At 38.2% G+C, this 503,990-nt stretch overlaps 7 protein-coding genes and 1 long non-coding RNA gene across 13 annotated transcripts; 4 read left to right on the top strand and 4 right to left on the bottom strand.

Annotated features, from left to right (window-relative positions):
* Positions 1 to 12,568: 12,568 nt before the first annotated feature.
* Positions 12,569 to 125,122, bottom strand: LOC120514395 (cytosolic purine 5'-nucleotidase). 2 transcript variants are annotated; one of them, XM_039734757.1, is made up of 19 exons: positions 125,035 to 125,051; positions 122,648 to 122,755; positions 100,293 to 100,418; positions 89,542 to 89,615; positions 67,070 to 67,187; positions 65,800 to 65,895; positions 64,603 to 64,694; positions 60,049 to 60,106; positions 51,839 to 51,932; positions 43,716 to 43,769; positions 42,960 to 43,043; positions 33,237 to 33,278; positions 32,905 to 33,012; positions 29,460 to 29,526; positions 27,910 to 28,080; positions 25,613 to 25,664; positions 24,554 to 24,614; positions 23,963 to 24,139; positions 12,569 to 14,069 (listed from the first exon to the last, which is right to left on the bottom strand). In XM_039734757.1, exons 3-19 carry the CDS (start codon positions 100,391 to 100,393, stop codon positions 13,833 to 13,835), a joined length of 1,686 nt encoding a protein of 561 aa, XP_039590691.1. In that variant the 5' UTR covers positions 100,394 to 100,418; positions 122,648 to 122,755; positions 125,035 to 125,051; the 3' UTR covers positions 12,569 to 13,832. The 2 variants fall into 2 exon arrangements, with proteins under 2 accessions (XP_039590691.1, XP_039590683.1); XM_039734749.1 differs by lacking the exon at positions 122,648 to 122,755 and having other exon boundaries at positions 125,035 to 125,122.
* Positions 125,123 to 131,391: 6,269 nt separating this feature from the next.
* Positions 131,392 to 162,355, top strand: LOC120514389. Of its 2 annotated transcripts, none has more exons than XR_005630449.1 (3): positions 131,392 to 131,477; positions 131,945 to 132,074; positions 161,659 to 162,355. It is a non-coding gene; the product is annotated as an uncharacterized LOC120514389 (long non-coding RNA). The 2 variants fall into 2 exon arrangements; XR_005630450.1 differs by lacking the exon at positions 161,659 to 162,355 and adding an exon at positions 133,381 to 133,954.
* A 16,677-nt stretch (positions 162,356 to 179,032) lies between these two features.
* Positions 179,033 to 190,676, top strand: inaa (internexin neuronal intermediate filament protein, alpha a). The gene is made up of 3 exons (XM_039734724.1): positions 179,033 to 180,190; positions 188,039 to 188,163; positions 190,016 to 190,676. Exons 1-3 carry the CDS (start codon positions 179,132 to 179,134, stop codon positions 190,311 to 190,313), a joined length of 1,482 nt encoding a protein of 493 aa, XP_039590658.1. The 5' UTR covers positions 179,033 to 179,131; the 3' UTR covers positions 190,314 to 190,676.
* A 37,022-nt stretch (positions 190,677 to 227,698) lies between these two features.
* On the bottom strand, positions 227,699 to 322,265 carry pcgf6 (polycomb group ring finger 6). 2 transcript variants are annotated; one of them, XM_039734692.1, is made up of 10 exons: positions 321,774 to 322,265; positions 316,410 to 316,509; positions 316,231 to 316,327; positions 315,519 to 315,574; positions 314,799 to 314,858; positions 311,050 to 311,164; positions 303,439 to 303,466; positions 301,916 to 302,014; positions 261,581 to 261,667; positions 227,699 to 228,104 (listed from the first exon to the last, which is right to left on the bottom strand). In XM_039734692.1, the coding sequence occupies exons 1-10, from the start codon at positions 321,909 to 321,911 to the stop codon at positions 228,048 to 228,050; spliced, it is 837 nt and encodes a 278-aa protein (XP_039590626.1). In that variant the 5' UTR covers positions 321,912 to 322,265; the 3' UTR covers positions 227,699 to 228,047. The 2 variants fall into 2 exon arrangements, with proteins under 2 accessions (XP_039590626.1, XP_039590634.1); XM_039734700.1 differs by lacking the exon at positions 261,581 to 261,667 and having other exon boundaries at positions 321,774 to 322,264.
* Positions 322,266 to 322,345: 80 nt separating this feature from the next.
* taf5 (TAF5 RNA polymerase II, TATA box binding protein (TBP)-associated factor) lies at positions 322,346 to 345,714 on the top strand. 2 transcript variants are annotated; one of them, XM_039734680.1, is made up of 11 exons: positions 322,346 to 322,817; positions 325,504 to 325,726; positions 326,793 to 327,108; positions 330,025 to 330,188; positions 330,306 to 330,441; positions 336,481 to 336,601; positions 336,763 to 336,892; positions 340,983 to 341,147; positions 342,967 to 343,144; positions 343,290 to 343,467; positions 344,813 to 345,714. In XM_039734680.1, exons 1-11 carry the CDS (start codon positions 322,394 to 322,396, stop codon positions 345,025 to 345,027), a joined length of 2,250 nt encoding a protein of 749 aa, XP_039590614.1. In that variant the 5' UTR covers positions 322,346 to 322,393; the 3' UTR covers positions 345,028 to 345,714. The 2 variants fall into 2 exon arrangements, with proteins under 2 accessions (XP_039590614.1, XP_039590607.1); XM_039734673.1 differs by having other exon boundaries at positions 325,483 to 325,726.
* On the bottom strand, positions 345,637 to 356,542 carry atp5md (ATP synthase membrane subunit k). The gene is made up of 4 exons (XM_039734712.1): positions 356,446 to 356,542; positions 353,140 to 353,240; positions 345,971 to 346,066; positions 345,637 to 345,827 (listed from the first exon to the last, which is right to left on the bottom strand). Exons 2-3 carry the CDS (start codon positions 353,224 to 353,226, stop codon positions 345,974 to 345,976), a joined length of 180 nt encoding a protein of 59 aa, XP_039590646.1. The 5' UTR covers positions 353,227 to 353,240; positions 356,446 to 356,542; the 3' UTR covers positions 345,637 to 345,827; positions 345,971 to 345,973.
* An 86-nt stretch (positions 356,543 to 356,628) lies between these two features.
* pdcd11 (programmed cell death 11) lies at positions 356,629 to 435,388 on the top strand. 2 transcript variants are annotated; one of them, XM_039734665.1, is made up of 36 exons: positions 356,629 to 356,752; positions 358,650 to 358,753; positions 359,363 to 359,494; positions 361,961 to 362,128; positions 371,739 to 371,900; positions 373,562 to 373,685; positions 375,458 to 375,636; positions 375,932 to 376,036; positions 376,121 to 376,327; positions 377,159 to 377,283; positions 377,366 to 377,426; positions 378,463 to 378,609; positions 379,416 to 379,667; positions 379,766 to 379,912; positions 380,548 to 380,742; positions 383,324 to 383,494; positions 387,524 to 387,743; positions 389,753 to 389,902; positions 394,225 to 394,340; positions 395,263 to 395,780; positions 395,909 to 395,971; positions 396,308 to 396,404; positions 404,482 to 404,571; positions 405,576 to 405,678; positions 409,616 to 409,793; positions 409,878 to 409,934; positions 410,025 to 410,147; positions 410,454 to 410,576; positions 412,417 to 412,597; positions 415,404 to 415,535; positions 416,872 to 417,009; positions 422,338 to 422,588; positions 425,930 to 426,098; positions 429,099 to 429,252; positions 430,495 to 430,660; positions 434,906 to 435,388. In XM_039734665.1, the coding sequence occupies exons 2-36, from the start codon at positions 358,652 to 358,654 to the stop codon at positions 435,069 to 435,071; spliced, it is 5,472 nt and encodes a 1,823-aa protein (XP_039590599.1). In that variant the 5' UTR covers positions 356,629 to 356,752; positions 358,650 to 358,651; the 3' UTR covers positions 435,072 to 435,388. The 2 variants fall into 2 exon arrangements, with proteins under 2 accessions (XP_039590599.1, XP_039590594.1); XM_039734660.1 differs by having other exon boundaries at positions 358,646 to 358,753.
* Positions 435,389 to 445,781: 10,393 nt separating this feature from the next.
* LOC120515791 (RING finger protein 122-like) lies at positions 445,782 to 500,715 on the bottom strand (the record flags this gene model as incomplete). The annotated part of the gene is made up of 6 exons (XM_039737139.1): positions 445,782 to 446,413; positions 451,072 to 451,154; positions 456,927 to 456,968; positions 459,281 to 459,323; positions 475,086 to 475,242; positions 500,589 to 500,715. Coding segments are annotated over 6 exons (567 nt in total), but the record flags the coding sequence as incomplete, so codon positions are not given.
* Positions 500,716 to 503,990: the final 3,275 nt, after the last annotated feature.

Raw genomic sequence — 503,990 nt, 5'->3', positions numbered from 1 at the left:
GAAAGTTGCCTATGTAAACAGTTCATAAAATGGCAGCAAGATCAGCTGTTGCACAAGATAGAAGTCATACAAATTAGATGATGCAGTTTACTTATAGGATTGTTGTCACATCTAGAAAGGATGAAGGTAAAAAATACTATTCCCACAGCTTATGTCTTAATGCAAATATGGATAATGTCATTGAAGTAACTAATTTGCTAATACATATAGCTCAAGTTTGAGGATTCGAGTTACACTAGTAAGCTATGAAACCAAAGTTCAGGTGTGGGGAAAAAACTAACATGTACAATAGATTGTGTTCACAAGGTTAAGCATTGTGTGGCTGAGATGTTAAAGTATTCTTCATGTCTTAAAGCTAGACGTCTAAGGCACTACGGACAGATCTGAACTACAATTATGTTTACACTATAACCTGCAACTTCAAGCAGGCTTGGTAACTTGCATACTGTCGGAAACCCAACGTACATTTCAAACTGAGTATTTTCATTGAACTCCTAACTTGCTTGTTGCCATAGTGGTACTAAGTTGCCTTTTTTAAACACTGTTACAGAAGCATATTAGCAAACAGCAGGGGAGATTTAATTTTTTTATTTTATTATTTTTTTTTTTAATCTATGCGACTTTTGATTTGTGCTGGTAGAATGTGGGCAGTAAATACTCAGTCTTGATACAGTTGACATAGTACACTCCTAGCTGAGAAGCATCAAGTCCTACTGCTTAAGACTGATCTGTATCTGGATTGTCTCCGACAAAGAACATTTTATCAATGTCACTCCTGTACCTAGTCCCAAAAACTAGTCCAATGTTTTTAAGTATTTAATTGCTGCTAAATGTATTATATTAAGTAGATTATGCCACTCTACTTTGGGGAAAAAAGTATTTATTTATTTATTTACTGTAGACATGTTTTACTTGATTTTATTTGATTTTAGAACAGTACAAAGTTTAAGACTGATGGTTAATTTAGAGTTGTTGCTTTCTCCCTTTTCACCCTTCTAATTTAGCTCCACCTGTCAAATTTGCAGTACTGGCACGTCTTATTTCAGTCAGTGCTTACATTACCAATTTATGTGTAATGAGCATCATCTAAATTAATTTCAGCTCAATTGTATGAAAAAAAAATAGAATTTATTACTTTTTAAAAATATTTTAAATCTTGAGGTTCATTTTCTATTTTGGTGCAGTGTTCTACAGATTCTAGCAAAACCCTGATGATTATAAAGAAGAAACCTGGAAGGTTAAAGACTATTCCCTGCTTACTGGGGGAGGGATGAGTACATTTGTTTCTATAAATTTATACATTTACAGTACATTTGAGAATTCTCTGCTGCTCCTAGAAATATGGCATCTAAGTCTGTTAATAGTGTATGCATGACATACCTTTGTATAATGTTCACCATTAAGCTTTTGAGAGGAATTGGCTTGCAAAAACCCCTTTTAATTATTTGATAGTATCAATAAATTAACACCCTGAAATATATCACTTGTAAGCAATTTGCCAATGTTTTACATATGATATGCTACAGTATTAGATTAAGAAGGTTTTGAGAAAGTGGTGTGTGCTAGGGATTCAACAAGGCTAAAAGTATTGGTTTGAATTTGCTGTTCAGCACAGTCATTTCTCCATATCTTTAAGGATGATACAAGTACTTGATTTCAATCCCAGGTCCTAAAGAATGTGTACCTGTGATGCCCGAGTACTCAGTGAGTGTTCACTTTTGAAACTTCTTTTACCTCCATTCATCTTACTCTAATATTTAGTATGTTTTACCCATTCAGTTTTTATACAGAAGTAATACTGCTATTTTTGGAGCATTAATCCACCAGTAAAAGATCATCAGACTGGTTGAATTTCTTTCTTCGTGTTCATACAGACTAGCAAAGTCATGAAACAACCTGACAAAAATGGTCCCATTTTTGTCTGGGCTAACAAACAAACAGCAAGATAATTACTGATAACACTTGCCCAGAACAAAACATATATACTTGAAACTTTACAATGGAAAAGAAAAGACTGATATATTCCAAAATAATAATAATTAAAAAAAAAAAACTTTTAAGCCAAGAATCAGTCAGTAAAAATGTAAATGTCTCAGTAAAGTGCATGGAGTTTAACGTATTTCAAAGGTAAATGTGAGATCAACAGTTAGTTCCAATCAAAATGTATCATTTCGAGAGCTATGGAGTAAAATTCATTGAAGTATTTCTTGATATTAAGAGGCTGATTTTCATCCCTTTACTGTGATGGGGGAAATTTCAGGTAATTGGACTTTACTACATGAGGTTGCTTGCCACAGATGTCACAACGGATTCACCATACTACATGAAGAAAAGACCAGTAGGTTTCCTAAGTAGTTTAGGTTCACTTGACCATCCTGAGTAATTGCATGGCACAGAGACTGGGCAGTGTAGTCACCCATATGTTTCGTCTTGCTCTTTTTTAGGTTTGTTAATATGGCTTGTGAAAGATACTGCTACTGTTATAAAGTGTAGAACTGATAAAAATCATATGGAAATGATAGTCTTTGCACCAGTAAAGGCTGCAACAAAGGACATTTATTTTTATTCATACTAAAAAGTAGATTTCTACTCTAGCCTCTTTTTGCAGAATATTTCCATACATTTGTCATATTGTAAAAGGCCCTTGTCAGTTATAATTCACTTTTAGTTGTATCAAATCAGACACTAAGATATATAAGTGTAGGCCATGGTCATTATATTATTGCATTGTGAATTTCCCCTTGGGATTAATAAAGTATCTATCTATCTATCTATCTATCTATCTATCTATCTATCTATCTATCTATCTATCTATTATATAGTATCTTATCTATCTATCTATCTATCTATCTATTATATAGTGTCTTATCTATCTATCTATCTATCTATCTATCTATCTATCTATCTATCTATCTATCTATCTATCTATCTATCTATCTATTATATAGTGTCTTATCTATCTATCTATCTATCTATCTATCTATCTATCTATCTATCTATCTATTATATAGTGTCTTATCTATCTATCTATCTATCTATCTATCTATCTATCTATCTATCTATTATATAGTGTCTTATCTATCTATCTATCTATCTATCTATCTATCTATCTATTATATAGTGTCTTATCTATCTATCTATCTATCTATCTATTATATCTATCTATCTATCTATTATATAGTGTCTTATCTATCTATCTATCTATCTATCTATTATATAGTGTCTTATCTATCTATCTATCTATCTATCTATCTATCTATCTATCTATCTATCTATCTAATATGTTATATAATCTATCTATCTATCTATCTATCTATCTATCTATCTAAAATGTTTATTCATTAATTTTTAGACTGATTTAAAAAATGTGAAAGAGAGCAGGATATCAAGGAACAACTTCTTTAACTGACCTCCACCTTGTATACAGTGATATTTATTACAGCACCGTCAAAAGCTTTTCTGAAACTTGACCAGAGATGAGACTGTTAGCCAGCTTTTCTTTTGATGTAAAATTTCTTCAAATCGGGAAATTCAAAACAGTGAAAATATTTACGAAGAGACCTTCACCCTAAACCTTCCAACTTTATAATAGTTTTCTTAAAATTACAGAAGCTGAGCATTGCCTTATTTTTAAGCTGTATGAAATTCTAGATTTTCCAAAAACATGTTGATCTTTCTGAGTTAGATATCCTTGAAGGCTTAGTTTGGGTTGTAGGATTTTTATCCTGTGCAAAATGCAAAATAATTCTTATCTAGTTATGATAAGCAGCACTCTCTATGAACGAATATTTTGGCATGATGACCCTGTGATACTGAGGAACTGCTATTAGTGAATGTTTTCATACATTTGTTTTTACATTTTCTTTCTCCTATGCTTCTGTGTACTGCTTTTTCAGTACCTGGTGTAGCTAACAAGTATTGTAAAATACTAACTGATAAATGATTAAATTACTCTCAAAGGTTTAGGCAGGACTGACACACAGATGGTATGCGACGAGCATTTCTAGAAAGCCATCATACAACAATCAAAAGAATGGTTATTTTTTACCATCAAATTTTTTATTACTATGTGAGACCAAATTGCAATAAATGAAACGTAACATCAATACATATAAAAAAATAAACGCCACCCCCTCCAGTCCTCGCGCCCAACCCTTCTCACACTAACAGGAACACTTCTTTCTTTAATATATCACATTATGGTTGCTTATGCTTGAACCAGTGCCAGTGAAGAGGTGATACCCTGTTTGGGCTGAAGTTCCTACCAAGTGTCTTGAACAGGTTCAGTAGTTCTCACGATCCTAACGTTGGGAATCAAAAAACACAAATAGATAGAGAGAAGATTTGATCAGATTTTAAAATCATGAAGTGTAGGTGAGTTGCCTTTAAAAAGGACTAGACTAATGAATGACTTTAACAAAGAAAAAATGGAGATAAATAAAGGAGGATCATGTTGCATCTCTTTTTACACTATAGCTCTTTTAAAAACAAAGCAATTCTACTGACCTGACATTTTATTTTAACAGTGTGCACTCTGGCAAAGTTCTTTTCTAGGGTCATGCAATTTTGCCAAGGAAAGGGAAATATGAATATGCATTTTGAAAGTAAAATAAGAGTTTGCAATACATAGTTCTTAATTTTGTGTTGCAGTGAAGAACTCGGGCAGGTGACACTATGATGGGCTGGTGGCCTTGAGAATGTTTAGGCCGCTAACCTATGGGACAGGGTGTAAAAATAAAGTTCCTTAATATGCACGTGTTCCTCTGCTAGCTAGCAATTGGAAACAAATGCTCAATGCCTAATTAAATGCAGGATGATTTCCAAAGCATTTGGGCAGCTGAGTGCCAAGGAGTACTTGTAGCCTCATAATGGACTGTGCTTTGTTTTTAATGTGGAAAGTGAGTTTACCTACCAATGTGACCTCTTTTCTTGGAAACCCTAGCAGCCCGTAGTAAAATATTTATCTATGACCCGTTTTTGCCAGCAGAGTCCGGTTTGTTTCATCTCTATTTGTTTCTTTTTAAATTTTATTTTACTTGTGGATTGAAAAGCAGCTTGTTTCTGGAGTGGTGTTAGAAACAAATGACTTATTGCCCATTCTGCTGGCTTGCGGACTTTTTCCAATGCCTTTCCAGACAGTTTGTGTTTAAACCAGTTGTGTGTTTTTCTTGGGTGCAGCGATGTGTACTTCCAGTGTAAGGAGAAAATGTGTAACTGAGCTGCTCATCCTGCATGAGACCAGTGGCACTGTTTTTTCAGATGTTTGTCCAGATATTATCCACTGTGCTGTATCTTGTCTAGTGTTTTACGTTCAGTGCTCCTAATCCCATCATCTTTACATATTTGCAAAACATTGGAGTAACTCAAACATTGGGGTTCCTAAAAAAATCTGTACCCCAAATGTATACTTGAAAGGAAAGATCTGGCTGGTGATCTGAACTGATCTCCCACAGAGGAAGGGATAGGAAGTGTGCCTGTCATTTATTTAGATGGGGTTTGTGCTAGAAAAAAAAAATGTTTGTTTTAGTTTTTCCTATGACTCTCCATCTGTGTTTCCATTTTCTCACTCACTGAATCCAATTTCTGGATTGTGAGAGGCCAGTCAATCCCAGAAGCCCTGGATAAAAGGTAACAAAGTCCCAGAAATGGATGCCAGTCCATCACAGGATATACTTGGAAGCACATTCACTCAGTTCAGGGCCAGTTTACAGTTCTCAACCTAACCGAGGGCCGAAAAGGCAACCTGCACAGACAGAATATGGTAAACTGGGCCATAATTTGAACATGGCATCGTGACGCTGCCCACTTAATTGTAGGGAGAGCTTATCAAGGAGTGATGATTAAAGCGTGTGGCACATGTCTCAATAAAACAAGGCGGAGGTCTGCTTTTGGCTGGAAAAATTATAAAGGTTATTTCTAATTGAAAATATAGGGCAGTGCAGCACATTTATCACAAACGTGTCCAGTTATTGTCCAGCACAGCAGCCTGTTAGTTAATGCAACTTAATATTTAGTTATTAGCCTGTTGCTGTTACAGTACTAATGTGCCAGAAATGCTTACCATGAGATGCTTTGTTTTTATGAAAACCAAATTGTGTTTTGTACTGAACAGTAATTCCTCAATTCTTTTATTTATTTGACCCTAAATATTTTATTCATAAAAACTGTCAATACATGCAGAGAGGTGCAGGTTGCAATATTATTCATTTGTGAGATTGCATTTAGGGAGTTGAGAAAAGTCATGTGAACATAAGAGAAGCTCAGTTAGCATCAAAGGTAGACATGTTAAGATTTATTAAATGTAGAAGCTATTGCAGCACTGCAGTCTAATTGAAACAAGCTTTGAATATCTGCTGCTTCACCTTTCAGTGTCTTCTCACACCCTCACTCTTCATTGAATTGGGGTATTGAAACATTAGCCCCTTTTCCTCTGTGCTTGCCCGAATGTAATGCCTTGTCCCACTGGAGCCGACCATCCTCCACATTGTCTTTAGTCTTTACCAACAAGCACGTCGAGGACTTGTCTGCGAGGAGGCGCGATGCGTTTTGAAAAGTCTCCGTGTAGGACGTCTGCCGAGTGCAAGTTACTGGCTAAGGCTGCTCTTAATTCACATTTTGCTCAAGTGTAGTCCGACTAAACGTTTGATTTTCCTATTCTTAGATATTGTGTTTGTCCCACTGAAAGCAATACATTCTTGACTCCATAATATGAAACAAGGTGAAGGTAAAACAAAAATACAAACTGGAGCTGCAGTTTCATTCGGTTCAAATCCCAAGCAGATGATGCTGCTGATTGCGATTTTAGTCCTGTGACAAACAAGACATTCCCAGAAAGCCCCTCAAAGCTGCCCATGTGGTATGAGCCATGCAGGTTCACTGGTGTGTCCCGTCAATGTGCCAAATGGTATGGTAAGGGAGCCCCAGCAATACCACCGTCCAGCATTGGCACTGCCCATCGGGCTCCCAGTTCTTGACCATGTTGGCTGTGCTGCTTCTGGCTTTTCTTTCCTTGGGTGTATCATACTGTACGGTGGTCCGTCATTCACAGCGGGCACCTTCTAGGGCAGAATTTAGAACTGTTTATATGAGACTTAAATGAAGCACAACTGAGCGAATAACTAACTGTACATTTCCAAAGGTGATCGTTCTTTCAATTAAGTGTATAATTATTTGAATGGCATTGTAGATTTTCAGTCTTCTATTTATTTTTACATGATTTATCTGTATATTTGGTGATTTAAAAGTGTTATTTTTGTTGTCATTGTATATCATTTCTCTTAGTTAAAGACAAATAAGATCATTTCTTGTATTTTGACATTCCACTTTGATTTTTTTTTTACACTTAAATCCCTTGATGAGTAATATGGGCAATTATTTTTACTAATGAAAATTGCTTTAAAAAATCTGTAAACATTCAATATAGCGTTGTAGCATTGCAAAAATCAACTGATGGCTGCCAAATAAACCGCACATAATTCTGTAATCTGGTGCTAAACTTTCATGAATGAGAAAAGAAGCCGTCGTTGTTTTATCCTGTGCAGCCTTTGTGATTTGTCTAATGGCCAAACTAATTGTTTGGAGATGAAAGGTGAGGTTTTGTGCTCGCGTAGGTTTGTGATTCCACAGTGCTGACTAACGAAAGCTGAACCGGGGGTCTTCTCTGAGGAGCATTAGTGTGCCATTTTTCACCAAGTTTATTTCATTTTAATAATTGGCCTGAAATACTAAATTACAGCATAATGAATGTGGAGGAAGATCTGTAAATTGACATTTTGCTGAAAATCTTTCTTTGGAATGTGAGAATGGAAAGATAAACAGTGAGCGGGTGCCTTGATTCTCCATTGTTTGCAGTTTCTTTGTTCTTCGGAGGCCCAAGTGGCCAGCACTTGGATTCCCCCTCGGCTGGCTAACCAAATATGTATTTTTTTTTTTTTCTGCTTGTGTCCAGTCCAGTGTTTTGCTTTCTTACAGTTTATTTTGTGCTTCGACACTGAAATGTTGGTTTTAAGAATCATTAGCAAGATGAACTGTGGAGAATGTTTAATGGAAAAAAAAAGAGAGACTAACCTTTGTGGCCTCAAGTCATATTGTGAAAAGTGTCATTTTATACAAAACCCAGGTGATGACTTTAATAAAGAAATGATTCATAATCCAAATGCAGTGTCTTTTTCTTAGACTTTACAGACCATTCCATGAGAAGAGAGGCTTAGATCTGATGTGTCCTCTCGCCAGTTCATGGCACTTGGCCTCTTGTGCCCGTCTCTCTCTCTCTCTCTCCCTGTTTTTCTTAGGCTTTCCCTCTGGAACCTCAGCCATCAAGATGAAGAGTGTGGTGTGTGTGTGTGTGTGTGAGAGAGGCTGCCCCGGTCCTAGGATGTGCGCCAGCTCACCACACTGGCACTACTTGACGTTTTGAAGTTGGCAGTAGAGACTGTGCAGCTCTGATGAGGCCGGCTTTAGTAATCCACAGAACGGTCATTGGCGTCACCAGCTGTTCTAGGGGTCACATTACCTCGACTCCCGCATGGATTCACACTCCTCCCTGTTGTCTAAGTGCTGCTGGAATCTTTTTCTCCTGTTAGTGTGGGTTTTCCTGGCCCCTGAGTGTCGGTGAGTGGACCTTGTGATGCCAGCTTGTGCCTGATGTTGCCAGGATAGGCTCTGCCCCACTGTCACCCAGAACTGGATTTAGCTGGTTTGAGTAAGTGATCTACTCTCTGCTAGTTGTCAACTCAGAACCAAATTTGGTTTTGATGGACCAGTCTCAAATTGATCTGAGCATGAGATGGGCCGCTATGTGTATTCACACCTGACCGTACGTACGTGTAGCGCTGTCTAACAAGTCCCTTGAGTCATTTTGTTTGTCTTGTGTCCTTTTTGTTATCATCATCCTTAGAACGTTGTGTAGATGTGTTATGCTAAAAGTGCACAACTTATGGTTGTTTTGTGATTTTTTGTTCTTCATCTCTTCGAGGGTTTCCATAGCAGGCCAGAATAAAGTGTACCCAGCGACGGCTGTTCAGCCCAGTTTGAACCCAGTGGTTTCTGGCTTAGTCTCCATGTCTTTGCAGCTCCCGGAAGAAATATTAATTTCAGAAGTATATATGGAGGGAAGATAATGAAGCTTGTAGCTTGGCCTTCAGCTTCTGGTGGTCCTGGTCTGAAGGTCTGCAAGTCAAGTAGAGGCCGCTTTGGAAGTCACTGTGACTACAGCTACAAGGAATTGTGACCTTATGTGCCCAGTCAAGAAAACAGAATTCACCCTCAGGGACCTCGGAAGCACAAAATGGGAGGGCACTTTGATTTGATGGACAGAATAAGGACAGTATGGCGATTTGTGGAAGGTAAAGCAGACACTCCTCCAGAATGAAGAACATGACAGCAATCATAGTTTGGACATGTAGTGTAATCCCAGGAATGAGGTTCCGAATGTGAGGGGGGGGGCCTGCTTAATAAGCCAGCGCTGTGGAATCTCGACCACCAGTTCCAGCCATGAGGTCTGATGTCGCTCCCAGTACTTCACTGTTAGCGGTGGCTCAGGTGGAACACAAAGTGCTGGAGCAGTGAGAGTCCTGCTGGTATGTCATTAGAGCTTTGGGTGGATGTGCTGTAAATCATCTAAGTGGCAAATATCCACCTTTTATTGAAAGGTTTGTTTCCAGTGAGGTCCTAAATATAACATCACATACAAAAGGACCTGAAATACTGTAACACGTGTTTTCTGTTTGCTTGTTTGTTTTCTTATGTCTTGCAATGGATGAGTGGCTGGGCTGTGTGAAGTGGTCAGTAACTGGTTGCCCACCCTCACACTATTCTATGCCATTCTTTCCCAACTCCTTTCATTCAGAGACACGTGGCCCGCTTGTTTCAGGTCCGGCCACAGCGTCCATGTTGGGTCTTTGGGCCAACTCTGACCTTCAGGTGTCTTTCCAGTCGTTGAGAGGTCCACTTGCTTAACCCAGCGGCAGTTCAGCTTCAGCCCTCAGATTGACAAGCAGACATTCTCCACACAGACAGCAAAGCACCCGACTCCCCACAATCGCCACCGTGGTGGTCTTCTTGTAAAGGGCCATCTTTGCCATACCCCAGATGTCTCAATTGGTGAAGGCCGAACACTGATGCAGAGCAACAATACAGGGGTGTCACAAATAGATAAGTGAGTTAATTGTTTTCAGTTTAACTTTTTGTACCCTTTATATTTGAATTAAATTGACTTAAAATGAGACCTGACTTGACATTGGCCAGTTTCAGTTGGCCTAGTGTGGCACCTGAGCTCTGGGATGCAAGCTGAACCCAGTGCTGCCAGGACAGGTGCCAGCTATGTACAGAAAAATGGAAAGGAAAACAACACAAAGACAAAACTGCCCTTCTCCCCAAGGGGAGACTTATAAATGATGGGCTATGACTTCTGTTATCCACAACGACCGATGACTGTGAGGCTCCATTGTGGGCTGCCAACTGCTACTTTGTAGCTGGACACTGAAGGCGTAATTCTGCTAACAACAGTGCCCTCTAATGGTAACAAACGCCTACACATTGCTGCTCTTCATACATAACGAGTAATTCTTTCAGTATTTCAATCTTTTTCTAAAAGTATCATTTACAAGATGTGTACTGGAGGGCTGACTAGATATCAACAGGCTTGTTCAAACATTTGCATGTCCTCTGAACCCAGTATGTAACTCATGGCTGATTTCTTATGCCACATTCATGAAGCTCTACCAGTCCTTACAGCTCAGCCATCCTTTGCCCGACTCCCAATCAAAGTGCCCAGGGCTATTCATCAATGGTGTCCTTCACATTGCAGAGTTGGCATCTGTAGACTTTCAGTGTGCTGAACTCTCATCCCCTGGAGGTGCAAGGGGCTGGTAGAACCACTTCAGGCCAGTTTATGGTTCCTGCTGAATGCCCAGATATGGCAGCCCACCTTTTCCTGGTGTTCAAAAATAGCAGGATGTTCCATGTGGAGATTCCCCTTTCCCAAAGGCTGCATGCTCACTTTTCAAGACTTGATCCTAATTATTTGTCCTGGAAAACATGTCCTCTGGGCACTGTCATACCTACTGGGTGTAATTTTGATATGGCATGTATTGGGCAGAATTAAATAGCACTTATGTGAAAAATAACAGGCACACCTGTGGGAACAAAACCAAAATGATCCATTTTTTGAGCCCACTTATTTCAGTCACTGGTCTCTCATTTCTCATCCATGTGCATCGCCTGGTCATGCAGAGAAGGTGTAGGATGAGTGTTGTAGAAGATTCTCTGACTTCCTTTATGACAGTAATGGCCCCTTATCTCTCAGATTTGTTTAGAAGGAAGAAGCCCGAGGTGTCAGGTGAGGTCCAGTGTGACTGGTAATTCTTGCTGATTGTGGATCTGAAGAACAGCGGGCAACATTTTGCCTGTTAGACTGCAAGTAAGAACTTCACTGTACTCTGCACGTGACATAAACTTGAACACTGCTGGAGATGAAGGCCCTACTACACAAGACCTCCAGTACAGAAAGGGTCCCCCACTTGTAAGACAAGATCACGTTGGCATTGGCAGTGTGGAAGGCCAGTAGGTGTACAGAAGCACAAGGAAACAATGGAGGTTCAGTGGGGAAGCACAGGGCCTCCTGGCTGATGAGACAGCAGCAGAGCATCTGAGACTGGGACAGCATGGACCAGCCTGTTCATTTAAAACTGAGATAACGGAGGTAGGTCTGCATTCTTCTGCCCAACCGCTAGGGGGCAGCATATCTGGCCCAGAAGTGCTACTACAGGCTGCACTGACTCAGCCACCCTTGGCGATTCTGAGGTTGACCCCAGTAACAAGGGTGTAAGTTGAGTCTGCAGGTGGGAAGAGACCTGAGCTGAGGACTCAAGAGGGAGATGCCATGGATGTGTGTTTGTGCCCGAGAAAGGAGGGGGGAATGGGAGTGCCTGGAGGGCAGCCAGGGCCGAGTGTCCTTCTTTCTGTTTGTACTTTGAGTTTTCCTCCACTTAGCGGCATTCCGTTTATAACTCCCCATTATTAATAAACACAACACCCGTCACCACGTCATCTCATATTCCTGTGCCAAGTGGGCATGGCTGGGTGGACCGACACAAGGACGTGCCTTCAAAACATTTATGTGGAGTATGAAGGCCGCTGACGGCTCTCATTTATCAGCCTTTATTATCCACTTCTCTTTTTTATAGCATCCACATTCAGCTCTTGACGACTTTATTCAAATTCTTGTAATTTACCATCAAAAAGATGAATCTGCAATTCAGACAGCCAGCAACAGTCATCATAAGAGGTAAGTGCGCTGGCCTAAGCTTGGGGGCTCCAACTCGCACAGAAAAGGTGGGGAACTGGGATGAGTGCCCCCAAAGACTGTAGGTATACTGCTCAAAAGCCGTTTGGTTTGTTAAAATGGTGAATGTTTTTATCCACTATGAGGGATTCATTCATAAAAGAGAAAGTCCAAATTCTTCACTGTGGATCTGAGTCCCAGACCCTGGAACTGTGAGGTAACAATCAATAATTGTATCAAATTGCCTAATGTATCACTAGATATGAAAAATAAACCCATAACCCATTAGCACTTCAAGATTTTGAACTTTATTGTATTTACGTATTTAGCAGAATAAGCGTTTGCAAAGTAGTAACATATCGTAAGGATTAATAAAGAGGCAGAGTGGCCGAGTCAATGGCGGCGTCCCCAGACAGGATGATCATGCATTAAAGGTGCGAGGGCCTGCGCCTCCACTGTAACAGCAGGTTTGAATCCTCCAGGTCACTTCTCGAGCAGTACGTCTTCATTACAGCCCACCGCCAAGCAGTTTGTAGTCTTCAGCTAATTTGTTTTTCATTCACAAGAACAAAACCAAGCAAGCACAAGTCCCCCCGAAGCCACCAATCCCAGTCTCAGACGTTTATTAAAAATGCTTCTGCTGTAAAGCACACGGAGTCGCACGTTCTTAAAGATTCCTTTCACCCTCTTTTCGGTCTCCTTGGCTGAGGTGCCCCCAATTCATGGCACACCCTTAAAGACAGAACTGTTGCATAAAGCCACTTGTCAAGTACCTGTCTCTTCGGCCCATACTAGCCGTACCCCCATTGAGCTTTGAGGTGTTCTTTTAAGAAATGTGCTTTTTAAAACCTATGCCAGGCTAAAATCTTTGTACTAGGTGGTCCCGCTCCCTCTTACTTCATACGTTGGTCAGGAAAAATTCAATACAGTTAAATATCCAACAATGTGAAGTAAAAAAAAAAATAAAAAACAGAAACGTGACCACAAAACTCAGAACACCGATAAATAGAACACAAAATAAAAAGCAAATCTACCGTCATAATGTGTCGTGACACTCCGCCTGTCACCGTCTACAAGGATAAAACACTTCATTAGTAATACTGGCATAAACAAAAGACCCTCACAGACTACGCGCTACTCTACCCTACGGTCGCTATATGGTGCCATTTTATCCAAGGCTTTTGTGCTGCTCAGCTGACTGGCAGTAATAAGTGGGCTTTGTCCCCTCCGAGTGGCTTTGGTCTCGGTGCTTCACGCCTCAATCCTTGACGCGTTTCCTGAACGTTAGGGTTGACCACCAGAATATTACCTGACAGCCACTGTAATCTGCTGCGCTGATGTGTTGTGTGCCTCTGAATGTAAAAGCGCTTCAGGTTTGCGCCTGTGCTCTGATTTGTCCGATTTCCAATGAGTTGTACGTTGCATTCCTCAACCGCCATTTCCCAACCGTTGTATAAACCCCTCGGGAAGGGGGGGCGGGGGTGGGGAGTGTTCAAGTCTACTTTGAGGGATTGGGAGGATTGGGTGCAGTCGTTTAAGAGTCAACTCCTTATTCTTCCTCTTCCTCCTCCTCCTCGTCATCATCTTCATCATGACAATGGGTGATTTCCTGAGGGGTTTGCGGAAACAGGTTTGGAGGCTTGATTTCACTGATGGACCGGGTCAGCTGATGCCTCTTATACTCCGAATCTTTCATGTCTACAGAGTTGCGGTTGCGGGTAGCCATGGGTGACTCGGAATCATTGATGTCCACGTGGGCATGCTCTACTGTGGATTCGTGAGGCATCTGAAATGAAACAGAAAGAAAATGTGAAAATTCGAGAGTACTGATTTGTAAAACTGCAGACAGACCATCCATTTGCTGCCTCCTTGGACCTCGGCCTGGCGCCTCTGCTTGATTGGTTTTCTGGAGAGTTTGCCGTGGTATAAACTCAAGTCAGTTAACTTTACTTGCAGTGGTGTGCGTGTTTGTGTACCCCCTGTGACTGGCTGGCTGATTTCCACCTTTCACCCACCGCTGCTGGTACCCAGTGCCCCCAACTGAATCAAGTAGGCAAAGCTGTAGGAAACAAAAGACTTGAAATAAGCTAGGCTGTCTTTTGGCGGCCCCTAGTGGTATCAACAGGTGCAGCCATTGGTCTTCATTATCTAAATATGTTTAAATTAAACAAATAATTGATGGTGTTTACAAATCAATAAATAAACACAATACATCGTCGCAATATGTTGTCCCAACATTAATATCAGGCCAAGTGGTCCATCATCAGCAGTCACTACTTTTGTTTTCCTGGTAGGCATTTTCACCTAATTTTTTTACAAATGGAGCACAGGCAGCTTAGTGAGTTAGTCAGGGTCTGGTAGCAAGCAGCCACTAAACTGGCCTCCTATACAGCAAACCCAGACCCCGGCTTGACAGCCAATCACAAAAGACACATTTTAAGTCAACCCTCAAATGTGTGAGCAGATTCTACTGCAAACCCACCAGACAGCACTAGAGGTCCGCAGGGCTTAAAAATGGGCAGCTGAGCTGAGTAGGTAAGTAAGGAACAAAAAAGAAATGAAGTGGACGCTATTGCTACGAAAGCAGTGTGAGGTTTATACTTGAGCGTCTACTTCACGTAAATCTGGAAGATTCCACCAGGTGGCAGTGCGAGGTATCTTCACCGTGAGAAAGTTCAGCTTTGCTGTGTTGTGAATTGCCTGAAACATCCATGAAATTCCCAGGACACCCTGCCACAATATCTCTGGAAAGCATGGATGTTTAATGATTACATCCATCAATTCAGGGAAGGGCCTTTCCAGCAAACATTGAGCGTGAGGCAGAAACAATCCCTGCATGGGGCATCAGCTCATCACAAGGTGAACACAAGCACACACACATACACAGTGCACATCTTAGCGTCACCAAATTCCCAAACCTGCATGTCCTTGGAAGGAAACAGGAGCACACTGTGGAAACCTACCAGGTAAACAAGCAAACTTCAGGCAGGGAACATCAGGGACACGACTCCCTACCAGGCAGAAGTGCTAACGCTCTCCCACCGTGTCACCCCCACATGTGTAATGATTAAGAGTATTCATTATTTAAATGTAACTTATTGACTTCTCTTTAAAATGTAACATACATATTTTAATGCATGTCATCATGAAAGTGATATCAAATATAAATCTAAAGATTCTAAATGTGCAGAGAGCTGGAATATCATAAATTTAAGGTGTTCTGTGTGGAAGTGTCTGCCTGCCGCTGCTGTCAGTTTAGGAGGAAAAACCAGAAGCACATAGTGATTAACAACTGGGTCGGTTTGAAGAGGATATTTATGACGGTCTACTTAACGGAAGAAATTACCAAAGCCTACGAAACAACCTGTAGATCTGACCCACCTTAAATCCGTTCGCACCTCTCCCTCAGCGTCTTTTGTCCTGTAAATGTGCCGATAAAGGCAAAGCACAGAGAGAAGTGTGCACATTGCAACAGGTACACACGTCGTAAATGTAGGCAGGACGGTCCTTGTGTGTTTGTGAAATTTTAGCATTTGAATTTGTTGATTGCACATAGCGCTGAACTGACCTCTCTGTACTATTGTTTCCTCTGCATGTCCTGGATTAAAAAAGAAACATAAAATACAGCAACGTGGACACTGGCAAGATCGAGAGAAAAAAAAACACAGTCACTGATTACAACCGCAAGATGTGAATATGAATAATATGAATAATGTTGCATCCGTGCCACAATGTTTTGCGAAATGTACTATACAGGTCATAAAATGAATAATTCCAAATATCATATACTGTACCTATGTCTCTGGGGTTTTTTTTTTTTTTTGACATCATAAACGTAAGGTGCATACTAATTCTGTGTGAGCAGAAACACTCAATAAAACTGAATAAAAAAAATGAAGTGACGGTGAGATACAAAGAAGGGAGATTTACCAGCGTTTGTGTGTCAGATTTTATCCCTCCAGATATGAGAATGTCCAGTTCCATTGCCTCAAAACACCACTCACATTTACAGTTATTCCCAGTTTCAAATAAAAACTAACCGCGTCAGATCCCTAGGGCGTAGTATGTATCGTGATCGTGACTGAGAGAATAAAAGTGAAAAAAAAGGTAACTTTTACAAGTCCTATAAATGTACACCGTCTGTTACAGACGCAAATCAAATGTATGTGTGTACTGTATAATATTAACAATAAGATCAGCTCACTACTGAAAACTGCAAATATAGGAGGCAGTCGGGATCGAACCGAGGACTCTTGATTACAAGTCAGCAAATCTTACCGCTATGCCACGGAAACTGATGTGTCGTCCTTGAACCCTTTGTGAAAGTGTTTATTTGATCTTTGGACTTCAAGCTTCACACATTCTATAGTTTATGCCAACATTTTGTAACATTTATTACTAAAATATGAAAAAGTTTCTGTTTTAGCAATGTATTTACACAGATTGTTATAGAAACGGAGCACACATGAAATGCATGTGTTCCAAATAACGATCTATTATTTCCACTCTAAAAGTCCAGCACTTCACTCCCAGATAATCAAGGCATGACCTGGGAGAATCTTCTGCACGTTCTGCGATGGTGGGGGATGGAATAGCAGGCTGCTTGCTGCTTGTCTTAATTGGCACATTTACAGGACAAAAGACGCTGACGGAGAGGTGCGAACGGATTTAAGGTGGGCTGGATCTACAAGTTTTTTCGTAGGCTTTGGTAATTCTAGTGTTAATGATAAAATAAACTACGGGATTAAAATAGAAATTGAGATGAGAGCAGAAATTTACACTTTAATCACAAAATAGTCCTTTTCACTGTGTCCCTGATTGTTTTTCTCTGTTGCCATACATTATGATACTGTTGTGTAGGTGCAAAAGAATGACGGTGGGGAACATGCAATGCTTGAAAAGAAAAGCACCACGAATACATTTGTATGTCAGCATTTAGGTTTGATGATTTGCTTCACCAAAGTGAACCTTACATCAGACATTGAACAGGATCTGCAAAGCGGCTTGCTGTCACATGTGGACAGTAAACACAGGCTGTGACGTCACACCGTATCCCCTGATTTTTTGCTGGTACTGTAACCCACACACGTGTCGTGTTCATTTCTGAGGATGTGCTCAGAAGATGCATCAAATGTGTGGCAGCCATGATGCGTGTGCGTTCTGAGTGTGAAGTATAAACTGGCCCTTAACACTAGAATTACCAGAGGCTACGAAAAAACTCGTAGATCCGTCCCACCTTAAATCGCTTCTTAAAACTGTTCTCACCTCTCCGCCAGCGTCTTTTGTTATCTAAATGTGCTGATAAAAGAAAAGCTGCAAGTAGCCGGCTATTCCATCCCCCCACCGACTTAGAACGTGCACAAACTTCTCCCAGCTCATGCCTTGATTGATTATCTGGGAGTGAAGTGGAGTTTTAGAGTGCAAATAATAGATCGTTATTTGGAACACACGCATTTCATGTGTGTTCCGTTTCTACAGTAATCTGTGTAAACACAATGTTAAAACAGAAACGTTTTCATATTTTAGTAATAAATGTTACAAAATGTTGGCATAAACTATAAAATGTGTGAAGCCTGAAAGCCAAAGATCAAATAAACACTTTCATAAAAGGTTCAAGACTTTTACAACAGCTTCCGTGGCGTACTAGTAAGATTTTCATCACTTAGAGCGCAGCAGACTTGCTGTACTTCAAGAGATCCAAGTTCGATTCCCCGCTGGGGAGAAAATGTATTTATTTTTAACCTTCGCCGTTCTGCCTGCCAGAACTCCCTGTCTATCTATATAGTAATAACAGTAATTTTATTATTATATAAGAGCTTCCCTCTCTGCCTATCATATAGTGCCTTTCCTTCCTATCTATCTATATATCTATCCCCTTAGCTGTTTTTTATATATCTATTATATAGTGCCTTTCCTGTTTATTTATATATCTAGTGCCTTCTCTGCCTGTCTGTCTGATTGCATATAGCGCTGAACTTACTGCTCTGTACTGTTCTGTCCTCTGCATGTCCTGGAGTACAAAAGAAACACCACAATACAGCAATATGTGCGAACTGGCAAGATCGGGGAAAAAACACGCGGCCACTGATTACAAACCGCAAGATGAATGAAAGAGACAATATATGTAAAAACATCATCGCACAAATGCAATATTATTTGAAAACGAACAGCGTCAGATCGGGTTTGAATAAGCGCCCGATCTGACGCTGTTTGTTTTAAAATAATATTGCATGTACTGTGCATTGAAACTGCTGCACTGAATAAGCTGATGCCTTCTGTAACAGCGTCAGCGTGTATTCAAACCCGATTTGACGTTGTTCGCTTTCATATAATATTGCATGTACTGTACTATTTTAGAATAAAAACATACATTTGATTTCAGTCAGTCTGTAAGAGCCAGTGTAAATGCATGATAATTGTAAAGGTTAGCTTTTTTTTTAAAAATTCAGTTCCATTCTCTCAGTCGCGTTCACAATCTCTCCCTCCCCATCTTACAGCTGTTTTTACATAAAGACGCGCTATAACTCAAATGTGATTTATTTGGAGACGCGCTATAACTCGAATGTTATTTATATAGGGAAGAAAGTACAGTGTCAAGTGCTCATTCAGTGTAATAGGAACCATAGCACAGAGAGATGTGTACACTGCAACAAGTACACATGTCGTGAATGTAGGAAGGGTGTGTGGGAATTGTTAATATTTGAATGTGATGATTTTATATAGCACGGATCAGAAATCCGCAGTTCTTAGCATTTTACCACGCAAGCTGTCGTATCAATCGTCTACTGTAACTTGCTTTATTTTTTCTTCACTTATAGTCTAGAATAAAAGTGCACTTGTTTTGTTATACTTGTACACCAACATATGTTCCTGTGTTTGAGCGACTTGGGCATGCTCAAAAAAATAGACATGTAATGCCACGAAAAGTGCACGCAGGCACTTCAGTTCGCAAGCATTGGTACGAGAATGCAGTCACAAGTACGCTGCAGAGCTACAGCAAGTCTTTATGTGAAAACAGCAGTGTCAGATGTGGGGGTGGGGTGTGTTTGGGCTCGTGAACGCGGCTGAGATAAAACTGACTAAAAAAAAAAAAAGAAACCAAAGCTAACCTTTACAAGTATCAGAAATTACACTGGCTGTTACACACTGAAATCAAATGTATGTTTTTATTCTAAAATAATAAGAATAAGAGCAGTTTACTTCTCAAAACTGAATCATGCGGGATCAAACTCATAACCTTCTGATTACCAGTCAGCAGCTGATACCATTACACTACCGTGGCAGCTGTAGTAAGTATGCGTCAATATGGCATGCTAAGGCGGCTTCTTTCTGCAGTTATATTTTTGAATAAAAGCATACTTGTTCTGTTATATTTGTACCTTTTGTTAAAGTGTTTGATATTTGGACTTCATGCTTCATACATTATATAGTTTATGCCTACATTTTGTCATTTACTACTACAATATGAAAAACGTTTCTGTTTTAAAAATGTGTTTACACAGATTACTGTAGAAACAGAACACACGTGAAATGCATGTATTCCAAATAATAATCTATTCTTTCCACTCTAAAACTCCACTTCATTCCCAGATAATCAATAAAGGCATGAGCTGGGAGAAGTTTGTGCACGTTCTAAGTCGGTGGGGGGATGGAATAGCCGGCTACTTGCAGCTTTTCTTTTATCAGCACATTTAGATAACAAAAGACACTGGCGGAGAGGTGAGAACGGTTTTAAGAAGCGATTTAAGGTGGGACGGACCTACGAGTTTTTTCGTAGGCTCTGGTAATTCTAGTGTTAAAGTCGTTTCTCTCAACTACTTCAGACAGCACATATGTATGCAGAGACTGAATTTTTATTTTCTCTATGAAACACATGTAAATTAAACTAAGGTCAATTAACTTTTTATTATCCAATTTCTATTAATTATAATCCATATGTAAATAAAAAAACAACTTTTCAAAAAAAAAATATTTAGATGAGAGAATAACAATCCCTACTCAAATCTTGAGAAACAATGAAACAGAAAGGACAGGGGGTTATAGTAGAGTGGGCAGCAATCAAGAGCAAGACGTGGGGGGACTACCAAATCAATAAATGAAGAAATAAAAACAATGAAAAGAAATAAAGATAAGGCGATCAAGATCAGGTCGCCACCACCAACAGGTGGCCAGTTCTTGATGTTGGGGCTCAGATGACCCATCAATCAGGACTTCTAAAAGTAAACATGGCAGTGAGGGCGGAATAAACTCTGTTGGGTTGGATTAAGAGAAAGTGCAAAAAGGTCCAGAAAGAGGAGGGTATGGGGTGGGAATCAACAAGAGACTGTCTGAAATTTGAGAAGATGTCAAACTGACGACGGAAGTTGCTATCTCTGTCCTCTGAGGATGTCAAATTGCACGACTGGAATTCCAGTGGGTGTCAAATTAGTCAACCATGTGATGCCTTCCTAGCACAGTTTCACATTTTAAAGACTATGGCAAGCGCTCCCTTTTTTTCTTGACATCCAATAATGTACTGCCTAACGGAGCTGGTGCCCATATTGAGCGATTTAAGGTTTTCACAGCCTAAATGCAGTTCCTAACTTTATAAAGAACATTAATACTGTACATTGGGAAAATTGGTTAACTTTAGCAAAGAATAAAAATAAATTACAATTATACAATATTTTAACATGGCTTCCTTTTTGTCTTACGAATCAGATTAATTAAAACTAATGCACAGTTCCTATACCTTGTGCTCATTAGAGCTCCAGGTTCGATAAGCTTTTCAATCCTGCCAGCTTTGCTTTCCCTGGAGTTGGCAATTGCAGCTCCATGCAAATTAAATTCAGCTGAAGGTGCCGATTTAAAACTCAGGACCACCAAATTCCACCCAGGGCTTATTTTAACTTGTACAATACGATCTTGGTATAAAACCGAAAAGAAGTTACATGTACACTTAGTCAGTCAGTCACTGTCCAACCCGCTATATCCTAGCTACAGGGTCATGGGGGTCTGCTGGAGCCAATCCCAGCCAACACAGGGCGCAAGGCAGGAAACAAACCCCGGGCATGGTGCCAGCCCTCCACAGGGCGCGCACACCCACACACCAATCACACACTAGGGACAATTTAGGTTCGCCAATGCACCTAACCTGCATGTCTGGACTGTGGGAGGAAACCCACGCAGACACGGGGAGAACATGCAAACTTCACGCAGGGAGGACCTGGGATGGGAACTCGGGTCTCCTAACTGCGAGGCGGCAGCGCCACCCACACATGTACACTCGCCAATCTTTATTAATCACGTGCTCCTTTTGGGTGGTCGCCCAAGTTTTCTGCCTGCTTGGAGGCAGAATGGCATCAATGCAATGGGAGATCTGTTTGAGGTTTCTGGCTTCAAATAATTAAAAAAATCTTCAGGCACACTTTGAAATTCCTTCTTGCACCTTTTTCTGTTACCTACAGCTTTGTGCAGCATTTTGGGCACATGGCGTCTCCCTCACATCTCCTTGATCCTGTTTTCTCTCTTGCTAGCTCACTTGCTCCCCTCATAAAGCTATGTAAGGCTTCTTATAAACTTCTACCCCTCATCTCTCAGTGGTCCCAATGCCTTACACTATCCACTCCTATTTGATGGAATCTAATTTTTAAAACTGTCAAACTCTCATGAAGAAATCCCAATTATCAGTTTACTTGGTTTAACTTTGTACACATTATGTTTCACTCCTTGTAAGCTGTAGTTGATGGGCTTTAGCCCAGATCCCCTGTGTCACTTCTGCCCCTGTGATGCATTCATGACTGTGTATCGGTTTTGTCTGCCAGTGCAGGCCTCCTGGTCTATAATCTCTTGTTCACTCTCTTCAGTATTATCAGTTTCATTTTGTATATTGCTGCATACTCTTGTACCCTTAGACCTTTGAAGATGTGCTCTGTCAGTGCACCTGCACAAACACTCCTGCTGCTAAACTTCGTCTTACCACTGGGTGGAGGTTCCCTGATCTGTTCTTGCTGAAGAATTGGTTGTCCTCCTGGAGTTGTCTGCATCACGGATTAAAAGAGCATCCAGCGAGACCATTCTTAACTGGGAACTGGCTCACTCTACAGTTACTTAAATCTTTAATATGCAGAGGCTCATGATGCAGGCTCTCCCTGGACAGCGTGTGGTGGTGTGGTCAGTTAATATAGCTGCAGTTCCTGGTGGTAGGGCTCGGGACAAAGGGGCACCAAGTAGGTCTATTTCACATGTTATTACACATTTTGAAATATTCAGGTTTGTTAACAAGATAAACAATTGGCCACAAGAAAAGCTCACGTCCAGCTTTGTTCTGCACATTATTTACTGTAATTGAACTGAAGATGATCTCCAGAAAGTACCACACTACGTAGTTCAAAACTTGGTATGCAGTGTCAAGCTAACTCGGGAGATCAGCGTCCAGCAGGTGAAGCATCCAGATCTATGGAGCCGGGCGGCAGCAATGATAACTACTGTGACCTCAATTATTAAAACCTTTTATGTGTTCAGTAAGACAAAGAAAACACACACTTTGGGGATAAAACCGATTAAAAGTTCAACATACTTATCAAATGACATAATACTACAAATTATACTTTACATCTGGTTCAAACCTGGATGAGTGTTACAAAAATATATGCAGCATTTCAGCTGCCCCAGATTATAGATTACTTGGGTAAGACTCTGGTTTTGTCATTAATTAAAATTTTACACCGAGATTGATGACGTGTTTTCACTGCACTGAACCCTGAATGTGTAAGTGGATCATCTGTAGGATTTTATTGTGTCCTGTGGTGAAACAGGCTGTGGTGGTACAAGTTGTGTATTTTTTGAACAGAAAGTGTGTTGAGGGAGTTGGTGAGCCCGCATTCAGTTGAAGATGTCTGCCGGTCAACTCATTTCCTCGTTAGCAGTCCGGGTGCGTAATTAGGCCCCTACACCAACATAATTTAAGAAGGAGCCTGAGTAGGACTGAAGGCATGTCCAGAATCAGTGAAAGAAAGGAAGAATCGGGTGAGTGAGTCAGCGAAGGAGACGGAGAAGTCAGTGGTCCAATGAGGGAGCAAGATGGACGGCACTCCAAGGGCAGGTCGCTCTCGCTGAGTACTAAGAATCTGTAGGAAGTAATCCGGTGCTCTGAGACGTCCTTTATACAGCAATGGAGGCAGCCAAAATGAAGGGGTCTGGCTCCAAGGGCCCCGTGAGTACTACCTGAGGTGACAACTGCAGCGACAGCCTGTGAGAGATGCCATGGCTGTCAGGAGTCTCCTGCAATTGTAAGACCTGAAAAGGGTGAGTTGGGGAAATGGGATGAAAATGACCCATTTGGATGGCAGAGGTGCATGGAAAGGAAAAGTAGGTGAATGTTTTAAGAAATGTACGTATTGCTCATTTCTTCTCCGCCTGAACAGTACTGGAGGTTGTACTTGGAACACTGGATTTCTTGACAAACACTTTGTTACACTATCTCTTGCTTATGTGTCCTCATTGCCTGTCTCAGAGTTAAGGCAGCTGCAGCCAACACGGGCCATCACAAACTCATTCCAAAGATAATGTAAAATGTCAAGGCTGCTTTGGCACTCTACCCGAGGGAATCTTCTAATCTAAAGCCTAAGTTAATAGTAAGTAAGAGAATGTGACGTATAAAAGCTAGAAAGGCATGCATGCCGATTTTTTCCAACTCACCAACACATGGGCAGCCCTGAAGAGGTAGCTGAAGGGGTAGTAGAGGAGGTTAATAAAGGAAGCTGCATAGAGGTCTGCATAGCGCATCACTTGACTAGCAAACAGGGTCTGACGAGATCCACTGCGGAACAGACTGCCCATCATGCCATAGCACATGTCCATGTCATGCGTCACTTTCTGTGATCAAGAAAAGAAAACTGCAATTACATTTTATACATTTTATAATTCAACAGTTGGCTGTTAGTAACCATTTTAAAATTTTTAAACAAACAATCCATCAACCCATCAATCCATTTCCAGAACCATCATCAATCCATCCTTTCTTATTCCAATGCCATGGCTGTACAGAAGCAGAGACAATCCCAGGAAAGCTGAATCATCCGCAGATGAGCTAACAGTCCATCACAGTGGACGACCATAGAGGGCAAATCTGGAGACTCTAATCAATCTAACGTGCACCTGGAACCTGGAAAAAAACCCTGGAGAGTGTCTGGGCTAGGAATTGAACTCAAGCTTTGTTAGGCAGCAGCTCTAAATACTGCACAACTGTGACACACCAAGAAAGACAGAACAGCAAAAAAATATACACACCTTGATACGTCTTTGAATGGAGCTGATGTCTGGTCTCTCGTTACTGCTGCTATCTAAATGTCTGACGGGCACAGAAAACAAGTTTGAAAATCACCAAAATGGAATCCGAGTCATGAGAAGATGCAACAGCAAAGTGATCCCACCCCGACAAACTGGAAAAACATTCACCATAATCCTTGAGGGGATACTTTGTTTTTCAAAGGTGAATTGCCCTAACAAGAGTCTTTCTAAATGATAAGAAACTTGAGTATTTTTTTCTCTCTTCTAAGCTCATATAATTGTTTGGTAGAAATGCAGAAATTGTTTTCCAATTGTTTAAATTTGGAACTTCAAAGTAGTCCATGCATACAACTGATTTTAACATGCAAGATTTGTAGAAGAACAAGTGATTAAAAAGAAGGTTTTAATGTGCTTAAGGCAGCCTGTGAAGACATTAATTGACCCTTTCATGGCTTATCCTTCTTTGCTGCTTTTGACCTTAAATAAAATCATATAATGGATGAAGAATGAGACCAAATCAGACAATTGATCAGGATAATATGAACTGGAATGTTTCCAAAATACAAACATTATACATTATATGAACTCAAAAGATATTCTACGTATATTGGTGGCTCCGTGGCTAAGGATCTGGTATCTAAAAGGTTGCTGGTTCAATTCCTGTTACTGCCAGAAGGGATACTACTCCATTGGGCCCCTGAACAAGGCCCTTAACATGAAAACTGCTCCGGGGGCCATAGTACAATGGCTGACCCTACGCTTCGACCTCCAAAAGGTCACATGAAAAGACAGTTTCACCAGCGTAGCAAATACCAAAAAAAGTTAAAATAATCTCTTTTGGGTTCTGTGATGTTAAATTCAGTTATGTGTAGATATTGCCACATAAACAATAATGTTGTTTATAATGACATATTTAATACTTTTTATTAACATAAAGGGATGTTTTTAGTTAAATAAATTCACCCCAAAAGACAGAAGTATTCTGGAATACACACGAGAGGATTTGTTAAAAGTAAATTCTTCAGGATGACAGATCAAAAAACAGCAGCTTGTACTCACTTGTACAGTTCTGCCAGGAATATGTCCAAATTCTGAAGCTCTTCAAACAGGGCTAAATAATTCAAAAGACAATTGTCATTATAAAGTCAAAGGAAGGCCCATACTTGCAACAATACTCATGCTTAACTTTTGATTTGCTTAAGATATCATGTCAAACAGGTAGCATCATCAACATTTTATGACAAAGTAAATTTTCAGTTCTCCCTGAGAAATTAGAACAACTTTAAACAAAACAATATTGTATTGCCCGCTATAAAAGTGCCCACTATTCCTTCCAGGTAGCCTGCTTGCCTAGTGTACAAGTGCGGCTAAGGTAGCTTCATGCTTCATGACAATGATATAATGGAATTGGCCAGTTTCGAAAATGTGCAGATGGACAGACAATGAAACTTGACTATAGTATGCCCTTCCGCATCGGCCTGTGGCTGCTCAGTCTACACAGCACCTTCTGACAATGTGAGATGAGGCACAAGATAAAGGACGGCTGCCAATTGCTACTCGGGTGTTCCATGAAAACATAAAAAACAGTTTCAGAACTCTCAAAAAGCCTTCACTTGAAGTTCTTCTCAAGGAACTCTTTACTTAATACAAGTGAATTAAAGTCAGGAGTTTTGTGTGTCTGTGTGGGGGATAACAAGCTTGCTCAAATAATACAAAACTGCTTATCCTGCACAGCCTAGAAGGTGTTTGACAGCGAAGGTATGAATGGCCATATTACTACTATCATCTTTTATATTATTTACTTAGATATTGAAAATCAGGACGATGCAATCTAAACAAATTCAAATAAATGCAATTCTTGAACCCAGGTTAAAATCTAACAGAGTCGCTTTTGAGGAAAATGGAGGAAAACTTTGAGGAAAAATTAAATTTATCAAACTGTGTTGAACAGTGGTGAAGCCTTTTTTAATTTTCAAATGTAGCACACTTCAGTCATTTACAGGTATAAATGCATTATCAGACAAAATTTTGTAACAATATTTACCATATATACTCGCAGATAAGTTCTCCCGCGGATAAGTCGGGACTTGCTTTTACAGCATCATTTCTGGTGTTTTATAATGTTGGTCGTATAAGTCAAATGCGGAAAACTCACGCTATTGGTACGAGGGATTATGATTTGCTAACGACCACCGGAGAGGAACCACGGAGCACACAGCCTTTGTCTTCTATGTTGGTGCGACAATGCGCTGTATCAGCGTGTACCCCTAACCCCTCTTTCTGTCTCTATTGTGCCTACGTGACCTCACGGTAATACCTGAACTATTTCCGAAGAGACGTTGGCACTGTTTTGTGTTTTTTGTTTCTCACACCCTCATACACTTTTATCGTAAGAGCATCTCTTATCTACGATGGAGCTTTCAATCAGAAGAAAATATGAAGCTGGTTTTAAATTAAATGTCGTTGAAATAGCGAAAGAAATTGGTAACTGCGCTGCTGTAACAAAATTCAATGTATCTGAGAAACTGATGGGAGATTGGAGGAGGCAGGAAGATGTAAAAAAAAAAAAATTCATTGTCACATTTTTAAATGGGCGTATAAGTCAAGGTCTGATTTTATGATCGATTTTACGTGACTTTAACTTAAAAAACAGGTAAATGTATCCTGTCAAATGTATAATTAAGAATACAAGAACAAATCATGCACTTTTTTCAAGAGCATTCTTCAACAGGCTGAAGAATCAGTGAATGCACAACAAAGAATCATGATTGCTGTGCGCTCCAGAACAACATCTGATTTCAGCACACATCCCAAAACTCCAATGGGCCAACTGTTGGAAAGCATCTGCAAGCATTTCCTAACCCAAAAAATTAAAGACTGTTAAAACAAGTGATACTCATCACACAATGCCTAATCCAAGTGTAATGAAAATTTTCAAACAAAATGCAAGTAAAGATGGCCTTTACATGTGAACAGAACCACAGAAACTGTTGAAGAGTTGACAACAACTGCATTTTTGAAGAAACTGGAGAACCTGGAGGAAACCCACCCAGACACTGGGAGAACATGCAAACTCCATTGGTCTCCTTACTGTGAAGAGCAGCTCTACCACTGTGCCACCCTCAATACATACATGATTAATTATTTTTAATAAAGCAGAAATTATTTGGATTGCTGCATAATTTAAAGACACTGTAACGTTTTCTACATTTGCTCTTTTTTATACATCTGTTAATGCATTCGATTTCTGTAAGATGTTAGTAGGACATTTTGAATAATTACTGCTTACTATAATGTAGTGAATATGGAATTTTAACTGTTTTACAATTACAAGAAAAAAAGCTTTAAATACTTACAGCTCTTGTCAGTCCACACATGAAGTTCTTGAGCCAACTCAGGTATTACAAGAAAGGTTCGCCAACCTTGTCTCTTTTTTGATTTCAGAATGTCACCAAAGATGTGGTCTCCAATATAGACAATGTCCTTGCCCTTTGCTCCCAGTAGATCACAAACAATGTCAGAAGACCCTGAAAGAGATTATCATATGTAGCTTTATAGCTTGGGGCGTTCACAGTATAAGTTGAATTATAATGGCAAAATACTTTTATCAAGCTAAACCAAAGGCTGGCTGTTTACTATATTTAAAGTTCTAGTTTAGAAATGAATAGCTTACTTTACACAGATAAATAACTTTACAATGCCAAGTCATTACGGATGACGTCCGATGTTGTTTGGAGTTGTTGCTTTGTTGTTGCTCCGGTTTCATGTGGAGGATTCTCCATGCACTGGAGTGCGCTTGTTGTCTTTGTTGCATGACCCTTGTCAGTGCTGTGCTGCTGATTCCTCAGCTTGCCTTCTGCTGTTAGGCCCTTTGCTATACCATCTGCATATTAAGGAAAAGCAGTACTCTTCCTGGCACAAGAGTGTTAATGCAGAAGTTCCCCTCTTGAAGTGATGGCTGCTTCACAGCCTTCAGATTGGCACACTGTTTAGCTTGACAAACTGGATCTCAGCTTCAGGTTCACAAACAGTAGAGAATTTCACCTTTTCAGCTCCTCATGGAGAGGGCAGCTCAAAAATTCTTAGGTTTCAGAGACTAAGGTCATTTTACATATTTCTTCATCCCCGATAGAATACCCAGGGAACTCAGTGAGTGTCCTGCAAATTTCTCAGAAAGAAAGAGGGATAGCTTCTTCAGGATGGTGCAGAGTTTTAAATAAATGTTGAACCTTCTCCTGACTGGATTAAAATCACTTGCAGTTATAAAATCAGTGTCACCTAATAGGTGAGTTCTTCTGTCTGTCTTAGTTGTCATCCCTTGAATTATACGTCTTTGTCCTTGCTTGAGCCCATTTTGTGCCTTCTGGCTCAAGAGGTCCGCAGAGGGGTCTCTGCAGAGATGTCAGGTCACGTCTGATTTACAGAGTTATTATCAGACGAATCCTAGGCAGATCGTGGGACAAGCTGGAGTGCAGTCACTTACTTTGGAATGCAAGTGGGGGTTTAGTGCAGCTGGGTGCCCGCATCCCTGTTAAATCTGCTTTCTTAACAGGCCAGGTGTGCCACAAAAGCCAGTGCCCACTTTGTCCTACACTGTGTTGTGTTGTGCATGATGGTATCATCATGCACTGAACTCATAGCTGGCTTCTCTTTTCAGTGAAATAGGTTATATAGTATTGAAGTCATGTATCTTAAAAATATACAGAAAAATGTTAAGAAATATTAAGATATTCTTTTTATAATAGGTTGTTTTCACTCCAAATAATCTGAACTATAAAGTATATAACACAATTATATGTATATATAAGAGATATATACATTTAATTTATTCTCCATCATCTACAAATCTTTCTTTTCCAGCAGCTTGCAAGGTCAATGTCCGAATTGGACCTGCAGAATTTCTTACCTCCAGAATATACAATGCCATGCTGTAATGGTCCTGTGTAGGTCCCAATCTTTAACCTCCCCGTTGTCTAAAACAAGTAAAGCAAACAGCATTAGCATTTCTAAACATAAAAAAAGATATGATTAATTCCAGATCAAGTTTTAGCATTTCAACCTATAGTATATCACTTTTCTTAATGCTTTTTGTTCTTAATGCTCTGCACCAGATCAAGATGTAGCCTGATTTTTAAAAAGGGCAGGACTGTTTGCTTCCTGGCTTAAAATGGGAAAAAGCCAGGGCAGATAAAAAGGTAACTTACATCTCCGTACTTTTCTTTGCGTTGTTCCTGGTGATGGACACAGTACTTGGCTGACCAGGCATCTTTTCCCCCAGCATAATTCTTGATATTCCCCAGAAAATCAAGAGATATAATCCCTCCAGTATGTTTCTGAGTCTGCCCCATGGTCTTCATGCAGTAGGTTAGCCTTGTATACTTACCACTGGAGGAGCCAAGGGGTCATTACTACTAAATGCCCAAACCACCTCAACTGGTTTATTTCAATATGAAGAAGCAGTGGTTCTACACTGAAGTTCTCCCATTTTACAGAGTTCCTCATCCTGTCACAGAGAATGAGCCCAGAAACCCTGGACAGGTCTTTCATTATAGCCTCTTGTACTCAAGACCTCAATCTTTCATTTACTATGGGTCATGTTCTTGGTTGGGTTTTTCCTTTTTTTTCCCAGCTCCCTTTCCCCATTAATTGTTTACAAATTGGTCTGCAGACACATGACTGAAGTCACCAAAAGGAAATAAAAATGACCCATGAAAGACTTGGCAGTTTGGTGTTGCTTTAAATTCTGCCCCTTCTTTTTGTTGGTCCATGCAGATGACTTGATCCAAGATTAGTTTCTGCCTTGTGCTCAGTTCTGATGGATAGACTCCAACCCTTACAATAGTGAACTGAGCTGAATGTTTGAGAATGGGACAGATTGATGTAGTGCCAAATCTACAATAAGCTAGTTACAATGAATTCACTAAAAGTAGAAATGATGTATAAAACGCTAAAAGCTGTTTGACGGATGATAAAGATATCTACAATAATGAGGCATGCGGTGGGGCTGTTTATGGCTTCTTTTGTCCATTCCTGTGCTGAATCTCTTATACTTCCAATCTTATTTTACTCTTGCTATCAATTCAGCAGCTATCCAACATATCATATTTCAATAGTCGGGCTGAAATTAAAAGAATCTCATCTAAATTCCTTTGGGGAATATTTTAGCATCAATTAACAATTTATTTCCTACTGATTACCACAGTCTACTTTACATGTAGTATTAGAACTGACAAATAAATCTGTGTAGCAGAGTACAGGAAAGTGAGCAACCCAAAACAAGAAAATATGGCTTTAAGACCTATCTATAAAAGAGAGAAAAATACTCTACAATAACAATACATTTTTTATTGCTGTAATAGTAAGGTAGCTATTTAAAGGTAGCCAGTCTGATTTCAGAGTTTGATGTATATATACTGCTCAAAAGAATTAAAGGAACACTTTTTAATCAGAGTACAGCATAAAGTCAATGAAACTTATGGGATATTAATCTGGTCAGTTAAGTAGCAGAGGGGGTTGTTAATCAGTTTCAGCTGCTGTGGTGTTAATGAAATTAACAACAGATGCACTAGAGGGGCAACAATGAGATGACCCCCAAAACAGGAATGGTTTAACAGGTGGAGGCCACTGACATTTTTCCCTCCTCATCTTTTCTGACTGTTTCTTCACTAGTTTTGCATTTGGCTACAGTCAGTGTCACTACTGGTAGCATGAGGCGATACCTGGACCCTACAGAGGTTGCACAGGTAGTCCAACTTCTCCAGGATGGCACATCAATACGTGTCATTGCCAGAAGGTTTGCTGTCTCCCTGCACAGTCTCAAGGGCATGGAGGAGATTCTAGGAGACAAGCAGTTACTCTAGGAGAGCTGGACAGGGCCATAGAAGGTCCATAACCCATCAGCAGGACCAGTATCTGCTCCTTTGGGCAAGGAGGAACAGGATGAGCACTGCCAGAGCCCTACAAAATGACCTCCAGCAGGCCACTGGTGTGAATGTCTCTGACCAAACAACCAGAAAGACTTCATGAGGGTGACCCAAGGGCCCCATGTCCTCTAATGGGCCCTGAGCTCACTGCCCAGCAGCATGCAGCCCGATTGGCATTCGCCATAGAATACCAGAATTGGCAAGTGCACCACTGGTGCCCTGTGCTTTTTACAGATGAGAGCAGGTTCACCCTGAACACGGGACAGAAGTGAAAGGGTCTGGAGAAGCCATAGAGAACATTATGCTGCCTGTAACATCATTCAGCATGAGCAGTTTGGTGGTGGGTTAATGATTGTCTGGGGAGGCATATCCATTGAGGGTCACACAGACCGCTACAGGCTTGACAAAGGCACCTTGGCTGCCATTAGGTATCAGGATGAAATCCTTGGACCCATTGTCAGACCCTATGCTGGTACAGTGGCTCCTGGTGCACGACAACTCCTGGCCTCATGTGGTGAGAGTATGCAGGCAGTTCCTGGAGGATTAAGGAATTGATACCATTGACTGGCCACCACACTTTCCTGACCTACATCCAATAGAACACCTCTGGGACATTATGTTTTGGTCCATCCAATGCCACCAGGTTGCACCTCAGACTGTCCAGGAGCTCAGTGATGCCCTGGTCCAGATCTGGGAGGAGATCCCCCACAACACCATCTGTCATCTCATTAGAAGCATGCACCGATGTTGTCAGGCATGTATACAAGAACACAGGGGCCATACAAAGTGCTGCGTACAATTTTGAGTTGCTGCAATTAAATTTTGGCAAAATGGACTAGCCTGCCACATAATTTTTTCACTCTGATTTTTGGTGCGTCTTTGAATTCAGGGCTCTGTAGGTTGATCATTTTCATTTCCATCAAACGATGTGCCATCCTGTTGTTCCTAACACATTACCCAGTCTATATCAGTATAGATATCCAGGAGGATTTCTTTTTCCCATTGAGATCTGATGTGTTTTCAAAGTGTTCCTTTAATTTTTTTGAGCAGTTTACTTTGGGGTTAGGGCTAACTTTGTAAGACTTGAGGCCTGAACAGAGCCTGCATATACTGTAGTAACAGGTTTCTGCTCCCATAATCCCAGGGCATTTTATAAGCCACTCATTCTTTTTCACTATTTAAAACCCATTTCACTTAAAATGACAGCTTTCTAATAGAAATACTAAACATACTGGGTATAGTTTAGTAAATATTTACATTTACATTTATTTAGCAGGTGCTTTTATCCAAAATGCCTGAGAGATTACAAGTGTACAAACCAAACTGGCAGGATAATCATAAAAGTGGAAATGTATTTCATTTCGGTTCCTTTCATTTTGCTCTACTACAGTGAGTAACTCATTTTACATTCAAGATTCCCTTACTCACAGTGTCCACCTGACGCAAGACAGTTCCCTCTCCAAAGAACAGTGGTTTTCGTGCATCCACGAGAATGAGATCAAAGTAGGACTGCCAGAGACGATGTGCAGTGCCAGGCTGAAAAAGCGGTTTCAAATTTAGTTACTAGACTGCAACCAGATATATATGCCTTAAGACCAAAAAAGATGCCAGAATGTAAAATGATACAACTAATCTTTACGTTTCCCCCTCACATTTAACATGAAAAAATATTTTTGTATATAGCTGTATTGACAATGGTTAATACATTTTTTTCAATCAAAGGAAAATGTCATAAAAAAACCAAATCAGATCTAGCTTACCTTTGGGCCATGCGGAAAGTCAAATAGGTATGTCATGATTTTCTGTATTAAAAAGAAACATAGAAGTAATGCTTAAAATAAGAAAGGTTTCATTTTACAGCTCTATTTTATCTAAAGGAGTATTCTAATTAATATATCAGATTATGTTCTGTACTATAGACTAGCTTCTTCAATTTCATCATGCTCAAGGTAACATACTGTACAGTATATTGATCTTTATGCAGTGTTGGACAGAAGCTGATTGCAAACAAGAAACTAAAGTAAAAATACCTATCTTCACTGAAATAACTGTCAAAGCTATTTGTGTGTACTGTGCTTCCTAGTACACACTTTTTGAAGACAGTGTTTTTCAGCATAACTACAAACAGAGCTAACTTATTTTTTTAAATAACAGTAAGCACGTCTGAAAAAAGAAAGTGAAGCAATTTTACAATTTTAAATAATAATGGAAATAGCAGAAAAATAAAACTTGAAACCATTTGAATTTCTTGAAAGCATGCACACATTCACAAATTTATATATAAATATACAGTACTGCATAAAGTCTTAGTTCACCCAACAAATTTATTTTTACAGATAGTTATCTGGGCAATATTTGCTTATGAAAAACACATTACAAATTTTATAATAAACACAAATAAACAATGATATAATGAAAAAAGTCTATTATGTTTTTAAAACAATTAATTATTTCAATGTGCCCTCCTTACGAATGTAAAATGGAAACAATTCTGCTTGGTCCAATACAGTCTCATATTTTCAAGTAGTCCCGTGGTAAATTCTTTCAAGCTTCTTCAAGACTTGCCAAAACTCTTGCTTTGAACTTCCTATTTTACACAGCTTCAGTAAAACTGAGGTCTGGGACTGAGCTGGCCAGCCTAGTACTGTTAGTGGTCCATCTGCACACTTCTGCCACAAGACAGTCTTATTTATGTTTGCTGTGTGTTGCAGTCACTGTCGCATTCAAAGAGGAAGTTCTGCCAATAACATATAATGTGATGAATCAATATCTGTTGTCAGGGATGCCAGGGGCGACAACTTTGGGGGCCACTTGGAAGCCCAACCCTATTAAGGGCCCGTGGTCACCGCCAGGGGGCGCCCCGATGCCTTGGGAGCCATGGACCTCAGCACTTCCGCCACACCGGGAAGTGCTGGGGGGAAGAGAAGCAGGGACACCCAGAGTGCTTCCGGGAGTACAGCCGGCACGTCCGCCACACTGGAGCGTGTCGGCGGGTGATTGCCGGGGAGCACCTGGAGCACATCCGGGTGTGGATAAAAGGGGCCGCCTCCCTTCATTCGAGGCTGGAGTCGGGTGGAAGCAGGACGAAGCAGAAGAAAGTGTGGAGGCAGCCCGAAGAAGAAGAATGCACTGTGTGGCCAGGACTTTGTGGGGGTTTGTGTGCACTTGACTTTTGTAAATAGTAATTGTAAATAAACGTGTGGTGCTGGAAAAACAACATGTCTGCCTGTCTGTGCGCCCAGGTAACGTTCACACTGTGTATATCTCTCAGCTGGCATCATCGTACCACTTTTGACTGGACCCCCCCTAAATTCTTGGTTGAAATTCAGCCCCAGACATTGGTTGATCCTCTACTCTGCTTTACGGAAGGCTGCAGATATACTTCTTAACAAGTCTTTTTCGGACCTGCTGGCATCTTTGTGTGCCACAGAATTTCAATTTGGACTCACTGCTCCTGAACACTTGTGGTTGTTAATACATGCATTATGGCCTTTTGCATTCTGTGGCCTTGACTGCTTGATGTGTATCTGTAAAAATGGTTTCTTAGTTGCAACATGCCTTTTAAGACCATTTTCTTTTAGGACTGCATGCCTGAAGCATATACTTAACTTTGGTGCTACACAATACTTAAGGAAGTGACCTTTAAGTATTGTTCTTCAGATTCAGACACCTTGGAGACTTCTGCATTTTCTGCCTTCAGCTATCCCTCATTCTTCAAGGTTCTTCATGACTGCTTGAAAACCACATCTTAAAAATCTACTTCTATTTTGGTATGCTATTACTTGCTGACTATAGCTTTTGATTTTTTTCTGTCCAGGTGTGTTTGCGCAGCACCCAGGTATTCATGTTTGCCAGCCAGTTTTTTGTTAATCTGCCCCACAAGCCTGCCTGGTTCAGCTAATTACTACTTCATTAATTTGAATCAGATGTGGTGTTAATGGAATTGAACTAGTACATGGAATGTCAAAGGTGCCTTGTGAAGACCTCAGAGTATCCAACCACGGTTCTAGCCATCTCACAAAATAATATGTTTTTGAATAACACAAGAAATGTGTTTCCTTTTTAATATATTAACACTCAGTCACATCAAATCTACCACTGTATAGTGTTTTCATAAGCAAATAAATGCTTATATTACTAGCTTTAAAAATACATTTCTTAGGTTGTGCAAGACATTTCTACAGTGATATATACTGTATCAATGTTCCTTTTAAGTTGTGCATGGGGGTGGCACAATGCACTCCTCCTAGAAATCAATAATTGTATTAAACCTTGGGATATATGGAAAGCCGATAAGCAAATTCTTTGAAAATTGACATTAAAGTGACACACTAAGTGTGTTTTATTCCCACCTCTAGTAAATGTTATTCGAGCATAATGAAAAACATTTTTTTCTCATCCTAACCCTGTCCTTAAAGGGAATATACGGTGTTTATGCATGATGCTTATTGATGGCTTGAGATAAATTTTTACAAAGCATAAAATCTAGTTATTTTCTTCTAAAAATAACCCATTTTTATGAGTTTGCAAACACACTTTAATTATTCTAAATATATAAAGACATCCAATTAAATCTCACTAAATACACACTAGCACATGGTAACAAATGGACACAGTAGTTAGCACTACTGCCTCACTGCTCTAGAGGCCTAGGGTGAAGATTGATATCTGACTGTGTTTTCCACATTCCAAAGACTTGTGCGATAGGTTGACTGGAATCTTTAAATCTATGAGAGTGTTGTGTGAGTATGACCTAAAACTGAATAGGTTTCTGATCAGGGTTAGTTCTATTCTCATGCCATCTCAAAAATTATTATTGTATATTGTGCAAATACCTTTATCCAAGTCATCTCAGAAGATCAAGATACAATACAAATGTGTGCATATGTTTTTTTACAATTAAAGCACAAACATATTATGTGACTTGCCAGGGGTTACAAAATAAAACAGAGGTGGGAATCGAGCCAGCATCCTTGTGGTTCAAAGTCTACTGTCTTAGCCTCAACGCCCGTGTTGCACCATGACATCCTGTAAAAGGCTATGCCTGATCAGAAAAAAAATGTTTCAAACTGGAAGGACAGTCCGTATGCCAGAAAAACACATATACAGTAAAAAGAACATGGTGAAAGAGTACAAGACCTCTTATTAAAAAAACAAAACTAAACTTTATAAATCAAGTGAATCATTATGAAATGGGGAACTAATCTACACAAAGAAACAAATTAACATAATATTCTCAAACATTCTTAATTCAATTAAAGGTCACAAGGGGCACAAACAAACAAGCAAATCTTTATTTTATAAAAAACCTTTCAGTAGTGGACCCCACCCTAATGCACCTTATAGTATTATACTGCTCCTTTTTTAACTGAAAAAATACAAGTAAAGTGACTTGCTCAGGGTCATAGAGTAAGTTCAAGACTGGGATTCTTTCATTTTCCCTTTACTTCTCTTGGGAAATTGGCAGCCATCTGCTTTGTGTCTGAGGCTGGCTTTTTAAGTGCCTTGTCTAAGCTCCAGAGTCAAGTGTTCAAGATCAGAGGTTACTATAAAATTCTGTATCCACCACATGTTTTTCTCTCAAGTTTTGCCAACCTTTACCATTTCCATTGTGTACAAGTAATAATGGATTACTACATTATTCCTGGTTTCACTCCATCTTTTCTCTTTCAGTGGACAGTGGAGTCACCCACACAAAAACACTGAAGGTACCTGCTGCAAGATGCCTTGGGCCTTAACCCAGTACTTCTGCCCCTTTAAGTCTCAAACTGCAGCAGCTGTTACAAAACAAAAAGATGAGTTTTCTATGGGAATACTACTTATGCATACAAAATTATATCAAGCTATTTTTGCAACCTGGTAACCTGTAATAAGAAAGACTATCTTACCTCTGCTCTTTTGTTCAGGTGCTCATTTGAAATATAACTGTCATTTATCCATTATTACTATATTCCCATGTAACAAAACACTACAAGCTAATTCTACAATACTGTACATGCAATAGGTAGCCTGCAAACCTGTGCATTACATCAAATGAAAAAACTGTGAGACAGAGAGAGAGAGAGAGAGAGAATCGGGAATGAAACACGTCTTACCGAGGCAGCAAAATACATCTCTGATGAAGAGGTAGAGTGGATTTTATCTGAAGAAGCACTCAGTAATGAAAGTGACAGCAAAAATACAGATGCGTGTGTGCTGAACAGTCATTCCTCAACTCCAGAAGGAAGATCTGCTAAAAGAGGCAGAAGTCGGACCAAACGCAGAGGTGGTAGAGGATGCACATCTTCGTCCCAGAAACCCCAGGAGAGGAGGGGACAAAAGCCAGTAGCTACCTACACAAGTACTTCAAGCAGCCAAGAATGCATTCACAAGCAACATTGCAGCTTCTATAACCAGTGATTATAGTTGTGACATCTTTCTCTCTCTCTGGTAGTATTCTGCTTTGTAGATAAGTAAACGGCTGGCAGAAATGGGCACTCATGGGTGGACTGCACATCCAAAATTGAATCTGCACTAAAACAAGCTGCTGAAGAGCTTAGTGTTGGATCATAACTTTGTGCATGTTTGTAAATGGGTGAATATGACAAAACATTTTTTCAAAGAAATCTTTATCAAGATTTATAAAAAGAGCATATTAACTTTTTTAGATATGAATAGCAACTTCCCTTGGCATGACAGATCTGGGTTTTGTTTCTCCAAAATTGACTGGAGAGAATGTTACAATATTACACCTTTCTAGTAATTTACTTAATGACAAATACTTAAGCATTTTATTTCATAATGTCAGGTAATGTATTTTTTAAGTTTATCACCGTCAAGTCAATAAATTAACAAAATATTTGACATTTCAGTAGTCCTAATAGTTTTGAATTCCAAAGTCATATTTATGATTTCTCACAATTTACTAGTTAATGGTATTATTTACCATTAAATTGTATGGTTCATACTCACCACATGTTTTTGTAAATCCCTGTATTCTTGGCCAAACCTCCCTTCCCTTTAACTGAGGTCTATGTGGCTATCATCACCCATATACTTAAGCAAGCTCCTGACATTGATGTACTGCATAATCTTTATCTTTACTTTGCTCATTTTCACATTTTATTTAATACTTTAATTTATTTGTATTTTTTTAAACTTTCATTTTGACTTTTTCATTTGGTCTTTTTTGCCCCATTTTCATTTTAAATTTTCCTTACTTGACCATACCTTCACCTACTTCCTGTTTCTTTTTTATGGATGACCAGTCACTCATTTTAACTTCAGTGACGTCTCTCTCATGCTCTTGAAATCCCTTTAAATATCATTATTAAGCACTATTGCCTCTCCTAAGAAAGTACCTTCTCTTATCACAATAATTTAATATTTTTGAGTACTACATTTAAGTGGATTGTAGAGACAAAACATCTATATCTTTCAATTTTGTAAACCAACATATTACCTGTACATGTTACATTCCTGGAGAGCCACAGCCCATCCCAAAAAAAAATTTGGGAAGGCCGAAACGAAACCTGGACAGTGGAGATGTCTACCACAAGGTATACTCACTCACATAAGACATTTGTGGTCATGTTAGAATCACAAAAAAAGGAAATGTAAATTTAAAACATGCAGTCTTCATTTAGCTGGGAGAAGGATAAGGGTGGAAAGAAATGTTAGAAGCTATTTTGTTTAAAAAGAAAAATGGCAGAAGTAAGTCTAGGAGTGTACTGAGTAATCAAATTACTATATTAACGTGAATACAACAATTCTCAATTAAAATTAACCTCTTTGAGTAACAGGCAAACAAAGCATACATGAGCAGAATGCATTAGAAAATGTTAATGGTTTGGAAGCATTTCACTTTGAAAGAAAATGCAGTTGTCTTCTTATACTGTAGTAATAAATGTGCATACCACCACATAGCTACTCAACATTAAAAAGATGACATGTAGGTTTAATGTAAGACTCGCTAGACTTATGGCTAACCGTGATGATACATATCTATAGTGTGCTATGACTGTGACATCTTATTATACTGCCTGGGAATATCTGTTGGCTCTAGTTATTTCATTCTATCTGTGTTTCATTCTCCTAAATATAAACAATACAACAAACTTACATAAATAAAGAATACATCATAGCCCATGAATAAGAATAAAAATACATCCTCTCAATGATTATGAAATGTTTTACTTGGGGCGAAAAAAATTGTGATTGTTTAGTGGCTTCCAACTGTATTTTTTCAAATTGTATGATTTCACAAATACATTTCATGAATATCCACAACAGAATTCTAAAATTCCCATGGCATATGAACACAGCTTAACTACTTCCACAGCATTAAGTATCATTTGGCTTCTGTAACCATCAGAAAATACCAGTGGATTGCTCAAAACTAATCTGACTGGTTCTCATGCAGCACTACATGGATATTTGTGGGGCAATTATAAGTCGGAGCAATTGCCTAGGTATGTGCTTGTAAGGAAATACCTATACAATATTGTAAAAATGAAGTGTAGCTCCTTGGTAATGCTGCACAAAAAAAATCATTTGGCATATACAGATAGCTCTGATTGCTGATTACAGAGAAAAATTATTTGCATAATGCATTCCTTTGGGCTGTATCGTGGAAATAGTCTCTGTATTACTCAATTTACAATAGAGGCATTACGGGATTTTAGTTTGTTATTAGAAACTTTGTTATCAGAGTTGGACTTAATATAAGAGGAATATAGATGCAATTCAAAAAATCATCTTGGGGAGATGTTTAGGTGGTTGTTGCAGGGTTCATGCTGTCTACCACCAGTAGCTCCACAAACTCTGCCTAGACTTTCAGGCCAGCAGCTCCTTCTCGCACCTCACCTTAGTTCAAAAGCAACACCCCCTGCCTCACTTTCTCCAGATTCCCCAGCCAGGAGTCTTTCCATTGGACACAAAATAGACTCACACTCACTCTAGGACTTTAGTAGCAAAGCAGCATCTTCAAAGTGCTTGCAGATAACTGTTCCCTTTTCCATGCTCTGCAACTCTTTTTATAACTCAGAGCCAACTTCAATGATTCTGTTATGGTGTTTCATTTCTCCCACTTCTACCCTCTTTATAATCTGAATGTTAATTTCTAAAGATATTGCTTTACATTTTTGTAACTTACTGAGAAAATAATTTTTATTACATTTTAAAAACATTAATATAATGTAACTACATGTGAATACCTGTCAAATAAACAAACACTAAAGTAAACTGACCTTGTATTCTACAGTGCACATGATACCATTGACAATGACTACCACACCACTCTAGCAGACTGGTATTTAAATTTGCACATACTGTACACCATAGTGTGTTTTATGTAGACTTCATTATAAAGGAGCTTCATTTTCCCAGGATTTGTTAACCTAAGTATTGCAGTGACAGCCTTACCTATACTTGCAGATAGATACCCATTGGTTGCCCACAATAAAATGCCGTTTTTTGTGTTATTTTATAGACTTGTTATTTTTTGCAGATTCAAGGTGCAGTCCAAAAGTTTAGACATTTTCCTCATATGCTCATAGCATTCCTCTGGAAACCATGTTTTTCTTTCACATTCCAAATACATTGATGAGTGGTAGCTCTAATTGGTCTGCTCTGCGTGACTGTAGTTGTGGGTATGAGTGAACCCTATGTCTGGTGCCCAATCCAGAATTGAATTCCATCTCGAGGTTCAATCTGCTATGACAGATTCTGGCTCCCCAAAACTATGTATTGGAAAATGGAAGAACTGATAAAAATTACAAATTAGTTAGCATGCCACTCCAATATGTAGATAACTATATACCCAATTACACCTAACTTGAGAAAGCATAATACACAATTTTCTGTTGTCAAGTGATGACATTACAGTTTAGTTAATGTAGAGGAACTGAACTTCAGACATCCGACTGTCACAACAACTGTAACTGAGCTTAAAGTGAAGAGAACAAACTAACTTTCTTGATCTTGAGAGATAATCCATTGATTTTAAGCTTAATAGGCTCCTTCTCAAAATATCTTATTTGGTTTATTTTTTAGGAGATAGGATCATTTTCAAATGTCTAGTCATAAATCTTCATACATAATCAACTCAAAACAAAATACTTTAATAGGCTAAAAATAAGCAAAAGATTAAACATTCCTAACTAAACTCTTTCTTTTATCATTGCTCTTACTAGGGCGTTGTTTAACTTATAGTTCAGTTACACTCCACAATAATGTAAGCATGCAGATTTAGTAGTTCATGTGACTCCACAAATCATCATATAGCAGATAAACCAAATCATAGCACATAGAAAGAGCTATGCCAATATAAAGTATAGGCACTAATGTGTTTATTGATAAGCAATGAGCTAAATAAACTGTCAACAGCTGTTTGGTAGTAGTGATGATTAATTACTCTAGGCGAAAGAGAAGAAAATCTGACAGGTGATTAAATATGGAGCATGGGTGGGAGGCAGACAAGCTGCCCCTTGATTAGTAAAGGATATGTTTAAGACAGGCCTTGATAAGAGTTTTTTGTTATTATATACTGTACTGGTGTTATGTTCATGTGTCCCTCTTATCTTACTTTATGTGATTAAAAGATGCTCGCAGCTTTTTTCGCATAAATACTAGTGTTTCACTCTCCAGGGAATGGTGACTCCAACCCTTAGGTAAATGTAAATATAATTATCCCCACACTTTAGTTTGCAGGCAATGTTTCATTCCTAATATCCTGGCTCTTCAGGAAGTATATTATAAACTGAGAAATTGTGTTTTACCCCTTTTCTAATCTATAGGGAATGCTTTTTTCAGTACACTATGAAACAGGAAATAGTCCATTTATATACATTTTTGTATTATGCGATCATATAAAGGGAGTTACTTACTGTGAATTACCATGGGGGGCACTATTTGTTTGATGTTTTTGAAAGAGTAAAAAGTAACGTTTTATAAAATCTTGAGGGCTACTGTTCCAAATAATTAAGAAGTAAACAGACAAACTGAAAAATAAGGACTCCTCCAACCTACTGGCCTTTCTTAAAGTTAACAAACTGAGAAATTTTAATTTTTGGGCAAATGCATTAATTTAATATGACTGTAAAAAGTTTCAAATAAATATCTGGTGATTATAAAAAAATTGCATGATAAAAAAACAGCCTAAATGTCAATGCATCAGCCCTTTTTAAAACACATCAACTAATAGTGTTTCATTTTTGATACAGGTATACAGCACAGCCAAAAGCAATCTTGCACAATTCTACTTCCCAGCTTTTAATAGACCAATAAATCACAAGATTGTTTCATAAGCATGTAAAAATAACATAATTTGGTAAACATCTTCATTGTCACTTTTCATTAAAATAATTACAATATAATATTTGAGGATGAGGTGCAGGGGAGGCAAAGGTACACACTAATGAGTTTGCCTAAAAACCACTGCAGACTACTTTTAAGTCTACATAACAAGTGAAAAATAAATCTGAAAATTACTGAAGTTTACTCACATCAGTATATTTAAAGTCACTGTTGGTGGCCAGGAATACTTTAGCTACTTCATTCATTCGACTCAGCAGGAGAGGAAGTTTGCCCTAAAACGAATGAAAACCATAATTTCAAGAAATGCTTACTGTTTATTTTATGTATTACAGAAGGAGAAGAATATATAAAATACAATTTATTTTTACTTAATGCTTTTTAATCAATTTTCAATCTATTTACAGCCTTTTCAGATAATATAATACCATCAAAGGGTGCTTTACAAAACAAATTAATACAACTAAAAGAAACAGGAAAAAATGCTAACTCTTCAAAACAAACTACATGAAAGCACACTTTAAAGAGTCTACAGAAGTAACCATGATAGGATAGTATATGCAAGTATATTGACAAACCAGAATAACATACCTGAACAAAACATAAAAGACTCTCATATACAGATTAACAAAAACATCAAATATGAAAGAGCAACTAATCAATGAAATTGTCATTTTTTCAGCAAACAAAATATGCTTGAAAAGCAAAAACACAAAAAGTCAGTGGGTTTACAATTTTTAGAAACATCATTTAAAACACTGTTAGATGCATGTGATTATTATTATTATTACTATTATTATTATTATTATTACTATTATATTTTAAACTAGTAAAAAAAAAACTGTGGCCACAAAACACTAAAGTAAGAGTAAGAGTAAGAGTAAGAGTATGGTGCAGCTAAAGATTTTGCCATGCTTTCTTCAGAATAAATGCTACCAAACACTCACATCTTTCACCACGTACTTCTCCAGATTTTCTACTGTTTTCTCCTTCAGAGAACCCTAAAAAACAGTACAAAACAATGAGGAAAAAAAACTTTTTTAGATTGTAAAAAAAATTCAATATCAGACAGGGATTAGCACTATTGTGTAGTAATTTATGTCTTTGTGTCATGATTCTAGGGACACAAGGTATGATATTGAGCAATTATTGTGGACTTTCTACATTCTCGGTATGTCTATGAGACTTTTATATCATGCCTAACAGATGTAAAAATATTAACTGCCCCCTCCATATAGATGCATGACAAAGCGTGTCCTATGACAGGCTTTTGTAGTTCTTGACTTGCTCCCAGGGCTGCAAAGATGGGCTGTCTCTGACCCTCCAATGATATAAAAGCAGGTTCAGTCAGTTAGATATGTATAGATATAGAAGTCAAAATACATGGTTTTAATATTTTGCTAGTACTTGAATGGTCATCTTCAGGGACACCATCTGAAGCAGAACGGAACGGACTGATGCAAATAATGCTCTTTCCAGTTATTTGCAGAAAACTAGTTCACATTTTTGTTTTTAGTCCACTAGATTATTGTAACAAACTCCTTTCAGGACTACCCAGGCTTATACAGGGTGAGCCAAAATGAAATACCACATATCTCAAGGTCATTGCACGAGATAGAGGCAGCCGAGTGTTTTGGGGTGTGGACCATTTGATGGGTGATCCCTTGTAGGTTTCAGTTGGCAACATGCATTGGTTCGGTCTTTTCGGTGTCAAAGCGTTCTTCAAAAACAACAAATCCATCATCACTACACAACGCGCCTCCCAAATGCACTTCAGCATTCCTCATAACAGTGATGTCCCAAGTCGGAAAACAATTCTTCAGTGGGTGGCTACATTTAGACAGACGGGTACAACAGTGAACAGGAAATCTCCAGGCCATCCTCAGACTGTCTGAATGCCTGAAAACATCCAAGCTGTAAGGGCATCAATTTTGCAGTCTCCTAGACGTTCAGCGCGTAAACATGCTTCTGTTTAGGCATTTCCAACAGGTCTTTGAGGAGGATTTTGCCTGAGGACATTAATTTCCATCTATACAAAAATGAGTGTAGTGCAGGAACTAACTGAGAGAGACTGGGAGAGCCACAAAGAGTTGTGTGTGAACTTTCTGCAAACCGTTCATCATGATGCCATTGTCATGTGCAGCGACGAGACACATTTCCATTTGAATGGTTGCATTAATAAGCAAAACCTTCGCTATTTGGCTAAAACCAACCCTCATGAACTTCATCAGAGACCCCTGCATGGTGAACCTGTTAGAGTTTAGTGCGCTGTTGCAGAATTTGGCATTGTAGGCCATTACTTTTTTCAGGAGGGGGGAGCAACGGTCACCGTCACTTCAGAATGTTACATTGAAATGCTAGAGAACTTTGCGGCCCCAAACTGGAAAAAATGGATGTGGTGGATGCCTGGTTTCAACAGGATGGAGCAACAGCTCATACGACGCAGAGATCCATGCAAGTTTTGTGGGAGAGGTTTCTGGGGAAACGTTCGCCTGATCTCACTCCATGCGATTTGTTCTTGTGTGGTTATCTCAAGTTGAAGGTATACACACACCAACCTGAAAACCTTGAAGCCCTAAAGGACAATATTCGCCATGAAATAGCCGAATGACTCATACGAGCGTTCAGAAATCGTCTCACTAATAATGGCCACCACCTTGAAGACATCATTTTTAAAACACAGTGAAAAAATCTGTTTTTTATACCCTTTCTTGTGTTATAATAAAATGTATTTTACCATGTAGTGTTTTTGTAGAATAAACATTTGAAATGTGGTACTTCTTTTTGGATCACCCTGTATAAGACTGCAAAAGTCACTGAGGTAATGACATTCTCTTCTTTGGACTTTGACTTCTGAAGATTTTACAGGTGCCTTTTTTAAAATTATGGACTGCATTAGTTAGGAAATCCTTTTTGATTCCTTTATGTTATTGTTTTGTTTATTTCTGTTAATAAAGTATCTAATTATTAAAGAACATTATTTGCTTTATTGTGAGGCATGGGTTTTTACGGTTCCCCTCTCCCTGATCAGTTTGGAAGACACTACCTTTTTTTTGACAGTGCAGGTCCCAAGCCCTGCTTCTTAAGTTTGAAAAATGTGCTTATTTTACCTATAGACTTTACTGGATCACTGCGGCTTAGGTTTTGGATTTAAGCCATCTGTGAGTATCATGAGATAGATCATAATATTTTGCATTTCCTAAACAACCACAAAAGACTAGATTGTTTCAGATGAAAATCCAGAATGACAACATGCATGGACTTACTGCAAGGTACCTTAGCTTTTTCTTTTAAAGATATTGATTTTTTTCTGTACTCTATTTATCTCTGCATTTCTCATCACAGTGGCAGCATCAAGCTTGACTCTGGAAAGGTTACTATGCCATTGCAAAGAAACATGGAAACACAGAATGACATGCTTATTAACAGACAAGGACTGAATGACATTAGAAAAGAAATGGTGTATAGATATTTCTGTGAGACATATTTAATATACATACAGCACCAATCAGTAAATAGTGAAAATAAATACTCCCTTGGTTCTGGATTAGTTTCCAGCATATTTGATGCATCATTTCATGTCAAGTCATAGGACAACTGTTTTGTAACTGAAGTGGAGTTCAGGTGGGAAGATCAGTAGTTATGTTAACACTGAGTATAATTTTATTATGTTTCATATTTTGCATATGCTAATTTTTTGTTTAACATATGTTACTGAAACTAAATAAGTACTATACAAAAGTTGTTACTTAACTCTGTCAGATGCAGAAACCATGGGCTAGTTGATGTGTACAAAACAGCTCTGCTTGAGTAACTGAGATTTACTTATGAGAATAAACTATTGGCAAATCATAAGATTTCATTCTATTAGTGCAGCATTTGATACTGTCAATCACAATATTCTGTTGCCAAAAATGGAAAGCATCCCAGGTATCTCTGGCACTGTCCCATATAACTGAAGGCCAAGACTTTATCAGTTTTGGAAACAGTGGGTTAGGTTTAGCACCAATCACAAAAGGGGTTCTCCAAGGCTATGTCCTTAGCCCACTGCTTTTCTGTATCTATGTACTTTTCCTTGGAAATATCAATCATAGGTTTGGACTATCTACAGGTATTTTCGTGTTCAAGGTGTATGTCCATTAGACATCTCTAAGCTCATGACTTGAATGTAACTACAATAAAACACAATTCATGTCAATTGGCAATAAACCCCAGCCTAAGAAAAGTTTATTTTTCATTGACTATGTGATGATGCTATTGGAATTATTCTTTTATCCATCCATCCACTATCCAACCTGCTATATCCTAACTACAGGGTCACAGGGGTCTGCTGGAGCCAATCCCATCCAACAAAGGGCGCAAGGCAGGAAACAAATCCAGGGCAGGGCGCCAGCCCACCAGAGGGAACACACACACACCAAGGAGAATTTAGGATTGCCAATGGACCTAACCTGCATGTCTTTGGACTGTGGGAGGAAACCCATGCAGACACGGGGAGAACATGCAAACTCCATGCAGGGAGGACCCAGGAAGCAAACCCAGTTCTCCTAACTGTGAGGCGGCAGTGTTAGTACTGTGCCACTGTGCCGCCCATATTATTCTTTTATTTTCTCAAAAAAAACTTTTTACACTAAGATCTTACACAACCAGATGTGGAGAATTCTTATGTTTTATATTGAAGTGTTAAGTTTGGTAATTTTATAATTAAACTAATTGACCACAGGTATTTCCTGTTTATTTTTAATTAGTTTTCATCAATTGCCTATCAAAAATACATATATATTATCACACAATTCAATTAATTGATATTGGCAGTTAAACACTGTTAATTTTTAATCATTAATTAACACTGTCTTTTTTTTGCTGTTAAAATATACATTTACTTTATTTATACAGTTTTGTTTTTCAATGTTCCAGTTTAAAATTCCTAATTCTAAAAGTGTGATTATAAAAATGGGCTATCATTTTAAATATGCAGTACTTGGCTTTTGCAAAACCCTAAACTGCATGACAGACAAACAAATAATAAACACAGCACAAACCTTTAAACAAAGCAGTAAACCCACCAAATGTCCATAAGACATTTATCAAAATGATACAAGGCTAGCATGATTAACAAGTTTACAAGTAAAATAGACAAATGTTGCTGTTAAGCTAACAAGCCTATTGTTTACTTAGCAGCAATTTCAAATGCTTCATTATCTCTTCTTTTTCAATTGAAAATTTAAGCTGCTATGCTTAACACAAGCTCATTCACTGTCCAAGTGCAGACAAACAGTGTCGGTTGTAATTAAAGGACAAAATAAAGAGGTCTGAATTCATTAAAATAGCTTTTCATCCTGTTTGTCTAATTGCACAGAATGATTTTTCTAATACTTTCTTCTCAGTTTATTACCCCACTTTCTTTAATGTAAAGGCTAATATTCTGGTGTTCTCTCTCTGTCTGATAAAGTCTGCCTAATTACTGCTCTGTTTAAAGGAGGTTCTCCTCAAAAAGACATGCACAAGCTCAGTTATTGTAAACCTTGCATAAAGGAGCACTGCAACTAAATTACCGTAAAGCTAAGAAAAGTAGATGCTGAAAAAAATGTTGATTGTGATCGGCCAATTTACCAATAATCGATCAAGTCTTTTGTAGTGAAAATTGTCAGATTTAGATCGGCAGCCAATCGAACAGAAGGCTTCTATTCTTATTTTAAACTTGCGATTATTTGTCAAGTAATATGAGCATCAGACTAACCTGAAAGTAAAAAACAGGGTCAGATTAATAAATCTGAAAGTTTTATGGAACGTTGTTTATTCATATTTCAGCTTCTTCCCAAAACTGAGTCTATACATCATATTCATCACTTTTGAGGTTTGGTATGTTTTTTACATTCTATTAACAGCTTGGTGACATGAATTATTAGGCATAGTTTTGCCTCCATTTCCCTACTTTATTGTGGATGTCCACAAGACATCTCATAATGAATATGCAAATATTCTAAAATGTGAAAAGATCCAACATCAGAAACACTTTTGGTCTCATGCACTTTGAATTATAGATGCTTAGCATGTATTACTCAAAAACCTGTACATTTTACAGAAACACAACCATGTAAGTTAATTACTTTGCATTTTGACTTGCAAACAGCGTAATAAGCAACACTTTGTATAAATCCAACTTCAAGATTATCATGTACTGTACATGTCCAACAGGCAAAGTCATTTGTGTTTTTTTTCAATTCACATCCGTTCTTACAAAACACTGCTGTGAAATAATTTTACTTTCTCTCATGTACAGTTAATTTACAGTGTTGTGAACAAGTAATTTAATAGCTATGATTGCATATTTTACATAATTACCTCAGACCGTCAGGCAAAATCCAATATTAGAGAAATGGAACTTGAGTTAACTTAAAGTATAGTTTTTGAATTATTATTCTCTATATTTAAGGAACAATGTTCTAATACCCCTAATCACACATGCGAAAAACTAATTGCCCCCATAGTTTCAATATTTTATTGCAGCATCTTTAGCAGCAATAATTGCAACTAAATGCTTTAATTACAATGTTTTAATTTGATATAGCCTTTCAAACTGCTTTTAAAAATTGTAGCCTCCAATTCTTTGCTGAATTGCTTTAACTCAGACACACTGGTAGGTTTGTAAGTGTGAACTGCACGTTTCAGGTCCAACAACACCATCTCTATTGGGTTTAATTCAGGGCACTCCTTAATATTATTTTACTTTCTTTAGAGCCATTCAGACTTGCTTTTGGGTTTTGGGTCATGTCCTGTTGCATAATTCAATTGTGCTAGAGCTTCTGGTCATAAACTGATGACTGGACATACTCCTTAAGAGTATTCTGGCAAAGTATAGATTTCAAGGTTCCTTCAATAACAGCAAGTCTTCCAGGTTCTAAGGTTGAAAAGTATTCCCACACCATCAGAGCAACCCTATATTTATTGATACTGTCACTTTTGAACACTGCCTTAACTTTATTCCCGATATAGGGAGGCCTGTGTCGTCCAAAGAGTTCTACTTTTGACTCATATGTCCATACAGCTGTATTCCAAACGGCTTGGAGATCATCTAGTTGTTTCTTTGCAAATGCAAAGCATGCACTGATGTTACTTTTGCATACTCTCCCATGAATCCCATTTTCATTCAGTCTCTTTCTTATTGTAGAGGCATGAACACTGATGTGAGCAGAGACTAAAGAGACTTGGTCTAGTCTCTTTGGAAGTTCTTTTAGGATGTCTGTGATTTTTTTTGATTGAGTTATCATTGTGTCTGCCCTTGGAAAAATTTGGTAGGCCAGCAATTCATGATTCAGAACTGTTCCAAAAAAGTTCTCTATATGGAGATAACGGTTCTCATTGTGGTATGGTGGAGTCCTAGAGCTTTAGAAAATGCCTTGTAACCCTTTCTAGATTGCCAAGTTTCAACAATTTTTTTCTCATCTCTTCTAAAATTTCCTTTGATTAAGGCAAAGTGTTCTTCTAGAAACCCTTTGCTGACTTCTTCACTCTCATGGTAATGGTCGATATATGCCGAGGTTTAGATTCAGGGTGGCGCAGTGGTAGCACTGCTGCCTCGCAGTTAGGAGACCCAGGTTCACTTCCCGGGTCCTCCCTGCGTGCAGTTTGCACGTTCTCCCCGTGTCTGTGTGGATTTCCTCTGGGCGCTCCGGTTTCCTCACACAGTCCAAAGACATGCAGGATTGGTGATTCTAAATTGGCCCTAGTGTGTGCTTGGTGTGTGGGTGTGTTTGTGCGCACCCTGCTGTGGGTTGGCACCCTGCCTGGGATTGGTTCCTGACTTGTGCCCTGTGTTGGCTGGGATTGGCTCCAGCAGACCCCCATGATCCTGTGTTTGGATTCAGCGGGTTGGAAAATGGATGGATGGATGGTTTAGATTCAGCAAGGCTGCATTCAAATGGAAATGTGTCTCATCGCTGAACACGATGATGGCATCTAGATGAATTAGTTGCTGAATGTTCTCACACAACTCTCTATGGCTCTCGCAGCAAGTTCTGCCCTAACAACATTTTGTATGGATGGAAATTAAGGTCCTTATGCAAAATCCTTCTCAAAACACGTGTTGGAAATGCCTAAGGCAGAAGCATGTTTGCGTGCTAACATCTAGGAGACTGCAAAATTGATGCCATTACAGCTTGGATGTTTTCAAACATTCTTACAGTCCGAGGATGGCCTGGAGATTTTCTGTTCAATGTTGTACACATCTGAATAATTTAGCCACCTACTGAAGAATTGTTTTATGATTTGGAACATCACTGTTAGAAGGAATGCTGAAGTGTGCTTGAAAGGCGCATTGCGTAGTGATAACGGATTCGTTGTTTTTGAAGAACGCTTCAACTTGTGAAAGCATGGTGCGCACCAGACCAAGACATGTTGCCAACTGAAAACTACAAGGGATCATCTATCAGAGGACCCAAACCCCAACCCACTCGGCTGCCTCTACCTCACGCAATTACCTTGAGAAATGTGGTACTTCATTTTGGCTCACCCTGTATGTTGAGATTTTTGCAGTTTTTTTCTAGTTGCACTGAATTTGGAGCAATACAGTACATCCATAATGTATTTATTTGCTTTTAATTTTCATGAAAAACAATAGAGCTAATCTTAAATTGATCTTGTGCATCTCAAGCAGCAAATCAACAGTGACTTTTACTTTTTTCCAAAACATAGACCATAGTTTCAGGTATACATAATGATGTTGAAAGTATGATGTTACATGTTGCAACTCAGGAATTCTCATAACACATGAACAGAGCAAATCTCCTGTGACTGTTTAAGTAAAAAACTAATAAAAGTATGCATTTATGTCAGTGCTAGCCAACATGTACTGTCAGAAAGAGAATCTGTAATTACTAAGGTGGCGGTAAGGGCAAAAATTTCACAGCTGGTTGCAGTACTGCTGCACGTGTCTTTAGCCATTTTTAGGGGGTTCAACTGTACCTGAAATCATTCAGGGGATAAAATAAACCTGAAACATCATACCAGGACTGAAGGTCAGTGCATAAATATCAAGTATTTTAAATATTCAAAAGAAAATACTGCCTACCTTGTAGTGCACCCAGTCCACAGCATCACGGACATCCTGGAACATGCTCTTATAAGACATGAAGAGGTCCCCATCTTTAAAACCAGTTTCACAACTGAGAATATAAAAGCAACAATGCATCGTTGTTAGCAAGGGCAACTACTGTATTAAGATACCATATACCAACACAAAAATAAAAATTACCAAATACATGCTCGTAACATTTCTGTTTTTCTTTGTGTGTTGTATTTGCAGTGCCCAATAACCTATACTGATTAACATTTACTTCCATTTTGAAATTATGTAAAAAATCTGGTGAAAGACCTCACAGGCTTAATAAAGACTAGAAATACAAAACATTTCTTAATTTTTGTTGTTTTGTTGCTGGCACAAACATGGGCCAACAATAACTTACAATAAATATTAATAGTCCACCTTATGCACTACCTCTGACCTTTTCTGGAAACCTCTTCATTATAATGAGTTAACATTTCTTAACAGTAAACCTATAGCCAGTATGGAAGCACAATTACACTTATTTATCAAGATCAGAAGGAGTAAAGGCCTAAAATGCAATCACCTGACAAACTGGGAGGACAGCAAATGTAAGGGGTCAAATGCAATCAGCTGGCAAAATGGGAGGACAACTACAGGCACATTATGCCATTTGAACATGAGTTGTCATCTGAACATTTTTTTTTCTGATCTTGCCTGTACTCCGCATGATGGTGCATGATACACCGCTCTGTCTGCATTTTCAGTATCATGCACTATCACATGGAATACGGGCAAGATTTGGCATAGCGTTTTCAAATAATAACATGGATGTGTGAGAGAGGCATAGACAGATTTAATCTCATTCAAGTGGTTACTGGAATATAAAATAAATACTTTCGCAAATGTATAATGAAACAAGTGTGCTTTTATTCAAAAATAAAACTGAATAACAAAAATATTTAAGTGACAACAAAATACCCAGAAGATATGATTCACCAGCATTTGTGTGTCTACTTGTATTCCTAACTTTAAACTGGCTGTTACAGACTGAAATCAAAAGCTTCTTCTTTTTGGGCGCATACACCGTCAGCATGGCACTATCACATCTAAACACTAGCGTGGCAAATTAGTCACGTACCGAAGTGACTTTAGCTGCAGGTGGAAGTCCCATTTTACTTATGGTGCCAAGCAGAGTTGCGTTGCGTTACAGCAGTCTATTAGCTGGCGAAAGTGCTGTGAAGAAGCTGTCTCTTGCTACGGTCCTGCCTTTGTCCTGTCAGATAGCGGTCACGGGACATTGTATCTTTGATTGCCGGTACAACAAACAGTTCTGAGCAGGCATCAGCCACAGTGCTGCTCTTGTGAAAAGAATGGAGATAAATGCCATCAACTCAAAGTGGGAGAGGCAAGGTCGTTGTACCACGTGAATGTCACTGAGAGAATAAAGCTGAATAATAAAAAAACAAGCACTAACTTTTACCAACAATTTACACTGGGTGCTACAGACTCAAACCAAATGTATGTTTTTATTATATTGAGCGCCCGGACTCAAACCCAGGACCTGTAAGTCGGGTTATAAGGCAGCGGTTCTTACCGCTGCACCATCTAAGAATCTAACTCACTGACAGCTACATGTAAATCAAATGCTTTTTTTTTCTTTGGTGATATTCTTGAATAAAAGCGTGCATGTTTATTTACATTTGGACTAAAGTCTTCATATATTATACACTTCTCGTCATTATTAGGATAACACAGAAAAAGCTTCTGTTTTAGGTATGTGTTCAGCATTTCGTGCATTTCTGGTATTTCCTTTCATCCTACACTTTCCAGATCTTTGTAGACAAAGAACACACATGAAATGCATGTATTCCAAATAAGGATATACTGTATCCTATACAACTCCAGCCACATCTCACATAGATAAGGAGCCTTGGCTTAAGCTGGGAGAACTCTTTTTGCCCGCAAGCTGAGCTCCGTCAAGAAGATGGATGGTACAGCAGGCTGGTTGCTGATTGTGCTGATACATTTACAAAACAAAAGACGCTGATAAGAGAGGTGTGAAGGGATTCAAGGTGAGCTGGAATTACAAGTTTTTTCGTAGGCTTCAGGAATTCTAGTGTTAAAGTGGTAATGCCTGGTAGGCAGATTACCACACAGGGGTACAAATAAAGGCAAGAACCATGCTGTCAGGTACCATGGAAATGGTGAGGTAATCCTGCATTTCTGGACATGAAAAGTCACTAATACAGCCCTTTCTTCATAATTATAATTTTATATTGTATCCAGCAAGCATGGGTATTTACTGGCATAGTGTGAAAATTTCAATCCCTTCTAAAATACAGCAGTACAGATCTGAAAATTGCATAAACTGTGAACCTCGCAGCCATCTGTTCAACTAGAGAATACTTTGACTATGAACTGGCTGAACTGTTACAACAACGCATCTGATTTAAAAATCACACAGCTCTCAGTTGTGAAAGGACAACTCATAATAAAAGATAATATACTTTCAAAAAATATACGCTACAAGAGTTGAGCACAGCACTCTGAGGCAGCATAGAAACAGTGCAAAATGTTGTACACATTCCTACAGATGTGTAAGATAACCTAAATGCTGGCTATAAACTGACCCAATGTTCATGAGCGAGTCCTACAATGGACTGATGCCCAAGATTGCTTTCTTGCCTTGCACCCACTGCTATTAGGATGCAGTCTGGCCACATATGACCTTGAATATGGTTAAATGTGTTTGATAATGTTTTCTAACTATGAAGGTACAAAAAATACAACTAACACATCAACTATTTTTCAAAATATCTGGTTAAGTAATGGAATGTAATTTTTGCAATTTATAAATCCATTCTATGACATTGAAGAAACAGGATATAACAAATAGAAATGAGAACTAAGTCAAGTTATCAGACTTCAATGCTAGTCCTTTTATATGATGAATGACACTAAAATAAAAATATGTTGCAATCATATGAACATAAAATATAGAAAATAAATAAATCTGAACATACAGCATGTCTATTTACCCATGAAAAAGTAGTTTATCCCAGTAGCAAGAAAACCCACAAATTCACATTCCCATTCTAGACTTAATGCTAGTCCATCAAAGGGTGCAATCACATATACAACACACACATAAAACAAACTTTAGTGTTTCCTAATTGCTTACCTGAATATTTTTCACTATTAAAGAAACCAGGGAGTATGGCACAAGGAACAACTAATATATGTGAAATTGCAGACCCCTAAAAAGTAGTTTAGAAATTAAACAAGTGCTCATGCTTCTAAAGTCAATATTATATCCCAAAAAGTTTAAAGCTTACTTTTGTTTTGAAATATCCAGTAATCCATTTTCCAACATGCTATTTTGCCACTGCCTATGGTGTGTGTACATGTCCTTACCAGTAGCCACAGGACTGTGGACATATTTCTATCCAAACAAATCATTATGACCATTTTACCCATCAGCTTAAAATCTGCACCAGCTTCATGACAGATATCGAACAGACTTCAAAACTGAGCTGCTTATGAAGTGGTTTGTTCCAGCACGCTAGACAAATTATCGGCCCTTTCTAGGTTTTGCTCTCTGGAACTTCTTCAGAGGTCTATGCCTGATGCCCAAATGCTGACTGAAAATCACCTATTGTCTCCAGCTAAATTGCTCACCCTTTATTTACTTGTTTGTGCCATTCTTTCTTATCCACTAATGTACTGTCTCTGTAAAGTCAGCTATGCTGATGACACACAGCTGTACTTATCAATAGCACCTGATGACCCCAATTCTATTGATTCACTAACACAATGTCTGACTTGTATCTCAGAATGGATGAATAGTAACTTTCTCAAGTTAAATAAAGAGAAAACTGAAATCTTAGTGATTGGCAATAATGGATACAATGAGGCTATTAGAAATAAACTGGATACATTAGGATTAAAAGTCAAGACAGAGGTAAAAAGCTTAGGGGTAATTGTTGACTGTAATCTGAATTTTAAATCGCATATTAATCAGATCACTAGGACAGCATTTTTTCACTTAAGAAACATAGCTAAAGTTAGACCTCTTATATTACTGAAAGATGCTGAGAAATTAGTTCATGAGTTTGTTTTCAGTCGACTAGATTACTGTAACGCACTCCTCTCAGGACTACCTAAAAAAGACATAAATCGTTCGCAACTAGTGCAAAATGCAGCTGCTAGAATTCTAACTAGGAAAAGAAAATCCGAGCACATTTCTCCAGTTTTGATGTCACTACACTGGTTACCTGTGTCATTCAGGATTGACTTTAAAATTCTGCTTATGGTTTATAAAGCCTTTAATAATCTCGCTCCATCTTACATATCGGAATGTCTGACACCTTATTTTCCAAATTGTAACCTTAGATCCTCAAATGAGTATCTCTTTAGAATTCCAAGAACAAAACTTAAAAGAAGTGGTGAGGCGGCCTTCTGCTGCTATGCACCTAAAATCTGGAATAGCCTGCCAATAGGAATTTGCCAGGCTAATACAGTGGAGCATTTTAAAACGCTGCTGAAAGCATATTACTTTAACATGGCCTTATTATAACTTCACTTTAACTTAATCCTGATACTCTGTATGTTCGATTCATCGTAATAACTATTCATGGTGGCTCTAAAATCCGTACTGACCCCTACTCTCTCTTTTGTTTCTTTTTCCGGTTTCTTTGTGGTGGTGGCGCAGTCACCACCTACTCAAAGCATCATGATGCTCCAACAATGATGGATGGATTAAAAGCCATAAGTCTACATGACCATCATCATCAAGTCCTTCCATGAGAACCCTAAATCCAAAGAGTACCGTTTCATTTATGTTAGGTAGAATGCCCAGAGGGGACTGGGTGGTCTATTGGTCTGGAATCCCTACAGATTTTATTTTTTTCTCCAGCCGTTTTTTTTTTCTTTTTTCTGTCCACCCTGGCCATTGGACCTTACTCTTATTCTATGTAAATTAATGTTGATTTATTTTCTTTTTCTATTCTTCATTATGTAAAGCACTTTGAGCTACTTTTTGTATGAAAATGTGCTATATAAATAAATGTTGTTGTTGTTGTAAAAAATGAACAATATTTTGATTTGAACTTTGAAAGCTTTATCCATTACTTAATCTTCCTGTAACTTTACCAATGTTTTCATGTACTCTTTTTCAGATTTTTATAATTAAGTTGTGCAGCACCTTTTAACAACAGCCATTTAAAATCTGTTAGACATACTTCCCATTTAACTGAAGCATCTGTCAGCTATGCATTTTTGCTGAATTGCTTATATTTTACTGTTCAATTTCTATATCTATTACTGCAATTTAATTTTGGCTTTGACTTGGCTACTAGTAATGGGTAGCAACATTTAAATCCAGAAACCCTTTTTGTTGTTGTTTTTGCGACTTTACATAGTTGCTGCATAACAAAAGCCAGAATATTATTTTTAAAATGATCCCAAAATCTATTAGGTATACACAAAAAACATATGAATGACTGGTCTCCCAAATGCAAGTCATTACACAGTGGTTCTCTAAAGGATGACACATGTAAAACAGATAGCACTGCCAAGATTTTCCTTTTGCAAAAGAAAGTTGAATGGGAATAATAAATAGAGAAACAACAATTACTGCAGCTCCCATTTCCAATCTGGTCATGGTCTGTTGGAGTTTACATATCTATTTTGTCTCTGCACGAGTATTTAATACAGGTGCTTCACTAAATTGGCCCTCTGTAAGTCAGTGTGGGTATGTACATGAGTTAACCCTGCAAAAACCTAGTGCCTCTTCTAGAGCTGGTTCCTGTTTTATACCTAAAACCATTGGGATAGGCTCTGAGGGACTCAGTCTATGGGGTTATGTTTGGAATGATGATATGAATGAGCAAAGATAGGTACGTATGTTCACTATGCAATTTTATAAACAATGACAATGGTATAACTTTCCAGGATAATTCCTAATGAATTAACACTGGAACTGTTAAGCTTAAGCAAACCAAAGAAAAAGAAAAAGAAATGTACTTTAAAAGACAACCAAAACAGCATGGAACTGCACTTAAGCACTCGTAAGGTCCTAACATTAATAGAGTTCTACTCATCTTACGGATGTCAAAAGTTTCAATGTCTTTCCTATAAAACTAAAGCTTCTGTTGTCTGTGCAAAACATGGTGATTGCTCTCAAGTCGGATCAACTATAGATACCTATGTGAAAATTAATGTATGGCTCAATGTAATACTTGCACTTGTTACATCTCATGATTATGAGATATCTTATGATAGACACATACATAGTGTCATAAGGGGGCATGTACACATACATACATAAATGACACCATGTAGCAGAAAACTTTGACCCACTGCACCCTGCTTATACCACACTGCACATATCTAGATTTCACTACCTACATAGCCATTTGTGCGCAGAAAATACTGAAATCAAAAGGGAAAATTGCGAACAGTGGTTGATTGCAAAAATGAACAGAAATTGATACTCATATTTTAGAAATGAAGGATCACTGACAAAATGCATTTAAGATATCTTGAACTAAATGTATTTTGAGATGTCTGTAATTAAGATATCTTGTATGCATTTTCACATATCTTTAAATATAATTTGGTGTTATCTCTAAAAGTTAACTTAGCTTGCTATTAATCTGTTGAAAAACTTCAAATATATATTTGCAAAAGTTAAAAATCAGATTTTTTATGGGTGTGTAACTGTTAAGTGCAACTGCAACAAAGACCTTTTAAAGTGCAGTTTGAGCAATTCTTCAGTCACCAGTCTAGGCAGACTAGTTTAAGTCAGAGAAAGTGAGCATTTACTGGTAACTCCCAACTAGTCCTTTATATACTTGTGTGTTTTTGCATTATACTTGCATTGGATCGGTTCAGGCCCCTTATGTCAGCTTAGGAAAGAGCAGGAACAAGTGTGTCCAAAAATGGATTAACAAATGAACATTTGATAAGCAGATCAGAAATGGGTTCAGCAAAGTTCTACTGGTCAGTTTACTTCTTCTACGGTTATGTGCTGTTGAAAGTGTTTTTTTATTATCATTGTTACCTATCGATTAGGAAACTATTGCCGTATGACTGAAAGTGAGTACACACTGCTCACTACTCACAAAACCCATGCTTATGACTTTGTAACACCTGAAGTGGAAAGCATAAATCAAAATTTAGTTTTTCCAACACTTTTGAAAGTGAAATGTGAAAAATCAATAGCTGAAGGCTGCTATAATAACGCATGCCATTATATCAGAGGATTTACACATTTTAGATGTACTATGTATCTTGTCCCATGCGTTATACTGTATTTACTTTATTCAGCTGCATTTTGCAGTGTTAAGGGACCATTTCTCACCTGGCCAAGAAAAAAGTCCATATCTGCTGTTCAACAACAATAAACCACACTATAAGCATGCTGTTAACTTTGCTCCTTACTCAGTTTTAAAGCCTTTTTTAAATTTGGCATTTCAATTTAGTCATTTGTTGCCATCATTTTAACTTTTAAGTGTTTGTGGTTTTTTTCTTGTGTCTCTCTGTTATGAATCCAGTTCTGCTAGGTCACTTGTGTATGAAATTCATCCAGTGCCATTACATGCCTTCTAAAAGCAGGCAGCCCTGTATCTGTCTATCAGGAATGACATTAAAACTTACATCACGAGTCAGTCAATCTAGACTTACTTAACCAGTATTATGTTTTAAAATAAAAGGAAACAACCTAAAGTCAATGAAAAAGCTATCTGTTCCACTACATACTGCACTGCTGTTAAATTTATTTATACAGCTTCTGTTTCTTATTTGGAATATTTTCCAAATTTATCTACATAAAATGTTCTCATGTCATACATTAAAGCTTCACAGGTCTGCTCTGGTATAATGAGTTTTTCATATAACCAATGTATAGATATATGTTATATGCCCTGTTAAAAAGAGTGGAACCAGAAGGAAAGCAGTAGATCACATTAATAACTTTTTAGGATATATATGGACTTCTTTCATATACGATATACAGTATGCAGGTCCTGTATGAAGAAAATTTTAATATTCTCTAAACAATCCCACAAACTATATTAATAAACTATTAGTACAATAGTACATAAGCTGAAATTAATTTATAATGCATATTAGCTTTATCTGGAGATTTATTTAATACCAGTTACTTCTGTGATTAGAGCATTGTATCACTTTATACTGCAGATAAAAAATCTTTAATATATACTACTACTTACCTGGTATAACGAGGGCAGTTTGTGAAAAAATCTACAAGGCAGGCAAATAGGTAAGTTTCTGTTAAAAAAAGAAAAAAGCAAAACCAAGGAATCAATAATCCTGGTATAAAGATTTAATTCTATATACTGTACAGTTTCTTACAGTTTTTTAAAGCTCATTATACATATGAAAAATCTGAAATCATCAAAATTTGTATTATTAAACTTGGGACACAGCTGCCATTTTGAGGATTATACAGTATTTTTAACCAGCAGCAGAGCTTGCACCTATAGATTTCAATGTAACTGCATAGCTTTATAAAACAATGTCAGAATTCTAGGCATAATTAGCTCCTGGCGATGCAAAATAATTTAGCAAACCCTTATATAAACAGATTTCACATTAACCAATTCCTTTCTTGGATAGCAGCTATTTTTATGTATTTTGGGGCATCTGTCAGATCAGAGGGTTGTTCTTAACATTACATTTTTAGAGTTATCTTCTTTTGTGTTTCTAAACCACTAACATATTCCTATTTGAGTATCATACATTTTCCCAGATACAGCATTTCCTCTTTAGTGTGTTATAGTGATCTGCTATGTACAAAGAAGTTAAAAACCAAACATCTTGATACAATAACTTGAAAAAAAAGCTAAGCTGTAACCACATTAGACTCTTGTGATCAGTTCCTACACAATATAATCCTCAATAATAAAAGTACAAGGGCGTGTATATCTGTGTGTCCGTCTGGTTGCTATGTGTCTGTTATATGCTATTTGTTATGAGATTTGTAAAAGCAATGCCATCTGTTGGAATGACAAATGCAACACATTTTATTACAACAAAATAATTGTGATACAGCATATGTTGAAAATATACAAACACAATGCATTGTATTACTAATGCAGATGAAATACAAAATACATTTCAATACATGTTGCACAGCAAATGTTAACATGAAATATACTGAGGTCTACAAAAAATTTTAACCCATCTTAGATGGATAGCACAACTAGTGCATATACAGTGCATCCGGAAAGTATTCACAGCGCATCACTTTTTCCACATTTTGTTATGTTACAGACTTATTCCAAAATTGATTCAATTCATTTTTTTTCCTCAGAATTCTACACACAACACCCCATAATGACAGCTTGAAAAATGTTTACTTGAGGTTTTTGCAAATTTATTAAAAATAAAAAATTTGAGAAAGCACATGTACATAAGTTCCCCTTCTCAAGTTCCCTGATCATCCTTGAGATGTTTCTGCAGCTTAATTGGAGTCCACGTGTGGTAAATGCAGTTGATTGGACATGATTTGGAAAGGCACACACCTGTCTATAGAAGGTCCCACAGTTGACAGATCATGTCAGAGCACAAACCAAGCATGAAGCCAAAGGAATTGTCTGTAGACCTCCGAGACAGAATTGTCTCGAGCACAAATGCTAAATTAGTATATGTCATATTATAGTAGCAGCTCAACGACTGCCCTGGAACTAGCACCCCTAATATTTTTAGCACAAAAAACATTTCCATACAGCTTACATATATGCATCATGTTTTGTTGTTAAATGACCTTTAAAATATTTTTTTGCTTTCAAGTTGAAAACTCTTCCAACTCAGCTCAGAAAAAGATCAATACCAGTCTGCTAGTATATTGCACATTGTTAACCTGTCTGTTTAGACTTTCAGTATGAGGGGTAAGAAATGCAAATTCTCAGATACAATTCTGCACTGATGCACAAAACTCAATGAACAGACTTTAATATGGGCGTCTGAATGAATTGGAAAATATGCAGAGTGCAAAACACTTCAGAAAAAAAATGGTATTATGGGAACAAAACTATAAATAAAACAAATAATATATTGCATCCTTAGAGTGACAGACTTCAGAAACAGTGGACAACAATTAAATAGGTTATTTTGGGAAAAAAAAAAAAAAAAACGTTAAATGTCTATATAAATCCATATACACAAAAATGCAACTAATTTCACATAACACAGCTTATATCAGTCCCAGTCAATCATATCAAGCCCAATACCTGACTCCTGTTGCTCCTGTTAATTCACTTGTTTTAGGGTCAATCAAACTGCATACCTAGGTGGTAAGAAATGAATACCAGCACTCTGTAATGAGCCGATCAACACAACTGCAATCAAAGTCCCTCAACTTACAGCAAGCAGATCAATGAGATCTTAACTCAGTGTCTCCACGGTCATTATGCCAACTATAATGGCATTGGAATGTGTAGATGTAACATTCTTGCACTAGCGGAACACGCAGACTTGCAGTCCTTAAATAAAAGGGAATTGAAAGGGATAAAGTCTACCAATGTAGTGATGAAGATGAATAGGAATTTTTGACATATAGTACCATGTCCTGAGGAGTATCAATAGAGATTCCCATGGATCGTAAAGATAAGGAGTTGTTGATACTGCATATGTGTTCATCCAGTCCTCAAATAAAAGGGATTAGAAAATATACTTTAAAGTGGTGTAATGTCAAAGTCCTAAAAGAAAAAAACCTTTTACTGAAAAAAGAAATCTGCATGGAAAACACAATGACAAGCAATGCAAGAATGTGATGAAACATTAGTTCGAAAAGCTCAAAGTACTATTTGTACAAACGACCTTGGTCTTATGTAAAAAAGGTGAGGAAGTACTCTTTAACTTGTGGAAGCCATGTGACATTTAACTGTGCTTGTAGTTTGTTTTCTTGTGTTCTATCAGTAAATGGTGTGTGCATAGAGTGAGGAAAGTATCTACAGCAAGGGGGCAGTACAGGACATCATCAATAGCAGTACAGTATTCAGAAATTTTATAAAGGACATTTAAAGTTGATTCTTTCAAATCCAAAAAGTGTTAAAAAATCTTGGCATCAAAGCCTAAAATTACTACTTATGTATTATACAGTGGGTTTGAATAAATGTGTACCAACAAGTTAGTAATTACATTTAGTCACTGAAAAGCAACATCTTTCATTGTTCTTCCTGTATCACATTCAAAAAAATCTTGAGAGTTTTAGAAAAATCATGGTAATTCTGTTGCAACATGGCTTTTATAAATCTGTCGGTGTGTTTCTTACTTTAAAAGGCATTTAACACTGGTTGTTGATTTGTATTGCATAGTTAATGGCAATATGCAGGTGGACAACAGTGTTGGCTTTTTCAAAAATGGAAAGCTGTACATTTCACATTTATTGTCATATGTGGTGAACAAAGTAAAGTGAAGTGCACACTTAACCTTGTGGGTTAAATGTTGCTGCATATATTAAGTCAAATATAACATCATAATAGGTAGTTATTAGCAAAAGTGCATAAGCCACTATTAGAGTCATACACTTTTCAGAAAATGGTCTAGATAAAAATAAAGGCAGCAAAAGTGTTTTTTGTCCCTTCAGATACATGGCGCGTATGCATGCACCTCTCACAGAAGCTAGCACTTCTACTGACTCTGCTGAGATTATTGTAATGGTATTCTGTTGACAAGATTGTTTTAATTGTGATGCTGGACTGTGATCTTTTGGCCATAGTTGTCAGGTCAGCGATGGAGCAAGTTGAGGGTTGGTGGACTTTGGAGAGTTTCATGCATATTATGTCAAAGGCTAAATCATGCACCACCTTCACTTCGTGGGCTATGTTCGTGTCAAACTAGCAGTGTGATCAGTTGGCTGTACCTGTGGTGCCAGCTAAGTGGAAAGGTGCACAGCACTTGGCATTCCTGGCAATGGCATACACAGCCGTGTTCAATTCATGCATGTGCCTCTGTGTGGTTCCTGTCTGGAAATCCATGTTACTGCATTTTCAATGACTGTGAGAAAGCCAAATGTCAGGATCACTTTGAGCCAGACACCCAAATCATAGGTCACGTTGCATGTGTCACGACATAAGCTGTTAATCGATTGAGACCAAGATCATGTTTCAAAAGACATGTGTGCACAAGTTTTGCATGACAGATAGACAACTCTTACAAATTTAAACATATAATGCAGATAGAAAACGTAAAAAACAAATTCACAAATGTTATCATACAGGCATACATTTATTTTTCATGTGGACTCTACATAAGGCTGTAAAATATGCTTAAATGAGATGGAATTTGCCATTTGTGACACTTACTTTTGTCGCCTTATTGTAATAGTCAAAAATAACAATTATATTCAGTATATTACTTTTTAAGATGAATTATAACTTTCTACTAAAAACATCATGTGATGTAAGAAAAAAAACATTTATGTAAGTTAAACATCAAAATGACTCTGGATGAATCAAGAATAACTTTATAATTGCAGTGAATCAAGCAGTGTCTTGTGAATGCCACACTGGTGCCTATGCACACAATATTGCCAAAATGTGCTCAGTGATAGACTGCTGTTTTCCTACTTTCTGTTTACTGCACAGTATTTATATTTACATTAGTTTATGCTGTCAAAGAAAATAATCTATTTTCTTAGTTGCCTGCTTTAAATGATAAATGCAGAATTCAATCATACAAGCTTAATTTTTAGAAGGTAAAAAATGAAATATCAGTGCATTGTGAGAAGAAACTTTCTTAAAAATATTTACTTCTTTTACCTGGAAGGTTGAACAGAGTATTGAGAATATAAAACCGTTCAGTATCATCCCTTTGTATGAATTTATTAGGATATTGCTCTCTGATTTCAGGTCTAAAAGAAAAGAAAAGAAAAACAAAACATCAGTTGTGAAAAATTAACAACATACAAAGCAAAATACTGTACATATGTGACAAATACAGTATGTTTCATTTTGACTTACTTTGAGTCTCTGGGTATCCTGTAAATGAAGACCTCATAAGGAGCTTATTGGTGGTTTTGAATTTCTAGCTTAAGAGATAAGGATGCCTAGCACCTAGCCTTTAGTAATTAGGGTCACCAGGCGTTACAAATCCTCTAAAAGATATACATTGTCACACATGTACGATTAGGAGGCACTCAAAGAGTCTAAAGGTGAGTAAAACATCGTAAGATAAAGGGTTGTCATGTGGTACTTACCTAAACTCTCTTTTGCCAACAGAAAACAAGAAGAGATATAATCCCACAACTTCCGGGTTTTAAAATGGCCGTGATGACGTCACTTCCGGCCAACATTGATGACGTCACGTCCGGCACCTACAAACCACCTCACTTCCGGCTCCTAAAAATGACGTTGTTCCCGGTTCCTGTTGCCACGTCACCATTTTGCCAACCATTTCCTGTCACCTGTTTTCTGTTCTATATAACCACCATTTTGTTACAGTAAAGTTGTTCATCGTGCTTTCAAGACTTTGAATCATCGCATTTTTTTCATTATTGTCTGTACGACAATATACGGGGACGGTCCCCAAACCTTTATTTTGGTATTTATGACGTTCTTTCGACCACAACATATATAGATAGAGGTCTAGGTGTTGCCAGGTCTTAATTAATAATGCTCACAAGGGTAAGGGGCCATCATTTTAATACCTTGGATATATGAACTTTAAAATCAGAAAACCTAGAAAGAGTGATAATATTCTGCGCAGGGATAAAAGAACAGGCTAGCTGAAGCAGAATACTAATTAGATTAAATTATAGCACTAATCATTAATCTCCATATACAGTAGGTAGTTACAGTCTGTTACAAAAGTAAAACCATAAAATCTGGTTAACTTTTTACCCTCACTTGCAGAATAACTTTTTTTAAAATGTAATTATTTTTTAAAAACATAATTTGCATTTACTTGAGTCCAAATCTAAAACAAAGACAAATTCAGGAAAGTAAGATTATACCTACCCTCGCATGAAATTGAACCCATGGACACAAACCAGAATGTTGCCATATGCGTCCACCTTTAGCAGATTTCCATACATTGTATCAAACACCAGCCCTCTGAAAAATAAGAAAGATTGTTTTTTACATTCATTTTTTTTCTTCATTTCAACATCTCTTACCAGTGAACAGTTGTGCTCTTTGGCACAAGGTCAATGTTTTTGTTTGAAGGGAAACTTCGTCTGCATTTCAGTTTTCATGAGGGTCTCATGCTTACTTAATTGCAGGCATATAGTAGCTTAAATTAACTGTTGCTAAAATTACTAGTAATTTGAATTTTATTTCTGTACATTCTATAGAGGTTTACTTCACAGTTTTTACCACAGAAGAATTACGTTTCATCATAATTTTTTTATTATTTCCATCTCAAATGCTTGATAAAGTTCCTTTTTTATAACTAAAATGTTGTTTAAGCACAAGCTCCCCAACAGCTAATTAGATACTATTTACACCTGCTAGTAGGAGTTTCTAATAGAGTAGAATCAGAACAGGAAGAATCACCTAATTAAACTTTTAATGTTAAAAAGACAATTCTTTAAATAATAATTTCAGGTGTAATTAATTAGGGTATAATATGTTATATATTGTGGTTTGAGTTTTCATATTTTGTCATTATCTGTAGGTGGTCATCAATAAATCCTTGAAAAATGTAATATGTTGATTCACAGTAGGAACAGGAACTGTCTGCATTGATAATTAACAACTACTATTTCTGACTTCTGTTCAAGTCATGTATACTGTATGTTTTATGGCCTTCTAGATCTAATGTTATATTTTTCTATATATATTTCAAAAGATGCCATAGTGTTGCTTTTAATTCAGTATTTTCTCTCATCATTTTACTCATCACTTGACTAATTCTCAGTTACTAGTGTTATTAATTTTCTTATAAATCCGTCTATAAATTTGAAAGTATAAATGATGCAGAATAAAAACTGTTAAGATATATTATTACTGAAACTTACACAATTGCTAGCCACAACAAAGACACAATAAAGGAATACACAATACACTTCAAAAGGAAAAATATCCATTGGCTTGGACAGTTTGTGTAATGCTTTAGTATGATTGATATGGACTGACCAAATGTCAAGAATATAAAAAAGAAATCCATAAAAACAATCCACATTAGAGTCTGTAACAGATAAACAGGTATCATAAAAGATTTAATAATTATTCTAACATATAAAATAAATTAATTCTTTTCTATTCATTTGTTTAACATTCAACTTGCCTTGTAGGGAATGTTGGGTCATAGACAAAGTTCAATAGCTCCTGAGGATACCCAATAGACACAAGTCTTTCTACAGTCAGGTCAAATCCTAGAGACTCATATTCTGGAGATTTATATACTGCAAAAAACAGATAAAAGTTGTATCAGATGTGGAATGAGATTGAATAAAATATGTATACTTTATGGCAGGGCCAATAGGCACATTAGCTACATATTGTATTTTTCATCAGTAGTGACCACTGATGAAATCATACTGTAAAATACAGACCTTCCCAACTAATAAGTTATTTATATTGCTAGGCATTACCTAACCTTTGACCAATATATGTGAATAGCCCAGGTCATATATATGCAAAAGAAATCAGGGTTATAAATGAGTTAAAGCCAAAGGGAAGAGTCAACTACCTTATAAATATTAACAAAACATACCTAATCTTATTTAGCAACTGAAACAAAGAAACCCAGGACTCTGTTCCAAGCAAAACATACATTTTTTTCTGTGTGAAAAACACTTGTAGATGGATTAGCTACTTAGTGTGATGTAAAGTATAGACTGTCATCTAAAAGGCTGATACAGTATGTAAGCCAGGGGCAACACCATACTATTACACATATTGTATACTGCAATTAAGAATATTTTATGTAATCATTCCTGCCAATCAACAATAATAACATAACACTCTCAAAAATTATTACTCTAGTGCAACTCTGGGGGCAGGAGACTGCAGCACTGAGTGCAGGGCAAGAGCAAGTTCTAGATGGAGCAGTTCTCCATAACAGTGCCAATATCAAACAATCAGGCAAACTAATAAATGCAACATCTACCAATTATTAATTGGATGACAATGCTAACAGTAACCAGAAAACATAAAAACGTATTCTTCTTGAAACTAAGTTTTAAAGTTTAATCAATGTTTGCTATAAACAGAACTTCCCAAAGTAACTATTTTCACAAAGTGCTAAAGAGAGATATTAACAGATATGCATTTTATAAATACAGTATGGAATTGTGTTAATCTAAAAAAGTGACAGAAAAGAAAATTTATAGAAAATAAAAATAACAGACAACATTATTATTACCAAGAGCCAATTTTTCAGTATATAATGCACAAAGAGCCAATTTTTCAGTATATAATGCACAATGGTTTTTAGAAAACTCATGATACTAACACTGGTATCATCCTATTTCTAGCCAGAAAGTAGAGGGTTATCCTTCTTATTGTTTTATATAAAAAACTGCTTAAAAATCCTACTGAAGCCAATTTTTATGTGTTGGTACCTGCCTTATACTAGATGCTTTTAGCAGGGTTCTAGACTGTAAATAAAATGGTCGCAAATGCAACCAAATATAGGCTTTGATGATTATCATTTCTACTTTGACCACCAGTGGCAGATGAAATGATTGAAAATTTAATTATATTGTAATAGATGCAAAAGGCCATTTTTTAATTGTTGAGCTAATGTGCCGTTAACATATGTCATCAGTATGTGGAGGATAGTGGGTGCGTTCCTACTTAAAGATCCATGACAGGCATGAGGGACACAGCACGGCTAATGCTGCAACCATGTATTCCATATGGTGAATTACAATGAGAGGCTGGTTACACTTGTGCCAGAACAAAGGGTTGAATATGTTGCAACAGGTCATCAAAATTCAAGGAAGACAAAGCATTTGAAATTAATCTGACCATTATGTAAGTCTGCTGATATGAAGATATGTGTGCCCTGTGGAATTCACTTGTACCTTCTGATTTGGCATATGTACACTAAAATGTGACTGTCACAAATCTCATTGTGTCTGTGCATTTCATAGGTTGTGTTTTTTGGGCTACTTTTTTCAAGAAAATGTGGTATTTTGGGCTACTTTTCAACCCCCAACTAATTTCTACCTTGTTTTTCATCCAGTTGACATCCCATTTCCTGCTATTCATTTTTATATTATGTTCCTTACCATTCTAAAATGAGCAAAATACCTGTTTAATCACTCTGAAATATCTCAAAGGGGAAACCTGGCTTTGGTAATTATCTAACCCTCTTGTTATGACACTGCCCCCTGCCTTCCGGTGTGTCATTTTGTCTACCTCATGCACTGAGGTATTTGTTTGGGCAAATTCGCAATTTTTAAATTTTTGTACATTTTTTAGGAACCTGGAAACCCTGATGTGGCATTTCTCTTTTGATTTTTCACATGCCCTGTGCAAAATGTAGGCCTGTCTGTCAATAAACATGTATGCGCAACCTCCTTCCCCCTATTTTCTCACGTACAATGATGTCATGAAGTCTGCGTTTTAAGGTTGCAGGTGTATTATATATTATTGTTGTTTTACTGGGGTGCTCTGTGATTGATGGCGGACAGCAAACTTTGTTAAAATGGTACTGATGTCATTATGTTAGTTGTTACTTAGGTCGTTTTGGTGTGTGCACTATACCGTTACCAATAAATTCTTTAGCAGGAGCTCATCATCAAAGAAACATGGACAATAAGGTTTAATAAAATATTAATAACAGTAATAGTTACAATTAATAATTTATTAGTTGGCACCCAAGAACCGTGTACTATGACACTTAAACATAAAATCTTTCAAATAAATGTACAAATCCACTTTCATGCCATACATGTACAAAGTACCTTTCTCTTAAACATTTACTCAGTTGTTCTCACCAGTTTTTTCCTGGTGAGAAAAAACATTTCCACAAGAAAGGCTTTGTTGAGGAACTCAAATTTCACCTGTGTCATATGAGTGATTAAAACCTTGTTAATGAAATAGTTTAAGTTCTATTAAAAAAAAGAAATTCCATTGTCTGTCACGACCTCTCCTTTAAATTGGGGGAGGACCTCATTTTCATAGCAGGTGTCATTATCCTATAAAACTCATTTTCCTGTATATTACATGCACAGCTAATTATGGCAGATTAAAACTGATCAAATGTTTTAAAAAACTTGTAGAAAGCATTCAAGTTTTATCTGCTGTGCCCCCTTGCAAAATGAACACTGGGTAGTTAAAATAATGCACAGTATCTTTAATAAGCCTATCAGGCAGTCTTCTATAACACGTTCATATTTATTGTGCCCCTCCATCCTTTCTCCCAGAGGGGGCAGTTATTTCCACAGCTAAGTCTTTGCTGTAGAAATGCTTGCCCCTGTAAGCTGCTTGCAAAATGAACACTGTATAGCTACAGTCGTTCAAAATGTACTTTAAAAGACTGTAGACAGTCTTCTATGATCAATTTCATAGTTAATGTGCCTCTCTATCCAATCCACTGGAGGGGACACTCGTTTCCACAGCTTAGCCTTTGTCAAAGAAATGCTCTTCTGTCTACAAAATGATCACTGGACAGCTAACATTGTGCTAAACCTCTTTAAAAAAAAATCACTTTTTTCTACACTGTGCCCATTTATCCTATCCACTGGAAGGATTACTTATTATTTTCTGGAGCAGAGCCCCCTGTCAGCTGTTTACAAAATGAACACTGGACAGCTACATTTCTTCAAAGTGTATTTTAAAAGGTCGCTGACTCACTTTAAACAAGACTAAAGAAGACTGGATGGCCCACTGACACTGACATTCAGTATTACAGACTTAGAATCAGATCTTAATGACTGTACAAAGTGTGAAAGTTATTATTGCATTCAGTTACCCAGATCATCAAGACAGACACAAAAATACGAAGGAAAAAATGCAATGCACAGAGGGAAAAAATAGGCATATATAATACATGGAGGTTAAAAAGTAAGAAACAGAAAGATACATTTTTTACACATTTGATTATTTGGCACCTAAATCAAAGGCACTGGATCCTTATTTTTTATTTTAAGAATTACTTGTTACTTGTGTCATATAATCCATGTCTATTATCCAATCAAACGTTCAAAACATGCAAAAAGTATGCATTTTTTGCAAAAACATTAACATTTACTTCCAGAAAAAGCAGCTTGCTTTACAAACAGTACAACGCATTCCCACAATCTGTGCTTTTGAATTGAAGATGGAGCTTTTGCCCAATGAAAAAGGGAAGAGGTGGGTCTTCAATTGAAATCCGTATTCACATGTGTGTGTGATTGTGTGTGTTCCTTCCTCATTCACGAGAACTTTTTCCAAAAGTGACTTATTTAAAAATATTTTAGTGAAAATACATGAGCATACAATTGGATGACTCTGCATGTAAATTATGCGACATGAGTGAGATAATGTATTTTCATGATTGTTTTGATACTGCTTGCTGTTGTCCTGCATTGGTCACCTACCATGACCATTGAAGTATAAACTTTCTTACCTCTTTCTGAATGAAAATATGAGATTAAGCATTTTTCTTGGCCAACACTATAAAGCACAAGCTGTAAGTAACATTTAAAAAAATATTGGTTTTGGGTGGGGCATTCCATTGATATGCTTTATCTGATTCTGATTGATTGCTCTTTTTTAAAGCTAAGTTAATAGTATCTTTCCTTATTAATATGCATCACTTTCTTTTTCTCTATGCTTTCCTGAAAATAAAGAAATAACTGTATCAACAATATAGTGCACACAAACTGAAGTTAAGGTAGTAACAAAAGGTTGCAAAATCTATTTTTATCAGACATCGCTTTCCTTGAAAAAAGCATTATGTAACACTGTCTGCATTTCTGTCACTATTCCAGCTCAGTCAGTAACCTGACTCACTGGACTTCCAGGTTCAACCATGAAGCTAGAAAACTGAGCAACATGTTGTTAAATCTGACTCAATGACATCATGCAAACAGCCTTGTTGCATGCAAGCTGTAGCAACAGTTACTATAAAGGGGTCTCTGTCAGCCTTTCTGACATTCCCGTTTTCCATGATTTAATCAAGGTTTAAGAAATCAAAGAAAATAAAGAATGTGTACAGTAGGTTATTTCTCTACAGGTCTATTTTTCATTGCTGACTGATCAAGGCTGGCAATTCTTTGTTCTATTGTTCCTAATCATAAATGTACAGGATCATACTGTATATATATATATATATATATATATATATATTGAATTTATCAACCAAAAACTATATAAAGATCCTTTTGAACTGTAAAATTCCATGTCCCAAATTGCTGTACTCTTATCAAATGCTCAATAAATTGAAGTAACACAGAACCTTAATGACTGTGAAGTGTTTTACTGGCATTCCGAAGTGAATGTATCCTGAATTAGACCACCACCAATACATTCTTGTAGCTATATTAACAAACTAATGTATTTGTCTCATATAGCACATATTTTTGTATACTAAAATAGTTTTTGTTATTACCTGATGATGACAATGTCATCACAGCAGATCTTCCATTCCTGCTGTAGAGAATTCTTGTTTTTCCTTTTTGAATCATTTTATGTGATTATTTTAACTGTTAATAAAGTAGGAAATACATTGTTGTCATACAGTACAAAAGTTCTGCATTTGTACAAGAATTACTTAGAATAATGTATTTTAATGGAAAATTCTCATTCAGTAAATAAGCTGTATGCAATTTACAATTGTGGAAATGGGGTGGTAAACGTGCTACAGATCTCTCAAAGGGCATAAGTAATGTTATGTTATGAAGATGAGCAAAAACAATTTTAATGTGGTTTAAAACTACAGCTATAAGATACTTTCTAAAACTGTGCAGTGAGTATTCATGAGCAAATATATATAGTATACATTTGAGAAACAGCATTTGATGGCCTTGTTTCAGCATTAAAGTGCAAAAGGAAAGTTGTCTCACAATATTCTGGAACTACAAAAGCAGGTACTGTGTATTCCAGACTTTTTTCTTTCTTTTTTACATTTAGTGTTGCTCATCCATTGTGACCAGTACGGTGCATTAGTGGGCTCAGCAGCCAGAGGGTATAAAATGGATCCAGAGACTAAATTGGGCAACCAGATCCACATGATGAGCCCCTGCAAAACTGAGAAACCCCACAGTTAGTACATGTCTCAGGCAGCAGGTAGTCTTGTTGTCGCCGCCAACTACAGAGTTCATCATTATTATATAAAATATAAAATATATTATTATAAAATGTCCTCCTTTATACTATTCTATATCCTGCTCCCTGATCCAAGTTAAAGGGACAGGGATAGACAAAGATTTCATCTGCTTAAGAGGTACGCCAACAGGGAATCATGAGACATCTGCAACATCTTAATGTTCCCAGCACCCCCAGCACCCTCAGCGACACTGGGCTCCTTCAATCCCGTACTTATTCTACTTATTGTGGGAATTAGAGCTACTTGGATGCCGGCATTATGTTACAGATCCTTTTCCCTCTGCATTCCTGCCCAACCTTATCTATCTGAATATTGACTGCCCAGACAGAATACACAGGCCTGGGCTAAAACAGATATGACACCCAGCATGGTTATAGGAACTACTGGTACTCTGTTGCCTTCACAGATGTTCCCCTCACTTTGTCCACCCTGACCTTGACTGTCTGAATAGAGTTTTCAGAGACACGAGGTTCAGGCTTGGGAAATCTTTGTGTGACATTGGGTATAAACATCCAAAAAAGCGCTACAGATCCCCTCACTTCTGTCAGGGACCACTACACAATGTGTTCCTATATGCTATACTATACAGAGATCACTCACATATATAGCCAAATCAACACTCAGCAGTCGATCTAAACCCAGACACTGTAACCTTTTCCATATTGCTTCTACCTTACTGTTTATTCTTGACATCTCACAGTTGTGCCCAGGGTACGCACGACTAACAGGAGCACTCGTATTGGCTGCAAAATTTCATTCAGCTTATGAAAATCTTCCTGCAGTTTGAGTTGATCTATTTGCCGTGTGTCTAAACTTTGGCTGTTTCCTTCCACCCTCGATGTGTCGTTCTGCATATGCTTCTTTTGTACATGCTCAGTCAGAGAATCTGAGGCATGACGGGTCAACCAGGTGAACACACTTTCCCTTCTCTAGAACTTTCTCAGCGGGATTCAGACACTGCACTTTTTAGATTCCCTGAAAGAAATGGAAGAGTCACTTACTGCAAACTTTTCCATCTGTGGCTTTCCCATGGATGGGCTGGGCATTTCAAGAATTGTTGTCCAGTTGTTATTTTGGTTTTCCCAGGGTTCTTCAGGGTTAAGCATGTGACTCTCATCTGTAAACAGAGGGGCCATGTTTTCTCAGCTCAAATACTTTGATCGCCTTCCATCACCATTATGCTCAGGGTTGTAGTGCGTTGCTGCAAAATTGTTATGATTCAGCTACCGACGAGGTAGGAACATGAAACACAATCAACACAATCCCATGACATGTTAATGGGGTCGGCACATACCTCTGTGTTGGATCCATCATCCTGTGTATACTCTTCCCAATAGTTTATCCTATCTCTTAGAGAGAGATCTATAGTAGACAGGTATGCAGATCAGACATTTTCTTCTCCCCTCAGACAAGCTTGCTGATAGACAAAAGTATCCCAAATCTGACTCCTTGCGTATCTTCTCCTCTGTTGCACAGATTTTTTCCCATAATACTAAAGGAGTCTGTCACAGACTTTGATAAGTATAGCATAGTTATGTCTGGGCTTTTGGTCACAAGAATTTTTTTTTTAAACAAAGGACACAGCCAATTAGTCAACCAGGAATCCTGCTGACTTTGTAAGCTGTGACCAGTGGGGTGTGTAGCAGCACCCCAAACCTCCCAGACACAACTAAACAATAAAATCCTGGGTTCAAATACAAGATATTCCTTATCATTTGTACTTCCACTACTCTCCCAATTCTCTTCCTTAATAATACAGTTATCAAAAATCACATGTTTACCTACTTCAACATGCCCCACGCCTTGAAGTCTCATTCACATTACTGAGTACTCTCACAGGAAACTCGGCTTCATTTATGCCAGACCCAGAAGTACTTCCAGCGCCACGGTTTTGCACACTGGAAGCATTTCCGGGTCAGGAGGAAGTCTCCTAAAGAGGACATAATGATCTCTTATAACTCCCCCTCTTGGCACTCAAGAACCCCAACAGGGCTGTCCAATAGGACTACAATTCTCAGCCTGCCTAGTGGATAGACTATGGGTGTTCCACTAGTGGGATGCTACCCACTTATTTGGTTTTTTCTGGCCAGAAGCCAACCTCTATCTGTCAGGATGCCCAGCAACACTCACAGCATCCACTATCGAACCAGCTACTACATACATCTATAAGGAAGTTTATACTTTTAGTGGAGTTGTACTTCTTACTGAATTCTCTCTCTGATAAGCTGGGGAAAAACATAAAACTATAAATCTGTAGACTGTTTTTGATTGACAATTTCAAATTGGCCTGACATGAATATGTGTGGATTAGTATGTCCATGTGTTCTCCAATTGTTTGGGGACCTGTCCAGAGTCATTTTCCATTTTCTGGTGGATGCTACCAGGTAGTGAAAAGTGCACAGCCCTGTGAAATTCTGCCCTTTGTACTCTGCATGCTTTGTTTGAGGTTCCAGTTCTTGTAGTACAAACCATGACTAAAGATGGATGGATTGCTTTTCTAAATGATTTGTTTATGTGCAATTTGGGTCATAAATAGTGATGAGCCAGCAATTTGCAAAAAACTGAATTTTCAGTAAAACATAAGAAAATTTTCCAATACATACTGTGGGGTCACAACCAGCAAAAATTACGCCACTGACACAGGAATAAAAGTCTTTATTTCCATGTCTCACAGTGTTTTTGTGTTCTAATTCTGCATGTCATTCAGTGTTTAAACAAAATTTTCCTAAGAACAAAAGTAAATCCCTGTCACATGTAGTCATTTTCTTAAGCCATGAGACACATGTTGTGGTTATTCAGGGATTATAATACCTGCTTTGATAATTACAATGATAATTTTGGCAATCACAATTATAAATATGGTTTGAACACAGAAACGTACATTCTTGCACTGCACTCAGGGCATGCATATGCTAAGGAGGGATTAAGACACAAGAAAGATAGTTGCTAGGTAATGTCATGGGGTGACCTTTCTATGTAGTGCATCTTCATTCAAAGAAATGCACACAATGTCTGGTGCATTTTTGTGCGAAATATATGCAGCATGTCACAATAAAAAAAGACACTGCTGTGCTCCAGAGTGATATGAATTAGAGCTACACTTATTTTAACTGTTGTGCAGCCTATTACCTGCACTACCCAGGTTAAAAGACCTTAGGGAACAATATTCCTTGTTTTCCACTCCAAAAAAACAAATTTTAGTGAGTTCTGTATTTCTTGTATAGGAAACCTGCATGCAAAACTATTTAGAGTCAATTTCACTAAAATGTATGCAAAACAAAACTGTGTCGTTTCATTCATACTAGTCCATCCATCCATTAACCAACCCGCTATATCCCAACCACAGAGTCACGGGGGTCTGCTGGAGCCAATCCTAGCCAACACAGGGCGCAAGGCAGGAAACAAACCCAGGGCAGGGCGCAAGCCCACCACAGTTCATACTAGTCATAATACATAATTATTATACCTGTGTATTTCTCTGAAACATTATAGGAGTTTACTAAAATGTAAAACTCACTTATGAATTTACATTCTAATGTGATTTACATTTTATCAATGTTCTGGATAACGCATAACACTGTTACACACATGCTGAATTTCCATGGACCAACAGTACACACAACAACGACAACAACATTTTTTAATATAGCACATTTTCATATAAATAATGTAGCTCAAAGTGCTTTACATAATGAAGAAAGTGAAAAAAGACAAAGTAAGAATTAAAACCAGAGAACACTAATTAACATAGAATAAAAGTAAGGTCCAATGGCCAAGGAGGCCATGTGTGATGCAACTGTAAAATATCCAAGATCTATGTTTAAAACATGTGGGCCAGTGTAGGAATTAAACATGAAAAGTACACCAATATATTACTAGGCACCATCCCACATTATCATAGCAATTAACCCAGAATAGCATAAACACTACAACTAAGCTAAAAGTTAATTTGTTTCCACATCAAAATATCTACAAGACTTTGTTTGTATTTTGTTTTTGTATTGGCCTCAATATCATTTCTAAATTTCTTTCTGTTTCCTTAGAAGAGCAAGTGTCGGCAGTAGTGTTAGGAAGTAATATAGTTGAGTGGTGGGCTGGTGGCCTGCCCGGGGTTTGTTCCTGCCTTGCGCCCTGTGCAGGCTAGGATTGGCTCCAGCAGACCCCCGTGACCCTGTGTTAGGATATAGCGGGTTGGAGAATGCCTGACTGACTGACTAATATAGTTGAGAAATAATGCAATACATTTAAAAAATAACAAAACTCAGAAAGTTGCGTCCATAGTATACATGAAAAAACATCATTGTCTAAAGAAGAGAAAATTGAAAACAAAATCACACTAAGTCTGTTTAAGTTACTGTACTGGGTATTCACAGTTAGCAGTTTGTCATCTGGTGGTTGTTCTAGAACAACAAGTACAATGTAAACAATTAAAAATAAAGGCACAATGACTTGAAGTAGCTGTGGACTGATGAAACAAAATGCCACAAGGAGCAAACAACTGCCAAAAGTACAGGTAAAAATCTTATTAGTTCAACTGTACTGTTAAGACTGTTCTTATTGTTTCAAAAACATCTTTCTTTGATTGCTAGCAAGTATGCCCACTGTATTGTGTCAGTATTTTTAAGTGAATGTGTTGTTGCTATTTGTGACCGTCAGACAATGATTACCAATTTAAGCTTTTTTGTTTACAGTGTTAAAAAGGTTACAACCAGGTTGTATTTGCCAGGGGCCAAGGCACCACTAACAAAATGTAGGCCATAAGACCCTGAAATAAATATATATATATATATATATAGAGAGAGAGAGAGAGAGAGAGAGAGAAATAACCATAATAATGGAGAGGTTCTACAAATGTAGAATGTGGGCCGGATTTAGATGAAAAGAGGCCCTAGGCTATTCCACTTATGAGGCCCTTTCACCTCCCATTTTTAAGTTTGTTCAAATTGCTAACAATTTGAATGTAGGCCCCTCTTGATCTTGAGGCCCTAGGCTGAAGCCTAGTTAGCTTAAAGGAAAATCCGGCCCTGCCTGCTGGAGATAGTACACTCTGTATCTGCCCTAAGTACCAAGGATAGGCAACATTCTGAGCCATCATAGTAAGTAAGAATGAGGGAGCATTGGCCTAGGCAGAAGCATGCAATGCTCTCCTAGGAAGCTAGAAGGCACACAAGCAAATGTCAGGGACACATGACTCCTTCTGTAAAGAAAGAGTAAGATTACCAACTGAGGGTCCTAAATAATTAGACAAAGGTTAACATAGTCCATTTAAAGGTGGGAACTGGCCAGAGGCCAGGTAAAAACTTCCAGTCTATTATGTGGCAATATTCAGTCCAGTACTGAGATCATGTTGCCACTTTAAGGCAAAAAGCATGGAGACTCCGTAAGGGGCCTTCAGTTACCCATTTAGAGAGTACTTGGTTCAAGACTAGTGGGAAAATTGATTAGCCATCTTACCTCATAAACTGGTCAACAGACATTACCCAGGGAGACTGAAAGATTATTGTTTTATCAGTTGAGTTGGACACTGAGCTCTCCATGTTCATCCCTACTTTGTAAGTCATAGTGTACATTTTAACTCCCTTTTGTCACAACAACAGTTTTCAGAGTGTATTCAGTTACACACAGTCACACACGTGCGCATGGGAGGCAGCTAAAGGGCTTGAGTAAGGGCAAGTCCAAATCAGACCGGGATGTGGCAGAGTGTACTGACTCTTTTTCTCCCTTTCTTGCAGACCATTCATGGGAGATTCCACCTGGCCCTCTTGACATCACGTCCGGGTCCAGGCCTATGGAAGAAGACCTTGCTGGCTCCAGCCCTTGTGATGTCATTTCCAGGCTCGAGCCTATGGCTGAAGACCCTTACAAGTCCAACCCCTTTGACCTTACTTCCTGTCTTTCCCTTTAAAAGCCTACAACTTTTCCCTATTCCCATCAGTTCTGTTTTGGACTCGGTTTTCTGCACATCAGTGCAACATTACCATTGTTGCCCACAAGTTTGTGCTGCCTTGACAGTGGTTAAATATTAAGACCGGTATAACCTGTGTCCATGGAGAAATCCACTGGTACAAGTCCGCCAACTGTGTCATCAGTTGAGATGGATCGGTACAGAAATTAACCATTGCGGTCCTCCTAAATCCACCACATCCGGTGATACTGGGGTGGGACTGGTCTAAAATTAAAACCGATGAGATACATACCACTCCTGGTTTTAACTTAGGCCTAGTTATAGACAGGGATGAGCCGTCTCAAGCTGCCTACACGACATGTAGCCAGCCGGAGGAGAGAGACAAAGCGGCCTCCTTGACTGACGTGGCAACTCCCGGAGTGTCGCGTGCCGATACGTCATCCACCAGCGCCAAAATGGAATGGAAGGAAACCACGACTCTTGAGGTCGGCCCGGACACTCTCTCCATTTTGCAGTTTCAATTTAGAGAGACGCCAGCTTCTTTTAAAAGGGAGCACTGGAATGACAATTCTCTTAAATTTGCCAAAAATGTAGTGGTCCTGGTCAACTGCCAGCACACTCACCAGTCAATGCCACATTGTCCTCACTTTGTTTTGGAAAACGACCTTGTGTATCGCGTAGCAGTGCATGACCGACAGGAGTGAAGGCTACTGCTAATCTCGTGGACCTTCCGGTGGCAGGTCTGTGAGTTAGCACACGATCACCTCCTAGGTGGCCATGTGAGCACCGAGAAAGCCCTGGAGCGGATCAAGCTCCGCTTTTATTGGCCAGGAATCAATGAGGAGGTTCGTCACTTTTGCACTTCCTGTCCGGAGTGTCAATTGCGGCAAATTCCTAGGAAGAACCGTGCTCCTCTCATTCCTATTCCCCTAATTGATGTCCCATTTCACAGAATTGGGGATGATTTAGTCGGACCTAATGAACCATCAGCCCAAGGACACAAGTACATTTTAGTCCCCGTGGATTATGCTACCAAATACCCCGATACTGTTCCGTTGTGCTCAGCTGCTTCTAAAGCCATCACATGGGAATTGGTAGCACTCTTTGCGTGAAGAGGCATCCTTAAGGAAGTCCTGACGGACCAAGGGATGCCTTTTACCTCGGAGGCGTTCAAGGTTACTTAAAATAAAGCATCTAAAGACCGCAGTGCATCAAACTGACGGTCTGGTAGAGAGACTTAATGAGACTCTCAAACAAATGCTTCTTAAGGGGGTCAACGAGGATGGAAGGAATTAGGATCAGCTCCTCGCCCTTTTTGCCTATTGGGAAGTCCCACAAGCCTCTACGGGGTTCTCCCCTGAATTATTGTATGGGCGACAATGCTGGGGCACATTAGACATTTTAAAAGAAGGATGGGAAGAAGAAGTCCTTCCCTCTACACAAATATTGGAGTGTATCACGCAATTACGCAATAGATTTGGTAAAATTCAGCCCTTCCTTAAAAGTCACATGGAAGAGGCTCAAGCAGCACAGGTCCAATATTACGACCAAGGCATGTCTGCCCAGGAGAGCGGGTCATGGTCTTAGTACCTACCTCCCACTCTAAGTTACTAGCTTATTGGCAAGATCCATACGAAGTTAAGGAGAGGAAAGGACTCGTCGACTATTTGGTGATTCAACCCAATCCTCAGCCGAGGGAGCAGGTTTATCATGTAAATCTGCTGAAACTGTGGAAGGATAGGGATCCCAATCCATCTTCCCTGCTCACTCTTTGCTCACGTGAGTAGCCTTAACTTCGGTGCGAATTTAAGTTCCAGATAGCGACGAGAGCTGGAAACAGTTATCCTGTCCGTCCCGGAGGTAGTGAGTGAAAACCCCGGAAGGACCTCTCTGATTGAGCACGACATTGTTACAGAGCCCGGGGTTGTAGTCCGAGAACGTCCACATCGCCTTCCTGATGCAAAAAGAGCTGAAGTGGAGCTTGAGATCAAGCACATGCTGGAAAAAGGAGTAACAGAGGAAAGTCATAGTCCCTGGTCCAGTCCCATCATCTTGGTCAATAAGCCTGATGGGAGTTGGAGGTTTTGCAATGACTTCCGTCAACTTAATCAAGTCTCCCAATTTGATGCCATGAGTGGACAACCTCCTCGAGAGGCTAGGACAAGCTTAGTATTTGACCACGCTGGACATGACAAAGGGGTACTGGCAGGTTCCTTTAACGGATTCTGCAAAGGTTAAGACCATATTTAGTACCCCATTTGCGGACACTGACAATATCATGTCCTTCTATTTGGGTTACACTGGGCTCCGGCAACTTTCCAGCATCTGGTGGACAAAGTGCTTAGGCTTCATAACTCATATAGTGCTGCCTACCTGGATGACGTGGCCATCTATTCCAGCACAGCACACCTACAGCAGGTAAAAGCAGTATTGCAGACACTTGGTGAGGCCGGACTTCGGATTAATCTGAAGAAATGCTTCTTTGGATTGAGTGAAGCCAAGTATTTAGGCCACCTGGTGGGTCGGGTTACTGTTAAGCCACAGTGCTCCAAAGTAGATGCCATTTTGAAATGGCCCCATCCACGAACCAAGCAGCAGGTCCAAGCCTTTCTCGGGCTTGTGGGGTACTACCAACGGTTTGTGCCCCAGTTCTTGAAGAGAGTGGTGCCCTTGACTGATTTGACAAAGAAGAGGGCCCCAAACATTGTGTTATGGACTGACAAGACAGGTGCTGCATTTAGTGACTTGAAGCAGGCCCTTATGTCCGCACCTGTTTTGAAAGCACCTAACTTTTCTTTACCTTTCATCCTCCAGACAGACGCTTTGGACACAGGTCGGGGGCCATGCTGAGCGAAAGCGTCAATGGGGTGGAAGACCCCATCATGTTCCTGAGCCAGAAACTGTTGGACCGGGAGACCAGGTATGCAGCGCTGGAGATTAAATGGCCGATTACTCAGCTGGCTCTTTATGCCAACGCCAGTGCTCTTTCCCTGCGTTCACGACTTCTCAGTCAGGGTTGCCCGACCAAACGGGTCTGGGCTCTTGTCACACACTTCTGGGTCCGAGCCTATGGAAGAAGACCTTGCCGGCTCCGGCCCCTGTGATGCCACGTATGGGCTCGAGCCTATGGCTGAAGACCCTTATGAGCCTGACCCCTCTGACCTCATTTCCTGTCTTCCCCTTTAAAAGCCTCCACCTTTTCCCTATTCCCTCAGTTCTGTTTTGGACTTGGTTTATTGCACATCAGTGCTGTGTAACTTTTTTATAATTTACGATTGGCTGCCCCAAACCTTGCTATCACTTGTGGTCAAGTTTGTGACAACACACAATTTAACTTGAACAAGGAAAACAAATATTGGAAAAAATATATTTAAACCAAAATGCTAACATAAAGCATGCAACAAAGGCAAAGTACAACCTGCAAATCTTGCACATATATGGTATAATATACACTGCTCATAAAAATTAAGGGAACACTTAATCATCACAGTCTAACACAAAGTCAATTAAGTTTCAGAGATATCAATCTGTCCAGTTAGGAAGCATCTATTTCACCTGCTTTAGTGCAAATGAACGTGACACTTTGTGCACTGGAGAGGTAACAGCAAGATAACTACCAAAAAGGGAATGGTTTTGCAGGCGGTGGCCACACACAATTGCTCTCTCCTTACCCTTTCTGACTGATTCTTCCCTAGTTTTGCATTTTGCTAGTGTCCTTGTTACTACTGGTAGCAGGAGGTAGTACCTGCAGATGATTCAGGTTGCATAGGTAGTCCAGCTCTTCCATTATCACAAGAAGGTGTGTTGTGTCTCCCATCACAGTCTCAAGAGCACACAGGAGATACCAGGAGATGGGCCATTAAACAGGGAGTGCTGGACAGGGCTGTAGAAGGGTAACAACCCAGCAGCAGGGGGACATCGGGTATCTGTTCCTTTGTGCAAGGAGGAACAGGAGAAGTACTACTAGAGCCATACAAAATGACCTCCACTTGGCTACTAGTGTGCATCTTTGTGATCAAATTATCAGAAACAGACTCCATGAGGGTGGCATGAGGGCCTGATGTCCTCAAGTGGGACCTGTACTTACAGCCCATCACTCTCACACTCTTCACTGCTATTTTTTTCTCTACCACTAAACAGGTGGTGGGATTACACTTTGAAACAGCAGAACTAACCAACTATCAAATGACAACACATGTAAGAGTAATGATCCGTGGCCTCTCTAACCTTTTATTTTCAGATAATGACAAAGACTCATAATTAAATTAAGCAAAAATATATATAATGCACCTTAAACTTTTCTCTGAATTGGCTGATAACAGAGAATGTGTAGTATCATAAAACTTTTCCCCAACAAATTCTTCTAATATACTGCCATTATTAATTTAGCTTTGATTACGGGCTGAAATAAAAATGTGGTAACATTTTGCCCCTACCAAAGAAAACAAATTATCACCATCTTCTTTTCAACATCCATTTACACTAAATAACCGAAAGTGATAAGTTCATGAGATACCTGATACGTCTCAAGCCTAATTTGAATTCCAGCAATAACTAAGGTGTGAAATTTCAGCTCTTCTAATAAACGTTATCAGGTGCTTACAGAAACCATTTCTAAAAAGCAGACAAATGGGTCTAAGCTGACACGGCAGAGATGAAAAGGAGAATAACAACAAAATATCCTTGGGAACATATTTTGTTGGTTAGATAGAACTTGACTTTTAGATTTGCTTAATACGATAAAATGAAACATGGACAAGCAAACTAAGAACAGTTCACTAAGCATAAGGTCAGAGTACTGAAAATGACATTTTCTTTGTTTAAAATATTCTACTTTTCTTATACTGTAATTATGTTCCAGGTAAGCTTTTATAACATTCGACAACAACATGTTATCGGTATATGTTAGATAGATAGATAGTATAGTAGTATAAAAAACAGTAAATGCCAGAATAGACCAATTAACTGAAGCAATATATTTTTTTAATTACAATTAGGGAACACAGAAAACTGAAAATGGAAAACCAAGTGCTATACTGTAACACATTTTAGCACAAAGTTGATCGCATTTTGATTTTGTACATGTAATTGTTGACATTATTGTATTTATGCTTTATTATTGTAGTTTACTTCTCTACATAAAGCTGTTCAAGGTTTCATGAAGCTTCTACTCGACCACTGAATGACAGTAGTCTTACAAAACACCCAAGGCCATCCATTTTATGTGATGATTATGATTATACTTTTCTATTTTTACTGTTTTAGCCATTAGTGCAAAAGGTTGGGGGCATTTACAATTTTATTTTTTACTTTCAAAACAGTAAAAAATCTTTTTTATTTTCTTTAAAGACACTGCAGACAAACACACCAAAACTGCCTTTTCTCTGCTCTTACCTCATTGTTATAGTTGATCATAATTTATAATGTTCAGTATTAATTAGTATTTATGTGATTAAAAAAATAAGACTCACATTTCTGACATACAGATAGCATTTCATTTTATCTAATTTTTATCTAATTATATATCTAGATATTTAGATATTTTATATCTAATTTTAATATGATATGCATAAAATATGATAATGATATGATAGTGTTAACAATATATTGACAGAACTTTAACTCGAGCAAAGGAAAGACCTTTGCGATAGACCTGGTACACAAGCAACTAAAACAAAAACAAATCATTTACTGAAAAGAATAACAACTTTAAACGACTTCAGAACTACTTACCACTGCTTTGATTATTCACTGTTTTTTAGCTTAGTCCCACTAAAGTGGTGAAAAGATAAACAAGTTCTGGGTATTGATTGCTGCTAAAGGCTTTAACTATACTCCAGCTCAGCCCACTGAATAAGACATTTAAAATATCTCCTGATTGCTATAATATCTGTGCAATAGGACACTCCATCCATCCATCCATTTTCCAACCCGCTGAATCCGAACACAGGGTCACGGGGGTCTGCTGGAGCCAACCCCAGCCAACACAGGGCACAAGGCAGGAACCAATCCTGGGCAGGGTGCCAACCCACCGCAGGACACACACAAACACACCCACACACCAAGCACACACTAGGGCCAATTTAGAATCGCCAGTTCATCTAACCTGCATGTCTTTGGACTGTGGGAGGAAACCGGAGTGCCCGGAAGGAAACATAGGACACTCAATCTATTCTATTATCAAACTACTGACATCATGGCAGTTGTAATAAAAAAGAGTCTCTCAAATTTAAGCCCTGAGAGTTTATAAACAGTTTAGTGCTGGAGTCTGGCATTGACTTTGTTTCATTTTTGGGAAGTATTTACTGTGGCCCTGTGAACTAGGTTATTGATCTCAGGTACTTATGTGTCAACCTGAGCCTAAAGAGTCTTTTTGAAGACCCCTAAAACTAACTTAAAACAAGATGTCCGACCACTTTTCTAAACAATCACCTGCAAGGGACTTTTATGGAAAGTCCTTGACCTTCTCAACATTCCACATAGTATATTACACTTATGCCTGACAACTCGAGTAACCTTCATTAATACTGTAAACATTCTCCAACCTCTGTAAGAACTATAGGAGCAGAGTCACAGTTGCTATCCTGTCAAAGCAGGATATTAAAGGAATAGGTGCCAGTAATTGTGCCACACATATACTTGAGAAAAATATTTTCTTTATAATAATTTGTTTTTCCTTTCAATTGTTTAACTTTAATTAATATTTAAGATTTTTGGTAAAATCAAGAATAAAAGATCAAGAGGATAAATAATGAAGACTGTTTTATCACAGCCCATTTTGCTTTTATTTACCAAGTGTGCCAATATTAGTGAAAATCACTGTACGTTGCATACCTTAAGAATAGTATTTCTTAATTTCTCCTTACCACATCATTCTATGTAACCCAACGTCCTAATAATCATCTTTGTGGACTGTATGCTTATAAGCAATGAAAAATATACTAATACCTACATCCTTCTCATAGGCTATACTTTCAAAGACTATGCCCCACCTCCACCATTTTAAAGATATACCTAATATTTTTACTCCTTATATTTCAAATTTTTCATTTATTTCCAGTACACATGTCTGCCTCATATCTAAACAAGTCTGAATTCTGTCCAAGTTTGAATTTGATCATTTTGCCATCTGCATGATTTTTGCCATTCTATTGGAACATTGGCTGAGCAGTTAAGAGTTTATTCTGGAAACATCAAGTGTAAAGCAGAAACTAACATTGCAGAACACAGCCAGAGTTAATTCCGAATTAACAAACAACAAAATTCATATCTTTTACATAGTATGGGAGGGAAACATTACTTACAATTTCCTATTCTGTTACATTGTAATTATAAGATGCTGGTTTTCTTAAAATGCAGCAACCTAGGAGGTGGAGCATTTAAAAAGAGTTCTAAAATGATAAATACTGTAAAATACTACAAAATATAGTTAAAAACAATCTTTTCTAGCCATAGCATAATCCTGTTTGGGCAGCTGATGAGGCTTTTCATATAACTTTGGTATTTTGTGTAAATTACTTTTCCCAGTGTCATTCTTTATTCTCTAACTTTGACATTACTGTCATTTGATCAAAGAATCTTCATCTTTGATGTTAGTTTGTTCCACAGTGCATTGTTTGAGTGCCTAGGGTGGGAATGGAGGACCAGTTTTAACTTGCTCTTTGCCATCTGGCTTTAGAAAAGTATATGAAAGGGCAACTTTGGTATTATTAAAGTTTAAGTTATTTTTTGCAATTATGGCATATACTAATTTGTTCAGAAACTTTGTAATTAAGTGTCATGTTATTAATAATAAAAAAATGTCTCTTCTAGCAGCGTATGACAGCAGTCTAACCTGTTTCTATATACATCTTATCTGTTTTTGTTGATCTTGCTTTGCTCTATGATTTTTTGAGGTGCTTTGTTTTAACTATATTAAATAAGTAAATGTATCCAACACTCTGGACCTATAAACATAAGGGCACTAAACAAGAATTTGTTTAAATTTACTAAACACGTTTTTATTTTTTACTTCCAAACCCTGTAGTGAGATATCCCTCAGCATCAGGGCTTCACAAACTGGCAATGTTCTGCCTACAGAACAACCACATGACAGTAGCTTTCATGACATTAGCTTTCTACCTATTTTTAATAGACTTTAAGATTATTTTTTTAAAGGTTACTCTTTTATTGTCTTCTTATTGTACAAACTGAACTGCAAGACTTTTTGTTTTTTTACAGAAGGTCCTTGCACACAACTAACTCTGTGCCTTCTTGCCAAGTACTTCAACATATTTTACATATCCTGATTTTGTCAATTAATGTTAACTGAACAATCATAGCTTAGGTGGAAATTCAGTGATACATTTAGGTTTTCTAACCTCATGTCTACATTTCTTGGTGAGAACTGATGAACTCCTTTGTGAGGATTCAATTATCTTTCCTATCCTATTGTTACAGTGCAGCACATTGCCAGGCCATATGCAGGCATGCATAACACATCAGCAATGTTAAAAAAGATCAGTTAGAGGTTAATTCATCATCTGCTCTATACCAGTTCAAAGTTATGATTCATCTGTACAAGAAGCATTTCTTTTTAAGGTAATGATCAGAAAGAGATTCTGATTTTCTGTGTCAAATAAGGCTGGAAGTTGCTTAACAGTCAATCAGAAATAACAGTTAAAATTAGGCTATAAGAATAAAATTATCTTGTATCCTCAAATGCATTTATACATTCCAAACCTCAACTGTCGTTTGATACCCTGTTCATAAAAATCAGAAAAATAAGAGCAGAAAACACATAATCTTAGTGGACTGCTAAGTAACCAAATCAGTAATTGAAGGAAAAAAATACTAACATTAACTCTGAGCTTTAAAATTTACATATAACAGCTCTTCTTAGCATATACTATTCAACATAAACAAATGAGGTATAATGTCAAAGATAATTGCACATAATAAAGAAAATAAATTTAAGACTTTGTTAATGGCATAAGAAAAGTCTAAACTCTTTTGATAACACAGGGAGACAGTGGCTAAATCTTTTTTAAGCCCTATCTCATTAAATATATAGTGCATTTCAAAAGTATTCTAACTCTTGTCTAATTATACAGAATATCAAATCCTACACTGAAGTTTGGTTCTCTGTGATATTTTTATTTTAAAATACTGAAACACAAAACTTTTTTTAATGGTACACTATTTTATGTTAGAATAAAATTAATACGAAAAAAGGAAATAAAGTGCTTGTATAAGTTTTTAATCCCCTATGTTGTAGAAGCTCTACGCTTACAAATGTGAAAAATAGTGCCTAACGAGGACAAAATTGCCTTACAATTAACCTCCACTAGTGAATCATTACAGTAACTGCTACATTATCTTAATAAAAGCCCCACAGTTAAATAATCATTATTCAGATCGAACAACAGCTGTGATGATGAAAATGAAACAGCATTCCAAGCAAGTGATGGATAAAATAACACAAAGACATAAATTAAGAAAAGAATAAAAAACAACATCCAAGTGTCTGGATGTCCCAATGAGCACTATTGATTCAATTTTCAATAAGTGGAAGTTGAATCAGGCCAGCTAGACACTGCCTAGAAAATGTCACCCTCAAAATTATTTGCAGAAACAAGAAGGTGAAGTGTGAGAGAAGCCATAGAGAAGTCAACGATCACTTTGAAAGAACTGTAAGATTCAGCAGCTGAGACTGGACTAAAGGTAAACCAGTGAAACATATGGCAATCTCTGAATAACATTGGCTTGTAAGGGTGGTAGAAAAAGCCATTAATCAAAAAGAAAGTATGTGAAAGCATGCCTCGAGTTTGCCAAAGAGCATGACAGTGACCTTGTCGTGGCGGAGGAAAGGTTTTGAGCTCAGAAGAGATAAAGACTAAGCTTTTTAGCCAAAGTTCAAAGAGATACATGTGGAACAAATATAACATTAACCACTTCCCTAAAGTTAAGTATGGCGATGATATCTTTATACTGTGCAGACTGTTTTTCATCAGCAGGGACTGTACTTGTGTTTAAAATAGAAGGATCAATAGGTGGTGGAAAATACAAACATATACTGCAACCTGTTCAACTCTAAAAAGAATGAAATGCTCATCTTTCAATAGGACAATCCAGTAGTGACTGAAGGGCTATAAGATGAATGCCCTACAATAGTCCAATTTAAGCTCTGATCTCAAGGTACTCTGGTACTGTTTGAAAATTGCAGCATACAAGTTTTATCCAACTAATTATGAAAAACCCTGAAGAAATTCTGTCTGGAAGAATGGGCACAAGTCAATCCAGAACTCTGTAGAAATCTGGTACTTATTTACAACAAAATATTCTAAGCTATTATCACATCCAAAGGTTATATTTCCTTTTTAATTCCTAATATTTTGTTCTTCTAACATAAAACAATGTCATATAAAAAGTATAAATGCTCTCAAATAAAAAATATCACACAGAACACAATTTTGGTGTAGGATTTATTATTTGTAAAACTAGAGAATTGTCTGAAGGTCTAAATACATTTGGTAGGAACAGTACACATGGAATTTCAGTAATTGCAAGTGAATTCAAAACCAATATAATGTGATAATGCCATGAGTCTTACCTGCTAAAGTGTAATCCATATCAAAACCAAAGCATTTAATCTTCTCCATTGCCAGACTTCTGTTTACAAACACTCTGAGAATTAAATGTATTTAATAAATATATTAGCATATTCAACTAATTAAGTGTTCTATAATCATAATTTAAAAAGGTATTAAAGTAATCTGGAAAGTAACAAATATTTAAAAGCATAAGATACACCTTTTTTATATGAATAAACCATAACATAAATCAAAGGCAACACTTTATGGCACTGTATAATCGCAATACAATATGCATGTTCTAAGACTTATACTGACATATTCTGCTGAAGGTGAAATTTATTTACAGTTTAATTCAATTTATTTTGTAAGACATACTTCACTGGCTACAAGCACTGCAATAAGTTCACAAGTTAATACAATTACAAACTTTATTAATTACAAACAAATTGCTTTGCTTAATGAATGCACATAAATGCTGCTATAGTGGTCAGAAAAGCATTCATAACACAAATATTGACTTTCTCTTTCACCAATCCAATTACCAGCTTTTGATTCTTTAGTGAAATGTTTAATGATTTAGCCAAGTATTTATTAGTATGTTAAATGCACATCTTTTAGCCATTCGCCTATTGCCTTAAAAAACTTTCCAGAAGGTTACTGACAGATGAATCCCACTTCAGTAGCACTTGGTGCAACACAACAACCAGCACAGGACATGGCACCACATTACAGGTTAATATGTTTATATTAATAATTTTTTCCATAATAAAACAACACCCTGTGACATTGTATTACTTTGTTTACAGTGTACAGTAGTTGAAAATTTCTAACTGCACTATAGATTTACGAAGAAACACAGTCCATGTTTAAATTTAAACATTCAGTTAGATACCTGAATCATTATTAATATTACAGAAATTTTTATTTCCTATTTTACAAAATGTTTCCTAATTCTCAAAATGCAAAGCTCAAAACGTTGGGGAAAACAGAACGTAACATAATACTAGTACAATTTAAAAAGTAGACTTCCTTCCTTACTCAGCCAAAGTGCACTCACTCGCTTGCAACACCACAGCTGTCGTGAAACTCTATATAGTATTAGCACTCTTTTGAGGGTATATGATGTCATTACAAGTACTTCCCGACAACCAGATAAGTGGAATAGGTATGCAGCATTCAGTAATCTAGAGATTAATCTTCAAAGGTTAAATAAAGTATTCTGTAACAGGACAACAAAATGAGCAGGCGTGAGTTGTAACTGCACAAATATGAATCTCTGAAAAATGTGTATGTAATATGACATGGCACACCACTTACAATGAGGGGTACTGCACTAAATAAAAATTAATTTAGCCAGTATTTACATTGATAACGGACAGAGTTGACCAAAATCATACAAAGTCAATACCACTGACTCAATATGTGGCCTTGAGTAAGTTACCCAAAAGCCTAGTACTAGCTTTATTTAAAAAAGACAACTGCAACAAAATGTTTTTAGAAATGCTATCCAAGAACATTGTGAAAATAAGTAAATGGTGTACCTTTTAATAACTTAACTATAAGCTGCATGGCAAAAGTCCTTAGACTTATTAAGTATTATTAACTTTTTCCCCAAAAAAAGAGCATCTATTTATATTGACTTCAATACAGTATCAATTCACTTTTTCATGTGCTTGATCCATTATTTAAAGCAAGTAGCAAACCAACCTTGAGTAAAGCTCTCAATTTTCTCATTCACTGCATCAATCAATTCATCACATATAACAAAAACTTTTCCACTCAGTTTTGTTTAATTTTTCAGAACAACTACAAGGTGCTAAATTGTGCAAATAAGGAGGGTTTCAAACAGCTGGAAGCAAGATTTCTCCAGAGTTTCAAACATTATATTTGCATTGTGGGCCAGCAAATTGTCATAGTAGAAAAATGGCTAATTCAGAATCAGACAGGTGCCACCTCCACTAATCTCACTCTTTCCCATCATACCGCTTGCCATGAAATCCTGTGGGTAAGTTAAGAATTAACTTAATTTTCAACTGATGTGAATGCAGTGGCAGCTCACTAAGAACGGGGGATTAAGGACTTTTGTAATATGGAGGAATATTCTGGACAAAAATAATTAAATAAATAAATGGACAAATAAATAAAAGCTGCATGAAATGTGAGCAAAATTACATTACAAAGCCATATTTCATGATGCATTTGGAGGAATATTACAGACAAAATAAAATAAATAAATAAGCAACTAAAAACATATTTTGTGAGACATTTATTTATTTATGCTCACATTTCATGTCACATTTATTTATTTTTGCTTGCTTAAATTTTGCAAATTTACCCTTAATTAACAAGTTTCCAATTGTGTTCTCGTGTTCTTGATTAACTCATTTTAAAGTAACAGTCTTGATCCACTGGAATAATTTACTTCATAATTTTAAACACTTCAATCATGTCACTTATTAATCTTCTTTTGTTTAAACTGAAAAGGCTCAGCTCTTTTAATCTTTCCTCTAACTCATCCCCTGTAGCTCTGATATGAGCCAAGTCGATCTTCTCTGGACCTTCTCTAGCGCTGCTATGACCTTTTTGTAGCCTGGAAACCAAAACTGCACACAGTACTCAAAATGAGGCCTCACCAGTGCATTATAAAGCTTGAGCATAATATCCTTGGACTTGTACTCTACACATCATGTTATATAACCTAACATTCTGCTAGCCTTCTTAATGGCTTCTGAACACTGTCTGGAACTCGATAGCTTAGAGTCCACTACGACTCCTAAATCCTTCTTATAAGGTGTACTCTTACTTTTCACACCTCCCATTGTGTATTTAAACTTAACATTTTTACTTCCTATGTATAATGCCTTACATTTACTGACATTAAATTTCATCTGCCACAAATCTGCCCATTCCTGTAAGCTGTCCAAGACCTTCTGTAATAATTTAACAGATTCCAAATTATCTGCCAATCCACCTGTCTTGGTATCATCTACAAATGTAACCAGCTTGTTACTTATATTCCTACCCAAATCATTTAGATATACTAAAAATGGCAGCAGCCCAAGCACTGACCCCTGTGGAACACCGCTCTTAACATCAGCAAATTCTGATGAGGTTCCTCGCACCATAACCCTCTGCTTCCTGTGTCTGAGCCAATTCTGCACCCATCTACAAACATCACCCTGAACTCCTATTTCTCTTAGTTTGATGCCCAACCTCACATGCTTATCAAATGCTTTCTGAAAGTCATGATAGATAATATCATATGCTCCCATTTGATCATATTCTTTTGTTGCTCCACATAGACTTCCAGCATGTTAGTAAAACATGACCTCCCCCTTCTGAACCCATGCTGTTAGAAAAACCCCTGTACTTGCCATGTGCTGCTCAATCTTATCCTTAACTAGCAGAATACCCGCGCTTCGCAGCGGAGAAGTAGTGTGTTAAAGAAGTTATGAAAAAGAAAAGCAAACATTTTAAAAATAACGTAAGATGATTGTTAATGTAATTGTTTTGTCATTGATATGAGTGTTGTTGTCATATCTATCTATTTATATTATATATATATATATATATATATATATATATAGCAAAATACCTGCATTGGCAGCGGAGAAGTAAAAAGAAAAGGAAACATTTTAATAATAACGTAACATGATTGACAATGTAATTGTTTTGTCATTGTCATGAGTGTTGCTGGCATATATATATATATATATATATATATATATATATATATACACACACAGACACATATATAAACATATATATATATATATATATATATATATATATATACACATATATATATATACACAAACATACATACATACAGACACATATATATATGTACACACAGACACATACATAAACATATACATACAGATCTACATATATATACATATCCACATATATACACACACATATATATACATACTGTATATACAACATATACAAATCTACATATATATATATATCTACATATATATATATTAGGGGTGGGACTCGATTAAAAAATTAATCCAATTAATTAGAGGCTGTGTAAGAATTAATCTTGATTAATCGTATGTAATCGCACACGTAAATTTGCCCCAAATCGCAAATGTTTTTTTTAATTTAAAACGGTTTTAGTGGGCTTACAGAATCAAATAATAGACATGGACATGAATATTGTAAACTGAAGCTGTTTTAATTTCTGAAAAAAAAAAGCTTTTAAACTGCATTTGAATTCAAAACAGAAACAAAAATATCATCCCTGGTTAAAATTGGGCAGACTTAAAAATAAAGTGGTAGTTTAAGTACTTTAAGTACATTTTCAGAATAGTATTGTCTTTAAATAATAATAACCAAAATTTCAACATAAAGTGCAGTTTTTCTTCTTAAAAAATAAGTCAGAAACATAAAAGGTAATTTGACCAGCTTACTCTTTAAACTCTGAGTAACATTAGCCAAAATTATTTTGTACATTAGGCTAAAACAGTGTGATCATTGAACATTTTGTAATTAGATGTATTTAGAATTACTAACGGTCACAGAAGTCCAATGATCCCCAGTAAGAGCCACAAAGTCCGCTTTCTGTAATGCATCTAATTTTGCTTGCTTTTCAGTGTGCACAAAACCATGCTTTTATCAAGGCTTCGGGAAGTCGAAATGATCAGTCGTAGGAACACGCTTTATTCCGACTCTAACATTTTTGTAGCTGTGATGTGTGCATCAGTGTAATGGATGTACCAGGAAATCATGCATTGACAAAAGTTCCCGCTTGCTTGGAATTGAAAGTGTGATTAAATGCGCTATTTTTAACGCGTTATGGAGTACATGCATCGAAGCTTCTCAGCTGTGCTTGTGCTAAGAAAGGAAAAATTTTAAAAATAACGTAACATGATTCTGCGTTAACCTAATATTTTTTCATACGTCCCAAACCAAGGAGATGCGAAGGTAAAATGAATCGGTAGCGTAAATAGTCAGTACACCCTCTCGAATCGAACCTCGAATGTCGGCGTTAGAGGCTTAAGACTCTACAATTAGCCACAGCGTGTGGCTTGTCTATGCTAAAGTATGTATTGTAGATCGGGTATATATATACATTTATATATATACCCGTGTATCGAGTGGAGAAGTAGAAGTTATGAAAAGAAAAGGGAACATTTTAAAAATAACGTAACATGATTGTCAATATACAGTAATTGTTTTGTGAGTGTTATTGAATGTTGCTGTCATCAAGGATTTGATTATCATTATTTCTTTCAATCAGGCTCGTATTTGTAGGATGTGTTCAAGTTACATTCCCTGTTTGTCAATCGTTGTAAAGATAAGAGGTTTCATTCATCGATTAGTTCCTTACTGCATCAATAAACAGCTCGCCTTCCTTTTATCTGTGATGTGACAAACTGCATGCACGGGTTTTTTTACACTGTCTTCCTTTAGCAGGACATTCACTTTTTCCACCGTGTGCTTTGTTTCCGCAGTAGCTGCACTTATGAATATGATTGTATGTATAAGACGCTTCATATTTTTTTGCTGCCTTCTCAATTGTGTAATTCGGTTTTTGTTCAGTACTCTTTGGAACTGTTGCTTTTGTCTGCGCATTGCGCCAGTTCACGGAGCCGCTTGGTGTTCTTGCATCGAAGGTTCCCAGCTGTACTGGTGCCATCTCGTAATGTCAGCTAAGACCCGGCACTTAAAAGTTTCTCTCGCAGTTTCAATGAGTTTGTGCCAAACACCACCCTGACCATCTCATCTTTCTCTGCATAAGTACAGTCCTTCACCCGTGAACATTTACCGGCAGTGTTTGTATTGGATTGCCGCTGATGGACGGCCTTATATGGGCAGGCACTAAATTACAAACGCTAGTGGCAGCCTGTCTATGAACTTAATTTAATATAAACTTACGGTTCACGCCGTGCTTTGTTTCCGCAGTAGCTGTACTTATGAATATGCTTGTATGCATCATTTGCTTCATAATGTTTTTCTGCATTCTCAATTGTGAAATGGCGTTTTGTGCTGATCGCTGTTTGGAGTTCTTCCTTGTTATCTACGTACTTACGTAGGAGGCGTGATGATGTCACACGAAACTCCGCCCCCCACGGCCATCTCCAACTCAAGACTCCATTACATTATATGGGGAAAAATAGCTTCCAGTTATGACCCTTATGCGTAGAATTTCGAAATGAAACCTGCCCAACTTTTGTAAGTAAGCTGTAAGGAATAAGCCTGCCAAATTTCAGCCTTCTACCTACACGGGAAGTTGGAGAATTAGTGATGAGTCAGTCAGTGAGTGAGTGAGGGCTTTGCCTTTTATTAGTATAGATAATTCCTTCCATTAATTATCCTGTGATGCACATTAAACTTCCTGGACTATAGTTTCTTGGATCTGCCCAGTCACCCTTTTAATATAACAGGATAATATTTGCCATTTTCCACTCCTTCAGAATCTCCCCAGTGCGCAGTGACTTCAGAAAAATATTCTTCAAGGGTTTAAATATGTATTCACTAGCCTCCTTAAGAACTTGGAATATAAATATTATCTGGTCCTGGTGATTTGTTTATTTCAGCTGTATGCCACCCCTAGTGGTCACAGTGGTCTATAACACACTCCTAAAGTAAGGCTTCTTTCCCTTATGCTTTCCAGGTAAAGTCACATGTCCTCAATAAGATGGGGCTTGTCGTCCAACTGAATAGGACTTGCATTTAAATTTTGTTTGACATAAACAGCAACCCCACCTCCTTTTCTGTTCTGTCTATCCTTGCTAAAAATGTGTCTTTTTTTATTTAGCCAGGTTTCTGTTATTGCTGTACTATCATAATTGTGCTCTGCTCCTATCTCTTCCAAAAGGAGTTTTAAAGCCCCATAAACCTGTACCCTTCTAACCTGCACCAAGATTTGAGCCATGTGTTAAGCCTTCTCATCTCCTCAGTCTTACCTGGACTGGCACGTGGCATAGGCAGAACTTCAGGGAAGACTAACTTGTCAGTTCTGCTCCTTAGCCCTGCACCTAACTCTTTGAATTTTGATCGCAGAACTGACAAACTACCCTTATGTATGTCATTTGTTTCAACATGGATAATGACAACTGGATCCAACCCCACTCTGGCTAACAGCCTATCCACTCTTCCAAGGAGGTCTCCCACCTGTGTATCAGTAAGGCAACACACTGCGAGACACTGTCTCTGGAGCAAACCTGTGCTCCAATCCCCCTAATGATTGAGTCCCCAAATATCAATACCTCTCTCTTTCTGGGAACTGGTTTGAGGTGGTCCATTGAGGTTCTTCATCCCTGCCTACCACCTCAGAATCATCAGAGATACCATCCAGCTCTACAAGGATCTGACAATGGTTTGACACTTCCAATTCTGGAGTTGATGCTCCCAGACAGTGTGCACCCTTTACCTTGCGCTTTGTGACCGTGACTCACCTATTTCTACATGTCTAGTCTGGAATCTCCTCCTGCGACGCCTTAGGGGAGCACACTGTCTCTCTAAAGGACACCTGGGCCAGGTCTGCTAATTCTCTACAACAACAAAGGCCAGCCAACTCCTACTCCAGTTGAGCGATCCTGAGCTTGATATGCTGGATCAGCTGAAATTTCCTCCAGATGCAGCCCTCATAGAAGACTGGCTCCCCCAAGGCATCATCTATAAAGTTCAGCATCCAACGGGACTTGCATTGCACTGGCCTTACTATTACAATTTGATTTCGAGGTACTAAAACTGCCTTATCTTTTTATTTTTTTTCATTAAAATTAAACAATTTAACTTAAATGCTAAAACCAAAAAAAAAAAAAAATAAGCCAAAGAATTTTAGACTATAGAACTGCTACAGCTATTTTACACCTTCTGGCACCTTAAGGTCCTGTAATATTCTCCCTCTCAACTGCCATCTGTTTGTCCTTCTATGAGGTTTACTTTAATTTTCTCTGTCTGTTCTCCTAACTTTGCACTCCTCTTATTCCTTACTTAAAAGCTCTCTACCCACTTAACTTCTCTACTTGCAGACTGCTAAGAACTGTTCAATCTAAAATAAATCTCTCTATTATATAAAAACATCCTGGGACAAGACAAAACTGTTTTGAAGAGATTTTTTCAAGACCCGTGAGACTTTGGCCATGAGATTTTTTCGTCACACTCTCTTTTCAACCATATTCAACCACGTACATGGTACTCTCACCTGTCATTCATGAGAATGCTTCTGGCAGACACAGTTAATGCTCTCTCAGCTAAATATTAACATCTTCCTCACTTTAAGTTCCCAATTAAAGAAGAAGTATTATGTCCAAATCTTATTGAAGAATTTCATCACAAAGGGTTATCAACAGAAAAAATGAGTACACAGGAAATCCTAGCACTGAGAAACAATTACATCAAATTAACAGCAAAAATGTTAATTGGTTACATGGCAAATTGGTTAAATGTGTATCAATAGACTATGCTGAAACGGTTGGTGGTGATTATGTGGAACATGAAAACATCAACTTACAATATCCCGTAGAATATCTACAACCATTAACACCCCACTAATTACTGTAGAAAGAAGGATGTATCCAAGAAAGGTAATGTAGTAAATCTTCCGCGGATAACATTAGACAATAAACGAGATCTTGATATGCCATTTGTATTAATACGTTAACAGGTTCCCATTAGACTAGTTTTTGCAAAGACAATTATCAAATCTCAGAGCCAAACATTCAAAAAAGTCATTTTATTTAATAGAGAGAAAGAAACTAAATTCAATCACGGGCAGTAATAAATTGCGTTGTCACGATGAAAGTCCAAACACAAAATCACAATTCAATGCGATATTGATGAAAGTTTAATTCAAAAAATTGTTTTTACTGATGTTTTACAGTAAAAGTGTAAGTTTAAAAAGCATTTGCATGTTAATTTCAAAGCCAAACAGAACTAAATTGTATTACTCAACAAATAACTCTAACACAACATGAAACATAATTTACTTTCAAATTATTACGTTTTACTCTTTTTTAATATGGTTAATTACTCACTGCAATGTAAAATAGTTAGTTCATTTATGCATATGTAACAATTTCTATGAAAATAAAATCTGTTTGAATTGTACGTCCGCATCCCCATACGCGAGCGGCAGAACTGCAAAGAGGCTAGCGCGTAGCGCAGGCCCAGGGGTTGGCGAGCAAAGTGAGCAGAGGACAAAGCCCCCTATTAATAAATAAATAAAACTTGTTTAGTGAATATCTGCTGCTAGTTAATTTCTTACTGGTTTATTTACTCCAACAGACCGTTGTGCCTCATCAGACCTCTTAAAGTTGGCCGCTTACCTACACACCGCTGAGCTTTCTCCTTTAATAGTTTGAAGTCAGTCGCATCCTTTTTTTAACTAAAATATCGCTGTTTCTGTTTCTTACTAACTATGTAATGCTACAACACGGTTATTTACTTACAGATGCCGATATCAGTTACTACTGCTTTCTTTCCTGCCTCCTCAAAGCTAGTTCAAGTACAAATAACAAGAACAAGTACAAGTAACAAGTAAGGAGGAGGAGGCTGGGAGTATGCGCTGATTATAGCGCTTTGCCGCACCCACCACATGGCAAACCACCCCGATTGAGATCCAAGTGCAGCTGTGTCAAGTGTGAGGTTTTTTTTACAGTGGCCAAGTTGGAAGTAAGTTTTCCAAGCGCACCCCCAAACATCCAGCTATTTTTGCTCCTGTGTACACGGAAAAACAAAAGCAAAAAACCTTTCTAAAGGGAAAAAAAGCTTTAATAATTCCTGCACAGTTATTTAGCAGCAACCAAAACACAAGTTTATAGGAGTAAAATGTATTTTTTTAATTAACTCTCACATCACAGAAAACTCTAAAACTCTTAGCAAATCTCAGCTGCCTCTCTTGGTTGCAAAGTTGATGTCTCCACGTCAGCACGACTCCTCAGCTGTAATATACAGTACATGGCCCAATGCCATTGGAAGGTAAGTCTGAAAGAAGCCACATCTTTTTCTGTGTTTGTATGGCTACGATGGCATGAGTGAGTAAGCAAGATAGTACGTTAAAAATGTGCATTGTCATTCACAGAGAAGTGAATACCTGCTATGTGAACAGCAAAGTAATACAAAGTAATTTGAATTTAAAGCAGTGAGCCAGCATACACAATTAATCAGTAGTGCACTTGGTATTTATTAAACATATATTTCAGCCCAAAAAGTATACACAAATACATTATACCAGTATGACCCGAAACTGTCATAATTTATAATTATACCATAATATGGATTTTTGGCTATACCACCTGCTCCTGTTTGAAAACATGCATACATAGGTTAGGCCAGCTTTAATATGTTCAAAAATTAATAAGGATACATTTCTAATTTTTGGCCCTCAAACCCTATAAATGAACAAAGCTAGTTCAATAATATATTCTTGATACCAGCACCAATTCGTTGTGCATCCAAAAGGGTCCCAGTGACCAGGTGACATTGCATAAGGTTCCCACAGATCTTATTTAGATCACAGCTTAGTTCAGTTTTCACTTATTTTTGCCATAAATACACAACACTGGGTAGCTTGCAGCTGTCCTTGTGAAATGCCAGTTATTTAGGATGCCCTTTATCTATCTATGATCTAGGACTCCTGTTACTCCAAGAGCTCAAATGTTATCTTTTAGGTAGAAGGTAGATCCTCACTAGATTACAGTAACTGTTAATATTTTAAGTTATTGTAAGTTATTCAGTGGCTAAAAATAAATCACAAAAAGTTCAGCATTTCTAACACGCATAACAATACCCACTACAGTTTCATTACCTGTGGTAAGCTTCTCGTCTATACTTTTTCATAGCAAGTCTGTCCATGTTGGCAGGTAAATCTGCATAGTTTTGAAGTCTGTCACTCCATGAAGTCGTCATGTTTGTTAATGATTCTGCTTATTATCTGTAAGGTAAACAGAGTGCAAATTAAATCATATGTTAAATAATGTTTAATCAATCATTAAACATCCTAGAAAGAAGGAAGGCACAAAGCTTTGTCATTCAAATTTGACAGTAATTCTTATTTTAAATTAAAGATTAATGTTTGTTGACATTGGAATTTATAATACTAGGGGCCTCCGCCCCCTGCTTGCTTCGCTCACCCACCCCCAGGTTTGATTTACCGGATATACAATTTAAAGAGATAGTTGTTTTCATGGGAATTGTTACATATGCATTATTTTCACTTTTACTTTAAAATTTTTATAAAAACAATACTAGACTTAAATCTCTTTCTCTCAGGACGTATAACACTGCCGGAGTTGTAAATTGGGGGGGGTGGATAAACGCACACTAAGGAGAAGCGGTGGGGTCATCTGCTGGCTTGTTGCTGCTGCTGTTAATGCTGGTGAGCTGTGTATTCTGCTTGTCGTGCTGTGCGTTGATCATTTAAAAGCCTGTACAGCAGATGTCCTTTCGCCACTTCACCTCTGTGCCGCTCGCGTTGTGAAGGGGGGGGCTTAACGCAAGCTAAGGAGAAGCTGTTGGGTCATCTGCTGGCGAGCTGCGTATTCTGCTTGTCATTTTAAAGCCTGTACAGCAGCTTTCCTTTTGCCAGTTCATGTCTCTGCTGCTCACACTGTGAAGGGGTTTGGCTGAACACATGCTAAGGCTGCTGGCGAGCTGCATGTTCTGCTTGCCGCTTATCGTTGTTTTTAGAGCTGGGAGCACATTAAGCGTGTCTGCTGAAAGCATTCCAACAACTGCTAGGTTAGATGTCCGTGAACTTGTTTTAAATGTTGTCTCACTGCCTTGTCTTGTGTGACGTTAAAGTGTCTCTCGCGGGATGTCAAATTGTCTTCCAAAAAGATCATGTCTCGTCCCCCTAGTCTCCCTTCCAAGATTTTTTTTATAATAGAGAGATATTAGGCATATACCCAAAAACAATACACTAGTAATCAGACTGATTAAGATGTTAAGAAATGTTAAGATTTCATTTATATTTAATTTGTAATATACTTTTTCAGTATTATTTTATGAATAGACTTGAATTGATATAATGTAACTAGTTGGGAAAAGTTACTCAATAGAACATATCATCAATATACTATGCAGAACTTTTTTACTTTTAATTTTTAAATATATATTTATGCTTGTATAAAAAATGCCTTCTTTTCAAAATCCCTTAGACAGAAGCACTTGGATAGTAAACAGAACTCCTTACTTTCATGCATGAGAGTAAAAACAGCCTGTGAAAACGGATTCATGCTCTGCAAAGTGATTTTAAACATTTTCAAAATGTAAGAGCATATCTAAGTGCATATATACATGATCAAATAAATTCTTCTTCGGCCTAGTTTTCTAGCTGTCTTCTTTAGCCTAGTTTACTGAAAATACATTTTTCTTTAGCCTAGTTTGCTAGGTCACTTGTGTTTCTGCTCCACTGGAGATAAATCCCAGATAAAGGATGAGCTGGATGATAGTTCTTTACTCGAGTGTTGGCTGAAAACTATTTTGTAATGGTACTTTAGTCTCTCTTATATGTGAATTTACTAGAATGTTCAAGCTTTCCCCTTCTACTATTTTGTATGTGTGAGATGGTACATGTCTTATCACCTGAATATAAACTTATGAACACAGGGACTAGAGAAGGCCAGTAAGTGAGTTGTCAAACTGAAAGTGTTAGGTGTGAGTTATATGTGGATTACAGAGTGCATATCTTTCGCAGAGCTGCTGGGTGTTTTACATGGGTTAAAGATGTCAGTAAATCACTGAACTGAAGCACATATTCATGGATTGAAACCTCGGATCTGTTGCAGTTACACTATAGTTAAGACAAAAAAGAGTTATTCTGTTTTTTAGTCCATATAAAAGCCTATTGACTTTTTGTTAAGATTATTTCAAGAGAAACATATTGTGTAACTCTTTGATTAAGAAAACAATGGACATCAGACTAGTGCTGAATCACTTCAGCTAGCCATATATCAATGCTGTTACTCACCAAAAACAATTTGAACACACTGACAGTGCATCTCTGATGCAAAATGTGGCCTCAAGCCCGAGACATTCAGTTTAACAAAATGAGAAATAGAAGTGAGATATTATATGCAAGTTTGCATTTCTGGTTAATATGCACGTAATATAGCTATTATTAGTGAATGATTTAATGTTGACTGTGTATTTTAATTAATAACCACAATCTATACTAATAAAAGACAAAGCCCTCACTGACTCACTGACTGACTGACTGACTCACTCACTCACTCACTCATCACTAATTCTCCAACTTCCCGTGTAGGTAGAAGGCTGAAATTTTGCAGGCTCATTCCTTACTGCTTACTTACAAAAGTTGGGCAGGTTTCATTTCGAAATTATACGCGTAATGGTCATAACTGGAACCTATTTTTCTCCATATACTGTAATGTACTTTAGCTCGATGGCCGTGGGGGGCGGAGCTGCGTCTCACATCATCACGCCTCCCACGTAATGACGTCAACTGACTGTGAACGCAGTACGTAGAAAAGAAGGAAGAGCTCCTAAAGAGCACTGATTTATAAGTGCAGCTACTGTGGAAACAAAGCACAGTGTAAACCGTAAGTTTAAATTAAGTTTATGGGCACGCTCTCGCTGCCGTTTGTCATGCCTTCGTCGAATACTTTATTAGCGAGATACAAGTTTAATGAGAAGACACAAGGTATAAACGAGACTTTAGATCACTTTGTAACAGAGTTAAAATTGCTGTAGTGAGAAACTTTTAAGTGCCGGGTCTTAGCTATCATTAAATGAAGCCGTGGACATCGCAACATCACACAAGAGAGCCGCTCACGTGAACTAACTAAACGCAATACGAGTGATCACTTCCATGCATCAAACCTGTTCAAAAAACGCATTACACAATTGACAAGGTAGGAAAAGAATATGCTCCGAGCTGAGCTCCACGGCTAACACGGTCTTGCGTAGGCAACTTCGTCACGCTGCCACCAAATACTCACAGAAAAATCCACAAGTTAATACACACGCTGTCTCTAGAGTTTCTCCACACTCAATTTATTCCTTGCATGCCCGTTATACCCTCTGATCTCCCATTTCAATTCAGATGCCTCCAATTTCCAGTAAGGCTCTGCTTCGCGATGACAAGTAATAAGTCTCAGGGACAGACGCTACAAAAAGTTTGCCATTGATTTCAGGCAAGATTGCTTTTCTCCTGGAAAACTATACGTTGCATTCTCAAGAGTGAGCTTGCACAGCTTCGTCATATTACAACCGGACTGCTGAACTGACAACGTGCTATATAAAGAGAACTATAACAATCGCAATAAATGAACAATAAAACAGCGGAGAACCCGTGGATTAAATAAAAAGGCAGCTTTCTTGGCGAGGCAAGGGAAAAGGAAGGCCTTATATGTCGTTCCTTTATAAAACAGCGGAGAAGCTGTGTAAAGGCTGCTTCACAAAAAACCAGCGGAGCGCCTTATATGAGCAGGCAGTCAGCTAAAAAGGGGAATCAATAATCGTAATAAATGAACAAAAAATAGCATGCAAGCCACGGATTAAATAAAGGAGATGGGTACCTAAACAGGACAGTTAGTCTCAAATAGCTACACAATAACTATAGCAATCGTATTAAACGAACAATAAAACAGTACAGCACCGCGAAGCAAGGAGAGACGATGGCCTCATATGGCGTTCGTTTATAAAGCAGCGGAGATGCAGTGTGAAGGCAGCTACACAAAAAAACAGCAGAGCGCCACACTCTGAATGTTTTCCTCACATCACCGTTATACCCTCTGATCTCCCATTTCAATTCAAATGCCTCCAATTTCCAGTTAGGCTCTGCTTCACGATGACAATTAATGTCTCAGGAACAGACACTACAAAAGGTTGCCATTGATTTGAGGCAACATTGCTTTTCTCCTAGACAACTATACGTTGCATTCTCAAAAGTATGCTCAGTGCACAGCTTGGTCATATTACATCCGGAGTGCTGAACTGACAACGTGGTATACAAAGGTCGCTGCAAAACATGGGGATTTTGCTATATACAGTATATATATATGTACTGTATGTATGTATGTATATATGTATGTGTGTGTATATATATGTAGATATGTATATATATGTGTGTGTATATATGTGGATATGTATATATATGTAGATCTGTATGTATATGTTTATGTATGTGTCTGTGTGTACATATATATATATATGTGTCTGTATGTATGTGTGTATATGTATGTGTATATATATATTGATATGTGTATATATGTATATATATGTAGATGTGTATATAGATTGTATAGAGATATGTGTATATGTAGATATGTATATATGTATATGTATATATGTTTATATGTGTGTGTGTCTGTGTGTGTGTGTGTGTATATATATATATATATATATATACAGTATATGACAGCAACACTCATACTAGTGACAAAACAATTACATTGACAATTATGTTACGCTATTTTTAAAATGTTTCCTTTTCTTTTTCATAACTTCTTCAACACACTACTTCTCCACTGCGAAGCGCGGGTATTTTGCTAGTGTATTTTAATAACCTACATTTTTTCACTCACTCAAGTTTCCTTCAACCTGTTCTCAGAGAGTGTCCTTCTAACCTGTTAGTTCTGACTTGAATAGTAAGCTACTAAATACACTGTAAATTCCACAGTGATCCTCGGAAACGCCACAGCACTGCAAGAAATTATATCCTGGTGGAATCCCCTTAAAGTGTATGCTGTTGTTGTCTGTGCATCCAAAGGAGACAAACATTTTATATCTGCCAGTTAATTTTAAATTCTGTAAAGAACATTGTTGTTGTTACCAGTTAAGATACTGTAGCTGTCTTATACAGTAGAACCTCTGGTCACGAATGTTTCTGAACACGTACAAATCGGGTTACGATCAAAAAGTCTGCCAAAATTTTGCATCTGTTCATGACCACACACTCTGGTGGCGAACAAAAACATTGGTGGCAAGTTTCCCAACGCACAATCGTACGTGCCAATTATTTTCCGTTTCCCATTTTCTTTTGTTTGCGTATTCAAGGCCTAACAAAGCAGCTGATGTTGCAAAAGGAGTTGCAATGTTAACCAAGCAGAGGCCTCAAGTGCTGGAAGAGGTGGAAAAACTGTTACTAGTGTGGTTGAATGAGAAGCAACTTGCAGGGGATAGCGTAAGCGAGGCGATCATATGCAAGAAAGCCAGGAAGATTCATGGCGATTTGTTGAAAAACAATTCCTTCTTTGAGTGGCGAAAGTGAGGAATTTAAAGCCAGTAGAGGATGGTTTGAAAAGTTTTGCAAGAGAAGTGGCATTTAATGTTTTTTCCCTGTGCTTAAAACTCATAAAAAAGTGTTTACTGCGAGTGGTTCAAAAGGGTTTAGCACGAACTCTTACAATGTTAGTTTTCTCTGTTATTCAAGGTTTTCTTAGTGTTTTTCAATGTTTTTACATTTAGTTTACTATTACACTGTACATTCTATGGTATAATTAACTATTTTTGTGCGAAAAAAATATATATTTACATACAGTTCGTATGGTATGGAATAGATTAATTGTATTTACATACAATCTTATGGGGAAATTACGTTTGGGTCACAACCAAATCGGGTCACGTCCAGAGTTTTGGAACGAATTACGGTTGTGACCAGAGGTACCACTGTAATTACTTTTCTTAATCATACAAATTCATAAAGAAATGCTTAAGCCATAAACCATTACGTTTGCTCCCTTAGTTGCATTAGGATATATTTAAGAGTGCAACCTCCAAAGAGAATTGAAAAAAAACATATACTATAAATGTCACAATATTGCACTTTTCTAAATGAAAAGCTAAGAGAAGCAAAAAAGACCATCTAAATAAAAACTGAGATCAATTAGATAAGATTCACTGATTGTGAAATTGGTTGGAAAAAAAAACCTGCAGTCACCAAAGTCTACCAGGACTGATCTTGGAAAGCACTGCTGAAGATTGTAAACTATAACGTGAACGCTGTGCCTCAGTCTTATCCTTAAAGGAGAAAATATGCACTATCAAATAAGCCTGTCACTTCTGAGTTGTGACTTTGTAAGATTTACCTTTCAACGTTGTTAAAACATGAAACATCTACAAATTGAAAAGTATCATTTCACTGTAACACATAAATTACACAAATGATAAAAATGTTTCGGATTTGAATAATTAAAATAAATTTGCTAAAAATGATAAAAGCCTTTAGACTGAAGGGGTGCAATTTCTGACATAGACATAACCAATGTTCTTTTCTGAAACTGAGAATTTTATATGTGCCTCTCTAGAAGAACACCAAGGTTAGTGTCCTGAGTGTTCTCTGCATAGAATTTGCATGCTCTCCCCTTCTCAATGTCGGTTTCCTATGGTTGCTCCTATTTCCTCACATGGTCCAAAGACATACAGGTATATGTGAACTGCTGTTGCTAAATTTGCCCGAGTGAGTGAGTGTGTGTGTGTTCACCGTGCTGGTGGACTAGTGCCCTGTCAAGGTCTCTTTTTTGCACTACACTCAATAACTCCTGGGATAGGCTTGAACGTCCCTGCGCCCCTACCCTGGTTAAGTGGGTTAGGAAAATGGATGAATGGATGGACTCATTTGTGATTACTATAAAATTAAACCATTCTTTATTCTTATACCACAACTCTAAAGCAGCATGCAACAAGAGTGGCTAGTGCTGTGTTTTTAGCTTTTGTAGGTAGAACCTTAACAGGCAAAGAAGGGCTACTGTAAGTGTTAAACATCTCATCACTAGCTACTGTCCATATTTATAACCAAACAAATGCTGCATTAAATGAGACTGTATTATGTGTTTTATATGATTTGGGTTGCACTTAATGACTAGTAGATTTCATATTAAGTCAAATTATTTTTTTCAGACTAGTAGATTTCATACTAAGGCAAATTATTTTTTTCACAATCCTGTTTGGACATTGATGGCAAACAAAAATGCTTAACTGTTCCAGTAGCATTCGAATTAGACAATCTGATCTGGCCAAGATGACAAAAAGGTTTCTGACAACACACAAGGCCAGCATAGATAACCATTGGTGCACAACAAAAACTCCACTGTAAAAGTCATAATTGAGGTTTTATTTTTTTAAACATGGTAATAACTTCATCAAAGACATAGCTAAATCACAAACCTGAAAAACAACACATTTGCAACTAACAAGAAACCAAGAAATATGTGTTCAAAGACTTCACGTGTCTTTTCCTCTACTGCTCAAAAAGTAAGAAATTACACTGCAAGCTGTCCCAACTTGAAATTAAAGTCCAATATTTATTTTTCTCAAACACATATTTTAAAATACACACTGAATAATTCATAATATGCTTGTCTCCATCAATAAGTTTAACTGTGTGATGCCTTTCAAAAAGAGGAATAATGTTTTCTATTATGCTTTATCAAAGTGTTAGTGTGCACACTCTTTATTTTACTGCATAAAACTTGTCATGAGTGTTGACTTAAAAGTTGCAGCTGAGAGTCTCTTTAAAGACCTTTCAATAGTCCAGGTTTGTATGTACATTTCTTGCTTATAAAAACAGAAAATGCTAATCCTTAATTCTGAGAATTGTAAAGTATGTTGGCGGCTAACTTTTTTCTTTAAAGTTTTATTTATGCAGACAAAATAATACAGAGGTTAATTTAGTCTACATGAACTTTTAAAAAACATGTAGTAAAACATTTTACATGCTTAAAATTCCTCAGATTTGAGATTACTTCATCAATCCATTGAAATGAAGTAAACAACCCAATAAATTAAGATCACTAGCACAGTGTAATCAATACACAAGTAATGGTACAAAGAAAATGTTACTGATAGCAACATAATCAAACCTAGACTTTTAAAACTGAAAACAACACTGATTCCAGTTCGGCCATTAAAAATAAAAGTTAAATAAAGACTTTTTAAATTCTTTGCAAAGGACTGTAATGCATAAAAGAATGGTGAAGAAAATGAAAAGGACCGAAAAGAGACAGAGTGAAATATGTATCCTCTCTTCTGGTGTACAAGGAAGGGAACTATCAGGTACTGACAGTCCCTGAGAGCAATGGTAACATGCATAGATATTAGTACAAGACAGAAATGGATACAATCAGGTAGGAAGCATTCAATGTTTCTTTGATATTGGTGAGAAGATGAAGTAACATGAACCAGGAATGGCTGACCCTTCTTACAGAGATTAGCCAAAGCCATGGGGTGCTAGCAGGACGTTGAAACAACTCCTCCTAAATGACATGGGTTTACATATAATGCTAGGCCAAAAAAGTGGAAAAATAAACATTAGAACTGGCAGCTGTTCCCTCCAACCTATTTGATTTGACAAGTTGCAGACAGCTATGACTGAGTTACTAGAGATGTCACACTCCATAACTGATGATCATGGGCACACACTGAAACTCTGCACAATTAGCTAAGATTATGTAAATGAAGGCTATGGCTGACATTCATTGAAATAGTGATGTAGCATGTAGTGTGACACCACCTTAGATCATCAATCCAAACATTCAGCATAAAGACAACACTAATCATCATTTCTCAAGAGCAGAAATAAACAGCTAAAAACTGCAACAGAGATAATTACAGTGCTTGTGTACACATGAAGGCAGCAGTTTAAAAGCAAATTAGATATGCCAAAAGACAGCTGGAAAAGAATAGTACACAGTTAGATTTTGGTTCACCTCCAAAAAATAATTTCAATGGTCAAAAAAAAGTTGGAATTGACACTTTTAGCTTTGGTGTTAATATAGATATGGGGAAAGTTCTGACATCAGGAAAGGAGAATAATAAACAAGGTTAAAACAAATCAGTTAAAAAAAGACAATCTAAAGCATATAAGCACAGCAGTCCATTTAAGAATTCAAGTAGGAAAAGAGGCAGCTCTTCAGCTGCATTATTTTTTTGTTTTTAAAAAGTGCCTTACGTTGAAAATGACAGGGGGTCATTGCAGTGTTTCAAACTTAACTGCCATCAAGACTGTTATGTGGTTTGTCACATTGATATTGTATCTGATTTTCAAAAGAAAATAAATCTTTCAAATTGGTTAATTATATGAAAACAATTATAGACATTTGAGTACCGCACTCTCTACATGGTTTGAGGCATAATGGTGATGAATTTATAATAAGTAAACACTGTTATGCAAACAGGGTTCCTTTCTACATCTGTTCTATTATACTGATTGTGTAAAGTACTGTACATGACAACAAACAATGTGCCTGTAAAGTGTACAGAATAATATTAAATACATTACATTTGCTTACATCTTTACCTCTGTGTCATTACGAGTTTTAAGCCTAGAGAGTTTTGTGACATGCACAACAAGCCTTTTCAATATTAATGGTGATTTAACGTCATTTTATGTTATTGTGCCATAACATTTTCAGGCCTGCTTAGTCCATTTCAGGGTTTGCTAGGGCATAGTGGTTAGTGGTACTGCCTTAAAATTGTGTCTTGCCCAGTATTGTTTCATATTGCTGGCTGTCAGAATATGCACCAGCTTCCCAGCATACTGAACAGGAAAAGCAGATTAGAAATTATTTATTTAATTATTAAGTCCCTGGCCTATTTAAAAAAAATCACATGTAAAGGTAAAGGTATGCCAACAACTGAACCACACTGCAGGCAACAGACAGCCAGTACCATTAATGCAGTTATTACCAGGGTGGTAGAACTTATGTTAAAAAGGATTGCCTCTGATGAAAAAGAAAAAAAAACTCCAGAGGTACGTCAACAAGAGCAAAGTAATTGGGTACAGCTACAATTAAATGGGAGTTCTCCAGTCCAATAGATGGTACCAAGGAGGCTGGTAACATTTTATGTTGCACCTAGGGCTACCTGGCGTTTAAATAGCTCTTTAAATCTGTGCTGGGGCTCACGAATGCAAAGATCCCTGGGGTTGGATGGGGAAGTTCTAGCGGGATGGCCTGAGGAGTTCCAAAGGGAAAGGGATTTGATTGGGCCTTAACAGCCCCTTCTGGTCAGTATGTGAGTTGGTAGTCTGAAATCAGGAGGGTTGTTAGCAGCAACAGCTCAACTGGCGGGTGTAAGAAAGGTTAAGAGGGAATGTAAAAGAGAAACAGGGGATGAGGAAAAGGAGTGGTACTTTGGTAAGTGGAAAAGTGCATATAAGTCACCCCACCATGTACGCAGCAGTGCACATACGACTTTAGTAGGCCCAGAGGAATAGCAAAATTGCTTTTTTTTTTTTTGTTTAGCTCTCTGAACCACTCTGTTGGTTTAACCCACTTTTTTGTTATTTTTTTTCAATGAATACAATGCTTATTGTTTTTTTATTTGCTTGCTTAATTGCATGCTTTTAGCTAATATACAAAAGGAACTTTAATCTGATTATTTGTCAGCAGCTCAGCTAGGTGTTTTAAATTCCATGGTGGCAGTGAAAAACATAGAAAAATGAAGAGGTATGTTTTTCTGCATGTTAGTACTGCAATTGTCGAATTTTGTGCTTTTTTTTCGAAACCAGTCTACTCTTTTTTATGCAATGCATCCTTAAATACTTCCTCCTTTTTTAAGGCAAGTGTCATATTTCCAACATTACGTCTATACCATAGATTGCCACAGAGCATTTCAACTAAAAAATTTTAAAAAGTACTTGGTGTAAAATTTAGTGTACTCCAAGAGCTTTGTTTTCAAAGCTGCATCAAGCAATAAAAAAAGCTTCAAATATTGATTCTATTCTGGCCAGCATTTACCAGAGCTTTAAATCAATTCCCATGGTCAATTTTCTCTACTGCACTTTCAACAGAATGTGCACGCATAAGGAACAGGATAACACAATATGATAAACATACATTACTGCACAACTCTTTATTAAAAACATACATATTCCACCCATAAAACGCAAATTGCATGTACTCAACGAACGCCTTGCCCAATTAAAAGCTGTTACTTCACTAGTAAAACATTGCAGAACAATATTTTAATATGTGGAATGAACTGGAAGAATTATATCTTGTTGAAAAAGACAATACTCTCCCTCTGTGTGCTGCAAATGGGGGGCAAAATGCAGAATTGTTATCTTCGTAGGGTGAAATATTCTGCAACAATATTGCTTAGTCAGTAAAATTCTTGCCTTGACCTTGCATCTTAATAAGGCAACTGGTTGATCTGAATTCTTTTTTATAGTAGCACAACTCTAAGAATTCCCAATCTGGGTTTTGACTTATCATGTCTAGACTTACTTCCTGAAACAGGCACACAAATACATCACTTTAAAACTGGTCAAATCATGTTTGTCGATGCCAAAAAATGTATAAACCCAGTGAAAATGAGTTTTGATGGTTGTGATGTTTACAGGTCATATTTACATTGTATTTTCTCTAATTTGCAAGAGAAATAACAACATTGTATTTGTTTAAAACATTTAATACGTTTAAAAAATATAAAACTGAATAAAAGTTTTGATTATATATGTAATAAAGATACATTACTTTGGAGGCATGTGTCATGTTGATTAACTCCAGTCCTTCACTTTCATCTTTTTCTAAAACCAAAATACGAGGTGTGGCAGAAAAGTAATGAGACTGATTTTTTATTTACCAAAGTTTTTATTTGTTTCAAACATCAATGTTATCCCCTTCAAAGTAGTTCCCTTGGGCAGCTACACACTGATGGAGACGTTGTTCCCACTGTTGGTAGCAGCGCTGGAAGTCTTCAACCGGTATGGTCTTCAGCATGTCCATTACACTCTTTTGGATGTTTTCTAAAGTCCCGAAATGACATCATTTGAGGACATTTTTCAGTTTAGGAAAAAGTAAAAAGTCACACGAACTGAGGTCAGGTGAATAAAGGGGCTGGGGAACCACAGGAATGCCTTTTGAGGTCAAAAATTCTGTCATGGAGAGGGCAGTTTTTCGGCACCATTTTGGCACAGACCTTTCGCATGTGCAAATGTTCAGTCAAAATTTGATGAACGGTAAATCTGTTTAAATTTAATTGTTCACTCAACATTCTTAATGTTAAACGACGGTCTGATCTCACAAGAGTGTTCACACATTCGATGTTTTCATTGGTTTTCGAAGTTGAAGTCCTCCCTGAACGGTGTTCATCTTCAACGTGTTTTCTGCCTTCCAAAAATGATTTGTGCCAGCGAAAACCTTGAGCTCAGGATAAAGAATGTTCCCCGTAGGCCTGTTTTAACTTTTCAAATGTCACACTTGCCGTTTAATGGCACAACGTTGCTCCAAATTCTGCTGTTCCATTTTGCGTGACGCACAACCAAAAACACAACTTCGCTAATAGCAGTAACAAAAATCACGTAGTTAACGGAAGGAGTTGAAACTCGCACTGAGCTATGGGAGGGTACTGATACATGTGCTCTATCAAGGACAACAGCGCAGCGTTGCCAGATCGCTTGCAGTGTTGCCAGTCTCATTACTTTTCTGCCACACCTCGCACAGTTAGTTATACTAGGAGAGGAGCAATAATGTGACATTAACACAATTTTCGGAAAACAGTTCTACAGAGCAGCCTTACCGTGAAATTACACTTTACAGTCATTGGTGACACCAACATACATTCAATGATCTTAGTTTTCACAAGTCACCTTTAGCTTGCAAGGTGTCTACTAATGTTAACTAACTAGCTCGCTAGCCAATATCTTTCCATACTGAGTCAAAATATAAAAGTTAGTAGGGGTTGTAACTGTAGAATGTTCAATGCTGTTGCTTTAAAATGACATAAATAATGAACATTCATAATAATTAATTAAACGCTTTTTGAAATTCATGCTATAAAAACTGCACTTGCACAAAAAGCCATCTGGTTGCTAGCCATATTATCATTGCACATCTCTTTGCAGTTAGGATTCAAGGTAACCAACAAACAAGCAGTAAGTGACATCTGTCACTGGTGCTCCACTTCCATGTTTTGATTTGAACTAGTTTGTTGTTTAGTACTAAGGCTGTGGTGCCTAAAAATCAAACATGAGTCTCAACATTTATTATGAAGAAGATACCCAACATTCAGAAGTATTGTATAAAGATAAAGTTACTTTCATTTAATTAATTTATTACAGCATACAGAGAGGGCTATTTTTATTTTATTAATCTATTAGAGCTTTTCTATAGCCATATGTTAAAGATAACACTAACTGCCTAGTTTGGGTGTTTTAATGGTCCACGCAAAATCTATTTAAAACAATAAGCTATTTAGATACATCTATTATCATGGCCCACATAAAATCAATTCAAAGTCAAACACAACTTAAATATATCTATTATCTATATATTGTCTTGTGTACTGTATGAGTACATAGATGCCAACTTAATAATTAGATTTCGTCACAGCTATACTGAAGGTAAAGCTATTTATTCATTATTGTATAGACACTCAAACTAAATTGATTTGTTCAGCTAAATATCATGATTATCTTTTGGACAACACTTGAATACTAAGTCTCCACGCACAGCTTTATACTCAACACATCTCTTCCTATTTTCAGAGCAAGCCTTATCCATTATTGGATCATGGTTGTGTATGCACTACAGTAGCCCAGGTATAACACATAGATATCCAATCAAGTATACTGAATACTTTTAGTTTAGTAAGGGCTGTCAGCCTATTTTTTAATTTTATATTGACTTGCTGCAAGGAATTTAAATTACATTATAGTTTATGTTCAGACAGCGCACAACTGAAATTCTGTTATGGTATGTGGTGTCATTCAGGCTGTTCAGAAATTACAACTGTACAGTTTTATGCTGTAGGTGGATAATTCTACACTCAATCTCAGATTTACAGTGTATTTCATTTTTTAAACAGAATTTGTCGGCAATTTTATTTCATTGTTTCATCTCAACACTGCTCCCATAACACCATCAAGTATTTATTTTTAACAAGAAGTGTCTTTGTAACAAGAAAGAAAAGGTCTAAATTAGCATAAGCCACCATAATTCGAGGTATTTATAAGAAATGTAATGATTTACTTCATGATGTTTAAAGTCTAAATATTTTCAATTGTAATGGAAATGTATTTTTTTCACACTCTAATAGAGTTCCACAGAGGCCTAGATTCCTAATAAAGAACCAAAAATAACATCATATACATAATCTCTGACCCTGAAGTAGTTTAAAATGATACCCCACTTGCTTATGTTTGAAATTCCAAATTCATCAATTTCATACTGTGCAAAAATAAGCGCACTACATAAGTAAACAGACATAATGATGATTCATACCCTAAATAGTGCACACTAACACAAAAATGCAGTGGTGCAATGAATTGTAGAAATGAAGGAACATTAGCATGAATTGGGGCAGAGGTGAAAAGGATTAGTACCAGTCCTTAAAATTTGATGGATGAAGATGTTTAAGAGGCTGCTATGGTATGTTCTGCCCTATGGTAATAATGTGAACAGTTTATGACACTGATGACTGGGGACAGCCATTGATGATGTTCCTGGATTTCCTTAGACACTGCCTAACATATGTGTCTTCTAGGCTAGGAACCTAACCTCCAATGATTTGTTGGGCAGAATGCACTTCCCTCTGCAAAGGTTTCAGCTGAGGTCAGTACAGTTTCAATACCAGAAAATGATGCATCCATTTAGAATGCTTTCAATGGTGAAGATGTAAAATGATCTTAGGGTGAGAGAGCATATGCCAAACATCTTCAGCTGTCAGAGGTAAAAAAGACGTTTTGCACCTTCTTCGCCACTTTTCAGGAATGAACATTCCTTGTAAGATCATAAATAATATGCACACCAAGGAACTTAAAACTTCTCATCCTCTCCACAGTAATCCTATTGAGGGTGATAGGAGGATGTACACCTCCTTGGTTCCCTAAATCCACCATTATCTCTTTGGTCTTGGCCACACAGAGGGAGAGGCAGCTTTTGCTCTGATTTCGACTCTATACTCAAGTTTCATCACAACTGGAAATCATAGCCACTACAGATATATCATCAGCAAATATGACAATGATGTTAGACCTATTCCTAGTCATGGGGTATTTTCCAACCAAACTTATGTTCAGAGGTATGCAACAAAAATACTGAGTAACATTGGATAAAGGTAGATAGTGAAAAGTTGTGAAATTAATTCAACACTATGGCAAAGGTTATACAGGTTTTCTTCTATATGTGAAAAGCCCACATTTGCCTCACTTTATTATTTATTACTAGCAACTTGGCGCGTGCTATGCTGCGCGTTGGATGACCACAGTTGAAGGACTCTCGTCGAGTGTGTCATTGGCACGCTTTTGCCTCTTTCTTTCACGATCACGGCGTAATCTGTCTTTTCTCTCTGTAGGGGTTTCAGTTGCCTTTCGTTGTGCGGCAGAGACGCGTCGTTGAGCTAATCTGTGTGAATGCTGAGTGTCCGTTTCTTGCGAGCGACTGTCACGCCTTTGCCTCTTTGCTTCGTGATCACACTGTAATGTGTCCTCTCTCGCAGCAGCAGGTTTAGTTGCGTTTCGTTTCGGCATTGTTCCGTAAGGTCTCCTCCGTACAAGTGCACATGGGTAGCTGAAGAGGGAAAAGCATAGTGGGCATAGTGGAACACACGAATTGGTGACCAGGGGAACCATCCGACTCAGACGCGGGGCTCGAAATACTCAAGTGCACATGTTATTTATAATTTCAATTTTTTTTTTGTTATGAACTTCCCCAAAAGAGTTGATCTCTGTAAATTGTTAATAGTATATGAACAATATACTCTGTTGTAGTACGGGGCGTTAATTAGCGTCACACCTGCATACACCACGTGTTTGGCTGTAACGCCAGAAGCGCGGTGGATGCTGTAAGGGTTGGTTGTGGTTTCTGTTTCTTTCGTGATTTTTTTATTTCATTTAATTGATTATTTAATAGGCAGAGGGGAGAAGACGTTAACGTGACGCTCTGTCTATTTCTTTACTTTGTCTTGAAAAGATTTTCGGGAACAGGAAAAATAAAAGCAAAGGGGAAAGAACGGAGGGGGGTAAGCAGGAATTCTGAGAGGGGACGGACTGGGGCTTTTCTACGGGGCGGCTATACAGCCAAAAGGAACGCGGACCCGGACACGGACACCGCGCTGGGCTTTTATTATATAGATGATGAGTGGTGTGGGAGGACTTTCCTCAAAAGTTTGTGGTGAACAGGCCACTACAGCACACATGCTCAGCCTTGCAGCACTGTACAAGCTCAGCTCTACTCTTCCTCCACTTCAAGAACATTTGAGTTCCAGTGCATCATTACCCTCCACTGTGACGCTTCTAGAATTTCTTCAAGAATTTGGGCACCTTGACCACTAGCTCAGCTGGTCAAGTGAGCAGCGAACAATGAATAAGTGAGTTCTTCTGGATGTCTCTATATATGTTAATTTTTGTCATTTGATTAATTGTTCAGTTAATGAATTATCCAATATAGATCAGCGGTCAAAAACCATCCCTGGAAACAAGCTGAAATACAATGAGGAAAATGATCAATTGACAAGTACTTCTCATGATACACTTAACAATTTGGTGCAGAACAGTGAAAAAATGGAATCTTCAGTTCCACATACTGGTAAAAAGTGAAAATACCATGATGAATTAATGAAGTGTGAATTTCGTTAATAGGAGGACTGTTATAAACCCCAGTGCATAGGATAATACTGTTGCAGCATTTAAAAGAAAACATGCCGGCTATAGGAATAAGGAACGCAATTTTTTCAGTGCTTATCAAAACATCAGAATGTAGTATCACATCTGTCATGAGCTAACAAAGATGAAGAAAATGGAGTTGAAGTCATGCAAGGTATTAGTTATCATGTTGGTAAAAATCGTACTATACTGGGGTGAAATTCACACTAAATCTGCTAATTTCTCTTTGTACAAAAAATGCTGATCTGTGTATGAACATGTTCAAAAGAAATTAGCACTATCCCTCTTTCGAAAAACACAATTTTCTCAAAGAATTCAGGATATGTCTGGTGATGTTGAGGTGACAGTAATAGGTAAAATTAAAAACATTAAGTATTGTTCAATTAACATTGATGAAAAGCATAAATGTAAATTTTTCTGTTCTGCTTGTCATTGAGAGGTATCTGTGGCTTCAGGCACATTTTCAATAAAAAAATGTGGCCCGCAATGTGCAGACTCCAGTCTGGGGCGTGTGTGATAATGCTCCACTCCAGGATGATGAAGGCACCTGGCTGATTGAGTAAGCACAGGAAAATGCGAGTGGCAATCAGGTGCCTCATTATTGCCAAGGGTGGAGCACCGTCTTACATCTCTCCATTGGGAGAGGTGTTTATAAGGAGCATGTAAGGGCCTGGACTGGATGGAAGAAAATAGACTGGTCATTGAGAATGAAGAAGGTTAAAAGAAGAGGAGAAAAAAAAAAAGAGGCAGAGACGGAGAGCGAGTGTACCCATGCTGAACTAAGTGAGGCAGTTGGTCAGGTGTGAGCCTCGAGGCTGTAGGATCTAGAGGTTATGGAAGGTACTCCTACTGAGTACTTACCTGGGAATAGGAGTGGCCCAATATGCAGTGTTTCTGCGGACGCTGAGGTACTGGAGGTGGAAGACGTACGCGGCTAAGCATGCTACCCCAGGACTGCTAAAAGATGGGCAATGGAGACCAAGGTTTGAAGGCTGACTGCACTTGTCAGCGGACATCTCCTCCTTCTACGAAGTCCAGACTGAATAAGGGGAGGAGACGGCAGATTTGAAGGAAGCATTGGGGCTCAATGTATTCATGGACTGTCTCATTGTTTTTACTGGAGCTGTTTTTAATGTTCACACTATTTTTATGGATTATTAAATATGGAAGACAGCACTGCACTACTGAATGCTGTTTGTTTGCCTTTGTATGAAATAAAAGCACTGTGGCACTTTTAGAACATTAGAACACTCTAGACAAGAACAGGCCATTCAGCCCAACAAAGCTTGCCAGTCCTATCTACTTATTTCTTCCAAGAAAGCATCAAGTCGAGTTTTGAATGTCCCTAACGTCTTACTGTCTACCACACTACTTGGTAGCTTATTCCAAGTGTCTATCGTTTTTTGTGTAAAGAAAGACTTCCTAATGCTTGTGCGAAATTTACCCTTAACAAGTTTCCAACTGTGTCCCGTGTTCTTGATGACTCATTTTAAAATACAAGTCTCAATCCACTGTACTAATTCCCTTCTTAATTTTAAACACTTCAATCATATCACCTCTTAATCTTCTTTTGCTTAAACTGTAAAGGCTCAGCTCTTTTAATCTTTACTCATAATTCAACCCCTGTAGCCCTGGAATCAGCCTAATCACTCTTCTTTGGACCTTTTCTAGCGCTGCTATGTCCTTTTTGTAGCCTGGAGAGCAAAACTGCACACAGTACTCAAACTGAGGCTTCACCAGTGCATTATAAAGGTTGAGCATAACCTCCTTGGACTTGTACTCCACAGATCGTGCTATATAACCTAACATTCTGTTAGCCTTCTTAATGGCTTCTGAACACTGTTTGGAAGTTGATAGCTTAGAGTCCACTATGACTCCTAAATCCTTCTCATAAGGTGTACTCTCGATTTTCGACCGCCCATTGTGTATTCAAACCTAATATTTTTACTTCCTATGTGTAATACTTTACATTTACTGACATTAAATTTCATCTGCCACAAATCTGCCCAAGCCTGTATGCTATCCAAGTCCTTCTGTAATGATATAACGGATTCCAAATTATCTGCTAATCCACCTATCTTGGTATCATCTGCAAACTTAACCAGCTTGTTACTTATATTCCTATCTAAATCATTTATATATATTAAAAATAGCAGCGCCCTAGCACTGACCCCTGTGGAACACCACTCTTAACATCGCCAGTTCTGATGAGGTTCCTCGCACCATCACCCTCTGCTTCCTGTGTCTGAGCCAATTCTGCACCCATCTAAAAACATCACCCTGAACTCCCACTTCTTTTAACTTGATGCCCAACCTCTCATGTGGCACCTTATCAAATGCTTTCTGAAAGTCCAGATAAATAATATCATAAGCTCCACTTTGATCGTATCCTTTTGTTGCCTCCTCATAGAATTCCAACATGTTAGTAAAACACGACCTCCCTCTTCTGAACCCATGCTGACTGTTCAGAATAACTCCTGTCCTTGTCATGTGTTGCTCAATCTTATCCTTAATAATTCCTTCCATTAATTTTCCTGTGATGCTTGTTAAGCTTACTGGCCTATAGTTGCTTGGATCTGCCCTGTCACCCTTTTTATATAATGGGATGATATTTGCCATTTTCCAGTCCTTTGGAATCTCTCCAGTGCACAGTGACTTCCTAAAAATATGTGTCAAGGGTTTATATATGTACTCACTAGCCTCCTTAAGAACACGAGGATAAATATTATCTGGGCCTGGTGATTTGTTTGATTTCATCTTATTTAATCTGAGCAGCACTTCTCCCTCTACAATTTCCAAATCCCTCAGTACCTCCTTAGTAGTTGTGTTTACCTCTGGGAGGTTATCCACTTGCTCACTTGTAAACACCTCAGAAAAATGTAAGTTTAGGGCATCTGCTATTTCATTGTCTGTATCTTTTAATTCCCTTTACTATTCCTGATGAACTTGACCTCCTCCTTAACTGTTCTTTTACTACTAAAATACTGAAAGAATCTCTTGGGGTCTTCTTTGCCTTATCTGCTATATTCCTCTCCAACTGTCTTTTAGCCTCTCTGATATCCTTCTTAATGGTTGCCCTCATGTTCTCATATGCTCTATGTTCTCTTTGCAGTCATTAGTCTTATATGCCTTATACAGCAGTTTTTCCTTTGCAACTTCTTTTTAAATCTTTATTAATCCATCGTGGAGTTTTTTAGTTTCCTATTACTTCCAAATTTAGGTATGTATCTGTCCTGCATTACATGTAAAACATTTTAAACCTGTTCCACTGCTCCTCGACTGTCTCCACATTTAAAAGCTTATCCCAGTCTATCCTACTTAGACTTTGTCGCATCTGCTCAAAATTAGCCCTACTAAAGTTCAACTTAACAATTTTAGTCTTTGCATCTGTACTCTTACAAAATACTGAGAATTGTATTACATTATGGTCACTTGACCCTAGTGGTTCAATCACCTCTACACCCTCAATTCTATCCTGATTATTACAGAATACTAAACCCAGACAGGCTTCACCCCTTGTTGGTGCTTTAACATGCTGTGTTAAAAAACAGTCACTGATTACTTCTAAAAACTCCTGCTCTTGTGCTCCTCCATCTGTAAGGTTATCCCAGTTAATATTTGGATAATTAAAGTCCCCATGACTATAATATCCCCTGTAAACTTGCCTTTTGATATTACTAAAAGATGTGTGTTGAAATTACTGTCTGAATTGGGTGGTCTATAACACACTCCTAAAATAAGACCTTTTCCCTAATATTTTCCAGGCGAAGCCACATGTCCTCACTAAGATGGGGCTCATCATCCAACTGAAGATGACTTACATTTAAACCTGTTTGGCATAAACAGCAACCCCACCTCCTTTTCTGTTCTGTCTATCCTTCCTAAAAAATGTGTATCCCTCTATGTTACACTCATCCCCATCTTTGTTATTTAGCCAGGTTTCCGTTATTGCTATAATATCATAATTATGCTCTGCTACATACAACTCCAACTCACTTACCTTATTTTTGATACTTCTAGCATTAAGGCAAGCTATTTTTAATGTGTTAATCCTTCTACTTTATGTTTGCTTAAAATTTACATTACTATGCATTTTTATTTCTACACCATTGTTTGTTCTCCCATGTATAGATCTAAACCTGGCCTGTCCTAAACTCTCTGCCCCCCCATTCCCTAGTTTAAACAATCCTCGACTAGCCTACACATACGCCTCCCCAAATACATTGGTGCCCCTCCAGTTCAGATGTAACCCACACGGAACAGGTCCCATCTGTTCCAAAATGAGTCCCAATGCCCCATAAACCTATACCCTTCTACCCTGCACCAATATTTGAGACACGCGTTAAGCCTTCTAATCTCCTCAATCTTACCTGGACTGGCGTGGCACAGGCAGAACTTCGGAGAAGACCACCTTGTCATTTCTGCTCCTCAGCTTGGCACCTAACTCTTTGAATTTCGATCGCAGAACTGACAGACTACCCTTATGTGTGTCATTTGTTCCAACATGGACAATGACAACTGGATCCACCCCCACTCTGGCCAAGAGCCTATCCACCCTTCCAGGGAGGTCTCCCACCTGTGCTCCCGGAAGGCAACACACCGTGTGAGACTCTCTCTCTCTGGAGCACACCTGTGCTTCAATCCCCCTAATGATTGAGTCCCCAACTATCACTACCTCTCTCTTTTTGGGAACTGGTTTTGAGGTGGCCCGTTGGGGCTCCTTATCCCTGCCTACCACCTCATAATTATCAGAGTCAAAGTCCAGTTCCGCAAGGAAATGATAACGGTTTGACACTTCTAATTCTGGGGTTTATGCACCTACCCCTTGTCTGACTTGTCTGACTGGTTACGTTACAGACGGTGGCAGGTTCAAGAGGCTCCTAGAAGGACCTGGTTTCATGGAATTGATCCGCACCATCACAAAATGTCAGGTTGTTATTCAGGTCTTCACACTCATGTTATGCAGGTAAAACCAATATAACATAGAACCTCTACTGCATCCACAGGTAAACCTTGCATCGAAGCACCTTCTCGGTGAACTAAAAGTTGTTCTAGATGAAGCTGTAAAAGTGGTTAATTTCATAAATTCAAAGCCCTGAAACTCAAGGCTTTTCAGAAGTAGGGTGGTTCTCTCATGGGAAAGTCCTTACCTGGATGTTTTAGCTTGACCATCATTTTCTGCTTGCTTTCAAATTACACGACTGTATTGGATTCACAGACTTAAATATCAGATTTTTTCTACAAATAAACAAACTAAATATGGCTCTTCAGAATAGCTCAGCAACAATCTTCAACATTGAGTCTATGATTAAAAAAGCTACATTTCTGGAGGTCATTGAAAAAGGTCAGCCTGAGATATAGTATCTGGAACTCTGCACAATTTCTTATCTAAAACTAAGCTGTACTTCTCCCAGGAATGAGTGAGAAAATAATTGAACACTTTACAGGACTAAAGGCATTTTTCAAGAAGTACTTTAGAAAATCTTCAGAAAAGAACAAGTGGATTGCAGCAGCAAGATTATTCATCAATTACAGTTGATCAAACTTTCAACTTATACTACTTTAAGAGCTGAATTCAAAGGAAAATTCCTTACTAATAGTTGGGCCAGCAGAGAATAAGAACATCTGACTGACAAGACACTTGAGTTTCTGATGCCATTTACAGATACAGAGCTGGTGGAGAGTGCTTTCTCTTCTTTTACCTTAACAAAAAATAAATATCACAGTAAGCTGAATATAGGTCCATATTTGAGACTATATCTTACATTACTTGAGCCTGACAAAAAAAAAAGACTTTGGACCTCAAAACAAGCTCAAGGATTGCATTAAACATGCAATTATGTGTTGTGTTTTATAAAAAAAATATTTGAACTTCAAATAAATAACAAACTGCGGTGGGTTGGCACCCTGCCCAGGATTGGTTCCTGCCTTGTGCCCTGTGTTGGCTGGGATTGGCTCCAGCAGACCCCTGTGACCCTGTGTTCGGATTCAGCGGGTTGGAAAATGGATGGATGGATGGATTGATAAATAACAAAGATTTTATAATGATTAATAAATTCATTAATAAATGAAGCAGGCTAATTTGTATCATAACTTTTTATTCTTGAACACAAAAATATATAGTGTGTTCACCTTATTTTACATTATTGAGGGAATATAGGAGAGGACTTAGTACACATCCCTGGGGGACTACCGTGTTGAGAGTTATTATAGAAGTGATGCCACCCGGTCTAACTAACTGGCCAAAAGGAAGTTCAGAATCCAGTTCCACAAAGATGTAATTTTAAACACTAAAATATAACAGAAATGGTCAAATGACCAAAACATTGACATTTTTCAAGTTGGATCTCACCCCCGGCACCGCCCCCTTTCTAGATCAGATTTTTATAGTAAAAACTGCACATTGTTTATCGCATTAAGTTTCCACCCAATGGGACACATCTGTTGCAACATAAAATGTAGCAATCTAAGTTAAGAGCTTTTTTTTTTGTTAAATGCACATTGTTATAAAAAGCATTACAACTGACAACACAAACTTAGATTAAAATACCTTGTCACTGTACCCTCTGCCCTTCTGCCATTGTTGTAAACTGTGTTCAGGTATATGCAAACTTCCATACTGACACTGCACCTCTAGAATAGGACCGGTTTTGTAAACAACTGAAATTTCCCTTACAACCTGTAAAAACAAGGTGTGGCCACCAAAATTGATGGGACCGTCAATAAAACGAGAAACATGAAAAAAAATGACAAGTATGGAACATGACGGTTTATGGAAAATTCTGAACATCTGAAGACAAACTGATCTGAAACAGCGCTTATTATGGCCTCATTTAAACTTGGCCCTAATGTCAACCTGTTCCCTGCACAGCCTGTTATCGTCAGCTTATTTTGATTCAAGATCAGATTTCATGTTTCAAATCAGAAATGTTTACGATTTTGTCAAAGGTTTCCTCAGCCTGCATCCACAAAAATAAAAAAAAGGAAGACTAGTGTCACCAACACTTTTTTTACTCAATTACGACCTTTTTCGGCCACCTGAAGTAAGACTCCTTCCGGTACTACTTCCAAGTTGTAGAATAAACGACAGTACAGTATTGTGTAATTCATGATTTTTATGCCAAAAACGCAGCGTCACCGCAGGTCCACTGCACGCGAAACTTAAAAGCTTTTGTTGTAATACAGGCGCTCTCGTCAGAAAAAGAAAAACATTGAGGACCAACCTGGTGATTTAAAACTTTGTCACTAGTCGTTTGTGTTTTCGAAAGTCCCCGCTTCGGAGGCGAAACGCTGTCGCCGTGAGCCCAGAGCGGCGCGCGCGTCCCCCACTCCCGCCTGCACGGATTGTGTCAACCTCGCGCTAAAACCAAACGCGCGGAACTCGCGTCCCGCCAGGCGCCTGGGCACGACACGGAGGCACGAGAGTCACGAAGACTGCGGGAGTGTGGCTGTGATGTGAAGGCGACTCCAGCCATCGATTTACTGAAAACATGATTTTTATTTATATTCTGGTTAATGGGGAAACCAAAGGTTAACGGCAAACTGTTCCTAATCTATATGGTACGTGTCATTTTATCGTATTGTCATTCGGGGATTTTCTGCTCAAATACATTAAAGGATTATCTCGGGCGCCCCCAGTTGGTCAGATGCAGATTTCTCCTAAGATGCTGGCTACTCGGTTTCCTCTTGACACAACTAAGCTAAAAGTAGAGCTGGTGGCCAGTTTGAAATCCATGCCCTAGACTAACTTCAACTCTCTGTCGTGTATTATTCTGCCTGGTCTACTGTTATTTCTCGTACATTATAATCGGGCCACATTGATTCCGTTGTCTTTGAGTAAAAATATAACATCAAAACCCAATTGGATGTGTCGATAATCTATCCGAATTCGCGTTTGTCTACCGATAGCTAAAAAAAATAAAACAAAAAAACAACAAACAATGATTTAAAAGTAGATATTTCACAGCTATGTTCTACTCACCTTCTCTTCTCTGTATGCCAGCCAGAAACTGCACCAGGAGCTTTACTGTGCATGCGCGATGTACATTCTCACTGGTGGGGTCGGTCGACAAATTCTGTAACTCGACTGTACTGAACACTACGGGCGCCCTGCAGCATACGACCTTGTCTCGTGTTCATCCCCAGCGGAGCCGCGGCTAATAGAGAGGAGGTGGGGAATGCAGTTACAAAGGGCTAATCATTCGCAAGGTTGTGGTGTTTTGTGTGTGCGTGTGTTTTGTTTCCATTTTTTTTTTACTTATTTGCAGGCTTGTTCTGTGAAGAAAATCTTGAGGGAAAAGTTGTTAACGTTAGAACGGAAGAAAGGAGACCAACAGGATAACCGAGAAAAAAAGGTTGCTAGGCAATATAAAATGACGGGGCACAGCAAAGCAACTTAGTCAGAAGCAGAGGAGGTGGGAGTTTTGAAGAATCTATCTATCTATCTATCTATCTATCTATCTATCTATCTATCTATCTATCTATCTATCTATCTCTCCACATCTATTTAAATCAAATGAAGTTCCAAGGATGCAGTATATATCAGGGTAGACCTTTCTTAATAGGCCATTCCTTAACCACAACCGCACAATGTATTAACCATTTCAAACAACAGTTTGCTAAAATAACATTATCAATGAGCATTTTGTAACATTTCAACCCAAATACAAAACAGCACCAACCAGTGTGTTTTTTTAATGTTACAAGTCAATTTCAAAGATTATAAGCCCATATTTTATAGCAGTACAAACCAAGTGGCAAAAAATCCTTTTGACAATATGTAAATCAAAAATAGTAAATAATTGTGTCCTTATCTAACACAGCACTAATTCCCACAGAATTCATCTCCAAGCTTTTAGAGTTGTAAAGTCATTAATAACATCCACAAAATTCACTTAATTCTTTCTTGGTACATTGTTAAGTGTCACTTTAAATCAATATCAGTTTACTAAATCAACTCTTAAAACAGCCACAGTGGCTGGTAACATTAAAATAATATTTACTTAAAAGCTGAAGCTTTATTCAATGTATGGAATTCTAAAGGTGCCAGTTCATCTTTAAACGTGGCACAGCATATCTTATTTAGGTGCTTCAGTTGGCCTTTAAATGCTGTGGTTAAATCACTCAATGTTATTTTTGATAGCATCATCACAAAAGACCATCACAAAAGCAATTCATTTTAGTATAGACCATCCTGGACCTCACGTTAGCCTCAGGTTCCAGAACAAATGTTCTGTGTCCCTGTGAAAGTCCCACCTTCTTACCAACCTTCTCCCCCATTCTCAGTATTGCAATACAAACAACTTCCTCCTTGGATAACTTACTGTAATTAGTTTGTCCCCACATTTCCCCCTTTCTAACTGGGGTATTTCTGCCAATTTCATATACAGTTGGGTATTTAATTCTACCAATGTGAGCTGAATAAACACTGAACAACTGAATTTCTACACAAAGCTTTATTGCACCCATGCAGTGTAACTTATGTTATAATTCCCTGTAATTTATGTATTAAGTGTAATTACTTCAGTACAAATGTTAAAAAAAATTACAAATAGCTGACTGCTCTAGTTTAGCTCTTGGTGTTATTCTGATTCTGCTATTTGAGCCACTGAACAGAAGAGGAGGTACTGCTTTCAGTGCATTAAAAACTGATAAATATAGCTTTCATTTTTCTGAGTACATGATTAAATTGAATTAATCATGTGGGTTCTTGTAAAATGCTTTAATTTTTAGATTCAGTGTAATTATTATTTATAAAAACAAACTGTCCACAAAATAATCTTGTGATTAAAAAGCATTCAATGAATCGCATATACCTTCTTCTTAGTAACGAGATTCAAAGACTGGATTGTAAGTGGCAGAGCGTTAAAAATGTGGCATACATTTGTTGATTGCATGCTGTACCTGCAATTTGTACATGCTGTTCACACTCAATTACTAGGTGCCAGGTAATAATCATAATAGTCTGCATTGTCTCACTTCTTCCTTAGTAATTTTTATACCTGTTAACAAATAATAAAAAAAATATGACAAGTGTGCTCCATGATAGACTTGTGTCCTGTCTAGGATTAGTTCTTCCTTTGACCCTGGTGCTGATGGAGTAGACTGTGACTCTTTGTTTATTTAGCCAAGTTAAGACAATATCTGTTGTGGTGTTGTGGTCATGCCATAAAAAGCCTGGGTTCAAATCCTGAGCTGGTCAATACTGTATCTATGTGGAATTTACACATTATTCATTTGTTCCTCATGTTAACTCCTACCTAGGACCAATTGTCATTTGTGTTGGTGTTTGTTGCTTCTTAATTGCCATCTTTAAAGAAAACTGTTTAGGCAGTGAACACAACATTCATTCAAACTCAATCTAAGGTATGAAATGAGTGCTCTGTGCTAAAGTTATAAATACAAAACGTCAGTTGATTAATTTCATAAAATACCACACTGGTTCTCTGCCTGAATTTGCCCAGTGTTGTCTGGGTTTATAGCAGCTCAATGAATTGGATAATCAACATAGGGAAATGGAAAGATGAAGGGTGCTAAGCATACTCAATCAGAGTAACTTGGCAACTTGATGTAATGTTATTTTGGAGAAATTAGGTGTATTAGATTCTTTGTTAAGCTGAATTGCCTGTTCTTGTCAAAATTGTGCAAACGTTTTAGCAACTGACACTCAAACTTCCTTCATTTACTCATTGCCCTTTGTGTTAAATAGGCTTCAATATCAAATCCCTATTGTGGCACGGATTGAGCAGGTTTAAGATTATTATTTTATATTTAGTTGGACGAAATAATTCAGCCAATCAATAGTAATACAAGTTGTTGAATTCAGTCTGCCAGGAATCAAACAAGTAGGTTTACTGCCAGATAACTATTGGCTTTCTACTATGCTGAAATACTCTTCTGATAACCTCCTGCATATTAAACAGTTTTTCCAGACCAATTGGTCAGACTGGAATATCCTAAAAGACACTGGTATTGTGAAGCGCCTGAAATATTTACATCACAGCTCAGGTCACTTCCTCTGTCGGGCTGTGAGTGGAAAGTTCAGTGGCAGCATTTGTTCAGGTGTACGCCATTATACTCATGGCTTTGGAAATAAAGACAAGTCAGTGTGCCAAATTTGCAATATGGTAAAGTAAACTCTGTTTATGGATCTGTGCAAAATTAACCCACTAGCTAATATTGCATTGTTTAACACAAAATCTTTTAATGGTGAAGCATTGGTGGTCACAGAATTCATTACTGTCTTCAAACTTGATATACTTTACTTAATAGAAACTTTGCAAAAAAACAAACAAATTTACATTTCTTACAGAGGGGACACCATCCAGATACATTTACTTCACAGAGGCTCAAAGAGCAAGACAAGGCAGAGGGGTCGCAGTAATTGTTAGATCTGAGTTAAACATCAAAAGAATCACAATTAACTGTCCATTGTCTTTCGAGTATAGCTCTTAAACTAATAACGAAATCTGGTTCTATCTTACTTGTTGTTCTCTATCATCTCTTAAAATACAATGGGTCTTTCTTATCTGATCTGACTAAATTATTAACCCATTTAAGTTATCTTTCCCAGACAGTCATTCTTCTTGGTGATTTCAACATCCATATTGATATTCCTACATGTAAACTGAGAAATGAATTATTTCTCTTGCTGAACTGTTCTGACTTAGTGTAACATGTTAATTCTCCCAACCACTCCGGTGGTCATATATTAGACCTGACCTTCACATCTAGCTTATCTGTCGGCAACACTTGCATCAGTGATTTGGGCCTCTCTGACCATAAAGCAGTACTTTTCACTGTCTCATTACCTCTCCCTCCTCTTACCTGTAAACTTCAAATTCCTTTCAGAAACCTTAAAATATATCTGTCCCTTTATCCTTGCTGGATCAATTTCTGTTTTTTTTCTGTCTGCTATCAACACTAGGTAGTCTTGTTGACAACTATGACTCAGCCCTTCATTCTGCACTAGATAAAGCATCTCCATTATTCAACTCAGAATTATGGTCTATGAAAGCAGCTGGCTGACCACTTGATAGAATGTCATGTAAGATTGGCCTCACTGTGCAGGTTCAAGCTTTCTCTGACCATCAAAGGCTTACAGAGATGCACTAATTCCAGCCAAGAGCATGCATAATGGCAGAATAATAGAAACTGGCCATGATAACCCAAGGGTTTTATTCTCTGTAATTAATAAACTACTGCAACCTGCATCTGGCCCAATTACCTCCTCTTCTGAAGTTTGTGAAAAATTCCTCTACTTTTTCCATAATAAAATTAAAAATCTAAATAACTAACATAAATCCATCATCCATTTATATCTTTCCCTGTCTCCCCACTCCATCCAGCTCCATTTCTAAATTTTCACCATGTCATATCAGTATTTGTTAATGACCTGCTTTGTAAGATGAGGCCGACTACTGATCATATCCCAACCACACTTCTTAAATCCTGCCTTAATGCCATAATCTCGACTGTTACAACAATAATAAATACATCCCTTGACACTGGCTTTGTGCCAGCCACTTTTAAAATCACTTCTGTAACCCCAGTGTTCAAAAAGTCTGGTCTTGATGCTGACAGTCTTAACAATTTTTGGCTATTTCTCACTTAACTTTTCTGTCAGAGGTTCTTGACCATGTTGTAGCCTCCCAACTCACTAATTTCTTAACTTCTACTAAATTGATGGATCCCTTTCAGTCTGGGTTTAGAGCACAGCAAGGCTGTGAAACTGGTGTGCTTTAGTTAACCAATGATTTGCTTATGACAACAGACTCTGGACAAACCAGGATATTAATTCTATTAGACCGCAATGCAGCATTAGGCATCGTCAAACATGATATTCTACTGTCCAGAATGGAGAATATTATAGATATCCCTGGCACTGCCCTCCAGTGGTTTAGGTCCTATCTGACTGAAAGGAAAGAGTTTAGTTTTGGCAACAGCAGATCCCTGGCACTGACCTCCAGTGGTTTAAGTCCAATCTGACTGAAAGGAGAGTTTAGTTTTGGCAGCAGCAGATCCAGCTCAGTGCCAGTCACACAAGTAGTTCCTCAGGGCTCTGTCCTCAGCCCTCTGCTCTTCCACTTCTATATGTTTCACCATCGCCATGTTATTCATAGCTTTGGACCGGGTTATCATCTTTATGCTAATGATACTGAACTCAATTTCAGGTTTAAAAGTGAAACTTCATCAGAGCTTTCTCAGCTCAGTACTTGCCCTCAGTGAAATTAAAACCTGGATGGAGCATAGCTCTTTAAAGTGAAATTGCAAAAAAACTGAACTACAAATTGGCAGTAAAGCGCAGCGTAAGAAAATTAGCTCCTTCTCAATCACTGTTGGAGATGATCTCTTCAGATCTTCTTCTAATGCAAGGAATCTTGGTGTCATTTTTGACTCCTCCCTTTCTTACTCCAACCACATAAGCCATATTAAGAAACTTTGTTACTTCCACCTCTCTAACATATTCCATGCTCACTCATTCCTCTCCTTTTCTAATGCTGAGAAAGTTGTCCATGCTTTTGTCACTTCCTGCATCAATTACTGTAACTCTCTACTGGCAGGTGCCACTTCTTGTCTTATATAACAGCTCCAGTTGATTCAAACTCTGCTGCAAGAGCCCATGCACGAACCAGCGACAATGAGCACATATCCTGCTTCATGTTCACTGGTGCCCTGTGTTTTACAGGGGTATATGTAAAATTCTAATAATAACCTACAAAGCTTTAAATGGCCTTGTTCCAGACTATGTCAGTGACCTTCTCCATCACTATGCTCCTGTTTGTGCCTCACACTAACCTACCCTCAATGGGTGACAGGGCCTTTAGCTATATAGTACCCAGACTTTGGAATGACCTCCCTAAATTAATGAGATCAGCTGACTCAATTTATTCTTAAAAAACAAACAAACAAAAAAAAAAAAACTTAAAACTTATCTGTTCAGGAAGGCGTTTAACTTAACCTAACATTCATCCAAATGCTCAGGATAATTTGAATGTGTGTGATATCATAAATTATGTTATTTGTTCAGGCTTTTCATTTTTGTATTCAATTTAGTATTTTACTCTGGTTTATTGTCTTTTATTCTGTTTAATGCTTTTGTATATTATGCATTTATCTGTTTTAGTGTTCTTTGCAAAAAATACAGTATTTGTGTCCAGTGTTACATATACCCTGCTGTTCTATCTGATACTCTGTGAAGCGCCTTGCTCATGTGAAAGGCGCTTTATAAATAAAATGTATAGTTCTTATTATGTACTATTAGTTGCTCATCCTCATAAAAAAACATGCAGCCGTTCAGCCACCACAGCATAGCATATCTGTCATATCTGTTGAGGGGCGGGGCTTGTGCGCTTCTGCATGGATTGACACGCTCCCGGCTGTTTCCAGAGGTGAGAACTGCAGGTGGTCACAATTCATTGGCAGGTGAGGTTGCAATAGCAAGCCGTTTCCTTGAATAAAATAATTGTTGCTGTTACTGCTAAACAAGTATTTTCTGACGTAAGATGAAACAGAATTTGGACTTATAACCAATTTTTACAGCTTCATTGTGCATCTTCCATTTCAGCCAATACGGATGTACGATTCAAATTTAATTCAAAACGTGCTGAACATATACGAGCATAAGTCGCAGGAGTCACCCGCCTAGACTGGAGTTCATGTTTGCGTCTGACTCTGACACCAGTATACGCTCGTCGCTGTTCACGGGCTCTCTCGTCCCGTCACTGCTCAGCACGCGAGTCTGTCTGCGCTCTTTATGTTTCGTGCAATTTGTTGACGATCCCTATGTCCTCCCCCATGTTATTTTGTGTTTGTTGAAATCCCGTTTGCTATTTCTGCCAGATCGGAGGATTTTTTTTTGTTTTGTAATGAATGGTTTCTTTTTTTAACAGGGAATGAGGTCAAACATGATGTACACGTGAATATTAAGAAAAAACATCACATTCCAATAATTATTAAACGCGAAAAAATGGAATTTGGGTAGAACACCTCGAAGGACACGTCAGCCCTACACGACAACCTGTAAGTTTGAGACAAGAAAGAATACAGTAATAGACAGATATATGGCACCTTTCCAATGTAAACACACTCACAAAACACCTTACAATAGCTTTTTTACATTATAATAAAAACGCTTGTAAATGACTTCCATTGGCTGTTCGGTTGGTGAATAAAGCGCTGTCAGCTTTCAGGTGGACAATACATGCCTGGACTTTTAATTATATTTAACGTAAGAAATACTTAGAATGGCAGAAGCCAGAATTCATAAACTTAGTGCACCCGGTTCGGTTTGGGGTGCCGGGGTGCGGGTGCCCCCATCCGAATTTATTGACTGATGTAAGGTCCGGTGAGCGTTAAAATGATTAACAGTTGACAAGTAATATCAATCAAATAGAAACGGTAGGGAGGGACTCTTACAGCCTTCACGCCCTCTCCCTGGTAGCTTCGCCCTGGTATAACATTCTCGGCCCCATTTAATCCAATTCAGGGGCCAGAGAGTGAAGCTAATGCTAACCGTATCGGACGCAATACAGGCGCCACTGCATCATCGATAAGACAACGTATTCAGTTTTATTTTTTATAAATGTTCAACCAGTCTGAGTACTAAATAATATCATTCACACAGATTTACAAACATATCATATCCTGACAGCTTTATGCACAAGACAGGAACCAAACCTGGAAATGCTGCTAGTCTATTGAAGGACATTTTAGTATATGTATTGTAAACAGACCACAAATGAATCAGATAAAGGGTTGGGGGTCCAATGAGAAGCCTTGTTTAATGTCCAAGATAAATGGGGAGTGGGGAGAGAGGCAAAGCAAGACGTCAATTACCATCAAAACAGTTACAAAAAGCATCTCTGGTTGAGAGCTCCATCCTGGTCACAAGCTGAACCAAGAATAAACAACAACATCCCTTGAGCTCTCTGGTTACATAGTAGTGAGACTGGAAGGGTCAGGATTGTGGTGCAGAAGTAACAAATGACAAAATCACAAAAAAGGTAATGAGTTCTACGACTATGCATCACCCAAATCTGTTTCTCATCACCAGAGCCCATGAAACACTCACAGTACTTGTGTGACTGACAGAATCTGTTTAAATATATGACAATAGACCTATAAAAATATAAATAAAATATGGTACAATTTGTTAAGTGAACTGAAAGAAAGTTGTCATAAATATACCAAGTCCATCTGCTTGAATCATGTGAAACTTTTTAAAACTACACACTGCTATTAGTTTACCGCTGCTGTAGTAGTTCTGAATAGCAATAACAATTCTGAATAACAAAAACCATATTGTAAATATCTGGTGCATCTCCAGATCAAGACAATCTGGTTGTGAAGGTTTGAGCCTGAAGTTAGGATGACTGCTGGGCACCTCCCTCATGACATGTACCAGGCACTAATACCACTTAGAGAAGACCAAAGGGCAGCAACAAGATCTGCTGGAGGGATGTTTTTCTCAATCAACCTCATGGGAGCATCTGTGTATTCCAAGGATGAGCCAGAGGAAATTGATAGGAACAGGAAGGCCTTGTCAGCCATGCATGTTTCCACTGTGACCCTCACCAGGAAAAGCAGAATTAAAATGATGACAATGGACAAGTAAATTCAATTAAGTTTTTTTTGTACAAAAATAAACTTGACACGTTTTTTTTTCTCATGAACATTCAGCATTTCATTATCCATGAATAATCTGTCAACCAGGGAGATTCTTACTTAAATAGAAATTAATTGTAAGAGTAGAGCAGTATGCAATTTTAATGACTAAATTAACATTATGAACAATAAAATAATTTTAATGAGAACAGGCCCTTCAGCCAAACAAAGCTCTCCAATCTTATTCACTAAATGTTTCAAACATTACATCAAATCAAGTTTTGAAGATACCTAAAGTCCACATATCTACCATGCTACTTGGTAATTCTATATGTCTATGGTTGTCTGTGTAAAGAATGTGTTTGAAATTAAACTTGTAACAAGTTTCAGTATGTGTCCATGTGTTCTTTTCTATGAGCAATTTTAAAGTAAAACCAGTAAACACTGTACTAATACCCTTCATAATTTTAAATAATTCAATCATGTCACTTCTTAATCTGTTTAATTAAACTGAAAAGGTTCACCTCTTTCAAAAATAATTTGAAACTGTTTAGTTAACTTATAATAACCTTGTATGACATACATCCGTGTATATGCTTTATGTATGTATGTATGTACATATATATTGTGACAGATAGGGGGCAGTATCGCTCCCTTGAACCCTTGTCCAAGACATCAGACACCAAGTAAAAGTCCAAATGTTGACTTTATTAACACAGCATAGTGCACAAAGCACCCTTTCCTCCACAATACTCATTAAACACAATACAAATACTCAATAAACAATTCCTCCACTCCCAGACGCGTTGCCACCCTTCCACCCAGCTCAGCTCGCCGTCTGGGAGATCCCACAGTCCTTTTAAATTCCCTGACCCGGAAGTGTTCCAATCCCCAGTCCATGTGGGATTCCGGGTCAGATAAAAAGTCCTTTTCTTCACCCCAGTAGCACGTCATTCCCCTTGTCCATGTGACTCGGACGTATTTCCGGCGTGTAAGGAAAAAAGTCACTGCCCCTCCCTGCAGCACCTTCTATCGGCCCCCATGGTATCCAACAGGGCTGCAAAGGAAAACGTCCATAATTCTCTGCTGGCATTTGGGGCCCCTCCATGCTGCAGGGAGGGCTCCACCTGGCGGCGTGGGGGTATTGGCTGGGATGAACGGCCAGCCATCTATCACAATATGTATAAGTAAAGTATTCAGACTCCTTTACTTTCTGCAAATTTGTGTTGTAGATTTAAATTGAAATTGATAAATTTGCCATTTTTGTCTAGAAATACACTCTACAACCAATAATGACAGAGTGAAAATATGTTTTCAAAAAGGTTCTCAAATATGTTAAAAATCAAAAACTGAAATTTCACATATAAGACATATGCAAGTGGATCATGAGTGAACTGACTTTGTCACGTCCAGCCATAAATTCTCAATTGGATTGAGACCTGATTCAGCTACTCCATGACATTCGTACTGTATTGTTTTAAAGGAATTCCTGTGTAGGTTTGCCTTTATGGTTGAGGTTGTTGTCTTGCTGGAAAACAGATCTTATCCCAAGGTTTCTTAGACTGCCTTCAGGTATTCCTCCAGGATTTCCCTATATTTTGCTAAATTTATTTTACCCTCTACCTTCACAAGCCTTCCAGGACTTGCTGCAGAGAACCACCACCCCGACAGCATATGATAGTGCCACCACACCTCATGGCAGGATGGTGTATTTTTGATAATGTGTACTGTTCAAACATGGTGTTCAGCCTGATGGCCAAAAAACTTGATCATCAGAACATAGAACCTTCTTTCAAGCTGAGTTCAGATCTCCAATGTTCCTGTTGCCAAATTCTAGCTGAGAGTTGTGAGATTTTTTTTTTTAACAGTGGCTTTCTCTTTGTTGCTCTCCCATAAAGCTGTGACTGGTGAAGCACTCAACCAGCAGCTATTGTTTACATAGTGTCTTAAGTCTCACCCATTGTGGCTTATTATTAGTTCAGAGTTTTCACGGTCTCTTGGTGGTCTCCTGTACTTGGCTTTTTCATACATAATAACTAGCTTTTGGAGACAGACAGTTCTTGGCAGCTCTTAGCAGACTTATACCTATGACATACTTTTTCCACTTCTTAAACCTGTAAGGCTCACTGTTGTAAAATTACATTACTTTTAGGTTCCCTAAAAATACACCTGTAACTTTTTGTTTTATTTTTTTATAGACCACATTTACATGGGTCCTATTGTTTAGCCTTGCAATGGTATTGGATAATAAATGTGTATATATGCTTGCCCATCTGGCCATGAACTCATTCTTTCTGCAAACATTCCTTGAAGGTCATGTCTTTGTTTTATTGGACTGGATATAACAAGATTCAAGTAAGTAAAATGCCTGAAATAATTTTTGTGTGTTCATTATGATGTCTACAGCATGTTGATACTTAGTCCATGTGGAATATATTCATCAAATTAGATTTTGAGCTTGTTATGTACATGACAAATGGCCACTTCTTCAAAGCATCACATGGAACTTTCTTCTTTCTTGTTGTTTACTTGACCTACATCTGGTTTCCTGATATGCTTGTACAAGATTAGATTATACCATCATATGAAAACGTTTGGGAACCCCTCTCAGCCTGCGTAATAATTTACTTTCAACAAAAAAGATAACAATGGTATGTCTTTCATTTCCTAGAAACATCTGAGTACAAAGATTTTTAGTCTTGCACCCTGTGTTGGCTGGGATTGGCTCCAGCAGACCCCCGTGACCCTGTAGTTAGGATATAGCGGGTTGGATAATGGATGGATGGATGGATCTATCTATCAGTTTGTAGTCTTGATCAGAATTAAATAAAGGAATAAATTATTTCTAGTTGCAGTATTTGAAGATATTTCTGTAGCAGTATTCAAAACTCAGTATTTGTATCTTATTTGAAGATACTGATCCCAGGTTAGGCGTAGGATTCTGTAAATGCCAGGAGTGATTCCACTCCATTGGGCCCTTGAACAGGGCCCTTAACCTGCAGCTGCTTTATCCTGGGTATGGACGAGCCCTGTAAGCAGGTCCTCCAATTTGCAGGGAAAACTATGGGGTTGGTGTCAGAATTGTCACTCCAGCCACTGTAAAAAAAAAACACACACTGTTTCATTCCATTCAAACTAGTGTGGTGTTGAGGTGTCACCCATTGCACGGCTGCACTGCACTGGGTTCCTGAGGTGGTTTGTCGTGTGGTGGGTGCGGCAACGAGCTGCATCAGTGCATGCTCCTAACCTCTTTGTTTGCCCAAACAACTGCTTGTTTCTTTGGGAAGAAACAAGCTGTGAATGTTCTGGAATGTTTAAGGGGATTGGTAGTTGCATTGAACAGGGGCAGTTGATAATGTTCTTGAATGGGGGAATGGAGGTGGCCTATGGGGGTTGCAATAAAAGCCCAGTAACACAGGCATTAGGGACCCTTTGAATGCTCAGAAGAGACCATCTTCAGGTGATGAGTGATTTTTCAGATGTAAAGAAATGTCTTTGGGGCTATCACTGTTGTTGAACACTGTTAAACACTTGGTCTGTGACAGTTTTCATTAAGTTGATTTAGTTTTATCCTGTTAATAATAATTATTATTATAAATTATGATTAAAAATGCAACTGTTGTACAATTATTATTCATAACATATAGTCATATGGGGGTACATAAGCAGAAAAGCCTCCAATTAAACCCTTAGCTGTTCTTTAGTATTCTTTAGAGGCGTGCTACAGCAGCATCTGAAAGATAAAAAAAAAAATTGCTAATTTTTATGTTTGGGTTTTACAGGGCTAATGATTAATTTAATTGGACTCGAATAGATATTCAGTGACTTGGACATTTTCTTGTCCCAAACCAATAACTTGTACTTTTCAATCACTTTTTCATGGAGTTGCTTGGTGTGTTCTTTTGTGTAGGATAAGCCAACATACTGACTCACCACAAGCTGGACCTTCCAAATACAAGAGGATTTAGATTATAGTCAATTGAAAACCCAGGTGATCTCCATTTAACTTATTAGATGATTTCTAAAGCAAATACACTGCACCTGTGATGATTAAAGTCTTAACATACCAAAGGAGACAAATACTTATGAAAACAATTAGTATTTATAATTCATTTTTCAATTTGACATTAAAGAGTGTTTTTCTGTTGATTAGTGTAAAAAACAAATTAAATTCACTGATTCAATATTGCATACAGTTAAATGTGAAAACTTCCAAGACAATGAATGCTTTTTATACGCACCATACAAATATATGTGTACATATATACCTGTATTCTGATGAGACAGATGAGTTTACCAAGGTGAAAAGGCCATCACCAGAAGGGTAAATAGTAGGGACTCTCAGAGACAAACAGAGAGGGAGAGATGGGAGGTTACAGAAAGAGTGCATGTGCCCTACCCCATAATAGACAATTATTGAAACCTGTTAATGTAGGCTCAGGGGCCCACCAGACTGTGTTTTTTATCTCAGTTTTTTACTCTGTGTAAATTCCTTTTGTGTACCTCTCTATACTTATTTCATGTTGTAATAACACCATTAGAGTTTGCTCATTTTCCCCAGTTACCCATAGCTGATGATATTTTTGGCTTTCCTTTAAACATCACCTTTGCTAACGTTCCTGGTGAAACATTAGCAAGTTGAACCATCCTCATATCTGAAAGTATTGCCAAAGGAGCCCCAATAATCAGCCCTCTCTGAGAGTTACTGAGATGTCTTGTTTGAGGCCACATATCGGGTCTGCATAGCAGTTTTAGATACAGTGGGCTGGAAATTGCTTAATTATCTCAGGAGCCTGTGAGAGAATGAGATCATCTGTGTTTAATGTAACTGTGAGCCCCCATTCCCTTAAGAGCTTCCTTTCTTTGTCAGATATCTTTGTGCATAATTGCTGTATGCATAAACTTGCAGTAAAAACCTTGATAACTGACACTTAATAAATCAGCGAACTCTGTTAACTTGCATGTTGTAAGATGGCACACTGCATAACAATTTTGTGATTTTGGCTTGCCTGTCTGCGACTCTCTCTCACGGCTCTTTTCCCTGACCCTGGTTGCTTGGCAATGTCTACAACCGTGCTCACATTTAAGCCAACTTCCTGAGTGTTCATGGGAGCACTGTATTTATTTAAGAGCTTTCTTTGCTGACTTCCTTTCATGTTTTACATTCTGCCTATCTGAAGGAGAGTGGGATCATTGAATATTGCTTAGATGTGTACCAGGAAATTCAATGCAGTTTAAGGAAAAAGACAAGGATGTGACCAGACAGGTGAGAAGTTCAAATACCAGTAAAGATTAAAAAAAAATAAGACACCAAAAACTAACAACACTAACCATGAACCATGAAACAAAGATGATTGAATTCACAAAACCTGAATTATTTGTTTTAATACAACACACAGATGGAGAAGCTGTGAACTGCCTGCCATCTTTTATAGGCTGGATGAGATGACCTGCATCATCACAAGATCACCATTTCATGTGACCAGCAATGGGCATAGCGATTGCAAACAATACAACCACAGAATGATGGCAAACATTTAAAAGTAGAATACAAAATGTTGTTGAGATAACATCATCACCATGAAATAAACACATAAAAAATATGTGAATTATACTTTGCAAAAATGCAAATAAACAACCTGCACGTTAAAATCATAGATATGTCCTCTGTTCCTGACTTTTGAGGGTACCCATTTCCGATTTACTTTTTTGTTTGTTATATTCACTGCCTTGTGCATTGGTTTCTTTTCATCCTCACTATCCTTGCACTTTTCCCTGAATCTCCAGCAACTTTTATCTCTCTGCTCCAGGTTGAAGTCCTGTGCAGCTACAATTGCGATTGCAGGAAAGCCATTTTGGCAGATTCTGGGAGCCTCCTTTTGTTTGAGAGAAATACTGTTTTCCAAGTCAGTGCTTCTGTATGCCTCCTTACATTTTGCTATTTGTTTTCATTTTTATTGACCCATCCATCCGAATAACATTAATTAGTTTGCTTTAATCATGGCCTCTTTTGCCACTTGAAACTTCTGACTTGGTAGTCACAGTGAGGCATTATTGCTGTTGGTATAAAGGAGCCCCAGTAGCATTTCTTGATACAGTTATACTCAGTGATTCATTAGATGAAAGTCCTCAATGCTAGTGTGTCAAGGGGAGGATGTACAGCATTGTTCATAATAGCCCTTAGATTTGTTTTAATTATCTCCTTTATTACTACATCCAGGGGATCCAGACTGTGTCCCATAACTGAGCCTACTCTTTTAATTATCTTGTTGATTCGGTGGGTGTCTCTTGAAGTTCAGCACACCAGTGTAGAAAATCCCACTGGCCAACACAGAGTTGTAGAAGATGTGAAGGATGTCACTACCCACAATAAAAGAATGCTATCTCCTAAGGAAAATGAGATGACCTTGCCCTTTCTTATATAGTTCCTCTGTGTTCCATAACCACTCCAACCAATCCAACCTAATCTAGAAAATGAATGATTGCATCAATATTCATCCTTTTCTCTTTGGAACACCTAAATGCATTTTAAACAAAATTAGTTTAACTGAGGTCACCTGGCCACATACTCTCAATTCAGACCGTAATAATTCAATGTTACGCTCCTCACTCCGTCACAGACATTGAGTCCTGCAGCCGTTAGGAAGAATATCTTTTTGGTGACTTGTATAATAATTTATCCAGGTGTTAAGTTAAATTAAGGGCAACAAGCATAGCACTCACATGCATATAGAGCACTCACACGCATATAGGGCATTTTAAAATAACCAATCATTCTAATGTGCTTGTCTTTGGGAGCATGGGAAAAATATCCCATGCAGATATTGGGGTAACTGTACACAGAGTGCGGCCAAGTGTGGGTTAAGCTCATAAAGAAGGGTCTATGTAGCAGTAGTGCAAGCCCCTGCACACTTTGGTCAAATTGCATAGCTTGTGAACTTGCCACGGTAGGTGAGTCTGATCAAGTGAACATTTCCTTTGAGCTCCCACTGCCCAATACTATATTGTTCCATTGGGCAATTTTGTGATTCCCTTCCTTATATTTATGATCACAAGGATGTTTTTTTATCAGAAAAGTGTATACGCAAGGCACTTTAGCTTCCTAAGATTGTTTTTTATTGCTGGTCTCTAAGTATATTAACTTTATTTTACTAGTTCACCCCTTAATACATACCTCTGGCATTCTTACGAAGAGCTGGTTACCTTGGGAAAGTATTCAATAGTTGACAACTGAATACCTTAACAATGGCTGAAACCAGTTTTACTCTCAGTTTACTGCACTACAAGGGCTGATATATTCCTGCCAGGGGCTGGCTACCCTGAAAGGATTTTACACTAACTTGAACAGGAATTTCCCTTTTATATTAACCTCTTAAGAACTAGGTTAGGATCCTGCAGAACTCCGGTATCTTAATCCTTCATCTTATAGAACCTCTGACCTACCAGTGACTGATAGTGTTACAGTAAATCACAAAGTCGTTTCAGTGAGTTAATACCAAAGCTTTATTTCAATCTGAATGTATGTTTATTTGTGGAGAAATCAGACATATCAAAACAAGAGGTCAAAAGAGAAGAAAATAAATAATCTGAACAATTCAAATCAAAGTCCATACATCAATATTTGCATCAGATAGCTTGTTTGACTTTGTAGCTGTTGCTGTCTTTACCTTCTTAATCAAGCTAATCACCTTAGCTTGATTAAGGTATTTGCCCAGTCTTTTTCCATTTGAGATGTTTGTGGGTGTTGGGACACTTCTGTTGGTGGGTAACCTGACAGAGATGGCACAAAATTGCTTCTGATCCTCTCCTTTCAATAGTGTCTTGGTGGCTGCTTATGCAAGATTTAGCAATAGTTGCATCAGCTGCAATTGGACAATTGATTATTCCCAGTGGTCTTATTACTTTTCAGTAGTAATGATCAAACCCTGTGGAGTTTGCTTCGCTATGAGTTCAGCAAAATCACAGAAATGTTTGAATTGGAAAGGAGGAGTTTAACTAGTTTTGAATAGATTATTATGGTCAATGATCTGTTAAGTGACCCTGAGGGCCAGGGAAGTGTCTGACAACAATTTTGGACTGATTATTGCAGTCAACAATGTAATGTGAGCTGTGAGGAAACAGTGCTAACCACTGGGCCACCATGCCTTAAGCAGCAAAGGAAACAGTGAAACGAACTCCATAAACAAAACACAACAAATGGACACAAACTAGCAATACGTAAATAAAATATAGATCTGTGCGCTCAGAGAGTTCCAATCTTGGGGCATGTCATGAAGCGACAGTGTGGTACTGGCTCTGTTTTTTTTGTTTCTTATGTATCTGTGCAGATGCAAACAATTAAAAATCTTTAGTTATTCTTATTTCTCAGGGCTTCCTCTGTTTTCTGAAGATGGGAGGGCTCCTTTAAGGCTTGTTTTAAGATTGTAGCTGGACATTTGGCTAATTATACAAGTGAATTAGTGATGCCATGCTGCACTGCCAGTGCAGAGGGATCAGTGTTATTATATACCTGGTGGCAGTACTCATGATCAGCTAATATTCCCCTAAAATGAAAATACTGCAATTTTTTTTTGTTTGTTTTTTTTTTGCTTTGCGGGATGCACAAAGAACAAGGTCACTGGCGAACACAGTGTATTTATAGTTAAAAGCACTTTGGAAAATTTCACCACTCAATGCTACTTATCAGTGAAACTACTTTTAGCAAAATACAATAAGATGTTAACTACAAGGTCCAAACTTGTATTATCTCTTATAACCATACATTCACTTTTTAGTTTATATGAGCTTACAATCTAAAAGTTACAACACATTAATTAGTATTTGCTCTTACATTTGCATATCTTAATATCTTTGAGTTTATTTGCATATATCCAAGTATCGCCTTTCTCTTGAAAAACATTTAATGAAAAACACATAATCATTGCTATGGGCAATCAGCATGTGTTCGCTGATCAAACTTTGTGTGCAGAAAAGGCACCTGTGCGTTAAACTCCTGTTTAAATACACACAATCCAAAATAATGGTGTCTTGCTCTTGTGAACTTTACAATACAGTCTTTATTCACTTAAAAGCTGCATCTTTTATAAATAAACCTATATTCCTCACTCAAAATAAATATTACCCATCTTATTTAGGGCTGCATGGTGGCACAGTGGTAGCTCTGCTGCCTGCCAGTAAGAAGACCAGGATTTGCGCCCCCGGTCTCTTTGTGTGGAGTTTGCATGTTCTCCCCTGCATGGATTTCCTCTGGGTGCTCTGTTTCCCACTGCCCAAAGACTTGCAGGTTATCTGAACTGGCGACACTAACCTTGGCCCTAAGTGTGTGCTTAGTGTGTTGGTGTGGGTGTGTGTATGTTTTCCTTGTGTTGGATTGGCACCCTGTCCAAGGTTTCTTCTTGCCTTGCACCCTATGCCAGCTGGGATAGGCTACAGCCCCCTGCAACCCTGGTCTGGATTTAATCTGGTTAAAAAAATTACATGATGTCTTATTTAACAAACTGTAAAAAGCCATAGTTTTAATCCCAAAGCAGTAGTTAAGCCCCTGCCATGTACCCTGCACTGTGCAAACTTCATTTTTACCTGGCCCTGTCCAGACCCTTTTGCTCTGCATCTTAGCCTCATTGCCTCAGAAAAGTGCTGCTCGAGTGCAGTCCTGGCGGCTCCCTGTGGCTGCAGGTTTTTATTGCGAGCAGTTCTACTTTGAATTGAATCCCTGCCTTAATTATGTGAATAGTTATTTTCTGATTTCTGTGTTTTAGTGTCCATCCAAAAACTTCAAAACTGGGATGGATAAATTCTAATAGGTATTTAGCAAGCTTTAATTAATATGTACTACTTTGGGATAAGTTAATGTTTTTATATTGGATTTAAAGCTTTCATCTTCATCTTTATTACTTCAGTTGTTCTGGCTATTTGCAAGATCATTGTTTATTAATGGCCTTGCTAGTGTTTCTGACACTGAGGTAACTGCAGGCTTTCAGCATTCAGTGATGTTTGCCTCCATGTCTGCTCCGTTTCTGTTAACTATCATTATGTTAGGGTGCAATTAAGGGGGAATCTCTGCAGCAAAATGGTAAATTAATAGAAAAATGACAAAAGCATTTTAAAGTGATGGCAAAAATATAAACATTCATTATAAATTTGACACTGCTGTGATTTTTTAATGCAGAATAAGGCAACATAAGATAAATAAACAATATATCAATTTGGGTAAAATTGCTTCCTGCTTGTGAAAATGACAGAAACAAAAACTTGCAGTCACAGGAAGCTGCCAGAACTGAACACAAGAAGCACCCGGCTAGACAGTGGACATTATTTGAGCTGATGTGGACGGCTTAATGAGCATGTGGTAAAGAGTGAGACAGGAGAAGTGAGAATCTCAGATCAGGGAGGACAGTCGCTTGAGGTCCTACTCAAACCCATCCAGGACCTCCATACCACAAATACAGGGTGGTCCAGATCTCATTATGCAATTATGAAAAGGCAAACACATCACACCCGCTGTTTAACTGACAACCGTCTCCCCGCCATTTTGGAATGCAGGGCAGGTGCTGCCATCTATCAGCAACAAAAATATATTTTTTTAAACAAATAAAATACTGTAATTTTTAAATTTTTGTAAAGTCTCTATGTGATAAACTTATGCGTGAAGATTTGGACCACCCTATACATCAGTGTGTTAGGCCTATGGTATGACTACAGAAGCTCTGAACCGCACAGTCAAAAAAAATTATGGGATAACCTTTATCTCGTATGTACTTGAAAATATTTTGTGATATTTTCGTGTACGTACGAGATGTTTTCACATTCGTACAAGATAGTTTCACATACGTACGAGATAATGTTAGGTTAAAAAATTACAAAAGTGCGCTTCGGGTCTACCTAATTAAACCTTTACCAAGGTTTCGGCGCTTCAATTTGACGTCACTTCCAGCTCTTGTAGCGCGGTGATATAAAAAAGCAGACGGCTGGGCTTTTATTTATTAAAGAGTGTGGGATGGTTGGAGATGGTTTTAACTATAGACATATATAGATAGACGCAGCATTCACTGTGTTGCCCAGTCGGCACGATACGTCAGCACATCTGCCATATTGCGAGTGGCAAAAGTGCCATTTAAACTAATACAGGTAGATGTGGAAACCAGGTTTTCTGATGAAAAAACAATAATGTTTAAAACAGTATCGTTTACATACAATGGATTTTGGCGAATCGTTTAAATACAATTATTTATATCCATTTATACACTAATAATGGCAATTATTAAATAATAATAATTATTATCATTATTAAATAAATCCTCCCATATAAGTAACATTTCTTGGACTGCCTTCTTCCATCTCCGAAACATTTCTAGACTTCGTCATGTTCTTACGCAACACAGTACTGAAGTATTGGTTTATACCGTAGTCACTTCAAGTATAGATTATTGTGTGAATTTCCCCTTGGGATTAATAAAGTATCTATCTATCTATCTATCTATCTATCTATCTATCTATCTATCTATCTATCTATCTATCGCTATTCTATCTGGCATCCCACAAAAATGTATCCATCGCTTACAAATTTTTAAAAAATCTGCTGCCAGGATAATAACCTGCTGTTCTAAATCCACAGAACATATTACACCTATTCTCTCTCAACTTCACAGTTCACTACTGAATACAATACAAAATACCGCTCTTAACATTTAAGGCTCTCCACAGTCTTGCTCCCCCCTACCTCACTGACCTCCTACAGACTTACACTCCCTCTCGCTCACTCAGATCCTGTAATTTGAGAGTATTCAGTCTGGCAATATGGTTCAGCCTTAGTTTGTAGAAGACAGACACAACTAAAGACATGAACATAAAATGATGGTTGTCAATTTCAAACTGCGTTTCCTCAATGTGCTCCTTGGAAAAAAAACACATCATCTGAACCAATCTCAGCCCAAATAAACTGATTGATCAAAGATACACTGACAGCTTGCCCTAATGTCGACTGTCGGATAACACGCTCAGCTACTTTGACCACCTTGACTGTACCCTCAGAAGGAATCATCAAACCTCCTTTGTTTTTTAATGTGAGCAAGAGGTAGCTTTGATCATATGATGCCGGAACAGCATCTGTTACCAAACTAGCACGGCACACATCACAGGACAGCTTTCTCAAAATTCCATCTAATGGCTACCTCCCACTGCTTCCTGAGGTGGATTTCTTTGGGAAACCTTTACAGTTTGATAAATGTTAACAGCTAACAACGATCTACATAGTGACTAAATATGTTTAGCCAAAATGTTGTTTGGAGGCTCACCTGTGCATATAAATGCATAGCTTTGCTAGCTTAGCCTGGCGTAGCTAAAGTTAAGATTATAAAATGGGATTTTCTAATGGCCAAATATAACCAAAACAATTGTTCAGCCTTACCTATGAAATGTAATCCCCCGGGATCTGGTTTAGAGCGTACAGCGGTTTGTACAATCCCAAGCAGCAAATGTGTGAGGCATCTTTATCCATTACTTTACTCCACAGCAGTGCCACTCACAATATGGCAGCAACGTTGACGTACGATGCTGCTGGTCATGAGGCTTCTAGTAATTCTAGGTCTATGGGTTTAACTGCAGCATGCAATACCTATGACATACGTCAGGTAATGCCCACAGCAACAGTTACAAAATTCCCATCACATACCCCGTTACATATGCTTAAGATTAGGCTTGCGGGAGGGTAAGGGTTTAGGTACGTGCTTTATGTTTACATGTATTCATCTGCACACTAGTATGGAGCACCTGTGGAGAGATGGTTTTTTTTCTTCCTGGGAAACAATTTGGTGCGTACAACTTACTATCTCGTGCCCACCACTTACCATAGCCTGCGCACCAGGTACTTTAAGGTCGCACCGGCCAATACTGTGTGTGCGCCACATACATTCAGATGAGCACCAAATACCATTGCTTTTGTACGTCATTTTCTGGTAACAGGACATATCACTACACAGTCTGATGTTTTCCTCACACAGTTACAGTCCACAGAAATGGATATTGGCAAGTTTATAAAAGCAGGCCATGCATTCAAGCCCAGATCATTAAATCCGCGAAGCAGCACCTCTAACCACTGCACTAATTTACACTACAAGGAAGTGACATTAGTTACCCATCTACTTACTAGCCCACAGCTTCTTATTCACACAACTTACGAAAGGAATTCGTATTTCACGTATTTAGTGCATGTGAAGTTTACCCAGTCCAATGCGGATTCGCTAATTTAATGCGCTGGTAAACCTGGCACACTCGATCACTTATCTGCACCAATGAACTGTGGGATTTAACGTGCGTCTAAAGAGTTAAAACCAAATCGGGCCACTTTAACTCCCGCCGTTTTCAGGCAAGAAATGTACCCTTTTTAAAAATCCAAACTTGAATATCCTAGTCAAATCCACTAGCAAACCTGGCACACCGGGTCATCCGTTGCACTGTGCAAAACGAACTGCGATCTTTGAAGGCTCAGCAGAGATCTAAATCATGTTGCGGCGGATTTTTATTGTCAAGTTTTAGCCCCATAATTTTTTTCACTGTGCAGTTCAGAGCTTCAGTAGTAGGAATGTTTGGAAATGATGTAAATGTGCCCTATTTCATCTGCGTAAATACACTCAAGAAGACAAATGTCACATTTTTCTGTGTAAACATCACTCAATAAATACTTTAAACTTGTTACAACATGTCTTACATTTGTAGTGTACACACTCATATGGATTTTTTCTTGTATGAGTAAACATTGATAGACTTATGGTTGTTTGTACAGACTCTGTAACACAGCAGCCATCTGGATGCTAGCCTTTGACATTAGTCACAATCACCTACAAGCACATTTTGTCAGTTTCACACATTACCATTACTCAGAGAGCCCCTACAGTACAACATGTTGATGAGCCAAGTGTCCTCCATCATGAGTAAACTGTAATCACAAGTGCGACTTCAGTGGCCTCCACTACCATCTGCTTTTCATTTTGCAATATTGGTAGCATTTTACAACTAAGGCTTTATGGGCTTGCTGTAGTTCATGTTTGAGTCACTTTATTGCTGTTCTTTAAAGTCTTGTTAGACAGATGCACTATTGGTCACCCCATTATAAATTGTCGTTGCAAGCTTTATTAAGACCTCAAAAAGTATTTCCTGCATTATTATCTTCTCCAATTGCAGTCAGTGATTAATTGATGTACCTTGGTAGTTCCTATTCTAAAATGTTACTCATAAATCTGACATTGTAGAACAGTAGTAGCCATTTTCCTCATTGCAGCAAGAAGGCAGCTTGATTTTTAAGCCTAGGTCAGTTATAAATTATAAACAGCCCAAGCATTCAGTGATGTTTGAATTTTATAGTTTGGTTTATATTTCAGGTTTATAAAAGTCATTACTCCTATTTTAATAAAACACAAATTAAGAAAATACAAATTATACAGGACACTCCAAATGACTGATGACAGAACAAATTTACTGCATTCTGGATTACTATCCATCATGCATCCCACAAGTCCACGTTGCCTCTTTTATTGCATTTCCTTGGTATACTTTGCTTTACTTTGGGCTCTTTAAAGGAATACATGATGCAGAGGACATAAAGATATGGAAGAAGATGATCCGCTGTGGCAACCCCTAACGGGAGCAGCCAAAAGAAGAAGATTGTTTCTGTCTGACTCTGAACACTCCCCACAGCCTCTTGGCCTCAGAAGCTTGACATAAATGGATCTGTAACGGATGTGAATTACTTACATAAGCAAAGTGGATAAGAGCAATAACTGTTCCTTTTATTATTAATATTCTTTATTTAACAGATACATTTTTCAGGTGATTACAAAAGTAAAACATAATAAATAAAATATGGGTGATTACAATGTAATAAAGAAAACACTCAAAGCTGAGCATAAACAGCATCAGTTGTAAGAAATCAATAATTCCATATAAAGAGACTCTTACTAGTATAGAAAGGACTAGAACAATACCAGTTCCAGAGTAAAATTTCTCGTAAAATGCATTTAGCAACCTGATAATTTTAGACAAAGTCTGAAAATCAAATTTGCTAAAAACTGTTGGTAAACACATAAAGTCTGTGTAGTGTTTTATCCATAACTCAAAATAGAGGCCACAATCCTTAAATCTCCTTTCAGATTCAGACAGCATAGGACAACTCATTCAAAGCATCAAACTTAATTTTTGTTCATTAGAAATGGGCTTAAACTTTTAATGGAGTATTCTAGTAGGTACACTGACTGTGTAGCTGAGAACTTATACAAGGTTGCTGGTTCATTTCCAACTCCGAATCATCACTTAATCTGGAGCAAGTCTAACTAATAAGGCTTTTTTAGACTTTTTTTTATATCAATTTTCAGTCACAGACATCATTTACACAATCTTAGCAGTCGCAATGCACCTCTGTGATCTTCACACATGCAGTGTGACATCCCCAGCCCAACCAGTCTGTCTGTGAGTCGTCCCTGCAGAATCCAATGGCTTCGCTTTTGTTTTAAAGCCAATGCCTTGTTAAATGTGTCCTGGAAAATAAAACCATAATTTTTCAGGCAACATTATGGCAACAGGTTGAGTTTCAATAGGCAATTCCAGATCAATGGGTTTCAACATTTTTTTATTTATGTATATTTTACAAAAAAAAGTAAAGTAACATAACATTCTTAAACCTATATAAACCACTTTAGGATTGTAAGGGGGCACAATCCATTTTGACAGCACTGAGTGCAAGTAAAGAGCCAGTCCTGCAAATCGTCCATAGCAGGATCCACACATACTCGGCCTACTATGTCAGTTTAGGAGTGCCAATAAATCAAAAAGCGGGTCTTTGGAAATGTGGGAAGGAAAAAACACATAGAATGACAAGACTATACAAACAAACTCTATACATACGTGACCAGACATGACTTTGAACCCAGGACAGTCTATCTGTATTACCTACGAAAAGGCCTTTTTAAATGTACCAACTAAAATAACACTTAGATTACAGGTTAACAACCTCAAGAACTTCAAACAAGCTTTACGTGGTCAGACTGATTACAGAGGAGTCAGCAAACCAGACTTGCAAAGTGTCACAGAAATGAGCTGCTCCTTAACCGTCTAACTCACACAGACACACCACAAACCAACAAATGAACAGTCTTGAAAAAAGAATTGCATAAACAGGTGCAGAATATACTTATGGAGTAAACATTACTAACGTACAGGGTGGGACAGATGACACCTTATACTTAGCACTGTTATGAGGATCTGTATTTGCTATTCAAAATACATTGAAAAATAAAATAAAGGAACATTTACTAGCATACCAGCAAGTGACCATCCTTTGTCTCATCCTAGAGTATTTGTGCAGTAAAAGAATTCAGCAATGAAGCTCATGGTGACAAAGCAAACAAAGGAGCTCTTTGTTATGTCTGTGGGCTGTACTTACCTTTGAAAGTATCTGTCTCTTTATTAGATAGTGCCATTTCATATATCTACCAGTCTATTGTGTTTCATACCCTTTGCTCTTGCAACACCTTTCATATCTGTTAATCTTACACTATGCAGAATATTTTATAACTGTTTCATGTAGCACATCTTCTATCAATCCATCATATACTGACTTTCACATTTATTTATCTATCTATCAATCATGTAGTGCCATTTATATCTATGTGTCTACAATATAGTTGTTTTTCTATCTATTATATTGTGTTATTGATATCTATATGTCTATGATATAGAATCTTTCCTATATTTCCATCCATTATATAGTGCCATTCATATATTTGTGTCAGTTATATAAGTGCTTTATCTATCATATATTGCAATTCATATCAATCAATCTATCATATGGTCATTTTTCTATCTATCCTTAGTCACTCAACCTTTCTTCTCATCAATAATTAGCTAACTCACATGCATCTCTAATTTATAATGCAACTAATATCTACTTATCATTGGTCACTTTTTATTAGTCTATTCTATACAGTGAATTTAATGTATATTGTATATAGTGTCTATACTGTTTTATATAGCTGTTTTCCTAACCATGCATGTTCTAAAGTACCTTTAATATCTATTTTACTGCATATGGGTTTTTAGTAAGTTTATACGGTTATTATTGTTACATGTACAGATTACAGTAAAATTCTTACTTGCATATGCTAATCAACATGCAACACTGGTGCCCTGAGTATAGCAACCGTACCTCAAAACTTTCAAATTCTTAAAAAAAATTTCACATATGACATGATACAAATCATTTTGAGCTCTGATCCGCTGTGGCAACCCCTAATGGGAGCAGCCGAAGGAAGAAGATATGAATAGAGCTCAAAGTCCCAGCAGACTAACCTGTAGATTGTAGGATGCGATATTTCCATATGTAATTAGAAGGGCAAGTAATTAAAGGCAAAAGTGAAAACTAGGAGAGCAGTAAGGTAAACCAGTAAGGCAGCCTCAGCTCTGATGGGCTGAAGAGGCTGCAGGTTTCTTTTAATCGACTACTAATTGATGGCTCCTGCTGAACTTCTGCTTTAATTTGTTTGTCGTCATGTGTACTGGTGTTTGCACTCTGAAGCAACAGGTGTGGGACATCTTATTATTTCTTCATTCGTTTTGTGAATCCTGTTATACCAAATGGGTGCCAGTCAACTGCAGGTTGTACATACTAACAGATGGATAATCCAGCCAACCTTCATGCCTTTGGAATGACAGAATCCTGGGAAAAATCCATGCAGATACAAGCAGAACTGGTACAATCCATGCAATGCTAGGGTACAAGTCTGAACCCAAGAAATGTGAGACATCAAGTTCAATTGCTGTGATATAGTATTTTGTTTAAATTCAGGTAAAAAATAAAACTGTAAAGAAATTGATCATTTTTTAAGCTAAAGCATAATAAAAAAACACTTTAAACAATGGAGAGTACTGTGGACTTGTGCTTGCATTACTTAGTATTAAAACTAAACATTTTATTTCCCAGCCTGTCGGTAGTATTAAGTGTGCTGTTGGGCTCTTTTGATTACACAAGTGGACTTTGTTTGTTGAATTGGAGGAAGGCCATTTGTATGAAACTTTAGACAGAAGTCAGAGGCCAATGTCTGATTAGCAGGTGCACACATGAAGAGAGTTCTGAAGGGCATTGTGTCTCATCACCACTGAAGTAAATCTTGTTATTAATGGAGACTAAGTGAACCAAGGAGACTGATTGGAATTCTCCATCACTGATTAACTCAGGTGCAGAATGATGCAAATCTGGGCCAATGCTGTCCATGTTTTTGCATTTGTGACAGCTACTCTCATACACAGTATTCTAACAGGTTTGTTATCACATTTATTATCAGCAATACTAAGGCCATCTAAATTTAATTCCTTTATTCATTGCTATATTCAGATTCTAAAACATGCTCCCTAGAGGAGGAAATCCTATTGAAAACCCCCAGATTATAACACAGAAGGCCACATAGAATCTTTCTGAAATTAAAAAATGTATTCTTAACGAAAATGCTCTGAAATAAAATGAAGCTGCATAGAGCACAAAAAAGGCAAAAAGAGGAATTGACTGAAAAGGCAAAGGCAATCCACGGCAAACAAAGTCCTAATATGAAATCCAAGGCAAAGGTATGAAACAGAGCACAGGGTTAAAACACAGAGAACCACAAAAAATAATCACAAAATCCAAAAACTCACCACACCACAAACACATTCAGATAAACTGCTAGGAACTGTGAGAAACAATCACCCTCAGGGCCTCTTGGGGAACCACCCACAAAATACATAATAAAATATACATAAGATACACAGAAACATATTAACATAAACAAACAAAAGATTAAAATTGAACAATACAGGTATTAAACAAGAATTTGAACCCCAGCCAGGGGAGGTACCCCGGCTGAAACATAACCCCAGGTACCCCCTGCCATACGTAGGGACCAAATATAGTTTCAAAGTTTTACCACATAAGGTGAGTATGAGGTTAGATGCATATTTATTTAATCAATTTGCTAGTAATGGTATTATTTATGAAAAATGGTAGTAATATTGTAATGCCACTGAGAAATGTCTCAGCCTGGGGATGTTATCAGCTCTGAGTCACCAACAGTATGAGCTGCCACTCCACCATTCAAATGAGCAGCTTCAGTGCCAGCTAAAGGAGAGCCTTAAAAAGAGAAGCCTGCTGCAGTCACATATACTGGGGGGCCATCCTTAGGCACAGGCTGGGTAGGCACTGGCCTTTGGACACCATGCCCTTGTGGGCGCCAGAACCCCTGGTTCCAGAGATACATACCAATATGCCCCCAGTGCTAATCTATTTCACATGCCATCAGGAGGGTGCCTATCTCCAAGGGGGACCCAGTCATCCTTCTTTGTCAATTTCAGTTACGGATCAGACTGCACTTATCTACAAGCAGGCTTTCTTTTAGATATCTCTTTTTGGCTGCTTGCAATCAACACTGCCTAGGTGCGTAATGTACTGTTAGTCAGCCCTGCATAACCAATAATATTTTTCATACCTAATTTATTGCATATCACATAGTACCAGATTAAGTGTTCAGTGATCAGCCAACAAGATTCTTCAGTTACCATGGGATATTTGACACACTGACTATGAGCCTCGGTGTTGAGTGACATGACAGCCCCGGGCTCAGATAGAAATAACAATATGCAATATTTGAACAAAAATAAGTGACAAAAACCACAGCAGTCTCAAAATGTTTCATCATTATGCTCACACCACAGCAGTTTTCCCCTGAATTGCAACAAATTGGCCGGGTACAACGCAACTTCCGAAAAACCACTTATTTGAATAGTTTCTTACTTGAGAGGAGAGGCAAGAGCGTTTAAAAGAAATGCTTTTTGGGAGGTTGGGGCCCAATCACCACCATTGTGTGGGCCCATGAATTTTGTGCTACGCCAGTGTGCTGGTTGACTTGATTAGCACTTCCAGTTGGGCACTGTGTGTACGAATGGAAGCTGGCATCCTGTCCTGGGTTGTTTCCTGCCTTGAATCTCATGCTATTGAAATAGGCTCCAGCCCCATACAACCCTGAATTGGATTAAGTAGTCTTGAAAATTCAGTAGTATTGTTATGAGTGCTCACTATTATGTATGTTATGACAAATATACACAAGTAAGAATTTTAGATATAGCACTATAACAGCAGCATGAATTGGTCTCTTTCATTTAAAGCACGAAGTGTCTGATAGTTAAGAATAGCAGAACAAAAAACTGGAGTTGGCTCAGACGGCTCAAGCCTAATACCCCTGCCCAGGCTTTGTCTGTACTGGTAACAACCTGCTTGGTTATAAAGGAGCAAATTCACTGTTAACACTAGCAGATGCTTCACCCATCCATCTGTCCATCCTTTTTTCCATTTGTCTTAGTTTCTAAGAATAATCATTGTTAATATATGTTTGGCTAACACTTTTATCTATGGTAATTTTCATGATCAGGATGAATTACAATTATCTAAATGTGCTTACAATTGGCATACAACAGGGTTAAATGACTTGCTCAGAGTCACACAGTGAGTTTTTGGTAGGCAATGTGGTGTATCCAGTTTCTTAAAACACACCATCTGCCTTCCATTACAAGATCACAAACCTGGAGCTACCCTTACAGCAGGGGCCCTCTGATGAACCTAAAATAATATGTCAGTAAATCAGAGAGCACACTCATTCACCCACAGTTCTACACAGTTTGAAATGCCAGTTAGACCTAACCTGCACACCTTATTGATGCCAGATGAAAACTGTAGTGCATTTCATATAGACATGGGGAGAATGTGAAAACATTAATGGATTTGAACCCAGAACTCTCTGAGGCACCACAGCACACCACCTTGCTCCCAAGACCCCTGGCGCCATCTCTTATTGATTGTACCCTCACTTTTTATTCTAGGCTATTCCACTGAGGTCCACAGGCTTTAGACTTTTTTCCATTCAGCCTCATTATTCATTTTCCTTTCAAGCTGTGGTGTCATTCTTACTGTGAAGTAGCTTGATCAGCATTTCTTTTTCGTCGACATTGCTGACCTGCTCACCTAGCACATGACACTCGGACATAATGAAAAATAGCTGACATAGATGTGTTAATGGTCAAAGAGCAAGGCATGTGTAGGACGAGAAGGCTGTCTCTCATTAATCACTTGCCTGCCATTTCTGTACCTTTATTTTATTTCATAGGTTGGTGCAGTGGCTGCCTCATTAGTGCTTGAAATCAGACTTAGACTTGGAATTTTCAACATTCTCCATGTGCCCATGAGGCTTTCCTTTTTTTTTTTTTAATGTTAATAAAATCATTATGCAACTAACACATCAACACTCTCCTGCACCATGCTCAGTTGAATATAAATAACTTGCCTCAAACTTTTTTGACCTTCCTCCTTAAGTAATTGCCTTTACTTTGAAATGTATGAATTTAACCCAGTGTTCTTACAGAAAACCTTTCATCCATTTTCTACAAGTTTCCAGAAGCCTGTTCTAGCAGCATCTCTCACAATGCAGGAACAAACCCTGGACTGAACGCCATTCTAACACAGAGTAGACAAACTTGATTGAGAAACTACATGAGAACACAGCAGGGACATTCAAAGTCCCCACAGACTAAGACTGTGCCAGGTATCATATCCAGATCTTTGAAGCTTGTGAGGTAGCAGTGCTATGCACTGTGCCATCATGACACCCTTTCCAGTGTCTCTGACATAAGGAACAATACAAAAAGAGCACTGTGAAACAAATCTATGTCCATGAATCCTTCATTCATTTATGTTATTATTTTTTATTTGCTAAATGCTATGCCTTGTGATAGCTTGGCATCCCATTCAGGGATATATTCCAACTTAGGACAGCTTGTTTGAATTAACTATACTAAACGGGTTTCTAATGGATGGGCTGAGTATACTCCACATTAGATATCCACAACCATGTCATCAAATTCCTATTCATGTCTTTGGAGGAATAATTTGGATAGGATTAAATAATTGAATGAATATGCCAATCATTAAAAGTACTGTGAAGCCCACCTTAATAAAAGAATACTGTAATTGTGTCTGTGTAACCATCCAGTTGCTATGTCTCTGTCATTCCAAAACATGGCACATCACAAACATTTTTAGTAATAAAATATTTTGCACTTTGCTTTTACAAATCCCATACCAAATGATATATAACAGAGTGCACTGCAAATGTTAACATTAAGATCTACATTGATTACATAGATTTCAACCAGTTTTACGATGGTTAGCACAGCTAGTGTGACAAGAAATAAATAGTAACAACATGAACTGTTAGGAGATATGTTTTGCGATCTTATTTCTTAATTTCTTAAATCCATCCATCCATTTTCCAACCCGCTGAATCCGAACACAGGGTCACGGGGGTCTGCTGGAGCCAATCCCAGCCAACATAGGGCACAAGGCAGGAACCAATCCTGGGCAGGGTGCCAACCCACCGCAGGTTTCTTAAATGTATGTATGTATTTATTTATTTCGTTGACACAGCATGCAACATGGAATGAAAACTGAAATGAACACTTGTCACTTTCACTAATTAACGATCAGAGGCGGATTCTAGCTAGTTCAGTTTTTAATTGGTGAATCATCTATAGCATAAACCTTCGGACATCAAGTGCCACATTTAGATTGTGAACTAGGAGTACCAAAGCACATTACTTACAAAAATTCCCAGTAAGTTCCAAAAGCTCCTCTAAAAAATGCCGCTAGAGAGAGAGATCCCTCTCAACCACTATTTTAAGTATTATTTTTCTTGGATTAGTTTGAACAGCGGCTTTTAGCTTGCAGGACGAGTTTCACAATAAACACTAGAAATTTTTGTAATGGCTACTTTGTGTTTTATTTAAAGATACATTTTAATTTTTTTTTCCAATCCAATATGGTGTTCCACAAGGCTCTATCCTGGGTCCGCTGTTATTCTCAATCTACATGCTTCCGTTAGGTCAGATTATCTCAGGGCACAACGTGAGCTACCACAGCTATGCTGATGACACACAGCTGTACTTATCAATAGCACCTGATGACCCTGATTCTATTGATTCACTAACACAATGTCTGACTGGTATCTCAGAATGGATGAATAGTAATTTTCTCAAGTTAAATAAAGAGAAAACTGAAATTTTAGTGATCAGCAATAATGGATACAATGCGGCTATTAGAAATAAACTGGATACATTAGGATTAAAAGTCAAGACGGAGGTAAAAAGCTTAGGGGTGATTGTTGACTGTAATCTGAATTTTAAATCGCATATTAATCAGATCATTAGGACAGCATTTTTTCACTTAAGAAACATAAGTAAAGTTAGACCTCTTTTATCACTGAAAGATGCTGAGAAATTAGTTCACGCGTTTGTTTTCAGTCGACTAGATTACTGTAACGCACTCCTCTCAGGACTACCCAAAAGATATAAATCGTTTGCAACGAGTGCAGAATGCAGCTGCTAGAATCCTAACTAGGAAAAGAAAATCAGAACACATTACTCCAGTTTTGATGTCACTACACTGGTTGCCTGTGTCATTCAGAATTGACTTTAAAATTCTGCTTATGGTTTATAAAGCCTTAAATAATCTCGCCCCATCTTATATATCGGAATGTCTGACACCTTATATTCCAAATCGTAACCTCAGATCCTCAAATGAGTTTCTCCTTAGAATTCCAAGAACAAAACTTAAAAGAAGTGGTGAGGCGGCCTTCTGCTGCTATGCACCTAAAATCTGGAATAGCCTGCCAATAGGAATTCGCCAGGCTGATACAGTAGAGCACTTTAAAACACTGCTGAAAACACATTACTTTAACATGGCCTTTTTATAACTTCATTTTAATCGTAATTTAACTTAATCCTGATACTCTGTATGTTCAATTCATCATAACAACTATCCATGGTGGCTCTAAAATCGGTACTGACCCCTACTCTCTTTTCTGTTTCTTTTTCCGGTTTCGTTGTGGTGGTGGCCTGCGCCACCTCCACCTACTCAAACCTTCATGATGCTCCAACAATGATGGACGGATTAAAAGGAAGAAGTCTACGTGACCATCATCATCAAGCCCTTCCGTGAGAACCCTAAATCCAAAGAGGACTGTTTCATTTATGTTAGGTAGATTGCCCAGAGGGGACTGGGCGGTATCATGGTCTGGAATCCCTACAGATTTTATTTTTTCTCCAGCCGTCTGGAGTTTTTTTGTTTTTTCTGTCGCCCCTGGCCATTGAACCTTACTCTTATTCGATGTTAATGTTGATTTATTTTTTATAATTATGTCTTTCATTTTTCTATTCTTTAATATGTAAAGCACTTTGAGCTACTGTTTGTATGAAAATGCGCTATATAAATAAATGTTGTTGTTGTTGTTAATTTTTTTTTTCCTCAAAGTAAAATATATTATTGTTTTGTCCGTTATTCAGACAATGCACTGAATAGGGAAACCTGCACAACAACACTTACCATTTGTGAATTAAGAGTACAGTCTCGTGTCTAGTAAGGCTAGAACTCGGTGTGTGCGCTGGGGTTGGGCGCGGATGCGGGGGCTGAAATATGCAAATACAGATTCTACAGTTGGATGCTTCTACATTATACCACGAACAGGTGTTGCATCTAATTTCATTCTTGTCTCCACATCCCCGTCCCATAGCCACACCCCTCTAATTTGGCCGAAATGTCAGATTTGTGATTATTCAAGCCTAGGTCTTGCACATAAATCAGTTTTTCAGCACGCCCTTCTGTGCAGAAGAGTGCAAGGTCCAAAACCTATTCCCTTAAAATAAACAAAAACGTTATATTATTATTTGCCTTTGCAAGCAGCCAGCACGCTGCAAGGAATACGCGGGTGCGCGCCTTCCTGTGGCTCACTGACAGGTGAAAATTGCGTGATTCATTTAAATTGTAGAGATCAGAAGCTGAAAGAAGTAATCACGCAGTTGCAGCTTTATTTACACAAAATATATACGATGATTTAAAAAAAAACAACTTTTTTTTGTTGCCTTGGTGACTTTGCTCCTAGGGATGCAGCCTCCCCAAGTCTAAGGGATCGCTATTGAAGGGGAGAACGACGATTACTGACCTGCATGTCTGTTCTTTGCAACACAAATGCCTGAAGTCAAATTTTAAGGATAGCATTTTATTGTATAATTAAAATGCCTCATAATTTCTCGCAGTCTTTTTCCCAGCAAATATGTCAGTAATTTGTATTGTTTTGTTGTTTTCTTTATGTACGACGTTTTAACCCTTACGAGGCACAAGGTGTTATTAAATACAATATGGTTTATGTCAATATAGGGGATCTAACACTCACAAAATTTAACAAGCCTTTTGTGGCAAAAGTTCTTTTTATCAAAAATCATTATAGATTTGAATAAATGAGGAATGGAATCACTTCTTTCTTCACATGAGGTAAATAAAGTACATTTTATTAGCATGTTCTTAATCTTAATTAAATTAAAAAATGTGCATGTAAATTCTTATTGTTTTCTTAGTTTATTAACTGAAATGGCACTTACCTGGATCGCGTGTACTTAAAGTGTACTCAGAAATATAATTTAGACTTTAACATCGAGGGCACAAAAGCGGACAGATGTGTAAACCTTCTTGTATCTGCATAACGGAGGAATCAGAGGTAAACAAGTTACTGTGGTTATAGAACATCAGATCTGGTCGGCCTATAATGTAATGTATCCATAAAGAATCAATTGACAAACGTTTTCAGACATCCTTATGCCTCACTTAGAATGAAAAAAAAAACCATTTTGTTTAAATGAAAATAAATGGGGTAAGGGAACAAAATTGATGAGTAGGCCATCAAATTCAGCCCCATCATTTTTGTTGTTTTTATCAAGAATAGATAAATAATAACTCCTGAGACTAAAAACGTGTGATGTATTTATGATATAATGTGAAGCACCCTGTGAAAGGTACTTCCTCCCTCCCCAGAGGTGATCCCTATCACTTTCTTAATTCAAAAATTGTCTTTTAGCTTAGATTCAGTGTAGAATATAGAGAGTTTGTCATGTATTATATTTGTACTTACATTTTTGCTTTTTGCAATATAAGAACATGTTAAGAGTTCACCAATAGATGTTTGGAATGAATTAGTAAGATGTTATTGGTTAAAGGGAGGATCTTATTGTGTGAAAAGGGGTGCATTTTTATATAACTCATTATTTTTCTAATTCATGTGTCAAAGCAGGGCATAAAATGGAATGACTGAATACTATAAACTGGATTCATCAGACAACATACATGTGTGTCACTTAACTAACCAATAAAATTAAACAAAAACACTGAAAACAATTTATTAGGAAAGCGTATAACAAACTAACAAAGATTCTGTCCACAAAAAAGTACAGTGTGCAGGTTTTCACTGATTAAATTGAACTATCTCTAACAATACACTTTAACAGAAATAAATAAAACCATAGATGAAATGTTTTGTAGCAGACTTCTCCATTTGCCCAAACCCACAGATCAATGTCATCTGCTCTTTACGAACATACTGGGCAAATGGAGGAACCTTTAGCCGACAAACTACCCACACAAACCATGTGAAACCATTTTGGTCACATGTCATGGTCAATCTGTTAAATTTGAAAAATATAAAACAGGGATTTTGACTGACTTCCTGTAATATTAAAAAAAATATAAAGAATTTAACATATTTCAGATTGATTTTAATAATTCGTGTAGATCTTTGTTGTTTACAAAAAATCTTAAATGAACAAAACCAACATGTGAAATTACTTGACTTTGTTTAATTTACCCAATTAACATCTGTACTGGAATCTTCTTCCATTTGTCCTCCTTGTCAAATATGGCATATTTCATTTTGATCTTCTTTACACTGCAATATATAAATTGAGCAGAGACAGGCAGTAGTTCAGATACATGCAACACCTAATACAATTCAAACTTTCAAATATAATTCTTCACCCTCCTAATGTATCCTTTACCAAATATGTTAAACTAAATGCATACAGTATGTGATTTAATTAATATTTGGCAATTGATTTCAATGTGATTAACAGAAATTACATTATGACCTAACATACAGTATGGTTTGTATGTGAAACAGCAAGCTTACCAGAATCCTTCAGCATCATCGTGGCAATGTCCAGTCTTACATTAGCTATGCAGTCAATGTCAGTCAGAAAGCATGATGGTTCAATTACTAAGATTTTTTTTAAAATGATATTTAATCATGGCATTGTTTGTAACTGTTTATCAGTTTATTCTTTTCATAGGGTAACTCTGAGTAATAACCAGATCAATGTTAAAGCTGAACATTCATCAGGGAGTTAAGGAAGTATGGATCTTCTATGAGGTCTTCAAAGTTTTTGCCTATCAATTATATCTTCAAAACAAATGCACACATAATGACATGGGTATCAAAGGTGGTCACTTTTTTCTCATGAACATTCTGAAATGAAAGAGTTTCCACAGCACTGCATTAAACATTTACTTGATTCATTTTGTTTTAGTTGATTAACACTACACAATTAGAATTATGTCATCATCGAATGTTAGGCTAACTTTGTTGTCTCCAGGCACATCATTTGTGGTTTTTCATCCTCTCCAAATGAAGCAAAAACTCCAGTTTTTCCATGGGATGAGTGTGTTACCTGTATTTCAGAGATTAAACATTCATTGAGCAAATTCAGATTGCTTATATCACTTGACCTACCCATCAGTTCCACCTCGGTCCTTTTACTTTCAGTTCAAACAAAGAATTAGAGCAGCGTTTCTCAACCTTCAAACAAAGAATTAGAGCAGCGTTTCTCAACCTTTAAGTATTTGCCACCCGAGTGTTCATAACAGTTTTAATCGCGCCCCCCTAACATTTTTTTGAAATGTAGATGCATATTTTATTATACCTACTTAACTTTTATCGACATTTATCTAACTATATTTATTGTTCTGGTAGTTTAAGTTCATTTGTTTTGGTTTCAACAGATGTTTTTTTCAAGTTTTTCATTCTTGTTTTCTTTTTTTCACATTTTCGCACCCCCCTAGGGAGGCCCGCCGCACAGGTTGAGGACCACTGAATTAAAGGGAAGGTTTGTTCCTTTTTTGTTACGAGAGATAAGAATTGTTTAAAACATTTATCAATTAATTCCTTATTCCTTACTGGTACAAGAAACTATAGGAGGACTAAATCTGATGCCCATCAGAGGGTTTACACCTCTTTCCTCTTTTGTGCCCTTGATATTAAAATGTAAATTATAGTATGTCTGAGTACCTTAAGTACATGTGATATAGATAAATGCCATTTCAGTTAATTAAATAAGAAAACAGAATAAGAATTTACATGCACTCTTTTAAATTTAGAGTAAGAATATGCTGCAATCTTAAAAATAAAGGTGCCATCGTGGTTCTTCAGACCAATGCCGTAGGGGAAACATTCCTAGTTCCCAAAAGACCAATCTGCATGAAGGTTCCAGAAAGAACTATTTTTTATTTAGATCTGTAACAGGCTCCATACTGTAAATAACTATGAGTAAATGTTAACAAATGTTGTGATTTTAGAAGGACTCTTGCTGCATACAGGTTATGTCCATGTTTTCTTAACTCTGTTAGTAAAATGTTATATATATTAAAAATTTTGTCTACATTTTAGGACATTTTTCAAACCACAAATAACCAACTTCATATGCGAAGTACCCATCCTAGAATTAAATGGTGCTTTGTCAAGCAAAGGTTCAGTAAGGAACCACACAACCTGGTAAAGAACCATTAAAATGCCATTAAAGAGTGTAGCAAAAATTTGTTTTTTTAACTCATTAGAAGAAACATTTCACATTTTTGTAATAATGTCTTTCCTCATTTATTCATGTCCATAATGCCTCTGAGATAAGAACTTTTGGAACAAAAGGCTTGTTATACTTTGTCCGTGTCAGATCCTCTATATTGACATGAACTATATTGTATTTAATAACACCGTCATATCTAAAAAGACAGAACAATACAAATTACCAACATATTAGTGCTAGAAAAAATATTGAAAGAAATGATAAGAGGCATTGTAATTATTATATTTTAACAGCTTCTTTAAAAGACTTCAGGCATTGATGGCAAAGAACAGACATTCCAACTGGTACCTGATGAGAGTTCAGTTTGGGAATCCCAAAGTTAATTGTTCTGCTTTATATGGTTTATAAAGCCTTAAATAATCGCGCTCCATCTTATATATCAGAATGCCTGACACATTATATTCCAAATCGTAACCTTAGATCTTCAAATGAGTGTCTCCTTATAATTCCAAAAGCTAAACTTAAAAGAAGTGGTGAGTCGGCCTTCTGCTGTTATGCACCTAAAATCTGGAATAGCCTGCCAATAGGAATTCGCCAGGCAAATACAGCAGAGCACTTTAAAACACTGCTAAAAACACATTACTTTAACATGGCCTTTTTATAACTTCACTTTAACTTAATACTGATACTCTGTATGTTCAATTCATCATAATAACTATTCATGGTGGCTCTAAAATCCGTACTGACCCCTACTCTCTCTTCTGTTTCTTTTTCCGGTTTCTTTGTGGTGGCGGCCTGCACCACCACCACCTACTCAAAGCATCATGATGCACCAACAATGATGGACTGAAAGCCAGAAGTCCACGTGACCATCATCATCAGGTCCTTCCATGAAAACCCTAAATACAAAGAGGACTGTTTGACTTATGTTAGGTAGATTGCCCAGAGGGGACTGGGCGGTCTCTTGGTCTGAAACCCCTACAGATTTTATTTTTTTTCTCCAGCATTTGGAGGTTTTTTTTTTGTTTTTTCTGTCCACCCTGGCCATCGGACCTTACTCTTATTCTATGTTAATTAATGTTGACTTATGTTTATCTTTTATTGTGTCTTCTATTTCTCTATTCATTTTGTAAAGCACTTTGAGCTACATTTTTTTGTATGAATTTGTGCTATATAAATAAATGTTGATTGATTGATTGATTGCTCCCCACCAGTCGAGGTCGTTTAGACTTGGGAGAGGCTGCATGCTGCATGTCTGAGAACAAAGTCAACAAGACAAAAAAAAAAGTTTTAGAAAAATCTGTGAAATCATCAGATATACAGTATTTAATGTGTAAATAAGGCTTCTGTGTGCGATACTTCATTCATTGTGATCTCTACACCTTAAAGGAATCACACATTGTGTGCGCAATTTTCACCTGTCAGTGAGCCACAGGAACACGTGTCCCAGTGTGTTTCTTGTTGCAGGCTGACTGCTTGTAAAGGCAAAAAACATTTTTATTTTAAGGGAATGGAATTTGGATCTTGCATTGATCCACATGGAAGGGCATACTCAAGAACTGATTTCTGTGCAAGCCCTGATCTTCACAAATGTTAAGGTTTGATTGATATTTCTGCTAGAAGAGACGGGAGGGACTAAATTAGATGCAACACCTGTTCTGGATACAAGTATGGTGTGGACTTAGATAATATCAACAAAAAATGGACAATTCTGATTAGTACAGTGCAATGATAGGTACAACCCAGCCACAGGGGATGCACAACTCAGTGTTTTTCTTTGTGTTTGTCCTATGTCCTGAGACTGGATAAATGGGAAGGGTTACATCAGGAAGGACATCCCGTATAAAATTTGGCCAGATCAATATGTGGACAAAAATACAGAATTTCAAACTGGATCGGTTGAGGCCTGAGGGAAATGGCAGCCACCACCAGTACTATTACCAGCAGGGTGCTGGGGAAAATTGGGCTAAGGATGGCCTTAGAAGAAGAAGAGAAGGAAAGCATGCCCGGAGGCAGGAGGGGAGGAGGGGGGTTAGGAGAGTGGAAGTGAGAATAGGAACTTTGAATGTTGGCAGCATGACTGGTAAAGGGAGAGAAGGCATGTTGCTATATTGTGCCTGCAAGAGATTCTAAAAGGAAGAAGAGTATGGTCAAATGTATCAGAGGCAGATTCAGATTGTTCTACCATACTGTGGATGGGAGAAAGGGAGTGGTGGTTGGAGTGGAATTCACGTGGCATGTTAGTGAAGGGAACAGAAGGGATGAGGAGGTGATGGGCAGGTGTGGTGTTAAGAAGAGAAATGCAGGTCAGATGAAAGTGGATTTTGTGAAAAGGATGTACATGGCTGTGGTAAATAAGTATTTTAAGAAGAGGGAGAAACACAGTGACATACAAGAGTGGAGGAAGAGGCTCAAAGGTGGATACTATCCTATGCAGGAGGGTCAGTCCAAAGGAGATTGGAGACTGCAAAGTGGTGGTAGGAGAAAGCGTAATTAGGCAACATAGAATGGTGGTCTGTAGGATGACACTGGAGATCAAGAGAAGGAGTAGATTGAGGGCAGAGCCAAGGATCGAATGGTGGAAGTTGAAAAAGGAGGACTGTCAGGCTGAGTTCAGGGAGGAGATAAGACAGGAACTGGGTGGCAGTAAGAGTTACCAGATAGCTGGACAACTACAACAGAGGTAGTAAGGGCGACAGCTAGAAGGGTCCTTGCTGTGACATCTTGACATAGGAAGGAGAACAAAGAAACCTGGTGGTGAAATGAGAAAGTACAAGAGACTATAAAGAGGAAGAGGCTGGCAAAGAAGTGAGATACTCAAGAGAGATGAAGAAAGGGAACAGGCGTAAGGTGAAGAGAGAGGTGGTGAAAGCTTAAGATAAGGCATATGATGAGTTGTATGAGAGGCTGAACACCTGGGGCTTGAACCTAAAACAATTATCTTTCAAAACAGGAATAGATTCCTGAGGTGTATCACTGCTAGTGGAAATGCTTAGTGTAAGGCATAGCAAAGCTGACAGAAAGAAATGCTTGGGGTGCAGGGTGAGCATATGACGATGTTCACAAGATAGAATGAAATTTCACTTAACTAAACATTGACACATGACACCAGTTAGTTCACACATTAATATATTGTTGCAACTTATTTACTTTGTCTTAAATGAACATTTTTTATAACATTTTTCAAATGAGTTCCACAATTAACAATACATTTTTCCCAAACAAGTTCACTAATAGTTTAACATACCCAGATTTCCAATTAACAATTTAATTTACTGAGTAAAACAAAAAAAATCTACTTTATTCCCTAAGAATGCATTCTGTTTTATTTCGTACAGATAAGATAAATCTTGCTAAATAATTCAATTAATGGTCTAGATTGAAATGTGGAACAATACCAACTGACATTGCCCTAAATGTTTACAGCTTGTCTCAATCTTTTCATAGTTTCTGGCATTGTCACTTGTCCCAGTAGTCTAACAAACACGTCACACTACCAGTTGATGGATCATTTATCGAACTTCTTTTAAAATAGTGTGATGAGAAGCAATTCATCTTGCCAAGGCACATTAAACTTAATGCAAAATCTTCTTTGCACCTCTGATACAGATTAAATTCAATGTATGCCATAACAGCCAACACACAATGATGTAATTCATGGCCACTGCCACCACATATTACGCCAACTGGAACATTTTGCAATTGTGCGGCCCTTGCGGGCTCATGTGTGCTCTCATGATGTAATTTTTTGATAGATGGCCCTCACGGATGTGCAAACACTCTTAAATTAACGGTTCTTCAGTGTGATGCCATAGGGGAACCATTTTTGGTTCCAAAAAAACCCTTCCACATGATTTTAATTCAGAACTGTAGCAGGCTTCAAATAACCACGAATGATTATACTACATGGAACCACACAGCCCAGTGAAGAACAATAAAGTGCCATTAAAGAACCAATTTTTTATGAATGAGGAGCCTTGTGTGTTTTTTTTCTTTTTTCATCCAAAGCAGTTTACAATAAAATCTGAGAAGACAGCTATTTAGTTCAAATAGATGAAAAGCATAATCACTGGTCAGGCAGCACCCATTTTTGTAACATTAACAATAGATCATTATGGGCTGGCGCATTTCCTAATGCAGTAAAAATGTCAGCTATCCCATCTGACCTTCTGTTTTGGCCTCCTGTCCGGACAATAACACATCCTTCTACCCAGCCAGGATGCCTGTTCTCCTCCTACACGCCTTACATGCTTTCAATGGCATGTATCATTAGAAATTATCATATTAAGGATTTTTCACACCTAGTTAGTTTGACGTGTTTTTTTCAAATTCCAATGCAATTTCACTAAAGTCTGATTTGTTTAGGTTGACGTGAACATACCAAACACATCCTGGTGCACACAAAGCTACAGCTACACTAAGATCCTTTGGAAATGGTAGTCTTGATCTGGTACCAAGTGAACCCTGGAGCAATTTACATAAGGTATGCATGCGATCTGACGTTGGTCCGAATTAGCTACATGAAATAATGTGACTTAATGGTGAAATTGTGTGTGCAGTGGTAGTCACGGTAAGTGTCTGCTTCCAATTAATTAGATAATCTCATTCAAAGCATTATGAGGCAAGGGTTAACATGGATCATTAACAACAATAAAGAAAAAATGAATACACACATAGATACTAATGTAATAATTTGCATAAAACAACTCACACAATCAGCAGTCAACTAAAGCAAGTCTCGCAACCTGATTTAAGATGTAAGACGTGATTTGAATAAATTATATTCAGGTTTCGTTCATATGGTGGCTACTGGATAGTAAATGTGCAACATATTTACTGAAACTTACCTATAACATCTACTTTCATAAAACTGAAGTACATCAGTGTATGTCCTCATCAGAGCTGGCCTCCTTTTCTATACTCACCAGTTTGAAATTTGTCCTTTTCGTACCATGTGTACTAGCACATAACTTTCAAATAGCTGTTCAATAAAAGGAACTTTATTCATTAAGTTGTTTTCGATACAGAAACCAAATACTGTAATTATGAAAAATCTAACGATACACAAACACAAATGTAAACACTCCACAATATTAATTTCCAGAAAAATAAAAATGTTTCCGCCCAATGACAGAAATCCATTGCATATCCATGAGGTCTATTGATAGGTTTAGTTTGCTTCAAAATTTCCAGAGCGAAACACAACCAAACTAACTGGAAGTTGAAACAAAGTAACAAAACATCCCCGCCTTGGAACAAATCAAACAGACTTGTAGAGTTGACACACCTTTAGCTTTCATTTGTGCGCAGATGACATTTAGCTGTACATTTCTTTGACATAACATTTTTCTGATACTGTCCTAAAATGCAACATGTCACTCAGTTAAAAGAGTTAATGGAGGATAACTAAGTATGTGTGAATACAGAAAAAGCATAAATAGGGAAATGATGCAGACCGCAACAAAATTCTGTTGCTTTTTGAACCATTAAGTCTCAACATATTGAATAAGCATCAATTTAGGCATTATCTTTGACAACAGTATGCCTTTTTAAACACACTAAACAAAATTATATAAAACATTTATTCCATCTCAAAATATTGGATAATGAAGTTGATTTCTTCACAGGGTTTTCAAATGGTTTTCTTTGCAGCTTTTAGTTAATTCAAAATGGCGCTGAAAGAGTCATTCCAAGAATTAAACGTATGACCACATAACTGCTGTTCATGAGTCTTTAAACTGGCCTCCAGTTACATCAAGTTTAGAGCTGATTTCAGTCTTTTTTTCTAACATTTAAACCTTACTTACTATATGTACGTATCATTATTTATAATAAGATCTTAAGATGTTGCTCTTGATTCTAAGGATAATAAAACACTAATGGGAGGTGTAGCTTTTAGTTACAGATCTCTGAAACTGCGCAATGATCTGCCTGCTAATATAAGAGATCCCCCTTCAGTCTCAGCTTTTAAGTGCAGGCTGATGACTCGCATTAATCCGGAACACCCTGACTAGAGCTACTGATTAGCTGTGCATATTACATCTCTGATACGTCTCTGTTTGTTAGTCATTTGAACAGAAAAATAAATAATACAAAACTAAGAACTGTTACTGACCTCCTTTAATTCTGTTTCTCTTCTCTGCTGTAGCACTTTTTACTACTGCTGTGTTGCCAGACTGTTTTTCTGCTCATGGCAAAGACACCAAAAATACCTGGGAGCCTTGGGATCCAACAATTAATCCAAGAATGACAGAACTTTGTCATCTTATATATTCTACAATGCCAGCGATGGGGTGGGCAGCTAGTTGGCTGAGGTCTCCAGGACAATGACAGTATTATTGGACAGGTATTGGTAGAAACTGTTTAGGTTAACCTTAAGCTTTGTTTTACTTTGTGATTAACCAAAGCCGTGTTCATTAATTCTTTTTTAATATTTCTAGTTTTATAATAATACATTTTATTACTGTAAAATTTTAAAGTGCTCTGAGCCAGTGCAAAGTGAAGAGCTCCATACACAAATAAATTAGGTGAAATACTTTTTAGTAACATACAGAATTCTCAACTTTTTTTTTGGTTAACAAATTAAAAAATACAAAGACAGACTTTGCTGTAACTGATTTTCCTCAGCAGAGGGCACCAAAACCTTAAAATAGTCTAACGTTTCGTTCATTCCTTCAGAACCTTTGTTTTGTATGCCAGTGTAGTGTAGTGCTGCAGTCTGTCCAGGGGTATTTGTTGTACGGCACAGCCTGCCCCTAAGTTCATTGCCAGTACACTACTGGATACAAACTTATGGAGGGTCAACGTAGAGTAAGAAACCTAACATATAAGAGTTTAGGATGAGGGAGGACACGTTAACTTCACACTGAGGGCAATCAAGTCTGAAAATGTTCTTAACATTTATTTGGAAAATGTGTTTAACTTAGAAGCTTTAAAAAACGAGGACCTATTAAAATCGCGCATCCGCAGATTAATTTATTTTTCTATAGGTTATCAGGTTCATTATTGTCACATGTACTGTACATAGTGCAGTGAAGTTAAATGTTCTGATCATATGGCAACACATCACCACTCTCCAGCTTAGTGAGTAGAACTACCTAACCACAAAACATTTTGTATATAGGATCATGGTGCAGCTCAGGTAGGCTGGAACACAAAGAGGATTCAAATCTTGGGTGGGATGGCAGTCAAAATGAATACACACAAAATGAAAGTGAGTAATTAACCCAAAATGCCTTTCTTATGGAGGTGTGGAGAAACCAGAGTATTCTTAGAAAACTCACATACACATTTAAAGAATGTGCAAAATTCACACAGATCATGACAGAGGCAAGATTCTAATCAAATGGCGAGGCAGCAGCACCAATCACTGCGCCCTTGTAGTGCCATTAGTCAAAACTTTTATATGCACATACTTTACAGTTAAAGACCTTCTAGGGTTGTGCAATTAGTTAGGGATCTCCAAACTCACACTTTAATCACACTTTAAGGTCCAGTGCCATAGCCACCAGGCCAGAGTGAAATTGTTGGACAACAGTACAAACCACTGTCCCACCTACCCTAATGGAACTCTTTGTCCTCCACAAGTTGCTATTTAGTATGTGCGTCTCGGAAACTGCAGGTCTGACATTGTGGTCAGCAACACAGGAGCGCCGCAGTGGACTGTACTTTCTTCGGTCCTGTTCAGCCTATATACATCAGACTTCCAATACGACTCGGAGTCCTGCCACGTGCAAAAGTTCGTTGACGACACTGCTATTGAGGGCTGCATCAGGAGGAGTAGTACAGGAAGCTAATCAAGGACTTTGTTAAATGGTGTGACTCAAACCACTTACACCTGAACACCAGCAAGACCAAAGAACTGGTGGTGGATTTTAGGAGGCCCAGGCCATCATCAGAGGTGACTGTGTGCAGAGGGTGCAGACCTATAAATACAGTACTGGGAGTGCAGCTGAATGATAAATTGGACTGGACTGCCAATACTGATGCTCTATGTAAGAAAGGTCAGAGCCGACTATATTTCCTTAGAAGGTTGGCGTCCTTCAACATCTGCAATAAGATGCTGCAGATGTTCTATGAGACGGTTGTGTCGAGCGGCCTCTTCTATGCAGTGGTGTGCTGGGGAGGCAGCATAAAGAAGAAGGACGCCTCATGCCTGGACAAACTGGTGAGGAAGGCAGGCTCTATTGTAGGCACGGAGCTGGACAGTTTGACATCTGTGACAGAGCAACGGGCGCTGAGCAGGCTCCTAACAATCATGGAGAATCCACTGCATCCAGACAGAGGACCAGATTCAGCGACAGACTGCTGTCACACTGTCCTGCTCCACTGACAGACTGAGGAGATCGCTCCTCCTCCACACTATGCGACTCTTCAATTACACCCAGGGGAGTAAATGCTAAAATTATTCAAAGTTATTGTCTGTTTTTACATGCATTTTTATTACTCTTTAATATATTTTTTGTATCAGTATACTGCTGTTGGAATATGTGAATTTCATCTTGGGATTAATAATCTATCTATCTATCTATCTATCTATCTATCTATCTATCTATCTATCTATCTATCTATCTATCTATCTATCTATCTATCTATCCATCTGATAGATTTAGACATTTTGTCCTGAGTGTCTCTATTCCAAAAACATCTGACTGTCCCTTAAGTTTACTATTTACCATTCTTCATAGTTAACAAATTTCCCTTTATTTTAAACTCTACATTATTCATTCAATTATTAAAATCAATAACCAAGAAAGCTTAAATTGGACTGACTTTTAACTGGTAATGCCGCAAGTGCTAAATAATCATGTGTTAAAATGTGATCAACAGTCCAAACATTAATCCTTAAAACTTTTGTTTTTCACCAAATATCAATATACAGTACTTATTAGAAATATTTATCCCAAAATATGTACTCTTATACACTGCCTGTACTCTAAATGCTGACCATGTTATGCTAATCACATTTTGTTCATCTTGTTCAATTACATTACCCCAATTTGTATACAGGTTAAACACAAAACAATTTAAATAATAATTGTGCAGTATTTCCATTAATAAAACAATAATTGTAAATATTCAATAAATACATTTTTTTTTGAAAGTCGTTCATTTGCCTTGCTGTGCTTGCACATAATTAGCCTTTCCTCCTATACAATCCATTACTCCATGGTTCAAATCTTCCTTAAAAGACATTGCTGCAGAAAAATAGAGATTAGACTGAGGTTCCAGCTCCAAGGTCAAGAAGAATTGAAGTACTTGGTCAGTAACTCTCATAAAACTGCAAATGAGTGAATGAATTGTAAGGCAAATCAAGGACAGTTAAAGTGGTCTTTGGCAAAGAACACAGAACCCTGCATAATAAAAGTGTGAATCGTGTCTTGGGCTCCAATACTCAAAAGCAAAGGATATCAGTATCTGGAACTCTTGATCTAATGAATGAGGCTTTGTTCTGGGTGCCATGCAGGCTGCCCGCTACAATTCTGGACCCACTATGATCTTTTGATGTCAACAGTCACCAGCACAATTGAGTTGTTAGCAGCAGGAACCCATGATCCCATGGACTGGAATTTGAAGTATGTTGTCCAGTAGTCAGTTGGTCAATGGCCTGGTCCACAGCTTCATCCCCTCTCTGGTATGGCTTGCTTCTCCATGGAGTGCGATGATTCATTTGTCTGCAGACCTTTAGCTCAGCTCAGTCTCCAGGTTCAAAGTGCGGTCATAAAAAATGTGCTAGGATAACAGCTTTTACCTGCAGGTGTAAAGACTTAAATGTTTTGTTTCACATTAGCCAGAATTGCAATATGAAATGAAGTAGGAGTTATTCTGAAGGAACAGTATGTCAAGAGTTTTTTGGAGGTGAAAAGAGTGTCAGACAGAGTGATGATTACGAAGCTGGAAATTGGAGGTGTGATGATACATGTTGTTAGTGCATATGCCCCGCAAGTTGAGTGTGTAATGGGTGAGAAAGAAGATTTTTGGAGTGAGTTGGATGAAGTGATGAACAATGGACATGTTGGTGAAGGGAACACTGGAGACGAGGAGGTGATGGGTAGGTATGGTGTCAAGGACAGGAATGAAGAAGGTCAGAAGATAGTGGATTTTGCTAAAAGGATGGACATGGCTGTGGTGAATACGTATTTAAAGAAGAGGGAGGAACATACGTACAAGAGTGGAGGAAGATGCACACAGGGAGATTACATCCTATGCAGAAGAGTTGATCTGAAGATTGAAGACTGCAAAGTGGTGGCAGGGGAAAGTGTAGTTAAGCAGCATAAGATGGTGGTCTATAGGATGACATTGGAGATCAAGAAGAGGAAGAGAGTGAGGGCAGAGCCAAGGATCAAATGGTGGAAGTTGAAAAAGGAAGACTGCAAGGTTGAGTTTAGGGAGGAGGTGAGACAGGCACTGGGTGGCAGTGAAGAGTTACCAGACAGCTGGGAAACTACAGCAGATGTAGTAAGGGTGACAGCAAGAAGGGTGGTTGGCATGACATCTGGAATGAGGGAGGAGGAAAAGGAAACCTGGTGGTGGAAATGAGGAAATACAGGAGAGTATACAGAGGAAGAGGATGGCAAAGAAGAAGTGGAATAGTCAGAGAGATGCAGAAAGTAGACAAGAGTACAAAGAGATAAGGCAAGGTGAAGAGAGAGGTGGCGAAGGCTAAAGAAAAGGCGTATGATGAGTTGTATGAGAGGTTGGACACTAAGGAGGGAGAAAAGGACCTGTACCGATTGGCTAGACAGAGGCACTGAGCTGGGAAAGATATGCAGCAGGTTAGGGTGATAAAGGATAAAGATAGAAACGTACTCACAAGCGAGGAGAGTGTGTTGAGCAGATGGAAAGAATACTTTGAGAGGCTGATGAATGAAGAGAATGAGAGAGAAGAGGTTGGATGATATGGACATAGTAAATCAGGAAGTGCAATGGATTAGCAAGGAGGAAGGACAGCTATGAAGAGGATGAAAAATGGAAATACTGGTGGATCTAGATGACATACCTATGAAAGCATGGCGGTGTTTAGGAGAGATGGCGGTGGAGTTTTTAACCAGATTGTTTAATGGAAGCTTGGAACGTGAGAGGATGCCAGAGGGGTGGAGAAGAAGTGTACTGGTGCCGATATTTAAGAATAAGGGGGATGTGCAGGACTGCAGTAACTACAGGAGAATAAAATTGATGAGCCACAGCATGAAGTTATGGGAAAGAGTAGTAGAAGCTAGCTTAAGAAGGGAGGTGATTATTAGTGAGCAGCAGCATGGTTTCATGCCAAGAAACAGAACCACAGATGCGATGTTTGCTCTGAGGATGTTGATGGAGAAGTTTAGAGAAGGCCAGAAGGAGATGCATTATGTCTTTGTGCACCTGGAGAAAGCATATGACAGGGTGACTGAGAGGAGCTGTGGTATTGTATGAGGAAGTCGGGAGTGGCAGAGAAGTATATAAGAGTTGTACAGGATATGTACGAGGGAAGTGTGGCAGTGGTGAGGTCTGCGGTAGGAGTGACAGAGGTGGGATTACATCAGCGAATGCTCTGAGCCGTTTCTTATTTGCAATTGTGATGGACAGGAGATTAGACAGGAGTCCCCGTGGACTATGATGTTTACTGATGACATTGTGATCTGTAGCGATAGTAGGGAGCAGGTTGAGGAGACCCTGGAGAAGTGGAGATATGCTCTACAGAGGAGAGGAATGAAGGTCAGTAGGAACAAGACAGAATACATGTGTGCAAAGGAGAGGGAGGTCAGTGAATGGTGAGGATGAGGGAGTAGAGTTGGCGAAGGTGGATGAGTTTAAATACTTGGGATCAACAGTACAGAGTAATGGGGATTGTGGAAGAGAGGTGAGAAAGAGTGCAGGCAGGGTGGAATGGGTGGAGAAGAGAGTCAGGAGTGATTTGTGACAGACAGGTATCAGCAAGAGTGAAAGGGAGGTCTACAGGATGGTAGTGAGACCAGCTATGTTATATGGGTTGGAGATGGTGGCACTGACCAGAAAGCAGGAGACAGAGCTGGAGGTGGCAGACAGATAAAGATGCTTAAAGATGCTAAGATTTGCACGGAGTGTGATGAGGATGGATAGGATTAGAAATGAGGACATTAAAGGGTCAGCTCAGGTTTGATAGTTGGGAGACAAAGTCAGAGAGGGGAGATTGTGTTGGTTTGGACATGTGCAGAGGAGAGATGCTGAGTATATTGGGAGAAGATGCTAAGGATAGAACTGCCAGGTAAGAGGAAAAGAGGAAGGCCTAAGCGAAGGTTTACGGGTGTGCTGAGAGAGGACATGCAGGTGATGGTGTGACAGAACAAGATGCAGATTACAGAAAGATATGAAATAAGATGAACCGCTGTGGCAACCCCTAAAGGGAGCAGCCGAAAGAAGAAGAAGGCCTTAGTATACAACACTACCTAGACTAGAAGCCAGTGCTCGTCATCTGCTTTGTTCATATCCTAGAGAATGTCTCTTTTTTTAACTTTAATTTAGAAATTAGTAAAATAACTTTCTTCCATTTGAGTATGGCCAGTACTCAATGGAAAAAGGCACACACATTTATACCAAATCTGGAAACATTTCATTGGACCTAATCATATTCATTTTGAAGTTTAAATTCAAAACATGTATTTATGTACACCTTTATCAATTGCCTCATCATTTCAAACACCACCACATATTTTCACACATTGTTGTTAACCAAACATATTCCCAAACTCACTTAAATTCCTTGAAATGCACTTCACTCACAGAGATCTCTTTCACATTGCACCACAACCACATACTCAAACGGACTTAAACTGTCATTAACATATACCTACTCGACTTGTATTATTATTTAGCATCTACTATTGAAAGCATTTCCACTCTCTTTTCCTCTCATTGCTCACATTTATTTTACTCCACAAAGAGAATGTGCAAGTTTGAACCTTCATTTCCTGTTGCTGGGCAACAGTGCCAAGCACTGCGCCACCATATCACCCCCTACTTCAATCACCTAACATCTCATGAAACGCATTTAAAACAACGTCCATAACAAACATTAAATAGTTTGTGAATGTGAAGGTGCATAAGTCAGCACACACACGTATTATCTATGCTCCATTTTCCATAACCATCATTAACACACTCAGCATCGCACACACATATGTACAGAATTTTATTCTTGAAACAAATTGTCTCCTTTATATTTTATACTTATCAAAGAACATTTTTCCCTAAGGTTTGAACAGGGTCTGAAGGAAAAAATATTTTATACAATTATAAGCATGTTTTATATGCAAAGTGGAGGCGTTTTCATCATACCAAATATTACACACACTCAAAACTCATTTTAACACAAATTGACTCAGCTCTGGAAATTTATATCATATATATATATATATATTCGAATTTTTATATTTTCAAGAAACGCGCAGTTTGATACAAGTACAAAGTCCCAATTTACACGCCATTTCTTAGGCATAGCGCCGCCTTTTCAAACACACGGAGCGCTCTTTCCACGCGTTCTCTCGATCTGTCTGACTCGCTGCATTGTACACTCATCTCGCATTCAGCTTCGGTGCGCATTTATATCTCAGCATTTTAAATGACTATTCGGTAACCTCGGACTGAGTCCTGGTGGGATCCCTGAGACGACGTATTCTTTCTCTAGTGGGCAAAAGGCACTCACAGATTTGTTTTTGTTTTTTGTTTTTTTTTGTACTTTTTCTTAACCTAAGTACAATAAAATTTAACCCTAACTCTAACAGAAAACACGACTCTTCTGACAGTTTGGGATCTAACCCAGCGCCCTTTTCACAACAGAACAAGCGAACATGCCTCCTCCTACCGTTTCAGGTCCGACTATCGCGCCCACCGGAGGGGAGTCCCGTGCTGATGGCAACAAGTCGGTCCTAATTTCGGACGCACCACAATTGTCGGCTTCGCAAGTAGACTGTTACAGCATAGTCAGAACAATCAGGATGGTCAAAGAAACAAAGAATAGTGGTTTATTTTATAAGCTATTGAATTTACAAGTTAATGCCTACATTTTACTCTGTTTGCTTCATTGGTTTACACCCAAATGATTTATATAAAATAAAAGTCTTTTCTCTTCTGGTTCTTCTTAGACCTTTGAGTTGCTCCACCACTCTTGAAATTTCTGTGCATATAACAGTTGTCCATTCTCGTTTGACATCTGCTGATTTCTTAGTCATCTCTTAGTCATCCTTCAGTACATGTTATATATGACATCAGCCTTTTTTCTAGTACATTCTTTATTTCCTTGACCATCTCAGTATTTTCCTAAACCAATTCTTACATTTCAGTGTACATTTTGTTGTTCACTTGACCTTTATCTGGTTTTCTGGTGTGTTACAGCAGGTTTCTGACATTTATTAACCCTTTATTTCTTTAAGATGAATGCTATGTTACCCTAAAATTATTCTCCCACAGAACTTGTGGTCAATCCTCAAGTGGCGGGTGGACAAACAATAACCCTCAAATTCTGACCAACTCCAAGCATTGATTATGCAAGAATGGCCTGCCATTAGTCAGGATCTGGCCCAGAAGGTGATTGACAGCATGCCAGTGAGAATTGCAGAGGTCTTGAAAAAGAAGGGCCAACACTGCAAGCGTTAATTAATGTAATTATCAATAAAAGACTTTGCAACTTATGAAATGCTTGTAATTATACTTCTGTATACCATAGAAACATCTGACCAAAAGATCTCAAAACACAAACAGAAGACTTTGTGAAAACCAATCCTTGTGTCATTATCAATACGTTTGGCCACGACTGTACAAACACAGGGTGAACATGTAAACTCCACACAGACAACCTCTGAGAGGCCACCGCTGAACCACCCAGAAAACGAAGCAAAAATAATAAGTTCTGTAGTCAGTCATTTTTTTTCCGGCAGGGGGCAGTAAAATTCGAACTTAAAACGGTATTAACTTTCAACGATGGAAAAGCCATGCACACTCCTAAAAACCAAAGTGTCAGAGTGGTTCATCAGAGAGGAGCAACGGGGGAAAACACTTTTAGTTCCCAAAGGATTCGTCCACATGAAGGTTTCAGAAAGAACTATTTATTTATTTAGATCTGTATCAGGATCCATGCAGTAAATAACCATGAATATATGGTTATAGGTTTGTGAAATACCAGTGGCTTGTGATTTCAAAAGGACTCTTGCTTCATACAATAACAGGCTAAGTCCAGCTCTTCTTAATTTGGTAGTGTCCTTCTAATATACTATCATACTTGAAAGATTGCAGGGTTTTTTTCTACATGTTGGGAACCAAATTCATATGCAAAAAAAAAAAAAACTTCCCTGAATGAAATTCTGCTTTGTCATCAATGGCTCTAGGAAGAAGCAGAAGACCCAGTAAGGCACTATAAAGTGCCATTAAAGAACCAGCATTTTTAAAAGTGCAGTCAGTCCACCTTTCGAGTTATTTTGATCATAAGATCAAATTTCACAAAAAAAATCGTGTTATAAAGTATTGGGGGGAAGGGGTTGTTAAAACGTAATTTAAAACTAACGGTCATTAATAAAATGTAAAAATCACCTTCATGAACCGATCACACACGTTTACAGAAACCCTCAGTCGTCTTTGAATTCTTTTGGACCCTGGTGAATTCCTTGGGTATTTCTGAAAAGTTCACTGCAGCTCCAAGCGGATTTCAGAGACAATGTGTTATATGTAAAATGCAGAACCGTCAAGTATTTGGACTCGATAGCGAAAATGAAACTGTTACGTTTTCATAACGCAGTAAAGGGATACACAGAAAATTTCATCGCCTCAAAAAATAAGCTCAAAATGTGACAGTAGATCCCTGTAGCAGAGGGTGGTCATGAGCTGGTGGGAAATGCCGCTTCAAATGCGCGTCTGCATCTCAGCCATTCCGCCCATGACAGGCGTTTTAATGACCGAATGTCTGCTCGAGAAATAACCGTATTACGAACGAAAGTGGACAATCAATATAAGTGGGTCCAGGTGAGCTGTTAAAGTTAGTCGTGACTTGAACTTTCATGCCTGTCTGGCGGTCTCCTGTCCCCTTTAATAACAGAAGACAATCCGTTATCCATTATTGTTATCACGTCTCACTCGGCTCACTAGGTCTCTTTACACTTTTAAAACCGATTGTTTTTTTAACACAAAATCACTTCGTTAGATTTTTTTTTCGTTATTTAAATGTTGGAATTATTATTTAAAGAGAGAATTAAATAATATAAAGGTTGCTTACGATATGACAAACGCCATATATTATTCATTGCCTCAGCCCCCTAAAAACTAATGCAAATACATATCTTTTGAGATGCCTTTTCTTTGTCACTGTATTTGTTTATTTATATCTACTGTATCTATACACCTGCCCTGTTTATTACAGAATAAAGAGGAGCCCCTCTTTGAGAAGGTGACACGGCATTTAATGAAACAGCGATATGCAGCGTCTCTGCTGACATCAGCACTGCACCAAAACGGACAGTTCCATCTCCGCACACCTCTGCGCCGAAAGCGAGCCCCACCCCTTTCATCAAATTCAATATTAAAAAATTAGAGATAAATATATACAACTGTTAAATACTCCTAAAACCAAGCCACTCTCAATTTAAAAATGCTGTTTGCATGTAACAACCTACCAGGCAAAACCACAACGCCTTTCTACCTAAAGTTGTTTCTCGGCCGGTTTGGAGCGCCCGGCGCTATAAATAAAAGGCGTGTTCACATAGGCGGGCGCTTCTTTTGTCCAAGTCGCCAGGATGAGCTACGGATCGGATCTCTATCTCTCCTCTTCTTACCGGAAGATTTTTGGGGAGTCCCCGCGATACTCCTCCACTTCTTCGCGGATTGGCACCGGTTCGTCTCGCAGTTCCATCTCTTCCAGCGGCTTTAGGGGCCAGTCGGTGACCAGGAGCAGCGCCTCTTCTCTGGGCTCCTACAAGACGTCAGGACGCCCAGCTTATTCTCCCGTGTCCGGCGGGAACCTTGACCTTAGCCAAACCGCGGTACTTAATAATGAGTTTAAAATCATTCGTACCAACGAGAAAGAGCAGCTCCAGGGGCTCAATGACCGTTTCGCTATGTTCATCGAGAAGGTTCACAGCCTTGAACAGCAAAACAAAGTCCTGGAGACGGAGCTACTGGCCCTCCGGCAGAGGCAGACTGAACCATCCAGGCTCGCTGAAATTTACCAGCGGGAGATCCGAGAGCTGAGGGCTCAACTGGAGGAGATCAATGGAGAGAAATCGCAGATTCTCATCGAAAGGGATAGCATCGAGGAAGACCTGCAAAGGCTCAAGGCGAAGTACGAGGACGAAATCCGAGCACGAGAGGAAGCGGACCAAACTCTGAAAGCTTATAAGAAGGATGTGGATGACGCGACTCTGGTCAGGCTGGACCTGGAGAAGAAAGTGGAATCCCTCCTCGACGAGATCGGTTTCCTGCGCAAAGTCCACGAAGAGGAGGTGGCGGAGCTCATGGCCATGATCCAGGCGGCGCAGGTGTCCGTGGAAGTGGAGATGTCCAAGCCAGACCTCACCTCCGCCTTGAAAGAGATCAGGGGTCAGTATGAATCGGTGGCCGCCAAAAACCTACAATCGGCGGAAGAGTGGTACAAATCGAAATTCGCCAACTTGAGCGAGCAGGCGGCCAAGAGCAACGAGGCGATCCGGGCAAGCAGAGAGGAGATCAACGAGTTCAGGAGGCAGCTGCAGTCCAGGAACATCGAGATCGAGAGTCTCCGAGGGACCAACGAGTCGCTGGAGAGGCAGATCAGGGAGATGGAGGAGACGCACCATGCCGAGATGGCCGGATTCCAGGTACGCAATGGGAGCATCTGCGGAGTGAGGGAAAGAATTTGGGGTTTATGCCTGTTAACGTCAGGGGCAACATCGGCCGTGCGCTTGGGCTTCCTAGTAGTTTAATATTTACCCAATGTCAAAATCCGGTTGTATGTCCCCCATTAAATTCAATAACACATATACTTCATTTAAAAGGCGGGGACACCGATAGTAGTTCAATTTGCTGATTAAACTTAAAACGTTTAGCGGAACCTGCATTATAAGACACTGCAGCACAATAAAAACACAGCGTCGGAATACTGACATTTTTGAGAAATTCATCAGGTGTTTAAAACGGCACTACCTGCGTGATGAAAAATGAAATCCTGTGAATGTTTATACAAAAACGAATTTCTGTCTAATTTTATTATAATTGTACGTTGCGTTTACCGTTACAAGGTTCCGGAGCCGGGCCGACCAATGTCGACTGCACCAAAAAATGTCAGAATGCCAGCTCGTCGGCGTGCATGTACACATCGGGGTGATTTAGTTGCCATTGGCTCAATGCTTACATAGTTCCTTAAACTATAGATCTCCGGCCGCAGAGTTGAGATTCACAAATGTAATCAAAGGGAAAGGACGTTCGTTTGCCAAATGTCTTTTGATGTGTCGCCACCGCCCGCCATCATTGCACCGGGAATGATTCTGGGTCTCAGAGTCACAAAAAAGGCAACATTTGTTCGATACCAAAAAAAGTTTTAAGAGCCATTGAATTACATGTTAGATACTCGAAAGAAAGCCGGAGAACATAAAGACACAGGGAGACTGCGCAGGCGCCTCACATATAGTCACCTCGACGGGACCAAACCGCAATTTAAACTTGAGTTTTTAAGGTAGCAGCGACAATCACTAGTTATATTAGCATGCTCGTATTAACAGACATTTTTAAAACGCTGGGAATCTAAAGTACTTGTGCGACAGAACAAATCCCAGCAGCATTGGACATAAAGCAGCAAGCAATTCTGAAAAAGACGACCGTCTATCGAAGGGCTCATCCCCACTCGTTAAAGGTGCCAAAGCGCTTCTTCGGAGCTATGCCTCAGGAAAGCCAAAAGAAAAACCGACATGAAAGTTCATTCTTTTTAGATCAGTAATACGTTGAACAAATAAACAGATGTAACAATAACAGATTTGTGAAATATCAACGGGTTTATGATTCGAAGAGGACTCTTTCCGCATAGGCTATAATAAGACCTGGTAAGTTCAAGTTTTCTTGATCCGTCAGTGTTCTGCTAGGTAGTAAAGAGTTCTGTTTTATAAATTACAAACATTTTTAAAGCCAACAACAAAAAATAAAAAAAGATGCAAAAACCTTTTACTAGATGAAACTTGTCAAGTAATGGATCTACGAGAAACCACGCTCACCATAAAGTGCTTTTAAAGAACCGCCACTTGTAAGAGTGCACCGCACGTACACACGCGCAGTTAAGGAATGGCAGTCATGCTGAGCTGCACATCTTTGGGGGAAAATATCACGTCGACCTAAGGAGGTCATATAAACTCCAGACATCAAACAAGCAGCCGAGGACTCCGGAGCTGATCACATATGCACGTTGTATATTTAAAGCGAATGTTTTGTTTTGTATGCTCTATTATAATAAACCCGTTAAGAGGGCAGACACGCAGCATTTAAGCACATTAAGGCGGCGGTTCTGCGACTAGGTGCCAGTCTGTCCACTTTTCTAAGACTGAACAACATGGTGAATTTTATTCCTATTCAAAACACGGAATGTTTTTTTATCCCAATTCACATTTTTCATTACCGTTTTGAAGACGTGTCGATATTGACCTGAGGTCGATGCTTGTGCGTGAAGCTCCAGGCGGACAGTTTTTGGACCCTGGAGATTTGTTTCCCATTGTAATGCACTCCATGGTGTAACCTCAATCCGTGACGTGACGATCGAAGCCCATATGGAGCCGCAGGTATCGATTAGGGGGTATTTGGTGTAAAGTGTGGCCCTTTAGTTGTCAAGACTACGCCACAAGGGTGTCCATAGCTGGTACTTGCGGGGTTTGGCAGAAAGGTCCGGAGCGCGTCCCTCTTAACTGCTTGAAACTGCACTCAAGGCGGCCGCCCATGTTGCCTAATAGGTGCACCGGCTCTGACATCAATCCATACAACTGAGTCTGGCAATAAAGCGGAAATTTCCAATTTGAAATAGCTGTATACCTCTGAACGAAAACACGCCAACATTTATTTTCTTGACGTATAGTTTTCACAGCAACGTTTCATTTAGATAGAAACATTAATCTTTTAGCCGTTCCCAAATCCTAATTTCCTAAGAGCGTGCAAATTTCAGACGTGCAGTCCTTCCGATTTTTGCTCAAAATAAGCCTGGCTTGAGGGAGCGCGTTTGTCTCAACCCGTCCTATCCTGTCCAGATGGGCCGACTGGAGTAGCTGTCGGGCCCTGGCCCTCCTATCCTGCCTTGTAGGAAACTGATGGAAGGGTGGACTTAAGCGTACGTAGCAAGTCCATCAACAGACATTTTAAAACGAATGTCCTTTTTATTTCGGCAGTAATGTTACAGTATTTTTCTATTTGTAAAGCTCGAGTTACCTTTATCACTAATACACACTTGAGATCACATTTGTCGGTAGCTCAGATACTACTTTATAATGCAACCACGGGCATAATGATTGACGCTGATACTCTGTATTCAGAATTTAACACGTGTTTGACTATCAACAGTTTAAAATCCACCTCAAATCGATTTATATGATACACGCCAAACCCTTTCCGTGAGGTCTGCCTCTTCTTCGAGCACGCTTGTTCTTCATTTATAAGAGATTTGGCACAGCTATGTTCAACGCGCTTTATCCACTTCAGAGTTTCCACCTGTTTATCACCCGGCAGAGAGGACTTTACACCTGCAGTGGATTAATCAAGCGCACAGTGTGCCATGATATGAACCCTGGTCTAAGAAGCTTTATTGTCCCGAGTTTTTGGAAGAGTTTTCTGCATTATTTTGTAAAGTGTTTTGATTGACCGATGTGGCACATTGGGTCATTTTATGTTTACCCCGGGACAGTTTACACTACCGAAAAGTAATGCGAGTGCAATATGGAAGACAGGTACTGCCGTTTGAGCAATGGCTACACATAAAAAAAAAAGATTTTAAAAAGCGTTTCTCTGGGTTGTGTGGTATCCCGTAGAATCATTGCTTGACACAAACATTTTATTCTGAGAATTATTAATTTGTTTTTGAAAAGGTTCAAACTACGCTGACAAAATAGAAATAGTTAACGTTTAGTGAACTACTTAGCAAGATACAGGCAGATCAAGAAAACCTGAACTGAGCCCGAGTAATTATGGGCTGCAAGAGTCCTTTCGCAATCCCGAAATCCACTAGCATTTCACAAATCTATCATCATCTTATCTAAGATCATCTGTTCGCGGTTATGAACGGAAGATGTTACACATCTAAATAAATCGAGGATATTTCTGGACCCAAAAAAATTTCCTTTCTAGCATCGCTCTGAAGAATGTTGGTCATGCCAAGTTTCTACGTGCACGCTGTCCAGGGTGCTGAAGCGAAGTTTCCGTAGGTAGGTTTACCTCCAGCGGGGACCGGGAGGCCTAAAGACGATTGAATGGTCATAACCCTCAAGGAGACAGAGAGATTAGGCCTGTTAGGGCATGGCCCTTGGTTATTCTGTGACCTTAATCAGTTCCAGCGTCACACGCAAGCCAAATTAAGTGAAAGACAAATTAGAGGCTTAACCTTATTGAAGGTGACGTTGAGCTGCATTTCTCTTGCTGCCTTTTTTGTCTTCCGCCTCCTCCTCACACTCTCCTCCCTTTTCTAAATCTGTACATTCAGAAGAGTCTGATTTGGAAAACAGTAATCTCTTTTAATCCTCTCAGAGCGCCTAAACCCTTAATAGACGGTAAAGGCTTTCATAATTTGATTTTTCTGTTTTCAGTGGGCCAAGCCGCACTGCAGAAGTCAAATAGTTCATTGGAATTGTAATGCTTTTTAAAGTTGCCATAAAATTTGTGTCACATTTTATTATCACTTATGGTTGGTCTGTCATAAATATGTTGTTGGAAATGCATTTAGCGAAGCTGACAGCTTGAATTAGTTGAAGACTTTGATCAAATGTACCTCAATTCATTATGAATGGGATCAATAGCTCACTGCTTTAGGTCGATAGAACCCTTTATACTTAGGCAAGAGAAAATGAGGAAAGCAAATTAAATCTAACACATTTGCGTGGGGGAGAGAGACACACAGAGTAACCTTTTGATAATTGATGTTTGAATAAAAATGCATGTCAATAAACAGATGCACAGGTCAGGTCAGATCTAAAGCACAGAGAACCTTTCCTGAAGACAGCAAATCAATTTGATTCTTGACAGGTTTCAAAGACAGAAAATAATGGTTGAAAAAGCAGAATATTTTAGTAATTGTAATTATATATTTTACAGGGTAAAAGATGATGCAATTCATTATTCTATAGAGTTCCTTTCACATCTATCTAGCTATCTATCATATAGTGCCTTTATCTATCTATTATATTTTGCCTTTCTATCTACAGTATCTCTATTATATTGTGCCTTTATCTATCTATCTATCTATCTATCTATCTATCTATCTCTATCTATCTATTATATTGGTGCCTTTATCTATCTATCTATCTATCTATCTATCTATCTATCTATCTATCTATCTATCTATCTATCTATCTATCTATCTATTATATTGTGCCTTTCTATTTATCTATCTATTATATTGTGCCTTTCTATCTATCTCTATTATATTGTGCCTTTATCTATCTATCTATTATATTGTGCCTTTCTATCTATCTATCTTTATATTGTGCCTTTATCTATATTGTGCCTTTAAATATCTATCTATTATATTGTGCCTTTATCTATCTTTCTATCTTTTTATCTATCTATTATATTGTGCTTTTATCTATCTATTATATTGTGTCTTTATCTATCTACAGTATATGTCTTATGTTAATTGCCATAATCATATACTCCAATAACTTGAACAGATTTATTTTTGAAAATAAAGATAACTTGATATGGTCAGATTTTAACTTATTTATACTAATTTAAGGAACCTAAGTATTTTGTATATAATTTGATTTTTGTTCTGATGTAAATCAATGGCATTGTGGCAGTCAATTAGATTGCAAAAAAATTGGACATGATTTTTTTTTCTCTTGACCTCTGAAGTCTCCAAATGTCTTCTCATCGCCCTGTTGACTCTTCTTTTGAATTAGTCACATACACAAGTCTTTTTCCTCAAAGTATTTTCTTGGCTGCACACTGTTGTTGTTTCAGAGAAGGAAGACAGAAGTTTCAAGGTGAGGTAGCTCTGCTCGCTGACTGTGATGCTGGAGAGGATGACATGTTACATTCTGACAGCACACATCAAATAAGAATTTCACTGTACTCTGGACACAAGACAGTAATGTCTCCCAGGATGGGAATTTCAGATTCTCAAGATAAATGGATAAGACTGTCTAGAACTAGTTTCAGAAAGTACATTAATACAACAACTGAAGGATACTGCACAATTGTAGCATTCTTTGTCTCATCATAAATTAGATTTAAAACTAGGAGGCTCTGCCCTCTGCTCGCTTTGCTTGCCAACCCATGTGCCAGTCATTTCACAGATCTGCAGCTTGCTATGAATCATGCTGTGCTTTTGGATAAACACAAATGTCAACTGTTTATCTGTCTTTCAAAACTGTTATCACAGACAATTCGTCACATGTTGGTTCATTCTACATGCAAGCGTGATATTTTGGATAGAAATCCAAGTAAACTTGTGTTTTTCAGATACATTTCGTGTAAAGATACTTTTGGATGTATGGATTTGTATCCATTGTTGGCTGTAAAATTTCTCATAACTCTTTCGATTCTATGTTGCATCGCTTCTCCGTGATCATAAATATAAACCTGACTGAATTGTGGTTTTACTGAAATGAAACTTGTAGTAGCTCTGTCATATCACCTATGTCCATATTTTTTCCTCTTCCATTATTTCACCGAGTAATGTTTTCAGTTTGTTAGCACTAATGCGATCTTTACTATCAGTTTTTTGAGACTTTAGAATTTTATTTTCATAATCTCTAACTTAGGCTCAGTATGTGTATCACGCCAACGTTTTTGAACCTCTTTTTGACGTTCTACTTTGTTGTCTTCTGCTCTTTCTTTTCTTCTTCTACTGTTTTGTCTTTTATTTCCACCCCCCTAGGTTTTCAATTCATCTCTTGGCACATCTCACGGGACGTGAAATTCTCTCTCTGAAAAAGTCTTCTCATCCCAAGATTTCTTTTTCTGTATCATAGAGAGACTTGCTTATTAATCCATTTCAGGACCACAGGAGGTTGGAGCCCAACTCGGCAGCATCAGGCAAAAAACAGGAACAAATCCTGGATGGGGGGGTCCACTAATTTGAACACCCACACTCCCAATCACAAAACAGCCCACCACAGAACTGACAGTTAAATGACCATTGATATTGTCTGGGACATGAAAATAAAATCAATGCAATGATGAGGACGGGAGAAACCAGCGCACTTTGGAGCAGGCCATTCACCTGCAGCTGAGCATGTTTGGGCCCGGCCAGCACTTGGATGGGAGATCATCTGGAAACACACTTGTGTTGGTGCTAATAGAGGGGGCGCTTACTCTGTTGTGTGTGTGTGTGTGTGATGGGGACACTGTGCTGTAAAAAATGGTGCCAACCTTCAGTGACATCAACACAGAGGTCCTGACTCGCTGCGGTCATAAAAGATGAAGTTTTGAAAGTAACGTGTTTGCCAATGTCTTTGCTAAACTTCTAACCACAGCCTTGTCACTCTGCCCCCCTAACCATCACCTGGCCAAGTATCTCACCCTTTCACCCCTAATAACTCGTGTGTGGCGAGTGCACTGGCACAAGAATGGCTGCCATCACATCATCCAGGTGGATGCTGAAGTGGCTCCCCTGTAACGTGCATTCTGTAGATTTGAAAAGCGCTATAGAAATGTAATTAAGTATTATTAGGACTCCGGCTTCACACAGGCAGCAACGGTGAGATGGCAGATGAATCATTCAACATACTTAATATACATTACAGTTGTACACCAAATAAATTTGAGGTTAATATGGAAACACGTCTTGACTACGTAGCTGAGGTCTTTTTAAAAAAATTTTTTTTTAATGACTGCCTTTGAAATCACATCAAAAATATCAATGAAATCAATCTGTCATTTAAAAAGTGTGGGTAGAAGTAACTCTTAAGACAAACATTACAATAATAGTCCATGTGTCAGAGAACAAGGGCAACGGAAAGGCCAATAATCACCTCCGAGTCACACCTTGTGAAGGGGACAGCCTGCAGGATGCTGGAGAAGTGGCAAACGGATAGAATAATAAAATCGGATTTAACAGAGACCCTTTTTTAGAGACCCTTTTTTGCCCCAGCAGCTCATTCATTCTTTTATGTAAGCAGGATTACAGAACTAAATAGAATGAGGATAGGTGTGTAACTAAAGTGGGTAATGAAGGGTAAATTATATTAACGATACACCAGAACGGATGGATGGATGGATGGATGAATACATACGTAATTTATGTCTATATTCTGTTTAAAATGAACGTAATACAATCACAGAAAATCGCTTGTTTAACCAGAGGTTACACTCGAAGCAGAAAAAAATCTGATGGCGCTCCCTGGAATACGACCAGCCGTGTGCTGAAGGTTCTCCGCAGATTGAATTTCCCCTTGGGATTAATAAAGTGTCTGTCTGTCTGTCTTGTAAGACTTGGCTTTGGATGGCCAGCAGCGTAACCGAAACCCTGTGTTTTTTTTTTGAAGGATACCATTGGCCAATTAGAGAACGAGTTGAGGACAACCAAGAGCGAGATGGCGCGCCACTTGAGGGAATACCAGGACCTGCTTAATGTCAAGATGGCTCTGGACATTGAAATCGCTGCTTACAGGTACAGTGGGCTCACCTTCTTCTCTGACAATGGACTTGTATTATTTACAGACTTTGAATAATTCTGAAGTCTTTTCAGATTTCAAATTTATTAGACAAGTTGTCATATTTTGTTTGATGAAGGAGGGTAGGGGTTAGGTGAAATGTGTTCATGTAAATGTCCACCAATACATTTCAAAAACAAAACTAATATAAAGCAGCATGGAATAATGGATAATAGTTATTTGCTGCCAGTAGACATGTTCAGTGTTTTGAAAAAGGAAATATATTTGTGATTAGAAATAACTAAATCCATCCATCCATCTATTATCCAACCCACTATAACCTAACTACAGGGTCACGGGGGTCTGCTGGAGCCAATCCCAGTCAGCACAGGGCAGGAACAAATCAAGCAAAGCAAGGCGCCAGCCCACCACGGGGCACACAAACGCACACCAGCTTAGAATCGCCAATACGCTTAACCTGCTTGTCTGTGGACTGTGGGAGGAAACCCACGCAGACATGAGGAGAACAAGCAAACTCCACGCAGGGAGGACCCGGGAAGCGAACTCGGGTCTCCTAACTGCGAGGCAGCAGCGCTACCCACTGCGCCACCATGCTGCCAAAATAACTTACATCCTCATTGGATATTCAGATATGAAAGTCACAATAGAATATACTGTATAGATGCCATATAGCATAATATGAATAAATATGTAAGACACTATTATGATAAAACTAAATGTGTAGCCAGACTGATGTGAATGTCAGTATATAACATTAATGGATATGTAAGACACTATACGCAGTAAAAACAGAGATATTAAAGGCACCATTTAGAAGAGTTGCAGTATATAACATACAGTAGCTACTAGATATGTAATGCACCACATGGCCACCCTACAAGAGAGGAGCCGCGTTGAACCGGTGGATATGAAAGGCGCAGCGCTGTAGACGTGGTGTTCTCGCGTTCAGGCAGTTCAGTCCTTGTCGGCCCCCAGTGGCTACTGGTTGAGGTTATTTTATTCCCAATTGATCTCATTGTTTAAGCAGCAGGTCCCTTTTTTGCTTTCTTATTCTATTAGTAAGAAATGGACTTAAATTACAAATGTTTTTCTCATAGCTTTCTATGCTTCATTTTCTACTGTCGCTCCTGTGAAGTTTGCCACCTTAATGATGAGGAGTGTAAACACCCTGACCAACGACGCTGAATGTTGAACGGCTGCCGCTACTTCAGCATCAGGCCTGCCTGCCAATGAGCTCATCAACAAATAAATGAAACAACCAGAAACCTGAACGAGCAAAAGGAAAATCACGACAATGAGGACGAGGGCAGCATTTAGAAAATAAGACAAACAACACAAAGTATTTCTTTAGAACATATATATAAACCTCTACTGCAGTTTAAGTTTTGTAATGTGTAGACCCCAACAAAAAAGAAACAAACAAAACATGGAAAACACAAACGGCTTTAATTAAAAAAGGACTCAAATGTAGGATGAAAACCAGCAGCCACTGACTGACTGACATTGAGAACCACGGCTGTAGATTATTGTTTCATTATGATCAGTACAATTAGAATTAGTAAGAGCTTTTAAAGATTTGATAAAAGTATTTATGGTTTATGAAGTTTTTTTGTGTTAAGAATGTGTCATTAAAATGATGGCAGCCCCCCTAGTCTCACATCGATGGTCAAATGGAAAGAAGTTCAGCAGAATGGCTGTGAAACTTGTCTTGTGAAAATCTTAATTCTAGGTTACTAGCGTTTGCTTCTTGAATCATTCTTTTTGGGTCATTTGAATGATTTATCAGTATTTTAAATGTAACATATGACTCCCAACATATGTATCATTAACTGTTTCCTTTTTATTTAGAAAACTACTAGAAGGAGAGGAGACTCGTTTTAGCACTGGGGTCAGTCTAAACACTCCTGGTCTTGGCCCGAGCTTGACCTACGCTTACCCAACTCGAGTGTACAGCAGCTCTTCCAAAGTGTCATCCACTGTCACCATCAGCAAGAAGGAGAAAGAAGAGGAGACCAGTAAGGTGCCATCAAAGGCATCTATCCAACGGGAGACCTTTGAGCAAGGTCAAGAAGAGATCACCGTGTCCATAAAGAAGGTGGACAAACCTAATCAAGAAGTGGCAAATCCAACCAGCCAGAAATCTTAACTCTACAAAGGTGAAATGAGCAGTTTCAGAACAGAATGCTTTTAAACTTGGGTCTTTCCCCACAGAAGGTAGTATTAAAGGGCAAGTTCATTTCATTTCACTTCATCATTGCACTTCTTCATTCGCTCACAATATCACTATAAACAGATTGATGGGTCAGAAGGCAGGTCAGAGTCTAAATATGGTTAAAGAAATTAAAAGAACCCCCAGGAATCTTTGACAAAAGACGTCATTGGCTTCTGTATTATATATACTGTCCATCCATACATTTCCTGAACCTGTTTTTCCTGTAGAGGGAGCCTGGGATCGATTGATCAATAGATAGACAGATAATGAGCGATTAGTGATTGATAGATATTATCTGTTTATCTGTCTTATCATTAGTCACTTGTCTATCTGTCTATCAATAGATAGACATAGATAGATATATAGATAAGACAGATACGATGAATCATCTAATAGGATCTATCAATCACTAATCACTCATCTGTTTATCTGTATCTATTGATAGACAGATACGATCAATCATCTAATAGATAGGATGATTGATCATATCTATCACTAATCACTTATTATCTGTGTATCTATCATTAGTCACTTCTTATCAGTCTATAGCCTGGGATCGATAGACAGATAAACGGATGATGAGTGATTAGTGATAGACAGATAAACGGATGATGAGTGATTAGTGATATAGATATTGATATTATCTATCTGACACGCGCACACAGCACATTCCATACCTACTGGAGTGACCTTTCCATTGCCGTGCACTTCAGTTCGTGCCGCACATCCTTATCTATATGGTGGGATGTCGAGTGGCGCCATATGAGCACTAGACATTCACAACAGGAGGTTGCGTTGCTTTACATAAATCGGCCATTTAAGCAAATTCAAAAAGCCCCTTCTGCTACTCACTTGCAATGCCTCATTTTTCAGTTTTGCCTTTTCCAAGACATACCCTAATGGTCACTATTTCATGGCTTAAGGGAGTTGAACCAGTTAAGGTGGTGATGTTAAAAGGATGTGATCATCTGATAGACGAGTGGGTTTGATCTCACAACAAAAACTAATCATCTTGCCCTCTGTTATTATGTGGTGATCGCTGAGAGGCCATAAACTGAGATTAGTGGTCCGGACAGGTTTTTTTGTTAAATGAGGCATCACATACTGTACTCCCCTTCCTTCGACACAACCATTTTCCCATGTCACACACTCACTCTTGGGTGTATTAAGGAACTTGTGCTCTTTTCTGAAACTGCTGATTGCTTTTAATGTCTCAAGTTAACGGTTCTCCTCACAGACTCAAAAGTCAAACATTAGATGCATGTTGTATGTTCACGTTTGCATGGTGACTCAGTGTGGCTCCTTTGACTAGATTTCTCAATGTAATCCATCCCTTCACATTGGGACGTCTTTGTCATTTTTCTAAAGTGTATGCTGGAGTTCTGAGCGCGTTGGAGAAGCTCATTTTCCCTGCTCGCTCGCTCGCGCTCCTCACTGCCACACATCTGTCCACAAGCCTCTCTCAAAGTCAAATCCTCCGATCTGCAGCCTTCATTAACTTCATGTTCTTTAGCAATACCAGCCGAATACAGCATCTTGACACCAAGCACCCGAGCCTTTATTGTCAGGTAAAGACTGCAGGTGCCAGCACTCTGCATTGATGTAAGAAACAGCATGACAGTTACGTTGATGGTGGGAAGTCATAGATTTTAACAGCTCCGCCTCTGGAGGTTTTTACATAACAAACGGGAACGGCTGCCCTGGTAGGCCCTGTGAAAAACAAGCCTTTAGTTTTAAACTGCCAAAGTCTTTTAAATCAAAAGTAACATTAAGTTAGTGGATGTGTTTATCCAGACTGTACTGTAAGTCATCTCGTATTTCAATGTGACCGACTCTGACAATCTTGTAATACACTCAGTCACCACTAGGGTGCTAAGCCGCCTAAAGGTTCAGGGACTTGGCGAGAACTCAGGCCATTCATACACACACTGAGCCATCAGAGGACCCACTTCATGTTATATACGGTGTTAATTGAGCAACTGTGTCGATAGATAGGTCTACATCAGCAGCACCGCTGAATAAAACGACTCCCGTCTTACCTCTAGGGGGTTTCCCGTCACACCGTAATGACTGCACATTTCTGATGCACCCAAAGTAACATCGGGGTTTTGTCAGAACCTTCCATCTTTCTGCAATTCAGTGAAAATGAACGTGAAGTTAGAGTTTGGTATTCAACGAGACATTCCAGTTCTCAGTCATGGAGCGACCAGTCTGTATGTCGTCAATGGCCAGAGGTCCTTCATCCATTCAAAAGGTTCCATCAGCTGACTCAGTGGAGTTATCACCAGTGTTTATGGTACTCAAGCATTAGGTGAACACAGAAACGTTTCCGAGCACAAGGTGGTCAGTCATCACAAGTTAAAGTGATGGCACACCACATTGGGAACGGCACTCTTAACATTTATAACTGGTCTCAGACTGACCAAAAGCCATTGTGTGTTAATTTTGTGTTACACTTCACTGTCATAATAAACACAGTGGTGGGGACGACTGGCTAAAGTCAATTTCCACCACTGACTTTACAGAACCACCAGTGCTCCATTTTCAACAGATCTTACTTTACCTTAAAAGGTCTATTAGGGGATGTTTGCTATTTGAAAGATTACACATAAAGATTGACAATCACTAATTATACCAGTGACCTGTGACCCCCGAGCAAGTCACTTCACCTGCCTGTGCCCCCATTTGGGAAAAAAGAAAAATGTTTTAAGTCACTTTGGATGAAGGCGTCCGCCAAATAAATGAATGTAAATGCTGACGGGCGCACATCAATGCCGCATTCCGGGTCAAGTGCTGTGAGCTCCTTTTGACGTCTTCATCATCAAGTAGGCAGTAGAGCCCACCGGTTAGGGCACCACCAGATTATGGGGTCAAACCACCCTGTGACCCTCAGGGCATCACTTCACCTGCCAGGCCTCACGGTGTTCAGCAACTGAACATCTGATCGTAAGGCGCTTTGATAGAAACTTTCATTTAAATAGCAGCCTTGAATTCCAAAATACATAGAAGGAGCGATCCAGTAGTAAAGTGGAGAATGAACGAATCGCAGAACGAATCGCAGCGTGTGTGCGCTTTATGATAACAACCTCTAGCTGTTGATACGCAGGAGTGCTGCTGTTAGTAATAAATTGTGGACAATAAAACTGCTGAAGTAGTCAGCCATGGGGCAGACCGGCACTCGTCACACACCTTGTAGCAGCGTGGAGACACAGCGACCAATCTGCGATTCTGTACAGACTTCTATTACTGTATATCTCTATTATAAAAGGAGACTCTTTTCAAAGAGATAACTTCAAGTCTCGCGAGATGAGACTTTGGCCATGAGATTTATTCACGTCACGGCCTCTTCTCATCCATACTCGCCCACGGCCCTCTCATTCGTGTGAATGCTTTTGTCAGACACAGTTCCTGCTCTCTATCAGACCGCCGATCCTCGAAGAGGAGCGTTTCATGTACTTCCTGTAAAACATCCCATCCCAGGTTGTCCGGCCAAGGGTTCCGCCATCCTTTGTCAGGCCTTAACTGTGTGTAGGACTGTCTTTTTTGCACCTGAAGTGTATGACTTGCATTTACAATGAAGACGATTGGTCAGCCTGGGCAGTGTCGCCACGGTTCTTGCCAGTCACATGGCATTGCCACACTGCCACTTGCAGTGAGTAGAACCTGAAGCCCAATTACCTGCGGATTAGTCGCCTGCACCTCCAGTTCTTGAGTTGCGTATGGCTTTCTTTTGTGCTGACAGTGTATGACGTGCGTTCGCACTGAAGACGATCAGTCGGCCTGTGCAATACACTTCACTATCGGCAGATGTCGCCACGGATCTTTTCCTGTCAGCTATGCCATGTGCCCATATCGCTGCTCTTTTTCTGTCAGTCACGGCGAATGGCTGTGCTGCTACTTGCTGTGAGAAACATTCAAAACCTTATTATGTGGCCAACGTATCCCACACTCCAACGTGTACATTGTGCTACCGTCACATCGTAAGCTCTCAAATAGGATCAAGTTGCGTGGTCCAGACATCGTAAGCTCTCAAATAGGATCAAGTTTCGTGGCCAGTGGTTTCCCGGGTTTTGTGTGCCTGTCCATTCATCTTCCGCACCCGCTTTGTTCAATTCTGGGCCTTAGTGTCCTGGCCGTGTCTGGAGCCTACTTGGATGAAGTTCCATCACAGGGCTGGCTCGCTCACTTCAGCACAACTTCCCATCTCCAGTCACCCTAACCTGCAGGCCTTTGTGGATGTAGGAGAAAGACCCGGCTAGTTAGAGATAGAGAAGAGCCCTGTAGAAACAATGAGAAGGTGCAAAAGGCACTCCTAGTGTCTACAACACCAACTGAAGGGCCTCTCGATGTGACTACTAAATTGAGTAAAGGCACCACTCACTACTCCATAATGAACACCACCCAAGGGCACGTTACAAGCACCCGGCCGTCACGTTGGTGTTTCTGCATAGACGTCCGTCATCTGGCAGGTGAAGTGGCCTGGTCAGGATAACACTGGGAGTCGCAGTCTGCCTTGTGATTTGAAGTCCAACGACGGACCTTCTGCCTCACATGCAGAGTGCGTTTCAGAGATGGCCTCCAAAATGACATTTGTAACCAAATGTATGCCAAACAAAACCAAATCCAAAGGAAACGACTGGCCTGCAGAGTGAAGGAGCAAATGGCAGTCGGCTCAGCCCAGTCTGGTGCTTGCTGTAGATCACGTAGCCTTACCATTGTGTATGTCACCCCATCTTGAAAACCACTAAGACTGCACTGCCAAACTTTTCTAATGTACTTGCGGTCAACTTTCAGTGATGTCTATTGGAGAAAAACACAAATGCAGTAGGTTCTTAAAATGCCTTAAGACCACCAGCAGCTTCCTGAGACCTGGGGTTCAATGTGCTTTTTGTATGGTGCCAGTGAGAATGCATTTTTAGTTTAATATAAGAAATGATTAAATTCATGATGTTAGCACAAAAAAGATTTGAGAGTGAAGCAGATAACCGGAATCTCGTGTTGTGAGCTGCTGTAAGGCACACGCCAATAAAACATGAACACAGATCTGTGCCCTGGGTGGTTGTGTATTTTACTTTTTCAGTCGTCGGTTCTAATTGTTGCTCTGTTGAACATAAATTGCTTCAATCAATACAGCGATCCACATTCTATAAAAGATGGAGGCCATTTGGTGTTCAGAGGTGGCACACAAGGCAACACGGGTACAGTTTGCAACTTAAGGGGGAGTGAGATTCTGCTCTAACATTGTCATTAAAAAAAAAAAGTTTTTTGGCCATCAATAAAATTTGGAGTTGGGGTCATAAAATTTCAAAAGCTGAAGCACACAACACATGCAGCAGGTCATGGATGTGTCTTTTAAGACGAGAGCTCACAATACAACTTATAAAAATGGCTGAACTTCCGGTCATCTGGGGTCTAGGCAGGAAGGGGTGGGTCCAGGATGGTGGACTATGGGATGGAACAGCCGCCAGTCTTCTGTTCTGCAGAGGGAGGAAGAGAAGGTCAAATTGGCACAGCGCGCTAACTCCTCACCAGAGCCCTTAAGCTGCCTCCCATACACACGCGCCCGACACTAAAATGGGGTCTTAAGTCGGTGGGACGTTTCGTGACATCCAGTCGGGGGATCTCAGACTCGACTGTAGTGGCTGATCTTGTTGCCTGATACTAGACATCTCGGGGCTTCTTGACAAATTAGATGCCATTTTGAATTTCCGGCACACCTTCACATATCACAAGGTCGCTCATTTTTCTGATGGCCTGTTAATGTGCTGCTTTACAAAGCTGGTGCTGTACGGGTGTTTTCCAGGCATGGCGAGTTAGGCACAACCTCTACCCTTTTCTCCATTCTGTTGTGGCAAGTAAAACAGAAGACATCAGGGTTCAGAACACCCACACGTTCCTTGTTCCTCCTCGTTGGCCCACATGCATGGTACTGCCAGGTGAGCCTCCCCTGTGACTTCAGACAAAGCCAAACCCATTTGGATTGTGCAGACGAGTTGGACTGAATTGCTGGGGACGTCCGACTACACGACTTGATTCCTCGAGCTGCTAAGATAATAGAAAAGTCTGAGTGAAAGTCACGCCAGTTTCATTTCTGGTGCTTTGCTTTGGGTGGATGTTGCGGGGTCTGCTCTCAGGCTTGAAGGAGGGCTTTGTTCATAACACGAGGGGGTCTTCTGTAGATGAACAACCTGCCTTTTCTGAGTGCATCGTCATGGAAGTCCCCCTGATTGCAATAAAGAGCCAATCAATCAATATGTGAATAATGAGGGTTTTTGAGTGCCAGGAATGGAAGGAGCTGCAGACTAGGAGTCGGCCAGTAATAAGCAGCGGCTTCAAATTCTGGAAAGACGAGAAGAACAACGAGAGGCTGAGGCCATGGAAAGTTAGAATAGGCCATACTGTGTGTACACACACCACGTCAGCCTGCTTCAGACCAACTATGGCGTTTTCACCTGATCACATCTTGACGTGCCCAGGCTTATGGCAAACAACGCAAGTCGCATTATTTAAAACATTGTGCCAAACATCTGAAGCTAAAAAGGAGAGGCTACATCCACAATACTGAAGGTAAGATCTGGACGTATTAAAATCTTGTGTCTACTATGAACTTACATGGGACAAAGATGTGATTACATTAGGCTTCTTTAAAGAAACAGAATTTCAATAATTAGTCATTAAACTTCATTCAAGGAGAGGTGAATTTGTAGGTAAGCTTAATACATAATAACACGAGTCTGCTGGACATCACACCCTGTAAAAGAGTGAATGTCTGAGCTAGCAAAACGGTGAACACCAAACTGCTGCTTCATGGTAAGGGGTCTCTGTTTCCTCAGCTGGAGGGTCTCCTCTCTGAGAGACACGTTTACATCAAGTCCTTGGTCGACAACTGTTTGAAGTGTACTCGTGGTCCTCGAGGATTTTATCATCTTCCTCCTCACCCGGTGTGTCATTCCTGTCGGTCGCTTTCTTACCTCAAACCCCCGGTGGTCTTGAGAGTGGAATGGAGAAATTGTTATACTCGCACAACACAGGAACTGCCTCAGAACCCGACTCACAAAACTCCTCTTTTTCAAGATGACGGCTGCACATTTGGGTATGTGGACTAACAGCCGTAAAGCTCTCAGTCCTTTTAAATCAGGTATGAACACTAAGTATCTTGTACTTACTGGAAGCTCCACATGAAGGTACACAACAACGTTGAGACGTAGAGCCACAGATGTGCACTCTTAACACTTCAACCATTTTCTTTTTCCCTGACATTCTGTCCACTAAATAAAAATCACAACGGCAGTGTGGACAGCGGGAGTGACTGAGCGGGCTGAGATTTTACCCGAAATACGTCAGCACCATCGTGTGCAGGTGGCCCATTGTGACAGATACTGTCTGAAAGGCGGAGTTAGCTGCTGTCTTTGGCAGAGCAAAGCATTGTGGGTAGCTGGAAGGAAAAGAGAAAAGCGTACTTGTTCTCAGTGTCTGTTAAAAGGAGTTCATTTCAGGGTCGAGGGGTTAGAAACTTCCTAAGGAATAGTGTGAATCAAACAAAGGAACACGACACAAACAGCACATGTACTGTACGTCTGCATCTAAAATCTACTTTCCAAGTGTTTAACTGATACACTGCTGTGATGCCAACTATTCCTGCCCTTTAGATTTCTCTGTGAATCGGAGCGTGAAGGTCCGGCTTGGCTCCACACTCCTTGGTGGTTTGAACCCGGGACTGTTAATAACGAAACTTAAGGATAAGCCAGGCAAACAAGGACCCACAGACAGTCAGCAGGAGGACGGTGCCAGTGCATTGTTTACAAAGAACAGAAGTGTCCAAAGTGCAACAAATAAATAATAACCAATAAAATCTGCAAGTTAAAATCCAATACATAATCCAACGATAACACCAGAATCACCCAGCTCACCTAACGGGTCGCTCAGTTGGCGTGGTCTTCACTTCTGGCTCCCACCCTGGTTTGCCTCCCCCTGCGTCTGCTGGACCACTCGGAGCCTCCTGCCCTTTATCTTCCATCTCGCTCTCCTAGGGGACCCGGCCCACCCAAATAGGTGAACAAAGGGGTCGCTTAGAGTGGATCCTGAGGAGAGGCAAGCAGATGAGCGATTTGAATTTGATTGTAGAGCATGTCATCCTTCCCAGCGCAGCACTGCGTCAGACCAAACATGGCCCGTCCACTACAGCGACTGGGATCAACGGCCCAAGAAACAGGAGGACAGCCTTACCACCAGCCTGGAGAAGTTCACCCCGGATGCCACAGATCCCAGCTGCCTCCCCCAGCTGGTTGACCACCTGTGCAATCTCAGTGAGACTGGGAGGCTCACAGCTAATTGGAGGATTAGCCTCAAGAACCGTTGACCCAGAGATATCCAATGTCCTAGCCAGAGGATCAGCTTTGAATAACTGCTCAAAGTAGCCTGCCCAGCGGGTCACAACTGCAGTGTCATCCGTAAGAACCGTTCCATCAGCCACCATGACTGCGGATGTGCGTAATGCTTCAGTTCCTCTGTAAGCAGGACATGGGTCACTAGACCACAGATGGTGTGTCACTTGCTCACAGATTCCTCTAACAAACGCCTCTTTATCTGCCCTCAGAGCCCTCGCAGCCGTCCTTCTCAGTTCCCGGTACAGACCAGAGTTGCCATTGAGCCCTGCACTGCAACTCCTCTCGATGATATCCAGGGTGCCCTGCGAGATAAAACACCTCCTTCTGGGAACACCGGTAACACCAACACAACGCTCAGCAACCTTCAGGGTCTTGTCGCGGAAGGTCTCCCACATCACATTAGGATCGGCAGTTGTACCCAAATCTGAAAGTTCCTCACACAAACTGTGTGCAAACTTATTAGAAAAAGCCTAGTCTTGGGGTCTGGCCAAGTCCAGGCTCATTTTCCTAGTAGGTGGTAACCAACTGGACCTAAGCTGGATCCTGAGAGTAGCAACAAGAAGTCTGTAGTCAGAATATACAAACTGGGCACTTCTGTAGACCCTGCAGTTTTCCAAGAACCTCAAGCGTCTGCCCAGGAGGATGTGATCGATCTCCTTCACCGCACCACCAGTATTGGAGCACCAAGTCCAACTATGCGGTTCAGGGTGCTGGAACCAGGATGCAGCGATTCGCAGCCCCTGACCTTTTCCAAAGTCAAGGAACATGGAGCCACTTTCACTACGGTCACCAGACCCATGGGGCCCGAGACAATCCTCTTAGCCAGCCCTGTCAGTGCCAGTGGTTGCATTGATGTCACCCATGACCTGAGGAGTGTCACCTCGTGGGAACCCATCAACCACCGAACGAAGCTATGAATAAAATGTCTCCCTCACTGAGACATCACCGACTGCGGTCGGAGCATACACTGAGACAACAGACAAGGCACCCAGGGAGTCTCACAATACGCTCGTTGAAAGGAGGGACATCGGACACCATCGGAAGAAGCCAATGTGCTACAGCAGCAGCTACTCCCCGAGTATGACAGCCATGAGACCGACCAGACCAATAAAAGGTGAATCCACCTACAGAGATCTGGCCAGTGTCGGAGGAGCTGCGAAAATGGAATATACAGAGTGGGAAAAATAAAAATACCGATTGACACAAAAAATGTGTGGCAAATTCTTGATTTTTCGGTTGTTGCTGTCTCAACCAAAATTAAGAACGAGGGGGTGGTGCCATTTTCCAGCTCAAAATATAATTCAAATAATATTTTGAGCATGAAAAATACTTATGGCATAAAACACACTTATTTAAAAAAAAAAAAAATTCTTCCATCGAGCCTTTGCCACTGAATCCTATACAGTATCTTGCAGAAATGGCTTGTGGTAGAGAAACTCCAGGTTCAGAATTAAACTAAATCCATAAAGTGCTCAGATGGTTTTTGGTGGGGAAGGATTTTGGTGCAGACCTTTGCAATTTAAAGGTGTAATTAAATGCTAGTGTAACATGCATTAGCGTACTCTGCTAATGAGGTGTAATGCAAATGAATACAAAAAAATGACATTTGGCCTCATTACATAACCTGACAGGCGGTGGTCCCCCTCATTGGCCAAGGGAGGATTCTTGTAGTGTGGTCTGTCGTGACAGTGTCGGGGGCCGCTGCTGTGTCCTCTGAGTGAGTCACCGAGGAGTGTGTTTGCTGTTCGAGGTGTGGACTGGAAACTGCAAGAATTTCAACTCCATCCCCACCGCTAACGCTGTGATCCTGAGTGAGTTCTAGCTCCTTTTGAATAAAACAGTGAGATAAATAAATGTACGCACAAAGACAAACAGGAAGAGAGTTCACTTTGTGTAATGAGTTGTGAATTTTCACCTCTCACAGTGATAGGCGTAATGAAGCTTAAATATGCACCAGTCACATCACACATGTCATTAGTTACAGCTGCTGCAGAGGATTTGTGTTTTCATTGCTGATATTCCGACACAAGGAACCACCACCTTTATGGATGTGCACACCTGGACTGGCCAGCTGGCGTTTCTAGCAGTTGGCAGAAGGGGGGCTGACAGCACACCCTCAGAGAAGACAAAAAAAACAACAAAAGAGAAATAATGTGCAGAGAAGAAAGAAAACGTTCAGAGTCTACAGTGGTGGGCAAAAGTTTGGAGAATAGATAGATAGATAGATAGATAGATAGATAGATAGATAGATAGATAATAAAGATATAAAGATAATATGATAGATAGATAGATAGATAGATAGATAGATAGATAGATAGATAGATAAACTTTATTAATTCCAAGGGGAAATTCACATACTCCAGAAAGACACTAGTGTTGGTTTTCACAATGCCTGCTGTTTGTGTTTTGAGATCTTTTTGTCAGATGTTTCTGTGGTATACTGAAGTATAATTACAAGCATTTCATAAGTTTCAAAGGCTTTTAATGACAATTACATTAATTAACGCAAAGAGCCAATATTTGCAGTGTTGGCCCTTCTTTTTCAAGACCTCTGCAATTCTCCCTGACATGCTGGGTTTTTGTTTGTCCACCTGCCTCTTAAGGACTGACCACAAGTTCTCAACGGGATTAAGGTCTGGGGAGTTTCCTGGCCATGGACCCCAAATTTCGATGTTTTGTTCCCCAAGCTACTTAGTTCTCACTTTTGCCTTATGGCCTGGTACTCCATCATTCTGAAAAAGACATTGTGGATCATCAACCTGTTGTTGGATGGTTGGGAGAAGTTGCTCTCTGAGGATGTTTTGGTCCCATTCTTTATTCATGGCTGTGTTCTTAGGCTAAATTGTTAATGAGCCCACTCCCTTAGCTAAGAAGCAACTCCACGCATGAAAAGTCTCAGGATGCTTTACTGTTGGCGAGACACAGGACTGATGGTAACGCCACTCACCTTTTCTTTTTTCCGGATGCCCCAAACATCAGAAAGGGGGTTCATCAGAGAAAATGACTTTACCCCAGCAGTCCAATCCCTGTACCTTTTGCAGAATATCAGTCTGTCCCTGATGTTTTTCTTAGCTTCTTTGTGCCCTTCTTGACATCATGCCATCCTCCAAAAGTCTTCACCTCATTGGGCGTGCAGATGCACTCATACCTGCCTGTTGCCATTCCTGACCAAGCACTGCACTGGTGGTACCCGCAGCTGAATCAACTTTAGGAGACTCTCGGTGCTGGTGCTTGCTGGACTTTCTTGGGTGCCCTGAAGCCTTCTTCACAACAATTGAATCTCTTTATTCCAACTCAATCAGCATGACAGAGTGATCTCCAGCCATGGATCACTGAAATGATGCCAGCAGGTCCTTGTGTGGCAGGCTGACATGCTGTGGAAATGTTTTTTTGGGATTAAGTTCATTTTCATGCCAAAGAGGGACTTTGCAATTAAATGCAATTCATCTGATCACTCTTCAGAACATTCTGGAGTAGATGCAAATTGCCATCATAAAAACTGAGGCAGCAAACTTTGTGAAAATTAATATTTGTGTCATTCTCAAAACTTGTAGCCACAACTGTACCTGTCAGAACAAATCAGCAATTAGTAGTCACACAGATTGGCAACATAAATAAAACTCTGACCCCAAACCCCCCGCACAGAAGCCCCCTCTAAGGCTGATGAGCATCCGGTGATCCTAAATTGGATAAGAAGGTTTGAAAATGGATGGATGGAACTTTCTAAATTATAACACACTAGTGTGATAGACAAAACAGAAATTGTTCCAAAACTGAGCTATTTTGCTTCTTTTTAAAATTTATTTACACAATTCATTTCATTTTCTACCATCCACCTGCCTAGTTTTGAACCCCTTGAATTCTTAATAATATGTGAGGCCATTATTTCCTATCTAAGCAAAAAAGCCCCTCTCTCCCATGGCAGACTAATACTTCTTTTTCTTTCGGCTGCTCCTGTTAGGGGTTGCCACAGCAGATCTTCTTCTTCCATATCTTTCTGTCCTCTGCATCTTGTTCTGTCACACCCATCACCTGCATGTCCTCTCTTATCACATCCATAAACCTTCTCTTAGGCCTTCCTCTTACCTGACAGCTCTATCCTTAGCATCTTCTCCCAATATACCCAGCATCTCTCCTCTGCACATGTCTAAACCAACGCAATCTCGCCTCTCTGACTTTGTCTCCCAACTGTCCAACTTGAGCTGACCCTCTAATGTCCTCATTTCTAATCCTGTCCATCCTTGTCACACCCAATGCAAATCTTAGCAACTTTAACTCTGCCACCTCCAGCTCTGTCTCCTGCTTTGTGGTCAGTGCCACCGTCTCCAACCCATATAACACAGCTGGTCTCACTACCGTCCTGTACAAACACAACATTTATTTATTTTGCACATTTTCATACAAACAGTAGCTCAAAGTGCTTTACATACTGAAGAAAAGAAAAATAAAAGACAAAATAAGAAATTAAAATAAGACAACATTAGTTAACATAGAAAAAGAGTATGAGAGTATAAAGATGTCCGATGTCTGAGGTGGAGAGAAAAAAAAAAAACTCCAGACGGCTGGAGAAAAAAATAAAATCTGTAGGATTCCAGACCAAGAGACCGCCCAGTCCCCTCAGGGCATTCTACCTAACGTAAATGAAACAGTCCTCTTTGGATTTAGGGTTCTCATGGAAGGACTTGATGATGATGGTCACGTAGACTTCTGGCTTTTGATCCATCCATAATTGTTGGAGCATCATGATGCTTTGAGTAAGTGGTGGTGGCGCAGGCCACCACCACAGAGAAACCGGAAAAAGAAACAGTAGAGAGAGTAGGGGTCAGTACGGATTTTAGAGCCACCATGAATAGTTATTATGAATTGAACATACAGAGTATCAGGATTTTGATTACAGTGAAATTTTGAGAGGGCCATGTTAAAGTAATGTGTTTTCAGCAGTGTTTTAAAGTGCTCCACTGTATCAGCCTGGCGAATTCCTATTGACAGGCTATTCCAGATTTTAGGTGCATAGCAGCAGAAGGCCGCCTCACCACTTCTTTTAAGTTGTGCTCTTGGAATTCTAAGCAGACACTCATTTGAAGATCTGAGGTTACGATTTGGAATATAAGGTGTCAGACATTCCGATATATAAGATGGGGCGAGATTATTTAAGGCTTTATAAACCATAAGCAGAATTTTAAAGTCAATTCTGAATGACACAGGTAACCAGTGTAGTGACATCAAAACTGGAGAAATGTGTTCGGATTTTCTTTTCCTAGTTAGGATTCTAGCAGCTGCATTCTGTACTAGTTGCAAACAATTTATGTCTTTTTTGGGTAGTCCTGAGAGGAGTGCGTTACAGTAATCTAGTCGACTGAAAACAAACGCGTGATATAAGAGGTCTAACTTTACTTATGTTTCTTAAGTGAAAAAATGCTGTCCTAATGATCTGATTAATATGAAATTTAAAATTCAGATTACAGTCAACAATCACCCCTAAGCTTTTTACCTCCGTCTTGACTTTTAATCCTAATGTATCCAGTTTATTTCTAATAGCCTCATTGTATCCATTATTGCTGATCACTAAGATTTCAGTTTTCTCTTTATTTAACTTGAGAAAATTACTATTCATCCATTCTGAGATACAAGTCAGACATTGTGTTAGTGAATCAATAGAATCAGGGTCATCATGAGCTATTGATAAGTACAGCTGTGTGTCATCAGCATAGCTGAGGTGGCTCACGTTGTGCCCTGAGATAATCTGACCTAACGGAAGCATGTAGATTGAGAATAACAGCGGACCCAGGATAGAGCCTTGTGGAACACCATATCGGATATCATGTGTCTTTGAGTTGTAAATACCACAACTCACAAAGAATTTTCTCCCTGCCAGGTAAGATTCAAACCAATTTAAGACACTGCCAGAGAGGCCCACCCATTGACTAAGGCGATTTCTAAGAATATTGTGGTCAATGGTGTCAAATGCAGCACTCACATCTAACAGGATGAGAACAGATAAATGGCCTCTGTCTGCATTTACCCACAAGTCATTTACTACTTTAACAAGTGCAGTGTGATTTGTTCTAAAACCTGACTGAAATTTATCAAGAATAGCATGTTTATTGAGGTGGTCATTTAACTGCATAATGGCTGCCTTCTCCAGAACTTTCCTTAAGAAAGGCAGGTTAGAGATGGGTCTAAAATTTTCAAGAGCCGAGGAGTCGAGATTATGTTTCTTAAGAAGGGGTTTAACTACAGCAGTCTTAAGACAGTCTGGGAAGACCCCCGTATCTAATGATGAATTTACTATGTCAAGAGAGACCTTCCCTTTCACTCTTGCTGATACCCGTCTGTCACAAATGACTCCTGACACTCTTCTTCACCCATTCCACTCTGCCTGCACTCTCTTTTTCACCTCTTTTCCACAATCCCCATTACTCTGTACTGTTGATCCCAAGTATTTAAACTCATCCACCTTCGCCAACTCTACTCCCTCATCCTCACCATTCACTGACCTCCCTCTCCTTTGCACACATGTATTCTGTCTTGTTCCTACTGACCTTCATTCCTCTCCTCTCCAGAGCATATCTCCACCTCTCTTAGGTCTCCTCAACCTGCTCCCTACTATTGCTACTGATCACAATGTCAACAGCAAACATAAGGAGACTACTCCATTTTAATTGTCTGTTCCACTATTACATTTACATTTATAAGTCCTTCTGTTACAACTGTATTACACAGGTAACCTCTGGTGGGCAAATCCATATTAAAAAGACACATCTGAGGTGGCCGCCATCAAGAACAACTGGGCAAATTACTCTGAACTCACTAAGTGGCCCAAATAAATGACATTACAGATGTACTACATATCTATTTATATAGCAGATATTTTTATACAAAGTCATTTTCTAACCTGCTTAGTCCTAAACAGGGTTGAGGGGGGTGCTGGAGCCTTTCCCAGCCAGTATAGAGCACAAGGCAAGAACAAACCCCAGACAAGGTGCCAGTCCATCTCAGGGCAAATACACCCACCCACACATACCCCCAACCATACGTTAGGGCCCATTTAGTGTTGCCAGTTCACTTAACCTGCATGTCTTTGGACTGGGGGAGAAAATTGGAGCAGCTGGACGAAACCCAAGCAGCCACAGGGAGAACATGCAAAGTACACGCAGGGAGGACCCAGGACACGAATCCCGGTCTCCTTACTGTGAAGCAGCAGTGCTATCACTGTGTGGCCCCTATTTTTATGCAGAATCCCTTACAAATTACAAATACAGTACACAGTGCTATCATTTCTTTATCTTCATTATATGGTTGCTCGATTTTTCCTGGATTGAGCGTTTCGATCCTCATCTCACAAACTGATCCTCTAGTATGTGTCAGGTGGCTGTTCTTTGAAGATGATAACTAAGGTATTTGAAAAGCAAGCTGAGGATATCCTGTAGTACAATGCATGATAAATTACAAGCTGGGCATGGTGCTTCTCAAAACAGGAATAGAACCAAGAAAATAAGGAGACGTTTCAAAAATCCAGAAAAGCGGCACAATAATTTTTTCCAGTAAACATAAAAAAAACTCAGCATAGGCTGAAGAGCACAATGATTGACCACGACCAGTCTTTCTGAAATAGTCCTGCCTCCCCCATCAATGCTGGCTGAGAGTGAGAAGGACCTCAAGAAGTTGATCCTGAAGCTGAAAGAAGAAAGCAAGAAGACCTGAACATCAAGAAGACCAAGATCATGACTACCGCCAACAAGAAAGTCCACATAAAGATCAACAGTGAAGAAACAGAAGTGGTTGACAGCTTCACTTTCTGTGGGTCCTTCATTGATCACAGTGGTAGTTCAACAGCAGAGATCAAGCATCGATTAACACTGGGGCGTGCTGCCATGGTGAACACGGACCAAATATGGAAGTGCAAGGACATCTCAGTCACCATCAAACAAAGACTGATCACTGTCATTGTGTTCCCAATTGCAACATATGGTTGCGAGACATGGACACTCATAAAAGCAAACAGAAGAAAAATGGATGCCTTTGAGCTGTGGTGCTGGAGAAGAAAGATGTTCTTGATCATATAAACACAGAGTTGTTTCTGGAAGGAAAGATCAACAGACAGAAAGTGACCTATTTGGACATGTGATGAGGGTGAATTCCCTAAAAAAGGAGGTGCTACTTGGAATGGTCAACGGTAAAAGGAAGCAAGAGAGACCAAAGGCCTGTTGGCTGGATAGCATCAAGAATGACACAGGATTGAACATCAAGCAACTGAAAGAACAGGGAAGCATGGTGAGGACTGGCCTACAGAGTATCCAATGGTCGGACATCACTGAATGGATAGGAGGAGGACCCCCATCAATTCTTAATAAACAAGGCTGCCAGGTAACTTAAATTTTAAAGGCAGGGACACTGACAGGACAAGCAACCCGTGAAAGCAGGGTCAAAAGGCAGAGCCTGAGACATTTATCCTAGCAATGGAGTAATGCCACACGAACTTTAAATACTCAAAGTCAAGCCTTTACTTCATCACTCTCATTGGCTCCTGAATATTTACAGAGAAGTGACTATGTCAGGTGTAATCAGTATATCTAAGGCTTGTAAATTGTCATTTAAAAGAAGTAAACTGCTTTCTACCAAATCAGCATATATTATTTTTATTATAAAAGGAAATGTTGGGACGAGACCGAGATGATTTAAAATCCCGCGAGAGATAATTTCAAGTCCTGCAAGACAAGACTTTATGCAAAGAGATTTTGAAAAGTCATGCCCTCCTCTCAAACATATAGCACATTGCCCACGGTCCACTCAGTTCTCATTCGTGTGAATGCTACTGTAAGACACAGTTCCTGCGCTCTTAGCTCCAAGGGGGTTGGAAATAAAAGACAAAGATTAGAAGACAAAGTAGAACACCATAAAGAGGTTCAAAAACGTTGGCGCGATACACATGCAGAGCAGGTTAGAGATTATGAAAGTACTAAAATTCAAAAGTCTCAAAAAACTGATAGTAAAGATCACATTAGCGCTAACAAACGGAAATTACTCGGCGAAATAACGGAACAGCAAAAAGAGATAGAAAATATGGACATAGGTGATATGACAGAAGTATGTAGATATTGTTTGGCTTTAAACTTTGTCGGAGACTTGTGGATCATCTAATTCATGTTGCCATCAGGGAAAAGTAGTGTTTCTCCCCAATGAAGAGGCCTATCCATGAGAATTAAAAGAGTTGTTGTTTGGTGAAAGTGAAATCCACATACGCGAGCGGCAGAGACGTGAATTGGCTGGCGAACGAAGCGAGCAGGGGGCAAAGCCCCCTAGTATATACAGTGGTGTGAAAAACTATTTGCCCCCTTCCTGATTTCTTATTCTTTTGCATGTTTGTCACACAAAATGTTTCTGATCATCAAACACATTTAACCATTAGTCAAATATAACACAAGTAAACACATAATGCAGTTTTTAAATGATGGTTTTTATTATTTAGGGAGAAAAAAAATCCTTTGCTGCTCGGTTTCTGATATAGTTTAGTGACTTGCTGAATGCAAAGCTGGTGCTTCGAAATTCTATCTGTGATGTCAGAAGCACACATTTAGTTTGTGTGAGCTTCAAATATCAAAGATGGGGGGCAATTGCCATTCTATAAGCCAGTCTCCCAAGGGGCTGGACTGGTAGACAGGTTTGAGAGGGCAGTTAATGACTTAATTACATGTACATTCTTCCCTTCCTTGTTTGTTTGAAATTTCATTTGTGCATCCTTTGAAACTGGGGAATATGTTGACAAGAACAAAGCAGGACTCGGTCACTGCTGAGCTGTTTAATCGGTATGTACACACTCACTGATTCAAGTGGTGCGTCAATAAGTCAATGGATTCCTTTAAATTAAGGCAGGTATAGAGAGGCTCTGTCTTTCCATGCCATTTCCCAATCATGAATGGCGGCCAGGACGTTTCTCACTCAATTCAAAAGCCATGCAGGAGCAAAGATCAAGCTGAACTGGAGACTAATCAACATAATAAGACAGACAGTTACCTGGTAGCTTATTATCAAATTGTGTTATTTTACCAACACTCACATTTGTAGTCTGCTTATACTATATATTCAGTGTATTATCCATAATAAATTAAGAAAAGTGTGACTTTCTGACCTGCCTCTTCTGGTCTTCTTATCTCACTGTCTTGAGTAACAGAAGTAAAAGAAAGGAAAGAGTGTTAAACGACAGTAGCAGTCAACCCTGTGGTAAGAGTATGGGGTTTGAGGCATTCTGTTATGGACTATATAATAAAGAGCATAAAAGAAAGAACAGAGTCAATCCTCGGCCCTTACCATGACAAAACACCAGTTGTCACCTTGATTTTTGCTCCGATCTGAGGAGGTTCTCCACTTTTCTGTGCAGTGTAGGTTTTGATATGACTTTCTTTCCTGAGACTCCTTTAAGATCGTCCCCAGCAGGAGAAACACAATTGCGATTTTACAAATTGTCACCAGGCTCCAAAGCAATTATCCAGTTACGCAAACATGTGAAGCACCTACGGGCATTCAGAACATAAAACCAAAAGGGTTCTTTCTAAACACTGTGCATATTAGGAATGCAGGATCAGTGAGAAGATCTTAAGTCACTAAGCTACATTCTGAACAAATGCAAACATGAACAAAATGACAAGTGTAACATGAAGAAGGGCTTTATCGCTAATGACCTTTATCAACATCCGCATCTGTACTTGTGGGGTAGAAATTGAACATCTTATTAAAGAATGGAACATCCTCTAACAGGACAAATCAGTAATCAGGCAGGAGAAAAGCTGTTCATGGTATCTTGCAATTACTCCTCATTCTTGAAAAGTAGTCTGTTACAGAACTGTCATAATGATCAGAAAAAAAACAGAGGTTAATTTTATAAACTGCTGAATTTACATACAGTATCAATCAATGCATACATTTACTCTGGTTGGTTCGTTGGTTTACACCCAAATGACTTACATAAAATCAAAGTCTATTATATATTATATTCTGGTGGTTCTTATACCTTTGCGTTGAGCCACCACCCTTGAAATTTCTGTACGTTTAACAACTGTCCATTCTGGTTCTTTACAGGACATCTGCTGATTTCTTAGTCACCTCTTAATCCTCTTTCACTACATTTTGTTGTTCACTTGACCTTTATCTGGTTTCCTGATATGCCTGCAAAGGATTCTGACATGTATCAACCCTTGGCACACATGCGGGATTAGGGGGCAACTAAAGGGCCTGAATAAATGTAATTCCACGCTGGACCAGGGGGTGGTGAAAGGTACTAATTCTCTCTCTCTCTCTCAATTCCTTGCAGACCATTCTCGGAAAATCTCGCCTGGTTCCGGGGCAACCAACGACGTCACTTCCGGTTCTGGTCCTGATGACATCACATCCTCTGCGAGCATTTAAAAGCTGCCATCTTAAGACAATGATCAGTTCTGTTTTGGACTCAGTCGTGTGAACATGTCTGTTCTCTTTAATCAATTTTTCAGCCAGGAAATATTATATGGGTGGCTGCCCCATACCTTCCCAATGTCTCTGGGTCGCTCTTATTAAACCCTTTATGCTATTTCTTTAAGTTGAAAGATATGCTACCCTAAAAGTATTCTTCCACATTTGGTTTCTGTTCTAGAGGTTGATCACCTTGGAAATGCTAATGTGCGTTTCTCCTCAGCTTTCTGATCAATAATGCTCACTAGGCAAGGTCAAGCATTTTTATTCTTCTTTTCATTGTTTTTCAGCTGTGGTGCACACTTACTGGTTAAATCTAATTAAGTTTGACCCAAAGTCTAAAGAGGTGGACAAGTACAGCTGGATGCTCCTGAAAGAGTGTGCTATTCTACCTCTACATACTGTAACAGGAACAAAGTATAACTCCATTGCAGTAAAGGTGTAGAAGTATAAAATGAAAAAAGTGACCTGTTCAACTCCCACCACAGACTGGAAAGCCATGAGAAAATGTGTACCTCCACCCGGGGGAGTAAATGCTAACATTACTCAAAGTTATTGTCTGCTTTTTTATTTTTTTTTTCATTTTTATTACTATCTATATATATAATTCACTAAGGCAAGACAACCATGAAAAGCATGCCGGAAGGGGCGTGGATTCACTAAGCCGCCGACAAGTGAAACACCTATGGCGCACGCAGGAAGGAGCCACGCCCACCAACTCCAAGACCATTGGATACGACGACAAATTGCAGGGCCACGCCCACCAACTCGAACGCAACGACGCAGAAAAAATGGCGTCATTTATGTTCGTCTGTCGTAGAGGCCACATGCAGTGCAGGTCAGGTTAATGTCATGTACCTCCGAGCTACGTTGACTGTTCATAGAGGCATGTTTCTCGCGGAGGTGAATCGCCATATGCAGCGTGTGAAACGGTTTGCGAGGGGTATCCCATGGGATCCTTAAAACAATCCTTTAAAACTGAGGTTAAAACCTAATGAAAGAGGCAGTCTTTAAAAACCAATAAGCCCTGTGCCTCTGTTTCATTATCGTCTCACCTGCTTCACCAATGCAGGCCCTGCAACAGTCGAGACGCTCTGTCAGCAGCTGACCTTCTCTGCGCCTGACCGGTTCACACAGAGGCAGCGCAAGAGAAAGCCGCGCCAGAGACAGACAGAGGCACACACACAGGCAGCTGGTGGGCGGCTCTCCGTGAGTTTCTCTTGCGAGCGGACACATGACCAGGCGGTGTGTATGCTTCGAGTGCGAGGGTGGACGCGACAGGACCATCTAGGAAAAATCATGTCGCGGATGTGATTCGCTGTATGCAGTGTGTAAAACAGTTTGTTTGTCGCAGATGTGAATCGCTGTATGCGGCGTGTAGAACAATTTGCGAGGGGTGTCCCTGTGTCTTTCCAGAAGTGTTCAACCATCAATAAATAATTACACGGTGTTTGTTATGCCGCGGGTTCACTATTGTGTTGTATTTTGCTCTCTCCAGAGTTCCATCTTTTCATTCACTTACTGTTGTATTCTCACACTAACCTGTTTTAGACAACCGTGTCTTTCCAGAAGTTTTTACCATTCAATAAATAATTATGCATGAGATTGAGCGTGTGTCTAGGCGTGACCGCACAAATGCATCATTTTGGAGATGCATCAGAAAACGGGTACGGCACTGTTTCCTACCTCCTTTTGACTAACAAAGAAAACGAGAGACATTGTTCATTTCTAATGCGGAAATCAAGAGTGGCACCACTAAAATCTGTCACTATACCAAGATTGGAACTTACAGCAGCAGTGATTGCAGTCAAAATGTTAAAACGAGGACTGCAGATTCCCCTACAAGAGTCAATCTTTTGGACTGATAGCACCACAGTACTAAGGTACATAGCAAATGAAAGTGCACGCTACAAAACCTTTGTTGCCAACAGAATCGCAGTGATAAGAGAGCACACGCAACCTTCGCAATGGAGATAAAATCCCGCGGATCAGGCATCAAGAGGTTTGACAATAGAAAGCTTCATCAAAAGTAAAACTTGGATACAAAGCCCGAATTTCCTATTACAGCCAGAAAACGAATGGCCTAAGAGACCGGATGAGGTGGACTTATCTACTAGCGACGATCCGGAAATCAAAAGTGTATTGAGGCTCAGCATTCGGGCTGCAAACCGTGGAATTGCCACTAAGTGTGACTCATACGCTCCCACTGTTTTCGTCCCTACCCTTTGTACACACCCCCCTCCCACACGTTGACTGTTAATAGAGGCATGTTTCTCGGAGGTGAATCGCCATATGCAGCGTGTAAAACGGTTTGCGAGGGGTATCCTATGGGATCATTAAAACATTCCTTTACAACTGAGGTTAAAACACAATGAAGTGAGCAGTCTTTAAAAAACGAGTTTTCGGTTACGATGCACGACCGCCTGCAGCATAGCAAAGTGTTGTACACGCTACATACAGCATTTTGCATCTGCGACAAACATGCGTCTTCTTAGATGCTCCTGCACTTTGTACACACCCCGCACGGACGATTGTGTGTTGGTTCGTTCCGTGCATTGTTACAATGTTGCTTTTCTTGCTGATTTATTACATTACCGATTTTGCAAATGTTACATTTTCTCCCTGTGCTTAAAAATGATTAAAAAACCGGCCTGATTATGCCGCGGGTTGGCTAGTTTAATTTAATATTGCTGCTGCTGGATTATGTGAATTTCCCCTTGGGATTAATAAAGTATCTATCTATCTAATCATCTCCTAGGTAAGTATGTTTTATTTAGTTGGTTAGTTGTGCTTCAAATTTTAGCGTTCAAAGTGGGCTTTGCCACCTGTTCACGTTGGTCGCCAACCCCCAGCCTGCGCTACATGCCAGCAACTTTCAGTTTCTGTCGCTCCCATATGTGGATTTCACTTCCACCAATCAACAAAACTTTTAATTCTTGCGGATAGGCCTCTTAATTGGGAAGAAACACTACTTTTTTTCCCCTGATGGCAACACGATTTAGACAGTCTACAAGACTCTGACTTAAAGTTTAAATCCGAATGTTACCGACCTCAGGCCTAAGGGAACCTATTTGTTTGCAAAGGTTACTGTATGACATTTCAGAGCCCCCATCATTGATTTGCCCACCATGGACTTTGAACTCCCTACGAGGCAGAAAAGTAGCAACATCAGTGAGTCTTACCACTTGATCTGAAGTCCTGTAAGGTAGACATCCTTTCTCCGAGTCCACAGAGTTCCTCCTATTTTCAAAGTTTCTGCCAAAATGTTTAGCTTGGCTTGAATTAATATCTTGATCCAGCCCTGCAGTGGTAACACCTGTACAGTCCATACTCCTAGCAGGGTTGAAATCCTTTCTGGTTACGAGTTGTGAAATTGTATCCTGGAGGTGAAGTAGGTGTGACATGCCTTCGTCCTCTAAATTTCTCAACTTATCACTCTTAACATAATCAAAAAGGAAATAATAAAGTTCTTGTTCACCTAGTTGTGAGAGTTTTACAGTTTCATTTCCTATACTTGCAGCCAGAAGGCTGAGTTGATTGTAATCCAACAATATTAATTTCTTATGGATATCCCAGATGGTCCGGATGTTGCCTTCTCCCTTCTGTACCTGAAGCTGGGCTCTCTGGATGACACAATTACAGAAGTCGTCCCTGAAGATTCACAACAGGAAGTACCAGGTGTAGTGAGGAAGTGTTTCCATGACAGACTGCTGATCCCGGACGAGCCCCCAATTTTTACCGACCTCAGGCCTAGGGGAACCTGGGCCAGGTACAAGCCACTGGTGCTACAGGGTGTAGCCACAGCGAAATGGTGTAAAGCATAAAAGAAACAGACAGCAGTCCCGAGTCTCAGCCCATACTTCTCTGTCTTCTTTATTCTCCTTTTCCCAGAAATATATATATACTTGAATTTCTACGTAGATCAGCATGGCAATCAGTGAAAACAATGGTGCAAGCCAATTTCCTCTGCATAACAAATAGTGTAAAACACATTTACTTTGAGTCCTTGATTAGAAACCAGTTTTCCAAGGAAGCAGACAGTTCTGTATCCCCACATTGTATGTAGATGAGATACTAAATCAAAGCAGTCTGACTATTCAAAGCAGGTGACAGGTAAATATTTATGTCCTGTAGATAGCCATCAGCAATAACCTGTAGCAGAATTTTCCAGAAATTCTGCCTTTTCTTTAAAACACTGGTTTATAGCCCATTACACTAAGCAACACACCGAAATGTTATTTTCTTTATAATACTGAGATCTAGCCCATTACACGAACAATATATTTGATCTCTTTTCGCTGTTCGATTATCTTACCGAGTAATAATTTCCGTTTGTTCGCGCTAATGCGATCTTTACTATCATTTTTTTTGAGACTTTACAAGTTTCGTACTTTCATTATCTCTAACCTGCTCTGTATGTGTACCACACCAACATTTCTGAATTCTTTACGACCTTCTACTTTGTCATCTACTCTTTGTCTTTTATTTCCGGCCCCGGGTGTGATTAAATCTCTTGGCACAAAGTCTCATCTCGCGGGACGTGAAAACTGTCTCTCTGAGAAAATCACGTCTCGTCTCCTTCCAAGATTTTTTTTTTTTTTATAATAGAGAGATAATATAATGAATTTTTTGTCATTGCCTTCTACAGAATACTGGATGAAGTACAATAAGAACAAGAGGAAAAAAGGCAATAAAGACAGCATTACACATAACCACGGGTTTGGCACTCCTGACTTGGTTTGACGAGACTGTCCCAATGCTGTGGTTAAATGTGCACAAACTCCGTTTTCATCGCTTACTCGGTTTGAATTGGTGAGATACCAGAGATGTTAAGACAGTGGATTTCTCATCATCCTGAAAAATGTATCACACAACTCTGAGAGAAAACCCTCTATTAAGTCACGACCAAAAACAAAGGGAAATGCAAATAATTAACAAAAGAAACATTAGCATGATTTAGAAAAGTAATGAATGAACAAAACAGACATAACACAAGAATATTAACCTCAGCCTGTGGGGGGCTACTGGGTTTGGAACTGTTTGAAGCTTGAGGCACTGATTGAGTTGGTCGACTGTGGGCTCATGTCACACCGTATTTTTGTTTGGCTGACATTTAAGGAAAAAGAAGCAATTTAGAGAACTGAATCTTAAAAAAAACAAAAGCAATTCAAATGAAGGGAAAATAAAACCAATTAACGGCAGAACATGGACAGGAAGGAAAACCTTCAGCCACTTTGGCCCTCCAGGTTCCGACATGGACACCCTGGTCTAGGAATTGGCTGCTGGAGTGCCTGGATGTGATACTGATACTTAGTATTTAGCCAGACCGTCCTGAGGGACTGCATGATCTCAGCTTGTTTATTGACTTTCATATGTTTGTTTTCCTAAAATCTGAAACTTACATGCTTACTTGGAAATATTTCAACCCCACGTTTATTAAAATTCCAGGCAGCGGCTCGCTCAGTGACAGAGCCGAGACTGCAGTGCAGACGTGACTCATGCCACCCTTGGGAGTTTCTTTCAGGCTGTATTTCTTTAGGAACTGCTCACTCACAACACTGTCACCTTCCCAGTTAATATACTAAAGTGTTAGATTTTGCTTTTTGGTGCAGAATGTATTTTGGCTGCTTGCCACATATCTTAAAAAGTGCAAATAAGACACGGTTGACTTGTCTTGGCTGGCCTGGGAATTATCCAGTAGGAGCTTGCGACTGTTGCTAAGGGAAGTGGGGGCTGGTGTGCCCACCCTAACGCCTCAATGACCTTCATCTTGTCAAGCAATACTGGAGATGTACTGTGATCATTTATCATGAGCATATACAATTGTTTTAGGTATTCAGATTAAAACTCCCCATTGTGGGACAACATGGTGACACAGTGGCTACTGCTACTGTTACAGCTATAGAATCCCGTGACCCCCCAAACACATTCTTATTTTTACCTTATATCCCAAAGGAGTGTGTCATGTTAACTGGGGACTCCTCCAGCGTGTGTGAGTGTGTCTGTCCTGAGACAGCTTCATGTCTGGTGCTGCTGTGACAGGCTCTGGGTTCCCTACACCCTAAAACTGGATTTGTAACATATGGCTGGAGTACACATGCACAATGTCCTCCATAATTATAGAGGCAATAAAGTGAGAACTGTGATTTTTGCTGCATACACATACATTTATATTTTCAAATGAGAAGATGCATGAGGCAGAAAGAAAATGTCATCTTTTATTAATATACAGATGTGTTTTGGTAGTTTAGAATAATCAAGCCCTTTGCGCTCCATCCTGGAATTTAGGAGGAAATATTGAATAAATAAAAAAACAAAACAAAGAAATGAAAAACTGAGCATACATCTCAAATGCAGCATCAGCAATATGCCTGTGACCCTCTCCCAAAAGGCTGTGTATCTGTAGGATTTTCATTTTTCTGTCGTTGTGGAAGAATGCTTGGCTGGTAAGTGGCTGGGGCAGAAAAACCAGGTGGCACAGGGCAGTACTATGTCATTTGCAAGATTTCCATAAGACAAAGACAAAAATCACATTAGCAAAATAGGTGAGGTCATTCACATGGCAATGCAGGAACACAGGGGCCGCCGCTAGGGGATAATATTCCCTTGTTGGGGTAAACAGTAACACACACCAAATATCAGTTGGGTGACTAATGAAAGAGAACTGAAATCATTAGAATATAAAGTGTGATAAAATATATGCCTCTATGATTTGAGATAAGAGCGAAAAATGAGCCTTAATTAAGAATCAGACGTGTGCGTGTGTGTGTGTGAGCTATTAAGCGACACATTAGTGAAGATCTTAGAGCTAGCTGTTCTGACATACGACGCTGAAATCAATCCTGCTGAATACCCTTTGAAAAGAGAAAAGCATCGTCATATTTTTACATTACCAAGTTTATTTTTGTATCTCTGAGTTTCAAAACTATAGAAAAGGGGCAAGAAGAACGTCCCTGGCCAGCAGTAGTCTTTCTGTTCCCAAGCAGAAATAGACATGTTTGTCCTCGTCAGCCTCTATGAGCCTCAGTACAGGGAGGCAAAACAAGTCAAGATACGCAGAGAGAAATGGGGAGAGGGTATTGAATGTTCAGTCTTTATAGTGACAAAGAACGCTTAAAATCTATAGTGCCCGTTTATGTGAACTATACACTCACCTAAAGGATTATTAGGAGCACCATACTAATACGGTGTTTGACCCCCTTTCGCCTTCAGAACTGCCTTAATTCTACATGGCATTGATTCAACAAGGTGCTGAAAGCATTCTTTAGAAATGTTGGCCCATATTGATAGGATAGCATCTTGCAGTTGATGGAGATTTGTGGGATGCACATCCAGGGCACGAAGCTCCCGTTCCACCACATCCCAAAGATGGTCTATTGGGTTGAGATCTGGTGACTGTGGGGGCCATTTTACTACAGTGAACTCATTGTCATGTTCAAGAAACCAACTTGAAATGATTCAAGCTTTGTGACATGGTGCATTATCCTGCTGGAAGTAGCCATCAGAGGATGGGTACATGGTGGTCATGAAGGGATGGACATGGTCAGAAACAATGCTCAGGTAGCCCGTGGCATTTAAAACGATGCCCAATTGGCACTAAGGGGCCTAAAGTGTGCCAAGAAAACATCCCCCACACCATTACACCACCACCACCAGCCTGCACAGTGGTAACAAGGCATGATGGATCCATGTTCTCATTCTGTTTATGCCAAATTCTGACTCTGACAGAAATCGAGACTCATCAGACCAGGCAACATTTTTCCAGTCTTCAACTGGCAATTTTTGGTGAGCTCGTGCAAATTGTAGTCTCTTTTTCCTATTTGTAGTGGAGATGAGTGGTACCCGGTGGGGTCTTCTGCTGTTGTAGCCCATCCGCCTCAAGGTTCTGTGTGTTGTGGCTTCACAAATGCTTTGCTGCATACCTCGGTTGTAACGAGTGGTGACTGGCGATGGGCACAGCAACTACAAACAATACGGTCATGGCAATGACAATCACAAACTGACCATACAGAATGAAGAAAACAAAGTGGTATTGCCAGAATAATGATATAATAATAATAAACAAAGTAATATATCCATGAAACTTTGAAAAACAGAATATATCAAATCCAGGACTGACAACATGATCACACCATAAGTCTCAGTCAAAGAGCAGGAATACTCACGTGGAAAGGACCCTCTGTTCAGCCCCACACACTTTTCTCCAGTTCCTAACCACAATATCTGGAATATTTCGATTGAAGTGTCCTCCCACTGGTTGTCCAGGAGGTGAAGTATTACCAGGGTGAAGGTTCAGAGAGACTACCCTTGGTATAAGTATCAGCTTTAAACTACTTGCCATCTGTAAGAATCAAGGAAGGAGTTGCTGAAAACAGGACACATCTGAACAGGATTAATAAGAATTGGCTTTGTCCAGTATAAAATATCTTGATTACCAGAGTCTTATTCATGGAGGTCCATCAGACACTGGGGTTCTAATTTTTGGTTTAGTTTGAAGACTTTGGGATGAGGGAGGAAAAACTACATGCACAAAGGGAGAACAAGGACATTTCATACACAGGGCAATGGATCTAGGACGCAGCAGTAACTAACCACTGCATGACCACCATGTTACTTGAGGCCACAGAAGAATAATTTTCAAATCAATAAAATCAATCTGTATCTAACCAAGGAAGCTTTTTTTCAACACTCAGGCATTTTTCCTAATCAGTCGCCACAGCCACAGATGTGACTGATTCAGATTGATTTTTTTGTATTGATTTAGGAGTTCCAGGGTCTCAGATGCCCTCATTCTCTGATGTCTGCGAGGGTGGCTGCACATCCTGCATTCACACCACTAAGGGACACAGATGCAGAAGTAATGTGTGACTCACACTGCAGATCTTTAAAGATTTATACCTCTGCAGTGTTGCCTAGGAAAAAATGAGAGGAAGAGAAGTGTTTGTTACTGCTAATAGACTGAACAATGAAATGGGCAAAAAGGGAATTCAGCAAGATTTTTGTTCAAATGCTTCCCAAGAGGTTTTTATCATGCTGTGTTACTTTTACACACTGACATTTAAACAAGAATATTCACACTTCTAACAATCTATAAATGACATTTTCTCTCTGTAGAATCTCTACAAACTAAATCTGTAATCAACATGTTATAAATTAATCCCATTTTTAACCTGCTTATCCAGTTGAGGATCTTCGGAAGCCAGCGCCTATCACGGCAGTCTTGATGAAGTTTATATTTGTGTGTCAAACCCACACTCAAGTCATATTCAGCCAATCTCACCTTTAATATTAGCAAAATTAAGGCGCTGGCCATAGGCTTGAAAAAGCAGAATACACACTGAGCTAACACGTACGTCACTGGGGATACAGTGGAGAGGGGTCAGCAGCTGCCATCCCGATGATATGGCCACGGTGCATCACAGCTGTCATCATGAAGGCGCACCACTGTCTTTGTCTTGACATCCATGCTAACTTTAACAGAACTGCAGCTCACTTCTGACTAGAACATTAAAAATCCACAAAGCTGTAAAAAATTAACACAGCATTACAGCAAATAATTCAGGACCAGGGCAGCATGGTGGCGCAGCGGGTAGCACTACTGTTTCGCAGTTAGAAGACCTGGGTTCATTTCCTGGGTCCTCCCTGCGTGGAGTTTGTATGTTCTCCCTGTGTCTGTCCCACAGTCCAAAGACATGCAGGTTTGGTGCATTGGCGATCCTAAATTGTGCTTGGTGTGTGTGTGTGCACCCCCTGCCCAGGGTTTATTTCCTGCCTTGTGCCCGGTGTTGGCTGGGATTGGCTCCAGCATACCTCCTGTGACCCTGTAGTTAGGATATAACGGGTTGGATAATAGATGGATGTTTGGAATTCAGGACCATTAGCACTCCCTTCCCTTTGACTGAGGGACAGTTTTTATGGATGATTCATTAAGCTGCTTAACAGATACTCATATTGACAAGTGCATGAATGTTTCTTAATAAGTGTGTATATATATATATATATATATATATATATATATATATATATATATATATATACACATATACATATACATATACATATATATACAGTCAAAGTAAAACTTATGTGAACCCTTTGGAATTATCTGGTTTACTGCATGAATTGGTCATAAAAAGTGATCTGATCTTCATCTAAGTCACAGGTACTGATGTACACAACGAGCTTAAGCCAATGACACACAAAAACTTCTACTATTTTACAAAAGCATTCAACATTCACAGTGGTAGTGGAAAAAGTATGTGATCTTGGGATTTAATAACTGGTTGACCCTCCGTTGGCAGCAATGACCTCAACCAGGCGCTTCCTGTAACTGCAGATCAGACCTGAACATCATGTGGGGGAAATTTTAGCCCATTCTTCCCTGCAGAACTGCCTTAACTCTTCCATATTCTTTGGTTGTCTTCTTTGTATGGCTCTCTTCAAGTCATTCCACAGCATCTCAATAAGATTGAGATCTGGGCTCTGACTGGACCACTCCAAAAAGCGGAGTTTGTTCTTCTGAAGCCACTGTGCTGTGGATTTGCTGCAATGTTTGGGGTCATTGTCCTGTTGCATCACCCAGCCTCTTCTGAGCTTAAGTTGACGGACAGACACCCTCACATTATCCTGGAGAATTTGTTGATAAACTTGTGAATTCATTTTCCCCTCATTGATGGCAAGCTGTCCAGGCCCTGATGCAGCAAATATGGCCCAATACATGATGTTCCCTCCACCATACTTTACCGTAGGGATGATGTTTGGATGTTGATATGCAGTGCCCTTTTTACGCCAAATGAACTTCTGCTTGTTCCTCCCAAATAGTTCAATTTTGGTTTCATCACTCCACAAAACAATGTCCCAGTACCATTGTGGAGTGTCCAAGTGCTCTTTCGCAAACTCCAGACGTTCAGCAATGTTCTTTTTGATAGCAGTGGCTTCCTTCTTGGACTCCTTTCTTGTTCAATGTTTTACTTATAGTTGACTCATAAACAGGGATGTTAGCAAGTTCTAATGACTTCAAGTCCTTTGCTGTCACTCTAGGGTTCTTCTGTACCTCATTGCTGACTTTGCGTTGTGCTCTTGGGGTTAGCACAGTCGCCACAATACCAAATTGTCTCAATTTATAGACAACTTGCCTAAAAGTAGACCGATGAACATCTAAAATCTTTGAGTTGACTTTGTAACCCTTTCCAGCCTTATGTAGATTAACAATTCTCGATCATAGCTCTTCAGACAGCTCTTTTGTGAGAGGCATGATTCCCATCTGGATATGCTTCTTGTCAAAGGTTTAAACTCAAACTTTATAGTGTTTTTTATCAATCAAAGTAATTCTAGGCCACACCTCTGAACTCGTTTCATTAAACGGACTCCAGGTGTGCTAAATTCTGACTGCAATGAGCTTTTTAAAAAGTCATTAGCTTAGGGTTCACTTACATTTTTCCAACCTTCAGTTTCACAGTTTGAATGATTTATTCAATAAGGCCAAAAATTCTCTGAAAATCTGTGTGTCTTTAGTTATAGGAGACAGTGTTTGTTCATTATTGTGACTGACTGACAAGATACAACCATGTTTTATATGGGAATTAGACATAAATATAGATAATTCCTAGGGGTTCACATACTTTTTACTTTGACTGTATATATATATCTGACATTGGTAATATTTGATGTTGAATTCATTGCTATTTTTACTGTACTAACATCAGCAGTCTATGTAAGACATTCTGTGTAAGAATTTGAACTGTACTATGCACGCATCACAATAAAATTGAACTCGATTTCAAACAGACAGTGGCGTAGTGGGCAAGACATTTCACTTGAAACCAAAGTGGTTCATTCAACCCCCACCACTAATTCTTCTCTGACTTTATGTGCAAGATGTTTAATCTAGCCTTGCTTCAACTTTTACAAACATATATATGTAAGCAATTGTAAGGAATACCTAATCTTGTAAATCACCTTGGGCAAATGTGGACATGGTACTCTCTGGCTAGCACTGCCACCCTAAGAGATCTAGGAATCTGTGTTTGAATGCCATACCCGGACACTGTCTGCGTGAGACATGGACTGTATTTTAGGCTGACTGACAACTCAATACTCCCCCATTTTAAGTGAGTGACCACATGTGTACCCTGGACCAGGGCTGGTTCCTGGGTTGTATCCCAAGCTGATGAGATGGGCTTTACTATCCCACAAACCGGAACTGGATTAGGTGGGCTGAGACTGCTTTTTTTTTTTTTTAAACCTACAGAAAAACTTAGATATTTGACCATATGATTAAAATGGAAACCAGGGGTATCATCATCCTTGCTGGGTTAACAGTATCAAATATGCTTAGTTCAAGCATTTCAGGCACTTTTATGTGTATCACGTTAACAGGGCATCATTTTTATTTGTTAAGCTCTGTGATCTTAGGCCGGAACCTTTTGCAATACTGAAAAAACCTAAGAGAGCAATGGGATAACTGGAAGGAAACAATCTCTGGTTTGAAAATAAGGAAACCGCATTGACATTAGTCATTCTATAGTCAGTAATGCAAGGCACTAATTGAACATTGACCCTGGTTATCATGCTCACAAATAAACAATGATGCTAAATCATAGATAATGAAGATAGAATTAAAGCAAAAAAAAAAAGAAGAAAAAACTATTCCTTTGTAAATATGTAGGACTACCACATTGAGACAAAGGGTAACACAGTAAAATTTTGTTAACACTCCCTATGTTGAGACCTGATCTTTAGCTGCAAGAGCTCACAGAAACCTAAAACATTCTGTCACCTACCAGACTCCACATCAATGCTCTCGCTTGTTTACTAAATGAAGAAAAAAATATCAACCCTTTAGCAATTTACAGGAAACGTTGCTAATAAGGTAATGAATCAAGATCTGTTTAAAGCAACCTGATTCATTAAGACAGCTATATTTCCCAGGTAAGGAGTCATGGTGGTGTAACTGTGTGAACAAGTATGGATTTTATGCTGTTTGAAGCTGGGATGGGCACTGCCTCCACATGACTCTGAATTGTAGAATGATATATACAAACACTCTCAAAAATGCTTTCAAGGAGCAATTGTCTTTTAAAGGCAACTTCTCCATGACATCAAATCACCAGAGCATAGATTTCCATTGAGGAGTAGTGCAGATAAGCAGTTCTGATGAGTACTTATACGTATTGCTACTGCTCACAAATCCAGCATCCACAGGTGAAGTCTTTACAGCTGCTGTGTGAAGTCTACATGTTCTCCCCAACTCTGTGGGCTTTGCCTCTCATGTCAAATATCTGCATGATAGGTCCATTGCTGATTCTAAATGCACTTGCTTTGGAGTATGCTTAAATGGGTCCTGCTATAGACTGGTGCCCCGTCCACAGTTATGCTCCTTAACTGGATTAAGAAGGATTGGCTTTGTTGTTACTCCTGAAAAAATTAACAAATTCAGAAATCCTCATGTTTTTAAAAAGTAATAAACTTAATAAAAAAACTGAATGTATTATGTAAACCAATCAAACATGGCTAACCATCTAAAACCTCTAGAGCCCAACTCTATTAATCTTGTAAAAAAATTAGGACACACTGATAGAACTCAACATGTGATGAACTAATCGAGAACACAAGCAATATGTAACAGTAAGTTCTTAGTTCAGTCAAGACCCATAGTTCAAGCCTCATTAAAATTTACAATGGGATGACTAACCACATAATTAGAAAAATCATTCCAGGATTCAGGTCTGAGAAGGAACTTGAGAGCAAGCTTGTCTTCTTATCTCTCCCTCAGGGTCTGTGAAATTTGGGTAACTAATAGATGATGAAGGAAGAACACGAAGTAAACACAAAGTAACAAAGCAACCAGAAAAAGCTCCAGGAAATCCTTAAAGAATTACTGTGCTTCAGTCCAGTTCAGGGCATATTTTTTATTGGGCTGATTTCCATGATGTTACCTGCCTGTGAAAATCACAAAAAAGGAGACATTAATATATTTGCTAGGTGGCATACCAGTTATAGTACTGCTAACTTGTGTGGAATCTGCATGTTTCCCTAGAGTTTATGTGGGCTTTCCTTGGGTATTCTGATATCCATACACATCTTAAAAAGTGTGCACATTTAGGGTAACTGACAACTCAAAACTGGCAAGACATGCCTTAGTACCCGTGGTATCATTTATTGGACTTAACAAGACCAAAAATGAACAAATGATATACTTACCCATTGGAGATGATAAAATCTCACTAGTACAAATGTTCATTTAACACATATTTCATTTGATCACTTCTATAATTTTGTTTCAAACAGAAAATTAGCTTACTACAGACAAGATTTCTCTGTATTATAAAAAAAAATCTTAGAAGGGAGACAAGACATGGTCTTCGCAAAAGACACTTAAAAAAGAAAAAGATTGGAGCATCTCGCGGGGACCTTAAACCTGATATTTGGTGCCAAGAGATTGTCCCAGGACTGTCACGTGGGGATGTGGAACATGAGATTCTTGCAAGTCATGCACTACTTAACAACCACGGTCATCAAAACTCTCAGTTGTGTAAAGGCTTTTAGCAGACACAGATCCTCTGCTCTCAGCTCATATAAAGCGTATAAGGACAATACGTTCTAGATGAAACGTCAACGACTAAGCGAAAAAGAAATAGCAGCGCGGAGAAGAGAGACCCAAAAGCGCTGGAGAGAAAAAAATGCAGATAAGAGATTATGAAAGCAGTGGAATTCGAAAGGCTCAAAAAAAAAAACAAAACAAAAAAAAAAAACGATGGCACAATACACATGCAGAGAAAGCTAAAGAATATGAAAGATATGAAAAAAATATGAAACGGAAATTATTACTCGAAAAAAGGGAAAATAATCATCACAGGCCAGGTGTAACTGAAAAAATAGCAGGACAAAGCGAGGTCAGAAATAAAAGAGAGTAGAAAACAAACTAAAACGTCAAAGAAGTTCAAATACGAGGGTGCGAAACACATGCAGAGCAGGTTAGAGATAATGAAAACAGTGAAATTCAAAAGACACAAAAAAAACTTAGGCGTGATATACCTGTACATGCAGAGCAAGTTACAGAATATAAAAGCAGAAAAATTAGAAAGTACCAAGAAAATTATAGTAAAGATCGCATTAGCACAAAGAGAAATTATTCGGTGAAATAACGGAAATGCAAATAGAGATTGAATATATGGACATAGGTGATATGTCAGAAGTATGGAAATATTGTAAGGCTTTGAAGTTTAAGTCAGAGAATTGTAGATCATCTACTTCGTGTTGCCATCAGGGAAAAGTAGTGTTTCTACACAATGAAGAGGTGTATCCACAAGATTTAAAAGATTTGATGTTTAGGGAAAGTGAAATCCACAAACAGTCAGTTAGTCAGTCATTTCACAACCCACTATATCCGAATACAGGGTCACGGGGGTCTGCTGGAGCCAATCCTAGCCAGCACAGGGCGCAAGGCAGGAACAAACCTCGGGCAGGGCGCCAGCCCACTGCAGAATTCACAAACACTACAGGCAAAATATCTGAGTCTGTAATAATCTTTTCACCTTCGCATCGTTCAATGCTCAAAATGTAGATTTACACAATAATGGGACCATACACTATGAGAATCTGTAGTCCTGCAACAATTAAAGCAATGACAAGTTTAATTTCGAAGAAAACACAATTCGGTCAGGTGTATATTTATGATTACGGAGAAGCGATGCAAATTTTAACAAGCGAAAAGAAAGGTAATGTAGTATATATTCTGCGAATAACATTAGACACCAAAGGAGATCTTGATATGCCATTCATATTAAAATGTTTACAGTTTCCTGTTAGAATAGCTTTTGCCATGACAATTAACAAATCACAGGGACAAACATTAGAAAAAGTCAGATTATTTATAAGAGAACAAGAAACGATATTCACTCACGGGCAGTTATATGTTGCGTTGTCACAATGTAAGTACAAAAACAGGAATCAAAATTCAGTGCGGTCTTGAAGAAAAGGTAATTCCAAATATTGATTTTACTGAAGATTTAAAGTAAAAGTGCAAATAATGAATTTGAAGCAATTCCAAAGAAAAAAACAAGCTTTTAAAATTGTATATCCGATTAACTAAACTCAGGGGTTGGTGAGCGAAGCGAGCAGGGGGCGGAGCCCCTAGTCTTTTATAAAATTATCACCAAAATCAAAACCACTGCTTTCTTTCCTGATTTATTAAGTTATTTTATAGTTTTCTTTTTTCTCCAAACACTTGGCACAATTTCTTTACCCCTTGGACATGCACTGGCAGGTCTAATTGGATGTGCACTGCTGAATTGCAGTCTTGGTATGTAATCAACTGCAGCTCACATATTCTACTCAGTAAACCAGTAAGTAGTAAGGGCAATGCAAACCTCTGCTGAATGCATCAACAATTTAGTTGAATCCTTTAATGAAACGAAAAGCAAACCAACTGCAGAGACTTCACTTCCAATATCCTATGAAATACTAAATGAATACTGCAATGGTAAAAGCAAATGGACAGTCTTGACAATCACAACTAAAAGAGGTAAAAAGATTGCATGGGTCCAGTGCCTATGCACCACATACACATACATTCTGTTTCTTCCTAACTAACCTCGTACAGTATATAATTACATGCATTTTAAAGTCACATACAAAAGATGTAGTGTGTAGAATGCTTAATCAGGCTGCTTTGAAAATGAGATGATCCCAGCAATCCAAAACACTTAAGGGAAGAGAAACAGAATTGTGTAAAAAACAAAAAGCATGAAACAATGCAGATTCACATAATTTGTTGTGTCAAGCACCTACCTTATTGTGCGCAAGGACATCAATAGCAGCTACAGTCCATTCGTTGTGCTTAACTGCTCACAACAGAATGAGAACATCTTAGAACCTGGAAATATGTTCACACCATGTAAAATACATCAACAGCCATGCACTCTTTTTGCCTGTTCACTTTAAACGTATGCAATGCTTCTAATCAGAACTGCTTTAAAATTTAAAAATATCCCAAATCAAGCAAATACCTTTCAGTCTACAATTTGCATGCAACATGAGGTAGGACTATAATGGAAATATGGGCCATCCACAGTTACCATTTGGCAAATTATAGAAAGCTGGATATCTTGCAAAAGAAATAGTATGAGATTTACAGTTGGTATTCAGTAAGTGAGAGGGATCGTTTTCACCATATGTTGCATCACTGCAATCCTGCAAGAAATGTATTCTCTAGGAAGACAGTGCCACTATCTACTGAGCACAAACAGTCAAACAAATGCTTTATATGCATGACAAGATAAGCCATGGCTGCCTGCCTCAGTCTGCAGCATCTTCATGCTTTTGTATAGCTCCAGCAGAACTTATAAAAATGGAAATATTCTATACATACAAGTTCTTTTGGTGGCACAAAATGGTAGGATGAGGTTTAAGAAAGAAACAGCCTATACAACATCAGATTTGTATAGCTTCATTTCTGGTTTGGAAGTAGAAGAAATGCAAAAAAGCTTACATTTTACAAAAATGTTTAATGACAGAAGTTTCCAATATATTGCCTCTCTTACAAAATAACGTGCCTTGCACAATAACATGAACTAACACTTCTTTAAAAGTAAACCAAATAAATTACTGACTATTGTAATAAACTGTATTACAAACAAAAAAGGACAAAAATACACAACCATGCATTCTGAAGTGACCAATGTCCTTTATATACATAACCACTAATACTCTTTCAACCTCTGAATAATTGCTGAATTTTGAAAACGTGGTGTTTGCTATCAAATGGCACTTCAGTATTCTTTTATCTGCATTTTACAAAGCAGAGCAGATATGAGCTGCTGAAGGAGGAAGGTCTTCAATCTTTATATCCAGGAGGAAGAACAAGTCCAAAGTGTAGCACAAGAAGTCCATCCTACAAACAAAGAAAAAAAAAAAGAAAACTCAAATAATACATTTTTATACTACTTGTCTGTATTCTACTTATAATACCAGAGTTTCATCACTAGCATAGGAAAATTAAACTTAAAAATGAGGCAAAAGGTCTAATTGTTCAAAATAGGATGCAGAAGAGTCTTATAATAAGGAAAAAATATTTTGGCTACAATGGACAAGTACTGCATAGATAAACGCTTAGAGACACATTTTAATGGCAGGATGTAAATGTTTTGTGGCTAAATTATATGCAGATACAATCTACACCTGAAACAAATGTTAAAGTGGATCTTTGAAAAATGGACAATCATTGCACACCATATGTAATGTGATGTCTTGTTGATGTCGGCTCACTTTAAAAAGTTAGTTTAATACCCCTACTGAAGCTTGACTTTTAGCAATTTGAGTATTTTGCTATTTTATAATAATTTTCAGTCATGTTGAAGGCCCCATGGAAGTTTATTGAGGCCTCCTAGTGGTCGGTGGTCCCCCGGTTGACAACCACTGCCGCTGGCTATATTTCATGTACTGCAATATAATAGAAAAAAATTAAAGCCAAACATATATGGAAAACTACATAACTTATAAAAAATGATTACTGGGAGCAAAGAAAGAGTAACTATTCGCTTGACTCAGCAGGAGAAGGAGGATGTGAGCAAGTAACAGAGATAAAAGTCTCATATACTTGATGACAAGCTTGGGCTGCAGGCTAAGAAGACTGACTGTAAACAGCAAGGTTACAGGCTCAGTTACAGTATATACTGTATGTTTAATGTATATGTAAATTATTTTAGAATAATGCTATGTAAAACAAATTGTGATGCTGCTTAATTAAGCATTTATACTAGACCGTATATCTGTCTGATTTCATTTTACAAAAGCAGTATCAAAAGCAGAAAGTTTCAAGCAGCCACTTAGGATTAAAGCAGTATTTGTCCTCACCCTTTCAAAAATGAGGCCTGACTCTTTTCCCCATAAACTTAGTGTGTCAAACATTTTAGCATTTGCTAAAAACATGACATTCTGCATGTTTTCGTAGAAATAAAATCCTGCCTTCCAAACAAACAACTGTCAAGTGGAGACAGAATAAGAACTGTTTTTGAAATATTCTGCTAACCTGGTGAATTCTGATCTTTCAAGTTGCAAAGGCAAAATAGCAAGTTGTCATCTTTATCATTGTTTACTGACTAACTTTTTTGGAGGATATTTGCCCTCTGCTAAGGATGATTAATCAGGCAGAAATCTGTTATTCGGGAAATACTACTTGAAGGTTTGTCAGAAATTTACATTGTTTAACAAAAATGAACTTAATTTCAAATTTGTGACGCTTTTAAAACCAAGTCAATAGTAGTTTATGGTGTCATGTTTACCTGTGTGTATACTGTATACACACACACATACACCAATCAGCGACAACATTAAAACAACCGACAGATGAAGTTAATAACACTGATCATTTAATTATAAAGGCACCTGTCAAGAGGTAGGATATATTAGGCAGAAAGTGATCTGTCAGTTCTGGATGGTCATGTGCTTGAAGCAGGAAAAATAGGCAAGTGTAAGGATCTGAGTGATTTTAATAATGGCCAAATTGTGATGGCTAGATGACTGGGTCTGGGCATCTCTCCATGTTCCCCGTATGCAGTGGTACATACCAAAAGTGATCCAAGGAAGGAGAACTGGTGAATCAGCAACATGGCCATGGACACCCAAGGTTCGTATGAGGAGGAACGGCTAGCCTGCCTGGCCCAAAGAAAAAACTACTGTAGCACAAATTGCTGAAAAACTTAATTCTGGCTGTGAGAGAAATGTTTAAGAATACGCAGTGCATAAAAGCTTGCTACGTATGAGGATGCAGACCAGCCAGAGTGCCAATGTTGACCCTTGTCCACCGAGGAAAGTGCCTACAGTGGGCACGTGAGCATCACAACTAGACCATAGAGCAATGAAAGAATGTGGCCTGGTCTTATGAATTACATTTTCTTTCAAATCATGTGTGTGTATGTCATTTACCTGGGAAGAGGAGGTAGTAGCATGCACTACGGGAAGAAGGCAAAACTGCGAAGGCAGTGTGATTCTCTAGGGAAACATCATCTTTGACTCAGTAGCTTCACTATTCTCCACTATGATAAGCATATATAGTAAACTTTAAAATATAATGTAGGAAAAGTTCATGTAATGTCAGTATCTCTTAGCCATTATCTCGTCTATCTGATCATCACCCTGGGTTAATGAATATTTAAAAAATAAATAAATAAATAAATAAATAAAAAAAACCCTGTGGTCCTGGCTGGCGACCTGCCCGGGGTTTGTTTCCTGCCTTGTGCCCTGTGTTGGCTGGGATTGGCTCCAGCAGATCCCCATGACCCTCTAGTTAGGATATAGCGGGTTGGATAATGGATGGATGGATGGTCCTCAATAAGGAAAAAATATCTAAATAACGAAGATCACTATAAGCAGTAGTTTTTTTTCCTCTCTCTCTCTTAAGAATTACTAAATGCAGTAAAGGCAAGTCTGTAATGGGAGGATGGAAAATCTGCTCCTTATCTTCCTTTTCCTGCTGTAACAAATGTTTTATCTTCATAAAAATTACACAGACAAAACAGATCAGATTACTGTAATGAATGTATATGCACACTGATTTCTTGGTCTAACTTTTATTTCTGATACAAACACAAACAATGTACAATAACAGATTAGAAAAATATGCATCCAATGAATTATTCTCTTAAGAGTTTTGCAGCAGGCCTGCCTACACCTACTAGTCAGTATTAATAAGGCACAAAGAAAATTGAATGGGGGAGGGAATCGAGTATTATGTGTCAGCTGGAGTCACCTCCCTAGAGAGAGGGAATTTATAGTCACAATCTCATCCACCAGCAAACAGTGAAGTGAGCATAACCTTTCAAAGTCATCCCTCCGGAGCTGCATTATATGTCAAAAACGTCAAAGACATACAACAGACTACTTTACACAGCTATTTTTAAAAGAAAATAATTTTTTCTCCATTTTGCTAAAAGGCAGATAATTTTTCAGAAGGGAAAAAAACTGTTTTAACTTGTGTTCTTTTGGATTTTCATTTAAAATAATTGTTACTTATCCGACATTGAATGTTTTTCAATAAATATCAGAATTGGCATACATAAATGTGCTATCATAGCATATACTGCATGCAGCAGGGTTGCCCAATACGTTGATCACGATCGACCGGTAGATTGGAAAGGCAGTGCAGGTAGATCGCGTTGCATTCAAAAAAAATTTTTTTTTTAAATGTTAGTCTATCATATATCCTCCCTATGGCATTTACCACTTGATTGACATACAGGGCGGCCAGTCTGAAATCTCTTTTCTTATAACACACTGGTCATCCCGCACGCTCGATCAAACGCGCAAGCTACTGCAAAACTCTGGCTATCTAAGTGATCTAGTTAGCCTTCCAATTTATATCGACTAAAGAAGGGATTTAAAAAAAATTGTTGGTTATGGGCTGGATGTGGAATTGGACGAGGATTTTTTTCTCTCACAATATCACAATCGAAGTGCGTTTGTCTGATCTGTCAATCTAACGTTGCTATTCCAAAGAAGGAAAATGTGGAAACGCACTTTCGAACTGTTCATAAAAACTACGAAACTGACTTCCTTCCGAAAAGCGATCTGAGAAAGAGAAAGGAAAGGGAACTAAAATCGCAGTTAATCGGACAGCCGTCATTTTTCACTCGGTTGAATTTAAAAGCAAAGGCAGACATGCTGAAGCATCGTTCCGGGTGAGTCACTCCATCATTAAGCATAAGAAGTCCTTCCAAGATGGAGAGATGATAAATGATGCCTTTGTTGAGGCAGATGGCTAGGGAGAAATTCCTGCTAAGATTTCAAGACCCCTGGCCGGAGAAAAAGGAGTTTCTCCTTGTCATTAAACGTGCAGAATACAAGCAACTTAATAACGATCAATGGCCACTAGACTTGGCATTATCTGACCAACATGTTGAATGAGCTTAATTTATAGCTGCAAGGAAAAGAGAAAACCATGGTCAATATGATTAGCTCAGTTAATGCTTTCAAATGAAAAATGCAACAACTGTCCTCAAAGCTGCAACGCCTTGATTTGGGGAACATCCAAAACCTCGCGTCAGAGCTGGAGATGCAATGGAAGGCGTGTGCGCAACTTGACAGCATACGCTATACAGAGCAGATTGAAAATTGTCTGTCAGACTTTATCTAATGGGAAAAAAGTAACGATTCAAGTGTTGCCCAATGTAGCGGAGTAAGAGTAGCGTTTCTTCTTCAAAAATGTACTCGAGTAAAAGTAAAAAGTATGGTGCAGTAAAACTACTCTTAGAAGTACAATTTTTTAAAAAAGTTACCAAGTAAATATAATGGAGTAAATGTAAGTCATTACTACCTATCTCTGATATGCAGTATATAAACTGCTCAAAAAAATTAAAGGAACACTTTGAAAACACATCAGATCTCAATGGGAAAAATAAATCCTCCTGGATATCTATACTGATATAGACTGGGTAATGTGTTAGGAACGAAAGGATGCCACATCGTTTGATGGAAATGAAAATGATCAACCTACAGAGCCCTGAATTCAAAGACGCCCCAAAAATCAGAGTGAAAAAATTATGTGGCAGGCTAGTCCATTTTGCCAAAATTTAATTGCAGCAACTCAAAATTGTACGCAGCACTTTGTATGGCCCCTGTGTTCTCGTATACATGCCTGACAACATCGGTGCATGCTTCTAATGAGATGACAGATGGTGTTGTGGGGGATCTCCTCCCAGATCTGGACCAGGGCATCACTGAGCTCCTGGACAGTCTGAGGTGCAACCTGGTGGCATTGGATGGACCAAAACATAATGTCCCAGAGGTGTTCTATTGGATTTAGGTCAGGAAAGTGTGGTGGCCAGTCAATGGTATCAATTCCTTCATCCTCCAGGAACTGCCTGCATACTCTCACCACATGAGGCCAGGAATTGTCGTGCACCAGGAGCCACTGTACCAGCATAGGGTCTGACAATGGGTCCAAGGATTTCATCCTGATACCTAATGGCAGCCAAGGTGCCTTTGTCAAGCCTGTAGCGGTCTGTGTGACCCTCCATGGATATGCCTCCCCAGACAATCATTAACCCACCACCAAACTGCTCATGCTGAATGATGTTACAGGCAGCATAATGTTCTCCATGGCTTCTCCAGACCCTTTCACTTCTGTCACGTGCTCAGGGTGAACCTGCTCTCATCTGTAAAAGCACAGGGCACCAGTGGTGCATCTGCCAATTCTGGTATTCTATGGTGAATGCCAATCGAGCTGCATGCTGCTGGGCAGTGAGCTCAGGGCCCATTAGAGGACATGGGGCCCTTGGGTCACCCTCATGAAGTCTTTCTGGTTGTTTGGTCAGAGACATTCACACCAGTGGCCTGCTGGAGGTCATTTTGTAGGGCTCTGGCAGTGCTCATCCTGTTCCTCCTTGCCCAAAGGAGCAGATACTGGTCCTGCTGATGGGTTATGGACCTTCTATGGCCCTCTCCAGTTCTCCTAGAGTAACTGCTTGTCTCCTAGAATCTCCTCCATGCCCTTGAGACTGTGCAGGAGACACAGCAAACCTTCTGGCAATGACACGTATTGATGTGCCATCCTGGAGAAGTTGGACTACCTGTGCAACCTCTGTAGGGTCCAGGTATCGCCTCTTGCTACCAGTAGTGACACTGACTGTAGCCAAATGCAAAACTAGTGAAGAAACAGTCAGAAAAGATGAGGAGGGAAAATGTCAGTGGCCTCCACCTGTTAAACCATTCCTGTTTTGGGGTCATCTCATTGTTGCCCCTCTAGTGCATCTGTTGTTAATTTTATTAACACCACAGCAGCTGAAACTGATTAAGAACCCCCTCTGCTACTTAACTGGCCAGATTAATATCCCATAAGTTTCATTGACTTTATGCTATACTCTGATTAAAAAGTGTTCCTTTAATTCTTTTGAGCAGTATATATATATTATATATATATTTTTTAAATGTAGGTAGATCATTTTGACCTGGTCATTTTAAAAGTAGCTCGCAAGCTGAAAATGTTTGGGCACCCCTAGTGCACAGTGTGTGCCTCATTCATCCATCCTACAAAGGACATACCTCTGGTTATAAACAGTTATGACTGATAGGAACTGGGGACTTTCAAGAATATCCATTCATTTCTTTTTTTAATCTACATATCTAGATGAGGAGCACGGGTAGCCTATGTCTATATAAAAGTATTTGATGTGAGGTGGGAACAGAAACTGGATGGGTAGAGAGTGATTTCCAGTTTTCACTAAATACACCTATGGTGATGATTCAAACACTTCTTTTCACCTACTACCACATGAGAAAAATCCACTGCTATAATACGAGTCCTTATTCCAGTAAACAGATATGCAAACTATCACTGAAACCGAGTCATATGATTGTTGTTTACCTAGAAGAGATCACTGCCTCAAACATTTCATTTTCCCTGTCAGTATTATTTTGGCACTTGTACAATACTTTCTTTGTGACAGTGGATATATACCACACAGTTTCAAAGTAATAAGCAACCTGTGTTTTAGGGACATGTACACATCATGAAAATAATGTGTTCCAAAGTCTATCAGAAGGTTTAGGAACTTAAAAAGCAAGGGTCAGACACACAGAATCCCCATTGTGTATCCTCAATCATTGCAACACTAATACAACAACATAATGATGACAATAAAAATGCAGAGAATTATAATTCAAAAATCATTATTAGATTCCTTTATTCTTACTGCTATATTAAACGATGAACTGTACTAAATCTATAATATTGCAAGTTTTAAGCAGCATTAAAGCTGTGTTATATAAAGAACATATTTAACTGCCCAGATGACATTTTTGTAACTAATAAGATAATAAACAGAGATGTACCATCCATCAAAGCATGCAAGGACAGCTGAATTCTAAAGAAATGCTATAAACAGTTTTGCATCTATAATGCCTAACAGAAAAACATGTTTGATAAAGGCAAAATGACATCCCATAAAATGCCAGTCAATATGAATTACAGGAAAATTACAAAGAGGAAGGCTTAAATAAAACAAATTCTAAGGTTATGGAAACAGGCAAAGCAAAAGCAAAACAAGTAAACAGTATTCATCTTCAGAGAGTTACAGGACAAACATCTGTAATGGACAGGAAACCTGACAAAAACGTTGGAGGAAATACAGATGGACTTGGATTAACTTCAGAAACGAGAGGATACTGCATGTGATAAATGAGATTTAACAGGAAAAAAAATGAACATACATAGTAAAGACAAATAACACACCCAGGCCCATAAAGTGTAAATATTACACATAAAAATGTGTGCACCAGGAATTTTTAATGCAGTCTACAGCATACAACAGTAATTTGTTGATTGGTTGTTTTACATTTTGATGTGTGATATACTGGCAAATGTTTGTCACTTTGATAGTATAATTTGTATGTGATGACAAATATTAAATGTCAATCCCCTCTGGACTTTAAACATAATGACTCACTATAGCAAAATAATTAATAATTCCTACTGTTGGTCTCATGATAACAATTCTACCTTTGATCAATAAGGTTCTACGTTTTGTTGGTTTTAGGTTTTGGTTTAGCAATTACAATCTTTACCACTCAGAAAGTAAAGCTGCTAATATGTGGTTCAGTTAAACATATTCGCTGGCTTTAAATACAAGCTAATTCTCTTGTGAGGTTACATCCTGAGAACAGTGCACAATCTTGTCCTCAGTACTACAAGGAAGTAACCTAAATGTTATAGGAAAACTAGAGATGAGCAATCAGGCTTATCCCAAGAGGTATAGCAAAATGTTGAAGTAGTTCTGTCATAAGCCAATGTCACATTACACGACTTCTAGTCATTGTGTATGTCAGACTTGCCGACTGCAACTGCTGATCTTGTTGCTGTACCATGTGAATTTACACACATGAAAATCTTGGAACATGTGATATGTAGTGATTGCATGCTTGACCTTCCAGCACAGTCATGCTCATCCCTTTTTTGACACCCAATAATGTGCTACCTAACAGAGCCGGTGCTATACAAAGAGGTACGGCAAGTTCAGCTGCAATATCTGAACTTTCTTTTTAACATTATGTTGTGGTACATAAAATGTGAAAAATCAGACAGACAAGCATTTCTTCTGTTTGTGAGGTCCTCATTATACTTCTGGATGAGCACTCATCAGGTTGTCACCTCTCATGCTCACAGAACCTGGCCCTATGACTAAAGACTAAAGGTTTGATTCTGTCAGAGGAAATCAGAGACTATTTGGAGTGAGTCACTGGGTATGTCAGCCTAGGCGACAGGTCTTCATGGGAGTGCACAGACAACTGCCTCTGACTGAAAATATCAATGGAAAAGGTACCTTGGAAGGAATTATGGCAGCACATTTGGACATCTATGCAGTGGCCTCTCAATGCAATTCAGATTCAGTGTTAACACTAGAGTCCCTTAAGCTTCCGATTTTTTTTTTATTTGTCCCTCCTTTCATTTTCCTGACATATACCAAGAAGCTTGTAGCTCCTTATCACTGTGCTAATAGTCTGCTTTTGTTTTGTAAATGTGTGGTTTAGCAGAACACAGCCTGCTACAGAGCCCCCACCCCCTATTTAGTCAGATGAAGGTACTGCCCTGCTGCACTCCTCAAAGCTTAAGTCTGTGTTAAAATGTTTATCTGGTGATGTGTTTGTAAGGAATCATATAGGTAATGAAATATCATGATTTAAAATGCATACATGGCATGTGTGTTCCATGTCTACAATGACCTATGTAAATATAGAATGACAGAGGAAATGCGAGGCAAGAAATGCTGCACACACGGCTAAAACAGAAAATGTTTTCATATTTTATAGTAATAATGATATAATTTTGATGTGAAGTGTAGGATGTGTGAAGCCCAAATATCCAAGAAACACTTTCACAAAAGGTTTAACAAAATAAGTACAGTATGCTTTTATTCAAGAATAAAAAAGAATAAAAAAATTACTCAATTGACCTGTTGCTGAAGCCCAACTATCAGTCAGTACAAAATAAAAGATGTTTGCATGTTTCATTTTCATGGTCGATAAAAAGGATTTTTAAAGACTTCGGCAGACTAGCCAAAAGGAAACAAAGTATTACTGCTTTTTAATTATCACTGTAACATGACTATGTAAAGAATTATTATTATTATATGATGGGTAATAATCCACCACACAACTCGCTAGACACTTCTTGTTTCTAGATGACAGAGACAATAGGAGGTGTGGTAAGAAGCATGGCGGTGTTCTAGGTGTTCACATCAATAATGAATGGTGAATAAATGCCACTGTAGTTTCTAGTCACTGCTTTGAAATGTTAGAACTTCTTGCAGTAAAATATCGTCTATTCTATCCAACAAGGGAGTTAAGTTCTATTGTGGTGTTTTAGTGCACTTGCTGCCTAGTGCTCATGCTAATCAAGATCTAGCAGAGCTTTGTGACGCTGCGAACAGCCCATCATGTGGGTTTTTTTACCATTACTGGTGACTTCAACAATGCAAATCTAAAGTCAATTTTGCCTTGATTCCAAACAACATATATATACTTTGTATCTAGGAGTGAGAATTGTTTAGATCATGTTTCCACCAAAATCAAGGATGCTTATAAGGTGGAGTCCTCGCCCCAACTTGGCAACTATGACCAAATGTCTGTAAAATTTATTATAAATATCTGCTTAAATATTTTATAAATATCTACTTATTGTGTACAGAAGGGGTTTAGAACATAGCCAGAGGTTGTAATCTCAGTATTAGTGTTTTGAGTACACTGACTAGAATGTATTATAGGAGGCTGCCATATACGGGGACTGTAGAGATTTAGAGAAGTACACAATATCTATAATAGGTTGCATTAGCCAATGAACAGAGTATGTTACTACTTACAAGGATTTCATCATTAAGAGCCAATCAGAAACCCTGGCTGATGTCAAATGTCCAACAAATGCTGAAAGAACTAGATGTTGCTTTGACAAATGAAGACAAACTTGCCCTCAGAACTGCACATGCCAAACCAACTCTGACAATAAGGAAAACATAGTGTGCTTATGCCCAGAATATCCAGGGGCATTTTCAGGGCATCAGTGACACATGGAGCATGTAAAGATGCATCCAAACCATTATAGACTATAACCCAGTAGCTCCTTTTGTGTCAACTAGGCCTCACTTCCTGACACACAGAAAAATGTGCCTGTGAGTAAATCCACCCCTCCCCTAAACAAACAGGTAATCTGTCTATCCACAATTGAAGTGTGAAGAAGTCTAACCAGAGTGAATCCACACAGGGCTACTGGACCTGGCAATATACTGGGTAGAGTTCTCAAGGAATGTGCAGGTCAGCTGGCTGATGTTAAAATCACTACAATAATTCTAGTATTAAAAAAAACAGCTGTGACTTTTCTGAATGACTTTGCCCTGTGGCACTAACACCAGTCATTATGAATTTGAAAGATTAGTCATTAATCACATTAAGGCCTGCCTCACCAGCTCATTGGACAATTTGTAGTTTGTGTACCGCCCTAACCAGTGCAATGTTGATTCAGTGTCTACTGCACTCCACCTTCCACTGACCCACCTGAAAAAGAAAGGCAATTATGTGAGAAGGTTCTTCATCGATTTTAGCTCAGCCTTCAACACCACCATTTCACAAAAACTAGTTGTGAACCTGAAAGGCTGGGCCTGCACACTTCCCTCTGCAACAATGTTTGACTTTCTGTTGGAAAGGTTTCAGTAAGTGTATATTGGCATCAATACTTCCAGTACCATCACACTCAGCCCAGAGAGTGCCACAAAGCTGCATTCTTAGCCCAGTGTTCTTAACAATGCTGACTCATGCTGTAACTGTTCTGTGGAGTGCCACAAAAACCTTACCATCAAATGTGCTGACGACGTAAGTGGTGTGGGACTCATCAACAATAAAGATGAAGCAGCATACATGGAGAAGGTAGCAAGTCTTGTTGACCTGTATAAGTGCAACAATCTCTCTCTTAATGTTGAGGAAAAAAAATGATTATGTACTTTAGGAAGTCCTGCACTGACCCCACTATACTGTACATCGATGGGTCTATTGTGAGGATCAAAAACATAAAATTTTTGGGCATTCACAGTGTGAACAATCTTAATTGGTACCTAAATACCACCTCTATAACTAAGAAGGTTAAAAAGCAGCTGTGTTTTCTTTAGAGACTAAAGAGAAATATTCCCCAATCCCCCAACCAAACCACATATCCTCACTACTTTCTACAGGGACACTATTGAAACTGTCCTATGTAACTGCATTCCTATATGGTTCGAAAACTGCAATTACTTGGTCACTTTAACCTTTAGGCAAATGATATCGAATTATCTACCCATGTTCTACCAAACTTTGTAATAGCTTCATACTGCAAGCTGTCAGAATTCTTATTACACTGTGTGCACAATTATTAGGCAAGTGAGTATTTTGACCATATCATCATTTTTAATGCGTATATTCCAACTCCAAGCTGTATTAACTTGAATGCTTATTGGATTTAAGCACGTCAGGTGATGTGTATTTGTGTAATGAGGGAGGGTGTGGCCTAAGGAGATCAACACCCTATATCAAGGTGTGCAGAATTATTAGGCAGCTAGTTTTCCTCAGGCAAAATGGGCCAAAAAGAGATTTAACTGACTCTGAAAAGTCAAAAATTGTAAAAAGTCTTTCAGAGGGATGCAGCACTTTTGGAATTGCTAAGATATTGGTGTGTGATCACAGAACCATCAAACATTTTGTTGCAAATAGTCAACAGGGTCGCAAGAAATGTGTTGAGAACAAAAGATGCAAATTAGCTGCCAAAGATTTGAGAAGAATCAACGTGAAGCTACCAGGAACCCATTATCCTCCAGTACTTTCATATTCCAGAGCTGCAACCTACCTGGAGTGCCCAGAAGTACAAGGTGTTCAGTGCTCAAAGACATGGCCAAGGTAAGGAGGGCTGAAACCCAACCACCACTGAACAAGAAACATAAGTTGAAACGTCAAAACTGGGCCAAGAAATATCTGAAGACAGATTTTTTTCAAAGGTTTTATGGACCGATGAGATGAGAGTGACTCTTGATGGACCAGATGGATGGACCTGTGGATCAGTAATGGGCACAGAGCTCCACTCCAACGTGGAGGTGGGGTACTGGTATGAGCTGGTATTTTTAAAGATGAGCTAGTTGGACCTTTTGCATTGAAGATGAACTCAAAATCAACTCCCAAACCTACTGCCAGTTTTTCGAAGACACTTTCTTCAAACAGTGATACAGGAAGAAGACCATGATTTTTATGCAGGCCAATGCTCCATCACTTGCATCGAAGTTCTCCACTGCGTGGCCAGCCAGTAAAGGCCTTAAAGATGAAGGAATAATGACATGGCCCCCCTTCCTCATCTGACCTAAACCCTATCGAGAACTTGTGGGCACTTCTTAAACGCTAGATTTACGGGGGAGAAAAACAATACACCTCTCTGAAGAGTGTCTGGGAGGCTGTAGTCACTGCTCCACAAAAAGCTGATCGTCAACAGATCAAGAAACTGACAGACTCCATGAATGGAAAGGCTTGTGACTGTTATTGGAAAGAAGGGTGGCTATATTGGTCATTGATTGATTGATTTATTTTTTTTGAAATGTCAGAGATGTTTATTTGTAAATTTTGAGGTGTTTGTTTATTATTCTCACTATAACAGATGAAAATTAACAAGTGAGATGGGAACATTTTCATTTTTCCTTTAGTTGCATAATAAATCTGCACACTAATAGTTGCCTAATAATTGTGCGCACATATGTATTCCCCTGATGATGTTCACACTCACATTTCCGTTGTAAAACATTCAGGTTTCAGGTTTATTAACATTTTGGATTGACTGATAGCACTGTGTTTGTTCCATATTAAAATTAATCCTCAAAAATACAACTTGCCTAATAATTGTACACACAGTGTAAATACAAATATCTAGCTATGGTTAACTGAAATAACATTACTTTTGATTTTAATATTCTATTCTGCACTATCTGTCCGTTTTCCATGTCCCTTTTCCCAATACTGAATGACAAAGTTTGACTTGACTAATGTAACATGGTCTTTATGAAAGAAGAAAACAAGTGGTGACCAACTAGAATGAGTTAAGCTAAGAGCAGTCACAACTTTCAAACACATGGTCCAAAGAGAACTACAGGCACAACCAGAAGTGCAGAAAGTGTCAATTTTATGTGCAAATTAAACTTTCTTTTTTATATACACAACTTTAACTATACGGAACCAGATGTCTTATAAAATTGCTGTTACTAACAAACTTAACTTGATACTTTGTTGCAAGAAAAAAATTGACGAAAACATTCAGATGAAGTGGTTTTATAAAGAAAGGAAGTTAAAATTTATTTAACATTTATTGATTTAGTAGACTTTTTCTATTGTTTGAGCTCAAGTTTGTTGTTACTTGAAATCATTTCAAAAATTAAAATTAACAAATTTTGTCAGTTACATCCTAAACTTGTAACAGGAAGATCAGTTAAATTAAGAAGTTACTAGAGAGAAGTCTTTAAAAAAATGACATTTAGCTACAAGAAGGTATCAATCACTACACTCAGAGTGTGGACGTTATTAGTATGTTAACATATAATAAGGAATTCTACATGGTATGTTTTCAAATTGAACTCTTATTTATGTGTCTTCTGTGGGAGGACTACTAATGCAAATTCACACTAATAAAAACATTTCTGAAACAGACACAAGGACTTTAACTGAGAGAGGCAAAGCAGAAGTAGAAAACAAGACCAATATTATGCATTGCAGCGGACCATAAGAACTCTTATTATCTAGTTGTACACCCACAGAGACTATTAATGCATTTGAAGATTGTGATCTATTGGCACCATCAACATTACCATTAGTACATTAAATACAACCTCTACTAGATTCGGTGATATATTTAACATTAATGCAATGTACAGGGTGTCTTCTAAGTAGCAATTTACTACTGCCTAAAACAATGGATTTTAATGTTGTAATTACCAAGTGTCCATCCTCTTTGCTATGCAAAGTACAATTTTTTTTCAAAGCTGTAAAAATTAAGCTAATTTGTATCCATAAAAACCCATGTTCAGGTGCTGTTTGAAACCACAGAGTCATGACATTGTTAATCATTCTATCTTTCTTTCTCCTTTTGAATATTTATATCTATATAGCTTTTTTTTTTTTTTTTACGTTTCTAGCTTTTATTCCTCTGCCCATAACATAGGCCCCCTGTTATGAAGATATCTGTGCCCTCTGGAATACAGTTGTCCCTACTAATTTCGCGCAGGTACACTAAGGTGTGATTATCACCGATCTCCTTGTGTTCACGCATCTTTGCATGCCATTTCACTTTTGATTTAGTGCATACTCCATGCAAACTGCATATACGAGCAGTCACCTGCCCATGGTTTCGTCATGTGCAGCAATGTGGTGAAACCTGTGTTTTAAGGTTGCAAGTGTATTACTGTTGTTTTACTGGATTGCTCTGTGATTGAAGGCGGACAGCAAACTTTGTTAAAACGGTATCAAAAATGCCACTTTGTTAGTTGTTTCGGCGTGCGCTATATGTTCTGTTACCAATAATTTCTTCAACAGGAGCTTCAACACAGAAACATGGAAAATAAGATTCAGTAAAAAAATAATAGTAATAATTATAATTAATAATTCATTACTTGACACACAAGAACTCTCTACAAACACATTTTAAAGACAAATCTTTAAAATAAATGTACTAATCCACTTTTACGCCTTATGTGATGCCTGGGTCTTAAACATTAACTTTGATATTTTTATTCTGGAGGGGGAAAAAAATTTCCACGGGAAAGGTGTTTTTGTGAAATTCAAATTTAACCTTTGTCATATGAGTGATTAAAAGAATGTGAATGAAATAGTATATGTTCTATGAAAAAAAATCAGTTTTTAGAAAATACCAGATTCTGTTGCCTCATAAATGTATCTCCTGCTATTCCCCAAGCTCTATGAATAAGCACCTATCCTATTAAGAACCACTTCACCTCACAACTACAATTCAAAGATAAGTTTAGTACTTTTCAAGTCAAAGTTATTTTTTTTTAATAATTGAAGCATTAAATTAAAAAATAGTATTTTTAGTGAAAATTTTTGAGTGTATCCTTTAAGAAGGGGGCTTTGGAAAGGCAGAACTACTGGACTGATGGGACTCTCACCAGTTTTTAAAAGCAATTACCTACCCCATCTTTCTAAATGTTAAATGTTGGGGTCTGCTGCACAAAGAAAATAACTCCTTAATTAATCTGGCCACAAGCACACACCTTTTAAAACACAGCAAGGAGACCTCTGAATGTTCAAATTACTGCTCTATTTCCCTGATAAATTTCAATGACAACCTACTTGGCTGCCACCTGGCATGTGTCACCCTTATGCTAATTCACCCAGATCAGACTAGTTTCATTCACAGCCACCACACTGCACATAACATATGCTGCCTCCTTTATGTTACTAATGCAGCTCCCATTTTACCATGGCCAGCTGCTCTTCTCTCATTAGATGTATAAAAGGCATCTGAACATATATAGTATACAGTTGTTTGGCAGTTAAGTTTAATAGGGTTTGGTGATGTGTTTATTAGTATAACAACTCTTTATTCCTTCTCTAAAGCAGTTATATTAATTAATTCAGACATCCCTCAACCTTTTTGTATTTTCAAAGGTATAGACAAGACTGCCCCATATTCCCTCCTACTCTCTCAAGGCTTTTTTCATAACACTCTGTAAATTTTACCGGATTATCCACATCTCTATATAAAAGATTCAATAAGAATATACTACTACACACAGGCAAGACCCTGTACTCTCTCTCTCTCCCACATCCTTAACTTATTTAATTTGTATTAAGCCTCATCCAACTGTAAAAGCAGTTGGTCCAAATTGACTCTTCTCCCCTTAATCTGCATTTTTCAGCAGTCATCTCTTATGTCATCTTTCTATTGGCAAGGTCATTTACATATCTTGGCTTTGATATTATTATATTAATGCAGGGCATTGCTATTTAACTACTCAATCTGAAGTACATAAAGGAATCTCTTCATTGTCTTAGTTTTTCCCTCACACTATTCTTCATGTACTCAATTTGGCCATACTATTCCTTTTTTTACTTTATGTCAGCAGCATGTATCTTATCTTCCTCTCTTGCTCAGAGATCAGGCTTCTTCTTTCCTGCTTTCTATGACTTGCAAAAAGATCATTTTCTGTTTGGGCTGTTGCTACTATACACCCATCTTTCATAAAGATGCCCTCTGGATTGGTAGATGCACTAGCTCCTTCATGTTTAGAGCCCATTATAGCATCAGTACAAATGGAAACATTTCTGATGCTTTTTTGCTGACAACATACCAGTGGCTACAGTAAAACTCTCTTTAACAACTCTTGCATTATAGATAGCTACGGTCAGTCTTTAAGACATATAGTGTTCTGCTATTCCTCTTCTCTTTTTGATTCTCCTCTTCCCTCTTTTTGATTTCTGTTGTCCACCCTTAAAAAGCCACTCTTTATATTGTACAGGTCTTGTGTAAAACTGCCTGGAGTTGCTCTCAGTTTGGAAATGTTACTACGATTTAAAAATAGAACATCTTTATTTCCTCTGATATGCGTAACACTAACATATTCAGTTTGTTTGTACATGGCACCTTACACTACAAAGCATTATGGTATGGGTCTTTGACTCCATTTCTGCTTAAGCCTCTCTGTTAGTATCATTTTATTACCGTTCATCTTTTCCCTCCTGGAACCCTCTGCTCTCCCTCTCCCCTCTATACAGCAGTGGTTTTTCTCTCTGAATAGTACTACAGCCAGGCTGACACTGAACTCTTGTTGAAAATCCCCCCTTACCTCACCTATTATAAACGGTGGAAATCTTATTTCTACAATCTAATTCTCTACAATTCAGGATCAACAGGTCATCCTGTTCTAATATTAACAAGAGGTTGTAATTTGGACCTGGGTGGCCAGTGAGTGGTGACAAAGGGCTTTTTTTAATCCTGTCTACTTTTGACACGTGCAAGTCAATATACATCAACTCCAAAGTACAACATGGTCACTGGACCTCTCCTTGATAGAACATGTATGGGAATGGATTGAATGGTGTATTTAACATGCTCAGTCCCTGGCTTTAAACCACAACCATTTGTGCCTCCAAGTCAAAATGGCAAGGACTAACCATTCCACATGAGGACATTTATCATCTGAATATTTGTAATGGCAAACTGCATACCTGCAGCCCATAACATTACACCTAACATTAACATAAGCATGCTGTTAACATCTCTATGTACTGAATAAACACCTTGTGAATGTGTTCATTTCTTAATGCACCGAGATGATTCACATTCTTTATCAGTTTAAAATTGTGTTCTTTGCTCTCAAATGTTTGCAATCACCATTATTTCCTTCTTTACGGTTTGATTACTAGTAAAATATTGGAAAAAAAAAACTCATTTGAGGTCAGCATTTGAATTTTCTGAAATACAGTACGAGCCCTATGGTTAGTGTCAGACTGGTCTTCTTAGTTCCAAGGGTCTGTTAAAAATATCTATTCCTTCTAAATGTCAGCATAAACCAAGGGTTCACCACTTATAACCTAAAACAGTCTACTATACTTGATTAAATTAAAAAACAATTTAACTTCATAAACCTCCAAAAAAAATCAATAAAAGTGTAACAGTTGGGAAAAGAAAGGTGCACACAGTTTCAAATAAAAGTGCCATATTATTAAAAATACTGAAACAATGAACAAGTATTTCTAAAATAAAATGGAATACCTTAATGTATAATCCAATTAACAGAATTTTCAAGAATAAATTTGTGAATTCTTGCTTTGTCAATAATGAAACATCAAGCCAAAAACACAGAATGTCTAGCAGAATTACTATTTTTTATAACACATGTATATATCATTACCAATATACCACAAACATCTGCTGCAGATTGTTTCAGAACACTACTAAAGCAAATTTTCTACTATATCTTAGAAAATATTTGCCTAAGAATTCACTATAAACTAATGACAGAAAGTCCATTATTTCTAATAAATAAATAAAGATATATAAATAATTTATAAACTACATAGTCTTTTCCTAGCATTGTTTTTCAGTACTTAAATTTATAAAAAGTTCATTCTGAATTTATTATTTATTTTAAGACCATGAATATTTATATTGGTTTTCCCATTCAAATTAATAAAAAAAAAGCTTTCAGAAACTGTATCATTTCATATACGGTACTTTTCAAAATATCATTCAGTTAATAGGCCTGCAATCAGTCAAAAATGCAACTGCAAATCCTTTTCTTTTGTGAAAGGTTCAAGGCGTACATTTTACAGTAGTTTCAGAATAAATCCACCTACTATAAAGCCATTCGATAAATGGTGACATAATCCAAGGCCAACCAACTATCTAAATCCTACAGGCCACACAATATCACTACCTTGCTGGAAAATGGAGCTCACAAATCTTATTATTAAAAGGTGATTTTATGTATAAAAACAACACACACATTTATTTTTCAGCTATCCAGCATCTTTTATTAAACAAATTAACTGACCCTGATCTTGGTCCTTGGGCTAACAATGAGAACATCATACTTTATTCACAACCTTTGATCAATTTCAGACAAAAGACTTTTGGAATCTATCTGGGTACATTTATGTAAAGTTGTTTATTTTATATACATGTATATAATTTTAATTGTATTGAGTTACACACAGGGGTACTTTATATGTTTGAATATACAGTATGTTTTAATGTTTATATTAGTCTTGAGAATAAAATGCATTTTGGAGGACAGGAAACATCTACAGTACAAAGCCTTTCAAAAGAGCGGAGTGAAACAGAAATCTGAAGTGCTAAATACATCCATGATTCCTGATTTATAATCAGACACCAGCTGTGATAGAGACAATTACTGCCAACCAGGGGAAATGACTATCAGCTATAGACATCATAGACTGAATTTTTAAATAATGTCTCACACATTCTCAGCTTGACAAGAAAGTTAATAAGCATTCCTTCCAAGGAAATTACTTTTATTTCTCTACAGTAATTCTTGTACAGTAGCCAGTACCAATGGAAAACCTGGTTAAATAAGTACTGCTTATAGATTTCAGTCCACGTAACAAATCCTTAGCAATATACACAATAATATTAGATTTTGAATTTCATTTCAGATAAGAATGCCAATTTGATTAGGTCTACTTATTAGGGGAAAGTCAAAAAATTAAAAATATAAAATAGTTTAAAAAAAAGTTCCTAACTTAAAATTGCAAATAGAAGCTTAACAATATATAGTAAAATTTTGGCTGATAATCATTTTTTAAACTTTTTTCAGGATTATCTACTTGCAGGTTCATAGCAGGAAATCATGAAAATAACATTACAAATTTAATTATTTTAATTCTAACATGAGGTACTTCAAGTGTCTTATCAGTGGCACTAAATTATAATTTTCTCAGAGTTGTTTCAGACTTCATGTCTCTGTTATATAACACTGTATTATAGAACAAGTAAACAACACAGATTGTGCATTTATAGTTATAGAATAATTAATGAAGACAGGTTTTCTTGAAAAATATTATTCCAAAAATGATGTCATATTACAAAAATCCTAGACTTCAAAAAAAAAAAAAAAAAGTCTGTCCATATAATTACACTCTTCAATAAAAATTACTAAAACATTAACAATTATCAACTAAGGGTCAACACCAGCAGAACAAAAATTAATATCAAGGTCGATACAAGACAGTGGGAGTCAAGTGAGAAGAAAATTATTTTTATAATATAGTATGCTGCCATGCAGAAGTTAGTGGAGGGGCAGAAGGGATTAGGCAATTATTTAATAATTATAAAATTAGAAATGATTTGTTCAAAGACTGCATTTCACTGACTCAATTATGTTATGGATAATAAAAATAAATTTAGACTAATTTAATTTCCAAGGACAAACACCATAGAAAAGATTTAACTTTGTTATTACACATTACCAAAAAAAAGTCAACTTGCAGAAGCCGTGTGTGTGAAAAACTAAATTTTTCCTTAAAGGTTTCCTATCAATTAAGAACAAAGTTAGTGCCAGGTACTGCTAATAAAATATACATTTTACTGATGGTTGGGAAGTGTAAAAAAAAAGTAGCATTTTCTGATTATCAACTGATTATTAATACTACAAAATACATCATTCCTTTCGATTGACTATTATATAAATGTATCGAGTACTACAAATTGTCAATTTTTGCTTTCTCAAGCACAAAAAAATGTGCTCCTTTCTTGGGTATAGAAAAAAAAAAAGGCTAACAAGTATTCCTTATGGAAGTCTCTCTTTAAATTGCTAGCAAGCTTTTTTTCAATAATTAAGTCATATTTTCAAAAATCCTTCACAGAGTTACCATACCAGCAACCTGTTTGGAATAAACTGTGGATCAGATCTCAGTTTTCACACTAAATGAACTGAAAGACTACATGTTTCTTATTTCATGAACTCTTTTCTTAAACAAAATACAACACTAACATAACCTCATATTTTCAGACCATTCAGCACAGATATACATACGTTTTTCAAAACTATCAACATCATATTCACAATTGAATTACCTCTGTCTGTATGTCAAAACAAAAAGATAAATATATCACTGTAAAGTTTAAAAAGAAAAAAAAAGCACACACACACCCCCCAAACACAGTTGGCTTCCATGTCAGCCAATTACCCAACCAGGTGTTTTGATATCATCTGATCACATTACCATTCACGTATAAAGGGACCATCTTTTAAATGACCAGCTATGTAAAAATAAAGCAAGCAGGAGAACATAATACAGGAAACCCTGTTGTAGGAAGAGGGAGAAGCACTAAAAGAAGGAGATGACTACAAAAGACAGTGGTCTCAGACAAAATAAGAACTAGTGGGTGTCCCAAAATTCACGCAAGATTTGAATTTGGCGCTATTTGTGCAGTAAAGTATTGCCAAAAAAAAAAAAAAAAAGACCGACAGCTCACAGTTTAGGGTTATTAAAAATGGAGCGCTACACGAAAAGAACAAAGTGTTTTCATTGTTGAGCAAGATTTTAAAAATAATGAAGGTTTGGCAGCTACAGTTCGCAATTTTCGTACAAAATATGGTCAGAATAGTGATTTAACTTCATCAACTTTTTCAAACAAAATCATCTTCAGCGATGAGGCTCATTTTCATCTTGATGGCTTTGTTAACGTTCAAAATTGTTGCATTTGGGGTTCAGAAAATCCACCGGTCATTGTTGAGAAAAAAAATGCATCCACAACGTGTCACTGTTTGGTGCGGATTTTGAGCTGGAGGCATTATCGGACCATTCTTCTTCGAAAATGCGGCTGGTCAGGCAATAACAGTTAATGGTGCTCGCTATCGCGACATGATAATCCAGCTTTTTGTGAATAAATTGCAAGATATGGATGTGGACGAAATGTGGTTTCAACAAGACGGTGCCACATGCCATACAGCCTGAGAAACAATTCAATTACTGCATGAGTCATTTCCTGGTTGTGAAATTTCCCGTTTTGGTGATCAGAATTGGCTGGCCAGATCATGCGATTTAATGCTGTTGGACTTTTTTCTTTGGGGTTTTTTGAAGTCTAAGGTTTATGCCATCAAGCCCACGACCATCCATGCCTTGAAGGAGGAAACTGAGCGCTGTACCAAGGAAATTCAGCCACATTTATGCAAAACTGTCATGGAAAATTTCGACAAAAGAGTGAGTATGTGCCAGCAAAGCTGTGGAGGCCATTTACCCAATATGCTATTCCATACATAACCCTATACTGTATACTTTATGAATCAATTAAAAATGTACACTTTTTAATTAAAAACCTGTGTTCTCTATCAAAATTACTTCTTGCGTTAACTTTGGGACACCCTATACAATCATTGACCATGTTGTCAGTTGTGGAGAGGCAGCGTTGCAGTTACAGTTGCATAAATAAGATCAGATGACTTTGCCACCAAACAAGATGGGGATTCCTCAGTGGTGTCAGACAGAACAGAATACTGTAAGTACTATACATGAATTACTCTGATCAAACCATTTGGACATACAATGAGTTTTGTTTTTCTTCTATAAGACCCAAAGATTACCACCTAGAGGAGGAGAAGCAGAATTTTCAATGTTGAGTGTTGCTATCAATGCCATAAGAATCCAGGGAATTCAGGAGAATGATGGCAGGCAATATAGTACTGTGCACTGTGGAAATTGTCAATTTCACAGCAATTGCAGTATCTGCATGTCGAGGCAAGAGGTCTGTTCAATATAGTACTGATTTTGATTGCTTAGAGTTAGAACACTCAATTACGAATTACAATTATAACTGCTGGGTTCAAACCCAGTTCAATCCTGCGCTGTGCCACTAAGCGAGACACTTATACAGTAGTATCCTACAATTGTTTTAGGAGGATGGTGCCTAATAGATAAATTGTAAGTTTGAAGGTAAAAAAAGAATACTGTAATTATAGTTGCTATAGCTACAGTGTTGTAATTGGAGAAAGCAGAGATTTGGCAAGTTTAACTCAATTTTTGAAAATTTCACATTTTCAAGAAGTGTTTAAAATCAAGATTTATATTGCTGTTGTTAATACAGAAAAAAATAATAGCATGGTGCATTGAACTTTAATCAGTGTTGGTTTCAACTGTGATTCCAGTGCTTCTGGGATTTGCCACAGCGCCCAAATGCCCTGAACAGGATGAATGGATCAGGAAATGGATGTAGGGAAATTTGTACCTTAACATTTGAATGCTTTTAAAAATAAAACTGTGCCATTATTAAAGTAACTCTAAATCATAAGATCACTGTCAAAATATAATGCAATGCATTTCATCCATCCATCCTCTTCTACTTATCCGAGGTCAGGTTGCGGGGGCAGCAGCTTGTGCAGAGAGGCCCAGACATTCCTCTCCCCGGCTACTACTTCTAGCTTTTCCAGGAGAATCCCAAGGCGTTCCCAGGCCAGCCAGAAGACATAGTCCCTCCAGCGTGTCCTGGGTCTTCCCCGGGACCTCCTCCTGGTTGGACGTGCCCAGAACACCTCACCAGGGAGGCGTCCAGGAGGAATCCTGATCAGATGCCTGAGCCACCTCATCTGACTCCTCTCGATGCAGAGGAGCAGCGGCTCTACTCTGAGCCCCTCCCGGATGACTGAGCTTCTCACCCTTTCTTTAAAGGTGGTGGAGGAGTTTGTGTCCCCCAATGATCCTAGGAGCTCTGTTGTTCGGGGCTTTGTGCCCCTGGTAGGGCCAACCAAGGCAAACTGGTCCTAGGTGATAGATGAGACAAAGAGCTGTTCAACAGACCTTCTATGATGAATGAAAAATTTGGACGGCGTTTTACCTCGCCCGGACGCGGGTCAGGCCCTCTGGAGCCAGGCCTGGAGGTGGGGTTTGGTGAGCGCCTGATGGCTGGGCCTGCACCCATGGGGCTCGGCCGGGCACAGCCCGAAGAGGCAATGTGGGTCCCCCTTGTCATGGGCTCACCACTTATGGGAGGGGTCAAGGAGGTCGGGTGCAGTGTGAGTTGGGTGGTGGCCGAAGGCAATGCATTTCAGATGTCCAAAAATGGAACAGTATGTACAGTAATCCCTCGCTATAGCGCGCTTTGACTTTCGCGGCTTCACTCTATTGGGGATTTTATATGTAAGCAAAACTAAATATATAACGCAGATTTTTTGCTGCTTCGCGGGTTCTGCAGACAATGTGTCTTTTTACTTCCTGTGCATGTTTCCTCAGTTGGTTTGCCCAGTTGATTTCATACAAGGGACACTATTGGCGGATGACTGAGAAACTAACCAATCAAAGCATGCAGTTAAGTTCTCCTGACTGAGAAGCTAACCAATCAGAGCACGCAGTTAAGTTCCTGTGTGCTGAATGCAGTGTTAACCAGGAAGTCTCATCTCGCTCATTCAGCATCAACGTGTTTCACTGTGTAAAGAGTTAACTTTTGTGCTCTTTTGTGTTTATCTTTGTGCACAGTCAAGCCCTTCATTATGGCTCCAAAACGATCTGCTCCTGCTACTGCTTCAGGGAACGTGCCCAAGCGGCAATGGAATTTGTTAACGATTGCCAAAAAGGTAAACGTTTTGCATTTGTTGAAGGAAGGGAAAAGCTACAATGCTGTAGGATGCCATTACAGCATCAATGAGGCTACGATTCTTTTTATTTAAAAAGTAGGAAAGGAATATAAGATCTACGGCCGCAGTGTCCTTTTAACCAGGGTGCAAAACGAGTTGTAAGTGGATGTAATAAGGCAGTAGTCTGGATGGAATCTGCTTTAGGGATTTGGATTGAAGACTGCCAGAAGAAGAACAACTGCAGTGCTACACAATTGCAGTAAAATTAAACTCATTGTTATCGGACAAGTCATAGTGTCATTGTTGGTGAGTAACCATAATTAATTTTCTACTTACAGTACTTAGTACATGTACGTATGTTTAGTGTCACTGTACACACATTTACTGTATACTATTTTTCTTGCATTGTACGTATTTATTGCTGGTGGCCTGTCTATCATAATGGCTGTAACATATGTGATATCAGAGACACTCGATATCTTTAAAATAATATTTAGGTTTTACTGTATATAAACAGTGTGTTTATATACATAATTTCAATGAATCTTACCTAATATCGAAGAGAATACAAAGGGATTATTCTGTATAACTCTGCGGGGAATATTTATACAGTGTGGGAGAGTTTATAAGGGCTTAAAATATATAAAAATAAGCATACAAACATATGGTTTCTACTTCGCGAATTTTCACCTATCACGGGGGTCTGGAACGCAACCCCCGCGATCGAGGAGGAATTACTGTATTTATCAATTAAAAATGTTACCTATATTTTAATATAAGTGATAGAGTATAATCAGGTTTACAATTATCCAATTAGCAAATTTCACATTAAACAGATTAGAACTGTGAATATATTATACGAAAAATAGTGACATAAGTGAGAACCTGTAGGACTTGTAAAAGGGGTCAATTTCTTGCACTAAACTGCCTGAAAAGGAATCCTAAGAGGAATCACTGCCTCCACCCTTCTATGCCCATCCCCACTGTCAAGAATTCAGGTGGCAGCATCATCCTTATAATCCAACATTCAGACTGAATTAATATTATGTATGTTTAAATATTTACACATATATAGGAGCAAAAGTGCTTTATACATTTATAAAGATAAAAATGCTTTACTTCCAACCTTCATGCTAGACGCTTTCCCACTGCATGTAATGATTTCTTAAGGGCTATTCTGAAGTATGCAATATTACAGTGAGGACTACATAAAAGCCAAGAACCTCAAAATCCATTGCTTGTAAATTACAATAGTATTATTATCTTTGAAATTACACTTAGGAAGGTGTAAGGAGTTTACTGTATTTTGGAAATAATTTGGTTATAAAGCTTTCTGTATTTTTAACTGAGATGGCAAAGACAATCTTTAAGAAAGCAGATAATTGTACTCCTGAAATGTTTTTTATTTAGATTTAGGCCTAGTAAAACAATCATCACTGAGGAGATAAAACAAGTAGGGCATCTCAGAGGAGGCAACAATCTTTACTATCCTTATCATCCCACTTTGAAATACCCTATAGCAACTGACATCTTTTTTGAAGATAACCTCAATTAACCCTTTAGTTTTGATGAATTATGGTGCTTTGACCTGCCATCTGGATTTGTTTTTGACGAAAATCTCATCAATAAGGAGAAAAGTGAAATGCTGAAAGGTTACAAACGTGCAGAAAATGCACAAAATACACCTTAAAAATAAAATATGCATGTTTCCTTGTTGTCCCTTCCACAAATAAGATGATACATAAAAGCATTTAAAAACCTGCAAGGATGTTCACTACATATGAACATTTAATTCATAACTGACACTGGTATTTGTTGTATACTTTCAGATAATACTAACGTTTTAGATAATAAATAAAACATTATTAAAGTATCACATTGCTCCGTACAATCTTCAAATGTAACCATATTTTCACTAAGTGCATATGGAATAAGCATAAAGAAAATTCCCTGTAGAACTGCAAACCTAATTAGCAATTTGTCAGTTTTAAAACTAATGACAGTTTATTCATTTGGGGAAAGTGTGGACAACTACTTCTAGTGTGTATGGCTATTTCATTATGCAGATTCAATTAATGAGGCACTTTATTCTGGGAAATAATAAATCAATATACATAAACATTTTATTGTTGTAAATATAATTAAAACCACAAAACTCTCCAACGTACCAAGTTAAAACAGAGAAGAAATAAATTACTAGACAAGATTCTTTATTTTAACTCACAGAAGGTAAATAACTGTCTCAATAAAAACTGCCTTCATAAATAAAATGTCGACAAGATTTGAATCAGTCCAGCAATGTTCCCTATATGACTTGCTTGACAATTGTTGATTGAATTTGAAACAAGGTTAAACAGACCATAACTCAAGTGAAAATCTTACATAAGCTTGTCTACAAAAACTCAGGGCTGGAACAGCTTAGTTAGGATATTTCAATTTATTGAAGTTTACATTAACTATTTAACTCTTCAAAGTTATACCATTAAAAAAATGTAACACCAAACGTTATGTACAGTATAAAGTTCAGAATGTAACATAAAAAAAAACTTGTAAGGTGGTAAATATTAATATCAAATGAGTATTTGCTTAGTGGTAAATGTTCCCAGCCTACATATACTGTATTTACAATAACTGTCACTTAATGAGTGGCAATGATTCAACGGTTCACAGTGGTAGTATAAAAATTGCTGCACCCTTAGAACTACATTGTGCACTCTCATGAAATGCCTATTTTGTTTTATTGTCTCTTATGTGTTAAAACTTCCTTTTCTCTCTCTCTATTTATTTATTTATATATATATATATATATATATACACACACTGCTCAAAAAATTAAAGGAACAAATCAGATTTCAATGGGAAAAAAACTCATGTTGGATATCTATACTGGTATGTACTGGGTAATGTGTTAGGAACGAAAGGATGCAACATCGTTTGATGGAAATGAAAATTATCAATCTACTGAGGGCTGAATTCAAAGACACCCAGAAAAACAAAGTGAAAAACATGATGCAGCAGACTACTCCATTTTGCTGAAATTTCATTGCAGCAACTCAAAATCATACTCAGTAGTTTGTATGGCCCCCACATACTTGAGACGATGGATGGTGTCCTGGGGGACCTCCTCCCAGATCTGGACCAGGGAATCACTGAGCTTATGAACAGTCTGAGGTGAAATCTGGCGGCGTTGGATGGACTGAAACAATGTCCCAGAGATGTCAGGCAAGCGTGGGGGACTGTCAATGGTATCAATTCCTTCATCCTCCAGGAACTGCCTGCATACTCTCGCCACATGAGGCCGGGTGTTGTTGTGCACCAGGAGGAACCCAGGACCCACTGCACTAGCATAGGGTCTGACAGTGGGTCCAAGGATTTCATCCCGATACCTAATGGCAGTCAAGGTGCCGTTGTCTACCCTGTAGAGGTCTGAGCGTCCCTCCATGGAAATTCCTCACCAGACCTTCACTGACCCACCACCACACACACACACACACACATACATACGTATGTCTACAGTATATATATATATATATATATATATACACATATATATATATATACACATATACATATATATATATATACACATATACATATATATATATATATATATATGTATATATATATATACATATATATATATATATATATATATATACTGTAGACATACATACATACAGACATACATATATACAGTACACACACACACACATATATATACTGTGTATATATATATATATATATATACACACATATATATATATATACACACACACACACACGTAAATTACATAAAAAAATTTTGGTGTCGAGACGTAATCATCTCGGAGAGACACTTTGAAGTCCCGCGAGGCTTCTTGCATGTCACGCCCTACTTATAAACAATTTCTTGGAGACACTTTAACGCCCCACGAGACAAAGAAGTGAGACAAAAGGACAGCTGCTGTAGAGGCTTTTAAATTATCACCACACTGGGCAACATGCAGATCATGCAGCAAGGCAGCAGCAGATCACACTATCTATCTTTAGTATATATGTACAGTGGGTATAGTAAGGAATCTCCCCCTTCGAAATATTCCCATTTTTTTGCTTTACAGCCTTAAATGAAAACACACAAATCAATATTTATTTTAGCTTTACTTACTCAATGCAATCTATAACATCCAAGTTTAAAGATATCACAGCTACAGTTCAGAAGAATTTTAAAAAATAAAAACCAAGAAATACGATATTAAAAAAGGATCACCCCTCTCCTAAACAATATTTGTAAACTCAATCAAAGTATAAGTAACCACCATTTCTATTGCAGACCATGGTTACTGGTTCCCACATGTGATCAGTTGTAATCAGTGTTTAGTGAAGCATAAAAACAGCTGTTCCTGGAGCATTCCCTTGCTTGGTAGTGCAACTGACAGCAAACAACTGACTATGGGTGGCAAGCTACTTTCAAAAGATATGAGTGATAGAGTTGTGGACAGACTTAAGGCAGGAGATGGATGCAAAACAATCTCAAAGGCTTTATCAATCCCAAGGAGCACAGTAAAGTCCATAAGAAAGAATTGACAAGTGTTTGGTACTACTAGGACCCTCCCTGGATCCGGCCATCCCTCCAAACTGGATGGAAGAGCAAGGAGGAAACTGGTAAGAGAAGCTACCAAAGAGGGCAATGACCACTTTGAAAGAGTTACAGGATTTTATGGCAAAGAGTGGTCATTGTGTACATGTGAAAACAATTTCACAAGCACTCCACAATTGTGGCTTGTTCGGGAGGGTCGGAAGGAAAAAGCCACTCTCAAGGAAGGCCACATTAAGGCTTGTTTGAGCTTTGCCAGAATGCATCTTGAAGAATCTGATGCCAAGTGGAAAAAGGTCTTATGGTCTGAAGAGACCAAAATAGAACTATTTGGCCTCAATACCAAATGGTACACCTGGTGGAAATCCAATGCTGCTCACCATCCACAACATACCATATCTACAGTAAAGTATGGGGGTGGCAGCATCCTGTTGTGGGGGTGTTTCTCTAACGTTGGGCCTGGGGCTCTCGTTAGGGTTGAAAGAAAAATGGATGGGGCAAAATACCATCTATCAACACCAGTATAAAAATACAAAACTGAGGAAAACAATGAAATCCCTAGATAATTCAGTTGCCAATTTGTTGTTCACATTTTTATTTCTGGTGGCATATATAGGATAAATGCAACACAACTGATAAATTCTGTCTTCACAATTGGCTACAGAACAAAAGGGGAAATTACATTTGGCTTAAAACTTCAAGACTATAATAATATTACAATCCCTGACAGAAATTAATTTATGCCTAAGAAAAGTCATAAACAATCTATTGGCAGCTCAATTGAGACTATTTATCCAAGATAAACATACATTCATGTCACTCAAATTGTGTGCTCTTAACTAGCCTTTAAGCAGGTGTTATAGTTTTGAGGAAGATGCCTTAAAAAATTGATGCATTTTTATGACTGCTTTCAATTGTCACTCTTTATTTTTCACTTTAACATATTTTAAAATGCAACCACTGATTATTATTATTGGTAATCAATACCCTCTTCTCTGTGAATAATTAAACTGCTGTCAATGTCAAAAAGAAAGCAATTACATTTAAGGTTATGTGATTGTAATGGTATTGAGTCATGTAATAAGTGCCGAGTCCACACTTTTCATACTCCAAGGGTCATTCTAGAGTCTTGAAAGTTAAAAATGATATATTTCATTGTGTACAGATGAAAGGTAAGGCAATATGCTTTGTGTAACACTAAATGATATATTCACGAACGTCCCGGTACACAAACAACTTGGTTTACGACCAAAAAGTTTGCCAAACTTTTGCCTCGGTTCACGACCACACACTCGGTATACGAACAAGCCAGTTTCCCTTTTGGTTTGTACATGTTCAGTCTCTCCCTGTGTATTTCCTGTGCAGAGAGAGAGAGAGAGAGAGAGAGAGAGCGCAAGAGAGAGAGCGACACACAGACAGTGCGAGAGGCGCGCGCACACACACAGGCAGCTCAAGAGAGGCGCGCGCGCACACACAGGCAGCGCAAGAGAGGCGCACGTGCGCACACACACACAGAGGCAGCGCCAGAGAGAGCAGCGTGCAAGAGATTGCGACACACACAGAGGCAGCCCGAGATGCAGACACACAGGCAGCGCGAGAGAAAGCTGGACGCATTAAGGTAAGAAGGCAGTTAAAGAATGCACTGGGCTTGATTTTGTTTTCACTTCTGTTTCCAGCGATCTGTTCGTAGCGTGCATTGTTGCAATGTTATTTTTATTGGTGGTTTATTAAATTATGGATTTTTTCAAATGTTCATTTTTTCCCTGTGCTTAAAACTCATTTAAAAAGTGCTTTTAGCCGGTTGGTAGCGCTATAGCGCAAACTATTGCAGTGTTAGTTTTGTTCAAGGTTTTCTCAGTGTTATTCAATGTTTTTACATTTACTTTACTATTATGCTGTGCATTCTATGGTTTAATTAACTATATTTGTGCTTAAAAACTTAAAAAATATATATATTTACATACAGTTTGTATGGTCTGGAACGGATTAGTTGTATTTACATACAGTCCTATGGGGGAAGTTGCTTCGGTTCACGACCAAATCGGTTTACGACCAGAGTTTTGGAACGAATTATAGTCGTAAACCGAGGTCCTACTGTACCATGTTCAAAAATCTGTATTACAGATTTAATATTCCACAAGTGTACTCGGTGCTAAAGAAGAACAAGCTTATAAAATGTACATTTATTTTACTGCATCAGATCTATGAATGAAACGTCAATATATTAGTAGGAGTACAGTAGACCCCCACAAAGTCGTGGTTCATGGTTCGCGGACTAAGTCGTTCGAGGATTTTTCCTTAGAACCTAACTATTAATTGTTAGCGGAAAGTGCAAATATCCTCTGCAATTTTTTATGGCTTTGTTTGTGGCAATACTGTGCTGTAGAGAGAACAGGATGCAACCACTGAGGGAAACGCGGTTTGGGATGGTGAAAGTAGCCAATCTGAGAGAGTTATTCATTTCTCATTGCTGCTGATTGACTGTTGTCCTGTGACGCGTCTCCAGGTGAGTGGGTTTACCACCGGTGAGGTAAACACGGTTTGGGATGGTGAAAGTAGCCAATCCGAGAGCGTTATTCATTTCTCCTTGCTGCTGACTGACTGCTGCCCTCTGACGCATCTCCAGCTGAGTGTCCTTGTGTTTTACATTTTGTTATTCTTAAATGCATAAGATGTCGCCAAAACGCCATGTACCTTTTAAGGCTTCTGGCACTGAGCCTAAGCGCCAGAACACTCCAGGAGAAGGCTGAACTACTGGATTTGCTCCGGGAACTAAGAAGTTATGCTGCAGTAGCGTGCCACTATGGCATTAATGAAAGCACCGTACGCTACATAAAGAAGAACGAAGCTGAGACCTGGAGTATCGTATCTGTAAGTTTCTGTGATAGTGCCAAAAAGTTAACGACAGTAAGCAATAAAAATATCGTCAGGATGGAATCTGCCTTGGCATTGTGGATCACCGACTGCAGGAAGAAGAACATCCCCATGGACAGTAACATCATCCATGAGAAAGCACGGAAATTGTACCAGCAGTTCGCTGCGGGAGACAATGTAGCAACTTTCCATTACAATGTTTCTGAAACCTATGACGAAAAGCCAGCACAAAACCCCACCAGAAGAAGACCTGTCCAAAGATATGACTCCTCCTGAAGCGCCTGAAAAAGAGGTGCCACCCGAGGAGTTTTAGATCCTCTGCGTCGTACTGTACAGCAACTGCATCATCATCAATATCATTCATCATTGGTGAGGACCTGTACATTTTACTGAAATTAAATTATTATGTATTTACTCTAATTTATAACAAAGAAAACGTGCTTGCATGAATTACAGTACGTATAGCGGTAACATCGGTATTTTACATTCTAGCACCGCAGGAGACATAACAGTACAGTATATGGGTTTACCTTTACATTCTGTTTTTAGGTAATGTGTTTAGGTCATTTTTTAGGTAATGTATTAATGTATTAAGCTGAGTTTGCAATGCAATTAAACTGCTTTGGGGCATACTGTATTTAGGGTTTAAACTATAAAAATAGACATTTAAAAGGCATTTTTTTTAACCACATCCAAAAATCGTAGTTTTTCACAATTCACGGGTGCTCTAGGAACATAACCCCTGCGAATTTTGAGGGTGTACTGTACTTGCACTATCATGTACAAAGCACAGTGAAATTCACATTTGCATGACTACCAACTTGAAATAAGGCATGACAAATATCTATTGGCAAAGATCAGCATTCAGAATGTTAAATATTACAGGAAAAAAATATAATTTATTCATATATTACAAACATAATTTGGTGTGAGGTTATTTGATTTGTTAAATATTAATTACAAAAATGAAGTTATGCCTGCCACAAACAATATATAATCTCTATATTATAAAAAAAAATCATGGAAGGAGACGAGACGTGATTGTCTCAGAGACACTTTCACGTCCTGCGAGACGAGTCTTAGTGCCAAGCGATGTAACCACGCCCAGAGCTTATGCAAAGACATTTGGAAAAGTCCTGCGTGGTTATGTCAGACATTTTTTGAAGAGAGAAAGAAATGATATTCACTCATAGGCAGTTGACGTTGTCACAATGTAATTCCAAACATGGAATCAAAAATCAATGCAATATTGAGATAAAGATTAAAGCGAAAAGAGATTGAATATATGGACATAAGCGACATGACAGAAGTGTGCAGCACAAAATGCAGATCATGCGGCACGGCAGCAAGCCAGCAGCTGATTGAGCAAAGAGGATTAAAAAAAAAACAAACAAACAAACAAAAACTGTGTGTTTCCCATTGTATCACCGTTTAAGAGGGGGTGTCAGAGGAGCGATCGCGTCTCCTTAGGGTTCGTTCAGCCCCCCTCTTCACAACGCGAACAGCAGAGACGCGAAGCGGTTGGCACGTAGTGGTGTTGGGGGGTGGATGAGCAAAGCAAGCAGGGAGAAAAGCCCCCTAATAATCTTTAAAGATCCAAAACAGAAAACAAAAATAGTGCCTTAACTGTACTGAGGTAGATTTAAAAAAGGCTAAGATAAACGCTAGTTTTGCCAAAAAGGGGCAGTACTTGCAGAAGCTTTAGCCCATGTTGTGGAATAAGAAATAAAGTGGTCTATGTGTTCTATGGCTTTGAAGGCAAAAACAAATATTTTAACTGCCACATTGTAAAATAATGGTTTGGTACTTAGTAAAATATAACTCACGTACTTGAATTGAACTTTCCCCCAGAGTTTTCTGAATGTCTCTCAGTGACCGATAACTTTCCAAGAGGTGGTCTCCACAGATAACATCCACCTAGTATGAAAAATATTGCAATAAAGAAATGCAGAAAATATTTAAATAACCAAAAAGGACACAGACAAAAATGTGAGTAATTGAAAGCCCACATCATTCATAAAATATTACTATATACATCAGGTAAATAGTATTTTGCAAATCTGTTGCAGGCCACAGGGAAAGTTGCTTTCATGAAAATGAAAGTACACAGTACACAAACACCAATCATAATTGGTAGTATATCAAAATAAAACAGTGTATGTGTGTGTGTGTGTATATATACTGCTCAAAAATTAAAGGAACACTTTTTAATCAGAGTATAGCATCAAGTCAATGAAATGTCTGGGCTATTGATCTGATCAGTTAAGTAGCAGAGGGGTTGTTAATCAGTTTCAGCTGCTTTGGTGTTAATGAAATTAACAACAGGTGCACTAGAGGGTCAACAGTGAAAAGACCCCAAAAACAGCAGTGGTGTAACAGGTGGAGGCCACTTTTTTCCCTCCACATCTTTTCTCATTGTTTTCTCAATAGTTTTGCATTTGGTTATGGTCAGTATCACTACTGGTAGCATGAGGCGATACCTGGACCCTACAGACGTTGCACAGGTAGTCCAACTCCTCCAGGATGGCACATACATGCCACTGCCAGAAGGTTTGCTGTGTCTACCAGCACAGTCTCAAGGGCAAGGATGAGATTCCAGGAAAAAGGCAGTTACTCTAGGAGAGCTGGACAAGGCCGTAGAAGGTCCTTAACCCATCAGAAGGACCGGTATCTGCTCCTTTGGGCAAGGAGGAACAGGATGAGCACTACCAGAGCCCTACAAAATGACATCCAGCAGGCCACTGGTGTGAATCTCTCTAACAAAACAATCGGAAACAGACTTTATGAGGGTGGCCTGAGGGCCCGACATCCTCTAGTGGGCCCTGTGCTCACTGCCCACTACCGTAGAGCTCCATTGACATTTGCCATAGAATACTAGAATTAGCAGGTCCACCACTGGTGCCCTGTGCTTTTCACAGATGAGAGCAAGTTCACCCTGAGCAAATGTGACAGACATGAAAGGGTCTGGAGAAGCCGTGGAGAATGTTATGCTGCCTGTAACATCGTTCAGCATGAATGGTTTGGTGGTGGGTCAGTGATATTCTGGGGAGGCAAATCCATGGAGGGACACACATACCTCTACAGGTTAGACAACAGCACTTTGACTGCCATTAGGTATCGGGATGAAATCCTTGGACCCATTGTCGGACCCTATGCCAGTGTAATGGGTCCTGGGTTCCTCCTGGTGCACAATGCCTGGCCTCATGTGGTGAGAGTATTCAGGCAGTTCCTGGAGGATGAAGGAATTGATACCATTGACAGGCTCCCATGCTCGCCTGAGCTCAATCCAATAGAACACCTCCGGGACATTATGTTTTGGTCCATCCGACGCAACCAGGTTTCACCTCAGACTGTCCAGGAGCTCAGTGATGCCCTGGTCTAGATCAGATAGGAGATCCCCCAGGATGCCATCCATTGTCTCATTAGGAGCATGCCAACGATGTTGTCAGGCATGCATACAAGCACGTAGGGGCTATACAAACTACTGAGTACGATTTAGAGTTGCTGCAATGACATTTTGGCAAAGTTTACTAACCTGCCGCATCACTTTTTCACTTTGAAGTCAGCCCTCTGTATGTTGATCATTTTCATTTCCATCAAATCATGTGGCATCCTTTTGTTTCTAACATATTACCTAGTCCATATCAGTGTAGATATCCAACATGACTTTTTCCCTTTGAAATCTGATGTGTTTTGAGTACAGTGATCCCCTGCTATATCGCGTTCCAGCTATCGCGCCCCCGCTACATCGCAGATTTATTATTACTAGGGGGCTCTGCCCCCTGCTTGCTTCGCTTGCCCATCCCTGGGTTAGGTTTACCGGATAAACAATTTAAAGAGATTTGTTACTAAGAGATTAGAAGATTTGTTATTAAGAGATTATTAAGAGATTTACTTTTTTACTTTAAAACCTTTGTAAAAACAATACTGTATTTGTCCTTTATTTCCTGACCCGGGCGTGGTTAAATCTTTCTCGCAGGACTTATAACACTGCTCACATTGTGAAGTGTGGGTCTGAATGCACACTAAAGTGATGCGATCGGTTCTGGGACATTGTGTTCCGGTCCATCCAACGCCGCCAGGTTTCACCTCAGACTGTCCAGGAGCTCAGTGATGTCCTGGTCCAGATCAGATAGGAGATCCCCCAGGAAGCCATCCATTGTCTGCTGCTGTCTTGCTGGTGCTGCTGGCCAGCTGTGTGTTCTGCTTGTTGCGCTTTGTGTCAATCACTTAGAAGCCTGTACAGCAGCTGTCCTTTTGCCAGTTCGCGTCTCTGCCGCTAGCGTTCTGAAGTTTTGGTCGGTAATGGGGGTGGGGGATTTAGGGCTGGCTTGGTGCAGTGTTCTGCTGTCGTCGTTTTAAGAGCTGGGAGCACCTGAACTTTGTCTGCCAAAAGCATTCCAACAACTGCTAGGTTAGATGTCAGTGAACTTGTTTTAAATTGTTTGTAAGTAGGGCGTGACGTGCAAAAGTCACCGTATCACAGGTTTTGCTTCCTAAGGTTGTAATGTTTAGTCTTGTGTGTTGTCAAAGTGTCTCTCCGAGATGATCTGGCCTTGATTGCTTCGCTCAACTCCACTGGAGGCGTGCTACGCTCCTGCCACCTCGTGTCTCACCCGCTAGCATTGTGAAGGGGGGGGGAAGCTTAACGCATGCTAAGGGGAAGTGGACGGATCAGCTACTGGCTTCGTGCTGCTTCTGTCAAAATGCTTGTTCTGCTTGTCAGTCTGTGCATCGATCATTTAAAAGCCTGCACAGAAGCTGTCCTTCTGTCTCACTGCCCTGTCTTGCGTGACATTAAAATGTCTCTCATGGGATGTCAAATTGTCTTCCGAGAAGATCAAGCCTCGTCTCTTTGTCAAGATCTTTTTTTTTAATAATAAAGAGAAGTTACTCATATCCTTAGCACAACATCCATATATCATGTGTTTACAAAGTCTGCTTTAATAAGTTTACATGTGTCTAAAGAGTGTGGGAGGGGCATGTTAAGGCTTAAACTATATAAAAAATGTTTATTTATGTGGTCTTTCTATATCATGGATTTTCACCTATCGCTGATGGGTCTGGAACGTAACTACCGCGATAGGCGGGGGATCACTGTAGTTTATAATTATACACGCAGTAAAACCTTGATTATCTTGATTATCTGTCAGGGGTCAAGTCCAATCTCTTAATCTTGATGGATTAAGGGAAAAGATGGATAACAGAACAGGTACATTAAAAATGATAGACAGTAGATTAGTTTAGTGAATAGTTTTATTTATTTACAAAAAAAATATATATTAACAAAATATAGTAATAAGCAAATACAACTCAGAGGTTCTGGAGTTTTCTACATTTTACTTGGAGTCTTTGCTCTGTAACAAACGGTGCTCTGTCTTGTACACTTCTGCTTATTGACTCCCGACTCCCTACTCAAGACTCCCTTCTGCCGCACCTTCCTTTTTCTCCTAACTTCTCCTGTCATTCATGTCTTAAGAGGTGTGTTTAAAAATGCAAACTTTTCCAAAATGCCTTCCAACTACATAATAAAATTTGTATATTAGAACCCTGCTAAAAACAGAATTATAACTAATGTTTTTACATTTTTTTTTTAGTTAAGTGGTATTTCTGAAGAAGCAGAAAACCACTCCTGTTTCTTTCAGATTTGGGTAGCCTATATCAGCAACACTGAGTTGAATAAGTGAAGCAACCATGGGCAGTGGGCAGTTTACAGCACAGAATACTGATGGAAGAAAATCACATTCACAAAAAACAGAACAGTTTACATTTGTCAGGTACCTTAAAATACACGTGGATGAAGTAGGAAGAATTATAATGTGAATTTAACTTTACAGAAGAAACAATAATATTCAACACCTGAATAGCAGATGTCCTGAATTCCCATGAACAAACAGAAATTCTGCTAGTCAACTAAGTCTATTGAGTGCTGATGTGGATGGAGATCTTTATTACAACCATTTCTTGATGTCAATTGAACTATAAACTTAATTAATTACTAGGGGGCTTTGCTCACTCCCCAACCCCTCTCTCTGGGGGCGCGCTTCACGCTCACCACTTTGCATCTCTGCTGGAGATGTGGACGAATAAGCTGCTGGCTTGCAGCTGCTGCTGCCGCACTGCATGTTCTGCATATCGCGCTGTGCGACGATCATTTAAAAGCCTGTACAGCAGCTGTCCTTTTGTCTCACTTCCATGTCTCCTGGGACGTTAAAGTGTCTCAGAGAAATTGTTTGTAAGTAGGGCATGACGTGCAAGTAGTCTCGCGGGACTTCAAAGTGTCTCCCCGAGATGATCACGTCTTGACCCAAAATGTTTTATATAATAGATACAATTATTTGTTACTTTCAACCTTTATTGTGTCAGTCAACAGGGATGATTAATCTTTTAAGGAATATAATAAATATGAGTAAGATTTACTGATCTCTGTTTTTTAGAATTTGGCTATTGTTTAACTTAATTTAAAAAGTTGTTTTTTAACCTGTTGTTTGCTAATGATAACAGAAACAACAATTAAATTGCCACTCCTCCGATTTGCCTTGTGTCTGCCCTGTTGTTAACTGACACCAACAGAAAAAAAAAACAAAAAAAAAAGGCCACTTCAAATTAAACTGGACTTTTTGCATTTAATTCAGAAACAAAATAAATAAAATTTTTAATAATTTGCAATTATTTCATGAAATTAAATATCCGGTGCATTTATGTAAAAATCTATAGTAAAAATGAATTTAATGAGTACTAAACTACTATACAGAAAAATGGAGGTAGTTATAAAGGTAGTTTTTTCATATATATGACTGCTTGCAATTTCAGAAAATACACACATTAGACATCATTGTTATTTAGAATGTAAAAACATTATTGTAAATTTTGATTACCTAATTCAACTTAGGAAATGCTTTGTTAAAAAATAAAACTGGTATTGCAGTCAACTGAACTGTTAACATATTACATTTTTGGGAAACTAAACTAAATGATAAAATAAGATGAATGCAACGTAATGAGCACCACTGAGTGATATACACATTTATTTCATTTTGGTGTTGAATAGGGAGGGGAAAAATACTGAAACAGTTGAATGTGTGGTCTTCACAAAAAAGAATAAGCTCTTAAATATAATTCAAAAGTACAGTAATCACAAAAGCAGACAATGCACTGTACACAGGCAGTTTGGTAAGGTAGCAATGGACTTAACACTACATGTAAGTCACTATCTCAGGGCCTGAGCAAGTCACTTAACCTACTGTACCTGTACTCCATATTTAAAAATACAGTTAGCTCCATAAATATTTGGACAGAGACAACTTTTTTCTAATTTTGGTTCTGTACATTACCATAATGAATTTTTTTTTTTTTTTAATTTTATCGCAATCCATACAAATCAATCAAGTTTTTACAAAAAGAAAAATTGAGTTAAGGACAAATCGATCCCCACCCCGAGAGAGAGAGAGGCTTATAAACATACCTAAATTAATAGATTCTCTGTGCTTTATGAGCTTATTTTAAAATATTACTGATTAGATCCTGCCATGTTTCGAAAAAAGTCTGTACGGATCCTCTGAGTATTTGATTTTTTCCAATTTCAAATAGAATAACACATCAGTTTCCCACCGACTTAAAAAAAGAGGAGAGTTTGGGTTCTTCCAGTTTATCAGAATAAGTCTGTGTGCCAAAAGTGTAGTGAATACAATCACAATTTTTTTTTGTCTTTCTCCAGTTTAAACCCATCTGGAAGAACCCCAAACACAGCTGTTAATGGGTTAGGAGGGATTGTGAGACCAAAGCTGTCAGAAAGGTATTACAAATTTTTGTCCAGAATAATGTTAATTTGGTGCAGGCCCAGAACATATGTGACCCAGTGAGGCTGGGACTTGGTTGGTTCATCCAGGTTGGATCATGCCCTGGAAACATTTTGGAGAGTTTTAGACGAGACAGATGTGCTCGATATATAATTTTGAGTTGTATAATTGTATGCTTTGGCCATAATGAATTTTAAATGAAACAACTCAGATGCAGTTGAACTGCAGACTTTCAGCTTTAATTCAGTGGGTTGAACAAAAAGATTGCATAAAAATGTGAGGGAACTAAAGTATTTTTTTTTTAACACAATCCCTTTATTTCAGGGGCTCAAAAGTAATTGGACAAATAACTGGAAATAAAATGTTCATTTCTAATACTTGGGTGAAAACCCTTTGCTGGCAATGACAGCCTGAAGTTTTGAACTCATGGACATCACCAGATGCTGGGTTTCCTCCTTTTTAATGCTCTGCCAGGCCTTTACTGCAGTGGCTTTCAGTTGCTGTTTGTTTGTGGGCCTCTCTGTCTGAAGTTTAGTCTTAAACAAGTGAAATGCATGCTCAATTGGGTTAAGATCATGTGACTGACTTGGCCATTCAAGAATTTTCCACTTCTTTGCTTTAATAAACTCCTGGATTGCTTTGGTTGTATGTTTTGGGTCATTGTTCATCTGTATCATGAAACACTGCCCAATCAATTTGACTGCATTTAGCTGGATTTGAGCAGACATTGTCTCAGAACACCTCAGAATTCATTCGGCTGCTTCTGTCCTGTGTCACATCATCAATAAACACTAGTGTCTCAGTGCCACTGGTAGTCATGCACGCCCAAGCCATCACACTGCCTCCACCGAGTTTTACAGATGATGTGGTATGCTTTGGATAATGAGCTGTTCCACGCCTTCGCCATACTTATTTCTTGCCATTATTCTGGTAGAGGCTGATCTTGGTTTCATCTGTCCAATGAATGTTTTTCTAGAACTGTGCTGGCTTGTTTTAGATATTCTTTAGCAAAGTCCAATCCAGCCTTTCTATTTTTGAGGCTTATTAGTGGCTTGCACCTTGCTGTGCACCCTCTGTATTTACTTTCATGCAGTCTTCTCTTTATTGTAGACTTAGATATCGATATGCCTACCCCCTGGAGAGTGTTGTTCACTTGGTTGGCTGTTGTGAAGGGGTTTCTCTTCACCATGGAAATGATTCTGCGATCATCCACCACTGTTGTCTTCTGTGGACGTCCAGGTCTTTTTGCGTTGCTGAGTTCACCAGTGCTTGCTTTCTTTCTCAGGATGTACCAAACTGTAGATTTTGCCACTCGTAATATTGTAGCAATTTCTTGGATGGGTTTTTTCTGTTTTCGCAGCTTAAGGATGGCTTGTTTCCCCTGCATGGAGAGCTCCTTTGACCGCATAATATCTGTTCACAGCAAAATCTTCCAAATGCAAGCACCACACCTCAAATCAACTCCAGGCCTTTTATCTGCTTAATTGATAAGACATAATGACGGACTTGCCCACACCTTCCCATGAAATAGCCTTTGAGTCAATTGTCCAATTACTTTTGACCCCCTGAAATGATTGTGTTAAAAAAAATGCTTTAGTTCCCTCACATTTTTATGCAATCGTTTTGTTCACCCCACTGAATTAAAGCTGAAAGTCTGCACTTCAAATGCATCTGAGTTGTTTCACTTAAAATTCATTGTGGTAATGTACAGAACCAAAATTAGAAAAAAGTTGTCTCTGTCCAAATATTTATGGACCTAACTGTATATATAAAATAGGTTCAGAAAGTATGGTTCTTATTTATCACCCTCCAGGTTTTCACAGGAACTTCCTTGATGAGCTGGATGGACTGATCTCTTCCCTCCCAGATGACAGCAGCCCACTTCTAATTCTCAAGGACCTGAACATCCACCTGGACAGTCCTCCTGTTGCCTACTTTCTTGCTCTTCTTTCCTCTTTCAACATCACACAGTTCCACACCCTACTGACCCACAAGGCTTGACCTCATTCTTTCATGCAACTGCACTCCCACAAATGCAATGTGTATCATTATGCCATAAAACAGTACAGTATTATGATCAGTATAAAAAGTTACATAAATGTAAAAAATATATATATATATATATATATATATATATATATATATATATATATATATATATATATATATATATATATATATACACACACACACACAGTATATTTGTTTTAACTAGGCATTGTGACTCTCTAGAACTGAGTATAAAAGTCTGCATATGAAACTAATTTAGTTCTAGCATTTATTTTCCATTGTTTTAGTAACTGTCTTCCCTGCTTTCACTGTACATTGCACAAGCATTATTTATGTGTTATTTATGTATGTCCAATTTCTTGTTGTAATTTGCTAATCACTTTTAAGTTAATCAAGTTACCCTGGCACTTGCCTTGAAAGTAAAGATCAATGCATCATCATGTCATTCGCTGTTACAGTGGTGACATAAAATTCAATAACAGAGCTAAGTAAAGGCAGCGATTTCATTCTTCCAGTATAAATGGTAATTTAATGGTAATCATTTAATCCATTTCACTCACTATGATATCCTCTAGGTAATTAATACAATTCATTCAACTGTTAAACATAAAATATATAGCAGGATATCACCTTAGCATTACTATACAGTTTCTTCCAGTGTTCCATTATCTATCTGTGGTAAAGCAATATAAGCCACCACCTCTTGAATCCAAAACCTAAAATCATGTGTACCTGAGCCTTCCTAACAGAACACAACCTTGCTAATAACTTGGTTAATTTAAAGGGCAAAACTCAACAACTCCATCCATGCCAATCACCAGTTTAGAAGGATGGTACAGCTGATATTTGTATAAGACTACATCCAGTTAAATGGTCATGATATGGTAAAATATGAGGAAGACCTTCCCAATTTCCACCTTCTTCTGGCATCCTGACATTTTGTTAGAGCTAAACAAAATTCGAAGGAACGTGTAAAAAAAAAAAAAAAAGAAAAAAAGACTCCTAATAACCAGTTTCCATTGTAAAATGACTTATGAGAGTTTTATGCAATATAAAAGGTTAATTGCCAACAACCTCCTGACAAACATAATAAAATGGCACATTAAGCAAAGCTTCATCAAAGTAAAAACATATCACATAGGGTATTGTTGTTTATCTTGTTAAAAATACGTTAATGTTAGATTAATTTAGCTTCACTGGGAGCTGAATCCAAGCCAGAAGCACTGACTGCACAGCAAGAACTAACCTTAGACTGGGTGCCAATCCACTGCAAAGCATACTTAATATAACTTCCACACTAAAACACTCCCTCAAAACTCAAACAATTTTGTGTTGCCAATCACCCTAACACATACCTTTGGGATGAAAAAGGGACATTTATTATTTTTAATTTTTTACTTCTAGGATTTATTTTATGCATACCAATAAAAAATACAAGGCTTTGCTTCATACTACAGCTTTTGTAGCTTGAAATAAATCTTTTGAAATTACATAGTAATTGCCTTAAAATTAATCTGGATGTCTGAATTAGGATAGAGTCTTTAGCAGAGATGAGGCTTTTCACTAGCATCATGCAAAACATTTTATAATTCCTTCTAATTAGCATTGCATGGATAATCTAAGCAGCTGGTGACTGGGTGAAAGAGTTTCTGGTAGACAGACAAATCTGCTAATGGTCAAACTATAAAAATTATGGGCTGTGCTCTGACAGTTTGCTATTCTATTTGTTATTAATGATTTGAAGAAGTGTATTCCACCTACCCTGAAAAGCTAATGCTCAAGAAATCAAGTTTATAAACTAAAATTAGGATATAAAAGTTTAGGTTTGTCTTACATGTTATTTCGAAATAATTTTTTTTTTTTTTAACAAAAGAGTTTTGTTGAATAATTAACCTGGATATGGATATTTGCCTAGGATTAATGCAATCAAGTTTAATAAATTAGTTTACAAAACACAGACCCTTAGAAAAATAACACTTGGATTTGTTGGAAAAATAAAATGCATAAAAAAAAAAGAAAGAAAGAAAAATGTACCATGCAACCAGTCTGAAATTTAAACTTAACTTCAATTACAGTTTTTTTTTTGACTGTGTTGACATATAATGCATGCAAATGTGTTATTTCTACAAGAATGCATTCATTCCATTTCTAAACCTGATTATCCAGAGTGGCATCACAGGGAAGCTGGAGCCTATTCCAGCATATACATTAACATCAGAAACTAAACTAAGCCCCCTAACGTAGGAAGATCACAAAAGGCCTTAAATGATTTAATATGTTTGTGATACAGTTACACAGCACATACCTATCAGTTCTATTTATAGCTTGCATATAGCCTTTAGAGGCCAAACAGTATAATCTGTGCAATAATGAATATTCACACTTTGCCTGAAAGATTGAAATTGGATGAGTCTGACAACACTAATTTCCATATTGTCATTTTACAGACAAGTACAGATAGTGTGTGTGCCCGAGTGCAGCACTCTTCAGAAAAAGGTAATCTGGAGATGAACACACATTTATAATGATCTCCTTGAAATTTCATCAATAAATAGCTCAGCAATACAAGGATTTTTGCAGGTTTTAAACAAAATTAAAATGTATAAATAAAAATGAATTATTTGACTAGAAATATATTCTTTTCAGGAATCAGGATACAATTCAGAGCACTCACAAATAAGTATAATACAAACAGAGACTCAATACCTAGAAGAATTTGAACTATATACTGTAAGTAAATTATTATTAGATAGATAGATACTTTATTAATCCCAAGGGGAAATATTAATATTATTATATGAAGAAGAGGGTGAAATTTACCACTTAAACCATTTAAAATACCTGGTTAAGCACTTCAATTATAAAAGACCAACAAAGCCAAGATCAACAAAGGAGGACATGGAGGGATGCCATCACAGTATCCACAGCAATCCAAAGAGGAAGAAAGAAGTTGAGGTAAATCACAGACTGTGCAGCCCTCACAAACCAACCACCAAGATATCTGGAGGCCAGTGAGGCAAGGAAAATATCTGCATTGGGGTTTAAAGGGATCCCATATAAACTCTACAGTTCTAAGAGAGGCTGAGAAGGTGCCCACAGAGTTTATTGAAAGTTTTATGGAGGATGAATTTTCTTCCCGAGAGCTGGCTCATTGCAGAGGTCTGCTTCATTCCTAAAACAAAACTCTACTAGAGTAAAGTGATTTTGAGCCATCTTACTTCTGAATGTGGAAAGGATGATCTTCTTTGGAAATGCAGCTAAAAGACTCACCAACTTCTTGTTAAGTAACAACTATTTAGACACTACTTCGTTAGAGAAAGGAGGCATCCAAGGAGTGCATGTATACCAGTGTTATCACAAAAATCATAGAGGATGCAAAGAGGAATTGGAGAAATTTTGTGACTTGATTTGAAAAAGGCCTACCACATTCCTAAGAAATTCCAGTGGCTATTTCAAGGCTACTGCAACTGTTTTAGAGTACACTTCACTTATAGCCACTTTACTACTGATTGACAGTGGCTGGATATTGGCATCATCACTGGGTGTACCATCTCTGTGATTTTGATCTCAGCAGCACAAAAATTTCCTAATCAAGTTATTGCATATACCAAAAACAGGGTGTGGTGCTTACAAATAGCATACAAAAGGCTTTAATCATGCCATTCATGGATGATATTACAGTAACAGCAAAGTCAGAACCAGAGAGCAGATGGATTTTAGAAGACCTAACAGATCTCACCAAAGCAGCCAGGATGAAGTTCAAGCCATCCAGAAATCAGAACCCTATTGCTGAGGAGGGTTGTGTCCAGGATAAGCTTAATTTTAATACCGATGGGACAGTTAATTCAGTAAGCTGGAATGTTAAAGGCTTGAATCACGAATTAAAGAGAAAGAAAGAACTCTCTTACCTAACAGGTCTAAACACTAAAATAGTATTTTTACAGGAGACCCATTTACTAGGCAAGGATCAGTTCTGGCTGCAAAAAGACTGGACTGGCCAAATGTTCCATTCTAGTTTTACAAAGAAAACTAGTGGTGTGGGAATTCTCATACATAGAACAGTCCCATTTGTAGCATCAGATGTAGTATTGGATCCTGAAGGGAGATATGTAATGGTCGTGGGAGATTTATCTAACTGTAAAATAATCTTGATTAATGTTTATATGTTATGCACCTAATGTCGATGATCAGGAATTTATACAAAATTTATTTGCATCCATTCCCAATTTGAACACTCAAAGTTATAATGGCTGGGGACTTTAATTGTGCTCTAAATCCATTTTTAGATAGGACTTCTTCCACAGGGGGAACGGCATCTAACACCGCAAAGATAATTACAAAGTTTATAACTGACCACAACTTATCAGACCCCTGGAGGTTTTTAAACCCTTGCGCCTAAAGAATTCCGATCTTCTCGGTGACTCTGTGCCGTGTTTGTGCCGAGTTGTGGGATGATTGACAAGCAGAAGCGTGCAACGGCGTGCAGCGATTGGTCGAGGCGCTCTTGTGCCGATAATTTTGTAAACTTTTATTGGCTGAAAAGAGAGAAGCGTTTCAAGTTTTGTTGGGAAAGACCCGCCTCCCCATGTAAAAGCGGTGATGTCATGTTTCAAGTTTCAAGTCTCATCTTAAAGTGGGGCCCGCTGATACAATTGAAACGGTGCTATTGATGTTACTCTTAGTGCACAAAATACAAGGATTATAGCGAAGTGAAATAAAACAGATGTGGTTGAATGTAATGAGAATTTATTTGTTTTGTACATATTAATAAAAGTATTCTTTTTTTTTTTGTATTTTATTAAACTGGTTTCAGTAATATAAATATCTGTAAATAGTCTGGGCAGAAAGAATTGCGTTATAATGATGTCTGTTAGTAAATAATAATAATAATAATAATAATGCCAACAAAAGCAAAATGCAGTGTAACCATAGTAGTTGTAATATTATTAAAGGCCTTAAAAAAAGTGTGTATTAGTATTACCAACCATTATATTTAATTTTTTGTTTTTTCCCTTTTACTTTTTCAGAATTGAGAATTAACTCTTTTTTGGGTATCTGTTACCATGGCTGCCACTAGTATACCTACGTGAGTCTTTGTTTGTAGTAGTAATGTTCCTGTCAAATGAAAGGTTTCTTTCTTTAACTGACGTACTGGTTGATTGCGTTGTTTTAATAGACCCAACATCACCTGCGGTGTTGACATGTAAGTATTCATAGGTTAAATAAGACAAAGGTTAATTCGAAGAAAAAAAAAAAAAAAAAAATTTGGGATATTGGGCTTGGTGCCTATAGAATTTGTTCAAAGGTGGTGGTTTCTCATCCTGTTGTTCCCTTGTTCATTGTTTGCATGCTCAGTTACTCTTTATTTTGTCTCTGTTGGAGGCAACGCGCTGGTGCACACTAAATGGAAGTTTCAACCTACTAGTTGTTCCCTGAAGGCCAATTTGTAATATTCTGAAATTTCCTTTAATTTCAGTTTTTGGTAACCTAAACTTTAAATGTCAAATGTCTGCCAGTTTCCTGTGGATCCGTTTCAGGTCGCTCGTTGCATTCCAGCTGGTTAAATTGGAAGAAAAACGGGTGTTGTAAAACTTTGGAATGGAACTGTAACTTTCTCTTGGTTTATCTGATTTTTCCAGCTTGAACCCTGTGCCAGAGTTCCGCCGCGAGACCTCCGGTGAACTGACCCTCAAGGCCTCCACCGAGGCGGTCCAGGTCGCCAAGGCAAACCGCCTGAGCGGCTCTGTGCCGTTCAAGGTGAAGTCGGCCGAGACGGTCAGGGAGCAGGCCAGGAGACGCGTGCGGGCCGCAGGTGGTGACCCCGGGGACTCCAAGCTGGTGCGCAGCGCCAGCGAGCTCCAGTTTGGACAGTACCGGGGCCAGACCTTTAAATGGTTGCTGACCCATGACCTCGGCTATGCCGTCATGGTGTTGGCAACCCACCTGAGGGAGCGTGAAGATGGCCAGGTGTCAGATAGCCCGCTGGCGGGCAATAAGAACGCCCTGGAGTCCTACGCCTGGCTCTTTCCCGAAGTGAAGGCGGCCATCCGCCCCGACGGGGAGACGGGTCGGCTGGGGCTCCGGACGAGGGCAAGAGGCTCGGCCGGCTTCGCCAACACGGACACCTGACGTTTGAGGCCCTTTACAATACAGCAGATCCGGAGGCCAAGAGGTGAGAAAAAGAATTTTGGGTGGGGTCTGAGGGGAAGGGCCCAGCAAGGTAGTGGGACCCTGCTTCCATTTGTTCAAGTGTTACCGTTTCTGCTGTTGTACCCCAATGCAGTTACATCAAATGGCTCAGGCGTCAGACCACCAAAGTCGGCACCAGGATGCATGCGCTCCAGCTCTATGTGCGGCGAAGAGACGAGGCGAAGGCAGCAGAAACCTCCTCCTGTCCCAAAACCACCACCGTTGCCCCCAGCGCCTCTCTCTCTGCAGCAGCCTCCGTCGTCGAGATTCCGGATGACGTGCTGCTTTCAGCCAGCATGGAGCTGGAGGCTGGTAAGTGACAGCCACCCATGGAAACTGGTGGTGGCTCCTTCACTTTTTCTGTTTAACCTGTTATTTGTTTGAATTTGTAAACAACCTTCCCCAGCATCTACCTCCCAGTCTGCAACCAGTAGAGGGCCAGTGCCATCCCAGCGCTCCCAACCGACGGCTGATCCGGGAAAGCAGCCTTCGCAAACGCTATCTGTAGCCAGGAGAGAGGTGAGTTAAAAGGATGCGTTTGTATGAATTGCATTGCCGGGAAAGGAAGAGGCCCTGTCTGATTCTTTTTGTTTGTTTTTGTGTTGGTCATGCTCTCTGTCTCTGTCTCTGGTCTGTCTGTCTCTCTCTCTCTCTCTCTCTCACACACACAGCTACTTTTGCCCGAGGGCTGGAGGAGTACATTACCCAAGGAACAGCACAAGTGGGTAAGCCGGGCCCTTTTCACCACTGGCAAGGACGGAAAGCCTGTGCTGACCTCCAACCTTCGCCTTTGGTGGTTTCCTCCGCCCCATAGCGTGCACCTCCAGCCCCCGACATCGGCCGACACCTTTTTTCAGCGCCCGTTCTTCCTGTGGATGCCGTACCGCATGTGGGGCTACAAGCTGTCCTGCACGGCGTGCAGCCACAGGTTGTCGGGAGCCGGACTCTACAGGACCGTCCGGAGGGTCCTGGATACAGACGGATGGTACTTCATGGCCACGGAGTACCTAGAGTGCCGGCGCTGCAGGAAGAAGGTGGCGGGCTGGTCGCAGGATATCCTGGATCAGCTGCACCACACCCACCGGGATGACTTTCCAGCTATCCTGACTTACAGGTCAGACAAGGAGTCTCTGAAGGCTAGGTCAACTCTCCACAGGTACACGGGCAGTCCTAACGTCTCTGTTCTGTCTAACACAGGTTATCCTGCGACGTAAAGCTGATTGGGCAGATGAAGGAGCGCACGCTGGGCAATGGGGCCACCCGGCTGCGCAGATATCTGCTCAAGCAGCACACCAGCTCCTGGTTGAAGCGGTCCAAAAAGTTCATGTACGCGGCCACCAAATTTATCACACCGGGTGTCGAGCCACCTGCGGCCTCGCTGCTTCTACCGCTGATGGCCTCGCTGCTTCTACCGCTGATGACCCCGGTGCCCAGTACAAAGTGGTTGTTGTCCGTCTATGCCAGGGAGGTGGCTTCGAGGATAGATGAGATCAAGGGCCGGATCACCTCCATCTTTGGCTCAATCCTGAAGATGGACTCAACCAAGAAGGTGAGCGATATCGCCGTCTGCTCCCTCTCTCCTTCCTTCCTTCCTTCCTGCTTACTGTCGCTCTTCCTTTCATTGTTCAGGTGACCAAGAAACTCGCCGGTGCAGCGGCAGGAACAGCAGCCTGGGTGACCAGCGTGGGGAACGAGCACGGCCAGATCCTCATCAGCGTCCTCACTGCAGCCGAGGGCGCTGGCCTGCACCCCATGGCCACCGGGCTGATGCGGCGATACCGTGATGCCAGTGTGTCCCCGCCTCTGGTCCTCTACGTGGACCGAGACTGCTGTTCCCACGGGGGACCCTCCAAGGTGTCCCTCTTATTCCACCAGTGGGAACAGCTGGTGGTGCGGCTCGACGTGTGGCACCTGATGCGACGCTTTGCGGCCGGTGTCACCACGGAGAGCCACCCACTATATAGCCTGTTCATGGCGCGTCTCTCGTTCTGCCTCTTTGAGTGGGACCAGGGAGGCCCGCCCGCGACTGGCCAGGGCTGGGGAGGCGGGGAACCATACCCGAAGCTCCGGCTACGGAAAGATCCCGATGAAGGAGCTGGCCGCCACTGCCGCCGCACCGCGTGGCGTGCAGGAGACTGGCCGGCTCATTGACGAGATGCTGGAGGCCTTTGGGGATGCCACTGACAACATGGGTGTCCCGGTTTTGGACCGCGACAAGATCCAGGAAATCTGGAAAACTCAGAGCGCCACCTCCACTGCATCCAGGACCCACCTGGCGTGCACCTGTACATGCAGACCGGGCAGCTGGTCAAAGGGGGGATCACGCTGCCGGTGTTCAGGTGTGCGCGAGGTTCAACCGTTGGAGTCGTCCACCTGCATCTGGACCGCTTCATACCTGGTAAGGGTGCCCAGAAACCTGTACTTTTGACCTGTGTTGTGCGAGGGAGTGGGTGGCATTACATTTTTATCCTCTCTCTCTCTCTCTCTCCCTCATTGTGTCTTTCAGGCACTTCAGCGAGTGCGGCCCACTTTCAGGCCTACCTGCTGGAAGGCCTGACGCGGTGGAACGAAGACCGTGCGGCACAAGCAGTGGAGGGAGCAGACCGTGATATGGTCTGCTACAGTGGCCAACTCCAGCACTCCACCAACGAGCTGAGCGAGATTTTCTATCATAGGAAGCTCGTTGTTGATTACACCCGGCCTGCGAAGTACACTGGTGAGGCAGGCGTCGAGCTGTCTGTCTGTCTTATCTGTTTCTCCCTCCGTCCCACCTTTTCATTTTATAACAGTTGCCTCCTTTTCACAGGTGAGCTTATTGGTATCCAGTACCTGTTTTCGCAGACCGGTCGAGTGCTGGAGGAAGTGATGGGCAGGGATCCCGGCGCCCGGATGGGACTGACACGGACGGCACGACAGTGTGGATGAGGGCTTCCAAGAGGTCGAGGGCCTGGAAGAGGAAGCTCTGGACAACACCGTCTTCGCCTTGAGGAGGACTTAAGCCCAACAACCGTTGTCGTCTGTCAGGTCCCAGTCGCATCCTGCCATCGGCGCCTCACAGTCTGGGCCAGCCGACCAGGAGACCTCCCCTGGAGACGAGGCCACTCAAAGCAGGTCCCACAAGCTGGTAAGTGTCTCCTGACAAGTTGTGCTATACCTGTGGAATATCTGATGAGTGCTCCCCTTTCTCACTTTTGCTCTCTTCCCCCCAACAGCATAGCCTTGGAACTGACACTGACCCAGGTTACCAGCACGTGGTCAACCTGGCCTTGAGTCTCGTCAAGCTGCGTCACCACACCTACGTGACGCAGCAGCAACGATTGCCGGAGGGCGACAAGGCCCCAGTTCGCTTTCCGCCACGCTACCAGGAAAGACTGGTGCAGGGGAGGTTCCGACGCAAGCACTCGCACACCAGTGTCACACCGGGAGTGGAGAGCTTGCGACGGTAAGTGATCAACCTCTTTGGTGTGGCCTCTATCCTTTTGATTGGATATCGATGGCATGACTGACTGACTGACTGACTGACTCTCTCTGTCTGTCTGTCTCTCTCTCTCTCTCTCACGGCCCCCTGAATGTTGTAGGTGTATGGTCGGCCAAGGCGGCCAAGCCGCACAGATGCCAAACATCAGCCACCTTGTGGAGGCCGTTTGTGTAGAGCTGTCCAGGATTCACCCCGAAGGAACCACCATCTGCGGCGTGAGGGTGAATCACTGGGCAGCTGTGATGCGGGATTACATCTGCATCCGGGAAAACATCCTCACAAACTCGGTACTCCTGGCCCAGACTCGAATCCAGTTATTCCCCCTCAATCAGCGCACACTGGCACAATGGTAAGTACACACTGCACAAGTACAATCCACCATGCTGCTCTCCTCCCTCCCTCCCTCCCTCCCACCGTGACTTTCTTTGCTTTCTGTCCCTGTAGGCACTACACTCGCACCAGGGAGCTTCAACGGCGGGATCTGGAGTTGGCCGTGCCCCTGCCAACCAGCTCGGCCCTTGCTACTGAGCCCACCCTGCCACACGCCCACGACCCACGGGTCCCGAGCAGTCCGCTGCACAATCACTCCACTTCCCTGACCCGCCTGACCTATCCGGTCAGGCAACGCAGCGACGCGGGGCCCGTGGATGTGGCACCAGCCATCGTTGTGCACCCCCCCGTGCCACATGAAGCCCCCGCCACCCAGCCACTCTCCCCGCCGGCTGACACTGCCAGTCCTCCGCTTCCACCGCCGCAGGCAGGACCCTCAATACCACGCACCACTGCCTGGCGGCGGAAGAAAAAGCAGGAGGCGGACGAGCTGGCACGACAGCAAGGAATCCTCCCCAAACAAAGGAAAAAGATTGAAGCATACATATGTAAGAGCTGTGGCCGGCAAAAAACCAAAGAGTTCGGCCACAGCCAGTTTGGGGGGGAATTCTTTTGCTCCACGTCAGCCGGCAAAACCATCGAGGAGTGGCTGGCGGAAAAGCGGAGGGAAAAACAAAAACGTGCAGGGGGGGATTGTCAATAAATTAATTTTTGTTTTTTTTAATCTGTAGATGGAGCCCATACATTGCTTTTTTTTTTTTTTTTTTATTATATATATAACTGCCTGGCACTTTATCTGTTGGCAGAAAGGGAGGCCTGCTTCATTTCATTTTTGAAGCTGTTTTTACTTTTTTTTTTTTCCCCCCAACCTTTGCAAATTACTGGCACTTTGTATTTTGGCAAGGAGGCCTCCGTCCTTTTTTAAGCTGTTTTTACTTTTTTTTTTTTTTTTTTTTTTTCCAATCTTTGCAAATGACTGGCAAGGAGGCCTCCTTCCTTTTTCAAGCTGTTTTTACTTTTTTTTTTCCAATCTTTGCAAATGACTGGCACTTTATATGTTATCAAGGAGGCCTCCGTCCCTTTTTCAAGCTGTTTTACTTTTTTTTTTCCAATCTTTGCAAATGACTGGCAAGGAGGCCTCCTTCCTTTTTCAAGCTGTTTTTACTTTTTTTTTTCCAATCTTTGCAAAGAACTGGCAGGCCTCTCTCTCTCAATTGTCCTTTTTAATTTTGGGCTTCATCTACAGGTATGGCAATATTTTTTATTCTATATATATACTTTTTCATTAATTATTTTACTATATAGTTATTTCAGATTGTTCTTTCATGCATATAGTTATTTCATGTTCTTTTTTTGATAAGTGTTTGATTTCTATTAGTTATTTCATGTTCTATTTATTGTATATAGTTATTTAATGTTTCTTCTTGTATTTGATTTCTATTAGTTATTTCATGTTCTATTTATTGTATATAGTTATTTTTCTTGTATTGTTTGATATTTCGTTTTATAAACCTTGATTGATTGAATCGTTCTGTCTGCCTTGCCTCTATCCCGACGCCGCTTTAAGGGCTCTCTGTTTACCTTCCGCGACGTGGCTAATCTAGCATGCGTCCGCCCCTTTCTCCTTTTACGGACCCGCTCCGCACCGGCAAAGCACCGGCTCCGCACACCAAGCGGCCTTCTTCCGTCACGAAGATTGGCTTACATTTTTTGCGCAAGAACATATTCATTCTACTCACCAGTACATCATTGCTACTCAAGGATTGATTACTTCTTTATAGATAATAACTTCTTGCCTATGATTAAATCTTGTAAATACGATGCTATTGTTATTTCTGACCATGCACCTATGATCTTGGAGCTAAAATTACTAAGCCCCATACACTCAACCGCAGATGGCGTCAACCGCTTCTATTAGCTGACGAGAATTGTACTGAATTTATATCCAAACAAATCAATTCTTTCTAGAGACAAATACATCCCCGAGATCTCTGCAGGAATACTCTGGGAAACTCTTAAGGCCTTCTTAAGAGGTCAGATTATCTCATATCTTTCCCACAGATATAAACTCAAAGCCAAGAAAGTAGCAGAGATAAAAAGCGAAATTACTAGAATAGATGAAGAACACACCAGACTACCAAGCGAGACTCTACATAGGAAAGGCAGGCTCTACATTCAGAATTAAACCTCTTGACAACTAAAGAAACTGAACAACTAATTTACAAATCCAGACATCATTACTATGAACATGGAGAGAAAGCTAATAAGCTTTTAGCTCAACAAATTCACAAGCAAGAAGTGCAACGCAATCTCAGTAATCACCAATGTAATGGAGATAAAATCATCGAACACAAAAATATAATGCACACTTTCAGAGACTACTATAAATCCCTATATACTACTGAGTTTAAAGAAGACAATACAATCTAATGCATTTCTGGATACATTACAGATACCACAAATAGACACTTTTAGTGTGGAGGAACTTGATAAACCTCTGGCATTATCAGAATTACTAGATGCTATAAAGTCACTCCAAGGTGGAAAGCAGCAGGCCCTGATGGCTACCCTGCAGAATTTTACAAGAAATTCTCCGCTCAGCTAGCTCCCTCCTATTAGCAACATTTACAGAAGCCAGAGATAACCAATCTCTTCCTCAAACCTTTGCCAAGCACTAATCACTTTTTCCAAAACAAAATAAGGACTTATTACAATGTGCATCATACAGACCAATTTCACTTCTGAATAACGACGTTAAAATACTCTCTAAAATCATAGCTAGAAGGATGGAGAAAGTGCTCCCTCGGTAATATCACAAGACCAAACTGGATTTATTAGGGGCCGACACTTATCTTCAAATCTTCGACGCCTGTTTAATGTAATATACTCACCAACTAAATCAAACACCCCAGAAATATTATTATCATTGGATGCAGAAAAGCATTCACATGATTGAATGGAAATACCTTTTACTACATTGGAGAAGTTTGGGTTTGGCCCAACATTTGTGCATGGATTAAATTACTGTATACTAACCCAGAAGCTTCAGTTTGCATCAATAACATTTGCTCAGACTACTTTAAACTAGAACGTGGTACTAGACAAGGATGCCCCTTGTCACCACTGTTGTTTGCAATTGCCGTTGAACCACTTGCAATACACTGTCGAAATACTGATCAGATAAAGAAGATTAGCAGAGAAGGACTGGAACAGAAAATCTCATTATATGCAGATGATATGGTACTGTATATATCGGACCCAGAAAAATCTGTGCATGCAGTCTTACAGCACTCACAGAATTTCAAAAGATCTCTGGTCTCAGAATTAATCTGAATAAAAGTGTACTCTTTCCAGTGAATTCTCAAGCATATAATATTAGATTAGATACCCTACCTTTTATCATTGCAGAACAGTTTAAATACCTAGGGGTAAACATCACAAGTAAACATAAAGCTCTTTATCAACAAAATTTCGCGTCTGCATGGAAAAAATTAAACAAGACTTGCATAGATGGTCAACCCTTCATCTCACACTAGCTGGAAGAATTAACACTGTTAAGATGAATATTCTTCCTAAGCTCCTTTTTATTTCAAAACATCCAATATACATTAATAAATCATTCTTTAAGCAATTAGATTCAACAATAACCTCATTTATTTGGAATTCAAAACATCCACACATCAAAGAGCGACCCTACAAAGACAAAAGGCAGAAGGTGGCATGGCTCTACCTAACTTGCAGTTTTATTACTGGGCAGCAAATATACAGGCAATAAGAACCTGGACACAAATAGAAGAACATACACAGGCTTGGTCTGCAATAGTATTCCTTGCTCTGTGCTCCAATAAACACACGTTATCTGCAATACACTAATAACCCAATTGTGCTCCACTCACTTAGAATATGGAACCAATGTAGAAAGCATTTTAAGACGGAGAAGCTTCTATCTGTGGCACCTCTGCAAGAGAACCACCTCTTTCAACCTTCACAAACATATGCAGTTTTTAATATCTGGAAAAAATTTGGAATTAACTTGCTTAGAGATCTTTATATAGACAATGTCCTTGCATCCTATGAACAATTACATTCCAAATTTAACATTCCAGCTACACATTTCTTTCACTATCTTCAAATCAGGAACTTTGTTAAACAGAACCTTCCAGATTTTCCTCATCTTGCACCCTCATCCATGCTGGAAAAAATATTGCTCAATCTCAAGGACTTAGACACCATCTCTACAATATATAAAATTATTTTACAATCCCTCCCTTTCAAAGATCCAAGAGGTCACTGGGAAAAAGATCTCTCAATTAATATATCAGAAAAGAAGTGGAAAGTAGCAATGCAGAGAATTCACTCGAGCTCCATATGCGCAAAGCATACAATTATACAACTCACAATTATATATCGAGCACATCTGTCTCGACTAAAACTCTCCAAAATGTTTCCAGGGCATGATCCAACCTGCGAACGCTACAAACTAGTTCCAGCCTCACTGGGTCACATGTTCTGGGCCTGCACCAAATTAACATCATTCTGGACAAAAATTTTATATTACCTCTCAGACAGCCTTGGACTCACAATCCCTCCTAACCCATTAACAGCTGTGTTTGGTGTTCTTCCAGATGGGCTTAAAGTGGAGAATGACAAACAAACTGTGATTGCATTCACTACACTTTTGGCATGTAGACTTATCCTGATAAAAGTTGGGAGTATAAGGTAAGGAATTCTCCCATGACTCCCGTGCCCACTCTAGTTTATGAAGTACACCTGTCCACTGTAACACCACTGGAAAGGAAGAATAACAGCTGCCAGTAGAGATTGCAGTCAGTCCCTAAAGGTATCTGTACCAATAGGCTGTACAGCTCTTATAGCAAGATGTAGCTGCCAACATTATTGGTTGTGAGAAAACTAAAGTGACTAAGGTCCAGAACACTATGATGCTACAAGACAATAAAGATGACATGATCTGTCAAGCAGGAGTCAGTATCCAGAATGGATGCAAATAGACAGTTAGCAATGCTCCAAGGGAGGCAGAAGAGAGGTTCCAGCATGTTGACGTCATAGGGACTATGAACACAAGAAGGTTGGGGCAGGGCTGCATCACTAGGTCGAGCTGGAAGGATTTTAAAGCAAAGGAGCACTGAACAATAGTGAAAGGGAGATCTGGGATGCAAAGAAGGAGCACAGGCATTTAAAGGCAGCACCAATAAAACATTTGTCCAGCTGGAGACGCTGGGACTGGGAGGGAGATCTCTGGGCTGGAAAGACCTGTGTAACATGGAGGAGCATAGGGCTAAAGCTTTACTTTATTCTGTCCATGAAGTTTTAACCCATACCAATCAACCTGCACTGGTGTAAACTGATAGAAAATCCAGTTTGCACATGGTGTGGAAAACCCATCAGCTTGGAACACATTCCCCCATCCTGACAAGTGTGCCTGTTGGATGGAAAGTTCATATGGCATGACCAAATACTGCCACAATTGGCTGAAGGATTGTAGAATGAGAGGAAGAGAAAGAACAGCAAGGTACTGGCCAAATTTCACCAGGCTCCACAGGCTGGGAGAGATAGCAGGCAAAGAGGCAAGTATTACAGGGGTTACCTACCACAGCAGTTTACAGGTAGATGACTGTGTACCTGAGAAGACACCTTATATATCCCAGGGAAGTCACCAGCGCAAATTAAACATTGCCCTTTGGTCCAACACCACGACGCAGGTAGTCCACCTGGAATGGATGGTGATCTGGGAGGTTTGGACTGAGGAAGGACATGAGTATAAGGTCAGGAAGTATGAATCCTTCATTCTTGAGTGCAAGCAGAGGGAATGGAGAACATGACACTTCCCAGTGGGAACCAGTTGCAGGAGTTTCACCAAGGAACTCACTTTGGAGTAAAGTGGATGTCCTCAAGTTTACAAGTCCAGTTTACAGGAAACTGAAGGATTACCAGAGCAAGCAGGCAGAGACAGCATCTAGGCCGCTTTGTCTTATGAGAAACGAGTGATGGCAGAATTTAGCTGATGAATGAAAATTGGACAGAGCTGAGTAATAACTGGACCAGAAGGGCTGAGGTATAGATGCAAAATATTACTACTGTTGAGCCCAGACCTCAAGGCTCTGACACTGGGAAATAAGGTAAGAACGGAAGAAAATGCTCCTAAGAAGGAGGGGAGGCAGCAATTAATGCTTACCAGTTTAATTGCTGTCAGGTGATGCAGTTGTGATAATATCATTGTGTTTGATACATAACTAGTAAAACTACGGTCCTATGTTCCTAAAATAAAATATAAATAAAAAAAGATTTAAAGTTAGGGGCTGTTGATGCTTCTTATGATTTGTAAATAGTTACTTCTTTCAGTTAAAATGTATTTTAATACTTTTGATGGCTCATATAAAGCAAGATTAACTTTTCAATTTCATCAACACAATGTGTTTTGTTTACACCAATAAAAATATACAGCTTGACACTGATCACATTGCTGATGTAACGTTGGTTAGTAGTCATCTTCAAAGAAACATTTATCTCAAGATATAAAAGCAATGCTTTCATATGGTGTAAAATTTCGACTATTTTCTCGATTGCTGCCATGCATTCTGTCTCTCTCGTTCTTGCATTCAGTATCCTGGACTTTCTTGGCTGAATATAAACCACTGTGTTTGTCTTTTGCTCAATTGCTCTATATTCAGGATATTTCTTGCTTTTTCATGTGTGTCAGCTTCTTATCTTTATATTCATTCTCTTTCTGTCTCTTAAGCACCTCATGCAATTTGCTTGATACTCAGCAGATGGTACTGCTCTTTTCTTTTCGCCACTATGATGGTTACCACTTGGTTTATCTATCACTTTGCCATAAATACATAACCAAAGGTCATTTTTCACTCCTTTGTTTATGTTAAATCAATTTCGATGTTCGATGACAATTAAACACAATACTCAGGCCCTGTCCATATGGACGTTCAAATCTTGGTTAAATTAATGCATTCTGAGTGACCTAGACGCTTAAGTTACGTTTTGTAGTAACGGTCAAATAACTTCAATATGACGTTTAATTTGCTTTTGTTTGCCTGTGTTAAACACCAGGCTGCAGCCGGATTGTAGTCTTATGTGTTTACCTGTGGGTTTTGGGGCAGTTATCAGGCAGTCCAGAGTGTTTTTAACTTGTGGAGTTTGAGAGTCATCCTTCATTGGATTCATGAAATATGGATCAGTTGGCATTATTAGGCCTGAGCCTTGACCTGCTGTGTTAAAAATCCTCCTCATATGGTGACGTAGGCACAGAAAATATTGCCGCTGCTACTGGTTCACCCTCTGACTGCACGGTGTGTGAAGAAAGGAAGCTTTTGTGTAATCTGTGAAGAAATGTGACAATGTCCATGCAAGTTCTTCAAATACTGTTGGATGTTAGTTTTGAATTCTGATTACCTGCTGTTACTGGTACAACATCATATTACATGCCGGTCAACAAATATATGAGTGACTGTTAGCCCTGAAGAGAGGCTACTTGTCACCTTGAAGTACACAATATACAAACAGTACTCGTGTGTGCACTCACCGACAGGCATTAATAATCTATAGTAACTAAAGTTACGTCATTAGCCAAACCTACAAACCTGTTTCGAATTCTCCATTATTATTTTGTTGATAATGGGTGTTAAATGTATATATGTATGTGTGTGTGTATATATATATATATATGTGTATATTCCTTATTTCTATTTCCCATAAAGTTTTTGGCAACTGGGTAATTCAGAAAACTGTGCATGAAACATGTTGTGTGCTATGGAAATGCCTCCTGCCTCATGTTATGCCAGAGCTGACAGAACAGAACAGCTATGGACTGACACTGCTGAAGGATTTTGCTAGAGATCCTAGTTCCCTAATTGTATTGCAGCCCTAGATACTCGGTCCTCCATAATGTTAAATGAACAACATTTAAACACAACAAAGACATTTTCTTCGTGGTCATTGGGATTTTGGCAGAAATTGATGCCAAGAAAAAGCTGAGTGTGACTTTTTTGGTTGCCATCCGAACACACATTCGAGCAAATGGAAGTGATGAAAGCCCGTGTGGATGGCCTGATTCACTGTAATGACTAGAAAAAAGTTCAGTGTTCGATCTATACTCACCTGACACTACAGACAGAAAAAAACACTCAGTTCAGACATTTGTGTGGACATGGTCTTACACCTGATTATGCATCAAGAACATGTATGTACTATATCCTTGTGGCTTATAAATAGACAGACTTTGAGGAACTGTACTTTTTCTGGCCACCAGTAAAGTGGGTACCAAGTTGCTGCTACCTAAAACTTACAGAATTTCCAGAACATATAAGGCAATATTCACCATTTCTATGCTGACCTTACTCTATTGCTCTTCATCAGGGTTTTTGGTCACTTTGCCGTAAACACACTAAATTTTAATGGCCACAGGTAAGGTGGCCACCAGGTTGTTGCTACCTAAAATGTTTTGAATTTCAAGAATATATCAGGGCATAACCTTTTGATTAAGAGCAAGATTCTAGGTCCATTAGTCTATGAGTATATACTCACATACACACAGTATATGAAAAATCTAATTTGATATCAAACCTGCTCTTGTAGGTGTAATGTCTGATGATTAGGCCTCATGATAAAATTAAGATTTTCCTATGATCAAAATAAAGAAAATGTTAATCAAGCAAAGAGAGTCTACAGTTTGTTTCTTTAAAAAAAGTCTTTCTACAAGACTATTAAAGCAGTCAGTTTTTGTCACCGCCTTCTCAGTAAATGCCAATTTGTCAACTTACGGGTAAATTTAAAACAGCTAAATAGAATCACTATATGAATAAGCAATTGCTGCAATTTTTCAGGTATTCTGCTGATGTAAAGCAATACCTGAAATTTGAAGAAAAAAAAAAAAAAGCTGTCAACTTGCATGGTATAAATTTACATATTGATATTCATTTATTTAGCTCACTATGAAAGAATATTTCAGACAAAATTAAATACACGAATTATTAAAAGCGGCAATGAATATAAATGAAATATTAGCATAAATAAAATGTTTCACAAAATACATGTTTTTTCAGTTTCTTTCTTTATTGGTTTATTTATTTCATTAACACATTCAACATGAAATACACAGTTATTTTCATCTATAAAAGATCAGCTCTGGAGAGTTGCGTTTTAACATGCATTTATATACAGCATAATGCGAAAAGGACACCTACTGCGATAGTCATATCTGTCTATTGGAAAAAAACAACTCCTGATAGACAGATTTGATTGAAAGTTGACACACTTATTCTACAATTAAATCCATCCAGACTGTTTTCAGTGAAATACCTCATATACAGTGCGCTGTATACATTTTTCAAATTTCAAAATCTTCCATTCAAAAGCATTGGCGATTTTTGAGAACTTGTCTATCTTAAAGCAGAAAAGCATTCTTTTAGCCTTCAGCTACAAATTAATTTATATGATTGGTGAATTGTCAATAGAGGTGACATAGATATTTGGCCATCAAGTACCACATTTAGAGCAGACACTTCAGATGCAAATATCTGAGAGGGTTATGATTTCAGAATTTCTTGTATTAATGTTGCAACTTTATGCAAGTATTTCAGGTAACTTCTTTTTGCACTCATGTCTGTCATGAACACACAGTCACAATTCTGAGTATGTGCTTTACTTGCCTTGGGAATCCTGTGGCTCATAAGCTTGCTGAAAAATGCCTCCACAGTTAACATTTTTAATAAAGCTGAACTGTAATTCATACAAAACACAATTTCCACAGTATAATATGATTCAATTAAATGGTCAAAATGATTTCTTCAACAGAAACAAAATATCTGCAAAATTGTTCTACACTCCTTAACTACTTTCTTTACTGCATATTCAATAAAAAGGTTATGAAGAGAAATATCAAAAAAACAACATTCAAAATAAACATTAGGTTTAAACGTTTCTAGCAATTATTCTTAATTACTTTTAGATTTTGTAAACAACTCAATTTTTTGTTTGAAATGTTTTAACAATTAGACTTATACACGTCTCCTCACTAGGGATGCCAGACAAATGAAGACAGATGGACAGAGAGAGCTGCTGTAATTTGGGCTCTCTCAAATGTTACAAACTGAGGAAACACAACAAACTACTATTAACAGAAATTATATACCACACATTTTTGAGAAGGATTTTGCAGAGTATTTTGAATTATTTTATGTTTGTTTAATATCAGAAATATTACTACCGCATACATGTTTCAAAAACAGCTGAAAAAGGTAGGTATTACATCAGACATGACGCTTATGCTCTAAGTAATAATACAGAAATACATTTGTGGTTTGACTTGTGAGTATTAGTGCTATATCAAACTTTGACTAGATCTACATTAAGCTCTGTAAATATCTTGACATGTACAATGAAAAGTTATGTTTATTGCAAGCAAATCTAATAGAGACAAAAACTGAAACAGCCACTGAAATTGCTAATGAAAAAATGATATCTTCCTACTTGTTTTAAAGACAACATAGAAATGTTCAGAAAAATAACCTACAATTAATAGTTACTTTATTGTACAACTATGCAATAACTTACAGTATTTGAATTGTAAGGAAAAGAAATTACAGTTCAGTTTTAAATACTACAGGTGAGATTATATATTAAATTGGATACTTAAATTTCAAGAGGAAAACAATTTGCATTCTGTAAATTTAAAAAATATCTTCTAGAAAGCCTGACTGTGTGATTTCATCAAAACTAGACATAGTATTCTTTTGGGAGTACAGAAAGCTACTGCATGAGAGTTTACTGAAATTAAAAGAGCCAGTTTTCGTTTTTTAGCAGAAATATCACTAAAGCTGGCATGTATGTTTAAAGTGCTAAATTATAAAGAATTGTCGATAAAGGTGTAGCTGTGTATCTAGCATATCTAGGGATAAAGAATGAATGAAGTGAAACTAGCAAAAATAATGAAGAATGCAAACAATGTCAACAAATGACTTAAAAGAGGAGGTTAAACTGGAATCTAAGGTCATCAGATGGAAGGACAATTAAAATCAGAACAGAGGAACAGGAATGAGACCCCACATGATGGAACAGTAATGTGTTTTATAAATGAAACAAAATATGTAAATGGATAGAGTCATAAATATTTCCAAAACTGAAAAACATAATAATATTTGCATGTAATATTCAACTTATTATTATTAACTTTGAACAACATTAAGGGTTGTATCAGAAAACAATGAGGTTGTGCCAGTTGTTCAGGTAATTTGTGTTCTCTACAACTCTACTGCTTTAAAAGTATTATTGAGAGCTATAGAAATGACCAAAAACATAAGCTCCCAAACACTTATGCACATGTATAAGGCAAATTACTTTTATGTGGATTGTTGTTGGTTTATAATGTATATATCCTTTAGGAACTCAAAAATGAAGTGCAGGGTTTTTCAGATATACTGCACATTTATAGACTGGATCAGACTTATTGCAGTGCCTTTATTTTTATTACTTGTTAAGAGTACTTGATTGAATGCATCTTAGCTGTTGTATGAGACAACAATGTCAAATCTACCTGTAAATAAAATAGGGGATCCCAACTTTTATAAAATGCCCTATTTTTAACTGTGAAATTCTAACTACTTTTTCTATTCCTGCAAAGCAAGTGACAAATTAAGCCATTACCACATAAAAAGCATGATAAATGGCAAAAATAAATCAATTAATTGTTGAAACCAAGTACTGGAACAGTGGGGTTCAGTGTATACACCAGCTATACAGGTAAAATCTTAAAATGTTAAAACCAATACACTAAAATGCAAACATCAGAAATCCCTATTATCCAAGGTCTTTCAAAGCCATCTACTAAGGCTAAAGATATTGCTATAACATACAGTGGAACCTCGGTTTGCGAGCATAATTCGTTCTGGAAACGTGCTTGTAATCCAAAGCACTCGTATATCAAAGCAAATTTCCCCATAAGAAATAATGGAAACTCAGATAATTTGTTTCACAACCTACAAATATTTCCAGTACAGTATATAAAAATGATTAATACAAAATATAAAGTAAAATACGTAAAACAAATTAACCTGCACTTTACATTTGAAAAGAATTGTGGCTGGTGTGAGGGAGACGAAAGAGAGGAGAAGAGGAGGAGAGTTATTGTGTAGGATGACTTTCACTCAAACTAACGGAATCCCTGCTATCTGTTGGCTCACTGGAATCTTTTTCTTTTTTTGTGACTTTAACAAGGAAACCTTTCCAATGACAGTTGCTTTTGCCTGTAGAGTCACTACACTTGGATACAAAATTAATAAAAATGCTCTACGCACTGTAAGGTTTCTAAACTTTTTTGGGATCCCCCACAAAAGGGACAACACGCAGAAGAGCATCCCGAAGCAATCGCAGGCTCCCAGCGCTGTAGCAGTTTGCCATAAAAGTGAATCAGAAAAGATTGCGGTCAAGCTATAAGCGACTGCCGTTGAAGGGTGAAGAACATTATAAATGCAAGAGCACAGTATTACTTAGCCATCAACCTGGTCACAACCCTGCCTGATTGCTGTGTCTCTGTATAGGAGAGCGGTAGATCCCACTACAATAAACAACCGCGCTGTTCCTGTTTCACACTGAATAAAACTGGTTTTGCTAAAGTACTGAGACTGTTTTGGGGTACATGACAGGGACTCGCATGTTTCAGCACACACACGTGGTCACCATGCTATAGTAAACAGTATATGCTCATACGGATGTTGACTATACGAGTGAGGCACGCCGACTGAGAATGAGCATGGGAGACGATTAACCACAATCCTCACGTGATGCTTGATGAACAAAGCGTATACGTACTACTCATATTGCAAGACCACGCTCATTTATTAAGTTAAAATTTATTAAAAATTTTAGCTCGTCTTGCAAAACACTCACAGATGTTGTTACACACAATCCAAGGTTTTACTGTATTAAAAAACATTTTTAAAACATTTTCAATAAATTATTATTTTTTTTTAATACAAATCTAATTGGTTACTCAAATCAATAACAATACAGACTGCACTGAATATTAGTTAACTGAGGTTAAAATTGGTAGCATACTCTACTATATTTCTACCAAAATGGCATGAATAACACAACATAAGTCTCTAATAAAACAAATCCAAATAGTTTCTCAATAAAATTACATATAAGATCAGGAAAAGCATTTGAAACACACACTAGTTTCCATTCTTTGATATCCTAATGCTCTTCCTAGCTTCTGATATCTTTACCAGCAGTGGTGACAAACATTATCATTATGCTTTATTGGTACTGGTCCTCATCAGTCCCTGCCCGTAAAGATTTATAGTTGATCACAAAAATCACTCATTTATGACAATGTATAAAAAAAGAAAAAAGGTACACATTAGCTAAATGAGTAACAGGTTCAACACAAGACTACTGGCTGGAATTCCAATCCAAAAAATAATCACTTAAATAATTTTGACAGGATTAGTACAATAAATTAAGATTCTCAATGAGTTGCATTTTCTAAATTAAAAAATGTTCCACTTTAACAAAAGTACAAAATGCCGGTAAAGAAGATTACATGGTAAAATGGTAACCTAGCAGATTTTATAACGGATTTCTTCAGATTCATTATTACAGATTCTGTGCTTGCTCTACCACCTAGTGGAAAGAAAAGAGCTGTAATGCTTTTGAATTCAGACCATTAAAAAAATTGCAATGACTTACTTTTTAGTTTTCAAAAGCTGCACTGCCTGAATTTCTACATACTTTTTGATCCAATTTTAATGAACCTATTATGACTATATGCACACAATAAACTTAAATTCATTACTCTAAACCCCTTCTATAGAACTAGGCATTGGTTTTCCTCAAAAATGCAGTAACGAGAAAAGGTCAGATAAAGGACCCTTCAGCATACTTGTACTGCTGCTACAGAATTACTTCAGTGATTTGTTTGCCTATAATATGGAATATCTAAAGAACAGAGAGCAAATCAGTGGCCATTGTAAGCCCTAGGTGGTCTGCAGAGATATGGTGGTATCCTTGGATCACAGGCAAATAAAGCTTCAGACTGTAGACCACAAACAATTACATAGATATAACTCTATTCATGACATCTGTTATACTGTCTGCCTTTGATCCAACCTCGAAAAGCCTGGACTATTGTGGAGTTATTGTGAATAACAAGTTCCATTTCTCCCAAGGTCATAACCACAGACATTATCTATGGAGATAAAAAAACTAATGGTGCAACCCAAACAACACTTTTGAATCACACACAGCTAAACAAGTAATATGTGAAGGAGGTCGTTCCACCAAATGCATGACTTTGGCTTGACCTTTGCCATTTGCAACAAAGGAGTTGACTAAAAAAGATTTCCGTCAACCAGGACTAGTGGTGTTCAGTTAATACCCTTTCTGTAAAGCTGTGTCCTTGGACAAGTTTTTTTTAATAAAACAGAAGGGAGGCAAATACTGTAACTGCACATTCTCATCAGGCATCTGCCATCCATGAGAAAAATATTCATGATGATTGATTAGATATGCCATAAATACATAAATATGCTATAATGCATACCTGAGAACTTAGGTTTTGAACATAGAACAAAAATGAATGTGTAACCCTTTACTGGAAGAATAAATACAGTACATACTTCGTTTTAATTTTGTTTTTTTTTTTTTATTCACAAGTCGCCTTTTCTCTATTCTAGTTACCAGGTAAACTGGATGCTTTTTTTGTCATGGTAAAAAGAAAAATAGAACTAATGGGTAAATTCTGCAAGCCTATGCAGAAAAAAATAAAGCACTATTAACTAAAGAATTCAGAACTAGAAGAAGCTGAACGGCAAGGCTGGCATTTAAAAAGAAATCAATGCTGATAACAGCATGCAAAAAACCTGCTCTGCTTTAGGCAGAGTTGCACCTTCCAATTCAATGGCAACTGCATCTTGTTTCCAAACTTCAATTACATGCTAGATTCAATGAATTACGCAATACCAGACTTTCTGCATCTCAGCCCAACAAAGTGTCCTTACAGCTAGACAGCCATTATCATGCTCCACTTAACAATGACTGCATATGTCTAAGCACTTAGGAGAATAAAATTACCTTTTCTAAACTTAGAGGAAATGCAAGCAGAAGCAGAAGCACAACTTATTCAGCTAGTCCATTATTATGTTTCTATTTATAGCAAACACATATCTTTATACTTGAATTTTCTGCATAGCAGGTATATTTTATTAAAAATACAATAAATCACTTAAACAGCTACACCAAATTGCAACAAGAACATCAGGCCAAACAGAACTGAATCATCCCATGTTATATGGGTTATGAAAACCTGTTTATAGGCACATGTACAGTAATGTTATATAATCAAAAAGATCAGGCAAAAAAATCTAGGCGGTGATTTAAAGGAATGATGGTATGCATCGCGTAAAGGGCTGCTTCCCTGAAGTTGCATGCTACAAGATAGATCAGGACCTGATTCTAAACTAACCACTGACCAGAATAAGGTAGTTAAAATACAAATTTTCAACAGTTAAGTGATTAAGTAAATAAAATAACAAGAGTATTTTTCTTCATCTAGAATCAAAATGTCAAAAACTAATGTCAATGTGTAAAGGATTAGTTGAAGAACTTTGTTTCTAGGTGCAAAGAGGACTGTTTGCAACTCAACATCAGTCAAACAAGAGAACTGCTTTTAGACTCTCACCACACCAGAAAGCCTCTATGCCCAGTTACTATTCAGGGAGTGGATGTTGTACACTGCTATGGGTAGCTGCGGGGGTCTACATCTATGTCAAGTTAGATTAGGTTAGTACCACAGAAGAACTATACAGTGCACCCGGAAAGTATTCACAGCGCATCACTTTTTCCACATTTTGTTATGTTACAGCCTCATTCCAAAATGGATTAAATTCATTTTTTTCCTCAGAATTCTACACACAACACCCCATAATGATAATGTGAAAAAAGTTTAGTTGAGGCGTTTGCAAATTTATTAAAAATAAAAAAACCTGAGAAATCACATGTACATAAGTACTCACAGCCTTTGCTCAATACTTTGTCGATGCACCTTTGGCAGCAATTACAGCCTCAAGTCTTTTTGAATATGATGCCACAAGCTTGGCACACCTATCTTTGGCCAGTTTCGCCCATTTCTCTTTGAAACACCTCTCAAGCTCCATCAGGTTGGATGGGAAGCGTCAGTGCACAGACATTTTAAAATCTCTCCAGAGATGTTCAATCGGATTCAAGTCTGGGCTCTGGCTGGGCCATTCTAGGACATTCACAGAGTTGTCTTGAAGCCACTCCTTTGATATCTTGGCTCTGTGCTTGGGGTCGTTGTCCTGCTGAAAGATGAACCGTCGCCCAAGTCCGAGATCAATAGCGCTCTGGAGCAGGTTTTCATCCAGGATGTCTTTGTACATTGCTGCAGTCATCTTTCCCTTTATCCTGACTAGTCTCCCAGTTTCTGCCGCTAAAAAACATCCCCACAGCATGATGCTGCCACCACCATGCTTCACTGTAGGGATGGTATTGGCCTGGTGATAAGCGGTGCCTGGTTTCCTCCAAACGTGACAGCTGGCATTCACACCAAAGAGTTCAATCTTTGTCTCATCAGACCAGAGAAATTTGTTTCACATGGTCTATTAGTCCTTCAGGTGCCTTTTAGCAAACTCCAGGTGGGCTGCCATGTGCCTTTTACTAAGGAGTGGCTTCAATCTGGCCACTCTACCACACAGGCCTGATCGGTGGATTGCTGCAGAGATGGTTGTCCTTCTGGAAGGTTCTCCTCTTTCCACAGAGGACCTCTGGAGCTTTGACAGAGTGACCATCGGGTTCTTGGTCACCTCCCTGACTAAGGCCCTTCTCCCCTGATCACTCAGTTTAGATGGCCGTCCAGCTTTAGGAAGAGTCCTAGTGGTTTCCAACTTCTTCCACTTATGGATGATGGAGGCCGCTGTGCTCATTGGGACCTTCAAAGCAGCAGAAATTTTTCTGTAACCTTCCCCAGATTTGTGCCTCAAGACAATCCTGGTTAGACAATGGTCTGGAATCCCTACAGATTTTATTTTTTCTCCAGCTGTCTGGAGTTTTTTTGTTTTTTCTGTCCCCCCTGGCCAAAGAACCTTACTCTTATTCGATGTTAATTAATGTTGATTTATTTTGTTTTCTTATTGTGTCTTTTATTTTTCTATTCTTTATTATGTAAAGCAATTTGAGCTACTGTTTGTATGAAAATGTGCTATATAAATAAATGTTGTTGTTGTTGTTGTTGCTGTCACGGAGGTCTATAGACAATTCCTTTGACTTCATGCTTGGTTTGTGCTCTGACATTAACTGTCAACTGTGGGACCTTATGTGGACAGGTGTGTGCCTTTCCAAATCATGTCCAATCAACTGAATTTACCACACGTGGAGTCCAATTAAGCTGCAGAAACATCAAGGATGATTAGGGGAAACAGGATGCACCTGAGCTCAATTTTAAGCTTCATGGCAAAGGCTGTGAATACTTATGTACATGTGCTTTCTCAATTTTTTTATTTTGAATAAATTTGCAAAAACCTCAAGTAAACTTTTTTCACATTGTCATTATGGGGTGTTGTGTGTAGAAATCTGAGGAAAAAAATGAATTTAATCCATTGTGAAATAAGGCTGTAACATAACAAAATGTGGAAAAAGTGATGTGCTGTGAATACTTTCCGGATGCACTGTACCTCTAAAAGCACCCAGAAATGGTTGAAGACAAAGAGCTGGAGAGTTTTGAAGTGGCCAGCAATGAGTACAGATCTAAATCTGATTCAAGACTTATGGAGAGATCTCAAAATTGCTGTTGGGAGAAGGCATCCTTCAAATCTGAGAGACCTTGAGCAGTTTGCAAAAGAAGAGTGGTCGTAAATTCCAGTTGAGAGGTGTAACAAAGCTTGTTGATGGTTATAGAAAGTGCTTGATTTCAGTTATTTTTTCCAAATTGCATGCAACCAAATATTAAGTTGAGGGTGTCAATAATTTTGTCCAACCCGGTTTTTGAGTTGTGTGAAATGTCAGATTTGGCTTTTTTTTCTCTGTTTTTTTGTGTTGTTTCATTGCACATAACGGAAATAAACATGTGTATACCAAAACATTTGTAATTGCAACAATTTTCTGGGAAAATTCCAGATGTGCTGATAATTGACTGTATTTATCCTTCTGTTCTTAAAGAGGCTAGTGAGTACATATATAAACCCTTGACACATATTTTTAGGAAGTCTCTGTGCACTGGAGAGATTCCGAAGGACTGGAAAATGGCAAATATTATCCCATTATGGAAAAAGGGTGACAGGGCAGATACAAGCAACTATAGGCCAGTAAGCTTAACATACATCACAGGAAAATTAATGGAAGGAATTATTAAGGATAAGATTGCACAACACATGGCAAGGATGGGTGTTATTCTGAACAGTCAGCATAGGCTCAGAAGAGGGGAGGTTGTGTTTTACTAACATGCTGGAATTCTATGAGGAAGCAACAAAAGGATACGATCAAAGTGGAGCTTATGATATTATTTATCTGGATTTTCAGAAAGTATTTGATAAGTTGCCACATGAGAGGTTGTGCATCAAATTAAAAGAAGTGGGATTTCAGGGTGATGTTTTTAGATGGGTGCAGAATTGGCTCAGACAAAGGAAGCCGAGGGTGATGGTGCGATGAACCTCATCAGAACTGGCTTATGTTAAGAGTGGTGTTCCACAGGGGTCAGTGCTAGAACCGCTGCTATTTTTAATATACAGTACAGGCCAAAAGTTGGCATTCTTTCGATGAGCTTCAACAGGTAGCCAACCTGACAGCTGAAGCTCATCGAGAGAATGCCAAGAGTGTGCAAAGCAGTAATCAGAGCAAAGGGTGGCTATTTTGAAGAAACTAGAATATAAAACATGTTTTTAGTTATTTCACCTTTTTTTGTTAAGTACATAACTCCACATGTGTTCATTCATAGTTTTGATGCCATCAGTGAGAATCTACCAATATAAATGGTCATGAAAATAAAGAAAACACACTGAATGAGGAGGAGTGTCCAAACTTTTGGCCTGTACTGTATATAAATGACTTAGATAGGAATATAAGTAACAAGCTGGTTATGTTTGCAGGTGATACCAAGATAGGTGGATTAGCAAATAATTTGAAATTCATTATACAGTAATCCCTCGCTATATTGTGCTTTGACTTTCGCGGCTTCACTCTATCACGTATTTTATATGCAAGCATATCTAAATATATAACACGGATTTTTCACTGCTTTGCGTGTTTCTGCGGACAATGGGTCTTAACTTCTGGTGCATGCTTCCTCAGTTAGTTTGCCCAGCTGATTTCATACAAGGGACACTATTGACGGATGGCTGAGAAGCTACCCAATCAGACCATGGAGTTAAGTTCATGTGTCCTGATTGGCTCAGCGATGGAGCGACAAATTCGATTCCGTTGTGTTAACCAGGAAGTCTTGTCTCACTCATTTGGCATCAACGTGTTTCGTTGTGTAAAGAGTTAACTTTTGTGCTCTTTTGTGTTTATCTTTGTGCATAGTCATGCCCTTCATTATGGCTCCAAAACAATCTGCTCCTGCTTCAGGGGCTGTGCCCAAGAGCCAATAGAAGATGCTAATGACTGCCTAAAAGGTAAAAGTTTTGGATATGTTGAAGGAAGGGAAGAGATACACCGCTGTAGGTTGCCATTACGGTATCAATGAGTCAACGATTCTTTTTATTTAAAAAGGAGGTAAAGAATATAAGATCTACGGCTGCAGTCTCCTTTAACCAGGGCACAGAACGAGTTGAAAGTGGACGTAATAAGGCGGTAGTCCGGATGGAATCTGCTTTAGGGATTTGGATTGAAGCCAGCCGGAAGAACAACAGCAGCGGTGCTACACAGTCGCTTGAAGAGGCTCCTTTAGAAGAGCTGTAACGCTCTCCTTTGTTGTGCAGTAAAATTAAACTCATCGTTATCGTACAAGTCGTCGTGTCATTATTGATGAGTAACCATAATTAATTTTCTACATACAGTACTTAGTACATGTACATATATTTAGTGTCACTGTACACACATTTTACTGTATACAATTTTTCTTGCATCATATGTATTTATTGCTAGTGGCCTGTCTATCGTAATGGCTGTAACATATGTGATATCGGAGATGCTCGATGTCTTTAAAATAATATTTAGGTTTTACTGTATATAAACAGTGTGTTTACATACATAATTTCAACAAATCTTTCCTTATATATAAGAGAATACAAAGGGTTTATGCTGTATTAACCGTGTGGGAAATGTTTATAAGAGTATGGGAGAGTTTATAAGGGCTTAAAATATATAAAAATAACCATATGAACATACGGTTTTTACTTCCCAGATTTTCACCTTTCATGGGGGTTCTGGAATGCAACCCCCGTGACTGAGGAGGGATCACTGTATCATTACAGAAGGACTTGGATAGCATACAGCGAGATGGGAGCATGCAGCGAACCCGCATCGACTTGAGGTTTTTTTGGAAATAAATGGATAGGACTGCCGAGCTTTGTTGGGCTTAAATGCCTGTTCTCGTCTAGAGTGTTCTAATGTTCAAATGCTATCTCACCACTTTTAAGTCAGTGGGTATCTGATGTTATAGATTATCTAAAATTGGAAAAAATCTAATTCTCACTTAGAGGATCTGTACAAAACATTTTCAAAACTTGGCAGGATCTAATCAATAACATTTTAGAATAAGCACTTAAATTGAGGAAGCGTATTCTCTCCCCTCTTTTTTATTCTATTTTTTATCCATTTATTTATTTACACATTGTTACTATTGTTAAAGTTTTGCTCTGCTGGCCTGGCTCTCTTTCACATGGGTGGGGGTTGATTCATTTCGAACCTAGTTTTGTTAAACTTGACTTGCTTGTATGAATTGTTGTTTGATTCTAATGAAATTAAAAAAATGTTAAAAAAATATAGAACTATCAATGCTGTCAAAGCCATTAGTGCACAAACCCACAAAAAGTAATAAGAGTAACCAACACCACCATTTGAATAGGCCAGAATTACCAACTACATCGCACTGCAGCTGAATTAAAATGTCACAAATACATCAAATAGCAAATTTAAGGTGAAAGTTTCTTTTTAAAACACTTTACTATAACCCGATGAGGCGAAGCAAATAGTATCTTAAACAACACGAGGCATCAATGCGTTTTATTAGTGATTTAAACAGTGAGATGGAAGTGGTGAAATAATGTTTTCTTAATACTTTATATCAGTTTTATTTCTATGCAGTGTTACAAGCAGCTGACTGATGATTTACAGAGCAAATAAGCAAACAGTGCCTCAGAATTACAACAAATGTTTTTCAGTTTATTTAATAGCTAATGTAAATCCCATTTTTAGTTTAGGCCCCTGCTTGTTACTTTCTTTTGAGAATTAATTTTATTAAGTGACATGACTTTAAGCATACATTAAAGTATATAGATATTTTCCCTTTATTTACCAGAGATGTTACAATGAAAATTCTCTTGCTTTTCAAAAGAACGTCTAACTGCAATTTACAATTCAGTGTTTCTGTTCATTAAAAACTGTGCATGAGACAAAACACTTATCTGTGACTTCACTTCAGATGTGCTGGTTGATGATTATTTTTAACTGATGTTTTCAAAAAGAGAATAATTTGCATTATATGTACATGTATTTATAGTTTTTTTTCCTGCTTAAGCATTAGCTTCCATATAAAAACAAAACAATATTAAATCTTAAACAAGATAGAATGTCCTTTCCATTCTCAATAATCCTTTTGTATATACAACTTTACATTCTAAATGCTGCTAGCTAAGATGTAAAGACTAAAGAAAATTAAATGCAGCACCAGAATTACTTCAAAGAAATACTTGTGCTAAATCTGTAAATAAGAATTTATGATGTGTAGAATAAGAAAAATGTCACAGTTGATACTCAACATGGGATGAATGCATTATAATTCTTTTGTGTAATGAGTGTTAGCTATGTTTGATAAGTACAGATGGTGTTAATTTCATTAGATTATAAAATCAGACAAGCCAGAAATTTTGCTTTTATTTGTACTATTCTTCTCAGACCAGGATGAACTTTGAGTGTTCTATTTTCACAATGATTATGTGGACCATTGACTTTATTTGATAAAACTTGTGCCCCAGTTTCTAAAAGTTCAATTCAATAAGTAAAAGTTGTTTGTGTGTTCATAAAATATGCAGATATAAAGTATTTTGTTATTTGTTACTTACTCATAGTTTTGTTTGTTTTGGTTTAAACAAATAATGCACATGTTTAATCAATGTTAAATCTAAAGGAAACTCCCATGACATGCAATTATGAGATTACCTGGCATGCTGGACCAATTCCCATTTTCCTCCTAATAAACAATTCAACATGTCTGATTGTTGCATCTCCAGAGACACGCACAAACTTCTTCTCTAAAGGCTAAAATTAAATGAAAAATAATAAATAATTATTGAAATCACATTTTACAGAGGAATTCAGCAAAGTGAACTGATTCATCATAAAAAGTGTACTTAGGCCAAAAAATGTATACAAATTAGTAAACCTTGCATCACAAGAAAAAAAAACTGCCAAATAAGGTATAAAGAAAAAAAAGTTAAAAACCTTCAGTTCTAAACTAAATGCAATTTTTGCAAAGTAGGAGAAGCTGAAACTAAACTGAACGTATGCTGAATGCACTGAAGAAATTAGAAGCAGATTGAGGGAAAGCCTGGCAATCACAACATTCTTAAAAAGGATTTAGCAAGTTGCAATGTAAAAAATGTGAAGGACTGAGTATTAAACAGTCAGATAAAGACAGAATCAAGGCTTTTCAGATGACGGGATTAAAATACATATTACGAGTCAGATGGATGGAGAAAAAGACAAATGAGTTAGCGTTGAAAAAGGCAGAGACAACTTGGCTTCTTTCAGGCGAAACGAGGAAACTTAAAAATTCTCGACATATGAAAAAGCAAGGGACAAGAACAGACAGATAGAAAATGATCTAATAATGTACTTCATAGCATGGTCATTCCTTGATCGAAGGACGATTCAGATTAGATCAAAAATCATAAAGGATATAACTTGCAAAGAATGAATGTTTTTACCAGCGACTGAACAGATCACTTTTACCCTCGCTCTCAAACCCTAACACAAAAAATGAAACTAACTATGACATCTTCTCACTTACCTTATTATCAATCACTTCAAATCATTTGCTTTATACACAACTTGATGACAACACTCAGGTATATTAAAAATGGGGGAAACAAAAAAACCTGAGCATCCTCCGATAAATTATGAAAAAGCCAGATTATATGGACCTGAAATCCAAATACTAATATAGATCTTAATTCCTGGCTCAGATTCTATGCTTAACATGAAGAGAACAAACAAACAAACAAAAAAAACACAGTCCTTGAAGAAGTGTTATTTCAGGAAGCCAGGATATAATTTTACTGCTAAAAATAGTAATAAATAATCTATAAACAAAATAACTCTAAAACTTAAAATTATTTATTAATTGGTTTCTATATACACTATACACAGTTAAACATCTAAATGTAAAGTATGTCTATATTGCATTTACTTTAGACGTGTAAATCTGTGTGTCATTTTTTTGTTCACTCCAAATAGATCCATATCAGAACAAAGTGAACTGAACTACTCAAATACTGTAGCTGATTTCTTATGCACATTCCTAAACATATTTTACCGATGCAGAATATCACATCAGCTGTATAATCAAAAAGCTGAGCAAACGTTTTACAATGCCTTTACAATAAACAATTATTAATGTTTCTGAAAAACTGTTAATGTAAACAGCTGCTTTACAAAGTTTATGGAAGAGAAAATTTGCATACCTTATAATTGTCAATACCTTCTTCAGCACTGGAATAAGACAAATAAAAAGTTAAATATGAATTAAAACGGAGTATACATTATCCTCATTTTCTCACACAAATTTAGGTAAACAGAGAACTGGGAAAAAATAAAAGATTCCTGAAATTACTGCTAGAGATATGGAGGTCTAGAGTCAGACATTCTTTGCCAATTCTGAGTGCAGTCCTTACCAGATAGAAAAACAGGCAAAATGCATAAAATAGAATAAATACATTCCTATAGTCATTTAAGGCAGACATCCAGATATATAAACAAGTCCTGGGTTCAGAGTTCAGCATGAGCATTACCTGAAAGGAGTTGGCATAGAGTTTTCTACAAGCATTGCTTCCACAACCCACAAATGTGAATGGTAGTTTAATTGGAAACACTAAACGGGCACAGTATGAAAGAATATGGCCACGTGCATCAGTGTACCCTCCAATAGGTGGCAGCTCATTCAAGGTTGGCTTCCACCTTGTATCATGTGCTGCCAAGATAGGCACCGACTACTGGTGACAGTAAGTTTCAGAATTGACAGTAAAAAAAACAAAAAAAAAAACACACACACACGTTCACACCAGTCATTCCTAATATTACTTAAATTTCACCAACAACATACCTGCCTCAAATTAGTAAAGTAGTGATTAGCTAAGCCAGGTGTGCTAGTAGTTCAATTTAACAAATAAATGGATGCACTGAATGGTAACCACAAATACTAGGATGTCTTCAAATTAGGTTTTGAAATGGCTAAGCAAACATGGCTATGGCTATAATGTCAGCAAGTCATATCTCACTAAACCATATTTCCAAGATGTGGTATTCAATCTGTGAAATCATTTTTTTTTACATACTTTTTGTCTTAATTTTGAAAAGAAGATTATTAAAACAGCATACTACTCCTTTAAACAAATATTAACATCACAAAAATCAGAGAAAATACACAGAAAAAAAGAACAAAAGATTCAACCCCCACCCAAGACAAAACAAAAAAAGAAGACACAAACAGAAACCCCATGTAACTATTTTAAATGTAATAGAACAATAAATAACAGAGTTAAGTTCAGGTCCAGCACAGCATGCTTATTCTAAAATTATACTAATGAATTCTGTTCACGTTTTAAAAATTTTTAGATCTTAAAAGGGATTTTTTTTTTTTTAATTTTAAATAATGAAGAAGGTGGGTTGGGATTCTTCCCGTTCAGAAAATTAAGTCTACATGAATTGATTTTTCCCCATGCACTTAACAACAAATATCTCTAATAATGGATTAGGAGTGACTGTGGCACCAAGCCTACCTGAAAAAATACAAAGATATTTGTTTAAAATGATGTCAATTTAGTGCATTTTTAGTTTGTATTGCAGAAAATGCCTGCTACAGTAATAGTCACAGAGTGTAACCAGATGGTAGTATAGCTCTGGCTACTTTTGTTAAAATTAGTATTTTGCATTGTTAATGTAGCGACTCATCCTTTGAGAGAAGGGGCATAATCGTGCACACTGAAAAGAACAGTTCCAACTTGTGTGGTTATTGCACTATCAATATACTTTCTGTAGAATGTCCAAGTCTGCATATCACATAAATGACTGAATTATTAAAAATAATGCAGAAATGCAAAAAATTAGGAAATAGACAAATGATGATTATTCTGTGCTGCCAACAGAAAATAAATCTGTGATGTGATTTAATGTTTACAACAATAAGCATTATTTTTTATCTTTTGATCCTTGTATTTTGAAACGCTATATACCTTCAAAAATAGAAAGCAATGGAATGGAAGACATTTTGTTTGGTAAATTTAAGGATATCTCTCCATTAGAAAAACTTTTTTTTTTTTTTAATTCTACACCAACATCAATTTCTGTAGAAAGAGAATTTTAAAAATGGAAAAATATGCTCTCAAAATTACTTGATTTCAGTAGTATGACAAGTTTGACAGCTTCGTTTAGTAGCCTGTATTGTAGAACTTGTTTTGGTAGACTCTGCTGAGGCAGTGTTCAATGTTAATGAATATTTTCTTTGATTTGCCTTTTACATAATTTTGCTTCATGACAACAAAGACGTTTTGAAAGGCAATAGTCTAGCTGGGCTTGCTTGTTTTTATTCAATGAGAATCCTGAGGAGCTGAGAAGAATACCTTATTGAATGCTTACTGTTTTTATTGTCACCTTGTTTCTTTTTTATTGTGTAATCTATATACAGTATTTCTTAGATTTTGAATCTTAAAAGGCATGTTCAATATACATTTATTTCTTGTTCAGTTGTTCTCATTATATTATTTTGCACAGTACAGAATTTCTGTGTCTGATTTCTTTAAAGCTCATATCATCACTGCAAAACATCAACAATGTTCGATTCCATCATTGGGGTGTGGTTGGAGAGATGCTTGTGGATTACTAATAATTAGCTGCTCTACCCATGTAACATGGAGGGCTTTAAAGGATTTGAAAAAATGTCTACCAACAGGGAAATAGAAGTTACTAATGATTTTTACTCACCCAAATATGTCTCTTACTCACTCAAATATGTCTCTGTCTAATATTTACTCAAATATACTAAGTTGATCTCAATCTGCTACCTGCTAAACAAAAAAGTGACTCTGCATGTGATATAGAAAAAACAGTAAGTAAGTTTGTAATATATGAGTAAGTTTGCAATATATGATGTGCATGTAAAACTACAATGGCACTGGATTTAAAAAAATGTAAGGCACTGCTTTGATATATAGTGTTACTAGTTCATTTCAGATTTATTATCTTGTGTACACAGTACAATTACATTCCTATTTGCCTGCAAGCAGTGCTTGAAGTGGAATCTCCCTATTCATTATTAATTTTACATGATGGAGCAAAAATCTCTCCCCTGGAGGTTGGTCCACATGAATGTTATTAGCATATGGTATTGAAGGGAGGGGTGATCCCATGAAGCACTGAATACTGCACCACTTCAAGGACTTCCCACAATACCAAACAAGCACCACCACTTTCTTTCTCCAGTGTTCGAATCTCACGGCTTATGAAAAAAATAAATAAATAAATAAATAAAAAAACACAACACCAGTAGGATAGGTCACTGCTGCCCGGTGACTATGCTCAGAATGAGCAGGTTAGGAAAATGGATGGTGAATGAAAAAATATATGGAGGGCTGCTGACAAGTTGCATTAGCCTGGGGATCAGTCACTCACTCACTATATAAGCTGACATTCCATCATGCAAATGAGCAGTTTCAGAGAGACCTTTAAAATTCCAGTCTCAAAAGAATTCCAACTTGTGTTAAAAGATAATTAGCTACCTAAAACACAATAAAAAATAAAAATAAAAAAATTAAGAAACCATGGGCACTACAAGCACTGCAGCAGCACATACCCACATTCTTCCCATTGAAAATTTGGTTGTGAAAAATTGATCAGGCTACCTCAACCTCAGCTACAATGCACTATTATTAAACTAGCTAAAGTCACAAATCCCATGCAGTTCATGCTGCAAATATAAAAGCCTGACAGCTTTGTTGTAAGGCATGCAAGATTAATAAAATATATACAGTAAGTGATGACTGCAGTTTGACGCTTTGAGGAAATTTATGTAAATGTTTGTATGCAATCATCAATGTTTACTTACAATGATAATGAGCCCAGCCAATTGATGATGGACAATCTTCAACCATTGGCTCAGCCCTAGTACATATATTTTGGAATTATTTCAGTTGATTAAAATGGTCCTTATGAAAAGAAACACCACAGCAGAACTATCCACCAATTCTGAAAAGTATATCCACCTAAATTATACTATATACCATGTGATATATGCCATAACTGTGATCATTTTTCATTATATTGTGATATTAATTTTTGACCATACCTCTCACTCCCTACCTAGGATTATTAAAGGGTAGATTTATAAAAGCATTTTTGTATATTTTTGAAATGCTGTCTGAGCCTTCATCAACATTAACTAATACTGTTTCTTGGATAAATATAAATATGAGGTGTGAACAATTTGGTAGGTTTCTTTTTAAAAAAATCTGATTTATATATGGAAAAAAAATGTTAGCTAAAAAGTTAGATTTGTAGTGTAACTGTTCATAACATACAAATATGTCTATTTAAGGATCTCCAAGTCTTTTAATCATTGCTGCTTTCTACAGGTTAGACATTGGTAGGTTTGAGAAGACTAAAAAAAACACACAAAAAAAAAATGTTATTTTCACATAAAGTAGTTATACATATGAGCTTTGCTACCTAAAGTAATTGGCAGGCACATGGATTAATGATAGTAAATACTGATTGGAGCTCAGAGATGGACATACAAACAAGATTTAGAACGGAATTTCTTATTTCTTTCCCATTGAAAACTAGGATGATGTACATACGTTCATTTCTGTCAATTTCCCAGTGTCTTGAATCCTTCTGTTTAAGGTCTTTTGGATGTGTGGCCTTCAAATTCCAGATGAATGATGTTATTAGTGAGTCTAATTATTTTTAAAGAATACTTTTTTTTTTTTTTAATATATAAAAGTATATAGGGATTCTCTGGAATAAATATACTGGCTTAGGAAGGATGTTCGTTTAGTGATAATTCTGCTAAAATAAGATGGAGGGTAGACCATCAATCAATACCTTGTTTGATTCTTATATAGTAATTCCAAAATTGTATTTAAAAAGGACTTTACATTTACTTGTGATGGTTATCTCTAGATATTTAAAGTGTTCTGATGTTATAAACGAATAGCTATCCATCTGGTACGATGTGCTAGAGAATTAACTCTAAAAAGCACAGTTAATTTAAATTTTAATTTAAATCCAATTAATTAATTTTGAATCCAGATAGTTTTTGAACTAACAATAATAGTAAAGAGGATATGGGTCTGATACATAAAGCGCCATACCATATAGTTTGTGTATTTTTTGTTCAAGTCCTTCTCTGACAATCCACTTTACCTCTTGTTCCTAATGGAAATGAAAAGTTCTTGTGTGAGTAGACACCCTTATCAATTACTGCATTCTAACTTAAGTAGTCCAAGTTCATTTTATTAATACAAATTGAGGCTTCTGGATTATCATAAAGCAGCTTAATCCATGCAGATATGTTGGGGACAAACAGAATTTATGCAGTGTAGTAAAGAGATAATTGCATTTGTTTGTATCAAATGCTTTTTCTACATTCATGGATAGTAAGACTTCTGGCGACTCAGATTTTTTGGATGAGCATATTACATTAAAGAGGCATCAAAGATTGGAGGCAGAGTGTCTACCCTATGGTTTGGTCATGTGATGTTACTCAGGGATGTATTTATCATAAAGAAATTTTAAGAAACTAGGCAGGTTGAAGACAGAAACGCTTTCGCAAACTCAAAAATGGGCATCAGTTCTAGTCCCATCAGTTAACTGGATACAGAATTATTATGCAACTAAATGCTTTTCTGTATATATTTTCTATATTTTTTTAAACAAGGGCCAATATTATTGGCAGGTAGTGTGTTGTAGTGGTAAGGTTTTGGACATAGGAATCTAAACCCTGCAGTATGACACTCTGAGAACATGAGCAAACCTGTGCCCCAGTTAGAAATACACAAGAAATTTAATCAATCTCAGATGCTGTAAGTTGCCTTTGATAAAGACATCAGTCAAATAATAAATAGTAACAACAATATTATTATTATTGGGTCACTAGAGCTGCTTACTCTTGAACTATATAAAATACAACTGTACATTAATAAATTAATAATAACATAGTTTATTTAAAAGCGCCTTTCAAGATACTCAGGGACAATGTACAATATACATAACATCAAAAAGTCCTATATACAGTATAAAAAACTACCGAGATCAACATAAAGCAATATTAAAAAGTATTTATGGTTTTATGTTTTCATGTAAAAAGAGAAAGTGAGGCACATGCATGGAGTTCTAAAGGCAGGGCATACCATAACTGTGGCCTTGATACACTAAAAGCCATATCGCCCATAGTGTGTTGTCTGCACAGTGGAATGGTTAAAAGCAAGGAGTTAGAAGAATGAAGTGAATGTGATGGAGTCTATGTACATAATAAAAAAGACAAGTAAGAGGGATCTAGATCATGAAGAGCCTTAAAAACTAAAATGAGAAATTTATACTGAATGTGGAAAGGGACTGGTAGCTAATGAGGTGCATCAACCTCAACATAAACTATGAGGAATCAGTTCGACGGGTAAAAGAAAAAAGCTAAAGGGCTACGGTAAATCCTGATTTCATACTAATGAAGGACACCTACATATAAGTGTTGCTGAAAACCAATTGCAACAATTATAGTTATACTAAACGATAAAGGAAAGGTACACAAAAACACTCTTCCATTAGGTATTTATTAATTAGCTACTTGAGATTTGGAACAACTTCACGAATTCCAATTCTAAAGATTTTATTAAATGAGAAGCGAATGCCAAAGTCTAATCATTAAACCACATTTGTAGTACTGGGTTTCTTTTCAACTGTTCCTAGTCACTGCTCAATAGTTGTTTTACTGAAATGTTTTGACAAAACCAACAACTATCCACAACTTAACTTCATACTCTTTACTTATAGAACAGAATTTGTTCTTATGTGCATGTTAATGTCATGCTTTAATGTAGATGGAAAAAATGGCACTATTCGTATTAAAAAAAAGAAAACATTAAGTGTAACATCCAGTGAAACATGAAGTTGTCAAACTTGCTTATTCCAACTTAGGGATGGGCACATAGCAACAACCTGCCAGCATTGAGTGCAAGGCAGGAACAACCTCTTGACGTTCCAGTCTTTTGTAGGGCTGCCCACACATAAGAGACCTCTAATTAGCCTAATCTGTATGTTTTTGAGATGTCAGATAGAAATAATGCAGACTGAGGGAGAAGGAAATACTTTAACATAACTGGCATGGGATTTAAAGTTAACACATTTCCATATGAGAGCAGAGCTAATCACTACCCACTGTGCTGTACATAAATTAAGATATTGTTAAAAAAAATAAAAATTGTGTGATCATAGCTTGACAAATAATTTTAAACTAGTTTAATGTAATGTAAGGTAAGGTCACAGGGGACCTAGATTATTTTAACAGCACTGTTTGTAATCCATAACATGACAAACACCCTCAAACTGGCCTAATTCAATTCAAACAGGGAATCTAGCTTATGTTAGCAGCAGTGAGCACAGGACAGGAAACAGGGCTCACTCATGCAAACACACATTCTCATGCCTACACAGACCGAATATGTAATTATCAGTCAATGTGTTTTACACACAGGAAGAATGCGCAAACACCCCATGGAAAACAAACAGATGTAGGATTCAAACTTAGGATGTTAAGGATAATAATAATAATTCATTACATTTATATAGCGCTTTTCTCAGTACTCAAAGCGCTATCCACACAGGGAGGAACCGGGAAGCGAACCCATATTCTTCCACAGTCTCCTTACTGCAATCCAGCAACACTACCACTGCGTCACCTGTGAAGTGGCAGCACAACCCACTACATCACCATGTCGTCCAATTAGAGTAATTCTTGTAAATTAAAGAAGCATTGGTGATTAATTAAATTCTTATTGGATCTTTAACAAACCATCTGATCAACTTACCCAACAAACTCCAGCAATAGGGAGACATCAAGCTCTGGTGGAATCCTGAAGACAGATTGAGCATGCAAGCCTCTTCTCTGTTTCCCTGGTTTTACTGTACAAGGCTGTGGAGTTGCTACAACAAAGTGCAAAAATGAAATCACAACAATTGACATTTAACTTTTAAAGAAGAACAAATACACATGCTTCCTCCGTGAGCAGTTTTTCCCAGTTAGACATCGGAAAATGAGTGTGTAATATCAATATTTTGTTTTTCTACACATTTTTAAATGTACTCCTCTAGGTGGTAATCATAGGGAATTTTTTTTTATTTTACAACAACTTCTGTGTTGTTTTAGTTTCACACTTGGATCCATTGTATTAAGGGAAATGACATTTGATCCACTTGAAATCTTCCCAAGTCATTGCTACTGAAATTACAACAAGAAAGTTATTTAGTCTTTCAAAATATAATCCAGGAGATCTCTGAAGTGGCTATTCAATGCATCTGTGAAATGTTGCATTCATTTTTGCAATCTCTGGCAGCTCTTCTCATTTTAGTAATGGAACTTCATAGTTATATTTTGGTACTTTTTGGATTCATGAATGGATCTTCTGTTTCAGCTGCCCTTGTCCACTTTGTGACTTCAAGTGTCTAAATTATTGCATATATTTCAATATACAAATGATGCAATAGACTTTGCTCTGAGAATCTTCACACTTTTGAATGATATCTTATCTTTGTTTAGATCTACAATTTCTCACAAGTCTGTTTAAGTCAAGAGTTTCCAAGTTCAGCTCTGTCCCCCCACCAATAAGGCGCTTCGTCCTGGTGGCTATAGGTTTTTGTCCCAATCAGCTTCATGATCAGTACGTCATTCTTACTTTTAACTGATCTAATTTAATTAGATAACCTTCTTTTGCATTTCTTATTTTGCATTCAGAACAGTGTAGTACAGTGGAACCTCGGTTCACGAACGTCTCGGTACACGTACAACTCGGTTTACAACCAAAAAGTTCGCCAAACTTTTGCCTCGGTTCACGACCACACACTTGGTATACGAACAAGCCAGTTTCCCTTTTGGTTTGTGTGCGCTGATGATTTCCGCACGTGTTGCATTGTTCTTGGTCAGATGTGCATGCTTGTAGGTGCGTGCATGCTTTTGCTGTGAACTCTTTGTGCTCTATTTCCCTTCCGGTTCGTACGTGCCGATTACTGTATTTAAGCACGTGTTGAGCCGCTCCCTGTTCATTGTTCCCAGTCAGACGTGCGTGCTTTACCTCTGATCTCTTTGTGCTCTACGGTATTTCGTGTGCTTTTGCAGTTAACCATGGCTTCTAAGCAAGTGAAGAGTGGTGAGAAGAAAGTTTTACAGAAAATTGAAATCGAAGTAAAGAGAGAAATTACTGAAAAGTATGAGCGCGGAGTTCGTGTTACTGATCTTACCGCTGAGTACAAGAAGTCAAAACCTACGATTTCGACTATTCTAAAGCAGAAAGAATCTATTAAAGCAGCTGATGTTGCAAAAGGAGTTACAGTGTTAACCAGGCAGAGGCCTCAAGTGCTGGAAGAGGTGGAAAAACAGTTTACCAGTTTACTCATTTACCAATTTGAGAACCCTCGTGCTTTTAAGCAGCACAATGTAAACAAAGCCAGACTGCCAGTAATGTGGAGGGCAAACACGAAGGGTTGGGTCACAAGGACTTTGTGTTTGGAATGACTGCATGAGGCTTTTGCTCCCACCAGCTAAACAGCTAAAAACAACACCAGAAACCCAATAAATCACAAGAGAGAAAACACCTGAAGGAAAAAATCCCTCCATCACAGAGCCAGACTCTCCCTCAAAACTGTAACCTCCTCTCCACCCAGTTCCTCCTCACTTCATACCAGAACTCGACTCATGCAAGGTTAGTTTTCTTGGTGGTGTATGGTTTTTGTATTACGGATTTTTCAAATGTTCATTTTTCGGTTCACAGTGTGAATTGTTGCAGTGTTACTTTTCACTTTTTTCAAATGTTATTTTTTTTTCCCCTGTGCTTAAAACTCATTAAAAAAAGTGTTTACAGCTAGTGGTTCGTAGCGTGATTTGTTGCAATGTTACTTTTTTTGGTGGTTTATTAAATTACAGATTTTTCAAATGTTCCTTTTTTTCCCCTGTGCTTAAAACTCATTAAAAAAGTGGCTTGCAAGGCTATAGCGTGAACTGCTGCAATGTTACAGAGAGAGAGAGAGAGCGGGCTCACGTGCTAGCTAGAGAGAGAGAGAGAGAGAGAGAGAGAGAGAGAGAAAAGAGAGAGGGGGCGCGTGCAGCTGAGAGTGAGCGAGCCAGTGTATGCAGCTGAGCAGGGAGCCTGGATGTTTGTGTCAGTGTTATTCAATGTTTTTACATTAGTTTACTATTACACTGTGCATTCTATGGTGTAATTAACTATATTTGTGCTTAAAAAACTTTAACAAAATATGTTTACATACAGTTTGTACGGTCTGGAACGGATTAATTGTATTTACATACAATCCTATGGGGAAATTACTTTGGTTCACGACCAAATCGATTTACGACCAGAGGTTTGGAACGAATTATGGTTGTGAACCGAAGTTCCACTGTATCATGAAATTTGCATTTATAACATTTTTTTTTCTATTTAAATGCTTATCTGTTTTATTATTTTATTTTTATAGGGATTTTCTATGTTCTCAGTATTTGGAAACACTGAGTTGAGTGTACACAGGTGCAAATGACAATGAACATTAAAAGGCTCCAAATGCTAAACTCAATGTTATTCAAGTGTGTACTTAATACCAAATGTAAGAGAAAGGAGCAGAACATTTCTGGAAGATGCTGAACTTTTCTTGTAATATTAAAAAAGGGACATTTACTGTTTTTCTATGCTAGGACAGCCTATGTCATTTAACTATTAAAAAATGCACCTTGCCCTGTAATTTATAGATAGATAGATAGATAGATAGATAGATAGATAGATAGATAGATAGATAGATAGATAGATAGATAGATAGATAGATAGATAGATAGATAGATAGATAGATAGATAGATAGATAGATAGATAGATAGATAGATAGATAGATAGATAGATAGATAGATAGATAGATAGATAGATAGAGAGAGAGAGAGAGAGAGAGAGAGGTAGCCAGCAGCTTATCCCGGCCAACACATCCAAACCACTAGATGGAATCCTCCCTGCAACATAGAGGTTCCCTGGATTCCCGCAGGGCATCGTGGGAGATGGAGTTCGACTTCACAGCTCTGCTGGGTGCCATCAGGTGGCGCTACAGGGAGACATAGGGATTTCTATTTTCCCAATAGCCCGGAAGTACTCCCAAGTCATGGGGAAGGAAGAACAGAATTACTTCCGGGCTGAGGAAAAATGTGAATCTTCAACTGACCCGGAAGTGCTAGTGAATCACATGGACTGAAGGACAGGAGCACTTCCTGGTCATGAACTATATAAAGGACTATGGGAAACCCAGCAAGCTGAGCCGGAGTTGGGAGGTAGAGTGACGGAGCTGCTAGGAAGAGAGGAGGATCATTATTGCTGTTATTATCATCATTGATTTATTGTTTATGGTGGTGATCGTGGTGTCTACTGTGGCATAATATCAGAAACAAGAAATTAAAATTATTTCTGATACTTTTACCTGGTGTCTGGACGTTTGTCTGAGGGGTTTCACAGGGCAACAGCAGCCCCTAGTGTCACAATATATATATACACATATGATGATATAGATCTGAAGAAATACTTCTTCACTTACTTAATTTTGGTACTTCAAGTCCCCTTTCTTTGTAAAATTCATGCATATGTTTTTTCTCATCTAAAACAAAGATTTTTCAAATGCATTACTTCTTCATAAAACATGCTATTGTGTGCACTTAACAGCTTTCAGACATGAGGAAACAACATAAAACAATGAAATTAACAATTTAGTGCTTGAGAGTTTTACAATATGAAAAAGGTGCATTACATTGACTGTATACAGAGAAATTAGCTCCCACATAACACATGAAATTAAAACATTCTTTGGATCACCTTAATTAAAAGCCAACTTCTGTATAATAAATGCAAGTCTAATAAATTAAAACAAATGTGAAATGGAAATCTTAAATATAAAACTCATATACAAGTCTCTGAACAAAAGGATGTACAAACTAGTAGCACTACCAAATCCTGCTACTGACACTGTGTGACCATGAGCACGTCACTTGACCTGCCTGAGCTCCGATTGGAAAACCAAAAGAAATGTAATCAATTGTATCATATATCTTGTATGTTGCCTTGGATAAAGGTATCATCTAAATAAGTATATGTAAATGCAATACAACTTACAGATTTAGAAAATAAAACAGCAACAAGTCTGTTAAGGCTAACATTCTTAAGTACTTTAAAACTGTAAACAACAATGTAATAGTTTCATAAACATATGAAAGAAATTAAAGTTGTTTCTTTTTGACTTTATATTTATTTCAGAACTTACTTCTTTCTAAATTCGGAACTAACTTATATACTATATCTTGTAGCTGTCGGTCCAGTCTAGAATTGAGAGGGGGAAGGGAGAAAAAAAGAAAAACCACATTTACCAAATGAATAATAATCTACATATAGTCCATCACATGCTTGCAAATCACTCCATCACTTATGCTGAATATCATAACTAATAACAAGAAATTTCACAAATAAGACCAGTCAATCAAGTTCATTTGTTTAGCTAATGGCCAAGCTGCCCCAGTATCTAATCCAGATATTTTTTAAGGCTGTCAAGGTGTGTTCCAGATTCCTACACTTCTTTGCATGAGGAAGTGCTTCCTGGCTTCATTCTTAAATGTACTGCAATACCAGCATTTTCCATAACCTGTCCCCATTAATTAACTATTTTTCACAATTCTGTTCTAAAGTAAGTGGTTTATAAACAACAGTATTTTAAGTACTTAATCTGACAAAACTACAACTTGTGTATACTCTTCAAATTATTTACTTAGAAAAATTAACTTTGTAAATGACCATAATCTTTTAAGCCATTTAGAAAATAGCTAGTTTGTCCAACATTTTACTTAGAATAAAAAAAAAACAACTTAGTCACTTGAATCTTGGAATTGAGATCCCTTTAGAGTGCCAAAATAAGTGATTGGCTTGCTTTATGCTGTATTTCAGGCCTTCATTTTAATATAGCATATAAAATATAAAATTACCTTATGTTGTAAAGAGGTTGAGTTTGATGGACAACTACATTACATTTTGGACATCTGTTGCTATAGAAGAAGTGTTTCACTATACAACTTTTGCAAACTGCAAGAAAAAACAAAGGTTAAAACAAAATTAAAATGTATGTCTACTAATAACCCTACTCAAAGAAAACAGCTCAACTCACATGTATGCAAACATTCAGTGATGGTTGTAGCCTCGATGAAGAAGCCAGTGCAGATTGTACATCGAATAAAAGGAGACACATCAGTTATGGAGATGGTACGCTGTTAAACAGAGATACACATTAACGCATGTTATTAAGCATCAGATCCATTATCTTAAGTGTCCTCTTAAAATGAACAATATGACTTAAGATTAAAGGATTTCCAAGCAGTTACAAAGTTTGAAATAAGCCATTTTATGTGGCAGTAGACTAGCATGAAAATAATTAAGTGAAGTAAAATAGAAAAAACACTTCTCTAATTAGCTTTATGACTTATTCATGCATAATCAAGTATAAAATGTCTTCCGACATTTACTTACTTGCACTGTAATATGGATTAACTAATGTGTCCTTGAAATTTTGGGAAGTTTTTTTTACTTTAAATATGCAACTTAAAGCAGATCATGAGATAAGGCTGGCTCATCAGCATCTGTAAATCTGTCCATGTGTCCAGTTTTTTTTGATTGCTTATTATACGATGTCTGGAAATTGAGGTTTTATCACAAAAACAAAAGAATCAGAAATGAAAAGGGAAAAAATGGATACTGTGCCATTTTAATTAATTTCCTCTGAAGCATCTAAAAGCAATCTCTCAATATGCTCTGGAGCGGTCAATTTAATATGTAGGATTATAAACCCATAAATGGCTTTTCTGACCTTGACTTACTTTGTCTTGGAACCTTCCATGGGCAAAACACGATTATCCACATAATTAGCTCTCTTATTGACTTTTCATTAATAGCATACTATTGTCATGAAAAAAGCTAGTAGTACCCCATATACTGAAATGCTTTAGTCTGGCAAAATTAGAGATGAGAAAAAAATATAGAAGTACATTAAAGTTCAATTAAATTATTTTACTGAAAACATTTGTTTGTAAATGAAAAAAGAAACCCCCAAACCAACTTACAAGTAAATACCGGTACATTACAGAGATTCTTAAATAAGAAATTCTTGGATATGTGAATGTAAACATGTATATGATCACTGGGAAGTTCCATTTAGCCTTAAATTGGACAAACTTTAGATCTGTCTATGAAAAAGCATATATTAATACAGAATTGAATTTCAATGGTTTATAAAACTGATAACATAGCATTCTTCGTCAATTCAGTGTAGTGGGCAGCAAAGCCCATACTGAGGCTTCAATTAAGCTACTACGCAGGTCTTTGCAGATATGACAGAAAAAAACCAGAATACCCATTTCAAAAAATTCCATGTGGTTTATAAAATGAGTGACACAAATCTAAAATTAATCATTTTCAACGATCATTTCTACATCTTCATTAGAAAATGTGATCAATCTTCTCTGTTACTGCAAACTAACAGAAAAGCTTCCATTTGTCTATTAACAGTTTGACCATTTATTTTAAGGTTAACAGGAATTTGGGTAGGTCAAGAGAATTTAATAAATTATAAAAGAAGAGAAAGCATACTATATGACAAAATATATTTTACAGTTCTTTAGGAGTTACTCTTTGCTATTAAACAGCCCAGCTGCTGAATGTACTGTAGTTAGTAGTAAAAATAATCAGAAACTAAAAGGTAATTTTATGCAATCCCTATGCAGCAGAGGCTTATTTTTATGACCCTAAACATTGATAGTTTTAGAAAGAAAAATGTACGACGTATTTTACAGCTGTGAAAATTTCTTGATTTGACTGTAGGTACTCTACATAGACCACTTATTTGGATCAATACACACTTATAAACCACAGTATAACTGATTGATAAAAATGCCCTCCCACTATAACCAAAACTAATAATATGACAACCATCCATCCTTCCATCCAATCACCTTCCAAACCTGTTTATCCAGAGCAGCTGATTTGAAAATCAGAAACAAAGATATTAAAGATGTAAATATGTATCAACAGAACTGAAACAGAATTTTGCCAACACCAAGACAGGATCAACCCACAGTTTAAGTTTTTTTTTTTTTTTTTAATTTGATAGCCTCCAAAATACAGTACCTTCTAAGCAATGCCCTAGCTTAGGTTACTGCTGCCAGAAATGTTTAATCAAATACTGAATCTGTGGGTTTAAATGCCTTTAGGTAAAGAAAACATTACGAAATAAAATTCACCTCAATAAAAGGATGTGTGTTTTTCTATCCGTTTGCTATGTCTCTGTCATTCCAAAAGATGGTGCATCACAAACATTTACAGTAATAAAATGCATTGCAATCATCATTCCAATAGCTATCGCATCACAAACATTAACACTGCTTTTACAAATCCCATACCTAATAGCATATAAAGGCATGAGAATTGCACAGTGTACTGCAAACGTTAATGCTGAGATCTATGTTCATTACTTATTCATCAACCCATCTTAAACAGGTAGCACGGCTACTACTCTTATACTTTCACATTTTTCTAAAAATAAACAAACAAGATAAGTTCCTCCTTATGAAATTCAAAACAACATTATAATTACATGGCTTAGGCCAGAAGCACAGTATACAACTTTAAGCCACAGAACATGCAACACGTACTAAATGCATCTTGAAGATGCGATTACATGACAAGGAATCTCTGGAGATGAGGGTTTACATGCCTCCCTCATGACTACTTAATACAATTACAAATTTCCAAAGTATCACAAGCTCAACACAATCTGACGGACAAATGACATGCAATTTAATAATTTAGTTAAAAGAATGACTGATGTGTGGATTAATTGTTTACTGAGCTATACTTCATTATTTTCTTATTCTAGTAAAAAATATGCTTTTGCCAAAACTTTACAAGCTAAAACTTTTGTCATTTTCAGTTTTAAAAACTGTATTCTTTTACATAAGGTTTCCTTGCTTAATAGGTTTACAGATTGATAGGGTAAGTACTTTCAAATGTACGGGGTACAGTGAAAATCTAATGTGGATGTGCTAAATCTCTGAAGTGAATGTAGTACTTGTTTTTCACAAAGGTTGTTGCATCCCAAATCTGACAAAACTGAATGATAAGGGGGTTAAATTACTCTAGTGCAATATTCACGTGTGTACTCATTAAGAAACTTTATTTTAACCAGAGCAGTAATAATTACCCTTTAGTACTGCTGTCTGAACTGCTCATTATTGACCAACAATGGCTCACTGTAACTGAAAAGTTAAGTTTTTCTTTCTTTTAAATATTCCTCATTTTTAATTATTCTGGTGTGTGTCCAGACTATAGTTTGTGTATACATATATTTATCAATCTATTTATTTGAAGAGCTGCTGTAAAAAACCTCATTTCTCCCTGTGGACCAATAAAGTGCTAAGTATTTGAATAGAACTGAGACATGGAAGAGTAAATTAGAAAGAAAGCAGCAAAGGAAACGTATCCATTTAAAGCTATGGCAAAATTAAATCTGCATATGAACAACCTAGAAATACCTATAGGAATATAACTAAACAATTTGGAATCATTGGGGGTATCTATCTATCTATCTATCTACTGAACCTGAAAAGCATTGCTTTAATGTACAGTACTTAATTTACTACAAAAAGCAGACAGCCACGAAGTGATTACAAATTGTTCAATACATCTTATATGTTGTTGACTTTCACTGAAGCCTAGGAAACCACTACATGTAATTCTTCTCAAAACCAGCCATAGTTGTACACACCACTTTCCACTGTGAGCACCCTTATACAGCTCAATATAAATCCAATGCTATCAAGACTTTAAACGTGGCTTGGATATTCATCCACTAAATGTTTCTCACTTCATCGTTATAATGTTTCTTCTCTCCTTTCTGAAACACTGGAATGTGCTATTAATCGACTCTCTCTCTCTTTCTTCTAGATAACAGACTGCTTGGTATCCTAATTAGCCAGGCTTCAAGACAGGCCATTCGACTGAAACAGCTCTGCATACTGTTGTCCACATCTTATAGCCGAGTAGTACTACCAAAACACCATTAGTCTTCATCCTTCTAGATCTACGGTTTACCTTGGACTCTGTTAAGCACCAGATCCTTATTGCCACCCTGTCTGACCTTGGCATCACTGAATCTACCCTCAGGTGGTTTGAATCCCAACTCTTGGGCAGATCCTATTGTGTGTCCTAGTGGAGACAGATATCAAGGATGCACCAGTAAAGCAGAAGGGTTTCCCCAAGAATCAATGATTGGCCTTCTCCTCTTCTCCCTACACACCTCCTCACTAGGCCCTTTCATCCTGTACCATAGTCTCTTCTACCAGAGCTACGCCAATTATACGTAGCTGCACCTGTCATTCCCTCCAGGGAATCAAATGGTGTCAGCTAAAATCTCTGTGTGTCTCACTTATACTGCAACCTAGGAGAAGAGACATCATCTACAGCTCAGCTGGCAAAGACTGAATTTCTTGTTATCCCAGACTGTTCAACAGCCTCTCTCTCTGCTCAGCTCATTATTGCTAAAACCTACCATTGTCTGTATGCAACATTTGAGTTGGTGATTGATGACCAGCTGTCCTTCACTAACCATGCTGCAATGATGACTCGATCTTACACAAGAACTCTATACAACATCTGCAAAATCAGACCATACCCGACAAAGTAGGAAGCAGAACTCCTTGTCTATGTTTTGGTCTTGTCACATCTAGACTAATGCCACTTTCTGCATGCAGAAGTACCAGCACTGCTGTCACCAAGGTGCTGAAGATAATTCTAAATTTAGTGGCACGTCTGGTGTTCAACCAGCCGAAGTGGGCACAACACTCATTTTTACATTGGCTTCCTGCAGTGACTCATTAAATTCAAATTCATAATGCTTGCCTAAAGAGCATTCAATGTGTCAGCACCTATATATGGAGACACTTGTCTATGTCCTATGCTCCCTCTTGACTACTTGGGTCTGCTGATGCCACCAATGTGTGGCATCAAATCTCAATCCAGACTCTTCTCTTAAGTAGCTCCTACCTGGTGGAATAACCATCCCACCTCTATTAGAAATTGTGACTACCTCAATGTGTCTAAGAAGAGCTTGAAGACACTCTTGTTTGGTTAATTTTTGCCTAAAGCAGTTTGGTTTTTGTAACCAGCTTGTATTTTGTTCTGGGCTTTTCACTTGTGATCAATAACGTAACCTTATTCTTTAAAACTTGTTCCCAAACTGTATCCTAGACTAATGTTTAGTCAATAATAGCGTAAGTAAATATGATGTAAACGATAAAAAAACACTCGTGTTTCTTAAGATACATTTTGTCAATTCAGAAATTAAAGTTTGACTGCTGTGGTTTTCTTAAATATTCTTTCTTTACTCTGCGGGTGTGATAAACCATTAGTCACCTTCAATCACCCCGTTTTAATGTATAAAAGAAAGGCAGAGGGCTAGCGCACACAGTTTCGCCCGTTTTACCTCGTCGTCCTCCTGGGGACCCTCTGACGGTTGCATACTGTCTTGCAGCTCAGGTCCCCCAACGCCGATGGTGCTGTCCGTTTCATCCACCTCACCATCCTTCTGGTGGTCGTCATCAAAGGTACACGAGAGCTCCATGTGGTTACTTTCGTAAACAAACGTGAACTTTAATTATCAACCATCATACCAAATAAGAATAAGCAGCGGTGAAAAAGCTTTTCCTCCTTCGTTTTTCAATTGTTTCCACCGCAAGTCACACAGGCGGCAGCTTTAATGCGGATACACCATACAGTTTAAGGTTTGTTAAAGAAAGCCGTCAAAAAAAGTCACCTCTTAAAACTCACGAGAAAGTTCTGCTTGTTAATGCGATAACACATTATCATGAATAAGAAATATAAAAACGTTCAAATACGTGATAAAATGAAAATCCTGGAACCTCCACTTTCCCGATTTTTTTCAGCGCCTCCGAAATGAGAGCGCGGTTCAACAGACAGCCAATCCGTGGGCAGAGCTACTAACAAGTGTCGTAAAGCCTGCCCATAGTGTCGTAACAATAAGCCGCTGATCTTTTTTTCTTGTCGGGTTGCCGTAAAGCACTTCGGTCCTTCCCAACTTGGAAAATGGCGGCTATTCCAGATGGGCCGGTCAAGTCAGAGACTGAGTTAGAAGTAAAACCGGACAGCGTTAACGATATCGCCGGTAATCCTAATGTCGTGCAAGGAATCGGAGGAACACCCAAGACTAGCCCCTCTGTTGCGGCTACTGTTGCCTCTGTTACACCTCCGGACATTACAGACCGACAGACCTTGCTGGCGGTGCTGCAGTTCCTTAAGAAAAACAAACTACTTGAGTCCGAAGAGACGCTGCGAAAAGAGTCTGGTTTGTGTTTAGATAACGAGGAGCAATCAGGATCGGTAGATGGCGGGTCTGTATGTGCTACTGGGGACGCAGAGGGCAGCGATGCTTCCCTTTTAAGTCGCGTCTCTGGGGTAACGAGCGCGCCTGCAGCTGCGGCTGTCACTGGTGCGCCGGTACCTGCAAAAGGTAAGATCAGAGAACAGTAAGAAACTGTTTTGACATGCTATAAACTATATTATTTTATGTATTTTCTCTACTTAATATTTAAGAAATCAAGGGACAGTATCAGGTTAAGCAAAGGAACGCGCTTCTCATAGTTAGTTGGTGGAGCTCGGTATTACCTTGTCAGTTTGAACCTCAGCTGTAGATCATAGCAGCTTGAGATGCTTTAAAATTTGTGGCGATCATGATTAAAACTCTGGTTATTGCAGTTATTTACAATGTCCGAACTGAAAGCTAGTTGTGTGTAGCCACGAGTTGGCAGGGCTATCCAGTGTGCTTTACCCGGTGCAGCCTTAGGTTAAATGTTGTATATTATCTGTCATAACTGTAGATCGCGGGGAGCAGGTAAACTAGATCCGCGGAATAAATATGACAAAGGTGACATACTTCAATAAAATACAAGGAAAATTAGCCCTTTCAATCATTTATTCAACAAAAATATCAATAGATAGCATGGTCTACTATGTAAAAAGTAAGTCCACCCTTGGCCTCAGACACTGGTATTGCCCCCTTTTGCAGGAGTGACTTCTTATGGTCGTTTATCATAAAACGTCTGTCAGTCTCCGACATGGACTGGGTGAAATGTATGACCACTGCTTATTGCAAAATTCCTTCAGTTGCAAGATCTTTGGGGATTTTCTAGCATGTATTGCCTGTTTCAAATCCCACTCAACATTTCAAAGCAAGGCTTCCACTAGCCTGGCGGGGTTGCTAGTGTGCTTTACATAGTATTGAAAGGTCCGTTTCCAGTTCAACTTTAGCTGTCTAGCAAATAGCCTCACATTCCCCTTAAGCACACCTTTAATATGATACAGAATTTATAGTTGACTCAATGACTGCAAGCTGCCAAGGCCCTGGGTCAAAAAAGTAACCCCAAACCATAACATTTCCACTACCACCTCTTACATTTATTATGAGATTCTTATGCTGAAATGCTGTCTTCAGTTTGCAGCAAACATGTCTACTGTTATTGTGGCCAAATAACCCAAACTTTGATTCATCCCTGTAGAGCACATTGTTCCAGAAGGCCTGGTCTTTGCCTGTATATTCAAAGGCAAAATGTGGGCTTGCTGTAATTTTTTTGAACAACAAAATGATTTTTCCTGGAACACATCACAAACAGGTCAATTTGTGCAATCTCTTTCCGACTGTAGATGCATGCACTTTGACATTAACCATTGCAAGTGTTACTTGCAGATACCATGATAAAGTTTTAGGGTTCCTGGAATCTTGGGCTGGCTGGTTTTGAAGGAAGTAAGCAGTTCTTTAAAAGCTATGTCACTTGTAGATGATCTTCTTTACAGTGAAACAATGGTTTTCAAATAATTTGCCAATATTTTGAAATACCTTCCCAGTCTCCTACGCATATGCAACCTTCTTTGTGAGGGCCTTAGAGAGCTCTTTTGATCTTGGCATGAAAACTCTAAACACTTCAGTAGCAAAGAGAGTGCCAGACACTCAATATCTGTGCAGGGTCCACCTGCATACTCCTTAAGGAGGTCATAATCATTGGCTTCTAATCTGGAAAACCTGATTCTAATTTATGGATTGGAAGTGGTGACAAATGTAGGGGTGTACTTAACATTTTCCATGTTAGAAATCTTCATGTTTTTGTTAATTTAGATTATAAGAATGAGTATACCCATGTCAGTTTTATGTGTCATTTGTTCAAGTATATCACTTTTATCTATAGGCATTTTTTGCACGAAATGTAATGTTTGCCCATTCAAAGATGGTGAAAAAGTCACGGGCTGTTCTTACATTTTCACACGATTGTATAATAAGACTTTTCTGCTGTGAAATTCAAGATGATAGATGCAGATGATAGTGCATAAGACCTAATCCCCACATATAACTGATTCTAACTGTTGGAACCTGCTTAAAGTTATGAAGCACACATTTGCTTTAGTATTTTTACATTTTAAGTTTTACAAAGTTTTTGTCACCCTGAGGACAATTCCAAACTACATTAATAATGACATATAATTTTTTTTACAATAGAAACATAGTGCTAAACACTATTGCCTCACATGTCTGGTCCCGGTCTGTGTTGAGTCTGTATGCTTTCACTGTTTAAATGTGGGTTTTACAACCAACCCTAAGATATGTATGGCAGCTTTAATGGTGACTTTAAATTGCCCATGTGTGAGTGAATGTGTGTGTGTATGCCCATCCTTTGATGGGCTGGTACCTGATGCTTGATAAACGTCTGTGCTACCAGAATAGGTTGTGGTCCTACCTCAACTGAGGTGTTGATTTTCGAAATGGTGTCTGGACCTTACAGTTTTCATCTTTGAAGCTTCCATTATGCCTGCTCTATGATAATATTAATTAGAACAAATAAGCTCTATCAACAATATTACAGCAGTGAGCGAAAAATATCATCTGAAATGGGGTTTGCTTGGTCATTTGACCCAAAAATGCTTGCCTATCATTTTACAAAATACACCATTTGTCCAATTTCATTCCCGTTTTATCCAATTCAGAGTTTTTGGACATTTTCCAAAATTATATCACTTTTACTTATAATACGACTGAGTAAATTCTGTTTTAATTATTGATTTGTATGAGCTGCCTAAAATGTTAGTGATTAGTATTGCACCTCTAAAGTATTTTCTCTTGTTGATAGTGACCTCTGCAACCTCTGCAGGAGATGACCAGCCAGATGTAAGTGTGGTGCTGTCAGCATATAGCCAACAGGGGGACCCTGCTCTCTACCAAGTGTATTACAGTGGGCTGAAAAAGTTTATTGAGTCAGTTTTGGACTGTCACAGAGCTGAGCTTTCTCAGGTCTTCTATCCACTCTTTGTCCACATGTACCTGGAACTGGTCTATAATCAGCATGAGGCAGAAGCCAAGGACTTCTTTGATAAGTAAGTGTGTACAACTCTAGCATATTTTTTACTTTATTATGTAGCTTAATAGGTATTACTACAAAATATTAAAAGCATTTGGCATATAGACTGGAGGAAGAAAAAGTATTATGTTTAAATCTAAACCGCAACCTGTTCTCTGATGTGGGATTCATAGAATCTAGACGAGCACATAAAAGGTAATGTATATTTGAAAAAGGAACATGCTTTAGTAATGATTTTGGAGAAATGGCTTGTCTACTGTAAAGAAGTCAGTTTATATTTATTACTAGCTGAATTTCCCAGCGTTTCCTCCCACAGTCCAAAGACATGCAGGTTAGGTGGATTGGCGATTCTAAAATGGCCCTAGTGTGTGCTTGGTGTGTTTGTGTGTGTCCTGCGGTGGGTTGGCACCCTGCCCAGGATTGGTTCCTGCCTTGTGCCCTGTGTTGGGAGGGATTGGCTCCAGCACACCCCCGTGACCCTGTGTTCGGATTCAGCGGGCTGGAAAATGGATGGATGGATTTCCCAGCTTCACATGGAAAATTTCAGAAGACAATAGGCCTCAGTTATAGTGCTATTGGTTAATCAGGTGTATCACAAGTACTAAGTACTTTTCTGTATACAATATTTGCATTTTTTCCCCAAAGGCTAATAAAATGGACAGGCAGTGTAGTGTAGTGGTTAAAGCTTTGGACATAGGACTTCAAATCTTAGCTTTTGTTGATGGTCATTACATAACATCATTTTACTGTAAAGTATATTCTTTAGAAATGAAACAGGTAATTAATAGGAATCATGTGAGTGTATATGTGCATGTAAATGTAAACAGTTTCAAAGGGCAAGTGGGGGTCCCCTTTCAAATTCCATAGACACAAATATATATTACCGTGGAGCAGCTTGTGGGGGACCCTTTAAGTTGCTGTTGCTCCTGGCTTGTCTTGGATACAAAGTCATACTGAAATTTTTCAATTTGTTATATTGCTTTAGAATAAAAAGGCTATCACCAACAGTTGTGTTGAATATAACCACAAAAAGTGGCATGCAACTGTTTAAGAGTATCAAGTCATTGTTTTCTCTTTTCCAGGTTTCATGGAGATCAGGAATGCTACTACCAAGATGACTTGCGTGTATTATCTGGATTAACTAAAAAGGAGCATATGAAAGGAAATGAAACACTTCTTGACTTCAGGACTAGCAAGTTTGTCCTGCGAATTTCTAGAGACTCTTACCAGCTTCTCAAGAGGCATCTCCAGGAGAGACAGAACAATCAGATTTGGAATATTATCCAGGAGCATCTCTACATTGATATTTTTGATGGCATGCCAAGAAGTAAGAGCCAAATTGATAGTATGTCTGGTAGTCTGGCAGGTGAAGCCAGACGAGAGGCAAACAAAGCAAAAGTAAGTGATTATCTTTCTGCTTGTTGGATAATGCAGTTTTTTGTTAAATACATTGTAATTATTATATTGAATCATCGTGAACCTGAATTAGTTTATTAATTTGGAATTTCAATAGAAAATGAAGTCATTTTTCATGTGGAAATGAATTATGTTTTAAACCAGAGAAAAAAGTTGTGGAATGAATGTAAGAACAACTTGGTGAAACCTAAAAACAGAACAGTTAATTGTAGGTAATATAGATTAATAGTAAAGAATAGGCAATATCTTTTATATATAATACACTACCGTGGCTGTACGTTTGCCTGTCCAGGATTTTAAATCACCTGTAACTCGCAATCCGCTTGACCTATTGACCTTAAATTTGGTGCACATATACTACATGACATCTACTATTATCCCCTTCAGGGTGATGATTGACCTCCAAGGTTACTCCTCTTTTTATTTTTATTTTATTGTAGAATCAACTCTTGGCAGTGGCCAGCAGGGTGGTCGTGCAGAGCAGGCGTATGGGTGCCTTTCTTATTCCCTACCATCTTTACCATCACTTCCCATACCTCTTTATACACTGTGTGCACAATTATTAGGCAAGTTGTATTTTTGAGGATTAATTTTAATATGGAGTGGTATCAGTCAATCCAAAATGTTAATAAACCTGAAACCTGAATGTTTCACAACGGAAATGTGAGTGTGAACATCATCAGGGGAATACATATGTGCGCACAATTATTAGGCAACTATTCGTGTGCAGATTTATTATGCAACTAAAGGAAAAATGAAAATTTTCCCATCTCACTTGTTTATTTTCATCTGTTATAGTGAGAATAATAAACAAACACCTCAAAATTTACAAATAAACATCTCTGACATTTCAAAAAAAATAAATCAATCAATCAATGACCAATATAGCCACCCTTCTTTCCAATAACAGTCATAAGCCTTTCTATTCATGGAGTCTGTCAGTTTCTTGATCTGTTGACGATCAGCTTTTTGTAGAGCAGTGACTACAGCCTCCCAGACACTCTTCAAATGGTGTATTGTTTTTCTCCCCCATAAATCTAGCGTTTAAGAAGTGCCCACAAGTTCTCGATAGGGTTTAGGTCAGATGAGGAAGGGAGGCCATGTCATTATTCCTTCATCTTTAAGGCCTTTACTGGCTGGCCACGCAGTGGAGAACTTCGATGCAAGTGATGGAGCATTGGCCTGCATAAAAATCAAGGTCTTCTTCCTGTATCACTGTTTGAAGAAAGTGTCTTCGAAAAACTGGCAGTAGGTTTGGGAGTTGATTTTGAGTTCATCTTCAATGCAAAAAGGTCCAACTAGCTCATCTTTAAAAATACCAGCTCATACCAGTACCCCACCTCCACGTTGGAGTGGAGCTCTGTGCCCATTACTGATCCACAGGTCCATCCATCTGGTCCATCAAGAGTCACTCTCATCTCATCGGTCCATAAAACCTTTGAAAAAAATCTGTCTTCAGATATTTCTTGGCCCAGTTTTGACGTTTCAACTTATGTTTCTTGTTCAGTGGTGGTTGGGTTTCAGCCCTCCTTACCTTGGCCAAATCTTTGAGCACTGAACACCTTGTATTTCTGGGCACTCCAGGTAGGTTGCAGCTCTGGAATATGAAAGTACTGGAGGATAATGGGTTCCTGGTAGCTTCACGTTTGATTCTTCTCAAATCTTTGGCAGCTAATTTGCGGCTTTTGTTCTCAACACGTTTCTTGCGACCCTGTTGACTATTTGCAACAAAATGTTTGATGGTTCTGTGATCACACACCAATATCTTAGCAATTCCAAAAGTGCTGCATCCCTCTGAAAGACTTTTTACAATTTTTGACTTTTCAGAGTCAGTTAAATCTCTTTTTTGGGCCATTTTGCCCGAGGAAAACTAGCTGCCTAATAATTCTGCACACCTTGATATAGGGTGTTGATCTCCTTAGGCCACACCCTCCCTCATTACACAAATACACATCACCTGACGTGCTTAAATCCAAAGGGCATTCAAGTTAATACAGCTTGGAGTTGGAATATACGCATTAAAAATGATGATATGGTCAAAATACTCACTTGCCTAATAATTGTGCACACAGTCTATCTTAAATCATTCTTGAGGCCGATTGAAGACTTAAGTGCCAGCTTAAGTGAAAAATAAAAGAAAACTTCTTTCTTAGTTCTTGTTGACAGTACTAAGTAACCACAACACAAACACTGACTTAATCAGTTTTAATGCAAAAAGATGCCAACGAAAGAAGAGAAGAAGCGGGCCGCTAGGGTGGAGAAAAGAAGAGCTGCTCAGGAAGCAGCAAGCGCATTAACCTCTGAGCAAACGAATGCTAAATGTACAGAGAAAGAGAATGAAAACTATGAATGCTCAAGTCAAGTGTATTCACTGCACGTTATCATGCAGTGCGCCGTTACTGGTTTTATAAATAAAAGTGTATGCGTAATGAGAAAATATTTCAGAATGTAATGCTTGGTAACAGAGCATTGCACTATCAAATGTATTTGATTTCTGAGAATCAATATACATAATAAAATGAGTAAATTATTTTCTCCTTTTTAATATCATTTATTGTTGGAACAGTGCCATCTTCATTTAGGGGCTGTCAGATTACTGCCCACAGACCCTTTCAGGCTGGACTGTGTTCCTTTCGCATCACTTCCCTAAGAGCTTATGTTCCTTCAGTTGTATGTGTAGGCTCATTCAACAGTAATTAACATGTTAAATAGTGATTCTAAATTGGGGTTTTCAAGCGAGTGTGTATGTGTGTGTATGAATAGGCTCAACAATATAATAGCACCTTGTTAAATGCTAGCTCCTGCCAGTTCTGTCTTTGTTTCCACAGCCTTGCATTAGATTAAAGAGGGATTGAGAAAGCTATATACTTAAAATGCTTATTTGTTTTTATAATTCAGGTTTTTTATGGACTCTTAAAAGAGCCAGAAATTGAAGTGCCGCTGGATGATGAAGATGAAGAAGCTGAAAATGAAGAAGGAAAGCCAAAAAAGAAAAAGCCCAAAAAGGATAGCCTGGGTTCCAAGAGTAAAAAACAAGACCCGAATGCTCCACAGCAAAATAGGTATGTTGATGTATAATTTAGTCATTTACTGGTTACTTTACCATAAATTATAAAATTTCTAGTAAAAAGAATTTAACATGGGCCTTTTTCATGTTTTTGTGTATGTTGGATATTTAGAATTCCCCTACCAGAACTTAAAGATTCTGACAAGCTCGACAAAATAATGAACATGAAAGAAGCAACCAAAAGAATCCGACTTGGTCCAGACAGTCTGCCCTCAATTTGCTTCTACACCTTTCTGAATGCATACCAGGTAAACCTTGTACCATGTTTGATTTATTGATACTGTTGGGGAGCGTGTAATCTGTTTAAAGAACTGACCGGAAGAAAAAAAGAGTTTGCCTTTTCTTTGTGCTGTTACAGACTATTTTGTTAAAATGTGCATTCTGTTCAATCCCTATTTTTTAAATGTGTAAACAAGGAAAGCATTTGTGGTGTGTTTGCAGTATATATTAGGTTCGAAAATCTCATTCTCAGCCCTAAAAAATAATCTTATTTTATACATAGAATACTCTTTAATTTTGTAATAGGTTAAATCATGTAAAATAACTTATAACTATGTTAATTACAGTCTCCATATCGTTTACCTGTCCACCCATCCATTTTTAAGTTGCTTAGCTCATTGCAAGGTCATGGTGATCAAGAGCCTATCCCAACAAAATGAGGAATCACTTCCTCAAGGACTTGAAAATGGAATAGTAGTTGCTTTTTAACATTTAAATACTTTGTCAAATACTAGTCCACGTTTGCTAATAACTGCAGTTGACATAATCTATACTAATAAACGGCAAAGCCCTCACTGACTCACTCACTGACTGACTCATCACTAATTCTCCAACTTCCAGTGTAGGTAGAAGGCTGAAATTTGGTAGGGTTATTCCTTACAGCTTCCATACAAAAGTTGGGCAGGTTTCATTTCGAAATTCTACACGTAATGGTCATAACTGGAAGCTGTTTTTCTCCATTTACTGTAATGGAGATGAGCTTGAAACCCGTGGGGGCGGAGTTTCGTGTGACATCACGCAGTACGTAGAAAACCAGGAAGAGGCCCAAAAAGCTCTGAAGAAAACATGCATTATATAATTGAGAATGCAGCGAAACAATAAGAAGCGAGCGAGTGACATATACAACCATATTCATGAGTTCTGCTACTTCGGAAACAAAGCACGATGTAAACCTAAACTTTAAATTAAGTTCATAGACAGGCTATCGCTGGCGTTTGTAATTTAGTGCCTACCCATATAAGGCTGTCCGTCAGCGGCAATCCAATAGCAAACTGCCACGGGTAAATATTCACGGGTGAAGGACTGTCCTTATGCAGAGGAAAATGAGATGGTCAGGGTGGTGTTTGGCACAAACTCAGCGAAACTGCGAGAGAAAGTTTTAAGTGCCGGGACTTCGGTAACATTAGATACAGCCATGGACATAGCACGAGATGGCACCAGCACAGCTGGGAACCTTCGATGCATGTACACCGAGCGGCTCACGTGAACTGACGCAGTGCACAGACAAAAAGCAACAGTTCCAAAGAGCGCTGAACAAAAAACGAATTACACAATTGAAAAGGCAGCAAAAAATATGAAGCGCCTGATACATACAAGCATATTCATAAATGCAGCTACTGTGGAAACAAAGCACACGGTGGGAAAAGTCAATGTCCCGCTAAAGGAAGACAGTGTAAAAAAAACCCATGCATGCAGTGTGTCGGGTCTCAGATAAAGAAGAAGACGAGCTGTTTATTGATGCAGTAAGAAACGAATCGATGAATGAAACCTGTCATCTTTACAACGATTGACAAACACGGAATGTAACTTGAACACAACACATCCTACAAATACGAACCTGATTGAAAGAAATAATGATAATCAAATCCTTGATGACAGCAACACTCAGTAAAACTCACAAAACAATTACTGTATATTGACAGTCATGTTACGTTATTTTTAAAATGTTCCCTTTTCTTTTCATAGCTTCTTTAACACACTCTCTCGCTGCGATATGCGGGTATATATATATGTATATATATACCCCGATCTACATACTCGAATAATGGATACTTTATTCGCCATCAATGATTGTTTTGGTAAAGCCATACTCAGTGTATTCATTAGATGAACGGTAAAAAAGTAAGAGCGAGGGGAGGATGACTTATTGAGGCATGCAAGCAAAACCACAATAGCACGCGGGCTCGATGTACGAAAAATATATCTTTTCAAGTTCTATTTACTCCATATGTGTCAAACTCAAGGCCCGCAGGCAACATCCGGCCCGCGAGATCATTTTATATACTGTATTATTGTTATTAATGGCCCGGGGATATGAAGCACTGGTAACACAATAAACTACAGATCCCATAATGCAGCGCTTCAGCTGCCTTGCGAACACTTACCGCGTCCCCGCCGTCTCTTCAGTCGTTTCCTTACTTTGCGAAGGAAGCAGTTTTCTCACAGCTTCTGCACTGTTTTATAAACGAACGATATATAAGAAAGTCCTTTTTCCTTGCTTCGCCAACGAAGCAGCCTTTTTATTTAATCCACGGGTTCTCCGCTGTTTCATTGTTCATTTATTACGATTTTTATAGTTATTGTGTAGGTTTTATTTAATCCACGGGTTCTCTTCTGTGTTCACTGCGGTGTCTTCTTTCGTTACGAGCGCCAAGGAAGCAGCTTTCTCACAGCTTCTGCACTGTTTTAAAAACGAACGACATATAAGAAAGTGCTTTTTCCTTGCTTCACCAACGAAGCAACCTTTTTATTTAATTCACGGGTTCTCTTCTATTTTATTGTTCATTTGTTACGATTGTTACAGTTATTGTGTAGGTTTTATTTAATCCACGGGTTCTCTTCTGTGTTCACTGCGGTGTCTTCTTTCGTTTACGACCTTCGCCAAGGAAGCAGAAACTTACAACCACCGAAACTTTGTAACGGCACAAGACTTCAGGTCACATCTCTACAAAACAACCTAATTGAAGCAACTATATTTACTGGCAGTGCCTCAGGTGACACAGTTTTTATTCCTCGCATCCCCGTTATACCATCTAATCTCCCATTTCAATTCAAACGCGTTCAATTTTCAGTAAGGCTCTGCTTCGCAATGACAATTAATAAGTCTCAGGGACAAACACTACAAAAGGTTGGCATTGATTTGAGGCGGGATTGCTTTTCACATGGCCAACTGTATGTTGCATGCTCAAGAGTGAGCTCAGCACACAGCTTAGTCATATTACAACCAGAGGGCCAAACTGACAACGTGGTATACAGAGAGATCCTTAACAATTGATTTTTACATATTTTCGTTCAGTCTAAAAATGTTTACTTTTTTATTAATAAAAATATTCAGACAGTATTTCACCGCTGCGAAGCGCGGGTATTTTGCTAGTCTATACTAATAAAAGGCAAAGCCCTGACTGACTCACTCACTCACTCACTCACTCACTCACTCATCACTAATTCTCCAATTTACCGTGTAGGTAGAAGGCTGAAATTTGGCAGGCTGATTCCTTACAACTTACTTACAAAAGTTAAACAGGTTTCATTTCAAAATTCTACACATAACGGTCAACAACGTCCGCCATGTTGAACTTTCTTATTTATGGCCCCATCTTCACGAAATTTGGTAGGCGGCTTCCGTGCACTAACCGAAACCAATGTACGTACCTATTTCAGTGGTATGACGCCACTGTCGTCCGCCATATTGAAGTTTCCAATGTCACTAATTCTCCAACTTCCCGTGTAGGCAAAAGGCTGAAATTTGGCAGGCTAATTCCTTACAGCTTACAAAAGTTAAGCAGGCTTCATTTCAAGATTCTACGCGTAACTGTCATAACGGTCGACAACGTCCGCCATGTTGAACTTTCTTATTTATGGACCCATCTTCACAAAATTTGGTAGGTGGCTTCCCTGCACTAACTGAAACCAATGTACGTACTTATTTCAGTGGTATGATGCCACTGTCGGCCACCATATTGAACTTTTCAGCGGTCTTTGTTACTTATGGGCCCATCTTCAAGAAATTTGGTACGCGGGTTCCCAACGCTAACTGAGTCCTACTTACGTACATATATACATCCATAGCCTGCAGCTCGGTCACCATTTGAGGCGGCGTTGGGTCCCCCATCCCAACGCCTCCCACGTTGTTGGCTGCCTGCCTATATAAGGCCATCTGTCACTCCGGTCTCTACATTCCCTTCCTTGCTTCGCCACAGGATTCATGTCTCCCTGCTGATAACTACAGCCTTTTTATTTAATCCACAGCTTCTTCGCTGTTTTATTGTTCGTTTATTACGATTCTAGTTATTGTGTAGGTATTTTAGACTTACTTTACATTGTTCAGGTACCCATTTCCTTTATCATTTCAACCGTACCCCCATTAACATGTCTATCGAGGTGATCACCATCGATCAAAGAAGTGTCACTTACCGAGTGGTTTCCATTCCCGGAGATGGCACCTACCTTTTCCATTCTCTTTGTTACATATTGCACGGCCATATCAGGCTCACTCTTGATATCCGGAGGAACATTGTGTCTTATGTATTAAATGACTGGGACAGGTTCAAGGTGTGGACTGATGGTGGTACAGGAGATAATTATACTACACAGGAGAACTATAAGAGTGAAATGCTTAAGCCCTTCACCTATGGTTCTGCATGTGAGTTGATGGCTGCTGCTGAATTGTTCGGTTGTCGCTTTCAAGTGTCCCGAAATGGCCAAATATTTTACACCTTTTGATAACCGCCAATGCCTCTTAAACATCTTAGATTCACAGGTGACGATTTCAGTAGTGGACACTTTGATGTTTATAAATGTTTAAACTTTTAAAAGCTGGATGTGAAGTTATCGATGAAACCGGTTGTATGCTTACAACGCTTGACAGATGCCGAATATCACTTCAACACAACAAGTCCTGCAAATACTGTTGTAATGGAAACAAACCATGAAACTCAAACCGATTATGACAGCAGCAATCCAATCTGTGAGATTTGAAACAAGATTACTGTTCACATGGCCAAGTGTACGTTACATGCTCAAGAGTAAGCTCAGCGCATAGCTTGGTCGTATTACAACCGGAGGGCCGAACTCACAATGTGGTATACAAAGAGATCCTTAACAAATAATTATTGGTATATTTTCCCTCAGTTTAAAAAGGTTTAATTTTCTTCTTAATAAAAATTTTAAGGCAGTACTTTGCCGCTGCGAAGCGCGGGTATTTTGCTAGTTTCACTATATACTCCTGTCAGTTTGAGTCAAGTCACAGTAAGAGGTGTACTATAATAATATTGTAATGATAATGGGTAAAGATGGATGAGGAATAGACACTGATTATTTGATTGGAAACTGTGGGCAGCACTGACATAGAGCTATTAGTATGCTATTAAAACCATTTAAATCATTTTACTTTTTTCACTTTTGATTATTATTGCCTTCAGCATTTCACATTTTATTCCATGAGTTAGCCTATGCAGTGAATGCATTTATTTAAGATCTTCTGGCACTGTGTGTAAGATTAATTGAGCCCGGCTGCTACATTATGATCAAATATAAGGATGCAACGCATACTGAGTGGAAGAGTTAGAGTTTTAAACATTGACCATAAACTATGAGCTAATTTGCCACACTGAAAGTACGAGTATAGGTTAATATGGGTGTACGGTGCGGTGTGTTTTAAAAGTAAAATTGAATAATATTGATTAAAATCTTAAGCTAATTTATAAAGTTTTATCCATAGCTAAGTCAAAAGAGCCATTACGTAAATTTGACACTGTCTTCATTTGAATAGTCCTGTTTATGTTGAATCAGAAAATAAATGTTATATATTTTTAAGAGCATACTATATCCTAATTTCAAGTACAGTGGAGCAACAAAGGATCTAATGATGTGTATCTGACTCTGTTTAATAACCAAATGTCAAAGACTGTTATTGTTTTTTTTTATAAAATTATTAATAGTGTACAACTGTACTTAATAGAGAGATATATACAAAAACCAGAATTTTTGATAAAATATTTTCAATTGTGGGAATTAAGTTGGACATACATTTAATAAAGTAAAATGTTTAACTTGTACATTTTAATGTGATGTCATTTTTGTTATGTTAATTGTTACTTTTAATTAAATCACCACTATTTACTTTGTACATTTTTGAAAAATGTGATAGCAGGTAATTTTGTTATGTGCATTGTTAATTTTTACTGAATTACCACAATTTATACACACAAGATTTGTTTTGTAGTGGTACAGAGGTTATTATTAAAAAATAGTATGAAATAAACAGACTGACATGTATTTTGTTCCAGGGATTAACAGCAGTTGACTTCACTGATGATTCTAGTTTGATCGCTGGAGGTTTCGCTGATTCCACTGTCCGTGTATGGAGTGTTACACCAAAGAAGCTTAGGGGTGTGAAATCTGCAGCCGGTGAGAATCACGAGTTAAAATATAGTTTGATAAATGTTGTCATTGTCATTTTTAAGATGTCTCAATTGTGCTTCATTTTCATTTACCATTTACTTTAAATTATTCAGTCTTTAGTGCAGTTAAGTGATTATTATTTTCCGTTTTGCCTATGATTCTTGCAGATCTCAGTTTGATTGATAAAGAGTCTGATGATGTATTGGAAAGGATAATGGATGAAAAAACTGCAAGTGAATCAAAAATTCTTTATGGCCATAGTGGACCAGTATATGGGACAAGTTTTAGTCCTGATAGGTAAGAGCTTTTTCAGTTGTCTCTCGTCTGAGACATTTTACACCATTCATAAATACTGCCACATCAGACCAATATACATACATTGATCAGCCACCAATATACATACATTGATCAGTAACAACAGTAACACCTCCTGCCTAATATTGTGTATGTCCCACTTGTGCTACCAAAACAACTCTGACCAGTTGAGGCATGAACTCCACAAGACCTCTGAAGATGTCCTGTGGCATCTGGCACCAAGAAGTTAGCAGCAGATATTTTAAGTCCTGTAAGTTGCGAGGTAGGGCTTCCATGAATCAGACTTGTTTTTCCAGTACATCCCACAGCTGCTCCATAAGATTGAGAACTTAGGAAATTTGGAGGCAAAGTCAACACCTTGAACTTTTTGTCAGTTTCTGCAGTGTATTAGGGTGCACTTTCCTGCTGAAAGAGGCTACTGCCTTCAGAGAATATAGTTACTATTAAGGGATGTATGTGGTCTACAACCATCTTTAGGTAGGTGGTATGTGTCAAAGTAACATCCACATTAATGACAGAACGCAAGGTTTTCCAGAAGAACTTTGTCCAGGGCATCACACTGCCTGCTCTGGCTTCCCTTCTTCCTTTAGTGCATCTTGCTGCCATCTCTTACACACATGAGCAACGTGCACACACCCAGCTGTCCACATGATTTAAAAGAAGATGTGATTCATCAGACAAGGCCACCCTCTTCAATGATCCATGATCCAGTTCTGACACTCACATGCCCATTGTAGACACTTTCTGATGTGGACAGGAACCAGCATGGACAGTCTGACTGGTCTGTGGCTATGCAGCCTCATATGTAGCAAGTTGTGATGCACTGTGTGTTCTTTTTTTTAGCATTTTATTGAATTTATTTAAAATCAAAGAACATTCCATACAAGGAAGTCAAGTTTTACAAAACTAAGTTTGAATCAAATCAACACCCACCCATGAGAATGAGAGCTAGGCCAAAAAAGTAAAACTTTAATAGTAGGAAAAATAAATAAATATAAATAAAATAAAAAAGGGAAGAGACCCCATTTCCTCCGTTTTAATGCTTATTCTAAATTGTTCTTGATTAGATTCTGCCAGGTTTTGAAAATGTTTTGTACAGATCCTATAAGTGAGAATTAGATTTCAATTTCAAATCGTATATAACATCAGTTACCCACTGACTTAAAAATAGGTGAGTTAGGATTCTCCCGGTTGAGCAAGATAAGTCTATGTGATCACAGTTTGTTTCTCCTTCTCAACTTTAAGCCCATCTGGGAGTCCACCAATCTCAGCTGATAGTGGATTGATTAGGAGGGATGGTGACACTGAGGCTGTCTGATAGGCATTTAAAAATGTTGGTATAAAAGAATGATGATAATTTGGTGCAGGCCCAAAACATATGACCCAATGAGGCTACGACTTTATTGCAACGTTGGATCTTGCCCTGGAAACATTGTGGATAATTTTAAATGAGACAGATGCGCTTGATAGATAAGTTAAAGTTGAATAATTGTATGCTTTGCGCGTATGGAGCTCCAGTGAATTCTGTGCATTGCTACCTTCCACTCCTTTTCTGAAATGTTGAGTGAGAGATCCTTTTCCCACTGTACTCTGGGATATTTGAAAAGGAGGGACTTTAAAATGTTTTTATATATTACAGAAATGCTGTCTGAGTCGTCAAGACTGATCAATATTTTTTCTGGAATAGAGGTAGGTGGGAGGTGAAGAAAACTGGACAGATTTTGTTTAGTAAAGTTTCTGATTTGGAGGTAGTAAAAGAAATGTGCTGGTGGAAAGCTGAATTTGGAGTGTAATTGTTCATAGGATGCAAAGACGTCGTCCATGTACAGATCTCTTCAGTGATTTAATTGTGTACGTTTTCCAGACATTAAAAACTTAGTACCTTTTGAGAGGATGGAAAAAGGTGGTTATCCTGCAGAGGTGCCACAGATACAAGCTCCTCTATCTTGAAGTACTTCCTACATTTGTTCCATATTCTGAGTGAATGAAGCACAGTTGGGTTGTGCACTGTGTGTTCCGACACCTTTTTCTCATGGCCAGCTTTCAGTTTTTCAGCAACTTATGCTACAGTGGCTCTTTTATGGGATCAGACCAGACAGACTAGTCATTACTCCCTATGCACATCAGTGAGCCTTGGGCGCCGATAACCTTGTCATCAGTGTACCTATTGTTTTTCCTTGGACCATATTTGGTTGGTACTATCCATTGCATACTGGGAATACCCCATAACACCTGTTGTTTGGTGATGCTCTGACCCAATCGTCTAGCCATCACAATATGGCCCTTGTCAAAGTAGCTCAGATCCTTATACTTGCACATTTATTTCTGTTTTCAACACATCACCTTCAAGAACTGACTGTTCCGGTACTGCCTTATGCATCCCACCTTGACAGGTGCCTTTGTAATGAAATAATCAATGCTATTCTCTTCACCTGTCAGTTGTTTTAATGTTGTGGCTGATCAGTGTATGTTAGCACCATCTTTCAGTCCAAAATAAAAGCTGTGTTTGTTGGGTTCATATTTGAGCAAAGTATCAGTTCGTTAGAATACAAGGATTCAAGGTCTAGCGTGGTAGCCATATTATTGCAGAACATTTCAGTGGACACTAATGATGTTACTAATGTTACTAATGACATAGTCTAGAAAAGCTAATCTACAGGGTGGTCCAGATCTAATTATGCAATTTTCATTACGCTATAACTTAATAAGTTCATTACATAGAAAATCACCCGAAAAATCCAGGACCATCGGGAAGTGTGCAAACTGACGACCTGAAGAATCATCTTTGCGCCGAACTGGAATCATCCCCGCATAAATCAAAGTCATCCAGACGATCTGGATCTGCATAATTAGATCTGGACCAGCAAGTATATATGGATTTTTCCTGAAATACTTTCTGCAGCATATCACTCTTAAGATTATTTTCATACAGGAGTCAGTAACATATTTTTAATGGAAAAATCAATAATAAATTAAAAGTGATAGTTGGGTGCTGCACAATGAAGTTGCTAGTTTGGAGCTCAGTTCCCATTTGAGGTTTTACAGGAGAACATGAGTGTGGCTGATTATATAAACAGAGAGTGCCTATACATTACAATTTTTTTGTAGTTGTGCTTGTTTTCAACCGCATCACTATTGTTGTGTACCTTTTTGATATTGAATGAGTGATAAAGTTAATACATTTGTGCATTACAGTCATACTGAATTGTATGGCAAGGGTTTTATAATGGAAATACTTTGTTAATCCCAGAGGGAAACTGTCTTTTCACATGACCTTTGACGATCAGAGCGCATTGTACAGCATCCCTGAGCATTTTTAATTTGAAAATGGATGTATCATTTTTAATCTAAAAATTTAATTTTGCCTCCTCCAGTTTACTTCATATTTTTAAATTTAGTAGCATAAAAATCCTGTTAATTTCCAAAGTATTTATGTGTTCTCTGTAAGCAGATTAATGTATAGTCTATATCTTACATATGCAAAGTTTGATATTTAATAGGTATGAAAGACCTTTTTTAAGTTGGAATCAGTCATCATCATGATCAGGATGTCGAAATTATTGAAGGACATGAATTACTCATACACACATTCACTTCTCCAAGTGGGCTATGTCTCATGTCCCTCCCTAGGGTGGGATCCAGGGTTTATTCTAATTTTATGTACATACCTCCATGATGGGCTTATTTTGATTCAGATAAGTAGCAGTTCTACGCCGACACACATTATAGGATTAACAATCAAAGTCAAAATAATATTCAAAAACTAAACAATTTAAAGAATCTTCTTTAGCTTTTCTTGGAAGAGCATGATACTGTATGTGCACAGGAGTTTGAAGTTCACTGTTCTTAGTTTGATGTCATCATTATAGGAATATAAGAGATTATGCCCACCAGTTACTTCTGTTTTTGTTAGCTAACTTGTTGCAGTAAAGCATTTATTCACTGTACATTTTTATGCTTGGTGTTTATGAAGTCCTAGGACATGTGGGTATTTTCAGGAATATTTCATTGTAACAAGTTGTGCAATATACAGATGAATGTATTGTTCACATATGACAACTTTATATTACAGAAACTATCTTTTGTCATGCTCAGAGGATGGCACTGTAAGACTATGGAGTCTGCAGACCTTCACGTGCCTTGTGGGGTACAAAGGCCACAACTATCCTGTGTGGGACACACAGTTCTCACCATATGGATACTACTTTGTTTCTGGAGGGCATGACCGAGTAGCTCGGTAAGACATTTTTCATTACTTCCAGGCTTCATAAATGTTTTTGTTTTTGATACAGGATAACTTGTTTCACTGCCCCCACCTATCCACATCATAGGCTTGCTTAATCGTGACAATATTAAGTGCCAGACAGGAGCTAATTCCGTGTTGTCTGCTGGTCCATAGGAAAGCACACACACACACACAAATGCACTCACCCTCATCATTATACTGGACCAAGTTATATTCACCCAGGAACATAAAATTTACATTGTTAGGATATGGAAGGAAACCTGAATCCTTCAGATAAAAGCCCATGCAGACACAAGAACATACAAACTTCACACAGGTGGTGACTGGACTGAGACTTGAGCCCAGACTCCTTGAGCTGTGAGGCAGCCATATTAAATGAGCCTGAAGTGAAGACATGCCCATGCAGTTTTCTGTGAGTGGGCCCTGCTATGAACATTCACCCCATACAAGTTTAGTTCCAGCCTTTCACCTAGAGCAGGTGGGAAAGGCTACAACCTTCCTCCAAGTCCCAGAATTGCTAAACGTGTTCATTAATGGATGTATTAATGTTGTTTCAGTGTTCATTTTAACAGGCAGGAATGCTGAAGGTGTCACATTATTCAATTGTTTAGCACTAGGTCTTAAAAATAAATGTAATTGTAAATTGCATGTCTTTATTCAGGAAGTTTAGTCTTGGCTGGCATGTTTCTGCTCTTGCCCTGAGGCAACAATGGTTTTTCATCCCAGTTTCTCCAATAAAGACCAATTCTTCAAGTTTAACTACTAGTACATGGTCATTTAAACCTTTTTCACATCCTTCTTCACAATGGCTAGTAGCAAGTTTGGTATTTCTTGAGCTGTAGTTTTGTTTTATTCCTTACCAGTAATGGCGCACTTCACAATAACGTGCAGTGAATACACTTGACTTAAGCATTCCTACTCTTTCTCTGTTTAGCATTCATTTGCTTGGAGGTTGATGCGCTTGCTGCTTCCTGAGCAGCTCTTCTTTTCTCCACACTAGCGGCCCACTGCTTCTCTTCTTTCGTTCGCATCTTCTCGCATTAAAACTGATGAAGTCAGTGTTTGTGTTGCAATTACTTTGTATGTTTTCCTTAATTTTTCACTTAAGATGGCACTTAACTCTTCAATCTGCCTCAAGAATGATTTAAGATATGAAGAGGTAAGGGAAGTGACACAAAGGTGGTAGGGATGAGAATGGTGCCCATACACATGTGCCACACGGCCGCCCTGCTGGCCGCTGCCAAGAGTTGATTCTACAATAAAATATAAATAAAAAGAGGAATAACCTTGGAGTTCAATCATCACCCCGAAAGCGGACAGTAGACATCACATAGGAGAGGTGTACCAAATTTCAGGCCAATAGTTCAAACGGTTTGTGAGCTACAGGTGATTTAAAATCTTGGACAGACAAATGAACTGCTACGGTAGCGTATTATATAAGAAGATAGTTTAATGGGGTAAAATATTAACATGGAGGTGCAGGGGAAACGAACAATGGCAGTGTTCAAAACAAGCATTTACCCCTATTTTACAAACACACACACACACAATGAGGCATTGAAATTTACTGCAATAAAACCCTGCAGCCACAGGGTTTTTCTATGACAATTGTTTTAACAGATGTTTTTGAGAAATGACAGTCTAGCATTTAGTTGAGATTTAACAATTAATATGAGATTGCAGATTCAGAGTTTGCTAATACATGGGATTACTTAGCCTTAGTTGTCAGTGAGTGAAGCAAGTTAATTAAAAATGTAAACAGCAGAAAATGGTAAATGGCCGACATTCTAATAATTAACTTTTCTTAAAGCCTTTGGGCAACAGATCATTATCAGCCTTTGAGGATGTTTTCTGGCCACTTAGCGGACGTAACCAGCACTCGTTTCCATCCAAATTGCAACTACGTAGTGACTGGTTCAGCTGATCGAACCATTAGACTCTGGGATGTGCTAACTGGTAACTGTGTTCGTATCTTGACAGGACACAAAGTAAGTGCTTTAATTTCTTTCCCTTCTTTTTTAATTTAAGACATAAAATAAACTTATGTTTATTCATAAATTGAAACGTGGTTGAAATTAGGATTTATGGGAAACTATAGTATTAATCACTTTCTAAAATACTTTTTTTTTGAAGGGCCCAATCCATAGTCTGGCATTTTCACCAAATGGGAAATTTTTAGCATCAGGAGCAACTGATGGAAGAATTTTGCTGTGGGATATTGGGCATGGGGTGATGATTGGTGAACTTAAAGGTCATACGGATACTATATATGCACTTAAATTCAGTAGAGATGGCGAGATTTTGGCATCTGGTAAGTCTTTCACTTTCTGTAAATTAAGGAATTTGTAAAATTAATATTAATGGGCTGTATGTACTGTTCCATTGTAAAATCCTTGCATAACCATGCAGAATAACCAAAAATTATGTATCATGAATAGTTTAATACGTGATAAATACAAGTTTGTACCATTGGAATACTTTTCATACATTAAGAAATTTATAAAATTTAAACACCTTTTCACACTTCTGAATAGTATTACTGTGACTGCCAAGTCAGTTGTTTTTACTTTTTAATTCTCTTCCTTTTCAGTCATTCTGGTTTGTGTTCAGACTTTCTAGTGTATGTATTTGTCAATCTATCTATTTAAAGAGCTTCTGTGAAAGGCCAGATTTCCGGACAAATAAAGTTCAATCTATCTATGATGTAGAAACAGACAGGAATATACATCTTTAACTGGGAATCCAATATTTTTGTTTTGTATTTTTAGATTTCTTGCATTCTTCTTCATAGACATATATACTGTACTTTTCATTGTTTTAAGGTTGCTTTTTTTCTCTTCTAAGAAATGGAGAGACCCTCAACAGAAAAATTGTTTACCTCCAAAAACAAGGCATAGACCTCAATAACTAGATATATATATATAGATATTTTCGAACAATACATTTCCAGAATAATAATAATGTATAAATGTCAACATATTGGTTTGCCAAATTTCATTTCATGTACAATGATAACGGTTTTGAACTGAATTGAATCTTATAATGAAAAGCATTTTATGCCACATGGTATTTGCCTAGTGTTTTATTTGAAACAGCAAGGAATCGCATACAATTTCTGAACTAAGCTATAGCACTGTTTTACACCATTGACTGTATCACGCTACTTGAAGAGAATTGCAGTATATAGGAAATTAAATAATAATAAGTTGTTTTGTTAAGCAGCCTCCTGTAAGATTCTCCACATGACAAGTGTGGTATTTTTCTAAATAATCGAACAATACCTTCTGAATTGATGATGATCATGAAGCTATTTTTCTTTTTCAAATTAGACTGCAACGTGGATCAATCTGTACTGCTGTATAATTGAACAATTAACACGGGAAAACTAAATCACTTTTTTGTAGCAAAATGTGACCCACATATTTTGTAGTCTTCAGACAATTTGCAAGAATACCTGTTAACAGCTACCTTCTACTATATACTGTATGTTTTTTATGTTTCCTTCCTTACAATATATATAGCAGACTATGTGCTAAACCCTAGGGCTGATGTTTACACACAATTCCAATATGCTCGGTTCAAATTCTGGGCCAGTCATTGTCTGTATACAGTGAATTTATAGAATGGATTTAACTCTTTCGTTTCTTTCATCACAGGTTCAATGGATAATACTGTCAAATTATGGGATGCCACAAAAGCCTTTGATGACATAGAGACTGACGACTTTACTGCAGCAACCGGACATATAACCTTACCAGAAAACTCTCAGGACATATTATTGGGAACATATGTGACAAAATCGACTGCTGTCGTACATGTTCATTTTACACGAAGAAACTTACTTCTTGCTGCAGGATCATATAACCCTTAGAGGTTGAAGAAATAACATTCATGTGCAGTGCACATTAAAATGGATGGAAACAAGGATTGATTACCATGGCTTTGAAAGCTTCTTGGCAGCAGGCTGTTATTTACAATAAAGACTTTAGTACATATTTAAATACAGCAGAAGGTGGTTGATGGTAATGGTTGAATAGAAGTTATCCTTCAGTGATGAACTTTTATTCCTTGTGTTGCTTTGATTGTGATCAAATTGAGGTATTGAAGGGATTTCTAAAATTGCCAACATGATTGTGAATCAACAGTAGGGAATTTTTTTTTTTTTTAATATGTTAATGTACAAAGAAAAAGCACTGCCATGGAATACGATTTATTTACCTTACGTTTTGAGAATGGCAAGGAGTATGATGTTTTTATATTCTCAGAAAAAAATGATACACTGCCCTCACCTACTTTCTGGCTTTACTTCTTGGCCAGTAGCCAATGTAAGAACTGATGATAATCATGTAGAATCTGTAAGATTATACACAAACCACTTCATTTCACATCTTTTAATTTATTGAAGGCTGGAATATGGAGAAAAGTGGTCAATTTTCTAAACTCCACCAACACATTTTGGGACACAAAGAAAGCAAAAGCATTATCATTGTCGTCTTTATTTGTCTGTACAGTTTTTATACCATTTTATACCTTGTAAATAAAAAAAAAGTTTATGATGGTACTTGTATTTTTAGAGTAGATAACTTAGAACTCCAATACAGTGCTGGCATGCTTTTATTAAAAAGCAAAACTACAATCCTGGTCCTCTGTACAATAAAACACACAGAAAACCTAAAAAGACAAAAAAAAAAAGTGAAAGCTATAAAATACTTGAAGTCATTTGATACATTATAATTACATATATAATCATTATTATATATTAATGTAAAAAATAAAATTGTGGTTAATCCTAGTACTCATTATTTATAACTTACCATTTACTTTGCTGCAATTGCTTCTGTCTTTTTCTTCGGTTTAAGTTTGAAATAAAGGAAGATTGCAGCAATTCCAGCATATGTGGCCAGCACGCACTGCAGAACAAAAATTGGGATGTTAACTGTTACATAAAAATGGAACTGCATGTTAATTTGAGGTTTCCAGGAACAATCTGCACTTGTCACAATCTTCTTTAAAAAGACACTGCCCAACAAGCAGCTAATACATATGAAACTCTTACTGGTATTCAGCCAGCTGGTGCAAGGAGAACATGAACAAAACTTGACAGAATCTGCTGTGGCTAATTTTTAAATTAAAAGTTACTAGAAGTCTAATGTAGAAAGTCTCACTACGTTATGAATTTAAAACAGTCTGGCACGGTAAATTGTGCCTTTTCCCCCTAAAATATCAGTTTTTTTTTTTTTTCCTAAACTTACTAGACAGTGTCACCACAATTGATTATTGGATCAAAAAAATATAATCTGATGTAGCCAGTGTGTCTCTAACCTGCATAAATCTGAAATTTTACCAGTATAGTACTACAAGCCTGTATTTTGTGTGAAGTGAAACAGAAGAGTGATATCTCACCGAGAAGGAAAAAATAAAAGTTTCCCTAATTGTGTACAGTTTTGGGTTTGGTAGCAGGGAAAAAAGCAACATGCATCTGTCAAGTATAGTCTACTAGACCCATTTTGCACAAAAATAAATACAATTCAAATATTTTCCAATGCTCATAATTCTGATAAAGATAGACATCATTGATCAAATTGTATTGTGGAATGCCTAAAATGTGTAAATCATTTGAAACTCATAGCTGAAATTGACATGGTCATAATAAACACACACACAAAACATACTGTAAGTATATCCATCCATCCATCCATCCTCTTCCGCTTATCCGAGGTCAGGTCAATGGGGCAGCAGCTTGAGCAGAGAGGCCCAGACTTCCCTCTCCCCGGCCACTTTTTCCAGCTCTTCCGGGAGAATCCCAAGGCATTCCCAGGCCAGCCGGGAGACATAGTCCCTCCAGCGTGTCCTGGGTCTTACCCGGGGCCTCCTCCCGGTTGGACGTGCTCAGAACACCTCACCAGGGAGGTGTCCAGGAGTCATCCTTATCAGATGCCCAAGCCACCTCATCTGACTCCTTTCGATGCGAAGGAGCAGCGGGTCTACTCCGAGCCTCTCCCGGATGACTGAGCTTCTCACCCTATCTTTAAGGGAAAGCCCAGACACCCTGCGGAGGAAACTCATTTCAGCCGCTTGAATTCGCGATCTCGTTTTTTCAGTCACTACCCATAGCTCATGACCATAGGTGAGGGTAGGAACGTAGATCGACTGGTAAATTGAGAGCTTTGCCTTACGGCTCAGCTCTTTTTTCTCCACGACAGACCAATGCAGAGCCCGCATCACTGCGGACGCCGCAACGATCCGCCTGTCAATCTCACGATCCATTCTTGCCTCACTCGTGAACAAGACCCTGAGATACTTAAACTCCTCCACTTGGGGCAGGATACTGTAAGTATAACATCATATATATGTCAAGAAAGAAACTCCTCATTAAAGGACACTGAAATTAACTAGTTTAATCAAGCAAAAAAAGCTAAAACAAAATTGTGTGCTGAACAGTTATTTCTCTCTATTATAAAAAAAAATATCTTGGAATGTTAGAAGGAGACAAGATGTGACATGAGACACTTTCACGTCCCGTGAGACAAGTCTTTGTGCCAAAGATTTAACCACACCTGGGGCCGGAAATAAAACAAAGAGTAGATGACAAAGTAGAAGGTTGTTAAACATTGGCACGATACACATGCAGAGCAGGTTAGAGATAATGGAAGTAAGAAAATCTGAATGTCTCAAAAAAATGATAGTAAAGATTGCAATAGCACAAACAAACAGAAATTATTACTCGATGAAATAACAGAACAGCGAAAAGAGATCAAATATATTGTTTGGATTTAAACTTTAAGTCAGAGACTTGTTGATCGTATAATTCCTGTTGCCATCAGGGGGAAAAAAAAAAAAGAAAAAAAGTAGTGTTTCTTCCCAATGAAAAGGCGTATCCATGAGAATTAAAAGACTTGTTGTTTGGTGAAAATGAAATCTCACGAGAGAAAATTTCAAGCACGCACACGGTTCAATCATTTCTCATTTGTGTGAATGCTATTGTCAGACACATTTCTTGTAGAGAGAAAGAAACGATATTCACTCACAGGCAGTTAGACGTTGCATTGTCACGATCTAATTTCAAACACAGAATCAAAATTCAATGTGATATTGATGAAAAGGCAAAAGCGAAAAGAGATCAAATATATGGGCATAGGTGATATGACAGAAGTATGCCGCGTGAGATGCAAGCCAGCAGCCGATAGAGCAAAGAGGAGGTAAAAAAAAAAAAAAAAAAAACAACTATTTGTTTTCCATTGTATCACCGTTTAAGAAGGGGTTTCAGAGGAGCAACTGTTCTCCTTTAAAAATTTCAATAATAAGTCAAAACACCCCTTACTTCTTTTCACAAACATATACAGGTAGTCCCCAGGTTACGGACATCCGACCTATGACATACGAACGGGGCCACAGCTGCGCCGCATGCGCCTCAGTAACTGCCGCTCCATTATCTTCGGCCTGGGGAAGTTGCAAGCGGTGGGTGGATGGATGCTGGAGAGGGGTGATTTTGCTGCTTGCGCAGTGTAGTGTCCCTCGGGTGGCTCCCGGTGGCAAGCGATTTCACTGCCCGCCCACCACACATGGCTGCCCCCTTCAATCTCGGTGGGTGGCTGATCAGGGTGCAAGCGGTGACCCATTTGTGGCTGAATGGAGGTCACTGAGGGTGAACAGGGCGGTGGGGGGTAACATTGTAGTGTGCCTCAGATGGCTGCCTGTTGAATGGGGGCGGTGGTGGGCGATTCACTACACGCCTTTCGCTGCACCATGTTTGTTCTCGGTGGGCAGACGCTGCAGGCAGCATACTGTAGTGGAGGTGACTATGAGGTGGGCTGGTGGTGAACCGACCCTTGCCGCCCCCATTCATTCTCAATAGCAAGCCTGCTTGTTCTGCTACACAAATAGCAGGAAGTTGTCTCGTCAGTACGTCAGACGTGTTGACAACGGGTGCCTTCCTGCTGTGGACAGTGCTGTGTAGAAGAGCTCATCTTAACTGTTTGTCTTCACCCTTCAAGAATGTCTCTGAAACACAAATCTGATGCAAGTGCTGGTGATACAGTAAAGAAGAGAAAAACCATCACCATTGAAAATAAAGTAGAAATAATAAAAAGGTCAGAGAATGGTGAAACTCCATCATTCATTGGCAGAGCACTTGGTTACAGTTGGTCAACAATAGCATTTATTAATACAATGTACCTGTTCTGATTACATACATACAAATTCAACTTAAGCACAAACCTACAGTCCCTATCTCATACGTAACCCAGGGACTGCCTGTACTGTTTTCATTAATTTACACCAGCAAACACAATATGGCAGTTCTGCTGCATTTCTACACTAACTCTCTTTCTCCAAATCTAAAAGAAGCCCATGCAACATTTAAGGTAATCAATGCCAATAATTAATTATAAAATCATATTGCGGGAACCATTCAAAAGAAGAACGATTTTCATTTAACTGAACCTAAGATACAGCAAGTATTCTGATGCTTGTATATTATTCACACTTTTTACAAAGCCTCAAATATCAATTTTAAAATGCACTACATTAGGAGTTTGCTTCTCTTGTCTGCAAAACACAACCACCACTTTCAGCATGAATGAAGAATGACAGGTAACAGCAATTCACACTTTTCAATCAATACTATGTGGAAACATTTGCCAGAAATCCCAGGAACCATGACAAATAACAAAAATGTATTCAATGTACTATACCATTCCAAAGCAACAGAAATACACCACATTAGTTTATGCTTCAGCAAGCTAATAAAACATTATTACTATCTGAAGATAAAAAGTTTGACAAAATGAAAAAGTTTCAAACCTCTGGGAGATTATGAGACATGAAGGGGGCTAGCACAGTGGAATGTTTTACATGACCACTTTAGACAGATCAGTACCACGTCATCAGCACGGTCCTGTTCTGAACTACAGTACCTTGTAAGAAGAAATGTGTTGATTCTGCTTGAACAATTTACACCATAGCACCATCCAGAAAAATCTCTTGACCTAATTTTGTCATGTATATGGCAACTAAAGACTGACCCAAACCAAATGAGACATTTGTTAAACATAAGCATTTTCCATTAGCCCACTTTCCCTTTGTAACTTTAAGAAGACTTCGCCTAATTTTTTACAACTCCTTGTTCTCCATTTGTTCACCTTTGCTTCATTTCAATTCACAGAACGGTACTTAGTTAATTATTCATAAGAATAAGGGATATATAGTGGTTCAACATATGTGATTGCTATGAAAGCTAAGACTATTTTGAAGATTTCAGTAATTGTTCACATTGAAATTTGCAGAATATTCTGTAACAAAAATGATCAATGAAGCAATCTGATCAAACTATTTATTAAGATGAATGGAACATGGAAAGAATTCTTCTGAAGTCCCGCATTTGAGTAGAATAGCCTATGCATATATTTGGAGATTTTTATCATCCATCCATTATCCAACCCACTATATCCTAACTAAAGCGTCACGGGGGTCTGCTGGAGTCAATCCCGGGCACAAATCAGGAAACAAACCCCAGGCAGGGCGCAAGCCTACCACAGGGCGCACACACATACATTAGGGACAATTTAGAATTGCCAATGCACCTAACTTGCATGTCTTTGGACTGAGGGAGGAAACCGGAGCACCCGGAGGAAACCCACGCAGACATGGGGAGAACATGCAAACTCCACGCAGGGAGGACCTGGGATGCGAACCTGGGTCTCCTAACTGTGAGGCAGCAGCGCTACCCACTGCGGACTTTTGTCATGCTTGCTATTTATTCATTAAATAGCTATACTGTATATCTGAAGGTTTATGCTGTTATGCACCTAAAATCTTGAATAGCTTGCCAATAGAAATTCATCAGGCTAATACAGTGGAGCAGATTAAAACACTGCTGAAAACACATTATTTTAACATGGCTTTCTCATAGCTTCACTTTAGTTTAATCCTGATGCTCTGTATATTATGGAAGAGAAAAATCTATATATTAGCATAAATAGCCATAAAAGTAATTAAAAGCTTCTGAAACATTATATTAAGCATAAATTAGAATGTCAAGCAAATAAGATACATCAAGCAAATAGTTAAATAAAAATCAGCCATATTGCATTATTTTTTAGGCTTGAAGCAGAATTGCTAGTTTCGGAAAGGACAGGACAGGACAGGACAGGACAGGAATGACACATAGAAACTGCCCGTGCACCAATGTCGACAAGATAGGAAGCTAAGAAAATGGTGGCCTTGGTAGACATGTGAGAAACCAGCTGGATTGGTGAATCAGCAAAAAGACAACAAAAGGCTTTGCTTATAAACAGGGTCAAAATGATGTAATGCATGAAAGTAAAATTAGTATATTCAGGAACTAGCATAAATAAATATAGAAGAATATATTAGAAATGAACTTTAGCGCAGAAATTAAGGCAAGTCAAGCATGCCGAGCAAATGATTAAATAAAGGCATATGCCATATTTCTTTTTAATTAAAGCTTAGCTTTGGGCATCAGACAAACCAGCTTAAAAGTCAGAGAGGAAAGCCCATAAATGTAAGACAGAGAATGTCTGTACTGGCCTTGGCCAGTGAAAGAAATAAGCAAAAACAGAAACTAGAGATGAACAATAGACAGTGAGGACAGGTGCAGAATGAGATAATTGAACAAGGTTGGAGTGATAAGAAATTACTATAGAAGTTTTGAACTGTTCGGGGCTCAGCTCAGTTTGGCATATTGGGTTAAGTCTGTGTTATTATCTGTGTTGTTTTATTGCAATAAAGCTTTAAAACTCTATTTGCCTATCCTGAGTCCTAATAGCCTTCATTTTCAGGTAAAAAGCCTTCTGGTGACAATTTTTCACCACAACAATATTCAATTAATTATCATTATTATTCATGGTGGCTTCAAAATCCATACTAACCACTGCTTTCTCTTCTATTCTTTTTCCAGTTTTCTGTGGTGGCCACCACCACCTAATCAAAAGCACCGTAATGTCCCTACATTGATGGATTAAAGGCCAGCAAGTCCACATGACTGTCATCACCAAGTTCTTTCATGTGAACCCTGAATACAATGAGGACTGATTGATGTAATTTATGTTTGGCAGAATGCCTAGAGGGGGCTGGGCGGTCTCGTGGCCTGGACCCCCTGAAGATTTTATTTTTTTCTCCAGGCGTCTTTAGTTTTTTTTTTTTTTTCTCGCTATACTCCCTGGCCATCGGACCTTACTTTTATTCTATGTTAGTGTTCCCTTATTTTAATTCTTATTTGTTTTGTCTGTTTTTCTCTTTCTTCATCATGTACAGCACTTTGAGCTACATCATTTGTATGAAAATGTGCTAAATAAATACATGTTATTGTTATGTGCTGTTGTTTCACAGTAAGGAGACCTGGGTTCACTTCCCGGGCCCTCCCTGTGTGGAGATTGCATGTTCTCCTTGTGTCTGTGTGGGTTTCCTCCCACAGTCCAAAGACATGCAGTTTAGGTACATTGGTGATCCTAAATTGTCCCTAGTGTGTGCTTGGTATGTGTGTCTGCCCCGAGGTTGGGCTGGCACCCTGCCTGGGATTTGTTCCTGCCTTGTGCCCTGTGATGGCTGGGATTGGCTCCAGCAGACCCCCCGTGACACTTTAGTTAGGATATAATGGGCTGGACAATGACTGACTGACTCACTGTTATGTACTATACTGGTTTATATTGCTAACTAAGCTAAAAAAATCCACTGGGGTAAGAAAAATAACATTTTATGCATTTTGTATTAAATTTCTGGCAGAGAATTGTGAAGTGTGCGGATTTTCAATTTAACTTAATATTTAAAACAAAGATTCATTCAATTTAAGAGTTGCATATGTATAAATGTTCAATTGCCTTCCTTGTAAATGGAAAAAGTACTGATGTAACCACAGTTAGTGTGTAATGAAAATGTTATTCTGTGAAAAAAGAGCATGTTCTTGATAACAAAGATATTCTCTATGCAATTACCAAATGAAACCTTTTGAAGAACTATTACTTACATTTCTCCTGCCAGTAAGGGTATAGGAATTAAAGTATTTTTGAATACCAGTGAACTGATGATGAGTTCCGGAGTCGTGTCCTGCCATTTTGATTTTAGCAGCTAAAAAGAAAGAAAAATACAAATAGAGAAAATTATGGATCTCTACAATGCACTACAATATACTGTATATGTTATGTGTCAAACTCCAGTGTTTAAATAAAAATATCAGTGATTTCAAAAGACCAACCCATGGTTTATAATTTCCTCAGTAAAGATATACAGTATTTCCAAGATAAAGACCATTGCACAAAGTCTTCATTTGTGGCATCATGCCAGAATTGTTTAGATGAAGGTAATTAATTTGGCAAAACCATGGCAAGAAGAAGAAAGGGAGGCCTATGGATAAGGTTTATGGATATGGTGAGAGAGAACATGCAGGTGATGGGTGTGACAGAGCAAGATGCAGAGGACAGGATGATATGGAAAAAGATAATCTGCTGTAGTGACCCCTAACGGAAGCAGCTAAAAGAAGAAGATGTAAGCATGGCCCTGCTTACAATGAAGGTTACACACGATTCCAGTGATTCAATGGAAATGAGAGTGATTCAGAGATATATAATGGGAAAAGAAGTAAAAAAATCATACTTCACTCAAAAATGGCTATGCTTGTTCTCACAAAATGTCATATTCACATTATTGATCATGCAATTTAAAATATAGGCTTCATGGAGTTTCAGAAATTTTGTTGGAGAGTTATAATGGGAGGATCAATATCACAAAAACTACGCATTGCTCCAAAATTGAAATTGTGCATGTATATTACAGGTAAGTAAACATAACATAGAATTAAATGAGTTTTGCAAATTTCAACATGGAGTTCAACATAAGGAACAACACAAAAACCTGCAGTGTCGTCCACATTACATGCTGTACTAATGACTCGGTTATTCAATAAGTTAACCCCTTTATTAATGCTGGATTAAACATCTACTTCTGAAACTACAGTAAACCAAGATATTCAAAGTAGTAGCACTGATGGTTCCAACCCAGCAAGGCGTTATAGCAATTATGGAATCCAATCATATACACAAAAAAAAAAAACCAACAGACTCTTGACACAAGATAGCAGAGAAATTGATAGAGAGGTAGTGTAGATGACAGATGGGAACATTTATATTTCAGCCTGCAACAGGGCAGTGGCTATTTTTAGTACATACAGAGACAACATTTATAATGTTAACTCAATTAACACCTAATGCAAAGCATATTTAAAATGTTGCCAATAAAGGAATGCTCAGTAATAAATAAAGCAACTCTAGCTTTGGATTTACATTTCATTTTAGCATTTACAAAAATTAATCAAAAGTGGAAAGCTGTTTTTTTAAGCAAAATTTTTACCCTTCCTTTAAAAATAAACAAAAGAACCAGAAGTTCTTTTGATCTGAATTTTTATGTAACCATTTTTGTAAACGACGGACATTTTCAGCCATTTATTTTTTTATCCCATATTTAACAACACCACTGTCCTTACATTAAAAAAATTAAAAAAGGATTTTGTCTAAAAAAATGTAATTAAAAAAATACCCCCCCTCCAAAAAAAAAAAACAAACAACAACTATCAGTAATCATTTGCTAATATTCCAAAATGCAACATTAGGTATTCATGGGGTATTAAAGAAACATCACCTTAAGTTGTTTGTGAGCAATAAGTATTCATTACTTAATAATTTTAAGTGTTCATTACTTAGTAATGTAAAACCAAAGAAATGGTGCTATTGAGAAATATTACATTTCTGGATGGGGGTATGCCAAGAAAAAAAGGTTGAGAAACTCTGGACAAGAGATACAACATTTGATTACATGTGTGTCAACAGCCTGCTGTAGTTAAGCATTTACTTTAACAGGTCTGCTTTTATCCAAAATCATGCAGTGCGAGTATTGATAGCAATAACCAAGAATCCAAGATTGATATTAGTGGGGGGCACTGAACAGATGGTACATCATTTTGAGGGAATCAGGTTTAGAAAATGTTTGGGAACCCCTGGTCTAGCTAGATAATAAGAAACTCAGTAAGTGATTTCAGATGTACACTGCACTCCACACACTGTGGCATGGGTTTATTATAAGCTACGTAAATTAGTTTTTAAAAAAAGTTTTAAAAAGGCAGTCGTACAACATATACAAAATATATTGCAATAACACTAATAGATTTTAAGAACACAAGATAACCACTGAACAGCAAATGAGAAAAAGTAATACCACAGCATACGACGAACACTACATATGTTTGATCACAGAGTCACTTTCAATATTATACCAAAAACATTATATGAAATCAAGCAAAGGAAAAATACATTTTAACAGGAAAGTGAAGCAACTACCCGATTTGTCTCTTTGAGATTGAAAACCTGTAAAGTGGCACAGGAGGACACCACAGTCCACAGACGCTGAAACTGTTTGATCACAACTGGAAGTAAGTGCAAGATAGGAGCTACACACCGTTTGGGGTATTAACCCCAGGGTTAGAGATGTCCAACCATTTTTGGGACATTGCAGAGGTGCATGTTGAATTTGATGCCTTTGTAGAGGCACACCTCTAGCCTGTATGTTTTGGGGTGAAAGATTAAATAACTAAAATAGCTCGTTTCGCTTTTCCTTTTCTCAGTTCATTTATTTTTCCCAAAAGCGTAAATAACAAAAGAATACTTTCAATAGTCTTCATCAATTTATGTATCAGTTCCTCCTACATAGCTTGTCCAAGGTCCAAAATCACTAGATAATTTTACTTCAAAGGATTTTGACAAACGAGAGGGGACCACTCACTTCAAGCTTGTTTCGTGCTCTTTAAAACTTAAAATTTTCACTTAGCAAATGAAGCCACATTAAATCGTGGAATCCACATACAAATGGTGCAGGCAGACTATTGAGTAAAATTTTTCGCCCACAGAAAGATGCAGGATACTGCATAATGAAGTGCTCGGAGAATGGAAAAATGAATTCCGCTAAAGGTCACCGTTTGGTTCAGGAGAATTCATCGAATGGGGTTCATATTTCCTCGTTAAACACCTTCATTTCCACATCTACTGATCCCACAATGGTTCAGACATAACCTAAACACCGTATTGATTGACAAGTTAAAATACTTCTCATAATCACCAAAGTCAGGGCGTAAATAATCAATTAGGAGCTGCTACCGGCTTTCCAATAGCCAATCACCATTCCAAAACAACAAAAAAAAAAGCATATGAAATTACTTAAAACTACCTACACTTAAAATTTATAAAAAATTGTGCAAATTTAATGATTTTTATAATATTTCACCCACTTGACTTCTAGGATACACAGAAGACTACGTCCTTCAACCGCTTCTGGAAAGTGAGGGCTGAGCAAAGGAACAGAAAGCACATCCGGGTCACTTTTTTTTTCAAAGTTCTGTTTCTCTACTGGTCTTTTAGCTGTCAATCAATATTTTGCTTGCGTTGCGAACTTTATACCTCCTGGGTAGAAGGTTGATGCTTCTTCCATTTCCGTATTGGTTATAGTTCCTGGGGTTAAAGAAATGGCGAAGCACATGTGAGTTGCATGACTGCAGAATTATAAGATCGGCAAAGAACGTGTTTACTTATCGACAGGCAAGTATATCAAATCATGAAATCAGACTGGTAGTAGCTACGATTTCTGATCTATATTATTATTTTTTAATATATTTTTCTTTAATTACAGAAGTTATTCTAAACGTAGGTGTATTTGCTATTCCTATACTAAATGTCCCTTGATATTCCTGCAATGTAATGAATTAAAAAGAAGAGAACACCTAATATAATAATTACAATCTACTAGTGTTTCTGAATTACAACAGTTTTTGCAAGAAACAGTGGACTAAAATTGTTCCAAAGCGATAGGAAAGTCTCACGTTGAATTATAATTGAATTTGGCTGCAGTCTTTGCAGTTAAAGATGATGTAGCCAGTAACTTTTTCCGCGACGTGACGATTGTTTATGGATAGCTTTGTTTATTCAGTATACTATTTCATTAAATCGGGTGCCCATATAAAATTTTAGATGATGTTTCTGGACATGAAAACAATCAGTGTTAAAAGTTTTCAGTTATCGAAACAAATCAAGAAATGAAAAAATACTTTTTTCACGGCACTGTATATAGTTCATAATTGAAGTATGAACCGGTGAAGTGACCTGCTAAGGGCATTCCAGTGCTTTTAGGTAAAATTTGAGCTACCAGTTTAATGGGTTAAGAATAGTTTCAATAGAATATTATCACACAAGCCGTATAGCTTAAAATGATTTACAAGATGACAGAGAAATTACCGAAAATACTAATTAGAAATTGTAAAGATGAAGTACTGTTCCAAAAAGAGTAAATAAGAATAGATCGGTTTGGTAGAAGAGCTGAACTGTAAAGCTCTAACTGAATGCATTTCTCTGTCCCAGTGTCCAGCTCTTAGAAGTTACTGTCTTGCTTGTAAGTATTTTGAAATGTTGTTTGCCTTGGAGAGATTGTTCATAAAGTAATGGTTATTTTTTGCCTATGAAAAGTGACGACCAAATGTTTTTCAAAAAATAGAATTGAGCATAACCTTTAATAGGTAGTTATTTTGCATAGTGCAGTTATATTAATTATCCATCTAGGAGGGTGTAAATGTTGCAAAATCTCTACAAACTAATAAATAGTAGAAACATCCCCACCCTTATTATGTTTTTAGCTTAAATAGCAGTAAAAATCATGAAAACTTCCCAACTTTTTTTTCACTCGGGCATTTGCCATTTTTATGTCTGTTTTCATCAGACCCACACTGTTAGATATTTTTGTCAGGGTCTGAATAAGCACACGATTTTGATTTAGATTTGTTTTGTGTACATTTTGTGCTTAATAGTGCAGTGGCCTCACTTTTGCCAGTTGCTGCCTCTGTGGAGTTTACATATTTTCTCCATATCTTCATGATTTTGTGTCTGGATACTCTATTGTTTCTCTCATACTTGAAGATATGTGTGGTAAGTGGCTTCAAATTAGCTCAGTGTATGCATAAATGTGGTGCTGCCATGATAGTCTCCAGACTCTGGTGGTCCCGCGATTAGAATAATTGGGTTCTGGTAAGTGGATGGATGAATTTTAAGTTTATTTTAAGGACTTGCTGTGCATGTTTTTATTTTCATAAATGTAAAAAAAAAAACGTTTATTTTGTTACCCTGTGGTCACTAATTTTTCTCCTGTTGGTATCACAACCAAAGCTATAATTCCATCTATGTACTCTTCAACCATGCTGCATCCCTAGATGTCACACTTGGCCAGTTTGTGGTTCATTGTTGTTGCTGTGAGATTACCTCCAGGCCTCGTTTTTTTCCCACTGTGTGAAGCTCTACATTATGCATTCCATTGTTTGATGCTTTCCGTTTCTGAAATTTGACATGCTGAATTGAGAAACTAGCACTATGATACCTTGTTGAAAAATTAAAAGATTTAATTTAGTTCACTGATGTTAAGTAATTATTTATTTTGTTTTTTTTAAGGAAGAAATGACATCAGCAGATGAAGATTTTCCACGTGGTGGAACATTTACGAACACTACTAAACTCAAAGGAACTAAACGACCTTTTGAACAAGACAATCTATTTGAGGTCTGAAGCTTAGTGTATTAGAGATTATGTAGATAAAACATTACACTTTTTTCTGTTTGTGAGATCTAGTGAGGGGAAAATGTAACGTTTATTATGGTTACATATCAATGTCTTTATTGCATTACTGTTTAATTTTTCTTACTAATATATTCAGTGTGTCTGTGTACAGGTGTAGGCATGTTTACATTTATTACTTAATTGGATGTTTTTGCAGACTGTACTCCTATAATATTCATCATTTGAAAATAAATGGTTGCATTCTCTCATCAAAATGTTCACAGAATTCTTTTTAAGAACCAAACTTCATTACTGGTCCTAAATAAATGATTCACCCTAACTTTACCATCTATGTAAAAATGAAATTACTTTGTTACACAAAACATATAAGCAAAATATATGTAAAATTACCATAACTGTTGCAAGAGTCAATGTTTTGTAAATTATGTGGATATGCCATTGTGGTTAGACATTTTAGAATATCCTATATACACAAGATCACAATCAAAAGGGTTTTTACACTCTCTAATGGAAAATTGCATATCACCAAAGTTGATGATTGTATTTCATTTCATAATCCCAAAACAATAATTTCCTATTTTTTATTAATAGCCCTATGATTCTAATGAGAAAAAGAAGAAAAAGGACAACAGTTATGAAAATAAAAAGATTGCACAAAAAGACAAAGAAGTTGGTGCATCTAAACTTAATGATTCAAAAACTGTGGATATTCTTTATTTCAAGGTGAGTACTTTTTGTTTAAAACTTCATAGATGTTAATGGAATAACCTTAACCCCAGACCATATTATGATAAAATGGTTTGTAAAATTGTATTCCACATTTGTATCTAACAGTTCAGATATCTAATAAGTTGTAATAAGATCTTTTGAATAAGATTACTTTCTTTTATTAGCCCTTGCACTTGGATTTATGGGTGGAATGGTGACGGTGGCAGTAAGGAAACCAGGATTTGTCCCAGGTCCTCCCTAAATGGAGTTTGTGTGGTCACCCTGTATCTGTGTGTGTTTCCTTCTGGTACTCCGGTTTCCTCCCTCAATCCAAAGACATGAAAATTAGGTGGATTGATGATTCTAAACTGCGCCATGGGTGTATGTGTATGTGTGTTCACCCTGCAATGGATTAGTACCCTGCTGAACGTTAATTCCAGCATTGTGCTCAATGATAGCTTGGATATGCTCCAGCACCCCGTGACAGAACAGAGCTGTTTAGGAAATGAGTGACTGACTTTGTTTTAAGCAATGGTTATAACATCTTCATCAGCTTATATAAAGCTGCTTGCGGTGCCTTGCTCAAGGATTTTCCTGAAAACGAGCAATTATTAAACATTTTGCTAAGTTAGAAAATATCTATGTATCCATTTTTCTCTTGTGCAGGGTAGTTTGAAGGTGCTAGTTTTGACAGCTATGGGTGCAGGACAAACACCATCCGTGAGGGGAGTTAATTAATTACATTTCTATAGCCGTTTTTAAAGCACTTTACACAGACAGTGGGGATCTACTTTAACCTCCACCGATGTGCAGCATACACCTAGATAATGCAATGGAAGCCTTTATTCACCAGCATGCCCACCACACTATAGCTATAAGTTGGTGAAGGCGTGAGAGAGAAAGAGAGCGTGGCAGAGATGGCATGATTAGAGCTGGGGTCTCAAACACGTCACTCACAACCCCTTTCCAAGTTGTTCACCAAAGGGTTATTGAATCCTACATAAATTCTAAAACTTGATTAGTCAAATTAGAGGTGGGCGATCTTTTAAAAAAAAAATCACGATTCTTTTAACACAAAATCACGATCTACAATCTGAATTGCAGTCTATCTTTTCAATGTGGCATACACTTAAGAGAATATCCAGTCTCGAATTCATCAAAATCTAAGTAACACTTTTTATTTTAAATATCAAACAAATTTGAATGCAATTGTTTTCTTGTACGTTAGCTAAGCGGAGTTAAGGAACACGCCCCGAAGTTGGGATTCGCACAAATAAAACTGTACTGCAAGAGAACTATGATACATAATGAAATGAGAAAAGTCGCAAAATCAACCGCAATATTCAAGCAAATTATCGAAAAAAAATCCATGATCTAAATCCTTTAAGTAGTTTTCTTGTTCACTAGCAAAGCGGGGTTAAGGTACATGCTTCAAGGCTGCAGCGTGAGTGAGGAGGGCCCCGCCCTTGTTGACTCCATGCAGTGCCAGTCATCACACATGCAACTGGAAATGTGAATACTCTTGTGAAGTGAAACGGTGACATGTAACAAAATGACAAATGAATAAGTAATATCTGTGTATTTGTAATTGCATTGTTTTGCTTTGACAGCCTTCATGTTTTAACTCAATAGTGTGAGATACACTAGAAAATGCATACAGACATACAAAATGAAGTTGCAGGTGAACTAAATATTTTTTGTGATGTTTTAATGCAAAATGTGAGTGGTGGACACCAACATTTTGTAAATGTTCAGACAAAACAAGCTTATTCAGTTTGTTTGGGTTGAAATAAGCTATGAGAATAAACGGTAGAAAACATGCCATTTTCATTTTGTAAAAGTAGCTCTTCTGGGGGGGATGAAGGTTGGAGACCCCTGGATTAGAGAGTCAGGATGGATAATTTAGTTAGGACATTGGGGAACACCCTACTCTTTTCAAAAGATGTCCAAGGATCTTTTATGGCTGCAAACAGTCAGAACCTTTTTTTTTTTTTTTAAATAACATCTTATCCAAATGGCGCTATCATTTATCAGCACAGTGTACCCATCACTGAACTGTGGCTTTACACATGCCCTCACACTTTCATCTGTTCAATTAAAATGTGGTTGACATGAAGTTTTTGGACATTGAATGGTACCTAGAAACTCTTGGTTAAATTAGAAGTAAACATAAGGACAATGGGAAAATTCCACACAAAAAGCAACCTAGCTAGGAAGAAAAATGGGGTCTATATATTTGTTGACAAAAATGCTATTTTCTGTACCACCGTCTGTGCTTGAATGAGGATTCAGGTGTTGTTGGGGTACTAAGTCAGAACTGTAGCTGAGCCAATGGAAATTTTGAGCTTTGATGCCTTTTGAATAGTTTTAACATGTCTTGAACCATGTGTTTAATGTCATCAAGTTGTTGAAATTTGAAATTTCATTTGATTTCCAGGTTAATGCAAATATAATGCTTTGCTTTCTTTTCTCATATTATAGAATCTTGTTGAAGGAATGTTAATAATGGGTTGCATTAAAGAAGTAGGTGACTTTGAGCTGATGGTGAGCTTGCCATGTGGACTTAATGGCTTTGTTTCCGTGACTAACATCTCTGACTCCTACACCAAATTCCTTTCTGATCATGTGAACACAGAAGAAGTCATGGAGGTAAGAGCACTTTTCATATTTTCTAGTGATTTAATTTTTTTGCATTATTTTAATTAACTAATGATGCTTTTCACTTCATTGTTTTTGGAAGACCAGAACAGAGTGGAAGGTGAATGAACTATTTGTCCATAGATTATTAGTACACAATTTCAAACTATTGATTCTTGACAGGTGTTTTCATAACCAAACAGAGGATATAATTGCTTTATGTGGCAAAACGTTATTAAGGTATAGTTAACAAGCACATTTATATCTAAGACAAGATGACTAAAGTAACCAAAATAGTGTATTAGAAAGTTTTTAAGAATGAAGAAGGAATGGCAGGCTTTGAGCTTAGATTTGAATAATCAGAGTTTCACAGTTAGGACATCCCTTTAAGAGACTGTGTCCTTAAACTAAGAATGATTTTGAATAGGGTAATTAGATAGATACTTTATTAATCCCCAAGGGGAAATTTACATACTCCAGCAGCAGCATACTGATAAGAACAATATTGATTAAAGAGTGATAACAATGCAGTGCAAGTTAAAAAATGGAAGGGGAAGAGTGCAAGGCAGGTATAACCGTCAATAAAGTTGTATGATGTTAACGTTTACACCTACCAAGGGTGGAATTGAATAGTCGCATGGTGTCGGGGAGGAATGATCTTCTCGGTCTGCCAGTGGAGCAGGACAGTGACAGCAGTTGCTAAAGCTGGCCCTCTTTCTGGAGATGATACTCTTCAGTGGATGCAGTGGATTCTCCATGATTGTCAGGAGCCTGCTTAGCGACCGTCGCTCTGCCACAGATGTTGAACTGTCCAGCTCCGTGCCTACAATAGAGCCTGCCTTCCTCACCAGTTTGTCCAGGAATGAGGCGTCTCTCTTTATGCTGCCTCCCCAGCACACCACCGCGTAGAAGAGGGCGCTCGCCACAGCCGTCTGATGGAACATCTGCAGCATCTTATTGCAGATGTTGAAGGACGCCAGCCTTCTGAGGAAGTATAGTCGGCTTTTTTTCCACAGAGCATCAGTATTGGCAGACCAGTCCAATTTGTCATCCAGTTCCACTCCCAGGTATTTATAGGTCTCACACAGTCACCTCTGATGATCACGGGGTCCATGAGGGCCTGGGCCTCCTAAAATCCACCACCAGCTCCTTGGTTTTGCTGGTGTTCAGTTGTAGGTGATTTGAGTCGCACCATTTAACAAAGTCCTTGATTGGGCTCCTATATTCCTCCTCCTACCGACTCCTGATGCAGTGTCGTCAGCGAACTTTTGCATGTGGCAGGACTCTGAGTTGTATTGGAAGTCCGACGTATATAGGCTGAACAGGACAGGAGAAAGTACAGTCTCCTTTGGTGGTCCTGTGCTGCTGATCACAATGTCAGACCTGCAGTTACCGAGACACACACACTGAGGTCTGTCTGTAAGAGAGTTCACGATCCATGCCACCAGGTATGAACCTACTCCCATCTCTGTCAGCTTGTCCCTAAGGAGCAGAGGTTGGATGGTGTTGAAGGCACTACAGGAGTCCAGAAGCATAATTCTTACAGCACCACTGCCTCTTTCCAAGTGGGAGAGGGCTCGGTGTAGCATGTAGATGATGGCATCCTCCATTCCCACCTGCTCCTTAGAGACAAGCTGACTGAGATGGGAGTAGACTCATACCTGGTGGCATGGATCGTGGACTATCTTACAGACAGACCTCAATATGTGCGTCTTGGGAACTGCAGGTCTGACATTGTGGTCAGCAACACAGGAGCACTGCAGGGGACTGTACTTCGGTCCTGTTCAGCCTGTATACATCAGACTTCCAATACGACTCGGAGTCCTGCCACGCGCAAAAGTTCGCTGATGACACTGCTATTGTGGGCTGCATCAGGAGGAGGAGTACAGGAAGCTAATCAAAGACTTTGTTAAATGGTGCGACTCAAACCACTTACACCTGAACACCAGCAAGACCAAGGAACTGGTGGTGGATTTTAGAAGGCCCAGGCCCCTCATGGACCCCATGATCATCAGAGAAGACTGTGCAGAGGGTACAGACCTATAAATACCTGGGAGTGGAGCTGGATGACAAATTGGACTGGTCTGCCAAAACTGATGCTCTGTGGAAGAAAGGTCAGAGCCAACTATACTTCCTTAGAAGGTTGGTGTCCTTCAACATCTGCAATAAGATGCTGCAGATGTTCTACCAGACGGTTGTGGCGAGTGCCCTCTTCTACGCGGTGGTGTGCTGGGGAGGCAGCATAAAGATGGACGCCTCACGCCTGGACAAACTGTTAAGAAGGCAGGCTCCATTGTAGGAGTAAAGTTGGACAATTTAACATCTGTAGCAGAGCGACGGGCATTAAGCAAACTCCTGTCAATCATGAAGAATCCACCACATCCACTGAACAGTGTCATCTCCAGGCAGATGAGTAGCTTCAGTGACAGACTGAGGAGATCGTTCCTCCCCCACGCTATGCGGCTCTTCAATTCCACCCGGTGGAGTAAATGCTAACATTACTCAAAGTTATTGTCTGCGTTTATATGCATTTTTTATTACTCTTTAATATTGTTTTTTGTATCAGTATAATGCTGCTGGATTATTATGTGAATTTCCCCTTGGGATTAATAAAGTATGTATCTATCTATCTATTAAACCACTTCACCCATTCCCCACAGCACAAGTCCCAAACACCCACACCATTGCCGCCACCATCATGTGTCTGTGTAGGTTTATCCTTCCAGGCTGCTGTTTAAGGTGCAACAAAGAACTTATGGGAAAGGAATCCATTAATATAACTCTTCTGATTTACTGGAATAAATCATAAAAGGCAGGGGATTTTTTGAGAATTTTCACATATGAAAGTTGTGTGTAATGTTTTTCAAAGAGTATACTTTAACAGTCCTTGCAAAGTAGCTTGAGAAGATTACGGTGTAAACTGAATAGCATTTTATGAAGTCACTAGGAGATCATGTAGCTGGTTGTAATTACGAGAGAATGTTTTCAAGTTTTGATAGAACTTCAGTAGTCCTGTTTTTCAGAACTTCTGTTGCATTCATGTTGATTCACACATTTTCAGGTCCACAGCTAAATCAATAACTGTGTGAGACCTTTGTTTAAAGACAAACCACAACTGATCTTTAATGTTATGCTGTTTTATCATGTACGAATTGTTTATCTGATTGCACACCTTTTTTTCCCCATTACCTTCAAAGTTTTAAAATTTAAATGTTTTTTTTTTTTTTTTTTTTTACACAAATATACCCAATCCTTCTGAATCAGCTTTTGCTGCCATTGTTATAGAGTAAACTCCCATGCATCCTCCAGGACTCTGCTAAGGGTGTAGAGCTGGTCCACTGTTCCGTAGCCAGGACGAAAACCACACTGTTCCTCCTGAATCCGAGGTTTGACTATCCGACGGACCCTCCTCTCTAGAACCCCCGAATAGACTTTTCTAGTGAGGCTGAGGTGTGTGATCCCTCTGTAGTTGGAACACACCCTCCGGAACCACCACTCCGGTCTGCCAATCCAGAGGCACTGTCCCCGATGTCCATGGGATGTTGCAGAGACGTGTCAACCAAGACAGTCCTACAACATCCAGAGCCTTGAGGAACTCTGAAAAGGCGTTCGACTGTGTCCCTCGGGGAATCCTGTGGGGGGTGCTCCGGGAGTATGGGGTACCGGACCCCCTGATAAGAGCTGTTTGGTCCCTGCACAATTGGTGTCCGAGCTTTGTCCGCATTGCCGGGAGTAAGTCGAGCCCGTTTCTAGTGAGAGTTGGACTCTGCCAGGGCTGCCCTTTGTCACCTATTCTGTTCATAACTTTTATGGACAGAATTTCTATGCGCAGCCAGGGTGTTGAAGTGGTCTGGTTTGGTGGACTCAGGATTGGGTCACTGCTTTTTGCAGGTGATGTTGCCCTGTTTGCTTCATCAGGCCGTGATCTTCAGCTCTCTCTGGATCGGTTCGCAGCTGAGTGTGAAATGGCTGGGATGAGAATCAGCACCTCCAAATCCGAGACCATGGTCCTCAGCCGGAAAAGAGTGGAGTGCCCTCTCAGGGTTGGGGGATAAATCCTGCCCCAAGTGGAGGAGTTCAAGTATCTTCACGAGTGAGGGAAGAATGGAGCGTGAGATTGACAGGCGGATCGTTGCGGCGTCCGCAGTGATGCGGGCTCTGCATTGGTCTGTCGTGGTGAAAAAGGAGCTGTCAAAAGCTCTCAATTTACCAGTCGATCTACGTTCCTACCCTCACTTATGGTCATGAGCTATGGGTAGTGACTGAAAAAACGAGATCGCGAATTCAAGCGGCTGAAATGAGTTTCCTCCGCAGGGTGTCTGGGCTTTCCCTTAAAGATAGGGTGAGAAGCTCAGTCATCCGGGAGAGGCTCGGAGTAGACCCGCTGCTCCTCCGCATCGAAAGGAGTCAGATGAGGTGGCTTGGGCATCTGATAAGGATGACTCCTGGACACCTCCCTGGTGAGGTGTTCTGAGCGCGTCCAACCGGGAGGAGGCCCCGGGTAAGACCCAGGACACACTGGAGGGACTATGTCTCCCGGCTGGCCTGGGAATGCCTTGGGATTTTCCCGGAAGAGCTAGAAGAAGTGGCTGGGGAGGGGGGAGTCTGGGCCTCTCTGCTCAAGCTGCTGCCCCCGTGACCTGACCTCGGATAAGTGGAAGAAGATGGATGGATGTTATAGAGCTCCTTAAGGAAAGAACGATTAGTATACAGATTAATTTCCCTGATATGTAAATTCAATACATTATATCCAGTATATTATTACAAACCTTAATGCATAAGTATCAGAGCTGCCTATTTTTGATTATGGCCTGGTTTTGTAAATGCTCGATAATTTTGTACATCTAGGATTCTTAGCGCTAGGAATATTGTGTCTTAAAATACATATTAGATTTTTTTCCATGTAATTTAAAATTTTTAGTTTGCTTACAGATCATCTTTAATATTAGCTGGCAAGCTACAGTTTTTACTACGGTTGAAAAAAAGTCCTTTTTTTTTGTATTTTGGATTGTACTGTTGTAAACCATTTGCACTAAGCAGCATTTGATGTAGTTGTACAGGCTGCATTTTAGCAGTTTATTTTATATTTTTCATTTTCCATATTCAATGTTTTTTTCTTCATCATGAATTATTAAGTGTACAGTTAATCCAAAATGTAAGAATTCAGTAATTTTCAGTTGAGAAATACCTTAAGGCCATGGTAACTTTCATTATTTAATTCAGTTATTTGGCCTTAAATTTAAGCCGTTGTTCATTTTTACAGGATATTGTTAATTATGATTTCACAGCCAAACTCATTAACAGCATACCATGTATAACTGTGTGTGCTTGTAATGAAAATTATTTTTTATTAGTTTTACTAATTGAAATTAGGTGACACATGCAAAGATGCAAGAAAAATAATATAAATATTAGTGTTTGCCTTACCATTATTGGGTTAGCTTGCATATTGGTATAGGCAAGAATTGTCAGCCTGGAATCGGAGAACATTGTTTAACAGTGAGCTGTAGAGCTGTCACTGTTAAGAATCCCTATAACTATTAATATCTGTGTTCCGGTTATGGTTTAAACGTCAATGTATCTTTTATAATATTTTTAGACAACACAATGTTTGTTTTAGTCTTGCTTTATTAAACATTTTACATGGACATTTTGCTATTCATACCACAACTGCTTTTGTGGTCCAACAATTTCTAGATTAAAAGTTAAATCATAGTATACAAACTGTAAAAAAGTTATGGGAATTGCCAGAGATCTCAGGATATGGTATTGTGCCAATACTTGGATTACAATACAGTAACATTGCTTTTTAATGTTTTAAAATATTAAATATTGTGATGAAATCCTGAAAAGTATAGCAGTAAATTTCTCCATTTGTGATAAAAGTTAAATTTGAAATGACACCTCTATAGGTAAAATTGAGTCAATTTAATACACCTAATTAGGAAAACCCTTAACTCAATTAATGCCATTGTACAGTTCTTAAGTGTGAAAATTGATTTTCTAGTATTGGCTGTATAGTTTGGGAATAGTCTGTTTTGGTATATAACATTATGTTTGCTGTTGATGAATAGCAATTTAATTTGAAGATTCTTGCTTCTCTTCATTCTCTTTTATTATTACTTTGGTTTGTATGCGTAGAAATTTTTAAATTCTGTATATGTCTGCCTGCTAACTGGAGAGGCAGTCCTAGTTTGCAACATTAAAATGAAGTACTTTTGTGTGGGACAGAATTAACTTTTTTTTCCTTCAATAATTCTGATAGCCAAACTGAACCTAAAAGTTCAACTTAAATCTATCTAAATAAATGTTGATTGAGTGATTGATTGATAGACAGAAACATTGGTATAGGATTTGTTTCAGCTGAACTGATATTTGTGGTACATCATCTATTAGAATTAATCATTTATTTTATTTATTTATATAGCACATTTTCATACAAAAAAGTAGCTCAAAGTGCTTTACATAATGAAGAAAAAATAAAAGGCAAAATAAGAAATTAAAATAAGACAAAATTAGTTAACATAGAAAAAGAGTAAGGTCCAATGGCCAGGGAGGACAGAAAAAACAAAAAAAACTCCAGACGGCTGGAGAAAAAAATAAAATCTGCAGGGGTTCCAGGCCACGAGACCGCCCAGTCCCCTCTGGGCATTCTACCTAACATAAATGAAATAGTCTTCTTTGTATTTAGGGTTCTCATGGAGTCACTTGATGTTGATGGTCATACAGACTTCTGGCTTTTAATCCATCCATCATTGTTGGAACATCACGGTGCTTTGAGTAGATGGTGGTGGCTTCCACCACCAAAAAGACACCGGAAAAAGAAACAGAAGAGAGAGTAGGGGTTAGTACAGATTTTAGAGCCACCGTGAATAGTTATTATAATGAATTGGATATACAGAGTATCAGGATTAAGTTACAGTGAGGTTATGAGAAGGCCATGTTAAAATAATGTGTTTTCAGTAGTTTTTTGAAGTGCTCCACTGTATTAGCCTGGCGAATTCCTATTGGCAGGCCTTCCAGAGTTAGCAGAAGGCTGCTTCACCACTTCTTTTAAGTTTTGCTCTTGGAATTCTAAGCAGACACTCATTTGAGAATCTGAAGTAATGATTTGGAATATAAGATGTCAGACATTCTGATATACAAGATCGGGCGAGATTATTTAAGGCTTTATAAACCATAAGCAGAATTTTAAAGTCAATCCTGAATGACACAGGTAACCAGTGAAGTGACATCAAAATTGGAGAAATATACTCGGATTTCCTTTTTCTGGTTAAGATTCTAGCAGCTGCATTCTGCACTAGTTGCAAACGATTTATGTCTTTTTTGGATATTCTTGAGAGGATTGCGTTACAGTAATCTAGTCGACTGAAAACAAATGCGTGAACTAATTTCTCAGCATCTTTCAGTGATACAAGAGGTCTAATTTTTGCTATGTTTCTTAAATGAAAAAATGCTGTCCTAGTGATCCGCTTTAATATGCGATTTAAAATTCCGATTGCAGTCAACAATTACCCTAAGCTTTTTACTTCCGTCTTGACTTTGAATCCTAATGTATCCAGTTTATTTCTAATAGTCTCATTGTATCCGTTATTGCCAATGACTAAGATTTCAGTTTTCTCTTTATTTAGCTTGAGAAAATTACTATTCATCCATTCAGAAATACAAGTAAGACATTGTGTTATTGAATCAAGAGAATTGGGGTCATCAGGTGCTATTGATAAGTACAGCTGTGTATCATCAGCATAGCTGTGGTAGCTCACGTTGTGCCCTGAGATAATCTGACCTAACGGAAGCATGTAGATTGAGAAGAGCAGCGCACCCAGGATAGAGCCTTGTGGAACACCATATAGGATATCCTATGTCTTTGAGTTGTAATTCCCACAACTAACAAAGAATTTTCTCGCTGCAAGGTAGGATTCAAACCAATTTAAGACACTGCCAGAGAGGCCCACCCATTGACTACGGCGATTTCTTAGAATATTATGATCAATGGTGTCAAATACAGCACTCACATCTAATAGGATGAGAACAGATAAATGGCCTCTGTCTGCATTTACCCACAAGTCATTTACTACTTTAACAAGTGCAGTGTGATTTGTTCTAAAACCTGACTGAAATTTATCAAGAATAGCATGTTTATTGAGTCATTTAACTGCATAATGACTGCCTTCTCTAGAATTTTACTTAAGAAAGGCAGGTTAGAGATGGGTCTAAAATTTTCAAAACGAGGGTCAAGATTATTTTTCTTAAGTAGAGGATTAACTACAGCAGTCTTAAGACCGTCTGAGAAGACTCCCGTATCTAATGACAAATTTACTATGTCAAGAATATTATCAATTAGCATGCCCGATACTTCTTTGAAAAAATTTGTTGGTATTGGGTCAAGTACGCAGGTGGAGGGTTTCAGTTGAGAAATTATTTTATGTAAATCAGGTAAGTTTATACTAGAGAAAGTTTAATTTGTTTATAATGGAGTACTGCGGTTTTGGAGGATCCTTAGTGTTGGGGAGATATACTATGTTATTTCTAATATCAGTAATGTTTTGATTGAAAAATACAGTGATAGCCTCACAGGTTTTACTGGAAGTACTTAGGAGGCATTCCTTTGAGTTACCTGGGTTTAGCAGACGATCTATCGTAGAGAATAAGACTCTGGGATTACTAGCATTGTTATTTATAATCTTAGAGAAACAGCAGCGCTTCAAGAGGGACTGTGTTATTGTATTCTGTTATTTTACCTTTTAATATTTCATAGTGGATAGTTAGTTTAGTCTTCCTCCATTTACGCTCTGCTCTACGGCATGTTCTGTTTAAATCAGACACTCTTTGGGTCTTCTGTGGTATAACAATGCTAGAAGATTTTTTAACTGTCATTTCAGGTGCAACTATGTCAACAGCAGCTCTCACTTTAGTATTAAATCTTTCCACCTTATTATTTACATTATCCTCGCTATTATAGTTGGCACTATAAACGGACTGATTGTTTAGAATGTTTGTAAATTTTAAAGCTGCTGATGAGTCAAAGAAGCGTTTAACAATATGCTTCTCATGAGTGTTTTCTATCATTATTTCTATACTAAAAAGTAAAAGAAAATGGTCTGATCCGTATCAATGAACTGCTTTATATCAAATTTTAGTCCTTTAGTAATTACTAAGTCTAGCGTATGACCTGCTTTATGTGTAGACTGATTAACGAGCTGTCTCGAATCAAGAGAGTCCAGGAGATTCATGAATTCTTTTACTGTTTGGTCACACTGATTATCATATGAAAATTAAAGTCTCTGACTATTAATGAATGAATGAATGTGTTTTGCTAGGAAATAATTTTCAAATGTATTGCTTTTACATTCTAAGCAGATGTTATACCACTAATGTTACCTATATGGCCAAAAAATCCTTCCTTGATATATTGACATGGAAATCTTTGCATTCTCTACTGTATCAATCTTCCCAAACACAGAATAACAAAAACAGATGGAAAACTAAGTTCTATCCATAGACACATTTCTGTTGGCAAGAGGTTTTGAATTTTGGCTAAGCTATTCCTTTAACACCAGTGCTTGATTACATGTACTTACTTAAAGTGTAATTGTGTTCTTTTTCTGCTCACTGTCTCTAGGAGGTGTTAACACTTTCCCACCTGTTTAGTCCTGGGATGATTTTAAGGTGTACGATATCCAGTCTTGGAAAGACAGCAGATGGCCACAACAGTATTAAACTTTCCATTAACCCAAAGGATGTCAATAAAGGTCTCAGTTCTGACTGCCTCACACCAGGCATGGTAAGATATTCTTTTAGTTTAGCTGTTTGAATGTACTGTTGTTATAAGCTAGCTTTTAAGAGTGCTTTGTTTTACTTGTACATTTAGTCTGTAGAATTCTTTTGATCATCTATACTAATAAAAGGCAAAGCCCTCACTCACTCACTCACTCACTCATTCATCAGTAATTCTCCAACTTCCCATGTAGGTAGAAGGCTGAAATTTGGCAGGCTCATTCCTTACAGCTTACTTAAAAAAAGTTAAACAGGTTTCATTTGGAAATTCTACGCATAACTTTCATAACTGAATCCTACTTACGTACATATTCACGGCCATAGCCTGCAGCTCGGTCGCCATGTGAGGCGGAGTTGCGTCACCCATCACCACGTTTCCCACGTAGTTGGCTGCCTGCCTATATTGTGTCCCCCATACCCACGCCTCCCACGTAATTGAGTGCCTGCCCACATAAGACTGTCTGTCAGAATCAATCCAATAGACACGCTGCCGCTACGAGGCGTTTGTCATGCATAAGACGAATACGATATTCGTGAGATACAAGTTTAGTGAGAAGACGCAAGGTATAAACGAGACTTTTGATCACTTTGTAACGGAGTTAAAATTGCTGGTGAAGGACTGTGCTTATGAAAATAAAGATGAGATGGTCAGGGATAGAATAGTGTTTGGCACAAACAGCAAAGGTGCAAGAGAAACTTTTAAGTGCCGGGTTTGAGCTAACATTAAATAAAGCTGTGGACATCGCAAGATTGCACGAGATAGCACAAGCACAGCTGAGAACCTTTGATGCATGTACTCCGAGCGGCTAACGTGAACTGACTGTGAACGCAGTACACACACAACAAACAAGAGCTCCAAAGAGCACTGAACAAAAAACGCATTACACAATTGAGAAGGCAGCAAAAGAATATGAAATGAGTGATGTATACAAGCATATTCATACATAAGTGCAGCTACTGCGGAAACAAAGCACACGGTGAAAAAAGTCAATGTCCAGCTAAAGGAAGACAGTGTAAAAAATGTGGCAAATTGAACCACTTCGCTAAAGTTTGCAGAACTGGGAAAGGTAAACTCGTGCATGCAGTGTGTGTGATGCCTCAGATAAAAAGGAAGACGAGCTGTTTATTGATACAGTAAGAAAGGAACAACCCTCTGAAGCTGAACAAGCCTTTGTAGACGTATCAATAGGAAAGCAAGGTGTAAAGCTTAAGTTTAAATTAAGTTCATAGACACGCTGCTGCTAAATATTCACAGGCAAATCCACAAATTAATACCGGGAATGCCTGTTAAACATCTTAGATTCACGAGTACCGATTTGGATAGTGAAAACTTCGATGAATGAAACCTGTTATCTTTACAACAGTTGACAAACACAGGATGAAACTTGAACAAAACACATCCTCCAAATATGAACCTGATTGAAAGAAATAATGATATTCAAATCCTTGTGACAGCAACACTTATAACAGTGACAAAACAATTACATTGACAATCATGTTACGTTATTTTTAAAATGTTTCCTTTTCTTTTTCATAACTTCTTTAACACACTACTTCTCCGCTGCGAAGCGTGGGTATTTTGCTAGTTGCTTTATATACGAGTCTCTTTTACTTCATTTGGCTCTCTATGCAGACAATAAGGTAGTTTAACAATTATTTACTTTACAGGTTCTTTCTGGTTCTGTGGCTAGTATTGAAGACCACGGTTTCCTGATTGATATTGGGATTCCTGGATCAAAGGCTTTTTTACCCAAGCAAAAAGCTTTTGACTATCTTAAAGAAATTGGCAAAGGTACGGAGATTTTGTTTTAAAATTAAATTATTAGTTCTATGAAGTCATGTCAGTTGGTAGGGGGAAAAATGAGAAGAGCATCATCCTCTTTAATAAAACCCCTGTGCGTCCAGGTGTCCGTGTGCATGTGTCTTCTGGTGAAGTGTGCATGTGCGGGCCACGCATCGCATTGCACCATGCCCCGCCCATCATGCACACGGCACCGTGGACGCACACACATTGGAAGCTGGGCACACAGTGAATGACCTAGCCGCTGCTGTGCATGATAAGTAAATAAAGCACATACACTGGAAGCTGGGCACACAGTGAATAGCCTTGCCACGGCTGCACATGATAAGAATAAACGACAACATTTCTGAGGAGAGTGGTGATTGTGTAGTCGTGGCCGCGCACGTAAAATCCGTTGCTGGGGAGACGCCACACATACAATAATCAGCTGCACGCCAGCACAGATTAAAATACTTGCTGGGGAACTAAACAGTACTTGCTGGGGAGACGCCACGAGCACGATTATCAGCTACACTCTACATATTAAATGAGTTGCTGGGAACACTCTGCTGATTGCCCAATGTTGTGACAGAAAATTAAAATCATATTACGGACAACAAAGCCAGTATTACTGTCAGAGAAAATTACAGGCATTTTACGGAAATACAAACCAGTATTTCTACGAGAGAAAATTAAAGACGCACAATAAAGTGACACATATTACAGCCACATACAAGCCAGTATTACTGTAAGAGAAAATATTACGGACATATCTACTAAAAACATGCCACCCAAAAAAAAAGGACAAAAGACACAGAAATAATAGAAAGTTAATGTAAAATATTAACAAGATTAGGTAATACATTTATACAGTATGTAACAAAGAAAGAGGTTAGACTGAATGGCCAGGTGGACATAAAAACGGAAAAATTGAAACCTCCAGTTTGGCTGGAGGGAAAAAAAAAAACAATCTGCAGGGGTTCCCAGGCCAAAAGACCACCCTGCCCCCACCGGGCATTCTAATTAAAATAGATGGTCTAAAGAGGTCTTCTTGGTTGTCAGGCTTTACATGGGAGAAATTGATGATGATGGACATGTGGACATTTGGGACACCTGCCATTCAATCCATAGGCACAGGGGGCAGCGTGTTACCTTGATCAGGTGGTGGTAGCGCAAATTGCCACTACAGAAGAACTGGAAAATACAGCAGCAATTAGTACAGATTAGTAGGGAATTGCAGAACCCAGAGAAGAAAAGTTCAATGTCAATATAGTACAATAGGAATATAACTAAAATGTAGTTACGAAAAAGCCATTTTAAAATAATAGGTTTTTAGCAGTTTTTTAAATGGTTCTACAGAATTAGCCTGGTGAATTTCTGTTTGTAAAGTATTCCAAATTTTAGGTTCATAACAGCAAACCGCCACCTCACCACTTCTTTTCAGGTACATTTTGCAAGGGTAAAATTGTATGAGTATTTGCTAGCTCTTACACTCAAATTCAGACGTACATTAGTGAGTCATTTTCACTGACAGAATAACATTTCATTTGAAACAAATGTTTGAATATTTCTGTAATAATTATTAGTTTCATTTTAATTTATGAATTGACAGTTGACTCTACATACAGTATGTGGCTTATGTTTATTTGTGCCCCAGGATGAACTGGAATCTGTTTGTTGCAACCATTATTCTAATGGGGTGGGTAAGAAAATTGATAAAGGGATGAATGCTTCATTATTAGTCGTTTAATCTAACGTATGTTGTGGTGGGCTTTTTATTCCAGGTAATTTAAAAGTGGGCCAGTATCTGAACTGTATAATAGAAGAAGTAAAGAATGAAGGCCGCATTCTTCGTTTATCAGTCAGTCAATCTGCAATCTCCAAGGCAGTAGCTCTGGAAAAGCATGGCTGGACACTAAGTAGTTTGCTTCCTGGGCTGGTTGTTAACGCTGAAATTGATAAGGTAATTTTTGGAGGGTTTGTCAGTTGAACCACAGTTATTTGCTTTTATTTCAGGATGTTGCTTAAGTTTAAATATTTTCTTTTGCTTAGGAAAATGTTTTTTTTTTGTCGTCTTGTTTGTCCAACATTAGGCTCTCATAAGGTGTGATCTTATTTTGAATTAGGTGTGTTTAAAGAAATCACATTTCTTCTTCCCATTCTAGGCCCATAGATTTCGGGATTTGTTATTTATATTGCCTGTGAGTATTTGTATGTTTTAAAGTGATATACAGTGTACATTGTTAAATATTTTGCAGGTGTCCCAAAATGGACTCACAGTGAAATTCTTTTCTTCTTTTACTGGTACTGTTGACTTTTTGCACTTGGACTCTGAGACAGCTGGTTATAACAAAGGGCAGCAGGTAAAGAAGACATAATGTGATGTTTCTCCTGTTTTACCTAGAACTTTACTTAAGAAATCTGTCTTGTTGTTCTGTCCACTGCAGGTGAAAGCTTGCATTCTGTATATTCAGCCTACATCTCGTGCAATAGGGATGAGTCTGCGTCCTTACGTCCTTAAGCCTGGCACAACAATCGAACCTGTAACAAGTGAACGTATTGGAGAGGTGTTTAAGGACTGCACTATTAAGAAATTATATCGTAATAATGGTGCCTCTTTAGTGCTTCCAGACAAAACTGTAGTCTTTGCACACGTAAGTAACTGCCAGTGAAAGTCATGCTTATGTGTAGTTATATTTTCTGAACTTGGGCTTGCAACAATTAATCAGTGCCATATATAATAATTAATACTGAAAATGGTTGATAATGAATTTTGTTATTGATTATTTGCTTTCTTACAAATTACACGCATTAAATTTGGTGGAAGGTTGAAGAGCAAAGAACTGAAAAGTGTGGAGTCATTTAAACTTTGCTTCTAGTAAGATGAGAATTCTGTCTCTTGCAAGATCTGTAAAAATGAACTCATTTGATGCAGGAGTTGAACCATGATGTACCAGTGATCCTTGCCTTAGTCACACTTTGGCTAAATCCAATAGCACTCTGTGTCGCTGTCTCTGTCTCTTTTGGCAGTTCAAAAACCTACAGTACAGAATCGGAGTCCTCAATGGTATATTTCGTTTCATGATAGTGAGTATTTGATACATAAAAAGGAATCATGGGCATATAGAAAACTCTGTTCTTCTGAGTCTTTGCTGTGATCTAGTGGATAAAAGCATTCAGTATTGTGTAAGCAGCTTTTATCAGCTGTTAACAGTGGTTTCAGCTTTCTAGCCTTTGATGTTGACAACTGTCTTGAATGTATTAAGCTTGAACTTAAGGTTGGAATCTATTTTTTGCTACTCAGTTTTTTGTGAAATGTTAATTAAGAGCATACTTTATGAAGTAGGCTATTGGGTAAGGAATAAAACTTACATTGATCGTCTAATCAGTTAGCAAAATAGTTGTTGGTTGCAATCCTAATTTAATTTTGAGGCTGGATTGAAATCCCCATGTATTAATAATGCAGTGTCCATTAATTCCATCAGCGACATCATCTCATGGAGTTTGGTGGGCCGTTAAAACCCAATAAAGTAATGCCAGGAACCAAACATGCTTGCAGAATTTTAGATTATGCTCCTATGGATCAGATGCTCTTAGTAAGTCTGAAGCGGTGAGTATCACTGATTCTTTTATTTCAAATTCTACTTTGTCAATAATGGTTACTTGGTAACACTTTGCTGTTCCACCTGCAGGAAAATAGTTACTGCATCATTCCTGAGATACAAAGATATTAAGCCAGGAGAAATTATTGAGGTAAATCATGCTAATATTTTTGATCACTTATAAATTTTTATTTTTCTGTTTAAGTATATGCAGTTCATATAACAAATTGTTATTTTTGTGAGTCTTTTAATAGCCATTACAAGATTTAGTGTGCTTGACATCTCATCACATATTAAATGACAGCAAGCAGGGGAAGTGTTTTTAAAAATGGTGCATTTGGTAAACACAAATTACACAAGGGAGAAATATGCTAAAGGAAGCAAAAACTGCAAATTAAAAAAAATCTTGTTAACAATTTTGTAGTCTTTCTGGACATACTTAATTAGGCCTTGAAGCTTTGTCAGGTTGGGTGACTTGCTACCATCCATGTACAATGAAACATTTCTACAAGTCAGTTTTCTTTCATAGTCTAGTAATTTTGATGCTGTGCTTATTCTAACATTTTTCTCAAGGTGACTCCCATCTCACATTTTAGACAAGCCTTGGGATTGCCCCTATAGTTGGCACTATAGTAATTTAGTCACAGGAACGTTGGCTTATAGCTTAATCTTGCAGATCTCTTTGTCCTTGTACTCCTGAACCTTTTTAGCTGCCCTTCTTGAATTAAGTCTTTTACCAAAAAGAAGCAAAGTGATTCTTTTTCCTCTGATGATGTGTGACTATGTTACGTATGTAATATATTGCTGAATATGTGTTTACAATATTTTTGTAATTATTTTAAAGTGCCATTTTCTGTCCTTTACAGAAGAAAAAGACTGGTTAATTTAAAGTGTGGTTTCATGTATGCTTAAGTTGCAACTTAATTTGATCACATGCATGCTTTAATTTTGAAAAGGTTCAGTCAGTACATTTTGTTGAACAGCGCCATACTTTTGTTTTGATTTTAACTTTTTTCAGTATATCTCCTCCACTATTTTTTTTTTTTGAAAAACATTTTCAAAAACCTAATCTTAAAACCACACTATGAACATTCATATAACATGTGTTTCTGCGCCCTGTCTGTGTGGGGGGTTATGTCTAATACAAAAAATATGAGTGTACATAATATGTCCATTTTCTTCACCAGGGAAAAGTCTCTTCATTGCAAGATTATGGGATGTGGGTAAGCATAACCCCATATATCCGAGGACTTGTCCCTCGAACACATCTGGCTGACATTATTTTAAAGAATCCAAGCAAGAAATATAGTCCAGGAGATGAGGTTCGCTGCCGGGTAAATATTCTTTATTTTGTAAATTTATCTTATTTTACTCTTTCTGTATGTTAATATTCTTTATTTTTAACTACATTTTTTTTTAGCAATACCAGCATTTATTTTATGTAAAATGAAGGTTAGAATGCCCCTTCAGCAATGGTAGTTGAAGTTTGTAATCATTCTCTTTCATCTGCTTTTTCATTATTATTGTCAACATTGCTGACTATCTTAATGGATAAAATTTATTTTGCAAACTTCTAATAAATTCAGATTTGGATTTAATACATAAACATCCCTTCAGTATTAAATCTGATAACCGATAAAATCAGTCGATATTCCAAGGTGATGCAACATTTAAAATTTTTTTTTTTATGTAATATGAATAGATCACACAGTTAATTTTTGGGTAGAACTTAGTGAGCTGGTTAGGTAGTGTGTTTTTAAATTTAATTTTGTCTATATATTTGTCTTAAAATATATTGTACTCTATGATTATTGAAATGTTTAATAAGCACGTAGTTTTCATCTTTGTGATTATACATCACTGTGATTAAGGTGCAACTAAAATTCAACATTTGAGAGCACTATTTGAAACAGTTAAATATGGCTCCTTCAAACTTTTTTCTTTATTTTTAACAATATAAAAAATAATGGAATACAATGAGTTTTTTAGTCTCCGCCTTGTTGTTAGCAAATTTATACATGGAATTAAGTTGAGATTTAGTAAGCTGTTTAAGTGACTGGTTAGATGAGGAAAAAATAGATATTGCTGCTTGACCAGTTAAGTGTTTCATTTGTTGACATTCTCTCATTGGTTTTTATAGGTTCTTGATGTGAATCCTGTCATCAAAAGAATGATTCTAACACTGAAGAAAACATTAGTGAAATCCACATTTCCCATTATCGATCACTATGAGAATGCAGAGCCTGGCATGATCACCCATGGGGTTATAGTGTGCATCAAAAACTTTGGCTGTATTGTGTGCCTTTACAATAATGTTAAAGGACTTGTTCCAAGAAATGAGTTGAGTACAGAGGTGGTTCCTAACCCAGAGGAGATGTTCTATACGGGACAGGTAAGATAGTATTTTAATTATTGTTATTCAGTAATTTTCAGTTCCATTTATACTATAATTACATACTGATACCATAATATGAGTTATTTTACTTTAAGGTTGTCAAAGTAAAAGTTTTAAAATGTAATCCAGAGGAAAAGAAGCTGCTTTTATCTTTCAAAGCTGCTAGCAGTGGTGTTTCCACAAATAAAATGGATGTGAAGAAGCAGACACAAACAGAAGAGTTTGATTGCAATGTTGGAAAGGTTAGTGGGTTTTTTTTTTTTTTGACATGTGGATTATGCAGTACGAGTTATTTGAGTCCACCCCGCCTGCCCCTTTTGAAACCCAGTGTATTATAAACTTTGTGATTTCGATTCAATATGAAAACATAATCACATTTTTTCTAGGCTATCACTACCAACAACACTGGAAAATTATCAGATAAAATATTATTTTTGGATTGAGTATTCCTTTATGAGCAGTTTTAAACTTTCCTATTTCTGGGTGACTTTGACAGCTTCAAAATTAGTTCCATATGGATGCCAAACGGGCAGTACTGGCAACCAGATACAATGTGGAAATGTAGCTATTTAATTTGTTTTAATTAGCCAAATTACCATTTGAAATGCCAACATAAATGTGCATAATATATGTGCTGTAGATCAAATTCTATGGCTGTATCTCTGTACTGGTTCTTTTTTTCAGGTTAGCCTTATCTTAAGTATGATTCAGTTGGACACTACTCTCATGGTTTCTAGTGATAATTAATTTTTAAAATACCATAGGGTATTTTAAACTTGAACTCATATCGGCACTGCAAGTCTGTTGCTCTTAAAGTTATTTCTCCTAACTAACTAACTAATGAACTTTTCTATTTCCCTTCCTTTAATTATTCCAGATCGTTGAAGTGGAAGTTCTGAACAAGAGTGAAAATGGTCTGAATGTAACAATTCTACCTCAGAAAATACCAGCTTTTCTACCTTTGGCTCATCTTTCTGACCATGTTACCAATTGTAACATCCTTTGGGAAGTGCTGCAAGTGGGGGATATTATCTCCAATGTTATGTGCCTCAACAAAAGCAGTCAACAAATTGTATCCTTTGAATTTTGAATGGAGTGATTTGATACAAAGTTCTGCCATAAATAATCTGTACAGAGTTGTAGCAAAAGATGGTAGTCCTAGACTTAGACATTTATAAATTAGAGAGATATTGATGGATTTGTGGTCTAGATATAATTAGTTTTCATCTAACACAGAATAAAATTACCCTTGAATATTTCCTCCTTAAATTTCCCTATTCAAGACCTAGTACATTTTCCAGGAAATACTCTGGATAAGGTATCTATGAACAAAGCCTGACAATTGCTAAATAAAGGAAGCAAATGTTCATGGCAATTTTAGGTAAAGTGTAGTGTGCTGTTGATCATGTGGTGGAGTGCTTAACCATTACTGTTTGCCAACATACTTTCTATTGGACACAATTAGACAAAAGAAAAAATGCACACAAAAGTATACAGTCTGTATTTATAGACCTTTACTTTAGTACATCTTTGAGGCTACACTTCATTTCTGCTTCTAAGTTTTTTGTTTGTTAGTAACCAGACATTGCTAGGGCACCTACAGTAAATGAACAAATATACCCAAGTAATTTCCTGGATTGGTTAAAGCAGGGATTTCTCAGGTTGTATGTTTTTCAAGAAAATCAAGTAAACGAGATGTTTTATAGGCATGTATATATAGTGCATCCGGAAAGTATTCACAGCGCATCACTTCTTCCACATTTTGTTATGTTACAGCCTTATTCCAAAATGGATTAAATTCATTTTTTTCCTCAGAATTCTACACACAACACCCCTTAATGACAATGTGAAAAAAGTTTACTTGAGGTTTTTGCAAGTTTATTAAAAATCAAAAAACTGAGAACTCACATGTACATAAGTAGTCACAGCCCTTGCTCAATACTTTGTCGATGCACCTTTGGCAGCAATTACAGCCTCAAGTCTTTTTGAATATGATGCCACAAACTTGGCACACCTATCCTTGACCAGTTTCGCCTATTCCTCTTTGCAGCACCTCTCAAGCTCCATCAGGTTGGATGGGAAGCATCGTTGCACAGCCATTTTAAGATCTCTCCAGAGATGTTCAATCGGATTCAAGTCTGTGCTCTGGCTGGGCCACTCAAGGACATTCACAAAGTTGTCCTGAAGCCACTCCTTTGATATCTTGGCTCTGTGCTTAGGGTCATTGTCCTGTTGAAAGATGAACCATCGCCCCAGTCTGAGGTCAAGAGCACTCTGGAGCAGGTTTTCATCCAGGATGTCTCTGTACATTGCTGCAGTCATCTTTCCCTTTATCCTGACTAGTCTCCCAGTTCCTGCCGCTGAAAAACATCCCCAAAGCTTGATGCTGCCATCACCATGCTTCACTGTAGGGATGGTATTGGCCTGGTGATGATCGGTGCCTGGTTTCCCCCAAACGTGACGCCTGGCATTCACACCAAAGAGTTCAATCTTTGTCTCATCATACCAGAGAATTTTATTTCTCATGGTCTGAGAGTCGTTCAGGTGCCTTTTTGCAAACTCCAAGCGGGCTGCCATGTGCCTTTTACTAAGGAGTGGCTTCTGTCTGGCTACTGTACCATACAGGCCTGATTGGCGGATTGCTGCAGAGATGGTTGTCCTTATGGAATATTCTCCACAGAGGACCTCTGGAGCTCTGATTGAGTGACCATCGGATTTTTGGTCACCTCCCTGACTAAGGCCCTTCTCCCCCGATTGCTCAGTTTAGATGGCCGGCCAGCTCTAGGAAGAGTCCTGGTGGTTTTGAACTTCTTCCACTTACGGATGATGGAGGCCACTGTGCTCATTGGGACCTCCAAAGCAGCAGGCATTTTTCTGTAACCTTCCCCAGATTTGTGCCTCGAGACAATCCTGTCTCAGAGGTCTACAGACAATTCCTTTGACTTCATGCTTGGTCTGTGCTCTGACATGAACTGTCAACGGTGGGACCTTCTATAGACAGGTATGTGCCTTTCCAAACCATGTCCAGTCAACTGAATTTACCACAGGTGGACTCCAATTAAGCTGCAGAAACATCTCAAGGATGATCAGGGGGAACAGGATGCACCTGAGCTCAATTTTCAGCTTCATGGCAAAGGCTGTGAATACTTATGTACATGTGATTTCTCAGTTTTGGTTTTTTTTTTTTTAATAAATTTGCAAAAACCTTAAGTAAACTTTTTTTCTATTGTCATTATGGGGTGTTGTGTATAGAATTCTGAGGAAAAAATTAATTTAATCCATTTTGGAATAAGGCTGTAACATAACAAAATGTGGAAAAAGGGATGCGCTGTGAATACTTTCCAGATGCACTGTATAACTATTTTATTCCCTGTGCTTAAGACCTGCCTGATTGCTAAAATTGTCAGAATGTAGTATTTGGAAATGCAGTATTTAAAATGCAATATATATGGATTGTCTCATGTTTGTTTAGCTTATTGAAATGAAATAACTGGTAATATATGTATGTTGCACTGTTTGGTTTTCATAAGTATATCTTTTCATTTATTTTTAGACAGCCTAAGCATTAAAACATTTGAGATACTTATGCTTTTGTGTAAGTTAAGTGTTCATGATTTTTGCTTTTGATGTATTTATCTTAACTGTGCATCAAGATTTTGAGCAAAAAAACATTAATCAAGAACTCGGTGGAGGAGAATGATTTGCCAAAAGATATTTCTGACCTCCATTTAGGAATGTTACTCATTGGATTCGTCAGGAATATAAAACCATATGGAGTATTTGTAGAGTTTCCTTTTGGACTCATAGGACTTGCTCCTAAATCAGTAAGTGCAGAAATATGCAAACATTTTCAAATAAAAGTTTGACACCACTGTTATTGTGGTACACTCTCGCTCCTTAATCGAATGAAAAAAGGAACATGTTTCTGCTTTTATTTTTGTTTTGTTTTTACACCAACCTAAACTAAGTAGTTTTATCTATAATTTATGTAGTTTATAGATGTATTGTACACCCATAGTTTGCCAATAATTTCCTTAAGATGAAATGTTAGCTGGAAATCATACATATGACCGAAGGTTTTTTAGACTTCTTATTGTAACCTTTAATGATCTCAGTGTACATTGTGAGAAGCTGTAAACTGAAGCTGAAATCATCACCTAGTATGTTGAAAGTGGTTTGCAGTGATCATCAGTATAAAAGCCATCATCGGTGTAACAAACCATGGAATCTTGTGTGGATAACATGAATACTCTAATATGTTTCAGATTTTAAAGATGCATTTTAAATATATCTGTTTTTTCCTGGTACATTGTCATATTTTTAATCATATATAATATATATGCACAATGTATTGCCATTACTAACATGCAACATTGTGAGGTACTTTATAGAATAAATAAGAGTACAGTATATTAAAAGCACAATCAGCACAGTGAAAGCAATTCAACAAATCTACATAAAAACTAAAAAGTGTACCATGGTTGCTAATCAGTAGTCACTTGGTAGAATATTTGGTAGACGTTACAGCAAGTATCAGAAACAATTACAAAATCAAACGGTTGCTCTATGTTATAAAAGTACACACATTATAGTATTCATCATTGATTGATTGATTAATCTGTCCTTTAAACCCATTTATCCAGGACATTGGGCAGATGGAGCCTATCCTAGTGGGCAAAAGCAACCCCTGGACCAGGTGCTAGCCCATTGCTGGCTGAGTACACATGCACACATACACAAATAACAACAACCACAACATTTATTTATATAGCACATTTTCATACAAAAAAATGTAGCTCAAAGTGCTTTACAAAATGAAGAATAGAAAAATAGAAGACACAATAAAAAATAAAAATAAGTCAACATTAATTAACATAGAATAAGTAAGGTCCGATGGCCAGGGTGGACAGAAAAAACAAAAAAACTCCAGAGGCTGGAGGGAAAAAAAAAAAAATCTGTAGGGATTCCAGACCAAGAGACCGCCCAGTCCCCTCTGGGAAATCTAACTAACATAAATCAAACAGTCCTCTTTGTATTTAGGGTTCTCATGGAAGTACTTGATGATGATGGTCACGTAGACTTCTGGCTTTCAGTCCATCAATGTTGGAGCATCATGATGCTTTGAGTAGGTGGTGGTGGCGCAGGCCAGACAAAAGAAATGGAAGAGAAAGTTGGGGTCAGTACGTATTTTGGAGCCACTATGAATAGTTATTATGATGAATTGAACATACAGAGTATCAGTATTAAGTTAAAGTGAAGTTAGGAGAAAGCCATGTTAAAGTAATGTGTTTTCAGCAGTTTTTTAAAGTGCTCTACTGTATTAGCCTGGCGAATTCCTATTGGCAGGCTATTCCAGATTTTAGGTGCATAACAGCAGAAGGCCGCCTCACCACTTCTTTTAAGTTTTAGCTTTTGGAATTCTAAGGAGACACTCATTTGAGGATCTAAGGTTACGATTTGGAATATAGGGTGTCAGACATTCCGATATATAAGATGGAGCGAGATTATTTAAAATGCACAAATACATATACTGCACGTACATCGGGGGATGATTCAGCATCGCCAGTTCACATCGCCTGTCTTTGGAAGGAATTTGGAGCAAACCCACGTGGAAACTCCACTCATGCACCCAGGATATAACCCCCAGACTCTTTACTATGCGACAGCAGTGCTTCTGCTGCGTCACCATGCTTCTAAATTATTGATTAGGCTATTTACTTTAAATGCGACCTTAATAAAAATTGTGGAAAAAAACACCCTTTATTTGAGTGTTATCTTAATACCAATGCATCCATTATTGTAGGCAGACCTCTTTGGCCACTTCTTAGATTCAAATGTCACTTAGTCTTTGGGCTCACAATCGTTGAGTCTTCTGTGCTCTCCAACAGTCTGTAAGTAAAGACTTCATACAGGAACATGGCCAAGTTTATATGGTGATGAGGTCATGAAATTCCAAAAAATGGTCTGGAACGGATTAATTGTATTTACTTTCAATCCTATGGGGGAAATTACATCGGGTTACGACCAGAGTTTTGGAACGAATTACGGTCGTGACCCGAGGTTCCACTGTATATGAAATATCACATTGACACAAGTATTCAGTACTTGTTGAAGCCCCTATAGCAGCGATCACAGCTTGGAGCCTTCTTCGGTATGACCACACAAGGTGGATTTGGGGATTTTTAGACTTTCTTCTCTGCAGAGCATCTTAAACTCTTTCATGTTGGATGGAGACTGTCAGTTGGGAGCTGTTTTCAGGTCTCATCAGAGATGTTTGAATGCGTTCAAGTTCGAGCTCTGGCTGTGCTTTACTCTAAGTCTTTCACAGAGTTGTCCCCAAGTTACTCTTGTGTAGTCTTTGTTTTGTGGCTAGGGTCAATGTACTATCGGAAGCTGAATTTTTGACATAATCTGAGGTCAAGAGCACTCTGGAATGGATTTTCCTTAAAGATATTTCTGTACTTTGCCATGTTCGGCTTTCCCTCCACCCTGTCCAGTCTCCTAGTCCCTGCTGCTGAAATATAACTCCACAGTATGATGCTACCACCACCATGCTTTACCATTTGGAATGGTATTGTGCAGGGAATCTTGCTTTCCTCACACCAGAGAATCTTAATTCTAACCCTTTAAGTGCATTGTTTCCAAACTCCAAGCCAGCTTTCATGTATCTTTTACAGAGAGGAGGCTTTCCTCTGGCAGCTCTATCATAAACCCCAGATTGGTGGAGTGTTGCAGTGATAGTTATCCTTCTAGAAGTTTGCCTGAAAGAAGAGAGAAGAGAGAACTGGTTTGGGATACCGGAGAGAGAGACTCTTGCATGGTCGTTCCAAACATATTCCATTTAAGAATTATGGAAGCTACTGTGCTCTAGGAACCTTCAGTGCTGAAGAAATTTTGTAGTCTTCCCCTTATCTGAGCCTCAACACAATCCTGTCCCTAAGCTCTTCAGGCAGTTCCTTTGACCTCATGGCTTGTTTATTGCTTTGATGCACATTGTCACCAGTAGTATGTTTATATAGACAGGTGTGTCCCTGTGCTAATTCTGTCCAGTCAATTGAATTGATCACAGGTGGGCTCCAGACAAGGGTAGAAACATCTCAAAGATGACAGATAGAATGGAAGCACTTGAGCCAGATCTCAAATATCATAGCTTATGGTGCGAATACTTGCTGTCAATGTGAAATTTCAGTTTTTTTGTTTTTAATAAATCATGCAAGAAATTCTAAAACCTCTGTTTTTGCTTGATGAGGAGAAAAAACACTTCAAATGATACTAACATAAGACTGCAACATAACAAAATGTAAAAAATTGAATGAGTCCGAATACTACTTGAATGAACTGTACTGGTATCTGGAAGGATGCTGGTTCAAATCCCATTACTGCCGGAAAAAATCCTACTCCTTTAGGCCCTTCAGCAGGGCCCTTAACCTGAAAATTGTGCCAGGGTGCTGAATAATGGCTGTCCCAGCTTTCTGAGCACCAAAAGGTCATGCAAAAAGACAATATCCCCCTTCGGGATTAACACCGTATACAAAATACCAAACAAAACAATTTTTACAAAAGTGGTCAACATATTTGAGAAAACATCTTTCTTGAGGACTGTTTGGGTATGCATGTTACAGGATAGGTTACATATGTGTTTTCTGCATACATAATTAAATGATATAATGTTTGTTATGGAGGGTTCTCTATGTATGTATGTATGTGTGTGTGTGTGTGTATGTATAAAACTATACTTCTCAATCCATGCACCAACGCTCTAGATTAACTTCTGTGCTGAGCTATTTTGAGGGCCAAAATTTTTTAGTTCACAAGTTTCTTTACAGAATTTTTCTACCTTTCTTCTTTTACAGGCTTTGTCAGACAAATTCGTAACGGACACCAGTGATTTCTTTCAAACAGGCCAAACAGTTGTGGCAAAAGTTACCGAAATAGATGTAGAAAAAAGGCGTTTCTTAGTAAACCTACAGATATCACAGTGTACTGGAGAGGACGACCAGAATGAGAGTTTGAAGTTGCTTTTTCAGTGCTTAAAAGAGAGAAGTAGTGTGGTAGATATTCTGAACAAAAGAGGTACAGTATTACCATCTCTTTGACCTTCTGCACGATAACCAGTTTCATTATACAGTTTACTACAGTAATTGCATTAAAGAATAATTACCAGCCATCATGGCTTTCCATTTTATTTATGTTTTATATTTTCCCTTTTATTCTTTATCATTGTCAACTTTTTGTATTCTTCAGTTTTGGCTTATATTTTTAGATTTTTACTGTTATTTGCGCAGCAATGTCCAGCTTACATAGATTTATTTACTAAATAAATCTGCACCTCATTTTTAAAAACATTACATGTTTTCTTAGTAATACTGGGAAATTATTATTTTTCTCATTCAAACCGAATCTACTCTGAACAACTGCATGTTGCAGCTTTGAAACATAACTTGACAAAAGTGTCTCTCTGTTTTTGGTGGTAATTATTTGGAGTTACCATAAGCTGTTTACAATTTTTCAAAATGAAGTTCACTTTACAGTTTTAAAGTGTTATTCTGTCAGGTTGAAGTCTGTGATATACATTTTTGAGTGTCAACAGCTGAGTGTGAGAGTAACTGGAAACTGTGGTGTCACAATTTGGTGAATTGGCAAAAAAGATACAATAGTGGGAACTTGTTCCTAACCTAAAGTAATGGACAAAACTCTACTGTTAATGAATGTGCCCAGTTCTAGAATGTTTCTAACCAGGATATTGTTTAGTCAAAATGACCGTAAGTAAAAATGAATATGCATACAGAGATAGGCTCACACATTAGAAGCAAAGGAAACACATCACTTATGGATAAAAGCAGGCTCTCAGAATTTGGAATAAGTCTTAAGAGATAGATGTTAGGCTCAGGAAGATCATAGTAATAAATGTCATGGGTTAATAGAAACTTACAGATAGTCAGGAAGCTTTTCAGGAAACACAGGTTAGTCAGGAAAAAAATGTGCATCAGCCAGTACTTAACAGACTATTGGTAAAGTACTGTGCTTTCTTAAAAGAAATACATAAAAAGAGGGACATAGGGAATCCCTTTATAGGAACATAGTTGTAGGATTTTCCAAGCAAATGGAAATGCTAATTTTTAAATTAAAGGAGCAGATGGAGTCACAGAAAGGCAAACCATTAAGAAAGCATTATCTAATGTGCCATCCCACATATTCTGGCCTCCTTTTTATTAAGTGTCAAATATTGCACCTAACCCAATCAGCTTGACTGGTTACCTACACAAATAAATCATTTGTGTCATATAGTGGTGCTTGTCAAAATTTGACAAAGTGTTTTTCTTGGCGAATATGCTGTATTTGCCAGTGACCTTGTTTGTTGAATATCTTTCTGTAAATTCGCTTTGTGGCTGGCTTAGACGAATACTTTAATTTTTCACAACACCCAGTGATGCTTTGTGAGACCGGTATGGGAGCAATGCAAAGAACATCCATCCATGCGTGTATATTACGATCATTGCTGAGCTGCTTCAGGCATTCATGTTGTCATGATCTGAACAATACTCTAGCCTTTCATCTTACATGTGTTTTTTGGAGAAAAATAAAACCAAAAACCTTGCAGGTTTCTCATTGGAGGTATATATTAGCTGACCATAATAAGAATATTATGAGTACTGCCACCATTGGAGACTGTCCTTCACACACCCATTCTCCAAGAAAGAAAACTTATGCCACCCTTTGAACTAATCATAATAGCTAATGATGTATTACTGTTTACAAGGTGTTCCTATCTTCTTCATGGAAGAAAAAAGCGAAAACATCTGCACAGAGTTTAGAAATAAAAAATGATTAGCTGCGCCCAGTGCTGCAACTTCAAATTTTATTTTCTAAGACTTGATCTCTCTCTCTCCACAATAAATCTATCTAATCAGTCAGAGTCCAAGCACTAATGCAGAAAATCAAAATAAACTTGATGTTTTTTCCCCATAATATCTGACATTTTCTGTCAGAAATGTACATCACAGAAAAGCCTTAAAAGCCTTGAAATATTTGCAGATGTCCAGGCAATTTATTACATTTTCTATTATGCATTTCTCTTCCAGGTGATCCAACATTAGACAGTGTTCTCCTACTTTCTGTGGGCAAAAAAATAGAAATGGTTTTTGAAGAAGAGAGCAGTGATGGCACAGCATACTTTAAATGTAGCAAAGTTCCTGGGGCAACAGTCAAAGCCGTGAAGTATCACATGCAAGGTACTTTAAAGAAATCTATGTCTGCTTTGTTTGAAAACAGTAATGAAAAAGCTATAGCATACACTGATGGTTTTCATGTTTTAATTATACTTTTATACTCAGAAACAAGTTTTATGTGTTAAATTATGTAAAATTGCTATTTATATACCTCTGAATTATATCAAATTTAGATGATAAATGCAGAACAGTGTTTATATGTACAAAGTTTTATTTAGAAGACTAGGGGGCTCCGCCTCATGCTAGGTTAGATGTCTGTGGACTTGTTTTAAATGTATAATAAATGGCTCAGTGCCTTGTCTCGCATAACGTTGTAAAAAAAATACTTGTCCTTTATTTCTGGCCCTGGGCATGGTTAAATCTCTTTCTCGCAGGACATACTGTATAACGCTGCTCGCATTGTGAAGGGGGGGCAGCTGCTGTCACACTGCCTGTCAATCATTTTAAAGCCTTTACAGCCCCTGTCCTTTTTGCCACTTTGTGTCTCTGCTGCTCACGTTGTGATCGCTTCTCCTTGATCATAAATGTACACCTGACTGAATCGTGTTTTCTTTGAAATTAAACTTGTCATTACTTTAACTGTTGCATGACCACAGATTCTCATAGTGTATGGTCCATTATTGTGTAAATCTACGTTTTGTGCATTGAATGATGCAAAGGCGAAAAGACTCTTTGCTCTTTGGCTTTTATTTCTGACCTCACTTTGTCCTGCTATTTTTTCAGTTACACCTGGTCCTGATGATTAATTTCCTTTTGTTTGCGCTAATGCAATCTTTACTATCTTTTTATTGATACTGTACCGACTGATGTAATATAGTGTCACAAAAGTTTTACTTGAACAATCGCTAACTTCGTAACCCCAAACTCAACATTCTAGCACCCTCTCCAACCCCTCATTCCCCGGGTTTCGACCCCCCCTTACCACATCAATCAATACCCCACTATCAGTCTTCCGTGCTGTACTCTGCCCTCACTCAAACGGACCTAACAGTCACTTAAAATAAAAAAGGCTTCAACCTGGCTGGGATGCTACAATACTTTCGAATTTTACTGCTTTCATATTCTTTACCTTTCTCTGCATGTGTATCGGGCCATTGTTTGTTTGAGCCTTTCGAATTCCACTGCTTTCATAATCTCTTATCTGCCTTTTTTTCCTCTCCAGCGCTTTTGGGTCTCTCTTCTCCGCGCTGCTCTTTCTTCTTTGCTTAGTCGTTGACGTTTCATCTGGAACGTATTGTCATTATACGCTTTATATGTGCTGAGAGCACAGGATCTGTGTGTGCTACGTGTCTTTACACGACTTAGTGTTTTGCTGGCCGTGCTCTTATTTGATATTGTTTGCTTCTCGCGGGTCTTCTAAGCGTCTTTCGAGAACTTCCAAGAAGATCATGTCTCGTTGCCCAGCTTTTCCTTTCCAGGATTTATTTATATTTAATATTCGGAGATGGCTGTGGGGTTTGGGGGGGGGGGGATATGACCCGGCCGGGATGCCAAGGAGGACCGGAAGAGGGCTTACGCCTTCCTCAGACCAGGTCAGGGCGACTGCCCTGGTACCTATGGGGACCACAGGTACAGAGCTTTGAAGCTCAACCCTGTAGGGGCCCATGGTCTCCACCAGGGGGTGCCCCAATGCCTTTGGAGACCTGGACATGTGGCGGAAGTACTGGGGGGAAGAGGAGCAGGGACACCCGGAGTGCTTCCGGGGATGCAGCCGGCACTTCCACCACACTGGGGGCGTGTTGGTGGAAGTTTGCCGGGACACACCTGGAGCACATCCGGGTGATTATAAAAGGGGCCGCCTCCCTTCATTCAGGACTTGAGTCGGGTGGAAGACGGACGAGGTCTGGGAGGAGATCAGAAGACGGCCTAAAGAGAGAAGGCATTGTTGTTTTGTGGCCAGGACTTGGGGACTGTGAGCACTTAACTTGTAAATAGTATGTATAATGTATGTGGGGTGATTTAAATGTGTCAGCCTGTCTGTGTCCGGGTCATGTTCCACAAGAGATAATTACTTGAATCTTCTTTTCATCCTACGGATATTAGTACCTGGTATAGTGTCAAGCTTCATTATAAAAACCAGATTCTGATTCTTAATGTATTGTCTTTATTGTATGTTGTGCATTAAAATATTCAAATCCAAGTTTTTTTCCACTACGTATGTTTTGTATTGACACTGCACTATTTGCTTTTTGCAAGCTGCATCTTATATACTGTAGATACACACATTACAAGTTTTTAGCTGTTTACTTTTTTTTATTATAAAACAACCAGTTTGGGAATCCCTTTGTTGATTTCAAGGCCTTAGTTTTCATGTTTGCCTGAATTACAAATGATTTGAATTCTTCCATAGAAAAAAGGTATGGTCAACTAGAGCAATAATAGATAGCAGTAATTGATAAATCTGATAAAAAGATCTAGGCTGAGCTTTAAGTGACCACAGCACCTCATGAGGAGGCAGAATGCATCAACATGATTGTTCCTGATTAGGGTCATCATAATGCTAAAACTTTGATGCAATATTAAGAAAAGTATTGAAGTTCAATATCCAATACATTTTTACTGAGTTACAATAATAAATAAAATTTCTGTGTGCATCAAAATCTTTGTTAATGAAAACAAATAGAAATTTTAAAGCATAGGAATAATTAACTACATTAGTTGTCAATAACCTTGGCATTAATTGTAATACACATTACCGAACATCCCAAAAATTACAGTTCTCATTCACCCGCAGTCATAATCTTATATTGGAAGATTTGAATTTTCATTTGGTTTCTCCAATTGTATGAGGAAACTACAACAAAATAGGTCTGTCTTCAAAGTTAGCAGCGCTTTTCATGATGCAGCTCAAAAGAAAAATGCACCACTCCCCTTTATTCACACTGACCCCATCTGTAAAGCTGCAGTCAAAGCAATGTCACATCCAGTCAATCTTTACTTTAGCCATCATCCCACAATTAGGCTTCTATATAAGCACATTGGGAGTATGTAGTTAGGCACATTGAGTTGTATGCAGTTGTGCCATAAAATTTATAGCGCCTTACATTTCATCTCAATTACTTTATAATGTAATTTTAAAATCGCAAGTAATAAAGTAAAAGAAAGTAACACTATGATAGCACAGTTTGTAGCAAGGGTTTAAAAATGCAAGGAATGACAGACCCTTATGCTAAAGAGTGTTGCCCCTAAATGCAGAATAAAACTGGCCTGCATATAAAAATAACTACAGAACCCTGTCTTAATGTGCTAAACGTTTAACTAACTACAACAAATATTATATTCCTGCTTCATACACAACAGTTTACAGACTTATACTGATTAATTTTTTTGCAATTGAAAAATAAGATACTAAAAGAAATAGGGTTGTAACTCAAGCCAAGCCCATTGGTAGCCTATGAGGCTCAATTCGCAAATCAAATTGGAAGTGCATTCATAATGTAGGCTGAAGAATCAATACCATGAAAAATTAATATTGGAACAATTTAAAAAAAAATGTTACAATCAATATTTTTGATACTTTTTGCAACCCTATTCTTAATTGCTGTTGCTTGAAATTATTCTAATGCTCCAGACGCTACAGACCTTGTAGATGTACTCTGGATCACAATCAAGTGGAACTGCAGTAAGATCATGTCAGAGGAGTTGAGAAATAGGATTGGGGTAAGCCACATTTATTGATGGTTGGCAGAGGAGAAAGCACTTCTGTTTAAGTTTTCATAACTAAGTGTCGTTATGGACTTGATATTAGTGTTACGTGGCACCTGTGTGGTTTTTTTTTGTTTTTTTGCATTGCCAGTTTGGAGTTAGGCAGCAACAACTGGATCTCCGGAAACCCCTTCTGGGTCAATGACGCCAATACTAAAAGAAAACCAACAGAAATGTCATTCTCTTACAGTCCTTTCTCACTACCCCATGTGCTTAGTCTTGGTGGACCAATGTAAATTAGCATGCTGTTGACAATGAGTAGTGTCATCCAATTTATATCTATACAAGCTTATTACATGACACCTATGGTCTGCTGATATGACACACAAATTTTAAACACCTTGCACTTAATGTTACTTATTGTAACTAATAAGCAGCACTTTTCAAGGTCCCCCAGCACTTGATGACATTTGCACTACAGTAAGTTAGTCACTGGCCGTGAAAAGCAATTACTTTTTTCTGAGAAATTAATGTATTTTATTTGTTTGTTTGTTTATTTTACTACTTGGATACTAACACACATTGAGGACGATGCTTAATTATTTTTAACTGTTGTGTAAAATGATTGTATTTTATTTATGTTGTCCATTTAAAATAAACCTTTTACTTTTTCCCATCAGGTGTAAATGTTGTTCCAGGGCAGAAGGTTAAACCTGTGGTGCTGCATGTTGATCTTTTGACTTCAGAAGTTCATGTTTCTCTTAGAAATGAGTTGTTGAACTGTCCTGTCAAAGAGGTAAGAAGTGATAGGAAGAATAAAAATTTTCCAGATGGGGGATGTAAAAAAAAAAAAAAAATTTTGATGAAATATTGTTGAAATCATTCAGAAGTTTTAGAACAGTATCAAATACATCCACTGGAAAATAGTTGTTCATAATATGATGTTTACCTTCATTTATTGAGCATATACTGTATAGCACAACACAATTAAGATTGCATTTTACTCTCTGCGAGATATGCCCAAAATATGATTTAATTCAGTACTTTGATACTGGCATCCCTTATTATAAGTATACATATTTCCCTTTAATGTTTGCAAATACAATAAATGGCAGCAAAATGAATTGTCGTCTTCCTACTGATAATGATCATTCTGCCCACAGCTGACTTCATTTTATAATCTCCTGATTGTCTCATCTGGAACACACCATCTCTTATTGCAGTCACTACTTCTCTTTTGTCTTACATTTGCATTTCCTGGTTGTGCTGTGTGAGGAAAGTAAACACAATTAGAACTAATTACATGTCATGAGACATTGCAAAAATTTAATAAAATGGTTTGACAGATGTACAAATTATAAGAGGATTACTAGCGTTTTATATACCATGGTTTTAAAAATCTGCAAAAAAATTAAACATGTGGAGGAAATTACCAATGCAAATGATTTTTGATTGAATGTCACTAAACATCCAGGGGTTTATACTTGCCTCGTGTTTAAATGAAGAGAGACGTGGGTTTAAAACCTATGAGTTAGAAAGTAATTTGTGCTAACTCGGGCTTTATTGACTGAACTGATCATTAAATAAACATTACAAAACTGAGTTTTGCAAAGAGAGATTTTTTTAATTAATAATGTTTTTATATATTTTTATTGCAGCATTGAATTTAGCTAAAAACATGTTGTAAATTACAGGAACTATTTTTGTTTTGTTCATAGTTGATGTTGAACTCCAAACATTTGGCAACAGTGCAGCATGTGGAGAAGGACTTTGCCATTGTTTCCTTGGAAGAAAATGGACAACTAGCTGCGATGCCAGTGACAGCTCATTTGAATGACTGTTTTAGATTTCAATCTGAGTCTTTGACTTTGGGCCAGACATTGAATGTGTCTGTGAAGCAATTAAGCAAAAAGTCCACTGGCGGGCTGATACTAGTTTTGAGAGAACCTGATAAGTTCAAGAACACTACAAGAGTCCGTAAAACATCCATCACGAAGGAGGTTTTGCCAACTGGTCCCAAACATTCTTTGAATTTAGGAGATGTAGTTGTTGGCACAGTGAAGTCCATCAAACCTACTTCTGTTTTAGTAACATTAGAAAATGGCATCACAGGCAGAATACATGCATCAGAGATATCAGAAAGTGTAACTCCTGGTTCTTTTCCATCTTCTTTGCTTAAAGTAGGGCAGAAAGTCACTGCACGAGTAATTGGGGGACGAGATTGTGTAACTAATAGGTAAGGCATCACTTCACCCTCTTTTTCAAGAAAACTGCTTATTTGACTGTGCATTTCCTGTGAAAGTATTATTTGGATAAATCTGTTTATTATGATAATCTGAAATTGTTATTTTTTTTCTGATTTAGGCATTTACCAATCACACACCCGCATTTTACTTTCACAATGCCAGAATTGACTGTTCTACCCAGGTAAGACTTTTTAGAACTTTTTGTAGTCTCTGTGATATTCATATCTGTCAGAATCTAATGGTTTTTTTATAGTCAGACAACATTTATATACAATACATGTTTTAAATACTGTAAATTTAGTCATATAAAGTATATGTTTGTTAAAATAAAAAACTAGAATTCTAATTACAAAATTCTGCAGTAAGAATTGTGTTTTTTGTTTTTTTAGCAATGTATTAATTCTAAGAAATACTTAATTTATATAATATGCACGAAACCCTGATATAAAAATATGTAATCTTAATTCATTTTTAACACTATAACTTTTGTTTTTCAATAAATATTTTTGTTGCGCAGCAAGATTAACAGTGAACTGAAACCTGAAGATATTCCTGTCATTGATGATGTTAAAACCTTTGAGGTCGGCACTGAAGTTGTTTGTTTTGTGATAAAGGTAAAAACTTGAACTGAAAGATCTGCAATCTGTATTATACACTACCAGTAACGGTGCACTGCATAATAATGTGCAGTGAATACACTTGACTTGAGCATTCATAGTTTTTATACTCTTTCTCTTTACGTTTAGCATTCGTTTGCTCAGAGGTTGATACGTTTGCTGCTTTTCTCCTCCCTAGCGACCACCTTCTTTTCTTCTTTCGTCGGCATCTTTTTGCGTTAAAACTGATTAAGTCGGTGTTTGTGTTGCAATTACTTAGTACGTTTTCTTTAATTTTTCACTTAAGTCTTCAATCTGCCTCAAGAATGATTTAAGATATGAAGAGGTAGGAGAAGTGAAGGCGAAGGTGGTAGGGATGAGAACTGCACCCATACACATGCACCACATGGCCACCCTGCTGCGCGCTCCTGAAAGCTGATTGTACAATAAAATAAAATAAAAAGAGTTATAAAAATCATCACCACGAAAGCGGACAGTAGCGGTCACGTAGTATATGTATACCAAATTTCAGTTCAGTAGTAGGTGATTTAAAATCCTGGACAGACAAATGAACAGCCACAGTAGGGAATTATATGACTTAATGGTCAAACAAACCTTCTTATATATTATTCAGATATTAAAACTGTTTTGCTTTTGTGGTACACTAGCTTCAAAGCAGAAATGATAACTAATTCGAATATGAACACTTAGGAATCCTAGAGTGGAATTTTCTGAACCCTTTTCAGTTAGCTACGTTTAACATAATTCATTAATAATTTAAATATAGTTTATGCAGTATGCATATGCTACTAAATGCATCCCCAACAATTATATTACAAGTTTCAATTTGCTTAAAGAGCATGAGATAAAGCAGTCATTACATTGTTGAAAACCCTTACTGGAGTGTTTATGGGTTATAGCAAAACATTTAAAAAATCATTTATTATTCAAATGTGTTATACACACATTTATATATATATGTATATATATATATATGTGTATATATATACATATACATATACATATATATATATATACACACACACACACATATACAGTGGTGTGAAAAACTATTTGCCCCCTTCCTGATTTCTTATTCTTTTGCATGTTTGTCATACAAAATGTTTCTGATCATCAAACACATTTAACCATTAGTCAAATATAACACAAATAAACGCAAAATGCAATTTTTAAATGATGTTTTTTATTATTTAGGGAGAAAAAATCCAAACCTACATGGCCCTGTGTGAAAAAGTAATTGCCCCCTTGTTAAAAATAACCTAACTGTGGTGTATCACACCTGAGTTCAATTTCCGTAGCCACCCCAGGCCTGATTACTGCCACACCTGTTTCAATCAAGAAATCACTTAAATAGGAGCTGCCTGACACAGAGAAGTAGACCAAAAGCACCTCAAAAGCTAGACATCATGCCAAGATCCAAAGAAATTCAGGAACAAATGAGAACAGAAGTAATTGAGATCTATCAGTCTGGTAAAGGTTATAAAGCCATTTCTAAAGCTTTGGGACTCCAGCAAACCACAGTGAGAGCCATTATCCACAAATGGCAAAAACATGGAACAGTGGTGAACCTTCCCAGGAGTGGCCGGCTGACCAAAATTACCCCAAGAGCACAGAGACAACTCATCCGAGAGGCCACAAAAGACCCCAGGACAATGTCTAAAGAACTGCAGGCCTCACTTGCCTCAATTAAGGTCAGTGTTCACGACTCCACCATAAGAAAGAGACTGGGCAAAAACGGCCTGCATGGCAGATTTCCAAGACGCAAACCACTAAGCAAAAAGAACATTAGGGCTCGTATCAATTTTGCTAAGAAACATCTCAATGATTGCCAAGACTTTTGGGAAAATACCTTGTGGACTGATGAAACATAAGTTGAACTTTTTGGAAGGCAAATGTCCCGTTACATCTGGCGTAAAAGGAACACAGCATTTCAGAAAAGAACATCATACCAACAGTAAAATATGGTGGTGGTAGTGTGATGGTCTGGGGTTGTTTTGCTGCTTCAGGACCTGGAAGGCTTGCTGTGATAGATGGAACCATGAATTCTACTGTCTACCAAAAAATCCTGAAGGAAAATGTCCAGCCATCTGTTCGTCAACTCAAGCTGAAGTGATCTTGGGTGCTGCAACAGGACAGTGACACAAAACGCACCAACAAATCCACCTCTGAATGGCTGAAGAAAAACAAAATGAAGACTTTGGAGAGGCCTAGTCAAAGTCCTGACCTGAATCCAATTGAGATACTATGACATGACCTTAAAAAGGCGGTTCATGCTAAAAAACCCTCAAATAAAGCTGAATTACAACAATTCTGCAAAGATGAGTGGGCCAAAATTCCTCCAGAGCGCTGTAAAAGACTCATTGCAAGTTATCGCAAACGCTTGATTGCAGTTATTGCTGCTAAGAGTGGCCCAACCAGTTATTAGGTTCAGGGGGCAATTACTTTTTCACACAGGGCCATGTAGGTTTGGATTTTTTTTACTCCGTAAATAATAAAAACCATCATTTAAAAACTGCATTTTGTGTTTACTTGTGTTATATTTGACTAAAGGTTAAATGTGTTTGATGATCAGAAACATTTTGTGTGAAAAACATGCAAAAGAATAAGAAATCAGGAAGGGGGCAAATAGTTTTTCACACCACTGTGTGTGTGTATATATGTATAATTAGTCATCAAGCCCTTTTCACTCCTTAACTTCATATGGGCCCTGCCAATGGCCATTAATTTAGTGAGTGAGTGATACCTCTATTATTCTTTGACCAGTCTCTCCTTAGAATCAGGAAAGGGTGGATTTTGAATCACCGCCGCCTGTAATGGTCATACAGAATTGTCAAAACTGATGATACAGGTGTTGGAACAATACCACAGAGTCTCCCCATGAATACAGGTTACACTAGTCTTCCCTTTAAACCAAAGAAAATACAAAAGTAAGGAAACTTTTTGAATGTCCTGTGTATTATAATATTATATAATTTATTGTGTGTGTGTAATGTTAATGTTTGTTATGTGTAGGGGCTGCCATCATTTGTGATTAAAGCCAGATGACTTTAATTTAAAACAGATAATGATTAGATTTAAGATTATTTTATTTATAAAAGCAGATTAATAAAACAACCAATTATAACATCCACCACAATCCCATCATACACAGTGAAAGACAAAAGAAAACAAGTAGGTCTTAAGCCAACTTTTAAAATCCTTGATAGAGGATGAAGACCTGATGTGTCATTCCAAAGCCTAGGATCAAGCTGAAAAAGCTTGGTCTCCCCTTGACTTCAGCCGAGATCTCGGCACTACAAGGAGCAGTCGTCCAGATGACCTGAGTGCTCTCAAATCCCTTTGAGTGGAATGGTTAGAAAGGGCAGTGATCAGTAGATGAAATTACTACATGGTAGCTTGTGATCAGCAGCATACTTTTCTAATGTGTATATTTTTTCCCTAAGCAATAGAGATTTAAATCAGTCTTGTGTAATTTTGTTTGACCTACAACAGATTACAGTATTCAATGCTGTACCTTCCTGTATCCCAGCATGACTCTCAGAAAATGATGCAGCCGTTTTTCTTATTAAATTTTTAATCAAATATTAATATATCAATAATAATACTAACTTACAATAATTCTTTAATCTGTTTCTTCTCAGATCTTACCAAGAAATTTACCATTGCATGCCTTTATGATGAACATTCTATGCTGCTTGTCTTAATCCAAATAACAACAATTTGGGCCTCGCACCCTAAGCACCAAATTTTAGGACTGTGTAGTATTACTGAATAGTTTTGTAGTTTAGCTTGATTTTCACATAAATGTCTATTTTTTCTGAGTTTGTGTATTTTATGGTTTTCAGTATTTATTATATAATTGGTTAATTTGCTAACTGAGACAAGTTACAAGATCATTTTTTTAACCCTTTGAGCACAGACAGGTTAAATGAGTTGCCTACAGTTATCCAATACAACAAGAGACTGTAACTGAACTAACAGTACAAAATACTGCCTATTTTAGTAAGGGGTCAGAATGTCTGGGCCTGTTTCAGAAGGATTAGTAGTAAAACAGGAATGCCAGTACCTGGAGGAAACCCATGCAGATATAGTGAGAATTTGAAAATTGCCCATGGAAAGTAACTGGGCCAGGGTTCAGATGATGAGACTACTACTTCAGATACTTTGGTTTCTGAAAAAGTGTTTGATCGCTACTCACATACTTTTAAAGATGAATGAGATCAATAAACCCTGTTGCCTTATGTAAATATATATTCATAGTTTCATTTTCACCCCAGAATTAAAATAATGATTTGCATTTTACAATAGTATCACACTTTTTGTTCAGTAATTACTGTTTTTGTATTTTGGCTGGAAAGGGGCTATATTGATCGTGTCTCTGCTGACATTTATTTTTTTCTGTTTTATCATTTTCACTAATTTTAACTCTTCCTGTTATCGTAGCATGTTGTCATTTCTTACTGTTTTCTACTTGGCCTTTTGTACTCTTTCTCTCATCTTTCCTTCTCTCTTAATTATTCTTATTCATTTATTTATGATCATTAATATTTTACTATGCTCAAATAAATGCACAGGTTTTCACACAAGCCTCCAACACCCCTTCCTTCCAATCTAATTAATGTAATTGTTCGCAAGATTTTTGAGAAAAAACAGCCTCAAAAGACTTAATATTCTTGATTTTGATATACTATAATCCCAGTGGGAATGTAATGGTCTACCAGCTTATCGCATCATTCCACAAATAGTCATATTACATACAAATTTCTGTTAGCTTTTACAAGCATATACTTTTATATGTAGTCAATGTATATTTAAGACCGTGCTTTGACTGTCTTGTGTTTAAGTGTTAATTTGTAGCAATCGACTTTTGTTACCTGTCCTACTATACTTACTGAACGAACAGGCCCTAGCCTAATGTCACTCGATTATGTTTACCTCTTTTGTAAGTCACTTTAAATAAAACCGTATGCCAAGCAAATAATTGTACCCCAAAGTGAATAACTGTTACAGTTTCCATGCATTATAGTTTTTCTCTCAAGAACAATGCCAGACTTCATTTTATCTATCTGTGTTGTTTCAGTGTCAGCATCCTACATCCTGCCATCTCTCTCTCCATCCAATTATACGAGTTTTCTTTTTAAAATATAATGACATTTAATAAGATTGATGTACAAAAGTACAGTCTGCTCCAAAAGTATTGGAACAAGGCCAGTTTTGTTTTCTTTTTGCTGTACACTGAAGACATTTGTGTGTGAGATCAAAAGATGAATATGAAAGAGATCAGTTTCAGCTTTTATCCTCTGCTATTTATATCTTGATATTTTAAACAACGTAGAACGCAGCACATTTTGTATAAAACCACCCAGTTTTTCAAGTGAGCAAAAGTATTGGACCAGAAAGTTTTCAACTAAATAAGTCAAAAATACTTAGGTTACATATCCCTTGCTCACAATAACTGCATCAAGCCTACGGCACATAAACTTTAGGAAAATTAGTTTTCAATTTATGAGACGTTATTGGTCAGTGTTATTTTTTTTTGCTTGTGTTTTTATGTTGGTCATACAAATATTTTTAACTCCTGAAATTTATGTGCATTTTTTTTGTAGTCTGTAATTGTTATGCCTCAAAATGTCAGGTCCACATAATGGGTCAAGAACTGATCAGTATACTTTGGCATTTGTAGTCAATCAGGAAAAAGCATCAAGGAAAGCTACAGACTGTCCCCACCTGCTCCTGCGACATTTGCAAAGGCTGCTCTGCCAAACTGAGTTTGATGAGATGCCAGATCCTGCCTCTTTCCTAGACCTCATGCTGTGTGGATGCCGCATGTTCCGAGTCTTGCTTGGATCTTACTTTGCTAACATGATACAGGAGAAAGTAGGGTGAAATGACACCTTTCATTGGCTAACTAAATAGATTACAAATGCAAGCTTTCAAGGCCTGATGAAGGGGCCATTGAAAGCTTACATTTGTAATCTATTTAGATATCCAGTAAAAGGTGTCATTTCACCCTACTTTCTCCTGTGTCAATCTATGGCTAACACGGTACAACATTCTCTACTGCTTTGCTAACATAAAGAATGGTTGCACATCAAGATAATATATTCGTGTTAATGTCGCATAGTAAAGCTGCATTAATGTTCTGACTGTTATTGTTCATAGGAAAATATAATTTGTTTAGGTTTACTAAGGGTTTCTTAATAGGTCCCTGTTCTTAAATGCATAGTTCAAATTAGCAGTTACAAAGCAAGACTATAATCATACATTTGCAAAACACAGGCCTGTAGATTGGTTAGGGTGCACTCGCACTGGCAATTCGTTCCGTGCCCGAGCAAGTTTGTCCACATGTAACCCCGCAAATTCTAGTTTGTTTAACTAGAGTGATCGCTTTGGGCCAGGCCAACCATACCATGCTCTGGCCCGCTTTGAAGAGGTGGGCCCGAGCACTGTTCAGTGGCATTCGGGAACAGTATGATCACTAAACGTGCCGTAGCATGGAAAACATCCATGACGTCAATGATGTGACGAGTAAGAGTAAGTGCAATTCCCATTGCATTCAATACCATTTGAGTTAAAAACGGGTTTTATTCTCGCAATACACATGAATGTGAATGGTAGTTGGTACAAAAAGCTGCAAATTCCTTCCTTAACATCATTTGTCTCCATAAAAATCTTCTTGTACATGCAGCGCAATTAACAGAAAAATGGTGCTTTGCACACTGAACAAATCTGTGAATGGGTAGAGCGTTCGTTATCTGCCCTACACGACTCCAAAGCAACCACAAAATAAGTAAAATCATTTTGACATGCATGGTGTCACTCTGTGTTCAGGTGGTGTTTTGGGTTTACACAAAGTCGCATGGTTATGATGAAAGCGTACCCGGGCCCAGACCATTAAGCGCAGTGTGAGTGCAGGCCAGGGGGAGTAGTGTTAGGGACAATTGCGCTTGGACAAGGTATGGAACAAACATGCCTAATGTGAGTACAACCTTGGATTCACTGCTTTTCTCCTCTAAAGCTCTTATGTAATCAGTTTTGACTTTCATTTGTCTAAGATGTTGGTATTTAGCAGAGTTGTTTGGTTCTAGTAAAGATAAGGAGTATGTGTTATGTTTGACTCCTGTGTGTTTTAATTTACTTCATAAATATTTTTGTCTTTATTACTGCTGTTTTACATATTGGATAGTACTGTAGTTGGTAAATTGAATGCTTCACTGCTATCTTCACTGTTTGATCTGTAAGAACATTTTGCTTATGTTTATAAAAGGACAAGGAAACGGTTTGGTTTTGTGGAGCTGTTCAACAAACATGTAGAACAGCCATTAGAAATGTGATGCTGTCTACAAAGGAAGCCATACTGCTGTAAAGATTATAGTATGATGAAGAGCTTTAAGTTTGAACCTCATCTTGAGCATATAAAATGATTTTTTGCAAATGGTTGTATCTTAAAATGAAATTCAGACAATTAGGAATGCAGTTATCACCACTGTGCTAATGTGTTACTTTTAATTATTGCAGTAGAAACAGTTCATTTTCCTTTGTGAACATTTTCATGCATTTATATAGCTAGACTGCTGTTGCACCATGCACTGTGCCTTAAAGTAAATAAATGTCTAGCAGGACAATGACTAAACAGCACCTACTAATCATTAGCAATCCCAAGTTTAGTCATGTATGCTATGAAGCATACTTGGGGTTAAAATGTGTGGTTAACTTTGACCAAATAGATTATAAGCACTGGTATTTTTTGTCATCTTATATCTTCAGTGTATCAGATGAATGCAGTGATGTGCACAAAGCAAAAAAAAATGTTAGACAACTGTTTCTGAGCAATAGAGACATATTCAAAGTTAAACAAATGTTTCTTAGTATTCCATACATTTTTCCTTTATTATTCCAAGAATGATAATAGTCTTTAAATGGTTTCACTTGGTAAATGAAAATGTAAACAGCCAGATGACACCTTGCCCTATGTTGTTTCCCTGTCTTTCTCTTTGACTATCATGAATGTTGAATTTAACATTTGCCAAAATGAAATCTTAGGCAGCTTTCTTTTTATCTATTTTTTTCCCAGTACAACAGCTATTCCAGATGCCTTCATGTTGAAATTACTGGAAAAGTTTGGGGAACTGCTGAGTTGTTATTGATGTCCTTGTCACCCAAGGTTGGTAATATCCCCCAGTGCTTCAAGTAGTTAAAAATTGTATTGAGATGAACTGCTGTGTTTTAATTGAAAACTTTTTTTGCCCATAGTATCACAATTTGTTTTGACAATATAGATTCTACATAAATTGCAGTGAAAATGATATTCCAATAGCTCGGAAGTCTGTATTAGAAAAGGTACTGTACTGTACCCATTTAATGTCAAATATGAATTTTTGAAATCCAGTGTTGTTGCACTAGTAAATTCACAAAAGCAGGTCCTACTTTTGATAAAATCCTGTTCTGCCTCTTATTTATTTCATATTGAAGTTCTCTTCATGGAAACTGGATTTGACTGAATCGGGTTATTTGGTTTCATTATATTAAAAGGACTTTGTATAGTAAAGTCAGAGACGATGGTAATGATCCCAGGTGGCCGACTGATGAGACTCTGCACCTTCTTGTTAGAACGTATTTTTTCCCCAAGACAATTCAGTAACATTCTTTTAAATGGATTGCAGGGTTGTGTGTGGTGAGGGTGGAACTAAGCATTTTTTGTTCTTATTAGAGTACATTATTGTCCGTTCCAAACAGATCCTTTACCCACGCAATAAAAGTGTTACATTGTTATTAGTTCAGCTAACCTTATATTCCTTGTCACAGTTGGCAGCTGAGATTTTAATATGTAGTAATGTTTTAAATTTACACAGTCGAGAGTGTAAATTACATTAAAAAATTATTCCTTGATCATGTACTGCCATAATGAGTCAATATATGCAGTATGTCCCAGATATTTGTATTTGATTTTCCTTAAACCAGGTAGATTTTGCAGTAACAGTAGTTCCTAGAAAATTTACATTTCAGTTTTCTGAGGTACTTCACCCTCTGATGTTTGAGTTAGATCAGAAAGTATAAAAAGCTAAGTTTCTAAGAGTGAACAATATGCATTTGAAATTGATTGTGTACAAGACAAATATTTATGTTATGTTTGACATGCATCGTATTATGTGAAATTTCTCTCTTTAGGATTTAAAGCACCCTGAGAAGCTTTTCAAGCTTGGCCAGGCAATAAAAGCTACAGTGGTCACTAGTATCTCGGGAGATCGGCGTCTTTCTGTGTCAGTTAATGGTAAGGCTTTCAAGTATTTAAAGTTTCAGTAATGGGTTAACAAATATAATCTAATAGCTAATTTGTTTTTTTATTAGGTCTGACTAAACTTACAATCTATAAATTGTTCTGCTTGTTTAGTTATTTACACAGAGGAAAAACTGTATAAATTCCTGTAAACCCTGATTAATCATCTGCATTAATACACCTGCAGAAATGCCAAACAAAAATGTTTAGGACATGCCAAGCTCTACATTTTCTTGTTAACTTTTTTTCATTTCTCTGAAAGCAGTTTCACTCAATGAGAATCAGTTGATATGAATTGTGCTACACACGGTTTATTTTGAATATATTTTAGTAGGGAAGCTCCAATCAGGTTTTTTTTTTTTGGGCCAGTACCGATCACTAATATCACGTTACTGGATTTGACAATTATGATTTCCAAAGCCTAATGTTTTATTTTAAAGTGTTTACTTTGCTATTTTTATAATTGAACTCTAAACCACAGGTGTTGCCTATTTATTTTTTATTAACAGTGATCATAAGAAATTCTAAAAATAAAATTACCATAAAATATATACTTTAAGTTATAATATATGTAGAGAAAATATTTATCCATAATACATTTGACATTAAAGAAAATATAATGCTTCTCATAATTACAAGCTGTCATATTACCTAATTTCTTCTTTAATATGCTTATGTGAAACAAAGCTTTATTTTAAAAAATTTAGTTTTCACCATTTTGTGCAAAAATGTATATATTTTCAAACATTGATTCCCTTAAAGATAAGTATACATGTAGTTGCATGTTTTAGTAATTTTCAATCATTAATTGCACCACAGCATATATTTTAGGGGATTAATGAATGAAAAAATGAATCGCTGCTCACGTGTAATATCCTGAGAGATGTGTGGGTTAAAATTGAAATGTATTTATCTGTATTACTGCATGTAATATGTACCATTTAATGTATTTTTATTATACAACCAGAATATCTCCCAGACTCCCACAAGCTAAGAAAGTATGCTTGAAAACAGGATAAGCAACCATTGCAAAAGAAGTTGCATTTGAGTGCATTTTAATAGCATAAATTAAATAACTTCACCAATCATAATCGTAAAATTAGAAAATTTTGTTGCCATTTAAAATGGCAGTTGTCCTGAGTGAGAATCTGTTTGAGAGCGAACAGATCTCACTTTTGCTCACAAGCGGAATCGTGACTTGATCCTGTGAAAAATTTCACCCTGCTCTGCAAACGAGTAAGCTTTCTTTCTTAATTCTGTATTTTATTGACTTGTGTATATATACATTCACCTAAAAAAGTCATAATACTTGCTAAAAGTTTTTTCTCACATATTCTAAAGGGCCAGCAACAACCATGTAATACAAACAGTGCCACAAACAAAAAGAAAAACTACATGACATTTTTCTCATTATAGCTCTGTGTAAAAGTTAGATATCGTCTTTGTAATGATGTATAAAATGAAGATCTTTGATGTACACGATGAAATGATTATTCATTTGACAAGTCCTAGTAGACATTTTTGGAAGCTTTTTGGATATGAAGTGTGATTCCCTCGAGTGAGAGTAACATGTGCAGGCTGTTTGCAAGTTAAGTTTTTGGGGAATAGATTCCAGTTTAAAACATGCCATTGAGCTGAAGACAAGCCGCAGGTTGGTGTGCATTTATTTACAGAAAGCTTGCTTTATCAAGTAATTGTTCCAATATGGAGTCAATTCTACATGTCTTAGAAAGCCAAATGTTTCTTCTTTAGACAGACAGCAGTTTAAAAATCTGACTGAATTATGACATGTACTGCACAAATGAACGCTGAAATAGTGACGAATTCTTATCTTCGAACTCTCACAGTGAAAGTGCTCTATTAAGCAATTAGTGAGCCATCGTAATCTGCACCTATTTGAAAGAAAAACTTCTGTTTCTCACTAGGTAAAGGTCTGACCCTGAAACAAAGACCATCTCAGTTACAGCATGAAACCCTTATACATACTTAGGGCTGTGCAGCTGCCATTTTGTCAGTGGGGACAATGTAGAAAACTATGTAATATAGAACTTTTAACAGGAAAATTATTAACTTAAAGTGGAACAGTAAGTAAATGGATGACTTTATGCATCCTTTGTAAAAATTTTGTCTTATTGTCAGTCAGTCCCACGGTTGATGAATGCAGGCGAAAGTAAGCACATGGAATTGTTTAGTAAGTACATTTTTAAGAATGAATTAGCTTTTCCTCGTGCAAGTCAGTCAAGGGAGCAGCTATTCAAACAGAGGCCTTTTACACTAGAAAAATAACATAGTAAATGTGGGCTGTGTCGGAGAGCTTCAGCATCATAATGTCTGTGCCAGATCAACTGATACCAATGCATATTTAGAGACCAAGTATATGTCCGATTATATCATTGACCAATATTAGTGGTTGGGCCCTACTCTTTTTGTCGTTTGTCTTATTGCTGCGATTCCTCTTTCTCAGTATGTTTTTCTCCACTTTCTTTAGTGTAAAGACTAATATTCCAATTTTCTCTCTCTCTCTCTCTGCCAAAGACTGCTCTCTGTTTACAGGAAGTTCACTGCCACAAAAGATATAATGTGCACTAGTTCAACTACCGAAATAACTTGTGTAAACGAGCATTACAACTAAATTACTATAAAGGTTAGAAAATCAAATGCTGAAAATAATTTTTTATGATCAACCAGTTTACTGATCACCAGTCAAGTCTTTTTTAGTGAAAATCAGCAATTTTAGATTGCTGTTTGATCAAATGATGCATCACTGTGTTTAGGAGAAATAATGTATTCTGTTTTACTGAGCATTTTTGTGCTTAGTATACATTATACTAAGGTAATATATTCTTTTTTTGTAGTAATTTAAAGTTTGTTATTTTAAACAGTATTAAATGTAGCCTTCATACAATGATAAAATATGTAAAAGCATTTATATTACAGTTAAGTATAAATAAGAAAAAATAACACTTTTGGTGAGGTTTATTGATCACCAACTAAAATTTGTTTGCTTCTCACCTGTGAAAGCATATACTATTCTGCAAATTACTTATTATTTGGTAAGAATTAAGTGTTTTTATAAACTGTCATGATTTCTGAAGGTTAGATACAATTGTGCATCTTGTTGTATCACCATATCCTTTTGGGGGAAAAAAATGTTATTCCAGACTTGACAGTGATATCTTTAGATTTTTTTTTTAAATTGGATATACAGTGATACCTCGCTATATCGCGCCTCGACTTTCGCGGCTTCACTCCATTGCGGATTTTAAATGTAAGCATATCTAAATATATATCACGGATTTTTCGCTGGTTTGCGGATTTCTGCAGACAATGGGTCTTTCAATTTATGGTACATGCTTCCTCAGTTTGTTTACCCACTTGATTTCATACAAGGGACACTATTGGCGGATGGCTGAGAAGCTACCCAATCAGAGCACGTATTGCGTATTAAATAAAACTCCTCAATGATATACATACGATATGCTTCCCGCGCGGTGCTTGGCACACTTAAAAGCTCTAACAGCCCGTATTTATTTTTCATTGTTTACTTTTCTCTGTCTCTCTCACTCTCTATGACATTCTCTGCTCCTGACGGAGTGGGTGTCAGCAGAGGTGCTGTTTGCACAGTGGCTGTTTGCTTAGAAGATACGGATGCTCCTCTAAAAAATGCTAAAAGGCTACCTTCACATTTGATCCTTTCATTGCGGCCGCTTTATCGCGGTGCTTGCATACTTAAAAGCACAACAGCTCTATTGATTTTTGTTTGTTTACTTTTCTCTCTCTCTCTCTGACATTCTCCACTCCTAACACGCACCTTGAGCTTGTTAAATTTTAACAGTTTAAAGTTTGTTTGCTGGAATTTTATAGTAGATTTTCTTGTTTACAATTGAATAAAATTATTGTACTCAAGATTTTTATTTTTTATAATTTTTAGGAGTGAAAAGCCTTGCTGAAGGTACTGTGACATTAGCAACTGTGAGTACAATCAATCCAAATGTTGGCCTCATCCTTTCACTTCCATTTGGCAAGACTGGTTATGTGGGGCTTACAGACATAAGTGATTCCTATATGTCTGATCCTTTGAAGCAGTTTTCTCTAGGCCAAATAGTCCGGTCAGTATCTTCTATACTTTGTATTTTATGTAAGTGCTTTTTAAGTTTCATGTTTGTTTGATCTTTTATTTTTTGTTTTTGCAGATGTTGTGTTTTAGGTGAAGAAAATAAGAAAATACGTTTATCCATGAGACTATCTAAGTATGTCTGTTAAGTAAAATCTGTAAAACAGTCTTTGAGTACTGTAAAGGCAAATGTTTTTATGTTTTGCTTTTTTTGTATGCTTTAAAGGGTATTTCCTGGAAACCAGTCGAAAATTAGAGATGCAGAAATTTTGTCTGTGGCAAATCTAAACGAAGGTCAGATTGTTCGTGGCTTTATAAAATCCATTTCAGATAAAGGAATCTTTGTCAGGTAGCTTTTTCTTCTAAACTGATTTTTTTTTTCTTTTTATGAATTAATAATTGCTTATAAGATATATTCCCTAAGTTTGATTTGAAATGTTATAAACTTTGTTTAATTTAATGAACATTTGTAATGTGAGTTAAATTGTGATTCTAAAGGTAGTTAATTTATGAAACCATCAAACTGATATTATAATTGGAATACTGTCCAATGGAATACTGTACATGAAAGTTGTTCATTATAAATTACTTTTGTCTGTTTCCTTGAACATTCCTGATTGCTGTACAATCCATCCCTACCCTTTTCTTTTTTCAGTCTTTCTAGAACTGTCACAGGCAGAGTTAAATTCAAGTATTCTACGTGCTACTTTCTGAAGGATCATACAGATTATGCAAAGAACATTCCCCTTGGTATGCTGGTTTCTGCAATGGTTTTAGAGTAAGTGTTAAAACCTGACTATTTTTGCGTTTTGAAGGAACTATTTTAGCTCTAAAGTATGTTTATTTCAAATTTTAGAAATTATTTTTTCACTTTGCAAAGTGGACCATCTTAAAGCTATGTTCTTATTAGAGTTCCATATGTCCTAATTTAAATTAATGCATAAAAGATTTAGATATATCCCTGCTTCCTCAGTGTCCATATTTGATATACTGCATTTAGCAAATTATTAGAAAAGAATAAACACAGTTGTTCAACCCAGACTTCTTTATCTATAGAAAAATGAAGGCTCATAAAAGTTCAGGAATGATCTCAGAACTTTAAGATCACACCATTGTTGTTCAGTTGTGTTGAAATATTACTAGAAACAATAATCCCAGGCAGTATTTTACAGTCTATGCCCAAGGAATCACCCTACCAATGTTTTGAAGCGATTCAGTGTTTTAAACACTGAGGTATTTTTTGTTTTAGCATTTTTGCTTCAGAAATGTCAAACATTGAAAGTGATGCATATTTATGAGTATTATTTAGAATAATGAAAAACATTCATCCATCCATATATAATTGCTTCATTCAATTTCCTGGTGAAAGACAGAAAAGTTTTTGTATAAAGCATTAGACACAAGGCCGAAATATTTATAAAAATGTAATTTTATTTTTCTAAGTGATGTTAATTTGTAGTTTGTGACATTTGTGTTGTTTTAAATACAATGCTGTATACATCTGTATCTGAATATTAAGTCGTCAATACTTATTATAGGCCTATGTGTTGTTCCTGAAAAATCCAGCATATACAAAAGCTGCTTATGCTGAAGCATTGATCCTATGGGAAAAATGGGGTTAGATTCTGGCAGGGCAGCATCTCAGGGTGAGGACCAGCAGAGGTAGACCGTGGGGTAGACAGGGTTGGTCAAACACACCGGCCCTCTGTCCTCACCTCTGAATAATGCTCCCTCCACAGGTTCACATATGGACATTTTTTGTTATGACTATTTCAATAGTCTTCTAGGCACTCTTCTAGAAGCCGCAAGTGACAGTAGCTAGGTCCATGTTAGAACCTCACTAAACCATCCAATTGGTAGTAGCGATGGTGTTTTAAAAATGCCAGGGACTTAAATTACTTAAATTGGTATGAGCTTTTGACACACACTGGGAATTCCTTGTTTACGAGTAACAATTACAAGCCACAGTCCCCATCATAAATGTGGTTCAGTGGCTTATCCACACCTCTTAGCGCTATGTAGACACGTGTTGATCCATTCAGCATAGTGGGAGAGCATCCCTGGACATCTAAGGGTATCACAAACTTTTTTTTTTTCTTTCTCTACTAGTATGTATGGTCACATGGAGCAAAATTACATGTTAGTAGTAGAAGATAAGAGAGTCCACGGTAACATATATTCCGCGGAATAACAAGTATTTACCGTATCAGCTTCACATACTGTTTGGTGCATATTGGATAATGAGAATTGAGTCACTCAATTCTAGCCCCGTGTTTTAAATTAATCCTGGTCAAGAAATTAGATGGACTGTAAGTTTGTGGCCATTTTTTTTTTTAACATATAAAAAAAACAAACCTTAGTATTGGGTGTGCATTACCAGCTGGAGTGTAAACTGACCAGATGGTGTTTTTTGTTTGTTTTTGTATTTTGTTTATTTAATGAAAAAAAGTATGTAAGATTAACTGACATTAACTTAGGCCAGTTATGATTGCAAAAAACAAAAACGACTAAATAGTTATATAAACAAATTAGAACGTCTTGCATTTAAAATCTTACCAACAAAAGTCAATGAAAGCCTGTATGTAAACTTTAAATGATTATTTTTTTCTGTTTTACAGAGTAGATGTGAAGGAAAATAAGGTTGAATTGTCCATTCTGCAAAAGGACACTGGAGAACCAGATATATTCCCTCCATCTCTAGGGTTTCCTCTTCGAGAGCCGGTAAAGGATAAAGAGAAAGGCGAAGCTTTCAAGAAACGAAAGCGAAAACTAGAGAAACAAATTTCAGACACCAAACAGGTACTTAATTACTGATTGTGACATAACTGTTCTTCTAGGTCTGGGATGTAACAGAGTAGTACAGATGATTTCCTTTTCATAAGAGTAAGATGTACATAAAATTAAATTACAGAGGAAAAGTGAAGTTGTTTCATGTGAAACTTTTGGCGATATGAAGATATTCTGAAACGGCAAACTATCAAACTGGTGGTGTATATAAATAAGCCAATCCATTTTTATAAAGTTATCCTCAAACGAACTACCTATATACAACTTACTGATTTCAGCTCACTTGAATGTAAATAGGTGTCGTTTCAGGTATTTCTGTTAAAATAGTAAATTATTTGTGGTGTAAGAAATAAATTAATAACACCAAGCGTATGCTAATGCCAAATTTAAAGCTTATGAAATTTTTTTACTTTCAAAATACACTTTTTTATTTCAAATTCAGCGATCTATTTGTTTAACATTACTGCTAGACTCAGTAATTTTTAATCTAATGTAGAATGTTGGCTATCTTGGTACTGAACAGTAAACACCAGGGAATGAAAATTCTTTTGTCTCATAGACACGTTACGTCTGTTTTAACTCTAAAAAGTCAAAATCTGATCCCTTTTGAAAAACCAAATGAAATCTGTCAAAGCTCCATCTTCCAATTGTTCAGCGGAAATTTATTCTAAACTTAAATAACCTCTTAAGTTGCAGTAAAGTATTGAAATGTAACAAAAAATGTTTTTGACACAATTACATTTTTTATTAAATAGAACTGTTTTAGGCAGAATGTGCATAATATCTGATTTTAAAGAGTTACACCTCTCATTCAAAAAGTGAACATTTGTGAAGACAGCCTACACAGTTTCTTTCATGAATTGCAAAGCATCAAAGACCAGTAGAAACAAATGGTGAAAATGTTAAGACTGTCATTGTATAGTAAATTGATTTAATTGTTTCTTTCCATTTTTCTGATTTGTGTACTGTAATATCTAATTCTGTTTTTTGTCAGTCTTTAACCTTTCCTACAGCTGCTTGCTCAGCTATCCTAATGTTTATACTAATATGCAGCATCAATGATGGATGTAATTCTTTGTGCTTGTGCAGTTATTTCAGTAATTAAGCTATTTTAAATCACAAATAAAAGTCACTTCAGTTCAGGTATTCCACTAGTGTGAAAATAACTTGTAGAAAATGGTATGTTTGTGTGATGTACAAAGATTTATTTGTTATTTACACCTATGATTTAAAATTCCTCTAGCCTATAATTTGTACAATGTTATGTTTCACAGTCACAGCTGGATTTTGCAAACACAGTAGTTTGTCCAAAATGATAAATTCTCCCAATGACGAGTTGGGGTAAATTTAAATAATATAGCCTCATTTACTGATTAAAAATAGCTGTTGTGAGTAATTGTTTTGCGGGTGCTCTGTGGCTTGAGTTAACCTAACTACTTCTGCTTCTTAAATCATAGCCAGTAAGTGCCAAAGTGTTTGTGAGCATAAAAGTTTCAACGGAATGAAAGAAAGGGGAACAATATAGAGTGAAAGAGGAAATATACATACAGTGAATAAATATGTACTGATAATTTCGATTACACTAAAAATCAACCTCATAGCTGCATCATCTTCAGGTCATCATAACTGAAAATTTAGGTGACATTAAAGGTTATCGGCAAAGCTGCACGATGACCCCAGTATCCATCCATTGTAGATGGATTCAGCCAGAAATTTTAGCTTTGAACTTCAACACAGGTTTTAAATCTAAATCTGGCGCATCTTTGACAAATTGTAAGAATTTTGAGCTACGGTTATCCTCAGGCCGCTCCACACCCAACAAACGAGTAAGCACTTCAACTGTTGCAATTTTTTCATCATGTGAGTAGGAATCTGCTGTCTGTGAAAGCTATTTCAGCCACTCCTAGCCAGTCTGGTCTTAATTTTCCAAGACATGATATTTGATAAAATGTTTTTTTTACAAAACATATTTCTATGTACTAATATAGGTAATTACATTCTATTACCACTGGTATTTTTTTAATTTGAAAGTTGTGATAACTAATTTGTTGAAATGACTAGAAAATTTAAAAATGCTCAAAAACTGCTAACAAAGTTTCCAATGCACCTTAGTTTTGTTCCTTGTGTTCATTTTCATACTTGTTTTATGTGTATTTACACACAAAAATAATCAATCAAAAAATGAATCCGTCGATACCGTATATACTTGCATTTAAGTTCTCCCGCGGGTAAGTCAGGGTTTGGTTTTACCGGATAATTTTGTGGGTCGTATAAGACGAATGCGGAAAACTTATTATGATATGCTAACGGCCACCTGAGAGAGTAACCACGGAGCCCACTTTGTATTGTGCCTAGGTGACCACACAGTAATACCTGAACCTGAAGCAACGTTTGCACTGTTTTGTGTTTTTTGTATCTCACACCCTCATAAACCTTTATCATAAGAGCATCACTAATCTATGATGGAGCGTTCGATCAGAAGAAAATATGAAGCTGGTTTTAAATTTAAAGTCAAGAGGCAAAAGAAATTGATAACTGTGCTGCTGCAACAAAATTCGATGCGTCTGAGAAACTGTTGAGAGATTGGAGGAAGCAAGAAGATATAAAAAAAAATTTAAGTGTTGTGTTTTTGAACAGGCGTGCAAGTCGGGGTCTGATTTTATGATTGATTTTTCGGGTTTCAAGACCTGGCTTATATGCAAGTATATACAGTACTCTATTCTATTTTCAAGAATTCTGTCTTAATTATACTATTTATGTCAATGATATTTGGTAGTCTTAAAAATAATTGGATTTCTTGCTTTCTACTTTTGTTAAGACTGAGCAGAAAAAGAAAGGGCAGCAGCAGCTCTCTGAAGAAAATGACAGTGGGGTTGAGGTTTTCTTCCGTGAACCTATTGACGACGACGACGATGATGAAAGGAAGGAGAATTTGAGCCATATGTCTAAGGCATGTTGTCCTTTTCTCTCTATGCACTAATTTGGCTATTTAGTAATCGTGCTTAGTTCAAAGAATTTGCATATTATGTGAAATTAAGTGAAAGAAGTATAGGCACTAAGGAAAAAATCTTGCTATTATTAAAGCAATTTTAAGTATCTTGGTAATTCAGTAAACCATGCAACATCCCATGTTACTTGTAATTGCCCACTTTTTCAAAGGACCTTCAATTCTGGGTCTGTTTAATAGTTGTGACAAGCTGTTAGCAATGGAAGGAAGGAAGAATGCTTTTTTCTATATTTTACAAAGAAAGCATTTCCTAATTTTAGGACTTAACTTGCCTGCCCACATTAATTAAGTGCATTTTTAATTCATTAGCCCAATCTTGTATTGATATACAGTGAATTTTAACATCTTCTTTCCATACCCTTGAAAATGCTAGGAATTTGCTTATGTGAATCAAGAGCCTTTCGATTTGTCAGGGTGTCTGGACTGATATATTATGTTAGGGACTGGTGGCTTTTTACACCTTGCCAGAAACTTTAAAAGAGATATACTGTATGTATATAAACTGTCTATTAAAAGTGTTGACAGTTTTCACATTTTATTATACAGCATTGAAAAACAGTGGATTTAATATGGCTTTTTTAACATTAACAGAAAAATACTTTTTTTTTTTTTGTCCAAGTGAAAACAGATCACTGCAAAATGATCTAAATTAATTACCATAAAAAAGCAAAACATTTAACTGCTTAAGCATTTACCCCTTTCAATTTAACATTTAGTAGATATGCCTGTGGCAGTCAAGACAGCCTTAAGTCTTTGTGGAAAGGACTGTATCAATTTGCATATGTGGACATCGCAGCCTTTCTCCATTCCTCTTGACTACAGTTAGCTGACCTCCAATTTAAATTTATTAGATTTCATCAAAATCAATTTTTCAGCAGTTCTGAAATATCCAAAGCTAATGTCCAGGACATTTGCAACATGTGTGTCAGTTGTAATCTTCAGGCCACTCTTTCCATCTATCTTCACCTGGCTATCTGGCAGGGAATGTTTAGATGGTTTATAAAATTGTAATTACAATGAATAAAACACACATTTGTTTCAGAATTATTTCACACTGTACAATTAAATTGCTAAAGTACATCTAGACACTTTATAAATTGCAGTTTTTTTCAAGTTTTTACATAGTTAACTTTAAAATATTATACTAAGATAAGAGTGTATTTGCACACTCAGATCAAGACATACTGTACATCCTACAGGTCAGTAGAGTATGGAGGACAGTTTGTCAGACTGTTATGAAAGGTGTTCACTTTTTCCCTCTCATTAACCTTTTTGACAGACATTAAAAGAAAATGGGCAACCCCGACTCCAGGTTTCAGGTGGTTTCTCCTGGGATGTGACTTTAGACACCCTCCAGACATTTAAGATGGTCCAAACGGAGCATTCTTCTGAAGGTGAAGAGGAGACCGATCATAAGGTGATAATTTATTTTTGTCTTTCATGTTCACTGTCACATGTTTCTGTCATATTAAGTTTAAATTGGCTAAGGTATGAATCATTTTTTAAAAATGTTTTATTCATAGTTCAGTCTCTTTAAAGTACCTGAATAGAGTGAATGTACAGTGTGTGGTTTCTTTTTAATGTCATCCTTAGCTGTGCCATTTGGGTAAAAATAAGCATTTTTTTCATGGAGTAATCTGACAGGAAGAACATAACTGAAACCTTTCTGAGAACCACAAATGTATTTGATGGTTGTATAGTACTGCTGTCTCATCAGATAACTTTAACAGTAATTGATAGTTTGATATTAGCAATGCTAGTTCTAATCATGTTGATTTTGTGAAGTTTATTTTCCCTAGTTTTACTTTAAATCATCCAACCATGTATTAGAATAGATTAGTACAAAAGGGGATACTGAATGTATGTTCACACTCACCAATATGGTCTTTAGAGTATCCTTAGTAATGTGTTTTCCATCTAATCACCATAACTGGAAAATACAATGTGATCTAGGTTTTGAGCACATTTTCTTTTGGTTATATTCTGTTCTTAAATATAATTAATGCATGTATTTTTATGTGAAAGAAGCAAAGAGACAGTGAATATGTTTTGCTACGTGTTGATATCATTTACGGTTGTACACGCCGATCAGCCACAACATTAAAACCATTTGCCTAATATTGCGTAGACCCCCTTGTGCCGCCAAAACGGCACTGTATGTCCAGTAAGTTGCGAGGTGGAGCCATCCATGGATCAGACTTGCTTGTCTACAATATCCCACAGATGCTGGATCAGATAGAGATTTGTGGAATTTGAAGGTCAAGTAAACCTCTCCAACTCTCTGTCCTGTTCCTGAACAATTTTTGCATTTCAGCAAGGTACATTATCCTGCTGAAAGAGGCCACTGCCGTCATAGAATACCGTTAACATAAAGGGTGTACACAGTCTGCAAAAGTCTTTAGGTAGGGAATATGTGTCAATGTAACATCCACACGAATGCCTGGATTCAAGGTTTCCTAGCCGAACATTGTCCAGAGCATCACAATGCCTCCATTGGCTTGCTTTCTTCCCATAATGCTTCCTGCTGCCGTCTCTTCTATATGTAACTTACACATACATACCTGGGGCCCCATGTATAAACGTTGCGTACACACAGAAATGTTGCCTAAGAACTTTTCTACGTTCAAATCGCGATGTATAAAACCTACACTTGGCGTAAAGCCACGCACTTTTCCATGGTAACCTCATACCTTGTCGTACGCAAGTTCTCCACTCGGTTTTACAGACTGGCAGCACCCGACGTCAAAGCAATGCTGCTGTTCCTGTGTGGTTATCCTTTCTTTTCCTGATGCGGCTTTATAAATACACTGAAACTAACCGCATATTGTTTATTAGTGTAATGCATCTGATTGTAATTAACTTGTAACAATATAATGGTCCAGGGAATAGCCATAGTATTCCAAATACCATAGCTGCTTTAGCATTTTTACTCTCACTGCACCTTCTACTTCTTCTTCTTGCCACAGCGGATCATCTTTTTCCATTTTACCTGTATATGAGTGTGAATCACAGCAGCAGCTGATCGGAAAGAGAATTATCGGTATACAGCATCAAGCATGTGCTACCTCAGCCATGGCAAAACGTTTCAAAGCCTTTCCTGTACGGACCTCGCAGTTCAGAAACAGTTTTATCCCAAGAACTATAAACGCACTCAGTCAATTGCTCCTTGTAGAACTGTTTGTACTTAGAAGTACAATCACCTCACTGTAAACTTGCACTGCAGTTATATAATTACACATCCTGAGCCACTTTATAAAGCGCATATTTACATATGATGACGATATCCTTTTTAAGATGAAATGCAGCAAAATATGTTGATTATATTATACAGGTAAAACTTTAAGTTCATTTAAATAATCTATATCCTTCACTGGGACTGGCGTGAAGGATAGAATAATTAAACATGTACTACGAAGATAGTTCAGTGTTCCTTAAACGTTTTGAAGAATCGTCGTTGTAAGCTTACAGATGGCTTAACGTCTATTACAGAGCTGATTGTGTGGCGATCGGTTACTTGGAGAAAGAAAAGCAAGGACTGAAGGGGCGGCCACACCAGTATATACTGAATATAAAACAGAAAAAGAAAATAACGACACAGCTAAAAACGCAGCGGCAAATTTCGACAAAAGTTAAAACGCTTGTGTCATGAGCACGAGGCGGCTATGAATATGAGTACTGCTGCAATAAATAATTTCATCGAAGGTCGCGCACAATCACTGCGCCATTAAACCCATGTTTAATAACGTGCTTTAATTCCTATCATCATGAAAATTATATCACGTATACATCTCAGTATTTTAGTTATTCAGAGAGCTGTAATATCACGAATGTAATGGATTCTGTGTCCAGTCGGAGGAAGAGAAAGCTGTTTTAAGAAGCAAGTAGTGATTCACACACACAGAGCACATAGAAGATCACATACAAAACAAAGCATTTAATGTGCTACTTTAATTACGATGTGATTTAAGAAACTGGTTAATTAACCAATTTTAAGATGACGTTTATGATGTTCTACTTTAATGACAAAATAAACTACATGATTAAAGTAGAAATTTCGAGATTGAAGTTGACATTTCGTGCTTTTTTCCTACTCTGTGCCTTTTTTTTCCTCTGTACCCTAATAAGCTTTCATATGTCACTCAGAACTCGCCTTTTCACGGCGACTTTGATATCTGAGCTTTCAAGTTTCTCCAACACGCTATGTCTTTTTTTTTTTTTTTATTTTATTAATTTTATTACAATCAATACATAGCAATCACATTTTACAAAAAAAAAAAAAGAATTATGCTAAGAACAGATCAATCCCCACCCTTGAGAGAGAGAGCAAACGGTGTAAAATTTAAGGCTTTTAAAAATACCTAAATCAACAAATTCTCTGTACTTTATAAACTTATTTCAAAATATTACTGATTAGATCCTGCCATGTTTTGAAAAAGTCTGCACAGATCCTCTAACTGAGTATTTGATTTTTTCCAATTTTAAATAATATAACACATCAGTTTCCCACTGACTTAAAAGAGGAGAGTTTGGGTTCTTCCAGTTTATCAGAATAAGTCTGCGTGCCAAAAGTGTAGTGAATGCAATCACAATTTGTTTGTCCTTCTCCACTTTAAGACCCTCTGGAAGAACCCCAAACACAGCTGTTAATGGGTTAGGAGGGATTGTGAGTCCAAGACTGTCTGAGAGGTAATTAAAATTTTTGTCCAGAATAATGTTAATTTGGTGCAGGCCCAGAACATGTGACCTAGTGAGGCTGGAGCTAATTTGCAGCGTTCACAGGTTGGATCATGTCCTGGAAACATTTTGAGAGTTTTAGTCGAGACAGATGTGCTCGATATATAATTTTGAGCTGTATAATTGTATGCTTTGCACATATGGAGCTGAGTGAATTCTCTGCATTGCTACTTTCCACTCCTTTCTGATATATTAATTGAGAGGTCATTTTCCCAGTGTCCTCTTGGATCTTTGAAAGGAAGGGATTGTAAAAGGATTTTATATATTGTAGAGATGGAGTCTAACTCCTTTAAATTGAGCAATAAATTTTCCAGCGTGGATGAGGGTGCCAGATGAGGAAAATCTGGAAGGTTCTGTTTAACAAAGTTCCTGATTTGAAGATAGTGAAAGAAATTTGTAGCTGGAATGTTAAATTTGGAATGTAATTGTTCATAGGATGCAAAGACGTTGTCTATATAAAGATCCCTAAGCAAGTTAATTCCAAAATCTTTCCAGATATTAAAAACTGCACATGTTTGTGAGGGTTGAAAGAGGTGGTTCTTTTGCAGGGGTGCCACAGAAAGAAGCTTCTCCGTCTTAAAATGCTTTCTACATTGGTTCCAGATTCTAAGTGAGTGGAGCACAATTGCGTTATTAGTGTATTGCCGATAACGTGTGTTTATTGGTGCACAAAGCAAGGAATACAAAGAAGTACTGCAGGATTTTACTTCTATTGCGGTCCATGCCTGTGTATGTTCTTCTATTTGTGTCCAGGTTCTTATCGACTGTATATTTGCCGCCCAGTAATAAAACTGGAAGTTAGGTAGAGCCATACCGCCTTCTACCTTTTGTCTTTGTAGAGTCGCTCTTTTGATGCGTGGATGTTTAGAATTCCAAATAAATGAGGTTATTGTTGAATCTAATTGCTTAAAAAACGATTTATTAATGTATATTGGTATGTTTTGAAGCCAACACGCTATGTCACTCGATCAACTTCCTTTTGTTGATTATACCACGGTTTAATTAAACAAATAGTATGTTTTTCCTTTGCCTCCACTTGGTATTCGCTGAAATTCTTATTTTCCCCTGTGCTTTTCCCATTGTCTTTTCACAGAAGGCTGAGCTTAAGGGCGATTTATATTGATTAGCTATTCAAAGAGGCGTAATTCTGGGAGGAGTTAGGACAGGACATAAGGCACGTGCACGAGCATTACTTTTCACACTGATTGGGATTTATGTAGCGGAAGAACGTGGAAGTTGGAGTACGCACAGATTCCTGCATTTGGATTTTTCTGTGCGTAATCACATTTCGGCTTTTGTGCTTACGTCCTGTTATAGTGCAAATTCTACACACGGCGTTATACATGAGGCCCCAGGTCATCCACATTACTTAAAGAAAACATTATTATTTAAATCAGACCAGACCACATCATCATCTTCTATTGCTCCAGTTCTGATGCTCATGTGCTCATTGTAGTCGTTTTCAGTGGTGGACGTGATCAGCATGGGTGAGCACTCTGACCTGTCTCTGGCAATGTAGCCCCATGCACAGCAAGCCACACTGCACTGTTTGTTCTGACACCTACCTCTTATGCCCAGCAGTAAGTTTTTCAGAAATTTGTGCTACAAGTAGCCACATGTATCAATGAGCCTTGGACTCCTGTGACCCTGTCACCAGCTCACTTGTTGTTCTTCCTTTTGATAGGTACCAATTACTGCATACTGGGAACACAGAAAACCTGCCTACTTGGAGATGTTCTGACCCAGTCGTTCTTCCATCACAATGTGACCCTTGTCAAATTTGCTCAGATCCTGATTTGTCCCTTTTTTACTGCTTCCAGCATATCACTTTTAAAAACCGACTATTCACTTGCTGCCTGCCTTGACAGCTGCTATTATAATGTGATAATCTGTGTCATTCACTTCACCTGTCAGTGGTTTTTGTATTATGGCTAATCGGTGAATACATGTATGGATAGTTTAAATATGTAATGGTTTTTATAATTTTATAATATTTTATTACCTGTTTTAGCCTCAAAAGAAAACCAAACGGCAAATGAACCAAGACAAGCAGTTACAAGAAATGGAGTTAGCAAAGGTGGAAAGAGAATTAATGGATCCCAATCGGCAACCTAAATGTGCCAATGACTTTGATCGGCTAGTGCTTAGCTCACCAGACAGCTCTATTGTGTGGTTACAGTACATGGCATTTCATCTGCATGCTACAGAAATTGAGCAAGCCCGTGCTGTCGCTGAAAGAGCCCTCAAAACTATCTCTTTCAGGTAGGAACGCTATACTGATTACTTTGTACAGTATCATTTGCATTGCACTTTACAGTGTTCATTTAAGTATACAGTATTTATATAACCTAGCTGAATAATTATAAATGATAACCTCACAGCAGTTACTTGGACCATCAAAGGGGCACTTGGTGATTTGGAAATTGAAATTGAGATAAGTGCTGCTTAGACTAAAAAGGCTGAAATAAAACAAATCGCTGTGGCTTAGATGACTTTTATCGTAGAGTACTTAACAAGGTGGGTAAATATATACAGAATATAAACCATTAATAGAAATTTTTCAAAGCTCACTGCACACTGAGGATATTCTTAAAGATTGGAAGCTAGCGAATGTGATCTTATTATATAAAAGCATTGATCCATAGTAACTATAAGCTATTAATCTTAATATGCATTAATGAACCATTAACAGAAACAATTATTAAAATAAAAGCATCACATGGCAAGAACAGGTGTATTAGTAAATGGTCAGCATTTGATTTAGATTGGGAGGTTGTGGTTCATTAAAATGCTGGACTTTTACGAGAAAGAAACAAAGGCTTGCAACCGGAGAGAAGCATGTAATACTATTATTCTAGATTTTGACAAAGTTATTAATATAGAACCATGTGAAAGGTTGTGATCAAACTGCAAGGGTGGAGTGGTGGCTCTGAGGCTAAGGATCTGCACTGGTATCCTGAAGGTTGCCTGTTCAAATCCCCGTCACTGCCAAAAAGAGATCCTACTCTGCTGGGCCCTGTGCTCTGACCCCAAGGGGTATACGAAAACGTAACAAATTCCTAATGCGAGAAATTGTATAAGGCAAAATAAAGAACAAAAAAAAAAAAAAGTATGAGTTTGAGGTACAGTGTGCAGATGGGTACAGAATGGGCTAAACACTGGAAGTAAAAGGTTATGGTACATGGCCCCTTTTCAGAATCGGGTGATGTTAAAGATGTTGTGCATCAGAGATCACTGCTGGTGCCAGTATTCTTTTTAAATGATAAATAGTGTATGTTATCTTGATAAGTACAGTAATCCCTCCTCGATTGCGGGTGTTGCATTCCAGAACTTCCCGCGAAAGTTGAGAACCCACGAAGTAAAAACCATACATTCATATGGTTATTTTTATATATTTTAAGTCCTTATACACTCTCCCACACTATTCTAAACATTTCCCACACAGTTATACAGCATAAACCCTTTGTATTCTCTTAGATATTCGGTAAGATTCATTGAAATTATGTATGTAAACACACTGTTTATATACAGTAAAACCTAAATACTATTTTCAAGCATTTCCGATATCACGTATGTTACAGCCATTATGACAGACAGGCCACCAGCAATAAATACGTACAAATGCAAGAAAAATTGTATACAGTAAAATATGTGTACAGTGACACTAAACGTATGTACATGTAATAAGTAATGTACGTAGTAAATTATGGTTACTCACCAACAATGACACGACGACTTGTCTGATAAGAATGAATTTAATTTTACTGCACAACAAAAGAGAGCGTTACAGCTCTTCTAAAGGAGCCTCTTCAGGCGATTGTGTAGCACCGCCATTGTTCTTCTTCCAGCAGTCTTCAATCCAAATCCCTAAAGCAGATTCCATCTGGACTACCGCCTTATTACATCCACTTATAACTTGTTCTGTGCCCTGGTTAAAGAATACTGCGGCCGTATATCTTATATTCTTTTCCTCCTTTTTAAACAAAAAGAATTTTGGACTCATTGATGCCGTAATGGCATCCTGCAACAGTGTAGCTTTTCCCGTGCTTCAGCATATCCAAAACTTTTACCTTTTCGGCAATCGTTAGCATCTTCCGTTGATACTTGGGCATGGCCCCGAAGCAGTAGCAGGAGCAGATCGTTTTGAAGCCATAACAAAGGGCTTGATTATGCGCAAAGATAAACACAAAAGAGCACAAAAGTTAACTCTTTACACAGCAAAACACGTTGATGCTGAATGAGCGAGACGAGACTTCCTGGTTAACGCAGCGGAATTGAATTCAGCGCTCCGTCGCTGAGCTAATTAGTACACAGGAACTTAACTGCGTGCTCTGATTAGGTAGCTTCTCAGCCATCCGCCAGTAGCATCCCTTGTATGAAATCAACTGGGCAAACCAACTTAGGGAGCATGTACCAGAAGTGTCCGCAGAAACCCGCGAAGCAGTGAAAAGTACGCGTTATATATTTGGATATGCTTACATATAAAATCCCCGATAGAGTGAAGCAGCGAAAGTTGAGCGCAATACAGCGAGGGATTACTGTATATAAAATAACCTTGAATCGCCCAAACCGTTTTGGAGATCCTGGACAGAATTAAAACTTTGGCAAATTTGCGGTAGTTGAAATGTAACTTAAGTAGATATGAGTACACAATGTTGGTCTTAACCTTGAAATATTATGTGAAGAGCCCACAAGTCGTAATGGACCTGTACTGACCACATTTAATGGGGGTGTATAGAAGTGATTGATAAGACTGGGATGTTAGGTTATATGGATGTGGTGTGTGGCATACAAGTCGAAGGAGGTTATGCTTAAGCTATACTGCATAGCACACTTTTGATGTCTCCCCTAGAGTACAGTTTTGGTTTCCATATTACAAAAAAAGTTATAACCGTACTAGTAGACTGATTCCAAGGCTGCAGGGTATGAGTTATGAGGAAAGACTGAAAGAGCTGAACCTTTTTTCATTTAACCAAACGGAGATTAAGTGGAAGTACATCAATTATTTAAAATGATGAATTGAATTAGTACAGTGAATCCAAGATGTTACTTTATATTAAGTTCATCAACAAGAACACAGGGACACATTTGGTACTGTTTCATTCAAACCTTAAAGCTAACACAAAAAATCTCAAACACATGAAATAAATTACCAAGAGGTGTGGTAGATAGCAGGACTTTGGGAACCTTCAAAACTCAACTTGATGTTATTTTGAAGAAATTAGATCAATAGGATCGATATAGTTTGATAGAGTTTTTAGTTACCTCTTGTCATAATTGCACTAATGGTATATTTTAGGTTGGTTGGCTACAAATTGACGAGGAGCTGTAGTCATCTGCACCCAAAGTTTGTCAGGAAGAACTTTGCTCAGTTCATGATCCTGCTGAAGCTTGATCATTAAAACATGTGAATGCTGAATAGTGAATTTTATTATTTGCAAGTAAAATAACATCACATGGCCTAGGAATTTGAAAAAATTAAGTGTTTTTTGATAATTAATTTGACTTCTGGATAATAATAATAATAAAAATCTGATTTTAAAGCTCCATCAATGCAGTTAACTTGGTATTTTTGTACTAAAGTACTTGTTATATTTTTGCAGAGAAGAACAAGAGAAGATGAATGTGTGGGTGGCTCTGCTAAACCTAGAGAATCTGTATGGGACTGAGGAGAGCCTGAATAAGGTGTTTGAACGAGCCGTGCAGTACTGTGAACCTCTTAAGGTGTTTCAACAGCTTGCAGACATCTACATCAAATCGGAGAAATATGAGGTAAAAAGAGGCATTCCACTGTGTTTCAAATAAGGTTCTTAAAAGTGGTTGTCAGCTTTAGGAGTTTTACAAGTAAATAGGGGACTTGTATTGCAGCATTAGGCAAGTAGGGCATGGATTTCAAGCAGTGGCCTTTTGTAGCACATAAAAGTGGTGATGTAGTAACTTTTAACAGTTTTTAACATTCTCATACTCTCAAATTTATAATTGGAATCAAGCACATTAGGTGTAGGGTTACTTGCTTTGGATACAATTCTATTCTTAAATCACAAGTTTGTTTCAAGATAAATCCAGAGTGGGATTGCAACTAGAAGCCAAACACTTTTTCCTCCGTTCTTTATTAATTCACATGTCTGACTTGCACCTGCACAGTTATTTACTTGGGAGTCTAAAATTACCACTCCAACTCATAAGTACATCAGAAGTATTTTATACATTTCTCTGCTCCTGTGTAACACTGTCATGTCAACTGTGTCCTCCATTCTACAAGATAAACAAAGTAGTTTGTAGGGCTCAAGCCTTAGTAATAGTATACAGTTAGGTCCACACATATTTGGACAGTGACACCATTTTCGTGTTTTCCACAAATTCCACACTTGGAATCAAATCCAGGTCTTTTACCTTCTTAATTAATGAAATAATGAGGTAATTGTCTGGCTATGGCACAGGTTGTCAGTCAAATGTCCAAATAGTTTTGAGCCCCTGAAAATAGGGGGAACCATGTATAAAAATGGCTCTCTTTTCTGAACAGCTCATACAATATTTTTGTTAAACCCCCTGAATTTCAGCTGAAAGTCTACACTTCAATCACATCTTGATTGCTTTTTTTCAAATCGATTGTGGTGGTGTACAGAGCCTAAAATATGAAAATTGTGTCACTGTCCAAATACTTATGGACCTAGCTGTGTGTACAACATATAATTTAACCAGAACATTAACATCAAGTCTTAATGAGGATCATGCAGTTTAAGGTAACAACATTGAATAATTAATGTATATAAAATCAATGGATCAATATCAATCAATATACAATAAACCTTTTGAAAGCTGCAGTTAAATTTTATATTAATATAATTTTTCACCAGAGTTCTTTAATTTTCCCCTGTAATTATTGTCAATGAATCATGCAAACAATCTTCTTTACAATCACTGGCATGAGCAGATATTTAAATTACAAAGCACCTGAACAAGGGGAGAGATAGTAACCAAAAATTCATACGGTAAAAAAGAAATGCAAATTTATGATGATGTCAGACATTATACAAGTTTTTTTAATTAATATTTTTATTATTAATCCCATTCCCTAATGAAATATAGCATTTATATGGAACATGTGGGAGCAGTGCTCAATTACATTCAGCCTTTTTGTTCTCAATAATTCCTCCAAAGGTTAAATTGTACAACTTAAGAACTTAAGATTTTTAGTAGAATTTGAAGAAATATGCAGTTTTTTTTTCTTTCTCAATGAAACTTCATATATTTCTGTATATCTGCACTTTTTCATAATTAAGAGATTATTAAGAATTATTAACGTCCTTACTTCCCCATTGTGAAATTGACCACACTTAGCCATTTTTGCCTGCTTTGTAGCATTTTAAATATTAAATTTTATCACTTCATGCACAGTATTACCGTGTCTTCATAAATATATCATAGAGTCCATTCTGACAGGCTACATGGTGTGCCGGTATGGCCGAAGTTCAGCTAGGGGCAGCAAGGAATTGCAGAGGGTGGTGAAAACCGTGCAGGGCATCATTGGCACTCAGACACAGTGACATCTCTGCAGGACCTACTTGTATTTGCCAAGCGTTGTCTGGGAAAGTCAAAATGAATCATTAAGGACCCCAGTCACCCTGCATGGACATTTTTCTCCCATCTTCCTTCAGATGGGTGCTATTGAACTATTAACACCAGAACTGTGAGATTTAAGAGCCATTATTACCTGCAGTTAATAAGGCTGCTCAACTGTCATGTGATATCCTGCCTGTACTAAACTATGCGCATTAAGTGCCATATCCTCTGTTGTTCTTGTGTATATAATGTTGTGCTTTGTTGTAGTTACTGTGATTATTATTATTTGATTTAAGTTTTTTCTCTTCCTGATGTGTCTGTGTTGATTATTATGTCTGCAAGACATGTTGCACAAGTAACCATTTTATTGTACGTATTACAATAAAAACCCCTTGACCTTAAGGTCAATAAATTTCTCTGCCACATGCAGTGTCAGCACATTTGACATACTTCGATTAACCACCTAACGTTTTTCGCAAGTTTGATTATCTGTGGTGGGCTGGCACCCCGCCTAGGGTTTGTTTCCAGCCTTGCGCCCTGTGTTGGCTGGGATTGGCTCCAGCAGACCCCCATGACCATGTAGTTAGGATATAGCGGGTTGGATAATGGATGGATGTTGGAAGTCTGATTATTTTTATTTCTGAAATCAATATTTATTTCAACAACCTCCAGCCACCATCAATGACAATATTAATTCTTTCTTTATTATTTAAATAGAATTAATTAAATGTTTTTTAAAAAGGCTTCCTTTTAATGTCAGGTGTAATTTTTCACCCCATCACCCAGCAGACCCTCCACGGTTTTTATCTTCCAAATGCTGCCACAGAAGCCATTTCCTACTGAAAACAAGAAAAAAAAATGTTTATTTATAAAGGTTATAATTGGTGTTAAAGAAATGGTTTGCTTATAAAGTAAGTGATTGCCATGATTACTTTGTCAGTGTTACAGGAAAGTGCACGTCAGGTACCTTGTAAATCTTTCTGTGCTGATTAGCAAAGATTGTTGAATTTGTTGTGCCAGTAGACAAAAGGTTAAAGTGCGAGTGGTCTCGACTCTTCACAGTCAAAGGAGTCTGGATTCTAATAAACTGTGTGGCGTATTACTCTGGATGCACTACAGATGATTGTATTTTTTTTTTTACTCAAGTGCTTTGGCTAATTTTGTTTTAGTTCATTTCTTTTAAATTTTGACTGTCATTTTCTCTCACAGAAAGCTGAGATGCTATACAACACCATGCTGAAGCGGTTTCGACAGGAAAAGTCAGTCTGGCTGAATTATGCCATGTTCCATTTCAAACAGGGACAGACTAATGCTGCCCAGCGACTTCTCCAGAGAGCATTAAAATGTCTGCTTAACAAGGATCGTAAGTATCAGAAACCGTGATCATCTTGAGACTAGCTGACAGAGTTGTTTCTCATAGGATTGAATGTTCCAGTCATGTTTGCCTCTGTCAACACTAGAATTACCAGAGCCTACGAGAAAACTTGTAAATCTGGCCCACCTTAAATCCGTTCACACATCTCCATCAGCGTCTCTTGTCCTGTAAATGTGTCGATAAAGACAAGCAGCAAGCAGCCTCCTATTCCACCCCAACACAGCTGCTGAACGTGCACAAAGTTCTCCCAGCTCATGCCTTGTTTGATTATCTGGCAGTGAAGTGCTGGAGTTTTAGAGTGGAAATAATAGATCGTTCTTTGGAACACATGCATTTCATGTGTGCTCCATTTCTACAATAATCTGTGTAAACACATTGTTAAAACAGAAACATTTTTCATATTTTAGTAATAAATGTTACAAAATGTAGGCATAAACTATAGAATGTGTGAAGCCTGAAATCCAAAGATCAAGTAAACATTTTCACAAAAGGAATAGCAGGCTGCTTGCTGCTTGTCTTTATCGGCACATTTACAGGACAAAAGACGCTGACGGAGAGGTGCGAACGGATTTAAAGTGGGACGGATTAACGAGTTTTCTCATAGGCTCTGGTAAGTCTAGTGTTAAGCGATTTTTTCATTCTTAACTGTGTGATTGAGTGTGTATTTATTCACTTATTCACTCATTTAATTAACGTCAATAATACATTTTCTTTATAATGCATACATTACAGTTAGGAAAAATACAAAATACTGAATCTTATTCCAGTCAATTCAGTTAAATTGAAAAAGGTTTAGTGTAAAATAAATAATCCAGTATCCACAAAGCTTATATTTTTATTTAATTCTGGAAGATGTCAATGTCTGTCTGTTTCCAAAAAACAGTAATTTTTCCTTTAAAAGGGAATATCTTTTTTTTCTGTGATCTTTAAGTAAAACATAACACCCTTTTCCCTATTGTTTCAAAGTAGATATGTCAAGAGTCATCCAATTAAGTAACATAAGATGCCGTGCCAGTGGTGTTATGTTTTATGTTAAATTAAACACTGGTTCTAAGGCACCAACTACTGACTTCTGGGCAAAACATTGCACTCTCTTGTGTATGAATTATAAAAACATGTGCTTTTTGGGGCAAATAGAGGTGAAAGGTGGTTTAGGGTGGTACTCCATATGAGTAATGCCATATTGAAATTAAACAGCATTGTTTACTCCTGTTTTTTGTCATTCATTAGATATTGATACAATTGTGAAGTTTGCACAACTGGAGTTTCGATACGGCGATGCAGAGCGTGCCAGATCTATGTTTGAGAGCACCCTGAGTAATTATCCTAAGCGATCAGATTTGTGGTCCGTCTATATTGACATGATGATTAAGCATGGAAGCCAGGAAGAAGTCCGGTAAGTTCTGGTCCAAGCTAAGTGTTTGTTTGTTTATTATGTATTTTAAAAGAACTGCACAGTTTTAAAATTATCCTATAATGTAACACATACCCATAAATAGTTTGGAGAAAATGTCAAGCAAGTGGATCACTTTTGTCAAACCGCACAAGTGAATTGGAAGTCGAGAGAATGATTACTATGATGAAAACTGCTTTTACACAGTTAAAACACATAGAAATCCATGTAGAATGTTCACTTATATTTTTAATTGTTAAGGTGTTGCACTTGGTCTGTCTTTATTATGGTTGTGAAACATGGACTTGAGCAAAACCGTAGAGGGTAGACTAGAGTGCAGGGAAGTGTGCTTTTTGTTTTATGTAGAAGAATGCTAAAAAGTTTGGGGACAGATAGAAGTGATAAATTAAAGAGTATTCAAGAGTGCACAGGTCAAGATACTATGTGAGGTAAAAAATAGAAAATTAAAATATTTGTGACACATCATCAGAGCTGAAGGCATTGAAATGTTGAATTTCTGAGTACCATCAATTGAAAGAAAGCAAGAAGGCGGCAGAGAAGCACCATTATTGTAAGTGCTGTGACATGGTTCTTGAACCACATGAGTTGCAATGAGACTTTTAGTATGGTAGTGGAAGACCATGATTGCCAAAACCTACTTTGGGAAAAGAAGAAATTTAGATTAGCACAAGCTGCATGATTACTGTGTATGCATAACAAGTAGCCACTGAGGAGAGTATTTATCATTAGGACAGACTCCTTTTTTATCTGATTTTGGTGTACCTTACACACAGTTCATTAAATCCAGTCATACATTGACCGTTACTTAAATGCCTAACCTGGCTGTTATAATTGTACTTTATTAATATTAAAAGTAAGTCTCTTCTGTACATGGTTACAGTCATCTTGGCCGATAGCTTCTTAGTTTATAGGTTCGTCTATCGGTGCTTCTCCAGGCTGTAAGAGAAGATTACAGTATTTTTAATAAGAACAAAATAACAGCATATTCCACTAAAGTAAATGTTTGGTTAAAATTATGGAGAGATTTCAATGTAAACTATCAGCCACGGAGCCTTTTCACTACCAGGTCTGCGCACCCCTCTTTCAGAAGATATCCCGATGTGCAGCACTCTGTCATGTATAGCTTGTCAACATGCCCAGCAGCACATTTGTGCCAGCTGCACTGCAGAGCTATTTCCGGACTGCCTAAGCTTATGTTCCACACATGGCCAGCTGCTGATGTCCTTCAACGGAGCCCCAGCTCCAAAGATGCCACTGTCTGATCAGTCCAGTTTGCTGTTGCTCCAGTTTAAGCATACAATGTTAAGATACAAAGTGATTTTTAAAAGGGAGAAAACATAAGCCTAATAAATTAGTTACGACTGAAGTACTATAATATAGTTTCCTGTTAGTTAGATAGATGATTTTGCTGAAATTGTTTGGTTATAAAGGGATTCAATGTGAGCTTGGAGTGGCTGAGGGTGCAGCACATTGTATGGTCAGTTACAGCTATGTTAAATTGTCCTCAGGCCCATGGCAGCTGCGGGTTTTCAGTGCAAATACAACTCTTCGCCTGTTACATAGCCTCTTACTTAATGCTTTTGCAGAATCACTTAGGGAATGTTTTATATAAAACAAAAACCAGTTCAAATCAAGCAGTAGCATTAATGGTTATATAATAGGCTGGAGTGACTTATTTCTTATTATTTTTGCTTATAGTAATTTTTTTTTTTGATGTTGAAATTTTCAAGCAATCCCAATCCAATATGAAGGTGTATAGATGTCTATTCTTAATGTGCCTTGCATGTAAAAAACTAGTAAAAACAAATTCACAAGACTGATATGACCTAACAAACCAGCATGAACACCAGCAGCATGCTGACTGTTATTCTGACTAAGGTTGGTTTCAGTGTAGGGAATCCGTGAATTTGTCAATTCATGATGGCCCGGAAAATAAAAATTCAACCTTGTTACAATGAAAGTAGTTTCTACAGCTGGATATCTGTACATAGGAATCTGTGGACACCAGTGAGGAGGTAGGATCACAGGGAGAAAGGTGTGGAGGGTTTTGATGTAAAGCAATGGTCTGGTAATTTTAGAGTGCTGGGGGGCATTTGATTACTTATGTCAACATCTGTTTATCCATTTCAGCTCTTATTACCTGGTGACGATTAACCCAAGTTCTTACTAAGTTTGCCACCTTGCTTTTTTCCATCGGCACCCGGTACTGAGTTTGTACTGTCACTCAAATCTACCACGGGTCACATTAAAGTTGCATGCGTCTGTGTTATTTAGTACCACATACACTTTTGGTTAAAAGTTTTAGAACACCTAATGTCTTAATGTTTCATTAACTTAAGAGCACAGAGCAAATAAACAATGGCAAATTAAAAAATAAGTCAAGGAATTAAATGTATAAAGTTTTAATCAAGTTGTTGATTCATCAGAGTTGCCGACTTTTCCTGATATAACAGTCAAACTGTTGTAGCCCTTTTGATTCAGAACACCAGTCACTCTGTGCAAGTCACCAGAGGCCTTATGCATAATCGCCGTGCATAGAATTCGCACTATAACAATACGTAAGCAGAAAAGCCGAAATGTGCTTACGCACAGAAAAATCCAGATGCATAAATCTGTGCGTTCGCCCACTTCCGCATTCTTCCGCTCCATAAATCCTGGTCAGTGTGAAAACTAACGCATGTGCACGCGCCTTCTGTCCCACCCCGTCTCCTCCCAGAATTACACCTCTTTGAATATGCAAATCAATATAAATAGCCCTTAAGCTCAACCTTCTGTGAAAAGACAATGGGAAAAGCAAGTGGGGAAAATAGAAGAATTTCAGTGAATACCAAATGGAGGCAAAGAAAAAAGTACTATTTGTTGGTTTAAATAGTGGAATAAACAACAAAAGGAAGCTGATCGAGTGACATAGCGTGTTGGAGAAACTCAAAAGCTCAAGTTCACAAAGTCACACAGTGCCTGACATAAAAAAGAACTTGTCAGATATCAAAGTCGCAGTAAAAAGGCGAGTCGTAGCCCACCATCTGAGTGTCATATGAAAGTTTATTAGGGTACAGAGAAAAAAAAAGGCACACAGTGGGGGAAAAAGCATGAAATGTTAACTTCAATCTCGAAATTTCCACTTTAATCACATAGTTTATTTTGTCATTAAAGTAGAACATCATAAACTTAATCTTAAAATCATTTAATTTACTAGTGTCTCAAATCCCATCGTAACTAAAGTAGCATGTTAAATGCTTTGTTTTGTATTTGATCTTTTGCTCTGTGTGTGTGAATCACTACGTGCTTCCGCTTTCTCTTTCTCTGACTGGACACAGAATCCATTACACTCGTGATATTACAGCTCTTTGAATAATTAAAATACTAAGATGTATATGTGATATCTTTTTCATGATGATAGGAGTTAAAGCATGTCATTAAACAGGGGGAACACGGTGTGTGATTGTGTGCGACCTCCAATGAAATTATTGTAGCAGTACCGTCTCTTTCAAACATACTATCCTCCAATTCCTGTCTTTACTTTTCTTTCTCCAAATACCCAATCGCCACACAATCAGCTCTGTAAGTTTACAACGACGATTCTTCAAAACTTTTAAGGATCATTGAAATATCTTCATAGTACATGTTTAATTATTCAATCCATCTGTCCTTCCAGTGTCGCACCAGCCTCAGTTAATATACAGTGCAAGGCAGGAGCAATACCTGAACTTGCTAGTGCTGCGGCACCGTGTGCTCACGTTTAATTATTAACAATACAGATTTATTTAAATGAAGTTAAAGTTTTATCTGTATAATATAATCAACATATTTTGCTGCATTTCCTCTTAAAAATGATATCGTCATTATATATATAAATACGCGCTTTATAAAGTGGCGCAGGTTGTGCAATATTATAACTGTAGTGCAAGTTCACAGTGAGGTGATTGTACTTATAAGTATAAGGTTTGCCTGAATTAGACCCCCACGTATTTCTCAAGGAGAAATGTGTGCAGCCTGCAGAATTATTTGTACCAAAATATGTTGTTTTCAGTAAAGAAAAAAATAACCTGAAAGCTCAGTAACAAAATTTTTTCCTCCATTTATGAAGAAATGGCCTGAGCAAACAAGACGGTGTGCACCAGGTCACATGTCCAGTATTTTCAATTACATTGAAATGTGTTTTGGTTTATTTTTTATTTTTATTTATTTTTTTTTTTTTGTTTTGTTTTTTTCTTCTTTTTCTTTTAGTGCCATTTGTGAGCGTGTGATCCACATGAGTCTCCCCGCTAAGAAAATTAAGTTTTTCTTCAAACGCTACCTGGAGTATGAAAAGAAGCACGGCACAGCAGAGAGTGTCGAGGCCGTGAAGCAGAAGGCAATGGATTACGTCGAAGGAAAGAGTACTGTGCCGTAAATAACCGCGTCATGAATGCAAAGTCAAAGGTGGCCGTGGACCTGATGGCGCAGCGATCTGAAGGCCGTTTCAGAGTTCAGTCGTCTGCTGCTTCATTATGAAAAACTATAGAACTGCTTGACCCAGAATGCTTCAGGATGGATTTTCCAAGTGACATTTTCTGTAAAGGAATTGCCATCTCCTTGAAATTGTAGAATTCGATTTGACTTTTTATCTACAGAGATTTTTGCAGCAGGCTTTCCCCAGTAGGACAGCCTTGAATTTTTGTAAATGTGACGTCCTTTGTATAAAATTTATAAACCCATGAAACAAAAAAAGAAACTTTAATGGTTGTATTTTTAAGTGTTAACTGGTGGTGGACGTGTGCTGCCATCCACTCTCGTTGAGAGTGTGCAAGTGCTGTGGTGTTAGTTAGCCGTTTCAGATTAACATTACCCCATCGCAGTCCAGGTTAGTGACCCTTCAGCCTGCTGTCTTGCTAGTTATTTGATTTCTGGTGCTTTATACTTTTTTATGGTGAACTGCATCCCAAATTGTATGGTTTTGAAATTCTGGAAGCCTTTGAGACTTGTTTAGGGTTTCAAAAAATTGGAAATATTTGGGTTGGGGTTGGCTGGGGCGGCTACTCAGTGATCATAGGTTTTATTCTGCCTCATTTTAGACCACATTCTTAAAATATTGTATGAACAGCCAGTCAGCCCGGGAGCCTCGTTTATAAAACTTTGTGTGGATTCAAGTGTGAAAATATGCGCAGGCCAAAAAAAAATCTGATTTACATAACCTGGTGTTTGCACGTTTCTACACATTTTACTGTTTATAAATCGCAGTCAGTGTGAAACTGTATGTACGGGAGTGCATCTCAAACACCACCCTGAAATATCCATGTATGCGAATTTAACTCATAAATATGCAATCCTGATGTTACAGAATATTTGGCAACATTCTGCAACTAAGAGCGCAAAATCACGTGCAGCATTATAGCTCCTCTGCTCAGCATTCTGGGGGGCCGAGAAAGGCACCATCACCTGAGCGGGGAGCCGCTATTACTTGACACGTGTGATGACATGACTGTTATTACAATGAAATCGTACAGGCCATGTGAAATATTTGAATTTCCCCTTGGGATTAATAAAGTATCTCTCGATCGATCGATCAAGGGTTCAGCTGGTTACCTTAAGAACAAGCCAGCCAGCACATACAGCACCATCACATCCATCAAAGCTACTTTGTCTCAAAATAAATGAATTACAAGTTTTCCTGGGCCATGGAGACATAATGTTTCTCAACCACAACTACTTTTCACTGACGACTTGTGCATTAATGGAGTGTCACTGCTTACAGTTAACAAAACTGGCTTCATTCTCGGTAGGTTCCCTTTTTGCAATATGAGTGCAGTAAAGTGCTCTGATTACGTTAGGAGAACCGGACACTGCTACAAATTGCCTTTTTATGTTGATATGATCATGTTACATATTATGTATGTACAACCATACCATATGAAAACTGGGTGTAGTGCTCTGCCAATCAGTTAATGGCTTCCAGCACAGTAGGCATGACAGAGTGAAGCTTGGCTGCGATATTCCTGACCTGACAGGCCAGTTCAGTGAGAATTAACAAAAGGTAGCGTGAACAAACTGACCGAAACCAAAGAATTTCCTCAGTGCAAAAACACAGCATTGGCCATCTTAACGGGGAACTAAAATACATTCTGGACATCATATTCACAAAATGGCTACCAGTGTGGCCACGCTTCATGCCAAAGGCAAAGACCACAATTCATGGCTGCTTCTAGGGCTGAACTTAGGAAATGTCTGTAGTTCAATGGAGGTCTTCTCCAGAGGTGCAAAAAATATTTCATAAATCTCAAAGTGCCAAGCTTCTTTGGGACACCTACAGTCATGTGAAAATGTGCAGCCAATGAAATATTTGTGGACATATCAACAGTTGACCTTCATTTAAACATGATCTTTAAATAAAGGTGATGTGATTGGGGAAAGAAACAATTAAAATGTGAGTTTGCGCTCATTTATTCAGCAAAAAATAAACGGAGATGTCATTTGTTTCTATGGAAAATGTCAGTCCGCCCTTGGCTTTAATAGCCATATTGTCCCGTAACTGGCTAGCAGTCTCTGACTTTTAATGGCAGGAACATTTTCCTGCTCCTTCATGCAGAATTCTTTCAGCTGTGAGATGTTCAAGGGGTGACCTGCACGCAGAGCCCGTTTCAAATCATCCCATAGCATCTCAGTGTGATTCAGAGCTGGGCTTTGACTTGACCATTCCAGAGCCCTCCATTTCTTTCATTTTAGCCTTTGCTTGTCTGTTTAGTTTCATTGACACGTTGCAAGGTCCACTGTGGGTAGAACTTCAGTTTGATAAATGGCTACTTGTTATCGTCAAGTACCTTCTGGTTCAATGAAGAATTCATATTTAATTCTATGAGTGTGTGTAGTAAAGCAGCCCCTAATCCTAACATTTCCACCACCGTCCCTTACAATGTTCTTCTGGTAAAATGTTGTCTTTGATTTTCACTAAACATTTCTTCTGGTACTGTGGCCAGATAGCTTGATATTTACCTCATCTGGCCAGAACATATTGTTACAAAAGGCCCGATCATTACCTGTTCATGGGCAGACTTTATTTTGTCTTGCCCTGATGTCCTTTCTGAGCAGCAAAGGGTTCAACCTGGCACACCTCCCATGTAGATCTAATTTGTGCCGACTCTTTCTAATGGTAGACTCCTCCACTTTGTCATCAACAGCAGTAAGAGCTATTTGTACCTGTGGGTCCCCTGCGGACATTCTGAGGTTCTTAGAGACTTCTTTTAGCATCTTGTATTCTGCTTGTGGATGGTCTAGTCTAGGTCTGGACAAGTTGGTAATTAACACTTACTCCAGTTACAGATGATCTTCCAGGCAGTGGAGTGTTTGATTTCCAATAGTCTGGAGACCTTTTTAAAACCCTCCTAGGCAGTTGTAATCCTCTTTTGATCTAGACCTGGTGACACTTCAACAACAAAGAGCAAACTGAACTAAATGTCTGAGGTTCAAGTAAGGCGGGTTCCTCCAAGATTCCCTCTGATGATGTTCTGATCATTTGCACCAGATTCAAATTTTAGATATTTGAGGTACAGATAAATGTAGGGGTGGACTTGCACATGTGAACTTTGCACTTCTTTTTAATGAAATTAAAGAAACAACACACTGTAAATATGATGTGGAGTTTGTTATATTGTATCATCTTTATTGATACTGTTTAAATGAAGATCAAATCTTGATATGTCCACATATTTAAAAAATGTCATGGGGTGTACTTACAGCTGTTGCCAAAAGTTTTGAGAGTAACACAGATATTAATTTTCAAATATTAGTTTGCTGCTTTAGTCTTTTTAGTTTGGTATAGTGAAGTAGGATTATAAGCATTTCATAAGTTGCAAAGGCTTTCAATCAACTTCTGGGCCAAATCCTCACTGACGGCAGCCATTCTTATATAATCAATGCTTGGAGTTTGTCAGAATTTGTGGGTTTTTGTTTGTCCACCCATCTCTTGAGGATTGACCACAAATTCTCAATGGGATTAAAGTCTGGGGAGTTTCTGGGCCAACACTGCATAAACTTCATGTCATTGTCAGTAAAACCCTTTGAAACTTATGAAATGCTGTAATTCTACTTCAGTATACCATAGAAACATCTGGCAAAAAAATCTAAAAACACTGAAACAGCAAACTTTGTGAAAACCAATACTTGTGTCGTTCTCAAAACGTTTGGCCACCACTGTACTTTTTCACGTGAGTGTACTGCGTAGCCCGGTGGTCGCAGTTTCTTCTTTGAGTTTTTCAGTTGTGAAAAGTGAGGCACAAAAAGGTATTGGCCCCTGCTGACCCGAGCATATCCATTAATCACGTGGAGATGTTTACTCATTCCATGTCCTCTCATGGATGCCCATTTGCTTTGTGATCTGGTTGACCTGCCACATTACCTGAACTGTTCGCAGAAAGTCATCCGCTTGTGTCATGAAGTTGTGTCCAGCTGAAAACGTTTGTCACAGTTGGCTCTCCTGCTTTCAAGAGAGGTGCTAAACAGCGGGTGCACCTTGTGTGGCACACAAACGTGAAGTCACGATTTCTGTATCCCCCACACCCTTAACAGTGCCATCACCTGTCTGTACTCATTAACTCTTTCAGGGCAGATATAGGGGTAGAGGACGTAAATCAGCTGTAAACTGCGACAAAACTCACTGTTACATTTTGGTTCGACTCTCTTTGCTAGAAGGAAAGGAGCACAAGGAGGCTTGTGGTGGCCCAGTAGCCTTCAGTTCAAGGGATGGGAAAATGCCATCGACTGATGTCTGTTAGTGGTGGAGGATTTGTTACTAATATTTGGTCAATTTTCTTAACGCATAACATTTCTAAAAGTAAAAACAAAGATGGAGAAGTGTCCAAAATTAGCAATTGAAAAATATCTATTAATGTAAAATGAGTAATACTAACATGAAATCAGTACACACACACACACATATATATATAATATATATATATATATATTAATCTTAGAAAGGAGAAAGGGTTCTAAAATAAGTTCCCCATCTAACTATTAATATTAGTTAAAAACAGTAATTTTTACATAAATTAAAAAATGTGTGTAAAATGGAAATCAGGGCCTTGCCACAATTGTTCGAGGATGTCTGGGACTGAAAGATCGTGGGCTTAGTGTCAGAGATCATGGGGCTTTAGCCCCTTAAGACCTCCCACCTCTCGACAACACCGTCCATTTTTAAACCCGTCCTGTGATCGTATCAGTTGGGACAGCGGCGCCTTTCCCGTGTTATTAATGAATTCAAACACCAGTCAGCTGCAGGTTAATAACATCGTTTCTTTCCAAAAATAATATTGTTTATTCAGTTCAACCATCTGTCCTGTGTACGCTTAAATAACTGTTTACCCCTTCCATTTGCTTCCGGAGATGTGACTGTTTTGGGCTCTTATTACTTCATTTACCTAAAGCAGCGGGAGAAGGCACTGCTGTGTGAGCTGTTCGCATGTGAGCTCTGACCAGCATCTGACCGACTTGCACTGGGATCTGAGCGGCTATCTGATTAATAAAAGAGGACAATATAAAAAATAGATCTATATACTGTATATATTGTAAAAAAATGAGTCTTAACACACTAGAAAGATTTGGGGCAGCCACCTGTATATTGTTCCCTGGCTGCAAAAAGGGTCCTAATGTGCATAGGATGAGTTCCAGACTGAACTGATTTAGTGGTGGAAAAGATGGCGGCTTTAAAGGGGGATACCGGAAGTGATGTCATCTGAGGCCAGACATCGATAGTTACGTCTGTCTTGGCGCCAGAACCGGAAGTGATGTCGTCGTCGTTGAATGAGGTGGGTTTTTTTGTATTTGGCCTGCAGAAACAACAGAAGAAGGTTTAGCCCCCTGGCCTGGTGGATAATTGCCTCCATTTGGTCTACTCAGCTTCCTCCCAATTGCATGTGTGTGACAATATATATATATATATATATATATATGTATATATATATATACACGTTATATACATACATACACACACACATACTAGGGGGCTTCGTCCCCTGCTCGCTTTGCTTGCCAACCCCCATTTTTGGTTTTCCAGATACACACTTTTATGTTTTGTTTTTTTCTTTTCTTTGAATTGTTGCTACTTCATTAGTTTCACTTTTATTTCAGAACATCTTTAAAAACAATATTTGGAATCTTTCAAGTCCCAATGTGCTGAATCTTTTTAATGTGAGTGAGTTTTTTTCTGCTTTCATATTCTCTATCTTGCTCTGCGTGTGTTTCGCTCCTATTATTTTTTTTTCTTTTAAATTCCAGTTTTCATTTTCTCTAACCTGCTCTGCATGTGTTTGGCCCCCTTGTTTTTTAACCTCTTTATGACGTTTTCTACTCTGTCTTTTATTTCTGACCTCGCTTTATCCTGCTTTTGTTTCAATGACTCCTGGTCCGTGGTGATTATTTTCCCTTTTTCGAGTAATAATTTCCGTTTGTTTGTGCTACTGCAGTCTTTACTTTTTTTTTTTTTGTTTTATATACTTTCTGATTTTCCTATTTTCATATTCTTTAACTTTCTTCACATGTGTATCGGGCCGATTTTTTTTTTTGAGCCTTCCACTGCTTTCATAATCTCTAACCTGCTCTGCATGTGTTTAGCGCCAACGTTTGTGGAAGTCTTTATGAAGTTCTACTTTTTCTTTTACTCTCTGTCTTTTAATTCTGAGCCCGATTGGACGTGCTTTTTTTCAATTCCACTTGTTCCGGGCTGATAATTACTTTCCTTATTTTCTGAATTGGCACCTAGACTATTCTTTTTCTTTTTTGTCTCTCCAACGCTTTTGAGTCTCTTTTCTCTGCGCTGCTTTCATCTTCGCTTAGTCGTCTACGTTTAATTTATAATGTATTGTCCATATACACTTTATATGCGCTGAAAGCCCTGGATCTGTGTGTGCTCAAAGACTCCTTTACATGACTGAGTGTGCTGCTGGCTGCCCGTGCTGTTATTTGGTTGTCATGAGGACGTGTCTTGCAAGAATCTCCTGTTCTACGTCATCGCGAGACGGTCCTGTGGGTCAATCTCTTGGCACAAAGTCTCATATTTAATGTCCCCACAAGACACTCCGTGGCCAGTCTCTTTCATCTTGCGGTTTCTTTTAGTGTCTTCCATGATCTTCACGTGAAGATCGCGTCTCGACGCCCTAGTGTTTCTTTCCAGGATTTTTTTTATAATAGAAGGAAATAGTGATGGACGACCAGGGATCTTGCCCAGTCGGAACACCCTTTTGAGGAGAAGATCAGTACCTCCCCCAGGACACGAGGATAGCCCCCCAGTTTATATCAGGGCCTCAGAACTGGAGCTTAGACGCTCAACCCTGTGGGGGTCCATGGCCACCACCAGGGGGCACCTGAACAGCTCTGGAGCCTCCGTGCAGCACTAACTTAACACCCGGAAGTGTGGTCAGATGTTAATCGGGAAACATCTGGAGTACTTCCAGGTGCAGTATAAAGGAGGCCACATCACTCCACTCGGGAAGCCGAAGTCGGGTGGAAGAAGACGGAGCTGTGAGTGAGGAGTGGAGGTGCCTGAAGAAAAGAGGCAGAAGAGTGAAGAGATAAGGACTGAGCTTTATTGGTTGTGTAGAACGGTAATAAAACGTGTGTTTGTGGGACATTCTGAGTCCGTGTCTGTCTGTGTCCGGGTTTAAGTTCACAATATATATATATTGTGGGAAAGGTGCTATATAGGCATCGACCCGACACAGACTGACAATGGAGGCATGTGTAGAAATACATGAAAAGGTTTATTTTTCTTCAGCTGAGGTCCACATCTTCCCCGTGTCCCTCAGCCCTAACACAGTCCCAAACCACACTCTTCTTCCTCCACTGCTCCTGCCAGGCAGCTTTGTCCTCCTCCTCCTCCCAACTCTGGCGCCCGGAGTGGTGACTCTCGGCTCCTTTTATAGCCCACTCAGAAGTGCTGCAGGTGCTCGTTGCCCCACTTCCGGCCGTGTTGCCGCCTAGACAGGCTCGTTGAGCCATGCAGCGCCCCCTGGTGGTGCCGTTCCACCATTTGTGGCCCCGATGTAACCTGGGGTTGGCTGCCACCAAATGTTCCGGAGAATGTAGGGTGTAGCTAATGGGTGTTCCCCACGGATTCAGTGTCAAAGGGGCGCCACAATATATAGTAAACTAACTCGTAGTTGAAGTTGCACAGAAGGTTTCTCCATTTTAAGATGAATGAATTTGCAAATTGGCCAGTGCTTTTCAATAGGAGATTTTGAAAATTTAGAACTTTGTACGATGACGCAATCTGTTTGAGATATTGCAAGAAAAACTGAACGGTCTTGGCCAGTTTCCTTAAAGAATAAGTGTGCCGCATCTCAACAAAATTGGTGCAAAACTAGCCGAGTTTTTCTTTGCTGATAGACATGGACTTTCACAGCGGGTGCTTCATGCATTTTATGTCAACACACCTATTAGGTTAATGTACTTGAGTTCATATTATCATTTGATACAATCGGTTGTGTTGTAAAATCTTCCATTAAGTAATTTTTTGCGGTAATTTACATGGAAGTACTGTATGGACCACTCATTGCAATTTTCTTCCAGTCTATCATAGCATGACAAACACGACATCAGACACGCATGGCTCTCTTCTTTCACCTTGGCATCTCCGTATGCACTGTAATTCTAAGTGTGCACTCCTTAGTGGTCAGTTCTTGCCCACTGCTACATCTTAAGACAAAATTAAACCCTGTTTGATGGTGGCAAGGGTGAGCCACAGACCAGTATAGGTGAATTGTTGGAGATGTCAAACTACATAACTGCCAGCCATGGGAGTCTGGCACGATTGCTCAAACTCCGACTAAAATGAGTTTTCCAGAGTAGCCTTCATTTATTTAATGTTACTAACTTAGCAGGCCAGGCCCTTTAGTCCCAAGATGCACTTGGCTGCCATCTTCTGCACAGCCTGCATCGTTGCCATGTCTCCCTGTGGCGTGGTGACCAGAACTGCTCACGAGACCTCAGGTGTGATCTCAATACAACACACAGCCATCATGATAGTAACGCTTCTCGATTTACATTCAACAGTTTGTTTGCCTTTTTTTTTAAACCACATCACCTTCTCGAAGGGTGCTGCCTACCGAATTACAGTGCATCTTGAAAGTATTCACAGCGCATCACTTTTTCCACATTTTGTTATGTTACAGCCTTATTCCAAAATGGATTAAATTAATTTTTTTCCTCAGAATTCTACACACAACACCCCATAATGACAACATGAAAAAGTTTACTTGAGGTTTTTGCAAATTTATTAAAAATAAAAAACTGAGAAATCACGTGTACATAAGTATTCACAGCCTTTGCTCAATACTTTGTCGATGCACCTTTGGCAGCAATTACAGCCTTAATTCTTTATGAATACGATGCCACAAGCTTGGCACACCTATCCTTGGCCAGTTTCGCCCATTCCTCTTTGCAGCACCTCTCAAGCTCCATCAGATTGGATGGGAAGCGTCGGTGCACAGCCATTTTAAGATCTCTCCAGAGATGTTCAATCTGATTCAAGTCTGAGCTCTGGCTGGGCCACTCAAGGACATTCACAGAGTTGTCCTGAAGCCACTCCTTTGATATCTTGGCTGTGTGCTTAGGGTCGTTGTCCTGCTGAAAGATGAACCGTCGCCCCAATCTGAGGACAAGAGCGCTCTGGAGCAGGTTTTCATCCAGGATGTCTCTGTACATTGCTGCAGTCATCTTTCCCTTTATCCTGACTAGTCTCCCAGTTCCTGCCGCTGAAAAACATCCCCACAGCGTGATGCTGCCACCACCATGCTTCACTGTAGGGATGGTCTGGTGATGATCGGTGCCTGGTTTCCTCCAAATGTGACGCCTGGCATTCACACCAAAGAGTTCAATCTTTGTCTCATCAGACAGAGACTTTTGTTTCTCATGGTCTGAGAGTCCTTCAGGTGCGTTTTGGTAAACTCCAGGCGGGCTGCCATGTGCCTTTTACTAAGAAGTGGCTTCTGTTTGGCCACTCTACCATACAGGCCTGATTGGTGGATTGCTGCAGAGATGATTGTCCTTCTGGAAGGTTCTCCTCTCTCCACAGAGGACCTCTGACAGAGTGACCATCGAGTTCTTGGTCACCTCCCTGACTAAGGCCCTTCTCCCCCGATCGCTCAGTTTAGATGGCCGGCCAGCTCTAGGAAGAGTCCTAGTGGTTTCAAACTTCTTCCACTTACGGATGATGAAGGCCGCTGTGCTCATTGGGACCTTCAAAGCAGCAGAAATTTTTCTGTAACCTTCCCCAGATTTGTGCCTCGAGACAATCCTGTCTCGGAGGTCTACAGACAATTCCTTTGACTTCATGCTTGGTTTGTGCTCTGACATGAACTGTCAACTGTGGGACCTTCCATAGACAGGTGTGTGCCTTTCCAAATCATGTCACATCAACTGAATTTACCACAGGTGGACTCCAATTAAGCTACAGAAACATCTCAAGGATGATCAGGGGAAACAGGATGCACCTGAGCTCAATTGTGAGCTTCATGGCAAAGGCTGGGAATACTTATGTACATGTGCTTTCTCAATTTTTTTATTTTTAATAAATTTGCCAAAATCTCAAGTAAACTTATTTCACGTTGTCATTATGGGGTGTTGTGTGTAAAATTCTGAGGAAAAAAATGAATTGAATCCATTTTGGAATAAGGCTGTAACATAACAAAATGTGGAAAAAGTGATGCGCTGTGAATACTTTCTGGATGCACTGTACATCACTCGGCTTGGGTTTGTGATTAATGGTCCTTTAGCCTGCATGAAGCACTACAACCTTCTCTAAAGACGTGTCTTCTTTTTATTCACTAGGGGGCTGTGCCCCCTGCTCGCTTCACTCGTCCACCTCGCTAAGCACAGATGTGGTCAGATCAGCTGCTAGTTTGCTGCTGCCGAGCTGCGTGTTGTGCTTGTCACACTGCGCGTCGATCATTTAAAAGTGTGTACTGCAGCGGTCCTTTTGTCTCACGGGATGTTAAAGTCACGTCTCGTCTCCTTCCAAGATTATTTTTTTTTTTAATAATACAGAGTAATAAACATGGTTGACTTCCTTGCCACTGCACTCATAATTGAAAATAAAGCTTGACAGTTTAGATATTCTGGAAAGACAAACACACTCTCACAGATTTTTCTTTTTTATTTGAAAGCACAACATATTAGAAAATAATATATATAATATATTAAAGAGCTCACCGACTCCACTTCATACTTGTGACTTTGTTAGCAGCAAATCACTCCCTACGGAGCCCATTGCAGATTTGGCTGCCAACTGCTTTTCCTCATGATGTCTTTTTTTTTTTTTTTTAACTATTTCATTTATTATCCCACATCTAAGACAGATTCTTTTCAATTCACGACAACAGTATCATCTGACCCCTAAGCCCCGTGATGGAGAGCTCTGGATCATCATACATAATCGTCGTCGTCATTGATGCACTTGTCACATTTCCAAAGTGTCTTCTCTTTGCTTCTCGAGTTTGCTCGGACAGATTTGATTACTGTAAGGCATCAGAAGAGTAATAAAAAAAAAAGGCTTCACCCGTGGATGTTGACGTAATGAAGGAGTGGATGTTTTGAACGTGTGTGAAGTGACCTGTTCTGGGGGAGAAGCCGTTGCTATGCGCCGCTCCACTGTCTCCTCAGACCTCCTGTTGATTTTGTGGCACTTCTTCCTGGCGCGCCTCTGTCAGTCTACAGATAGGCTTGTTGCACATCGGGCACACGCTGCGAATCTCCAGCCATTTCACCAGACACCTAAAAAAGTGAAGGTAAGTTTATTTGGGTGATTCTCAAAAACTTCTGAGGCCCTAAACTTGAGAAATATTAGGCTAGATTGAAGAGTACACTTCTAAGGTGTTCTGATGGTTAAAACGTGTTCACTAAACTAAGACAAGTTGATATCATTTTTGCAAAACTATGCATAATCTAAATGTATCCTCAAACTCCGTGCTCCGAAAAAAGGATTCAACTCCAACCGAGCATAATTTCAGATTAACGTATTACTTAGCAATCTGGAGAAACATAAATTCAATTTTTATTGAGTTTAGTGTGTCAACGTCGATGATGCCAGCACACTGCATTTGTTCAAATGAGTCAAAAATGTTTTGTGCCCAATTTTCATTTGTACTCGGCGTCTGATGCTTCTCTTTTCAGTCGGCCAGCATTGACGAATTTCACCTGATCCCACATGGAGTTTGGGGCTCTGGAGTTGCCAAGAAAACTCTCAACAACATCCTTGAAACATGTAAGCAGTCACACGGGGAAGACTACAAGTTTTCATGGAAAAGAATCAAAACCAAAATAAATGAAGCCCTGCTGGTATGGTGTCCCATATCACTGTGTAGCGGTCCAGTGCCACTAAGATTTACACCATCAAAGAGATGGTGATTTATTTATTTTTTTTGGTGGAGATTCCAGGGACGCACCCAGCCTTGGCCCGACCTGCACACACTTACAAGCAGAGACAGAAAATAAAACAATTAAAGAATGTATTAACCACTCATAAACGAAATATAACTACACGCTAAACGATCCCACCCCAGTTCCCCTTACGGTGATGTACAATAAACACAAACCAAGCACAACAATAATCACTCAAGACAATGTCCTTACACAGTCCAACACCACAAGAGCAGGTGAAATGATATGGTGGGAAGATAGAGAATCCCGAGAACGGTTTCTGTAGAAAATGAATGAAGCAGTCCTACCGGTAGTCCTGAGCGGCGAGGGGTGAGATTTCCAGGAGTACCCCTTTTGAAGACACACAACAATTAATCCACCACTATAACATGACATGCAGGCACGAGACAGTTCATTCATCTAACGAGAAACGATCCAGGGCACAATTGACTTTTCAGACAACATGTTGGACAGGATACACAAAACACTGATCTCTCTTTTTCTCCGTCAGGCCTCCCTTTTAAACTTTCCTGCTGGCCTCTTTAGTCCCCTGCAGCCCCTACTTCTGTTCCAGTCATGCTTTGCGGGTAATCCCCCTTGGGCTGCTGGGAAGTGAAGTTTTCCCCAAGGTAGCACTGCTACAACTGTATGCCAGGTTCATGTACGTTATTTGCAGTCAAATAAACTTTGGCTTTTAAGCATTTGATTCATTCTTTTCCCATATATCGTATATACGGTATATTTACATCCTTGAACGCCTTCCGTGTGATTTCTTTCTGCAGCACTAGACGATCTTTGAACTGCTTTATCATTGATGATGGGTCTTGTTTGTGGCCTTCCTTAGTCTTGGCATCAGTTATTTTGAAACCATCTGTCTCCTATACTGAAATCGTTCACCTGCCTTGTTCATCGCTTCATAGGTTTTTATTTTTTTTTTTTTACCAGTCTCAAGATTATTTGAAAAGGAGGCAAAAATATCTTTATTGGTTCAATGAATGGTTCACGTGCCACATTATTCTGCCCTTTTAAATGTAATAAGACTCTTTAGCATAGCTGTCCCATTCACAAATGAAGCAACAGGACGCGGTAGGTCCGAGCGGTAACAGTGCCATTAATTTTAGATCTGTATTATCGTAGTATTTCCCTCTACTTACCCTTTACCTGTTTTCCCTCAAGCATAAGTGTTCTCGTCAGTTTAGTTATCGGGTTGGTCTACTGTTGCATTTTAAGACGAACACACACATACACAGCGACCCTAACCACAACAGTGCCCCATGAATGACACACACACGCTGATTAACCACACAAGTGCTTTAGGAATAACACAACCTGACCCTCAGCACTTCAAGAGACTTACTTATTGTCGGCACAAACAACATACGATGTTTTAATGATATCTCAGACCTAAATATTACTCTTGGTCTACAGGAATACATTTAAACATACAAAAACTCAGCACTCTTGACTATAGGCCATTTATCAGCCAAGAATACGTTCTTCACGTTCAGTTCCTACTATTGAGTGCAGCTCCCTCTCGCAGCACAGAGGTAATGGCAAATATCTGGCTGCACTAGGTGCTCAAAGAAATCTACATTATTACTTCAATCACTCAAGGCATGAAGACATAGCATAGAAAGTTTAAAAGCAGCATGGTATTTATAACAAGAATAATAATACCAGTGGAACAAAGAATAACAGAAAATAAGTACTGATAGGAAAGTCTGGATAGATATAGTCTTTAGAAAAAGCTTACGGAAAAGTTCAAGGATGAATGTCCCAGGGCGGCGTTTGATTTAGCAATCATTGTTCATGATGCTTTTCTGTCGACCAGTGACATCTTCTTCCATCGTTGCTGTTTCTCTTCTTCCTCTCCTTCTCAAACGAGGCATATTTATTCTAAAATTGTACCAGGGCGTTTTGCAAGATGTGATCGATAGATATTCTGATTGGCTGGCTGTCAATATGAAGAGTTAATTCACTGTCCATTTTCCCAAACAATAAAACCTTTTATGTTCTCTGAGGTGTCGGTAGGCCTTCCTTTCCCAGACTGTAAAATAATGAGGCATCGGCTCGATTTTCCTTTCCCAGGTTATAAAGTAATTGAGCCACCAGCATGTCTTCCTTTCACTGTTGAAACCGCTGTTTTAAAAGTGAGGTGTAAGGGACGAAAACCTGCTTTGATTTGTCTTAAATTTAGTTCATCTGTTGTCTTGAACAAAATATAATGGAAAATGAAACCAAATTTTACAGATTTTTCACACCATAACAGATCACTACAGATGTTCCACCTCTAGTTATTGTACTGTGTATGTATTCCAATACAATGAGACAAAAATCACAAAAAAGAAGCAATTGCAGTAAAACAGTAAGTGATAAGAAAACGCAAAGATGATCAGCAAGCCAAAATCCACAATATGCCCCAAAGCATTTACCGTCTAACGTCTTCTGCATTACTGCATATTTTTAACAGCAGATGTTTCCAGACTGCCATTTAATAAATTAAAGTTACATAAAAGGCAACCTGAATGAATAAATTCCAGATATCTGCTTGCTTTTTTAAAGAACATTACAGAATATTCCACCGTTGTCCCCTTGCACCCAACAGCTGGAGGCCACCTTTAAGGCATTTCCTGTAATGATTCATGCGTCTCTCACTGGAATCGTAACCTCCTTCTCCCTGCAGACCTGCTGCAGCTCTGTGACGTTTGTGGATTTCAGACATGAGCTTCCCAAATGGTTGTTTCAGCCAAAGATCGTCAGCAGGAGATTGCGTTTCACCGATATGCTACAATTTTATGAGAAGGCATCAAAAGCATTTGATCAGAAAGGCACATGTGATACTCTGAAAACCTTTAATAAGGCCCCTCACGACACCATAGACCGCCAGTGTGAGCACAATCAGCTGAAGTGAACCACAGAGGGCAATTAAGTGTTTTTAAAAATGAGGGGTCTCTCAGGAATTACAGTCATGGCTTTTTAACTTATATAAACGATCCTGATAAAAACGTACGTAATGGGCCACACTGCTGGAAAGCCTAGAGTCAGTGAAGGCTGTACAAATGGACCTGGGCTGACGTGGCTGATGACGGTTAATGATAAATAAATGTACATTTTACAGATACGATTACTCACTGGGGAGACGTAATGGACTCAACGCTGCCCAGCTCCCTGCAGCGCAGATACAATGACTCTCCCTTGAAGAATCCTCAGCTGCACAGAACTCATTTTTTTCTTCTATTCAGTTTCATTCAATTTATTTTATTCTTAAATTACCCTCAATTAGCAGAACACTGCACAATTTATAAATGAAATGTTTTTCATGTCCACACTTGCTTTGATACGTTCCATAAGACAATGCACAGACATGTTTGTGCTACATGTATTTTCATTCTTACGTGTGACTCTTTTAATGACACATTTTACCTTTTCGTTCGCAAGTCTGGTATGTGATGTGTTTTTATCAAAAAATTTTTTTTTTATTATTTTACTTCTTAATTAGGGAACTATTGGAATCATAGATATTTTGAAGTAACAAACAAATAGCAGTAGTAAGGGGGTCTATTTTTGCTGTCGTCGACCCCCAAATTTTTTAATTGAAACTATCGGCCCCTACAAAGTTGAAATTGACCCCAGGGGGTCAATATCGACCACTTTAGGAACTCTTGTGTTAGTTGCTGCTGCGTAGCCATTGTGCTAATTTAGTGATTTTCTTTTAAAATTAAATGCTTCCAACCTACTGACCATTTCTGATGTTTGCTGTGCTTTGTTTGCCGATTACTTAAAGAGGTAAACTGCAATTAAGGTCTTGTTAGTTTATCTGGAAACTTGATTATGCATGACTCCCATAACAGAAGTGTGAGAAAATGACATCTATAGTCAATAAATCACTCTTACTTACTAAATAAATAAACACATTTGAGGTGACAAATGATATACTACATTAGACAGTAGCCTGATCTTAATTGATATTTTATTATTTACAATCAAAATCAAGAAAGCGTTCTCATACTCACTTTTTATGAAATGCATGTGAACAAGGACACACTCCAAGCTCTTCCTTTGCTTTGAACTCTTCTAAACACACTGCACACATCTGCTGTAAAAGACATATGTAAAAGAAAGCTTTGCTTTACTTCTCTTTGGAACATTACTGTAAATTCCCATTAAGGGAGACCAAACCAGTAATGACATGAGACTTTGCTATGCTTCATAAGTGGGTCAGAATATTAAGATTCCAGAAATCGGCTGTTACCTTAAACAAATCATAATGTCATCCATTTCTCAAAAATTGTGTGTAGGTGCCATGGTGGTGTAGAGGTTTGTGCTTGTGCCTCACAGTTCCACAGACTATTATTTTATGCAATTTCACCTTTCAAAGGACACATCAGAAAACATTAAAGGACACACCAAATCAAATACTATAAACGGCCTAAAATCTGATATAAAAAGTCTTAAGACACAGAAAAATTATTTGAAGTATTTTTTAAATAATAAAATCAAATCATACGCCCTATTATGTATTGGAAGTGAGCTCCAAAGGTTGGGTGCAGCACAGCTAAAAGTTCGCTGTCTCATTGTGGAAAGTCAGAAGGAGCAACAAGGAAGCGAGCGAGTGTGAAGGGATATAATCCTTAAGAAAAGCCCACATGCAAACCGAATCTTATTATGGGAGACTCCATTTGTAAGAGGCTGAATCTTATACTTTAGTCAGAAGCAGTTTAAGTTTATAAAGGATCGAGGAATGTGAGCGTTGGTGTTGGTATAACTCAGTAAATGTGCTGCTGCATTTTAAATCAACTGAAGCCCATTTAGCATCTTGTTAGGAATATGCAACGAAAGAGCACTGCAATAATCTAATCTTGAAGTAATGAACTCATTAATTAATATTTCAGTTAAACCATAAGATAAAGAGGAATGTAATTAAGGGATGCTGACAAGATGATACCCAAAGTAAAGAATTAATGTTGGATTCAAATGAAAGAGAACAGTCAAGAATGCCACCTAAACGGTTTGCCTCGTTTACAGTGACGTTTTTGAGAATACTGACAGAGTGGATTTTTAGTCTATAACAAGAATTTCAGATTTCATCATCCAAATTTTGATTATCATGAAGAAAACAAATCAAGAATGAGAATGGAAGCTCTTCAGAAGGTTTGTATAGTTGGGTATCATGTGGAAAAACAATGAAAGCTGATGCCATAATGCTGCATAATGAACCCCAGAGGAAGAAAACGCTGTACAGTATACATGAAAAACAAGGACCTAATCCTGACCCCTGAGGAACACCATGGGTAATAAAGGGAGGTGCATGATCTCTGTTTTTTTCTTTTCAAATGAATAAGCAGTGCTATATATACGCTTTGTATGTATTTATTAATTTATGTTTGCCAAGTGTTCCGAGGGGATATGTAAGTAAGAATTTCATTGTGCAATGTAAACATGACAACAGACTTGAACTGGACCTAAAGAAAAGAAATGTTGGATTTGGAGCTGCACTTCTATCAAGGAGAATAAGAATGCTAAAGTGTCCAGCATCAGCAACACAAATTATATCAGTAGTAATTTTACGTTTTTTTTTATTTTAAGTGCTGCTTCAGTACACTGATCTTAGCAAGAGATTATTACAGTTCAAATGTGTGAGAAATTGAGGAGCAACAACATGCTGTAAAATCTATATATATATATATATATATATAAATATATAATTCACTAAGGCAAGACAACCATGGAAAGCATGCCGGAAGGGGCGTGGATTCACTGAGCCGCTGACAAGTAAGACACCTATGGCGCACGCAGGAAGGAGACACGCCCACCAACTCCTGGCACCTCCGAGCCACATTGACTGTTCATAGAGGCAAGTTTCTCGTGGAGGTGAATCGCCATATGCAGCGTATAAAACGGTTTGCGAGGGGTATCTCATGGGATCCTTAAAACAATCCTTTACAACTGAGGTTAAAACACAATTAAGTAAGCAGTCTTTAAAAACCGAGTTTTCGGTTACAACGCACGACCGCGTGCACCATAGCAAACTGTTTTACACGCTACATACAGCAATTCGCATCCGCGACAAACATGCGTCTTCTTTACTCACGGACAATTATATGTTGCTCTCTCCAGAGTTCCATCTTTTCATTCACTTTCTGTTGTATCCTCAAACCCTCCCTTTTTAGACAACTGTGTCTTTCGAGAAGTGTTCAACCATCAATAAATAATTATGCATTGTTTGTTATGCCGCGGCTTCACTATTGTGTTGTATTTTGCTCTCTCCAGGTTTCCATCTTTTCATTCACTTACTGTTGTATTCTTACACCAACCCGTTTTAGACAACCGTGTATTTCCAGAAGTGTTTAGCATTCAATAAATAATTATGCATGAGATTGAGCGTGTGTCTACCCGGCGCAGAGAGGCGTGGGTAAGCCGTTGAACCCCATTCGGGCTGCAAACCGTGGAATTCAACTCATACGCTCCCACAGGTTGTGTCCCTACCCTTTGTGCACACCCCCTCCCACCTCGCGACTACTGTGGTCGGGTGTCTTGGTGAATTATATATAGAAAAGCAGCCAAAACCGCACACAGCAATGAAAACGTGAGTCACAGATGCATCTGGACTGTGTAAAGACGACGACTCCAGTGACGAGTTGGAGGTGGGCACATGAGCGGGCAGTGCATACTGAACGAGAAATCAGAAGACTAGCATGACGGATGGAGCTGAGTGGACGTCCTTCTCCTCTCCTGCCGTTCCACACTCCGCGCCGTGCACCCCCATCCCTCCGTCTGGCAGGAGAAGGCGCGATGAGGGTCCGCCAGTTTTCAGTCACGGACGATTGTGTGTTGGTTCGTTCCGTGCATTGTTACAATGTTGCTTTTCTTGCTGATTTATTACATTACCGATTGTTCAAATGTTAATTTTCTCCCTGTGCTTAAAAATCATTAAAAAATCGGCCTGATTATGCGGTGTATGGTATGCCGCGAGTTGGCTAGTTTTAGATAAAAAAGGAAGATGGGAAATTTGATGGTAATTATTGTAATCATTAGGATTCTTGATAGGAGTAACAGCAGTAACAGTAAGGGAATCAGGAAAGAATGAATAATAGCAAGAAATGGGTAAGTAAAGGAAAGCAATGTTTGTGTAAGTTAGTATGAACTGGATGTAGTGAGTAAGTGGAGGAATTAGATTTATAAATCACCTCAGCAAATAGCCTGTCATCTTCAAACTGAAAACAAAGTAACTAGAATAGCAGGAGAAATACAAACTTGACACAACTGACTAGGTGTGAGGATGTGCATGCTAACACTCGGGGATTTGTTTTACTGCATCTCGTCTGCTGCAGTAAGGATAGGCTGCAGTTTACCATAATCCTGAAAGTGGAAAATAGATTTAAAAATAATATATGGACTTTAAGACTTTAGAACAAAACACCAAAGCAGTGTTAATAAGACACTCGAGTCACAGTCTATCTGAAGCCTGTCAAATTCCAACAACACTGATGGACAATACTACCACCCCTCCACGGCTTGGGAACCGTGCATCAATAGAGATGGCATCTCACTCGCACTCACCAGACTACATTTTAGTCATAGAGGTCCACTTTTTTGCAATGTAAGTGTGGACCCTGGGAAATACTAACAGGCACTCATGCAGCACTAAACAAATCCATAGAACAGACTAATCTCTTTGTGTTACTTTACATAGCATTTTTGGAATTCACTTTTAATGCTGAGTCACAGACATTGGTAAAGATTTTTTCTTGTCTATCATTCACAGTTATTTGCCTGTATTGGCGATTGTAGATTTGTGGTATTTAGGTTTGCAAAATGTCTATTTAAGGTTGTATTTTATTATGTTTTTATGGTCTTATATGAATATAATTTTATTAGATGCAAGTAACACTAAAATTTATTGTTCTGAATGTTTTATATTTAAGAAATCTGCAGAGTGTTATATACGCAGTATTATGAAATAAAATCTCTATGGCATTTGTCTATAAGGTGCTACAACATAATTCAGATGTTGTTCTCAGAGGTTTCAGGTAAGAAAGACAGGAGTTTTGAGGAATGGTCGCTTTACTAATAGGGGCACTGGACAATGGCAACATGTTGCACGTTGATCAGCACAATTTCACATGGCACAATAATGATCCTCATTACTTACAGGCCAATCTTCTGTGATCAAATAGATCTTGATATGTCAGGCAAGTACAGCATTTTAAGAAAGCTTCCAGACCCCTTCACCTTCTGCATTAATTATTGTGATGTAAACTTAACTTTAAATGGATAAATTTGCCCATCAGTCTACATTCATTCAGAAATATTTGCAAATTTATGAACATTTTTAAAAAACATTGTTCATGTAAGTATTCAGAACCTTTACTGTAAACACTTCAGATTGTGTTAGGTGAACCCTGTTTGTTTTAATTATCCTTGAAATGCATCCTGCACTTGACTGGACATTGTTTAGAAAGGCGCAAACCTATGGATAGAAGGTCCCACTAGTCTAGTACCATCCCTACGGTAAAGCAGGGTGGTGGCTCATCATACTGGGGCTTCTCAGCAGCAGGGAGAGGGGGACTGGGCAGAATTTAGAGAAGGATAAATGCAGCCAAATAGAGAGAGATCCTCGAAGACAATCTGCTCCAGAGTGCACATGACACATCGCCGATACTTGACCATTCAGCATGGCAATGACCCAAAGCATACAGCCAAGGTAGTGCTGGAGTGGCTTCTGGACAAGTCTCTTAATGCCCTTAAGTGGTCGAGCCAGTCCCCATAGAAGATGTGTGCAGAGACCTGGAGATGTCAGTTTACAGACTCATCTCATCCAGACTAATGACGCTTGAGAGGATCTGCTAGGAAGAATGGGATGGATGGCCCAAATCCAGGTACTTACCCAAGAAGACTCAAAGCTGCAAGTGCTGCCAGAGGGGCTTCTGCAAACTGACGAATTAAATTACTCTGAATACTTCTATGGATAAGAAGTTTGATTTTTAATACATTTGCAAACCATTCCAAAAACATGTTTTCACTTTGTCATTATGAGTCGAGTACAGATTGTAGAGTGTAGATTGATGGGCAAAAAAATGGCAAATATATCCATGTCAAATTAATTCCACACCCCAAAAAGTGTGCAGAACGGGGTCTGAACACTTCCTAAATCCACTGTATATGTAGGAACCGTTTTTTTTTGTTGTTGTTGTTGTTGGCTTTAATTTTCTGCCAATACATATACTGGCTATACTGTAAATCAGTAATACCATTCATTTATACTTCTATGAATTATTTAACTAACTATACTGTATGTCTCTGAAATGCTGATGATAAAAGCGGAGTCATCAGATGAAAGCAAAGCCAACATGAGGAGAATATGCAGATATTGATGTTGCCCACTGGATTTCCTGTTATTGTCATGTTGTATATAAAGGTACGTCTGTCTTTATACATTTATAAAGTAGTCCTTACTTCATATAGTTATTCTAATAATTACAAATTTAAAACATTATAAAGTACTAAAAGGCTAAAAGTAAATAAAGAAAGTAACTGAATCAGAAATGTACACAATGACTATGACTTACTAAATCTGTGAAGCTGCTCACCATCAAAGTAAACGCAAGTCAAAATTGACTTTAGTGCTGAATATGCGAGTGCGCTGAAATTCATTAAATCATTTGTTAGCAATGGTCAAGAAGGAACCTTTATATTAGTATGCAGACTAATACAAATCATCTAGAAGGCTTATACAATATATGGTTTGTTTCATGTAACTGCATATGAAGCTAAATTAACACATTTAAAGAATATAAATTCAGTATTAATATTCAAAACTGAATCTTTCTTACCAACATATAGTAGGAAGATTTCAAACTATACTTACTCCCAGAAGGCTTAGCTTCTTTCCTGCCCCCTTGAGGACTACCTGTTAAGAGAGAATGCAGGAATAAGTTAATTATACAAGTAAAATTATATTAAGCATCTGCAACTAGCTACTTTAACATTTGATCCTCTTATCTCTAAGACAATCTATCAGCACCTTCATGTATAAACTTCTCTCCACGCCAGTTTTTATTTTAAACCTAAACTTACACACTTATTAAGGCTAACATCAAATAGCTGAATTCGGTTTTAAAGCAAGTAAGTTTAGCCTACTGACAGCTTGTACCTCACATGCTAAGAACAAGAACAAAATGTGCTCCTTGGAGTCTGATGTAAGATCCACAAAATATTGTTTCTAAAATTGTGGGGCAGTACAATGGCACAGTAGTAGCACTGCTGCCTTGAAGTAAGCAGACCAGGGTTCACATCCCGGATTCTACCTGTGTGGAATTTGCATGTTCCCCGTGTCTGTGTTGATTTCCTGCCACAGTCCAAAGACATTTAAGTTAGGTGAACTGGTGATGCTAAATTGGCCCGTGTGTGTGTGTTTAGGGTGCTGGTTTGCTCTGTGATGGACTGGCGCCCTGGCCAGAGACTGGTCCTACTTGTTCCTGCCTTGAGCCTTTGCCTCCCTGACAACCCTGGTCTGGATTAAGATGGCTAGAAAATCAAATGACATGACGTCCATCAATGAATGCATGTGCTGTTCTGTGATACTGAGAAGTTTTAATATTACAAAAAGGGACATGAGTAGGAGTTGAGCCACTGGTTAAACATCATGCACTTCTTCCATCAATCCATTGTAAAATTCAGATTAATCCAAGTGAGCACTGGTGTGATAGTAGTGGGCAGAGGAAGGAACCAACACTGGACTGGGCACTAGTTCATGACAGGTACCCACTGCACTTAACTGAAGTGATGAGTTTTGATATAATGCTTTTCAAATGGGTGATAAGACATGAATACATCTCAAACTACAATGCATTAGAAAGCCCAGCCAGTCTTTCCACTTAAAGTTGCATAACTTTGCATATTTATCAGATTAAGTTGCTATACTGCCACCACTACTGTACACAGAGAAGTCTAATTTTTTCATGACTTTGACACAGAACTTGAGAGAGATTACACCATTAGTCTTAAAAATATTAATTTCTACTAACTAAACAGCCACAAAACACATCCTTTATTAACCAGCAACTCAACTACAGGGGAGAATATTAAAGCTCTCAGGGACAAAGTCCTAAGACATGAGCTAATTTTTCCATCTATCTATTTAATTAGCCTCTTCACCTAGTTAGGGTCACCAGAAATTGAAGTCTGTCTTTGCATCAACAGACATGAGGCTGGACACACCACTCATACACTGGGTCAGTGAAAATGAGTCAAATAATCAGAAGCACATACAGTTCATTCTAGATTAGTAACTGGAAGAAAATAGAATTTCCTTTGTCAGGGTTTTCTAGTGTAGTGTGGTGTGGTAAAGCTCTGTGCCACTGCCACCTAGCCAAATTACTTTGCAGCCACTGTTCATGCTGGAAAGGTTGAAGGATACAAATGCTAATATATAAAGCAGAATGCATGAGTGTTTGTGAGTGTTTGCCCAGCAGGCCAATTCAAACTGTTCAACCAAATCTGACAGATTCACCGTTTGTACAAAGCAAAACGGCAGGCTGTATTTTGTTACGAAATGTAATTTGTACCCAAGCTGCTTGGGTTTGTCTAATATGTAAATCCAATTGTTATTATTAGCAGAAGTGACTAATCACATGTTAAACTAAATCTGATTAAAAAGTGATGTACAGGAAGCTGAAAAGATAAAAAAAAATAAATAAATAAAAACTAATCTAAGATACTCAAAAACAAATTTAAAGTTCACAATTACATCATAATTGCTTCATACACTATAAGGCATGTCAGATGTCAGGTACACAGACTAAGTAGGAAATAATTAGAACTAAGCTATATAATTATATGTAGAAATGAACAATTTAACATGCAGGCACTGGACAGTCTTATCTCTATGACATTCATACCACAGGCCAATGTGCTAATATACAACAGATGTTTATTTATTTAATGTATTTTACAAGACCCTGAGCAGAAAAAATTGGGTTTAGAAAAATATTCATAAACAATATTTTTTATATATTTTTGTATTGTACATAAAGCATTAATGCAAGAAATGTTTTTTTTCTTTGCCCAGCTTTGAAAATGTAAAGTTTATAATTATTTTAAAAATAATACTATGAAGAATTGATTTATACTGGCTGACAGTTATGAAGAAAACAATCACCAAAAATACAGTTTGCCACACTTAATAAATAATTAAATAAAGTGAGTACCATCTGACAGTACCTCATTGTATCCATATTGGTCTCTCTGGTTCTGCCTTCTCAGCCTAGAATGAAACAAAATGATTGAATGTCTTGACAAGTTTAACTAAACGTTTAATTAAAATACCATACCGATCAGTAAACTCAGTCTGATTTTAAAACAGTACACTGAGAAGATCATTTAATTAATTTTGTATATTTTTAAAAAGTAGATATCATGATTAGTGAAGACATAACTTTTACGGATATATCCATTTATCATTTGTATCAAATGTCAGATTCTCCATTGTAAAGGTAGGACAGGTAGTGAGTGTCCTGTATAGTAAACGGGGACAACACAGGACACAACAAAAGAGGAGGGTGACCCCCAGTGTGCTAGAGGATAGCATGTGTCCTTTACATTGTTTATGGATCTTGGCTGGTCAGTGGGCAGGACAAACTAATCCTGTCACTGTCCCTAACATTGTTTGAAGCTTGGAAGTGCCGGAGGGTGTAGAACCTAAGATGTGGAGAAGGAGTAGCAGGGACTGATGGTGCAGTACTGTGGTAAGTGGACCAGTCACCCCATGTGGTAGCCAGGGACTCTTACTTTGTAAGTGGGTAGGCCCTATGGGCCACAACATTGTTTATTTTATGTTCTCCATATTCAGCTTACACTTCCATATAGGAAAACCCTTCTTATTTTTACACATTTGTTTTTTAAGGTCTTTTCAGTTTTTTGTTTTTTTTTGTTTTTTTTTTTACTTTTAAGTTTGAGGACAGCTTGTGTGTGTCGTACCATAACACAGTAAACTCACTGAGATAGTTCCGAAGCGCTGAATATTTTATGATATGTAAATACACAATGGATTTTAAATATTCAGGATCAGTGGTTGCCAATACAATCAACGATGTTAGAACTTGACAGGCCCAAGCCTAGAGAGCCTTCTGGAAGTTAAAAGCTATCTGGCAAACCACCCTACCAACTCAACTCAGATATTTAATGCCTCATGCCTGTGCATTCTTCGTATGATAGCAAAACACAGACTCTGAGCAAACAAATCAGAAGATAGGACGCAACAAACTGCTACAAAATCATGCTAAATATAAAGAATACTGACCACATTCCAAACGCTGAAATCTACAGCCGTCTAAACCTAAACCCGGTATCAGAAATCGTCATCAAAAGGCAACCTATATGTTTAGGACACATAAGAAAGTACGCCTTATACAAACCATCAGAGAGGCTTGGAATGCCCAGTCGGCAGCCCAGTAACAACATTTGCACAGCACGTCACTAATATCATCAATCAGGATATTAAACTGTAACCAGCCAATCAATTTGTGCTTTGGGTAGCTCGTTCATGTTCCTCATAAACATACAGTGGAACTTCACGAACGTCTCGGAACACGTACAAATCGGTTTACGACCAAAAAGTTCACCAAACATTTGCATCTATTCACGACCACAGACTCAGTATACGAACAAGCCAGTTTCTCTTTCAGTTTCTGCGCGCCAATGATTTCCGCACTTGTTCAGTCTCTGGATTTTCTCTGCAGTCCTCATGGTCATATGAACACAAAAATCCTATGTGAACGAAACAGCAGAGTGTGTGTACACGGTCAACACTGGTGACACACTGACAACAGCTGAGGGGCAGAGTAAAGGAGGGTCACCAACTCCTCCAACACTCACTCGATACAGTCGAGTTTAAAAGTATAGCATTTACATGCTCGGTGCAGTACTCACAGAAAAGCTTTTATGAATTATAAGAAAAGTTATGCATTACACTTAACAGTTCCACCTCAGATAATGCACAATCTTGTTTAATCGGGGTGCGGATAATCGGGGTTCTACTGGTTTTATATAGCAATTTTTTAACCTACTCAAAATGTTTTACATGGACAGTGGAGGACCAATTCAATCACTACCAATATGCAGCACCCATGATGGTATGTCATTTTTATGCCAGTACACTAACCACACATTAGCTATTAGTTGGTGTAGGATTGAGAGATAGACAGTTAAAGACAAGGGGTTATTAAGTGCTCAGAATAGACGAGGCCATAATTGACAATTTAGCCAAGACATCGTTAAATACCCGATTCTTGTCAACAGAAGCCCAGGGATCTTTGATGACCACAGAGAGCCAGGGCCTCGGTTTTACATCTCATCTAAAGGACAACACCATTTTCACAGCAAAGTGTCTCCATCACTTCACTGGGGCACCGAGATCCACACACTGACCACAGGGTAACCACCCCTTATGGCCCCACCAGCACCACTTCCAGCAGCAAGTCAGCCTTATCCTGTACATGAAACTCATTGCTGCTCTCCAGCCCCATGATGTTTGTTAGTGAAAGAAGATTAAAATAATAATAATAATAAAAACATTATTTAGGTACCAACAAAATGTTTCAAAATCCCTCAACAGACCACTGGACCATTTATGAAGCCATGTCTGAGCAATTTTAATCTCACAATTACTTTTTTTTATTCTGAACTTTTATACAAGCCCACGTTAGAAGAGTAATGTTATCAGGGTCATAAGTTAAAGGTCATTATACTTTGCTGTCCTGATGGCCCCAATTCTCTTTGCAGATATAGGAAGCCCAGACTACTAGCCAGACCATAAAGTTTCAATGTTTGGTAAGCAGGACCTTAAGAACTCCCAATGGAGAAAGGTCTATAGCATGGTGTACAAGATCAATAAAGTTAGCACCAACTCTTAGTACATTTACAACATGAGGGGCTGTTTATATTGTAGGAAGCACATGAACTCCCCAACATACTCCCAGAAATCTAGTGTGATGCTACCTTACAGGGCACAATTTTCTACTACCACTATGCTCCCAGCAGAACTTACTTAACACTGCCTCAAAATAACAAGGGTCCCTTTATATTCCACATGGAATGAGTACAAAGAACAAGAAGCTTGATTAGGAAAATGGCTGCTTTTAGTAAAATTGAATCAACAAGCTAATAAAATAGCAAGTGCCTTGTTTTGGTTAGCAGCAGGAATTGAGAAACATTAATTGTATAACAAGTAAATATCTGCTCTTATTAACCCCACTGTGTCCTCAACCAACTGCTTCTTCGCAGTATTTGTTGGTGGAGCTCCACCCAAAACAGTTGCATCTATCTTAGCTCACAAGATGCTGGTTAAGACTGAGGTCTGCTAACTGGGGAAGCAACTGCATCAGGCTGAATTAAACTTTGTTATTTAAGCCAGTCCAATACTTTCCAAGTCTTGTAACATACATTATCACCCTGATGAAAAGTCCATTTGCCAATGGGTGCAGAACTACCATGTGCTCGACAACAAACAACGTCTAGCGGTACAGAGACATTAAGATATGGCTATAGTGCGACACAATATTTCTGTCTTTGCTTTGAGCATAGAAGACTCTTTTTATTCAGAGGATAGTTTTAACTTGTCAGAATTAGAATTTGTGATATCTAAAATGCATTTTTGACAAGTTAAAATGAGAATTTTATACATACAGTTCAACAGCAGATCAAATGTAGGAAACACAGAGATGGTTAATAAGTTAAACCAATTCTTTAACAGGTTTGACTATGCATTTCCAGTTTACCCACAAAGGTGTATGGGAAATCAGTGTGGATTAATCCCAGGTGTCCACATTATTCCGCAAGACTACACACCTCTGCCCACCATTATCCTCCATTTTCCATTTATACTTATAAATGGCCAACTGCCAGTGTCTCTGTCCTCATAAACCAACTGCAATGCCTTACGCCCAACATTCTGACAGCCTCTCAGCTACCCAGCACTGACCACGTGAAGAAAGAACAAAGGATATTCTTTGAAGGCAAAGCTGCCGCAACTGATGGTGTTAATCCTAAAGTGCTGAAAGAGTGCGCTGGCACACGTGTTTAGTTTTTCAGCGTATCTTCAGTCTGAGTCTGATTCTGCCAGCGGTTCCCACTGTATGGAAAACATCTTGTGTAGGACCAGTCTCCAGGATAGTGCAGCTGAAAGTTTTAAATGCCTACCGATCACTGGCTCTCACCTCACACTTTATGAAGACCTTGACAAGGCTAATATTGGCTCACTTACAACTTCTTTTAGCACAGCACTGGATTCTCTGCAGCTTGCCCACCAGGACCAGACAGTGGTGGACGATGCTGTTGTCTGTCTACTGAACAGAGCCTATTCCCATATGGAGAAACAGGGCGGCAGGATATTTTAACTTCACTAGTGCATTTAATACCATACAGCCCAAACTGTTGAGCTCTAGTCAGTGCAGCTTGATTTTACCACAATGTCCTGGAAAATGGACTACCTAACTGGTAGACCACAGTTTGTGAAGCTCAAGGACGGTGTATCGGGCACTTTCATGGATAGCACAGGATGGATAAGGAACAGTACTGACTTCCTGTTTTCCCTGTACACCTCAGATTTCAGAAACACTACTGAATCATGTCATCTGCAGAAATTTACTGATGATACAACCATACAGTAGTTGGACTTGTCATTGGTGGACAGGATAATAAATACAGGACACAAGTGAAGATCTTTGTTGAATGGTACAGACTGAACCACCTGTACCTCAACATCAGTTAGTGAAAGGAGATATTCATAGACTTCAGAAGGGTCAAGCCCACTCGGGCCCCAGTTCTCATTGATGTTGTAGATGTGATACCAGCAGACTAAATAAACCGATTAAAATGGCTGCTTCAATCATGGGAGTCAGACTGAAGGAAGTGAAAGAACAGAGGTCACTCACTCAGTAAGCTACTTACTATCATGGACATTGACTCTCACCCAATGTATGAGGGTATGGCTAAACAGAAGCACACATTCAGTAAGACTGAGCACTATGCAAGGTCGTTTCTAATCTCGGCCATCAGGCTTTATAATGAGTCACCCCTCAGCTAAGGTGGTCTTGTTCCCAGTGTGCCAAATGGTACTGAGTTAGTCTAGCAGACATCTTAACAGACAATAACGTTATGTGAAATATATTGTGCCAATGACTTGGCATCCGGCACTGCAAACGTACAGTATATGCAATTCAAAACATTTCACTTTGGAAATACCTACAACTCTGTATCATTACTTATAGATAATTCTTGTTATAGATGTATTTGTATCTTATTAACATAATTAAGATTAAGATATTTCTTGTTATATGGATATTTGTGCCTCTTTATGTCTGCTGTTGTATCTCTTTAATTTCCATTAGGATCAACTAGAGGGCTTCGCCCCCTGCTTGCTTTACTCGCCAACACCCCTGCCAGCAACTTTGCATCTTTGGATTTCATTTTCACCAAACAACAAAACTTTTAATTCTTACAGATAGGCCTCTTCATTGGGAAGAAACACTACTTTTCCCTGATGGCAACATGAGTTAGACGACCTACAAGTCTCCGACTTAAAGTTTAAAGCCAAACATTATCTACATACTTCTGTCATATCACCTGTGTCCATATATTCACTCTTTTTTTGCTTTTACCTTTTCATCAATATCGCATTGAATTTTGATTCCGTGTTTGGAATTACATCGTGACAACGCAACTTATAACTGCCCGTGAGTGAATATCGTTTCTTTCTCACTACACGAACTGTGTCTGACAATAGCATTCACGCAAATGAGAAACGATTGAACCGTGTGCGTGGTTGTAAATGTTTTAGATGTAGGCAGGACTTTTCCAAATCTCTTTGCATCTTGTCTTGTGGGGCTTGAAATTTTCTCTTGTGGGATTTCACTTTCACCAAACAACAAATCTTTTAATTCTCACGGATACGCCTCTTCATTGGGAAGAAACACTACTTTTCCCTGATGGCAACATGAATTAGACGATCTACAAGTATCCGACTTAAAGTTTAAATCCAAATAATATATTCAATCTCTTTTCATTGTTCTATTATTTCACCAAGCAATAATTTCCGTTTGTTTCAGCTAATGTGATCTTTACTATCATTTTTTTGAGACTTTTTTCCCCACTTCCATTATCTCTACCCTGCTCTGCATGTGTATCACGCGAACATTTTTGAGTTCTTTACAAAATTCTACTTTTTGATCTACTCTTTGTTTTATTTCCGGCCCCGGGCGTGGTTAAATCTCTTGGCACAAAGTCATGTCTCGCGGGACGTAAAAGTGTCTCTCTGAGAAAATCACGTCTCGTCTGTCTTCCAAAGACTTTTTTTATTATAATAGTGAGATAGTTTCTATCTAGCAATCCATCCATCAAGTATACAATTCAATGTTTACTACTGAAAATGTAATTTTAGAAATCTATAATTAATTTGTGACTCGTCAAACAATAATTATGATTGGTCAAACTAAGACACTTAAATATTATAACTTCTTGCCATATGCCAAAGAACATTTCCAGAGACTTCCTAGGGGAGCATTCAATCAAAAGATTTAATAGATTGTATTTATGCACTGCAGTTCATTGAAATTAAAAGGTACAGGTATGTACAATTACATTTTGAATTGTTAAAATTGTATTTTACATATTTAGATTAGAATTTTAATAAGTCAACATATAAAAAGTGCATTTTTATGACTGTGCAGTTATCCCCGCACTTTACCTGTGCTTCTCATTTCCAATGGAAGAGTGAAAATGACAGGTTTCATAAAGATTATAACAGGAAAGCTCAAAAGCTGTAATATTGAGGTTAATGGAATACCTTATTGTACCTGAAGCCTACTGTCAATCAAAATGAGTGCATCACAGTCCATCGTCTGAGATATGTAGAGCTCAGATAATGAGAGTCATATGCGAGCTAAGAGGATAAATAAAACAGCAGAAAAAGTCGAATAGTATTGTTTGCAAATTGCTCCAAGAATTACGGGGCTTCACAGGTCACAGCACTCCAGTCAAACATCCAAACAAGTTACTAAGCAAAGGAGAGTTTCATGAGAAGTAAAAACCATGAAACTTTATGCAAGGAAATTGACCTTTTATTGTATTTTGTTTTAGGCTGAGCTTCTTAATGAGTATTTTACTTGTCAAAATATAAATGTACAGTGCATATTGTAAATAAGAATTAGCTTAAGACATTACATGTTAAAATGGATTTCCAAACACATTCCAGTCCAGGACTTTTTTTGTTAATTATAATCCCTGCAACCTTCACATTTCTTAGGGTGACTAACTGCCCAGATCTGTTCTTGATACAGTTCTCTCTTGATGAAATTTCATGAAATTACACCACTTGATAAAATCTGTATCAGTTCAGCGCTGTGTATGCAAAGAACACATCAATCCCAGTACGTTGATAAACTGTACTTAATAAGTTTTGGATGAAATGTCTAAAAAGTTATGACAAAGCAAACTATAAATACACAGACTGAAAAGAACATTCACGCTAATCCTGAACCTGAGACTATTTTAAGACTGCTATCTTAGCCCTAATCTGTATTCACGTCCACTTAGAGTAAGTTAGGAATATATAGCTGAATGTAGTGTGACGCACATCGTCAAATTTACTTTGATGTCATAGCAATTACATTGAATTACATGCAGACAACAAGACTGCATACATGAGAAAAGGGGTACTGTTCTACCAACCAACCTTACCGTGAAGATCATCAAGACTAAATGTTTATGGACTTCTGGAAGCACAAAGAGACCCAGATCCCAGTTTGAAATGACTCAGCATCAAGGAAAACTATTTGCGGCTTTAGATTTCCTTGGTTACAGACCTTCTAGCATGGACCCCTTTGATACTGTGATCAAACAGAAAAAAGCACTAGCATGCATTTATTGAAGCATACTGGACCTCTTCTGTCAGCTTGATAGTACCACAGTAGTCAGAATGGCAGGCATATGTCTTAAATACCAGAAGGCACCTTATTATCTGTTATCGCTACATATTGGTAAATATTACTTTTTCAGTACGGTAAATTGCATAGAATATTTTAAAGATCATGTCAGATTAGGTGACCTTTGCAGCGATTTTCAGTCACAGCCTTCACTTAACATCTCTGTTAAAGCCTAAGCTCAGACATATGCAGGTAGATGAGCCTATGGTGTCCTGGATAATGGACTCCCTGGACAGCAGAACACAGTCTGTAAGACTCAAGGACTGTGAATGTGATATGGTTGAGAGCAACACTGGAGCAGCACAAGGAACAGTCCTGTCCGCTTCGCTCTTCACTCAGTACACCTCCGACTATACTGTAAATATAACACCGGGTCATGTCACTTGTAGAAACTGTCCGATGATTTCTGCACTTATGGGGTTTATTGATAACTGGGGTGACACAAAGTATAGGAGTCAAGAGGAGAACTTTGTTTCGTGATGCAGAAGGAATTGTCTTAAAATTAACATCAGCAAAACCAAGGAACTGGTTATTGATTTTCACTACACCAATAAGCCTCTATGTCTGGTCAGTATTCATGTAGTGAATGTATAAGTGGTGCACTGGTGCAGGTACATATGGTTTCACATCAACGACATGTTGGAATGGTCTAGTAACACAGAGGAACTATATAAGAATGTGCAGAACAGTCTTTTTTTACTTTCTGGTATACAAAGTATAGGGAAAGTATTGTTGTAGCTGTTGGTGAGTAAGGCAGGATCAAGCAGGGGTCAAATGCTTGCCGAAAGAAATCTCTCAGTCCAAAGGTTCGTTTTAAAAGATTTAGTGGAAATTCAAAGTAAACAGTCCACACAAGAATAAAAAAAAAAGGTTGTTACACATAGAATAAAAATGTCTCTTCTCTAAACTTAGATTTTATTGTCAAACTTCAGTTGTTTCTATACCTTAAAGATGCTTTACTTCGCCTTCAGTACGCTCTAAACGTACAGCACTGCATGTTCAATAGAGCACGTTAACTTTCATGCTATAGGACATGTAGGAACAGTTAAAAACAGTGTGCCCTCCATGCCTTATATACGGCAAGGCAGGTCACTAACGGAGTATAATGTATAGTCAGAGAGACAACAAATAGTTAGAATATATTAATTCATTTCAGCTTGTGGGGGTTGTAAGAACCTCCCATAGACTATGCACTAATATACAGGCAATCATTTAATAGAACATAAATAACTAGCAAATGGCTCTTACAATTGTAATCGTCCAAAAATTTGATGTCGAGATTTTGATGAATCTCGATGTTTTAGACCTCCGAGTCTGAAAATAGCACTTTTGGAATTATGTCTGTGCGTGTGGAAACACGATAACTTGACTATGCTATCACTTAGGTCAATCAAATTTTGCATACAAGTATTAGGTGCAAAAACGTGGATTTCTATCAACTTTTGGGCTATTTCTGTTAACAGTAAGTGGTACTTTACCTCTTATTCATGCAGCTGCAGAATCCGATTTATTCAACTTTACTTACATAATAATTGCTCAATATATTATTAATTTGATTTGATTTGTTGTTAATGATTCTTTAATGTACATAATATAATCCTTGTCTTGTGGTTTACTCTTCAAATATCCATCCCCATATCTGAGTATACGAGAAAGTCTAGGGGAGACCACTCCCAATTTTTTTCTTAGGGGACTGTGTTCCTTTAATGTGGCTAATGACATCCTTGTCATCGTCTACAACTCAGTGATGGCCGGTGTGAATTTCTATGCTGTGGTGTTCTGAGCTGGTAATATCACGTCAAGAGAGGCCCACCAAATTAACAAGCTAATCAAAAGGGTGGCTCAGTTATGGAACACACTCTGGACCGCCTGGTGGTTGAAGCAAAAGAGAGAATGAAAACAAAACTGAGTGCCATTATGAACAATGCTGCACACCCTCTCTTTGACACACTAACAACCGAGGACTTTCAGCCAACGAAACCAATAGCAAAACACCTGCATAATGTCTTATTGTGACAGGCCATTGTGGTTTATGTTCAAGCCATAGTGAGTGTGTGTGTCTGTGTGTGTGTGTGTGTGTGTGTGTGTGTGTGTGTGAACTGCATGCCTTTTTTGCCAACAGAACTAATACAAGTAAAATCTATTGCTCTGATTACAAACAGAGCACAAAACATAAACTTGAAGTCAATTTTCACAATTTGGTACTTTTTTTTAGCAATAAACAATAAATTAGACTTCTGATTATAAGAAAGATGCACCCATTAATGAAACTAATGGAGAAGTAACTTTTCAAAAATCAAAAAAAAAAATCAAGATTTAAATTATAGATGGCCTAGCTGAAACTAGCCAGCCAAACAAGATCAGCAGGATGCACTGGTAAGATGTGTTGGCAGTAAGCAATGCAATTAAATTCCTTTTGAGTCAGCTCAAGCTACAATCGGACAGTCAATCTCTCCTTAAATAAATATAAAGCTCCACACACACAAAAAAAAATACATATTATATATACACATGTCTACATAAATAACAGTAGACTTCCAGGTGAAAGCGAAATTCCACATAAGATTAGTAACAGGAGGACATGGTAGTGAAATGGTAATTATATATATCAGCTGTATGTGATATTTAAGTCTTAATGAAGACTTGCATCTGTTATTTTCAAAGCATACTTAACTAAGTTACACTGCTGGCATTTATTTTTAATGAAAACTTTTATATAATTTTTAAATAGATTTATCCAGTTTATCAGTTTGACAGTATAGCAAATAACAAATTTCAGATTTCCAAAAGATTAAACATTACAGAAAAATGTCTGTAAAGAAAGTAAAATGTTAAGTAATAGTTCACTTTCAGGCAATAACTTCATTGCTTTGTAGGTCTAACATTGAATGTATAATTAAACAAAGATAATGAGAAAATTCAACCAAACTGATTAAATTGAATAGAAAAGGATGAGACTGAATCAAACTGCGCAAAGGTCATCCAAACTAAAAGGTAAGTTTATAGAAAATGTGAAAGTGTAAACTTGTAATCGTCAATTCTTCTGCACCTGGATGGTCTCTTAGAAGAAGAAATGTTGTAGTAGACAGGAGTTTCAATATGATTTGTCTAAGCTCCACTGAAAAACCACAAGGAAACTGGCAAAACTGGGACCCAAAAAACTGGTGGCAGCAAAGTGACATCCCTTTGACACTGGAAGAAGTCCAGCACTGCTCTCTGAACTCACAGAAAACACTGGAACTCAAGAACACCCTTCTGTAGTATGCAGATGTCTTGTCAGAAGTGATCTTCATGGAAGAGTTCTGAAGGGGACACAAAACAAAAGAACTCACCTACATACAAAAACATAAGGACTGGGGGGCTGAAGACTGGCAGCAAGTGCTCTGGAGTGACAAGCCAATATCTGACATTTTTGGCTCAAACAGGAGGCAGCTTGTTCACAGAAAAGCTGGAGAGTGCTAGATGAATGAAAGTCTGCAACCAATAGTGAAGAACGGCAGAATTTCCCAACAGGTTTAAAGCTGCATTTCTGCATATGAAGTTGGTAATCTGGTCAAAATTAACATAATTCTCAAAGCTGAGTAGTGCAAGCAGATTCTCATTCATCATGCAAAACCATCATGGAGGTGTCTAATCAATTCCATCATCATTCTGCAGCAGGACAATGACCACAAACACATGGCCAAAACCATAAAAAAAATTATCTTTAATAAACAACCGTACACCAAACTACATCAGTGACCTTCTCCATCACTATATGCCTGTCCGCCCACTAAGATCCTCTGATTCTGGCAATCTTGTTGTGCCCCACACTAATCTGCACTCTATGGGTGACAGGGCCTTCAGCTGTGTAGTGCCCAGACTGGAATGACCTACCGAAATTAATCAGATCAGCTCACTCCATGAATTCTTTTAAAAAACAACTCAAAACTCATCTGTTCAGGAAGGCTTTCAGCTCTACTTGACTTTATTATCCTTCTGTCAGTTTACCTCCATGTCAAGATGCTCATGTAACCTCTGTGTGTGTGTGTGTGTGTGCTAGACCATCAATTATGTTGTCTGTTAGGCTTTTTCTCAGAATTAACTATCTTACTCTTCTTTATTTATTTATTTTGTTTAGTACAATGCTATATACTGTATACCCTGCCATTCTTTCTTAAACTCTGTGAAGTGCATTGGGCATGGGAAAGGTGCTATATATATATATATATATATATAAATGTATTATTATTATTATTATTATTATTATTATTATTAAGAGAACAAACAGAATTCTGCAACAGATGGTATGGCCTCCACAAAGTCCTGATCCCAACATCATCAAACTGTCTAAGATTAACGCGTCTTTCTTTGATGAATTCTCTGACTTAATGTCAATTTTAATTACTAACTATGACGCACTCTTAATAGTCAGTGACTTTAACTTTCATATCGACAATCAGTGTGACCAAAAAGTAAAAGAATTCATGAACCTTCTGGACTCTTTTGATTTGAGACAGCTCGTTAATCAGCCTACACATAAAGCAGGTCATACGTTAGACTTAGTGATTGCTAAAGGACTTAAAGTTGATATAAAGCAGGTCATTGATATTAGTCTATCAGACCATTTCCTTCTACTATTTAATATAGAAATAAAGATAGAAAACACTCATGAGAAGCATTTTGTTAAAAAACGCTTCTTTGACTCATCAGCAGCTCTAAAACTTACAAACATTCTAAGCAATCAGTCCATTTATAGTGCCAACTATAATAGCGAGGATAATGTAAATAGTAAGGTGGAAAGATTAAATAGTAAAATTAGAGCTGCTGTTGACATAGTTGCACCTGAAAAGACAGTTAAAAAATCTTCTAGTATTGCTATACCATGGAAGACCCAAAGAGTGTCTGATTTAAAAAGAACATGCCGTAGAGCCGAGTGTAAATGGAGGAAAACTAAACTAACTATCCATTATGAGATATTGAATGTTAAAATAACAGAATACAATAACACAGTCCGTCTTGAGAGGCGCTGCTATTTCTCTAATATTATAAATAACAATGCTAGTAATCCCAGAGTCTTATTTTCTACAATTGATCGTTTGTTAAACCCAGGTAACACAAAGGAATGCCCCCAGAATACTTCCAGTGAAACCTGTGAGAACATTGCTGTATTTTTCAATCAAAAAATTAATGATATTAGAGATAACATAGTATATCTCCCCAACACTGCAGAACCTCCAAAGCCCCGGTACTCCATTATAAACAAATTAAATGCTTTCACCAGGATAGATTTACCTGAATTACATAGTACTAGCCAACCCGCGGCGTACCATACGCCACATAATCAGGCCAGTTTTTTAATGATTTTTAAGCACAGGGAGAAAATTAACATTTGAAAAATCGGTAATGTAATAAATCAGCAAGAAAAGCAACATTGTAACAATGCACGGAACGAACCAACACACAATCGTCTGAAGTGACTGAAAATTGGCCTTCTCCTGCCAGACGGAGGGATGGGGGTGCACGACGTAGAGTGTGGAATGGGAGGAAAGGAGAATGACGTCCATTCAGCTCCATCCGTCATGCTAGTCTGCTGATTTCTCGTTCAGTATGCACTGCCCGCTCATGTACCCACCTCCAACTCGTCACTTGAGTCGCCGTCTTTACATAGTCCAGATGTACCTGTGAGTGACGTAGACTTTTCATTGCTCTGTGCGGATCTGGCTGCTTTTCTATATATAATCCACTAAGACACCCGGCCACGGTAGTAGCGAGGTGGGAGGGGGGTGTGTACAAAGGGATGGGACGCAACCAGTGGGAGCGTAGGAGTCGCACTTAGTGGGACTTAGTTTGCAGCCCAAATGGGGTTCAACGGCTTACCCACACTGGGTCGACACCCGCTCAATGTCATGCATAACTATTTATTGAATGCTAAACACTTCTGGAAAGACATGGTTGTCTAAAACGGGTTGGTGTGAGAATACAACAGTAAGTGAATGAAAAGACAGAACTCTGGAGAGAGCAAAATACAACACAATAGTGAACCCGCGGCATAGCAAACGCCGCATAACTATTTAATGATGGTTGAACACTTCTGGAAAGACACAGTTGTCTAAAAAGGGAGGGTTTGAGGATACAACAGAATGAGAATGAAAAGATGGAACTTTTCATTGCTCTGTGCGGTTTTGGCTGCCTTTCTATATATAATCCACCAAGACACCAGATCACGGTAGTAGCGAGGTGGGAGGGGGGTGTGTACAAAGTTCAGGAGCATCTAAGAAGACGCATGTTTGTCGCTGAAGCAAATTGATGCATGTAGTGTGTAAAACAGTTTGCTATGGTGCACGCAGGCGTGCGTCGTAACCGAAACCTCTTTTTTTTTTTAAAGACTGCCTACTTCATTGTGTTTTAACCTTAGTTGTAAAGGAATGTTTTAAGGACCCCATGGGATACCCCTCGGTTTTGGCTGCTTTTCTGTATATAATCCACCAAGATACCCGACCACGGTAGGAGGGGGGTGTGCACAAAGGATAGGGACATAATGAGTGGGAGCGTATGAGTCACATTTAGTGGGAATTCCACGGCTTGCAGCCCGAATGGGGTTCAACGGCTTACCCATGCCTGTCTGCGCTGGGTAGACACAGCCAATGTCATGCATAATTATTTATTGAATGCTAAACACTTCTGGAAAGACACGGATGTCTAAAACGGGTTGGTATGAGAATAGAACAGTAAGTGAATGAAAAGATGGAACTCTGGAGAGAGCAAAATACAACACAATAGTGAACCCGCGCTCAGACGTGCATGTAAACTCTTACCGCAGATGAAAGGGAATAACTGGGTGGTTGGTGAGTTTTTGCGTCCGGGCAAATGGGCAGGCAGTGTGAATGCCCTGAGAGCGTTGTAGACGCCGGCCGGTGAAAAAGGAGCGTTGGTGGGCAGGAAAACGTCTTCCGTGTTCCTGCAGGAGCATCTAAGATGATGCATGCTTGTCGCGGAAGCGAATAGCTGTATGTAGCGTGTAAAACAGTTTGCTATGGTGCACACGGTCATGCATCATAACCGAAAAGTTGGTTTTTAAAGACTTCATTACAAATCTGGAACAGCCTGCCAATAGGAATTCGCCAGGCTGATACAGTAGAGCACTTTAAAACACTGCTGAAAACACATTACTTTAACATGGATTCTCTTTAGAGAATCTCCTCTTTTTCACCACTATTATGTATACATACAGAGCTGAAGGACCCACCTAACCTCCTCATTTTTTGGTCAGGAGTCCCGTCTTCAAAACTGATTCCTTGAGGCTTTACTTTTTTTGATGTGTGTTAACTATTCCAGAAGTCACTATTTAACATTATTTCAGCAAAAAAAGCAGGCATTTTGAATGTTTTGTGCATACGACTGGATAACTGACATGAGATTTTTATTTCCATGGATGTTTTTTACATCGTTTGCCATTGTACAGCATTGGTTGTTGTTGGCTTCTGTTATATCAAACTTTTTTCTTTCCATTCTGAATGAAAACATGATATTAAATTTTATTTTTGTCTATCACTACAAATTACATAGGGTAAGTAACATATAAAAAAGTATTCCTTTAATTCTCGTCTTACTAAACACTTCAGAAAGTGTACAATGAGTTACATTAACAGAAAGTTTAAAGCTTACGATTTTTTTTCCAATGTCAAACACACTTAATGAAGGGAATTTTCAGCCGTCTCACATCTGACCAAGTGCTACTACTGATCTCCACGTGCCTCACTACTGGCTAAGCCACATATCTCAACATTAGACTTTATGTCGTGCAGGACATGTTTAAAGCAAGGAGTATTTTCACAGAAAACCTCGCAGCCCCCTTTTCAGAGCAGCAACAGCTAAGCATTATTTCACCCTATTATTCCACAAACTACCAATTAAATTCTACTGTCAAACCTCTGCTAATGACATTATAGCAGCTCTGTGCCTTGAGACAGCCAGATGAATATAAGCCATGCATGATGAAACTGAAAATTTGAAAACGCACTTACTTTGCAAAAGCAGCAATTCCCCCTAAGAATACTCCACATTACCTGAACAAGTAGCAGCAGAAAATCATGCTCAGCATGAAAATGAAGAGCCCAATGCCCAGGATAATGACGTAGATGTTTAATGGAAGGTCATAGATTCCTGGAGAAGTCATCTTACTGGACTTGTCAGAATGCTGATACGCCAGGCCACACACACATCCTGCAAACACACAACAGCTTTGCGTTATCTTTAGCTTTACAAGGGTGAAAAAGTTTATGCCTTCAAGCACCAGGAAGGAAATCATTGAGAGCACAAAGCACAGTAATGCCTTTTCAACCTACCTTTTTTGAAACACTAGTTTTTGGGCACATAATTAGAAATCCACTTTTTTTTTTTTTTTTAATTGAAAGTTTAGGGGTAAAAACAACAAAATACATAAGAAATACTAACACAGAGACCGAACATATTGCACACTGCTATGCACAACTCTACTCTATACGGTAGTTTTTTGTTTGCTTCTTTGCTGAATGATACATTACTTTCCATTCTTACTGAGGTAGCAAGCACAACCCAGAATTTCAGTGAACAAGTTATACGCAGTATAAGAAAGAAGACTTCATCTAGCAGTCCTGATTACTTTTGTGGACTGATAACTCACACTGCAGCTTTGCCCCTTTTCTTCCTTGCCCGCCTGTTTTGATTTGGATGCAGTCCGACTCGTTTTTAATAGTTTTGTGGGGAGGGGATTCGATCAACCAAATTTCATAACTACTTCTTTACAATGAAAAATGTTTATAGGAAATATATAAGCAACTGTAGACAGTATTTTTCATTTTCCTAATTAGGTTTCAATATCAAGTTGGTTTTATAACTTTAACTGCAAAAACACAATAACATTTGTCTCAAGGTCGCTAAAGTAGCTAGAACAGGCCTTTAAGCTGCTCTGCTAGTGGGATTAAATCCTCCATGATAAAGACACAGAGGAAAGGAAAAAGGATAAAAAAAGAAACTTGGAGGCAACTTTTAATGGGGCATTAACTTTTATACAAAATTTCTTACTGTAAATAATTAAAATGACCCTAATGAGGAACAAATGGGGACCTAAGAGCACACAGAGATTGGCAATGCAGAGGTGGAGGTATATATTACTGTGTCTTAATTTGACTTTTTACTTTTTTCTGTAAAGGAATTTGTTGGAAGTTCTTTAAGTGCAGTTAATATTAAAGCAGCCCTAGTCATACAACAGACAGTTCCAAACATTTTAGACATTTGCATGTTGATAAAAGTGGTGTTTTAACTGTGACTTAAAATATTTTACTTTATTACCTACATTATCTACATTATTCATGGGCTCCACAAACTGATTTCATAACAGAAAAGAAAACAAATACAACTGGGTGTATGCATATATCAGTGTTGTGATTTAGCACCAGCCACAGCCGTTGGCAGCAGGACTTTAGGAACCTTCGGAAAATTTCGACTCGATGTTATTTTGGAGAAATTAAGTGGATAGAATTGGTGGGCTGTTTTGAGCTGAACTGGATGCTCTTGTCAATTTTCCCAATGTTCAAATGCCACTGAAAAGCATACTGCATAGATAATTTAATCAAATGTTAGCATCCTAAAGTAATAAGAAACATACGGTATAAGCACAATGATTTTTAGAATAGGAATAGCTTACTAATTAATTGATGAGTTACGAAGTAATATACCAACACAGAAAAACCTACACTGCACTATTTATTTAAGTGAACTCAATTCAGTTTATTCTTACATAACGCTCTTCACTTACTTCATGCTCTGAACACGTATACATATAATAACAGCAAAACTTTACTTCATATCCATGCACACCACAAGGTAAACAGACAATAATCACTCAGATGTTAGCATGTGCATGTTACCATTCTGAAAGATTTTGAAGCAAAGAAGAACTTTCAGCTATGTGATGGCAGTTTTAATCTTCTTATTCTTCTTCTTTCGGCTGCGCCCATTAGGGGTTGCCACAGCGGATCATCGTTTTCCATATCTTCCTGTCCTTTGCATTTTTATCAGTCATTCTAAATAATTAGAAATAAATAACTTACCTTACTTGCACCTTGGCTACTTGTTTTAGAGTGAAGTAAAGCAGATTTATAACTGTATGCTCACTGCTCTCATCACATTTGTGTATTCTGTGTACTGGGCCTGCTTGCTTGCTTGAAGCACCATAGCGACTGAGACCAGATAAAATGATAAAGTTGCTCTGCACTTCCAAAGCCGCCAGTTTCTCCTGTTGTGCAAGGCGTTTAATGGACTTTAATGTCAACACAACTTGCTCGTTTATTCCAAAGGCAATGTAGCTGAAATTTAGTGCAACCTGCAATTTATTCTAAGTGCTACCATCACACTAATAAAGCACTCTAAATGATGCTTCGTATACTTGCGTACATTACTGAACGTGTATCACATTTAGATTTTAGATGACATTTGATATTCTGAACAGAAAAGGTGTTCCTAATTACCAGGCATAATTTGAATTCAAGTTATTGGCAACTGTAAACTGGGCCATTCTGAGTGAGTTTGATCTTCAGTGGACTGGCACCTTGGTCCTTAGTTGGTTTCTCCATTATGCCCACTGCTGCTGGGGTGGTTTTTTGCCATCCTGTGACCCTGAACTGCACGGGAGTTGTTCAATTAAATTACATTAATTAATCAATTAATGAATTAATAGTTTGCATTAAATGTATTTGTATTGCGTGTTTAGACTTTAAAATTGTTAAAAATATCTACAATGTAATAAATGAAACACAGAGCAATGCAAAAAATGATTTTCACCATTAAATATTTTTAAATCTCCTGGAAGCTTAACTTTACTGCTGTTACTATTTTACAATTAGTTCCTTATGTCAAAACAGTCCAAGTGGGGACTTGTGTGTATTTACACTTCAAATACTGCTGCATGAGTTTGAGGGTCAGTATAAAGTAGTGCACAGCACGCAGGCTGATGCTGTAATTATCATTTTGTTATACTATATGTTTATTTTCTTACTCTTCAATATTACGCAAATCCACATCTGGTAATGTTATTGGCATTATTGAACTAACAGTTTTTTTAACTCATGCATACTAGAGTGGTCTGCATATGTACCCATTAATTCACTTAATTTAGGAACAAAGTAACAAAGCTACTTCACTTCCCTGCTATACAAATAACACACGTTCTGTCATACTGTATGAATATGCTTGTCGTGATAAATGCCAAAATGTCAGTAGAAATGCAAATATGACAGCTTCGCAAATGAAGTATGTGATGTGTCTTACTGTCTGACACCCAGTGCCAACAGGTAACAAATAATTTGGCTCTAGACAGTGACATATACTAACTAACTAACTAACGGCCACATTGAGTGAGGTTACATCACCAGAGTGGAGTGTGGGCTGTTCAAACCAAGGCCCCAAACACATCCTATCTTTCCTCTTGAGCAATACACCTTGATGAGATGTACAAAATGAGATGTATTACAGAATTCTTATTACTATATCATCATATTATTAACCTAAACAATTTCACACACTGCTGAAGGACTTAGTTTTGAATATAATGAGGTTTCTGAATTGTGTAATACATAGAGTATGCTAATCAATGAACTCGGACTTTCACTCTCACATTTTCCTAATTAGTCTAAACAGAACTGAAAAACAATTTAGCTGGACTGAAAATTGTGGTTTCCTCTGACCGATACATTTTTCCAAGCTAAGAAAAAGACATTTTTTAACAATGTTATCTACTCCTTTATGTTATCCATTGTCATATAATGGGTGGTCTAAAAAAAGCTTTGCTTATCTTTATAGTGCTATATAGTCCTTTGCTTTCATATTAAACAGTGCTAAAGAAAGTCTGTGCAGAACAGGGGGACTACTGGGTAAGTACATCAGGCTTAACAGTTCTTAATTATCCATTTCCAGGTTTAACTTTGATTATGTTCATCTACTACATTTCTGGTTAAAAACACAGACATTAGTCTCCACTTTCACCTTTTCTCCACACTACCTTGGTGTTTTTACCTCCTGAAAATGGAAACTTTTGAAAATGGCTCTCCAGAGTTATATACTTCTGAAAGTCAATGTCTCTGCATTGAATTGTGAACAGGTGAAAATATAGCCTTTCAAGCACGCAGACTCTGATCACAGTCTGATTTCTTCATGCTTATTACACAGCTCTTCGCTGATTAGATCCTGCTCATTCCCACATTGAGAAGAGAAGAAAAACATATTCCAACATAGTGGACACAGGACAGTTTCTTTTCATGGCACATGTTACTTGCTTACCTGTATACATCTAAACTGAATTTTGTACAGTTTGAATGCTGCATTCATGTGTAAACAGAAAATAATTTTTTCGTCACTACAGTTTTGCGATAAATCCCATGGCCGGCAGCGTCATCACCCCTTCAAAGATTTTTCCACCAAATGGCTACTTCATATGTATTTTTGGTCTTTTTAGAGCGTACGGAGATGCATTTGTAAATAATATAAAAACGCTAAAGTGGATGGAGATTATTTTCATGACAGCGGTGCAGTGCAGACGTAGCCTTCGATTGGAGATATAGTGTCAAACTCAAAAATACTACGAGACTTGAATAGGAAGGGTGACTGCCAATGTTCTATCAAACAGGACCACCGTTCTTTGGAACTTAGTTTCATTATTGTGGTCTTAACAAGTCAAATAGCTATAACTGAGTAAATGGTACAGAGAACTTATCACAGTATAGTTTCAACAGTGAAATCAATATTGAGTCAAATTGGATTTTTTAAAGAACTGGACTCTTATGAATTTCCTCCACTGTTGTCATTTTTAAATCTTGAGAACTGGCAATTAATTATCTGTGTAGCTGCTAGTAAACTTTTCAATTCATTAATGTGTGATTTAATCACTTTTAATTCAGGCTTTTAATATCACTGTGACACATTTAAGAACCTATCAGCAGCTTTGACGGCCACTAAATAAAAATATCTAAAGCCACAGAACTCTTAACTATTAAAAACAAATTTCAGCTGTAAATAAAATCTATGCCATTCTTCCTGTCACCACTTACGTCAATGAGAAAGACAAAAGGCTACTGGCATTCATTCCACCACAGCTGCAGAAAAATATCTTACATACATTTGGAAATTCTGTGAGGCCACAGAACAGCTTTAAGCATAAAAACACTACTGCGATTGTACGATAAAACAAAGGCAAAAAAGTATGATCTAGCTCATACCAGATCATGCAAGTATTCCATAAATCATATAAAAAACGTATAGTCTGTAGCAGAGAACTCCAGAATAATGCATTACAAATGGTGAGTCAAACATGAATTATCCCCAGAAAATCCCTGCGCTCATCAATTTTTTCCTGTTCAGAGCCAACTGTGGCACATTTCACGGCATCATATTATGTGAAGCTGAAATTAAACAGATGCCAAAAAGTATTGCTTAACTTGTAAGTGTTTTGGTTTAAGTTATTATTCTATCATGGAGGTAAAGTGGTCTCACTGATTGAACAATGTCAAAACAGACAAGAAGAGATTAAAGAAAGACCTGCAACCTTCAAATGTCAGCACTGAAAACTTTGTTTCCAAGATGGCACAGGTACAGAATTGTAATCTCTAAGGATTTGTTGTGGAAGAACCATTAAAAAAAAACTAAATATTCCTGTTACTTCTCGTGCAGGAAATAAATAGAGGAACATTTCATGCAAATACTTAACCAGGTAATCCAGTATCACCTTGGGAGTGTGCACAACAACATCCTGATGGTCACATTTAGGACAGTTTGTTTTACATGTCGGTACTTTACAGCTTTTCCTTCCCTTCAGTATCATAAAACAGTTTCTAAATTAACTATACAAGAAGGCAGTCTGGTCAAGAAATCGCAGCAAAAGAGTCTCCAGGCATACATCCAATAGTTTGTAATTATCCTAATTAGCAAAGGCATTTTTATTTATTATGTTTATCAATGTTCTGTAGAACATGATGTTAGACAAAATGTAAAACAACACAGAAATTTTTACACATAGCATTACAGTAATTTATAGGAAGATTTTTTTTTTGAAAGCCTAGACTGGCCTTAAGTCCTATGCATTGGGTGCAAACTAATTTCAATAGAAAAGTTTTACAAGATACAATTAATATCATCTGCTAAATTTTTCTGACAAATAACCTCACATAATTTATATATTGTTTTGTCTAGTGAGGATCATGGTATGTTTGCTGCTCGCTCCACCAGTTTATAAGGTCAAAGATAGGGGCACAGGAAAAGCCTGTTGGGGAAACAGTGAATAACTCTGGACAACTGATTGTGGTGTTATGGGTCCACAGCTCGTGGAGAAAAGGCCATTGATTTTAAATAAATAATCATCGCACCCGAGGCGCCGTGAGGCGTTGTTGTTAGCGAGCAGCGGGGCAGTCGTCGATGTGGCGTTTCTCACGTGTGCACAGGTGAGGAACTGCCCACATTCGTGATTGCTCCCGTGGCTAATGCTGCAGCTGTGATGGCCCCTCACGTTTTTAAAAGAAGCGCGAGTCGGTTTTAGGGAGAGAAAGAAACGATCGGAGAGAGAAAGGAAAGGAGAGGACGGAGGTTACCGGGAGCAGGAGAGGAAGCAGGTCGGTGAGAGGGAGAGAGCCGCGAAGAGCGGCGGACGCGGCGAATGGCGCTCGTGGACAGCTGCATGGAAGCTGGGTGTTAGGCCGACACCCACGTGTTTGTGTTGATGTCGCTCCCGCTGAGCGAGCAGGTAGCGGGAGTGACCAAGGTGAAAGCGACGAGCCGCAGAAGGCCGCAGAAAGGCAGCGGAAGTCGGGAGGCTTGGAGTGGCAGTCCTTGGTGTGAGCGTCCTGGAGACCAAGGAGTCCAAGTCTCGAGGCTGGGATGAGAGCCAAACCGAAGCCAGGGATCGGGAGGTCTCCAGTCTTGCGTGTGTTTGAGGAGGGCAGCTGTAGAGAGCGTCTTGCCTGCTGCTTGGCCCATACGGGATAAGCAGGTGAGACGCTAACAGAAGAGCACCAGATTTGTTTGTTGGGTTTTAAGACTGCTTCCTAAAAAGATTTTAACCTCTGGTTTTAAAGGATTGTTTTTTCTATTTATTGATTTTACTCCACGTTCTTTTTATGGATTATTTATTTAATGAATTGTGAAGACCTGCACTATTTATGAACACTGTTTTTGTTTTTGTTGACTGTTTTAAATAAAAGCACTTTTGCACTTTCTACCTTCCCCTTGCTCAGTAATTTGCCTCCATTGACTAGCTCACTCGGCAACATTATCGACAGTGTTGGGTTCGAGTGCTTCCAATAGCAAAGGGAGTGTGGAGCCAGAACCCACATCGTCACACTGATGAACAACATTTTGGAACCATGACCTATACTTCTAGGCTTACTAGAAAATGGCAACAACTGAAATAAAATACTGCAAGCACCTCTGCTTTATATGCATGGCAATACAACACCAAATGCCAGTGCACTGTTCCTTCTAGACAAGAGAGAGGAAAAAATACTACACAAGCTGGCAGGTTGATGACAAGGCTGCAAAGAAAGAGACTGGTCCTCTCAATGACCTCACTTTATGAATCGATGCACTGTCTTATATCTACAAGGTGCCTCAAATGAAGGTCTTTTTCCTTTTGTGGAGCTTACTGATTATCGAAAGGATGCAAGGAAGAAAATACCTATGGCTTGCCCCCATAACGTTTTCACAAGGATTCATCTGATCAGATATGGATAAAAGGAGGCAAGGGCAGACAGCTGACAGCTTACATCTGGCATGAGAGTGATAAGTAACGCCATGCTACATCAGCTGAGTTGGGCAGGGCCATCTTAACTGCATTATAGGCCCCCAGACAAAATAGTGTGCTGGGGTCCTTGTTTTGATAGCAAACAGAAACATATACATAGGCATCAAAAACATCCTGAGCCCCTATGCTCTTCGGGCTCACAGCCAGTGCCCATACATTAAGACTACACAGAAGACATGGTCCCAAACCCTGAATACTAGGACAAGAACGCCTGAAGAAGTCAGAAAAGGCTCTAGATCGACTGTTTACAAAGTGTAGCATCAAAAGGCAACAAGCTCTAATAGTGGAACAGAGGAAAACCATAATCGGTTTATCCCTATTTCAATATTATTCTTGTTTTACAAAGGATAAAAAGCATATTTCTGAGGTTACTGCAGCTTCATTCAAGGTCTCCCTGGGTCACAGTAATAACAGTGTGAGCAGAAATCTGTTGCCCAGCTTCTCCTTTCCCAGCAACAGTCTCAGAACTCCCAGGCCACTCGAGATAAATAATATCTGTAGCATCCCCTGGGTCTTTTCACAATGGATAATAATGATTACCTATGATATTACTTGTAGAATGCAAGTTTGTAAAAGCTATAATAACCATCCCTTGTTTTTATTTTCTGCGTTATCCAAAATGAAAGTAGCAATTTACTTTGTACTGCAATTTTTCACTAATGTGGCTTAATATCCTGTTGAATATCCTTAGTGCAATTTTCAGCATAACAACTGAAAAAAAACAAATTTCATGGCCAGGAGTGGAATGCCAATACACAACACCCTCAGTGGAATGCAATGCATTTCCAGACAGGCTGGCTGGCATGCGTAATGCATCTGCTGGGTTTACTGATAACAGAAAATATGCATTTCATCATCCAAAAAGGAAAAGAAGAGGGGGAGAAAAAAAAAAAAAAAACAGGATTATCTACATCAAGATAAATTACAAATCTAATGGATGAAGTACTCTAAAAACATAACCTAGTTGAAATCAGGATGATTCGAGAGCTAATAACGAGGAATGAAACCAGGGCTTTTCTGTTTCTTTAGCACAATCTCTTTTACATCTTGTATTCTCCAGTGTGCAACTTTTCCAACTAACTTTGATAAAACTCAAGACAGGAACCATTCCTACATATGGGCACCAATCAGTTGAAGGACATGCTCACCTACACCTATTGTTTTTAATTTATAGAATAACTTAACTCTTTGAGCACTGAATATTTTTTCCAAAAAACATAAGTTTCTGAAAAGCAGTGGATTCACACAGAAATCAACATCAAATGTCTGTTGCTGCATGCTGTGGTTGCCAGTTTGCTAAGAATGTGCGGCAGGCTTGCTGCCAGGCTGTCTTCGCATGGTTGGGGCGGCAACAGCAGCGGTCACAGTCGTAGTGCATTGCAAATCTGGTTTTTACCTTTTACCATTGTTAAGTGGCAGTCCTAGCGAACAGTGCCATCAGCTATATGAACCCGTTTAGCACCACGATTAGCTGGGGACCAGTCAGCTGAAGCTGGAATCTCACATTCGTTTTCAATCACGTGTATCAAAATCGGACTCTGGCAAGTCATAGTCCATTTCAGAGATAATAGGCAAAACTTCATCCACTGAGTATTTTTGCTTTACACATTCGCTTTGATCTCTTGCCATTATGTCAGTGCCATTTCTGCACCTTACTACACATGGAAGCGCAGGAAAATTTGGTCAAACCAATGAAGCTAACTTTCCTTATTGCAACAAGAGACCAACTAAAACGTAGCGGTTGGTTTTGTCATAGTTTACAGTTTATTACCATCGTCAACTCCTCCTTTTGACAAAAGTTAACATCAGCCCTGAAAGTGTTAAGTGTTTAGACTGGGAAATGAACCAGAAATAAGTCCAGAGAGAACCTGCAAATTCCATAGAGAAGGCACTCCATTTTTGAAATAATAATCCAAGTGAGTAAGGCCACAGTCCAGTGTACTGGCTAAAGTAAATACTAGGTACTGAAAGAAAAATGGAAGTTTGCAACCTCCTTCCATTGTGTTCATTACCCACATACTGATAAAATTTGTGATAAATCATATGGCAAACCTAAACTAGCCGGATATATATAGCTATCAAAATACTCAGTGAGACAGGACTGAGGAGGGTTACAATATATGGATAATTATTCCATAAACTTCACTCTGCTGTTTTATTAATCAAACAGTACATAAGGCCACTTCCCTATTTGAAAAAATGTATGACTGATGATACTGTGCACTAATACAGCAACTTAATTTTGTTCACTTTGTAATAAATAATTTAAGTTTACTAGGAGCAGGGTTCCTACATTTAACTTCACTTTTAACCAGTATCTTTTATATAAACGTCTACACGTGGAAGTGTGCGTGTCTGTTCGGCCCAGAAATGAGAGGTGGAGTCGGGGCAATGGCTCCGCCTCCAAGGAATCAGAAAACTCACTTAGCTGCTAATAACACAAGCGAGGCAGACACGTCAGCAAAACGAAACCTCAGAAGAAAGACAAAGTCGCTTAGCCATTAACATCGGCAAAACGGTGTCCCTTTTACTTTTCCTCCCGCCGTTAATGCACAAGCAAGGTGAGCATGTTGGCAAAACAAATCCTCCAAGGAGAGAGATGCCCAGAGTAGTTCCTTTCAGTTACCTGACATCTCATGGAGATTCTCACGTTTTAGTATTGTCCGTGTATAGACCTCCTAAATATAACACGTCTTTCCTTGAGGAATTCTCTGACTTAATGTCAATTTTAATCTATACTAATAAAAGGCAAAGCCCTCACTCACTCACTCACTCACTCACTGACTCACTCACTGACTCATCACTAATTCTCCAACTTCCCGTGTGGGTGGAAGGCTGAAATTTGGCAGGTTCATTCCTTACAGCTTCCTTACAAAAGTTGGGCAGGTTTTATATCAAAATTCTACGCGTAATGGTCATAACTGGAAGCAGTTTTTCTCCATTTACTGTAATGGAGATGAGCTTCAACGCCGTGGGGGCGGAGTTTCATGTGACATCATCACGCCTCCCACGTAATCACGCAGTACATAGAAAACCAGGAAGACCTCAAAAAAGCGCTCAAGAAAACATGCATTATATAATTGAGAAGGCAGCGAAACAATAAGAAGCGAGTGACATATACAACTATATTCATGAGTTCTGCTACTCGAAACAAAGCACGCATGTAAACCTACACTTTAAATTAAGTTCATAGACAGGCTGCCGCTGGCGTTTGTAATTTAGTGCCTGCCCATATAAGGCCGTCCGTCAGCGGCAATCCAATAGCAAACTGCCACGGGTAAATATTCACGGGTGAAGGACTGTGCTTATGGAGAGGAAGATGAGATGGTCAGGGTGGTGTTTGACACAAACTCAGCGAAACTGCGAGAGAAAGTTTTAAGTGCCAGGACTAAGGTAACATTAAATAAAGCTATGGACATAGCACGAGATGGCACCAGCACAGCTGGGAACCTTCGATGCATGTACACCGAGTGGCTCACGTGAACTGATGCAGTGCACAGATAAAAGCAACAGTTCCAAAGAGCTGAACAAAACCGAATCACACAATTGAAAAGGCAGCAAAAAATATGAAGCGTCTGATAAGCATATTCATAAATGCAGCTACTGTGGAAACAAAGCACACGGTGGAAAAGTCAATGTCCCGCTAAAGGAAGACAGTGTAAAAAAAACCCGTCCATGCAGTGTGTCAGGTCTCAGATAAAGAAGAAGACGAGCTGTTTATTGATGCAGTAAGAACTAATCGATGAATGAAACCTGTCATCTTTACAACGATTGACAAACACGGAATGTAACTTGAACACAACACATCCTACAAATACGAACCTGATTGAAAGAAATAATGATAATCAAATCCTTGATGACAGCAACACTCAATAACACTCACAAAACAATTACTGTATATTGACAATCATGTTACGTTATTTTTAAAATGTTCCCTTTTCTTTTTCATAACTTCTACTTCTCCACTGCGATACACGGATATATATATATAAATGTATATATATAGCCCGATCTACAATACATACTTTAGCATAGACAAGTCACACGCTGTGACGCAATTATAGAGTCTTCGCCTCTAACGCCGACATTCGAGGTTCGATTCCCGAGAGGGGGTGTACTGAGTGTGTACGCGTGCTACCCGATTCATTTTACCTTCGCATCTCCTTGGTTTGGGACGTATGAAAAAATATTAGGTTAACGCAGAATCATGTTACGTTATTTTAAAATTTTCCCTTTCTTAGCACAAGCACAGTTGAGAAGCTTCGATGCATGTACTCCATAACGCGTTAAAAAATAACGCATTTAATCACACTTTCAATTCCAAGCAAACGGGAACTTTTGTCAATGCATGATTTCCTGGTACATCCATTACACTGATGCACACATCACAGCTACAAAAATGTTAGAGTCGGAATAAAGCGCGTTCCTACGACTGATCATTTCGACTACCCGTAAGCCTTGATAAAAGCATGGTTTTGTGCACACTGAAAAGCAAGCAAAATTAGATGCATTACAGAAAGCGGACTTTGTGGCTCTTACTGGGGATCATTGGACTTCCGTGACCGTTAGTAATTCTAAATACATCTAATTACAAAATGTTCAATGATCACACTGTTTTAGCCTAATGTACAAAATAATTTTGGCTAATGTTACTCAGAGTTTAAAGAGTAAGCTGGTCAAATTACCTTTTATGTTTCTGACTTATTTTTTTAAGAAGAAAAACTGCACTTTATGGTGAAATTTTGGTTATTATTATTTAAAGACAATACTATTCTGAAAATGTACTTAAAGTACTTAAACTACCACTTTATTTTTAAGTCTGCCCAATTTTAACCAGGGATGATATTTTTGTTTCTGTTTTGAATTCAAATGCAGTTTAAAAGCTTTTTTTTCAGAAATTAAAACAGCTTCAGTTTACAATATTCATGTCCATGTCTATTATTTGATTCTGTAAGCCCACTAAAACCCTTTTTAAATTAAAAAAAAAAACATTTGCGATTTGGGGCAAATTTACGTGTGCGATTACATACGATTAATCAAGATTAATTCTTACACAGCCTCTAATTAATTGGATTAATTTTTTTAAACGAGTCCCACCCCTAATATATGTATATGTAGATATATATGTACATTTGTATATATATGTGTATATACAGTATATATGTAGATATGTATATGTTGTATATACAGTATGTATATATGTGTGTGTGTATATATACAGTATGTGTATATATGTATATGTATATATGTATGTGTGTATATGTGTATATATATATATAACTGTATATATATGTGTATAGATGAGTATATATATATATATATATATTTATATATATGTTTATATGTATATATATGTTTATATATGTGTCTGTGTGTGTGTGTATATATATATATATATATATATATATATGCCAGCAACACTCATGACAATTACAAAACAATTACATTGTCAATCATGTTACGTTATTATTAAAATGTTTCCTTTTCTTTTACTTCTCGCCAATGCAGGTATTTTGAGATATATATATATATATATATATATATATATATATATATATATATATATATAAATATATATATATATAGATAGATATGACAACAACACTCATATCAATGACAAAACAATTACATTAACAATCATCTTACGTTATATTTAAAATGTTTGCTTTTCTTTTTCATAACTTCTTTAACACACTACTTCTCCGCTGCGAAGCGCGGGTATTCTGCTAGTTACAAACTATGACGCACTCTTAATAGTCGGCGACTTTAACTTTCATGTCGACAATCAGTGTGACCAAAAGGTAAAGGAATTCATGAACCTCCTGGACTCTTTTGATTTGAGGCAGCTCGTTAATCAGCCTACACATAAAGCAGGTCATACGTTAGACTTAGTGATTACTAAAGGACTTAAAGTTGATATAAAGCAGGTCATTGATATCGGTCTATCAGACCATTTCCTTCTACTATTTAATATAGAAATAAAGATAGAAAACACTCATGAGAAGCATTTTGTTAAAAAACGCTTCTTTGACTCATCAGCAGCTTTAAAACTTACAAACATTCTAAGCAATCAGTCCGTTTATAGTGCCAGCTATAATAGCGAGGATAATGTAAATAGTAAAGTGGAAAACTTTAATTCTAAAGTAAGAGCTGCTGTTGACATAGTTGCACCTGAAAAGACAGTTAAAAAATCCTCTAGTATTGTTATTCCATGGAAGACCCAAAGAGTGTCTGATTTAAAAGAACATGTCGTAGAGCTGAGCGTAAATGGAGGAAAACTAAACTAACTATCCATTATGAGATATTGAAGGTTAAAATAACAGAATACAATAACACAGTCCGCCTTGAGAGGCTCTGCTATTTCTCTAATATTATAAATAACAATGCTAGTAATCCCAGAGTCTTATTTTCTACAATTGATCGTCTGTTAAACCCAGGTAACACAAAGGAATGCCCCCAGAATACTTCCAGTGAAACCTGTGAGAACATTGCTGTATTTTTCAATCAAAAAATTAATGATATTAGAGATAACATAGTATATCTCCCCAACACTGCAGAACCTCCAAAGCCCCGTACTCCATTATAAACAAATTAAATGCTTTCACCAGGATAGATTTACCTGAATTACATAGTATAATCTCTCAACTGAAACCCTCCACCTCGTCCTTGACCCAATACCAACAAGGTTTTTCAAAGAAATATCAGGCGTGCTAATTGACAATATTCTGGACATAGTTAATTGTCATTAGATACGGGGTCTTTCCAGACTGTCTTAAGACTGCTGTAGTTAAACCCTGCTCAAGAAAATAATCTCGACCCCTCTGCCTTTGAAAATTTTAGACCCATCTCTAACCTGCCCTTCTTAAGTAAAATTCTAGAGAAGGCAGTCATTATGCAGTTAAATGACCACCTCAATAAACATGCTATTCTTGATAAATTTCAGTCAGGTTTTAGAACAAATCACAGCACAGAAACTGCACTCGTTAAAGTAGTAAATGACTTGCGGGTAAATGCAGACAGAGGCCATTTATCTGTTCTCATCCTCTTAGATCTGAGTGCTGCATTTGACACCATTGATCACAATATTCTTAGAAATCGCCTTAGTCAATGGGTGGGCCTCTCTGGCAGTGTCTTAAATTGGTTTGAATCCTACCTGGCAGGGAGAAAATTCTTTGTGAGTTGTGGTAATCAAATCTCAAAGACACATGATATCCGATATGGTGTTCCACAAGGCTCTATCCTGGGTCCGCTGTTATTCTCAATCTACATGCTTCCGTTAGGTCAGATTATCTCAGGTTACAACGTGAGCTACCACAGCTATGCTGATGACACACAGCTGTACTTATCAATAGCACCTGATGACTCCACTCTTTCGATACACTAACACAATGTCTTACTGGTATTTCTGAATGGATGAATAGTAATTTTCTCAAACTAAATAAAGAGAAAACTGAAATTTTAGTAATTGGCAATAATGGATTCAATGAGGTTATCAGAAATAAACTTGATGCATTAGGATTAAAAGTTAAGACGGAAGTAAAAACTTAGGGTAACTGTTGACTGTAATCTGAATTTTAAATCGCATATTCATCAGACCACTAGGACAGCATTTTTCACTTAAGAAACATAGCAAAAGTTAGACCTCTTATATCATTGAAAGATGCTGAGAAATTAATTCACGCTTTTGTTTTCAGTAGACTAGATTACTGTAACGCACTCCTCTCAGGACTACCCAAAAAAGACATAAATCATTTGCAACGAGTGCAGAATGCAGCTGCTAGAATCCTAACTGGGAAAAGAAAATCCAACACATTTCTCCAGTTTTGATGTCACTACACTGGTTGCCTGTGTCATTCAGGATTGACTTTAAAATACTGCTTATGGTTTATAAAGCCTTAAATAATCTCGCCCATCTTATATATCGGAATGCTATTCCAAATCGTAACCTTAGATCTTCAAATGAGTGTCTCCTTAGAATTCCAAAAGCTAAACTTAAAAGAAGTGGTGAGGCGGCCTTCTGCTGTTATGCACCTAAAATCTGGAATAGCCTGCCAATAGGAATTCGCCAGGCTAATACAGTAGAGCACTTTAAAACACTGCTGAAAACACACTACTTTAACATGGCCTTTTTATAACTTCACTTTAACTTAATCCTGATACTCTGTATGTTCAATTCTTCATAATAACTATTCATGGTGGCTCTAAAATCCATACTGACCCCTACTCACTCTTCTGTTTCTTTTTCCGGTTTCTTTGTGGTGGCGGCCTGCGCCACCTCCACCTACTCAAAGCATCATGATGCACCAACATTGATGGACTGAAAGCCAGAAGTCTACGTGACCATCATCATCAGGTCCTTCCATGAAAACCCTAAATACAAAGAGGACTGTTTGATTTATGTTAGGTAGATTGCCCAGAGGGGACTGGGCGGTCTCGGTCTAGAATCCCTACAGATTTTATTTTTTCTCCAGCTTTGGAGTTTTTTGTTTTTCTGTCCACCCTGGCCATCGGACCTTACTTATTCTATGTTAATTAATGTTGACATATGTTTATTTTTTATTGTGTCTTCTATTTTTCTATTCATCATGTAAAGCACTTCGAGCTACATTTTTTGTATGAAAATGTGCTATATAAATAAATGTTGATTGATCTCTACATTTCAGTTTATTTTCTGACGATTTCAATAGTTTCTAAGACCCCAGACTTTTTAAAGCACGGGCTTACACAGCTAGTAACCTATAAAAGACTGGATTCTCTCTGAAGGTGCAAACATAGCAGTTCAATATAGGTTATGGTTCTTCACAGATCAAAACATGGGGAAAAAATTGTTTTTTTGACGGTTAACTGGATTGAAGCAGTGCATCTACTGATATAGTTCTACATGTCTATTCTTTTAAAGTCCTTTGGAAGTTTTTAAAACTTTTTTGATGGCCATTCCCTCTTCTTTTTCGATGCAAATCACCAACATTTTAAGAAATTCATAATGACAGTCAAGTCACCATCATAATAATTATAAACAAAATGCAAGAGTTTTAAAGTGAACACCAGTCAAGGATGATTACCAGTTTGATCCAGAGAAATCTGGACTCTAGAAACTCCAGTTTACAGGTTCGCAGAGATACTGTTTAAGGAAAAAGAACATTGTGCTCATTTGTTAACAGCCATGGCAGGTTTCTGCCTCTATTGTTTTTTCAAATTCTGATAGGCCTTTGTTGACATATGCTTTTCCTTTGATAAAACATCTGCTAAACAAGACTTGCCATCCTTGTCTAATTGTCTCTTACCACTGCTGCTAAGTTCTAAAGCACAGAACAAATCATCTGATTCAAACTATAATCTGTGGCTTTCTGGGATGCATCATGGCTTTTCAAATCGTATTAATTATTGGCCAAGTATAAAAATATACATCAAAACATGCAAGTATCATACAACCCCTATTTTAATCAATAAACTTACCCATACCCTAAAGTTCTAGCATGAACCATGGCGATCAGTGGCCTTTAGGCTGAGTTCACCATCTTTAAAAGGAACACAGCTTGGAAGCAGTGGAAGCATCCACAGAGTTTATGGGATAGCACACTGCATGGCTCCCACCAGGTCATGTGACCTATGAATGAGGCTCAAACCAGAATGATAAAAGAATAGGCAGCAAAAGCCATAGTCTTATTGTTAAACAAACAATAAGTTCATCCTGACAGGACCACCACACGTGCTTAGCCTGTCTGTATACATCACTTGCTTTCACAGTGTAAATTACTCTTTTACTCCAAATGGGAGCGGTGCCGAGTGACAGATTGATCGCATTAGGCTCTGAACTAAAGAAGACTAACTTTATTTTTTTTTCTCTGCATATTTATATAATATTTATATAATTTCTGAGTATCCAAAGCAGAAATGTTATGAATGCCTACTGTATCATTTTCCCACATTCCGTTTCTCTGAAAATTAATATTACTTATTATGTTAGTTCTTTTTGTTTACTTTGTTGCTGAGGTGTTTTGCATTGTGCTTGTTATCCAGGAAAACTCCACCCAAAAATGGTAGTTTTTATAAGTTACTTACTCCATGTTGTTTATAGTGATGGCCAAGAAAATTTTGCAATTTAATGTTTTTATGCAGAATTGAGAGAAAAAGAGTTTATGCTATAATAGATCCTAAGGATAAAATATTTTGTACAACAACAAACAATGTGAAAAAGGCCCATGAAAAAAAGAAAAAAAATTCTCATGTTACTCGAGTTACATAATCCACATGTTGGTTATCTGGTAGTATGCTCAATGTTTTCAAAACACGTCTTTTTAGCTAAAATATTATTAAATAGTTACTTCCAGAATAATAAGCATACATCATAAACAGGAAACTCATTACCATAATACCGTGCTTTTGATTTGAAGATCTGCCTCTCCCCCTCATTCACTGGTCAAGAGTCCTGCCCTGTCTAAGATTTTTTTTCATGGGAGATTTTTCACATACTTTCACAGCATTTTTTATCATTGGGTTCTTGTATATCATAAACTTTTTTCTCTTGTTCTGTATGAAGCATATGATTAAAACTTTTTATTGGCCATTACTAAAAACTGCATGGGGTAAGTAACATATAAGAAACATAAAAATACATATATTATTGTGACCGGGGTTACCATCTCTAACGGCAGTGGTGCAACGACAGCTCTATAGCTACTGTGCTGTGTCTGGTAAACAATAAACCAAGGTTGTCTTCTGTAGGATCAGACTTCGCAAAACATGCTTGACGCACAATGTTTCGAATATTTAACATCAGGCTTTGAAATGCTCTTCCTCAAACTCTCCCGATCTGTCTTCACCAGACTGTGTCTGCCACAGTGGGGACCAAGCTGCGTGCATTCTTCTAATCTCAAGATGGGAGCTAAAGCTGAATGATTGCCTGTGTCACGGCTCATAACAGCTCCTATTCTGAATGAAGTCTTGAGACTGTATGTGCCTTCTCTATACTGCAATGAAGTATCTGTATTTTCATTGAAAACCTGGACTCGCCTTCCTGTCTCTTGTGCAATTATATAACCCAAGCTTGACAATACCTGCACAAAAAAAGCACTTCTTAAACTGCAAAGAATATTTTATTTAAAAAATGAGATGTTAGATGTAACTACTGTATTTTAATAGAGATACAGGTATGAAAATACAGAATAAAAATGAGATGTTAGATGTAACTTCTTTATAGAAATACACGGATGAAAATACAGAATGAAAACAAGACACTAGATGAAGATACAGGCACAATTCTGAATTCTTTCACCATGTCATTTTTCTTCAATCTGGAATCAACTTTATATAGGATTGTTAATTTGTCTTTCAGTATAAACTGACGTTGTTTCTCACTTTTTTGTTCATCTCAAAGAAAACTTTGAGGAGTGCTATAAAACTTGAACTGTACAGTATCTACACATGACACAACACCACGTGTACGCTAGGTGGAGTACTGACTCTGAATTCACCTATGTGTATGATGTCACATATACACTCTCACTGAGCCTGCCCGAGAACGGAAATTTTACAACAGACTATCTCTTTCTTTGAGACAGCCTGTTTCTGGGTTGGAGGAAGAAACAGTAGGTGCAGAATTAAGTATTTTTTGCATCACATTATTATCTTCGGTGGCCATTTTTGGTCGAAAAAAAAACACATCTGTTATACTGAAATTCACATTTCATTAAAACAAAATTCATTTAACATGATGTTATATGAACATTTGTTTGATTTTTGGTCCACTCATTCTCTAGGCATTTGTGTTCTTCATACCGACAATCAGCAGCCTAACAGATACCTTCAGTAAATGAAGAAGGAGATATGGTTATTAGGTCAGGTCTTTAACACACATAAGAAAAATAACTAAATCTTACAGGAGGACTCAGAAACATATGACAATAACAGTTACAAGGCAAATTGGAAATGACAGAAATAGGGAAGATATTAATGGTGACTCAAAAAAAATAGCCCAAAGAAATACTTTATTTTAACAGTAAGAAAACAGTCAAGCAAGAACTGAATTATGTAACAAAAATAAATCAGAACATAAACATCAAAAAAAAGTAAATAACAAATTATGTTACTTAACATATTTTTAAGTTAGTAACATAACATTATGGACATACTAAATGAGTGGAAAATTAGAGACAGCCAAGTCCTACTGTAGTTAAAAAGGCAAAAAAATTAATGATACACCAGAACTGGGCTATATTTAATATATATAAAACTAATTTCTTAACCCACTTATCAAGGGCTAGATTATAGGGCAGCTAGAGCCTATCGCAGCAATTATTGGGCACAATGCAGAAACATCACCAAGACAGGATGCCAGACCATCTGTGGGCGAACAATTACACCTACACACACCAATTCACCCAGCCTGCATGCCTTTGGACTGTGAGGGGAAACCAATGTGAACAGAGGACGAACCTGAAATCTCCATGTAGGGAACATCTAGACTTGAACCCCGGCCATTTTACTACAAGGCAGCAGCACTACTGCTGAATTACAATGCCACCCAAGTAACCCATATTTGGAATTCATTTCTTTAATCATTTTTTTTTTTTGTAATTTGAACTTACAGTATTTTCTAGTGTTTAACAATATTTTTCATCTTTGTACAGCAATTTTTTTATGGGTGCCACCATTTTCAGTTGAGTTTGTATATAGTTTCCATTCCCCCTTCCCCAGGTGTGACTACCAGAACTTGTGGTGGAAGATGTCTGTATTGCAAGAGTATAAAGGTCAAAGTCAGACATCTTCTGTATGTTCAAGTTTCTGGATTCTCACAACAAATCTTTAACAGTGCTGGTTTGATACTTACATTTTAATTTTGGTATCAATATCAGCTTTCAAGGCTACGTGCCACTATCATAATGAAACCAAAACCAATAATGGGTAACATTACCCTCAACTGCTGTTTCTTTCCCACAACTTGCAAACAAACCTTTCCGCTCTGCTGCAGACTTGCATCCCTCCTGCTACATCACCACACTCTGTAAATCATTAACAAGAGAGAAGGGGATGCTCCTTGAAGTCTCCAGCTCATAAATAAATAAGTTTAAAGGAGGGGGATGTGGTCCACCTTGGGAGTTCCAATCAGATAGTAATCAAATGAGCGCAAGTTGCTTGAAACTACAAAAAATGATAGATAGATAGATAGATAGATAGATAGATAGATAGATAGATAGATAGATAGATAGATAGATAGATAGATATTTGAATTTCCCCTTGGGATTAATAAAGTAAGAGATGCTAGTATGTTAGTTTTGAAAACTGGGTTTTTCTTTACTTTTTCAGTACTAGTATATCACACACAACCCTAGCTAGTTAGAATTTTCTAAATGTAAAGATCTTTTTTGAATACTATGTGTCTCCTGGATATTGACCTTTGATTTGTGTTTTGATAAAATGTCTGAATTTAGTAATTTTTGATTTTCTTCTCATCTTTCTCCTTGTCCAACTAATTGATTACCTTCAGCTTATTTTTCACCCAGGCATAACAGAAGCTAACAAAAGTCAATACTGAAAAAAGGGAAAAAGCCACCCAATATTGGCATTTTAGTGGACAGTCAATATAGGATTACACAGGAGATTTTTCACATAATGCAACAGTTTACTGAAGAAGTAATAAAACCGTTCAAGGTGTATAAACTCTTAAAGTAAGTCATCTTCCCAGCATAGCACTTGGACATAAGTATGAGCTTTGTAATTAAGAGGACATCCAATTGCTCAGGTTTCATGTCCATTTTGAATTCAGCTGATGTGGCTGATAATTTAACATAGTATTTCAGTGTACAGAAATCAAGGATCTGTGTTTGCTTCGTCCACAATGTAATATCTGTGCAAGTTATTGTAATGAGAAATTACCAATGTCCAAAACACAGGACAAATAGACTGTTGAAAAATAAGATTTGCTTAAATAAGGGACTGCAATAGGAAACATGGGGTGTAGAATCATCCTATAGAAAGTGGATTAAAATGTGGATGACACATTAGTTACACTTCCAGATGACACTAAAGAGAACCAGAAAAAAAAACCAGATAATTGCAGATATACTGTGGATAAAAATAATATCTAAAACACAGAGAATAAAAAGTTACATATAATTACAAAAAGGACAGCATCAGGCACCTGTTTGGAAGCCTTACAAGATTTGATGCCAGTCCATCAATGGGTAGAATTATAGTCCAAGTAGACTTTTCACTTAAGATGTATGATTCCCTGGAGAGGCCATATTTGGAACAGCATGTGCAATTTTTGTCTCAGAAAATGCAGTGATGGGCAACTAGAACAATTTCATTAAAATGGAGTTTGACATAAAAGGAAAGCTTACAGTACTTGAACCATTTATACTTTAAAGAGACACAGATAAAGAGTCATTATGGTGGAAGTGCTTAAAATTGCATAGAATGCAAACAGGGTAGACACCAGCTATTAAGTTAAAATCTAGTATTAAGCATGAACACAGAAGTGGACACTGAAGGTGGTTAAGGGAAAATTTTGCATAAATGTTAGGAAGTATTTCTTCACACAGATAACAGTAGACACACAGAAGGAGTTTCCCAATAGCAGACCTGAAAGGATAAAGTTGAAGACCTTCAAATGGCGTTAGGCGAATGGTCTGTTCTTGTCACAACTGTTCACATATGAGTGAGCATGTGAGTGTGAGTAGCTGCATCCTACACTCACCTAAAGGATTATTAGGAACACCTGTTCAATTTCTCATTAATGTAATTATCTAATCAACCAATCACATGGCAGTTGCTTCAATGCATTTAGGGGTGTGGTCCTGGTCAAGACAATCTCCTGAACTCCAAACTGAATGTCAGAATGGGAAAGAAAGGTGATTTAAGCAATTTTGAGCGTGGCATGGTTGTTGGTGCCAGACGGGCCGGTCTGAGTATTTCACAATCTGCTCAGTTACTGGGATTTTCACGCACAACCATTTCTAGGGTTTACAAAGAATGGTGTGAAAAGGGAAAAACATCCAGTATGCGGCAGTCCTGTGGGCGAAAATGCCTTGTTGATGCTAGAGGTCAGAGGAGAATGGGCCGACTGATTCAAGCTGATAGAAGAGCAACTTTGACTGAAAAAACCACTCGTTACAACCGAGGTATGCAGCAAAGCATTTGTGAAGCCACAACACGCACAAACTTGAGGCGGATGGGCTACAACAGCAGAAGACTCCACCGGGTACCACTCATCTCCACTACAAATAGGAAAAAGAGGCTGCAATTTGCACGAGTTCACCAAAATTGGACAGTTGAAGACTGGAAAAATGTTGCCTGGTCTGATGAGTCTCGATTTCTGTTGAGACATTCAAATGGTAGAGTCAGAATTTGGCGTAAACAGAATGAGAACATGGATCCATCATGCCTTGTTACCACTGTGCAGGCTGGTGGTGTAATCGTGTGAGGGATGTTTTCTTGACACACTTTAGGCCCCTTAGTGCCAATTGGGCATCGTTTTAAATGCCACGGGCTATCTGAGCATTGTTTCTGACCATGTCCATCCCTTCATGATCACCATGTACCCATCCTCTGATGGCTACTTCCAGCAGGATAATGCACCATGTCACAAAGCTTGAATCATTTCAAATTGGTTTCTTGAACATGACAATGAGTTCACTGTACTAAAATGGCCCCCACAGTCACCAGATCTCAACCCAATAGAGCATCTTTGGGATGTGGTGAAACGGGAGCTTCGTGCCCTGGATGTGCATCCCACAAATCTCCATCAACTGCAAGATGCTATCCTATCAATATGGGCCAACATTTGTAAAGAATGCTTTCAGCACCTTGTTGAATCAATGCCACGTAGAATTAAGGCAGTTCTGAAGGCGAAAGGTGGTCAAGCACCGTATTAGTATGGTGTTCCTAATAATCCTTTAGGTGAGTGTATAATGTACAGGTGTGAAGGGTTCATTCCTGTTTTACCAAAATATGCTTCAGCTCCTCATGACCCTATAATGAAAAATAAGGGTTCAAAACATAGATGAAAGGGTGGTTAAAATGATGGAATACCCTGGGGCTGCTGTGATGAGGGTTGTGCCTTGCACTTATATACAATAAATCACTTTTCTCACTGAATGTGCACAATCCCTATGCCAACAGTCTTTCCACATTCTAAACACATGCATAGGTTATCTTGATAGTTTAAATTATCTTGTATGTGTAAGGAGTGCAGTATGCATGAGTGTATGTTGCAGCGGACTGGTGATACGTCCAGGACTAGTTCTAGTTTTGTTCCCAATGATGGTAGTTTGGGAAGAACTTCCCACAACCATATACAGGAAAAATGTACTTCAATTAAATATTTTTATCAATAAGCCATAAAAGTAGCCCTCTCCTATTAACATCAATCATCCAAACTATTTTCTAACCTGTCTAACCAGTTCAGGAACACAGGGAACCCGAGCCTCTCCAGACAGCATCAGGCACCTGGTTGGAAGCCTTACAAAATTTGATGTCAGTCCATCAATGGGCATATTCACTCACACCATGCCAAACAAGACACGCTAATCCACCTAACCTGCACGTGTTTAGGATGTGACAGGAAGTCTCGACAGACGTGGGGAAGGGAGGCAGTGCCCTGGCCAGGACTCAAACCCTGAAACCTGACCCAGTGTGGTGTTAAGGTTGAAAACAAGGTTGGCAGTTTAACACTGTCATCTTTAAGTGTCACATGATAAAAGTATGGAAAAATTGTAATAGCTGTGGTTTATGTCCCCAGAAATAAAAGTATCGCCTCCATATATAAAATCACTTGCTCAAGATCACTGAGCAGGGTAGTGAACTAATCTGCACTAATCAGAAAATGGAAAACCTTACGTTTTATACAAATCTTTACTTCCAGATCTTAGAGAACCAGACAAATGGCCAGCATAATCCAAAAACCATTGCCTAAAGAAGTGAATCAGAACACAATCATTCGTTCAGCTCAAGTTTTCTGCAGACTTAAATCAAAGGCAGTTACTTTAAGCATATAAAACACACATGTGGCACTGACACCCAACGTGCAGGGCTGCTACTAAGCAAAATGTAGCTTCTTCAGCCCCTGCTGTGATATTTGCCAGCTGCTGATCATAACTTACCATTACACCATTGGAATGGGGGCATGAAATTCTGTTTTGGAACGGTCCTACACACCCAGCAGCAAAAGCAGAGAGGAGACTGAGCAGTTTTGAAGGAAGAGGCCTGCAGCTCAGTCAGGGAAGTGCTGAATTGGCTTCCCTATGATTTCTCCAACGGAAAGGAGTTCTCCAGGTGTACATGCGGGGCCAGATTGGGGGGGGGCAAAACAGGCAATTAAGAATAAGACAGAAAACTGATTCCTTCCCCACTTCCACATACGGGAACATTAGTTAACTCTCCAGATCTACACTGGATTTTACTCGGAATGTAACCAGTTGGGTTTGTTTTTGTTTTCCGTGCCTCCTCCCCAAACCAGTTTCTGTCAAACGCAATCCAGTCCTGAACCAACTTCTCCCTCATCAGATTTCAACTGTGCATCCTTTACTTCTTTTCTTTCGCACAACTCTGCATTTATTTTCATTACGGGGAAAAATCGATTTGGACAGCCCCGCATCTGACCACTTTACGAGTAAAGTGGCTAAACGGACACGAACTGCTGACAGCCCAGCCCAGCCCAGCCGAGCCCGTGCGCAAGCAAACAATAAAACGCCGGGCGCGCCAGAAGCTCCACGCCGTCCGCGCTCACGGAGGGCTGTTTGTTTACCTGTGTGCCAGGATAGCGTCACCGGCCGCCTGCTGCTCCAAAGAACCAAACGGGACCTCCTCGGGGAACCGCAGCAAGACAGCACTACGGAGAGCCAGGAAAAAAGCGCAAGTCCGAACACATCCGTTTACACCGCCGACATGCAGACGTCGTCTTTGGCGGTGCTGTCCCGTCTCCCCCCCACCCGTTATTCCAGATCCTTCATGGCTTTGGTGATGCAAACGCTCGGGGCTCCGTATGTAAACAATCGCTCATGTGATGCTCCGCCTGCATCAGAAGCCCAGTCCTCCGCCTCCTCCTCCTCCTCCTCCAGTAGGAGCGTCGACGGGGCAGGCGCGCGTGCGCGAAGCGCTGGAAGCAACACTTGCTGGGAAAGTTTACGCGGGCGCGCGCCACCGGAATCAAGAGAGAAAAGAGAGAGAGTGAGAGGGCATGCGTAGCCCTGAGGATGCCGCCGTGGTAAACGAGACAATGGAATACTGTTAAGTTAATTCACGGCACAAACAAATGATGACTAGCCTAAGTTTTTTTATTGTGTTCCATTGCTTCAAAGATGACACCCAAAAGGAAAACGCCTAGTCTCAACTGTTCAAAACAATTGGTGATTGAGATCAGAGCCTGGGGGTCCCAAGCTTAGCCATCATTCTGTGGACTGAAGGATGAGTACATTAAAAAATAAATCTGTTTTCTGAGCCTGCTATTTCCATTACAGATCTGTGGGGATCTAGACATTATTATTATTGTTGTTGTTGTTTACTTATGTATTTATTTAGCAGATGCCTTTATTCAAGGCGACTTATAGTATATACAAGAATGATTAGGCTGTGCAGCAACAGAGAACAAGATAAAAAATACAGAGAACAAGATAAAAAAAAAAAACTAGCATGAGGAAGCTGAACTACTGCTACATAATTATAGCTGCAACTAGACTAAGACAAAAATCAGAATCCTGAACTCTTACAACTGCAGCTGTCTTTTGGAAGTGACACTAAGCAGTTCCAAAATATTTAATTAAAAAGGAGCATTTTCAAAAGACACCTAAACACAAGTATCTTGTTCGACTAGACAAAAGGAGATCATTCCACAGCTTTGGAATAAGAACGGAGAGGCATTGTCCAGTCCTGGCTCAGCAGACAGACAGAGGCAGGCAGGGCTGGATTAGCCATTAAGCAAAATAAGCACATGCTTAGGGAATCAAGGCAAGGGGTGGCAGGGGTCACTACAGAAATTTTCCGTTGCTGGATTTACCATGGACCATATGGTGCAAAACTGCAAATGGTGCTATTGAACTAGGTCTCACTAAAAGGGGCTCCCACATTAAATGCAAAAAATCACATGCAAATACTGTAAATACAGCTGGGGCCCTTTCCTGGCTGTGTGGACGCCGTAGTGGTAGAACCAGGGGAGCAGATATACACAGGCACTGCCTCCTCCAGAGTGCTGCATGGCAGCTCCCCTGGGTTGCTGCAATACCTCGGATCCCTGCATGGCTCCATGGGAGTTGGAGTCTCACACAGCCTTATTGAGTTCTGTGGCAGTTGCCTTGTGGGAGCTGCAAAGCCCTACTTTGGTGCTTTCACTACACCTGGGAATGATTCCAGACCTCGCTAATGTGCCACCTGGAGTATTCAGGAGGAGGAGGAGGGGAGAGAGAGAGAGAGAGAGAGCAAGCACATGCAGAATGAAGAGTGAAGGCAGAGAGAGAAAAGAAGAAGGCTGTGACTTGTACTTATTAGTGCTGTGGGGAGCAAGAGAGAAGTGCTTCCCCACTTAATAAACGTGTGGTATGCATTGAACTTGTACCTGGTGTCTGTCTGTGTCAGGTTTGTGTGGCTGGTGGACCCCCTGCAGTAATAAAAATAATAATAGTACTAATAGAGGTTAATGATATATATTAATCTTGGGAGTACGACAAAATTAGAGTCTGGCAACAGCCACATGGTCCACCAAGGCTCCCATGATTGTTCTTGTCTTGGTCATGTCAACTGTCCCATTCAGTCATCCACTGGGAGTGAGTGTAGAACATATGTATGGGGGCACCAAAATCTTTTAAGTGCTTAGGGCCTCTAAAGAACCTAATCGGCCCTGGAGTCAGGACAGGCATTTCTACAATGGACAATGGAGAGACCAAAGACTGGAGATATTGAGGAGCAGGACCATGTATCCAGCCTGCCCTATTGACAGTCAAGGACCATTTCTAGTCCTTTGCACACTGGGTGAGTTTAGGGACATGAGCTCTATAGTTTATGTGCTTATCTTCAACAGTGTGTGTTGTAACACTTTTCTGATCTTATCTGTCGTCACCAGTTACACACAGTGATAAACAGACAAGCAATTCTCAATCATTTGACTGCAAAAGGCAGTAATACTGAGCTTAGGTGGCAATGGTAGGAATGTCTTATTACATCTAACAACCAGTTTTGGGGAATTATTATGCAAGAAACAAACCATAGATATTCAAACAACAGCTCTAATGTGTGCTCTGAGATGTTTCAAGTAAGGAAGACAGAAGTTTCAAGGTAAGGTACTTATGCTAGAAAGTGGTGATGTGTTGCATGTTGATTAGAACATGCACATAAGAGTTTCATTGCATTTGTGGTAAAGGTGCTATATAAGCGTCGACTCGACACAGACTGACAATGCATGCACAGGTAAAATAAACAAAAAGATGTATTCTTTGTGTTTTTCAGCCGTGGGTCACGTCTGCCCTGAGTCCCACAGTCCCTACACAGTCCCAAAACACACACAAAAGAAAACACCCAAAAACCAAACTCTTCTTTCTCCACTCCTCCCAGACAGCTTTTTTGTTCTCCTCCTCCTGATTCTGGCGCGCTGAGTAGTGGCTGCAGGCTCCTGTTATAGCCCACCCAGAAGTGCTCCAGGTGGTAATTGGCCTAATTAGGCTGCACTTCCGGGTGTGACTGTGTTACAGCCCACACTGGCTCAGGAAGCCATGCAGCTCCCCCTGGTGGTGGCCACAGAGCTCAACAGGGATGAGCTCCGGTGTAACGCAATTGTAGCCCTGATTCAACCCAGGGGGGCTGCCACCAAGTGTTCTGGGAGACGTAGTGTGCATCCCATGGCTGCTCCCCCAGATCTAGTGTCAAAGGGTGCCCTGCTCGGGCATGGGTCCCGGCCGTCCACCATACATTCTGTACACATGACTATAATAACCCTATAAATGTTTATAACAACCCTCACGTTTGTCTTCTTAAAGATTTCCTATCTACGCTCAATGTTATTACTTGCCTAGAAAAATATTTGTCCATATAGCATGTGAAATTGCCTTGTTCTAAGTGCTGAGTGAGGGGCAGGACCAATTGGCCCAGTCGTGTTCTCCACACCCTTCGGTGGGTTTGTATGCCCAAACTTTCCAGTTTAGCAATGGGGTTTGAAGATCAT

Source organism: Polypterus senegalus, chromosome 1 (genome assembly GCF_016835505.1).
Source record: "Polypterus senegalus isolate Bchr_013 chromosome 1, ASM1683550v1, whole genome shotgun sequence".
NCBI lineage: Eukaryota > Metazoa > Chordata > Cladistia > Polypteriformes > Polypteridae > Polypterus > Polypterus senegalus.
This window is presented reverse-complemented; position numbering and strand designations above follow the sequence as displayed.

Coding starts and splice junctions, on each gene's coding strand:
- inaa (XM_039734724.1), top strand. CDS start 179,132: ATGAGCTACGGATCGGATCTCTATCTCTCCTCTTCTTACCGGAAGATT. Junction 180,191..188,038: donor CCGAGATGGCCGGATTCCAG/GTACGCAATGGG, acceptor TTTTTTTTGAAG/GATACCATTGGCCAATTAGA. Junction 188,164..190,015: donor ATTGAAATCGCTGCTTACAG/GTACAGTGGGCT, acceptor CTTTTTATTTAG/AAAACTACTAGAAGGAGAGG.
- atp5md (XM_039734712.1), bottom strand. CDS start 353,226: ATGGCAGGACACGACTCCGGAACTCATCATCAGTTCACTGGTATTCAA. Junction 346,067..353,139: donor CCCTTACTGGCAGGAGAAAT/GTAAGTAATAGT, acceptor TTTGTTCTGCAG/TGCGTGCTGGCCACATATGC.
- pcgf6 (XM_039734692.1), bottom strand. CDS start 321,911: ATGGAGCTCTCGTGTACCTTTGATGACGACCACCAGAAGGATGGTGAG. Junction 314,859..315,518: donor AGTTCCGAATTTAGAAAGAA/GTAAGTTCTGAA, acceptor TCTTTGTTTTAG/ATGAGAAAAAACATATGCAT. Junction 303,467..311,049: donor CTATTGCTGGAGTTTGTTGG/GTAAGTTGATCA, acceptor GTCTTATTCCAG/TGCTGAAGAAGGTATTGACA.
- pdcd11 (XM_039734665.1), top strand. CDS start 358,652: ATGACATCAGCAGATGAAGATTTTCCACGTGGTGGAACATTTACGAAC. Junction 394,341..395,262: donor TGAACTGTCCTGTCAAAGAG/GTAAGAAGTGAT, acceptor TTTTGTTCATAG/TTGATGTTGAACTCCAAACA. Junction 417,010..422,337: donor AAGAGGAGACCGATCATAAG/GTGATAATTTAT, acceptor TACCTGTTTTAG/CCTCAAAAGAAAACCAAACG.
- LOC120514395 (XM_039734749.1), bottom strand. CDS start 100,393: ATGACGACTTCATGGAGTGACAGACTTCAAAACTATGCAGATTTACCT. Junction 33,279..42,959: donor GTGACTTTAAATATACTGAT/GTGAGTAAACTT, acceptor TTTTTAATACAG/AAAATCATGACATACCTATT. Junction 29,527..32,904: donor TCTTGCGTCAGGTGGACACT/GTGAGTAAGGGA, acceptor TACTTGTTTTAG/ACAACGGGGAGGTTAAAGAT.
- taf5 (XM_039734673.1), top strand. CDS start 322,394: ATGGCGGCTATTCCAGATGGGCCGGTCAAGTCAGAGACTGAGTTAGAA. Junction 327,109..330,024: donor GAGAGGCAAACAAAGCAAAA/GTAAGTGATTAT, acceptor TTTATAATTCAG/GTTTTTTATGGACTCTTAAA. Junction 336,602..336,762: donor GGGTGTGAAATCTGCAGCCG/GTGAGAATCACG, acceptor TGATTCTTGCAG/ATCTCAGTTTGATTGATAAA.